This window comes from Onychomys torridus, chromosome 7 (assembly GCF_903995425.1).
Source record: "Onychomys torridus chromosome 7, mOncTor1.1, whole genome shotgun sequence".
Classification (NCBI taxonomy): Eukaryota; Metazoa; Chordata; class Mammalia; order Rodentia; family Cricetidae; genus Onychomys; species Onychomys torridus.
In genome coordinates this window covers 42,929,003-43,458,649 of record NC_050449.1, presented here as the reverse complement: position 1 = coordinate 43,458,649, position 529,647 = coordinate 42,929,003, and the positions used below count along the sequence as shown (strand labels likewise).

The window sequence follows — 529,647 nt, the reverse complement described above, 5'->3', positions numbered from 1 at the left end:
TGTCTTTTACCCTTTCTTTTCTACCCCCCCCCATCCCAAGATGTATGGGAAAGCTGGAGAAAATGTTGGGAGAAAGCCACTGGTGAGTGCATCCTCAGATAGAACTTTGGTAACAAAGTCAGTATTTTCAGTTGCTTTCACTTGTTTCTGCCCCTTTCTACGTGTAACTGTAGAAATTCACGGTAGATATCACTTGGAGAGAGAAGAGGAACAAGTCTATAAATGAAGACGAATGTATCTTCACTAGCCCCACGCTCTGCTTCCTGCTCTAGTCACACTAGCCACTGGCTCACCAGAGCATGAGTGGTGTTTGTGGCTCAGAATAGAAGAGGCCATGTCACCAACATACAGCCCTGTCTGTATGAGACAAGAGAGGGGTGTCAGGAGGTGGAGCAACAGTTACAGTGTGTCTGAAACATCCAAAGAGACAACTGTCCCGTACTCAGGGAAATTTGAGATGTGAGTACACAGACTCTCTAGGCTCATCCACAGTGAGAAGATGACCCAGGCAGAAAGCAACCTTGCCACGGAAGTAATCTCATAAACTTCAGATTATAGGACCCATGCTTCTGAATACTGTTGTTGAAGGGACGTACTTTTCTACATAGCACACCCAAGGAGGTAGGGCTTGGAGGGCCCAAAGTTACAACATGAACATGGCACCTTTCCCCCTGTCAGCTCTACTGGATGACAACTGACTCAAAGGTGTTATTTGGTGGCGGGAGAGACGGCTCAATGGTGAGGAGCACATACTGCTCTTGCAGAGGACCCGAGTTTAGTTTTTAGCACCCACATTTGGGGGCTTACAAACACCCCAAATTCCTCCATTTCCTGTGGAATTAGCTGACTCTGGCCTCAAAGAGCACCTGCACTCATGTGCACATGCACACACACACACACACACACACACACACACACACACACACACACACACACACACACACACACTAACATAATTTAAAAAAAATTAAACAAAATATTTAAAAATATATTTTGTTTGTGTATATCCATGTGTAGGTTTATGTATGTGTTCTTATGTACTTGAGAAATTTTACAACAATCCTCAAGGTTAAAAGGGAATTGTATCTATATCTGTATGTGGCAACTTCATACTATACTCCAGGCTATCACTTAGAGTATTACAGTAATGTGTTTGAGACATGCTTTCTCCCAGAAGTTCCTGCCTCCTTCGGATCTCAGCTGAGTGTAAAGATTTGACCTTCTCCAAAGATTCAGTGGGATCATTTCCTAGCCTTTTCTCATGTCAGATCTCATGTAAGGTCACTGGGGTCCAAAGCCTGCCCCTCCCAGATGCAGAATGATAGTTCAACGCCATTGAAGAGCTAAGGCTCTGGTTTCCTTGCCTGAAATGCCCCAGAACACTCTTCAGAATCCCAGCAACATTTTCTGGTCTAAGGGCTGAGTTCTGAGAAGATGTAATTGCCTCTAAATGGAAATGTCATCCGCTAGATGGGGGAAACCCAACCATTTTCATTTGAAGGGGCCAGTGTACAGCCAAGAAGAGAATCAATCAATATTCATTTTCTTTCTACTGAAAAGAGATGACAAAGGATGTTGTCCAACAGGGCAGCCTTTCAACTTGAGCAGCACTAATTGATGGGATGTTTGGCAGATAGACTTGATTTTCCATACCTGACTCCCTCCCCATGCCCTCTCTTGTCCTTCTTATCCCCACCCCACCCCCTGTGTTTGAAAGGCAGCTAGGAGCCCTTCCTGGACAGATGTCCAGTAGCTCCCAATACTACCTGAGGCTGAGTTGAGGGTTCTAAATCTAGGGGTGAGTCCTTTAGGACTAAGTCTTCTGCCATCTAATAGTGCAGAGACAAGATCTCATGCCCAGCCCTGGCCCCTTTGTTCAGAGAAAAGATGAGCTAGAGTGTACCATTCTGCCTTCAATAAAACAACACAAATCAACAACAAAAATCAAAAAAAAAAAAAAAAAAAAAAACAAAACAAACAAACAAAAAAAAAAAAACAGGTGGGAAACTGGGAGGCCAAGTCTAACCTGCCATGAGCCAAGGCAGAGCAGAAAGACAAAGAAAATTCTGGGGACATGAGTGGGAAGAGCCCTCCACCCTAGAGTCTAATTGAAGCCTCTCTCTAACTGGGAGCAGCATAAAGGCACATATTAGTACTTGGCACTGAGATTCCCTACATAAAAACAATATGCTTCATATTTACAGTATTTTATTTTAAAATACCAGTGAGCCAAGCTTAAGGCCTGTATGCATATGACACTGGGTAGGGCTCCGTTCCTCTCTCAGACCTTTCCTTGAATCTCAAAGATGCTTGCTTTGTGTACAGTGAAGAAATCTCATCTTTCTACGTTCCTGTAATCTAGAGTTTTACCATATCCTTACAATTACCTCTAAATAGGGGGCAATTGAATGAGATACCATTGCCTGTAATACTTTCAGGTACCCCCCTATGAGCCGCCAGTGATCATATTTAGGTTTCTGAGCAAGCCTTTGAAGACAGTAATTTTAAATCCCACAAAAGTATTTTATATAACTTGTAAAAACAGTCAGCTGCGAGAAGCCCATACTCATGCTCTCTAGTCTGTCCTGGTTTTCCTCAGCCCTTGTCTTCCTCAAAACCCTCATGCTTAAAGTCTACATTAATATGAAACCCAAAGTCCACTTTCTATTAGTTAGTTTTGAAATTTATTTTGTGTGTTGAAGCCACCAATGTTGGCTTGCCCTGAGTCCCCTCAAAGGCTAGGGCAACAGCTGAGGCTGCTGTCACTGCAGGGAACTGATTCTCAGTTTCCGGCCAGAGCCTTGACATGCTTTCCGGGATACTTGGGGCTTTCTCACTTTTATTCTGCAGCTGTCCGTTTACTTCTGCTATGTGGATGCTGATAAATGGCGTGGTGCTCCCTCTTCCTTCCTGGAGCAGCTTCCAAGATTCACAGCTTGTTTGACCTGGGCTTTCTTTTTTAAGCACTAATAAAATCATCTTGGAGTTTCCTTTGCAGTCCATTCTTAAATATCTTTATTAATGAGACTAAATCTGAAAATGGTACTTCTCCAAATTTCCTGTAACAGTATTCTTACTCTGGGAGCCTGAGAGTCAAGGAAAAAAATGGTTATACATAAACAAGCCTACTAATATAATTCTTCATTCCCATAAAGCACCCCTATGTAATTCCTAGTCATTATTCCCACAAATTACCACCCTTAGAAGCTTGAACCCCTTTAGCTTTATCTTGTCGCTTCTCCACAAATGTATCATTCTTGTGTAGAAGCTTCCATTCCTAGCCTATTAATTGAGTTTCCTATGAAGGCTACATGCCTCAATATACAATATGTAATATATATGTATTACATACATATGTATATTATATATGTGTAGTATATTAAATGACATTTGTATCTTTTCCTCGTTTTAACCTGTTTTATGTCAGCTGAATTTTCAGGTCCAGGCATTATAATTTGAAAGGGAGGGAAAATTTTCTCTCTTCATAAACTTAGAATCTTCTAGAACCAGGCTAGTTAGCCCAAATTTTCTTTGATCCTCTATGCATCCAGGAAGTGGAGATAGGTCTGCATTCTACACCTTGTGGCTGAACAGGATGTACATGGATAACCATCCAATCTCTCCCTCTCTCCCTGTGGGCCAGGACAAGTGCGCCTCCTGTGCCAGTGTTCTGTTACAGGATTTGGTCCAGGGTGCGGTCTTTAGTTCAGTCTCTGCTGAGCTTAGCCGCAGCATGCTGTTTAGTAAAGTAGGCTTCTATTGCTGTTTGCTCATTGTTCTCTGTGTACATACCCCAACTCCCAGAGGGGAGTGATAAGGGCAACACCATGAACCCTGACAGTGATCTTCCCCGCAGAGAGGACACAGTGCTGAGCTCACACTCCAGGTACCTTTCTCATTCAGCAGAGGGGAAATCTCCATGTTCAGAAGCTCCAAGCCATCAGATCAGTCAAAAGAGCTACTTAGTGCCGGAGCAGGAGTTTGGGATTCAGGTTTCGGCAGCAGGAGATATGGAGAGGCTACATCTCGGGAATCCAGCTGCCAGGTGATTTGTCTTCTGATGGAGGAAGGGCTTAGGGCTGGAGACACCTGGTGTGGTGTTCCTCAGCTTCCACAGGACCTTGCATCTCCCTCTGCTGTGGCTCTCTACAGTGCCCCTCCCCCCAATGCCAGTCTCATTTCTACCCAAGATCCTCTCTCTTTGGATCAGAGAATGAATTCAGGATCAGCCCAAGGGAGAGGGATGCTTTAAAACAAGAATACCCATCTGGCTCCCACAGAGAGATAAGGGCAGGGTGGGGGAGGTGTGGGTTCGTCCCATCAGTCCCTCTGCAGCAGGGACCCCTCCTCATCCCCAGGATCTCCATTGTTACACAAACGAAGTCCCTGGTACTAGGGTGTGTTGGATGCAAATTGAATTAAGTCTCCATCTGTTATTCATTGCAGAAATGGGGCTTTTTTTTTTCTTTCCTGATTTTTTTTTTCTCTCCATGTTTCATACTTGCTAATGAGTGCATCTAATAGCATTAAGACTATGGTCAGAAGACAGCTCTGCTCAGACTGGAGTCCCCATACACTCCTCCCCACCCCAAGAGATACTCTCCCCCTCCCGCCCTCCTTTTGGATTCCTGCTGCCTCAGGCCTCCTAGAAAAAGTACCCAAGCTGTTGATTCAAAATAGATATTCATTTGCATGAAATTACCATGTTGCTCATTTAATTCCTCATTCCACCCCCAAGTCCCACCATCCTAGGTCCTGTCCAGGATACCAATAGGTCTGGGTGGGTACACGGAAAAAAGGCTTGTGGTTGAGGCATTCCTTCACAGTTTTAGAGGAGACACACACTACAGTGCTGACAGCATCCCCTCCATGGCAGAAGAAAGCAGGTACCTTTGAGACAAAGCTTTCACCAAGGTTTTGTCACACTGCTGAAATACCTGTTATTGGCATCTCTCTCAGGGAAGCATGAGTAACAGGGTAACAGCAGAGGAGGCAAGTGAGGTGTTGTACAGTAGAAAGACATAGGAATTATGGGAATCTTGGAAGGAAAAGAAGCCGCTTGCCCCTGAGATGCAGTTTGCACTGCTCAGTGGCTGAGAATCAAAACCATCAACACAAATGACAAAATCAAGATTGTCTATGGAGACAATATTTCCATTTCCAAGAGATATCCCAAACAAGGATACTAAAGGCAACATATGGACTGTATTCATTCATGGCCCAGGATGCTTGTGATCTCACACATCAGTACTTTGATTTCCCTAAATCTGAGCCACGAACCCCAGAGCCACCTTACCCATTTCATCACAAAACAGAAATTGTGTGTGTATATAAGTATGTGTGTGTGCATGTACATGCACATGGAAGTCAGAAGACAACCTACAGTATCATTCCTAAGGTATTATATTTATTTATAGTTTTTGTAAATGTAGTTTAAATGAGTCATGTCTGTTAGTATTTAAGTGGCGCTAGGAACATGTCCCGAACACGACAAGACCACGGAAGAGTTTTATTAAAGAGGATAGAGGTGACAGGCCTGCGTGAAACACACGTGGGTGAGGAGATAAGGAGAGAAAGAGAGACTCATGCAAGATGGCACCGGCCTTTTAAAGGTTGGGCCGCGCATGCGTACAGGGACTCCTGTAGGTACTCCACGCATGCGCGTAGATTACATGGCTGCGCGCGCGCTTTATGCAACCACGTAAGGCCACAGAGTCCCGGTCCCCCGAGATGTCTGACCCGGAGTCGGCTATTCTACACCGGAAATAGTTAGGTGGTCCGCCGGGCAAGCCCAACCGTGTGGACATGTAATCTCTATCAATGTCCCCAATTAATTCACGTATTTGAACACACGTTTCCAGTTGGTGGCACTGTTTGGGAAGGTTATGGGCCTTGAAGAGATGTAGCTGTGCTGGAGGAATTATGTCACTGGGGGAGGGTTGAGGTTTGAACTGTGTCTCACTCTGCTTTGAGCTTGTAGTTGGAGATTTTGTTAATATTCTGACCTACCCCTTGGGGCCACCCTTCATCTCAACATAGGAGCCTCTTCTTAAGGGAAAACTCTGCCTCTTTGTCTCCTTCTGCTTTTCCTCCCACAAGGTGTGTACCCCAAGTCAGTGCGTCCAGTGCTCTCTATGCAATACTATTCCGTAGGATCAGCTAACCCATCTGCGCTGTATCCTATGTACCCCTTGTTTTTGTTTGACAAGCAGCAAAAGCATTCACCAGATTAACTTAAGTAGAAGAACATGGGATAGTTAGAGAACAGAATGAACAGTTGAACAATGGGCTTCAGGAGGGATAGAAAACAGGATTGACTTTAGAGGCCCAAGAATTCGAAATAATCAGAGCACCTAGATGAACAAGTGAATTGGGGTGAATTGAGTTTGCTCTCTACTAGTCAAGCCTTGTCCCTCTGCAGGAGTTTTATCTGTCTGGAGAAAAGACAGGATGATTTTTCTTTTCTTGGCTCAAAGATGTTGTAGTTGCTTTAGCTGTTTCTTCTGAGTATCTCAAAAGGTTAGCAGTTGGCCTTGGAAATAATGACATCCTATCTTCTTAGGATGTTGTCATTTAAAAAAAAAAAAAATCCGCTTCAACAATTGCTGATCACTTTCTGTAGCATTCTACTCACAGTTCAGATCTCGAGAGAATGGCTAGTTTAAATCCCTGACAAATGGTGTCATTAAGACTTCACAGAGTTGTGGGTAAGGCGAGTGTAAAGAGCAAGGCCCCCGAAGTTATCATTATGCTATCCCAAAGGATGGGAAGAACATCCAGAGCAGACAAAGCCAGCAGGTATCCAATAAACGTCATAAGCTGGACCGGAGGTGTATAATCTCTCTGACTCGGGGCTACCATATTGCCCATCACTAGATGGAACCATCCAGGTTGGGTTCTATGTGGTCAGGGCCCTCTACAGTTGTACTGCACAGAATCCTTTGCTCCTGCCTCACCATTCTTCCCCCATACACTGGCCTGAAGCTGTTGCAGACTCAGCACTGTGGCTGAAGTCATCCCAGTGTCATCTAGCAGATCCCAGATGCTGTTGGGTCTTATGACTTGATTACTTTTTGTTTTTGAGACAGCGTCTTACTGCGTCGCCTTGGTTGGCCTGGAACTCTCTATAGTAGTAGACCAGGCTGCCCTCAAATTCACTGAGACTATCTGCCTCCGCCTCTGAGTGTTAGGATTAAAGGTGTGGGCTACCACACTCAGCTGTCTTGCTTATTTTTTATCGGACATCAAAAGAAGGTCTAGGTGTACCCCACTTGGGCACCTCCTGCTTTCCTCCCACGAATCCTCCCATGTGTATTCCCAGGTCTCCTTCTCCCACTAAAGCAAGATGTCATCTCCACCTTTGCTTCTGGTGTTTTGTCAGCTTGAGCCCTGGAGGCTAGTCTGATGCTGAGAAGGGCTTTCCTGTATGTAGCCTTAGGACGCAGGATCAGGTATGCTGATCGCAGTCCCTGGACTAGAAAAGATGATCTCCATTCTTCTCCCAGTCTGGCCTCATCTGAAGGAAAGCAGAATTCCCTCCAGTGTGCCTTTGACCTTGCTCCCTGAAGGGGAAAAATAAAATCCTTGAATTACTGTCCTAAGTGGCTTTTGACCCCATCCTGAGTCTGGTTTACATTTAAGAGCCATCCCATTAGCTATGAGCAGCTGAGCCTGAACCATCCCGGCCTCAGATCCAGCCCCTGTTAGATTGTTCCTGTCTTCAAATCTCTCTCTTGGTAGAGGCTAGCAAGGGTTGGTCTCAGCTCATCACCACACATTTTCACTTAATTCCAGTCTGCCTTCCTCTTGGCTCTCCCAAGTATTAAACTTGCTATCAGTCTCTCTGTTTCTGCTTTTAGCTTGACCTTCACGCTTAACTCATGACACTGCTTTTGTACCGACTTCCTTGGTATCTCCTGTAACTCTACTGTGGCTCCTCTCTTCCTACCTGGCCTGCTGGAGCTGGGATAGAATCCTAGATTTGTTGTTGAAGGCAGGTATCAGGTGAGCTGAGAAAAAAAAAATATGTTAGGCAATCATAAAATGACAGCACTGGGGTTGTAGCTCAGTTGGCGGCTTGTCCCACATGCACGCCTGAGGTTCAAGTTCCATCACTACAACAAAAAGTTAGCAAGCAACCAAGGGCATGGTGGCTCATGCCTATGATCCCAGCATTCTGGAGGTTGAGGCAGGAGGATCGGAAAGTTCAAGGGCACCCTCAGCTACATAGCAAGTTCAAAGCTAGCCTGGGCTAAATGAGACGTTGTTGAACAGAATAAAAGAGGACACAGAGATGCAGTTTAACAAAATTCAATCTTACCAAGATGTAAAGTTGTACCAAGAAAGCCATAATGGGGCAGGGGAAGGGGGATGTGCATCCTGAGTCACTTTTAATCGGATTGATAGAATTTTGTGGAACAAGAGAAAGGGATATTACTAGAAGCAGGGAAAAAGTAAAGGTAAGCTCACTGCAGGCTGTTCCTACCTCTCTTTAATCAGTAGCATGGCCCACCCAGTATAACTCTGGTGCTCAGCTTCTGCCACAGTGTGGACCCAGCCACAAGAGAACTGGATAGAACAGGAAAGAGCCATGCAGCTTGGAGAAGGTAGAAACAGTCAGGCTATGACACTGTCTACCAGCGTGGCTGCCAGACACAGCCACTCTGCTGTTTCCAGGCCTAGGACATGAGGAGGGAGCTCTAGCCTTAGGTGGATGGTTTGTAAAGAGGGAGAACTGAAAACTCCTAGCTGCTGTAGCTTGAATGTTTTATCCTTTCTAAAGTGCATGTAGAAACCATTCCTTCTACCCATCCTACCCCGTGAAGACACAGCGTTCTTCCCCTACAGTACCACGGTGCCATCTTGGAAGTGGATCCTGGGTCTGTACCTGCTGTCATCTTGGTCTTGAACTCCCTAGTCTCCGTATAAGTTACCTAGTTGAAGTGTTTCTTCCTTCTAGTAGCACAGATAGACTGAAAACACTGGCTCAGGAAGAGTTGTGATGAGGCCAGGCTTAGCACCCCACGACTGTGATGCCACCCTGGAGGCAAAGTTAGATGAGAGGTTGAGAAGACATGAAGGGGTGGGGCCACGCTTCAATTCAGTCCTTGTCCCAGTACTGTCCACTCAGAGTGACCCAAGCCTCTTAAGGGTCTCAGCTGTTACCAAGCTCAGAATTCCCCCAAAGGGCTCTCCTAAACTCTATACCTCATACCAACAGGGTAGACCACAGCTATTTTACCCTCAAATTTCCCAACCGGATCTAACCCCCTAAGCATCTGTTGCTGAGAGCAAGTCATTGCCCACATAGAATTTCCCAAGCCAGGCGCTTGAGGGTTAGCTCCAACTTCCTCCTTTAACTAGATAATTAGTCAACCTAGTCAGGCTCAACAATTTCTGTCTACTCAGTATTTATCAAAAGCATATCCCATCCTCGTCCTTACTATTCTAGCTCACATTCAGGCCGTTACCATCCTCATCTACGGTACTGTACCAACCTTCAGTTATCATCGACTTAGCTTCGATCCCTGCCCTGCTCAGGTTCATCTCTCATGACATGCCTGTACTTGGAAATGCTATAATGGATCCAGGGAGAGTGACAAAGAACAGTAAGCTCAGGAACCCAGGAAGCTGAAGCAGACAGATTGTAAGTTCAAAGCCTGTCAGAACTAGAAAGAGAATTGGAAGCCAGCCTGGGCAATTAGATCTTCTCTTAAGACAAAAAGTAAAGAGAAGACTGAAGACATGGGCTTTGTGGGAGAACACTTGCCTAGTGTGCATAAGGCCCTGGGTTCAATCCCTAGTACTTCACTCAGAAAGAAGGGGAGGAGAGGAGAGAAGAGGAGAAGAGAAGGCTATCATGGCCGCATTTGCCAAGGATAAAGTCCAAGTTCACTACCTTGCCTACCACATCCTTGGTGACCTACCTGTGCCTGCTAATTCAGCTTTACCCCTCAATACAGCTTGTTCCAAGTCCATGTCATATCTGCACAAACCAACATATGGTTCTCACTTCATGATCCTGCTGTAGCACCTCCACATGATTGGTCCAAGGAACCCCTCAAGGAGCAATGCCCTTCCATTCTATATAACCTAGGTTAGACTAAATGAGGCTCTAAAACTGTATTAAGGGATCATTTCTCTTTACACACGCACTTAGACAGCCCTAATTCACGCTGTCATAAGTACCATTCTTTACTATTGACCAAACTCTCTTCCTTATCGTTATCTGCATCCATCCATAATGGTAATCTCCATGGAAGCAAGGAAAATCTACTGTGTCCCAGCCTAGCCCATAGAAGACATAAATAAACTTCAAAGAAATGACTGTATTAATAAGCAACAACAAAATCATTAGTTGATTCCATACCCCTTTCCCACTTTGGACAGGACAGCAATGCTCATAATGATCATCCCTTGCTTCCTTCCAAGAGTGTTCAGCATCAGGATTATCACCACAGCTTTGGATGGCTTTGGACCTGGGCACAGCAGAGGCATCCTGACTCTCCCATTTATTAACTAGGAAACAAGGACAAGTTACTTAACCCCTCTAAGCCTGAATGTCCCTAGTCCGGCAAATGGAGGTAATAGAATACACCTCCTGTTTTTATTGGAAGGGTTTCAAAATGCTTGTTTTATTTTTGATCATGTGTGTGTGTGTGTGTGTGTGTGTGTGTGTGTGTGTGTGCGCGCGCACACACGTGTGCGCGTGTATAGGTATATGGATATACATATATAAGGCTAGAGTCTTCGGATCCCCTGTAGCTGTACTTATGGGTGATTGTTGAACTATTTGACATGGGTGCTAGGAATCCAACTCTGGTCCTCTTCAAGAGTAGAATGTGCCCGTAAGCACTGAGCCATCAATGTAGCCCACATGACTGGAGGTTTACAAAAGGATATGCATGGCTCTGTACGTGGCATATGGTAAGAGCTCAAGAAAAAAAGCCAAGTTACTATCACTTCTCCACCCTACTCCTTTTTTCTCTCCAAAGTCTGGGGGAAAGATACGATTAAGTTTGTTAACGGGAAACAAATGGTGTATTTTTAGTATATTTTTAATCTGAAGTTTCTGTGTATGTGACAGGAAATGTTGATAGGAAATGTTGACTTCGTTGCAATCCTAGTTGTTATTTTTTTCCTGCTTTTTCTAAGATTAGAGTGTCACAAAAGACTCACAGCAACAGCTAGCACACTGGGCCATTGCCAGTGAGCCTGGACCAAAGAAATAGTTGCTTCTCACTGCAAAGGGACAGAGCTCATTAATGCTAACGGCCTTTGTGTGGCTAATTAGCAGCGTCTCACATTCAATATTTACCCTTGTGTACTTCGAAATTCCACTCTGTCCTTGAGACACAAGCTGTTTCTCTACCTGACTCATGGCAAGGAGACCCTCTGTGCCAGGCTCCAGCTTTCCCTCTGCCTGCATGGGGAAGGGGGCTTCCCTCCAGGGGCCTGGAAAGGAGCCTGTGGTTTTCATTCCAGCCCTGGGTGGAACACACAGTGATGAGAGTCCTCTTCCAAAGGAGATGCCATTTTCATGATTCACTCAGGCCGCTGTCAGCCCCAAGCACCATTCCAGACATCACTGTATGTTCAGCCATTTCTTCTTGCCTTTGAAAAGGGTCACTCTCTGAGGTCAGCGCAAGGCCACAAGGCCTGAGAGAAGATGGACTGCCTAGAGAAGGCTTTTTGGGCAACTCATCTCGACATACACTTGCTTACTATATATGTAACCACTGGAAGTGCACCTTGATGTTAAGGGCTCTTCTCTGAACCTCCCAATCTGATATGGACTGACCTGCAGTGATCATGATACAATGTGAGAAAGAAGGTCTCCAGGGCTGACTGTAAGGCAAGGCTATTCAGGTCAGATGAGGGGTACCAAGAAAGGATTTATAGAGGAACAATCAGTAAACTGGGAATTATGAACAGATCATTCTCTTATTAGAGAGGTCTGGTACCCTTAGCTTTCGTCCCCTCTCTTAAACAAGAGACTCTGAATTGAGGAGGGACCACAACTCTGGTGCTACATGAAGCAAAGATGCCATGGAGGCTGCCTCAGAGGGGCTGCCCATGTCTTGATGAACATGTTAATTACTGCTCCATTAGAAGAGACTTACTTGAACATGCTTGCTTTAGAGGCTTCCTTCTCAGCTCACTGCAACATTCTTTCCATCCTCTGAGGTCCTTCCCAGCTCCCCACCTACCACCTTGATCCATCAGCAAATGCTGATTGCCCAGTTGACTACAGGGCCAGAGATTTCATCATGCCTCAAGAGATGCTGGCCCCAGACCAATCCCTCAACCCTGTGAATGGGGTACTTGGCTGATGCCCAGCCTCTGAATGCACTGGAGGTCTTGCCTTACCACCAGCCAAGTTTGAGCCAAAACTGTCTTGCAATCATGTGGGACATCAGGAAAGAGAGTCACAGTATAGTGACTTGGTGGTTGCTGATTTAAAGCAAGAGCCCACCCTGGGTCTCCGACTCTCAAGACAGCATTCCACTCAGAAACTCAGGTAGTTCTCCAAGCCTCTTGTGGCCACAATAGTAACAATTGTTTAAAGCCATCACCCACTGCAGATCTGTCAGAACCTGAGCATTAAGACTGACTGACAACAGCTGAATCTTTAGCCCCATCTGAAGCAGATGGGCTGTATGATATATACTAGTTAGGGAAGCGGGGGCAGAATTTGCTACCACAAAATATGCCACTGAAGTCAACTTAGATACAACAAATGTAGAGGGAGTTTGCTCCTCTTGCTTCCTCTGCCTGGGAGCAATGTATATAATTGACTTCCCGGAAGTATACCTGAAGAATAACCTGAGGAATGGAGACAGAAAGTACTACCAAGGCTCTGCAGAAATAAACTTCACTAAAATAATCCTTACTTCCCACCAATTTCACTTTTTTTTTTTTTTTTTTTTTTTTTTTTTTTTGCCTTAGGAGCCCAATGTTAGTAAGCATTATATAACATACTCCATAATACATGATTATATTACATAGCCTTCCAGCAAGGGTAGTTGACCACAATGAAGCTACTTTTTCAACATTCAGGAAAATACTGCCTTAATCAATGTCCCCTAGTCCTTGGATATTTAGTAACAATGAACTCCAGAGGTGTATCTATCTTATTCCACCAAATTCCACCCATATGGAAGATAGTCAACCTTCTTCTTCTTCTTACCTTTTGTATTAGTTACTTTTCTGGGATTAAACACCATGGTCAACACAACTTATAGAAATAAGCATTTATTTGGGCTTATAGTTCCAGAAGAATGAGTCCATTACTATCATGGCCAGATTCTTCACCAAAGTATCACAGGAATCACCTTGATCTCAGCTGCTGTTCAAAATCCTTTTTTCCTCTGATACTTCTTAAGTCAAGCCTCCATAGTATGCATAAATTTCAGCTCTACTATCTTCTAAGATCCTATCAGGATGGTCTGTTACCTCCAACTTACCTCCAACTACTTTTCTATTCCACATTCCTGCAAAAACAATATGGCCAGGTTCTTTCCATTAACACCCTACTCCTGGTACCAGCTTTGGATCAGTTACTTTTCTGTTGCTGGGATAAACCACCATAAGCAAGGCCATTTACAGAAGAAAGCTTTAGTTCATGACTCCAGAAGATTAGAGTCCATAGGGTGAGGATGGCCTGGACACAGGTGGTAAGCACAGCAGTAGGAACAGGGAGCCGGAGAGATGACATCCTGAGCCACACGCATGAAGCAGACAGAAAACTGGAAATAGGGGAGACTTTTACTCTCAAAACCCCGCCCCCGCTCAATGATAAAATTCCTCCCACCAGATAGTATCACTCAAAACTCCCAAAACAGCACCACCCACTAGGAACCAAGTATTTAAATTCCCAAGATGATGCTTGTCCTTTCTCATTTAAACCATCACATCCCTGTTAGTGAACTTGTGGATATATGCAGTGGCCACTCTAGGGACCAGCAATCATACACTCATAATACTGAGTCCAGGGAGAAATTTGAAGCACATCTTTTTTTTTTTTTTTAATGTGGAAGCTGAGGATCGAACCCAGGGCCTTGTGCTTGCTAGGCAAGCGCTCTACCACTGAGCTAAATCCCCAACCCTGAAGCACATCTTCACACAGTTAAATGTTCAAAACCCTGCTATTAGGCTCCTCAAAAGAGACTTGGCTTCAATTCCTTTCCCTGTAAGCCAGCCCAACCCTTCCTGTTTTCTTGTCCCTTATCTTATTTTATCTGCTCTTGTTAAGATGTTCTACTAACCCCCAAATCTAACCAGGCCTTTGAGTACTCCAACTTATCTGAGTTCCCCCATGCACATGTAACTCACATGTATAAATAAGCTGGGCTATTCCCTCCTATTCACCTATCTTTCAAATGTTTAACTCACAGGCTTCAGGTCCTGCACATAACAGGGAGAGGAATGGCCTTTTTCCTGCTCTACATTGGAAACCAATTCCAATAGCTGCTGAGCAGAGCCCGAATCCCAGGTTGATCCTTTATACTTATGACCTTATCATGTGTTATTTTTACCCCTTTAGGCCTCAATTTCATTCTGTTCTGGCTGGATTAATAATACAACCCACCTCAATAATTATTGTTCAGATTAAGCAAGACAGTAGAGAACCCGACACAGAATGTGTGCTATATACACCCATAGTAATAACACCATCACTATGTGCAGCTATACTGGGATCCAATAGTCTGCATGCTAGAAAATTTCAGCAATGAAGCGAACGGGTTTGTGGAGGAGAGGCTGCTCCATGGAGTTGTCTTACTTTCAAGATTAGGGAAATAGATACTCTTCCTATTCTTGTATATCAAAAGGTTACAATGACTCTATTAGCTTTCTTGTCTGAATCACTAGACATATGTCCCAAAGTCCTCTCCTCCCTTGGAAGGCTTGTTCTAAAGACTGATCCTCAGATCCTACCTCTAACTTGCACTAAATTCTGGGAGACAGCCTTTAAACACTGACCCCTTCCTAGGCGATCCAAAGGTGACTGAAGTTTGAGATCCACAGACAAAGAACAAGTTTTCCTGGCCGCAACCTACCCAGCATGCTGGAATGCTGATCTCTGCAGATTCTGTGGGCAAGGGCCACAGACCAGGGCGCCCTGGTTTACCCTTTGCTCCTCATCACCTCACCCACTCATGGCCGCTACTCCATAGATCTTGTTCCCAGCCTGGGTGGCATTTCTATAACGGCCCCTCATTTCCTGCCAAGAACAGAGCTGGCCTCTCTGATCCTGGCTCTCGGCCCAGCCAGGCTGTAGGTGGATCATTAAAGACCGCTGGACCTTTTCTGGAGGACTCTGAGGCTGTGTTGTGGAGGGAGATGCATGACCAGGGTGTGTGTGTGTGTGTGTGTGAGTGTGTGTGTGTGTGTGTGTGTGTGTGTGTGTGTGTGTGTGTGTGTGTTTGGAGGGGTTATCATTTAAGAAGCTGCTGTTATCAAACCTGGGGAGCAGCCAGGAAGGCAGTCCCTGGCCCAGACAACCCCTCCTACCCGGCGCAGACCTCTGTTATTCATGCAAAGATAATTCAGTTAAGGAGAATGCAGACGGGAGAGATGGAGTGATTCAGAGGCTGAGGCCATCCTAACTGGGGCTTGGTGCCTGAAACATCCTTATTAAGCCAGGCCACTTAAGCATTAAACAGGGCTGGGGCCTGGGCAGAGAGACACTCAAGAGTTTACCACACAGGACTTTGCTGGAAGGTGGGAGTTAGGAGGTAGCATGTTCCGCTCTTAGCCTCTCTAAGAGCTAATTCACCTCTGAAGTCCTCAGTGAACTCACCTTTTCGTGGTTGTTCAGGGAGTTCTCATCTGGCCTGTACAGCCATCCCAGGAAGAGATAAGCTGAGAAACTATAAAGTATCACACAAGAAGCAAAGCTTTTCTGGGATTTAATTTGAGCTATTGATCACCACCTCCCGTCCGAACAAGTTATTTCTGTATGAGCTGCCATCTATGAAAGCTGGTGGCTTGGCCACTGGAGGCCTTACATGGAAGAGGAAGTCCTCAAGGCCAAGTCAGAGGCCCAGGGACACTTCCTGTTCTCCCTTCCCCACAACTGAGAGTCAGTATCAGTGGGCTGCATTAGGTGGGCTCCCTGGTACCCAACCCCACAACTATAATAACTTAAGTCCCTTTGGTATTTGTCTTACGTCTTGCTTGGCTGGAAGCTCCTGCTGTGGTCTTGCTTCCATCCACCTGCATCTTGGGAGGAGGAGGAGGCTCTGGTTTAAAACCTGATTGGCTGGCCCCTGGAAGGGAAAGGAAGTGCTAGAGATCTTGGAAAGGAGTTCCTCCTATTTGTCTCTGTCTGCTTCTTCTCCTGACACAGGGAGGTTTTGCTCTGCGAACCATTTGTTTTTTTTTTTTTTTATATCCTGCCTATTCTGTGTCAGATGACTACATGGCAGCAAGGAGGCTGAGGCCACGGCTTGGATGCTTGAGACTACATCAGTAGACTGGGAGGACCAAGCAGATGGGACCCAGCTCCTCCAGGTGCCTGTTTGAGAGACCACACACCTAGTACCCCAAGAACCATCCGAGTCGAGGAGGGATGGGTGGGATGCACTCCAAGGGTCTGGGAGCGAGCTCTTCCAACGAGCAGGCAGAGGACCGGCTAGCAATGAAGGAGTTAATGGCAGCCAGGCCTTCTTCCTCCCCCTCCCTTCTCTCACTGGATCCAGATGAATAGCCAGTCAGTAAAATGACCCAGTGGAAGGAGTCCAGAATCAACCACTCTGATCCCAGGGGGCATTTGTACTCTTCTCAGCACAAATCAAATCACCCAGAGTGAGGACTGGCAGGCTACAGAAGGCCCAGGGACAAGACAGCCCTCTGGCCCCTTCAGGCACAGCAGGGACCTGACCCAGGCCCGAACCTCAGCCCATGAGACCCATAGGAGAATGTTCTGGTTGTGACCTGCCTGGTTCCTGAGGGTCTGGATTCTCTGTGATTTCTCCCTGAGACCTTGTTAGCTATCACAGGGAGACCTCGCCTCTGGTCCTGTCTTCCCCGCCTTGCACACAGCACTGCCGCCTCCTTCCCCGCAGCTTGAGTTGACCTTGACCCGTGTGGGTGCCGTGTTGATGAGAAAGTAGGCAGAGAAGTCAGATGTGAACACTAGTGGAAAAACCCAAATCCCAGGTCCTGATAAGACCCAGATTCCTCCTCTTCACTCAGGCTATCTCTGCTATCCCTCCCCACCCCCAGCTCCTTCCCTCTAGGAGAAAATGCCCTGAGCCTCCTCAAGCACCCCACTGGCTCTTCTGCACAAGGCTTTGTCCTCTTGAAAGCCTGCAGATTTATAGTTCTCAGCTGCGGGCATTCCATCCCAACCATTCCTGCCCCTCACTGCCCTCGAACACCCTCCTCCATGTCCCTCTCTCAGCCTCCCTGAATTGCAAGCAGTGGGGGTGGAGCAGGAAGAGAAGGCTGACCTCTAAACACAGAGGAGTTCAGCCCGAAGGACTCTCTCCTCTCTCAGGTCACTCAGGCATCAGCTTCCTGGAACTTGAGTGTCTGTGACCTGCTAGTAGCTCAGAGACTGTCTAAGAAAAATAAACACGCAGGGCTACCGATTTTAGCTGTGCTTTGCTAAAGCGTTTGTTGTATAATGATTCTCATGTTAGCCTGCAGTGGGAGGACTTAGGAAACCATGCCTCTCTAGATCAAATTAAAGCACCTCCAGCCTGAGAATAATGTGAGCAAAGCCTAATAAAATTCCAGTGGATGTCAACAGGTTGTTTGTAAGGGGAGGGATGATGATCAGAGGTGGAAATCTGGTGTCACAGAGAGCTTCAGACCCACTCTTGAGCTGTGGGCAAGCCTCGACCCTTTGTGAGGCCTGGACCCTGGGCCATAAGCCAGCCTGCCCTTGAAGGGGATACCACTGACCACAGAGATCCCTCTGCAGATGTTAGAGAAGGTCTTTAGGAGCTAAAGCTATGGTCAAAATATTTGTTAGACAATGATGAACTTGGAGAGCAAGTTGAGAACAAGCTACAGGGTGATAAAGCCAAGACACAGGCTGGGAGCTGGCCCCGAGCCTGGGAAGCAGCATTGTGTCTTCAGGGCCACGGGGCTGGAAGGGGTAGCCAGAGACAGACCTGGAGAAAAGCTCAGTGGCTGATCCCTATAAAGCAAGGACAAGGGCCTCAGCCTCATCCCAGGAAGTCTTGGTCTTGGCTTAGCTGAGTCAGGTGGAGCCTGGCCACCATTCTGGGGAGTCCAGCTGTGGCCATGCCTTCGCCTTCTCGTCTGAATATGATGTCACTTTGAGCTCATCTTAGAGGCAGAGAAAAGGGCACTGTAGAAAGCTCAAGGAAGGTCCCTGGGCCCTTAGACTGTGGGTATCTCTGAACAGGTTACCCTCCTTGAGCCTCAGCTAGCCTGTCAGTAAAGTGTTTCTAACTAGGCTTTGTGCAGAATTGTTCTAAGGGTCTGAAGCGACCAATGAGTGACCACTTTTATGATTATAAACACAAAATAATAGTTGTCTTAGCCAGTCATCACGACACTCATTTATTATATGTAGATTCATAAATAGCTCCACCAATAGGAGAACAATCCTCAAGTGTAGGGGGAACCATTCTCCCTCAATATCCCCCGTCTTAATTTGACTCTTGTACCCAGCTCACCCCACCCTCTCTCACCAGGACCCAGGAAGCCTGAGCCACAGGTGGGCCTGGCAGCAGATCTGACTGTGAGACTGTAAAGGAGGCAGAGAGATGCAGGAGAATGGCAGGGCCATAGCACATCACCAGAAAACATTTGCTTAGATTCAGAAAGAAGAAACGATGAATGTAAAATCCCATTTTGAGTCACTCGTAGCTGTACATCAGCTGCGCCTTAAAGATTGCAACTATTCTAGGTTTGGGGGGAAATAAGTAATGTGCCGATTCAGGAATCACTGCTATGAGAAAGAGAGATGAGACAAAAATCTTTCTCTCCTCATCACACAGCGAAGCCCAATTTACAGCTCATATTTCTAGCTGGAGCATGTGAGAGAAGCATAGCCCGGCAGGCACGGAGAGAAGGAGCCTTGCTGGAGCGAAGAGGAAAGAGGGAAATGGCTGAGCATCCATATTACAAGAGGGAGGTGTTGCGAGGGCAGCTGGTGGACCCTGGCAGGGGGAGACCTTCAGCTGGGCAACCAGGAGAACTAAAAAGCACTTCAATTGAAAGAAAAATGTTCTTATTCACATAACTATTTTTCAGGATCATGCAGAGGAATTGACAATGTTGATTCATTTAGCTCAGCAGTATTCAGGTCAAAATCAATCTTGTCAAAAATCCATCACACACACTCGATAAGTAAGAAAAGGGATACAGGCTCCAGGGGAATCAATCACTCCAGCAGAGAGAGCTGAAAACAGATCTATCATGAGGAAGCTTGCATTACTCAAAGTACTACCTCCTGAATTTGACCTAGGACCTCACCCAAGGTCATGGGCATCATTCCCAGCACAAGCATCTTTCAGAACTAAGATGGTCCAAGAGTAGGTGGCCATGCAACTGTTAATCCATTTGCAGCCAAAATTCCATCAAGCCTCAGAGTAGATGTATACACATGCACTGTACACAGGATCTGTACTCAGCTGGCTGATGTTTGCAAGAACCACCACCACTTGACTCTCCTGCTGTCCTCACATCTGTGGGCTGCCTCACATCTGTGGGGAAGAGATAATAGCCATTTAACAGTTTCCTCACTGGACCTCAACTTCTTCTCTCCCCTGTGGGGCATGCTGAATGGCCTCTACAAAGTTCTCCAGCCCTAGAAAAATCACACAATGCACAAGCTGGTGCTCCCCAATGCTCTTCGTCTCTAGACCAGAAGCTGGAATCCCCCAAAGCTAGCATGAGGCAAATCTGACTTCCTTAGATTCATAGGAGGCACATGAACACATCAGAGAAAGTTCCCTGGGTCCCATCTCCATCATCCTTACTGGTTTAGGCCAATGATTTCATTCCATCTGTCCCACTTCATGGGCAAAGTGGAAATGATAATGGTGTACACATATAATAGGATGGCCTAGGACCTTCAGAGGCTACTTGTGAAAGAGCAGCATATAGACCACACTAAGATGAAATTCTTCTTAGACAAAGGTCCCTGTTGGCCACAATTCGTGGCTTCTAGTCCCATCTTTCTTGACTTTTATTTTTTGGTTTTTTCGAGACAGGGTTTCTCTGTGTAGTTTTGGTGCCTGTCCTGGATCTTGTTCTGTAGACCAGAACTCATAGAACTCTTGAACTCACAGAGATCCATCTCGCTCTGCCTGCTGAGTGCTGGGATTAAAGGTGTGTGCCACCACGGCCCAGCCTTTCTTGACTTTTAAAACACACTCCCATGCTTGCATGTACTCATCCACTCAGTATTTACTAACCACAGGCTTTTCTAGCTCTCATCTAAATGCTGGAGGGGCAGTGAATACATGCACAGGACTTAGGAGGAAGGCTGCCTCTAACAGAACAATTAACATTGCAGAAGGAATACATAGCCTAAGGCAACCTTTGCAGCCAAGGAATGAGGAAGAAAACAATGAGGTGTCCTAGGGAACTATCTGAATTTGGTCCCACAAAGCCCTCTCTGAATGGGATACACTTGGGCTGAACCTGAAGTGGGAGGAAGAGCAAAAGGAAGCTGAAGGAGTAGACGGCCCAATGGAGGGTGATGCAGATGGAGCAGGACAGAAAGGGTCACATTAGTATACTGATCTTTAGATGTGATGAGAAGTCACTGGAAGCAATGTCATCTGATGATGTGTTTTGGAAACATGGTACCCAGTGCTATTTGGAGTGGATCTAAGCAGGGAAGAATGGAAGAAAGCAAATGAGTTTAGTGGCCTTAAAGAGTTCCAGGAGGGTGGTGGGAGTGTCATTCAAAGAAACAAAAGTAGTGATGGGAAGTCAGTAGGAGCGTTCAGGATACTGTTTTGTAGGCAGAGAAAATGGTGTTTGTTGATGAGTTAGATGTGGAGGATAAAGGGGGAAGGAATGGATTTGGAAAGAATGGATTCTTCTGGAGTTGTGTCTTCAACCGCTGGCTACATGGGGATACTAACTGTAGCTTGGAGGAAGCTTGGGAGGAAGAGGTTGGGACGTGGAAGTGCAATAAAGAACTCTGCCAAGTTAAAATGCACGTTAGACTAGAGGAGGCAGTTGGTTCTAAAGGCTTAGACTTGGAGCCATTGCATAATAGATGTTGACTTAAGATAGAAGACTGGGATGAGCTAGGGACAAGATGGGAGGAGAAGACAGAGCCTCAGAATCACACACAGTGGGTCAGCAGCTCTTCCCAGTGCCTTCCATGTCAAGGCACCATGTACCCAAAGCTAGAGCATGAGGAAGGTCTGCTCACAGCCCCACACCATGCTGAGGTCCAAAGAAAAGAAAGAGAGTGCCCATTTTTCCTTTTCCATATGCTCTTATTTCCAGTGGGGAGAAGCTCCCATCTCAGAAGCTCATCACACTTAGCCACACTCTTGAGTCCCTTCCTGACTTCCAGACCACTGAATAATACCAAGAGCCTGTTTCGTGAGTCACTAACACCTAGCACTGAGCCTGTGTCATACTGGGCATATGATTAACTAATAGCTGACAGTCAACAGATAGATAAAAAGCTAGAAGTTAATTCAAGGAGAAGGGACCACTAGAGAAGACTTAAAGAGAACATGGAAGCACTTGGTGATTGAAAGATGACTGTAAGAAAAAGATGATACAGTAGAGAGCTGAAGGCGGGGTCCTGGGTCAGGATGGAGGGGTGAGGCTATACCCTATTCTGCACCACACACACCGACCTCAAGAATGATACAATGTAAGGCAGGAGAGGAAGTGGGAGGAAATAGGTAATAAAGCTCAATTTCACAGCTGGGTGGGCTGGGACTATGCCCAGGGAATTCATTTCTGGGACAGCAAGGCAGCTTCAAGATCCAGGCTCCCTGTCCAGTTCAGGTCACCCAGTCAGGTGTCAGGGTGGATCCAGCCTGGTAATCTAAGCTCTAGAGTCTACATCCTAGACTCTTGCAGCCCACACACTGCTGCCAGACCAAACTTAAAGCTGATCTCCAGAGCACACACACACCACCACTGTAGCTGCTTTTAAAAACACATAACATAATAAAGATGATCACAATTTATATAGTGCTTCCTTAATGCTACACACAGACCTGTATCTTCCTCCCTCTCTTCTATCATTCTCCCCACCCCATCTCCTAGACAAGACTGAGCTATGTACCCCATACTGAACATCATCCTTCCTTAGCCTCCAAAGAGCTGGAATCACAGGCATGCACCATGCAACCACCAGCTCTTTTCTTTAATCTTAAAACCAACCTTATTAAGTGAGTGAGGTGGGTGCTATCATTTTCACAGATAAGAAGCCAGGGTCTAAGAAAGCTAATGCGTCTAAGCCAGAAAGCATTCTAACCTGGATCCAGACAGCTGTCTGACTTCAATTCTCCTACTCCTTCCTCACACTAACTTCCAGGATAAACAAATCTCCACTTCTTATAGGAAGTTTCAGGCAGGAGAGGACACCTGGCCACAGTCTACCAGCCAGAAGGCAAGTAGGCACTACTGCATACATGATTAATGTGCCCACGTTGTGCTCTGAGACATCCGGTCCCCATAGCAGGGCCTCCTTCTATGGCCCTCAGAGTGGGATCATTTCTCCTTCAAGCCAGCATCTCTGGCCAGCTGGGAATGAGAAAGTAAATGGACAGACTTCTCTCCAATCTGACCTGAAACAAGAGAACATCTCTCTTACCTTTCCTCAAAAGATGGGAAAATGGGCATGGAATGGGTCTGAAAATCCAGGTGCATCTCAAGGGCTGAAAGAGAATCAGATTCCAAGCCTGCGTCTGCCACTATCTTAAGAGCAGTCAGGCCCCAGACAGTGGCCTCAGAGCCTCTTCCCAGCTCTAGCCCCCCAAGTCCCTAAGTAATAAGAATACCCAGCCAGGCTCTGTGCAGATCCAGTGAGTGGTCCCCACTCCATGCAGCCCTCTGTGTTCAACAAAATGACAATCATGGCCCCTGCCCATCATCTTGCCTAGAACTTTCCATTTAGCCTTGAGTTGACTTTTGACTATAGGTCACTCTTTCTTCTGGGGACCATCCTTACCTTATCCTCAGGACATCTTCAAGGTTATAATGGTTTCAGACCTAAACATCCTAACACTCCCCACTCTGCTCCCCCACCATGGACACAGTGTAGGGGGCCCCTCCCTTCCAGAATCTGGAACCAGGTAAAGGTTCCTGGAGCCCTAGGAACACTTGTGCCTGGAGCATGCTAGCAGCCAGAGTGCTTTAGGATGAAAAGTCCAGAAAAATCTAGCAAACTCATGCCCCTAGGTGTCCAACTATAATATACATGGGGGTGGGTTGGGCACATGAAGCTTCCTGGTGATGCTTATGCCTCTGGCCCAGCACCTACACTTGCAAGGACTTGAAGATTTAGTCCTCAAGGATGTGTGTTGCTTATTTATAAGACACCAAGAGTGAATGCTCTGCTTACAGTCATCTCGGGCTGATGAGGTTTGCAGAGCAGATAGTAGATGTCACTGGAGATGACATCCCTGATGTCTGAGTTTGAGGCCAGCCTGGGCTACCAAGTGAGTTCCAGGAAAGGTGCAAAGCTATTCAGAGAAACCCTGTCTCAAAAACAAACAAACAAACAAACAAACAAACAAACAAAACAAATGCACGGGGTAGTCTTCGCTACACAGCAGATTGTCCCAGAACTCACACATTTTAGCGGGCACCCACTGGTACCACTCTGAGGCCTGTGACATGGGTAGAGCAGTGGAAACAGAGAGGAAACACCCTACCTGCATCCTGTCTCCTAGCTAGATGACCTCGCAGACTCTGGTGAGACTGCTCCCTGCTCCTGTCTTGGTCTCCTGGGTCCTTCTTTGTTGACTGTAACTGCCTGGAGATCAGCTGATGCCGCTGGCAGGGCCGAGTGAGCTGGCATGATGCTTCTGCCACAGGAGAAAGGGGCACTTGTTGTGGAGGAAGGATTCCTGGTCCTCAGTGGTGAGAAGTCAGAGAGGCCAGAGGGCACTCTGGGGACACCATGTCCTCTGCTGAAAGCCCGGAGCTGCTGTGGCTTCGTCCTCATGGATGCTGCCCCTCTTTCCAGGGCTTCCTTCTCTTTCTGAATCTGATTTCTTATCCAATATCACTTCCTGGTCGCCGTCGTGTCCCTCCCCACAACTCCCCAACCCCTGCAACCGCGCCAACTCTAAAGCAGCCTGCTCCTCCTTCGCACACACACCTGTTACTCACTGACAGCCACTAATTTTTCCTGATGGGAGCATTCCCTACAATTTGCAATTACGTGCTGGTTTGTTTTTGTCGAGTCTGAAGCTGGGTGAGGGGCAGGAGTCATTCCAATCACAACCCCACATGCTCAGCCCAGGGAGCTGCATGCCGTGTTCACACAGCAAATCATCGTCGGATGCGTGAAAACATGAATGAACAGATGTGGACTGAAATGGTGTTCTGTCTCAGGGACAGGAGAGCCAGAGTAAACAAAACGGAGTGAAGAAAAGGAGCGTAGGAAGCTGTGACAGGCGAACTTCCCCACTGCAGGGCTCAGATAACTTCTAGAAGAACTGGTGGGAATGTGATTGATTTGTAGCTGGTGTTCTGAGTGAGCAAGAGGAAGCTGTGCTGGTTTATTTAGGTGTCAACTTGCTTGGGTTAAGGGACAGCCCCAAAGCAGGCCAAACATTGTCTCTGGGTATTGCCAAGAATGGGTATGGAAGAAACTGGCATTTGAACCAGTTGAATGAAAGAGAAGACTGTGGCCCAAATCCAGCAAAGAAGCCAAGGAAGGGCAGAGACAGCCATCTTCCCCTGGCACTGAGAGCAGAGTTTGAGGGTCTCTAGCCTTTGGACTCCAGACTTGAAGCAGAAGTCTCCTGAGTTCTTAGGGTTTGGGCCTCCGACTAAAATCACACCGTTTACACTCCTTTGTTCTGAAGTCTTCAGACATGGGCTGAGCTCTGTTGGTTATTCAGCTTTTAGAAGTCCTTTTATGGGACTTAACCCTGATAACCACATATACCACGTATATATTCATATGTGAATATATGTTTCTCTATTCCTATCATATCTCTATATATGATACATACATACATACATACGTATATACAGCATACATATATGTGTGTATTAGATAACACATCTTCCACTCATTTATCCTCCATCCAACCATCTATCTATCCATGTATCATCCATCCACCTGTGTCTATCTGTTCTTCCTTCTATTCATCCATCTCTCCATCCATCCCTCCATCCATCATCCATCTGTACATCCAACATACAGACATATATATATATAGCCTATTGGTTGTGTTCTGCCCAATGCAGCGACTCACCCGCCCATCCATTTGTACATCCAACATCCATCCATCCCTCCATTCATCCATCCTATGGGTTATGTCCTGCCCAATGCAGAGGTTCACCAACCTGATGCTTAGAGCCTTAAAGTTGCCACTTTCCTAAAGAAGACACCTAACCCTGAGATCCCCACTAACATCCTCCTCTTGCACAGCAATAATGAATTGTCCCTCAGTTAGCTCCTCTGATCCCTGCTGTTCCAGTTTCTGATTTTAGAAACCCCATCACTTTTGGTGCCATGGGGGCAGGGGGAAGCTGAGATCCTGGGCTATGGGTTCCAGTCCACTGGGCCATGTGATGGGTGGGAAATTGACTGGAATGAGGAAATCATGACCCAGAACAGCCAACGCATTCCCTGGAAAGCCCAGACTTTAATAGCAGGGTGGAGCTGAGAGAAACACCAATTGCTTACACCTGGCTGGAAACTCACTTTAGCTGTCATAGCAGCAGCTTGAAAAGGTTCTGGGTGCATCTTGGCTGGTCCAGGTGGTGACAGGAATAACCACCCATGCTAGTAATTCCACAGGAGATTGATCAAGCAGTGAGCTTCAGAAAAGCAGAACCAGCCGGCCCCAGCTGGCCCCAGCCAGCCCCATCCCTCATCACCATGGTTGGTGTGCAAAAAAGGCCACCAAATAACTTCTACCACAGCACTGTGACATCAGCCAGGCCAACAGGCTTGCTAAATAGTTAGGATCTCATGGCCTCAAGGGTGGTGCTTGGAAGACAATGCAGCTTTATAAGAAGTAGAGGCTTGTGGAAGGGTCTGTCAGTTATTGGAATTGTGCACATGAAACTCCTGCCTCATGCTTCTCTGCTTCCCGTCCATGAGGTGAATTATTTTGTTCTGCCCATGGGCTCCCTGCCATTGCCGCCTGGCACCAAAGACCTAAAAGCAATGGGCTCACCTGAGCTGGGGCCAGAGACTGTAAAACCACAGACTAAAGGAAACCTCTTCTCTCCTTTTGCTTCTTTTGTTTTGTGTGTGTGTATGTGTGTGTGTGTCGGTGTACATGTTGCACATCCCTCCCACAGGCAATTTACAAAGGCTGACAGGAAGGAGGGTTTGTGTAAACAGTTGAAATGCTTACTGAAAGTTACTTTTAGAAATCCTCACATTTGCTCTTTCACTGGCTCATTCATTTATTCCATGAACCTGTATGAGCACACACTTTTTCCCAGCACTGTGCTAGCCACCTGATTTTAACGGCTAAACAAATGCTACACAGTCTTTGTCTTTATTGTGATCGACAAAGAGACTCGGAACTTAACCTGGTATTCCCTAACTGAAATGATGGTGAGCACTGTGGTGAGGGAGAATGTTTCACAGATGTCGGACATGTGGGCTTTCCTGAGCACATGAGAGTCAGCATGATGGGAGAAGAGACTGCATTGCATGAAGGAGGAATATGATGTCCTTTGTTAGACTGTTGCTGCCTTAGCCATGGCTGACCTAATCAGCAACTGCAACTCTGCTACTACCAGTAGCAGTTTGGCTGCAAGGCCCACAGCCTGAGGGGATTCTGTTCCCTCAGGCACCAACTCTTTCAAAGCTAAGAAGGGAACTTGATCTGTGGTGATATTTTATTTGTGCTGAAATGTGGTGATATTTTATTTGTATGTTAATAAATAAAGTTTGCCTGGAGATCAGAGGAAATAGCAAGTCATTAACACAAAAGTCAGGTAGTGGTAGTACACGCCCTTAATCCAATCACTTGGCAGGCAGGGTCTCTGTGTATTCAAGGACACAAAGGGAACAGCCAAGCGCGGTGACACAAGCCTTTAATCCCAGTAACAACCATAGAGACCTGGAGGTCTGTACAGACAGGCAGTGACAAGGAAGTGAGGTAACTGGACTAAGAGCCAATGAGAGGGAAGAACAGCAAAGCAATAAAGGCATGGTTAGACAGGAAGTAGCTTACTTTTGGGAGCTGCAGAGCTGGTGAGGTAAGGTTGGTTGGTGGCTCTCACTATTTCCCTGATCTCTAAGGCTTTCACCCCTATATTTGGCTCCATGTCTTTTATTTAATAAGACCACTTAGAAATTCGTCTACACTTATCTAAATCTCTGTCCCTCTAAAGAACTCAAGATTCAAAGGTTGAGGTGGAATTCTGCTCCTCAAAGATGCTGAATAGCAAGTTGCTCATCTCTTCTCCTTGCTTTTCCTCACTCCCACTTAAAAACTTTTCTCCATCTGGCTCCTCCCTACCACTTTTTGTCAGCTAGTTGCTGACTCAGCCTCTTGACCGAAGATGAATTTTACTTAATGAAACAAATGTAACACATCTTTGCATCAGTAAACAAATGTTCCAGAGCGTAAACAAAAGTAACATACCTTAAAATAAATATTCTAAAACATTTTCCCCTTTTTGTCTAAACAAAAATATGAAAAGTTTTACCTTTAACATAATTAAGACTGTATACACAAGAACAATTATCAAGTAAAGATTACATTCACAATATAATGAATTTCAGCTCATTTATGTCTGACAAATTAAAACAAAATACTCCATTATCTATCCTATCTTAGTGAATCTAAAGTTTTGTACCTAATTTACTCTCTATCATAATTAAGGAAAACCACAGCTATAACCATCTAGTCTTCAACTCCATCAAAGGCCCCAGAAGGATATATTATTTAAGTATATATAAAGTGCATTGCAAACAACTTCCAAAAACTCTAGAAATGACAGAGACATCTGAATACCTGGACAGTCACCCAAAGTTTCCCACAACATTGGGGTATCCATCTTCAGCCTATAGGCCTAGAGTATTAGGCAGACTCCTCAGTGAAGCAGGAAATTTGAAGGACTGTCCTGCCTTATATTGGCAAAGTTCATCAGTCATTTTTCTCTGTGTTCTGCAGAATATCTGACAGATTCTTCTGTGAAGCAGGGATTTTGAAGGAATATCCTGCCTTGTTTGGGCAAAGTTCAACAGGTTTTTTTTCTTGTGTGACCTGCAAGTCCAGTCTGCACAGCACATTGTCAGCAGTCAAAGGCAAGAACAGGTTCTTTGCCCAGTGGCTAACCTTGCCACAATGAAAGCAAACTCCATAGGGAGTTTTTTCAGTGCTCATCATCTTCTCTGAAATAAATTTGTGCTGCCAGGAGCAGATGAGTCTCATTGTCATAAAAAAATTTAAGTTAACAAAACATTTTAAATGCCATATTCTATAGGTCTTTGAAGTATTTGAAGACCATTCATCTAAAAGATATCTATTTAACCTAGAAAACATACCTAACATATCTATAAATTTGATTGTTATAAATGACTAACTACTGACCTATGTTTCTTGATTGTCCTATATAGTTTATAATAATAGTTTAAAAAACTAGAACTTTACCTTACATTTTTAAATGAACTGCATAGATACAATGCCTTAAACAAGAGCAGAAACATACATGCAATATGTTGTGACAAAATAACCTTAAATTTATACCAATGTACAAAAGTCCTTTAAACAAGAGTAGAAACATATATACAGTATAAACAAAAGTAACATTAAATTTGTATCAATATACTATATTCCCTTAAATGATAAAAACATCCATGACCCACCAAATAACAAAAAGCCCCCAATACCCCTTTTGGGAATGTGGATGTTTGTCTCCCGTCTGTGGACAAACCATCTTTAGGGTCCCAGAGAGAAAATTTTGAGATAATGACCAAGTTTCGGGAAGATGAGCAGTAACCTTTGCTGATAGATATCACCTGTCAAGATTCTGGAGGTCTCCCTTGATCACACCTGATTCATCTTATTCCTGAAGGAATCTACAACCTCTTGTCTCTTGTGGGAACAAAACTCCAAAGAATTTTTGATTTCCATTTGAGAAATACATTTATTTCTTTTTTAAAGCTGCAATAGCCCTAAAGTATCTAGGTTGGTTCAATTTTGCAGTCCTGTTCACAATTCCATGTCTCTTAGCAGCTGTTGTTTGCTTCTAACATTCAAAAATATTCAAAATCAACACAATACTATATAGGACCCAGACTCCCTGTGTGTGTTCTCACCTTATGTGGCTTTTTTCTTTTACTCTCTCTTTAAAGACTTTATTTTTAAACTATTTCTTTCTACAACTTTCCATACCCATATTCTTTCTTTCTTAAGCCTGAACACATTGTTAAACACTAAAACCTGTTCAGAGGCTTTTTTTTTCCCCATCTGGACCTCTTTTACTGCTTATCTTTTAGCCTTTTTGACTGTGTGAGCAAACCTTTAAACTGCTAACCTCCCCCTGAATACTCTGCACGTGGCTCTTGGCTGGCTCTGCCTGATTCTGGGCTAGTGAAAGCCAGGTCTAAAACTCAGGCCTGGTTCATGACCAAGAACTCCATTTAACCTTCCTAGAGTTCTAGACTGCCAATGCTTGCACTACGGTAGGTGTTTTTTACTTAGTCTTTTGCTCCTACTCAACTTACTAGCTGTTCAAGGGCTTAGTCTCTGGCAGAAACTGTCCATCAGAAACTCTTAAAGGAGCTATATAAATATTTTTTGAGCTTTCTCCAGCACTATGGAAATTCAAGGGCCACATTAAGTGCCAAAATATTGGGTTTTTTTTTTTTTATGTTTTGGAGGATGTGACACCCAGGTCCCAAATAAATCACACATAGAGGCTTATACTTAATTATAAATGTCTGGTCTTAGCTTGGCTTGTTTCTTGCCAGCTTTCCTTAACTTAAATTAACCCATCTACCTTTTGCCTCTGGGCTTTTCCTGTTCTCTTACTTCTGCAAAGCTTACTCTTACTCTGTGGCTTGCTGTGTAGCTGATTGGCTGACACCTGGGTCCTCCTCCTTCTCTGGCTACTTCTCCTTTTATATATCCTCTCTGCCTACCAGTCCCACCTATTTCTCTCTGTTGCCTCACTATTGGATGCTCAGTCCTTTATCAGATCATCAGGTGTTTTAGACAGGCAAAGTAACACAGTTCCACAGGGTTAAACAAACGCAACAGAAACAAAAGTAACACACCTTAAAATAATATTCCACAACAGGAATGTGCTATGACCCTGAGGTTGGAAGGAAAAGAATGTCAGTGTACCTAAAGCAGAAAGAAGAGGAAGTTTGATGGCTCTGGGTATCCCTGTAACCCAGGAGAGGTGGGGAAGGTAGGCCCAGATTGCATACTTGAATCTAAAATGAGAGAAGGAGAGCTCAACCAATTCTGTGTTCTGGAAATACAGAACCAGCCAGGTCCCTGGTGCATTAAGGGCCCTGGGCAAGCATCTTTAGGAAGCCATATAAGGTCTCTAAGAGTGTTCTTTGCTGGTCTCAGAATAACCATACCCTCCTGGAATAAAATATGGCATAGTCCCATGAGGTAATCCTAGATAGCAATGTAAAATAAACAAACCACAGCTCCATACAAAACAACATACAGACCTTGAAAACATTGTTCCAGGTTAAATATGCCACACACAGAGGACAAATTTTGAATATATTTCATTTACTTATATAAAATATTTAGAATAAAAAGTTTCATAGACAATGTAATTTGATGTATATTATTTTATTGTCATTGTTGTGTATCCATTTCCTCCAAGACTGAAACATTCTATCCTACACGGAAGCTCCTTAAACAGTAAAGTAAACAACTCAAATAGGAAGTCCCTGAAACTGACCAGATTTTCTAGGCCCCCTTTCCCAAGTACACAAGCCAAGGAGCTAAGAGTCACTCTCAGACAAGCAAAGCTGCAAAAAAGACTCAGACCAGACCATCTGCTGTGAAGAAGGAGAAACCAGCAGAGCTGCCTAGAAGAGGTTTAGATCAACTGAGTCACCTGGAAAGGACACTCTCCAGGCTGTTGAGCTGTCTCCAGGCTGTGCAGGATCCCATCTTTGTGAGCTGTCACCCCTGCTGAGGAGAGCTTTGGTAATGCAGCTGTCTTTGGGCATTTCTGCTCCAGTAAGTGACCCCTTACCCACATGCCTGTAAGTAACCCCAACAAAACTCATTGGTTCAGCAAGTTGGGCTTTGGTGCTATCCATGTTTTGGTCTGTCATGGGCTCCCTGTCTATGGTGAGTAGACATGTGGATAGCATCTCCCCAGGAGATGTGTTGTCACACAACAGTCATATTTCTCCCTCCTTTTTCTTTATGCTTTCTTCCTTCTCTTCACCCCTCTCTGCTCCTTTATCTGCAGTCCTTTCCCCTTCCTGTAGCTCCTGTTCTTTTTCTCTCCATGACTTTTCTCTTGCTCTTTTCTTCCCTCCATATTTACACTTTTCCTTCCTTTCTTAATTACTTCCTTCCCTCCCTCCCTCCCTCTCTCCCTCCCTCCCTTCCTTCCCTTTTTCCATTCTCTGGGGTTTTTTCTCTTTTTTTTTTCTTTTTTGCTGATTTTGTTTCTCTTTTCTTTTTTTTTCCAGACAGGGTTTCTATGTAGTCCTGGCTGTCCTGGAACTCACTCTGTAGACCAGGCTGACTTTGAACTCACAGAGATCTACCTGCCTCTGCTTCCCGAGTGCTGGGATTAATGGCATGCACCACCACCACCCGGCTGTTGCTTTCCTTTTATTGTTAATTGATTTCTGTCCCATGTGAATATGCATACATGAAGACATGCTTCTTATGGCTGGTTTACTGTACATTAATAATTCTCTGTGGCTAACTTTAGTGTATCTCAGCAAATCCCTTTCTACACCAGGATCATGGGAAGAGGCTTCTACATTGTCCTCCAAAACCTGTAGATGTAACCATCTTGTTAAATAAGAAACACAGAGCCAAGTGCACAGTTAAAAGCCAAGAGGTCAGAGCAATAGCTGAGAGCTGAAAACCTTACCCTTCACTGTTGCTGTGTCTTTCCTCTCCACAAGAGACCTACTTCCTTTGTCCTGTCTTTTATATAGACTTTCTGTTCTGCCTTCTCATTGGTTGTAAACCCAGCCACATGACCTCCTCGTCACTGCCTGTCTATACAGACCTCCAGGTTTTCCATGGTTGGTTTTGAGATTAAAGGCGTGTGTTGCCATGCTGGCTGTATCCTTGAACACACAGAGATCTGCCTAGCTCTGCCTCCCAAGTGCTGGGATTAAAGGTGTGCACCACCATCGCCCAGCTTCTGCTCTGGCTTGCTCTGACCCCAAGGCAACTTTATTAATATACAGATAAAACCACATTTCAGTACAAATAAAATATCACTATAAAAACCTTTGTTGTTTCACCCCAAGTGTGCCCTCCCTCTCTGATTGGTTCTGATTCTAGAGTGAGATGGAAGCCAAGCCTTACCTCCTTTACATACACAGTCACCTTTAGTGAAATTTGATTTCCACCCCCAGTGCAACAAAGCATCTCTGCCCAACACACCAGAGGACAGTGTTCATATAAGTCTGTTTCTCCACTCTGCCCATTGTGTTCTTTTGATCTACTTGGTTTTCCTACATTGGTGACATAGTTCTGTAATCTTTTATAACAAGCCTTCCCAAGCAATCCTTCCTTCTACTTCTGTTGTGATCTTCAAGGCTGCGCTAGCTATTTTTCAATTTATACATTTCCACATAAATAACAATAAGTCTGTTGGTTTCTGCATGCAGAGTGCTGCTGGCGTCTTCACTGGCGTCTCCCTGAATTTGTAGAGCAGTTTAAGACAAACTGGCTATCAAATATCTGTAAACTGTAATATCAAATATGAGAACATGAGACATTTTCCATTCACTTAGTTTTCCTTTTTCCTTTCAGTAATGTGTAGTTTCCTTTATTGAATTTAACTTGTCTCAAGTTATTTGATGGGTTTTAATATTAGTTATTTGAGAATTTCCTGCAGTGTATTTTGCTCATATTCACCTCCTCCCCTGATTTCTTTTAGACCCATCTTCCTTTCCTTTACTACCCACCCAATTTTGTGTGTGTGTATTATACTATACTATATTATACTATACTATATTATATTATATTATATTATATTATATTATATTATATTATATTATATGCTTTTTTTAACTAAAAAAAAAAAAGACCAATTTATGCTGCCCATATACTCTCGGATGTGTGGCCTTTCACTGGAGGATGTTCAACCTACAGTAGCCACACTAGCTCTCCCTCCCCCAGCCAGTATCAGTTGCCATAGCTCCATAGCTAGGGGTGCAACTTGGTGGTCACTTCCCCTGCTACTGTAACTCTGCAAAGTGGAAACAGTATTTGACTAATTTCTAGTGACTTATTACTGTACCCAAAAGTTAGGCATCTCTCCTAGCTCATCAGAGAAACATCCTTTTGCAGGAGATGGAGACGCTCATCAACATAGATACTCACAGCTTGTTGAGGGGCAAAGAATAAGAGGCGGGGAATGTTTGGCTGTAAATGAGATGTTTATATCACACTCCCCTCCCTAAGGCTCAGGGGTCATCCCAGAAGAGAGAGTGTGAAGATTGCAGGAGCCCTGGATGGTGGATGACTGGTTACAAAGGAAACTGTTTTCTGCACACAAGAAGTCAGTCGCACACAGGAACTCACATGCAAGCTCTAGCCAGACAAAATCCCAGTGTTATTTGATGGTTTTCATACTAATGTAACTAATAATACCACTTTATTTCTCCCTTCCTTTTCTTTTTCTTTTTTTTTTTCTTTTTGTAAGCCAGGGTCTCACCTCACTGGAATTTACACCCCTCATGCCTCAGCCTTCTAAGTCTGGAGAGAGCAGTTGTAAACTTCTATTCCTGGCTTATGATGGCCTTTCTTAAATTTCATGTTCTTATTGCTTTCTCTCAGTCAGAAGAAATCCTAAAACTGTGCTAAAATGTCTTCAGCCCCAGTGACCTATGTGCGTACACTTTGTATAGCACATATAGCAATCATGTCATTTGCATACAATGACAGGTTTCAATTTTTCCCAGTGCATACACTTTTTATTTATTTTAGGGCTGAGTTGCACCTGCTAGTGTTTCCAGTTCAGTGTTGAGAAGAACTGATGACAGGTGTTCTGTTCTCCTCAAACTCCTTGTTATTACTTATTCACTTATTTTTCATTAAGTAGGATTGCTTTTGTCAATTTTAATTTCTCCCCAATTTTTAAAAATCATAAAGTTATAAAATTGATAAATATAGAGATTATACATGAATTTTTACTTTATGATTTTGTGAACATAAAGTATTAGACTATTTGATTTTCTAATGTTAAATTTTTCCTTGAATTCCTGAAATAAGCCCAAATGGCCATGACATGTTATTCTTTATACATATGGATTGAGTTTTTCATTTATTTTAACTTGAGATCTATTTTAAAGAGCAGTGTTAGCATGTAATTTTTCCTTTCTTGTAATGTACTTGTCAAGTTGCTATTAAAATTATGCTGGCTTCATAAAATTTAGCTGATTTTTTTTTTCTATTTTCTGAAAGAGTGCATTTAAGATTGGCAATTTAAATCTTTTCCCCTAAAATTGTATGAGAACTTACCAGTGAAGTCACTTGGGCTCAGAATTTTCTTCATAGGTTTGAGATAAGGATTCATTTCTTGAACTATTTGAAACTGTTCAGATTTTGATTTCTTTTTATGTCAGCATAAAACGTGTTTTTATTTCCTCGGGATTTATTCATTTCATTAAAAATTTAAATTCCTTAACTCAGGGTCAGATCATTCATGATATCATCTTACTGTTTTTAGAACTGTTTGTGGTGGTGACTGCCATTTTTATTCTTGACATAAGTTGTTTCTTATGTTTTGACCAATCCACCTAGAGTTTTACAAAACTCATTAGGGTTTTTAAAGAGCCAAAACTTTAGCTTTGTTTATTTTTTAAAAAAATAAGTATTTTTTTAAAAATCTTTGTGTGTGTTTCTGTGTGTCTTCTGGAAGTGTATGTGAAGAGCATGAAGGTGCCATGGAGACTTGAAGAGAGCATGGAGTTGCCATTACAGGTAGTTGTGAACCGTTCAGTGTGACTGCTGGGAATGAACCCAGGTTTTCTGGAAGATCAGCAAGTGTTCTTAACCATTCAGCGGTCACTCTAGCTCTGTGTCTTTTCTTTAGTGTTTCTTTTTATTTTCTATTTATTGATTTCTACTTTTCTCACTTTTTTTTCCTTGAGGTTAATTATTGTTCACTGCCTGAGATGTTTTGAAAGGGATACACAGACAATTGGTTCCCCCCCCCTTTTTTTCTAATATGAACCTTTAAAACTTCAAATAGCATCTTTTAGGTTTTTAATCCTTTGTGTACTTATTGCTATGAGTGTTCTCACATACTTCCAAGTAGCAACTTTGTAAATTTGTCCAACTTTTGTACTTCTTCTATATGTAATAACATAACTCAATAACTCAAAGCATCAATATAGATTTTAAAAAATTATAATCAAGATGGAAAGAAATAAAAATAATTTAGGTAGTGGATGGCATAACACAAACACACATTTTAACTTAATGAACTTTGTTCTATAAAGTATGACCACTAGAGAATTTTTTGTTTTGTTTTGTTTTGTTTTTCGAGACAGGGTTTCTCTGTGTTGCTTTGTGCCTTTTCCTGGAACTCACTTGGTAGTCCAGGCTGGCCTTAAACTCAAAGAGATCCGCCTGGCTCTGCCTCCCCAGTGCTGGGATTAAAGGCGTGCGCCACCACCGCCCAGCCTGAGAATTTTTAACGACAGGATCAAATCTGTAGTTTTGAATATTGATCAGTAGTATAATTAACACTTACAAATAACTCCTGTGTTAGGAGGCAAGGGGGTTAGATATGCATAGTGAAATCAAATTGCCTAGGTTTGACCATCAGCCCTGATACTTATTAGCTATGTGACCTTGGATAAACTTTCCCAGTCTTCATTATTTACAAAATAATTATAATGACAACAGCTAACTCATGAGGTTATTGTAAGAGAGTTGAATGACATTGTGTCTACCATTTCCAAGACATGGCCTAGACCATGGTAACGATAGTAAACACTTACTGTTCTTTATAATGATTAATTTCATTTTAGATATAGAATAAGACTCCAAGACATAAAGTAACTTGCCTAAACTCCCCCTGCTGGTGCTAGGACTGGAAGACAGATTTAGATGTCTCCAAACCAATGGCTCAAGCTGAGTGAATGGAAGATGAACTAGTAGAAGAGGAAGTATTGCAAGGTGGCTCACGCAATCCCAGGAATAAAGCCCCCAGGGACCTAAACTGGAGTGGTGACAGTGGAAGGAAGGAAGGAAGGAAGGAAGGAAGGAAGGAAGGAAGGAAGGAAGGAAGGAAGGAGACATCTGAGAGTCATGACAAAGGAAATACAGAACTTAATGACTAACCAGTTCGGGGACAGGAGTTGGGGGGGGGGGGGGTGGAGAAAGGGGAGTAATAGCTGAGTCACAGAGCTAGATTTGGGCTTCCATGAAATAATAGACCGAAATAGGAGACCAAGAGAGGAAGTGAGTGTTCAGGGGAGGTGCTGTGCTTGGCTTCAGACTCATCAGGAGAGAGCCATCGGACGCTTCTACAGAGCTTGGACTGTAGAGAGAATCCTGGGAGAGGAGGCAGTTAAAGCTTTAGCAGTGTGTGTGATCCCTAAGTGAGAGAATAAAGAGACGGGAACAAAGCCCCAAGGACCGAACCTTGGGACAGAGCCAGTGTTTATTTATGGATGTTCTAGAAAGGAATAAATAGGCATGTAGATAAGGGAACTGGTGAATGTAATCTACTCAGACTTTCAATAAGCCTTTGGCAAGATTCCATTTCAGAGACTATAAGAAATCAGGGCATGATGGGCACAAGGGGAAAGCAGTTTTGTTAGAAGCAAGGAATGGGCTCAGAAAAGAATGGGTAAGAGTAAATGGATGATCCTTTCTCCAAGGAGATAAGGGTGAAGGATCAGTGCTAGGTCCTCACATGATCTTGATAAGGGCATTTCCAATAAATTCTCCATGGTTCCAGTTGACTTTAACTTATTTCCAGACGTGAAGTATGAAGCTTAAGATACTAGACTACAGAGAGACTTTAAGAGTCTGTGTGGATGGGAAAGCCAAACTGACCCATTGAAGTACCACTCCATGAGTTTGCCTCTCCCTGTAACTGAGGCCTGAGCTGCCAGCTTAGTCATGGCTCCAGGGCTAAGTTCATCTGTAATCTGGTCCAACTTCCTTGACCTCTGCATCAAGTCAGCCCTCACCCGTGGATCGAATGGCTATCCTTGGCCCCAGCTTTAGAATATGGATCAATACAACCCAGCAACTACTTAATAGCACCTGCTGTTGGTTTAGTGTCGGTAAGTACTAGTGTGTTCTCAGTCCTCAAGTGGTTCAAAGTTGAGAGTTCTTGCCCTCATCAATCTCCAGAACAGTACCACACACAGGCCAGGGTACTTGTCTTGCTCTTATGCGTTACAGAAATAGCAGGAGCCAAATGTTCCTCTGATCTCCTATGTGTTGCAGCCTGTAAGAGTTGGAGCCATGTACTAGCTTTAGCTATCAGAATGAGCTGGAGAGAAGGTTTCATTTCAGAGTCTAGACATTTAAGATCAGCTCCATTTCTCATTTCACTTGTAATCTTCAGAAATGGTCAACAAGCCCTCTCTGGGCTTCACAGTAGAGAAGTAAGCTGAGTACAGTAAGAGTGGAATGCAGCTGGTCTGCCTCTTAATCAAACCTAGTCCATCTATACCATCAGACACTGTTGTTCTCCAGGATCTGGAATCTTCTAGCTAAGGTCCTCCTGGAGAACTGGGCCACCCCTCCCTCATCTCTCCCTGCCTCCGGTCTCCCTCCACCCCCACCCTCTTCTTCCTTCCTTCTTGTTGTCTCTGCTTCCAGACTCACTTCTTGCATAACCTCCTGGCTTTCCATAATGCAGACTAAGGGCTTTGGCTTTCTGGCATCTGGGACAATCAACGTTCTCCTCATGTTCCCAAGGTCACTGATTGGGTGTCCCAAACTCCTGGGAAAGAATCTGTTTATTCCACTCCGTCACCATCAGCTCTGATCAGGGTGAGCAAGTCATAGAGGTTGTGGGTGGGCTGCTCCTCTGAGAAGGAAGATGGCTGGGGAGGCTGTCGTTCCTGCCTGTGTCTCCCCTTGCTTTCCACACAGAGAAATGAAAGCCAAGGGGGTTTCAGTGTTTTTCCTAGGATCTTCATTTATTTTTCCCTATACCATATTTTAAAATAATTTTAAAACTTAGCCAGGCAGTGGTGGCGCACGCCTTTAATCCCAGCACTTGGGAGGCAGAGCCAGGCGGGTGTCTGTGAGTTCGATGCCAGCCTTGTCTACCAAGTGAGTTCCAGGAAAGGTGCAAAGCTACACAGAGAAACCCTGTCTCGAAAAACAAAAACAAACAAACAAAACTTAGCATATAAAGTAACAGGATTTACTATGGAATTTTCATACATTTGAGGCATAGTACTTTGTTCTAATTTGTTCTCCTAACCCACTGTCTTCACGCCTTCCGACTCCCAAATAGTCCCTTCCTACCTTAAGCTTTCATGTCACATATTATAATACCCTCTTTTTCCTTCCTGTCCCTTCCTTGAGATCTCTTCTTCCTCTCACGGTAACACACACACACACACACACACACACACACACACATACATGAAAAAAAATTCGTGTTATGCATATGAAAAAAAATGTGTCTTTATGAGGCTGGCTAGTTTTACTTAACATAGTGATTTCCAGTTCTATCCAATCATATCCATTGTAAAGGTCATAATTTCACATTTTGTTATGGCTGAACAGAATTCTACTGTGCCCATTTTCCCACATTTTCTTCCTTCCTTCCTTCCTTCCTTCCTTCCTTCCTTCCTTCCTTCCTTCCTTCCTTTCTTTCTTTCCTTTTTTGGTTTTTTGAGACAGGGTTCCTCTAGGTAGCCCTGGCTGTCCTAGAACTCACTCTGTAGAACAGGCTGGCCTCGAACTCACAGAGATCTGCCTGCCTCTGCCTCCTAAGTGCTGGGATTAAAGGTGTACGCCACCACCACAAGGCCTCATATTTTCTTTATCCATTCACCTCTTGCTGGATATAGGCTGGTTCCATATCTTAGATATTTTAACAGCATAAACAAGGATGCACAAGTGTCTCTGAGAGAGACATGCTGACTTAGATTCCTTCAAGAATGATTCAGTGGTATAGTGATTCTGTTTTCAGGTTTGTTAGAGGAATTTCTGTATTAATTTCCATAATGGCTGCACCAGTTTGCATTCCCATCAGCAGTATATAAGGGCTCCTCTTTGCCCACATCCCTACCACACTGGGTGGTGGTGATCTTCTTGATGGTAGCTATTCTAACCAGAATGAGATAGAATCTCATTAACTTGCCTCATCCTGATAGTTAAAGATATCAAACCCATTTTCCAATGTTTGTCACTTGTTATGTTTTCTTTTGACAACTGTCTGTTCAATCTATTAACCCATCTATTGATCAGACAGGATGATTTTCTTCTTGTTGTTTAATTTTTGCAGTTCTTTGTATGGTATAGATATTATTCCATGTGCTGTGTAGTTGGCAAAGTATTTCCCCCCGTTTTGCAGGGTGTATCTTTATTCTGGAAATGTATCTTACATATAGAGTAGCTTGTATAACTTCATGCAGTCTCACTTGTGAATTCTTGGGATTGTTGCCTACACTATTAGAGTCCTTCCTAGGAGGTCTTTGCCAATATGTCTGTAACAGACCAGTTCCCTATGTTTGCCTCTGTTTCAGAGTTTCAGTTTTTAAATTAAGAGCACTGGTCCATTTTGAATGAATTCTTATGCCATATGAGAAATATGTATCAAATTCTATTTTTCTATGTGTAGATATCCAATTTCCACAACACCTTTGTTGAAAGACTGATTTTTTTAAAAAACTAAACTATGCTTTTGACACTCTTTCAAAAATGAGGTGGCTGTAGCTAAGTAGGCTTCCTTCAGAATCCTCTGTTTGAATCCATTTGTCTACACATTTCTTTTTAATGGAGTACTGTGAAGATTTTGTTATTCTGGCCTTGTAGCATTATTTGAGAACACATATTTTGGTATCTCCCGCATTATTCTTTCTTATTAGAATTTGACTCTTCGGAGGCATTTGTCTGAATTTTAGGACTTTGTTGTTGTTGTTCTCTGAGGAATTGTCACTAACAATTTGATGGGGATTGTGGTGGATCTCCTATACCACATTTGACACTGAAGGGATAACCATAGGTAATTGCCTATAAGATATTGATATAGGTCAGTAATATGCTGACTGGCATTTACAAATATTATTACATAGTTACAAGTATTTATATATATTAGGAAATAAATACACCTTTAAAAAGATTTTTATATTTACTTCATGTGTATGGATGTATGCCTGAGTGTATGTAACAATATCACATGTGTTTAGGCACCCACAGAGCCTGGAAGAGGGTAATGGATTCCCTGGAACTGGAGGTTACAGGCAGTTATAAGCCACCTGATATAAGAGCTACGGCTGGGACCTGGATTTTCTTCAGCAGCAATAAGTGCTTTTAACTGCTGAGCCATCTCTCCAGTCCATAAAATGAAATACTCTTATTGTCCCTGTCTTAAGTTAGGGTTTCTATTGCTGTAGCAAAACACCATGACCAAAAAGCAAGTTGGGGAGGAAAGGGTTTATTCAGCTTACACTTCCACATTGCTGTCCATCACCAAAGGAAGCCAGGACAGGAACGAAAACAGGGCAGGATCCTGGAGGAAGGAGCTGAAGCAGAGGCCATGGAGGGGACCTACTTACTGGCTTGCTCCCCATGGCTTGCCCAGCCTACCTTCTTATTGAACCCAGGGCTACCATTCCAGGGAAGGCACCACCTACCATGGGCTGGGCCCTCCCTCATTGATCACTAAATGAGGCAATGCCTTACAGCTGGATCTTATAGAAGCATTTTCCCAAGTGAGACTTCTTCCTCTCTGACAACTCTAGCTTGTGTCAAGTTGACATAAAATCAGCCAGAACAGTCCCCTTCTATAAATAAATTAAGTAATTAAGCCTATATATATACATATATATAGGAGAACTGGGTTTGAACTATACCATTTCCTACTTTGTGAAAGACTACTTTCTAGTTTACATAATAAAATATTTCATAGAATTTATCATGCTAAAAAGGTGCTAGAGGTAGTGAATGCAAATGCATTAGGATTATGTTTGCTTTATACTATTACTAACAGGCTGGGACCACCAAGGGGATCCACTTGTAGTGTGCCAGCTAAAAGACCCTGTCCACAAGTGTCTAGCAAATCTCCTATAAGTACATAATGTATTTCTACCAAGTGAGTGGGGGAAAGGGAGGAAAGGGACCAGGGAGGATAACACTAGTTTCTGCTAACTGTCAGGCGCCCATTTACAGTAGATAGATTTCTCATCTGGGAAGGCCCAACGTGGGAACTCTAAGTCCCCATTTGGAGGAAGATCAGGAAACAGTAGAGAGACATTAACTAAGCATCAGCTGTCGAACACTGTGTGGATGTGCAGTCAGTCGTGAAGCCATGGTGCAGTCCTGGACACGAACCAGGTGTCGAGAAATGGTGAGTGGGTCCAACCCAAAAGGATTGGTGCAAGCCCCCAGCGGTGGGATGAAATCTCCCTTACCAGGGAGGAACAACACTTTGAGCAGACAGACACAAATGATAGCAGAGGGCATGAGCAGTAAGCAGTGTGATGTTAGAGGACATAGGCCATAAGCAGTGTGATGGTGTCAATAATGAAAGATCCAGATGGCTCAGCAATTAAGAGGAAATACTGCTCTTGCAGGGGAACCCAAGTTCGGTTCCCAGTCACCACATTAGGTGGCTCACAGATTTCTATAACTCCAGCTTCATGGGATCCAACACCTACTTTGGGCCTCCATGGCACTGCACTCACACGTGCACGTAATCACACACAGACATGCACATATGCACATGATTAAGTGGTAAAAATATTTAATAATAAAAGAGTTATTGATTCAGGAGGTCATGGTGGGAGGGTGGTAAGGAGTAGGAAGAGGTACTTTCTGTGCCATCCTAAGCAGATTGGACTTGAGCCAAGTGATTAAGGCAGAAGAATAACAGGGTCAGATTCATGTTTTAAATATAGATTTTCCTGCTCTAAGGATTGATTGAGGGAGGGAAGGCTTAAGGGCAGAGAGACCTATTGGGAATCCAGGCAAGCAATGATGAGTGTCTGAACTGGGACAGGAGTTCTGAGGAGGAATGAAAGGAAGAATTTGAAAAAAAAAATATTTATTAGGTTAAATTGGCAGGAAGAGTCATTGACATTGAATAGAGACAAGACAAAGGAGGTGACAGCCAGCATTCTGAAGGTTGTGACACAGAGCCCACATGGATGGAGAAGCCAGGAGAGAGAATGAAGAGAGACATGTTTGAGTGGGAATACAAACAACTATGTGTCAAGTTGTTTCTCAGACAAGAGGAAGAGGTCTTGAAGGAACTCCAGAGGAGAGACTGGGCTTGGGCATACAAATTTGGAAGCAGCCTGTCAGAACCTCACTAAGTGAGCTCACCATTGGTGGGCATAGAAAGAGGGGGTCAAGGACTGAATTACAAGAGGGCTCTAGCCTTTCAAGAAGTTGAGAGAAAGGAACAGAGAACCAGAGGCTTCAGAAAGAGTTTGCCAAGGTAGGAGGAGTTGGTCTATAGAGTGCAATAGAAAGATTCAGTAAGGTGAGGACCAGTGATTAGTCCTTGGATTTGGAAAGCCACAGATCACTGGCCATGGTAGAGACTGGTATCTATGAATTGGTGAAGCAGGGCAGATTTCAATGGCTTGAGTAGATACCAGAGGCCTTCAGGGTCAAAGGCTAAGAGGGGATCACCCTAATTAGCATTATCAGCTGTGATGTCTGAGTGTCCCAGACAAATCCATAAGGGAAGCTGTTAGCTAGAAGTGGTCAATACAGAAATGGGTGGCTTTCAGAAGGCTCTTTCTCTCAAGCAGTAGAAGCAGAAATCAGGGAACAAGGTGAATGTGCTGGTGGTGAGAATGTAGAAGCTTACTGGGAATGAGAAGGAGACACGTGAGGCATGTGGAAGGAAGGGCAAAGGGGACCAGCCTTTCAAAGGAGCAGAAGACACAGCCAGGGCTCTTCCGTTTGCTGCCTTGTGGTTTTGTTTTGCTTTCTTGTCCAGTAGACATACCGTGACCACACTTGCAGGCACACAGGAAGAAATATTTAGTGGGAAGGTGATAAATGATGGGCTAAGAGTCTAGAGAAGTTGAGACAAGGGAGTGAGCACCAAGAACATGGAAGCTGGCAAGTTAGAAGCAGAGTTCTTTTTGGACAAGGATGGAGTATGAAAATGAGGAAAGCATATAGAGAAGTGGAGGAGCCAGAGGATGTGTGTAGGCTCAGATACCTTGGTCAAGGAGATGGAGCTCGCTGTTCTCCAGGCGTGTGTGTGTGAGCATGGAGAGCCCAGGTTGGAAATTGAGGGTGCTTCCTCCAGGAGGAATGAAGAGATGAGTAAAACACTTCTATCAGAAGCAGTGTGGGGGCATCACTTGAAGTCATCCTGATGTTAATAATAGCACCACAGGCTGTAGACGAGTCAACTGAACACACAGCTAAGACAGGCATAAAGAGCACTGGATCAGGATCCTACCTGGGACTGGAGGTACAGATGGTAGAGATGACACCGGAGCCCTCTTTCCAAACAACATTAGGACTTCCATACTTTCTGCAGACATCTCACTCTCTCCTCCCACCTTTGATGGCGGTGACTCTAGGCCTTTAGAAGGAGGTGTCATGAGGATAAGTGGGGACAAGCCTGTCAAATATTAGCTCTTCTTTTTCTGCCCTGCTTCCATCTCCAAAATGGAAAAGGCCCAGGTTAAGAGCTTTAGCTGCACTAAACCACCCCTTCTGTTCATTTTGTACATTAGTGAGTGTTTTCAGGATGTCAGCAGTGGGACCATTGTATTGAGGGATGATGGAGAAAATAAACCTAAAATTGTAGTCCTTCGGTATACAGTCCTGTCAAAGGACTTTGGATGAAATATTCCATTCCCTCCCAGCAGACTCTAAGCCTGGACAGAATCAGGAATTTGGGAGAGTCCTTTCTTCGTCTATACCTGCTTTATATGACTAATCTGTATAATAGTGGTCCTTCATTTTACTGATTGCTTAAAATGTCAGAAGACACATTCTGCCACACAGTTGAAGCAGCTAATAATAAGGAAATACCCCTGGCAGGCAGGGAGGCTGCCAAAAATAAACTGGTGAGTACACCCCACAGAGTGGATAAGTTGAAGACGCAGTCTCTTGGCCAGCCCTCTCTGGAAGCTTCTATGTACTTCAACAACAGTCAAAGAGGCCTCCAAGTATTCTTACCACATAGACCATCTACATCAGTGATTTTTTTCTTGTTGCCCTAAAGTTTCTACAATTACCTCACACAAGAATGAATCATATCTAGAAGTAGATTTGTAGTAGTTGATGGCTACTGAGGGAGAGTTACCTTTCTTTAGGAATGTAGCCACTGGCAGGATCCTTACACCTCAGTGGATGACCCAATACCTAGGCATGTATGGGACAGGAGTAATTGGCCTCAGTGAACTAAAAAGTAGATAAATGAATATTATAAAAAGAGGACATGTGGTTGAAAGGAAGTTATGATGGGGGTCCTGGGGAGAAGTGGAGCAGGATTGTAGATCTGCTTAAGATATAACCGTATCTATATATGAAATTTTCAAAGAATAAACAAGAGTTGGAAAATGTAAAGATTCACAGGCTTGCCAGGGGTGATATTTAATTGCATCAGCACATAAACAAAATGCCTCCTGAGGAGTGAGCCTGTCTGTGCTAATTCTGCAGGACTGACTGTGCTCCGCTCTGACTTTGCCTCCTCTGCCACCATTGGATAATACCTCTAATCTACCCATTCTTCTCTTTGTGTCTGAATCTTCCTCATGAAGAACCAGAGATTGTGGGAGTTTTGGTCCCATCAGCTCTACCTGGCAACCTGCTACAATAACAAGCACACAATTAGTATGTGATTGTGTGATGTTTCCTTGATTTCATTTAAGTTGAATTTTAAATCTCTAAACCAATTCAACTTCTGAGTGTCAAAACTTATTTTTTTCTCCCTTGAACTGAGATTTATGATTGAATGCCTCGCTCATGTCTCTTATTCATCCAGTGCTTCTGAGCATTAAGTAATCTTGATACTGGGAATGTAAGAAGGAACTGAAATTTTCTACCCTTAGGGAGCTTAATGTGAGTCACAGGCAAGGAAGCAGAGCATTTTAGATAAAATGTCTTATGGAATGTATTAGTTATATTTCTTGTTGCTGGGACAAATACCTGACAAGAAGCAATGTAAGGGATGAAGGGTTAGTTTTGGTTCCCAGTTCAGAGGGATGCAGTCCATCCCAGCATCTGTCAGTAATGGTATCAGGCAGCTGGTCACATTACAAACTAGTCAGAAACCAGAGAGAGATGAGTGTGGACGCTCCACTGACTCTCTCCTCTGGATTCAGTCCAGGACCCTAGCCTCTAGAATGGGGCAGCTCGCGTTCAGGCTGGGTCTTCCTTCTACAGTTGAGCTTTCCTCGAAGCACACTCATGGAAGCCCAGAGATGTCCTTCCATTGTGCTACATAGGATTTCTCTAAACTGAAATCTTCTCTCCTAGGGAGCGGAGAAAGGCTCATGAGATTCAGGAAGTAAAATGGAACATGTTCAAGTTTTGCAGGGTTCACAGGATTCCTCCCCAGGGTTCTACTAGCTGTAGCAATTGATGGGGAGAGGAGACTGTAGGGATGCTTCAGGGAGGCAGCATTCATGAGTGGTCATCCATAATGGGGTGGTCTTTTCAAAGATGCAGCTGTCTTTGAGTCATCTAAGTAGCTCCAATAAACTTACTGGTTCACCAAGCCAGACTTGGCTGGATTCATTTCTTTGATCTGTCATTGGTGACCTATCTAGGATGACTAGACGCTTGTTCATGTCTCCCCAGGAAAAGTCACACAACACATGGCGATGCTTAATCCAGTCAAGCTGCCAACTAACATTAGCCATCCCAGGTGCCAGGATAAGGAAGAACAGGGTGTTTGGGAGGGGCTGAGCAGTATTATCTAACTTTATTTGAGTAGGCAGCAGGTGGTAATGGGGTAGTCATCTTGCGATGTGGTGTCTGGGCTGAATCCTGGAAGTGAAACAGAAATTATCCAAATCAGTGTCTGTGGTGGCGAGTGGGTGTAGGATTAGTGTTGCAAATCCCTATGTTGGTACGTCCTGAGTCCAATTGTGAAGTGATTTGGCTCAAGTAAAAAGTCAGAAGAGAGACAAGACGGTTGGGATCTCACCATCTGAGCTAAGGCAGAAATCAAAGCAGAACCCAGGAAACACCTTTCCAGTAGGCTAGACAAGCTCCTGAGCTTGATCAGGAGTAGAGGGCTTGGAAAAGTTTCTCCAGAAATTTCTTAGTCAACATGTTAAGAATGAGTTGAGTTGGGGCCAGAGAGATGACTTAGTAGCTAAAATGCTTGCTGCTCTTCTAGAGGACTCAAGTTCAGTTCTCAGCACCTGCATTGGAAGGCTCACATGCATCTGTAACTCCAGCTCCAGAAGGATCTGACATCTCTGGCCTCCAGGAGAAACTGTACTTTTGCACATACTGACACACAGGTATACACCCATACACATAATTAAAGATAAAAAATAAATATATGTAGAAAGAAGAATAAGTAGAGAGTTTCACCTCAAAAGAAGACCAGGAAGGGTATTCTAGGCAGAGGCAACATTCACAATCCTAGAGAAACAGCAAGCTCTTGGCCACATAGGGTTATCAGTGTTTCTGCTTTCTTCTGGTCCTATCTGCTACCTTCCTATCTCTGGTTCTGCTAACCTCAGCCCCATAGCCAAGCTATGTCCAGAATCTTCTACTGGAGAAAGGAAGAGAAACTAAGAAAAAGGAGGTGAAAAAGAGATATTCTGTGATGGTTTGAATAAGAATGGCCCCCAAAGGCTCATACATTTGAATGCTTAGTCAGTAGGGAGTGGCACTATTTGAGAAGGATTAGAAGAGATGGACTTGTTGGAGTAGGCATGGCCTTACTTGTGGAGACTTGTGGAGAAAGTGTGTCAATTGGGGGTGGCATTGAGGTTTCAAAGACCTCACCAGGCCCAGTTTCAATCTCTCCCTCTCTGCTCCTGGATCAGGGTATAGCTCTCAAGTACTTCTCTGGCACCATGCTGTGATGATAATGGACTAATGCTCTAAAACTTTAGGCAAGCTCCCAATTAAATGCTTTCTTGAATAAGAGTTGCCTTGGTCATGGTATCTCTTCACAGTAATAGAACACTGACTAAGACATATTCCCAGGAGGAATGTTGGAAGCTAGCAGTGGGGAGTGATCCTAGTAAGGATGGGAGATCTTATAGTCGCAGAACTCTGTTCTGAGAGCAAGAGCCTGTCTTGCCTGGTGAATCATGTACTGGGTATTAGTAGTGCTTACTCACTGACCTCTAGAAGATAAGCTTCTTGATGGAAGGTCCATGATCTTTGTTTTTATGTCCCCAGTACCTCATATAAATAAATGCCTTGTATTATATTATATAGATGCTTAGTTAGTGTTGAAGGACAATTTGAGAATGTGAGTTCCTGCCTGGCCCTCAGCAAATTCCAGCCACTACTGAGTATAAACTAGGATGTCTTTCACCCAAAAAAGACTACCAAGCGATCTATTTCCTGAATAGTTCCTGCTTTCTGTGGCCTTACCAAGGAAAAGTTACAGTTCAATATCCATATCTGGTCTTCCTTTTTTTTTTTTTTTTTTTTTTGCGCCTGTCCTGGAACTCACTTGGTAGCCCAGGCTGGCCTCGAACTCACAGAGATCCGCCTGTCTCTGCCTCCCGAGTGCTTGGATTAAAGGCGTGCACTACCACCCGGCTCCAGTCTTCCTTCTAATAGGCTTTGCTGACATGGATTGCCTGGGTCGGGCACAGCACAGAATTTCACTCATGTGATCTTCCCTTGTCCACTTTCTCCTCTGTGTTCCATTTCCTCCTTGTGGAGAAGAAGGAGAAGAGCTACACACTTAAAATTTTACGGATGATGCTTGATTTTTTTCAATAGGCATGTTTAACGTTTAACAGCACAATGACCAGTACCCCTCCCTGGTTTTTGCTCTTGCTATCTAGAACAGGACTACACAAAGCAAAACCACTAGGCCAAATCTACTTATTTTGTTTTATTGAGTACATATTGAATAATAAAGTTTTATTGAAACTCAGATGTGTATACTAATTTACATAATATCCTTTTCTGCTTTGGCCATCAGTGATCTAGCTGAAAAGCTGTGGTTGAAAACGCAGGTTGGGCATCCCTTATACTTGGAGACAGAGTATTTTAAATTTCACTATTCTAAGGCTTTGGAATATTAGCATATACAGTGCTAATTAGATTGAAGTTGGGACTCAAGTTTAAAGTTTAAAATTGAAATTCATTATGTCTCAAATACATTTTTTCTTTTAGGTCTGGGGACTCTACCTAGGATCTTGAACATGCTAGACAAGCATTCTACTCTACCACTGAGCTATTGCCATAGACACACACCCAGACACATACACAGACACACACACACACACACACACACACACACACACACACACACACACACACTGAAAGTAATTCATATTAGGCAGGTTTCTGTAACTGTAATGAAATGAAATGTCTAAGATAATTCATTTTGAAAGAAAATATATTTGTGTTCATCGGGCATCTTTTTTGTTGCTGTTTATTTATTTTATCTATTTTATTTTGTTTGTTCTTGAAACAGTTTCAAGTAGCCCAGGAGGGCTGGAACTTAATGCACAACTTAGTCTGACCTTGGACTTCTGGCCTTTCTACCTTCACCTTGGTATTATGGGCTGGGACACAATATCTGGATTATGCCATTATGCTGGGTATCAAGAAATGGTGCATGCCAGGCAAGCACTGCAGCTCTGAGTCACCTGCAACAATGCTTCTTAGCTTACATCTGGAGTAGCACCACCAACTCCCTAGAAGCTACAGATGCACCTCCTGACCCTGCCCTTGGTCAGTTAGTCAGCTCACAAAAGGAGAACCAGGTAACTGCCTGAAAGCATGAATACTATACTGTAGCAGAGTGCTGGGCTCATAACCTGCTCTCAAGATTTAGTCTCCTCCCCTTTGAATCTAGAACAAATGTTAGATTGAATATTAACTTTGTTAAGATGTACAAAGCCAGGTTTCTGATTATGCCTGTCAATGTCACACTTGTCCAAATTCCATTTCTTACAACCCTGATCAGCAAAAATAAAGTTATTCTAAAATAGACGTATGAAGAATTTCATTCCAAGCCCTTAAAAACAAGGCCCATTAGCCTCACTTCCCCATAAGGAATACAGCCCATTTGCCTCACCCCCGGAGTCTGGAGGGCTGGACTCAGCATTAGTTACTTTTCTCGTTGTTGTGATAAAAATACTCCACAGAACAGCTTAATGGAGGAAATATTTATCCTGGCTCGTGGTCTCTGAGGGTTCCATTCATGGTCACTTAGTTGCAAAGTCCTTCATCCTCATGGTGGACAGGAACAAAAGCAGAGACACAGAAAGGGACCAAGGGCCAGGAAACCTTCAGAGGCACTCCCTCAGCAACTTCCTTCCTTCGGGTGTTCCCCGCCCCCACTCCCGCCTCATTCCAGAATCTCCCAAAACAGAGCTGACTAGGGATCAGCATATGTGGCCATGGGAGACATTCCATCTTTAAACCATAGCAGGGTCATGAGCATGAGACAAATGAGTAGCCAGATCCCCAAACTAAAGCCTTGCACGAATTCCCCAAGGTTGACAAGGAGAGTCACAGCAAGACCCTGATAACAACAAAGCTGTCCTGCACCAAACACTGTTTCTGCTTTCACAAATCACAAAGAAGCTAAATCCACTTGTCCAAACTCAGTCAAACACCTACAGAGCCAACATTTCAACCAGGCACCATTGACCAGACAGTCAGCCTCCAGGGAATCCCAAGACCGGAGGGATGATGTCCTCCTTAGTCAGCCATCTGGGCCTAAGCTACTTCGCTCTGTAGCTCGGAGCATTCCCAACCATCGGATCCCATTAGAGGCTACCCAAGCTCTGTTTCCAACCCAAGTTCACAGCAGTTCCCCAGGATGCTGGACCAATGGTCCCCTCAGGCACAATCAGTGGACCCTCAGGACACTTCCCAGTGGAAATGTGTGGCTGTCTTGATGAGCATCTGTGGCGGCTGCTGGCTGCCTGCCCCTGGCTATTTTAAGCCTCTTTGTTCCCTTCTCTGTTGTGGGTCTGTCGCTGCCTAACCTTCTCTTTGACTGATCCTGTCTGTGTCTGTCACTCTTGTTCTTCTTTCTCTAGCAAAATTGCTTTCACAAGGCAGTGACAAGTCCTACCTGCAGTAGAACTACCTGTTTTAAAAGGAATGAGGATTTATAGATAAGACTCCTTCATTTTCAACAATTCTGGATTTCTTTCTCCTCAGGCAGTTTCCTTCCTGAGGAATTTTTGTCTACACTATGGACAAAGATGGCCTAGGGCCTCCTACCCAATGGGTAGCGGTTTGGCTAACAGGATTAGGACCTGGGGATGCAGGAGAGAGACAGAGCTGTACTGTGGGCAAGGTCCTCAGCATCCCTAGGTCCCACAGCTGATACCAGAGTCTCCAGCTGGGATGATTCCAACTTGCATTGACTCAGAAATTGCTGGGGTTTTGATCTAAATAATGACACAAAGAGTGGGTTTGTGGAAAAGAAGCAATTCTGATTCCAGCCTTCAGAGAAACTCCAGGCCTCCACATCTGGAAACAGGCAGAAAAATAGGGGAAGATGACTCTTGACTTGGGCATAAAGGAAGGCAGCTGATGCTTGCACCTAGCTGGAACATCATTTCTCCCTTTCCCAAAGCACTAATGCATTGAAACTAATGAGGCCCCTATGCTGTCCAAGGTGGATGCTGATCACAATTGCAGCAGCATGGTCCAGCACTCATGCATTCATCCCTTCATGCCTGTGATTAGAAAGTGGTAGAGTTTCTGGAACCTCAGGGATGCAGAGAATTTGATCACAGACTCGATGCGAGCTGGCATTTTGTTTGTCTTCAATTACACCCTGTAGAATTCAAGGTGAAGTGCATGGATAGACTGATCTGCTGCCTTCATCATGGAGAAGCCTCCTTCCTTTCCAGCCCTGTTGTCCTGCCTGCTTAGGAGACATCTGTGAGCATCTTTCCTTTGAAGCACACTGGGATTCTGAGAAGCCGCCTGCATTGCCTGTGAGGTCACCAGAAGGGAGGCGCACTGCCAGGAAGGAATGGAGTGGGGACATAGCAATTCCTACTTCTTCATCCTCAGATGAGTGTAAATTGTAATTGTCTTTTTTGAAAGGATGCCCGAGGGCAGACAAATGTAAGGAAGCAGGCAGGAGGGAAGTAGTATCTGTGTGTTTTTCTCTACCCCATGAGCATTTATGGAGTACTTACAATGGATCTGGAAACCTTCTGAGCTCTGCAGAATTGTGGCTGAGAAGATAGCAGTATCTCATTAGTGTCTGTTCCATCTCCTTCAGTCATATCCCAGCAGTTGTTTTTTCTTAATCTTATTTAAATTAGCAAGTATTAATTATACAGATTCCTGAATTTCCTTGTGACATTTCTATACTTGCAAATTTTGTGCATTGATTGATTACCTCTACGGTCCCTTCTACAGTCTCCCACTCCCCCTTCTATCCCTTGGATCCCTTCCTAGTCCCTAATAATACCTTCCTTTTTCAGATTATGTTTTATTTAGTTCCCACATATGAGGGAAACCATATGTAATACTCATCTTCCTGTGTTTGATGTATTTTATGTAAGAGGGTAGCCTCCAATTCCATCTACTTTCTGAAATAGCATGCTTTCAGTCTTCTTTATGGCTGGCTAATACTCCATTGTGTGTAAGTATCCCATGTCTCCATTCATCTACTGATAGGCACCTAGACTTGTTGCATAATTTGATATTATGAATAAATATAGGTGTTTTGTGTGTTGATTTTGTTTCCTTCAAATATAACCAGAAGTGGTATAGCTGAATCTTAAGATATTTTTAATTTTAGTTTGGGGGGTCTGTGCTGGCTAGTTTTATTTCAACTTGACACAAGCTAGAGTCAGTTGGGAAGGGGGAAAGTCAATTGAGAAAACACCCCACCAGATTGTCCTGGAGTGCATTTTCTTGATTAATGATTGATGAGGATGGCTCATACCATAGAGTGGGACAGTGCCACCCTTGTGCAGATGGTCCTGAGTCATATAAGGAAGCAGGCAGAACAAGCCAGTAAGCAGCACTCCTCCATGGCTTCTGCTTCAGTTTCTGCTTCCAGGTTCCTGCCTTGAATTCCTACCCTGACTTTCCTGGATGATGGACTGTAAGCTATAAGACGAAATAAGCCCTTTCCTCTTCAATTTGCTTTGGTCATCATGTTTTATCACAGCAATAGAAACCATAACTAAGATGGGGCCCCTTTATGCTGTTTACTATAGTGACTGCACTAGGTTACATTCCCACACTATGACCTGGAGGGGCATTCTGAGCACATAATAACTTGTGTCTCCATCTTCTCCTTCCAGCAGTTAACAGTACATACACCAACACTTTAGTAGAGGCTCTCCTGACTGTTTTCTTATAATGACAATTTGCTCTCCCTGCCTCTAGCCGTAAGCCTTTCAACATGTCTCTTCTCTTTAATGCTGCCTGAATGATCTTCCTCAAACAGCTCTAATTATATTACCCATTGGCTCAGAAACCCTGGAAGCTCACATCAGGTCTGTGCTGGAGGATAGAGTTGAGATTCGTTGGCTCTGCTGTTGAGTCTGACCTACCGCCCACTTTCCGTTGCAGCCAGCCCCACCCTCAAACCCAGCAGTCACCTGTCAGAGTCCCACTCCCTCTTTAAAATCTAAGAGAATGCAAGGTCTTATGCATCTTGGCTGTTCGGAGAGTGGACTGGGCTTCTCTCACATCTGCTTCCCCATGCAGTGTGATTGGTTGATGCTTGGGTGCTTCCAGCTGTGGAGCTGGATGCAGCTCAACTGTGGACTTGCTATGTGACCTTGGACAAAGACCAGAACCTTTACAATTTGCACGTCCCACACCCTTGCATTAAGTTTAAGATTTAATCTTTATTTTTGTGTGTCTGTGTGCCTGTGCACCTGCATGGGAATGCTGTCAGAGTCCAAAAGAGGGCATAGGATGCTCTGGAGCTAGAGTTACAGGTGGTTGTAAGCTACCCAACATAGGTGCTGGGAATTGAACTCTGATGCGTTGGAAAAGCAACACCTATCCTTAAACATTGAGCCATCTTTCAGCCCCGATATTTTCATCTCTGTCAAATGAAAAAATGTCATTCCTGCTCACGAGATGATAGTAATTATAAAATAAAATGAGCCACATAAAGAATAATATTTTTCACACAGGTTGTGTTTAGTAGGTCATTGTTGGTCCATGCACAGTGTGTGCTGTGTCCAAGCACAAATGTGCATAGGGCAGACAGCACCTTTCAAGGAAGATCTAGCAAACTTATTTAGTTGTTTATAAAAATACCTGCCTATACTATAGGATACTAGAATGTATTCGTTCCAGCTAATGGTTTGTACTCTTCAACTAACCTGCCACTAAAGACACACTGGCAGTCAGCATCATAATTCTGATTGATGTCTTTTAACATCTACGTGTAAGAAAACATGTAGAATTTGTCTTTCTGTGTGTGACTTGTACCACTTAACATAATGTTCTCTAATTCCATCTATTCTTCTACAGAATTATTGAGTAATTTTTAATTATTGAGTAATACTGTGCTATATATATGTACTATATCTTTATCCAGTCATCCATTACTGGACATATAAGTGGGTTCTACGTCTTAGCTATCATAATATCATAAATAATGTTGGAACACATATAGATGCATACAGATGTGCAGTTATTTTTTTTGATGAGCTGATGCCATTTCATATGTAACTTCTTGAGGAACACACACACTGTTTCCTCAGTGTCTATATTATAAACTATAGCCAGCAGAACACTACAGTGTGGGTACAGAAGCAGATAGAACCATGGAACAGATGAGAGGACCCAAAAGTAACCTCCTAATTTATAGTCAGATGATTCTCCATAAAGACATGACAATCCTAGAGAAGGGCAGCCTCTTCAGTGAATGCTGCTGGGAAAGCTCAATATCCACACGTGGATGAACCTAACTTCATCTCTATCTCTCACATTGCCCAGAAATGAACTCAGACTAGATCAAAGACCTAAATGTAAGACTCAAAGTTTCACTAGGAGGACACACAGGGGAGACACTTCTAGACATTAAGACAGGAGATACTTTTCAGCAAAAAGTCCCTAAAGTGCAAGAAACAAAAGCAAACTTGGGCAGGTGGGGTTCTATCAAACCGCAAAGCCTCTGCACAGCAAAGGAAACCATAGAGTAGAAAGGCAAGCTACAGAAGAAGAAAGCCTCACAACGCCCCATCTGACAGAAGATTAATATCCACAATCCACAAGAGATGTCAGGTACTCAGCAGAAAAAAAGAAATCTGATTTATAAATAGGCAATGGGATAGAATTTCAAAAGAAATTCAAATGACCAACAAATCTATTAAAAAAGAAAGAAAGAAAGTTCACCTCCACTGGGAAATAAGCTCAAGTCATCAGGCTTGGTAGCAAGTGTCTTTACCCAATGGCCCATTTTGCTGGCCCCTGTATTTCTTATTGAGCCTACCTTCCTTTAGAGTTGTTCCTTGCATTTGAAATATTAGAGCTGCTTACAAAGAATGAAAATGCCAAATGTGAGGCATCCACAGGCCTGCCCAGTGCCACAAGGTGCCAGGTGGGTTGGTGCTATTGTGATGAGCAAGTACATGGGAAATGGGAGAAAAAGAGAGGTGGGAAAGATCATGTGCTGTGGTAAGAGGCAGATCTTAAGAGGTGAGGGTTGTGAGTAATGAGCTAATGTGGATAGCCTGCTTGCCACAGGGGACCAGGGTAACGTCTAGGCTTGGATTGCTACCTAAGGCCATGTCTAGGTCCATGGTCCCACTGCAGCTGAGGTCTGTGTTGACTTCCATGACCAATGTTGCTACCAAGGGCCATGACGTGCCTGGGATCTGGGCGGCCACCTGTGGCCATGTCTGAATCCATGGCCCTACAATCAGCCAGGACCTGTGTTGGTGTCCATGGCCTATATTGCCACCAAAGGGCCATGCAGATGCCAGGGGTTTGGTCAGCCATCTGAGACCATCTTGGTGTCCAAGGGCCATGTCCAGGGTCTGGTCAGCCACCTGAGACCATCTTGGTGTCCAAGGGCCATGCCCAGGGTCTGCTCAGTTACCTGTGACCATCTTGGTGTCCAGGGCCATACTGATGTGGGTGGTCTGTGCTGCCACTGGGGCCATGTTGATGCTCCATGGGTGAAGGGCAGATAAGAAGGGACTGGGAGTTGAGCAGGATTGGGGTGCATGATGTGAAATCCTCAAAGAATCAATAAAGAATTGTGTTCTTAAAAAATACCAAGTGCTGCAACACTAAAAATAGAGGTTTCTGTGAGTCAATCAGAGCCCTAGAAGAGGGGCAGCTGTTCAATGATGTCACTAAAGGCTTAGTGTCCTCAGCTCTCTTCTCTGCCGCCCATGTGTGTAGGTGGGAGGCCGGCTGTGCTGTGGATACAGATGACTGCTGTGCTTCCAGACCACATGTCCTGGAAGGACAAATGGGCACAGGACTTTCTGCTGATGAAGATGCCCTTTTTCATTCCAGAAGGCAAGTTCATTGTAGAGGTCCCACTGACCAGACTGTGCCCATGGCTACCACTTGCTGCAAGACAATGGAAGGACATAAACATTCTCATCCACATACATCATCCCTTTGACTGAAATCATGGTTTTGTGTTTATGTAAGACTTGGGAGGCAATTAGCAGCATCCACCACGATCCTTTACTTGGTTTGAAATTTACAAAACAACTCTACTCAGGCCGAAACCAATCTGATGATTGAATTAGAAACATGATTTGGGCAAGGCTTTTTATTATTATCAAATATACTTTATTCTTAAGAACAGTTTGAGATTCACAGGAAACTTATGAAGATGGTACAATTGCTGCTGCCCACAAACCCCAGCTTTTCTTATTAACAGTTTACATCACAGTTATAATGAATGAGTCAGTATTGATGCAGATATTTGTTCTGTAATTTATTAATGTTTCCTTAGTTTTTACCTAGTATCTTTTTTTCTGTCCTTATCTCCCTTGTGGGGCACAAACGCACAGCCCTGATGCTCTTTAGGCACCTCCTGGCTGTCAGTTTCTCAGGCTTTCTTTGGATGTGGTACTTTAACAGTGTGTGTGTGTGTGTGTGTGTGTGTGTGTGTGTTCATGTATGTGGATATGCATGTGGGCATTCTCAGTTTTCCATGCAAAGTACACACATCAGGAAGAGGCCAGAGATCAGTTTAAGGTGTCCCATGTCCCACAGAGCTCCTAAGATCTGCTTGTCTCTCCCTGCTCAACACACCCACTTTTCACATGAGTATGGGGGATCTGCACTCAGACCCTCATGCTGATGCCACAAACACTTTACCAGCTGAGCCATCACCCTGGCTTGGCCTTGTTTTTTTTAAACAGAGTCTCTCACTGGTCTGGAGTTCACCAATTAGTTTAGGCAGCCTATTGAGCCCTGCAGATCAGCCTTCCTCCAGCTTCCTAGGGCTGGAATTACAAGTGCGCACCACCACATTTTTTTTTAAAACATGGGCCTCGGGGATTGAACTCAGCTCCTCATGCTTGTAAGGCAAGCACTTCATTGACTAAGCCATGTACCCAGCCTCACCTTGACCATTTTGTAGAATTTCTACCTGGTGTGTCCAACCTTTTAACAAGGTGAGATGATGCTGACATTGTCATCTCAAAAACAAAATGGTGCTGACATTGTTATCTAAAAAGCTTACACGTAAGAACTGCACACCGAGTTCCAAATGCAATTGCAGAAAATGTTTTAAGTAAATTTACAATATTATGTGGGGCTGTATTCATAGCTGTTCTGGGCTGCTTGCAGACCATGAACCACAGGTTGGACATGCCTGATAAACCATTGGTAGGATGCCACTCAGTAGGTTCTATCTGTTGGCTCTCCCTGGAATTATGGTTTGGTGGGAGTAAGACCACAAAGGTAATGTACCATTGTCATCATTTCATATCAAGAGTACATAATGTCAACATGACTTACCTGGCTGACATTGACCATGCTCATCCATCTGAGGTAGAATTTATTAAGTTCTGCACTGTAAAGTCACCTTTTATCTCCTCTTTCCATTCTATACTCTTTGAGAAGCAATCACCATGTGAAGCCCACAATTACAGAGTAGAGAGATACACTATTGAAGGCAGAATATCCATAGAAATGACTACAGATTCTTATGCACAAGAGCCTGTCTCTTCTCCATTCAAGGAAATGCATGTACATATTCATTCAATCATTTTACTTATGTCAATATAGACTCATGAATATTTATCTTATAACTTGTTTGTTGATAAAATATCCCTTTACTTTCCTCCCCCCAATTCTTCCAACTTTGTTCATGGGGCATGCATTCAGTTACATCCCTGGGAAATACATATCCTCACCAGTATGCGTGCATGTGTTTTGGGGGCAAGCATGAGTGTGTGTTTGTGTGTGTGTGTGTGTAATTTTATGACACTTCACATGCTTTCAGCTTTTCTTGTATGCATCATACCTTAATCCTAGAATGAGCCATTTCTCCAAGGAACCCTGAGTATTTTATTAGAGAAATAAGCCAAGATCCGGGCACTAGATGAGCTCATTGTGGGCAGTCATCTTTAATTACAGACTTAAGACTTCCTCCTCTGTCTCTCAAATGAACACTTTCTTTACTCTTATTCCCACCTCCAGTTTCTTTCTCCCCTTGTCTGCCCACACAGAACTGAGATCAACAGGAATGCTAGGCTCACAAGTTAGGGTGCAGGGACAGGAATGTAAAAGTTATGTCTTAAGAGGAACTCAGGCTCATAAATTCTTCAATGTCAGAAATGTAGGGAGCTGGAACTTTCATGTTCCCAAGGCTCTAAAAAGGAAATTGATTGATCCGGTCAGAGGCAAGCAGGCCATTAGTGGCTAAGCCATGATTAAATCACAACTCTAGACTTTTCCCTATCACTCTCTGCTCTGAGACAGTGTTCTCTGCATCCCATTGTTTCCTTCATCCTTGAGGTTGGTCCCGAATTGGCCACTGCCCCAGGTGTGACTCTTACTAGGGAAAAACACGGGTTTGCTGAGGACCAAGTTGGATGGTGACCTTCTGTAATAAATTTTCAAAGCTATGTGACCAGAAACAGCAGAGATATGAGACAGCAATCTCCAGCCACACTTGAGAAGGGAGGTGGCACTACACTCTAGAAATGATGCTGATGATAAGGGTGCCTTAACTCAGGTGCCAGCCACCTCTGCCACTGTGCTGGAGGAGCCCTGCTGGTTTGGGATGCGAGGTTATTTAGATGATGTTGTTTTTCTGATGTAACTTCTGTTGATTTCCTACCTCCCTTTTTTTCCTGCCTCTTTCCTTCCCTCTTGGGAGCAATTTATATGTCTCTGGCTCCTTTTAGGCGGGGACAGAGTGCTAATTAGCTGTCTGTTTCATCCCAGGCCACCTGTCCCATGGCACTTGGCAGTAAGACCAGACTGGGCGTGGCCCCAAGCTCTCCAGGGCAGGCAAGTGTCCCCAGGAGTCTGGACAGTCCCTGTGTGACGTGAGACAATGATTGTGCACCACAGTAAACGGGAAAGAGAGTTGTGCCCAGTGTTCTATTTCCTTGATACCAGCCACATCAGCGATGATAGGGAAAGCCATGTCTGTAGACTTTGGGGACCTCTAATTCATTCCTCCCTTCCAAATGAAATCCACTCCCAAAGGGTGCTATCCCAGGGCATGGCTCTGAGGTTGGGGGCCCCTTGTTTCCTTCTTGCTACTGCATTTACCATCAGGACTCACAGGCATTCCATCCCCATGGAGAAGTCTCATCAAAAAACACTGGGAAAGAGTGACTTATGCTAATAATGGATCCTCCCTCTTTCCCCATCTCTATATCCACCAGGCCTAATCAGGCTTCAGTGCCCGATCCTTGCATAAAACTGGTCCCACTGAGGTTCCAACTACCCCAGTGCCAGCCTCTCTGTCTTGACCCCCCTCTTCCTGGGCTCAAAAACGCTCGACTTTCCTTCTCCAATTGGTTATTTCTTCTCAGCCTCTTTTTCTTCAGGTTCCTGCTCCTCTGCTGGACCCCCTCTTCAGTTCCTCCTCTCCTCTCCTTCTGTCTTAATCAGATTTCTCTGGCCCCACGGGCTCAGTTCTGTCTACACAGAGAGGGCTGCTTAACCTTTCCTTGTGTCCAAATCCAAAATGCCCATCCACTTGCTATCTCCACTGGGAGAGTAAGCTCCAGGCTTGGCATCCCCTAATAAAATTTGGGTAATTACACTAGTCATCGTTAAACTAATTTAAATATTATAACTAGATCCTATTGTAGCTTTCTGCTCTGTAATTATTACTCTGGCTTACTCCTCACTTCTTGGGTTTCCTGCTTGATTAGGTAATGATATTAATGACAAACCTTAGCAACAGTGACCAAATGGAGTGAACTCCTTACAGTGTACCAGCCCCCAGATAGGCACTGCTCCATGGTAGAGCCATACTGTCCCATGGAGAAGATTCCTTTGATTCCCTATGTTTGTAACTTAGAATGTTCAGGCCTAGGAATATGAAAGGACTGTGAATTTAAATTCTTCAAAGGCAGAATTATTGTCTCGCTTTTCTTGACTCCAGCCTATAAACCCTTAAACTGGTCCTTCACTAATCAACTCTTCATGTAGCCCACCTAGCTGCTGCAACTGATTATGTACCCCGATCTGGATGTGGAGGCCAATGGTGCTGCCCCTCCAGGCTGTTGTTTCATTTGGCCCCTGAGACTCAGGTAGGGGTCCTCAAACATGCCATAGATTATGGATGATGGGTGGTCTGTACAACACTGGTTGCTTCCCAGACTGACAGAGCCAATTTGTGCTGAGGAGAAGGGATGGTTACCAACTAGGAAAAGCCTAGGTCTCAAGGATGCTGGCCTAGTAAATCTCCAGAACAGCTACCCAAGTCTGCATAGGAATCCAAAATCTCTACCCCTGAGTAAGGCCAGAGGCCATAGAAGACAGTGGGGCTTAGGCTGAGCTGGGTGCCTCTTTTAGAGATCTTCACTTTATAAGGTATTATCTTGGCACATGTCTGAGGAAATAGAAAGGACTTAGGTATGATGGTTTTCTATGTGGATTCCTTGGAGTGCTGGGGTTCCGAAAGAGCCTTCAGACCTAGAAAAGCTTAGACCTTCAACAAGAGTGTCCCTGCTGCTAAAACATTTATTTTGGAGCTTCCCATGATATCCTATTGATTAATAAGGAAGAAATTTAATTTTTAGGAAAATATGAGCATAAATGGCAATAATATTTAATGCCAGGGAGACTGGAGTTGGCCTCTTCTCCTGAAACTAGGTAACATCACTGATCCTTCCCTTAGCTCTCAGTAACATAGAGGCAGCTGTCCCTGTATCTCTGGGTCATATAGCGAGACATAAATGCACAATGTGTGAGCAGGCCTAACAGAGAGTCCCTCAGAACAAATACACTGTCTTCCTGTCTTTTCCTCCATGACATGCCACCTGCCATTTAAGCTCATCAGAAAGGCACTGAGGATTTTACATACAGTGAATGCCCCTAACTAGAAGTTTCTATAGTTTCTCTATCAGTCCAGTAAGAAGAGACCATGTACTCTAGTAATCTCCAAAGCATTTGATCACCCAAAAGCACCTATCATAAAATTCTCTGTTCCACCTAGCACCTGACCCTTCAGGATATCATAGAGGGCCTCAATGATGCACGTGGGACATACCAGCTCAGGAAATGGGTTTCTAAGCTCCCCAAATATCCACAGCAGCACACTCAGAAAAATCTAAGAATAGCCATCAGACATGGATACTTGACAACCAGAAGAGAGAAAGCTGATCTTAGGTAACAGAGGGAGCCAGAGCAGCTCAGAGCAGCAGCAGATATAGATTACACACACACACACACACACACACACACACACACACACCACCAGATGACAATCTGTGGTCTCTGTTAAAAGGGAAGGTGTGGAAGGTGCTTTTGAAAAATGTCCACTAAAAATGATTAACTTTCAAAAGAAATCATTTTGATTCCTGGAAGGATAAGCTCCACTTACCAAGTTGGTTTTTTTTGTTTTTGTTTTTTGTTTTTTAATTCTAAGGATGCCCAGATAAATGAGGTGTTACTCTATTTAATTTAGTTTTTAGATGTGTGGGTCCATTTTAAGCAGTGGGGTGAAATGGAACAAGATTGCTACTGATACATCTCAGCCAAAAGGAAGGTGCTGGTGATTCCTAGGGAAGCTCCCCTAGCAAAGTGTAGACACGGTGATCACACTCTGGGACCTGGAAAAGAAAAGGAGGGTAGATAGACACTCAAGCTTGAAATGGCAGATGGTTTGGTCCAGCTCAAAGCTCGATTCATTAGGTTTTATGCATCTTGGGTGAATAGAGATTGGGAAGAAAGGACCCAGGGTCAAATTAGCCATATCATTATTTTTCAGCCCTTCTTTATAGGTCCTGCATGGCTGCAAGTAGACTCCTCTTGTCAGAGCTGGAGCTTCAGGGTAAGAGCCGGTCCAGCAGATCTGCTCAAGATGTTATGATCTGAGTGGTACCTGCACTTCCCAAGGGGATGTAGTAGAGGGTTCTACATGCATAAACACTGTCTGTGAAACAGACTTCCAGGTGGGGAAACCCAATGGATTTCTCCTAGACTTGAAGGAGACTAGTCTTGACTCCCAGGACTCCAGAAAACCTGCCATACAGTATTAGCAAGGCATTGTCTCATGTGAAGGATATGTTGAGACAGTGGTTCTGTTTTGGTTAGGGTCATTGCAATGAGACTCTAATCAGAACTGGAGGAAGGAGATGCAGGGGGTCCAGGGACTCCCATGAGTGAGCATACAGAATTTGTACTCAGTTTCAGTAAATTCTCATTGTTTTTTATTTTTATTATTATTTTTTAAATCTTGGGTTAAACCTTTTGGTTTTCACATCTTCTTAAGTCCCTCTGGCTTCCACCATCATCATATTTCTTATTCCGTGCCCTTGTTAAAGACAATTCCAGTTCCCACCACTGGCTTAGGGCCTCTGGTGCCCATGCCTTTCCCTGGGTGTTAGCATCTTCCACAGGGACATCCCCAGGGGGCACCAACCTCTTTCTTCTCTTACCCTTAACCTTCTCTTTGACTGAGCACCTAGAAACATTTGATTCCTCCTGACCCAGGATGAGTCATGCTGGAACTCTGGTCTAAGTCTCACACTTGGTCCCAGCTCACCTACAGAAAGAACCCTTTGTGTACATCTCCTCCTGTAGAGATGCTCTATGCAAAGTCAGGCACTCCCCTTTCCTATCTAGCTCTTTTTTGGCAATCATAAACAAATGCCTAAAACCACATCTACATGGAAGGGATCCCAGGAGAGTGACCTGTGTATTGCCAGGAGTGACTTGGTCAAAGTCAAAATACAAAGAGAGGTTAAGATCTGCACACTGACTTCTAGCATTCACACCCCTCCCCCTTGTTTTTTCCACAAGCAATTCTCAGGCTAATTTGTACAGGATGTCATAAGTAATTTGTTACCCAAAGTCAATACCAACATTTTCAAATTAACTGCTTTATCATAAGATCACCCAAGAAAGGGGAATAGCCAAGTTGTCTCAGTCAGGCCTTTGGGAATCCAACCAAGCCCACACTCTAGTTCAATAGAGCATTGCCTTTGCGACTGTGGGCAAGCCACTTTACCTCTTTAAGACTCATTCTACCTGACTATAAGATGGGAATACCACAGTAGCCACTTACGAAGGGTTGTTGTAAGGATCAAGTTAGCAAGGTGCCTAGTGCTTAGCACACCATGCATAGACACTAACAATCAATGTTGGCTAACATTAGTATTCATGCTTAGGTTTGTATTTTTACATAGAAACTACTGGAAGAATCTACATCTAATAACTACAATTTTCTTCCTGTCCTGGCAGTGTTCCTTCAGCAGATTGAGGAAAAGGTGATTTGCAGACTGCACATAAAGAATTAAAAATAATAACGACTTACCTTACGTTTTGTCCCATCTATAAGTGAGTTACCATCACTGACATACCAATAATATTTGTGGTGGTTACCACTCACTATCATACTTGATTTTCTCACCATTTATGTGTGTATGTGTGTGTGCTCTCATGTGTGTGCATTTGTATGTGTAAGTGCCAGTGTCTATTCTCTTTGTTTGAGCTACACTCAGAGAGTCATCTTGGAGATAAACTTCATCTATCAAGGCTCTTAGGCAGGCGGAAGCTGACAATAGCCACACCTGCATGGTCTCTGCAGGTCCTGATGTAAGACTTGAGCCATGAAGTCCTGAAGGCACCAGGCTGGATGTGGAGCCGGCAGCTCTGACCAGCAGGCCAGCTTGTCCCTGCTCGCCTTGGGCAGCGCCAGGGGAGGGCTCAGCTGCTGCCTTCCTGATGAATATGGAGGAGGCTGCCATCAGCTCGATTGCAATGGGGCTTTGTTCCTCTTCTCTCCCCTGTTCTCTGATCAGATGTCACTCTTTTTATTATTATTATTCCCTGTGTGTTGACAAGTGATTTAAACACTTCACAGGAGGAAGAGAAAAGGGTGGGGGCTGGTGGGGAGTCTTTTCTTTGAATCTAGGGTGTTCTGGGTTTCAGATTAGCAAATAAATGGCTACAGGTGTATAATTAAAACTAATAGGTTAATTAGAGAACATTTAGATCATTCTGGAAAAAAAAAATAAGAAAGCCATCAACTTGTCTCCTTTGACACAAGCCAACCAGGAATATAACAAACAAGCCCAGGCAGAGGAGCGGTACAGCTACAGCTGCTTCTGTCCCTTCTTTCATAATGACTGACAGTGGCTGGACCACAAGGCTCGGCATTCCCCACAGACCAGAGGAGGACTCTGGGAGTAGCGCCAGTCAGAGTCAACCCGAATCAAGACCTGTTCCTGCAGCAGGAGACAGGAGGCAGGGAACTGTTCAGAGAGGAAAACGTCAGTGGATAAGTAGGTGGCCAACTCAGGACTGAGAGGCTCTGCTGGGAGGAGAGTGTTCCTGTTAGAACTCTCACAGTGCCCTCCATTCAGCTCACGAAGCCAAGGCCACGCAGATTCACTGGGAGGGCCCAACCCAGGCAAGATGGAGGGAAACCTGTCCCTGCGATTGATTTTCTCTTCTCAAAAGATACAGTGAAGTCTTAGTAAGTATTTTGATATGGGGCCTTAAGTTGGAAAGAGTCATTGCAGGTGTAATTAGTTAAGGTCACACAAGGTCATCCTATCAAAGAGTGGACCCCTAGCCTAACACCATCACCGGCCCTTAGAAGAAGAGGAGAAAGAGCAGACGACCATGTGACTGTGGATGCAGCCACTAGAGGGGCCCTGCTGCATCAGCAAACGCCTAGAGCTGCCTGTCTTAGAGTTTCTATTGCTGTGAAGAGACACCATGACCTCACCAACTCTTATAAAGGAAAACATTAAATTGAGCTGGCTTACAGTTTTCAGAGGTTTAGTCCATTATCACCATGGTGTACATTGTGGTGTGCAGGCAGACATGGTGCTGGAGAAGGAGTTGAGAGCTCTACATCTTGACCCACATGCAACAGGAAATCGTCTGAGACTCCGGGCATATCTTGAGCATAGGAGACCTCAAAGCCCACCTCCACAGTGATACATTTCCTCCAACAAGGCCACACCTTCTAGTAGTGCCACTCCCAATGAATTTATGGGGACCAATTACATCCAAACTACTGTGCTGCCCAAGGCTGAAGAAGCAGGCATTGACTTCCTCAGTCTTCGCTTTGGATTATTGCTTCTCTAACTGCAAGTTTCTATTTGAAAATTTATTTATGCTCTCTGTCTCTGTCTCTGTCTGTGTGTGTGTGTGTGTGTGTGTGTGTGTGTGTGTGTGTGCACGTGCACTTGCTTGTAGATGTGCATATGAGTTCAGAAGCTTACTTTGGCTGCCATTCCCATTCATTATTAATCTTATATTTTTGATACACAAGTGTGTGTATGCATGGTTGCACATGTGGGTAGATGTACATGCACATATGTACACATGCATATGGAGGCATTAGTGTTTTCTACCTTATATATTGAGGTTGGGGTCTCTCCCTTGAACTCAGAGCTCAGCAATTTAACTAGCCTAGTTATGCAGCTTGTTCAATTGGATGCCCTGTCTCTACTTTTTGCATCAGGACCACAGGCAGGCTACCATACTTACTGAGGATTTACCTGGAGCTGGGAATCCATATTCCTATTCCTCCAGTTCTTATGTTTGGTTGGTAAGCACTTTACCTGCTCAACCATCTTCTCAAACCTGATTTTGGAGATGGTGCCACTGATTAACTAAGCTGGGTGGTTAAGAAGCTCCATGAATCTGTTGTCTCTATCCTCTAGGTGCTGGAGTTCAGATGTGCACCTCCGTGCCAAGCTTTTACATGGGTGTCGGAGATCCGAGCACAGGTCCTTATGCTTGCTAACAGCTCTTTACGGGCTGAGCCATCTCCCCAGCACAGTTTCTGATGTTTTAAACCACTCATGTGTGATAATTTGTGTGAGTCCTAGGAAACCAGAGCAAACTTTTAACAGTCACCTGGATTAGTCACTTGAAAAATGTCAGGTTCAATTTGAGAGTTGAAATTGCAAATGAAATACATGGAAGGAAATACACAGGTCTCAGAGGGATCATTCAAACTACTGCAGCCCAAAAGGTTCAAGAGATACACCCCTACCCAGCCCCAGCAGTGAGATTGATAGTCAGTAGAGACTCCTTATCTCTTGAGATGACAAATCTGAATGCCAGACGAGAAGGACGTTCCCGGAGTTTGAAGGAGATGGATGGAAGCTTTCTTTCATTGCCCTCCCATTTTACTAACAGTCATGACTGCTCTCATCTACAGAGTGCTTACTGTTTACTAGGGTCACATGAAACTCTTCGTTAAGAATTTTTTTTTCATGAGTGGCTACCCATAGTCAGGCCTGCAGCTCCTGTAGGACTCACAAAAGGTGGCTTTACCAGTATGCAGGGACCCAACAATGAGTAAGGAACGACAGGACTCAAATAAACAGTCAGGCCTTCACTATCTCCCATCAGACACAGACATTTATTCAGCCTTCTTGCCCCCCTCCCCCCGCAGAGCAGTTTTACTATTTACATTTTTAAACTCAGTGCTATTTTGACAAGACTGAGATGAACACACAGAAAATCCACCTGGCATAACAGGAGATCAAGAATGGACCAGAGAAGTAGCAGGGACCCAAAGCCCAGCTTAAACGTTGAAGTGGGCAGCTGAATAAAGTCCCATGGAGTCCTAAGGAATGGGCTGAGCTTCCCTGGCTTCCTAGCAGCAGGAAAGGCATGCCCTTGCCAGTCATCATCTTCATCCAGTACCATAGACATGGTCACCTACTCAGAAGCCTCCCAGGGAGCAGACACATACCCACCGTGCCAGTGAACACAGGAATAAGTTTCTGGGGCAGGGCAGAATAGAATAAACTTGTGGAATGGCTTTACTGCGTGAATACACAGCCCTTTCCTCAAATCCACAGTGGTATACCTCTTCCTCCCCTAGCGGATCTGTAAGTCCCCTGGGTCCATAGCATCCCCTCCATATTGATCAAGGCACTGAGTGCCCCAGCCAACATTTCCCTTATATACGAAGTGTAAAATGTGAGGCAAAAAAAAATAATTAACTAGTTAATTAATAATGCAAGGTTTTGAAAACATAATTACAGTGGTAATGATTACCATTTTGCAGCCTTCCCAACATTTCTGGAATTGCTGGAATAGCAGGGAACGCGCCCAGACTGCTAAGGGTGGGAAGCCACTCACTCATTCTCCTGCTAATCCTCTCTTGCTTTGGCAGTCCAGGTGAAAAGCTACTTTTTTAACTTGCAAAAAAGGAAGGCACGGGTCCAATCCTGAGAGAAAGAAACCAAAGCAGAAGAGACACTAAGAGAGGGCCTGGGATTTAGACAGTTTGATTTTCTGCCTCCAGTTAAAGGTGTTAAATCCGGAAAGCGGGAATATCAATAATTGTTTTGTTTGCCCAACAGAGAAAGATTGTGCTAGACCCCTACTGACCCACAGCTAATCCCCTTCCCGCAGGTCTAGAGAAGGCCGGTGTGCTCTGGGCTGTGCGCGGTTTCTGCACCTTGAGGCTGAAGCAAACAGACTTGACAAGCAAGCTCAGCAACCGCCAGCTCTGCTCACCCACCCAGAAAGCTGGCAGGAACCGCCTAAAGGGAAGGGATTGTTCTCCTCCTTTACTGCCTGGGGAGCCAATCACAGAGGTCTAGTCAGCCAGCCAGGCAGCCAATCATATAATTTGACAGGAAAGGGACCAATCATCTCACTTTCCTCATCTAGGCCACTGCATCTCTAACCACCTCCCTCTGAGGGCTGTTTACTAGCATAGTCAGGCCCCAGGAGAGGAGGGGAGCTGAGAGCCCAAAGCCAGGGCAGTGCGCAAGCAGAAGGGCTGGAGGGGAGCAGAGCTCACTCTATTTCATCAAGTCCTTCTATGTTTCCTGGGCACCGTCTCTGTCCCAGGCCCTGGGAATGAGAAAGGCACAATCATCTGTAAGGATCTAGGAGACTGTCTGAGGTGAAGCAAAGGGCAAACGGAGTACCATTAAAAGGTGCGGAAGAGCCCTGTGAAAATAAGAGGCTCCTTAAATCGGCACAAGGAGCACAGTGTATGGTATCAGGAGACCTTCCAAGAGATGACACAGTGGCACTCAGGGGCTGTCACAGCCCCTAGGGATCTCCCAAATATGCCCACCTGATTGCTCCGCTAGGCCTGTGGTACGAAAGTGATTCATATTGGTGTCCTCAGCCACAGAAATGTATTGCCTCAAACATCTGGAAGCCAAAAAAAAAAAAAAAAAAAAAATTGAGAGCCAGATGTAGGCAGGGCTGTCTTTCTCTGTTGCCTCTTGAGAAGTCATTGCATAGACTTCTCTCTATAATATCTTTGTATAAATTCTCTTTTCTTGTAAGGACGTTGGTCATGTTGGAGTCCTGCTGACTCCCTCCAACGACCTCCATTTACCCCTATAAAGACTATCATCAATCATATTCCAGAAGCTAGGCATTAGATAGACTGTGTGCATATAAACCGAACAAGACACAGCTAAGCACCGACATAATTTTACATTGGTTTGGAAGAACTTATTTAACTGCTGACCCCAGTCCTCAAGAACACAGTGACCAAGGTTGTTTAGTCCTCTGAATCTTTAGTGTTAAGTGTCTGATGATTCAGACAGGCTCCTGTCAGAGGGAGAGCATGAGGAAAGTCCAGTCAGTGCCCGTTTCTAGAAACAAGTTGCCCCTCATTCATCCCTTCCTCCAAAAGCTGCCCATCACTTAAGGTCTAAACATTCTCTGTCCACCACTCAGCAGCCATGCTCACTGACCCGAGGCTGAGATAGCTAATGTCATTTTGTCTTTGATAAGTGCTGGTGTTTCCTTTGACTTAGTAGGTGGAGAAGGGGAGGGAGAAAGAGGAGATGAAAGGGGAGAAGAGAAGAGCAGAGGAGGGAGTGTATATAATTGGTCTGGGCCCTCACCAGTCAGTCCAAGTCCCCTGAGGCGGGTCCCCCCATATTCTCAGTCTGTGGTCTTGGGGTAAGGAAGTGCTCTGTGATCTTTGAGACAACACAATAGGATCTGGGTGATCTGCTGAAGGTAGAGGAGAGACATTCTCTGAGTTCCACACACCACAGCTCAGTAAGATTGACTGGACATACACTACATACCAGGCACAGGCACCATGTCAGGAACCAGAGAGAGATGAATGAGCCCTAGTCTGATCTTCAAAGCATTCACAGGCTCCTGGGGTAGACCATGCACACAGTCCAACATAGGATAGCGGGCAAGTTATGCCCATGAAGTTCAAGGAACTTCTGGCCCAATGTGGGGTTCAGAGAAGGCCATAGAAGTAGATGTCTTCACAGGATCTTGAGGGATTGATGGAGTTAGGCGGCCAATGAAGAAACTCAGGAAAGAAAGGAAGGCCTAGTATGGGAGTGATACAGACTAGATTATGGAAGCATGGAGCATTGGTCACGTGAAAAGCACTGAGAAGGCCAATGGTCTTGGAGCCCAACTCCAGTGGGGGGGGGGGGCAGAGACAGCAGCAAGAGGAAGAACAGGACACTAACAGGAGAGAGTACAGGGCCAGCTCATGGAACATGTTAAGTGGCTAGGACACTCTCTATGGTGTTTCAAACTACTCAAATAAGCACTGAGTTCTTTTATGTTGCTTGAGATGAAAACAGTAACTTACTAGACAGGGCACCCATCAGGGCATTCAGTTCTTACTTCACACATTAGGGCTCCATTTTAAAAAAATCCTGCAAAGCTTAAAAAGTACCAGAAGTTGCCATGCTTTGTCTAATGAAGAGTCTACAGAGATTTTTAAACAGGGTATGAGATGCTAGCAGTATGCATCTGAACCTTAAGGGTACCATTCTGGAAACAAGAACCCCAGTTGGGACATTACCAAAGCATTTCAAGAAGAAAAGTAAAAAGAAGTTGAGAGACAGAAGAAAGGTTTAGAAAGTGACTTGTGGATTGGCTGTTGAAACACAGTGAAGGAGGTATGTTTATGGCCCAGATGACTAGCTGCATGCTGGTGGCTTTACCCAGGGAAAGGAATCGAATACATGCCAGGATGGCCAGATGAGGAATGGGATGTTGGCCACATGGAGTCTAAGGTACTAGTAGATTAGCTATAAAGAGATTCTCGGGGGACCATTTGACAGAGATTGAGGGAGCCAAAACATCCAAACATAGGGCCTTAATATTGCATATAGATGCCAGAAAATGTAGCCTTTTATTTTGAAATGTGCACATAAAGCCTCCAAGGTTCTCTATACTATCTTCTGGATCTGCTTTTCCATCTGGCCTGTCCTTGAAATCCGAATAGACTGGTGCATCCTTCCCATAAACATTCTGTCCCACAGGCTTCATTGAATCACTGTCCCCTTGATGCCTCAGGAGATGGAGAGACATAAGTGGTGTCTTCCACATGGGCACACACACATAAAATGTAATGAGAGGCCTGGCACATGACAGACTCACTCTCCATTTCTGCTAACGCCGTCCCACATGCCTTGGCTTGATGTCACTCACCCTTCAGACCCAATACTACTTCGACTTTCTCCATGAATGTTTGCCTGTCCTGCTCCCACAGGGAGGGAATCAAACACAGTTATCTGTAGGGAACATTTTTATGAATTGTACAGGGGATAATTCAGTCTCACAGAACTGCATTCAGCCACCCTCAAGCCCAGAGAAGGGGAGTGATGACCCAGGAAAATCCTCCTACCACCATGCCAAGTATTCTCAGGGCTAAGCACTGACTCCCCGGGGTTCAACAGTTTACCAAAAAGCCCTGGAATCAAACAGGGTAGCTAACTCAGGCTCTGTGTCTAATTCTCTGGTTTCTTTTCCACATCTCCCACTTGGTTGCTGGGTTTCTACTGCACACACACACAGGCTCAGCTTGCTTTATCCCTGCATTATTTTTAGTCTGCCCCTTCTCCTGGGTGGATTCAAATTCTCAAGCCCTGACCAAATGCTTAGCAACAAAGCCCAGGAGGCCAGGGCCACTTTCTGTTTCCCCAAGTAGCACCTCTTTTGGCAGAGCCCCGCCTCTTCAGTGAGTGGCAGTGTCCCTGGTTCATAGGCACTGTTCATGGAAAGGTAGATTCCACAGTAGTTGCCGGTGACTATTCCCCATGCACACTTTCCCTACTCAGCTTCTGTGATTTTCAGGGTGTCCTGGGAATCCACAGATTATGCCACTATGTATATCTGCATCTTCCAGGGCTCAGTTTTTCCAGGCACTGTTTTGTACCAAATCAACGGGGATTGTTTTCACCCCTCCCAAAGACAGAAAGATTTACTTAACCCACATGGCATACTTGTGAAAGACTCATGAGGCCTGATAAATCATACACTATTTATTATGGTACTAAAATGATACCCTTTGCCTAATTAAAGTAGCCATATGCTGCAGCACAAATCATCTCATTCATTAAAATCCCCAAAATGTGTGTGTGTGTGTGTGTGTGTGTGTGTGTATGTGTGTGTGTGTGTGTAGGGAGACAACCATGGGCAACAGTTGGGGAGGTAAAAGTTTGGGAGACAAAGCTGTACTAGAGATCACTTTGATGTCCCACACCAGACACATCCATCCATCAACAAACAAACAACAACAAACTGATGAGCACCTGTGCTGGATCAGACACCCTGTAGGCGCCAGGCATGATGCCTGCCTCTTGTCCTCAAGGAACACTTAAGCTAGGTGAGGGCAAACAGGAATGTAATAAACTCACATGTTGAGTAGATGTTAAAAGACTCCTCTGTGCTAGGTGTGTTGGTCAGGGGGACTTGTTAGAGGAGGTACTGTCTAGGTTCTGTTGTAAAGAATCATTCGATCTGAGACGTGCGATTGGCTTCCCGTGATCTTGTTTGTTTTCTTCTTAGTGGTTCACAGATCCTAAATCTAGGGTCTTCTCTACTCATTTGCTTATTGGAGTCTTATCTCCTTTCTATCTGTCTCCTACAACTTGATGATAGGCTTACCTGTCCATCTTGTTCACAGTTTTTACCCACCACACATAATAACCATGTAGCCCCTAAGAGGCCCCCAAAGCATAAACAGAATCAGGAAATGAAAACTAATAGACTGGCATCTGCAAAGGTTCAGCACTGAGAGAATGTGGCATGTTTCAAAAGGTAAAAGAAGGCCATGCCTCCTTCTGACACTTCATCCTGTCCCCAGCCTTCCCTCCCTCTCCCCATCCTGACACACCCTGTCCACCAAGACCCCTCCCCTGTGCTCACCTCCCACCCTTTCCCACCGGAACTGGCATTTTCCTGCTGGTTCAAGTGAAAAAGCACATTTTCATTCTGGAACGATGGCTGTGTTTCTCTCTGACCTTGGGGTTAACGGCCAGTGACTCCAGGGCCAACTGCAGGGCACCGTGAGAGTGTACACTCAGCCATGACCAGCTGCCACCCCTATCCATCACGGAGGCCCATACCCACACTTGCTCTTGGGAAGCCCTGCCCCAGACAGGAAGTACAATGGGGCTAGAGAAACTGAATTTCAATCCTAATGACCTGGTTCTAGGTAGTGTATTTACTGACTCCAAGCTCTTTCTACACCATCCAAATTAAGATTAAAAATATCAACTTCATAAGGCTTTCAAGAATTACATTGATCTACTTATGTGTGGTTTGGGTCATAGAGAGAACAATACACAGGTTAGAAGCTATCTAGAGCCTTCCAGTTCCTTCTCCATTCTTTGCCCACTTTAACAAGCACACGGGAGCAGTTTCTTCTCCATCATCTTTTCTATGAGACTCCTCTCTATTTGTGCAGAACTGACGGGGAATCTGACTCTTAAAAAAGCTGAAAGTTTTTCCAAACCAACTTGTGAGCAGAAATGGGATTCAAACACAAGTGCATTTGAGTCTATGGGCCTTTGTTCAACCACTAATAACTGACTCACTGGTTCCCATCCTCATCTTCTGGAAATTGCTCTCAGAGTAGGAAGAGAAAAATTATGATGGGAGCTTACTCTAGGGCTTAGAGGAGAAGAGGATTGGAGGGTGTGTCCATGCAGCCAGGCCCACTGTGTGCCCCTTCAGAGGATTGGGATGTGTCCACACAGCCAGGCCCACTGTGTGCTGCTTCAGAGGATTGGTGTGTGTGTGTGTGTGTGTGTGTGTGTGTGTGTGTGTGTGTGTGTGTGTATGTGTGTGTGTGTGTTTTCCAGCCAGGCCCACTGTGTGTTCCTTATCTTCTCTTGATTAGGATGGTTGGAGCTCTAACACTTTCCTCACATTTACCTGGACAGCCAGCTAGTTCAAGGTCTTTGTCTCAAGTTGGAGAAATGTTGCCTATGTGTCCTCACCCTAACCTGTGCCAGTATATGATGTCTATAGAATGGATTCTAGAAGCTGAATAAACCTCACGTGTTCTTCTAAAAACCTACCACCTCACCCATTGAAAAGTGGAGTCCTTATCTTAGCCCCTGGAGCCTGCATGGGCTATTGGTTTCTCCTGGGAAAAGCCATCTAGGTCCTCAGCCGCTGTTAACAGACCTACATGCAAGTCCCTGACAAAGCAGAGAATCCTATTAGAAAGGAGGAAAGAGAAGGCTGGGAGGGTAGATAGGAGACAGCCAATTAGGAGGGACCCCCCTTTCATATCTTCTCTCTCCCCTGTCACTCTCTCCATGCCTTTCTCTGTAGCCCAGACTAGCCTTGAACTAGAAACTTCCCTGCTTCTGCCTGTGCTTCCTGCTTTCTGGGATTACAGGTGTGCACCATCACTCCCTACACATAGTAATTTTGCCATACACCCATATACTGCAAAACCTGAGCTCCGTAGTTCCAAGTAAATATCTGTGGACTCAACCAACTGCAGATGGGAAATACACTTTTGTGTCCTTACTCCACACAGATATTATTATCCTAAATAATCCTAATGCCATTATCCTAAAACATGCAATCGTTGACATAGTGTTTGCCTGGTACTTAGTATTACAGATTATTTAGAGATGGTTTAGGGTGTAAGGGAGGCTGCAGTGGTTATATGCCTCGTGTAATGATACTATGCCATATATAATTATGTTTGAGCACCTCTGTATTTTGGCATCCACTGGGGCATCCTGGGCCCAATCAGTCCCCTGTGGTCACTAGATCCATAATGCAATTTTCTCTAAATCAGATGTAAAAGCTACTCACTTAAAAAAAAAAAAAAAAAAGGTTTGTTTTTATTTTACATGTGAGCACTTGTGTGTATGTCTATTATGTCCGGTGCCTGCAGAAGTCATAAAAGAAGTTAAAGACAGTTGTAATTTGCCATGTAGGTGCTGGGAATCTCCCCTGGACCCTCTTCAAGAGCAGCAAGTGTCCTTGACAACTGAGCCACCTTTCCCCCTACTCACTGTTTTTAAAAACTTGGCCTCATTCTAAACCACAGACTCATAAAGCCTCAAGTTTTGGTCCTCTTTGCATTTATCTACTAACACATAACTAATTTTTAAAAAGCTTTTGGCTATGAACTCCTTAATATAATTTCCTGTCCCACATGGGCCTTGCTTCAGAAATAGCATATGAGGCCATGGAAAGCTACCCTGCATTCTGAATAAGTAGAAAACCTTTAAAGAAAAATGAACCATCTGATAAATATCAACAATCACACACCAAAGACCTGTGGATGAAGGGCATTGGGAAGATGCACATAAACTGGCTGCCATTCTTGTCACTCAAGAGCACCTGGCCTTGGAGCATAAGATGGTATGATGGCTTGAGGGGCATGGGGAAATTAGGACCCTCATTCTTAGAAATCGAACTTGTTGGTAGGAAATTTAGACATTATAGTTATTCTATGAGTACATGCCCAGAAAACTAAAGGAATATTTAAGTTATAAAGGGGATAAGGCTTGGAAATTCCACTCTGTGGGGGCAGGGAGAGGTTTGGCTTATGCCCAGAGCAACAGGCACACAGTTCTTTTGGGTCTGTGGTTCTCAGTTTTTGGGATTCATGGTCTCATCTGAGTACTTTAAGTATCATCTAGTGTCTTGGTTCATTGTCCATTGCTATGAGGGAATACCTGACACTGGATGACTTGGAAAGACAAGACTGTTATTGTGGTTCATGGCCTGGAGGCTGGGAAGACCAGGAATCTGTAATTGGCATTGGCTCCGCTTCTAGAGTTTTCTCCTGCTGCTTCAACTCATGCAAAAAGGAAGGGCAAGAGAGCACAGGAAGAACAGACTTTTAAAAGAATCACAATCACAAGGAGATACCTCTATTTGTGACCACCTTCTTTTACAAGGATGTCCTTATTTTCTTTAGTAAAGGCATCAGTCCTCCTAATGACCTAGTCATCTGTAATGGAACACGACCACTTTTCAGCTCCATTCCTTTGGAAATCAAATATCAATAAAGATCATGTTGGGGATAAGACCTATCCAAACCACAACACCCAGGCTCGATCTTGTCTCTGGACTGATCACCTCATCTCTAACCTCTGAGGTTGCTGTAATGACATAAGCAATTTAACCCTTCCCAAGTTTATTGCCATAAGCAGTCAGGATGGACTGATACTATTTTAGGGTTACTTGAATGGGAAAACCAAGGAACCCAGAAAGAGGAATTCCCCAAATTAGAGATGGAAAACCCAATGGGAGGCTGTCCTCCAGTTTGTCTATATGTTTTTATCCATAAAGGAGGAAATCTCAACAAATATGTGTCCAACATGCATGCAGTAGGCATACACAAACAAGGGCAAATGCGTATTAACTAGTAAGTGTGTATACACAAGTGAGACAGAAGGAAGCTTTTGTTTGTTAAACAAATAGAGCTTGATTACCAAAAATAAGCAATTCTACAGGGACATAAAAATCAAGAACTGGGATTCTAAATAGATTTAGGTTTGTAGGTAATTAGATCAATGTCTTTTAAGTCAGAACTACTAAATTTGGGGTATTTGTTGACTCACTCATAATTAAGATACCATAGAGAGAAGCAATACATTGAAACAGGTGTACACACACACAGACGCATGCACACGTGCTCAGTTATACACAGTGAGGTGAGGCTGAAGAGTCTCAGACTCATGCCTCACTTGGTTTTGAGTTATCTGTGAGGCTTTTGTTATTACACATCGAGACCTACTTCCTCAGAGTCTGAAGGCCAGAACCCCCTCCTACTCAGCTGGGAGCAGGCCCTCTGTCCCAGATTGGAGGTTGGAGGGGCACTTGGCAGGGGACGAAAAGAAGATACAGCCCCTTCTCCCAGGTCAGTACTTTTTGCTTCACAGTTAGTGCTTGCTCCCGGGAGCCACGAACAAGAGGCCACTCAGAAGTCAGTGTTGTGAAACAAGGCAGCATTGTCCCTTGGCCTGGGTTTTCTTGAGGCTTGGGAGAGAGAAAGGGAGATGAGAAGGGTCCCTGAGCCACAGAGGTCTGCACAAAAACTGACACCTGGGGGAGAAAAATTTCCCAAGCAGCTGGCCAAGCTGGAGTCTTCCAAACAGACACAGCAGTTGGCCCAGCTGTCTCCCTATCTCTGTGAGCTTGGGTACAGGGAACTGAGAATCAAAATGGCGGGCTGAAGTACTCTACGCTAAAACTTGAACTGAAATGTGTCTGTGTTGCAGGCCTTGCTTTTCTTAAGTTTTATTCTCTTTTTAAGCATGTGTGTATGTGTGTATCTGTGGGTGGGTATGTGCACATGTTGTTGGTGCCTGTAGCGTCCAGAACATTAGGTCCCCTATAGCTGGAGCTATAGGAGTTTATGAGCTGTCCTGGGTGGTGCTGGGAACAAAACTCAGATCCTCTGCAAGAGCAGGATGTGCACCTTCATCGCCTCTCCAGCCCCTGTGTTAACTTTCCGAAAGGACTAAATCAAAGCCACGGTTTGCTCTTTATAAGGGAAATCTCTACAAGCTACTTTAAAGCGGTAAGGGATCTATGTATCTTCTAAAACTCTGCTACATTTCTCTTTCTAAACCCTCCAATCATTTCCTAGTTGCTGGATCTAAGGGCTTCCTTTGAGTCCTTTTACTTTCCTCTACTAACCCGCGCCTCTTTCTCTTCCCCTCCCCTTTCGCCCTCAGCCTCCACAGGATGGATGTCCTGTCTCCAGTGTCTTTTTCTTCTTGCTTTCTTTGCTGGCTTCTCTTAACAACCTTCATCCCTGAACACTACTGTCCTGGTGCCCCCTCCATGACCTTGCTCACTCCTCACACAACCTCTGGCCTATGTTTTCATCCACATCCTTGGTTAATATTAGCGTCCATGGTGATGATTCTTTAAATGATATAAAAGCCTGCCTTCCTTAAATATGTAAGACCCACAGTTTTGTCCACCTGAAAGATATTTTTTAACCCAATTAGTCTAAAATATACCTCATTTGCCATCCTTCCCTAAAGTCTCCTCCAGGAACCAACAGCACCGTCTCAAGCTTTACTTTCAGCCAGACCCCGAACTCAGAGTCACCCAGGAGCCTGTCCGTCTACCGCCTTCCCCTTCTACTTGACTGGCATAGGCTCTAAGCCATGTTTCTAGACGTTCACATGCCTTGTCTACACACTGTCTCCTGCACCTAGGGCCACTGCCTTTGTCCAAGTCATCATGCACTTCCACTAGTCATGGCAACTGCCTTCTGATTTGCCTTCTCTCAGTCTTATCACTACCTAGATCATTCCTAAACAGAATAACATTTCTTTCTGGAACACAGATCTAGTTTCCTCTGCTCACAATAATCTAACCCCTTTAGCTGCATGTTTCTTTATCCTGTCTCCCACCTATCCCAGCCCTCTATGATGTTATATTCTGGCCATTTCTTGGAGAAATACCACCTGTTGTCTACCCATGCCTCTGTCCACGATGTTCCGTCTTTCTGGGACTTCCCCATCCACCCATACATAATGTGCATATCCCATCCACTGGGAAAATTTAATACTGTTGAGTGGATGCACAAATGCTTTAAGATTTGGCTCTGCCATCACTGTTCCTGGAAAGACCCTTTACCTTGGCAGGATCGCTGTGCCTCTTTGCTTCCATAGTAACGCCTGTGTTCCTTCTTGTAGATTGCTGGATTCAAACACAATTTATTTAATGTCCTTTCCTACTATATATTGTGAGCTTCTTGCAGACAGGGTCAGTGGCTTTGTTTCTGTGCAATGTCAAGGGCAAAGACTAGGTCCTAAGCAAATATTTGCTCAAATAAAGTGAGATGAATCAAACCTGTGCATTAAAATAGTCTCCAAATGGCACCTTCCCAACTCAGATGCATGGTTTCTGAGTCCAAGCCCAAATGAAATGGCAGGAGGGCGATATCTGACTTGGGGTGGAGTAGAAAGGGGAGGGCTGATTTGCTGCTCCTTCTGAGAGAGTAATTGACAAAGGGCTCCCGCTTTATCCTTCTTAATAATGTGTGGGCAGCAATCATGCTCTAACAGCAGTAGTCAGAGCAAGTCCCCTCCTGCTCTGCGTGCAAACTGGGGAAGAAGAAGCCAACACTACCTGGAAAACCTATGCAGTCCCTCTGCTTCCCATATAACAGTGCCAGCAAGCAGTCCATTGACACTAATTGCATGGGGGGCAGGGGGCCTTGCTGGAACTTAAGGGGGTGGTGGTGAAATCTTTTCACAGAAAAGCTTCAACTACAAACTTGCACGTCAATATTCATACCGTTTCCGCGACAGGCAATGGGAAGACAGAGAGATAGCAGAAGCAATGCCTTGCCTACAGAGGAAACTGTCAACCCAGGATGAGCCAGCTCTGCTGCTGCTCATCTCTGTCCATCTTACAAATGCCACTGTGACTCACAGGCGGGGGCGTGGATTCACAGAGGGCAATCTGGTACTAGAAAATCCTAGGAAGGCAAAGAGAAGAAGGAAGAGACAGAGGTGGACTTAGACATGGAAAGATGGTGATGAAGGGGGGAATCAGAAAAGAAGGAGTGGGGAGGAGGAGGGTGGGAGAAAGAATAGACAGAAGGGAGGGGAGGAGGGAGAAGGTGTCAGTGTTTGCTGTTCAACTTCATTTGGTGGATATCACAAAGAGCAAGAATGTATACACTAGCTCTGGACACAGCAATTATGTGTCTGCCAAACCCATCGCTCCATAAGGACAGCAGCACCAAACATGCACATGGGACCAGGGATACCAGGGAGCCAGTGCAGTGTGGCAGATGGGGAGAGATTTATACTGAGCCCTTCTGAGGAGATGGGTGGTCTCATAGGAGACAATGGCAGCTGGGAAGTGGTTAAATTCTGAAGGTAGCCCACAGGAGTCTCTTGAGTGCTTTCTTGAATTATCTTGGAGTCATGGACTGGAGCTCTTTTCATCTAGCACTGGGAGTCTTTTGAAACTGAGCATTGAAACCCCTAAGCGGTGGCTCCATCCCTCCTCTCGTTTACTACATACACATCCTTTGGACCACTACTGGTGGCATGAATAATATAGGAGTTATCCATTGGGATGATCATTAGCTTGTTTTCCTCCATAAAGCTTGGCCATAATGTTCTTCTTCTTTTCCTGAGAGTGCACTCATACAAAGAGCAGATGGGCCATATGAGGACCAAGAGCTCGTGAGATTTTTCAGAGCTGAGAAAGTGGGGTAGGAAAGGCCAGGGGAGACTTAAACCACACCATGGCAGAAGCCTCTGCTGCAGTATGGTGCCAAAGAGCCTTCCCATAAGCAGGTTCTTCTCCACTGAAGAAGTCCCATCGATCCAGATATCCTCATGCCAGAATCCTCCACTACGCTAAGGAAGCTTATTACCAATACATAAACTGACATGTTAGAAAGCTGATAACAGGGTTCATTAAAAACAAGTGCATTTTAGAATACTATCAGGAATAGTGCCTCCTGGTAGAATCTAAATTTTTAAAACTAAGGAGAATCTGAGGCCATCTAAATATTTAAAACTAAGGAGAGTAAACATCGTATATGGCTTTTGTGTTATTGTATTATATTGTAATTGTTTGAAAACTTGTTTATGTATCTGGCGGCAGCTGCAGCCTTGTGCAGATAAACCAGAGTATCTCAGAGAAAGAGACACTGTCATCCGCTGGGCTTCTGGCTCTACTGCTGCAGTCCTATCCTTCATTCCCACCTCAACTCCCACTTTGCCATATCCTGAGACTCGATCCTTCCTCTCTGCATTGATTGCTATAGAAATGGCCCGGTTAGGGAAATAGCATTTTCTCCCTGGTGCCAGAAAACGGGGTGGTGGAATGCATCAAGACTCAAACTTGTTGAGTCAGACCCCTTCCTAGGCTTTCTTGAAGTATAATTGATACACAAACGTTGCACAGTTAATTTGCAATTTGATGAGTTTGAACCGTGCGTACACCTATGATATCCTCACTATAATCATGGTTATGAGCACAGCCTTTTCCTTCAAAAGTTGATTTGTTCCTGTTATTGTGTATTCTTTGGTTTGGCACTGTGTGTGTGTGTGTGTGTGTGTGTGTGTGTGTGTGTGTGTGTCCATATGCATGTTATAGGTTTGTATGTAAAGGTCAAAGGACAACCTTGGGTGTCTGTCCTCACCTTCTACCTCATTTGAAACAGGGTCTCTCTTTTCCTTCCACCCCATTTTTACCAGACTAGCTGGCTCTCAAGCTTCCGAGAATTCTCCTACATCTGCTTCCCATCTCCTGCAAGAGCATCAGGATTAAAGTTACCTGTGCTATGTGCCTAGCTTTTATATGAGCTCTGGGGATTTGAACTGAGGTCCTCATGCTTGTACAGCAAGTTGTTTTTATCACCAAACTATTTCCCCAGCCCTTCTCTTAGCAGTGTTTGAAATGACCAAATGATCCATAACTGTTGGCATATGTTATACAACAGCTCCCTAGACCTTACTTATGGCCTAGAAATGAAATCCTAACATGTTAAACAGAGACTCTCTATTGTCGTCTCTTCTTAGCTCCTTGCCACCGCTCTTCTAGTTTCTTCTGCTCTGGGTCTGAATGCTCTAGATTCTTCTTATAAATAGTCATATAGAGCCAGGTGGTTGTGGTGCACACCTTTAATCCCAGCACTTGGGAGGCAGAGGCAGGTGGATCTCTGTGAGTTCAAGGCCAGCCTGGTCTACAGAGCGAGATCCAGGAAAGGTGCAAAGCTACACAGAGAAACCCTGTCTCAAAAAACCAAAAAAAAAAAAAAAAAAAAAAAAAAGTCATGTAGAATTTGTCTTTCTGCATCTATATATTTCATCAAGTCTATTGTCCGTTCACTCATATGGTCATATGGCAGATTTCTGTCTTTTAGAAGCTAATATTTCTCTCTCTCTCTCTCTCTCTCTTTCTCTCTCTCTCTCTCTCTCTCTCTGTGTGTGTGTGTGTGTGTGTGTGTGTGTGTGTGTGTGTACAATATTTTCTTGATCAGATTACCTACTGATTTGTATTTATACTGTTTCTAGAGCCTGGCTGGTTTGATGAATTGATAAAGATTCAATATCAAAACTACCCAGAGAATTCAAAACAAAACAGCAAGAAACAAATAATCAAATTAAAAATAGGTGAAAGATTTTAATAGACTGTTATCCAAAGAAAATATACAAATGACTAAAAGCTCTATGAAGGGGTGGTCAGCATTATTAATTGTCAGGAAATGCAAATTCATGGCACAATGATATTAACTTCTGTGGTGGGTATTGTGTTCCCTAAAATATTGTGTGTTCCCCGAAATAAACATATCTGGGGTCAGAGAACAGACAGCCACTAGAACAGAGCCAGAGATGGTGGCTAGAAAATGGGAAGAGTAAGCCATAACAGAAGTTGGGCGGTGGTGGTACACACCTTTAATCCCAGCACTTGGGAGACAGAGCTAGCCAGATCTCTTGAGTTCAAGGCCTCTTTAGAAACAGCTAAGCATGGTGACCCACGCCTTTAACCCCAGGGAGTGGGGGCAGAAAGAAAAAGGTATATAAGGCATGAGGACCAGGAACTAAGGAGAAAAAAGCATGTAGTGAGTAAAGCATTCGGCTGGTTAAGCATTCAGGCTTTCGAGCACAGTTCAGCTGAGAGCCATTGGGATAAGGATTCAGAAGCTTGCAGCCTGAGGAAACAGAATCACCTGAGGAACTAGCAAGGTGAGATAGCTGTGGCTTGTTCTGCTTCTCTGATCTTCCAGCATTCACCCCAATAACTGGCCTCGGGTTTGATTTTATTAATAAGACTCTTTAAGATTCATACTACAAACTTCCATCTGTTTAGATAGCTGTTATCACCTTCCAAGTGTTTGTGAGGATGTGGAAACTGGAACCCTTATTTACTGTTTGTGGAAGTAGAAAATGTTACAGTGACTATGGAAAGCAGCCAACACAACTAGAACTATCAATTATTCTGCTGTTTTCATTCTGTACAGTTATTAGGAAGAATAAAAAGCCATCCCAAAGAGCTCTTCACCCTCCCATGTTCACATAATGTCAACCTCTTTTGCCTTCATTGGCTTGCTCTTCCTGTAGCAAATAATGTAAACCCCACATCATGCCCAAGGGAGCAATGTTTGAAAAGATAGAAGATTATAATTCAAGATACCAAGAAAATCCAGCCCCCTTTTTTTCAGGGAAGAATGGGACTCTTGAAGAATTCCAATGGTTTTTGACTAAGGGCATTCCAGTACCCAGTACCGTGTTAAATGTATATTGAAGAGATGTCAGTGTCTGTGGCACTCCACTCCATATGAGCTTGCCCACTCTCCTGCTTCAGTGGGTCTATCTGTTAACATGAGCGATCAATGTGATCATCGTGGTCAATAAAGCTACCCAGAATCTTTGAATGGCCATTTGCCCTTCTTCCCCTGGGATTGGCTGATATCTGCCTAGTGCAAATGGGGAAACAGGACAACATACCAAAGAAGCCAAAGGAAATCCAAGTCCTCGGCACAGGGGCACTTGCACACATGTATGTTAAGGCCTTAGAGTAGCTAGTGGCATGTGCCGTGACAAAGCATTGGAAGAAAACACTGGCTTTCCCAGCTCCTTTGAGAGTAGTTATAATGTGGTCCAAATGACTCCTTATCCCTGAGTTTAGATCTTGGGTGCTGTGCCTTTGTAAATCTTCTCACAAGTGGGTTCTATCTTCCCAGTTGAATCTGCTCTGTATGACTTTGTCTGGCCTAGAGACTGGAATATGGGGGTGGGAAATTGATTCTGAGCAATGACTTCAGGAGTTCCTTTATGCTTCTACTTGCTCTCTTGGGATGTTGATGCTGTAAGGAGACAAAGTCACTCTAGTTAGAAAGCCCCTTGTTCCAACCAACTCTTCCTGGTTGGCCAATAGCTAACCACCCTCCCAAAATATGTGAAATACCAGCTTAGATCTCTAGAATTGGATTCCTGACCCACAGATGACCGCTAGCACATAATCAAACATAGAAGAGTCCAGAAGATTTATCAGTTTCTCAGCTCATTAACTGTGGTTCTTGACCCATTCATGAAGTAGTAGAATTGAATAGAGGAGCCATGAAAATTTTGGCAAACTAAACTAAAATTTAATTCAAAAATCAAACACATAACATATCTGATGTGTTCTCAGTAACACTGGCCACTTATACATTATAGGACCTCACTGCAGCCTGTGATGCATCACCGACCTCATTGCAGCTGTTCTGAACACATGATGTGCCCTACGTACTGTGCATGCCATCACCTCACACAGTGCCAAGGAATGTTGCCTGCAGGACTTTGGTTCAGACTCCATGTCATGAATTTGCACCGTTTTCACTCTATATAAAAGTTTTCTGCTCTTGTAGAAACATAATGGTTTAATTAGAGAAAACAAAGACATTTCACATTTTCCTACCATCATTCCTCAGTACATATAAATCGGATTAGTGTATCTGAGGGCTATATTGTGTTTGAATGTTTGAGTTCCAAGATTTCTGTTTGAGTTATTGATTTTAGTTTTATTAAAAAAAATCAGTCAGTTTTGGGCTTGGTAAAGATTAGGACAGAATTTTCAACCATCTTTGAAATAGGTCTAAACATATTTCTGCTCTTTTGTATCACACATTCATATAACATGGCATTTCAACATGGATAATCATAAAATCAAAAATCTGACCTACTCTGAAAAGCTTTGAAACATCCAAAGATATACAACCAAGATTTAGTTCTTTATGTAAGGTCAAACAAGTGGACCCCATTCATTAGTGTGCAAATTTGGTTTTGTTTTTTACAAAATGGTAAAATCACAAGCATACTAAAGAACTGTCTTAAATTATAATTTTATGATTTATTATCAGTAAATGTTTGATTTGTATTCTTATTTTATATACTTATATGCCCAGAGTTAACTACAATATTCTCAGTCATAAAAGAAGGTCACAAGAGAAAATAGTTTAAAAAGCCTTGAGCCAGCCGGGCGGTGGTGGCGCATGCCTTTAATCTCAGCACTCGGGAGGCAGAGCCAGGTGGATCTCTGTGAGTTCGAGGCCAGCCTGGTCTACCAAGTGAGTTCCAGGAAAGGCGCAAAGCTACACAGAGAAACCCTGTCTCGAAAAACAAAACAAAACAAAACAAAACAAAAAAAAGCCTTGACCCAACTGATCTGTAGATTCATGAATCATAACACATAATAGTTTTAGCAGCTGAGTTTGGAAGTGATTTGTTATGCAGCAGAAGCTAACTGAGACATTGATTTTTAAAATGTCATCCTGAAAACACTTAGAAGGGCCTCAATGAATCTTCCTTAAGTCACAGTATAGAGCACAGCATGAGAGAGGATGCTGTCTTGGCTTCTGTCCCCACTGATCCAGGTAGAAGCACAACTGTCCTCATGGGAAAGAAGAAAAACCACGCTTCCTGTGTTGGGGGGGGGCACTTCCTGTTGTTCCTCTATTCTGCCCCTCAGTCTTTCTTTCATAAGTTGTCCTATTACTCCATACCATGAGTCCAGCTTTCATTTAGATCATTGTGTGCAGGGAGCTGAACAGTATTCTGTGTGGGGAACCTGCACCCACTTTACCCTGGGTACTCTCTTGAGGAGAGAGAAATAAGAAAATATCAGGTAGAAAGAGAGACCTAGTTGACGAGAAGAAAGATAGAAACACAGGATAGATTTGAGAGGGCCTGGATCAAACCCAATAGCCCAGAACTTTATTCATAAGGGCTTTTTATAACAAAGCCAAGGGGCTAGGCAAGAGACCTTCCCCTTGCTAGATACAGCTAGATACAGGTGTAGACTCTTCCAAACACTTGGTAACCATGCCCGTGGTTAAATCATCCCCTTATGCATCCCTGCTGGATTAAGCAAGCTCAGATTCTCTGACCCTGAGTAATTTGGGCCTCCACAATTCTGTCTTCTCTTTGCAGAAAGAGAAATAATATATACATTATATCATAAAATAGTTTCTCTTGAGATTAGCTAGCATAGCCTTTTGCTACTTGCAAGAGTAAGCACCAATGTTTGGATTCATATGGTGACACCGAATGTCTCTGCCCAGAGGTCCCCACTTGCTTCCCACTAGGTAACAGAAATCTGGAATCAAGCAATTAAGCACTGACCTACCCACTATAAGTTGAATACCACACTGGGTGCTATGACAGCTAACTGGCAAAGTCAGTGTGAAACCAGGACCCAGGAATGATTTCTGCCAAGTTCACTATTGATTGGAAGCAAGCCATCATGTGTTCCAACTTGTATCTTCACCCTGGCTCAAAAAGACCCTTAATCACTTGGCAGAACTTTCATTGAGATGCCCTCTCACCACAGTCTCTGCTTCTAGAAGCCCACATATTCATGAAATAGAGATGGCATTTCTAGTTTCTTAGGTAGGAAAACAAAGCAGAATGAAAATTCAGCAATTAAATGCAAGGATTTTTGCTTTATGCAAAACCACAGCCACAGTGCAATTTCCTCAGGGGGGTTCACTGTGTGTGTTTATTCAATTTAATTTGCTTATCTGTGTTTCAATTTCCATGAGCTGTGTTTACTTTTTTGCAAAGTCCAAAATCTCTGAGAGATATAACTTAATGAAAAGTAGTAAAGCCCTAATAAGGTGTATAAGATGCTCAAGTCATGAGAAACAGAAGTCATTATTTTTTGTGGAGGCGGCAAATGGTTGCTTGAAATGGAGCTGATTTGGGTGATGTGTATTATAATGGAACAAATTAACAATGAAGTGCTAAATTACTGGAAACATCCTTGTTACTTATTAGGATGGGAAAAATAAGGGTAAAGCACATTATGATGCCTCCTTTGAGGCCAGGTCAGAAGTGAACAGATGTGAAAACCTGTAACCCAGATCAGTCCAAGCCAAAGCCATCTTGTCAGATACAGAGTTCCAGACACCAGGGAGAGACATTCCAATGAGGAGTTTTTAACCTTCCAAGTTTTAAGCAGGAATTGAGAGTGTCAGTAGATGTCTTTCAGTATCTAAAATGATTGGCATTGCCCAACCATCCAGTAAGTACCAGTTTGTATTTTAAGAGCATGGGAAGAAAACCTGGAAATAAAGAAAAAGGATAGAGAAGGGAAAAATAATATGAAGACACAATACTAGGACAATGTTTGATATCATCTAATTTGAAAATTCCTACTTTTAATTAGAGTATAGCATCAATGTGTGTGTGTGGGGGGAATGTTATATGAGCCTTATACATTTTCCACTGGCCCTTCCCATTCCTGTGCCTTGTAACCTTGTTCTGGAACTCTCTTCCAGTCTCATTATTTGAGCCCCAAGTCCTTGTCTAGTTATACTTCTGCCTTTCATGAACTTACAATCACAACCTAGGCTACCCAGCCCTTGGGAGAGTTGAACTTCAGGTCTTTTCCATCCCATGGTAAAATGGGATGCAGGTTGAGGGACAGGGCCCAGTGATAGCCCAGAAACTGACCGGTTAAGGAAGTCCACTTAACCTCTGTGAACCTGTCTTTTCACTGATCTAACTGTATGTATGCAGCTGCCAAAAACTCAAAAGATAAAAGGCAAAGTCTTTGTTCTTAAGAGGTTTCTTCTAGCTGGGGGTGGATATTACAAATATAGATTGTAAAGTTGCAAAATTTGCTTAAAAATACAAAATCAATGTGTTATGAAGATGCTGGAAACAGAGTGGTCACTGTGCCTGGGGTGAGGCAGGGAAATGATATTGGAGTGACCTTCAAGGATATGTCAGTGATCACCAGGAAGCCAAAGCCCTCTGAGGCAGGTATGATAATCAGGCAAAGATGGAAGTGAGAGGACTCCAAGGAAGGTGTCAGAATGGAGCATTGTTTGATGTGACTGTGGGATGACATGCATGCTCAGTAGTGAGTCTAAGAAGTATCCAGGAGCAAAGTGATGATGGACCTTATTTGTTAGGTTAAGAGGATTATAGTTATCCTATAGGCTATCAAGAATATTCATGACTTGTAAATAGAATAGTTGCCATACTCAACTAGTTTATGCTGACTAACTTGGCCTTGTGGGTGGTGCATGGAGTAGAGAGGCAAGAGTTGGGATCAGGAGCTCAGTGACATGATTATAAGAGATCAAATCCAAATATTCATAGAGTGAAGGGTTATGAGAACTTTGTGATTAATTTTTATATGAACTGTGTAGGATAAGAAGATGTTGAGTTACCACTAAAGACTGGTTTAGACACAATGATAGAAATATAAGGACTCTTGGAGGATGGGAGACTGGAAGGGAGATGTCTACTGATATCTGTTTTGGACCAGTCTTTTCTTCAGTGCCTAAGAAGCAGCAAGGCAAGGATGTCTTTGCACAATAAGGTACCCTACTGTGAAACTGAGAGTCTGAATCTATGGAAGTCCTAAGAAAACCATCTATGGTGATATTGTGTTTCCCCAAAACATTGTGCACCCTAATAAACTTATAAGGGATCAGAGAACAGAACAGCCACTAGATATAGAGGCCAGAAAATGGTGGCACACATGCCTTTAATCCTAGCATTCTAGAGGCAGAGATCCATCTGGATCTCTGTGAGTTCAAAGCCACACTGGAAACAGCCAGGCGTGTAACAAGAGCCTTTAATCCCAGAAAGTGATGGCAGAAAGCAGAAAGGTTTTTAAGGTGTGAGGAACAGGAACTAGAGCTGGTTAAGCTTTTAAGCTTTTGAGCAACAGTTCAGCTGAGATTCACTTGGATGAGGACTCAGAGGCTTCCAGGATCAGGTGAGGAATTGGCCAAGTGAGGTTAGCTGTGGCTTATTTTGCCTCTCTGATCTTCCAGCATTCACCCCAATAACTGGCATTGGGTTTGATTTTATTAATAAAACCTGTTAAGATTCATGCTACAACCATTCATAGTGGTGAAGGCATAGGAACTGAGGAGATCAGCCACATAGAATGGGCAGGGTGAAAATGAAGGATGGAACCACATGCAAGGAGCCTTAGTAACAATTAGTGAAAGAATAACTAGGAAGAGACAAACTATAGTCTGTGTCAGATCAAGAGAACTGGAAGGGAGATCCCAGAAGCTCAGAATGGAGACTTACTCAGGGGAGCAATGAACAGCATCCACATGGGGAAAAAAATCAAGTACTAATTGGGAAAACCTTCATCAATTCTGGCATCTAGAGGGTCATTGATGACTTCTTAATGGATGGGTTTTAGCAATGATATGTTGAAGCATGCTTGAAGCAGATCAGAAGTCACCAGAGTCAGTGATCAAGTGTTACTTTTCAATGTATTTGGAAGGAAAGAGGAGGCTCAGGAGATGGCTGGAGACTAACCCAAAGCAGGGATTTTAAGATGAAGAGACTCTAAGCAAATGTACACCAAAGAAAGCAGACAATGTGATCACCTAGACAGCTCCCAGCATTCCTGTCTTCTAAGGAACAGAGGGAAGCAGTCAGGTGCTACTCAAAGTTTTCCAATGCAGTATGAAATAAAGCTGGGAAATGCCCTGTTATTTAACATAGTAACTGTTTTTTTTGTTTGTTTGTTTTTGTTTTTTGTTTTGTTTTGTTTTTTTGTTTTTGTTTTTTTTTTGTGTGTGTGTGTGTGTGTTTCATTGAGGGAAGGGTGTGTACATATGTGAAGGCCAGAGAACAATCTGTTTTCTGTCCTTAGGTACTGGCTACCTTGCTGGTATGTTGTTGGTTTTGTTTTGTGTTGTGTCCTATTGTGTTGTTTTTTAGACAGGGTCTCTCGCTCACCTGGGATTGGTCGAGTAGGCTAGACTGGCTGTCCAGGGAGTTCCAGGAATCCACTCTCTTCATCATCCCAGTGTTACAATTACATGTATGTGATACTATGCCCAGCTTTCTTTTTTCTTTTTTGGTTTTTCGAGACAGGGTTTCTCTGTGTAGTTTTGGTGCCTGTCCTGAATCTCATTCTGTAGATCAGGCTGGCTTCAAACTCATAGAGATACACCAGGCTCTGCTTCCTGAGTGCTGGGATTAAAGGTGTCTGCCACCACCACCTGGCATGCCCAGCTTTCTTTATGTGAGCTCAAGGATTGATCTCCAGTCCTTGTCTTGCCATCTCCCTAGCTCCATGACAAGCTTTCTGACTAGCTCATCCCTCTTTCCTGTCCTTACTAGGACATCCTGATGAGCCCTGACCATATGCTGCATTTTAGAGAGCTCACAGGCACCCAGAAGCTCAGATACCACCCTAGATTTCCATTCCCTGCCACCAGCCTCTGGGTCTTGGGGCTTCTCTGACCTCTGAGCCAGTCATGGTCTTGCCTCGTGTCCCCTCCAGGGTCAAGAAAGTGAACATAACCATTCCCATTGCCAAATGAGCAGGAAGAACAAGAGCCATACAGGTGAGAGAAGGAAGAAGACAAGGCTCATCTCTGTGCTCTTTGTAGCAGATCCCATCCCCAGTTACCACTGTAGCTTTTCCATTCCCATTTAGTTTAATATTCTCAAGGAAATACCAGTTGAACATGATAGCAGAAGACTTAAGCACTCAATCTATTTTAATCTTTAGCAACATATTTCTGAAATAATTTTTAGAAGGCGTTTTGACTTTCAGGAGAAAGAATCTGAGCTTCAGTGAATTACTATTTACTGGGGTCTTTAATACATGTTTGTTGTTTTTGCCTTTCATTTTTGCTGGCAGGCTGCTTTTTTTTTTTTTTTTTTTTTGTAGCTCATTAAATGGGGGATTATCTTTGGGAGTGTTGGGGTAGAAAAAACACCAAGTCTGGTTTTCACCCTGGGCAAAGCAGTGTTAGAAATACAAGTAGAAACTGCCACATGACCAGTGTTACTCTTACCTGCTGAGGTGGTTTCTGCTGTTTAATGATACATTTGGGAAATGGATGTGACACTAGAGATTGGACATAAATAAGGCGCATAGTGACAGGAATGAAAATCATACATTGGAGTCCCTTACTAGGCTACACAGGGATGTTTCCAATCTCTTTCGGCTGGGTACCACAGAGAATCAGGCTCTGCCCTTCTAATCTGCGTTCTGGGGAGGGGAACTAGGGAGGGATGGGGCCGTTTGGTATCTGCTTGTTTTCTCTGTCCAGTCATGTGAAGCAAGTTGGCTGGGAGGATTCTGGCTTTATTATTGTTGTCTGTGACACAATCGCTACATTATACTGGAGCCTTTTGAAAAGCCGGTGTACAGCTCACTTGCCCACTCCCCTTGTGTGGGAACAGAACATTGAGTAGCCTTGGGGAAGCCCAGAATAGTCTCCAGTGGCATGGGAGAGGGCTTCTGCCTTCAGAAAGTCCAGAGGATATGTGAAACCTGCCCAGGCAATATGCATTTTGCAGGAACATTGATAGAATTTGCTGTTGTTATTTGTTTGTTTGTTTATTTTATTTTATTTTATTTTATTTGTGTGCATGCGTGCACACCTGTACAGGTGCACTGTTCATTGCACGTGTACGGAAGTCAGACAGCTTGCAGGAGTCAGTCCTCTCCTTCTACTTTGTGGGCTTGGGGGATGGAATTCAGGTGTCTGGTCTTGGTGGCAAGTGTCCTTACCTGTTCACTATCCCACCAGCCTGAGCTGTGGTGTTTTTATGCGACAGACTAAACTCTCAGTTTTTGAAAATGGATCTTGCATTGAACCTGAGCTCACAGATTCTGTTAGAATGAGCAGGAAGTACCCACCATCTTCCTGTCTCTGCCCCCTTGACACACATGCACCTCTATGAGTAGCTTTTTATGTGGATGCTGAGGATCTGAACTCAGGTCCTTACATTTGCCCAACAACATTTTACCAACTGAGTCATCTCCACGGCCTCAGAATTAGGCCTTTTGAAATCATATGGACGTTGAATATAGCCTGGGAAATGATGACTTAGAAGCTTGTCTTTCTACACACTCTAGGATTCCAATGAAGGAGGTAAAAGTGCATGCCTGGATGGCAGCATCGGATCCGATTACAAACTCATGATAGCAGGGACAGAAGACAAGCTTCCACACTTGAAAGACCTGGAGCTGAATCTGGTCCATGACACCAGCCAGCAGTGTAACAACACCCCAAGTTCTTATCATTTGCCTGTAGGGTGGGCAAAAAAGGAGGCACAGTTCATGGACAGCACAAAAGACAATATGCTACCGTTCGCATGAGATTTACTGATCAGGCCATATATCAGGCAATCTCTCTCAGACACATAGGACGTTGCAGTGAGAAACACTGGCCCAGAAGACCAAGGTCTGTGAAGCCCACTGTGCCTGCTCACTGACATAGTCAATCGACAGGGCGGTGACAGATCAGTGCTTCCAAACAGCTGCATCTAACCCTTGTCTCCAGTATCACTACACAGTCATCACAACTTATCAATACCATCACAGTCACAGAACAAAGCCACCATTGTAATGCCTTCTGGGAATCTCTCACCTTTCTCCTCCCTTGGGATGCACAGTAGTCAGGACCTACAAGTAACTATTATAGTAAGAAGTGTGTTGTTAGGGCACCTGGACTATAGGCAACCCCATTCTTAGGAAAGATGAATAAAAGTTTTTGTCTCTACCATTAAAGAGAGCTCAGCACTACTGAGTTACTATAAGAAACATCACCAAAAGTCTAAGGAGAGAAGATAAAGAACAGTGACACCAAAGATGGAGGAGTGGAGGGCATGACTGGAGAAGTATAGAGCAGGTGAAATAGACTAGTCATGGCAACGTAAGATGCCACTGCAGGGGAAGGAGAATCCTGAGATCACCACGCTTCTGACTAGAGAACTTGGGAAGTTTTCACCAACAGGGACACTTCAGGAGGAGAGTGACTCTGAGGTTTTATTTCCTTGCAAGGAGAAAGTGAGACATCCGTGATCCCTGACGCTACCCTGAACTAAGCTATAGACACCTCACTCACCTCCCTGTCCCGTCTTACACCCCTTAAGTTCATCTTAAATGTATACCTTCTGTCTAAACCACCAATTGCCCCATGAGGGTCACATTTCCATCCCTTAGGTTGAAGGAGATACTCGTCCGTGCTGACCTCTGACCTCCCTTCAGTGCCGTCAGAAGTCCCTCTAGGTGAAGTCAGGGCCTATCCCAGAATGGACATTTGAAGACCCGGCATAAATGAGATCTACAAGGCTGGTATCTCCAGGAATCAGGCAGAATATGGAACTGGAACATGGCCAGAAGGATCCCAGGTTGGTAATGATGGGCAAGTGGATAAAGAGAGGTTAGATTTGAACACTGCATGCTGTGTGTGTGGAAATATCACAGAGCCCATTAATATATACAATTAATATGTTAATCAAAAAATGTTTTTAAAAAGGAGAGGAAAATACTTATTCTTTTTTTTTCCCCCGTTTTTTGAGACAGGGTTTCTCTGTGTAGCTTTGTGCCTTTCCTGGAACTCACTTGGTAGCCCAGGCTGGCCTCGAACTCATAGAGGTCCGCCTGGCTCTGCCTCCTGAGTGCTGGGATTAAAGGCGTGCGCCGCCGCCGCCGCCGCCGCCGCCGCCGCCACCCCCCCACCCCCGACTGGAAAATGCTTATTCTTGGTAACAGAGTGGGATCTTCATTTCCTGATTCATTTCTCTGATTCTTCAGCTTTTCTAAAATTTTCAAAGGAGACAGACAGAAGCACGTGGAGTGAGGCCTTGGTTCCCCACCCTGCTTTCTACCAGTCTGGTCTGGTGAGTTCCAAGTACCAGGAAAGAAAAGCAAGGCTCCTCCTCCTACAAACTCTAGGGACCCCATTAAACTCAAAGGCCTTACATCCACTTCACTGCTCCTGAAAAACAAACCAGATCGATTTTCCTGGGCAGGCTGGGGAGCACAGGCTGGTGGAGGTGGGGATATATAGCCCTATCACGCCTTCCTTCAGAGGAGGGCTGGCTCTCAGGGAGGTTCCTGGCTGGCTTTCACAGTTGGTCCCAAGGCTGTCAGCTTGGTGTGAAGGGGAGAGGGGCCTTCCTCTGAGATTACAGGCCAAAGGAACGGAAAGCGAAGATTGTGGAGCAGCATTTTAGAAAAGATGAGCCTTGGTAAGAGACACCCAGTTGGAGAATAAAGGATTTTCCAGCGGCCTGTGGAAGGTTTCAGCCTTTATTTTTCAGGCAGGATTTTTTTTTCCCCTTCCCACTCACCTGGTGCACTGAGCCACCAGCAGTGTGTGAGAGAGGTGATTTCAGACTGTTTTTCATGGTTCCATAACTGGCAAATCCCTCTCTTGTGGTGTAATGATTCTGAAGACCCTCTACCTTCCCCGTTTGTTCACCTTTGTAACTTTTAGTAGTAAGAAAAGGGCCCTAGGTGAAGAGGGGCCAGCTGAGCCCCAGCCCTAAAACCTTTTGTTGGCCCTTCTGGCCCAAGGTCTCCCTTCCCAAAGTGTCTTTGATCCAGCCTTGCAGGGAGCCGCATGCAACAAGTCCAGCAGCCAGAGAAATCAAAACACCCCTCCTCCTTCCCTCTAGCTTGCATTTTACCCCTTTAAGGACAGCTGTGACCTGCTGCCCCCAAAACACTATTGTCTCAAGCAGTGTGGTACATTTGGTGAGGCGCTTGTGTCTTTGCAAGAGTCTGGATTTTAAAATTTCCACATTTCCCCCTTCAGGCGAGCTAGTAGAGACTGTGGGATGTCTATGAATTGCAAGAATAGGTAGGTTATGAAGCACTTTGATTATAGTCTTTGGGGTACTCTGGGTGGCTGACAAATTGGAGGGCAGAGAGAAGAACCCGGAAAGAGACTCCCAGGCATTTGCCTTCACACTCATTCCCATTCTCCTCCACCACATCCCTTCTTGTTTCCTTGGCTTCCTCTTCCTTCCTCTGGTGTACAGGAAATTCCAGGCTGTACGGCATGGCTAGTGTCGTTGCCTGGATCATTAATTATCGTTGATAATGAAAACATGGGCTTGGACAATTGGTAAAATGTAATTATTTACCATCTGTTGTGGGCTCTCATGTGTAATTACTTAACAACGAAAACAGTCGTAAAGGCAAGGTAATGATACCAGACAAGTGAGCGGTGGACACTGGGAGTTGGTCCTAACAACAGTTAGCACTGCCCCCCTCCTCCCTTTCTTCCTCCTCACTCTCTCCTCCTCCTCTTCCTTTCCACTCCCTCCCTTTATCCCTCCCCATCCTTTCTGCCCCTTCCCTTTACTCTGTATCTTCCTTATTTCTCCGTTTTCTCCTTCCCTGTCCCTCCTTCCTTCCTTCTTTCACTTTTTCCCTTCTTCCTCCCCACTCCTCCTCCCACCCTACCCCTCTGTGCTTCCCTCTGCCCTCTTGTCTTAAAGAACATCTGAAACACACCAGTCACCCGTCTGTTTGCTGAGGTCGAACTCAGTAGGCCTCCCTGTCAATAGGTGGGTCATACTCCACTCCAGTGGGGCTGGTGCCATTTCATACCATAACAATTTGCTTTTACATCTTTATGTCTTATTTCCACATCTGACCATGAGTTCCTGAAGCAAAGGGATTTGGTCTTTCTGGGCCCCATTGCCCAACATGTAACAGACATTCCATGATTCTTTTTTAAATGAACGCAGGCATGAACTTCACTCTCCAAACCAAACTATGTAAAACCCAAATTATTCACCAGCATGAAATACTTGAGATGATGATCAGTATGGAGAGGAAATATCATAAATGTTTCCCTGGGGACAGCTCCTAGCCCTGGAATGCTCATGTGTCCAGCCACTGGGCATAGTACTCATAGGCATTTAGGCCCCTTGAACTGCAAAGAAAAGGCCAAGATTCCAGATTTCAGGCACCAGACTAGCTCCAAAGCTTTTGCAAGAGATTTGTTGTTCCTTCATGCGTGTTTTAAGGCAGTGGTTCTCAACTTTCCTAATGCTATGACCCTTGAATACAGTTCTTCATGTTGTAGTGACCCTCCAATCATAAAATTATTTCATTACTACTTCATATAACTATAATTTTGCTACTGTTGTGAATCACATTGTAAATGTCTGATAAGCAGGAATCTGCTATGTGAATCCCCAGAAGGGTTTGAGAGCCACAGGTTGAGAACTGCTGTTTCCAGGTGCTAGGTATATGTTGAAAAGACCTCTCCCCAACAGATACTCACCAATTTATCCATTCATTTGCTGTTTATTTTGTGGGCTACTATTATGTACCGGGTTCCACGAAGAGTGCTCTCAGCATACACTTGGGGAGCCAGTGTTTACCAGTCTACTAAGGAAGGCATCTTTTCAAAACATGCAAATGGCAAGTTGATCAAGAGGCCTATGGTCAACACCTCCTGCCAGCACAAAACACCCTGAGTGCACAGAGAAGGGGCGCTCTTGATTGAATGTGTCAGAGCAAACAGAAACAGGGTGCTTTGTGTGGGGGCTAAGGCTAGAGCCTGTGGATGGCCTGCTTGTGCACATCTGTGAAGCCTGTTAGGAATCACCAGGCTTGAGACAAGACTACAGAGAGGCGCAATATCAGACTGAATTCCGTGGACTCCAAGGAAAAGAGAGCTCGGCCAAGTTGGGCACAGTGCCTGGAAAATAACCCCATGCCTTTTCACTCAATAGCTAATAATGCTCTGCATGGCTACTAGGGAGTACGGAGGGAAGGCTTCCAAAAAGTTGTAGTTTAAGAACACCGTGAGCGCCCTGAGCCATGTTGGCTTTCTGTCCCGCTTCTCCCTTCTGCTTCCTTAGTGATAATGAATGTCACTGTCCAAGAACACAACTTAACCTGCTTGCTTGATCTTTCAAGCTTCCTTAAGGCTACAAGTTCAAAAAAGCATTGTAATTTACAGCCCTGCCTAGTGGCGCTGCCAGGCCTTTCTTTAGAAGGCTGTTTTATATTCCCTCTTGAGTTTAGCATGCCTTGTTTTCCTTTGCATATTAAAGGACAAGATCAAGGTGATGGACACATTCCCTTAGTAGCAGGGTCAGCTGCCAAGTTTGTCTGACTCTATCTCCTCCTACAAACACTTCACTACCAGTATGGTCTTCATGGGGAGAGTTTAAAACAGTGTGTATGTTTCCCTCGTGATCCCCTCTTTCAGTGAATTACCTGGGCAGTACCAGGAACAAAAAGACAGACAGTGGAAATCACACGAAAGTGTGTCCAAAGCCCGCTTGGCTTTTATAAGATCTCAATGCTGCACTGAACGGAGAGAACAAACCGCAGTTTATATTTAACTGCAGCAGGAGACTTTATGCTTAATAGGTTTTTTAATATAGTTTGACCTAGTACTGTCAAGAGAAAAACTACATTCAGTTCCTGGCTTCTGCGCCGGACATGATTTCTGCAGATAAATAATTTGCAGTGCAGTTTCTATTACTAAGATGGTGCTTCACACATCTGTTTTATGTTTCATTAATGGTACAACAAATGAAACCCTCAACCATTCTGTTTCTCTACATTAATTCAACATGGAAGAAAGCTGTGATGGCTCTGGACAGTAGGGCCGGTTACTGTGTCAAGGAAGGCTACTGGTTCGGTTATACATCTGCAAAGACTGCCAAAGCACAAATCACCAGGCTGGCAAATGGCGATCCAATTTACTATTTAAATCAAGACCGGGCACCATGGTCTAATCCACAGCAGAGCACTTTAAAACATATTAAGTACTAATTTAACTACATCTCCAGTACCAAACTGATGGGGAATAAGTCAGTTACAATGGGAAGGACCACTGGGAGAAAGGTGCTGATGATGCTTTTGATGGGGCTTCTTTAAAAGGAAGGGATCTTAATTGGATCAAAGGGACCACATTGCTTTTTGTGGTGATGAACATGGGATAGACTTGATTTCCATCTCCCATATGAGACTGGTGTTGTGAAAGTCTTCTGTGGGTGGAAGGCTAGGGTGGTTTGGAATGTAAAGAAAGCCTATAGCTGAGCCAAGCACTTAATTGTGATTTAATAGAAATTTGGGTCTTCCCATTTGACCAAAATGCCTCTGAGGTACTCTACAGATGTCCAGGTTACAAAAACAACAACATGTTTGCCTTGGATGAAGTCACAACTCTTTATATGGTTCTCTCTACCAAACTGTCCATTTGTAGAGGAATTGGCTAGAACTGTGGTGTGGCTGTGACCTTGATTGAATGTAAGGATCAAAGTTCTGTGGAGGACATCTCAAGGCAGTCTATATGCTGATCCCTTTCTTTCCATTTCCTGGAACACTGTCATCTCTCCTGATGTCCACTTCTGATACGGGATGTCTTCTACTGTGGCATTTGACACCCAGGAATAATGTTTTGTATTTGAGGCATAAGAATAAGTCAGGGATGAAGGTTTTAATCTCCTTTCTCTGTGCACTGTGGGAGCTACCTGGCCCTGCTGTAGTACTTGTTAATGAGGAATGTTGAGGGGCGCATCCCCATGGCATAATACTGGTGGCAGTTCTTAGAAGACTGTAACTCGGATGGTGTTTTTTAGAGTAGACTTCTCAGAGCTATGTGTTGTAACATCAAAATATTCAGAAGAGAGGAGTAAAATCTATTCCCAAGTCTCCCAAAGTTGTTCATTTGTTCCTTTATGAAAAAAACAAAAAAAAACAAAAAAACTTGTATCATAGCCTGTGATATGTCGACACTACCATCGGGTATCACAGAGTAGACCCTGTTGTGGATGCTTACCCTAAGGATACTATAGGATAATGAGGAAAATGAGTAGCTGATCAATGGGGGGATTGGGAGATGGCTTAGTGAGTAAGAGTGATAGGGACCTGCATTCAGATTCCCAGTAACCCCAGGGCTGGGGACTGATCGAGAGACTTGTTAAGGACAACCCAAGGACAGCTGTGGGTTTCCAGCTGTAAACATCAAATATGCAGGGGGATGGTCTTGAACTAGGCGTTAATGAAGAGTAGACCTGGCCATCTTTGTGCAAGAAATGTGTGTGATAGCCCCAATAATCTGAAGGCTCAAAAATTATTGATCAGCTTGGCTTCCTTACAATGAAGGGTTTAAAAGGATGAGGAAGTGAATGAAATTGAATGAAATGCCCAACTACAGGTGTGGACTTGATTCCATCAGCTACGGCAAGCCAGTGGGTCATTTTGAAAAGGGACACTATTTGCTAGAGGAATCTTAAGGAAAGTGATTTTGTTTGCATGTCTCGCACTCTCACTGAGAAACGCCCCACTCCTTAATTCTCCTCGCCACTGTGTTTGCCAATATTACTTTAAGCTTGCAAGGCCCAGTTCTGCTCTGAATGCAGTAGGCTATTGACTGATTTAAGTTTCTCCTTTTTTCTTTCCGAGAAATGTCCTTTGTGTGAAGCTGATAAGTCTGCAGGTGCCAGGACTAAGCCATATTGGAGGATGTAGAGCATGTAAGAAAATTAGAGTTTAATAATAAGATGAAGGGTATTGGGGAGGTAGCACAATGAAATATTCATCCCATTCATAAGGCTCATAGAAATACAATAAATGTCCCCCAGGGATAGCCTGTGATGCTGGGCAGTGTTAATGGTACCTTCTGCTCTCTGGACACACTTATTGGTCTTAAAATAGAACACCCCGAACATGACTATGATCCCTTGGGGCAAGGCAAAAGAAAAGAGATGTGAGGTGGGGATTCCGGGCACCTGACAAGGAGGAAAACTCTAGCTGTCACGAAGAAGAGAGCCCTGGTCTGGATCTATAATGAGGATGAGCAGGGCAGTTCTTGTAAGATTAGCTAAGATCAAAGACCACATCTTCCTCCTTTGACATCATTTATCATGTGGGAATCACCTCCATCCAGAATCTATATTCTCTCGTCTCTGTTAAGGTTATTTAAGCCCCCTTCCCCTCCCTCACAATTTTTATTTCATTCTATCCTTTCTTTTTGATTAAACTCCATGCTTGCAAATGGAGTGCCTCCAGCCTTATTGGTATATAGGTCTGAAAGATGCTGCTTTTCTTCCAACCATAAGATGCACTGTTAGCATGGACTTCTATCTCTTCTAGGAAGCCTTTCAAGTACAGCAAAAGGACTGTCTCTTGTCCTCCTAGCATGTGATGGTCTGTTCAATGTGGTCCACAAAGGAAGTCTCCTAAGGTAACTGTGCTCTTGCAAATGTTGAGCAGACCTGTCAAAGGATGAAAATCTTCTGGCCAAGGGTTGGCAATGGTTGCCATACCTCCAGGCTCCACACACATGCTGGGCAGAGCTTGAAGGTGGAAGCCACAGCCTTCCATACCTCTTTTTTTCCCACTGGGTCTGAAATTACGTTACCTATGCCCAAACCACACAATTTTTCCTTCAACTACTTTCAAATCCTTTGTTCCTAAGGAGTAGGAAGCCATTCGGTTGCCTCCCTGTCTTTTAGGCATGTACCACCTCCCTGCCTTGTAGCTGAACTTTAAAAACATTAAGCATAGAAATTATATTTTAATGCATGCTCTCTTCCCCCATGTGTTAGTCATTTTATACTGTTATAGCAGAAGACCAGAGACCGAACAGTTCATAATGTAGATGAATTCATTGACTCACGTTTCGGGGGTTGGGAAGTCCACCATGCAGGGGCCACCTTCTTACCAAATCATCCTTTGTTCATTACTTTTCTCATTGCTGCGATAAAATGCACGGGTTAGGAAGAAATCTTGTGGAAGAAGGGCTTATTTAGTTCACAGTTCCATGGCAGGGGAGACATGGTGGCTGGGCCTCTGCTTGGGATGGGAGCTTGCGGCTGGTCACATCATAGCAGCACCCAGGAAGCAGATAGAGACTGGAAATGCTCCAGGTTATAACTCATAAGCCTGGCCCCTAGTAACCTGCTTCCACAATCCATGCCTCACCTCTTAAAGGTCCGAGACCCTTCCAGCACCACAAGCTGGTGGCCAGATGTTCAAACACATGAATTTGGGGGGACATTTTAAACTACAATATTCTAACATCTACTAATGCATAAAGGCTCTTGCACTTATGAAGGTAACTGAGGACCACTCACTGGACTCGGCTCTACACACACTCTGCTCTAAACTTCATGAAGAGCTCATCAGGCCCTCCTACTACATGTCAAGCTGATCTCCCTTGAACCTTGTCAGAAGGCAGGTTTTATGTAGTCATTTACAGCCTAAAATCAGTTTTTACCATTGGTGCTCTTCTGTTGTCAACTGTTGAAACCTATTTGCCCAAACACCATCTAGCACAATGCTCCAATTTATCTCTAAATTGTTCCTTACTGTCGTTAAAGGACAGTTTACCATTTATGCCCCAAGAACTGGGTTTATACATGTTTATATAGCAATTTGTAGAATAGCCCTTTAAGATGACTACAACAGGTAGCTATCAGGATAATATCTGCCTCCTGCAGAAGGGCAAATTGGAACAGAAGTGAACATTAGTGTCACAAAGACATGGGTTTGGACCCCAACTTAGTCATTCACTATCTATGAGGATTTAACTCCTCTGGGTCTCCATCATGAATTATCATCAAAAAATACAGTGATGAGCTTTAATTGTTGATGCATGTGAGGCTCATAATTAAAGACACCCAGTAAATGGTGGCCACCTATATTTATATTATTATTCAAATAAATTGTGTTACCTGATGCTGATGAAAAAGTGAAACAAAACAAATCATTTCTAAACATGGGGTAAACCAGGAAAGACTTAGGTATGGAGCTCAGGCTACTCATGCTACCTTGCTTTATTTCACACAGACAGACACCATCAATCGACAAGCATGCACTCCTACTGAGCTCTGCACTTGATTTCACAATAAGGAGACACTGGGGCTATGCATTTAGTCATGAAGGTGGAGTTGCTTTGAAATGTCAAACAAGGAAAAAAGTCAGTGCAAGTGTGTCCTGTGTAATAGATGAAACATTAAGAAATTTACACCGCCGCATGGTGGTGGCGCACACCTTTAATCCCTGCACTCGGGAGGCAGAGGCAGGTGGATCTCTGTGAGTTCAAGGCCAGCCTGGTCTACAGAGCGAGATCCATGACAGGCAACAAAACTACACAGAAAAAACTTGTCTCGGAAAAAAAAAAACAAAAAAACAAAAAACAACTTTATACCAAAACACACACACACACACACACACACACACACACACACACACACACACACTACATTAAATGTTATCCATTGTTTATCTGAAATGCAAATCTATGTTCTATTTGTTTTGTCAAGTTTCGTGGTTTGTACCTAAGTTGAAACCAATGTTTCTTTTCCAACTTCTATATAACTCAGGACTTTGGACTACCTAGTTACTAAACTCAGGTCTAATTGCATCAAGTTTATATATTAGCTTACATATCTAGGCATTGCATCGGGCACCAGGAGAATCAAGGGCTCAAGCAATGAATGAGGTCTCTGGCCCTCAGGCCTGCTTTCCTATTGGGTGCTTTCTAGTGCCCAGATCTCTCTACTGACAGGGAGGAAGACTCTTCCAATGGTAAATGCAATTACACTCAACTTAATAAACAGAGAGTTGATTTTTCTAAACAGCTATACATCAACCCAGGGCAATTCTGTTTGGCTTCCCTTGAATCTTGTGCCTGTCTCTAACCTTGTAATTTGTTATCTAGATGGATCTAGATTGAATTTGGGGCCTATGCTTAGAGTGGGTGCCTGATTAAGATATTTTGATGCATAGTCTATTGGGATCATCAGGGAAAGAGAAGAATAAAAGGGGAGGGGGAGCAGGGCTGCACTTCCATTCTGTATTATGTAGCTCATAGAAAGGCTTGAATACACAGAAGGCCAAAATCTGCCACTGAAAGAAAGACAGATATGTCATACACTACAGCAAATCCAAGGTACCAGAGCACCTGTGAAAGCAAAACTAGTGGCCTGTCACAACCAAATATCTTGCTGCAAGAAAGATGCAGGGAAAAAGCTCTGCAAGTGATTGACAGAGACGGCAAGGATTGCTGGTAAATGCTCCTCAGGGAAGCATTTTTGACTCAGTATTGGTTTTCATACAATTTCGAAGCATGGAAAAATCCTGTGTTTTCTTCATGCTTTTGAAGGAACTGTCTGTCAGAGCCCAGAGGGCTGACTGCAAAAGGTACTTAAAGAGTCTGTTCCCTTGGTATATTTGCAGCCAGCTAGTACAGAGAGAAGCAGACAATGAGATCACTGGAATTTGGGTCCCAGTTCCAGCTTGCTTCTGAAGCTGGACACAGTGACCCCTATGATGAGTCTATTATAAATGTATTGGGGTACATGTTAGGACAAAAAATTGCCCAAAGGAAATCTCCACAGAAGGAAACTGTGGGCAAGGCAGAAACTAAAACCCAAATGTGCTACCTAATTGAGAAAGAAAGCTTACCTCATATGTATCCCCTTTGCTGTGTAGAATCCCAGAATACCATAGGACATTTGCTAACTACAATATCTCAATATCTATAGCAAAATATCTATTCTATTTTGGTGTGTGCTTGTACACATGTAGCATACATGTGGTGATCAGAGAATCACCTTGTCTGTTGTTCCTCAGGCACTTCTTACACATAAATTTGAGAGAAGTTCTCTCACTGGCCTAGAACTTGCCAAATAGCCTAGGCTGGCCAGCCAGTGAGCCCAAGGGTTTGCCTGCCTCTCTCTACCTCTGCCACACTGGGATTGTAGGAACATAACACCAAAGTGATTTTTGTTGGTTTGTTTAGCATGCATTCTGTCAGGCTGAACTCATACCCTGTGCTTGAAAGCAGTTTAGCAACCAAGCCATCCTCCCAGCCCCTGGTGTTCTAAAAAGAGATACATCCAAAATGTTATGTAGAAAAGCAATGGGGAGCTTAAGGCTGGAATATGTTCCAAAGGGCTTAAAGATGCGTTTACTAAAAACTGTACAATCCAAGCATGGCTTTGGAGGATGGACAAGAGTGAGACAAACAGGAGAGAAAAGCTGCTCAACCAACACAGAGAAGAGAACATGTGTGGTACCAGCTCCCAGCATCCTTTCAAGCCTTAATCCTACAACCTCCTCAGCTGAGTACTCAAAATTCTCTTGTTCTATTTTGAAGAGGATAAAAAAAGATGCAAAGAATTTTATGCTTTGATTTTTATTAATTAGGAATTGGAAGAAACACCATCACTTCTATGAAGAACAAAATCTACAGTCGTGTTATTAGGATTCCAAGGGGAGACACTTGGGAGCTCTTACCAGCAAGGAATATTTGAGCCCAGCAAGAAAGGTGAGTAGAAGATAATAAAAAGTCTCCCAACCAAAAAAAGCCCAGTACCAGATGGCTTCACTGCAGAATTCTACCAGATCTTCAAAGAAGACTTAATACCAATACTCTTTAAATTGTTCCACACAATAGAAGCAGAAGGTATATTACCAAACTCCTTCTATGAATCTACAATTACCCTGATTCCTAAACCAAACAAAGATGCAACAAAGAAAGAGAACTACAGACCGATCTCCCTCATGAACATTGATGCAAAAATACTTAATAAAATACTGGCAAACAGACTCCAAAAAACACATCAAAACAATTATCCACCATGATCAAGTAGGCTTCATCACAGGGATGCAAGGGTGGTTCAACATACAAAAGTTCATCAATGTAATACACCATATAAACAAACTCAAAGAAAAAAACCACATGATCATCTCACTAGACACAGAAAAGGCATTTAACAAAATCCAACACCCCTTCATGATAAGGGTCTTGGAGCGATCAGGAATACAGGGAACATACCTAAACATAATAAATGCAATCTACAGCAAGCCAACAGCCAACATCAAATTAAATGGAGAGAAACTCAAAGCAATACCACTAAAATCAGGAACAAGGCAAGGCTGTCCCCTCTCATCATAGTTATTCAATATAGTACTTGAAGTTCTAGCCAGAGCTATAAGAAAACATAAGGAGATTAAGGGGATACAAATTGGAAAGGAATAAGTCAAGCTTTCACTATTTGCAGATGACATGATAGTATACATGAGTGACCCCAAAAATTCAACGAAGGAGCTGATACAGCTAATAAAAACCTTCAGCAACATAGCAAGATAAAAGATCAACTCAAAAAATCAGTAGCCCTCCTATATACAATAGACAAACAGGCTGAGAAAGAAATCAGAGATACATCAACCTTTACAATAGCCTACAAATGATATAAAATAACTTGGGGTTACTCTAACTAAGCATGTGAAGGACCTACATGACAAGAACTTTAAGTCCCTGAAAAAAGAAATTGAAGAAGATGTCAGAAAATGGAAAGATCTCCCATGCTCATGGATAGGCAGGATTAACATAGTAAAATGGCGATCTTACAAAAAGCAATCTACAGATTCAATGCAATCCCCATCAAATTACCAACACAATTCTTCACAGATCTGGAAAGAATAATACTCAACTTCATATGGAAAACAAAAACCCAAGACAGCCAAAAGAATCCTGTACAATAAAACAACCTCTGGATGTATCACAATCCCCAACCTCAAGCTCTACTATAGAGCTACCATAATAAAAACAGCTTGGTACTAGCATAAAAACCAACATGTGGACCAATGTAATCGAATTGAAGACCCTGACATTAACCCGCACACCTATGAACATATAATTTTTGACAAAGAAGCCAAAAATGTACAATGGAAAAAAGAAGGCATCTTCAACAAATGGTGCTTGCATAACTGGATGTCAATGTGTAGAAGGCTGCAAATATATCCATATCTGTCACTGTGCACAAAACTTAAGTCCAAGTGGATCAAAGACCTCAACATAAATCCAGCTACTCTGAACCTGATAAAATAGAAAGTAGGAAGTACTCTTGAATGCATTGGCACTGGAGATCACTTTCTAAATATAACACCAGTAGCACAGACACTGAGAGAAACAACCAATCAATGGGACCTGTTGAAACTGAGAAGCTTTCGTAGAGCAAAGGACATGGTCAACAAGACAAAGTGACAGCCTACAGAATGGTAAAAGGTCTTCACCAACCCCACATCCGACAGAGGGCTGATATCCAGAATATATAAAGAACTCAAGAAATTAGACATCAAAATGCCCAACAGTCCAATTAAGAAATGGGCCATAGAACTAAACAGGGAATTCTCAACAGAGGAAATTCAACTGGCTGAAAGACATCTAAGGAATTGCTCAACATCCCTAATTGTCCAGGAAATGCAAATCAAAATGACTCTGAGATACCACCTTACACCTGTCAGAATGGCTAAGATAAAAAACACAGAAGACAGCTTATGCTGGAGAGGATGTGGAGCAAGGGGAACTCTCCTCCACTGCTGGTGGGAATGCAAGCTTGTACAGCCACTTTGGAAATCAATATGGCACTTCCTTAGAAAATTGGGAATCCATCTCCCCCAAGACCCAGCTGTAGCACTCTTGGGCATATACCCAAGGAATGCTCAATCATACCACAAGGGCATTTGCTCAGCTGTGTTCATATCAGCATTGTTTGTAATAGCCAGAACCTGGAAACAACCTAGATGCCCTTCAACTGAAGAATGGATAAAGAAAATATGGTACATATACACAATGGAGTACTACTCAGCAGAGAAAAACAATGACATCATGAGGTTTGCAGGCAAATGGATGGACCTAGGAAAAAATCATCCTGAGTGAGGGAACCCAGATTCAGAAGGACAAACATGGTATATACTCACTCATAGTAGGATACTAGATGTAAAACAAAGATGACTAGACTGCTACACAGCTCCAGGGAGGCTACCTAGAAAACGGGACCCTAGGAAAGACACAGGGATCACCCAATGACAGAGAAATGGATGAGATCTACTGAACAACCTGGATGACAGTGGGAATAATGAAGGGCAAGGTTTGAGGGAAAGAAAGCTCAGGGGAGCAGGAGATCCCAGCTGGATCAAGAACAGAAAGGGAGAACAAGGAATAACAGACCATGATAAATGAAGACCACATGAGAACAGGAATAGGCAGAGTGCTGGAGAGGTCCCCAGAAATCCACAATGATACATCCTCTGTAGACTGCTGGCAATGGTCGAGAGAAAGCCTGATCTGACTTAGTCTGGTGATCAGATGACTAAACACCCTAACAGTCGTGCTGGAACTCTCATCCAATACTTGATGGAAGTGGATGCAGAGATCCTCAACCAGGCCCCAGGTGGAGCTCCAGGTGTCCAATTGTTGAGAAAGAGGAGGGACTGTAAGAGTGTGAATTGTTGAGACCACGATTGGAAAAAGCACAGGGACAAATAGCCAAGTGAATGGAAGCACATGAATTATGAACCAAAGGCTGTGGAGTCCCCAGCTGGATCAGGCCCTCTGGATAAGTGAGACAATTGAATAGCTTGAACTGTTTGGGAGGCATCCAGGCTGTGGGACCAGGACCTGTCCTTAGTGCATGAGCTGGCTGTTTGGAACCTTGGGCTTACACAGGGACACTTTGCTCAGCCTGGAAGGAGGGGACTGGACCTGCCTGTACTAAATCTACCAGGTTTAAATGAATCCCCAGGGGAGTCTTGGCCCTGGAGGACATGGGAATGGAGGGGAGGGGCTAGGGGGAAGGTGGGGGTGGAGGCGGGAGGGGGGAGGACAGGGGAACCCATGGCTGATGTGTAAAATTAAAACACAAATATAATAGATAGATAGATAGATAGATAGATAGATAGGTAGGTAGGTAGATAGATAGATAGATAGATAGATAGATAGATAGATAGATAGATAAAAGCTTGGTAGAAAGTGACAGTGATGGGGGCGTGGTATCTCTAAAAACATAAGGGGTCATGTGTGATGGCATGTACCTTTAACCCCCTCACTCAGAAGATAGAGGCAAGAAGACTGCTGGACACTCAAGACCAGCTTGGTCTACATAGCAAGTTCCAGGTCAGAACCTGTCTCAAGGAAAACCCACATACAAACTGAAACAACAGACGTAGGCCGCCAAGTGCCCTAAGCAAGGCATATGGACTTGATATGCTGAAGGAGAACAAAGACTTATTGTCAAGGGAAGGCTGCACAGTAAAGGATCCTCTTCAATGTCAAGTTTCTTTCTCCCAATTAGTGACCTCAGTTGTGGACACAGATTCTAAAGTGGATTGCAGTGAATGGGACTTGCTGGTGTTTACACCTGAGTATCATGCTGTTCCCTTTGAAAATGTGACTTGCTTCTCACATTACAAGGGAATGATGGAGTGTCTTCTCTGAGCTTTGTCCTAAAAGGACTGTGTCTTCTGTGTTGCTGGCTTTCTCTTGCCTGGACTTGCTCCACTCCCAGGGAGGCAAGCTGCCATGTTTGAGTTACACCACAGAGAGATTTTTTTCATGTTCAGGAACTGGAGAAGACCTCCAGCCACCAGTCAGGTAGGAAGAGCCCTTAATTCAGCAGGTCCCTGAGAACAGAATCCTACCAACTGCCACTCAAGTGACTTCAAAGCAGAGTCACCCTCAGCCAAGCCTTCAGGTAGGACTGTAGCCCAGTCATCCCTCCCGACTACAGCTCATCAGAGCTTTGGAGGCAGAGACTGATAAAAGAATTCTGCTCAGATCCCTGCCCCTCTGTGAGATAATAAGTAAGTTTAATCCATGAAAACTTTATATGATGTATACTATAGACTACATTGTAGCAAGCTTTTTTGTCTGACCCTCTTTGGACTACCGGTCTGCAAATAATGACCCTGAGATTTATTATTAATTATGAAAGGTTGGCCTTAACTCAGGCTTTTTCCCAACTAGCTCTTATAACTTAATTAACCCTTGGTTTTTTTTGTTTGTTTGTTTTTGTTTTTGTTTTGATCTGAGGACCAAACCCAGGGCCTTGCGCTTGCTAGGCAAGTGCTCTACCACTGAGCTAAATCCCCAACCCTTGTTTGTTTTCTTAATCTACACTCTGCCACGCAGTTCATTTACCTCTTCTTACTTAGTCATATCTCACTTGCTCTGAGTCTGCTGGCAAAAGTGTGCCTAAATTTCGCCTCCCAGTCTCCCTCTCTGCCCGGAAGTCCCGTCTATCCTCTCCTGCCTGGCTATTGGCCATTTGACTCTTTATTAAACCAATCAGAAGGCACCTAAGCAGAGACACATCTTGTGTAAAAAAAATATCCCTCAACACTATATAATTAATAGAAATTCAGTGTGTTTACTTAGCCTGTTCTCCCTGGCAGGCATACATAAATTATTTCATCCAAGATTCAGGAACAGTAAAATGAGGTAGAATCCTGATCTCATTTTGCAGGTAAGTATTTTCCAGCCTGGCCAGGTTAAGGAATTTTTCTAAACTTCCCTCAGTGGCTCAGGTGGCTCTAGTGTTAGTCTTTCTTACTCAAGATAGCTAGCTGTGAATCAGTAACATTGTCCTGAACACAATAGAGTGCTATGGCAACCAGGGGTCATTGAGAAAGTAGGGAGGTGAGAGAGATACAGGCTTCTAGAAAATCTCTTATTAAGTCTGCAACAAATTAGAGAGTAACTAAGAGATGATAATTTTATTTCCTCTTTAAAGGCTATTAAACACAAAACAGTGCAATGGAATTAGCAACCTTATTAAAATATTTGCTCACATATCACTACTTGATAAAATTATGAGTTAATAAACCTCTCTACACCTACAAATGACACAACTAACTATTTCTCTGAAGGCAAATAATTTGTTTGCAGGGACTCACTGTTTCATTTCAGGATTCACAGGAGTCTTAAAAAAAAAAAAAAGCCAATCAGACTTGGGGTAGGACTAGAAAGCCAAGCAACTCCCAGTTCCCTGGAGCCAGAAGGAAACTGTCTAGGTGCCCCTCAGGCCATTCATGAGAATAGACCCACCTATTTATCTGCCTGCCCCCAATTACTCTGTTCATCTGGCTGAGTACTGAGAATGGCCACCCCAGCCCAAAATATCTTGTCAATCATCTGGGAAGAATAGTAGGCTTGAATGGAGTACAGACATTGGAGAAGGCAGAAGCAAAGGCAGATTCTCCAACCTCTGCTCTTACTGCTGCAGGGAAAAGCTGCTTTCAGAGAAGAGCAGTCTCAGGTGTGAGACTGGGAAAGCCAAGCACCCAGGGACAGGGACAGGTGTAAGAGCAGTAGAGAGAAGGGAGAGTATGTCCAAATGGTCTCTATGGGCCCTACATCTGCTTTCCTGATGAGGGAATTAATCAGTGTTTATCAGCTCTACAGTTTAAATCTAGTCACTCTTTCATTAGTCACATCTCTCTCCATCCTTTAATCCAAGACTTAGGATCCCCACCTTCCCACCCCGGCTCCATGCTAGTCAGGTTTGATTGTCAACTTTACATAACCGAGGGTCACCTGAGAAGAGGGAGACTCAGTAGAGGAAATGCTCAGATAAAACTGGCCCGTAGCATGTCTATGGGGAATTGTCTTGATTGTTGATTGGTGAAGGAGGGCCCAGTCCATTGTGGGTATTGCCACTTCTGGGCAGAATAGTCCTGGGGTGTATAAAAAAGCAGGTTGATCAGCCATGAGGAGCAACCCAGCAAGCAGCATTCCTCCATGGGCTCTGCTTCAGGTCTTGCCTCCTTCTTTTGTCTTGAACTGCTGCCTTGACTTCTCTCAGTGATGAATTGCTGCCTCTCACTGTAAACTGAAATAGGCCTGCCCTCCCCAACTTGCTTTTGGTTATTGTTCTCATCACAGCAACAGAAAGCAAACCAGAACATCTCCCTGTCTTCTTTATTTTCAATTGATAGAGTCTCACTGTAGCTCCATCTGGCCGCAAATTTATCATGTACTTAAGGCTGGTCTTGATCTCCCGATCCCTTTGCCTCCAGTCTCTTGAGTGCTGGGATGGTGGGCACGTGCTGCCATGCCTGGGTCTCTGTATGTATTGCTAAGTAAATGGCTAGTAGATACCTTAGAAACAGATATGCATTTTCAAAGGTGGGAGTATAGGAATTTTTGACAGACTAGGATAATGAGAGAGAAGGAGGCATCTGTTGAAACAGAAGTAGTCAAAGTGTGGTACAAAATGTATGGGAATATCAATTTTTTTCAGTTAAATTTATATCCAGTACTTAAGAACACATTTGTCATCCTACAGAAGTCATCTAAATGTGTAAATATAATGTAATACTTTAAGAACACAGAAGAAGAAGACATAAATTGCTTGAATTACAAAGTGGCAAGAAATTTAACATTTGTTGAAATAGCCAAAGTTACCTTTCTCTTAGCAAAATCTTTCATCTTTCCATTTCAGAACAAGAGACAGAAGGTGAGGGGTAGAGCACCCCTTCATGCTCCATGCGCTGCATCCTCCTCCACTGAAAGCCAGCACCCTCCAGGCATTAGCACATCACCTGGGAAGCAATTCACACAGAGCTGAGATGGTACACAGAGCACATAAGACCAGTAAGTCCATTTTTTTCCACCTAGTATGCACAATAATTCTAAGTGTCTGCATGCTATGGGGGAAACTGAGGCTTAATGGACTTGTGTAGTTTATACAGCTCGGAAGGAATGGAGCAGAGTATGGATTCAGATAGCTCATTTCTTTGAACCTTAGTGCACCTTCACCCTGAAAGCCACTTGCCTGTCCTGTTCAAAGTGAATTTTATGGTATTTCTTACAAGAACTGGTGGCACATGGTGGATCTGTCTTCTTAAGTTTACTACTGCACTGGCCTCTAGTCAAGGTATGATACATTTTAGTTGTGTGAAATTTCAAACAATTTGATTTGTGTTAATTATTTACAGATAACACCAAGGTTATTTGATAAGGCCTCAAGGAATCTATTACTTTATATTTACCTAAAATGTATGTATACACACACACACACACACACACACACACACACACACACACAGGAACAATAGAATAACAAAAACCAGGACCAGGCATGAGAAACTTCCTTTTAAATGGTTAGTCAGAGTAGTCCAAGTGACTCCTAAAACAATATAGACTGCCAAGGCATCCCTTGGTTTCTTCTCATGGGGCAAGGCCCTTCATGCTGAAGACACCACACACTTAGGACATAAAACTTGGATGATTTGAACTGGGTCTGACATGAAAACCTCTTTATTGAAGTCTAACCTTCATGGGACCAGAAAATACTATTCAAGCCAAGGGAGGAAAGCAATTAAATAGTCCTACCCAGCTGCAACATCTACGAAGCATGACAATGACCAGCATGGCAATAAGTGGTACCCATGTGTTGGTGGTAACCTATAACTGTGTAATTTGACTTACGGCCCATTCAACAGGAGGGAAATCATGCCTGGTACTGAAAACTTAGCTAGCTTCCCAGGGCTAAGGTCATGGACATCAGCAAAAAACCTATAATCACAACTTGACTAGACTGGCATAATTCTTTATTATGTTCTGAATCTTATCCTTAAACCCACAAATAAGTGTAGCTACCACCCTTCATTAAAGGAGCCTTTCTTCATAGCAAACAGAAAGCCACATTTGGACACAATGTAGAGATCAACCAGTCACAGTGAGCCCTTGGTCCTCTCTGTTACTGCATTTTGAAAGGAGAGCTTTCAATCTGAATGATCTCTAACCCATCGACTTGACAGGGAGGAAACACATGCTTCAGAAGTCTCTGAGCTAGACCTAAGCGATCTCCATTTTAACCATCCTCACTTCCCTTGGCCCTCAGGATACCGGTGTCCAGGTTGTCCTGTGCTGTCCTGCCCGAGCCTTTGACACCATCTCCTTCTCCTTCCAGTACTGTAGTAACCCACTCCCCACAGGTTCCAGCCACACTTCTTTCTTTCTGTCTGAGGCTTCTCCTTAATGGATAAATCTATAGCACAACTTCTGCATGTTTGGCTCAGGAAATGTGGATGAGGGGGCAGAAAGATTTAGAGCCCAAATACTAGGAACTCTGCTGAGCTATAGTCTCTTCTAGAAATGGCTGTATAAACAAGAGCAGTACAAGGGTGACATCAATGGACATGCAGAAGGGGAACATTTTGTAGGATCCCACCCCTGGACAAAGAACTATAGGCAATGAAAGACTGCTAGCAGAAAGAGAGCTAACCTCTCAGAGAAAGCCGCCTTGTAGGTTGTCCAGTAGAGTGGTCAGCCCTGAAACCAAATACACACACACAAACAACAAAAGTGAGTTCCATAGGTTGTGTGTGTGTGTGTGCATATTTGCACACATGTATACATGTGTGTGCATGTATATATGTATGTGTGTGCATCAATCATAATCAAAGAAAAATAGATTATCAACTTGAGAGTGAGAGGGCATGGGAGGTGTGGGAGGGAGGGTATCTGGGAGGGGCTGAAGGGCTGAAAGGGAAGGGGGAAAGTGATGTAATTCTACTTCAACTAAAAACATATAAAAGAAATAACTAACAAATCTCCATTTTTTAAAAAAAATCATAATCTGTCACCATGCCAACCCTCCCTTGAACAACATTAATTAAGCAGCCAGGTGGCAGCATATTGGGTGTTGGCACTGTTGTAAGCTGAATCGTATCCTCTCTACCCCAGAAAGAGTTAGTATGTATCGATAGGTCAACCCCGGGAATAATGAGAGGCAAATGCAGGAAAGCGGATGCAGGATGAATGTTGCATTAGTCACCTGTGGGTACCGGGACTTGATCTCAGCAGGTCTCTGGAGAGCCAGGTAGTGTGCACATCAGAATGGCTGTATGAACGGCACAGATGAACATTTATTTACCCACAGGCTCAGTTCTCCCTGGGGTCCACTTTATTTCTGGCCTACACACACCTAGTCATTATAGGTGCTGGAGAAGCCTCAGACAGAAAGAAAGAAGTGTGGCTGGAACCTGTGGGGAGTGGGTTACTACAGTACTGGAAGGAGAAGGAGATGGTGTCAAAGGCTGGAGCAGGACAAAGGAAGTGCCCAGCACAGGACAACCTGGACACCGGTATCCTGAGGGCCAAGGGAAGTGAGGATGGTTAAAATGGAGATCGCTTAGGTCTAGCTCAGAGACTTCTGAAGCATGTGTTTCCTCCCTGTCAAGTAGATGGGTTAGAGATCATTCAGATTGAAAGCTCTCTTTTCAAACTGCAGTAACAGAGAGGACCAAGGTTTGTTTTACTGGTTTTCTAAACCTCTTGTGAAAGTGAGTGTGCTGGGAATCGTGAGTTTGGACAGAAGAGGAGGGAAAGGGGTAAAGAAACCTAACACTAATTTTACTATCCAGTACGTGGGAAGCAGGGTGCTGGACCACAAACATCTAAAGAGTGTGTCATGTGTCAGCGTAACTAGAAGCTTCACCACTCCCAGTTACTACCAGGTTAAGAGGCTCTTCTTGGCCCCTTAAAAGAAATACAAAGCTAGCCTCATCAAAGTAGTGGGTGGCATCTTTTTGAAAGCACTGGGACTATATTAGAGTTTCCAGTACAGTACTGTTTACAGTGAAGACTTGTTTCTTTGGGCGGCATTGGGCTGTGCAGATACTTTGGAGTTTATGAAAAGCATTACCTCATGCCTCAGCAACTTGGGAGTTCAGAGTGTTCGATCAGTGAAGGGTGGGGGCTGGGCAGGCAACAGGATCCTCAGCTGATGCTTATCAGAAAGGATTCTGCTGGAAGAGAATCCAGCCCTGGATTTTGCTGGGCATGTTAGTGGGACAACAGCTAGTTCCCAGCTAGTGATGGCAATGACAGCAAGCTTTAATTGAGCGTGTACCTGTGTAAGAAACTAAGCACACTAAGCAATTACAGACTAGATCCCATAGCTAGGCATCTGTTATAGATAAGGAAATTGAGTCATCAGAGAACTTGTCCCAAGTCACACAGTGAACCAGGGATGCTGGTGTGTAAGAGTGTATGAATGTTTGAATATATTTTGTGGTGTTGTTGTTAATGCAGATGTGTGCCTTATTTAGGGTTTCCATTTCTGTATAAAACACTGACCAAAAACAACTTGGGGAGGTCATTTCATCTTACAAATTGTAAGATGAAATCCAGAGAAGTCAGGGCAGGAAGTCAGGACAGGAACTTATGGCAGGAACTGAAGTAGAGGTCATGGAGGAGTGCTGCTTATAGGCTTGCTCCCTATGGCTTGCTCAGCCTGGACCACAAGCCCAGGGGTGGCACTACCCTCGATGAGTTGCCCCCCCCAACAATTATCAATGGGGGATAATGCACCATAGGCTTTCTCAGAGGCCAAGCAGATAGGAACATTTTCTCAGTTGAAGTTTCCCCTTCCTGAATGACTCTAGCTTGTGTCAAGTTAACATAAAACCAGACAAGTACAGTGTGCTTGTCTTGCTATGTGTCTGTGTGGGACTTGTGGGCAGGGTATCTTTGTTTGTATGGGTGTTATGGTGAGAGTGTCTGAGTGACTTTCTGTAGGGGTGTGATTATGTGGCTGTATTTGTGTGTGAATGCATATCTGGTGTGGGTATTTGTAGGGAGATGTCTGTGTGGGTGTGTGTTTGTGCTGGGTTGCATGTCTGTGTTGTGTGAGGGTGTTTGTACTTGGGTGGCTGTGGGAATGTGTGTGTTTGGATGTATGGTAGTGTTTGTGTTGGTGTTTGCTTGTGTGGGTGTGTATGTTTGGGGTTGTGTTTGTGTGTGGAGTTGTTTCTATGGATGGGTGATTGAGTGTAGATATGTCTCTGTGTAAGCTATGTTCAGACACTTCCCTCCTAGGATGTGGCTCCCCAGGACCAGGCTGCCAATGCCACTAGGCTTACACAGGCAGCTGGTTAATTGTGTCTGTTTTCCCTCTGCTCCCTCTTGGCCACACTTTCTTCCACAGAACAAGATTTATTATGAATGCAACAAAACCCCTATCCCTTCACTTGACACTCTATAGTGGCTTCCCATCACACTTTCCAAAAAAAAAAAAATGGCAGGAAGGTGGGGGGACTTCTCCTAATGTGTCTCCACCTTTGTCCCGTGTCTCTTACTCTTCAGCATTAAAGTTGAAGAAACTATCACCATGCCATCTTTTAGGGAAGCCTTTAGTCCACCCAAGAACCTCCAGGGCCTGCCTTGCCTCCAGCTATTCACCAGCTTCACATTGGCTAGCTCCATCTTGCCTTTGGTTTGGCTTTGGTTTTGTGCTAAGGGGGCACAGACTCCAGTCACTGACACTCCTCAGTGTGTAGCACTTCAGTGACAGGACTCTTCAGGCCCACTTTCCTGTTCCCAAATCCTTTCCCATTCCTGTCTCCTTGCAGACAACACCAACACTAGAAGTATCCTCATTAAGGCCACCATGATGTTTCTCTTGTTTATTGGGCTCATTGGGCCTCATTCTGTTTTGTATATTTCTATGCAGTGTGACAGCTCAGAACCAACCAGACTGTGTCCCATTTCCTGTGTCTTCATGTTCTGTAGTAATCCATGGCAGTTGTCCACCTGAGTAATGCCCCAGCTACCTCCTTTCACAAGCATGGCCACTGTGAACATCCTAGATAACATGCCCTTGTAGACCTAAGTAAGAATATCTCTGGCACAAATGCCTTTGAAGAGAAACAGCATCTCCCAGGGACTCACGTATTCATTCTTGGGTCATGTTACTACCTGCTGCTGTCCAAAATAGCTGCACCAATTTACGATATTCCCCAGCCCTCAAGGATCCTTCTTTAGATGCAGTCATAACTCTACTTACCTTTAATCTTTATTTCAGTTTCTTATTTCCTTCATAAAATTAGATCTATTCTTTTGTCTTCTTACTTGTGTTTTGATGGCATCTTCCTTGGAAACATCAGCTCCAGCCAAGAATACATACATTGTACATCCATGTCAGCTTCTTGAGACCAAGATCATTATTTCTCCAACTCTCCACCCTATCTTAGAATCTGCACAAATACCTGGTGGATGGTAAGTGTTTAACAAGCATTTTTAGAATGAATGATTAGGTAGATGAGTGTGGTTTGGTGGGTAAATCATGGTTAAAATGTGCATTAGGAATTCCATACGGGAGTACCACAGTACTCCATCATTATATTAAGAGTTCCTTAGAATCATGAAAGATTGGCTCTCCAGGTTCAATGAGACACCCTGCTTCCAAAAATAAGGTTAAGAGAAATTAAGAAAGCTTCCCCAAACCACCATGTCAACCTCCGACCTCCACACACATAAGCGAAGGTGCACCTATGTGTAATAGACTCAAGCACATGCTTCCTGCACAAAAGTCTTTGAGGAGCTATCCTCTCTGGTGAGCTCTCTAGTGAGCCTGTCTCTACCTCCCCAGTGCCATGCCTAGCTTTTTCCTTGGGTGCTGGTGATCTTAACTCAGGGCCCTCATGCTTGTACAGAGGGCACTTTGCCAACTCAGCCATCTTCTCGATTTTCACAAAAGCCTTTTGAAGTCAGTAGGAAGAAAATCGAGAAAAGACGAGAACCTCCAGCAATCTGTATCATGGATTTTAGAGCTAATGCAGTTAGAAGTATAATAAATGCCAAAAGAAAATCCTAATAAGGGGCGCATGCCAGGCTTGTCAGTTGGGATAAGAAAGCTCCTTTGGAGACACTATTACTGTGAAGCTATATTTCCGGTTTCCTCTAACAACCACAAGGGTGGACCCCCCCTCCCCATTTAGGCTCTTTAATTCACCTGCTGTGGGATCAGCTTCTCTTGGTTGGTTCCTGGGATCTGATGGGCATTTAACAGTAGTCAAAGAAGAGACTATAATTGGGATGTTCATGTCATCCTTCTTAAAGGTCAGTTCTGTTGCCTGAGTCATCATAGCTTGCTGGGCTCTTTCTAATGCCTCTTTCAAAAGGCATGACACCACTCAGGGTTATACCTCTCCCCGTCATGTCCCACCCTAGAAAGAAGTTGCCCACTCTCCAGCTACCAATCCTTTGTCTTACTAGTGAGTTCAAAGCAGCCTCTGCTCCTCAGTGTCATCCTGGCTCTGTTGTTACAGCTGCCCTGTGTGAACCCCCACCCCCATCCCCCACACAGTACTGGGTCTGGGTGCTGTGTCTGCACCCCCTCCAGATGATTTCTTTAGCAGAAGAATAACTAAACCAACAAGAAACAAATAGGCTTTCCCTGACTTCTGGGACAGCTGCCTCGGTTTGAGTGAATTATATTTAAATACCTTTGGTTTTAGGAGGATCAGCTGGGAATGTTTTCTGAATAAGATCAGAATCAACTGCCTTGAGTTCCCACTCTCAAGCTATGTTTGCTTGAAGATTTACTGGGCAGCTCTTCTGTCAGCCATTAAGCTTTGGCCTAGATTCAGGTCTCCTTTCCCCTAGACTTTGCAAGCCCACAGCCCCTCAGTAGATCTAGGGAGCAAAGTTGGGGCTCATTTGCTCCTTTGAGGTCCTGCTGCCCCCACAGGACATGTCTCTATTCAGTTTCAAACAGCAAGGAGAATCCAAGTGTGACCTGAGAGATTTTCTGTTTGGGGGCTTTTCCCTCATTCCTCAGGGAAAGCCAACCTCCTCCAAGTCCTAAGGCATCATTTAAGTCACCATCAAAGACGTGGTGTTCCTGGGAATGATTTCCCATTATTTCCTTCTCATGTGTGTTTAAAGAGGTGCCTGGGTCTGGGCCTTTGATTCCTGAAGGCCTAGCACCTGGCACAAGGAAATACTTACCAAATGCACCTCGGGCAGACTCAGATACAGCTCTCTATAACAAAAGGAACGTTAAGCCTTTGCTTTTGTCCAGTTTCAGCATGTCAGATAAAAGCTAAGGGGAATTGTGGGCTTAACGTGTGCCAGGTTCTGTATGAAGCTCGTGCCACCTAATGTACCTCCTGGGGGCAAGTCAACAGAAGCTTCATGGTGACAGCTTAGAGGTCTAAGTTCCCACAGCCTGTAAGTAGGAGGGCCTGGGTGTGCCAAGAGTCTTCAAAGGCCAGTTCTCTTCAGTAGCCCTCAGCTCTCTCCTCTGCAGTACCACAGAAGGCCCCAGCCTCCTTTTCATGCCCTTACAGACACCTGGTGCTTCTCCACCCCCCAAATGTTCTTCAGTTTTTAGCAGACAGCTATTTGCTGTCCTTACAAATGGAGACCTGGGAATGGGAATGTCAGGCACAGAATGTGAAAGAAACAGCAATGGTAGCAGCAGCAAATAAATGAACCAAATGAGAGCTGTTCTTTGCTTTAAGTGCAGAGAGAGAGAGAGAGAGAGAGAGAGAGAGAGAGAGAGAGAGAGAGAAACCTTCAGCTCCCAGAGAATGATGCAGTAGCCAGAAGAAAAGGAATAAAGAAAAGGGCTTCGAATATTGAATCATTCCGAAGTAATCACTTTTTAGATGATGTGGCATCCAGCGATAGATTTCGTAAATAAAAGAGCCTCCTAGTTATGAAAACAGATTTAAGAAAATAATTGCTTACCAATCGGTAAACAAAAGGGGAATGGAAAATGTCTGCTCCTGCTGCTCTGTGTTCCAAGCACAGGGCCGACATGTCCTTGAGTGTACTAAGCATAGAAGCGAGGCACAAGGAGGCAGAAAACCAGGGGATCTGAGGTCACGCAAACCTCACTCTACCGACTGTCTTTTTCTTGCATTTAGCCCAAAGTTTAACTGGCTTTGGTTTTCTACGCTGAGCCTGGCCTTGTCACCTGAACATACACTGAGGACAATACCAGGATGGTCCTGGTTTTAAAGAGCTTAGGTCACACCTGTTGTCACTTCTCTGCCATGAATCCCAGGGGCTGAGAGCTGTTGAGAGACTTCAGTGGGGAGAAGTGCCTATTGTTCATGCAAAAGCCCAGAGTTCCGTTCCCAGAACCACCTGAAACACCAGCTCCAGGGGGAGCTTCTGGCCTCTGCAAGCAACACACACATACATAATGAAAAAATATGTAATCCTTAAAAAATAAAAATAAACAAACTCTAGAGGCTCTGGGGGTACAGAAGCATCTTGGTGGGGGGCCTCATCTCTTCACCTTTTCATGTGGGGTCATTAAAGTCCCAGGAGCTCCAGGGAAAATGGAGTTCTAGTCCAATGATGTGTTCTGTGTTCTGGTCCCAACTGTATTGAGCCTGGTTGCTTCTTACTCTCATTGTCAAGTTACTGGCTCACTCTTTGGGTTTCCATGGTCACAATGACCTTTGGACTCTGGGCACAACCACTGTCCGTCATCTTTGTTCCAAATTCAGGCTGTGTTGAGTCAGCTCACATTCTGTTTCTTCTCTCAGACTAGATCTGAGAAGTCTTGTTTCGTTTCAGTGTGTGTGTGTGAGTGTGTGTGTGTGTGTGTGTGTAGTAATGAGAATCAAACTCAAGCCCCTAGGTCCTGAGAATTTTTGTCTGTTTTCTTCATCCATCTTCAGAGCTACAGTCTTCTAGAAGCTTCCTGAAGGCCTACCCATCTGTGTCCCTCACTTCCCCTCTTCCTGCTATGGGCCCTTTCTAAGCTTTGGCTTTCTGTGTTTTCCCAGAGCCTCTGCTCTGGACTCAAAAAGGCTGATCTCAGCCCACAGTTAGGACTGGATCTCTTTTCTTTCTTTGATTCTTTGCTATCATTTTCCAGACTCCCTATCTTCATCCCAGTGACGACTTCGTCACTGAGCAGTCCTTGTTCACACTAAGGAAAGTCAGCTCTGCCAGGGTGCGTGAACATGGTGCCAATCCAAGTCACTTCAGGATTTACCTTTCTGATTGGACTTGGCTCCAGTTAAGACATTTATGCTTACACCTTTACCCTCTTTTAGGCTCAGGAAACATTGCAGAGAGGTGGTAAGTGTGTGAGAGCTGGAAGATAGAATGAAGGGTTGTAAGAAGTCATCTTCTAGACTCAACACAGCCATGTGATCATAACAGCAATGGTTACCTGCATTGAGCACACAGTATTACCCTGTCAACAACTAGTCATGGACAGGATAGGGGCTCACAGGACCTTACCCCTTGCTGCTTAGCTATGGGCTATCAACAGATTTTAAGAGGAAAGGAGTCATTGTCTTTAGTTATGTACCCATAGCCAAACCCATCAGGCTCCAAGGGAAAGCTCCAACTATCATTAAACTCAGTGGGTTGCTGTGGGGTATCCACAAAAAAGACCACTTAGAAGCTGGGCAGCAACTCACTAGGTGTTCGGGATACCAGTGTACCCTGAGCCTTTCTCAGGTGAGCTTTTAAGTGCAAAAATGATATTGTGGGTGGATGTATTTCAGTTAACAAGAACAGTTAGCCAGAAGTAAAACTATAGAAGGTAACCAAAACTGAAACTACAGAAGCCAAAAAAGATTAGTACATTTAGAGACTTTTCCAGAACTACAGATGTTGATATATTTGGTCTGTTTTCATTTAGCAGGTGATAATATCTATGTGCTGAGTTTTATGGCCTGAATGGTACTTTCATCATGGAGTCAGTTGTGTTAAGATCTGGGGGCCTTCAAAAGTCTAGGAGAACATTACAGGGTCACAGAAGAGAAAATGGGTAGATATGAACATGAGAAGGAGATTGGTAGGGCAGGTGAGAGGCAGAGATGGGTATGCATTATGTACATGTATAAAATTGTTCAATAACAAATTTAATTAATCAAACTCAAACATATTGCTTGTAAAATAAAATTCATATGCAAATCTCTTTTGGACTCACTCTTTTCATTCTCAAAACTTTTTTTTAAATTGATAACCTGAACATTGTTAACATTAAAAACTTCTCAAAATAAACAGTTGGATTTGCTCTTGATGGGCCATCCTTGTAATTGAAGGACTTGAGAAGTGGAGGCCAAAAGATCAGGAGTTCAAAGTCATTCTTGGGTACACAGAGAATTCCAGCCAGCCTAAAATACCTAAAAGACCCTGTCTCAAAAATAAACAAACAAGATAAAGCAGACAAAGAAACTATTGAGAAAACAAAAACACAAAAAAGATAATCTTGGTCCACAGACCTCGCCGAGGGCTTGTGTAGAACACATTCACACCCTTCAAGCCCACAACAGGAATATTGACCATCTAATATCAAATGGGTAAACCACTTGAGCCAACACTTCCAAGTGGCCAGTAAGCACACAAAGACACTGAACATGAGCAATCATCAGGGAAGTGGAAATCCAAATCTCAAAGAGTTGCCCACTTCAAGTTCATGAGAGCCACTAAAACCTAGAAGATGGATATCTCAAAGATGCAAGGATATAGGATGTCTGGAGCTCTCTCTTGAATACTGCTGGTGAGAATATGCTCTGGCTGATACAACTACTTAGAAAAGCATTTTATCTGTGATAGAAAACACAAAGACATGAAAACACATGAAGTCCTGTGTGGTGATGTTCACCCCACCTTTATTAACAGTAGTAGAAACCTGGAAAGCTCAAGTTTCTATAAGCAGAAAAGTGGATGGATAAGCCAAGGCATGGGCATACAATGGAATACTGGTCAGGGATTTAAAGACAAAGTATTCACAGGTGGAGAACCATGGGCAAAGCCCAAAGGCATTATGTTGAATGGAAATAGCCAGACATAAAAGTTGACTTTCATAAATGAAAAGTCCAGGAACAGATAAACAAGGTGACTTCGATGGAGGGAAATGAGAGGAAGTAGTTGCTCTCAGATGCAGTGGGTAAAGGGAGTCTTCACTGTAAAGGGCCCAAAGGAACTTAGCAGCTAGAAAAAAATGAGTATTCTCCATCTATAAGGTGATGAGATTACAGACAGGTCTATGCAATTTTCAAAACCTCAAGTCTATATCTGTTATCACATTCAATTTCTGTGGTCAACTTAAAGAGGATAACATCTTTCGTTTTCTGCCCCAAATCCCAGCTCTTGTGAATGAAAGTCTGGCAAAGTTGTTGATTGTTACTTATTTGTTTGAGACTGGGTATATTGTCACTCATGAAGGTAGACTGTATGGAAAGCTAGGTGATGAATGGAAATAGGCCATGGTTTGGTATCCTTCTGAATATGATGAGCTGAAGGGACAGGAACACATCATTGCCTTGAATAATGCAGGATGCCAAGATCTGCCCACAGGCTAGTGGGAGAGACGGGTCAGACTCAAGCCTACCACTTGTGTGTGATTTTAAAGTGCAAGTGTCAGAAGTAAATAAGGCCCCACAGTAATCAGAGGGATGTATGCTTAAACACTGCAGCCAGCCATCAAAGGCTTCTCTGGTGAAAGGACATTGACCAGATGATGTACTGAGTACCAGGAGGCAACTGAGTGGAAGACAGTTTGGTATGTCCACAGAACCCAGACGAGCAGCATGGGTCACTTGAGTCTGTTTAGTAATGGACTAAGTGGACTAAGAGCCATCTCCATGCAGAACTCCCACCAGGTCACAGCAGAAATTGGCACATTGTTCTAAGTGTGAAATGAATTTATTCAAAGCTGTAAGCAGAGGCGTTAGCATGTTCTCATTTATTTTAAAGACAGTTTTACCAAAGTATGACTTACCTGTAATAAACTATACAGATTTAAACCATAAAACTTGATATGTTTTAACATATGTGCAAAAGCCATAAAACCATCAACAGAATCAAGATAGTGAATACATGGAACATTCACTGAATTCCTCTCCTTCTTAACCTGTTATCAGATAGCAATCCCTACCCACATCCTGGACAACCGCATATCTACTTTTTGTCACTCCCTATTAGTTGAATTTTCTGGAACTTAATATGTGAGTATTCATGAGTAATGCTCTCATTTCAAATGGCTTCTTTTATTCAACATAGTTGCTCTGAGATTAATTTATGCTGAGTAATACATTATTCTTTCTTCAATGCTAAATAGTATTTCATTGTACTAACACCACAACTTGTTTATCTATTTACCTACTGACAGATTTTAGAATTGTTTCTAAATGTTTTGGCTCAGTAATGGAGAATGACTATTTCCAGGCTTTGGTTATCACAAACAAAACCACTCTGAACATTTGTATGCAAATCTAGTTTCCACCATCTCTCCAAGACACACAAGGTTGGTTGACCACACCTTCAGGGCACATCCTTGGGGGACATTTAAGATTGAAACCATGTCACAATACTGGTAAATGGTAATTATTTTTAGATAATGTGGAATAGAATGACTGGATAAATGGTAAATTTATGCTTAAGACTTAAAAATATCCACAGTTGCCGCACAGTCCTCTGTCCTTTATAGTATTTTCAATAAATAATTGTACACATAGACAATTAAAAATTGTGGCACATGCCTTTAATCCCAGCACTCAGGAGGCAGAGCCAGGTGGATCTCTATGAGTTCAAGGCTAGCCTGGGCTACAGAGTGAGTTCCAGGAAAGGCACAAAGCTACACAGATAAATCCTGTCTCGAAAAACAAAACAAAACAAAACAAAAACAAACAAAAATTTGAACACCAGAAGATGTTTTCCCAAATGCTTATGCTGTTTTTTTTTTTTCACCTCCATTTGTGCAGGAAAGTACCATTCTCTAGGGGATTTCCCAAAGTTGGTATGTCAAGTCTTTGCAGTTGCAAACATTCTAATGCATGTGCAGTGGTTCCTTATGATGGTTTTAATTTGCATTTAACAAAGTATATCAATACTGATGAGTTCAACACCCTTCCAGATCTTTGACAAAGTGTCTCTTTTGAATCTTTGTTGCTAGGTTGCCTAGAGTTTCTTTATACTGTGTGAGTATAAGTTGGTTTTAGACATGGGAGCTACAAATATTTCTCTGTTGTTCTCTTTCATTTAATGATGAGGAAGAGAAGATACTTCTACTTAAAGCCTAACTCAGGAGTTTGTACTTTTAAAGATCTTGTTTTAGGTGTCTAAGAAGTCTTTGATTATAGCAAAGCAAAATGTTACATGCCTATAATCCTAATACTTGGGAGATAGAGGCATAGGGATCACAAGTTTAATGCTAATTTTGGTTATAGTGAGTTCTGGGCCAGGCTATGTTTTATCTTTGTGCACACACACGCGCGCACACTCACACACACACACGTGTGTGTGTGTGTGTGTGTGTGTGTGTGTGTGTGTGTGTGTACCATAGATTTTCGGGGAGGGGTATTGAGGCAGGGCCTCTCTACATAGCTTGGCTATCCTGGAACTTTATAGACCAGGCTGGCCTCAAACTAACAGGGATCTGCCTGCCTTGCCTCTGTCTCCCAAGTGCTGGGATTAAAGGTGTGTGCCACCACACCTGGCCACACCTGTGGGATGGCTCTGTTGCCTTCTGTCCCATGTCAGGCAGACGTTCTTGGTGAGAGTGTAAGACAGAGCCAAGCTGCTCATCAGTAAGACTGGGAGCCAAGTCAGGGAGGAAAGCAGTCAGAGCAGGGTGCCTTCAAAGACATACCTCTGATGACCTGAGTCCCTCCACAAGGGCCCACCTCACAAAGTCCAACCATCTCTCAATAAAACAAGAGGTTGGGGTCCCCTCCTTAGTACATATTCTTGGGTGGACACTTAAGATTGAAACCAATGAACAGTGAGCTGTCTTATGAGTATTCCATTTTCCACTGTGTGTGTATATATATATACATGATTTTTCTTTCTCTACTAACATGTCTTCATTCCCCCCAAAGTATGCATAGATTTATTTGGGACCTCTCTATGCTGGCCTGTGATCTGTGAGTCTGCCATTCCACCATTACTACCGCATCTTAGTTATAGAGGATTTACAATGAGACTTGAAGTCTTAGATGGTGATGACTTCAGACATTTCTCATTCTTTTCCTTGCAGGCTGTTTGTATCTTTATGTTTTGAGTGTTTCTAAAGAGAAAATATAGTTCTTGATGTTTTTATTCTATCTAGTAATAACCATGCTCTGTATGCAGACCATTATGTTTATGTATTTATTTAAAACATATATTTGAGTTGAAACTACTATCTTGGTGCTTGGGATTTTGTCGTGGTTCATCTGTTCAATATTTTTTCTTTTCTTCCTCTTAAAGAGGTCAGTACTTTTAATTAAATAATTAATTAAATATTTATCTTTAATTAAATAATTATCTTCTTTATTATTTACTGTAGTTTTTAGGGTCTATAATTACATCTTTTCTTGTGTGTGTGTGTGTGTTCATGAGTGTGTGGGAATGTATATACATGCATGCATATGTGTTCAGGGGTTAGAGGACAATCATGGATGTCCTCTTTAGGAATGCTGTCTACCTTCTTTAAAACATGATCTCTCATTTGCCTGAACTTCACCAATGAGGACACACTGAGTGGCCAGGGCATGCCAGAGATTCTGGTCTCTGTATCCCCAGAGCCTCACCATATCTGGCTTTATTACATGGCCCTGGGTCAAATAGCAGTGGTCCTCATACTTTCAGGCAAGCACATGCTAACTGAGCCCTCTTCTCCATAAAATACACTTTTAAATGACCAGTACCCACCCTACATGACAAAGACTGCAGTGCAGGGGCCTTGTATCTGTATAGTTCTCATTCTCTTTGGACTTGTGTGCAAGTTTTGTTACATAGTTCATGCTATGATCATCATGAGACTTTTAAAAAAACTTCAAGTGGCCAATTATTTCTACATGAGATTGACAGTCTGAGAAAGCATCTTCCACTTACCCCAGTTGCCATTTCTATGCATCTATTTTGTAATAGTCTTCGAGACTACTTTTTCATGGAGGAATATTCTGTGTCTCTCTCTCTTTTATATATACGTATATATATTTACTCATGGTAAATTTGTTCCCTACAATGCTTTATTTTTCCTTTGTTCTGAAAAAGATTTCAGGTAGACAGAGAATTCTGGAGAGTTTTGATTTGTTTCAACATTTTAAATTGTGTTTCACTAATTTTTCTTCTAATTAGACATCAGCTCCCTGCATTTATCTTCCCATCTCTATATAATATCTGTGATTCCCCACATACTTTAAACAGACTATCTGACCACTGGTGTGGTAGTATTGTGTTCCGCAAAATAGTGTGCACTCTAATAAACTTATCTGGGGTCAGGGAACAGAACAGCCACTAGATATAGAGGCCAGAAAATGGCGGCACACACGCCTTTAATCCTGGCATTCCAGAGGCAGAAATGCCTCTGGATCTCTGTGAGTTCAAGGCCACACTAGAAACAGCCAGGCATGGTGACACATGCCTTTAATCCCAGGAAGTAATGGCAGAAAGCAGAAAAGTATATAAGGCATGAAAACCAGGAACTAAGGTGCTTAAGCTTTTGGGCTTTTGAGAAGAAGTTCAGCTGAGATCCATTCGGATGAGGACACAGAGGCTTCCAGTCTGAGGAAACAAGTTCAGCTGAGGAAATGGCAAGGTAAGGTGGCTGTGGCTTGTTCTGCTTCTCTGATCTTCCAGCATTCACCCTAATACCTGGCTCCAGGTTTGTTTTTATTAACTGGACTTTTTAAGATTGGTGCTACATACTGGTGTTAAGCAGCTGACTGTCCTGTGATGAGTAGTTTTTGCTTCATTCTTTTGTACTTGAAATTCGTTGGGAATTGTGAAAACATGGCTTTATAATGTTGATGAAATTTAAAAAAAAGTCATTATCTTTCCAGTTGTTTCCTGCCTTTCACACTCTGGTGACTTAAACATCTGTCCTTTAGGCTCTTTGAAGCTGTCTTATAACTTATTTTTAGTTGAATTTTGGGTGGCTTCTTGTCTACCATGGAACACTTCCCTTAGTTATCTGATGTCCAGTTATTACAAATTTTACTCTCATGTATTTTGTCCAGTTCTTCATTATTTTAGACAGATGGGGGGATAAAATCCTACTGTTATATCTTGGCTGAAAACATTAAAATTTAAGACTGGGTCTCATTCTCACCCTGAGTGCAGGCTAGCCTTACCCAACTCAGAGTAATCCTCTGCCTCAGCCTTCCAAGTACTGATGTCACAAGCATGAGCCACCACTGTCCTACCTTAGTAAATATATTTTAAGATTCTTAAATTGCTATTTTATATGCGCATGTATATGGACAGGAGAGGGGCACAGGTGCCACAGCACACATGTGGAGGTCAGAGAACAACACCGTGATGTAGGCTCTTTCCTTCAACCCTTGAGTGGGTTCCAGGATAGAGCTCAGATCATCATGATTGCTTGGCAAGTACCTATACTGCTGAACCATCTATCACCCATCAAATTTTTATTTTTCAAAACTATTGTATTACACTGTGGAAAATCAACTGGAAAGCAAGTAAATTCTTTAAATGTCAGGTAGGGTGTTTTTGTTGTTGTTGTTGTTTTGTCTTTAACATATGGTCACTGTAGGTAAAATGTACTGTATGTTGCTACCATATGATTAAACAAGATTACATACATGGTGTACAAAGAATATTTGCTTCATTCTTTTCTCTGTGGTATAAAGATGATGAACAAGTTAAAAAAAATCCATCTACCTTCTCTAGATAACAACACTTAATGAGTGGTTTTGGAAACACAATCCCCTTGTAAAATGGCAAAGTAATGTAGCCAGCAAGGAACCTGGTACTGTCAAGTCAAACAGAGCTCTTTCCAGGGCAACAGTGCCCTGCTATTTTCTAAGGAGATGTCCTGCAGGGGATGGAGAGCATCCCCCTACAAAAGAAACCTCTGGGGAGATCCATCAGATAACAGTAAAGCCACCCAAGGACCACCCATGAAGAAACTGTTAGCAGAAATAATACCATCTTTTTAGAGTAGAACCCACTGGGGTCTCTGGAACAAAAAGGAAGGACTTGCTTAAAGACACAGCTGTAACTGATCACACTGGCAAAAGAGGAAACTCCATGAAATTCAAAATCTGCAGAGATGTGAGGGTCTGAAGAGATGGCTCAGTGGATAAGGGACTTGCTGTTCTGACAAGCGGTCTTGAGTTTGCTCCTCAGAACTTCTGGAAGAATGGGGCATGGTGGCACATTCTGTCCCCAACGCTAAGGAGGTGGAGACAAGCAGATCCTCAGGGCCTGCCTAGCCTGATGGGTGAGCTCCAGGTCTCAGTGAGAGACCCTGGCTCAAAAAATAAGATGGAGGGTTCTGAAGAATGTAAGCTTAAGGTTGACCCTGGCCCCTACATGCACATATAAACTCCCCAAATACATAATAAACACATGAGCAAAATTAAGTCAGAGACATGTGCACACAAGAGTATCTTTTCTTTTATGGGACTCAACTCTCCCTCCCCCATCCTTCCTACAGAAACACAGGCGCTAAAGCACCAGCAGCCAGGTAGGTCCTCAGCAGGAATGTTGCTCCTATCCGAGAACACTCACAGCCCTGAGCCGACTTGAGCCAAGTGAGAAGCAGTTGTTATTTAACAGTTTATCAAGTCATTTCCAAGAGGTTTCCTTTGCTGTTTATGTTGGAAAGTTGTCCCTGCCTCAAACTCTATTTACTCCACCCAGCATATGTGGCCCACACTCAGCCCTTAGAGTGTTCATGGCACACGAAGGCTCATTTGGGGTCCATTTTCATTTTTTTTTTCAACCAAAACTGCTGATTAGAAAACCCCACAATGAGGTCAGTCTTCGGCTCAGCCCTTTGAGTGTTTACTCGCTACTTTTTGGCTGCTGCAATATTTACTCATACTAAGCAAAACCTTAATCAAATCAGCGAAGGTTTTCAACGGCATCCCTTACTTTAAAACCCAAGCTGACAGTTTCTATCAGCCCTGATTCTCGATGCAAGGAGCATAGAAAAGAAGCCTTTCTCTCTCTCTCTCTCTCTTTTTTTTAAGTGAAAAAAGAAGTTACAAATAACAAGCAACCCTAGCTTTGGACGCCAACAATTTACCTAGGAAAAATAAGCAAACCGAAGCGATTGAAATCCCCAATGGCCAATCCTGTCCTCTGAGCCGCTCCCACTCTGCATATTTTCTATTTTGATCCTCGTTTTGTTCACGAAATGGCAGTAATGATTTAGAGTGACATGTTGTTGCTAAGGAATCTCATTTCTCTCTGCTTCTAGTCTATGAAGGACGTGCAAGCTCTTAAAAGCCTCCCATGAGTTATTACTCAAATGCACTGATGGGCTGATGGGGTCGGCAGCTGTTCAAACCCAAACTCAAACCAGAACTGGTCACGGAGTCAAAGGTTGAGGGCTAGAACTGCAGAGCACGTAAAATAAAAACCAGACAAATGTTTAAGTCATGCCCTGTAACTTTATCTTGAAGAAGGTTTTTGATGATTTGAGCATTACTGCTGTGGCTTGGGGTGATCTTAGTCTGGCATTCACAGTTCTTATTTATTCCACACATTGCACTCAGAACTACTTTTCTTACCTAATTTTCATAAGGAATAGTATGAACTTCGTGCTGGATGAATGAAGCTTCATCCTGTCCTGAGCTGGAAGCATATATTGCTATACATAAGGAAAAAACTCCTTCCATGCCTGATTTCAAATATTGATGGTTACCTCAGGGAAAGTTTGACAGCCAGTCCTCTAGCACACAGTTACATCTAAGACAGACACACTATTTGTTTTATTGACGATGGTCTAGCTCGCATCTTGGGACTGAATATATAGTAGGTGGCCAATAGACACATGTTTAGATGGCTAACTAGTATTATAGAAGCACTCCGTCCAGTCTGCTTCACAGCCATGCCAAATGTCTTCTACAGAGTAAAGATATTGGGTCCTCACATCTTCTGGAACCCCTGAAGCTGTGAAACATCTGCTACCTAGAGGTCCATCCCATCTGTGGAAACTTTTCATTGTTCCGAAGTTCTATCTTACCTAAAATCACTTAGCTAAAATCATCTCGTGTCTTCTTTGTTCATTTTTGTTCCTCTCAGTAGAGTGCCATCCATTTTGTTCCTCACAGTGCTTCCAACACCAATAGTGGGGCCTCACAATTTCTCACGGATCCTAGTGGCACAAATCACAGTACAAATGGCTTGAGTATAACCCATAGCACCGGGAAAGTCTCTCTCCTTCTAAAACAGTTGATTTCTAGGATACAGTTCAGACCTACCAATTTTAAAGATTAGGTGACACTCATAGAGTAATTAGGCTTCATTATAGTGTGGGAGGTTACTGGACCTTAGGGGGAAGAAAAATCTCCATTTAAATTTGGCCTGACACAGGGATTGAAGAACTGAGATTCTCAAGGAATTATGTGGTAAATTTTGATCAGGTAAAGACCTTGGAATTGAAATGTTAATTAATTAGTCATACAACTCGTTTTAATTTGACTGTGGACTCTGTATCATCACTTAACTTCCCTGTACTGTATTAAAGCTTTATTACTGAACCCTAAGATTTGTTGAGTGCCTATGCCTTGCAAATATTATCATGCCTAATCCTTGTAACAAACTCATGAAGAAAGCCTGATTAGTATGCTGATTCACATCACTTGAAACTTAGGTTCGGTGAGCAAGGGTAACCCTTCCAAGGTCACCAGGCCGAGTGTTGAGGCTAGGCTTTCTACTTGGATCCTCTGACAGGAAGCTGCTCTCAATTTCTGGCTATAACCACAAAAACACCAATTCCTGCAGGAGAAAAACCAAGCCAGATTCAATTCACTTGTGCATATGTCATGGTACCTTTCCCCTGGTTGGTGCTCAATATGTTGAATGCGTGAACACTCTTAGTGGGGTGTTGGCCACAGGTCAAGCTTGATCCATAGCTCAGTACATTAAGGCTCAGGTTTCACATCTGTGAAGTGAGGGGAACAGACTGGATCATCTCTGAGTTTCCTCTTAGGCTTAAGGAACTATGTTGCTAGTCTGAAAGGAGGCTGAATCAGAGTTTAACAGCCACAGACTAGCAATATGAGCTGATACAACATTCCTTTGTACAGAATGTTCCCTCTGCCCAAAATACCTTCTCCCCACTTGCTCATTTGGCAAATGTCCAATGAGCAGCTCAGCTGGCCTCTGAGAAGCTGTCCTTGACCTCTCCATCAATACACATCCCGTCCCCAAACACACACACACAGTGATTTCCTTCTTAGGGCCCCCTGGGTACACTGTGCAATACTGTGATTATCTGATTATGGGCCTGTCTCCCCATCCTCACACCCAGGACTCCAAGCTCCATAAAGACAAAAGCTGCAAACTATTATTCTCCAGGCCCTACCTTCCAGCCTGGCACACAAAGCAAATCTTCAATAGATGTTTTTGTTTTTGTTTTTGTTTTTTTCAGTGGCTAAATGAAGGAGCAGGGCATGTGTAGAGGGTCTGGAGGAGAACCATTTGACGTCAATGGAGAATCTGTGCCAAAAAACAGTGAGAAACTAATGTTAGGTGGATGGAAAGAGAGGGAAGCACAGAAAAGCATTGAGGCCTGGTACCCTGGGCAGTGTGGAGTCCTTGTTCTACTCTGAGGTAGGAGAGGTGATAGGAAGAAAAAAAAGAAAGAAAAGACAAGATCAGCACAAACATCCTCCTCATTTTTAAAAAGGAGTGAAAGTAAATGATTTCTGTCTTCCTTCACTCACAGTTAATCCATCCACAGCTCAACACTACATCTGACATTTACCTGCTCCAAACAACAGAACAGGCCAGAGTGCGGGTGCTCCATTTCAGTGCTGAGTGCTCTTAGCACTCGGAGACTGAGGCAGGATGGCAAATTCTAGGCCGGGATTTCTCAACCTTTGGGTTGTGACCCCTGTGGGAGCAAATGACCTTTTCCCAGGGATCACCTAAGGCCATCAGAAAAAACAAGGTGTTTACATTGAGATTCATAACAGTAGCAAAATTGTAGTTATGAGGTAGCAATGAAAATAATTTTATAATTGGGAGTCACCACACATGAAGAGCTGTATTGAAGGATCACAGTATTAGAAAGGTTGAGAACCACTGCTCTAGGCTAACCTGGGCTATGTATGGAGACCTTGATTCAAAAACCCAAAATGAACAATAAAATAATTTTTCTTCTTTTAGATACTGGGCTTTTTAAGTAAATTACCAATAGTGAAAACAAACATTTTAACTAGGGAAGAAAAAAATCTTTCTATCTGTCCGTCTGTCTGTCTGTCATCTATCTACCCACCTATGCTACCCAGTATAATTACATCCATTAGAAATTCTTGGATATCATCTTGATATCACATTATGTTTGCATTCACTCTAATTACTCACATGAGCAGAGGCCAAAAGCCATGCTCAGATCGAAAATACTAATTATTTTAGATTAATAAATTTTCTTAAGAATTGAATGTCTCTGGTATTTGTGTTTGGAATACAGAACACACATATTTATTTATAACGCTTATCTTTTGAACCATCTGATATATAACACTAAAATATGTGCATTGTGGCAGGGTATGTGAATTACTAAAATAGATGTGAATACAAAGACTGCATTCCATTATGAACCAGACAGCCACGCCCTGGGCAAGCAGCTGAACAGGTGACATTTTCTTTAAAAGCAAAGCAAGCCTTTTTATTTTGTGTATTTCGGAGAAGCCAGGCCTGGAAAATAAGTCCAGTCTCTTCAAGTTATTGATGAAGAGGCGTTGCCTGTGTTTACCCAGGTGATAGGCCCGATTACTAAGTGGTTGCATCATTTTGAACTCTTGGATTCTACACTTTCATAAGCAGTTTTCGAGTGCAGAATTTTCTTCCTAAGGTGGAAAAGACTGTGTGTGTGTGTGTGTGTGTGTGTGTGTGTGTGTGTGTGTGTGTGTGAAGGTGAAGGGAGGACCTGGGAGAACTTTTCAGCGGGTGTTTGGTATCTGCTTTGGGGTAATTAAGCTTGTCGATGACTAAGTGTTATCTAGTAGACAACAGTAGGGAAGTTGCATGCAGTGTGTAATGAGCTCATTTGGATCACCCATGACTCAACATTTATAACTAGGAAAAGGTGAGGTGTTGTCGTGAGTCTGGATTCCTTCAAGGATTTTCATGATAGTGCAGCTCAGCAGATGACTTATCTGTGTCTGTGGGGGGGGACAATGCTGTCCTCCCAAGTTGAGCTTTCTTCTGCATATTTATCACTTTTATCTTTCTGGCTAATTGCAAAGACATCATTTCAGAAAGAAGTGAAAATCAACTTCTGTCTCTAGTGTTTCCATTTATATCAAAAGTAAAGGCAGGAAGCAAAGGGCAGCTTCTTTCCTTGCACTTAGACGCCTTGCTATAGTATAAATTTTAGCCAGAGATGGGCTATTACATAATAGGTCTTCAAACCAAGTCCTGGCTGTTAAAATTCTGCAAGATTTCATCTTCTTACAGGTGCTTGTAAATCTGTGGGTGAGCCTGAGTCATGTCACAAAGATCCATCCATTCTTCACTGATGCTCATGTATATTTTAGAGATAACTTATCTTCATTCCTGATTTTGATCTTTCCTGGGTAATGGTTCCCAACTCTTAGGATTTATGTTCCTCTGCCCCTAGTCCCTTTGAAAGCTGTTAATCTTCCCCCCTCTAGCTGTGAGTATAGAGTAGTGGGAAAGACTGTAGGCTTTGGGACCAATGATAGGCATGGTTGTTCATGAAATAGTTCTGATTTTATTACTAGGCATGATACATTTCTACCTCCCTGCTCCTTTGAAGATAGGGATGTCAATATGGTTTGTTTTGGTCTAAGAAATGGAAGTGTAAGTGGTGGGTAGGCAACTCAAAGGCATACAAGTGATTTTCCTTATCATGTCCCCTTTGGTGTTTACACATGGAAATACATTGAATGTCAGAGTCAGCACAGTTCAGAACTTTGAACTTATGTGAAAATGAAGCAATTTGATCTATTTCCTCCCCCTCTCCCCTACTTTCTTCTCTCCCCACCTCTCCACCCACATGTGTGTCTATAGATGGCGTACCTGTGGAGTCTAGAGGTGAACCTTGACTGCCATTCCTCACAAGCCACCCATTTTGATTTTGAAACAGGGTCTCTCCCTGGGAGTGAAAGGCTATTTGGCCAGGGAGTTCCAGGGATCCCCTGTCTCCGCCTCCCCAGCCTTGGAATCACACATTTATACCAGCATGCCCAGCTTTTTCACTTGTGTCCTGGGGTGGAACTTAGATGCTTAGGCTTGCAGAGCAAGCATTTGACCTCCTGAGCCATCTCCACAGCCCCCAACTGGTTATTTCTTTAGTCACTAAGACTTGGGAGTTAGCTGTTATTGCTGCAGAACCTAGCTTATGCTGATCAATGTAGAGCAAGACATTCTTGCATCAGATCTTTGAGCAAATTGCTAAATTTCACATAATTGTGTGAAAGGCAAATATAAGCGTGTAAGTATTCTCAGAAATGTACACAAAACCTTTTTATTTCCTTTGTCCTTCTCCCCCTCTTTTTCTGTAAGGAAAAAGAAGATAGTTTATATCAACTGATCATGCCTAGATTAAGTCCTGGAATAAGAAGGTATTTGAATAAATGAATACATAGAAATATTTAAATGATATACTAACTTATTTAAAAGATCCTTTCATAATTATTTTGTAACATAAATACCATTTTTTTCTTCAATACATTTTCTTTTATTGTATTTTCCAAGGTATGGGTAGATAAGGAGATGGGTTTGATGGAGAGTAGATAACACAATTAGTATGGGTTTTTAAAAATTCCTACACCTACTTGTTTATTGTGTATATATATATATATATATATATATATATATATATATATATATGCATCTGTGTGCCAATGAGCATGTGTGGAGATCAGAGGATAACTTGAGGAACTCTGTTCTTTCCTTCTACCATGTGAGTTCCAGAGATGGAACTCAGGTCATCAGACTTGGTAGCAGGTATCTTTACCCACAGGACCATCTCTCAGCTCCTGCATTAGAATTTCAACTCTGCCTTAGCAATTGGCTGGCCTCCATAAGCCTGGACTGTATGGGACAATTTTTAGCCTCTTGATACAAGGAAGCATGACTCCCTGACATCAGAATGATATCTTTTAGACTGTCAAGCTTTGCTCTGAGCATCACATTTGAGAAAGACCTTACTTAACAAGCTGGAATACACACAAGTGCCAGGTGAGAAGCAGCAGGATTAGAGGGTAAAGCAAGATCTTGAAGGAATTGTTACTTTCTATTCCACATCCCCAGTTCTGTTGGGAGGCTGCATTCTGGACTTTAAAAAAGAGAGTGAAAATATTGTCAACAGGTAAACTGAAGTCTGTGCTGTGACTTTCTAATATAAGGGATAGCTTCCCCATTCCCTTGTTTAGAAATCATGTAGAGACGATAATCTGAAGTATCTAGCAGATATAGAGATGGGATGGGATCACAATGGGTTTTTGTCATTCCATTTAATAAGAGCTTCAGTAGCAAAGGCAAAAAGGCCAGCAATGTGTAGGAGGAAAAAAAAAAAAGGATCTAAGCAGAAGAGAGGAGGGAATGACCAGCAAGGGGTCTGGGGCCAAGGCAGGCCTCTTCTGGAGAGATCTTGTGTCTAGCACTCTAGAGCTGAGAGGAACACACTATACTGTAAAGGTGGGTGTGGTATCAGGGTACCTGGGCTTTTCAGACACTAAATAAGAAACAATTGGTGAGCAGAAGAAGAAGTTCTTGATTACAAATAAGGAAACCCAGAACTAAAAAAACCAAAACCAAAACCATTTGTTTTTGAGGCTAGTCTGAGATGTTGATGATGAAACCTGGCTTTTCTTGCTAGATATGAAATTGCCAATACAATGTATTTTGTTCCCTGAGCAGCAAGCACAGAGTTGTTTAAACACACACACACACACACACACACACACACACACACAGAGACAGAGAGAGAGAGAGAGAGAGAGAGAGAGAGAGAGAGAGAGAGAAAGTAGTCCAAGGAATGATTAATGACATATTTTCATTCATTCCAAAGTAATTGTAGAATACCTGCTGGACGTAGGGCAACATGCGAGCGATGGAGACAGTGGAAGAGCCAAAGCCAGAGCACACACCGAGACTATAGTAAGTGTGAGCTATAAGTGAAAAACCTGGAGGATTCTGGGAAAAGCAACCAACCCTGAGGAAGGACGGGAGAAATGAGAGATGGGAAGGGTCAAGAGAGAGGTGACTCATCTTAACTGAGTCTCAGAAGATAGATGGAGGACAAGCAGGTTGCTAGCAGGTGTTCAGTGCAGCTCATGCAGGAGATGGGTGCGATGCTGGAGGTCTGCAGTGGGGCCCAGAGAGTCAGGGCTGGTGAGGGGAAGAGGCCCAATCACAGTGAGCCACCACTGCCTAGGACTTCCTTCTGAGGGAAATCGGAGCTAATCTAGGGGCTTAGGCAGGGCAGCAATACTTGCAGCTGTCCACTGATTTCTTCTCCTTTGATAGCTAGCTTTAGGGGAAGGGGAGGTGGGAGTGGAGGGAACAGGGGTGGGAAAACAAGACTAGGGGCTCAAGCAGCGGCCCACGGGGAGACAGGAGAGGAGAGAGGGCTCTGAGCAGCTTCCATTGAGCTGTCCAAGACTTCTTGGGCTAAAATCACAGAACAAAGGAACCTTGATTCCTTTGTTGATTTGTTTATGGAGCCCATTCTTCCGCCAAACTTTTAAGTGACATTTATGGTACCGGCACTGAGGGGGCATCGAGGGACAGCAGGGGCCAGTGGTCTGGTGTTTGTCACATTCCTTTTTGCACTACTCACTGAGGTGGATCTTGCCTCTCCATTTTTATTTTGCTGATGCAAGGATAGGGAGTCTCCCTGCTGGAGTGCACCTGGCCCTTTCCACAGCTCTGGCTGATGTAATAGGGAATTTCTCTAGGAGTGTGGCTGGAATGAGTATCCTGTCTCCAGGGAATGCCTGTGAGCTCTCTAGCTCTGTTGCAGTCTTAGTATCCAAGGGGTCAAGAGGCAAGGAGGAAAAAAATAAGTAAAAGGCTGCCTGGGTGAGAGCTGTTTTATACTGACTTGAAGCTCAGGACTTTTTAAGATCTGGTCGCACTGTCCTCTGAGGCACGGTGTTTCTTTAACACCCTCCAGCACAGTGGTTGTCCAAAGCGGAAATGAGAACCCTTGTGGTTCTTTTTGCAAAGAAGTGGTGCTGTCGACACTGGTCAGGGGGTGGAGTAATAACTTTGCAATCCACATGGATGCTTGTTGTCTTGCTTTCTCATCTCTCTGCTTCCTCTCTCCTTCTCTAAGCATGCTCAGGAGACAGAGTAGCACAGACTTCCCGGATGGGCCTCTGGCCCCAAAGCTTCAGGTGAGCCCAGAGAGACCTATCTAGAGAGATTCTTTCCTTAATCCTGGACCTGTTCTAGTGTGTGATAAAAAGACAATAGTGCAAACAAAGAACACACAGAAGAGCAGGACTGGGGTGGGAGGAGCAGGATCAAGCTAGAGACATAGAGATGGCAGGCAGAGGGAGAAAAAGACCTCTTTTCTCTTAGCCCAATTGCTGATCTACCAAGTCTTCTAAAACATCAAGAAAAGCTAGATGGTCCTTAACAATATGACCAAATTCAGCAGTGCATGATGGTCCAGGCCTACAATCCCAGGACTTAGAGCACTCAGAAGGCCGAGGCAAGAGGATTGCAACTTTGCAGCCCACCTAGCAAGACGACGCGTCAATAGAAACAAAACACAGTAATAACAACAACCAAAGCCCAAAAGCAGCGTCAGCAGCAACAAAGCATCCCTGCTTCCCTTGGACTGATCAACCAGCCTGAGCTCCTGATGGCCTAGACCCACTCCAACCTGTTTCTATTGTCACAGAAATGCAAAGAAAGGCTGGGTAGGTCCCCAGTGTTGCTGTTGTTACAGCTAGCCTTCACTAGCACTCACTTAGAGCCCAGAGAGTATATTTGTCCTTCTTAAGCTTCTGGGTCACCCTAATATCTTCAAATCTAATGGGTACCCCTCTGTGGGTCCTCACTTAACTTTTGAACAGTTTTTACCTGAATGGCAGTTTCCTCTGTTAGGTTCTGGTTCCCAAGACACCACTGTCTCAGTGTGGACTTCCTGCCTCCCCTGTGTCCGGTCTCAATTTCATTGTACCATCTGTATTCTTAGGGTTAGAACTTGGACCATTTTCTCTCCTCCCACACCTGTCCATACTTGGTCACCTCATCTTTCTCCCAGGTAAGAGACCATTCATTCTAATGACTCTCTCTGAAATGCTTGTGTCCTGTGTCCTCTCTTCTGTACTCCAACCCTTGTCTGGCCACCAGCCCGATATCTCTGTTATTTGAAATCTCTGATATCTGGGGGTCTTTCATAGGGAGATGCCACTCATCCAAACCTGAAACTTCTTCCTTTTCCTTTCCCTGCCACACAAATTCTCCCTGTGTCTTTTGAACAATTTTGTTTCCTTCTCTCTTCTTTCACACCCACAATCAAATTAGGTCAATTCCATCTCCTGTCACCATCTCCCTAGGCACCATCATCTCTTCCCTAGATTCCTGTGGGGGCTTCTGATTGGGTTCCCCACACTCCGTCCTGCCTCTCCACCTCTGTCCTGCCTCCCCTCAGCAGCTGGAGTGATGTTAGTTAGTCATTAAACTCCCCCAAGGCAGCTCACATCCCTGGACTGCTAAAAATACTTCAATAGGCTTTCCTTGGACTTTGAACGAAATGATAACTCTCCCTTTTCACCCTCAAGGTGGCTCTTGAGTACTACCCTAGACTCAGCCCATGCCCTCTTATCATTCTGACTACTCTGGCATTCTGTTAGTTTCTGGAATCACCCAGGTTTTCCTAGGGCAGGGGTCTTTGAACAACTCTGGAGTGCATCTCTGCTCTTCACAAGTGGTATCTCCTGTTCTTAACGTTGCAGTTTACAACCTCCTCCAAGGAGCCTTCTCTGATCCAGCATAAATTATTCCCCATCACTGTTTACCAAGGAATAACAGTTATTTCTTGCATGACTCGAAGTTGTATTTTGTTATCTTCATTTATTTACCTTAATGAGCCTATAAACAATTATTTATGTGTTCCTGTCCTATCCCTGCTCTCCTCCTTCCCTCTTTCCCAACTACCGACACCGTGCCTTGAATGTGCTAAGTGTTCAGCATACTGCGGTTGAACAAGTGTCTGTTCACACTAAGCCCTCTATGAATATTATCTTAATCTACATTATAGTAAATCTGAAAGACAGCTGCTGTCTCAATCCAGTTTTGTGGACAAGGAAAAGGCAATTCACAGCTGTAAGTTTGTTTACCTTACTATATAGAGCCTACAGGTTGAGAAGCTGGGATTTTGGCCTTGGATTGTCAAGCTTTGGGAGTTGAAGGCTCACTTCACTGCTAGGGATGTGTGGAGTAAAAAAGAGGTGTTGTTGGTTTGAATGAGTATGACTCACATAGGCTCATATATTTGAATGCGTGGTCCTCCAGTTGGTGAAACTGTTTACAGAAGGGTTAGGAGGTGGTCTTGTGGGAGGAGGTGTGTCACTAGGGGCTGAGTTTTGAGATTGAGGTTTCAAAAAGCCCACCCCATTCTCAGTTATCTCTCTTTTTCTCTGCCTCACACTTGTGGATTGTGTAAGCTCTTAGCTACTGCTACAGCACTAAGCCCGCTTACCTGCTGCCAAACTCCCTTCTATGATGGTCATAGACACTAACCTCTAGAACCATGAACCCCAAATTAAATGCTTTCTTTTATACATTTCTTTGGTCATGATGCCCCTTCACTGTAATAGTAAAGTAACTAAGACAGAGACAGAAAGTAAGTTAGGCCTTTATTGAAAACCCAACTACATTTTGTGATTTTTAAACCCCCTTGGCATGGGGTCTCCAGATCTTTCTCCAGTTTTTTATACCACCTATTCTAGAGTTTTTGTCTTTTTATTTATTTGGACAAAACAGGAAGTTAGGTGTCTTGGGATGTGAACTCAGCTTAGAGCCAAGGAAACATTTAAATTCATATTTTTATTTGCTAGCTCACTGTAGTTACCCGATGCTAGCCATACATCCCATGGCCTGATTCTAATGATTTGATCCTGTTTCATCCTGCCATATGGATGTTAGGGAGGAGTATACCCAGATCGGCAGTTTGTGACAGTTCTCTATGACTCGGTTTCCCATAGTGATGAAGTATGAGCTCAACAATATTCACATATACAAGATGACCTGATTCAAACTACAATTCTGGGAATATTAGAAAAGATCATTCCTCAATTCTTAGTAAAAACCCAATGATTGGTTCTACAAAAATAGAAAAACCATCTGAAAATTCATGTGGAATCTTAAAGGACCTTGAATGGACAAAAGAATCTTGAAAAAGTAGAATGAGCTTGGCATTCTCTTATTTTGTGATTTTAAAACTTATTTCAAAAAATATTACTGCCAAACTAGTGTGGCACCAGCAATAAATGCAGGTGTACAGGCCAATGGAACTGTAGCAAGCTAAACCCTAGCTTATGTGGTCAAGAGAATTTTGACAAGGGTGCCGAGACTATCCAACAGGAAAGGGACAATTATTTTTCCAACAAATGGTAGTTCTGGGAAAACTAAACACACACACACACACACACACACACACACACACACACAGAGAGAGAGAGAGAGAGAGAGAGAGAGAGAGAGAGAGAAGAGAGAGAGAGGTTGTGTTCTCACCAATTACCATCTACAAAGATTAACTCGAAACAGATCCAAGACTTAGATATAAGAGCTAAATATCTTAAAACCTTTAAAAGAAAATATACAGGGAAAGCTATGGGATATGGATTTAGCAATAAATTCTTGAGTATGGCATAAAAAGAATGGGCAATAAGAGTTTAAATATAGTTAAGTTTCATGAAACATTTAAACTTTTATGTCTGAGAAGACGGACCAGCAGTAGAAACGCTACCCATACAATGCAAAAACACTTTAAACTCATGGATCTGATGAGAGATTGCTATGCAGCTTATGTGAAGGATATCTGTAACGTAGCAGTAACAAACAAAAACCCTAACTGAAAAACAGGCTTTCACAAGCCTTAAATGGTCATTTCTTCAAAAACGTAAAAATGGCCAATAGACACAGGGAGAGGTATTTGATATGAACGGGCACCAGGGAAATGCAAGTCAAGTCCACAATAAGTTAATACTTCATCTCGTCCCATTGGGATGGCTAGGAGAAGAGGAAGAGGAAGGAAGAGAGAAGGGAAGAAGACGCAGAAAGAATGAACAAAATAAAGAACAAAGATTGTGGAGAAATCAGAGCTCCTACCCATTTTGCTGGGGAATATAAAATAATGTGCAGTCTTGTGGAAAAGGTTCTAGAAACTTCTCAAATATTTAATGTAGAACCACTATATGAAGCAACAATCCTATATCTGGTTATACACCAAAAGGAACTTAAAGCAAAGACTCAAATATATTTATACACCTATGTTCAGCATAGCATTATTTTTACTAGACAAAAAAAAAAAAAAAAACACACAAAGAAAAAATTCCTCCATTCATGGATGAATAGATGAAGTAAACATGGCATACAAGACTCCATTCAGACTTAGAAAGGCAAGAAATTGACATGTGCTGCAACAAGGGTGAGCCCTGAAAACATGATGCTAAGTGAAACAAGACAGGCATGAAAAGATACACATGGTATGATTCTTCTTACATGATTCCCTACAAGATTCATAGGAGCATCACATAGGCTGGTAGTTGCCAAGGGTTGTAGGGGCTAGAGATGGTATGCCACAGAAAAGAGTTTCAGCTGTGGAAGATGAGCAAGTTCCGGGGTGGGTGCTGTTGATACTTTTATGATGTTAATGGACCCAGTGCCAAGAACCATCCGTGTTAAAATGGCAACAAATTGTTATGTACATTTAAAACTTTACAGCTACAGAGAAGGAAAATTTAGCTTTCTCAAACTTGATACTTTAATTTACAGATTAACTCCTGGCAGCAGGTGTTATACCAAGCAGCCTGGACTCTCCCTGCAGGGCCAGGGGATGCTCTAATCTCTTAGCTGTCCCTTAGATAGTGCTCACAGTTGAAGATCAAATTCCAGACGTGGCCTGAGTCTGGTAACTGTTCAATGTGAGGACATTGTAACTATTTTGGTGCCCTTAGAGGGCAATTTAAGGCCTTGTTATACCTTGTGTGGCCCTTCTCTCTCCTTACTTCTTTCCCTTCTCTTCCCACCAAGAAGTTGATTCCCAAAACCCCTTACTTCCACAATAAGAAACAGAGCAGAAGAAAACAGCACTCCTTCTTCAACACATTACTTCAACAGATGCCAGAAAAAATTGTCATAACAGCTATATTAATATATGAGTGGGATTTGAAAGGCAGACTTCGAAGTTGTGCAGTGTGCAGACCATATAGAGAAGGCGTAGTGCTGGGTCGATCCCTGTCTTATTTCCCTACCTTGGAAGTTCCCAATATTAGTCATGTGGAATTACTGTGAACACCCAGAAGTCCTTAATCAGTGCCTGGCCCCTTCTTGAACAGGGAGGGTAGGAGGCTGCTTCCACCTCATCCTGCAAGAGAGCTTAGAAATATGAGAAGGAAGGAGTAGACTGGGGGCTCCCTAAGAGCTTTCACTCTCTGGATTTATGGGCTCAGGTTCATCCCTTGGCCCTAATATTTTCCAGGATCATTCTCAGCACTTTGGACACATTTTTTTTTTTCTATCTTATTTTATCTCTGTGCCACTTCTTATGTTGGTCTTAAGCTTCTGGTCTTCCCAGAGCACATTTTACCTAGGACAATATGAAACAAAAATCTTAGGGTAGCTGTGAATCCTGGGATCATATTTGGGATTTGTGCTGGTTGGAATAGGAATGGCCCCATAAGTTCATGTTTTTCAGTGCCTGGCCCATAGGGACTGGCACTACTAGGAGGTGTGGCTTTGTTGGAGTAGGTGTGGCCTTCTTGGAGGAAGTGTGTCACTGTGGGGGTGAGCTTTGAGGTCTCATATGCTAAAGCTAGGCCTAGTGACACAGTCTCCTTCTGCTGCCTGTGGATCAAGATGTAGAACTCTCAGCTACTTCTCCAGTACCATGTCTGCCTGCATGCCACCATGACCCACCATGATGATAATGGACTAAACCTCTGAACTATAAGCTAGCCCCAATTAAATATTATAAGAGTTGCTGTGATCATGATGTCTCTTCACGTCAAAAGAAATCCTAACTAAGACAGGGTTCTCCTTAATAATAGAAATAGGAAACCAGGCCTAAATAGAGACACTATACTAGAACCTAGACCAAGTTTGTTTGTCAAAAACAGTGTTATGTTGAGTTAGTGTATAAGATCACAGAGGCTGTGAGCAGGAATCGACAACTAATTTAATTTATGTTATAACCAGATAACACCACCACCATATCAAAACAGAAGCACAGAGAGTTGGGGTGCAGTCAAGTGTCAAACACTTTCCTGGCATGCACAAGACCCTGGTTCTATCCCCAGTTCTGAAAAACAAGCATGTAAATAACAATATAGAGAACACATGTAGGAGCACCCCTTTCAAGCTTCCTTCTGCTTCAAACTTGCCTGCTCCTCTTCCTCTTCCCCGTCTTCCTCCTCCTCCTCCTCTGCCTCCTTCCTCCTTCTTGTCCTGTCACATTTTCTGCTGTCACCCACTGCTGGAACCAATGCTCCCTTTCCCTGGCTCCTTCATTCTCGTTCTTTTATCCCGAGGATAAAGACATCTCTTTCCCAATATCTCCACAAATCTGCTCTCTCAGAGCCCACTGAAGACCTTCCAAATGGCCAAATCCTAGAAGATCTTTTAAACTATCCTTTATTTTTAACTACTTTGAACATTTCTGTTTCCTTTATGTTTTTACAGCATGTTTCATTTTCCCATTTCTTGGTCTACTATTCCTCTATTACATTGGCTACTCCTTCTGCACATACCTTAAATCAAGGAACACCCCTACTGACATAGTATCTCCCATGTCCTGCACATCGCCACTGGAAGATGCCTTCTGTGCCTCAGACCCAGAATGTCCAGAGCTGGCTGGCATCCTTGCTCCTATGCTTACCATCTCATCTGAATCTCCCTTCCTTTCCTATTCTCTGTCCCTGGCACCAGCAGCTTTTCAACTGCCAACATAGGAAGCTTTGATCTCACACCTTTCTTTAGATTTTTTTAGATGTCTCCACATCAGTCTCCTGTCTAAAAGGACAACCCCTCTGTACCCAGGAACTCCCTGTGTTATTCCCTTTCATACTTATCATTGCTTATATGTTAGCTGTCTAGTGATTTATCATCTGTATTCTCTGTAAGAATGCAAATCCACTACTACAAACCCCTGTGTCTAGAGCAGTACCAGGCATTTACTTGATACTCTGTAGATATATGTGGAATGAATGAAAGGAACTTGGTGTTTCTTCTTTTAACTTAGGTCTAGTCTTGAGACCATTTTGAAATTCTGTTGTTTTCTTCTTGGAAGCTCTTTGTTTCCTTTCCCACTACACTGTCTGAAACCAGGACCTACCATCCATCCCAACACTGATCTGGCTATCTGGCTGGCCTCTGGCTGTGGCTGGCCTCTTAGATGACACAAATAAATCTCCCTTCGTACACATAGTCTGGGTGTCTCCGTCTTCCTTCCTCTACATGGACCCTTGGGACTCTGAGAGCTGCAGTATGTATGCCTAACAGCCTAGACTGACTCTCTCTCTCTCTCTGTCTCTCTCTGTCTCTGTCTCTCTCTGTGTGTCTCTGTCTCTCTGTCTCTCTCTCAGTAGATGTGCATAGTCAGCCATGGCTTTATCAAATTTAAGAAAAATTGTTCATGGGCAGAGTGTGGAAAAAGAACACAGAAGAAGCTGTAGAACTGGGGACCAGTGATCCACACTGTTAAAGGAACATTGCAGAGATCCTAGGATTGTGGACTGGAGTAGCTGGGACGGAATTCTAGAATGAGTCATGACAGCAGAGAACAGCTACACAGCAACGGGAGAGGCTGGAGAGAGACAGAAAGGGAAAACAGTCTATTCATACTGAAGTGAGATAGGATTTCCACACTTGTCTACATCTAAAGGCTAAAAATAGGGACATTTGGGGCGAAAAGTAGTGAGGAATCTTTTAATTGTACTGACATGGGCTCTAAGAAGCAAAGTTTGCAGGGATGAGTGTGTCTCTCACTCTGAGTGGTAAAATTAGAAAAAAATTATTTGAGTGCTCCAACCTTCACTCCTTTCCACCCTCGTCCCTCTCTCTTCATGTTTCTCTGCACTGAAAAGTTCATTAGCAAAGAGTCTGATACATTCATCCGCATAAAGTTGTAAGGTATAATGTGGTCTTTTTACACACTGGCAAAAGACAATGTGGAGCCAAAGACAGCCATCCAAAGTGTATGTAAATGCATGACAACCAGATTTCTGTCTCAGAGACAAATACTTGATACAAACAGCTCATGGAGAGGAAAGAGTCCTATCAGCTCATGGCTTCAGCGATCTCAGTCTATGGAGCCTTCATCTTGCTGCCTTTGGGCCTGGCGCAAAAGAACACATCATAGTAAGGAATCCGGGGAAGGAAAAAAAAAAAAAAAACAAAAAACCACCTTATAGTCAGCAGAAAAAGTACCAGAGAGAGGAGAGGGACAGGGTTCTTGGTATCCCTTTCAAGACACAACCTCAAGTGGTCTAGCTTCCTTCTCGTCCCCACCACTGAATGTTCTATCCTGCCCTAGTTGAGCCACACTGGGGCCAAGGTTTGATTTCTTGGGCCTTGGAGGAATATTCCAGATCATACTACAGTAGATGTATATCTATCAAATACAGGACTAAATACAATGGCTACCCAACAATGAATTGATGTTCATAAAAGTATATTATCAAACTCTGAGAGCAATCTAAACATCCAGTGTTGAGGGAAACGCTATGGAGACATCCATCGAAGAAATATTATAGAGCTATTTAGAGAGATTTTTCTCATGGCTGCAGGGAAATGCTTCTATGACATTAGAAAAAAATCAGCAGGCTTCAGATTGCCCGAAGAATGTGCTAATTATAAAAATTGTACGCAGGGCTAGGGAGGTAGTTTAGACTGTAAATTGCTTGTCTTGCAAGGTGAAGTGCCTATGCTTAAACCCCAGAAGCCAATTTTATTGTTTGTTTATTTAATCCAGGTGTGGCAGTGTGCTTATAACCACAGATCTCGGGAGGTGGAGACAGTCAGATCCATAGTGGGGACTACCCAGCAAGCCTAGGCTACTAGATAAGAGCTCCAGGATGGTGAGCGATGCTTCTCAAAAAAAGAGGGAAAAAAGAAGGTAGACAGTGCCTAAGGATCAACACCCAAAGTTATCTTCTGACATCCACACCTACTAATACACATGCTGTACACACATGTACACTTGCACACACACACACACACACACACACACACACAATTATTTGCCTATGAAGAAGACTTAGAAAAATTGTGACTATCTTTAGAATCTGTGGGGCATAGAGATATTCATTGAGCCTTTATACTTTTCTGTATTTTTGAACTGTTTATGGTCAGTATAAGGTAAATATTACAAAAGTGAACATGAAAAGTTCCTGGGGGGAAGAGAGTGCTTCCCATGGATCTCTGGAAATTCCAGCATGTGATGTGGTCTACTGGGTACATTATGCAAGAGAAGAGAGCTGGAGGGTGACTGGTTAGCCAGCAGAAGGTGATCTATCCTTTAAAGCAAACGGCAGGGCTTGGGCATATGGGTGAATTGGTGCTTACCTGTTGGAGGGTTTTACTGTGCAAGGCTAACACAGTCAAGACATCTCCAGAACACCCTCATCTGTATTTCTTGTGCAACTCAAGCCCTGTTCAGGTGGCAATATGTGCTGGTTTCACTCTGTTCCCCATCCTCTTCTTCTAATAAACAAGGCTGTGTGATTAATGGAAGTCTTTGTGTTGATATCTCAGTCGTATTGGATTGTCATAGCTTTAAGATGGGGCTTGTGCCCTGTTGAAGGAGAATGTTTAATGTTGCTCCCATGGCATAATACCTACAGAAAAGTCAGCGAGAAAGAGGGAGAGAGTGGGCAGGATTCCAATACTGTAAGCAGTTTCTGGTTACTTCTGGATATTACTTCTGGATGTCTCTGCGTTTTCTTCTGACTGGCTTCCCCACCCCCACTTTCTAGATCTGAGATGTGCTACTGTTTATTGCTCCCTCTGTGGGAAGGTAAACTTCATAGCCAAGAGAAAAGAAACAAACAACGAAACAAACCTCCGCAACCCTCATCTCTCTCCAAATTTCCAATTTCCTTCATTTCAAAATAAACAAAACAAAACAAAACAAAAAAAACCGAAGCCGTATGCTTCCTATTGCAAGGACTTTAGTAACTAAATGGAGGGATTCCACAACTTTGAAAATCTAACTCAATCAAAAATCCCTTTCTTTTCCTTTTTTTCTTTTGGTAATTATTAAAATGTTCAAATTTCTGCTTAAGGAACACTGGAGGGCAGAAGGATCTGCGAAGGCATGAATGAAGGAAAAGGGTGAAAAGAAGAAATCCAAGCTCAGCCTGGAAGGCTGCGGGTGAAAGAGCCCGGCTCCCTTGGAGACTCCAGGCCGCGTTTTGCAGGCGGCCGCATCTGCCTCCCCTGTCTCTTACCTCCTGGATGTGAGGAACTATTTGTGGTCGGCGTGGTGGAAGGACACAGTGAGGTTCTCACCTCCGCCCCCCGCCCGTCGCTCGCATCCCCAGTTCCATCAAAGCCAACCCGGACCAGCGCAGGGATCTCCGAGTTGCGAGTGTGCTGAGGCTGGGACTGTCACTCATTCTCCGCTCAGCGCGTGAACGCAGCTCGGCAGTGGCTGGCAGGAAACAATTCTGCAAAAATAATCATACCCAGCCTGGCAATTGTCTGCTTCTCGGTCCGTTGCTCCGCCGCCGTCCACAGTCGCTAGCAAGGGGAAGGCACAGAATTTACCGCGGCCAGAACATCCCTCCCAGCCGGCAGTTTACAATGCTGCGAACTATGGATCTCATCTGGACTTTGTTTTTCCTGGGAACTGCAGGTACATTTAAAAAAAAATTGTACATGGGGTTTGCTAATTGTCCGCTAGCCCCTGTCCTTCCTCCTTTTGCCCGAGGAACACGGTTCTTTTGGGAGGTTTTATGTGTAAAGCTAAGACCTAGCATTTTCACTGAGCTGAGCAGAGAGCGCATCGCATCGTCCTTGCTGTCCAGCCAAACCCGTGCCCTCCGGGACGGCGCTGGACGCAGCTGCCTCCCTGCTCGGTGGCGGCCGCGCACGCCCTTCTCACTTGTGTGCCCGCGGAGGTGGGACAGGGGTACAGGACCGGGATGCTGCGGTGCTGGGGAGCTGGGGAGCGCTGCTTTGCCTTCCCGGAAGGCGGGCGGCGGGGATGCGCGGCTCGGGTGGTGTCGCCCCCGGGCTCGTCTTCCACCAAGAGGGGCTTGTCAAGCTTCGGGAAGAGTGAACAATAAAGCTGGGGCAGCTTTTCCCCATCGTTATGTCCTGGGGTGTGATAAAGTCAGGCTCGCAGCCTTCGTGCACTCCCCCTTCTTCCCCGCCCCGAATAACGGTTTGCAAAATGGGGCAACCCTGGGCAGCACCGCAGGGCCGTGTGGTCGTTCCTGCACCCCCGTGCAAATGACGTTAGTTTTTCATTTGCCAAATTGCTGGGTAGTTGCAAAGCCTGCCCTCGGCCAGGAGCACGGAGGGATGGGAGGGTCCAGCGCCGCGTTTTGACAGGAGGAAGTGCAGAGGGGCGGAGGGCGAGGAGGGCGTGATCCGGTCTGCCTGGTGTGTGTGCGCGCGCGTGTGCGCGCGTGTGCCTTTACACGCACCGAGAGCCTAGGGTTGCACGGTGCCAGCGAAGAATGGCAGGTAGCCAGCTGCCCGAGACACCTCGCCCAGTCTCCTTTTTCTGGGCAATGTTCCTGATCCTGGCAAAGTGTGAACAATGGAGCGCTCAGGAGAAAGACCATAGCAATGTTGTCGCGGGTGGCGGGGGTTGTGCCGCCGCCCAGAGATCCTCAGCATCCCGGAAAAGGGGGGGCATTGCATTTTGGCTATTTCCATCTCGGCTTCCCTGGAAAATTCTTCAGTGTGCCCACCCTCCTCGCCAGCTGCTGCCCCCACCCCATCCAAGGATTTGCGCTCTGGCGTCCCTGTGGACTGGGAGAGGGGGGAAGAAAAGGCCGCTGGGGCCGCGCAAAGAGCTGGGTGGGATGGGCTGACAGCTGGGGCGGGGGGGGCGTGTGCTGCCAAGCACCAGCTGAAAGCAAGCCAGTCGTAGGGGACCGCACATGGCTGTCGCTTCTGCCAGACGTAGCTGTCTATACCTGTTCTGGATCGCTGGGTGGGGAGTGCGCAGGGCGGCCCCGGGAGCACCCAGCGCGCCCCCCTCTGTGGGCACCAGGAGAGCAGAGCTGGGCCACCGCCTCCAGCCAACTCCGGTCGGCGACCAATCAGAGCGAGGCTGGCTGGGCGGGAAGCCGCGAGAGGCTTTTATTGCGGCGCGGGTGGCGCCCGAGCTGCCAAGACGGTCTTCGGGTGTTCTAGCTTAACGTCTCGCTCGCCTCCCTAGGAGAGACCCCACCCTCATACTGTTCCTAGCTGCCCGGCAGTTTCTGAGGACATAAAATGGGGAAGAGATGGGCGTTGGGACATCTCTTGATCCAGCTAGCTCATGCTCGCTCACTCGTGCCTCTTTCACGCTGGCTTGTAGCATCCCGGCTCCCCCTCCTTGGTGCACAGTTGCGCCGGAGTGCTTTGCTTGCTAGCACAGAGGACAATATTGCCCCCCCCCCCACCCCCAGACGTGGCCCGGAGCACAGACGCGCGTGCGCTGACCCTCTGGCCAAGGACTAGACGCTGGGCTAGAGGGGCGTGGCGAGGCGTGGTAGGGCGTGTCTTGACAGGGCGTGCCGACTAGGTCCTTGCTACCACCAGGCCCAGGACTGGCAGGGCTGTTCCCTTCGCTGTGGTGCTGTGGGTGACCTCCTCTTAGGGTGTGTTTATTGAGACTTTCCTTCTGGATAGGAGCGTGACAATGGAGACCTGATCTTCCACGATATGTCTTTTTAGGATCTCCTGGTGGTCTTCTCCATGATGGAGATGGGTGTAACCCTCAGTGTTTGGATCCCGCCTGGAAGCTGAGGGAGGGAATCCTACATTGGTGTGTTCCCGGATGCTCAGGCAAGGCTGGCATCTTGACTAGGGTTCCCTGGAACGAAAGCATCCTTATTCAGCCCTTAAGACCAGAGGATGAGGATGAGAAAGAAGCACACACTAGACTGTTTAACAAAAGAAAGAAGTGGTTTTACAAAGAGAATTTTCAATTAAAGTGTTGTTTTTACCAGCCTAAAAAAATCCAGAGATTTCAAGTCAAAGGGTTAGGAAGAATATAAAAGAGGGAGGTGTGTGTGTGTGTGTGTGTGTGTGTGTGTGTGTGTGTATGTGTGTATGTATGTATATGCATACCTTCCTCCCCGTTTGGCTGCAAATGCTGTAGGGTATCCACAGACAATGGTATAATTCAACTCTGTTATTGGTGCACACGAAAATTTAGATACAAGGAGAGCTAACCGTAGCTCTCCTCAATGAATATCCTAGCGCATAATAAACGAATCAGGTGCTGCCCGGTCTCATTGTAGGTGTCTCTTCTGCCCCCTTAGGAATAAAAAGACAGGTTGCATAATTGCATAGTAAATTTAAGTCTGTGGAAGCAGCGTTTGTTGAATGCTGGCTGGCAGAATGATGTGCTTGGATGAGCTGGAACGGTTAAAACACGTGCTTAGTTGACAATTTTAGTCCTTTGCTAGTCTAACCTATAAGAGCTAAGGAATAGGTAGGAATGGTTTTCTAATGGCATAGCACCAGGCTTATAAGAAAGAATAAATTTGGTACAAAAGGAAACAAACGCATAACATATACCTAATATCTCTTGCTAAACAATTGAAGATGCATTTCATCAAAGTCTGTTGTGAGAGCAATTACACAGACCTCTGATATTTTACATTGGTTTTCATTTACAATGGGAAATGTGAAGTTTGAACAAAATTTAAAGGACCACAATAAAGCCATACTTAATATGGAAAACCTTTGACCACCTCCGACTCTTTCCAAAAACATGTTGCTGTCAATAAACTTTAGCATTGAAATGAGTTTAGAATTCATTAAAATGTAACAGGGCTAAAGGCAAGTGGAGATTATAATCCAGAATTGTGGAACTATGGCCCTGCATTTATTGAAGTTTTCTATAAGGTGGGTTTTATGTTGTTGTTTCTGTTCAGCTTTTTTTTGGGGGGGGGGCAGGATCTTTATATAGCCCTGGCTGGCTTGGAACTCACAATCTAAACCAGGTTGGCCTTGAACCTTTGCAGGATCCTCTTGCTTCATCTTCCCAAGTGATATTATAGCTATGATCCACCATACCAGCTTATTTAAGGCTTTTGCTCCTGCCACTGCTAAAGTCCTGAAGATTGATCTCCCCTGCTAGGTTTTCGTTTATCCCATGCTGTCCATGTTACTACATTTCTCCCTCCATCAAGGGATTGATGTAGAAAGAGACCCAGAGTAAAGGTACCTGGAAAGAAGGCATCTCTTCCTTTTTAACGATATTGTGATAATAGCAGAAAGCTGTATCTCAGGCCTTTGTTTGGGAAAGCCTTTTTTCACAGGTCTTTTCATTGTCAGATGGTTAAACTAAGAATTTGCTCATTTAATGGGTGAGTACTTCCCTGAGCTTGGTCTAAAATTAAGATAGGTAGGACCTTAACCAGCAAGATGGCCTAGTAGGTACTGGTGCTTACCACTAGGTCTGATGACCTTAGATGGATCCCCAGAACACACATGATAGAAGAGAGGGTGACTCTTCCAAGTTTCCCTCTGACCTACACACACAAGACAAAAATAATACAAGTAAGAAAAAAAACTCAGGGTCAGCGGTGGCACACGCCTTTAATCCCAGCACTCGGGAGGCAGAGCCAGGGGCATTTCTGTGAGTTCAAGGCCAGCCTGGTCTACAGAGTGAGTTCCAGGACTGGCACCAAAACTACACAGAGAAACCCTGTCTCAAAAAACCAAAAAAAGAAAAAGAAAAAGAAAAAAAGAAAGAAAAGAAAAAGAAAAAATCTCAGGGCAAATGCCAAACAAAACAAAAAAAAACCCCAATGATATTAGAAAAATGAAGGCACTGGTATGTTATTTGTAGCAGATATGGTTATTGACTCCAGTCAGCAAATAATCCAAGGGAGAAATTAGTTACATGGAGCCCGAGCTTCTAAGAGCCTTTGAAGTGCTTCCCTTTGGAGTATACTTATCATTAATTGAACTCTTCTGATAGGTAATCTATAACTCAATGTAAATAATCTCTAAATTTTCCTGTCACTGAGAACAATGTCTTAATTGCCGTTCAAAATAAATAGCACCATTTTGTCAGTCAGAATCTAATCTTTACTACGACAGATGTTTTTCTTCTTGCCAGAACTCAGTTTCTTAACATATAGACAGCATTTGTAAACTTCACACTGTTTGAGATATGGACTTTGGGATTTCTGGGGCAACCACTTTATTTATTTATTTTTTATTTTTAAATGATGAAGGCTGTGTTTCGTATTAGTTTGATGGATTCCCCCTATTTACATCCTCGGTGTTAAAGAACTATGGCCGCACTCCAGACTGCAAGTGGCTTCACTGATGCTGGCAGACCTCCAAAGGTGTTTTACTGTCTTTCTCAACTTTGTGGGAAATGAGTGATTGAGTACCTGTTGCTGAAGGACATTTGAACTGTCTCTGACAATCTTGGGTCTGTGATGACACAGACCAGAACCAATTGGCAAGTGGGGAGGCAGGGGCTGCACCTGTCTCCATCTATCTGCCCAAACAGTCGGAGCTTGGGAGGAGACAAAGACACTTGAAAAATACTCTCCTGTGCTGTTGAAGTGTGGAGCTGGAGAACATATAAATGCTTTATGGTGTCAAGATAAATATTTGAATGCAAACTCCATAATGGATAACTCTTCAGTTTGGTGATCTAACAAGTCTATAGTCTAAGGAATGTCTGGAGTTTTAAAAGAAATGGCAGCAAGTTATGAACAACATTTTTGCTAATTTTAAAACCCCATTATGAGTTAAACAAAATTCAAAGCATGAATCATCGCTAATGCTCTTTTCAGCTGTGAGTCAAAAGACCAAGGCTCAGATACCTTTTGCTAGAAAGGAAAAAATTCTGAGTAAAATTAAATAGAGAACTGTGCACGCTTTTTAATATACTCCCCAAGTCTCAGCAATATTGTAAAGGGTAGCTTCATAGGAAGGGTAGAATTTCACAAGGACCCTTCTGGATCCTAATGATTAGGTTGTACGAGGCCTGGAGATTTTAGTATTAAAAAATAGTTTAGCAAGACTGTTTTTGATAACACAGGTAGACACGCTTGCTTCAGTAGGACACTGGAATCTAGAAGTCAATCTGAAGGTTATGACTAGGGCCTTTTCACCTCCAGCCCTTCGTGTTAACTCCTGAAGCCGATGTAGAGGGATGTAAATGATCTGGCGCTGGCAGCGGTGCCATTGTGCCCTTTCGTTTCAGGCTGTTGAAATACTGTCTCTCGGCTGCAGATGCTCATTAGGGACAGTGCCTTTTGATGTTGGTCTGGATGCCAAATGGCGTCCTTTCAGGCAGTTTCAATACATTGTACTTAAAATGCTCTCAGGCCATGTCTACAGGCAGCCACTGAGTTAACTGGTTTTTCGGTTAGGTTGACACACTTCTCCCTCCCTGCGGTAATAATTTAGCTTCTAAGCAATCAGGAACTTAAAAAAAGACTGCAGTGGAAGGACCTATCTCATATATGGGGCATCAGAGATTTTAATGGACCTGTTATGCATTCTTTCCATCTTGATATATGTAATACTTTCTTGATTGCAAAGATTATGTGGCTGATGTGACTTCAAAGCCTTCCGTCTAACCTGCATTCTACTACGTACTCAGTGAGTACTTTTTGATGTGAAGCTGAGAACACTGCAGCATCTGAGCTCCCTCTTTTCTGTCTTGTATAATTCCTGGGGGATAACATATACAAAGCCTTTGGTTGCCTCCTCTCCATTGGTTTCCGATTACCTCATCATTTCACAACATTCCTGGTAATTTCACACTGTTTGAGATCCTGTTACATATTCTCTTAAACAGTGGACCAGATATGTTTATCAAATGCCAAATTTTAACTCTCAGCTCCGTGGGGAGTCACAGTGGAGTGTGATGATGTAATTTCCGCTGTCAGGGAAGCCTGTGATGAGTACTCAGGCTTGGAGATGAAGAGAGGTATTCAAGCTGGGTTGAAGCTTCAGCCACCTTGAATGGGTTGTGTTCTACGTTTTAGTTTCTGTTCCTGTGAAATGGGAAATATTAGTGTGCTCTGTGTTGGAGTCCTGACTATTTTGGAGACCACAAGAATTCAATGGATGTGAACTGTGAGTATTAAATGAGGAAAATGAATGTACCTGGAGCTAAAACAAAGACTTAGACATGGTGCTGTCTTTTGTGGAGATGTTAAGAAGAGCATTGGGAAACTATAGCTTTGTTAGTGGTCAGTAGTGGACTTGAAGAAATGGTTGCTAAGTGTCCCCCCACTGCCACGTGTACTGCAAATACTTGAGGGAAAAGTGGTTTGATCATAAGATGGAAAGCCATCAGTTCAAGGATGGATCTAGGTTCCAGGAGCCATGGAGTTATAAAATTTTGAACATCTATAAGAAAATTCACAGCCCCCTTACTTCTGCGAGGATTTAGGAAACATGTGACCACGAGAAGACATTCCCAGGGACCCATCTCTCAGGGCCTTGGAAGGCACTCATGTTGTTGAGGGCTCTGGAGAACTCTGGTCCGCTTGGATCTCCCTGCTTTAGAATTCAGGGGAACAGTTCCAGCTAGTTGAGCATGGACCTTATACCACTTGGTTGCTTTCAAGCTTAGAATCATGTATCAAAATCAAGGTTATTTTTCTAAAGAAGCCACTTGACCTTTATTTTCCAGAGAATCTGAAGTGAGATCTAAGGTATTCTACGATTTCTCACTGCAGGTATTTTTGTAAATTACCGACTCGAATAAAATAGAGTAATTGCTATGCTTATTCAAATGAATCAGACATAAATACCCTACTGGCTGGGCAGGAAGTAGCCCTGCCAACTAATAGTGACTTGGGAAGAAGGCTGTAGAATTTATTTTAGGTAGCTAAAAGCAGATAGCATGGCCTATAATACCAATTATTATATCTTAATCATCAGTATGTAGTTTATGGAACCATTGTATCCTTTGATCTTCATATCATTTATTTGGCAAATATTTACTAAGGTCTTGCTCTGTGCTTGTATTGGAAGCAGAGTGGCCGGCTAAACATATCCATGATGTTTGTAGGCAGCTCCTAGCCTAAAAGTGCAGAGGAATACAGCTGTTAAACAAGGAAAAGGCATGCACACATTGATAATGGCGTATTTTGCTAAAACCTGAGAACGGGTACAGGGCACTGTGGGAGTTTGGGAAGAGGAAGTCCACGTCTTATTGGATGGTTGGAGAAATGAAGGCAGCATTAAACAACTGTCCAATAGGGGAGACAGATGGTATTCTCATTTTAAGGCGTAACTGATGAGCTGCCTGGAACAATGAATAGCAACCGGCAAAGCCAAATTCCTTTATCTAATAAAAATTCCTAACATCTGGAGGTCAAACAGTGTCAGAGATTGCGCCTGGTTTCAGTTTATAAAGTCAAGAGGGACATGCCTCTGCTTCCAGAGCTCTCCATCTTACAAATAGAGATATGGTTCTGTGGTTTTTTTGTTGTTGGTTTGGTTTGGTTTTGACCACAATAAAGGAGGCAATCCATTCTGCTTGGGGCTGCCTTGAGCTTTGCATAGGAGCTGAGTCTGCCTTCATGAGATGCAATAAGAAGAAGAGAGGATGCAAAAGGAGCAAACACCTGAGCCAAGTCTATGCAGTTGAGTTTGGGAAACAGGGGCAGGGTATCTATTGGGGTGTGGCTGGCTCATAATTTCTGTGAGTTGACTGCATCTCCCCTCTTTCTAAAGGATAGTTTGAAAACAAGTAACCTTGGAAGAGATAGTAACAAGCTTGCGTGCTTGGCTCTGCACTGAGTCTAACTGAAGTGAAGAGGCATGGTGGAGGGAGGGACATTGTGCGAAGCTGTGGCATTTGCACATCTGTTAAACACACTGACATTCTGCCAGCTCTTACTTTTCCAAGTGAGTGTCCCTCTGTAATACTGAGTTCCTGATGCCCACACAACCTACCAGGTTTTGTGGAGCTTAAATAAACAGTAAGTACTCAGTAGGTGCTTTTACAGCATTTAGTTTATCTTGAGGCAAGAGATTTTATCTAAAATGTTTGTTTAAAGGAAATTTACTGTGACTGACTTGTGCATGGTTCTTAGTGAGAGGCTGAAGAAAAAAACAAAACTATTTTGGCTCTGTAGGAGCTTCCACGTGGTTACAAAGAAAGTTCTAACTTACTTCCTTCCCATAGTTAAGTTATGAAAGACACTGTGTGTCTAGTCCTGAAGCAAAGGATCCAGGTCAAAACTACTTGGATAGGCAGAAATCTCCTTGGTTGCTTTTAATATCTGAAAAAGATGTGGAGAACTGAGAATGTGATCCAGGCCTTTAGAGACCATGGGTCAGTGGGGCAAAGAGGACCTGTTTCCTCATCGAAGGAGATGGGGCTGCAGGGGAAATTGCTATGAAGAGAGTTTAAGGTGGGCATGGCGGGTCACACTGAAGTCGTAAATGCTAGATGAATGAAATGTGTATGGCCTGAGATGTAAAACAGTCATTATAAACAAACAAACAAACAACCATGTTTGAGAGGATGATTGAGAATAGGTAATAAAGCATGTGCTGTGCTAGACTCCTTGTGAGGTTCACTCTGAGTTAGCAGAAAGGTAAATAGAAACAAACAATTGGTAGAGGAATTTTGTTTTTTTTTTTTTTTTTGCAGCAGCAAATACAGTGGTTGGGCAGACCAAAGAGTTAGTGAAAAGATTTGTCCTTGTAAGATCAAATACATAATGAAGACCTAGAGTCTGAGAGAAGAGGGTCCAGATAAATTGACCCAGAGACCAGCAGAGTCCAAGAAAATGCTGGCTTTCTATAGTAGGAAGACTCGAGTATGGAGAGAGGAGGCTTTTGGATTTCATATCATAATCAAATGATTATGGTCTGAAATTTGACTCTCTTCTGACTAGCTAAGTGAATTCATGGACATTATTTATCTTCTTCGGGCACTGATGTCTCCATTTCAATAGAATAAAATAAGAACATATGTGTAAAACTCATTATAAATGAAAATACATTATAAATGAAAATACCCTTTATCAAGAGAACTATAGTTTATAAAAAGTCATTTTATTTGTACCAGAAGGTCTGCTTAGTGTGAAGGAAACCACTGTGATATATTTTATAAAGTAGGTAATTTTGAAAAGTGATCATTTTAAATGACTTTGGAGATAGGTAGTGGGCACAGGTGAGATGTTCTTGATGGAGAATCAAAGTGAGGTTCATGGAAGATGCCTGAGAGAGACTGGGTTTCTTTGTTTTCATCATTGTCTTTTGAATTTTGGAGGACAGGGTCTCATTTTGTAGCCTAGGCTAATCTGGATCACACTTTGTAATGCAGACTGGCCTAAAATGTGGACTTCTGAGTTGTTGGGATTACAGACATAATGTCCAGCAAGACTGAGGGTTTTTTTTTAAGTTGCAAATTTATAGTACTATCAATAAAATATAGAAATCGGACATTGTTAGTTTCAGAGAAAATTTGGGCATCCTAATATCTTAACTTACTATTTTCTAAGCAGTGCATAGTGATATCTGTACAGTTGGCTTCTATATACATTAATAAGGAAGAAAGAAAGGGAGAGGGGAAGGAAGAATGGAATGCATCAGTGGAATGGATAGAAAAAGAGTATTTTATATTGTAGGTCTTGTGAAACATTTGTTTCTGGTGTGTGTGTGTGTGTGTGTTTGCATAATATCTGACCCATTGTGATGGAAAACATACTGTAATGCAAACGAGCTATGGGCCTGTGAGAGGGTGAAGCCATCTTCAGCAGAGAGAGCACAGGGTTAGAAGGTATAGGGTAGAGACATAGTGGGCTATTGCTGTGAAGAGCCACCATGACCACAGCAACTCTTAAAAAGGAAAACATTTAATTGGGGCTTGGCTTACAGTTTCAGAGGTTAAGTTCATTATCATCATGGTGGAGCATGGTGGAGTGCAGGTAGACATGGTACTGGAGAAGGAGCTGGGAGTTCTATATCTTGATGCCCAGGCAGCAGAAGGAGACTGTATCACTAAGCATGGCTTGAGCATATATGAGACCTCAAAGCCCGCCTCCACAGTGATACACATCCTCCACAGTGATACACATCCTCCACAGTGATACACTTCCTCCAATAAGGCTACACCTCCTAATGGGCCAAGCATTCAAATATTTGAGTCTATCGGGGCCACACCTATTTAAATCACCACAGCTACTTTCCAAACAACTACTCAGTTGGCCATCTGCAGGGGAGTGAGTAAAGAGCAAGAAGGGAAGATGTGTCGGGGAGGGAAGGAAGGAAACAAAGCTCTATGGCACCCTGACCTCAGACAGCTTGCCTGTTTAGAAGCAAATTGACAACTGGGAATACCAGAAAGCATCCAGAGCAAAATCTAACACATCACTAGACTCTAACACATCACTAGCAAGATGAAGGTTGCCTAGGAACTGGGAGTGGTTGGAGAACACTTCCCAATAGTTGAGGGGGAACTTTAAAGGAAGGATGGGGTTAGAGAAAGGGGGTGAGGCACACTGGTACATGCACATTTGGGAGGTGTCTGTATGGAGCCCAGCTAAGGAAATGATGAATACAGAGGTGGTAGGAGTCTTATTTTTTTTTTTTTTTATTTCAGTAGACAGAAAACATGATGAATCCGAATCAATGCTCTGTGGATTCTTTCTCATTTCCAGAGGTATTGTTGTAGAATTTAGCATCCAGAATACTGTCCTGTTTATAATTCAGAAAGTAATAATCTGGAGGGAACCATACCCTAGTGGTATGAACTGCAGTGTTAGACGATTTCCACGATGTGGAAGGAAAGTGAAGAGGTGGTAGGAATGACTATTATTTAGATATATAACAATAAAATATCCTGTTCACTTATTCTCTCATCAAGTCTGGAAGAGGAAAGCTTACATTTCATAGTGCTTGAGGTTTCTGTAGTAAGAATATAGTACTTTGTGATCAGTTGTAGAGCAGATAATGCTGTGAAAGGAGAGATCAGCAATTCTCAGGTGACTGAGAGTGTGAGGGGGAGCAGACCCAGTGAGAAAGTTAGATGTTTCAGAGGAGCACGGTGACCTTCAAGTTGTTTTAGTTGAGCAGAGAAATCCAAGATCTTTGGGATCAAAGACTAAGGGAAGGATGATATCCAAGACACTTGACAGGAAAGAATGTGAGGGATGCTACAAGGAGCAAAGATGTCATATGGGGTCCTTATCCTCTGACTGTGTGCCTAGAGGAAAGAGCCAGAGAGGAAAAGGTTGGTGAAAATCCTTCTTTGCAAGGGACAAAGGGGCAGATCTTCCCACAGCTGCTGTTGTTGATAATATGAGACAATGATTTCTAGATGCAGTCACTCTGTCTTCTTGTATAGGCCCCTTTGATAGCCATAGCTGTTATTTTTTATTATTTTATTATGTATATGAGTGTTTTTGCCTGCGTGTGTGTGTGCACCATGTGTGTGCCTGATGCCCACTGAGGTCAGAGGAGGGTGTCAGATCCCATGGTGCTGGAGTTACTGCCAGTGGTAGTATTGTGTTTCCCAAAAATATTGTGCACCCTGATAAACTTATCAGGGGTCAGAGAACAGAACATACACAATATTAAACACAGAGGTTAGGCAGTGGTAGCACACACCTTTAATCCTAGCATTCCAGAGACAGAGATCTATCTGGATCTCTGCGAGTTCAAAGCCACACTGGAAACAGACAGGCATGGTGACTCACCCCAGAACATGATGGCAGAAAGCAGAAAGGTATATAAGGCATGAGGACCAGGAACTAGAGCTGGTTAAGCTTTCAGGCTTTTGAGCAACAGTTCAGCTGAGATTCATTTGGATGAGGACCCAGAGGCTTCCAGTCTGAGGAAACAGGATCAGCTGAGGAACTGGCAAGGTGAGGTTAGCTGTGGCTTGTTCTGCATCTCTGATCTTCCAGCATTCACCCCAATACCTGGTTCTAGGTTTGATTTTATTAATAAGACCTGTTAAAATTCATGCTATAACTGACATTTGGGAGCTGTGGTGCCAATAGAAGTCCTTTGCAAGAGCAACCGGTGCTCTTCACCACCGAGTCACTTCTCCAACCTGTATGTCTATATACCTCCAACAAGCCGCTTTGACTGCACGTAGCAAGTTTTCATATTTTCCCTTTTGTTATTTATTTATTTATTTATTTATTTTTTGAGACAAGGTCTTGTTATGCAATCCTATCTGGCCTCAAACTCAAGATCCTCCTGCCTCAGCCTCAGCTGTGACGGGATTACAACCCTGAGCCACTTCACCTAGCTTTAGTAGAACCCCTGGGATTTGTTGTGCTTTCTGCTGATTGGATGTCTTGTTTTTCACACCAGATCTGCAAAGGAGTGGCACGAGTTAGGATAGGCTGCTCTTTCCGATATAATGAAAAGATTGCACTCACTTCAGAGTGTCCACTCTGCTTAGAAGCGGTGTTGTCAAACCTCTTCTGGGGTTACATCTAGACGACAATCTGGCAACCTTCAGGATCTGTTAGCCGGCGCAGGCTCTTTATTTTGGTTGGAGACCATGGGCCTTTAGTTTCAAATCTTCATTTCAGACTGTGGTTCTTCCCCTTTCTATGACCCTGGGCATTTAGTTAATCCTTCTGACACTTGGTTTATTTATATGCAAGGCAGTGATAATAATATCTACCTAATAGGGTTATTGTGAGGAGGAAGTGAGGTAATTCATATAACTGTCTGGTATATAGTGAGCATGGCAATTTTTCCTCTTCCTTTCTTTTTGCTAAAGCTCCCAATGAAGGACTGTGCAATTAGTATTGGGTTTAGATATTGATTATAATTAAAATCACATTTTTTTCCCATTTAGTTTCCACTTCCTGAGAACTCAGGATCACCATGAATTGTAGTTGAGGTAGATATGCCATGGTGGATTGCTTAGCTGTTTTCTCTCCCATGAGAGCAAAGTCTAGTTGATGTTGACTTTGAGAAAAGTAGCATTTTAGAAATGAAAGGCTAGGGAGATGGCTCAGTAGGTGAAATGCTTGAGTCTAGATCATCATCACCCATGTGAGAGCTGGAGATGGCTACATGTACCTCTGTCCCCATTGCTGAGGGTGGAGAGGGCAAAGAATCAGGAAGATGGCTGGGGCCCCCTGGCCATCAGCCTAGATAGAAAATGGCACTCACCAGGTTCAATAAGAAACCCTGTCTCAAGGATCATGGTGGAGAGTGATAGAGATCACCCAGTGTCCTTTTCTGGTCTCCTCAGGTGCATGTGTCAATGTACATACACATGTGTACAACATTCAAAGCATGCACAACTGTATTGGTGTACATATATTTCTCTTACTATTTGGATCGGCTTAATATCAAATTTGTCCATTTGCTATGTTGGTGGAGCCAACTTAGGATGTTTAAATAATGCTAATGGCTAAAGATCATATTGGTGATGCTTCACTAGTCTGGAAATCATTTGTCTGGCCACCTTACTTCTTTAGAAGATGAAGGATGGATTGCCAAAATGGATATCCCAAAGTCCAGGAGTTAAATTGTATGCACTTGTCCCACAGGGAAGCTTTTAAATCTTTGCTCAGAGAGTACATCTCTTCTTAATTAATTTCCTAGCTTCTACTCCATTTATAAGGGCTCTGAGGTTTGAATTTGAATCAGGGAACCTTGACTGTTAGGGATAGGTACACTGTTGGTAAAAAGAATTTATAGCTTCACAAAAGAAAGAGAGGATTAGAAAAAGTAGCAAAATCCGACAATAGATGGGAGAAAAAAGTATTCGAACAAAAAAGGAAAAGCCCCACCCACCTATCTCAAAATGCCAAAGGAGTGCCCATAATAAAATACAGTATAAATTAATAGGTATTCAGCAAAGCATAGTATAAATAGGTATTCATAATATAGCACCAGCTAGAGGAAACAATTATGATTGGTTACAAGGAGCAGATGCCAGTCACATTGTTTCAGTGTGTGAGTTCATGTTTTTTTATACTGTTGGAAAGACAAAGCAATTCTAGACCCACATACTGATGTCTTTAAGAACTGCAAATTGGGAAGAAAAAAAAAAAGAGAGAGACAGTACAATTAAAACTGCTCACCTGAAAATTCACTTGTGATACAGATATACTCAAATCCCCAAGGACTTAGGATGTATGTTACTTCATAGTTCATTATTCCAGAGATGCTTTGTTATATAGCTATTCCTCAGCTTGGTTTGAAGTTCATAGCAGTAGGAGACAGTGAGTGTTCTGGTTAGTTTGTTGTCAATTTGATACAAGTTAGAGTCACCCAGGAAGAGGGAACTTTAATTGAGGAACTACTTATATCAGATTGGCCTGGAGGTAAGTCTGTGGAGAAATTTCTTGATGTGGGAGGTCCCAGATTACTCTGGGCAGTGTTACCCCTGGGCAGGTCATCTCAAGAGGTATAAGAAAGGTGGCTAAATCTGAGCCTGAGAGCAAACTATGTAAGTAGTGATCCTCCATGGCCTCTACTTCAGTTCCTGTCTTGGTTCTCTGCCTTGAGTCCTACCCTGACTTCGCTCAATGACAGACTCTGATCGGGATGTATAGGCCAAGTAACCTTGCTCCTCCTCAAGCTGATTTTGGTCATGGTGTTTACCACAGGCTTAGAAGGCAAACTTGGTTAGTGGGTCAGCCAAGTCTTTTCTGCTGAGCTACAGTACATTTGAGATGAAAAACACTGGTCATTACTTGGAATTGCTTAGCTGGTGTTATTTTTCTCCTTTATTGAAATTAATTTTATTATATTTTTCAGCAAGGTAAGATGGCTGTATAGAACTTGAATAGTTCTTTATGATTTGGAATAAAATACATTAGACCTGTGTCCTAGCCCTCTCTGCCCTCCTCAGCTCTCCCATACCTTATTTTTGACTCTTCCAAAACATCCACTTTCTACATTTCTTGCCTCCATATTTATAGTTTATCAATCTTCCAGTTTAAATATTATTTGTTCCTTTTACCCATCAGGGATCAGTGCTTACACATCCTGTTTTCACCTACTTCCTTTTCCCTGTGTCTCACAGAATACTTATTTTTGGTTAAACCAATATTTAATGTTTTGTAGCATTATGACCACATAACCGTTATCACAGTTGAGCCTTGAATAATGCCATGGTTTTTGTCTCCTTTCTGATATAACTTTACATGTTTCCAGGAGTTTGCAATGGGTTCAGGTTTCTTTGGTTATTTTTCTGTGTATCTGTCACTAGTTATCTTCAAGTTCTTGGAGTGCAACCTAAATTTCTTCTTGAGACATTCACATATGTTTGCTTCCTGTTGCCTCCTGGGGGTCATTTTTCCTGTGAACTTTGAAGATCTGTCTATGTTTCTGACTTCTAGTGTTATGCTGGCAAAGTCCATTGCCATCCTGATTCCTACTTTTTAGTTTGATATTTACTTACTTTTTCTCTGGAAGAACTGCAGATCTTCTCTTTGCCTATTGTATTCTGTAACTTCTTAATCATGAGATTTTATGTAGGTTGCACTTTCATATTAGGATTGATTCTTGTGGGCTATTTTAATCTGGAAATGTATGTCCTCCAGTCCTGAGAGGTATTTTTGTAATATTTACTTCAGATTTTCTTTGTTTTTTTTTTTTAATTCTTTTTTCAGAAGTTAATTAATTATCTAATTTTTCTTAATACCCTCTATTCTTAATACTCTTTATTACATTTCCCTTTGCTTCCTGGGATTTTCTTTCCTGGAACTTTCTATTCTGCTAACCTTTTTGATTTCTAGGAGCTCTTTGCTGTTGTGGGCATGTCTCTCTTTCAGTAGCATCCTTTTGTCTATCACAATGCAGAACTGTTTGCATTGCACAGTGTTTGGGGGGACTTTCCTTTGCTTTCTGTATCATCTGTTTGTCATCCAAGCTCATGTTTATTATGCTTTAGTGTCTCCTTTCATGTTCCGTGTGTCACCTCAAATGCTGATCAACCTTGGCTGTGATTAGGAGTCAGACACTGAAAAGATGTGAGGAGCCACGTGGGTGGGCTTGGGCTACAGGGTGATGGTACAGAGACCTCTGGGATGTTAGATGGGGAATGTCCTCTCTACTCATTTGTGCATACATTTCCCCTTGGCTTACTTGGTTTAAGAAATTCCAACAGTCAGACTCCTGTCTTTCTCTGAGTGAAAGAAATGTGTTAGGTATATTTTCCTTCAGGATTCCAGTTAGTCCCCTGTTTGAGATAGAGCACATTTGCCCTAACTAATAAGTCTTAGCTCCTCCATTGTAGCTTTCTGGTCAATAAAAATGAGGACTTCTATGAAGGTAGAAAAGATATTTGGCTGCTACCTTCTGTAACTTACAAGTAAGTATGTGTGTGCATGTGTGTATCTTACTCTGTGTTTGTGTCTGATTCATTCTCTCTCTCTCTCTCTCTCTCTCTCTCTCTCTCTCTCTCTCTCTCTCTCTCTCTCTCGTGTCTGTGTGTGTGTGTTCATGGGCATGAACGTTTGGGAGGCTGAAGTTAGTGGTAAGAGAAGCTCCAGTGGCCTGCCTAGGCTCCTAATCACTACAAGCCAATGCAGGCATTTGGAACCTTTTATCCCACACATTTTAGTGTAGATTTGTTGAGATGGAAAGAAGCTGGCAGGTTCCTTAAAGCAGAAGATAGAGGTTTGTGGGTACATCAAAGACAGACACCCTACAAAAGGCTCATGGTGAAGGCAACTTCAAGGAATTGACAGTTCAAAGTATGAAGGCCAGTCATAGGCTTTTGAGGAACTTTTAGGAACTTCAAGTTCTCAGATGACTTCAGGGTGGCCTGAGAGTCAACAGTTCTTGGCTATAAAGCCATAGGCTGGGCAGCAGTGCTGGGAACCAGAAGAGCAAGTTCGTGCCTATGCAGACAAATGGCCTCCTCTGAGACTTGCTAGGAAGTCTAGAGACATTCTCTTGACCTAGTATGCCTGGAATAATCCCTGTGCTTCTCAAAGCTATCCTGGGAATTGGAAGAAAAAAGGGGAGGGCACCCAGGAAGTTTGTGAAGGCTCTGGACCACATTCTTTTGATTACATTGTAGCATCCATTCCTATGGAAGGAAAATGAAACCTTGGAGTGTCAGGAAGAGATAATTAACATTCATTTGTTCCCTTTTCAGATTATTTTTTCCTTTTGTGTATTGAGCTTCGAGTTACTCATAATATTTTTTTTTAGTTTTAAAAATCATCTGTTAATAAATGGAGAGGGGGGGAAAGGATTGGTGTTCTTTGAAGATAATAGAGTGAAAGTAAGTTGGTTAGCTGTCCTAGATTAGAGTTGGAGGTCATTTTGAGCTAAATTGGCTTTGAAATCAGAATTTAAATTGCCAGTCAGACTTAATTAAGATAACTGGGCATGAAGGCCACCCTTCTTCTTCCTCCAGCCTCACACAAAGAATGTTTTTATTGTTTGTGCTTCTTTATCATCAACCCAGACTCCTGGTGTTAATTTTTGAGTAAAATTTTTCACATGGTAATTGACTTAGGAATTTAAAAGTATGTAAATAAGAAACCCACAAAATCATTTTCTTGATTTCCCTAGGAATATTTAGAGTAGGTCCTTCTAAATCACTAGGAGGCAAATCAATATATTGCTCTGAATTGTTTTTTTCTGCCCTGTACAGTGTTAAGAGTAAGGCCATCATAGACATCTTAGACAGTTACTTTATTCAACCATAATAATATGTGTGGGGGTGGAGCTTGCTTAAGGAAGCATGAATTTCAAATTTATCGACTACTTTACAACTTATCTATGCTTCTGTTTTAATATTACATTCATTTATTTATTGTCGTGTGAGTGTGCATGTGTGTGTGTGTGTGTGTGTGTGTATGTGTACACGTGTGCGTGTAGAGATCAGAGGACAACTAGAGGGCCTTGGTTTTCTCTTTCTGTCATGTGTCTGGGGTTGGACTCAGGTGGTCAGGTTTAGTAGACTTGCTGAGCCATCTTGGCAGCCCTATTTGCAAATATATTTGCAAATACTAAACATTTTGTTTGTGACAAACAGCTTAAATTTGCACACTGTTAACTAGCTTGGCATAAGAGACTTAACAGTGACATTGATAATTTAGCTTTTGTTTTCATCTTCTTCAGACTAAAACAAATTCATTAGCATTTTAAATTTTTTTTGGCAATGAATTTTGACTTAGGGTTGGAAGGTGCAAAGAAAGCGAAGAAATCGAATCTCAAGATGAACTTGGTAGTGTCAGCCCTGCACCTGATGGCCTGTGGGGAGGAGACTACTGTATGAGGTGGACAGTGCTTCACAAGGAAGCAAACGTGTCTTCACTGCTTTGCTGATGCCTCGGAACTGAACTGATCTGGAGAGTATGCAGATCTCTTTGATAGATAGAGTCCCATATCCTGGGATTTGGGAATGTCAGCATGAGCATCATGGTTTGACATTGGCAGTGATTGGTATTGATCCAAATTTAGTTTTGTAATAGCTTCTCTGAAATTCAGCCTGAAGTAATAAGTTACACCTTCCTCTTGTATATGAAAACTGTAGCAACAATTTTTACAAGAGAGCATAAAATCAAATTTTGAGGCTTAATACATTGATTTTTAAAAAAAAAAACTTTCAGGTTTAAAGTAAGATGTTTGAGTTATTCATCATTTTTTTGTTTAAAACTATAATTGGAAATGTCAGGTAACTGGATGATTGGGTTTTCTTCGTGGAGCACTGGAGGTGGAGTCAAATAATAAGGCAGATGAAACTTTTGTTGTGGATGGTCTAATGACCATGTCTGATAGGTCTGAATTTAAGACTCTGGGATTGGGGAGATGGTTACAGGGTAAAAGTGCTGCAGCACAAATTTAAGGTCCAATCCCTAGCACCCTAACCTTAACCCAGCTTTAATCTCCAGCATTCAAATACAAGCCAGGCTTGAAAGTTCACATCTGCCGTTCGTACACTCCTAAGGTGAGATGGGTGGTGGGGACAAGGGAATTCCTAGAAGTTCAGGGGCCTCTGACCTCCACATGCACTTGCACTCACAGTCAGGAGTGTGCACACACTCCACACACCACCTACACCCTGTGGCGGTTTGAATGAAAATGGCCCTCATAGGCTCACAGGAAGTGGCACTGCTTGACAGGGATTAGGGGGTGTGGTCTTCTTGGAGTAGGTGTGGCTTTCTTGGAGGAAGTGTGTCGCTGGGGGTGGCTTTGGGTTTTGAAATGCTCAAACCAGGCCCTGTGTGTTTGTCTTGCTGCTGCTGTCTGCCTGTCTGGATGTAGGACTCTCAGCTACTTCTCCAGTGCTGTGTCAGCCAGCCTGCCACCATACTTACCACCATACCCACAACAGACTAAAACTCTGAACTGGTAAGGCAAGTGAATGCTTTAATCGGGAATTAATGAAAGACTGTGGTGCAGAGAGTGATCTGAGCTGTGGGGGTCCAGCTCAAGAAGTTTCAGAGGGGAAGACTACTAGTATTGGCCAAGAGAACATTGTTGTGACATTTTGGCAAAAAATGTGGCAGCTTTTTACTGTTGTCCAAAAAAATCTACCTGAGGCTAGATTGAAGAGCTATGGATGAACTGCTTTGGCAGAGGAGATTTCCAGGCAGCCTAGTGTTGAGTGTGTTGCTTGGTTATTTGTGGCTGTGCTTATATGGATTTTTAATGAAAAGGAGCACTCTGAACAAGGAAAACTGAAGAATGTACAGTTTGAGGAGAAAAGGAGCACCGGGAAGTGTGATGGAGTCAAGTCCAGTGCTCAAGGAGGTAAAAAGTTCAACGAAAAACCTGATACTAAATAGAATAAAGGGAGTGGTGGCCCCAAGGCAGGACCTCCTCCAGCTAAACATCCAACTTGTGAAAAGGAATTAGAGAAAAGCTTAGGGACAAGCATGGTGACTCATGCCTTGCCTTCAATCCCAGCACTCAGGAGGCAGACTTCCAGGTCAGCTAGGTCTACAGAGCAAGTGCCAGGACAGCCTTACGTATGCAGTGAAGGAAATCACCCAAACCAGAAAACTGATGCAGACGTGAACAGGGGGAGGGGGCATGTTCCAGCTCCAGCAAGCAGCAGAACTTGGCAGCTTTGGCCGTGTGGTTCTGGCACTAGAGTCAAGGATACAAGAAAGGGGTTGTGGAATCTCCCTTAGAGTCATGGTGTTTTTTCACAGTAATAGAAATCCTGACTAAGACACCCTCCCTTGAAGATAAACAAGACAAACAAACAAACAAACAAACAAAACCCCCCTGGTAGGAATAATGGTGCACGCCTTTAATCCCAGCACTCAGGAGGCAGAGGCAGGCGGATCTCTGTGAGTTCGAGGCCAGCCTGGTCTCCAAAGTGAGTTCCAGGAAAGGCGCAAAGCTACACAGAGAAATCTTGTCTCAAAAAAAAAAAAAAAAAAAAGGAAATAATACATGAAATTTGTGGTTAAAAATTATCTTTAATGAGTACATATGTATGTGATATACTATATAAATATTTAATATTCTTTATGATATTGCTTTATTGAACAAGTTTTATTCATTTTTCCCTGTTAAAATAGTCTAATATTGAATGTAATAGTTTGGAAAAGTCACAAGTTTTATTAAGGTATATAACGTAGGTGGATTACTATTAAAAATGTAATTTCTTAGTTTCATTTTGAAATTTATAGTAAGTCATACCAGTAGCAGACTTTTTCCCCCCAAAGGTTTATGCCAGGTGCATTATTTGCTATTTGACAGTAAATCCAGTTCCTTTAAAGAAAAAACAAAAACGTATAACTGAATCTTGTTCCATGGAAAGGAGTCTCCTAGATTTTGGGCAGAAAATTAATACATAAAACTGGATAGTTGACCATAGTTTTAAATATGACACAAAAGGTTTAAAAATCTAAGTTGCCGTTGTTTACAAAATATTGGCAAATTAGAGCTAAAGTGCTTGGCATTATTGTGTGATCCTGTGTTTAAAAATAAACAGAGGAAATAATTGTAGAAACCTCTGGGTTTAGAAAAGCTTGTTGGTGGCTCTTCACATCCCACTAAAAAAGCAGGCGGTCTTTGCATATTAATCACACTGTGAAAGGAAGCTTGCTTTATTTGCATTGTGTGAGCATTAAGAAGTCCAATAGTACGCCTGAGGAAAAAAAATGGGGGGATTGTAATTGTTGTTCTCAAAAGAGTTTTTTATCCCATTCAAGTGGAAAGGCTGAATGCTGGAGAATCAGTGCAGTGTTTGATGGAAGAAGAGTCCCTTTTGGCTACTGTTTTATGCGGTGCAGTCCTGATGTGCAAGGATCCAGGACTCTGGGGTGGAGACCAAAGGGACTCATGCTTTTATAATGCAGTTTCTCTGTGTTTTAGATCTCTGTACTTCATTGCCCCCACCCCTCCACCAGACTGGGTTTCTCTATGTAACAACCTAGCTATCCTGGAACTCACTTTGTAGACCAGGCTGGCCTCGATCTCACAGAGATCTGCCTGCCTCTGCCTCCCAAGTGCTGGGATTAAAGGTGTGCGCCACCACTGCCTGACCAAAGATCTCTGTACTTTTATAAACATTTTCTCCTTATGCATCTGTAAAGAGAATGAAAATTTGACGATATGTACTATATTGGAGACTCCAGATCAATCAAACAGGAACAAAGAAATAGGACCCTTAAGACACTGCTGTTGTAGGGTGGGAATACAGGGCCGGGGAGACGCACTGTGAAATTAAGTAAATTATGTGTAAGTATTTCCTGTAGAAAAATGCAATCTGTTTAATGTCTTGCAGATGTAATTTGCTCCCCAAATTGATTTTAAATGATATATTTGAAATTCTCCTAATAACAATGGCATTGTGTTCGCATCATTGTGTTTTAGGACTCATTGGCTGAGTGTAAACATCGAGAATAAACAGAAACGTTCCCGATGCAATGGAGGCATCCCTTAAGGTTTCATAGGGAAGCTGTTTTAACACATTTCTCTTCCTCCGTACAGCACACCCCCAGGTATTCCTTCTAGCTGCCAGCGGTTCTCTTAGCCACTGTGGTTTCTGAAGCTCACCAGATGCACTAAGTATTTCAGATGTTTAATATACTGTATGTAGTTTTAGGGTTTTTAAAAAAAATATTTACACAGGACTGTGACATTTCCAATTAGATTTGGATTTTAGAAAGGGGCCTGCATGCATAGATTTTGATAAAATATTTCATATGCCATCGTAGAGACAAAGCTCATTGCTGTAAATGAATTTGTCAAGTACCAGGGTGTAGTTGTCTGACTCCAAAGGCCATATACATATTTTACCAAGAACATCACTGATTCATGGATGTTTGACTGTCCATGAAGCTGCTTGTTACTGGCCTCTTTCATATTGTGCCACTGTGGGGATTTGAAAGTAGAACACAGATCCCTTGGTGATGCCATTTGTGTTTTGTTTGAAAGGCTCTCTATGATGCTCATCTCTTTGGCAATTCTGTTTAATTTGGGTGTATGTGGAGTATTTCATAGACATTTAGACTATGTTTAGATTGCTTTTCTGAGGAATGGGGCCTGTTCTGTAAGAATATGATAAGGTATGGCTACAGAAACTTAGATGGTCCAGGTAAAACATACTTTGTACCATTCAAAAATATTATGATAGGTTGCATCAGAAATTTATTTTTAAATAAATAAATACTTAACTGATGTCATTCTTTGTTATTACTTAACAGTTTCTTTGTTATTGATATCACAAAAGGCAATTACAACAAATTTAGTTGTGTATCTAATTAATTTTTATCTTCATTTCATAAAGCTGGATCAATATTCATTCTATGAAATAAAGTTAGTCCCCTTAGACAGTAACAGAACAATGGGTTTTATAAAATAGGAACAAGGAAGTAGAATCATAGGAAAAACTGATGGGTTGACATTGGCCTTCTTCCAGTTTCTGAAAGGGTCTTTGCTATGATTCTGCAGTACAGATACTGGGACTTTCTGTTCTGGACTCTGCCTTCTCTGCAGCCTCCTTTGGATTGTGTGGCGCTAAGCATGAGTGAGCCCATCAGTGCTTGTTTGGTTTGGTTTGTTGGCACCCAGTGAAGGAGTTCAATCCAGCTTGGTGGCATCCCATGACTTTTATTTAACAGACATAATTTTTCATAGTTTTTAGTTACTAATTTGAATTTGAACATTTTATAAAATTAAAAAATATAGCATTTTGTTAAAATATTTTTTATAAAATATAGCATTTTATAAAATGTGGGGTGGAGTTGAGAACATAGGTTGATGATAAAGCATGTGGACCTTGGATTTGATTCTAGTACTATACTATATATATGTATAGATTTATATACCTGTAATTTTATATATCAACATACATGTATATACTTGTATGTGTGTGTGTGTAAAATGCATCACACATTTTAAATATTGTATATTTTTCATATGAAAATAGTATGTAACAACAACAAGCTGGTATGAAAAGGCATGTGGTGATATCCACACTCATATAAATTATTTGACAAAATGGAATACCTTTCATGATTTAAAATATGAACCTAAGTGGAAATAGAGAGTACTTCCTCCATAAGAGCATGATTGAAAAGCTCAGTTTATGTTCAAATGGCCAGAGCCACAGAGGTCCTGAAGAAGCTCAGTCTCTTTAGCAATTAGGATACAGTAAATCAAATCCATGTGAGATACCGTATCACACCATCTAGGATGGCAATAATAAAAAAAAAAAGATTACAAGCTTGAACAGTGGTGTGAACACTAGGACTCTTACACACTACTGCTGGGAAAAGTGATATGTCTCTTTGGAAAACTGTCTGGTGGTGGTTAAGCAGAGTTACCACATGACTTATTAGCTTCACTCTATTAGAGATTTAAAAATGTGTTCATGCAAAAACTTGCCCAGCAATTGTAATGCAACTTTATTAACCATAATCAAAAATACAAACAACCTAAAGGTCCTTCAACTCATGAATGTGGTATAGCTGCACAATGGAATATTATTTGGAAATAAAAAGGAATGAAATAATGATATGTCACAACCTTGATGAATTTTGATTCTTCTTTGTTGTCATGTAAGACCATTAATTGCATTAGAATTTATTTGCTTATAACTTTGAAGGTTTGTTTTCATCCTAGTACTTGTTAATATTTACCCATAATTCTTAATAATGTTCAGCTTATGTGCATGACATCTTTATGGGAATAGTTATGATAATTTTATTTGTATTTATGGACTACAAGCATGCTGTGATTACTCCTGGCGCACAAGCACAAATAACGAGTTCTTCAAAATGTCTTTGTCTTCTAGAAGAAGGAAAACATGATTTTATCAATGCTTTTTGACTGGGGTATTTTCCACTGTTACTCTGTGGTGTTATTAGAGTATCACAATATACAAGAGAATCAGCCATTATCACATTTTGAATTGTGTGTGTGTGTGTGTGTGTGTGTGTGTGTGCGCGCGCGCGCGCGTGTGTGTGCGTGTGCGTGTGTGTGTGTGTGTGTGTGTGTATGAACCCCAAGCCTCACACATGCCATGCAAGCATATTGCCACTCAGCCTTATACCCAGCCCTCTCTCACCTTCTAGTTTAAGACCTAGGCTAACCTTGACTCACACTGTAGTTCAAGCAGGTCTTGAATTTGTGATCTTCCTATTTTCAGCCTCCTGAGTAGCTGGGATCGAGAGCCTGCATCATAAGTTTGATCCTCAGTGTCTCTGAAGGTGTAGAGGCTTAGCCTCTAGCTTGGCTGGACTGAAAGCTCAAGAGGCATGGCTTCCTGGGGAATGTTTGGACCATGCGGCACGTTGTTACAGGACACTAGAATTCTGTTTCCTTGTTCTTTGTCTCTCACTTCTTAGCCAGGAGGTGAATGGTTTCATTCTGTTGCATACTTCTGCCTGGTGTGTTGCTTTCTCTTAGAGGTCTAAAGCCAGTGGATCTGCCTGATGGTACACTGTGTCCTCCAAAACTATGCCCAAACAAACCTTTTTTCTTATAAATTGTTTGTCATGATAGGAAGTTCATGGTCATACCTTGCTCACAAGCTAATGGCTTCATAGTAGAGCTATAGTACAAGCTTACATCGTGGACACTGATTATTAATACTGTCCCCTTAACTCTGCCACTGCCATACTTTAAAGTTTGGTGCCCATTCTTTATAAAAGGCAAAACAAAAAGGAGGAATAAATTCCCCAGGATTTGACAGTCTTTTGTGATTCACAAGAGAAAACTGTCCATTTGTTCTTAGTCTAGTTCATCCCAAATGTGTACTCAATCCATGTGGTTGCATTTTATAGGGAGGCTAAGATGGATTGAAGATGTTTTTCTTGGCATGTGAAAAAAATTCAATGATCTGAATAAAATATCAATTAGCTAATACTGTAGTGATGAATATGAAAATGGTTAAACACACTATGGGTGGCATTTGTTGGGTTTGACAAACCCTGGATTGCTTTTCTTGGGCACTGGAAAGAGAATTTCCAATGGGACTGTTGTTTCTCTAAAATAGGAAGAACACATCCTTCATGGCCATGAGCTAGCTGAGGGCTCTAGGTAGATTGTTTGCAGATTTTCTTCTTCCAGAATGCTTTCTAAAACAGGTGGATTTTGCTGCTGCCACTCTCAGAATCCTTTGAGGATCCAGGAGAAGGTCTGTAACCTCCAGAGAATTAAGGAATTTGAAGGATCTCTTGAAACTTCAACTTACTGAACTTGGTTCTTTGAAATAACCATTGTGAACCTCTCAGATGAGAATCTGTCTTTAAAAGCAAGACACGTTAGATGTACAGACAGAGATGAAAGATTATGCTGTAATGAAATTAGTTGACCCCCACTCTCATCTTTTAGAGTGGTTTAATATTTGTTAAAGAGAACAGTGAGGTTTTATGTCTTTTCAGGCATGCTTATTTTATGATGCAGGCTACTCAAAACCTATAATAAGATTCCCCTCACCAAAGAGTTTTGTAACTTTTGAATGGGAATTGGGTTGGATTTTCCTGTTGAAATGCTGTGTGTGATAGATATCTTGAGGCCCAACATAATGAAAAGTCCTAATATCTTCTATAATGGCTAGCAAACTTCTTGAAAATAGACTCCCAAGCCAGTGCCCAGCTGATTCGGTCTCATTGGAAGATGCTCCCTGGAAGCTTTCATTCTTGGATTCTGTGTGTTTCTAGGCCTTTGAGGAGTTTGAAGGAGGGATGGAATCGAGTTGTAAAAAGATGCTAGCTGGTCATGTGTGTGCATCAGTGAGTCAGCAAGAACAGATAACACTGGAAGGTGAACTGTGGGTGCCCTGCTCATTGGGTGAGGAAGTTGGAGATCAGTAGAAACCCTGAGGCTGGGGAATGACTTAGGGAGAGTGTGCTTTGGAGAGCTGGATACAGTGCCCTTCTCTGGGAAATTGGGCGAGACTAGAGTCTGGAAATGGAACTGCTTCAGAGGCTGGGTGAGGAGGTCATTAGAGTGAATTTGAATTCTGATTGTGAGAACTGAAGGACTCAAGCAAGAGAGACTTCAGGGCTGGGAAGGGTTCTCTGCTGAGCCTGAGGACCTTCATGGCCAGGGAAGCCGCATGGTGCGCATGGTGGCTGGAGAGACTGACTCCTTCAGTTTCTTTTCTGACATCCCCAAGAGGCCCTACAACAGGTGGGTGAGCTTGGTGATGGACTTGGGTGGTTATGAAGCAGATCAAAAGAATGATTGACAGTTCAGACTAGGGTCTCAGGAATAATGAATGTCACTAGTCACAGAACATGGGGACAGGGAAGAGGAACTTTCTGCTTTTTCAGAAAGCCTTAGCTTGGCCTGGGGGAAGGTGACCTTGAGTTTAAGTGAACTGTATAGGATGAACAGCTCAGTAGACATCTGGAGACAGACTCACAGTTATTACATGAGCTGAGTTAACGGCAGGCCTGCAGTTGTTAAGCAGAAGACTGCTCTCAGAGGGTAAGTCTTTTTGGATAGAGCAGTGGAAAGAATCAACTGCAGGTCTTGTCCTGACACTCACATCACTCCGGAGATGGACACTCTTTATGTGCAATAGCGATTGAAATGATGCAAATATTTTTTAAATTGAAGCAAATTTTTGTTCTGTGTGCTTTCAGAGTATTAAAATCATAGAACTGCCAGTGTGGTATCAGACTCTTTCCATGAACTCTCAGTCTCTTTTGTGTCCATTCACCCTGGTTCTGTTTTAATGAAGAAGCATTTTGCAGCCCGCACTAATTTCTTTTCAGTTATTATTATTATTATTATTATTATTATTATTATTATTATTATTTTAATAATATAAGTGGTAGGTGAGACATCATGTAGCACAAGTAGATTTAAAAACCTAATGTACAAATGAAATTATTGAAGTGGCTGGTTTTGTGTGTCAGCTTAACATAAGCTAGCGCCATCAGAGAGGAAGGAGCCTCAGTTGAAGGAAGTGCCTCCATGAGATCCAGCTGTAAGGTTATTTTCTCAATTAGTGATCAATGTGGGAGGGTCCAGCCCATTGTAGGTGGTGCCATCCCTGGGCTAGTGGTTCTGGGTTCTGTAAGAAAGCAGGTTAAACAAGCCAGTAAACACCCCTCTATGGCCTCAGCATCAGCTCCTGCTTCCAGGATCCTGCCCTGCTTGAGTCCAGTCCTGACTTATTTCAATGATGAACAGCTATATATATATATATGGAAGTGTAAGTTGAATAAGCTTGTTCCTCCCCAGCTTGCTTTTTGGACATGGTGTTTGGTCGCAGCAGTAGAAACCCTAACTACAGCAATTATATTCCAGGATACCGAGAGAACTTGGAAATAAGGTTTCTGAAGAGTTACTGCAGTGGGATGTCTTTCTGTATGCTGTAGATATGTGTTACTCCCACTGACTAATAAATAAAGCTAAGAAGCGAGCCAGCTGCCCAAGGAGCAACAAGTTACAGAAAATGACCCCAGGAAAGCATGAAATGAACAAGAATTCTGATTTTTTTTTTTTTCAAATGGAAAAAGTGGTTAGAGTATTCCCTGGGAAAGACTGTGGATCTTGATGTCCAGCCTAGGCACATAGAGTAAGATAAGTGTCCGGTTCAGTGCGTGTGTAGGTATCCAGTTCTTTCTCTCTCATGTTTTGATGCCCTTGTGGAAACTTAGATGCTCATGTATATTTGGTTTTATTTCTGGACTTTACTGTCTTCTGTTGGTCTGTGTGTCTCTTTTAATGTCAGCATTGTGCTAGATTTTGAGATGCTTCCAGCTTTGTCTTTTTTGGTTTTGTTTCTTCGTTTTGTTTCATTATTGTTTTGGCTATTTAAGGTCTTTTGAAGCTCCATGTGAAACTGGTATGTCTTTTTTACTTCTGTGGAAGTGTTATTTCAATGGATTATGTATTGCATCGATTCCGTAGGTTCTTTGGGCTATCTAGACATTTTAACAGTAGTATCCCAATCTATGAATGTGAGGTGCCTTTCTTTTACTTGTGTCCTCTGTTTCTTTCATAAGTATTTTAAAGTTTTCTTTCTAGAGACTTTTCTCCTCTAACTCTTTCACCTAGAGCTAAACTATTTCATAAGTTTCTCTTTCAAGGCTAGTATTTGTGTTGGTTGGTTGGTTGGTTGGTTGGTTGGTTGGTTGGTTGGTTGGTTTTTACAGCACTGAACATTGAACTTAGGGCTTTATACACATAGGCAAAACACTCTACAATCAGCTGTTGTCAAAACTATTGTGAATTGGCTTATTTTTTATTTCCTCCTTAGATAATTCATTGTTAGCACATAGAAACTCTAGTGGTTTATGTACATTGATTCTGTGTTCTGTCACTTTATGTGAACCTTTTGGTGGAGTCTTTAGAACTTTCTCCGTACAAAATAATGTCATCTGCAAACAGCAACAACTTAACACTTTCCTTCTTGGTTTGAATTCGTTAATTTTTTCTCTTGTCTCATTGCTCTGGCTAGGACTTCTAGTACTCTGCTGAACAAATATGGTGAGAGTGGGCGTCCTTTCCTTGTTTATGATGAAAAGCCTTCCTTTTTCACTGCTGAGTAGAATATGAGCTCTGTGCCTTGTTAGAATAGATTCCTTTGGGGGCTAATTTGTTCATGAAAGAATGCTGAGTTTTATCAGATGATAATTCTTCATCTGAACAGCCGATCATATTATAGTTTTATCTTTCATTCTGTCATTATGATGTATCGCATTTATTGATTTGCATGTGTTGAATGAACCCTGGATTCCAGGCATCAGTCCCAAGCATTGATCAATGATCCTTTCGATGTGGGGTTAAATTGGGTCTGCTAGCACATTTTTGGGTGTGGATTTTAAACATCTACATTCATGAGAACTTACCTCAGAGTATTCTTTGAGTTGATCCCCCCTGAGACATTTTGCATTTTATGAACCTAATGTTCATTTTTCTTTCAAGTATTTCTGTCAACCAAACATTTCTTTAAATAGGCATCAGTGATGCTTTCCATATGGATTGAATTAGATAGGCTAGCACTTCGATGGGGATTTTAAATATCTGTATTCATCGGGATATTGTCCTGTAATTTTGTTTTCTTTCAGCATATTTAGCTTCTCTGTTGTTACTCAGTTGTTATCTCTGTCTTCTTCCAAATCATCTAATATTTACTTTACATATTTAGGTGCTTCAAAGTTGAGTGCATATATATGAGTATATGAGTTTACAATTGTTGCATTCCCTTCCCTTGATAGATGGGTCTTTTTATTACTGTATAATGGTCTTCTTTGTCTTTTTTCATAGTTTTGGACTTAAAGTCTATTCTGTCTAATATTAGTGTGGTTATTACTTCTTTGTCTTAATTTCCTCTGTGTGGAACATACTTTCAATATTACAATTGTCTTTAAAGTTGAAATGAGTCTCTTGTAGATGTTAGGTAATGTCCTCTTTATGTTTTATGTTCATTCAGTTATTCTCTGCCTTTTGATTAGAGAATTTAGTCCATTGATGCTCTGAGTATTGTGGACAGGCAGAATTTACTGGTGCTATTTTTTAGTTGCCTAGTGTGTCTGTTCCTTCCTTCCTAGGATGTCATCATTTCTATCACATGCTTTTCTCAGAATGTTTCTGTGTGTCTGTGATAGATTTTGCTTCATAGTTACCACATGACTCACAAGGAACATTTTATTTCAAGCTGTTGAAGCAACTAAAATTCCATGTTCTATACATTTCTTACTCTTTTACTTCCTCTGCACTACATTTTAAATAATTCATGGTACCATTTCTATCTTTTAATATTGAGTAACCTTTAAGAAATTATTATAGCTGTGGTTATTTTTAGTTGTCTTGTCTCTTGATGTTTATGTTGTAGATAAAATTTACTTATACTCTACCATTGAGTATTCTGAGTTTAACTATGTATTTCCTGTTACAACTGCCTATTTTTACTTTTAAATGTATTTGCATATTCTTAATTCACATTCGTTCATGTCAACTCAAAGAATTCCTCTTAGGATTTCTTATAAGGCAGACCTAGTAGTGATAAGCTCTCTCCTTTTCTATTTGTCTGGGAATGCCCTTATCCCCTTTCGTTTTTAAAGGTCTTGGTTGGAGTCGATTCTTTGTTCTTGAAGCATATGTATCATCTCATCACCTCTTTAGTAGTAGTGTTTCTAATGAGAAGTCTGGATACCTTTCAGGAGGTTTCCTTGTTTATACTGAGCCACTTAACCCCTTGTTGCTTTTAACATTCTTTGTATTTTGATAATTTGATTATAATGTGCCTCAGAGTACATTCTTCTAGGTTACCTTTACCTGGGATATTATGGGCTTTATGAACCATTGTGTTCACTTTTCTTTCAAATGTTTCCTTTTTTTTTTTTGGTTTTTCAAGACAGGGTTTCTCTGTGTAGCTTTGGAGCCTGTCCTGGACCTCATTCTGTAGCCCAGGCTGGCCTCGAATTCACAGAGATCTGCCTGCTTCTGCCTCCTGAGTGCTGGGATTAAAGGTGTGCACTACCACTGCCTGACTCAAATATTTCTTTAAATAAAATTTAAAATAGTATTTCTTTAAAATATTTTTTGCCCCTTTCTGTCTTTTTTTCTGGACTCCCATGGTTTGGATATTCAATTCATTTTTTTGATGGTTTCCCATAGATCAGTGGTTCTCAACCTTCCTAATGCTGTGACCTTTTAATATAGTTCCTCATGTTGTGGTGACCCCAGCCATAAAATTATTTTCATTGCTACTTTGTAACTGTAAATTTCACTACTGTTATGAATTGTCAATACCTCTGTTTTCTGATGGTCTCAGGTGACCCCTGTGAAAGGGTAGTTCGAACCACAAAAGGGTTGGGACTCATAGGCTGAGAACTGCTGCCATGAGTCTTTCATTTTTGCTGATTTTCTTTCTTTTTCCCTTCCAGTTGGTGAATTTCCAACGGTCTTCAAGTTTGCTAATTCTTTCTTCTGGGCTATCAATTCTATTGTTGGGGATTTCTATTGAATTTTTTTCATATCTGTCATCTTTAACCCCATGTTATTTCTTCTCTCTCTCTCTCTCTCTCTCTCTCTCTCTCTCTCTCTCTCTCTCTCTCTCTCTCTCTCTGAATCTTTATGTGTGAACAGGTACACCTGTGTGGATGCATGCACATGTGTATATGAAAGTCAGAGAACTACTTTGGGTATCATTCCTCAGGTATCATCCATCTTCTTTTTTCTTTGAAACAAGGTCTTGCACTGCCCTGGAACTTGCTGAGTTAGTTTGGCTGACAGGCTGGTAAACCTTGGAGATCCACCTGCCTCTACCACCACATCTGTCTTTTTCCTTTGAGTTCTAGAGGTTAAACTCAGGTCTTGGTGTTTGCAAGGCAACAGTGGTACTGACAGAGCTGTCTCTTTCTCTCCTGTTTATGTTTTAGTTAACATACTTTTGTTCATGCTTTGTTTCTCTAATTTCTAAATTCCCAATTTCCTAATTTTTGTCTGTTTGTAGTGTCTTGTATTACATTGAGATTCTTTTTTTTTTTTTTTTTTTTTTTTTTTTTTTTTTTTTTTCCGAGACAGGGTTTCTCTGTGTAGCTTTGCACTTGTCCTAGAACTCACTTGGTAGCCCAGGCTGGCCTCAAACTCACAGAGATCCACCTGCCTCTGCCTCCCAAGTGCTGGAATTAAAGGCGTGCACCACCACCGCCTGGCTACACTGAGATTCTTGTTTCTTTGCTTTCTTTTCCTTTTTTATCTTTTCCTAAGAGTCTTGCTTTGTGGCCCAGGCTGCCCTTGAAGTCCCGTTTCTTCTTCCTCAGCTTTTGAATGCTCGGATTATTGATGTGTGCTACCAGGTTAAGATGTCTTTGCTTTACAGGGATTACTTAGAGTCTCTTTCAGGCTATTCTTTGGGGTTGGTTGCTGTAGCTTCAGTGATAACACATCTGATTGACTCTGTTTTTTCTTAGCAGCATGGTATACCATTGGAGCACCTCGTCGTTATCATTCTTGGCTTGTTTGGGTGGGTTAAGCAATTCTTGTGTTGGCCCCCTAGGATGCTGTGGCCGTCTCTGGAATCAGAGTTGAGTGGTCTTAGAGTGGGTCACGTGGCTGCTGTTGTGTCACAGTGAGGCCCACTCTTGCTAAGGTTGTGTACAGGGTCTTTAGTGGGCAAAGCGTCTGTCCGATTCCTGCGTGGACTGTGCTGTCTCTAGGACCTTTGGCCATAGGGTTTGTACTGGAATTGGAGTTTGCTTTAGGGTTTTTAGACTGAATTCTTTTTCTCAGTTGTGGATGAGTATAGCTTCCCTTCGGTCTCTAAGAAAGTGCTTGCCTGGGCAGGCATCACTGCCCTGGTCAGTGGCTGGGGGAGGTGGGACAGTCACAGGAATGCTTCAGAATCCACACTTGGAGCTGAAGCATGAAGGTCTGCCCAGAGGACTCAACTGGGTTTGGCCCTTCCCAACCCCCGGGGTTTGGGCTGTCAGTCTAATCTTTGACTGCTTCTGAGCGGACTAGAGCCAGGCCTCAGTGATGTTTCTGGTCAACACAGTGCAGTCATCATTTCTGTGACCCAACATGTGAGCATTCCAGCTCGTGGATGTGTATATCTGATGCAAGATCCCCAAACAAATAGGTCTGTGGCTGGGTCCACAGAGGAATATGTGCCATCTTGGGATCTGAAGCCAGGTTGTAGTCTATGAATCTGTCACCTGGACAAAGTTCTACCCTCTAAAATGGCCACTCTAGCAGGGTTTTATAACCTCTTAAGTGGATTTCAAAACTTGCAAAGGCACCTGTGTCTGTGGATAGCTGTAGAATCACTTGCCTCCCCCACATGCTATGGTACATGCTATGGGGTCATTTACTGATGTCTTGTGTTTCCTTACTCATTGTTGAAGTCAGTGTCTCAGATAGAAATGTCATATAGGTGACATAGACAGGGACGGAGTGTTATCGTGATGGGTAATAGGATCAGGCTGTAGTAAGCAGGATTGATGAGCTAAATTTAACACAATGCAGTTTCCCAAGAAAGAAACAAAACTCACCCTTAGAACCTAAAATGTGTTCTGTAATTCCATTCTCTTTTCCTTGGCTCCTTCTCACGACCTTAGCAGAGTTAATTGCTCCTTTCTCTGTGTCTCATTAGCACCTTAGGCTTAACCCAGTTGTCTGAGTACTTTTCACACAGCACTATTCCTGTGCTCAGTTCCATCCCACTTTGTCAACAATTGAGAATTGCTGTTGCCTAGAGCTTGGTCAACAGGGAATTCATAAACTAGAGCTTAGTGTTGGCATATGGAGAAGGCCTTAGCACATGGCCTACCAACACCACAAAGAAGACAGACTACTAGAACTGGCCAGATTTTTATCCTAATGGGAGGTTAATGTCTGTGAGTTGGTCACATTCATTGATTTTCTTTTTGCTATTATAGATTCGCCAGTAAATTGGGTGAAAAGTGAAAAACAAACAGAAATGATTAGAGTGATTAGAGATAATTGGATTAATCCAAACCATTTTGCAGATGAAGAAATGATGCAAAGCGGGAAGAGAAGAGGTGACCCAGCCAAGTTCACACCACAGGGATTGTGCTGAGAAAGAGCCTTAAGCATGAGTGTTTTGTACTTTTTGTTTATATGGAAACATAATTTGGTAGTAATTATAGATATATTTTATATTCTCATCAATTAGTAACTGTGTATGATAAAAAGAGTTTATTGTAGGTAATATAGTCTGTAAAAGCTAGTATAGTGACTTAACTCTCATATATTTTAATGATTGGTAATGTAACCGTTTATTATTTGTTGTCCTGTTTATAACAGTTTTAAAAGAGAAGTGATCATTTTCATTCACTTTTACTAAATGTCTAAGGCATTAAATATAGTTCTGTGTTATTTTTGGTGGGGAAGCCTTTTTCCTTGAATGGCTCTTGGGAAGAAGAAGAGGTGACATGGTAGTCTTACATTAAAACTGCTTCTTCTTAAAGGTTTCTTTTAAAACTCTTATTAGCCTATATTAATTATGCAAAACATTGCATTTGTTGTGTACTTTTTCTTTAGACAGGGTCTTGCTATGTAACCCTCACTGACCTAAAACTTACTAGGTAGACCATCAACTTGTAAGGATCCTCCTCCGGCCACTGCGTATCCAGTACTGGCATGGCAGACTTGTGTCATATTTAGCTATTATGATATTTTTTGAAAAAGACTTATTTTTAATTGTGTGTATTTGTGTATGTGCCTGTGTGAGTATGTACACATGAGTGTGGGTGCCCACAGAGGCCAGGGACATTGGATCCCCAGCAGGTTGAATTACAGGAAGTTTTGTGTTACCCAACATGGGTGCTGAGAAATCACACTCAGGTCTTCTGCAGGGGCAGAACCACTAGGCCAGTGCTCTAGCTCCCTACTATAATATTTTAAAATTCATCTTCTTTTAAAGAAGTTATTTTCTCCATGTGAAATTTTATGTGTTTTAATTTTCAGTCATCATTGGTATTTGCATTGCTAGGATTATTGGGCAAGAGAGTTTTTAGGGGCAAGCATTTGTTCTGAAGTTATCACTTCCCATCTGTAGAAGGACCCAATTTTACATCTTCCCATTTCATTAGATGTTTGCCTTCATATGACTAAATCTGGTGTGTGTGTGTGTGTGTGTGTGTGTGTGTGTGTGTGTGTTTAAAATTGAATGTATTTAGTTATTTCAAAAGGTAACTCATTTACATGGTTCAGAAATGAAAACTGTAGATGTAGGTGATGAAATTTCCCTTGCCACAAAAAACCTCCTCACTCATTTCTTCTAGAAAATTTTCATATTGGCAGATAAGCAAATGCAAAAGCATTTTTCTACCTATGTATAACTATACTTCTGTTACTTAATTTATCAGTTTTAATAATTAATTGACATTTAGTCATTGTTTGGACAAAGGACGTGTCTGTCACTGTTGAATTTTCCTTCACTTGGCTTCTTTCTCTCCTACTGGGTCCGTCACTGTAATTCCTCCGTCAGTTAAATTCTTCATTCAAGGGAGCCAGCTGACAGTTTCCTTTGTCAGCTGTATCTCTTGATGCTCATTTTGGAAGTCAGAGTTAATATTGTCTGGAACTTCCTCCAGTCCTCCCTGTTATCAGCCTCCATTGTTGTATGACATCTCTTTCATATAGATATAAGAAATACATATGTATGTAAAACACTATAAATATAATCAGTGTTGATAACATATATTAGGTTATTGTAGTTAATCCATCAATAATGTCTTTTGAGCTTAAATTCTAAAAGTTGAAATCCCCAAAATTGCTTTTTTAAAATTCTGTTTACAGTAGAAGATGTGAAGATTATTATTATTATTTCTATTAAAATATAGATTTATAAAAGTCTCTATCAGTCTTTTTTTTTTAACCTTGCTTTGTCTTCCCTCACCATCTTCTTGAATTTTAGCAGCACATGCAGGTTTCAAGGAAAGCATCAAATCTGTAGACTCTCTTTTGTGATTATTCTTCCTTCCTGTGCTGCTTCCTGCTGGGTTGACTGATCCTCGATCTGCTGCACAGCTATTTTCCGGGGATGAACCTTCACCATTCTTGGCTGAATCCAGATTTTAGATGCAGTGTCTTTTGCTTCCTGTTTTCCATATGACTTCACATGAGCAAATAGTATAAGTGATTTCCTAAGAAGTGGGAGTGAAAGGTAAAGGGCACATTATTGGCCCCTGCGTTACCGACACGTATCCATACTGACACAGTCTTTATTCTGTCCTGTCAGTTACAGGGTTGACTAGATGTGACATCTAGATTGAAAATAGTTTTCTCATCATAAATGGAAGGCACTTATCATTATAGTCAAGCCTCTGTGGATCTCACATGAAGCTTGATGACAGTTTGCTTTCTGGGCGTGTGCAGACGCCTTCCTTCTTCACTTTGGAAGCATCTAAAAGTGTCTCTTCACGCCAGGTGTTCCAGATTGAATGCCTTTGTTTAAGTGTAAACTTTTGAAACCCCACTTTTCCTATTGCCAGGTGGCTCTTTCCAATTAGAGGATTGCACCCTACATTTTGACCAATCTTCCTTTTTAGGCTGGGGTCCAGATAATTTTGCCATCCAATATAGGATAACAAGGAAGAAAAGGTCATACTCTCTTCAATAACTTTTCATTGGTCCTCATTAATTAATGCTGACTGATGTCATCCCTCAATCATGTTCTGAGTACCTGGCATCTCTGAACCAGGGGTCTGCCTGAGGTTCTGAGATGAAGGCCAACTCCTTCTTGTCCTGGAGGTTCCCCAGTGGTGTGGTTTCCGCTGGGCCTCCTTCATCATTTTCTAGAAATGTATTTTAACCCTTCTAAGATGGTTTCCTTCCCATTTTCCTCCCCTGTGTTTTATGATACTTTCATTTCTTTTTGTAAAAAGATTTGTTTATTCTTCTTTTGTGTGCGTTAATGTTTTTCCAGCATGAATATCTATGTGAAGGTGCCAGATCCTTTGAAACTGGAATTGCAGATAGTTGTGAGATGCCATGTGGGTGCTGGGAATTGAACCTGGGTCTTCTGGAAGATGAGCCAGTGCTCTTAACCACTAAACCATCTCTCTAGGCCCTTATAACTATAATGAAGACTTGAGTGGAGAAAGAAAGAAATCCATGTGCTCTGTTATCTCATAGTTTGAAGGGCTCAGTTGTATCTCAGGCTTCATGGGACCTCTGTGCAGCCCTTACTGGCTGTCGACGCCTTTTGTCATCTTTCTGTACAGCCTGGAGCTTGACACATTAGGTCTGAATTGGATAAATGTACTAAATTTCAATGGGTGAAAAAAAAAATGGAATTGTTGCATTTAGGAAAGATAATCTCTTCATTTTCAACTTTGGTCAGTCCTTTATTAATAGAAGGGATTTTAAATCGTGTCTCCCTTATCACCACCCCTGGAATACCTGAGCATTAAAAGGACATGCAAGAAATAATGAGGATTTTACGATGGATTTGGTACCCATCCACCTTGCTTTGGATTAACACAAGAGTCAGCTTTAGTGATGCCATTTTTCATATCGTAGCTGTCTGGGCAGTTCTTCTGAACAGACTTCATGTAATTACCTGGTTTCTGCTTAGAATTGGAAAGCCGCTAGAGCCTGACATTATTTTCATAGAAGCTAAGCTGAATTTTAACTGCCATGAGGATCTTTCATTGGCATACGCTGATGTTTACACCAGCATTTTCTGTACTGTAAAATACTATTAAAGGCTGAGTCTCTGTTGATATTACAACGTGGGAACTGCCATAATTGTTTTTTAAGTTTTGCTATATTGAGCCAGGGTTAGAGCAGTAATTAGCATGCTGCTGTCCTCTCTCTTCTTACTTTAAACGGAGAAGGGATGATCTTGTAATAACAGAGTTGGAAGGCTGAAATGGTGGAAAAGGGAGAGCTCTGCCTTGCCTGTTAGGATTTGTAGATTTATTTGCCTAGCGTAGACCCAGCTTTAGGAAAACAGGCGCTGGAGCTTGCTCTTAAGATCTCTGGCCATATCTCAAGTATAAATGTAACATGGCGCCACTAGGAGAAATCCAGTGACCCATGTCTGGTTCTGTTTGGCTGGTTCTATTGAAGTAATCAATCACGAGGCATGACCGGGTGGCAGCGTGGTGGAGCCTGACCATGTGGTGGAGCCTGACCACGTGGAGGGCTGAGACACTGAGTTGTCATTGGATGTAAAAACCACACTCTTTATGCCATTCACATCCTGCCCCCTTCTGTGGCTACATTTGGAGGTTTTAAAAGTCTCATTATACACTAGATAACTTAGTAGAAAATGCATTCTAATTTCATTTAAATTGATTTGCAGTGTTGTTTGCGTCTTTCACTTATGTTATGTCTGTATAAGTAGCATCAGTGGTAAGATATGTACAAAATGAGTTCTTTTTGCTATGTAACATACATTAGTGTGTAAAACTCTGTACTTACTCTCTTCTTTTTGTGATAACGCTATTTTTTTTTTCATTTGACAAATCAGTACAATTAGCTACAGAACTCTGTTTCACAGAACTTTGTTACTGGCTCATATCATAAATAGTATTGATGTAATCACCTTTATATAAAAGATTTTCTGGCGGCGGCAGCAGTGGCTCACACCATTAATCCCAGCATTCGGGAAGCAGAGGCAGGTGGATTTCTGTGAGTTTGAGGCCAGCCTGGGCTACAGAATGAGTTCCAGGACAGGCTCCAAAGCTACACAGAGAAACCCTGTCTCAAAACAACAACAACAACAACAAAAAACCCAAACAAACAAAAAAGATTTTCTTTGGTCTTATATACATCCCAATCTACCCCCATTAGCCTGGGTTTATCCAATCTTCTCCAACTCTTGTTTATGTAGCTAGTTTGACCGCCTCAATGATGGGGCCAGGTCATGACTTAACCATGTATGCTCACTAGTGAACAGAGAACCCAGAATCTGGTACTTGTATCTGATTCTGTAAATGGGATGGGGAAGGTTTCACTGTGGAAGATCATTGTCTTTAATTTTCAAGATCCCCTTTCTAGCTTTATCTTCCCATATTGCTTTACCAGGGAGCAAATTCTTCCAACCAAAACACAGCATGGATGGTAAGGGTAGCAAATGTCAAGTCCTATGGTGAGGGTTACTAGTTCAGCTTAATAATCTTCTTGCCTACCAGCTAGCCCAGAGCGGATGCCCCCTATGAATAGGATCTGGGACAGATCCTGACTATACAGCCAGGCCAGGCAGAAGGAAAGATGGGTTGGCATCTTGAATGAACTAGCATGCTTCACACACTTGTTTCTGTAATTTCCTATGGGGGAACACTGAATTTGTGAGTCAGGGAGCATAGCAACTCACGACAAAATGAATTTACATGTGTTGTTATGACCTTTGTTTCTAGAGGGTATGTGTTCAAAAGAAAGGCTAAAGGACACCACACAGAGCATCCTTAAAGAAGGTTTCTTCGTCCTTCAGTAAAACTGCTCCTGGGTCACTTTCCATATTCTTCAGTAAAGATCTAAATGGGAATGTCATCAGAATTTGGAACTAGGGAAAAGCTGATGTTTCCCTGAAAAGTATGTTTTATTAGATACTAGTCAGACATATGCAACTCTGTGTGAGCCCCCCTCTCTGGCCCCAGCATAGGCTAAATGGCAAGGAACTGAGTGAGGAAAAGGGAGAACGGGGACATAAAAGAGATTTTTAGGGCTGCTCATCTGGAATGCCTCTCATAAGAACTATAATTCAATTAAGTAATAAAGAAGTTATTCCCATTTAAAAATTAGCTTCCTGTCTAAGGCAATATATTTTGGTTGTAGCTACTTGGTGATTCCATTTTAAACAGGATGGACCTGTGAATTTGGAGGTTCTGTTCTTACGACGACTTAGAGTATCCTTTTCCCAGGAAGAATTCTTTCTAGATCCTTTCCAATGGCTCTCAGTGTAAGGAGGTGCCTTCCTGATCTTAGCTTGTATTAGGGAAAGATGGTGCTGAGTCTGGAGCTCCAGAGGGCTGGCTGCCCTGGGATCATACCTGTCCCAGAGTTATTAAAAGGTAGAATAGAAAAGGCTTGGTGAGGAGTCCCATACCCTGAGAGGAGCACGTTTCGTTCTGCACACAGCTGCCAATGACACAAGTACAGCGTCACCCCCATCTTCCACATGCTGGCTCCTTTCCCAGGCCAGGTGATATTTCATCATAAAGGGAGCTGACATTGCCAGGTATTTCACAAGCCTGTAGATCAGAGACCCACATGATGGGATGTGGAAGAGTCTTACAGGCAATTAGACTCTGGGGATGGGTGGCAGAGAAATGGGGGTTCCTACTCAGTTCATCTTTGTTTTCTTTTCCATAGCAAAGCCATTTGACCTTTCTGTTCTGCTAATAAATTGTAGTGTGCTCTAATTAGGAAAAAGAAAGAAAAAAACCCTAGCTACAAATGTTGGACTGGATCAAGGTTCTCCAGTTATATTTGTTCATCCCTCCTGGCAACCCCAGGTCTGGTCCCATCTGTGCTTCCTCCACTCACTGCTTTTTAAAACTCCACATGCTTACTACCTTCCAAGCATGGCTCACAACCAAGATGCTCTTGTTTTCTGCTAGCCTACGGTACCCCTTTCTGCCCAGAACCTCAAGACAAGTATCAACTTGATTCTTCTGGTTGCTTCCATTGTGCCTTTCAGACAAACACAATTAAATTGTATGCGCCCAGTCCCTTTTTAACTTTCGCAACAGGGGCTTGGCTGTTTGGAAAGCGGTCCCTTCAGTGCCTTTTGCACATTTAGATTCTGACAAATAAATAAAACAGCATGTTTTTAAAAACTAAGCTATAGAGTTTCTCTATATTTTAGTGACACATGACTAATATGATTTTCTTTTCAATGGACTGAGCCAAAAATAAACCTGATTTCAGGTCCTGACTGAGCTAGCTATTCATGAAGTCCTCCTCCCTTACCTACTCCAAAGGGTGTGTCTGTGACTGGAGAGATGGCTCAGCAGTTAGGAGCACTTATTACCCTTGCAGAGGACTCTGGTTTGTTTCCCAACATCCATTTGGTGGCTAACAACCACTTGTAACTCCAGCTCCAGGAGATCCCATGCCCTCTTCTGGCCTCCGTGGGCACTGCATATTTGTGGTGTACATACTTATACTTTGGCACACATATATGCATATAAAGTTTTATTGTTTTTTTTTTTAAAGGTACGGTTGTAGTAAACCATCAGGTAGGTTTGAAGCATATACTCAAAATGGAGGATGGTAATAACACATAGTGTGATTTATTTTAAGCCTTGTTTAAATATTTTATGGAAAAATAATTATGTTATATGGATAATTATAGTTTAAAAGGATCTATCCAAAAGAACAATGAGTGGAAAATGTCTATCTACAAATAACACTTAGCTTTCTTTATTTTGTAACTCTGCCAGTGGCTCACGTGGGTAATCTTATTCCATTGTTCTTTTATGCAAAAAGGGAAAATGCAAAAAAAAAAAAATTAGTAAAAATTTAAAATACAAATTGCTATTTTAGAATGTTTATAATATCTGTGCATTTTACATTTCTAGAGAATCCTACAGAAAAGAAACTATTGATATTGACCCATTTCCATTTTTTTTTTTTTTTTTAAGCTCCTTGGCTGCTTGTTTTTAAATTTTGGAGCCTTTGAGTCTGCCTCTGCTTCATGATTTTCAGACAGTTTTTTCTTCCAAACAAAAAAAATTAGAGGAAAGTGGATAATTCAGATAACCCTAATTACGAGGAAGTCAGGTCCCAGAGGACTGTCGCCCGATTCATTATAAGTCACAGCTTTAGAATTTAGAAAATGGTGTTATAAATCATGATGTCATTTCTAGGTAATCACTTTCAGGCAATGTGTCCCCTGAGAGCATGTGCCTGTCACAGCAGCTGTGCCATCTGAGGGGACGTGGGAGATGCTGGGCACATCAGAGTTGGTTGACGTGGGTTGTTTGCACCAGTCTTTGTGATGTTCATGAGAAGTAAAGAGTGTTCTTTAAAGTTGAAACACCAACATCCATAGAAAGCAAGAATAAAGAATGTTTCAGGTTGTCTAGAATACTTTCTTATGCTGCAAGAAATTCAAGAGAGTCTCAAATAAACAAGATGCATTGCTGTACAAAGCAAGGAGTTTGGACCTGGGTGGGGGCTGTCTTGAGATTCTACCTCCAATTAATTAGCTATTGACGTATTTTATTTTTTAACTTAATACCACTCTCTTCTCAATGGTTCATTTTTTTCCCCATCAGCAGGTATTCTCTGAGTGTCTGTTATGTGCCAGACACTTCTCTAGGTGCTGGGGATAATGTGATGAGGAGAGAATGTACTCACCGAACTGATGGTTTAGCAGGAAAGCCAAGTATTAAATAGATAATCACAAAAATGATACAGCTACAGTTATGATAAGTGCCGTGAAGAGAGAGAATGCAGAGCTAAGTAGCGAAATTGGGATAATATCCCCTCCTTTACAAGACTCTGACACATAAAAAGCATCGTGAGTGGCGGAGTTGATTGTTAGACATATTGGTGGTGTTATTACAATGTCATTCCAAACCAAAACATGATCGGGTGAGGACAGACAGTACAGACAACAGAGTGACGGTTGTAGGAGGAGCCAGTGAGATGGGAGTGGATTTAAGTCGGGGAGTTGTGAGGCATCAGTGTACCCATTAAACGCAGCACATCCAAAGTGTAGATGGCACCATTGAGTGACTATCTCTCTAATGGACCTTTGAATACTTTGTGGTAGTGCTATGCCCTTGGATGGGTCAAGGCTCCTGAGGAAGGTTGTGTTGTGGGTGATACCTTCTAAAAACTACTTACACCCTTAACACACCCTTACATGTACAGGTGTGTGTGTGTGTGTGTGTGTGTGTGTGTGTGTGTGTGTGTGTTTGTGTGTGTGAATAGCTGTGACTTCTTCTGTAGGATATAGGACTGAACCTGTAATGATGGGGAGGGAAACTTCCCAGTTCTTCATCCTGAAGTTAGAAATCAGGCTGCTGTAAATTATCTGGTGTTCACCTAGAGATGAGTGAGGCTGTGAATCCTCTAGGACCTCTCGTGTGTGTGTGTGTGTGTGTGTATGTGTGTGTGTGTGTGTGTGTGTGTGCGCGCACGTGCGCACACACGCGCGCACGTTTCCTATGTGTAGCTGGCTGAAAAGAGGAAAGGGCATCCCAGATTCTCTCCTGGGTGTGGAGTGGTGACTTGATTATGACAGTGCACACCCGCATGAGCTCTGTGAGGACTCCTAGGTGATGAATGGCATTTCCTGGAGTGTAGATGCTATTCTGAGAATGCTTGCCCCAGTTCCAGAAGGACTGGATATAAAAGCCCCAAAGTTTCTGTTAAGTAACACAGAATGGCAGTGTAGAATTCAATAGCATGTCCCTTACTAATAATAGTCATGGCTGCTGTTGATTCAGCTAAGTGCCTCTCGTCTAAAATCTCACATACTTCTTAAGGTGAGGCTGTGAGGTAGGTTAAGTCGTGCTCAGTTGATGGATGGGGGAAATGGAAGGTGATATGTCTGGCAGATAGCACTTCATGGTGCTGGACTCAAGCTCCAGTTGTGAAGTCATTCTCTACTCAGCACCGCTGTCGATATTTGTTTTCTTCCTGTGGAAGCCACACAGATCCCCACTTGCGTGTCTCCAGCTGGTGTGGTGTCTGGTCCTGGTTTACACTGACTAGTACCCCTTGGCTTGGAAGAGGCAAAGTGCAGGACCTCAGACGTGGTGTACACAGTGGGCAGAAGATGTCATGAAGCACACCTTTCTTCCCATCTTCCCACTGTGCTTCCCTCTTTTTGGCTTCTTGCCTAGGAGACTCTGTCCATGGGGAAGCAATTAAAGCAACCAGCAATTCCAGGCTACTGAGCCCAGAAATAAGAGGTTGTCTCCTTCAAGTTGTTGTAACGAAAGCCCCAGGGATGATTCCGATTAACTTGGTTTGAGTCAAGTGCCCATTTCTGAAGTAATTACTTGGCTAGTCAGATGATGTCATCCTTAAACCTGGAGCAAAAGGGTGGAGGAGTCAGCCTCCCCTGATCCCTATGAACTGATCCTGGAGGAGCCAAAGTTCCCTGAAGAGATACTGGGAAAGAAGAAACCTGTGCCTACTGCAAAAGCGAATCCATAGATGCTTATCAAAGAACTAAGTGAAGGAAAAAAAAAATTTGCCGTGTTCCAGAGAGCCTTCTCAGAGTATGAAAAAATATCTAAAAGTAAGATGCCATAGAGTTCTCTTGCCATGTATTTTTGTTAAGTGGCTATAGTGATCATTGAATGACTGTGTTGAAGGAGGGTAGGCTGTTCTCCAGAGGACAACCAAATAAACACTCCTTTTCAGGGGAATAAGGATTTATAGAGGTGTCCATTGAATCATCCTGGTTGTCTGTTCCTCTGTGCCCTTCAGATATTGGGCTAATGGAAAAAGGCAGGTACGTATGAGGGAATTGCATTTTCCAGGCAGGCTTCCAGCTGAGTCCCTTGTGACTGAGAGAAGCAAGCACAGACAGACACTGAGGGATCCTGAGAGGAGAGAGCAAGTGGGATTTCTTGGATGTCTCGTGTTTTTATCTTCAAGGTTTCTGCAAGTTTTGGATCTGTAGTCTCACATTCCCATTTGATAACAAATGCACATTTGAAGGTAATTTTCACAGAGAAGACAGCAAGGCACAACTAGAAGTCCTTCCTAGTGGCCTCAGTGGGATGGTAGACACTAGCTAATTGAATCTTGACCAATTTTGACAAATTAGGTTGGGTTGAGGAGAGCCCAAACCACAGATTTGTCTTGTGCTCCAGTATTTCCTTTGGCCTTGGTTTCTCGCTATTTCATATACATAAATAGAAGCTTTGTAATCATTTATGAGAAGATTGAAATATTGGTATGGGGGTGGAGAGCTGGCTAGCAAGACAAAGTGCTTCTAGGCAACTATGGGTGGTCATATTATTATTTTATCAGCAATGATTTAGTTGGATCATGACAAATGAGTCGTCCCAAATGATGTCATCATGATTCTTACTTGTCATCCACCTCTCAAACTTGATTTTTTTAAAAAAACTTTGATTGGTTTTATTTTTTCATCTGATTTTTCCTGTGTGTCAAAACCTCTCTGCTGTCTCCTCCTTTCCTTTTGTCTTTCAGTTGTTGCTGGGTGTTGAGTCTGTCAGAGTAGCTGGCTCTGCCAACACTTGTGCTGTCTGTTGTCTTGCGCTAGCCCAGTTCAGGTGCCATGCATGAGCGCATCATGGGGCTCTTGTGTAAGAGTTTGTAGTACATGTATATTGAATGAAGTTCTGACAGACCTGGAGCGAGCCAGTCAGTCTCCTGTCTCCCGACAGGTGGGGAGAAAGACTTGCTCATTTGACAGACTTTAGATCTAGCGTCTGCTTTCTTCCTCTCTCTCCAGCTTCCTCTTCCGGTTTTAAGTCTTTTTGATGTTTGTCTCTTGCCATTTAATATTGGAAGTTGAATGTGTCCCTCAGGCATGTGAGAACAAGTCCTGAATCAGTGCCATTAGACAGTGATGCCTTTTAATGTCGTACTCTGTTTCTGTCCCTGAAACTGTTTGGACCACATCTCCAGTTTAAGGTCTCAACAAATCTTCTCTCAATATGTGAGCTTTCCTTCTGCAGAGAGCAAGTGGGCACCCTTGCAGACAGCATAGAGGGATATTTTTGTTGGTTTTGTGATGCTTGTGTCTGGTGCTTCTTGGCCAGTGTATGTACCTTTTAGGTTTCCAAAGACTTGGGCTGTGTTCCATCTGGCTTTGCCTGATCGGCCCTATAAAATGTCATTCTGAGATGAATAGCTCTGTGCATGTCTTGCACGTGTTTCCACAGGAGCCTCATTTGCATCTACACATGATGAAACTCATATTTTAAAGCAATGGCTTATGTTCTTCAGATTAACTCTTGTGATCCACTGTGGATTCATTAACTGTGGTCCAGGGAGTCCTGCCACTGTCAACTCATTGTAGGAACTCTCGGGGACAATGAATGTCATACCTGTCTCTGTCAATAATACCTTGGGGCTGTAATTTAATATTTTTTCCACGTGGCTTTGAGGCTCCTGCTTTTCATTTGCTGTTTCCTATAACTCTCCTAATTGACACATAACTTTAAAATCTTTATACTTTAAATAAATAAAATCCATGCACTGTGGCTTTGGTTACTTCCATGTTATAGTGAATTGGAGTGGTTGTGTGTTAGAACCTTTGGTTAAAGGCACAAAGTTGAACCAACGGATTCTTGTGTAATCAAATAGGAAATAGGAAAAAAGTAGCTGAAATGCTTTATAAAGTGATGGGAAAAACATAATTCTAAAACATTGTCCCTTGGGAGCTTCAGGGTGTTCTGAACTATCAGAGTCCAGCTGTGGGACGAGGGAGGGAAGTAGTGCTGGCTTGGGTCTTCCTCTTGCAAAGTATGATCTTGTTAAACTAGTATACATTCTCACTTTCAGAGGATATAAAATGTGATATTTAGAAGGTGTTATAATTGGGAGAAAAACCAAAATGACTCAAAACAAATTAGTCACTCTGAAAGGAGATAGCCCGCTAATTCCTAGGAGAGGACCATTTTACTAGTGCAAAATCCCAGGCTCCTTCCTGCCTTATTCACCTGGGTCTTTGAGCAGAAGACCTTTTGACCCCATCACAAGGGCAACTTCCCAAAATACTCTGCTTCTGGTTAGGGCCTCCCAGGTGGTGGAAAGGAAGGCAGAGAGGAATGTAAGACCATATGTATTCTTGAATCGTTATCCATCAATCTAAAAGCTCCATGCCACCAGCTGGGTAGAGACCTACCTAGAAAACAGTGTACAGAGAAAGTGACAGAATCTAGTTGCACTGGGTCCCCCTTTCTTTTTGTCAACTGGCAGATGAAATCCAGGGTAAGGGACTGACAGAAGACCACACACCTGCAAATTGTGTGTATCCCTAGATGCACCCACCTATCTATGTGAACAGGTCTGAAAACAGAGTGGCTTCCTGTACTTGACAATGTCTTAAAGTTTCTCCCTGCTGAGCTGCAGTTTTGACCTAGTTGTAATTGCCTGTGCATGCGTGAATGTCCAAAGAACCAGCCACACAGTTTGCAGAGCAAGCATCTGATTTGAAGCTTGGAAGGCAAGCCCGGAGACAACAGTGGGCTGTGTTCATGGAATGCTGCATTCCACAGACGTTGATGACACTGAGGTGTTATGTGGAAAACACAGACCCGAGTTGTTTGGAGTCAAAAATAATTAAAGGTTGGATTCTAAATGTGAAGAAGGGTGAAGTATGGGTTCTAATTTGTTGTTGTTCTGATACTGGCTTTTATACTGAAATCCCCAAATGATACATGAGAAAAGCCATGTATATACAAGAACTCCTTGAATATGTGTAAAACAAAAGGTTGAGATGCTAAGATATTGTGCCAATTTTAACAACTTTTTTCTTCATGTATAAAATAATGGCATGTCTGACACACATGGAGTCATAGAGTTCATGAATTGTAGTAAGACTCAATGAAAATCCATCTTCTTCAAATCTTTATGCCGAGATGCTTTCAATCCTCATGAATTCTTTTAAAAATAATTTTTTATAAACTTTCCTATAGAAACATCACACACCAAAATTAACCAGACCAAAAGTCTGTACATCTTAGTGAACTTCTGTATGGTTAGAATAGCCATTTGGAACGGAATCCACGTGGCTTTACATTGGATTTTACACTTTCACTATCAAACTTATTATTAGACACTAAATTCTGAATTCTGAAAAGCAGATACTGACATTTCAGTGGCAAATCCATAAACTTATCACCATTTGGGTTGTTCACCTGACACTGCTTTTATACCAGCTTTAAGCATAATTACATATAGAATAGTTTCACTGGACCTTTCTTACATCTGAGGGATACAGAGCTGCACCCCAATCAAAACACTTCAGAGGAGCCATGATGTATTCAACTAAGCTTCAGGGGACTTGCTTTAGTCACATGAATATTTTATTGTTTATAACTTTATTTCATACATCTAATTTTCTTTATATAAAAGCTCCATTGCAAATCACTTCTCTTGAGTGAATTGTTTTAACTCAGTATTTGAAGACTACTCCAACAATTCATGAGTTTTACTTGAGAATGCTCCAAGTGCAGCCACTCTTCCAGATACAGTTCCACAGAGACACACCAATTGTTGTCAAAGGAGTGCATACTGAAATATCTTGTCTAGAGGTTGCTTAACTTCCTGTTTTATATCCTGGTCTTAAATCAACAAGTCAAGGCAGAAAGGGAATAAGAACAGAGCCCTGTTTCCCAGGGACATGTATTTTTCCTCATTAGGTTTCTCAACATTGGCATTAGGTGCAATTTGAGCAGTATGGGGGTTGATGTGGGCCCACAGAGCAGAAGCACAGGCTCAGAAATTGAGGCCAGGTTATCATGAACTATACACTGCTCTGATAGATGACCTAGGATGCTCCAGATGCTGCAGTGGATGAATATAATGATTTGGGAGGATTTGGCTGTTCCTGAGAGTAGCTGGAGAAACTTAGCCTTAACTTTTATAAAGGGGGAAACTTCAACATTATGGCTGACATGCATGTCTGCTTAATGTGCTCACTTATTTAAAAATATTTCAGAGCCACATGGGAATCACATCTGTAGAATTATTAAAAATCTGTCAAAAACTGTATCTGCACGGGCAGGCCTTGATACTTGTGGGGGCAGAATGTCTTTATTGGGTGCATTTAGTCAGAAGGTTTTGAGTCATTGCTGTGTGTGAGAGTAAGCTTAACCAGACATGAGATGAGAGGTTCTCAATGAGTGTGTGATAGAGTGGATTTGGTGTATGTTTTCTTCTGGAGTCCATTAACAACATAAAGGACTTTTCAAAGACAATGAAGCCAAGTTTTGAGTTTGAAAATGAGATCAGGATCCTAGAGAAGCTTCAGGATTGTAGAAGGTGAGAGATGACTATTGAGTTGAAGGTGTTCATTATTTGTGACATTTTTACAAGGCACTAGCCATGCTATGGTTATGTATCAGTGAGAAGTGGAGCAGGAACAAAATCAACAAAGGTAGAAAGGATGGGAGAACTTGATTCCAAGCATGATGAGGTTCTTATTCGTGCAAGGAAATCTTCATTTTTCAATGTGAGCAAAGGCCAGTATGCATCTTAAGAAGATAGGGACACCATCTCTGATTTAGGATATCGAACCTCATTTTGAACCCAAATCAAACTGTTAATTCTGTTTTTAAAAGGAAGGTAAAAATCACCTAATAAACCAGTAGCCCATTTTCAGAGACTATTAAAACTGGAATCAAAGTAGCATGTCAGAGCATCCTCTGATTTAATCCTGAGCTAAATTAGTTTTCTATTTGATTCATGTCTCTGGCTGTGAGATGCTAATTATGGAACCTTCTCATATATTTATTAAAGTAGGATCTAACTGAACAATTTATTTGGATTTGGCTTTAAGAAATAACTATTCATACTTGAAAGACTTGAAATGTATTTCCTCAGAAATATTCTATAAATCAAGTCCTTTTAAGCAAATGGACTTCCAGTAATGTAAATAGAAATTAGTGAGTCTTGATTCAAATTGCTTCATTTCCTTTATTCTGATAAATAGCAGAATTATATAGCCTTTGAATCCAGGGCTGATAATAAAACTACCTCGCCTATTATTTGTGAGTCATGTTCTATTCCCTGGAGTACCTTTCCTAATGAGCAAACATCAGCTGTATACCTGAAAGAATAATGCTTCTTATGGAAATCATTACTGATTGATAATTACTGGGTTTTCTGCAATGGAAAGATGTACTCTGTCCTCTCCTTCCTCTTGTGCTTTACCCAAGTCGAGCTGGAAAATTTAGCTGGTGAGAGTATCAAGTATTTAATTGTATAATCAATTGCTTGAAATAGTAGTCTAATTAAATTCAAGCAATGTGCATAACAAGTGCACAGTACATACTGTGGGGGTGTTAGTAAGATGCAATTCATAAAATGACAACGTAGTCGGGTTCCTATTAAATGTCAAAGGAACACTTGAAATGGTGCCTATTGCAGACTGTTGGGATAGCAGGGAATTACATGTTTTGAGGTCAGCAAAGGATTTGTGATGGACATAGGCCGCATGTGGACCTCCTCTTAGGGATAGTCTATTCAGGCAATTGAGAGAATGAGAGCAAATAGAAAGCTTGGTAGATACTGGTACCAGGCCTGGCATGGGCAATAGCAAAAGAATGAAGTGATAAAAGCTTTGAGCAGTCTTGTGTCTACCAAGCCTGTGGCCTGCACTCTTCCAAACTACCTATGTCTAGAAGATTAGGGAAATGTTGAAGAACAGATTCAGATGGACCAAATGAACCTAAGGAGAGGTGATAGCAAAACTCAGTGTGGGATCCTGAGGTAGAGTTTGGCTTGGAGGAAAAAAGGCCCCTGAAAAAAATTACTGTGACTCTTAATGAAATTATGATATTCTAACGGTGTATTAGTGTTACATTTTCTGATTTTCATAAATGTATTATTAATATGTATTAGTTCTGTAGGGCGTCTATGACAAAATACACACACTAGTGGCTTTAACATGACAGAGATACATTGTCTCATAGCACTGGGGCCTCAAAAATTTGAAACTGAGGTGTTGGTGGGCGAGCATTTCCTTGCTTTCCTCCTCCTAGCTTCTGGTGGCTGCTGGCAACCCTTGCTATTCCTTAGTCAGCAGCTGTGACATTTCAGGCCCCTCCCTATCACCTGTGTGGCTCTCCCCATGTGTTATTGCATGGCCTTATAAGGACATTGTTCATTGAATTCAGCTTCCTCCCATAGTCCAGTACAACAGTGACTTCCTCATTACACCTATAGACATCTTATTTCTAAGTAAAGTAAAATTCCCAAGTTCCAGGTAACCTGAGATTTTGTGTGTTTGCTTGTTTTCTGTAGGGAGACACTATTCAGTTTGAAACCTGGAACAAATAAGAGAACATATCCAATTTTAGGAGAGAGAGGTTGAAGTACTTAGGAGTAAGAGATCATGATGCCTGCAACTTACTCTCTTTGGTACTGGAATGATGGTGAGATTATTGTGCAATTGTAGAGAAGGAGACAGACATACTGTGTGTGAATAATGTTAAAATAATGGGTTATATCTGTCTCTGTCTGTCTGTCTAACTATATAGCTTAAGCAGATTTGAGTCAGGATTTTGGTTTCTGGAGCTGAAAATATCTGATTCAGTCACTACACTATTGCACAGGCCTGTGTGATATTAAGCAGGCTAAAGCCCTGGGGAGTGTCAACATACTTCATCTCTTTGAAACAAACAAAAATCTATTCTGACATTTCCATATTTTATCCATAATTATAAAAGTACATTAAAATTTTCCCTAGTCAAATTCCAAGGCAGTTTTCACATTAAGTATTTGGCATTCTGCCCAAGATTTTGATACATGATGCCTGACCTAATTTGTCCCGTGTCCCAGATTAAACATCATTTCTTAGAGATAAGTAAGATTTTTTTCCCTTCCTGATTTTTTTTTTTTTGTGCTTGAGAGACATCACTCTAAGCACAATAACATGCTTCTCTTGTACAATTCTAGTGTTTTTTTCCTAACTTTATACACTAACACTATTATATATAAACGATATATTCTGCAGGTAGGTCTGGGGCAAGTTATTAACATTGTCTTTGCTTTTTAGTTGGTGTTTATAGACTGCAAAATGCAATTTTGCATTTCCTAAAAAACATAAAACACAGTTGTGTGCAAAATGTGAAATGGTGCAGCCCTTTGAAAAGAGAGGTATCCTGGCTCAGGGCAAGCCATTAGATGGGAATGAAATAGCAGTCTCCCCAAGCAGATGGTGCTGGCTCCTCCCAGTCCTGTAGAGGGCCAAGGGGACTTGTTTGTGCACAGAGCTTGGGTCTCATGGCAAGAGAACTGGCTTGTAAAGTTATTCCCACGGGGCTCATTTTCCTCAGCCCAGCGTCACCCTGGACAATCAGAACAGCCACGTGGTCCCTTCATTTCTGTAGGATGCAGGAACACTATTATAAAGAAAGACTTTTTTTGGAACGGTGCCAAACGATACAGAAAGAATGTTGTCATAATATATAAAACTATATGTTATGAAATAGGTCATAGTGGGAGATCGAGGTCCATTTTGTAATGTCAATGCGTCTGTAAGAATATATCAAGGAAGCAGTCATTGGAGAAAAAGGCTGAATCTCCAGAGTTGTGGGGATACCTGCTGGACTTCTCCAGGAAGGACAGAAATATGTTCAAGGAAGTATGCATGTGATAGACTGAAGAAAATAAGACTGAGAAAATCTGGGAGCAGGAAGCAGAGGCTGGGGCCGGCAAAGTGGGGAGCTCTGGAGCTTACTCTAGTGCTAGGGCCCAAGTAGCAGGTGCTCATGGATCTGCACTCAAAGGCTCCCAGTGATGGTCACCCCATGATGGTCACCCCGCAACCATGGACCTGTGTCTGCCACAACCATCTGGCATTCTACATCCTGCTCTCAACTGCATTTCCACGCAGGTTCTGTCACTTGAGTTTCTCCAGAAGTTTTGCACCCACCTCAGGCTCATTGGCATCCTGCTAGATACTTTCTTCTATTCTTACAGCCTCCCTTCCTGTGCTCTGCTCTCATGTAATGTCTTGTTCAGCTCTATAAAGGGACAGACTTCTGTCCTGTTTATGATTGTAGCCGCAGATGTGATCTTTGCACCTGTCCATCCCAGCTCCAGAGGACAGCAACCAGCATGATAAAAGGGTTTGGTGGGATAGACTATAGACACCTAAGGCAGCTTCCTCTGCATTGGCTGTAGACAAAGTTGCAAGTCCAACTTAATAGGTCTAGACAGGTAACTGGGGCTAAGCATTACCCTTCAACTCTCGGTGTTGAGGTCACTGCCCCCCTATCTTAAGATGTGTGCCATAAGATGAGTGTAGAGAGAAGACTTAGCTTTGCTGCAGGAGTTATAGCCTGAGAGAACCTATTAGGTTCAGCAGCCTGGAGTTATCAGGCGCTGGGTAGGCTTCCTGTGAGTAGAGCCATCCCAGGGTGAAGCTGTTGTGCCAAGCTTTAAATATTTAATTTAAATAGATTGGAATCCAATAACAGCTGCAACTGGAAAAACCCGAGGAAATGCCCATAAATGGCTCACTTTCCTAAGCCTATTCATAATAGATCTATTTAGGAACTCGCGTTCCTGTGAACAATAGCAGTAATTCTTGGGCCCTTACTATAAGTCAGGCACAAAGCCAAGAACTGTGACATGTCATCCTATTGCATCCACACAGCAATCTTTTGAGGACAGCTCTACTCATTATCTCCATTATACAGTAGAAGAAGTTGGGCTTTGGGGGAGGCTAAGCGACTTTCTAGTACTCTCAGAGGTGGGGATCCAGATGTGAGTTTGAATGGGTCTCTCTGCCTGGGGACCCTAGGTCTCTCTCTACTGATGCCGCACTCTCTCCAATCCAAGCGACTTTTATTTGGCAATGACTATTTGCTGTGTAGCTTTGTGGTTCTCCACAGCGTTTTAGGAGGAGAATTCACATGGCATTGTTCAGAACTTGTGAAAGAATATCTGAGAAGAGAGTGAGTGAGATACCTTGGGGGCAGACAGCAGAGCCTGGGCTGTGTGCTGGTGGCTTGTGGAATAGCCACCTCCGAAGAATCTTAACTGTGCTTTCTGGAGGCAATAAAGATTACCAGGAATCAACTCAGCTGGAGGAAAGAGGTGATGAGTACACTCTGCGTTCATTCACCATTCTAGACCATGTCCTCTGTTAGGGGCAGATTGACCATCCAACTTCATAAGCAACATGATGGACACTTATCAAGCAAGAAGGTATATGTTATCACATGCATTTCTCAGTCACAGGTTATTTTGGCATGTGCCAGGCAAACCCGGGGTTTGTGGTGTGTGTGTGTGTGTGTGTGTGTGTGTGTGTGTGTGTGTGTGGTGTTTACATGTGTGAATGCTCATGTATGCATGTATGTGGAAGCCTGATGCATCTTTCATTGATTGCTTCCCACTTTATATATTGAGGTAAGGTCTTGTGCTGAACCTGGAACTCATCTTTTAGCCTAGGAGGCTCTGGGGATTCTCCAGCTCTTTCTCCTGATCTTAGGGATTACAGGCAGATCACAGTGTCTTGCCCACCCACCTGGGGTCCCAGGGATCCAAACTCCTGTCCTCCTGCCATCTTCCTAGTTCCAAGGCTCTGTGCTCTTTTGTTGCATAGTTTTCACTGGTGAGGGCTTGTTAGAGGATTCTCTCCAGTCAAAGAACAGAGCTCACACTGCAGGCTCCTGGTGGATACCATCAAACCTTCTTTGCACCACAAACAGCAGGGCAGGTGTGGCCAGTTAGACTTTGGGGTAGGACCTGTTTCTTTCCTTTCTGTTGTTTTCTTCCATACTTCATAGCCATTTGTTGGAAGGGATCAAGGTTTAGTGAAGTTTTGTAGCCTGCTTCAGGGACCCACGGGTTGGAGGATGCTGCTTTGACACCATGTGCGCAGCTCTAGCAGTTGACACAGAGGTGAAAGAAATGACTCCACCTGGTTCTTCTGTTCCTTCTGCTCCAGGTCCAGAGGGCTTGCTGCCAGAGCCCTGGGACCCTGAAATGAAATAAGGTAGATGGGGAAAAGCAGTTCTCACAACAAATCTTACTTGAGTAGACATTGGATTGTGTTGACGTCATTATTAAAATTTTCATTATCAAAATTTTCTTTTTTAACTATGCATAAAGTTACAATGGTTTTAAAGCTTTTAGAATACAATTTGCAAGATGTTTTTTCTTCTTCGACCTTAAACAAGAAGAAATTGAAATGACATCTATCAATGTGACTCTCTGAAAAACAAAAACAAAAACAAAACAAAACAATGGTTAATATTTCCCTGGTGCCACAGCCAGCTTATTTAGCTAGTAGTCAATCCCCAGGGCTACAGTGACATCATCAATAGCCCTGATGCACAAACAAAAACATCCTTCACTTATTTCTAAAACCTAATTATTATAATTTCATACTAATATTAAAATCAGGCACCAAGGTGTGTGTGTGTGTGTGTGTGTGTGTGTGTGTGTGTGTGTGTGTGTATGTGTGTGTGTGCGTGTGTTTGTGTGTGCTCCTGTGCTTGCAACTGAGAATATCTTAATACATTAACAAATCCTTTGTGCCTGAAGCAGGGAAAATGTTAGAGATAAAGCAAGTAAGAAGCCTTGTTGCTTTTGTTTGGTAGCAATGATAATGTGTGTTATGACCGCATCACGTAGTTTTATCTTCTTACGGTGTACCAGCAGTGTCTCCCCTGGAAAATTTTCTAACAGTTCAACATTCAAATAGACCGTGGTCTTCACATATCTGATATGAATGATTGCATACAATTGAGGTTCAGCTGAATTCCCTTCATCTTTTCCAACAAATAGTTATAAAGGTTAGAAGAAAGAAAAGTAAAAGAATCAAGGAAAAATCATCTCCTTTCTCATGGCCTGTTATTGTTACTTATTTTCACTATACAATTATATTTTCATTACAAAATTGCAGTGTTGTTCTCTGCCAAGCAATTCCAGAGTCCTGAACTACTTATCTCCTTTGCATTTGTTTATTTTATCCAAATAGAAACAACTGCCATGTAGAATCCACCATTGATTAGGCTTCCGGTCAATCATATCCAAACAGAGCCCTAACTCATATGATGTTCTTGGCACTCTCTCTACTAGATTCTCAAAAACCATTAATGATCAGTTCTACACTTGATCTTAGCCAAAATGTTGAGAAGCAATTAATGATCAGTTCTAAAGAAACAGAATCTTTGAATTCTAACATTTATGTTTCTGTGAAGACATCGGCTGCAGTCCTTCATCCCACAAGCCATGTACTAAGAACAGCATTGTCTTGGTGTGACGCTGATGATCCTCAGAGAAGCTTTAGAAGGATGTACCCTATCTAGAGAAGAAGGACATACCAAGAGCTCATTGCCTCTGATGGCACTGAGGAATATGCTCTCCTCTTCATTAGCCTCATAAACCATCAATACACTTAACCACGAGAACTGCCTGCCATGGCCATCTTAAGCCAGTGTGCTTACAATGAGAACATTATGTGAGGTGCAATATCTGAGGTCAGATCATACCATCTAATATCCACTGGGTCTCCATGGATCTTTACCCTCTCATTTGGACCTGATGGAATGACACCAGGCTCACTGTTATGAGTTTCTGTTAGTTCTACTGATTATATCATTACTATTGCAAAATACTTTTTCCAGGCTCCTCTGAGCACTTCAGTAATGGGCTGGTCATTCTAACACATTACCAGGCTTTCCACTGGCTCCCTACTGCATAGAAACAATCAGTACTACAGCTGTAGCTTGATTTAATTCTCTACCTTTATGCCAGGGCTTTAGTACTGTCTAGTAAAAGGCATTATTGTCCTGAATCCCAGCCAAGCAAAGTCAAACTGTCTATAGCAGGGTTTTAAAAGCCACACTATTCTTATAATACAATAACCATGCAAATGACAATTTGGGTAAGCCTGTACGAGCCAGCTTATTCACTGTCATGACAATTAGAAGATCACCATGACATTGTTAGTTGCCTTTTTGCATAAAAGAGATATTGTCAGGGCTTTAATTGATATAATACATCAATAGAAAATCTCTTTCTTGAATTCTTAAGCATGGAAATATTCATAAGAGTTTCTAAAGCCAAAGATCTCTGAGGTTTAGGAACGATGAAAATATATATTGTTTGACTGAAGACTACTCTTTCATATACACTGCTATCTAACTTAACCCTCTCCCCCCAAAATCTGAAGAATTTCTTACCTTAATTCTGTTTCCACTGGCTCCCACTGCATAAAAAACACCAGTATAATCAAGAATCCAGCTTCTACGTAGTGTCTCAGACATATTTATACAACATCTTTTCTGTACATGGTTAAGTTCTTGGACCCTGAACCAAATATTTCCATCAGGCCATTCTAATAACCAATACTACTTACCCCATAGGAGTACTCTATGAATTTTAATCAACCAAAAATGGACCATTGCATATTAACTCATGGCCCTTAAGAGGGGCTTCTGCTTCATCAGGTCAATTCACACACTCAACCAAAAATACATCATTTAACATGGATACTCACATATGATAATCACTAATTTGCATTACTATTATTGCTTCTATGTCTGTACATTTCTTACTTTTCAAGCTAGTGGTGGATAACTAATAGGACTCAACAATTAAGAAAATAGTAATAGCAATACATTAAAAAACACTACTTGAAGCAAAATAAAACATCCATCCAATAAAATGATGGGTATGAAAATACTTTACAAGGCTGGGGCACAGCTCAGAGGGAGGGCACTTGTTTGGCATGAGTACAGCCCTGAGTTCAATCTCAAGCATCCCAACAAATGTTTCCAGCACTAAGCATCATTCCACAGGAGACCTACATCCCCCCAAACTCTGCAATAAGAATAAGAACAGCAAAGCCATGCTTCAAATGGGCAAACCAGTTGTGTTACCGCCTCTCTGGAGTTTCCTTCTCCTTTGCTATTTAAGAATCATCATGGCCTGTAAAATAAAACATTTTTAAATACAAAGAATGTTTCAAAGGTAAGGTAGCCTTTATCTGAGAGCATCTGGGACCCTACAGCTAAGGGAGTGAATAGGAAAGTTCTGCTTTTACAACACCCTACTCACGAACTAAATACTGAGGTTACTCCCACCAGAAACAGCCTGTCTGATGTTCATCCAGTTACATCAGTCCACTGTCTATGTCACTTCTCCTGACTACAGATGGGCTGAATATTCAAGGCTTATGATACACATGTAATGAAAATATTCTGGGAGCTTACTTCATGTATTTCATGCAGACAGTGTAACTAATGCCAAGAAAACACAGATCCTGCTGAAATCACAGAGACGGAAGCAGCAGTAAGACCAGTCAACTGCATAGTTGTCTCCAAAAGAAATGGTCTGATTCCCAAGGACTTGATGGGTCATTGGTAAACTGATGTTCTTGAGTCAGAATGGGGGTGGTGGTGGTGGTAAGAAAGTTAAACATAAAGCAAAAAGTGTCAGGGTGTATTATTACACAATCTAGATATATTAGGAGGGATGACAGTAATTTGGGCCAACTAGGTGGTGAATGACAGACAGAAGAGCCATTCAGTCTTCACAGAGATGAGCAGCATAGTCAGGAACTCACATGCTGGATTATTGTTCAGGGGAGGAAGATGAGGAGAACTAGTAAGATGTGTATTTGATCTGTGAAACTATCTTTCATCAAAGGTCACTTATTTATTAAAATAAAAATAGTTATGTGCTTTATACACTTTCAATACCAAAATTCATTTAATGGCCTGTGTGTTACTAATGTTAAGAAAATGTAATGAGTTAGTTTCCATTCAGCTGCAGACATTCTATGTTTACTGTAGCTTACTCTGCCCATGGCTATACAAATGTTTCTGAATTCCATGTGAAATGAATTGAGACATTTTCATTTGCTTTTCTTGTATTATATACATACTTATTTTTGACATATTGTATTTGTATGTATTTATAGGGGATAGGATTGTAATTTTATCATCTTTGTAGGATCCCACAAGTGAGTGAGAGCATGTGGTGTTTATCTTTTTGTGTATGGTTTATTTCACTTAGCCTAACATCCTCCACTTCCAACCCTGTTCTGTAAATGGCATAACTTCATCTTTTTATGCTTGTAATATACCCTATTTTTTCAATCCACTCATCTGTTAGTAAACATTTTAGTGGATTCTCTATCTTGGCTTTACCTAAACAAATACAGGCATGTGAATGATGTATTATATAATCCTTTCTTGGTTATATTACCCAATATTGGGTCTACTGGATCATATGGTAATTCTATTTTCAGCTTTTGAGAAGGTTTTCATGCTGTTTTACACAATGGTAGTACCAACTTGCACTCTCCACACCCCTATAGGTATATGGAATTTAAGTATCTCTAGAAACTTCAAATTGTTAGGTGTAAAAGATAGTCAGCTACACTAAACTAGAACTTAGGTGAGGCTACCTGTTACAGGTGTACACATATTGTATTTGACACCACATGAGTGATAGCCATGGCCCAATGAGAGTGTAAAAGAAGGAACAATGGCCAATATACTGCAACATTTATGGAGGGACAGAAAAGAGAAATTGTAGGGTAATCCAAGAAAAATAGTCATTATGCAGGAGACAAGAACTCTAATGAATAAGAATGAAGAGGAAATGAGTGAGGCTTCTGAGAAAAGGAACAGCCTATGCATGGATTCTATCACCAGCATTGAAGTCCAGCAATATTTTCAACTGAAATTTCTCAAAAGTCTGTAGATGGTTGAGTGGAGTCTCTAAGTATCTGTGAGTGACCTAAATAGATGGCTCTAGCTTGGTCTCAGTAAGGACCACAGACTACCAAGCAGAGTGCAGTGGACTGGCATAATGACATGGGAGGTGTCACTCTCCTTAAGCATGGTTAGCTATCACATTTTGTTCAGTTCATTCCACATGAAAGGATTCTTATCTAAAGGTAGAACACAGGAATGAGTGAATTGTGTTCTATTCCCCCAAATTAGAAACATGCATGGCCATAAGAGTAATTCAGCAGTAGAGTGCACACCTCATGTACAGAAAGAACTGATTCAAAAATAACACATACAGAGAGAGAGGGGGGGAGAGAGAGAGAGAGAGAGAGAGAGAGAGAGAGAGAGAGAGAGAGAGAGGAGAGAACTGAAAGAGAGAGAATTTTATACACTGTTCCATTCTCTGGAAGCTCAATCTCAGTGTTTGCCCCAGTCATCTTCTAAACAGACAGATGTTCCCAAAACAGACGTATTTAATTATGCTGTTAAGGACCCAAGATGCTATTTTCCTGCTATCAGTCTTTTGGTAGAATTCTATCTCATGAACCATCATGGCTACCAGAGCTTAGTTATTGCATTGTATCTATACTACAGTGGGTTAGAAGGAGGAAGTGATTAAAAAAAAAAAAAGATAATCATTTCTTTCCCATGAGCAAACATCTTGGCTGTTACATATCTTTTCATCAGGAATTTGGTCATGTGATCAGTGTAGCAGAGGCCACACACACAATATAGACTTTCAGCTGGATGGTAGTCAGTGAACTTCACAATAAATCTAGTCCTCGGTACCATGGGAGAAGAGAAAGATTGGTAGAAGAGGAGGAGACTGTCACAACCCCTGAGTCCTACAGATTCATATCAAAATCAGAGCTGCAAGGACTTTGGTAGAAGGTAGCATCCTATCCACAGGTAAAGGAATCACAATGTTGGTGATTTCATTATTGGAAGAAATTATTTGGTGATTGAAATCAGACATTAAACATTGATTTCCTCTGAGCAGCTTGATGTTTCTTATTCAGGCAAGCAGGGACAAAACGGAAATGATTAAATGCCAGCTCCCTGACTTTTATAGCAGCTCATTCAACTGCCTACCCACAAAGTACTTCCCCAGGAAGCTACAGCCAAGAATTTGCTTGGCCAGTCTTGGCCATTTTTTATTCATTTCAATTTCAGGAAAAAAAAAAAAAAAAAAAACTCTGAAAAGAGGAATCTCACTGAAGGACTCAGGGAGTATGAACAAAATTTTCCTCTAAAGGAAAACAAATGTAGAGATGTAGAGAAGTGGCCTACAGCTATGTATGGCTGATTGGGAATTTGGGGGCTTTGCTTCCTCTCTGTGTGTATCTGTGTTTGTGCCTTTGAGCTTATACAAACATATGGATATGCATTCAAGGTCAAGATGATCATTTCAGACTCAGGACTCTTGTTTTCTTGTTTTACTGATCTTGGATGGGAACAGCAGGGAATTCTTTTAAAATAGCTTTCCCAGACACAGGAAGGCGGTCAACATCCAATAAACAGTGCACCCTCCCCGTTGGGGTATCAAGGAGTATTTCATGTGCATGGGAAGATTTCAGTTTGATGGCTGCAAAAAAGCATCCTAAGAACTTCAGACATAAGCTAGTGACAACTTGCAAAGCCCCAGGGTTCTCTAGTCACTTTGGTCCAGTGTTTCCTCCCTGTGAGTATCCTTTATCACTTCAACAGGTTCCACTAGGGCATCCCTGAGCCCACTAGAGGTGGGAGAATGGGAAAGGTGAGAACCTGCTTGGGCTCAGGAATGGCTTTACTGACTGGTCCCTACAACCATCTCTAGAAAGACATGGCTGCTCCAAAGACAGGTTTAGATCCTTCAGAGAAGGACTTGGGCAAGCTACAATCATTATCTTCAGCTTTGCTCATTAGATGGGATTTGGAGCCAAGGGGGGAAATTCTCATTCTCTACCTATCCCTGTGCATGATAACATTTTACATTTTCAGTAATTTTGGATATCTCAGTTTATTTGCTTGCCCCTTGTTTATAGTATCTTCTCAACTCATTGTTTGCTTTGATTCTCTGGTTGTTAGAGAGCTTTGTGTGGTTACCTGACTTATCCTAGATATGTAGTGTCTAGAGAAAGAGCCCAGGCAGGATTAGTTCCAGTCACTGTGTTCTGGGCTTCCCTATCTAATCAGAAGAGTCTGGTAGATGGTTTTCTAGACATCAACATAGCCTGACAAATTGTTTGTAAAAATAATACAACAACATATGTACTTTTCTTTTTACCTCATTATGCTTTATGTTTTCAGCAGTAAAATGGGGGATTATGAAACTATGACTTATGGTATGGTAAAAAAATAAACAAACAATTAAAGGTAGCGGGTAATTTGCCACTTGTGTTTTATTTAATGCCTACCAGAAAAAAAATCTGGAGTTACCCACTCAATTTTTTTGTGTGTGTGCCTAAAACACATCCTCTGTCATAAAGGATGACTTGGATCTCTTCACTAGCTGGATATAAAAAGAAGAAAAATAGTAAATGATCTGTTGTAAGATGGTAGATGCTTCTAAACACATCGAGGAATCATTTCAAATACTTTTGTCTTCTGGGCCACTTGTTTCTTTGCCAGGTATAGACAATGAGAAGAAAACCATTTGAGCCCATTTTGAAATCATTGAAAAATCTCACAGGATACAAATGGCCAACATCTTCTAGATTGTCTCCTCATAGACTTCAGAAGATGCTGTCATTAGTTGAAAATGGCATTGTAGCTAACATGTTTGACCATTTAGTATGTAAGTTGATGAAATGAAATGATTTGTTCAACTCACAGAATAGTTGAGATACTACCCCATCGTTTTTTTCACCTGGGTTTGTTAAGTATATAGGATTGGCTTAGAGAACCGGGCAGTGGTGCTAATGCACATCTTTAATCCCAGCACTCTGGAGGCAGGAGGCAGGTGGATATCAGTGAGTTTGAGGCCAGCCTGCCTACAAAGTGAGTTCCAGGACAGCCAGGAATGTTACACAGAGAGACCCTGTCTCGAAAAACAAAAACAAACAAACAAATTGGATTAGCTATTTTAAGGGCTATATAAATGGAGACAAGTTCTTGCTTGAGTTTTGGAATGTAGTTAAGTTAGTTAAAAGGCATGACTGGTGAACACCTATCAAAACAGCTGTATGCATTCATCTCTTTCTTCATTTGCATATTATCCTCTGAGAATCCACTTTCACATTCTAAGAGTTGGGCGAACACTGGAAACCCAGAAGTTAAGTCTGTGTGCTTGCAGAATGAATGAAGCACAAGGATGAGAAGGCCAATGATGGACAGAATGAAGAGATGACAGACAAGTTGTTGCAGACAGAAGGAAGCCCTATAAGAAAAGAACATGCTCAGTGTTGTAGAAGGCAAGTGAGAAGAGAGGCGAGTTCTGTCAGACAATGGAAATGAGAGAAAAATGAAGAGGGGATGAGAATATTACTTTTCTTATCACCATGGCAAAGGACTTGACAAGAAGTGATTGAAGGGATGCAGAGCTGGCTTGGGGTTCATGGATGGTGTAGGAGATCATGCTCAGGTGGCTTCTGGTGTCAGGATGTGTGGCAGGTATTCACTCACATCTCAGAACATAGGAAGCAGAGAGAGATGGATGCTGGCATGCATCTGGCTTTTCCTTTCCTCCTCTTTTTGTCTTTAGTTTAGAGCCCCAGCCCATAGGATGCTACCACCCACTTTCAGAGACTGAGTGTAATCCTTTCTGAGCATGCTTGATATAATGTGTCTCTTAGGTAGTTCCAAATCCATTGGATTTGACAATGAAAGCTAACAGATAGATGAGACAGAGTCAGAGACACACAGGTAGGTAAGTAGGTGATAGGTAGGTAGGTAGATAGATAGATAGATAGATAGATAGATAGATAGGTGATTGATGATTTATAGACAGACAGACAGACAGACAGATGGGTGGGTGGGTAGATAGAGAGGTAGGTAGGTAGGTAGGTAGATAGATGGATGGATGGATGGATGGATGGATGGATGGATGGATGGATGGATAGATAGATAGATGTTGTGGTATGTGTGTTATGTATCTCCCCACAGTTTGCATATATTTTTAAGTAGGTTACTGTCATCAGCTAATGCTTACTGAACTGTCAGCAAATATTTATGGAAAGCCTGCTGTGCTTAAGAACACTTATGAAGCTCAGAGCTCTGAATTATGGGTGGTAAGGATTTTTAAAAGATCGGATTCTATGCTTTAAGGGAAATATTTCAAAGGAATTACAAATTAATTTGAAAAACTCCAGGGCCTTCTTAGAAAAGCAGTGTGCATTCCAGATCCAGCATGTAAAGCAAGAAGATTAAACCACATGGGTAATCATTTTCTTTCTCGTCACTCAATGAATATGAATTGGAAATGGACAGAGACTCCTGTCTGGGCCCTACCTGAAATCACAGTGGAGTCCAACCTGTAGCAGTGCATAAGGAGGTGCATTGACTGTGTGGATTCCCAAGGGTTTTGTGTTTTCTGATGAAGCTGATTATCTTTCTCATATGGAGAGAGGTACCCCAACTATTCTTGAAGCCCTTTCAGGAACTTAGGAGGGACAATCACAGAAAAGGATAAATGACAGAAGACTCGCTCTTGAGGTAGTAATTCTTTCAATGATGAAGACAGGGAACCATCAGTATATTATTTCGAAACAACTGGAAGCAAATTCAGAGTACTAGTTACTTTTCTAATAGCTGTGACAAAAGGTTATGATCTGAGGGTACCTTCTACCTTGGTGGTGAAGAAATGGCATGGGGAGCATGAGTTGGCTGCATTGTGTCTACAGCCAAAAAGCAGAGTTGTGGGTACTGCTACTCAGTTAGGCCTCTCCTTTCTCCCTCTTCATCAGTCTGGGGTGCTAGTCATCAGAGTGCTGTCACCCCATTCTCAGTGAGTCAGCTCCCCTTAGCTAATCCTCTTGGGCCATACCCTTAGAAATACACTCGGAGGTGTGTCTCCTAGGTGATTCTAAATCCAGTGAAGTTGACAATGAGGATTAACTACCAAAGATAGTGACCACAGAGGATGCTGAACCCTTAAAATGTTTTTGTGTGGGAGAAAGCACAGACTCTCCAGCCCCAAAATGACTGGATGAGTGACTTACCATCTTGTAGCCTGCATTCATTCATTCACCTTTGGCGTCATCACAATAATGAAGACGGCTAGCATGGATTCAGCATCTGCTTGTTACTCAGTGTCCATTATAGACATGCTGACTTGGAAGGTTTTAATCTCTGCTTTGCAGCTGGAAAGTAGGCAGGATTCCCTGTCATAGTGAGTAAGGAGCAGCTCTGGTCTCGAAGCCCAGGCCTCTTGGCCTCTGAGCCTCTCTAGCTTTTTCAGTTCAGCAGCACTTACTTCCAAATGCTACTAAGCCGGCTACAGAAGCACAAAGGTGAGTCACTGTCTCTGACTGCTTTTGTTTTCCACCTCCATCCAAGGGCCCAGGCCCAGCTTGTGCTCCTGGACAACAAAAGAATAATTCAATAAGACAAAATTTAATTTATTTAAATCAAATTTCAAAACAGGCAGCATATTCTGCTCTTACCTCATACACATGCACAGAAATAGAAATGTGTAATTTGTTTGCCAGATAGAGAAAACAAATGCAGAACCTCTGAGTAAATGAAACATGTCAGTGTAGGACACAGGTGCAGCTGCCCTAGAGATAACTCAGTAGAATTGGTGTAGGCGTTCAGAAGGCTGATGTCTCGTCTAATCAACCATGCAAGGGAAGTTGCACTCCAGTGTGATAAATTCTACAGTAAGCCTGGAAGCTGCAGCTCAGTAACAGGTAAACCTTAGCTTGTGAAGAGACACATGCAGATGATCTCCTGATGGTGGAGACGTAGCTCAGCAGTTAAGTGTACCTCCTGTTCTTACAGAGGACTGGAGTTTGGCTCCTAGCACTCATGTTGGGTGGCTCACTTGCACGCGTCACTTCTGATCTAGGGGATTGGACACCCTCTTCTGGCTTCCGTAGACACTAGAATTCACATACGCAAACCTCTACACAGACAGAAAGGCAGGCAGACAGATAGACAGGCGGGCAGAGAGGCAGACAGAAAGGCACACACCATCTCCCACACAATACACATACACATATATAGACACACTTTTAAAAGATCTCCTAGATTTTAATCCACATTAAATTTTGTCTCCCACATGGACCCACCAAGTGATATTCCACTTGGGATAGGTGTATCACTGACATGGCTGATCTCAAACAACCTCTTTGGGCATTTAATAACACTGTGGTGACTTTTCACCTGCATATGCAAAGAATTTTTTCACCCAGAACTGTCAAACCAAGGAAATTATTAGACTAGACAGCCCCAAACACCTAAATCATATCACATCAATGAGGGTTACTTTCTAATAATGACTTGAGTTTCTTTAATACGTTTTTATTTCAATTGAAAGTCATTTAAATCATCCCACTTTTGACATTCCCAGTCTTGATGTTAATGTGACTTGTTGGAGGCCTGCCTAGGTTTAGATTTATACAGAATGCAAGTAAGAAACCCCTTGATGTTGGTAGAGGGAGATATGAATCATATCAGCCCAGAGGCCTTCTTAGATGGTGGAGAAAGACAGTTTATTCCTCAATTACCAAATGTGGAGTTGACACATTCTAAAACCAGTTCCACAGATTAATGCAGTGTGTGTGTGTGTGTGTGTGTGTGTGTGTGTGTATGTGTCTTTGTCAAATTATGTCTATATTTTTCATTTTCTCTGCACCATGTATAACAAGATTATCTAATAATCCAATATGTGCACATGCACATTTTAAGCAAGTCAGTATTGATATTTTATGCAATACCAGAGTGACATTTCTAATCCGAAACTAGCCACCCCCTTTTTTAAAAATATTAGTATAAGGATGATATCACCCAAGGATTGCTCAGATATTTACATTACATTCACCTCTTATTCTCAGCAACAGTTCTTTTAGCTAAATATCAACAAGTATAATGACAGCTCAGAAAACTGATACTCCTAAATATAACTTGCAAACCTATTTCCTTAGTGTCATGAGTTGACCTGATCTCAGCCTTGGCACAGGCGCAAGCTGAGCTGAAGCTCAACCCAGCTGACATGGCTTCTTCTTTAGCATAGAAGTTATGAGTGGGTCTTTTCTGTAACAAGATAACTAAGGTGCAGTGTTGATTGAGTTGATGGGACTATTAGCTGGAGGCGGCACTCTACTACATGACCATGGTTGTTCGATTGCCTGAGAATCAATAACTCTAGGTCCTTTTAGGGAATTATACCGGGGATGTGCCTCAGCAAGCCAAGAAAGTAAAAAAAGAAAGTTGAGGTAGTGAGGGGGAGATAGCTGTAACTAGGTGTCTCCAGAGAGAAGGGAATAGAAGTCTGAGATCAGCTAGAGAGTTAAGGAGGAGCTGGATATAAACAAGAAAATTCAGGGATCTAGTCTATACAGTACCACATGTTACTTAAGGGTTTAAATTATTGATACCTGCCAGGTGGCTAAACTAAGGGAAAACAGTGAGACTGTGAGTTTGAAATATATATATATACAAATATATACAAAATAACAATTATTTTAAAAATAATTTTAAGGACAACTTGGTCATTTGATTTTATTTATGTATTCCATCTTACTTTTGCAGTGTAATTCAAGCTGGTCTTTAACTCACAGACCTCTCGCTTCATCCTCTTGATTATGAACTGTACACGGATTAGTAATTAAGTTAATTTAATTTTAGTGTTGTTTATTGGGAGAAGTGAGTTAGAATCCCACTAGGTAGCCCAGACTGCCCATTAACTTGCAAGAATCCTCTTGCCTTAGCCTCTCAAGTACTGGGGTTACAAGTGTGTGCTACCGTGCCCAGCTGGTAATTACTTTTAAATAAAACACCACTTTGTATGGCACAGCCCTTACACATTCATAATAATGTAAATTTTACTGATTTAAGCAAAAAATACACCGAGGAGAAGAAGGTAGTACAAGAAAATGAGCTTTCAGTAGTTGTATAAAAAAAAAGTTAAAAGATACTGTATGAAATTAAACTTAGCAATATCCATTGGAATGGAGTATTTAGAGATTTGGAGTCATGCCAGAAACAAAGTCATAAAAGATGACAGGGAGTGGGGATGAGAGAAGTGGGGTTTGAGACACTTATTCTGTAGCATAGGGCCTTCTGCTGGTCTGTTCACTCTTAATGTACATCCTGTTATTAATGTATCAGAATAGAACACTGGAACAATACTACAATTTAAATTTTTTTAAAAAAGTGGATAAACTGAACTAGTAAGGCCAGCAAAGGAAAACTTTGGCCTGTCATGTACTGAGAATGCTTGACTTTGTTTGGCTTTTGCATCGCTGTTTTTGTGGGACCATTCAGGTGTGGTGGGACAAGTGTCAGTCAGGGACATGAAGAGGTTGGTTGGGAATCCTCTCTTGGCCTGTTATTAGCTATGTGACTGCACACCATGGCAACACACTTACAGTGTGCCTAAGGGGCTGGTGAGATTTTTTGGGGGGGCCTGATTCTTGGGAAGACAGTGTCACCTCTCTTGCTGGTGGTTAATATCAGATGACAGCTTAAGTAACTTGAACAAAAATTTACTCTTTTGTGTAGTTTTTATGATTCTTTCGGTTTTGTAGGAAGCAAACAGGTCTGCAGACCTTGATCAACATTAAGATGAGTTGTCCATTAGATGTGTAAGTTCGTTTCCAGAAATCATGTGGAGAGGTAAGGAGATCCCTTTGGTGTTCGTAACAGAAAGTCCTACTCGAACCTTGTAGCGTGTTTTTCACTTGATGTTGCTAAGGAGAATTTAGTTAATCCTTGTCCTGCTAGGGATTTGAGGTAGGATACAAAACAAACAAAGTAATGTCATTGGCCCCGTTGTGCAGCTAAAGTTTGTAAAAACTTCTCACTCGGCTATAGAAGGAAGTAATAGACATCTGTTTATCCCCTTAGGTTTGTCACACATTAATCGTTATTGACTTACACGACTCCCCAAAGTCTTCAGGGTGCTGTCCTAGACAGTCTTTTTGCTCTTCTGTAATTGGGTTTGAAAGGGTTCCAAAACAGTGAGTCAGAGTGAACTTCAGATCTCGGTGTTTTTGTCAAACTGATGCAGACATAGCTTGTTTTGTGCTGGCCTCTGTTGGAGGACACCACTGCTGATTCATTAACGGTGAATGCGTGGCCAGAGGCTCCGCTGCGTGACTGGATGATGCTCACCTAACACTTGTATTTTCTTAGTACAGCACAGTTTCTCACACTGGGGAACACTAGACTCTACTACTTCAGGACTACCCCGGGGGCCATTTGAGACAGAAGAATCACTAACAAAAGCACAGTACTGTGAAAAATGTAGTGCTGAATAGAGCATGAAAGGGATGCTTGTTTACAGTGTAAGAGCTGAGGCAGGAACACAGGGTGTTGCCTTGTTTGACCTCAGCTGGGAATGTGGGATTTAGACAATGCTCTATGCGTGACCTAGAGGGCTTTGGTAGGATTGATTGGGGAGGTGACAAATATATTTTAGTGGGTTTGCTTATCAGATATAGAATCCACAAATAACGAAGATTTAGTTGTATTAACATCTATAATCAAAAATTGAATCATATGCCAAGTGACTTGTCTAGCTTCCATGAAAATAACAGATGCTAGAATTGATTCTTATGTCTTGTGTGTGTTTAGGCAAGGCATGGCATCTGCTTAAACAAGCCCCCACCTATATCTTTAGGACTTAATGTGGCCCACATGCGTGTGTAGTCAGCTCCACTTCTTACCATCATCATTCCAGGATTCCATGTTTCTTTCTTCTACATCCTCTGTACTTCCCATAATCCCCTGCATCTTGTCAGCCAACCTATGGGAGGTCTTAGAGGTGTGGTTTAGCTCCCTCCCATCCACATTTGTTCCTAGTGCTCTCGTAGAAAAGCTGGGGAATGCTCTATCTTGTCCCACCAACGCATAAAAAGGAACTTGGTGACAATACCCATGCTGCCCTCCTTCTCGGATACAATCCTGTTTCGTGTCATTCTCTATTCCATGTGTCACCTTTCTGTTTCCCTGTAAGAGGTGTTAGAAGTGTTCAGGTTCTAACTGTTGGGATTCAGAAGAAGAAAATGGTGGGAGTTGAGGTCTTGTTTTCTGTGCAGTAAAAGTTTTCTTGTCCGTTTGGGGAAATGGACAGATTGTATTCTTATTCTTAGCTGGATATTTCAGCAAAATCTTTCCAAAAGTGAAAAGACTTTGCCAAATGAAAAACTTCGACTTAAAATTAAAATAGTGACAGAGAACCATTGTCTCCCCTCAGCGAATTTTCTGTAGGTAGGTCCTTGCCTCTTGTAAGTGAAGGCAACCATAATAATGAATTTGATTGCATGGTTTTTGCTATTACTTTGAAGGTAATTGCCAGATTGGCATACACAGTAATTTGTATGTGAGAGGTGATCAGATGTGAACATTTCCATTCAGTTGTCTCCCTGGAATTCAGACACATCACTGCTTCTGGCTTTAGAATTAAGACCAGTAATTGCAGCCCTGGGATGAGCTGAGAATCTGAAATAAGGCATTTCCTGCATGAGGGGTACTGCTGTGTGACTTACTGTGGAGACTGAGCTGAGCAGGGCCCTGGTCCACGCTGTACCCTGGAGTAGTGGCAGCAGCGGTAGCAGCTAGAGTTGTAGAGAGGGTAGTAGTGGGTGTCATCATTTTCTCCCTAGCGACAGTGGCAGTGACTGTGGTTGTTATTTTGAAATTCAGCAGCAGACATGCAGCTGGGAAGTAGGGTTGGGAGGGACCCAGCCTCAGGATGTCCATATGTGGAGACAGAATGAAAATGGTTGAAAGATGGGAACCAAGCCCTGGGAGGTTTTCACTTTTGATCTCAGTTCTGGGTTAGTTTCACGTCACCTTCAATAGAAGGAGATACATTCTGTTCATGAACTCTGAGAAAAGACCGGTGGCTATTCTCTGGAGAATTGGAAAGCTCCTGTGAGTTTAAGATAAACAAACCACAAGGCTGAGGACCTATTGCCCCTGCAGGAGATGTCATTTTAAAGAAGGATGCTTCCCCAGCCCGCTTGAACATTTTGATGAACAAAGCTTTCGGACAATCTGCTTTCTTATATTGGCCCTTTAATAATAATAATAATAATGGTAGTAATACATTAATTATAATAATAATAAATCATATGGTTAACTACTTAAGATGCCAAACAAACTTACCCAGGTACACATATGGTCATGATGCTAAAGGAATGTTATACATTTGATATTTGTAATTTCCTGTTTTCTGTAATGAATACACACACACACACACACACACACACACACATACACACACACACGTGTGTGTGTATATATGCTTAAATTGCCCCTTGCCTCTTTGCACAACCCAACCCTGTAGTCTTTGATTGATGAGGATGTAGAGATGGGCTTTTATCCCTCAAATATAATGATAAGCATTCCTTGTGGTCTTTGTTGTTGTTGTTGTTAAGATTTTTGGAATTCCATTATTATATAAAGTATTCTGTTCTGTTGCTGCCCTTTCATGAGTTAACATGCATTTTATTGACCATCTGCTGTGTTTCATAGTGTTGTAACATTGCCATCATGGTAGATCTCCCAGGAAAATGCTCTAAGAAATCAATCACACAGATGTTGTAGGGACAATTTCAAAGTCTCCTGGCCAACAAACTTTACACTGCAGCCCTGTGGTTGACTACTGTTTTGGACATGTTTTGTTTGATATTTGGGGGCATCCACAAGAGAAGGAAAGCTCCTGAGACTTTGAATTTACATTTGTTGAAGTTGTGGTTTACAGTTTATCCTGATTTCTTTCAGATCTGTCTTTGTTTCTTTAAGGCTTAGGCCTGAAGACTGTGTTAATTTATTTGATTGATAAACTGTTTTCTTGCATGCTATTGACAGAATAGGACAGTATAACCTCAAGTCCAGTGTGTCCTGGTTGTGGAAAACAGCTTCTTTCCTTTTCCTTTCTGTGGTATTGGGGAATCAAACCTAGTACCTTCTACATGTGAGGGAGCACTCTACCCCTCAGCTACAGCTACAATACTAAGCAGTTTCTTTTGTTATCTGCCTGTCAAATTGTATGCATGCATCATACACACACACACACACACACACACACACACACACACACACACACACTCATGTCTGGTGCAAGAAAACTACCCTGCAGCAGAGCTGGGGGGTTGATCTTGAAACACAGCAGGCACATCATTTTTTTGTCCACTTTCAGCTATCCTTGAGAAACTGTGGAACTTGTTACCTTCATTTATTAGAACATTGCAAGGACTAGGTATGTAACTCAGTGATAGAGTGTGTTTACAATACATGAGGCCCAGGATTTAATCACTTTCTCCAAAACAAGGCACCACCAAGAAAGAAACAACCCCCCAAAGAAAAACCCACCCAAACCCTAATGGCCAATATCCTTTAGTGCCCAAGATATGATTCTTACTAGTAGATGAGTTGAGGGACTATCTTGGGGCTTACCCAGACACCTTTCCTTTTACTAAAACATGAAGCCACTTAAAATTATATTGTAAGAACTAAACATCCAGCATTATCCCCACAGTAAGATAATTTATTAGTATGTATAAATTGCTCATGAGCTGCTGTGGTTACTTCTTCATCCTTCTTGCTTCATTGTTTTTAACAACACTGGTTTCAGTAGACCTATTCAATGTATGATTGGAAGCCATTTCAAATCTATGAAGGATGCTGTAGGATGAGACAGGAGAAGATGATAAAATATTGTTTTAATAATCCCTTTCCTTGGTTGTCAGCAGCTTTGGGGATTCACAAATAGCTTGTGGTTTATAAATATTAAATAAGGGATTCATTACTGGAAAGTGTCACCACAACTAGCCAAACCCAGAACCAAAGTGATTTAAAGCATCACGATGCCTTTGTGATGAGAAATTTGGGGCTGAGGAATAGTTGCTATTCTCTTTAAACATTTAAGAATGTGTAGGAAATACTCTGTTATTATAAGAAAATAGTCTGGAGTCTATGTTAAGAACACTCTGTTAATACCCTCGAATCAGAGAATCAGAACTCTACCACATTTTCATAGCTAAGAAGGCAATGGAGGGTGTCAGACTTTTAATTCTCTGTTCTTTGATTGAGTCAAGACCATGAAACAAAGTAAGACACAACGAAGATGTCTAAGCATGGAGAGAAACAGTTGTCACAATATCTATGCACTTTGCTTTACAGGCGACAAATGCAGACACAATTTATCTACTGAGGCTGACTTAGTTATAATTCTGTGCAAGTAGTGATTTCGGACTTGGTAACTTGGTTATGGATTTTCCCCCTGAAACCTTAGTTCTTTCGAGTTTAGATTAATGACATATCTTAAGATTCACCTTGCCCTGTGATGAGACATTTGATGAGGGAGAAGGAATAAGCAAAAGGAGAACTATAATGGATCTACAGTCTAAGATCTCTTACTGATGGGCAGATCACTCTTTAAAACTCAGCACCACTTCCGGCATCATCTTCCTGTCCTGAGAGACAGATTTGTGTAATTATAAAGTATCCTCATTCTGCTACAGTACAAGTGTAATGGGTTTTGTTATTCTAGTGTTTTTTTTATGTTCTCTGACTATTTCATAGACATACACATTGTATTTTGATTATATTCATTTTCCTTTGCCTCAAAATCCTTCTGGACCCTTCCTTCACAACACATATCCCCTCCACAACACTTTAAGCTACTCAACTAGAGATGAGATCTTCTGTGCTCCCTGCATTCATGTTGAACTGTTAAATGATGTGATCTTATGGACAAAACCACAGCTGCTGTGAGTTCATGAATGTAGTGCTCCTGCAATGTTCAGAACTCACTGATTGCTTCTGAGCACTCCATGTCACTTAGTCTCTATACTTTCACCAGTTGTAAGTTTCTGTATTAACTGCCACCCTCTATAAACACAACCTAATTAGAAAAGTAGGGCTGAGAGTCATAGTCATCTATGGGTACAATAAGTATTTAGAAGGCGATTTATACTATGTCCTTTTAGCAAAATAGCAGTAGTAGGTTATCCCTTAAGAATTTTGAACTCATCAGCCATGGATTCTTGGCCAGTTTTACAGTATCAGACATGCGATTCCACCTGTGGATGGACCTTAAATCTGATTAAAAAGCAAATATATGGTTACTCCTATAACATCCATGCCACTATTACATTAACAGACATGTCTTGCCATGTTGGTCATCATTATAGCTTGCAGGGTTCACAGTTAGGGAAGACTGCTAATGCCTCCTCTTGCCCAAGTCCCAGCAACCTGTATAGCACCTTCTGTAACTATGAAAGCTAGCTAACAGGGAGGATGCTTCCACTTTAACCACCGATTTGATTTCTTTCAGTCCTATGACCAAAGTATGTGGTGTCTTCATCAATAGGGTCTTAATATAAGGTTATGGTTAGTCAACCAAGAGCAATAGCAACAGACTATACTGTTTTGAGAGTCTCTAGGGACTCCCTGACCAACAACTCAAATGGAGGTATCCCTTACCTGGCACTGGGATTTTTGTTTAATAATGTACGGATTCCGATAGGAGCATTATCACTCCCATGTAGGTTACCTCCATTCAAACATCTTTATTATATTTTTTAATGATCTTATGATATAATAGATTCCCATACAGTTTTTTTCACACACACCTCCTTAGAGTTATTATCCATCCTCTCCTCTGCCTCCTCATTCCCTTCACTGTTTAAACCTCCCTCCATTATTCCCCTACCCCTTTCATACCACCTATGCTGTACTTCTATTGTTCTTTTAAAAGAATACGGCATGAAATTATTATTTTAGCCAGTTATGGTGGCTCAGGTCTGTAATCCTAACACTTGAGAAGCAGAGCAGGAAGATGAGGTCATCCTTAACCACATAGGGTGTCTGAGACCAGCCTGTGCTACATGCTCCTACAAATAACCCTCATCACACTCTTATAACTAAACCCAGTCAAATCACTGGCTCACTAAGCCAGACTTAGAGGGAACCATTTCTTTGGCCTGTCACCAGTGCCCTTTCTATGACTTTGGGATTCACAGCCACGTTAACGACACACACAAAGTGTTTGTGGTTCAGAGTGTTCACACAAACATTAGCTTATCGAGTCATCTTGATTTTCTGGAAAAAAATATCAGCTTGCTTTAAAGATGAGGCAATGGATAGGGGAAATAGTTGCATGAATTGCTCAAAGTGACACACAGAAAAATAAGAGCACTGGCCTGTGACTTCTCATTGCTTTGGTCTTATCTGATAATTGGCTGCCAGGGTATAGTCTTAGCCTAGTCTCAGACTAAAGTTGCCCAAACAGTAATAGAATAGCAATCAGAAGCAAACAACAGTAGCTACACACTTGTACTGATAAAGAAAACTCTTGCCCACAGGGACCCTCTCCATACAGCTGGGACCCTTGCCCAGGCCAGAGTTTGTTACGTGGAAGGAGTTTATTCTAAGAGTCTCTGGACCTTGGTTGACTTGTTGAGAGTGAAGCTATTTTCTCCAGACTCCAAACTGACTCCTTTCTGTTCTTTCAGCACACTGAACCAGCGAGTCCTCTGTATCTTCCCTTTTACAGTATCCCAACAGTTTCTATACCTCTCTGTTAGTTCTTCTGACATGCCCTCACAATGCAGGACAGATCTTCCCAAAACACAGCTCTCCTCCCAAGACTCAGACTTCTTAGAATGTGGGGGTTTGAGAGCTTGTCTGAGCCAGGCCACCTCCAAGAAAAGAAAGCATTCTAAAGTATAGTCCCAGAGGATGACTGGCTTACGAGTGGGTGTGGGCACCACCCACAACTCTGGTTTCCTGAGACCCTGCCAGGGATCTTGGCTTTGTGCCACTCTCCATCTTGTTATTCCCACCATCTGCAGTCCTCATGGATTCCCCCCAGCGTGCCCACGGCAGCCCAGGTCTCTTTGTCTGGTGTGGAGACACTCTCAGTGACCCAGTTCCAACATGCTGTTCAAATGATCTCTGCCTAATCCCTAAATCAATGCCCCAGCCAAGATGCGCTACTTGCCATTCTTTCGACAAGCCCACTGCCTTCTCACTTTCTTGCCTCTTTACCCTTTTAAGGCAGTTCTCTCTACAAAGAATCCCTCCCATTACCCTCTGTCTCATGTCATCCTTCCCACAAGAAGCTCCCTGGGTCTCCTCTGGCTGAAACTGGAAAAGTATTCTCAACCCTGGTAGCTCACAGTGCTTTGCCTCTCTGCTCCAGATCTACCCTGCTCTGTTTTTGCCTCATGTTGATTCTATGATCATCGTGTTCACCTATCTGAGTTAGGGAGAATTGTGTCTTATTTACTCTGTATCGTCCTTTATCAGGTCTAGTGGACTGGCCTGGATTAGAGTGAGTGCCACTTTGGTGACCAGATAGTTGGAAAAACAATGGAAAGACCATGCTTAAGAAAGTTCTTAACCAGAATTGGGAGAAACTGGACTTTAGTTCATCTCCTAAAGAATTCGGATTTAGAAACTAGGGAGATGGTTTGGTCTGTAATGTGCAAGCCTGGGCAACTGAGTTAGATTCCCAGGGCCCATGTAAACAGCTAGACAAGAGAGCTTGTACCTAGGATCCCCATACTGGAGGAAGAGAAGGGACAATCCCTTGGACTTGATAGTTAACCAGTTTAACAGAATTGTTAAACTCGAGGTAGAAAGTGGTAGAAACACCCGCTATCAACCTTTCTGGCTTTTACATACATATACATACAGGTGTACACATGAACACACACACACACACACACACACACACACACACACACACACGAGTTTGTGTTTGGCCCTATAGAGTTGAAATTAGCCAAAATTTAAGATCCTGTAAATATGGTGAGGGGACCACTTCTTGTCCCACCTGCCTGTGACAGTTGCTGTGTGTTTGAACTGTGAGTCTGCTCCCCTGAGTAGTGGAAATGGCTCTCTTATTCACAGTCAGGCTTGGGAGAACTGGGTGTTTATTTCTTGGCATGTGGTTGTCAGGTTTCATAAATACTGTGGGACCTGATGTGAATGTTCCTCTCCAGAGCTCTAGATGCCTCATCATTTATGTAAATGTTGTCAGTTTGTCTAATTATACCTCCCAGATTTACATAGAAATAATATGCCTAACCAAAGGGAAAAGTTAACTGGTTAAAACAACTGCATTTCACATCTGTTGACCTCTGAGTGTTAAGTGAGGCAAACGCTGAGCAGAATGTGTGTGAGGTTGTAGTAATAATAAAGTATGCATCCTAAGTAAATAAAGTTCATTTAGATGTGATTGTGCATTTGGCAAGTTCGGGATAACTTGAATTTGATGGCCTAGCAGAGGATTTTGTGTGTGTGTGTGTGTGTGTGTGTGTGTGTGTGTGTGTGTCTGTGTCTGTGGTATGTATATGTCTATGCATGATTTGTATCTGTATGAGTACATGTGCATGATTTGCATCTGTGTGGATTCATGTACCTGTGTGTGGAGGTTGTTTGCAATCATCCTTGATTGCTCTTCCACCATATTCATTGAAGCAGGTTGTCTTACTCAGAGCTTGTTAATGTGGGGAGTCAACTTGCTCTGTCTCTACCTTAGGAGGCTGGTGTTATAGATGGGCTGCCATGTCTATCTAACATTTCTGTGAGTTTCTGGGGATCCAAACTCTGATCCCCATACTTGTTCATTGAGTGCCTTTTAACCAATGTGCTACCTCCCCTCCCCCTCCCCCTACTTCTTTGTATGCTGTGAGACCTGGCTAGCAATGTAGCTTGTATTGCTCTTAACTATATTTTGAAGGATGATGGAAAAACCTAATAGGCCTTCACCAAATTCATAACTCAACAGTTTGATCCCAGTAACTTACACTGTTCCTGCAGGCAGATGGTAATGGAACACCAATGTCTTCACTCTTTTATTCAACTGTCTTAAAGACCAAATTAACATGAAAAGTTGTACAAACTAATTGCTAAGAAAACTGAGGAGCAACAAGTTACCTATTCCTTGCTATTTAAATCCTAGGAATAAAGCCTGGGGTTATTTTAGGGACAGAGCTGGGAAAACTCTAGCTTTTAGAGAATTATTTATTCAGGGTCTAGACTTTAGACCACAACCATCCAATAGAAACAAAATGGGAATTTCATCATGCGTTTACATTTTTCTCATAGCCACATCAACAAAATAAAAATATAGTGGAAACTAACTTTAATAATATATTTTACTCAACTAAGTGTATATATTATTATCATTTTAACATGTAATCCTTTTTTTAATTATCAAGAACTTACTTTTCTATTGTTGTTGAGTCTTTGAGATCCCACATATATTTTACACCTTTCAGTTCAGATTGGCCCTTTTCCAATTGTATAATAGTCATGTGCTAATGGTGGCCACTATTAGGAACAGTTTTGCTCCATGCTGGGATGTAATTGTCTAAGAACAAAAATGGTAAAGAAATGATTTGGTATCACTTTGAAAAAGTAGTCAGCAAGCCATTTAAATAATGGGCCAGCTAGGGGCATTATGTCACATACCTGAGATCCCAGCAGTTGAGAAGCTAGGGCAAGAGGATCATGAGTTAGAGGACAATCTCAGCTATATAGTGTCAGTCTGTCTCAAACAAGGATGGAAGTATAAATAACAAATATTCTATTTTTTGTGGGTCATGTGGGTTCTTTTCCTCTACCAATATAGCATAAAAGTAGTTACAGTCAATGCTTTAAAAAATGTATAAGGCTGTGTTTCAATAAAACTTTATTTACATAAACAAATTGTGGGTGAATTTGGCTTGGGAACTACTTTGCCTACTCCTTTCTAACTTTAAAGTACATTGCTCTAGCATATAAATGAAAATAATTTCTGCTTGGAAGGATTGTTTGTATGTGGGAAGTCTCTGTATTTAGCAGCCATGAATGTAGACAATGATGGCTGCTAGAGTTGAATCTGTCTGCCATGAAACAGTGGCCATTCTCACTTTGCCATAAGTGTTTGTTGATTGGTTTAGAAAATGACAAAGTTTTTTATATCACTATTGATTTCAATGTTTTTTCTCTCTTTTTCCTCACCCATTCTCCCCTCTCTGGTTGGGACCATATTTGTGGATGACTTGGCTGTCATATTCCTGTTTACACCACCCTGTTAAAACAGGTAAGAGTTGTCTTTCCTTTTGAGTTATGATTCTGTCCAGTGTCATATAAATTAACATGTGAGGTTTCTATTTGAATTGAAGTATTCAAGGAAACAGCACGACATAAATTCACGTAAGTTTGTAGCTATAATAGTTATCAGTATAGTCTCTATGGTGACATGTATGTCCCACCAACTGTAGGAACATCCTCCAACACTATTTTATGAATCATAGTTTGTACTTAACATACAATCAGAAAACAGATGGAGATCGGATTTTATCCTCTTTGGTTTTCATTCTCAAATTCGGTATAAGACTGTCACAAACTCCTACATGACCACTTATGTTCAAAAGGTTTTTAAAAGACTTCTTGTACCAGGAATGTTAGAAAGAGATTTTTTGGAGTGTCATGGCCCTGGAGAGTGTGCTGCTGCACTCTGTGAAACCAGGAGGATGACTGTACTAGGGATACTGTCTTTCAATTTGTTTGGAGTCTTTCTTACTGCCAATTTGTAGGCTTGCTCCTTGGCCACCCATAGGAACATTTAAAGAAAATATATACGCATCTATAAGTCTCTTCTTTCTGCATTTCATTGTGTGAAGAAAAAAAACCACTTTAAGATTGTTTCCCTATTTTAAACATCAACAATAACATCACTTTGAAGCTGCTGAAGGCAGTTCCTGTGCCCCTGCCCCTCTGATAGTCGGTGATTCCATGGGGAATCTGCTTCAGTGATCCTGTGGTCAGATGAACACAGGTAGAGACTTTCCCACCCTCTCCCGGAAGCACTCCCATGCCCTCCGTTCTTCCTGTGTCACAGGAAGAAATCCTCCCCTGAGACCAGCTCCCTTAGCCCCACTCCCTCTATCCCCAGGTGACCCCTTTACTTTAATCTACTTTCTTCTTTCTAATTTCGGCCTCTGACCTTGCTCTTTTTATCCACGTCTGCCTCTTCCTCTGTCCTCCCTGGGACCCCGGTGTCATAGTCTGCACCTCTTTCTGTGCACTGGCAATCTTTTCTTTGCCAACAGGCCTTCGACTGCTGCCTGCAGACACCACCAGGCTTCCTTAGGCCCGAGAGACTGAATGTTCCTTTCCTTCCATCTCATTCCTTCTTCTTGTCAGGGCTGGCTCTTATCGAAGGACCATGCCTACTTTCATCTCCCCCCATCCATACACACACACCTGTGTGCCAGAGACAACCATTCCTAAGAGCACAGCCTCCAGTTAGGAGTTCTGTGGACTGTTCTCTGCTTTGACCCCACTGTAATGTATGGCTCCCTCTGACGTTCCCTCTCCTCACGCTGCTCCCATTTGCCTCCCCTTTCTGACCACTTGTCTCTTTTCATTTCCATCCCTTGCATTTCCCCAGATGTGGGTGTCCTTAGAGGCACTGGTTTGGCTGTTTTGTTGTTGTTTGGTTTGGGCTCCTCCCCTCTCTGCCTGTGTGGCTTCAGGGTGTCCATGTGGGTAAGCACCATGCTTGTCCTCAGCTCTGCTCTCGCAGGCGCGGCGCGGCTCTCATCTTCCTGCCCACCCCATAGCACATCACTGATGTTGAATATTCCCCCAAAGAGCATTGTCATCTTGCCTTCTCTTTCTTCTCACATGACATTCTCTCTTCCTCACCTGTCACACCTGTCACTTGTGAGGGCCTCAGTCCCATCTCTGCCCTTACATTCCCACGTCTCTGTTCACCATCTTACTGCTCCCTAAAGGAGATCCGCCAGCTTCCTTTTCCTACTTACCCTTTGACCTGTTTATTGGTGGAAGTATTAAGGCAGCTCCACGTAGTTAAAAGGGAGGTTTATTTTGTGGGGTAACTTTCAAGTAAAGGGATAGGTTACAGGGTCCGGGAGATGTGAAGTGCAGTCCAGCGGTGTTCTTTAGAGAACTCTGCTCGGTCTCCATCCAGCATCCAGGATCCAGGAACCAAGAGAGCTGGCACATCTGGATCTCAGGTCTTAAGGGCTCCTGTCTCTGCCCCACCTCATAGGCGTGACAGTTACCGGAAACCTCAATGAGGGTAGTACTTCCAGGTCAAAGCTGGAATAGCTACCTACTACACCTGTTGTTCAAGTCTCTGAAAGTGATGTTACTGCAGCCACACACTTGCCTCAGAATTCTTCATTGATTCCTGTTATTTAGTGATAGCCTATGCCTTCCATGCAGCGAGTACTCAATAACTGTCAGGCATCCCCCTCTTCCTCGCCTTTCCAGTCATCTTTTGGAGTTGCAACCTTATGTTGCCATTAAAAATCCTCTGTGATCTGGTATAGCCTTCTTTTCTGCTTTACTTCCTACTGGTGGAAAGAAACAGGAACCCTGGAAACTGCAGGTGAGTCTGCCCCAGGGTAAGAAAGAGCGAGCTGGAGGTGTGGCTGGCCGAGGCATCTGGAGGGCAGCCCAGGGAACTGACTTTCCTTGGAGGTATAAACTTAATTTTGTGAGTATCAGGGGACTATAGATTGTTGGTCAACAGGTAGAGACCACTCATTTTCCTAATGCATACTGTCCTGTCCCTATTGGTTTCTGTTAAGGCCTGCTTCTAAGTAAAAGTGGCTTTGAAGCCCCATCTCTTCTAAGAAGAGACTCCCGAACCCCTGCTTGGCTGTCTCAACATGTCCTTCTGTCTTGTGCCTGTCTCCTGTGTTCACAGCACACCTCCCGTACTTCCCTGCAAGGCCTGTATCTAACAGGGTTGCCTGTTCTTGCAGGACCCACAGCTTACACATGATCAGAACGGTTTAAATTGTAACATGAATGTTTTCTGCGTATTTGCCCTGTTGTAGTAAAATTTCACAGTAGTTTGTTCGGGATCACTGTTTTTAGCAAAGATTTCATATGATATTTAACCTTGGCAATATTTACCCAAAGCCAATAAAACCCGTTTAGCTAAAGGAAACATGATTTTCTGGGTTCTTTTGAGATCTGTGAAATCAGGGTAAGAAGAAAATTCATTCCCTTCTACCAGTTCTTTTCCATCCTTTCCCATATCAGGCTGTTGAAGCAACTTTGGACCAGGAACCCCTTCAAAACATGTTCATGCATCATGATGAACTTGCCAAGCTTTACTTAAGTCTTCTGGGAGAATAAAAAGTTAACATTTGTTTCATCATGCCAGTTCTTACACACATGTTCACATTCACACACACATAAAGCCGCACACTCATACTCACATACAGACACACTTACACCTTCACCCACACTCACATGGCCACACACTCACACACGCGCACACGTGCGCACGTGCACACACACACACTCATGCATACTCATACAGTTACACATTCACACACACACAAATACATACTCATTCATACACAGTCACATACACGCTCAGACACACCCACTCACGTAATAACACATGCACATTGACACAGACAGACACGTACACCGGTTAATTTTGCACTAAACCATCTCCTGTTTTTAATGTATTCTTTAAATGTTTAAATGCTTCCTTGAATGAAGGTGTGAGTTTGGTTTTGCTGTGAGCGTTACCCTAGAACAAGGAGGGAAACATGTTTTTCCTGGCCAGGAAGAACCCCAGCCTTGGGCAGTCCTTCCTGGACTGTGGGGAAATATGGCTGCCTTCCAGCGCTCCACTTATCATTGCAGAGACAGAGAGAAGCCCTCACAGGATGTGGCAGGGGGCTGTGAGCAGGTGTCAGAGGTGGGAAGGTGAGGCACCTGCTGGGAGAATAGTAGTAGTGCAGGAAGGCAGCATCCTGGGGGAGACTGCTCCTTCGTGGTCTTCCTTCCAGAGACAGCCTCATGGGAGCCATCTTTGAGTAGCTGCCTGTGGAACCACGTGGGCTCTGAGTACAAGGCAATAGCACAGACTGGAGCCAGGTCCAAGACTCAGAAATGCCATCATGCATTATTTATACCCCCTGACAAAATGTATCACAAACAAATTTAACAGAGAGATAATATTCCTTTCTTTTTCCACTCTTGACGACTGGTTCCAGCTAGATAAAATTCCTTTTTTAAAAAAAAAAATTTCAACCTGTCTGCTAAACTAGGCCAGCATGTTACAGAAACAGACTTTTCTCTTTGAGATGAGTGAAGGGGCTCAGCTCAAAGAAATTTTTCTTTGAATAAAAGGATTTTTTTAATTGGATTTTTAACTGTGTTATATTCTTTGAAGATCAGCTCCGGGGGAACGTTAGAACTTCTGTCATTTAGAGCTCCAAGGTAAGATGAGTAGAGCTGCAAAGCTTCAGGTGAATTATTTTTTTTCAAAAGGTGAATTACGGCATGGTCCTCCATCCCTATTAGTGGCGTTCAGAGAAAATGATGTGGGAGAGAGAACATGTTTTGATAATTATTTGTCGGTGAGTGCTTGTTGGGCTGTGCTAATTTGAAGGCTAGAAAGTGATCTGTGGACGTCACAACAATGGCATTATTTGGTACTTAGTAGGTGCCAGGTGCTGGTTAAGCCCCTTGCTTCTTAGACTCTTTTAACCCAGGCCCAGAGGGTTGATATTAATACCACCTGGTGTCACAGCGGAAGACAGGAAGAGTGGAGAGGTTAGGGAACATGCTGCTGACAGAGGGGACGTGCTTTGAACACAGTCGAATGCAGGAGCCCAAAGTCTTTCTATCTATTCTGCTCTTGTCTTCTTTTGGGATCAAAACTCAGCTGGTGGAAGGCACAAAGGACCTGTAACTTACACTTAGTATTACAGGCAGCTCTGTTGCCTGAAACTAGTGCTTGCTTTTACACGGAGAGGTGAATAGGAAATGGCTCTTTTCAATAGCAAGACCAAAGATCCTGTCTGGGAAAATACATGTTCAGCATCTTAAATGTTTTCATGATAACAATATAGCAGATGATAGATAGATAGGTAGATAGATAGATAGGTAGATAGATAGATAGATAGATAGATAGATAGATAGACAGATAGGTAGATAGATAGATGGGTAGATGGGTAGATAGGCATAGAGAGAAGGAAGGAAAGGGAGAAAGAGAACAAGAGAGGGAAGGAAGAAGAAAAAAGCAGGAAGGGTAATAAATGGATGGATAGATAGTAGATAGATGGATGAATAGTATATGAGCCTTCACAGATGAACAACGATATGATTGATGATCTGTCTTTTTGTTCTTTTTTTTTTTTTTTTTTTTTTGAGACAGGGTTTCTTTGTGTAGTTTTGACACCTGTCCTGGATCTCGCTCTGTAGCCCAGGCTGGCCTTGAACTCACAGAGATCTGCCTGGCTCTGCCTCCTGAGTGCTGGGATTAAAGGCGTGCACCACCACCACCCAGCTGTGTTGATCTGTCCTTTAAGTACTGTAATTGTCACACATATGATTTTTATGTGGCCAGGAAGGAGGTACCTAGGTGCACAGGAGATGGGTGACTTTATACTTCTGGTTTTGTTTTTTTTGTTTTGTTTTGTTTTGGGTTTTTTTTTGCTTGTTTGTTTGTTTGTTTACTAAAACATGCAAGTTCCTCTAAGGTTGAAAATCTAGAATTGACTATTTTCCCCACTGTGCAACATTTTCTTTAAATAATAGAGGAGAGTGAATCCTATTTTTCCATTATTTATTTAATTAAATATTTACTTTCTTGAGGGAATTCTGGCCAAAGAAAATCACTAAGAAACTACACTTAAAACTGAAAATAAGATCACTCTTAAAATAACTTATTTTAAAATAATCTTTAGACTATATAGCCTGGGCCTCATACAAGCAATAGTGAAAAAAGTCTTAAATATTAGTAACATCTTGGGCTGAATCCAACAAGTCATGAATGGATGGTACCTCTGCTTCCCAAGGCAGCAGGCAGCCTATGCCCATCAATTCAGCTATCACCCAGTTAGTTCAGATATCTCCAAGTGAGTTTAGATATCACCAAGCAAGCTTCACAAGGGCAGCAGGTTAACAATGAAGAACTGAATGTGTCTCATGTGTCTCCTAGAAATGCCCAAGGTTCTGCCTACACACTGGTATAGGAGGATGGTTCTTTTCCCATACACTCTTTAGAGGGCTCTCAGGGAAGGTCAAAATGAACTTTGCCTGGGCCTCCCAGGGAGAGGACAGGACTTCCCTGGTGAATAGACAGCAGGAGCTGTAAAGGCTAGGTGAGGGAGGGGGCAGCATCAGGCACCATCCTAGTCCGGATTGTTTCCGCTCTGTACACTCCCTTGAGCTAGAGATCTGTCAGAATCACTTCCCCTAAAACAAAATGAGTCCATGTCTGTCCTACTGACAAACAAGATCTGAGGGCCACTCAGGTGACATGGCTGAAGCCGAGGTGGAAGAGAGCTTGATTATGAAAACTGTCTTCACTGGACACAAGCCCAGTGGTAGGAAATCCATTTGGTTCTGGCATGTGGAGTAGGGAGAATCTGAAACACAGTTTTCTTCTTGTGGCTAATATGAATGTCTCAGAATGAATTGTCAATCTTGTGTAATTTTCCCACTTTCACCCTTGATTTTATTGAGATAAGACAATGGAAGAGGACAGACAGGCAGACAGACAGACAGAAACCAATAAGAAATGAAAAGAAGTGGAATGCCTAAGGAGAGAAATTCAGGCGTACACCCCTAGAGTCCAATCCCTGTGTAGATGAGTGTTGCCTGTAATGGCCGTAACTAGCTCGCCAAGAGAAATAAGGCACCTGAGTTCCTTTTGGAAAATGGACCAAAAGGAATTCAAAACTACTTGCCCAGGCCCTGACCCTAAATTTTAATTCCTTTTAATTTTTATGGAAAGCTTGAGGAATCCCAGTCTTTCTCCTTGTTTCCTCTAAAAAAGCTGAAGGTATTTTGTAAAATCACTCTGATGACATTTTCCCCTTCTAGTGCCAAACTTTTTAACCTGGAGTAATGAGTTTCTAGAACATTCCCTTCCTACTATTTAACCCCAACCTTTGTTGAGAAATGCTTTATACCATGTCATAGATACACTGGTGCATATACAAACCCTATAGGATGAAATATTCTCCAGATGTACACAGATAATAAAAATAATTGTGAGACACAGACTTCTTCAAATACAAAGCCAGAGTGAATGTTGTGTTTACAGTAACTGTGTTCTTCCTCTTTATTCTGTCATTTCTACTCCAGGACATTCAGATTTATGTCACAACATACAGCATAAGTCACGCTAATGACGTGAACCCATGGACCAGGTGCAGGGTCTTTGTAAAACCCCAAAAGGATGTGCTGTATTTTTGTTTAAGGTTATATGCATTTGGGGGATTAGTGTCCAGTGTTAGACTTAATTCCTTAGGTGGAATAACTGGGTCTAAAGGGGTAAAGCATTCATCAAGCATTTCAAATGTCTTTCATTGACCTTACCTAGCTGGAGACTTGACCAACAGTCTTTCTTTTCATAATCTATTACTTATTTGATTATATTTTAATTCATTTAATTTTAGATTAAATTTGAAGATAATACCAGCATGGATTAGTTATTTTTCCTTTCTGATGGCAAAGTTTCTTTCTCCCGAATACAATTTATCTACGGAATTAGTATATGTAAAATAAGAGGTTGTAATCAATTATTTTCAAGTCTTTTAATTCTAACTGTAACCGCCTGTGATGGCTAACTTTGGCTGTCAACTTGGCAAACTTGGGAAGAGGGAACCTCAGTTGAAGAATGGCCTCCATGAGATTGGCCTGTGAGCGTGCCTCTGGAGACATTTTCTTGATTTCTAACTGATATAGGAGGTGGTGTCAGCCCTAGGCAGGTAGGTCCCAGTTGCTTAAGAAGCAAGCCAGAGGTAGCAACACAAGTAGCAGGTTTCCTTCATGGTTTCTACTTTAGTCTCCTGCCCTGAGTTCAGGGCTTAGTGATGGACCTTGGTGATGGACCATAACATGACATTGGGTTTTCCCCAAATGCTTTTGGTCATGCTGTTCATCACAGCAATAGAAAGCTAACCAGGGTGCAAGCAATACTTTATTTTTTATTATTAGAAGTAATACATGCTTTTTGTAGAAAGTTTTCAAATGTACTGAAAAGAAGAAAATAAAAATCACTGTAAACCTGTTTCTAAGAATAAATAGCTTTGGCACTTCGGTGTCTAGCCTTTTTTTCTGCATTTAAAGTCACATGCCTCAAGTCATTTTTTAAAAAATGTTTTTCAGATTTATTTATTTTGTGTGCATGGATTTTTTTTTTCCTACAGAAGTATGTGTACCATGTGTGTACCTGGTGCCTATGGAGATCAAAAGGAGGCATTGGGTTCCCTGCAACTCAAATCTGGGTGGGTGTGAGCCACCATGTGGCTGCTGGGAACCAAATCTGGATCCTCTGCAAGAGCAGCCAGTGCTCCTAACTGCTCATCCAACTCTCTAGTACCTATAAGTCATTTTTTAATATAGCACAAACTTTCATAAGTTCTTTGTGGTGGTTCTGTTATTTCAGACTTTTTACCATGCTATCTTTAGTATCTGAAGATATCTGCAGAATACTAAATTATATAATATATTTAACTACTTCTTATTGAATGTAAGTTTACTTAAACATTTCCCCCTCTAAACAACATCACAAATGAAGATTTTTGTGGTTTTCTACATTAATTTTCTTTTCTCAGTATAGGTTGATTCTCTGAAATAGAATGACTACATCTGAAAGTGTAAACAAAGGTTTTTGTGACTTTGATACCTATATCAGATTGCTATCCAGAAGGGTGATACAAATGTGGACTCGAGGATTGAGTTCATCACCTTGGGGAAGCAATGCTTCTGAGGCTATGAGAATTCTTAGCTCTCTAGAGCATCAAGGTGCAAGGTTTGGTACAAGGTCTTACAAGTTTTCTTCTTGGAAGGACGTGCAATTCAATAACATGGGGATTTCATTTGGGACTGTGGCTGTGCAGGGAGTAAGTTGTTTACCTGACAGTAATCGAATCCAGTCCTTGGTTGAATTCGATGTGCTGGTGGTACCTACCTGAGGGAATTGTTGCAACTGGAGTCAATAAAGCAATTTCAAATGGAGGAAAACCTGAACTTCCTTTTTTCAAGAATAAATAGATAAAGGACTTTTCCTTTGAAACACTGCTAATTAAAATGAAGTTTGAAGGACCCTTGATCTGCGGGGAAACAGATTTGGTATATCTTAAAATCCTCTTTAATGAAATGGGAGCTGGATTTCCATCTTGTGCTTAATCTGAACAAAGCTTTGCAGTGGTGCCCATCCCCACTGCCCCAGAGAACTGGGTGCTCATTGAATTCTGGGTAAATGGAGCAGCCATAAACAGGTAGCTAGGAAAAAACAAATCATTTCACCAAAATGCATGCATTAGCATGGTCTGGTCTCTTGCCTTTCAATAACTGAAGGAATATTTTACTTGTTTTCTGATTTAAATAAATCTCCTTAAGTCTGACTTTACCAAACATCTTGCTTTCCAGAATTTTTTGCAGTGTGACTAATAGTGTTGATGACCTAGCTCTCACTAACCTGCCCTTCCTGTAACTGCTGAGAGAGTTTCATTGATAATAATGCTATGATTATTCCCGGTCTCCATCAGGTCTCACCAGGATTTCCCACAAGTACCTTGAGTTTTCTATTGCTGTAATTGAATATCACAAAGTGAATACTCAATACAGACAAGAGCTTACCTGGAGTCCTCAAGGCTGATAATCCAAGAACATTGGGAATCTATAGAGGACTTTGTTGCTGTCACAGTGTGGTAGGAGGGCAAAGAGGATGCGTGTGTGGGAGAGAAACTGGGCTCACTCCTGAGGCCCTGTGTAATCAGTCTTTCTCTCTCCTGCCAGCCAGCTCCCAAATCATGACACAGAGACTTATTATTAAATATGAAAGCTCAGCCGGTAACTTAGGCTTGTTTCTAGCTAGCTCTTATAACTTAAATGAACCCATTCCTATTAATCTATGTGCTGCCCCAGGCTCATTTGCCTCATCTACTTACGGTCCATCTCGCTTTCCCGCTTCCACCTCATGTCTCCCCCACCCCTGTCTTCTTTCGAGCGTCCTCTGTGTCTAGAAATCCTGCCTAGCTGTTGGCCATTTAGCTTTTTAATAAACCAATCTGAGTGACATATCTTCACAGTTGTACAAAAAGATTATTTCACAACAGCCTTGATCCATTTGAAAAGGCAGAACTTGCCTGACCTGGTCACCTCTTACCAGGCTTACTACCTATTAATACTGTTACAATGGCAGTTAATCTCAGGATGAAGTTTAGAGAGGACATTGAAACTTTGGCATTCCTCCATATGACCCAAAGTCCTTTCCTGCCGAATATTCTTTGGATCCCCACTCTGCTGTTCTCTTGGCTCTTGTCCAAGCTCATAGGTCTAGGCTGGGCATGGATATACATAGCCTCTACTATTTTTGAGTCCCATTTGCTTCCATCCTCATGTCATAGTGGGGAAGCCTGGCCATCTACCACCTTAGAATAAGTTCAGTTGCTATGGGCACCACAGGCTTTTATGTACAGAGACATCTAACAGAATCCCCTATCACACCCTAATGTTACTCAGATGTGTTCAGAGATATCTAGCTCTGAATTCAGGCTAGAATCTAGTGAATCACAGCAATGCACAAAACAGGCAGTTTGTGCGTGAGAAGCTGAAGATCAGAGAAATGAAATGACCTAAATAGACATTAAATGAAGATTGTTCTTCCCTAAAACTCTTTGTCTCATTTTCTTTTTAAACACCTTGACACTTCATTGAGTCCAGTATCAGCCAGTTTAGTTCTAGGGTTGGAGAAGTTGCAGGCTAAACTTACAAGTCACACCCTCAGTGTCATGACCCCTTATCTATGGCACAAACTGTAGTCCTTGTCACCTGTCGCCTTTGAGGAAGGAAACTGCCATGTGAATCCTTGGGATGCTATTGGAGCCCCCATGGAAACCCTAAAATCTAGGAGAAGTCATGACGTATACCTCAGCAACTACTCAATTTAAGTTCACTAGAAAATGCTTTCCTTGCTAAAGAAAAGCCTGGTAGGCTCTTTTCACCATGGGTCTCCGCTTTGACCTCCTGACATTTTAGAGAACCGAGGTGGCTTAGTCTTTAAGGCTTTAAAGATCCTAATAGCTGCCTGGACTTGGTGGACTATCTAAATTGTGGGACTGGGGCTGTGGCTCTATGACATGGTACTTGCCTTAAATCCACAAAACCTAGGTTAAATCTCCAGTGCTGCTATTTAATAATAATAATAATAATAATAATAATAATAATAATAAGAATAATAAGAAGAAGAAGAAGAAGGAGAAGAATACATGGTGTTTGCCTTCATGTATTGCCTCCCTTCTACAGCATCTAGGGCCTTCTCCCTACTGTTGCAATTACTTCAGGGTCAAAGAGAAAATGAAAGACAACCAAAATGGAAACAAAACACTTATGAAAAAGACTGGCTGCTTAAAAAGTCAGAACATAGGAAGACCTTGAAACAACTTATACCTTGAAATGACTGTTGTCTCCTTGGCCATTTTCAGGGCTGATTTGTGTAGAGCAGGGCAGGCCCCATCATAATTTAGTTCATCGTGCAGGACTATCAGCAATGTAACACAGCCCTCAGGAGCGTCTCTGCACTGGGCTGTATATTAAGGACATTCTTTATGTTTTAAAATGTCTTAATATACTTTTTGACTTGCATTATGTTCATAAATTCTGCTTTCTCTAAGGAAAGCTGCAACATCTCTTACTTTCTAAACTTCATTTTTTTACAAGGTTGATATTTTCCTTAGTGTATTGTTGGCTATAAATTATTGAGATGTATTAAATAAAGCTGTGTCTCCCAGGCTCCAAACACCATGTAGAATGGATGAAAAATCAATGATTTAAGAAGATTCTAGTAATCTGAAGAGCCACTTACAAAAATAATGACACTGAGAGAAATGCAGAAATGGAAATAGTCAATATTTTTAATTTAGGGTTTACCCTAACCCTGAATTTTATTATTATTATTATTATTGTTATTGTTATTGTTATTATTATTATCAGCTGTAGAATTCTGTAGTAATGGGAAGTTATGTCCAAAGCAAGAAAAGTGATCTACTGTTATAAATACTGTTTCCATGTAAACATGTCCCTAAACTAAAACTCTGTGCTGTGCCCAGTCTGGTCCTTGCTGTGGTAGCTATCCATCCTTTCTGGTGAGGACTGTTAAAATAAGATCTGTGTGTAGTGAACAATCTTTAACATGGCCCTGGGGTCCCTGTGTCCTGGTATTCATGCCTCTGTGTGTCACCCCATGAGTCCTGGCAAGACTGATGGCCTATTTCTCTACAATATAGAACACACAGCAAAGGTAATGGGCTATCCATTCCTTTTCGATTTGTCCGTATTTTGTTTTTGAAACAGGGCCTCATATTGTAGCCTGGACTAATCTTGCAATCAGGGCAACTCTCCTGCCTCAGTCTCTCCATTGCTGGAATTATAGGCATGCTTGGCTAGTCTATAATCACGTCATGTAAAGCTGGTGTTTTTCTTGCTGGGAGACTTGTTCCTTCTGGTTATACTATAGTAAGGGACCTGTGGTTAGTGTCCAGCTGAGAGCCACTGAAGTCCTTGGGCCAGCAGCACAGAAATAAGTGAAATAAAGGAAGGAAGGGAGGGAGGGAGGAAAGAAGGGAGGAAGGGAGGGAGGGAGGGAAGGGAGGGAGGGAGGAAATAAATGCTATCAGCACCTTTGTGAGCTTGAGAACAGGCCCTTTCCCAGTTGAGACTCAGATAAGACTATAGCACCAACTAGTGCTTTAATGGAGGGGTTGAACCCCTAATTCAGAAGATCTAGCTAAGCTGTGCTATGTCTACTGACTCTCCAAAACTGTAAGATGATAAATGTGTATTGTATTAAGCCACTAAGTTAGTTATAAAACTATTAAACATAGCAATAGGGAAATAACATATTGATGTTTATATAGTCATAACTCACCCAATCATTAATGGTTCTTGATGTTGTACAAAGAAATAGTAGTGTGCTTCATGTTAGGTGTGTAGAAAGAAAGAACAAGTCAATAATTTCTTCAGATTACATGAGTAGTTAGTGTTGTAAAAGGTGTTGGATAGACAATGATAGAGCTAGCCTAAATCTCCAAGACAGGGAACCTCTCCTGCAGCTGAAGAGTGATGAAGAGTGCCAGTGTCCTTGCAAGCAGCAGGGACACGTGAGCTAAACAATACTGACCAGGAGCCAACTTGAAAGTACAGGAAAGAACAGTGAGATAAAGCAGCACAGAGGGGACTGCCTGAGCAAAGACATGGAAGGCCTGGAACTGAAGGGAAGAGAGTGAGGTGTTAGGTTGCTGAGGAGGGTGGGGTGGGATGATGGAGGACCTTGTTTGCAGTGTGCACGAAGTTGGGTTTCATCCCATAAGCAAAGAGGATGGTGGAGGAACTTAATGGGATGAAAGGACACACTGATAATCTAATCAGACCACTCTGGCTACCTGAGAGTCTGAGTTTGGACTCAGGCCAGTTAGGGGCTATTGTGAGTCCATTAAAGAGCTGACTACTGTCTAAACTAGCCCTGTGTTACGTACAGCAGAGAAGAAAGATAAGTGGAAATGTATGTAAGATGACAGGGGCACAACCCCAATCAAACAGAAACTACTAAATTAGCTGATTTAGCACAGAGAGGATGAATAAATGCAATTGTGCACTTCTAGACTTGAGCGTCCATGGGACATCCAAGGTGAGGACACTCTGTGGGCAGTTGGCCATGTTGTTCATTAGATGAACAACTTCCCTATCATTTGCCATTTTACTGCCCACTAGTGTAGAGGATATGAGATAATATGTACATTCTAGTTAGGGTTATCATTATTATGTGATGAAACATCATGACCAAAGCAACTTGGAGAAGAAAGGGTTTATTTGACTTACACTTCCACATCACTCTTCACCACTGAAGAAAGTCAAGACAGGAAGTATGCAGAGGCCATGGAGGAGTGCTGCTTATTGGCTTGCTTCTCATGTCTTGATCACTCTAGTTTCCTATACCTTCCATGGGGTGACACCATCCACAATGGGCTGAGACCTCCTCCATCAATCACTAATTAAGAAAATGTTCTACAGGCTTACCTACAGCCTGATCTTATGGAGGCATTTTCTCAATAGAGGTTCCCTTGTCTCAGATGATTATAGCTTGTGTCATGTTGACATAAAACTAGGCAGCACAATGTAGATTTGTTTATCAAGAACCGTAGGGGAAGAATTGTCCTCAAGAAACAACCTAGTTGTCATGAAGAGATGATAGTCTACCTCTTAGGACCAAGATCACATTGTACAAGACCCTGAGAGGTGTAGAAATACTGTTGTGGCAGTCTTTGAAAAGTACAACCTGCCAGAGTGAGTGGTTTCTTTCCTTTAAAAGGAGAACTATTTTAAGGATAATGTATATAAAGCATTTGACACAACACATGCTGAGTAGTAATATGTTTTATTGAAAACAAGGAACTCACAATATATGATGGTTAGTATTGATCATCAACTTGACAGGATCTTAAATCACCTAGGAGACAAACCTCTTGGCCTGTCTATGAGATAATTTCTAGACTGGATTAATTGAAGTGGGAAATCATACCCTAAATGTTGGTGACACCATCACATGGGCTAGGGTGCTGGATTGAATAAAATAAGACAGCAAGCAGAACAATCAGTATCCATTGCTCTGCTTTCCATCTGAGGACACAGTGTGACCAGCTGCCTCTTCTGCTGTCATGGCTATCCACCATGATGGACTATACCCTCAGACTTTGAGCTAAATAAAACCTTTCTTCTTCAAGTTGCTTTTGTCAAATATTTTATAATAGCAACAAGGATGAGACCCAGGACTCCCATTCCTCACCAGGATGCCAAAAGAAGTTCATGCTGACAGGAGATAGAAGTAATGAATAAGGACATATTATAAAGCACTGAATAGCAATTTGATGGTCTAGCGATCACCTGATTGACATAGAAATGTTGAGGACTTTCATGATTTAATTATTCCTGGTTTGAGAGCATTTGTCTCTGAGTTTTGTTGATCTTGGCTGCTTCATTATACAGGAAATTCAGAAACATTTTTAGACAAGTTCTACATATGGTTGTTATGATTCTGAGAGTATTCACTCTTTCACTCTGCTTGATTCATTTTTTTTTTTTTTTTTTTTTTGCAATGCCATGGTGGTGGATTGCAGTGGGTAGCTGAGAATTCATGTCCCTCTTTTGACTTCCTGAATTACTTTGGGTTATTTCTTTGGATGTATGTACATAGCAGCCATCTTTACTTTAATGCCTTAACCTGGTTCCTTAAGATACTATGTGTGTATTTCTTCACAGTTTTATGTATCTTTGGCAATAACTCAGGTTCAGTTTATAGTTTTCAAAGTTGATTCATAAAGAGTACCCTTTTCTGTGAACCTGTAAAAAAGAATACAATTTATTCATAGCTCTGAAAAGTTGTGTTTTTCCTTATGGGGGTGTAAACTGTGAGAGATTCAGAAGGTCTCCCCTGGGTTCCTCTCCAAAGGCTGAATCATTGCTTCTCAGCTGCAAGTTTTATTGTCTGAAATTCCCATATATAAATGCCTGTGTGTGACAAGGGACCACATTTATGTAGTTTGCATGCCATTGCCTCAGTGTGCCCCTGCATTTTTACTGAACATGCAGTTTTAGTTGCCATTAGTCATTTCCCAGAGCTGTGGGAGAGTCCACAAGGTGTTGCTCATGGTGTTGAAAGTGGATGGAAGAATAAGGAATGGGGGTGGAGAGAACTTTACAGAAACCCCCTAAGCGTGTCGTAGCTTATTTTAGCTATTCCAGTGTTTTAGAAAATGTCTAAACATCACGTTGTATGTGCTAAACACATATAACTTTATCTGTCAATTAAAAATTAAATTAGGATCTATCCTTTTAGCAGATGTTAAGAGCATAATGAAGTGCTATTATGAGACATACTATGACTCTAGGGCTTACCTTGGCTGGCTGAAATTTCATTCACTTTGACCATCCCCCTTCTGGCTCCTCTCCTCAGCCCCTGATATCCTGTCATTTTCCTCAGTGTCCAGGAGTGAGATCCTGCAGAATTTGCAGTGTTTGTCTTTCTATGCTTAGCAGTATTCACTTAGTACAATGTTCTCTACATTTATCCTTGTCTCAAAAAGTGGGATTCCCTTTTTTTCTTTCTATTCTCCATTTCTTTTTTCCTTTTCCCTGTACCTTTCTCCTCCATCCTTTTTTTTTTTTTTTATCTGCCAGGGTCTCACCATGGCTCTGTGAAACTCACTGTGTGGCCAAGGTTGGCACCAAACTTGCAATCTTCCTGCATCAGCCTCCCAAGTGCTGGAGTTACAGGTGTGCACCACATCTGACTAGGATGTCGTTTCTTTAAAGATTGGATTGTGTGGTTAAAAATCTGGTCCTCTTAGCAGAGGAGCTTTCAGAGTATGGTCATGTGGTGCTGTGGCTCTGGGCCTTGATTCCACACCACTCATGGTGGAAGCACATGGTGGAAGAGGCCTGTTGACCTCAGGGCAGCTGGTAGACAGGGAGAGAAGGAGCTGGAGCCCTCATCCTCTTTCAGGGAACACCCCTCTTCTCAGTTCCACATCCTAGAGGTTTGGCTGCCACCTACCACAGGATGAGGACCATCTGTGTCTCACTTCTTTAACTGAATGTGATGCTGACAGCCCAAGTGATTTTCATCAATGTCTACACACTGATAGGCACAAGACACACAGTGACAGATAGAACCAGTGTGTTCCCTGTCCTCACGAAGTAAGTAAGTGAATAAGTGAAATTAATATAAATCATGCTGAGGGTCATGGAACAGTGAACAGGCTACTGGGCCATAAAATAATGAAGGAGTTAGGAATCAACTTAAAGTGATAGGCCAGTGAAGATCTCTATAAGGAACTAAATCTAAATAAAAGATTGAAAGTCTAGAAGAGATTATACCTGTGAAGAATGCGAGCATAGGAATTGTAGAGAGAAGGCACACAAAGATCCTGTGTTCAGAAAGAACCTTAATAACCATCAAAAGGTCAGAGTACCTGAGTCAACCAGAGGTGCTGAAGGGACAGTGATTCTTCTGAATTTCACTTTGGAGGTAAATGGGATGCCAGCTGGGGACATTTCAGGCAGAGTCAGAAGAGAGAAAACTTAACCAGCATGAGGCAAGTGAGGACAATACCAACCCAGGGGCAGTTCTCCTGCCCTGAGAGTCATAGCAATTTCCCTGTGTACAATTGGGTGCTGCATGCTGTTAATGCTGATTTGGATCTACTGCCTGCTCAGAACTAGCCTGGCCCTGCAGGCATTGGGAAGATTCCTACTGAGAAGTCTGTCTCCAGAGAAGACTGACCTTGATGTTATACTCAAAGCTCAGATCAGCTCTGAGTCTTGAGCTGGTCTACTTGTTCTGGGAACACCCAGGGTCCACATTGACGGTGATGTAGAGTTCTTCTGATGGGGTGTTTCTTCACAAGATGTCAGTGCTCATGACACTGAGTAGGCTCACAGGCCACATCTCTAAAGTGGCTTAGATGGTGTGGTTCATCCATTCCACTGTGTTCCCGGGACCATTCCACTCCCAGTATACCGGTTTTAGCTACATTGTGAAGACTTCCTCCAGTCAGAGTCTGTGTTATACAACCATGATGCGCTGGTCCATTCCAACCCTAGTGGGTGTAATATTGTGGGGATAAAAAAACAAAACAAAAACAACTTCAGTTTAAGTGATGTCTGAGTGATCTCTGAGAGCACTAGATTATGCTGGAAGGATCCATCAACATTAACTCAAATTCAGTACAAAGGAAATATAATCTTTAATATGTTACTAGTATCTCATTGGGGCATTTGAGAAGAAAAAAATGGCAGTTTCTTTGCCAAATGTGGTCATATTTCTTCTTACAAAAGTCAGAAGATGTCTCTGATCATGTTACTGAAGATTTACATGGAAAGATCTTACAAGTATTGACACAGCTCCAATCAGCTGGAGGAATTGGCGTTCTGTTCTGTGGGAACCCTGACTACCTTCCATTAAATGGCATGTCTGCTGCTGGATGACTGACATTCTGATGGAGCATGTCACTGTCCCCTCTTCTTCCTTACTGTGAGAACTGTTCTTAGCCCATTTACCCATCTCAAAGTGGAAGGTGATCCTGTGTATTAGGAAATCAGGTTCTGAGTATTTTTGTGCAGGAGTAACACAGCTGTTTAATCTTTAAGGGGACACACATGTAGTAAAATAATGCACACAAGTTAGTGCCTAACAGAGCTAAATGGCAAATGAATAGCACTAATATAAATCTAGATCAAAGTTACATTGCCATATACTTTTCTTCTTGACACTTATCCCCATTTTAAGAGTTTTTCTCCACCATTTATTAAAATTTTATTGTGTTTTAAGTTCCATTCTGAACACTGAACTACATCGCCTTATTTAATTCTCCCATAATCCTTTGCAGTTCATATCATCAATGTCTCCATTTTATAGGTGAGTCCCAGGATGTTCACTCCCAACAGATATAGCTGAACCAATTCCAAACAACAGGCATATTGATCAGCAGTCTTAGGAGCCACTATAAATTTAAAATGCAAATGACATATTAGTTTTTAAAACGAACATACTTGGAGTAGAAAACTTTTGAATTGTTTAAAATTCTGAATCATTAAAATAAATGTAATGTTTCACATAAAGATGACTATAGCGAGAAATGTTTATAGATAAGCACAGACACATAGGTTGGTGGTCCTCTTAGCAGAGGAGCTTTCAGAGTATGGTCATGTGGTGCTGTGGCTCTGGGCCTTGATTCCACACCACTCATGGTGGAAGCACATGGTGGAAGAGGCCTGTTGACCTCAGGGCAGCTGGTAGACAGGGAGAGAAGGAGCTGGAGCCCTCATCCTCTTTCAGGGCACACCCCTCTTCTCAGTCCCACATCCTAGAGGTTTGGCTGCCACCTACCACATCTCATGAGAGACCCAGTCTTGCTTTTCACATCTGTCAGGGATTGAAATAGGCATCTTCTGAGAAACTGTCCCAGCTGGGAGGAGTCTCAGGAGGCATGATGATGAGATGGAATGGAGTCTGTGGTGTTCTGGGTGGGATCCTAGAAGAGAAAAAGGACACCAGATGAGTACAAAGAAAATCTAAATAAATGAGCTTTAGTTAATGACAATCTTGGCTCATTGCACACAGCAAATGTGCCACACTGATGTAGGATGTTAATACTTTGTGGGTTGATGGGATATACAGGAACACTACTGTTTCTTCATCTAAAATGTTTTTGAAATAAAGTCTTTTAATTAAAAAATGGAGTGTTTGTGTGCATTTTAGTGTGGTTCACAAGAGAGCACCATTTGCTTTGTTCTTGTGCCTTCATTTATATAATGCATCTGTCTCATTTATCCAATGAGTCTAGTAGGTGTGGATTTATTTAATTGAGAACTGTCAGATAAGTAATTTTCATAAAAGGAATACATACCAAGATCCCTTTGAACCCATACAACTTAGAAATTAATAGTTCAGGAGAAAAAAATCTGCAGGTAAGACATAATTCTGTAATTTAAATTTAATCTTGTTAAAGACCACAGAAAGGTATTAAGATTATTTATGTACAGCAATATATTTATTTTTTGTAATGGTTGTTTTAATGGGTCTTAAATTAGCTTCTTGTCTTTTCTATTTTCTTCACTAATTGCACTGAGCTTTGCTATCATCTGATATTAATTGGCCTCCATTGCATCCATGTGGGACAGAGGGAAGAGGCAGGGAGGCAAGTGTTTTGCTTAGAGTCATCCAGCATCCAAAATGAGGCTGCAGGCATCTCAGAGCCTGGTTTCCATGCTTTGTGCACCGTGACTATATTGATTGAATTTCAAATTACACGTCCTTTCATAAAGTTTTCTTATGTAGCTCTAACTTTCATTTTCCTTTAAGATTTTGGAGAGCAGATGTTACTATAATCATGGTTCAGGGATGAGAAACTGAAGGCTCTTACAGTCTCTTTGTTTCCAGAAAGAATTCAGTAGCCAGAATTCTTATGTGTTTTCTTATGGTACCATCTTATGTGTTTTCAGTGGCACACTTAGCAAGTCTGTTACATCTTTGGAGACTGCTTTCTGCTCACTATTGGGAGATCCCCAGGGGAAGAGGCTGACTTAGTGTAGAGGCTGACTCATATGAGGTGTTCAGTAAATGGAATTCAATAAATAGAATTCCACTAAGTAATAGAGAGCCATACAGTGAAATATCCAAGTATATTCTTTGTAACAAAGATTCTTTCTCTCTGGCCTTCTTCTTACTCTGCCTTTAGACTCATTTGGGAGCTCAGAGTCTGCTTGAGGGATGTGACCATCCTTTTAAAAAGGAGGAAAATGTGACACGTTTAGAAAAAAAAAAAACAAATAAACAAAAGCAGGCACTGCCATTACCACCAAAGATGAAAACCACAGCACCCATTTAACAGAAGTGGTCTGTGTGAATCGGATTCTGGTTTCAAGTCAAAGACATTGATGTCTACGGCCAAGAATGGAAAATTCTTCCCATTTGGCTCACAGTATCTCATCATTGTGTCACCTGGAATTTGATAATATGACATAAGTGCCTCACTAAGCCATCACCTGTAACAAATACTGTAATTAGCTCCCTTCTCATTTCTGACCTGGGTGAGTTCCTCATTCCTTTGGCTGTCAACTAAAGCTAAACTGTGTTCTGCAGAGCATAGGCCTCTAATGTGTTACCAATGTTTCTGGAGGCCCAGAAATGTGAAAAATGTGTTGAACAAATGCTTTGTTTTCTGAGAGACTTTAAATCCGTACAAGGCTAAGGTACCCCAAAACCTTTAAGGGGGGATTTAGCATGGCACATGTCAAAACGCACTTGTGCTTGGGCTTATCCCTACATTGGACAAGAGTGTTTAACAATCTTAGAGACATTGACTTGGATGACACAGCACCTGGAGAAAGCTCTGTCTTAAAGCATCCGTTTCCAGTTTTTAAGGTAAGTGAGCTTAGTTTCAGGCTCATATTAAAAGTTAAGTAAGCAACAATATAAGACAACTTGGCAGCCAGGCAGTGGTTCACACACCTTTAATCCCAGCACTCAGGAGGTAGGAGTAGGTGGATCTCTGTGAGTTTGAGTCCTGCCTGATCTACAGAATGATTTCCGAACAGCCAAGGCTATACAGAGAAACCCTGTCTCAGAAAACAACAACAACAAACAACTTGGCATGGCTCATGGTAGCTGGGGTGACCTTAGTGCATGGTAGCTGATGGTAGTACCACTATTGTAGAGACCCTTGGAGTTCGGCAGAATAGCTTAGAAATGCAGATCCATAATTATATTGGTTGTTTATTTTATTCTGTTTTATAGATGAAGCCAAGAATAGGTTTCTATAGGTTATTCCTCTTTTTCCCCTGCCCTTCTGTGTGTGTGTGTGTGTGTGTGTGTGTGTGTGTGTGTGTGTGTGTGTGTTTTATGTGCATGTTCATGGGGTGGGACTTATAAACTTGAGGATGCATGTGCAGTGCATTTATGCATACAATGTAGAGCCCAGAGGACAATCTCAGATGATGCCATTCCTCAAGTGTCATCTTTGTTTGTCCAATTGTCTTGTTTGTTTTTTCTTAGACAGATGGATGTATGGATGAACGGATGGACAGATGGACAGACAGACAGATTCAATAGCCTTTAGTTCACCAAGTAGGCTAGGCTGAGTGTTTAGGAAACTCCAGGGTCCCATCTGTCTTCACCTCCTCAGCATGCACCACCACACCTCGCTTTTTTTACATAGGCTCTAGGAATTAAACCTGGGTTCCTGTACTCCAAAGGCAAGCACATTGCTGACTAAGCTACCTTCCCTGTTCCTTCTTTGGTTGAGGTTTTTGTCTCCTCTGAGTTAGGGTCTGATTATGTCACCCACACTGCACTCAAACTCCCCTACTGTCTCACTTACCGAGTGTTGGGATTACAGGTGGGTGGCGCCAGGGTCTGCTAATTCCTGCAATTTGTTCTATAGTATATAAAATGCTAGCTCTGTGGTCTTACTGAACATATTTGATGGAAACATTCTACCAAAAGGGTTTCATTTCAATACTTGGCCTTTGTGACTGCATTAGGAATCTTGTACCTCAAAGAGGTGACAATTTGGATCAAATGATCCCAATTAGTTTAGTCAACACTATTGGTGTGACCATAAAATGTTACATAGTACACTTTGTCATGAGCATACACAGCCATCTTCCATCAAGAAGGGAAGAAGGTGAAGATTTGGCTCACCAGGCGAGAAGAGAGATAGCTGGCTAAACTTGATTATGCTTAATTATTATGTGATTAGTATTTGTGTCATATTAAACAGATGTCCTGGCACATGGTACTTTGTTTGTATTCATTAATTAGTTCACTTATTGATTCACAGATCCTTAATGATCATCTTCTCTGTGCTGGGAAAGGGAGGGCAGAGATAAGCAAGACATGATCCCTGTCCCTTAGCCTGTGTCCTTTCATCACAGAAGTGGTCCTGGGTTCGAATGGGCAGGGGACAGTGGAGATGAGTAGTCTTCAGGGAGGAAGTAGTAGAAACATTGTCACATGTAGATTGAAATCTGTCATGCATCAAAGATAGAAACGTGATTTGTACTTCCAAGGAGTTTTGGAGTAGCCTCAGTGGCAGAGGGTAGTAGGCAAGGGTGCAGGATATGGATGGAAACGTGGGTAGGAGCAGATCAGGGTGAAGCCTCTGTGACAGCTTTGCAGGATTTGGGCTGTGATGCAAGCATCAGACTGCCCATAAGCAGGTAAGTGGAAGGAAGGCGTATGGAGAGGGGGCCCAGAGGGAGCCTGAGAAGAAGTGGGGAGACTGGTTAAAGCAGGAAAGTCGTGGAGATAGAAGAAGGCTCTTCACTAAAAGCACTTACTGTGGGAGTGTGAGGCCCTGAGCCACAGCACAGACACTCAAAACTGAACTCAGTGGCATGTGTCCACACTAAGGAGGCAGAGACATAAAGATCCCTCTGGCTCTCATCTAGCCAAAATAATGAGCGGCAAATTTAATGAGACATTGTGTCTCAAAAAAAAAGTAGTGGGGAGTGATTGAAGAAGACATCCATCTTTGACTTGTGGCCTCCTTACACATGTGCACATACCTGCACCTGCATGTGTATGCACACACAGGATGAGACCAGTGCAAGATGGAGTATGTTTACAGCTAGAAACAAGAGGGGACACTCCCAAAATGTCAAACAACGTTGAAGAGGGCTGAGAAGGCAGTGGCCTTCAGGGAAGGGGAGGGACATTGAAGGCAGCAGAAGGCAATGCTGAGTTCCTTTTGGTAGAAATGAAAGCAAAAGCCCTTAGGAATGGATGGGGTTTCTGGCCTTGACTGGGGATCCAGTCAAAATACAGATTGACAGAGAGCAATGTGGTGGCCAGGAAGAAGTTCTGTGTTTGAGGAGAGTGGAGTCTATGAAGTCTGAAGCGCCTATGGGGCCAGGAGGATTTGTACAATAGAAAAAAATGCTGATGTGACTTTAAGTTAGAGATGTGGATACAGGCTGTTTCACCCTCTTTGAAGTGAGTGGATGTCACAAGGAGAGGAAGGTGGCTCAAGCTGGATTCAAGTGAAGTTGCCTCTCAGGAGGCTGCAGACAAGATGAGCCCAATACACATGGACCTCTGAACACAGCTAAGAGTGAGCTGCTGTATGTGTTTGGCATTCAGCCGTGTGTTCACGCTTCAAGAAACTCTAGAAATACTTCTGTGGGATAAAATGAGAGCAGAATTTCTAGGAACCACCAGACAGAGAGAGCTTAAAGGACATAAGGAAGATCAATGTCGTTAGAAGTATGGACATGGAGTTGAAAGTGAGCTGACAGTGCCCTGGAAGGTCAAGGAAAGATGCAGAAATATGGTCCCTCCAAGAAGTGCCTATAAGGGAAGAAAAATGCACAGGCATCTAGAGGAGATATAGCTAGAGGAGAGTTCTTATTTCTTAAGTCAGCAGGCAACGGAAAGGTGAGAGGCAGAAGAGAGAGGGAAGATGGCTGGGGAGCGGGCCCAGAGAGAGAGCACTGCTCATGGAAACCTGAGCCATCAGGGAGGACTCCACTGGTTCTTTGTAACTGGAGGAACCAAAGAGATCAACAGGAACATAACTAACTTATTTTGGTACATGGGTGTGACTCCCAAAGCTGATAAAACCTTCTCCTCAAAGTATCTCTATCTTTCCTATACAGGAAGAGATGAGGTCATTTTCTGATGGGGAGAAGAGAGAGGAGTCAAGTAGTTGAGAACACGGAAAATTTTGGATAAATGGGAAATGATGCTTACTGGGTCCCTTCCTCACAAAAAAATATTTGGGGGTTGCTAGACCCCGTTGATCATTGGTTATTCCCTGTTCCCTGAAGCCATAGGGAAGCCCCATGATGGAGATGGTTGGACCTATTCTGGGGGGCAGACAGATGGGGTAGAGTAAAAACCTCAGGTTAGAAATGAGCAAGCCTCAGAGCCTGGTTGTTTCCAAGACAAGGGGCAGGAAGAAAGACACAGTCCAATGGTGTGGCACATGTATGTAAATAAAAGAATGACTCACAGGTAGGTATAGGACTGTAAGATCTCAGATTGTAGAGGTAGAGCAATTATAAATGGTAGCAAAGCCCAGAAGGTAATGTGCTTAAGGGAAATAGGTGAGTGTTTGTTGAATGAATAGCAGGGGATTCCTTGAGGCCTTTTATTGAACAACTTTTCCAAGTACTGCTTAGGGATTTGCTACTGCTGATGGGGGAGAGGAATCTTGTTTGACTGAGTGGCCTAGATAATAATGCTCTGCTGACTGTGGGGACACAGCAGGACTCAGTTTCCATTTATAGCTTCTGTTAAAGGAGCGGAAAACAATTAAAAATGCCAGTTTTTCTCAGGCTAACCTGGGCTATATAGTGAGTTCCAGGCCACTGTAGGCTAAAGATTGAAAACTTGTCTCAGAGATAGAGACAGACAGACAGTGAGAAAGAGAATAAATTCTAGCTTTGAGAGCATTTCCGTTCCTCACAGGAATACTTCTCTTAGATGTGTCTATCTTTACACCTCTCTTCAGTCACCCTACCTTCTGGAACTCCAAGAATATTTTTAGCATGGCATTCAACTTTCTGGATGATGTCTCTCAATTTTTAATGATAAGGTTATTTTATGTTAATTGTGTTATTTCAAAAGTTTTGCTGACTTTTTTAATGTCCTGGGGCCATATGGAAGCATCTTTTTCCAATTTAAGCTAATGACAAGAGAACCTTCTACAAAACATTTAAACTAAGCATGGTGCATTTGAAAACACACAAGTTGGGTGGCAGTGGGAACGTGTCTATATGAGAAGCTTGGCACACATCTGCCACCCTCTTGTCTCCTAATTGATTAATTTGTAACCCCATGCCCAGAAAGACACAGAAGGAAATGTAAAATAATCCCTAAAAATTTGAATCTTGGAGATATTCTTATGAAGTAGCCACATGTGATGTTTATGCATCTGAAAGCGACTACACCTAGATATTTTCTTTATGGGAGTTGGTTTCTGTTGTGGGGTAGATAGAAAGAGTCAGAGAACACAGGTAGTGAGACTTGGGATGAGAGTTCTGGAGTTTAAAAGTAATGTTAGCATTTATAGTGGCAACCTGACTTAGCTAGGGTACCCCCGAACCCATGGCAGGTGGGGCTACCATGCTGTTGTTGTAGGACAGTTGTCCTCTGGATATAACATGGACATTGCCATCTTAAACTGTCAACAATGAAGATTACCTGATGGAGACTTGCACAAAATTAGGCCCATTAACCTTCCATGGTTAAAAATGGAGCCTGGGAGGGGTGGGGGCTCACAATGCCTCACCTCTCTCCAAGGACTTCCAGTTAATGATTACTGGAGGAGAGGGCTTACAAAGCCCAACCCCTGATTTATAGACAGTTGTAAAAGGGAGTTGCTCATGAGTCATGCCCCTGTCTGAGACAGTAAACTGTTGCTAGGGAGAAAAGTCAGTGGTGTAGCCCATCCCCCACCCTATAAATTCCCTCCATTCCTATAAGTCACCCCTCAACCAGGCCTGTGTAAGTGATTCAAATGAAATTCATTGTTTCGTCAAGCTAGACTTGAGTGGAATCATGTCTATTTTTCTTGGTGATAAACAACCCTATTTGGGGTGAGAAGGCATTTTGTTTAGGCCTTTTCAGGAAGAGTTCACACAGCAGCCATTGTCTCCAGATTCTTCTGTAGCACCATTGTGTGGTCTTTTTACATTGCAGCATGGCGCTGTGCTCTCTACTTGGCTGCACTAGGATGCATGTGGACTGTGGGCCATTAGTTATGCGTACCTGCTTTAGAGCTTGGTGGTACAGAGTTCTTGTTGACCCAGAACACCCAGGGCACAGCATGAGACATTTGAAGAGGAGAGCATACACCTGGGTTATCAGCGTTCCGTGGAATGCTGTGACACAGGACAAGCACTGAAGTACCCTAGGAGACAGGACTCATACAGGTGGTGATGTGTTTGACACCTGCATATGTATGACCTGGTGGCCCAGCTTGTGAGATGATGATCATTTCTTTGGGTGTGCTTTGGACCTGCTTGACATGATTTGCACTGAGTTATGCCTAAAGGAAAATATTGTTTCCTAGGGTACGGACAATTTTACTCAACAGAACTTTCTTCACTGAAGGAACATGGATACCACTTATTGCATGGGGCCAGAATGAGGAACTTAATCTTACATTTCATCCCTTGGAAATTCAAATGGTCCCTTATGCCTAGGGTCTACTGTGTCACATAGCACCTGTCTGAATTCACTCCCTGAATTCCTGCCCTCCCAGCTCCAGGTCCTGCTCTGCTGTCCTCTCCCACATTCTAGTGCTGATACCCAAGCGTAAGGAAACCTGTTGGAGTTGGGAAGCTACCAGTGATAACTGATTGGCTTGCACCCTCCCCTAAGTTATGCTCCTCTGTGATCCTTAAAGTGTAATTCCTGAGTCACCAGCTTGGGTCTTTAGGGAAAGGTTTTCGACTTCCCTTCCCTGTGTCTACAAATGTAATAAGTGAAGGGGATTAAAACCAGAAGGATGGAGATTTTGAGCTTTTGTTTTTCTGGAGATGAGTCCTAGCTATAGAGCCCAGGATAGCTTTGGCTTCATGATGTTCCTTTCTTAACCTCGCAAATGCTAGGAATTTACAGGTGTCCAACCATAAGGAATTTACCTTGCCCAACTCAATGGGGAGAACTTTTAAAGGCCCTAGGTAGGTGTAGTCAACTAGATCAAAGGGGAATATGGCAGAGTATTGGTAAAAAGTGTTATCTGGGGTTGGCTCAGTGATTGAGAATAGGCTGCTCTTACAGAAGAGCAAAGTATGGCTCCCAGCACCCATGCTGGGTGGCTCACAACACCCGGAACTCTATCCCCAGGAGGATCTGACACCACAGGCACCTGCACTGATGCACACAATTTAAAAATAGTAGAAACACATCTTTAATGAGTACCATCTTTATCTGTATCAAGCCTCACATCCAGGTGCCCTTGAGGAAAGAGGGAGTTCTTTCCCCTCCGTGAAAGGGAAGGATAATGTTATTTAATGTTTACCACATCATTGTCACTGGGCTGGACTTGTAACTTTTCTATTCATTCACTTCCTATGACTTTTCATTGTGTGGAAAGAAAGCTAAAATGAAAACAATGAAAAGATTTTATAGACTAAAGAAATTCCGGAAAGATCCAGATTTGACCATTGATTGTATCACAGTAAAAGGCCAGGTGTCCGCCAAGCTTCTCAGTCTTCTTTTGAACTTACTTATGTCTCACGAGGCTGGGTCTCTGTCATAGCCAGGCCTGGAACAACACCACCAACTTCAGTGTCTCTGGTCAGAAGGCCATGTGCAGAGTCTTAAGAGAGAGAGAGTCTTGCTTCAAGAGTGGGGCTGGTTTCTGTCTTCAGTGAGCTGGAAGTAGCCATGGCACACTGTGCAGTTTGGCTGGCCTCCTGGCCCCACCGCCAACCATGAAGAAGTTTGCCCATTCCTCCCTGGCTTCCAGTTTTTTATCTGACAATTGTGACATCACCTGTTTCTTCTCCCACCCACGTGCAGACCCATGGCCCCACTGGGCCTATGGAAACATACCATCAGTATATTAGGAGGGGAAAAGAACCTGTGGAGAGGTGAAGGAGATGGTTCTCCTGTTTCAGTGGCCTAGACACAAGAAGCTGGGGTGGAATCTGCCTCCTCTAAACCTCCTAGTGATGGCCCTTCCTTAGCTTCAGTCCTCAGCACCGAATAGTGTCTCCCAACACTAGCCTGCTGAAACAGCTGCTCAGTGCAAAAGCATTTCCTCCCTCTAAATGCAAAATAAAGTGGCATGGTTGTACGCACATTTCCCTTCTGGAGAGAACCACAACAGATTTGTTTCCAGCATTTCAGAGAATTCTGCTCAGCTGAATTGCAATTGAAAAAATGATTTCATTGCCTCTGGCTGCATTGTGTTCAGGCCACTTATTTAGATATTTGCATAGAATACTCTTGTGTACAGAAGGAGGCTGTAACATGGCACTGAACCACAAGGGGACAAAAAGAGGTAAAACTATTTTGATATGGTAATATGATTGAGCCTGGCTGTATGACTACTCTTAAGTATTTGACCTAAAATATTTCAATATTTAATTACTATGCAGGTGTCAATACAAGATCTAGACTCATGAATAAATAACCCAACTCATTTATTCAAGAAAGGTATCGTGCATCTGTGGTGCAGGTACCAGGGCCTGTGAAACCTACAGCCTAACCCTTCATTGGAAGGGGCCTGTCAGAGTCAAAACTGTCAGCATGACATTAACAAAGCTGCATGGTTGGAGATGTTACAAAAGTCTGAGAGACTGATAGTGCATGTATAGGTGAGGGGATGTCTAGTACTGGCAGGGAGTCTTTCAACCAAGGTTCTATTGAGAATGTGGTGTTTGATCTGGACATGAAAGCATTTCCTGGGTAAGGAAGTAAAGAACATCAGTCCAAGGAGTGTTTGGTGTAGGACTTTGGAAAGTGGTTTGCTTATACTGGACACACTGTGAGTGTGTGCTTGACTTCATTGCACACACTTGTTCACCAGATGGCACTCAACTGTCCCCAGGGACTCAGCCAAAGGGTGCTGTGTGTGCTACTGCTCTACCTCTGTTATTTCAGTTCATTTTGCCTTACTTTCTGAGCCATATTAGGGCACAGAGTTAGATGACAGGCCGATCCTTTCTCCAAAATTGCTTTGTTAGAGCCATCTTTTTCTGTATTGATCAGCTAGTGTGGTGGCATGTGGTAGGTACTGAGTTTACTTCCCACTTAGTAAACACAGAGTTGGAGGCAACAGAAATTATGATATCTAACCAGTGAATTCACAGTCCTCAAACCTAGGATAGCCAATTTAGCCATTTCTTGCTTCCTTTCATTCCCAGGTTCTGTCTAAATTGTCATATCATCTTCTTGCTCCTCCCAGTAGAACCTGGTATTATCTGGCTTTCATGCCCCAAAGATGGGTGTTAACTTGATTGGGCAAATAAACAAATCAGCTTTTAAAATGTGTCCCAAGTCTTTTTATTTTTCCTTCGTTGGATGTGCATGACCATGCAGCGGATGCTAAATTGTGAAACTTGAAGAGTGTTGGAATGTATTGACAAGCCACAGAGTGTCAGAATGTATTGACAAGTGTCATAATAAAATCAATTGACATTTTTAAGAAATAAAAAGTGTTGATACTCATGAATGCTGTGCTGTGATATCCAGCATTCACCTTCAATGAAACCATCCCTACAAATCACCCTTTTCCCAGTGGTTCAGATCACTGGCCAGACCATTTGTCTTTTTATGTTTCCTGTTTCCCTTCCCTGAGGAGACATGGCCACTGGACAATAGCAAACCTACTTCAAGATTGACAGATCTGGGAAATGAGTTCTCTCTTGGACTTTTTCTTCTCAAAGAATGATCTTCATTCCTCCCGAAAGCTTGCACACAAAGATATCGTTAGAGGATTATTAAGCCCTAATAATATTGCAGTGTATTATAATTTAAGTACAAAGTCTTCAAGGATAATATGAAAGATTTAGATTCTGAAATTCTGCAGAGTATAGTCTTGGATATCTGATTGTATTTCTGGAAAAAGGAATAGATTTGAGGCTGAGCAAGGCATATAGAATTAAAGGTCATTGGTTTTTTTTTTTTTTTTTTTTTTGTTCCCCCTCTACCATCCATTTATGTGATAATGAAAGGAGAGGCTGGCAGGAGATAATATACTTCACTGAGTCAGTAATACAGGGTGTGATTTTCAAGTGCCCACTACAGAAGTGTACTCTACCTGACCATTTGAAATTGGCAGGTTTCGGAGTTAATACTTAGCTTTCCCCGATGTCTGAAATGTACCTAAAGAAACATCATTTCCTGATGAAAATCTACATTTGCAAGTTAAAAATACAGACATATTCCATTGAAATCACATACAGGTTGTCAAATCAGACATATAAAAACCTGAAAATTAAATGCCCTGAAAAAAAGCTTTTTTTAATATTACTACTTAAAAAAAAAATAAAAGAACTGTCAGTCAAGTTTGATGCAGGTGGTATTCATGGGCTGTGCTGCTTTCCCATGTAAGAGTGAGCATTTGTCCAACTGAGCACTAATTGGTAATCATGGAGTATTGAGTTAATTATGTGAATGAAGGAGAGAACTGATATAGATCTTATAACAGTGTTTTTATAATGACAATGGAGGTGGAGAGACATGGCTGTAATGAAATTGCCGAAACATTGAGTCCTATAAGCAGAATCACAGACAGAGTCGGAATCATGCTGGCTTTGTTTCCTAGGTACTTGACGAGCCTAAGTGCCAAGTCATTTTACATTTAGTCACCAAGGTAAATGGAAGTCATTAAGGGGCAGAGTGGAGCAGCTTCCGCTGTGCTGTCTGCTGTTCCTCACTTTGTTTTGGATCCAGACCCAGATGATTGGCATTTGAATGAAGGTTAGGCACCATATTAGTGGCTTAGAGAAAGAAAAGACAGTTGGTATCTTGCAATAATAATTTCACTGTTGCATTTATAAGTCATTTTTCCATAGTCTGCTTGATTCAGTTCTCCCATCACCCAAAGGTCGTGTGATTTCTGTTTTAGAAGCCAATGGAAAGAGAGAGAGATCCATATTGCGGACTGGGGGTGCTTCTGTGAAGGGGACACTGGCACTTTGTCTTCTCTTGGGTAACTGCCAGGCCATGGTATCACCCTGGCCTTGGTGCTTCCAGCACAGGGAAGGAAGAATTGAGGCAAGAAGCAGGTGTGGGGTCTGCCAGGTAGGCTAAGGGGTCTACAGAAACTCCCATTTCCCATCCAGCCATGTCACAGTTTCCAGGAAGTAGAGAAGCGCAGACTCGCACGCATGCTTACGGGTCTAGCTGTGGACGTGAATGACAGGTGTGGTGGAGAGTGGCAGTCTTTCTGTTATCTCCACATCATGCTGAGCAAAGAAGCTTTCACTGAGGGAACACTGGGTGGTGGCCTGGCTGGGGGTCTGCTTATAGACCCTCTGCATCTTACAAGAGATTAGAGACCTTTAAAAACAATTTTAAACAGATCCTCTTGCTTTTATTTCAGTGAGCTGAACACAACTCCAGTCTTCAGTGTTAGCCTACGTGGAGTTAAATTTTAATTCACATCTGAGTTTATGTGATACACATTCTCTTTCCACCCTGCACAAATGGATTGGAATCTGCTGTATAGATGTTGTCTTTTAATCAGTGTACTTAATATCCTACTTAGCATATAAACACACCAGAAGCTATCATCATCTTGTCGTTTTATTTTTTCTCCATTATTTCCCTACTCAAGCCAGGCCTTATTATAGACTTGCTCAACTGCATTGAAAGAGCACTTGATACTTCACCTTGATAATGACCAGTCATAACTGACAACTGAGAAAGAGTTATCGGAAAGGAAGACTAGCCAAGAGCCACACAAATGGTTCCCATGGACTCCTTAAGATACTTAGTATTTAAATTGGCAAGGCTGTGGTTATAATTTTTTGATATGTCCATAGACTTGTATATGTATCTCCTGAGATGCAGATTCAATTCTGAGAAAATGTTTCAAGCAATAATTTAATATAAAGCAGCGATACTCTTATTGTTAAATCAGAAGGCTGAGTGGAAATTTTTGTTGTGTCACCATAGATACCAAAATCTAATTTGATTACTCTTGTGAATAGTTGCTAACTATAATCTGATATTGACTGTTACTTTTCATCAGCTGGAAGTAGCTTGCTAATTGAGCTGGAGAGAAGCCAGAGAAATCTTTCAGAGGAGTAGTTTTATATACAGTGGTTTTAATAAGCAATCCAATGAAACCTTTTATAAAAGCTACAAAGACATGAAGGGGCTGGACACAGTAAGCATGTTTCACACATCTACGAATGAGCCCCAGACAATGCTGGATCATGTCGGTCACTCAAACCCAGTCCAGCAAGGTCAAATAAGAATAGCTTAATTTATTCAGCAACCATGAGCATCCTTGTTTGCTTAACAACTCTGTAAAAAGAAACCCTGCCTGTCACTGATGTTCAGTAATGGGCAAGGTGCCTCTTTTGCTATCAAATTGTGCATATCTGTCATCCTGCGAGGAACATGTTTGCATTGTGATTCTACAAACATAATTAATGTTATATTAGGTACCTTTACTATCAAGAGGGCCTTTTCTAAGTTAAGATAATGGTATCTTTGCCTATAATCACCTAGGAGTATAGATTTATGGATAATACCAAACAGAGTTTTTCTTTTTCTTTTTTGTTTTTTGTTTGTTTGTTTGTTTTTTGTTTTTGTTTTTTTTTGTTTGTTTGTTTGGTTTTTTTTTTTTTTTGAGACAGTGTTTCTCTGTAGCTTTGCGCCTTTCCTGGATGTTGCTCTGTAGACCAGGCTGGCCTCGAACTCACAGAGATCCACCTGGCTCTGCCCACCGAGCTCTGGGATTAAAGGCATGTGTCACCTCTGCCTGGCCAGAGTTTTTCTTAAGAAAATTGAAGCATAGGGCAAATTCTGAAGCTAATGTTGTGTACTTGGTTAGCCTAGCAGATTTCCGATACTGGCTGTGGGTGCGTTTTTTTTTTGGTTTTTTGTTGTTTTTTTTTTTTTTTTTCCTGCATGCCATATACTTCTAAGTACTTTATATTCATTCCTATAATTTCATCTTCCACTAGACCCTATGATTTTCTGTCTTATTGATGAAGAGACTCAATTTCAGAGAATTTGACCCAAGTGCACACATTAATATCAGACTACAACATGTGGATCTGGTCTTGAGATTTTATGACTGAACTGCCTCCCACCAGAGCCCGATCTTTAGATGGGGAGGTGGAAGTGCTATTTTTTTTTTTTTTATGGGAATAGGGTTTACAAAACACAAAGCGGGGGCACTTCTATTTGGATTGCTGAGCTTAAAGGCGCCATCATTTACTTCTCTCTATTGCTGAATGTAATGCAGATGTGGCATGAAAATCCTTTAACATGTGTTAGTTGTGTGGTAGGTAGTAGTTATTATCACTGGGGGATTTTTCTGTGTGTCTGGCATGATTTTGCCTAGTTCTGTGTTGCTCAAACCTACCGTACTTATGGGTCTCCCAAGGAATCTGGTTAGAATGTAGGTTCTCCATTCTCTGTGCCCAAAGAAGATGAGAGTTTGCATTATAAATAAGTCCCAGGCATCTTTGGTGTATTAAGTCACACTAAAGCCATAGGCTTTTAATAAAAACAAAAGGATGCTGGAGAGATCCCAGGCCCCAAGACAAGGAAATACATCTCAGGAAACACAGAAAAAAAAAGTTTCTTTTAAATGTAAATGTGTCATCCTGAAAAGACTTTGGAAAATTCAAAGACAAACTGACAGACTTTCGTGGCCCCACAGTGAATCCCTTATCAGAGGCCTTTAGGTAAGTGGGCTGATAGTATGTGTTATCACAGTCAACTCCAGAGCCAAGCTGCTTACCACATAGTAGCTTCATAACTTCTGTTATCTTCCACTTACTCATCTGTAGCTGTGTAAGACACTGTTGTTCATGAGTCCATTCATACAAAACACTGGGATCCATTGCTGGCACATAGTAAGTTCTCAACAAATATAGTGTTGTTGATGATGATCTTACTGAGTCAGTCTAGACCATTAACGGTTTCTACACAGTACCATGATCAGAATAGGTATTTCTGTGTGCATGCTGTAAAACTATACCCACACAGAGAGTCTTTTAAAACCCTGAATAGGATTTGGGGTTGTCAACGTGACTCAATACTTATTGTGACACCAAGGGAATCTATAGCACTGCTATCCATAAAGGGCCATGAAAGTGTAAATTGACGAAGATTTGTCTTGACTGATGTAGACATCAGCCTGTCTGCAAACTTGTATCTCACCTTTCCAGGTGAAAACCAAGACAGCGCTGTGATTGTCTGTTAGATGAGAGCCAATGTTTTATTTGCTCTGCTCCCACAGTGCTGGGCAGTCCTGACTGTGTTTGTTTTGAGACTTGATCAAATGAGACACAGTTTACCACGCTGCCTTCTTTGTTCTGCATCAAATCCTAGAGTTATTCCTCACATTTGCTCCATTGTGTGAGTCCCTAATGCAGTTGTGTTTAGTGTAATGGATATGGACATTTTCCTTCTGGATATTTAGTCTTGAGTTTCTCCCCACTTTGTGCTTCTCTTCTTATGATCATTGTGTTGAATGAGGTGAGCTGGGATTCTGAGTTAAACCTTTATCAGGCAGGAAATAGTTTCTTCCCCAGTGCCCAGATCACATGTGTGGTCTTGTACCCTTCATCACACGCTGCATTGTCTTAACTTACTTGTTTGCTTTTCCTCCCTGTTGTTATGAGGATCCCAAGAAAAGGAGCTTAGCTTATTCTTAAAAAAAAAAATTTTTTAAAGGCCTGCAGAGTGCTTAATGATTCAAAGTAGAAACCCCCTGACAGAATTCCTTTTGGGTCTCTGGGAAGACCCAAGCTAGCCATGCTTCACTGAATTCATACCTACCCAAAGATAGCATCTTCCATAGATTTCAAGATTTCATTCATACCTACCCAAAGCTTATCTGGGCTCACGTCAATTTCCCTTGTTACTTTCCTGACAAAAATTGGGTAAGCTGTTCTCCCACATTTTAGCAAATTACATATAAAATTTATAAGGCATGTTGCCTGTCAGTAATAGCTATCATTTTACCTACAGAGGCAGCATAGTAAATCGATTCTAACAAGTTTCTTTCCAACCACAGATTCCACAAGACACACAACACATCCACTGGATCTCCTGGCCAGTGGAGTAGTAGGTATGAGGAGATGGCAGTGGTGAGGGGTGGGATGGTTCAGGGGTGAGCAAAGCAGAGACATTCCCAGGGAGGAACTGTGTGGCCCTGAGTGCAGCCGTGAACAGGAAGTAGACCCTGCAAGACCCTTGAGCCAGGAAGTCAAGCAGATTCCACAAATGGTATCTGGGTCTTCCAGAACTGACAAAGGAGTGAATTCTTTGAGTAAAGATTGTTTGACAAAAGTTCCAAGAGGCACCTCAGACCTTTGCCAACCTTCCAGTAACATTTAACTAGTTTGTGACTGACTGGTCTTCTTAAATACACATTTCATTGATCAACTGACATGTTAGGAAGGTAGAGCAACCTGACACTGAAATTGGAACACTGTGTTTATGAGAACCGAGCCCCTGACTCGAAATACATGGATGGGTCTTGCTCCTGAGTTCGGACTAGCATCCCCAGGAATGTGACTGTGCAAAGCTCATCTGTGAAGCAGCACTTTCTCACCTTGTATTTACCTCTTTCACATCAGAAAGTGTGAGCCACATGTTTTCGTTTGGGCTAATACTTTGCATTAATTTAAGGTGGAAAAGGCCATTTCTAATTTGGAAAGTTGGAAGGAGGTGTGAACAGAATAGTGGATGAAGAAAGCTAGACGAATTTCCAGCTTCTGCTGGAATCTTTATTAGGCAACTTAAACAGAACAAAAACAAACAAACAAAAACCAAGGCTGGGATATCGACAGCTCTCAGAATTTAAATCAAAATCACAATGCAAATTTAGAAACTTAGCAGTAAGGTTTTATCCTCGAGTATCAGAAAACCCACCCTTGCATTTTTATGGATACCTACAAATTCACTATACTTAAATCTTCTTTGTAACAGTGTAGATTGTGTGATTAATTAAAATAGAGCAGAAATATAATTATATTCTAATCTCTCTCTCTCTCTCTCTCTCTCTCTCTCTCACTCTCTTTCTCCCTCTCTCTCTCCTATCTCTCTTTTTCTATCTTTCTTCATTAAAGTATTTTTGAGGCAGAGTTTCATCAGTCTGTGGCTCACTACGTTGACCAAGGGCGCTGGCCAGTGAATCCCAGTGATCTCCCCTGTCTCCACTTTCCAAGCACTGGGGTTGTGGTAGCACTGCTTACACGGATCTTAGGGTTGAGTGGAATCCTTATGCTTGCACAGCCAGCCCGTTAGCAACTTACCTATTTCCCCAGCCCCTTAGGTATATTTTTAACTGAGACCTTAGACTCTGTTTTTCTAGTCAGTAATTTCAACCACCTCAAGTACATAGTCATTCTTCCTCAAGGTGACTTGTTTGCAAACAGATCCACTGAGAACATCACAGGTGATAATGTGTGACAAGCAGAGAGAACCACCTTTCGCTTTTTATTTTCAGAGACAGGAAGGACTTCTGGTAACCTTTTACAACAAGAGCTTGTAATGGGATATGAATTGCTCTCCCGTTTCTCCATCTTTCTCTCATCTCACTGTTCCTTGTAGCATTCATGTACGGACTGATGATGTAGGGACTAAGGGGCAGAGCCCAAATTACAATACACTAGTGACTTGGGCTGATTTTTTTCCACTTCAAAATGAACCTCCATGTCTACAAATCTCTGTCTTCTTCTGCTCATATTTGTTGTAGGTCTTCAGCTATTTATTGTTCAGTTTTGCTTTGTCTGCCCTGCTTTGAAATTATCTACACATTTGTGATCTGGCAGTATTGTTCCTGAAGGGATACAGCTGGTCAGAGTCTTGAGCTCTTTGCTAATGGGAACTGTTGAACTTGACAGATGAATGGAGGGTGATTTTGAAGCATAGGTGACCCAAAATGTCTTCCTTATATCACTCATACTTCCCTTATTGTCATTATCAAGTAGATTTACATTAAGATGCACACATTTTGTTTTGCCCCTTTACTGGAAAGCAGATTTCTTCTTGCTTTAAGGAGGTCAATCTCTACAACTCTCCATAATGGAGGACATCTTGCAACAGGCATCATAGAAGTCAGATGGCGTAGCTTATCATAGCCAATAAAATAAAAGAATATCCTTTGAAGCCCTACAGCAGCACATAGTGCCCTATACAGGCCAGACTGCAATTTAGCTGTCATGGGAAAGACTTGTTCAAACATTTTTAAAGAAAACCCGAACTTCAACCATCTTCACATGGGTCCCACCCAGCATTTTAACAAAATGAGTGCTCCCCGTGGTTACAATGCCCTGCTTTGTTTGTGTTTGTGAAGTTGCTTCATCGGAAGTGAGCTCACAAGCTTATATACAAATACTCAGGCTGCAATCCTGTCCCGTCTTCCATTCCAAATCATAGAAGAATCAGGAAGTCTCAAGAGAATGTCATTTATTTCCCCATCAGCGGTAGGCAACTGATTAAAGGACAAGAATTAAGATCTGAGTGTGGTGGTGCATGTTTTGAACCTGAGAATTCAGGAGGTGGAGGAGGAAGGATCACAAGATTCAGCTCAGCGAGCTCCAGAATGAGCCTCTGTTTGAAAAACAAAACAGAAGACAAGAATTAGGGAGTCTGGGAATGAATAAGTTACATTTTATGATCTTTGAAGAAACACCAAAGACCTGTTGTGTTGTCAGGGTTGTGGGAAAAGTCATTCATCCAGTAGGCTTCGTTCTGAGTGGAGGATAAAACCATGTGGTGAGTGCAGTGTGAGCGGTCAAAAGCCAAGGGCCATGTTGTTTCCTCTCAACCATTTGATGTGGTACAGAGATGAGCCCAGTCCTTGATGAAAGGACTACTACTAACTGTAAAATCTGTGTGCAAAGCTGCACTCCATGTTCTATCTGCTTGGCCTGTGTTGGTAAGTGACAAAAGATAAGCTTTTTGTAGGTCAGAGGGGCGTGGCAGAAACATTCTGTACCCCATTCCATGTTCACTTTTCTTTGTTCCTGCTGCTTTGCAATCATCCTTAACACCCCTGCATGTGAATGGGCTGCTTTTTGCAACTCAGCTCCTAACAATGCCATTTTTCGTAGATAGATCATATCTTTATTGACTTGTTTTGCTGAAGTTTAATGGAGGTGTTAGAAGTCATTCTTATCATTATTTTGCTTTGGACTAAGACAGCTATCATTGGGACCAGTGTTTCTTGAAAACATAAAATTAGCAAAACAGTTCAGAAACCAGATTTGCCAATCTGCACATTTTCTTAAACCCCACATCTGGCTTAAATTCAGATGGTTTTGAGTTCTTTCTTTGAGAGCTTAAAAATTAGTCTTTTTTTTTTTTTCAACAACACATCAGAGGATATAAGCTATTAATCAGGTTTAAATTTAATGAATTGAACGCACATGGCTCAAGACCATGATATGCCTCGATATTTCCCTTTTGTGGCTCTGGGTGGCATAAACCAACAGTCTGCAGAGTGGTCTGTTGGAAAGGGTAGAAAAATGAAGATAGTTTTGTGTTGAAGAAAAAGAGCAAATTGTTTTACAAGCAAGCAGCCGGAGAGGCATTGCAAAAAGGGAAAAGACAAAGAGGCCTAATGATGATAATCACACATTAAGGAAGTATATTTTCCCCAAAGGAAGGTGGTAATGTTTATTTGGATGAACTGAACTGAGGATTCATTTTTCTTCCCTAAAGTAATTCAAAGTATTCTTGTCTCTAGCACTTTCTCTTATTATGGGATCAAGAATTTTGTTTTCAGTGTATTAGCTCAACTTCACACAAAGTTAAACATATATATTACATTGACAAAAAGAGCATTTTCAAAATCTGTGCAATTTTTCTGCACTGAATAATTCTTATTTTTACCTATAGATTATGATATTCCTTTTAGTTCTGTCTTATAAGCTCAGGTAGCTATGAGTAAGGAATTTTTAATTGTCTTCCTGACCTTACTAATATTACATTATGCTGTGTGCCATTAGTTGATAAATTCAAAGGTTCTGACAGGGAAAATAGTTTTTGTGTATGTTGTAGTTAATATTCATGATAATTCTGTCTTGCATGGATTATTACGTAAGTCCATTGCTGACTCATATTAATGGGAACAAGATCAATGCAACTTCTGGAAAGGAGGAGTCTCCTATCACTGAGAAATAAAGCAAGACAACATAGCTTGTGAAGAGTTAGAGCTGTGCATGTGACCTCACTTCTGCCAAGAAATTCTAATGATGTGCAATGAACGAACTCTTGAACTTATAGGGACTAGGTAAAACACAAGGCTAAGGAAGGTGATGGGGGTGATGACTGTCAAGTTATTTTCCTTTGCTTCCTCCAAACACAGATACAGTGCAAGGAGGCCACAGTGCTGTCCACCACATGTCTGCATCAGCTAGGACAATATCTGAAGAAAGTCAGGTCCACACAGGTGTCAGTTGACTTTGTCCCAAACTCTCCAAGCTCTAGTACACTAGAAGGAGGGGAGAAGAGGGATAGTCAAATGGCTTTGAATTAAGATGCAGGGGAGGGCTCAGCTCAGGGAGCCCATGCAGGCTCCCTGGTTGTTGGTTCGGTCTCTCTAAGCCCATATGAGCCCATAGGGTTAGTTGATTCTGTGGGCTTTCTTATGGTATCCTTGACCCCCTCTGGCTCCTACAATCAGTCTTTTCTCCCCATCTTGTTATGTAGCATGGTCCTCTTGCAGGACTCCTAACAGTGAGAAGGGCTGTCCCTGACTTTTTACAGGCTTTGGGGACCCTATTCCCCATATTGGGTCATTTCCCACAGCCTTAAGACATGGAGAGGTGCTTAGTCTTACTGAAACTTGATAGGCCATGTTTTATTGATACTCATGGGAGACCTGTCCTTTCCTAAACAGAAATGGAGGGGAGTGGATTAGAAGTGGGAATGGGGGAGGGGAGAAATTAGAGGGGCAGAGGGAGGGGCAACTGCTGCCAGGATGTAAAATACATACATACATGCATACATGCATACATACATACATATATACATACATACATACATACTTTAAAAAGGAAGAAAACATGCAGGGCACTGAAAACCTTTGTAGAAATTGAATTATGCACAGGGCAGGATGATCACAAGGTAACACTAGTAGCCACAGCTCAATTTCTACTCATTGTGACATTCATCCCTTCAACACACACTCAGGCACCAAAGGTGAACTCGGTACCATTCCTGCACTAGGGATCGATACATCATCAACAGGAAGTCAGAGATCCCTGCATCTTACCTCAAGTGCCAGTGGAGAAGACAGGCAATAGGTAGTACATAGTCACCAAGTAAGGTGTGGGGAACATTAGGAGTTGAGGAGATGGCTCACTGGGCAAAGTATTGGCTGTGCAAGCTTAAGAGCCTGAATTAAGATCTCCAGCACTCAGAGTGAGGGTGGGGATCCAGGTGTAGCATGGGCCTGCAATCCCAGTTCTGGGGACATGCAGACAGGAGATCTCTGGGTTTACTGGCCAGACAGTCTTCAGAATCAGTGAGCTCCGGGTTCAATGAAGGATTGTGACTCAAAGTGAAGGAAAAGGGGCTGGAGAGATGATTCAGTGGTTAAGATCACTTGGTGCTCTTTCAGAGGGCAAGACAACTCATAGCCTCCTCTAAGAGATGTGACACCTTCTGTGTCTTCATGGGCACCTACATACATGTAGCACACGTGTGCACATGCAGGCAGGCAGGCACATGCACACACATACAGAGAAAGCCATGAATAAACAATAAAATAAATATTTTAAAATGACAAGGTAGAGAGTGACTAAGGAAGATAGCAAATATCCACCTCTGGCCTACACAACACACACACACACACACACACACACACACACACACACTCACACCCATATGCACGCATACAAAAATATAAACATGTATGTACATGCAATGAAAGTGATAATATCCAAAGGAAAAGAAACCATAGAATAGAATAAAAGTAATTTGGAGTATGTATGGGGCAGACAGTGTGTGGGCAGCTGCCACCAATCCATATAAAGACCCTACACATACACATACACACAGACACCAAAACTATGTCTATTTTAAGGTAGAAACTAACTGCTTCTCAAAGAGGTTAAGTACCTTGCCCCAGATCAAACAGCTGGGAAGAAAAAAAAAAGTTGCTTTTTCAAACATATTTTTATCCTACCCTGCCGCCTCTCAGCTCTGTACCTGTGCTTTTACCAGGGATAGATTTGGCCCCAATGATCGGTTTCAAGATGGTGTAGTGCAGATGCTTGATTGGATATGGGGTTTTTCTAGGCCACTCAGGGTTCCAGTAGCAGACATAGTTCATCGCTGTGGTTATGTCCTTGGGAATAGCAGCTTCTAATAACTGGAAATTAGACATGCATGAGCGGGTAGGAAGGTCTAGATGGGAATGCTAAGAGGAAGAAAGTGGGTTAGAGGGCAGGGCTGCAGCACAGGTGAAGGGAGATAATTACTTAACAAGGAAACCAGGGCCCAGGTTGACACTGAGGGTGGTAAATAACTCCTCCACCACACAGCAGGAAGCATTGGTGCTGGTCAGACTTCCAGTACACCGAGGCTCACACACAGGCAGGGGAGGGTTGTCATGGGGAGTGAGGATGATTTTAGAAGTCCATGGCTTGGGGAACAATCATAAGGGTGGGACGAAAACCCAAACCTGGATCCTCCTGTTCCCACTATGGCAAAGAATAAGGAGATTCAAGGGAAAAGGTAAATTAGAGCCAAGAGGGAAAAAGAGCACCATGTACACATTGAATTCCTTCCTGAATCCAGACTGAGTCCTTTTTGCTCATCTGTTTTATTCTAATTTTCTCTTTTGAGTCTTACTGAGTAGGCCTGGCTGGCCTGGAACTTGCTGTATAACCCCAACAAGCCCCAAACTCAAGTCAATCTTCCTCTTGCCTCAGCTTCCTGAGTACTGGGACTAAAGGCATCTATTACCATGCCTGGCTACAAACCATGTTCTAATGGAGAGTAAAAATAATAACAAAAACACGATCTCTAGACTAGATTCATCATACACTTTCTCTGTATCTTGAGGGTAACTGTGAACATCCTCCTGTCTCCCTCTCCCACATGCTGGGATTACAGGCACATGTCACTATATGTTTATGCAGTGCTGGGAAGGGAACCCAGGGTAACTTGCATACTAGGCAAGCACTCTCCCAACTAAGTTACATCCCAAGTCCCTCTTGTTGAGTTCTGATTTAAGAACTCTTGCTAGGGGAGCAATAAGATTAATTTCCACACCTGTCTGCTAGCTTTCTGGTACTTTCTTGCCCTTGAGAGCAATGATTTTCAAACAACTTGGCTTGCCCTCATTAATGGTGTTGTTTTTTGTTTTTGTTTTTGTTTTTATAACTATAGCTTTTAGTTTGTTAGTGAGCAGTCACAGATAAAGTACCTTAAGCACTTAATTTATGCCAAACAACATCACAAATTTAGTGCATTTAAATTTCATAACAAGTCAAGCCCTGTGGTGCAAGTCTGCAACCCCGGCTACTTAGGAAGCAGAAGTGTGAAGGTTTCAAAGTCAAGGCCTTCTCAGGTGACAGTGAGTTAGTTCAAGGCTAGCCAGTGCAATTTCCCAAGACCTTGTTTTCAAAGAGAGCAAAGAAGAGGATGAAGAGCAAAGAAGAACAACAATCATAGACCTTCACAATATGCATCCTGTGACCTTGGGCCTGTATTGGCTACATTTTACAGGTGAACACAACAAAGCATAGAAAAGGAACTTTCCCATGATCTCACAAGTAAGCGAAGGAATGTGGTTAGACTCCAGGCAGTCCTTCACCATGATGCTACATGGTCTCTAAAAGGAAAGCAGAAGAACTGACCAGCACTTTAGTACCTTGCCCAGCAATCATCACAAGAAGCCTAGGAAGTAGACACTTTTAGAACTATCTTTCATCCTATAGGTGGGGAAACTGAGCTTGGGAAAGTCACCCGAATTTGCCCACAAGCACGGGACTCCACAAAACAGTCAAGAGGCAAATCCAGACATAAATGGAACTTTTTTTTTTTTTTTTTTTAAATGCAATTGTAGGTTGCCTTGATTTGAAAGTTGAAGTGCTGGAGTTGAATACATGGCTCAGAGGTTAGGAGCAGTCACTGTGCTTTCAGAGGACCTGAGCTCAGTTCCCAGCAGTAGTGTCTTCACTCAGCTCCCAGGGATTTAACATCCTTTCCAGGCTCCGCTGGCCCCTGCACGCATTATGGATTTGGAAACATTGCAGATTTCAGGTGTTTGGGTTATGGATGCTCAGTTTAGAAAGTCTAAGTCCATTTCTGGTCTTCAGGTTCAGAACGGTCACGGGGGTGTTTAGAGAGTTTGAATCATGGGAGCCTAACTCCGTTTGTTAGCTGGGGCTGACAAACACCTAGTGAGTGGAGGGAGGACAAACTGATTGCATAACCAGCGCAATTTGCAAAAGCGTCTGGCCTGCTTGACTCTATGTGGGGACGGCCAGGGTTTTCATTTTCATCACATCTATAACCTAGCCTGTAACATCTGGCTCTTCTTTACAAGTGCTCCAATTCCCATATAAAGGCCATGAAGTTAAGCTGCATGAATGCATGTGATAGCAAGCAGGGAAACAAGATGCCTCGGTGGCTTTTCTTCAAGTCACATGAAGCCCCACTTGATGAATTCCTAGCCCTGGGTGGTGAGCATTCTTGCAAGCAAGAAGTTAAGCTCTTGGGCAGCCTGAGCCACACATATCAGTAGCCTTCTCAACAAAACAAAGCAAGAAGAGCGACAAGAAGCTTCGCTGTTGAAACAACTGGAAAGCTTTCTCTCAGACTCGGTTTGCATCCTGACCCTCCTCCACTCCCCTCCCCCCACAACTGCATGACAGCTCTCTACTGAGGATGCTACAGCCCCTTTAAAGTTTATGGACCTATGCAGCACAGCTGGACAGAGAATCCCTATTCTTAAACCTTCCTTTGAAAGTCTGCAAGTGTCCAGTCTCTTTCCTCTAGGTAGGACATTAGGGGCCCACTTGAGTTCAAGGGAGACCCACGAAGAGGCCAGGCACACGGAAGTCATTCTCTTGCTGCCCGGAGGGATCATTTCCCCTTCTTTCACTTACAAGCCAAATAAACAGATGGGATCCAAGGAACAATAGTGCTTCGCTGTGTGCTGGCTGCTGGGAGCATTCCGGAATCCCTCTACCCCTGGCAGGCCTTGAAGCCATTACTTTCTGCTGGTGGTCTGCCTTCACACAGTCTTCTCGACCAATCGGAAGCTACTGTGTGCCATGCCTCTCTGCTGGAGATGCCCTCTGGCACACACTCCCACACAAACACACCTGCAAGCTGCCTCAATTGCTGCTAGGTCTGTGGAGTTTAAAAATACATTAAACAATCAAAGCTGCCCTGTCATATTGCTTCATACACAGAAGTGGGGGGGGGGGTCCTCTTCAGGAAGTTAAGCAGCTGCAGAAAGTCTGAATAGGGTTGACTCCAGTGGTGTCCAAGCAACCACTCATCTGACAGCTAGTGATGGACCCAATCATTGACTAGAGCCAGGGCAGCTTTAAGGGAAAGGGTGTGGAATACATTTGGATATTTGGACAGAGAAGAAAGTGCAGTCATTGGGTACCAATTTGATCAAAGGCAGAAATTAGACATTATAGTAGAAATGGTGACTTCTGTATCTTGGGATAGCCAGATTTGGTGTCTTTCCTACAGAGCTGGGGTGAGATGTTTCTTTTGGTCTTCCTGTTGCCCAATGAGGAGAGGCTTTTCATTTATGAGAACATTAATTCATAAGGAAGAAACCAAGGCTTTCCAGACTCTTTTGTACTCCCGTGAGAGTGTCTCATTCCTCCTCTGGCCAGAGCACACTTGAGATCCACATTTCAGAAACAGTTGGGGTCCATGCGTCCCTGCAGCTTAGACCCTCTGTTGACTGCCCTGTATCTGGGTTCTGTGTTTCCTGGGCCCTGGTTCTGATACTTCTCTAGTTTATGACTGGTGAGCTAGTAAAAATTGGCTCAGTGAGGGAATTGGGCCATTGAAACCATAATTTAAAATTCATACTTGTAATTCCAGTCCTTAGGAAGTAGAAGTAGGAGGATGGGGGTTAAGGCTAGCCTCATCTACATGACACCCTGTCTCAGAAAACCAAAGCCAAGCAACAAACTGAAATGAAGGAAAACACGTCATTTTTGTTGGAGTTGCCGACTCTCAGCTAACCCCTAGTTGTGGCTGAACTCTTTTCTAGGTCTCATTGAAAAGAACATTTCTGGCACCTTCTCTAAACAGAGAGAAATCTTTAATAATAAATTATATTTGCTTCAAATGCAGACATTGGTATATTTTTATACAAGTGATTTATAAATAAGGAAGATAGTATCTGGGTTTGAATTATGCATTATTTCATATTTCTTCTCTTCATGTTGTTACATTGCTGACAGCAAATGGGACCAGGGAGGTCCTTCAGTTCAGATTTCCTGATAACCTTGAATACAGAGAGGGACTAGATTGTGATATTTTGCTCAGGTCTGAACAAATGAAATAATTTTATAACGCAAATGTAACTGGGGAGGAACAGTATAGCTGATCCATCATCAATTAATATTTGCAGTGTTCTCATTACGGGTCTGCATTGGCCATTGATTTTCCTTTTAAGGTAAAACCAAAAGTAGCAGCCTACCGTGCTGAGCGGATGAATGACTGGAAAGTCTTGTGACTCGGGTGTGGTTTCATGAGCACTGTATTCCGTATTGAAGCAGCTAAACAGAAGAGCACCCACTCCTCCCAGGAGTCCTGAAATATTCTAGGAAATCTGGAGCAAAACATGCTGAGCTAACAAATGCCTTCTCAAGAAACTGGAAACAGCCCAATAAGTCATACTAACAAATGATTTTTGAGTTTGTTTTTTTTTCATTTAATCCTTGAAACAGGATGATCATGACTAACTAATCTTATTTACAGATGAAGAACTCAGGTCTCAAGGAGGCTAAATGGAAGAAATTGGTCAGATACATCCTATATGGGAGATCCACACTTTAACACTGATGGGAAAGGTTCACAGTTTACCTTCATGCCACTCAGTGACTGATTGGGAGGCAGCTTGCCACTTATGTTTATCTAGATGTCTTCCTTTGTAGAATGGACGATAATAGTATCTCCTTATGTACCTGACTATGTTGTGGGGATGGAGAGACGGCTCAGGTGGTAAAGAGAACTTGCTACTCTTCCAGGGGGCCCTAGTTCAGTTCTCAGTACCATGTTGGTGACTAACAACCACCTCTAACCTCCATCTCCATGGGATTGGCTTGCCCTCTTATTGCCCTCACAGACACCCATACACATGGATACACTCACACAGATACATCCACATACATGTGAATAAAAACAAATCTTAAAATAGAGTGCCATGAAGATAAAATTATGTAAATGAAGTCCTGTTGATGTGGACAAAATGAGTATAATGTTTGATTTAATAGATGCCAGGGATGTGTAAGAGACGGGGAGTGGTCTAGGTTCTGGAGATAAGCAGTGTACATTCTCACGGAATTTCATTCCAGTAGGGGGACCAGATAATCAATTAAGCAAACAAATGAGAGTGATGACCTTGGCTATGGTGCTCTTGCTATGAAGACACCAAACAGGATACTAAGATAAGCAAGAATTGGCTCTGTCAGGGGCCTGGAAGGAGAGGCTCCTTTAATTAGACTGGTCAGATAAGCCTCCTTGGGGAGAGACATTAGATCTGAAGCCATAATGATGGCTTGGAATAAAGAATTAGAATACAGCAAAGACCTACTACATTGTGTTCCCATTTGAGTTTGTACACTGGCCTCAGAGCACTCAAGGAATTTCCAGGGGTACGTGCCAGACAGGCAGATGGGCGTGGGAACCAGGAGCAAGAGAGAATAACTGGACAGTGCTCAGGTTCCTGGAGATGATTAAAGCCATTGAATGGGACCATTGTTTCCAGGAACCAACATGCATTCCCTTCTGCAATGCATCCTCAGTAAATAACAACAGTGAGTCCAGTGGGACATTCTTCTATGCACATTACAAATAGTTGTTCAAAACAACCTCTAGGTCCCCAAACAATCCTAAAAGGTAGAAAGCTGTTATTTCCCTTTTATTTGCAGGCAAGGAAACTGAAGCACAGCAACATAACTTTTCCCAAGTTCAAACTTACTTAGTGAGGGGGACCTCATTAGCTTGGTTGTAAGCCAGTGGCTGTAACTGCTGAGCTACAACACAACATCTGTTGTCTTAGACTGACCATCAAAATGAGATGCACATGGCCTTGGAGAAGGCTGAATCCAGAACACATGGTGAGAAGAAGGTGGGAGGGCACTGGAGAAAAGAATAAACGTCTTCTTCATCAGCTGGGAAGTGGAGGGAGGACCTAGGTTCAAGTTGTTTCTCTGGAGTTTGTTGCCATGTGGTGTGGATGACGATCACCTTGTGACCTAGACCATGTGCTTTGCTGGACCAGTAGTTCGACTACACTAATTCTGTTCCTAGTCACCTCTTCAGCTGGCTGACAGAGCAATTAAAAAAAAAAAAAAACAAATCAGAAGGACAAAGAGTGGAAAAAAATGAGAAGTCAGAGCCGATATCACTCAACACAGCAAGAGGGCCTTGGTCCCCAGGCTTCCCGCGAGGGAGGATTTTTCTTCTTTTCAAAGCTGCCCATGAAAAACACACAAAAACATACTCCTTCTCTTCCACCTCAGCAGACTGCTTTAAGTTCTGCCTGTTGTGGCTGGTAGAAGCCACCCAGCCACGTCCTCACCAGGCATTTCACTCTCCAAGATCATCATGGGGGTTGCTATGATGATTCTCATATGGCGGCTATAAACCATCCCTGGACTGTACATCCAGGTCTCTGCACTGCTTTGAGTTTGCCAAGGAGAATATATAAAACAGGATCACTCCCTCCTTGTCCATTATACTGCTCTGGTCCCAGAAAAGACCTGCACCTATTAAACTTAGTGGAATGCAGCTTAGGGTGCACCTGCAGGGGCAAACCTACGCCTTCGGGAAAGACCTCAGGGAAACGTTAGCTGGCTTCTTTGTGACTTGAGTTTCTCTTGCTCTACTTTGTGGCCCTTACCAATGACTAGAATATTCTTTTGTGACTCTGCTTGCATTCCTAAGTCTCCAATGTTGTGGTAGCACCAGGAAGTTCAAATAAGTATAAAAACCTTTAAAATGAAATATGAAAGAGGCAGCAAATTCCTTGGTAATGGCCTCTGTTCCCCTGAGAGTTGTTAGCTCCGCTGAATGTGTGACCTTGTTTTTAATGGCATCATTACTTTCCTTCCTTATGTTCATACTCCGCTTCTTCCCATACTTCACTCCTCTGTGATCTGTTCTAAATTATGGCTGTGTTGTGTATTGCTCCTTAATTATAAGTCCCACTGTCACATTTTCTGTCCTGTTTTTCTCTCTCACACACACCCTTCTTTTTCTTTCTGATCATCCAGTTTCTCCACTTTGACTGAATTTATGCTCCTTAGGCAAATATGTATTTTCTAAGATTTTGTTGAAGAAAATGGGATTGAAAGTTTACAAATATTCTTAACTATTAAGTGATAATAGTTACCATACCAGAGTGTTATCCTTCACCAGGGGCTGTGGTAAACTCCTTCACTGAGTTCCTCAGTCACTCTTTGTACCATTTTCCCTGTGAAACTCCGCCTTTGCTTATGTGTTAGGGCATGCTTCCTAAATGATATATGTTATTTTATAACACAAGTGAGGTTTCAAGTTGTGAGGCTTTCTCCTGTTTACACATATTTGTTTATTTACATGGTAGTCTGTCTTTTGTACCAATTGATTAAGAACACAACTGTGTTTATTTTTCTTTCCCCCCAAGTATAGATTAGTACCTGATAAAAATAGAAGGAAGGCTGATTTTTTCCTAATTCTGCAAGCTCATTATTTGCTCAGATTTTAATAAACTCTACCCTGGTGTAATGTCAAGAATAATAATGGCTTTTTTTTCCAGTTCTGTGGAAATGTTCCTTAGGAATATTATTTCACCCATATTTAATTTTCCAAGAGGACCTTTTTTTTTTTTTTCATGAACTGTAAATTGTAGATGTGATAAGTCTTGCCTTGCAGAAATGCTGGAGGCTGTAGTGCACAGAGGGGCACACCTGTGCACACATGTGCCCACCCACAGTGCACATGTGCTCAGAGAAGCATGGCTGACTTGCCCCAGGTGCAGAAAAGGGGGCTGGTTTCAATCTTCATGAAACTTGATTTGCTTATTGAGGTAGGTGATCCTGGGGGTTTGGAGTAGGCATTTTCTCAGGCTTCCACAAAGGTCTTGAAGTTCCTTTGACTAGTGTAGTGACAGTGGAGGTGACATTTGCTCCAGTCACTCTCACCCTGGAAGCTGACTGCTGCTACAATTTTCAGCTCCTGAACCACACTGGCGTACTAGCTGGTCTTCCCATCAATTCCCAAGCCATCTGAACCCCTCCATGACTTAGGATTTATGTTGACTAGTTTAAGAAAATAAATTTTAAAAAGAACAAAATATTTAAGCATGAGCAAAATTTGATTAAAATTTAGACCGTCATGAGACTGGGGTGATGATGGCTCAGCAGTTAAGAGCACACTGCTTTTATGGAGGACCCACGTACAGTTCCCAGCACCCACATCAGATAGATTACAACCCTGTGTAACTAACTCTAAGGAGATCAGAAGCCTCTGGCCTCCCCAGAAACCTGTCCTCACATATACATCCACAAACACACACACACACACACACACACACACACACACACACACACACACACACGTACACACTATTTAAATAAGTCTTTATCAAAGAAATTTAGACCATCATTCTACACTTACCCTAAAAGTAAACATTGAAATCAAACCACAAATTCTTAGTAGCTTTGTGAAGAAGGAGGGCCCAGCTAAGTCTTGTGGAGCAAAATCTTCAACAGAAAAAAATCAGCTTTATTAAGAATCTTTTAATTCTTATTCTAGAACTTGGAAACCTTTAGAATCCTGTAATCATTTCTTTTATTCCCTCCTCGGAGCTGAAACACATCCTCTTGATTACTAGGCCTCAAATAAACAGGGTGGCATTTGGATTGTAAAAATTGGTTAGAGACATGTTTCTGCACATTCGTTTTGAGCCAGACAAGAGACACAAGCCATTGCATTCCCTGGCAGGTACAGGATCGAGCTAAGGAAATGAGCTTGCAGGGAGTGGCTGCTTAACACATCCAATTAATGGAACTCTGCATCTTGCACTTTAGCTGTTGCTGGGGAGCCAGCTAGGCTTCAGGCTCCTGTTCATTAGCCATTCTGATTCCATTCTTGCTTCACTCCCGTGCCCTCACTCACCAGCAACTGTTATTAAAGGCAGGATTGCAGTGCACCCAATAAAGACAAGCAGGAGGCCCTGGGGGACCTAAGTCAGAATTATGAGATATGATCAGCCTCATTCATTAATTGTTGCCTCCATTCTCTGTTCGCTCCTCCTACTCATATGTGGACATTGCCTCTGCTCCACTTTGCCTCTTTGCCTCTTTGCCTGTTGCTTTTATTTTTTTATTAAATCACAGGGACACGCCTCCAGCCTGCGTCCTCGCTTGTTGTCGCAGGGACATTCAGCCTGTGTCCTCACTTGTTGTCACTGGGACATTCAGCCTGTGTCCTAGCTTGTTGTCACAGCAACACTCCTCCAGCCTGTCCTGTCACCTGGACATGACTCAGGAGGCCTTACTCTGAGCACATGGGCAGGTGCTTCAGGGCTGCTTGGTTGGCTTTCTGCTTTGGAGTGTCTGGCTTTGGAAGAAGAGACTTTTGTTTTGTTTCCCTGGGATAAGTGCTCCCTTGAGCTTGGCTTACTTTCTCACCCCTGGTTGCTGTATCTTTGGCTGGGCTACCTAAAGCTCCGCCTTAAAAAAAAAAAAAATCATTGTCATTATTTGTGTGTTGTTTTCTTTCAATTTTTATTTTCATTTTCTTCTTGATCCAAACACGTAACTAGATTCGATTCCCCCATATGCTCTTATTAGAGTTTATTTTTGGTATTCCTGGTTTCTTACACTGTCATGGGGGTGGATGCACTGTTCTCAGTCTAACTTCAGAAAATGACTTCTTGCTCAATAGTGTTTTAATTACACACACACAACACACACACACACACACACACACACACACACACACACACACACACACAGCAAGAAAAGGAGGAAAAGAAAAATGACATCCAAAATGATGAGACGTAGTTATCTAGTGTTCCTGGATGTGTTTGTTACTTAAAGAAAGTTTCAGGCTAACTGGAATGCAAGAGATTTGAATTGTAAATGGATTTCTTGTCTCTTTTGTAGATAATTGTACTAAATGCTAATTCGTGGGCAACTAATGTGTTCTTGTGTTCACTGATAAGCTCTGTTGCTTGAAACAAATTTGTACAAGAGACAAATCATCTGTCGGCAGAAACTCCCAGCCCAGGGAACTTGGTTGGTGTGCCCGATGTTTCTTTATGCTTCTACAACAGGAATCCAATATGAATTACCTCCCTCCACAAACACAGCGCCTCCCACCTACTCCCCAGTGACAGTGGCTGCTTGATAAATCTCTCCTCCACATCCATTTTGGAGAGAGAACAATTCTACACTTTGACTAAGTCAGATAGGAGACATCCCCACCACACACAACTTTTCTATAAAGGGCTAATTAGTTTCTACTTTGTAGGCCACATAGTCGCTTCCACAAGTGTACAATACAGGGAACAGGCAAAGTTGAGGGGTACTGTAGGAATGGTGTGATTAGCAGCTGCAAAGGACTGGGGACTTTTGTAGCCATAGATGGCTCATTGCACTCCCATTTCACAGTCTGCTAAACTGTTCCTGTGTCACGCCCCAAATCGAACAGTCTCTGGAAAGCCCCACTTTGCCACTTAAAGCAATCCCAATTATCATCTCCCACCACAGAGCTGCTCCCACCTAGACTCAAATCCAAACAACAACCGGTCAGTTTTGCCAGGCTTCAGTCCTACATGTTTATCTCAGTAACTGGATAAAATAGCCTTAGCTCACCATTCCCGTCGGGCGGGTCTTCTATCTCAGTCATGCCCACTGTCCCATGGCACTGCACTGAATAACGATGCTTTTCTACTACGGTCTGACTTGAGTGAATTCTTTCCCTGCCTTTGACTGACCCAACATATTCAACCCCAAAGTAATATGTAAATGAGTGAGCAAGAGTGGATTCCACAAAACTTTGCATGCAGTCATTGATTAGATTGCATATAAATCTTGCACAAAACATTATTACTTTGATTTTGATTTTCTTCTAGTAATTTAATTAATTTTGCCAGTTAAATTTTTTTTTTATAAGTCTGAGGCATCATAAAAAACAGCAGCAGCAGCAACAACAAAGCCAGGCTATGGCCCTGGGCCTAAAACTTTTCTTTCTCTTGTGTGTTTTGCTCTTCTGATGTCTTCTTTTTCTAGGTCTCTAAACTCAAATCCAGGTCTTCTACTGATATCTCTTGGTGATACGCTGTGTGATTTTATGTAGAGGCAATAGGTCTAGTTTTAGCTTTATTGTGGGAGATGGTGGGGGCTGTCAAAGGCTCTTTATTTACAGAGGTAGGAAGAACACTTAAAGGTGAATTATATTGACCTGTGAGAAAGATTAATTCTCAACCATGTAGACTCTGATACTGCTTCCATGGCTGTTTTTATGTTTTTGATTTTTGTATCATATACTCTAAACTTTTTGTTTGTTTGTTTTTTGTTTTGTTTTGGATTTAAATTTTATTGATCTCTCATTTAGGAATTAAGAGTAAGCTCTTGAAAAAACTGGAAAAAAGTAATTCCTTCTCCACCACCCAAATGAAGTCCAAGTATTTTATCATGGTGAAAAAGCGAACAGTTCACTGCAGAAATCACAAACCCAACAACTTAAATGAACACTGGACTGAAGTTGTCCCTTGTAGAAATTAACATTGGCTTTAGATGTAACAGAGTGGCCACTTTCAACTTTTTATTGTGGAGAGACCACACACACACACACACACACACACACACACACACACACACACACGTGTGTGTGTGTGTGTGTGTGTGTGTGTGTGTATTAATGAGAAAATTTCACTAGTGACCTATCTATTTGGGTGATTTCAGGGGTGGGTATTCATTTTTAAAATCTACTTATGAAAAGATGGTAAGGACTGGCTGCAGTGTGACTGGGTGCTGGCTGCCCTTCAGCTTGGCTGGTGTCCTTTCTAATAAGAGCAGAATTGAGTAGGGAGGTCACCCCTTACAGGCCTTTGAGAGTACTTAGTAACCCACCCCTGGTAATTTGGAGGAGGATGTAGACTGTTCCTTTGTCCTATGGAACTTGTAGTGACTGGTCTTTTGAAATGCTAGTTTGGGAGTAAATTGAATCTTGTGCGCAGGACTCTTACTATGCCATTTTACTTGACCATACATAAGCTAAGACATGTTTGGCTAGAACTTTAGACACTGGGGAGATTCCTGTAGTGTTGAATAGGAACAGGAACTATGTTTATCTATGACTGGTCTTTTCTAGGGATGCTTAATAATGCAGGTTGAGTGGTCCTTTTTACTAATCAACTTCTTCTTATTTGCTCTTTTCTTTTGGAGGAAATAGAGCACCACAAGGTAAGAGAATACCACCACCGCTGCCCAGCCTGAATTTTTTTTAAAGGCTGATTTTTTTTTTGGGGGGGAGGAGGGGGATGGACAGAATAACTCCAGAAAACTGTTGTGTAAAACAGAAAACTTACAGGTCATCATGGAAAACTAGCTCTGCAGGACTGGGGTTATGTAGTTTTTTGTTTTGTTTTGGTTTGGTTTGGTTTTTCAAGATAGGGTTTCTCTGTGTAGCTTTGCACCTTTCCTGGAACTCACTTGGTAGCCCAGGCTGGCCTTGAACTCACAGAAATCCACCTGGCTCTGCCTCCCAAGTGCTGGGATTAAAGGTGTGCGCCACCACCGCCCAGCATTAAAATCCCCCCACACCAGGCCCTTGCCCTTGCTAGGCAAGCGCTCTACCACTGAGCTAAATCCCCAACCCTTATGCAGTTTTTAATGCATGTTTTAGAATGTTTTATTTATTTATTCATTCATTCATTCATTCATTATCTCTGTGGCACTTTTGAATGTCTTTGTCTCTGAGAGAAAAGACTGTATGATAAAATCATCTCCTCTGTGGATATGGATAACAGATTGAATCTTTTATCTGTATAATGTCATTTCAGTTATTTCTAGATATTATCGGACCCCATTGAACAGATATATACTTTGCAGTTACAAAACACCTAAGTGAAAATGATGACATTTGGTCAGAGATGTGAATTCTCTTTCCTTTTACATTTATCCAGAACCATTGTAATTCTATAAACTTCTGGTCACATAACATGACACTCAAGCTATGTCCAATGAGGTCTGTGCTTTACCCAAACGTGGCCTTGGGGTGGGTTGGTGGTGAGATAAATAACCTAACAGGAGCACTCTGCTCTTGAAGGCAGTCAGTCATCCTCAGTGAGGAAAGAGAAGAGCAGTGAGTTCTCTCCCCTCTTGCTTTTTTTTTTTCTTCTGTGTGACAGCTGAAGATAAACAGTTCTAAAATCCTAGTACAGTATTCTGGTGTGTTTGCCTTTGCCAAGACAACACAAGGATCAGGTGTTCCACAAGTATGAAGCATTCCTTTTGCCGAAATACAAAATGACAGTGTGGTTTAAAATAAACTGCCCCATGGATCTTGGAATGGGAGGAATGTTCTCCAGCCCCACAAAGGGCTTATTACCAGAGAAGCTGCCGTTGTTTGCAGCCGGAGAATTTATTCTGAAGATCGCTATTTCTGCCACCCTGAGATGCTCCAGCTGCATAAATGGAACTGATAACACTCAGTAGCCCATCTGTTTCCGAGAAAGCCCGAAGAGAAGTGGGAAAATGCCTGTTAGAACAGAAGAGGGATACTGTGCAAACTGATCCACACAGGCCACAGTTGCCACCTGCTTGTGGCCCCTTCCCCCCCCCCCCCAATTGCTCTGAGGAATGCAATTGGAAACAGAATTCTATTTGGCATGTTTTACATGTGATTTCCTACTGACAGTGTTTCTGACTTTTACTTTCATTTGGCAAAAAATTAAGTAAGTAATGATGAGGGTTAAGAAAATGATTGCAATTTTGATCTTGGATAAAAGGAAACAAGAGTATTGGGGAATGTGTTTAGATGGTTAGCTGGGAAACTAGGTATTAAGATTAATTTTGATTATGTGTATATGTGTGGGGATATGTGTATATGTTAGTGCAGATGCCCATGGAGTCCAAAAGGGGGCAGAAGATCCCCTAGAACTGGAGTTACAGGTAGTTGTGAACTAGCCACCTAGCATGGATACTGAGATACAAACTCAGGCCCTCTGCAATAGCAGTATGAACTCTTCAACTGAGCTGTCTCTCTAGCCTCAACTAAAAACCTAGGACTTCACATTCCAAAGTATTTTACCTATTGCTTCTGATCTGCCTCTCACTGGCCATGTACAAACATACCATTTCTGTATAAGCCAAGGGTCCTCGAGGGTTAAACATTAATGTCACGGACAATTGACGATTAAATGCAGTTATGTATATAGCTTCAAGGCTTTTTAGTAAATATTCCACAAATTGGGACATCAAGAAAGAGAAGACTACCACTACTGAAGATTATACACCTCACATTAGATCAATGACATAATTAAGGGAGTGAGGTACCCTGGAGTGTCTTTAGATACACAATTATGTAAAAGTCCATGAATGGACTTCATCCAGCAGAAGCCCACAAGTGGGCTGTACATTCTGTGTTATTAAAGCCATATCATCCATTTTTCTTTCAGATATTATTACTGTTAAGCCCCAAGTCAGGTCTAAACTTCTTGGGAAATCTATGGTTCCTGGCAAGTGATAAACTCACCCAAACATTTTATTAATTGCAATATAGTGTTGTTGGAAGTCAGTTGAAAATGAATTGACTGACACTTCACACAAGTCTCTGTTTTAATGTAAGACTCCTTAGACCAATTTTTGCAGAGCCAGGCCCTGCCAAAGGCTGTGGACTCCCATCTGTGAAATGGATAAATGGGAATTTGCTTTATCTGAACATGAGTCCAACAAAGTCATGCAAAGCCACATGTCAGCAAGTCAGAATGTGGGCTGTCTCTGAGCAGGATGCTAAGGGTGCCACATGTTTGTGCCTAGGTCCCCTCAACTGTGATGCTTTGAAAATACAAGATCTACCCAGTTGAAATGAGCGTTGTTTAAAGCTCTCCAACTCTCAATGTAATACTTGAGATGTAATGTAATCTCAAGTCGGGAAGTTCCTCCTCTCCCCACCATGATATCTGATTGGTGTACTCTGTCTAGGCTTGCTCATCTCACATTGATCAGAACTCATTATCTGGTTGTGATCTCTGAGAATAGTGGTGTAGTGTCTGGACCAAAGTTCTTTTAAAGTGGAACTTATGGAAGACAAATAGTTTCCCTCTGACTTTACACATCCCAGCTTCATCACTCTGTGCTGTCCAAAACCAGTTTCCCTTTGAACCCTCAACATTCAGTTTTCATCTTAGTGTAGTGGGTCACAGACATGATGGACAACCCTCTGTATCCATGAGAGTATGTTCACAAGATCTTAAGAGGAGCCAGGGATTGTCAGGAGTTGGAAATTAGAATATTGCTGGAGCCACATTTCTGAGTCATATATTTTGGCCTATGCAGCTATTTGTATCTTATGAAAGCAAAAATTGATGGTTACATTCACATGGAGTAAAATATTCATTTTATTTTGAAATTTTCTATTGATCCTCAGTGCTATGTTTGGCCATAGGGGCAGAGGAAATACAAATAAGAATGTCTCATTATTCTGCCCTCGAGAGCCCTTTGCCTTATTGTGGGGGAAAGACATGTAGCTCAGTAATGGATATAGGGAAGAAAGGCGAAATGCCTATGTGGTGGAGGAAACAGGAAGGGCTCGGTGGAGAGTGGGTTTTTGAGCAGCATCTTAATTGGTGGGTTGGATGCGCACATGATATTTTCTAGTCTAGGGATTTCTCATATTATCTGGTATAGAGAAATTTGGGAGATGATTCTTTGGCCCTGATATTTCTCAGTAATCTATAACCCATACATATTTTATGTACATTTACATACATGTATGCACACATATTATGCAAGCATACACAGAGATGCACAGGAACATACATGAACACACTTTACCAATGTGGTTGTAATTATTCTTTTGGCCAAAGTGCATGAAGCCAAGATTTCTGCATGGAATATATGCTCATATTTGTCCAAAGACAACAGACATGTTTTCAGTTCCATTGCCATTTAATATATAAAGAAACTGGATCAGCTCAGTGAATGGTGAATTCATCCTGGGAATGAGAGCTAAATGGGATGTTCTATTTCGATCAAAACATTTGGGAACTTACCAAGAAAGACAGATTTACCCACTTCCTGGAATCCACAACAGACTTGGGAGCAAAAAGGTGGATCGCATTTGTTTTTTAATGAACATATTCTCATGCCAGAGTCCCTGACAACTGAAACCCGTGTAAAGATGAGCATCTATGGTTACTGTCTTTCCTTGTGCATTTAGCTCACATGGTGTTCTCTTGTTTAGATTCTCAACTTCCTAAGTGTCTCCTCTCAGGTCCCCTAAATTCTTGCTTTACACTGGGGGAGTGGGTGAAGAAAAGGTAAAGGATTTGCATCATTCAGCAGGATGAGAGAGGTGCATTCAAGAAATATAGGTATGTGTTCTCACTAAAGCACCGTTGAGCTCCTAAGTGAAGTAACGCAGGTTGAGATTTGAAGGTGCAGGGAATTCATAGGGAAAAGCAGGGTTACCATGATTGGAAGGAGATTCAGTGGGGGCGAGAGTAATCAGAATGCATCGTATACGTGTGTGGAAACGCCGAACAACACATTTAATTAATAAAAAGGTAGCGTAAAATGAAAATACAGGGAAACGCAAAAAAGTAATAATAAAATTATAATAGAGGCTAGCCTTCTCTGTTACATTTCCCAAAGTGCTTAAAAAAAATAATCCATTCCTTTTAAAACTCCAAGAACAAACCGTGGGTGTATGAATTCATTCCCAAATCACAACAAAATCCTTAGACATTTGCTTTGAAGAACAATACATTTCCTTGTTCTGAAATCAACTATGTAAACTGCTTGGGGAGGGGGATTTAGACTATAAACCGGTGGCTTGGGTGTGTGTATCTTTGTCACCTTTTCCTGCTGCCCCTGTGTTCTCTTCCATCTTCGGTGACTCTTTCCTGGGTGTCCTTTTGGTGGGCCCCAAATGTTTTTGGTCTGGGGATGTTTCCCAAGGCTTCAGGAATGATGGCAGGAGAAGTAATAAAATAACCAAATAAATAACAAGCATCCTATTCACGCTGGTTTACTAAATGACAATGACATACACCGCCTGTAAAGTGAAGCTTTGCGACAATTTTGTGAGATGGCCCCTCTTTTAACCCCTGTTTTTAAAAATGAGAACACTGAGGCTGAAAGACAACAAACAGCCTTCTCAGTGTCACACCTCACAGGTAGAAAGACTAAACTTTCTAAGCCTTACCAATTCTGTCTCCTCTTCAAGTTGACTCTTGAAGGACTGCTGAGCCTACCAGGCCAATGAAAAGCCCTGTCTCAGAAGAAAAGGAGGAGGAGGAGAAAAAGAAGAAAGGGGAGAGAGAGAGAGAGAGAGAGAGAGAGAGAGAGAGAGAGAGAGAGAGAGAGAGATCCCAAGATTGGCAGCATCTGAGAAATGAAAGCCAAGGTTGTCCTCTGGTCTCCACAGGATCTTGCTCTGCCCCTCTCTGTCTCTCTCTCTGTCTCTGTCTGTCTGTCTGTCTCTCTCTCTCTCACACACACACACATACACACACACACACACGTGCATCTGCACACACACAAGTGCCTACATATTCATATGCACATGCACAAAGAAATGTTATTATAATTAGTCATTATTAACTTCTAATTATATATTCTTCCACCATTTTCTTGTATATATTCACCACACATATATACATATAATATGAAACTAGTGTGACACATGCCATCTATTTTTGTCTTGTAGCCTATTTCAGTCAAAATATGTCTGAAACATTTTTTGTTTTTTAGCCAATGATGGTTTGCCTCTAGCCTTAAAAATGAGCACAGCTATTCGAGTAAACTTAAAGTTACTTAGATTAGCTTCTGCTCAAGTTTTCTTGGAGCAGATCCTTTTAAACATTGTTTGTGTGTGTTTACTGGGAGAAGAAAGCATGTCTCCAAGAGCACAGTGGCTTTGATGGAAGCATAGAGAGACCGGTAATTGCTTAGATACCCTCTTCAGGAACATTCTATTGTTGGCCTGATAGCTATTAGGCAGCAGAAGACTGTTCAGTCTATTTTTCTTGACATTGAGTTGGATGTACATTGAGGGCAGGACCAGAGTTTTCTAGTGAGCCAATGGAGAGCTGTGTTCCACCTTAATGATCCATTTGAGCTGATGTGAGCTTTCCCCAACCAGATGTTTAACAACAAACTGTGTTTCATGATATGCCAGCAGAAATATTTACTCTATTTAAACTTACTTTTTGAGAGTGTAATGAATGCTATTTCTTTTAAAAGGCATAATAAATATTTTCCTTTTGACCTCAAGAATACATGGTAGGAAATAAAATCAATTGTTTTTTTCCCCATCAATTTAAATAGATATATTACCCCTGTTTCACAAATGACATCAGCCAGATCACTTCTCGGGCTAATGACATTTTTCCTGCCAGGCAGAGGACTTGATTTACCCTTGTCGTGAAGTCACCGTGCCATCTTGTTTTCCATCCCTGCTGTGTGCTTGAAGTATTGTGACACTTAACATTCCAATAATGAAAAATAAGAAAAATTTGACAGGGCTCATTGTGTACCATTACATGGCAGAAGATTTCTCCACAGACATTGAGAACACTTCTCCCTGGGTCTGGGATAACATAGCTGAGCTCCTCTAGACTGCCTCAGAGTTAACCCCTTCTCTGCCTCATCTCTGTGGGTTGTTTAATTTATTCGATTTTGGTTCCAGCTTGTTCGTTTATTTTTACTTTAAATGGGATTTTTAAACATCTTTTTGAGAATTTCTTAGTGAGTAGTGTATTTACATCATTTCTGCCCTTCTCTCCTCTCCAGCTTTACCCCATGTCTCCCTTCCAAATTCATGATTTCTTCTTTAATGATTATTGTTACATTTCTCTGTATACATATGCAGTTGTAAACACTACCTGCTGGATACATTTAGTGTTGCTCACATTTTTTAAAAAATACTTGTTGATTTCACGAAAACCTTTCTGCCAGGAAGAAGGGGATTGAAATCGAGAACTGTCATCTTGTGTACAGGATGCCCCAACAGATGGAATGGGTTCGATTAGCTACAACATTCCACGGTGTTAACCTGTGTTCTAGTGGTAGCTTTAGACAAAGGGTCAGAGTCTTTGGTTTCTTTGTAGATAAGCCCAGAGGTGAGATAGAAAGAGAGAGGATCTGGAAGTCCTTGTGCATTTGAATCTGTTGACCTTCTCTCTCTCTAGAATTAATTATATATAGTGTTCAGTTGGTTCTAATCATTACCCAAAATAGAACTGAAAGATCTTTGTGGGCGCCTCTTGGAATGTTCTGATTCATGCCCACTTGGCAGTTGTGCCCCAAATCCGGCTCCCAGGAATGTCCTAAGTTGGATCTCCAGGTTTGTCCCATTCCACGCGGTGCCTGCTCGGGTGGCACCCCTGCTGAAATGCACAGTGACTCCTGCTGCTCTGCTCCTGTCAGTGGCCCTGGGAGGACAATTGTCTCTCCAAGGCTTCATTAGCCAAATGCAACTTAAGTCTTGTTCCTGCAGCCAGGACTGTTTTTCAAATGGTGGTGGGTGTGAATTCTCATGGATTATCTTTCCTTTGAGAGGATGTGGTCATGATCTAGATGGTGATCCAGGAGGTAACTGAGTCGGCCACAGCAGTTCTCTTGCATCTCCTTGAGCATTGCTGTCCATTGCAGGGTCTCCCATTGGCATGCTGAGGGGCTGAGGAAGGACTCTTCAATTGCTTTTCAATCATGCATTCTGAGGCCTCGGGATTAGACCTCTCTCCTTTTTTTGGTTTGCATTTTCTGAAGAACAACGTGGAGACTGTGACTCTTTCCCATCTGTGGCCTCCTGTGATGAAATGTCGCTTTTCTGGAAAATTATTCGTTCTTTGGTAGAATCACAGCCTAAAGTTCATAATGAAGTCACCATAGCCAGGCCTGCCAGGCCCAAACCAACCCCTGTAACTAACTGATCTTTTCCCTAGAGTCAGAAACACAAATAGAATAGGTTCAGAGCACGACAGCCAAGAATATCAGAGTGGTTGCCTGTGGTCACTCGGCTTTCCTCCTTTGAGATGAGCTGGGTGGTGCCAGGGATAACTGACACCAGTAACCAGGAGATGGCTGCACAGAAGACCAGGCTTCCAGTGCCAGGAGCCTCCGCAGTCTTACAAGCCCTAGACATTCAAGCAGCAGCAAAACAAGATCTAATTTGGGTGGGTCATCATATCCCTTCTTCCTCTTCTTCACTCCAGTTTTGATTTTAATCTCTTTGCCCCCTCTTGCCCCTGTGCTTAGGGACTTTGTCTTCCTCTTTTGTCACCTCCCATGGAGTTGCATCAGGTGTCCTCTGTACACCGATGGTGTCCCTGCTCCCCCTGGTGGAAGACATGGGCCAAAATGCTCAGAGAACACCAAGTGCTGTGGCCATGAATGATTCCCATTGGGAGGTGAAGTCATGGGTTCTAGCTTCCAGTTGGAAGTCACCATTTCATTCATTCGTTCATTCATTTGTTCATTCATTCATTCATTCATTCATTTCATTCAGTGAGTTGGCCAACAGCAGGGATTTCTTCACTGGCAAATCAACAGGAGACTATGTGGAGTTCTTACCCCTGGAGCTTTCATTTTAGAATATATGTGTGTGTGTGTGTGTGTGTCAAACATATTTTTACTTTTTGAATGGTCTTTATGCATTTGTTGTGGGTGTGAGTGTTCACATCTGCCATACACATGTAGAGGTCAGAAAACAGCCCATGGGAGTTAATTCTCTCCCCTAGCATGTGCGCCCTTGGGATTGAACTATGGATATCAGTCTTGGGGGCAAGCTCCTTGACCCTCTGAACCATCTCACCAGCCTGGAAAAGATAATCTATACCAGCAGTTCTCAGCCTGCAAGTTTCAACCCCTTTAGACCATTGAGAATATCAGATACTTACATTCTGATTCCTAATCATAGTAAAATTACAGTTATGAAGTAGCAAGAAAAATAATTTTATGGTTGGGGGTCACCACAGCACGAAGAACTGTGTTAAAGGATGGCAACATTAGGAAGGTTGAGACACACTTTATTTTTATTTTTATTTTTATTTATTTATTTTGCTTTGTTTTGTTTTTTTGAGACAGGGTTTCTCTGTGTAGCTTTGTGCCTTTCCTGGAACTCATTCTGTAGCCCAGGCTGGCCTCAAACAGAGATCCACCCAAGTGCTGGGATTAAAGACATGTGCCACCACCGCCCAGCACCACTTTTTTATACCTTGAGAGACAAGACTTTTGTAGAGTCATCACCTTGGAACTGAAGTGGATGGAAAGTAAGTGCAGAGCTCAGTCTCCTGAAGTTTCTGAGTTGCTATTATCTTAGCAGTTTGTTCATCAACCTTTCTGCTCAAATGAAAAGCAGAGACAATGCAAATCAAACCTTCAAAGCTTCAATCTGGATGATCATAATAAAGTGTGCAAAGCTGCTTGGAAATAAGAACTGTGTCAATAAATCTTTATTGGGATGATATTGTTGATGGAAAGCAGAATTTTGCCTCTACTTTCTTGACAAGGGTTCAAAACATGTAAGCAGAGATAATGATGGGTCAACTGTCTCATTCCCAGTTGAGTGTTCCTCCAAACATGACTACTGTGAGTTCAGCATGTATTTACACACGCGCGCGCGTGCGCGCGCACACACACACACACACACACACACGTTTTTGTGTGTGTGTGTATTCAATATATATCGAGCATATACACACACACACAGAATACCAAGAAAAGAAAGTTCTTCCTCACCCTTCCTGTGTGTAAGGGTCCTGTGACCAGAGACCCAGGGCTATATACCATTATCTGCTAACAAAGTGAATTTCCAAATTGTTCTAGAAGGAGATCAGGAGAACAGAAAAGCTGCAACAATGGGGTCCCTGTTGTGCATGGTCTTCTTCTGTCCCCTCGGTTTGGGGAGGCTCTGACCAAGGCATCATTTGCATGCACCAGCTGAGAAACAGCCTTTGTTTAAAACAACTAACAATGACAGAAACCTGGCCAGTCTTTGACTTGGGGATTCTAGCTACATGGTAGGATCTCTCTTTTTCTCTCTCTCCCTCTCTTTGTTCCTCTTCCCCTCTTCCTCAAAATTGTGGAAAATGCCACAGAACATAAAATTTACCCTCAACTCATTTTGAAGTGTGAAGTTAACCTGAATCTCATTTAAAAATGAATTATACTACTAAGAAAATGAAAGACCTTTTCCTCCACTTGCAAATTGAAACTTACTTATCCCTTCACAAGTAAACAGGAGTGTGCAGAAAAAAAAAATCACAAGGTGTCACATGGCAAAGTGGGTTTAATGGAACCAATATGTGTCCCCACATGATCATGCCCTTTGCATTATAAAGGTTTTGAACAAGAACTGTCCCAGACTAACTTGGGGCCTTGCAGCCCCCTATAGTGCTTAGCTGCACATGCTTGGGTAAATAATCCTTTGTTCAGTGTTTTGTGCCTTTATTATGGAAGGGGGCAAGATGGTAGTACACAGATAATACCATGGCTGGATCCTGCATCTCTCTTCAAAGGGATCTTGACAGCCTTGCAAAGCGGCTTGCGAAGGGACAGCTGAGCAGGCATGGTAGACTTTACCGTAAGCAGGCCAGTCCATTGGCACCTGTTTTCAAATGACTTCAAGACAAAGCTTCCATCTGCATCAAATGATATGAATCACTTTAGGCTTAAAGTTACTTAAGCTCATTGGCTGGACCAGTAAACAGCTTCTGCTTTTCCCTGTGGAGTCAGCCTGTCCAGCATCAGTCTGCTCAATCAGAGAGCAAGAGCAATCGATAAAGGTATTATTTGGGAAGGTGGAGGGGAAGCTGACCCCAGAGAAGGCCAGCACAGAGCTGGTGAAGAGTACAGTACCTCTTGGCACACTGCTAGCCATCTGCTGGTACTACACAGTGAGACTTTCCCTTAGGTTCTAGCTTTGTGTTTTCTGGCTGGTTTGAAAAGGTTTTTGTGTTTGGGAGAGGGGCCAAAAAGCAGGTTAAAAAAATCTATCATTACAACTGGAACCTTTTTAATAGTATATGATTTCATGTGCAAATATTTCTACAAAGCATACCTTTTTAGGAATATCACCGATTAAATGTCCTTCATTTGGTGCATTCAAATGAGTATGCCCTGTAAAAAGAAGCCCACCCCCTATGCCTCAAGTATGAACAGAGTCTACACACACTGCATATTTCTCTCTGCAAATGGAACTTAATAGTTCATGTGCACATTATAAAATTGGGGAAGGATTGATATTTTTTTTGCTAATGCTCTTTGAACAGCTTTTAAGTTTTTTGTTTTTGTTTTGTTTTGTCATCTGCACGAGCCATTTGGAAATAGTATAAAATCTTCTAATGTAGAAGACTAGCATGTTGGAGAGGAAGCCAGATTGTAGGTAGTGCTCACAGGCAAGTGGTTTTTATTTTAGTATGCTTTCTCCAATGTAGGGCATTAAGATGAGGTTCTGGGAGTCATAGGTATGACAGTTTACACTGTTACTGTGTTAACACTGGGATCTAGAACCCCATAGGAGCCATACCTCTGCCCATGTCTGTGAGGGAATTTCTACATTGGGTTAGCTGAGATGGGAAGACCCACCCTGAATACAGATCATGTCTTTCCACGGCCTGAGGTTCTGGACTGAAGACAGCTGAGCATCCACACTCATTTCTCTCTGGTACCTGTCTGTGAGCTGCAATGTGACCAGCTGCCTCCCATTCCAGCCGTACCCCCTGAAACTACTACTGAAACAAGACCCTTTCCCTCTTAAACTTCAGCAGGTGTTCTGCCACACTGGGGGGATAGCAACGCGGGTTACAGATGTCATGAGTCATACATGTTTGCCTGGGCTTTAAGGCCAGGGTATACTTAGATATGCAGAGAGTGTGTACTGCCAATCTCTTGGTTTCCCAATCCCGGCAGTCCTCAACACCCAGCCATCTACTTACCATGTAAAAGAGCTTAGTGACATTTTTGTTTTGAACCCCATCAAAATGGCTGCGACAGTGTTGGTGACCCTCCAGAAATGTCTATGTGAGGGTTTTAGGCTTTGGGGGATAATGAAAATTATTGATTTACTTCAAATCTTGACCCAGCTGTATTGAATGAAGATCCAGTCATTTATAGTATAAAAATTTTAATTGGCAAAACAGCCTAAGGCCTGGTAAAGTCCATACCACTTATAAACCCATGAGACTCAGCTTTTAGTTTATGACTGGGATGGAATATGAAGACAATGACCTAGGAGAGTCAGATAATAAGACAAAATACTTGGTATCTAAAATCAGGGTGGGAAGCAGAGTTTCCAGTATCCAGCAATTATAAATAAGTATCACAGCAGTTATTTATTCCCCACGATTCACAGCAATGCTTGGAAGAGGGTATATTTTTAAATGCATGACTAGCGTGTTCTTTCCAGTTTGGGTATCATGTTGGTATTACATTTTACTCCTTGCGTAGTCCCCTGTAAATAAGACCCTGTCATATTTTCCCACTCATATCTTGTCTTCCATGGTGGTTCTTTGTATCCTGCTACCTAGGTACATAGTATCTAAAAACATGGTAAGTTGTTTTATACCACACCCCCAGAAGCCATTAATCTTGTGGCTTAAGCCTGGGTTCTTCAGTAGTGACTATTGGAGAGGAGTTTTGCTTTTGTTTGGCTGTTATTTCAGCACCAATGCGTGCTTAAAAAACCCGAATGAGCCCACATTATTCCCTTGCAGTTACCAATTACACCTATTAAGTAGCCTTTAATGGGAAAGATTGTCTTGAACTTAGGGGGAAGTTTCAGCTGGGCCAGTTCTCTAATCTGTGGCCTGACAAAGTCTCATTTATAGCCCTTGGTGTTTGTATGAGTAAGAGCTGGACTTAGGCCAACCTAGGGCCCTTCTGAGGGAAACTGGGCTCTGTGTCCAGCCTGTAGCTATGGCTGGGCTTGGAGAGGAAGGAGTCAGGGAGAACCAAGTATCAAGAAACAGTAAAGGGACGGAGTTTGGTCTGTTGGCACAATGCTTGCACAGCAAATGTATAACCCTACCCTTGACCTCTAGAACTATAGCCAAAGGGAGACAGTGGTAGAGAAAGCGATGGGAGAGCAGTACACCAGGAGTTTCCTCCAGGCACGTGGGTTGGTGAGGTGAAGGACACCCTTTGATGAATAGTGAATTCTTCACCAATTATGATTGACTGCATAGGACAAAAGGGCAGGAAGGAGGCTTGGGGAAATTTCTCTTTCGGTAAAGTGTGTCCTTTGCAAGCATGAGGACTGATTTCAACAGCAAGAACCCTTGTAAAAGGTCAGGCATGGTGGCTTGCAATTCTAGCATGTATTTGTAATCCCAGTGTTGGAGAGGCCAAGACAGGAGGATCTGTGGGACTCACAGGCCTACCAGCCCAGCCTACTTCATGAGTGTTAGGCCAGGGAGAGACCCTGTGTCAAAAGAGAAAATCTGTATGGTACCTGAGGAAGGACACCAGAGGTTGTCCTCTGTCATACACACACACACACACACACACACACACACACACACACACACACACACACACACACACATTATCAGAGACCATATGTATTATTGAGAAAATAACCAGTACATTAAAGGAAGGAGCAAGGGACCTGCCAGCCAGAGCCATCTCCATTTAAGATTTGCATTTTAGTTCAATGGAGCTCCCTAGCCATGTTAGGAGGTGGGAAAGAGAATTTCAGAGAAGAGAAAGCACAAATGTCTTCCAAAAGGAAGGAAGCAGAAATACCCATGTGTAGCTGCCTAAAGCAGGAAGCTGTAACTCTTTGAAAATGAAAGAAATCTTCATAGAAAAAAATCTAGAGGCTTGACTATTGGTGTTGTGTTCATCTGAGTCCCAGAGAATATAAATGAGCTACTGAAACACAGATAAAGGGACCAGAGAGAGATGGCTTGTCTTAGTGGGTACTTGTCATAAAAGCCTGGTGACTTGAATTTTATCCCTGAAGCCCATGGAAAGGTGACAGGAGAGACTGACTCCACCAGGTTGTCCTCTTACTTCCATACACATGCCACGGCATACATCCCACCTCCCAATAATAGTAATAAGTAATTCATTTTTTTTAAAGCTAGAAAAAGGAAGGGAGGGGAGCATTCATGTGGGAAGGAGAGAAAAACCTTCCTATTTAAAGCAAGTCTAGGAAACAAGTGTTTAACATGCTAAAAGTCAGTGATTACAGGGTAGAGGCAAACAAAAGTCAATTTAGGTTGTTTGCTTTAGAAATTAAATTTTCACAAATTTGTCAAATCATCATCAATTCAGAGAAGAACGATAAAACATTGGACAAGGTTAAAACACCCCCTTATGGTCCTGTTTAATAGACAGGAAATGAGAAGGAAAGGGAGACTCGGAAAGAATGTGTGGAAGGAGGGATTGGAAGAAGGATGGAAATGGAAGCAGGTCACCATTTAGACCAGAAGTGTCCAACCTTTTAACGTCAAAACACCGACAAACATGGCTATCCAGGGATGCTTGTGGCCTGCAAGTTCTCAAGTTGGACACACCTGACCCGACCCACAGAGGAAAGAAGGGAAGATATCTCGAAGGCGATGGCCACTATGAGGCTGAAGACTCCTCCCTGTGAAATACAGATTAGTAGAGTACCACTGCCCATGACTCTAGGCCTGCCCTATGGTATGGCTCACAGCTTTTGGAGCAGAGTTGCTCTAGGCAGCGGTAGCCAATGGTAACCATGGAACAGGTGAGATGCAGCCAGAGTCTGACACAACCCTGTGGCTGAAAGCTCCTAACACTGTTTCATAATCCACTGCTCTTCCTGATCTGGAAGCTTCCACACTTCTGCAGTGAAGTGGGAAATGGCACCTTTGTGGAAAATAGTCTTGATTTTGTTGGAACAGCTGAGAGCATCACCCCAGATGCGGATACTTACTTGATAGTGTTTTGAATGAACAAAATTTACCTCGTTGAGAGGCTACTACAGGTTTCAATGTTGGTGGAGGAAGTGATATTTAATATCACATAAAACCAAAATGAATTATTCTCTAGGGAGTCATGTAGTTGGCATTTCTTTCCTTCTGTCTTATGCCAGCTCAATTCCATTAAAAAATTCTGTTAGTTAAATGCCAATGGGTTCAACATGTCTCCTCTTGGTATCACTCACTAAAATTTTCCTATAAAACATGATTTTAATGTATTAGAAACAAACAGAATTTTATTAATGTCAGTTCCAGAGATCTGCAAATAGCCCTTGACCCCATCTGGGGTCACGCTTTGCCAGGGTTGGTTTATTTTCCCTTTTCTCAACTCAGGATGACAAAATAGTTGTGTGGAAAACAGAAATGTGACAGCAGCTCAGCTCCTCAGACAAATTTACTCTGGGATGAAGATGCACAACCGAGAACTATGGAGATGGCAGGGCCAGTGCTTGTTGTGCAAGCATGAGAGCCAGAGTTCTGATTCCTAATGATAAGTATTTTGAAAAATCCCCAGTAGTGGGTTTCTCTGCCTATGCAATATCTCTGCCAAATCAAACCGAATTAAAAGTCTAGATTTAATAAGCAAATCATCCCCAGGTGATCTCAGGGGAAGAGGAAAAACCACGTGGAAGGTCTATGGACTCGACCTTAAATACCCTGGAGGTGAGGTCTTGAGGAACTCCAGGGGAGGAACATTGCTTGGTACACTTTCTGAGGGTGGGGTTTGGAATGGGAGGAGTGGAGTCGAGTTGCCAGCCAAATATCTGGGTGGGGTTTGGAATGTCCCCCCCCCCCCCCCAAACCTGGAGATTCCCAACACCTGATACCTACATAAAAGGCCAAGCAGAGTGATGTGTGGCATTAATCTTATTACTGGGAGCACTGGGGGCAGAGGCCATGCTTATTGACCAGTCAATCTAGCCAAATCCATGAGTTCCAGGTTCAGTGAGGGACCTTGTCTCAAAAAATAAGGTGAAGAGCAATTGAAGAAGATGCCTGACGTCAACCTCTGTCTCTATATGCATGTGCACACATGTGCTTAGATGCCCATATACATAGGCACCCATTACATAGGTTCATACTTGAGAATGTACAGGCATATACATGCATACTCAGTCACAAAAATATATGCACTTCGTACTATGCCTGTAGTTCTTATTTGGGCCTAGAGTTTCCTGAAAGAATGAAATGTAGACTATTCTCCCAGCTGTCCAGAAAGAATTTGCCAGCCTGGATTATGCCTAGTTATAGAATGTGTGTGAAAAAAAAAAAAAACCCAGACACATGCTATAGTAGACACATGGGAGGATTTTGAGCTATATGGGCCATTGTTTCAGTCATGAGTATGCCTGGTGTTAATCTTGTCCATTCTAAGGAATTCTGCTGGGCCATTAGCACCCTATGGCTGACAATATCCACAGGCTGTTTGAAGAGTGAACTCATTTGGGAATGTTGGAAAGATAGACGTGTCCTTATTTCCGGTAGTACTCAGCCATTGAAAATGAGCCACCATCTAAACAAGTCTGCATTGTGAATAGTATAGTAGTACAGAGCCTTTCTAGTCCTTAATAAAAGACCATCAAAAGGCATGTCTGCCATCAAAATAATAAAATGGTATCCTGGGCTCCTGAGGATCATCTCAGGACACCTACACATTGCTGTTCTTATCTTAACTCTGATTCACTGGGGTGATGTTACATTCCTGCAGAGATAAAGCTGAGCCTTAGATGTGTCTGGGCCTTAGATGGATTTACTGAGGGAAGTGAACCCCAACTGTATTAGTGAAACAGAAACTCCACCCCAAGAAGAGCTCGGAAGAAGAATGGCAGTGACCCCATTCAGAAAGGAGACTGGAGAGTAGAGCTGGCCATGGAACTCAAAGATCCCCCTCACCCTGGAGGTTGCTTACTGTCTTGGGGGGGCTTTTGGGTTTCATGCATCTATCAGAAGGACAAATTCTTATCTAGGAAGGAACTCGAGTAGGAAACTAAGGAGGGAAAAGAATCAAGGAGGATGAGAGAAAGTGGCTTTCAAAGATTTTTCCCGTCACCTATCAAGCACACACCTATTAAGAAAACCTATTTGGGACAACATAGTTGTCTGGGTGTAATGCACACCAGATCTTAAATCTTTTGTCTGCTTCCTACAGTCTGTTTTGAGCACAATTAACATCATCGAAAGCCCTTCATTTCTTGAGTACCACCAGCTGACCTTCCAGTCTCCTCCTTTTCTTTATTATATCTGTATCCTTCTTGCAGAAAGCAATGTTTGGAAGGAGAACAAAGTGTCAGGAACAAATCATTGAACCTTTGAAAGGTATTGAAACTGGAGTTCCACTAACCTGAACCCAGTGTGTATTTGCTCATTCACTGTGGATGTGCTATCTTGCCTTAAATGTCCCTTGTTCACTGGAGGCAGGCAGGCTGGCCTCATTGTGACATGCATGCCTGAGATAGACCATCAGAAAAGATTGGTTACGTCAAACATCATTGGTGGATTTTAATTGTTTTCGTTAACAAAGAATAAATTCACACCCAATTGGTTTAGAGCTCCCATCTTATATTCTTGGCAAATCTTTTTACCTTCCCCGCAAGCACCTGCCCACATTGGGGGGACAGGGAACTGAGCAGGAGAGGCGGGTCTACTCTTTCTGTCATCTTCATTCTCATCCTTGAGATGGGTGAGGTGACAAGTGTACTATGGACTCTGGGATCTTAGCCCTTCCTTGCCTCATTCTCCATCTTTTTCTGTATGTCGGGATTTCATTCACATGGCTAACTATGCCTGCAGATCTCAAGAAAAGACTCTTCAGAACATTTGGGGAACTTATGTGCTATGGTGTTGCTCCTCCTCCATCCAGCCACCTTCAGCCCTGACCCTGGTAGGACAGCCCATAGCCTCTTCCTGGGCTCCTTTCTTGCAGGCTACCCTCTAAGATACGGTCCCAACAAGAGGCTATGTGACTACTTGACCAAGGAGAGCTCTTTCATCCTCCCCTCCCCTACATGGTTGCCCCCTTCTTTGTCTTTCCACTTTTCTCTGGCTCAGGTAAGCTCAGGGCAAGGTGAAAAAGCCAATCTGCCCCCTTATCAGTCATCCACAAATGAGCCAAGATGCCAGATCCCCTTCCAGGCAGCTCTTCTCAAACTGTTCTCGTGGATAATCACCTTTCTGTCAACATGGGGGAATTGGAGGATAATGATTCCAGGGAGGTGGGAAGAGAAAAGTCCAGCTTACTCTCACAGCAGGAAGAGGATGCTGCATTCCTTCTCTTCCTCCATCTCTATGCTGGGGAGGAGGAAGAAGGCAGGAAGCAGGAAGTGGGTGTAACAGAACAGTGCTGTATCACCTTGAAGCCTTGCTAGGAGGTGCCATTTCCCAGCCATTTGGACTCTGTAGCAGGTAAGCATTAACTCCAGCATTGTCCCTCAGTTGATAGTGTGGGACAGTCTCTCAAAATTCTGCAAGGTATAGATCTCCAGCTCCTGTGTGGAATCTCTAAATCAGTTAGGCATAGACCAGCGACACCATTGCTAAGTTCTTGTCCCTGTGCTAATATACGTGGGTGTTAGATTGCAGATTGAAGAGAAACAAGATAAGATACAAGATATGTCAAATAACGTCATTTTCCTTTTTTGTCTCCCCATGCTCATTAACCATGAGAAATGCCATTTACTTTGCTCTTCAATCTCACCCTTTTAGCAAAGCTCTTGAAAATATTAAAAAAATTTTTTTGAAAGGCTTGGATAGTAACTAACCTAAGAACACCAGAGTGATAGGGCATAATATTTTGAAACTTAAAGAAGAAAAGAAAAAGAAATCTCAAACTGGGCGGCATTGGCGCACAAGCCCAGCACTTGGGAGGCAGAACCAGGTGGATCTCTGTGAGTTCGAAGCCAGCATGATCTATAAAGAGAGATCCAGGACAGACACCAAAACTACACAGAGAAACTCTGTCTTGAAAAAACAAAAAGAAAAAAAAATCTCCATTGTTTCTTAATGATCATCTGGCTTTCACTATGACATTAAAGTCAGTCTAAGACATACTGACAGCTGGATTATTCCAGACCTGGCAAAAGAACAGGAATCAACACTTCTGTTGAATTCCGCGGCAGTACTATGATTGTATGTTTAATGTGAGTCGTAAAAGTGTGTGCAGTTTGCTTAAGGCCTTCTGCCATTAAGGGTCCGAGTAGTTGGCATTAGCCATTGCACTTGTGGCACCTCAGACATAATTGAAAAAGGGTTTGGCAAAACAGGAGCATATGTAATGTTTCTCATTGCTATTAGTGCTCTAATTAAATCTGCCTTCTAATCAGACGATTAAAAAACCGTAAGTAATATAATGTCAGCAAAATAGAATGAAACCCTCAGAAGTGTGAGAGGCACATTCTGGCAGTAACTTTCCCACAGTGTTTTACTAGATGATTGGTTTTGGGAGGAATAATGGTTCTGCCTATGAATAGAAGCTGATATACAGTTGGCTTACTCCAAGTCTTCCCTTTAAAGATTCCGTGCAAGATTAGTTTCCCATAGATTAAGCAATGGACTGCACTGCTCACACCATGGTTGTAGGAATATCCTAGTCCGTTTCAACTGTCAACTTGACACAGCCTAGAGTAGTGTGGGAAGGGAGTCTCAACTGAGGGACTGCTCACCTCAGACTAACCTGTCGATATGTCGTAGGGGGGCATTGTTTTGATCATTTTTGACATAGAGGATCCAGCCCACTATGGGCAACACCATTCCCGAGGTCCTTCCTAGGCTCTCCAAGAAAACTAGCTTAGCCAAGCATGAACCTGTGAACAAGCTAGCATGCAATGTTCCTCCATGGTTTCTGCTTCAAGTTCCCACTTTAATTCCCCTCCATATTTCCTCAGTGACAAACAGTGATCTGGAAGTATAAGGCAAATGAGCCCTTTCCTTTCTAAGTTGCTTTTGGTCAGTGTGTTTTATCTCAGCAACAGAAAGCAAACTAGAGCGAGGAATATTCTAGAAATTCTAATCTCTGACATAATTTCTTACAGAAAAAAATGACTGCACACTCTACATTTGAAAAAGTGGGAACATGGTTATGAAAAGATCAAGAGAAACCTCAGTGACCTTTATTAATGGAAAGGATTTTATTGGAATTACATTTCATTTTCCTTACTTCGTGATTTTATTAAAAATCACAGCAGGGACTGTAGCTTGGTGGTGATGGAAATGGCTCTTTGTATACTCTAGACTTGAGCTGAAGGAATAGCTTGTATGGTAGCATACACCTCCTCATTCTGGAAAGTGCTATTCAAATCAGGAAGACTTCTGGGCTGAGCGCAAAGCAGGATGGCAGTGCTGGCCATGTGGGTAAACAGAAATGGCCACAGCACCCCTTAAAATCAGACATTGAAATCACTGTCTATGAAAACTGAGAAGTTGTTTTAGTCTATACATTGCAAAGTTTAATCTTAGGTCTTTCTGAGCCTCTAAACTGTCCTTTGTTGTGAACAACAGACAAAAGAAACAATAGTGAATTATTGTAGTCCATTCCTGCAATGTATCAGACACTGTGCTCTCTGGTTTTCAATATCGGCTTATATATTTATACCACTCTTAGAAGATAGATGCTTCAAGGCTTACAAAACCTTCTCAAGGTCAGAAAGCTCATCAAAGCACTGAAGCCAGGATTTGAACACAAGACACAGAGACGTCTGTGCTGCCCCAATCCTAGGTAGAACTGAGGACAGAATGAGCATTACCTCATGCTCATAAAATGAATTCAGATCTGTTTATGGCCATATCTCTTATGTTTATAGCCCTACTCTTTTATTGCTTAGGCTTTAAGTAACACAGAAAGATCTATTACATCATTATAGCTCTTTTTTTTCCTAATTGTGTTCTCAGTGGATGCAATTGACAAATTATCAAGATACTTGTGTCTCCCTGACATTCTTATGTAGTTTTGAAATGCATTTTAGATTAAAATTTCTCTCACAAAAAGCAATATTGCTACCATTCAATAAGAATCTGCTGAACTCCCCCCAGCCCTACACTTCAACTCAGGAAAACTAGCCCATAACACAGAAATGAGCCAACTGGCAATGGAAAAGCTCATCCCCCTTACAGGTCAGCCTTACGCAGACTTAGAGTGATTGACATTTATCCCAAGATGTCCATCACACTTCCTAGTGCAGCTGAAGGCAGCAGTTTCTTCTCTTGGTGAAAGCAAAGAGAGTTGAACACAGCCAGAAGGTATAAGAATGGACAGAGGTATGTTACAGTAAGTATGGAGAACAGTGATGCTATTTATTTAGAGAAGTGCTCTCCTCAAGCAAAGAAAACCTGACGTTATTGGAGGATCTACACACATTGGGGAAAGGACATGTGGGGTGGGTACATTCTAAAGTGCACATTTGTGAGCACACTCACTTGAGGGCCACAAATCACATGTTTTGGAAAGGCAGAGAGCAGATACCAACACTCGTATGTGGTGACTTTAGAAGGATAGTGAATAAAATCTCCTGAAAGGATGAGTCACAACCCTGGCTGCTTCTTTGTAAGTTTGTCTAAACTGTCTGAGCTGAAGCATAAAATATAAAGGCTGGGATGGTATCTTAGTTGGTAGCGCACTACTTATCCAGCATGCACAAAGCACTGGGTTCTAACTCTAGACCTGCATAAACCAGGCATGGTGTACCAGCCTGTAAAGATCATCCTTGTTTACACAAGTTCAAGCCAACCTGAAATATGTGAGACTACCTCAAAATAAAACAGATAGAAAGGAGAGGAAAAAGGAACTCTGAAAGTTTTTAAAATAGTTTTTTAGCCGGGCAGTGGGAGGTAGAGGGAGGCAGAGTCAGGCGGATCTCTGTGAGTTCGATGCCAGCCTGGGCTACCAAGTGAGTTCCAGGAAAGGCACAAAGCTACACAGAGAAACCCTGTCTCGAAAAAAAAAATAGTTTTTTAGAGTATCAGAATCTCCTTTTACTTGTAAGTTTAGGAGTTTGTCCCCCAAAAGTGCCTGCCTTGCTTATTAGCTAACCCAGGCAACATTCAGTTCTCTTCAGACCATTGAGACAGATCTTGGCGCAAGGGCCATGGCCAGATTAAAAGTCCTAGAGGGAATCTTTGTTCCAGTCTATTTTCTTTGCCTGTCTCTTGCCCACCAGAGAGCATCCAATATACTTACCACATAGATTTCTCCCAGCCTCACACTAAGACAGAGTTGCACTCTTCACTGGCTGTGAGAACTGTGCCCCTTTCTAGGACTCCTTTCTGTTTGAATTGTGATTCTAAAGTTTGACTCCATACAGTTGGGTGCCTGTTAGATATACACCCTAGGCTTCTAACACAGAATCTCCAGAGGTGGGCTTTGGGAGTTATTGTCATAAACACTCCCCAGGTACTTTATTTATTTGTTTGTTTTCTTTTGGTTTTCAAGACAGGATTTCTCTGTGTAACAGCTCTGGTTGTCCTGGGAGTCTCTCTGTAGACCAGGGCTGGCCTCGAACTCACAGAATTCCACCTGCCTCTGCCTCGCAAGTGTTGGGGTTAAAGGCGTGTGCCACCACTGCCTGGCCAGGTACTTCTATTGCACAGATTTTGCCTCTGAATAAAAAATGAAATTTATTATGAGCAGTATAATAAATGTAGCATAACAGAGCTACAAAAAATGGTGTGGTGTGTCCACTCCTATGCTATAGGGAGCTGCTGTGCTCTGTGTGTAAATGGAACTGGTTCAGCCCTCTTGTCTTTCTTCCTTCAGAAGCCATTTAAAATGAATATGGCATTATAGGAGTACTAGTCTGTTTGCTACTATGGAAAGAAGTGGATGAAGATTATAATGGGAGTATCATCAATGCAACATCTTTTTAGATAATAACTGTCTTTTAGGGAGAGTGTTTTAAAACCTAGTTGCTTTTAGGAAAATTGGTAATGTAAGTTAAATGGTGGTGAGAGATGGAAGTTTTAAAGGTATCAATGTTAGGAGCTGCAAAGCATTAAAACTTTGTAATTCAATTTCCATCCAAAGGAAAATGAATTGTAAAAACAAAAAAGTAAGTGCTTAGTGCTCATAACAGAAATCAACTAGCTGCAAACAGTGTCATTGTATAAAAGAAAGAGTCAAGTAGTCTTCTTAAAGCTTAAAGATGGGTTGCATTTGGGCCGGTCCCCATGTGCTGGTATTTGGAGCTTAGAATATATGTGCCCTTAGATACAGAAGAACTTTGTCTTTCTGATGAGTATTCTATTACAGAGAGCTTAGCAGAGGTAACTCAGTGTTCAATGGCCGTTGACTCCACTGGGAGTGGCTAAGCTCTTACTTCTGTCCATTCTCCCCATGGCACGCCTGCCCTGCCACCTGCCACTGAAGTGAGCCTCTGTATTACTGGGCTGGTCTTAGGTTCTTTCCTGTTACTTAATTCTGCTTTGTTACTTAAAAGGGAGCATCACTTCACCTCTTCTCTCTTGGGAGCTGGCTTTCCTTCTGTCCACATCAAACACTCATGGCAATGCCCATTTATCAGAAACTCTTTACAATTCAGATCCTGCTTGTGGAGTCGAGGGCAGTAGAAGAGATTTGGGAACACACAGCCCTAGCTTTGCATTCCAGGTCTACCAGATAGCAATTCTGTGTGTCACACACCTCGCTTTGTTAGTTCATGAAATACCTTGGCTGTTATCATCTAACATGATTAGTGCAGGAAGACGCTTCTTCAGAGGTTTTGATCCTGGAGTGGTAAATGGTCTCTCCCCACAGTGTCCCTAATAAGAGAGATATTTATGTACAAAGAAAATCCAAATATTTCATGATGACAGTGATGACAAAGAGCCCTGCTTGTGTGATAGTCTATAATGTTGCCTTTCCACTGTCACAGGGCCATCTCCTCTTTAAACAGTTATGTTCTGGGAGTTGACATCCTTGCTTTTCTAGACATGGCATTATAAACTAAAAGATAAGTTTCACATTTTATTAGAAACTTCCTTTTATGGCTCATCATAGACTCAAAAATGGAAGGGAGAGGCATACAGATAGGAATAATGGCCAGGCTAGGATGGGAGTGGTTGCAAATACAGCATTTGTCCCCGCCAGTGCCTTGACCAAAAATTGTAATTACTGGAATTGTACTTTCTCTTAAGGTGTGTGTGTGTGTGTGTGTGTGTGTGTGTGTGTGTGTGTAGACAACATATTAAAAGTTAAACCTGGAAGCCAGGTGTAGCATTGAGCATACATAACACTAGTATTGGGGCAGAAGCAGGTGTGTGGAGACACGTAGACCTCTTGAGCTTGCTGGACATCCAGTCTAGCCAATAGATAATCTCCGAGTTCAGTGAGATACCCTGTTTCAAAAAATAAGGTGGACTGCAATAGGGGAAGAAGATACTGGAAGATACCCAGCATCGGTCTTGTGCTCTGCAAGGATACACACAATACACATGCACACATACATATGCAAACATACAAATACATATACATACACTATACCAAATACTAAATGAGAGTGATTATACAGATGAAAAATGAAGAAACATTGCACCATGCTTTCTGGGGGCCATGCAACTTTGATGATGCCTTTTGTTTTCTCATCAGAATGAATTTCAGGGGATTCTGGGAGAACAGCCCTGAAATGGACACTAAGTTTGCTGGATGTGGGGCCTCTTTTTTCCCAAAGAGGATGTGTCTTTTTGGTTTTTTGTTTTTGTTTTTTGTTGTTGTTGTTGTTGTTTTGACAAATGAATATACTCTCTGTACAAATCCATTACTGACTTGGTATTTGAGGCCCAAGTTTTGCTTTTGAAAATTAAACTGTTGCTCTGGCAGATTTGTCTCTGCATAATTCCCTATGCATGTGGAGCTGGCTCTGCACATATCTACTGGCTCCATCTTCATTTTAATGAGATTCTTTTTGGTATGTTTCCTGAGTGCTCTGCAGACAAAGATCTGTATTTTTTTTTTATACCAATGACAGTGAGCACAGAATATGAGCATCTGTCATCCACTTTCCTTATAGCTCTCTGAGTCACAGCTGTGAGATGAACACAGGGCAGCCAGCAAGGCCAAGTTCAGTTCATTTCACCTTGTTATTAAAGACAGTGTTGTCCTAAGGATCACTTTAGAATCCACCTCTTTTCATAGACAGTCTAGGGGCATAAAATGCAGAGCAAATACCCTGGCACTGGGGTTGCTAAGAAGAAAAGCAGGAATTTGGGGTTGAAGATTCCTTGTATGAGACTGTGTCCTAAATGAAGAAGATGTGTGTGAGGATGGCATTTGGCAAGGGTGGGCAGCTTCCTTTTACTCTGTCCTGGAAGTGGCTCCCAGGCCCTAGCTATTTCAGTAAATAGGCTAGTAGAGCTGTAGCCTAATTCTCCTACAGCTTCAGGTTGCATTGTATTAGTATATGCAGTTTATGCAGGCTGCCCATTCTTGCTACGTTTTTTGTTTATGTGTAGGGTGCCTATGTGTGTGCACATGCGTGTGGACATTGGAAGATAACTTTGGGTGTCATTCCTCAGAAATATTATCTACCTTATTTCTGACACAGCATTTCTTATTGGACTGGAGCTTTCCCATTATACTAGGCTGGCAAGCAAATGAGCCCTAGGGATCTTTCTATCTCTGCCTCCTTAGGACTGGGATTGCATGCATGCACTATGGAGTCCATTTTCTTTTTTTTTTTTTACAGGGGTTCTCAGGATCAGTCTTAGGACCTCATGCTCACAAGGGCAAGCACTTCATCAACTGAGTTATTCCCCAGCCTATGTTGCCATATTTTAAATAGACATTAATAGTATCCTCTGGATACTTGGGTGTCTAAAGGCTACCCTATTGATTATACCATTGTTAATTTAAATAATGAGGTAGCTTTGTGGAACACAATCTGGGTCCAGGACATCTTCCAAATATCATCTTATCTGTAACACTTAAGATTGTTGTAAGTTTAAAACCATGCACCACACTCAACATGTGAGTAGCTTCAAGTACTCTCCACTACTGTTGGCAGAGAGTTTGAAGAAACTGGGATGCCTCTGGAAGGGCTATAGGATATTTTAAGAGCCTGGTGATTGTTTATTGTTAATTTGAGTATTGAGAAACTTGACATGCTTTCCATTTATTTAATACTGTCATACATTTTCTACATTTTCAAGTGCACTGATCAAGGCACTGTGCTACAACAGTGAGGAAAAACAGAAGATCTCTGCCTTTGGAAAGCTTAGTGAGTGTATTGAATGGGTCTGTTGAACAGTATGGTACATAGTGGTGTATATTAGTAGGGTAGCTAGTCAAATGGGGTAACTGGAATTGGAATGCCAGGAAAAGTGGTGTTTGCAAACTGGGTGGGTTTGAAATTTCACATGGAAGGAAACAATTGCTGGGCTGTGCCTGATAATCAAGTTGCAGTTGCCTTTATGACATCATCTCTACTATTGTCTTATCATTTTACTTATCTTTTCATAGCATGCCCTGCTTCTATTAATGTGTAAGCAACATGAAGATGGAACCTATACATCCAAGCCTTGACTTCCCTGACAGTACCAATTTCAGTGTGGTCCATGTGGCTGGTGCTCCTCACTGGGTACTAAAGGGATTTGTGCATCTACAAGTGTGACCTTAGCCTTGGCTGTTTCATATACAGCTCTTATAGAGGGAAATGTACCTGAATCTTTTCTCTCAGGTGAAATGGTGGTACTGTGGCCCCCCTTGCTGGATAATTACTGACAACTCAGTGGTGCCCGTATCCTTGCAGTTCAGAGTAAACTGTGAAGGAAACTCCTTGAGGGTTGGCCTTTTGCCATTTTTCTGTTTTGTTTGCTTACTTGGTGTAAGTTACAGGAGGGATGGTCAGTAAGGGTCTGTTCAGGGGATGTCTCTGTTTTGTATATAGCTCTGAAGACCTTCAGACCCTCAACCAAATCAAGGCGTCCCAGTTGCTGTCAGCAACCCATTTCATGTTTCTTCTAATTGTAAAGTCGAGTTGCCTTTTATGAGACAGGCTGCGGTAGAGGAAAGCAGTCCAGTTGATGTGATTGACAGGGAGTCTGTCATTGATTGTCAGATGTCCTTCTCTGGATGATTTCAGACCCTTTGGTCTTCACGAGCTAAAGATACAAAGTCACTTTAAAGATGCTTCTCCAGCTGGAGGATGAAGGACTGTACCTCCCTCAGATCCAGGGAACTTGATTCAAGCTCCATTTCACTAGGACTCATGGGTTATTTGGAACACCTAATGTTCAGGAGGGCTTTGCTGGAAGTGTCCAGGGGTGTTTGATACAAGTTAATAGCTGAGCCCCATGAGGGGTGTGTCGGTCAGGCTAATGTGGGCCACCTGTGACAGGTGAGCTGCAGACCTCAGGGCTTACTGTACTGGGTATATTTTCTTAGAATAATAAACTGTAGCCATGTGGGGGCCTATGAGGGCAGAACTCTTCCACGGAGTTCATAAGCCGGTCAGCTAACATGACATGAAAGAGCGAAAGACACAATAGGCAGTTCAATGGGCATCACACAAATGGTCTGCAACGCGTCCACTTACAGTCCATTGGTCAGCTCCCAGCCGCATAGCCATGACTGACTTCTATAGAGACCAGAACATGCTGTCCAACCACTAGGAAATGGAAGTGGGTATGGAGGACAGCTCTCGATGTCTAGCAAAGAGGGGGATTTGAAGTTCGTCTGACCAGCTCACACTTCCTGTGCCCAGACAGAGCTGTGCCCTGCTATGCTTATTAAGGCTCAACTGGGAAGGGTGTCACGTGTGAGACTTTCCTGTGAAAGGGAATAACATTTCCTCTCGCTCCTTCGTGGGCTCCCATGGTCCTGCTGAGTATACATGGTTTAGCTTGTAGGGCTGGCACTCAGGGAGTCCTCCCTAGCAGTCCAAGGTCGCCCATACTGTTAGCATGTCTGGGTAGGACTCACCCCAGATAGCTACCAAGATGCACTGAAGTTACATCTGGAAATTAGGTGAGGGAAGGGAGTTTTCCCAGAAGATTCTGACCTAAATTTTAAGCTAGGCTATGAAGATTTGTCTTTAAAAAAAAAAAAAGGAAGGAAGGGAGGGAGGGAGGGAAGGAGGAAGGGAGGGAGGAAGAAAGGAAGGAAGAAAGAAAGAAAGAAAGAAAGAAAGAAAGGAAGGAAGGAAGGAACGGAGAGAAAAGAAGAGAAAAAATACTCAAAATGGTTCCCTCCAATCACATCTGTTCAGTTTGTCTCAGCACTGAAAAATATGTGTTACTTATTAACCCAGGCAAAAGAAATCCCACTCCCTCCCCTACCGGATTCTACACTTTATTTTCTTCCTAATATAGCAAGTGACACAACTCTGTTCCCAAGCTTAGCCACCACCCTTCTCTGAGGGTGCCTGTGGAGGAGGGGTAGTACATGTGTGTAGGGGTAAATTCCATGGCCTCTTTTCCATACTTAGGCCTTAACTCATCAAAATTACAACAAGGATGAGAGCTAAAGTTGGCCTGTTGTCCCCATGAAAGGTTCCCTGACCACCCTCCAGACAGGAAAGAGTGTCTGCCTCCCCACACGTGGACCTCTTATGTAGGAGCCATGAGTATTGACTATTTCAAAGGTCATGTCTTAGATGTCAAGGAATAAAGGATGAAGGTGCATCTCCGTGGTTTAGCTATGCTTAGCTTTATATAAGCATTCAGGGCCCTGATGTTGATTCTCAGCACCAAAAAGAGAAATAGCTAGGAAGCATTGATATGTCTGTGCCAGGGCATTGAACACAGGTTTAGGGAGCGAGGTTCTTTCCTTGTGTTCAGAAGTAGTTATTTCAAAGAGAAATGGGTGCCCAAGCAGCCCTGTTGTCCCACACTATAGTTGGAGGCATCGTGCCCTGCCTGTTTCTAGCAACAGACTCAACAGCTAAGAAAAGCACCGAGAAAGGAAGTCCTCAGCTAGATGCGCAAGATGCGCTGTTTTTGGCGCCAGAAGAGATCTAATCATGGAGGAGGAGAGGAGGCTCCTCTGGGGTGCTGATGCATCAAAATATCTCTGTGCTGGGGGTTGTGTCATTCCACACTAGATTTGGGGAGACCAAGCTCTGCCCTTTTATCCAAGGATGTCATCTAATGGCCTTTTCTGTCTTTCTCTTCTTCTCCCTCTTTTTGCTTCGATTCTCAACCTGATGATGTGCTGCTGTGGCCCACTTCTATGAAATCTCTTCCTGTATCTCACATCATAACCAAAAGGTAAGGAACTGCAAATCATGTGAACATGTGCAGGCAGTACCATCATCATAACATGCAGAGGGACGTTTGCTTTGATCCTGGTGTATTTTATTGATTTATTGATTTATTTATTTAAAAAGAAAATGTGAGTGACTGTGTATCTGTACTGGTATTAGTGTTCAGTTGATTAATTTTACAACTCTAATGTTGAATGAGGTTCAAGTTTTTGTTCGTGTATGTGTGTGTGTGTGTGTGTCGCGTGCACACGAGCATGTATACAGTGCAGAAGGCTAGATTTTTGTGTTTACAAGTACTTTTGTCAGCAGCTCACAATATGGAGATACTTGATAGTAAAATTTACAAAGACCAAATCTTAATCGACAAAGAAAGATGTTGACATTGCTCTGACTCCATACTTTGGGACAAGCATGGTCCATGCAATAATGACTCTTCTATGAGACTTTGTTAAATGTGCTCAACGATCATGAGGATGCCCCTACAAATGAGAAAATGTATGGCTTCTTACCTGCCAATCATGCCTTCAGGCTATGGATCTTTTTTTGTTGTGGTGGTGGTTAAAAAAACTACATAACACTGTGTGTGTGTGTGTGTGTGTGTGTGTGTGTGTGTGTGTGTGTGTGTGTGATGCATTCATATGTGTTTACAGGTATGGGCAGGTGTGCTCACCATGCACATGCATTATAATTTTACTGTGTATATTTTTATTTTATATGTATATATCCATTCTCAAAGTGAATTTCCATTTCCTCTTGTGGGATTAAATTGTCATCATATGCACCAATTGGCTCCTTGGAGCTCAGCATTGATCTTGAGACTCAATGACTTCCAGGTATTCTAGTGTTTCTTCTCTGCTCTACATCCCCTGCCTACACATTTCAGGTAGAAACATACATCTCCCCTCAGTCCCTGTCACCCTCACCCTGGGATGGCTGTCCTTTGTCACATTCAGTTGCAAGTATTTTCCTAAGGCATGTCATCTCATGCAAATGTTGAGATTTGAGGATTGGCCTTGGCGTTCCATCTTGCCACTGTGTTGTTTGGAAGAAACTTGCCATGTTGCAGTAATCCACAGTGAGACAAGAACCCCAGGTGCATCCTCCATAGCAGATGGTTCCTGCCTTTTCCTACCAGTTCCCTGCTGGGACACATGGAATTGCAGTGGAGACCATAATCTGAGTTTCATGACTATCAAATTTTGACAAAGACAGTGTCCTTTATGAGCCTGAAGATTTGATGGTGAGGACTATTTTCCCAGAATTCCCTCGGGTACTTGGGTGTGTGAGAACAGTGGCACAGGTAGGAGCTGAGGAAGTGAGTGGGAAGATTTTATAGATGGGGCTGTGATAGTCAGCATGGCCAAGCTCCAGCGCCCCACCCCCATGAGGGGAGACATGAAGCTTAGCATGTTACACATAGAAAGGAATCACCATTTCATGGTTTTTAAGCACAAATTTGTCAAGAAGAGTATCAAGGCATTGAAAATATACTTCTTGGGACCTTGGGACCAGAAGTACATCTGATTAGAGCCTCTGTAATCTCCAGGGCAGGATGAAGCTGGGCTATTTGGCTTCATCAAATACCCCCGTGTAGCATGTTTCATGGCCTGGGAAGGTGTCAAGCCTATCCTCAGGCCTCTTCACACAGGTGAGTTGGCATCAGCTGGTACCTTGAACCCTGAAGAGCTGTATGGAAGTGACCCTTCTTGCCTATGCTTTTGTGTGTATCCCCCTGTTCTCTGTGAGGGAAATCAGTGACGCGTTGCACTGTGCAGCCTGCCAGGTCCACCTGCAGTGCCCTGGAGACAAGTTGATTTAATACTTGCAATTTGATTTAACAGTCAAAATGTATGCCGGGAACCTCGGGGCCAACTATTTCTTGAATATCTGTAATGAGCTGACTGAAAAGTGGGGTTTCTTGCATCTTATATGGGTCTGGGGAGTGCCTTTTTTTGTGAGTATATTTGCAAAAGTCAGTATAATTGATAGACCACAATGAATCCCATGGTGCCTTCTTTTGTTTTCATGTTAATTTGGAAGTAAACGGGGTTGAGCAGTGGATACTTACTAGCCATTTTTATTTTGGTGTGCTTTATATTTTAATGAGTTTTTAAATTTTTTTTTTAAATTATAAATGATAGCCATCCATGTTTATAGGGAACAAAGTGATGTTATGATCTATAAATACAGCATGGAAAAATTAAGTCAAGCTAATTAACATATCTCTCGCTTCAGAGACTTACCAGTTACTGTGGTGAGAACATTTAAATCTTATTAATGATTTTGAAATGTACTGCAGTGTGTTATTATTGACTACTGTCATCATGCTCTGCAGTACACTGCAAAAGAAAAAAAAAGTCTTATTCTGCCTGTCCCAAACTTATTCCTCTATACCCTTTGAGTATGATCTTCACATTTTCAACTTCAACCTCTGGCCTCTAAATCTACCATTCCACCATTCCAGTCTGTGCCTCTGTTAGTTTGTCTCCTTTATAATTCACACACAAGTGAATCACAGAGCGTGTTCTTCAGTTCTCTTCATGTTGCAAATGGAAGGACTACCTTCTTTTTCGAGGCTTTATGGTATTCTGCTGTGCATACATGCTACATTTTCATGCCCTGTCCTTCTGTTGATGGACATGTAGGTTAATAGCGTAAGTTGGCCATTGTAACTGTTGATGCTGTGACCATGTGAGTGTAGACATCTCCTTGGCATAGTTTTAAGCCTTTAGAGTGAATACCTAGTAATAGGATTACTGGGTCACATGATAGTTACATTTTTAGTCTTTATGAGGAATCCTCATATAGTTTTCCATCATAGCTTTAATAATTTACTTTCCTCCCATGGTGATATGAGAGTTTCCTTTTCTCTCCATCATTTAGTGTACGTTCAGTTGAAGAGCTGGAAAGCGATACATAGCAGTACATGGGGCAGAACTGATGAGGAAGGGTATCATTTTAGTTATGGTGAGCCAGGTCACTAAAAGTATGTGAGTAGAAATGTTGCCACAGGCAGTACCAGGCCAATGAGGTTCAGGTTTCACATTGAGAGTGGTCTAGACCTTATTTACATCAGGGATTGTTAACAGACTGGAAAAGAGGGAGACATGGAGGTATGTAAAGTCGAGGACAATCCTTTTAAGAATATACAGAGCATAACAGCAGAACAGCAATCCAAGGGATGATCAGGAACCATCAGGAGGGTGAGGACATCTGAGCTCCAGCTAAAGGTCTTTATGTTGTTTTTTTTTTTAAATATATATTTTTAATTGGAATAGAATTACATCACTCACTCCCCTGTCCACCATCCACCCCCTCCCAGCTACCCTCCATCAAAACTCTCCCATGCTCCCCCTCTCAGACTGATAGCCCTTTTCCCTTTGACTATGATTATTACATACATATGTATGAGCAGAGGCCATTTTTATTATTTGTGTGTCTATGCTTTTAAGGTTGACCACTCTGCATTAGACAACCAATAAGGGGGCTTTTCCAGGGAGAGGCTAATTCTCCTTTTCCCAGCAGTCATTAGTTACCTGAAATTCTTTGTCTATGTGTGGGACCCCACAACATTTAGTCCCTTCCCGGTTATCATGTCCATTGATGTGCCTATTGTTCTGATTTTGTTTATGCAGCGGTTTCTAGGAAATTGTTTCACAGAAGACTCTTTGCTATTCTGGCTCTCTTGCAACCTTCCTGCCTCCTCTTCCGAACTGCACTCAGAGTCACTGATGCAAGATCTGTGATATTGATGCATCCATTGGGGCTGGGATCCCCACAGTCCTTTGATCTCTACATGTGTAGAGGCCTTGTTGGCTTCAGAGCTGGCTAAACCCTAGGACACATTGCAGCTGCCTAGTGAGCATCAAAATGTGCTTGTCGCTAAGCTTCACCCAAACTTTGGAGTCCAGTGTCTGTGGGTACAGCTTGCTTAAATGCTGTTTGTTTCTTTTATTTCTTTTTTGTTTGTTTGTTTTTTTTTGTTTTGTTTTTGTTTTTGTTTTTGTTTGTTTGTTTTGTTTTGAGACAGGGTTTCTCTGTGTAGTTTTGGAGCCTGTCCTAGATCTTGCTCTGTAGACCAGGCTAGCCTCCAACTCACAGGTATCTGCCTGGCTCTGCCTCTTGAGTGCTGGGATTAAAGGCGCATGCCACCACTGCCCAGCTAGATGCTGTGTTTCTTAAAAGCCTTCATAAACAGCTCTATGGGACTCCTGACCAAAAAGGAAAGAAAGAAATCCTAGTGAATAGCCAAGAGACAGGTGCTTGGCAAACCTGTGGTGCTGTTTACAGTAGAATTGTGGCATTACGAGGGAGCCAGATTGTGGAAAGGAGTACGTGGAAAAAGCAGAAACTGTAAGTGGGTGCACACAGTGAAGGACTTGGACAGCAAGTGGGAGGGGGAAGATGGGGGAGTGATGGGGATGATTGCAGGGTCAGGCAGCAGGTTTTGTTTTTGTTTTATGAGATAATAAAGTACCAGAGAAGCTGCTTGATAAGGAGGGACAGAGAGTCATGGTAGAAAGAGGTAACATAAAAAAAGGGGGGGGCCTTCACATGGACTAGTACTCCTGAGGAAAGGAAAGAGACCAATATTCTTTCATGAGTGAAGGATGGGGGAAGAAATGGTTCGGAAAGGAAGTGATGTGGCCCTAACAGAGCCATCCACACCAGAGGGGGTCTCCTTGTCCATGGTGCATGGGACCCACTCTCTTCGAAGGGGCTAGGGATCAAGGAGAAGTGAGGAGTTCAGTAGCATGGGGAAGTAGGTTGGACTAGTCCTGTGGAGACTGCACCAGGAAAACAGTACACCCATAAGTGATGTCCAGGCAGCATAGATGCTTTTTGAGTGGGCAGGGTTTGAATTCAGCTCTTCAGAGATTTGGCTCCTTTTCTCAGAGGTGCAGGGTTCAGGCTCAGATGAGCAGAATGAGCTTAGTGGGTGGGCTGGACTGAAAGTTGTCTTGAGGGCATTCAGGAAATGTTGGCACCCTGCAAGAAGCGAGCCATGGAGTATGTGATTGGATTCCCAGTGAGAATCTGCAGTCCTTCCTGGGATGGGGCAGCCAGTATGGACAAAAGAGGGATGGAGGATCCAGGGGCAGGGAGACGCTAAGTAGTGTTGAAGGCTGTGTGAGCAGGGCCAGATGGAGGACATGGAGCTCGAAGAAGAGGCAGAGACAAAGGGCATTTAGAGGGCAATCAGGAATAACACAGGCAATGTGGAAGACAACCCCCAGGGTCCTCGGAAGTGTGAACTTAAACTAAGAACAAGAATAAACTGGAAGACTGGAGAGTAAGCAGGAGTGAAAGGTAGCTTTATGGTCCTAAAATGACCTACGAGGAGGCAAGGAGAGAGCTTCCTTTGAAGAAACGCAAGCGATTAAGCAGTGGGCGATGCTTTCTTTCCCCCTCAAGACTAGCAAATCAAAGAATATGAGTAAAATATAGAAATGGCTTAAATAACATGAATATTTTATGTTCCCCATGTTATCTAGAAACCCAGCTGTTTGCTGACCATTAAAAGAAGACAGTTATATACCTAGTAGTGTGTTATTTTTAAATGGATACTCCAAGAATACATTTGTTGAGAGACATTTCTTGACTTGAATTCTCCATTATGCTTCTGGCCTTTGCAAAAAGAAGCAAATAAACATTATGTACAAACGTGCCTAATTACTCATTCATCTGACATTTTGGTGGCATTAAGCAACAAATATTAATTTGAGACTCAACACTGTGATTGTTTCTAAGATGTGCAACGTCTCCAAAACTATGAAGCCCGCGCTTCAAAATGACTTTCTTTAAAGACTGATTGTGGCAGCCTGCAACATTGGAGTCTTCTCCATTGGAGTCTTCTATACCTTAAACAGCTTTCAAAGAAACATTGCAATTTACAGAATTCATTGCTGTGCACAACTAATTAGAACTTTGAAGGAAATCACAGTAGGGAATTAGATATTCTCCAGAGCACTTCCTTAAGCCGCAATGCACTTTGGGATAAAGGTTGTTTTGCAGTGCAGGAGACACTTGGATCTCATATATGTATGTCCCCATGCCCTGAAGAGTAGCATGTCTGACCAGTGCTGTTCAGAAATCATTCCTGCTCTCTGTTCAGACAGAAGGAAGAGTAACAAAGAGGATAGACAAGGGAAGGGCAAGAGAGAAGTACAAAGGAGATGTCTCCTTGCATCCAGGGAAAGCCAAGCAAACTAACAAAAAACCACAGACATGTCTAATTAGTTTCCAAAGCCAGCTTTACTGTAAAAAGATAAAAATAAAAAAAAATAAAAAAAAAACCTTCATCTAAGATAAGAGCGGCAGGAGCTGCGTGAGCCCCAGGTGGATGGGTGATTACAGCAGAGCTCCGAAAGCTACCGTTGTTCATCTCAGCTGCCTCTGTGCTACGCAAATGTGTTTACAGGAAGAATATAAAATCGACAGTGGATAGCTACCCCCCCCCCAACACACACACACATTGATTAATTTCTCCACATGCTGGCAGCTTTCTACACGGCTGGGGTATCAGGCTTGGGAGATGAATGTGGAAATCAGCAGCAGGTGGGAAGTTAGATTTGTCTAGCCCAGCTGCTGTTCCACGAATCCCCTATTCTTTTTGGTTATCTCAGCCTGGCATCTGTGGTCGAGCAGGACTCATGGGCTTCTGTCATCTTAGGCCTGGGAGGCACACTGTTGGCTGTGTCTTCCAACAGCTCTAAGCCCTGGATGGAATAGCAAACAGCAAGAATGACAGCCCTGCCGTTATTTGCAAGAGCTGACAGAGTTGATCTGGGTGTGAGTGTGCGCACACTGCAGTTTAAGCAGATACTTCCTACAGATGCATGACTTCCACTGAATATTGCATTGACTGGGCTCTTTTACAATAACGTCTTGCTTGGTTTAATTGTATAAATAACATGGTTATATCTGCATGTGCTTTTTGTTTTAATCTTGGTTATGGTACAGAGATTAAAAAACGACCTGCCGTCCGTCCTGCCCCTTAGATTGAGCCTTGAAGGATGATGTATTCCCTACATGCTCTGGAAATTGTAGAATTTAATCATCCAGCGACCCACATTTTCAGAGGTGTTTTAATCATAGAATTCTAGTGTAACCTTCAGCAGTCATCTCTACTCTCCCAGCGTTCCACTCACTACAGATGGCCACCCAGCCTGTCATGGTCATGAGCTGCCGAGAATTATGGAGAGGTCTAGGCAGTGGCAAATGCCTCTCTCTGATGGCAGCTCACCACTGAGGCATTGTTTCAGTAAGGCCTAGCCTGCTGTCTTGAGTAATAGCGAGGGCTGCTGTGTCTCCCAGGCCATCTTTGAGATCAACAGTGGTCAGCTGGCCATCTTGGAGGCTCACTTAGGTAAGAGTTTCTCTCTGTCTCTCTGTCTCTCTGTCTCTCTGTCTCTGTCTCTCTCTCTCTCTCTCTCTCTCTCTCTCTCTCTCAGACTGAGGATGGAACCCAGGGCCTTGCGCTTGCTAGCCAAGCGCTCTACCACTAAGCTAAATCCCCAACCCCAGAGTTTTCTTCTCAACAGAACCACAGCTGCCAATCTCATTTGGAAATATTCTACAGGAAATATTGACTGATGGTTGCTGGCAGAAATGGAATCAAAATTCTCTAAGATTTAGGACCTAATAGATAAGTAAAATAGTTTGAAGTTGGGCTGCACCACAAGCTGTTCAGTTGAGAGCTTCTTGATCTGAGCGCTGACCTATTTAGCTTGTGGTTGTTTTTAAATTCATCCTATGGGCATTGCTCCCTCCACGTGTTTCTGCTTGGAGGAATTTCAGAAATAATCTCATTTCTAGTAACAAGCCGAGGTGGCTGAAGGGCTGGTTCTTTTGACCTGTCAACCTACAGAAAACATCACCTATTGACACTGTGCTACTGTCAGTTTGCTGTGTCAAGGTCTGCCTCTGCTTCGTGCACACGTGTGTCTGGAGCCCTTAATTACGTTTTCCTCACTCAAGCCTAGTATTCTGTTTTTTATTTTTTAAATATATTTGTGATCTTTAATGTAGGAAGAAGTTTTTGAAAGTACTGTTTTGGGATTGGAGAAACAGCTCCATGGTTAAGAGTGCATACTGCTCCTACAGGGACCTGAGCCCTGTTTCCCAAGAGCACCTAAATTCTGTTCTCAGCACCTTTCTGGTGGCCTGTAACTCCAGCTCTAGGGGAATAAGACACTTGGATATGGCTTCCACAAGCAACCACACTCATGTGCTCATGTGTACATACCTCCACACAGACACACAATTTTCATAATGTACTAGTATTTACAAAATCTTGACAGAATTGGCCTTAAGCTTTTCTCTGTAAATTCTCAGTGTAAACAAGCAAGCAAGTTGTCACAAAATGGTGAATGATTTAAAAAGAAACCCTAAATTACTTAGGAATAAATTCAGCATTGAAATAGGCAGAGAATCAGGAGGAGAAACATGGGGTGCTTGATTAAGAACTCAATAAAGAGGCTCAGGGGTCTTTGCTGATGCTCTCTTGATTTTTTGAGGGGAGTGGTGTGTGCAGATAAAAACCGAAACAGAAAGGTTAGGGCTGTAGCTCAGTGGGTAACTGTGTGAGCATGAGGACCCAAGTTCAACCTCAGCATTCACATCAAAAGCCCAGCACAGTGGCACCTGCTAGTAATCCCTGTGTTGGGGAGGAAACAGGCCAGTTCCTGAAGCTCACTGGCCTGCCAGCCAAGCCCTAATCAGGGAACTCCAGATTACAAAGAAAAGATCCAGCTGCAAAAACAAACAAACAAACAAAAACCCCACAAAAGACAGTTTCCCTAAGAAACTATACTCAAGGCTAACATCTGACCTCCACACTCATACCTGTGGAGTTTACACACACACACACACACACACACACACACACACACACTCACGCACTCACGCACGCATGCACACACGCACACATCTCCAAGTTGGAAATTACTTTGGCATCAAACCCATGTAATCTCTTGGTGAGTCTGTCGACTGATGAGCAGTTACCCACCAGGATTGTGAACAGTGAGAGCACTGATTAAATTCAGTCATTCTTCTGGGTGTTAATTCACAGTAGTGACCAGGACAAAGATGTCATGCAGTTAGGTTTGAGTACAGCACCTATGTATCCAATGTCCTTTACAAACACTAGCCCTTGAGCCTGTGTTTTTATGGATTTATGTAACTCAGTCCTAGGCTAGCCTTAGAGGAGTTCTTATCCAGCCTCTTGACAAGTGAAAGCCTCTGCCTGGGAGACTATGCTTAGACATCTTGCTTGGGTGCACTCAAGCAAGGCTGGGTTTCTAGGAAACTTAAGCAGTCTTCCAGCTCTGGTCCAGCACAATGAAACTAGCCCTGTGCTTCCACACTAGGCCTCCATGAGGTACAGCATGGTCTTTTGTTGGCTAGGGCAGGCTGTTAACCTGGTACACTGCTATGTGGGTTGCAAACCCTGGGCTTCTATTACATGAACTAGTTTGAAACAAGTCTCTTGCACTTCTGTGCTTAGAGATTGGATGTTTGGGGCCTTGAGTGTAGGACGTTCTTTTTGCATTCATCTCCTTTCTATTTCCTTATACTAAACTAGAACTCCGTTTAGGTGACTTTGAACTTTGGGTCTTGATTGTTCTCTCTAAACAGTTTTGATCAGTTGCTTCATATGGAAACCACTTTTGAATTCTTTGTAGTTAGAGTTTAATAAATTGTGCGTGTTGTCAGCTAGTGTCTCAAGTCATATTACATACTTACAACAAGACTCCAAGGGTGTCTTAAAGCCGTCTTCTGAATTATTCTGATGATTACATTTTTACTACCATTGTTAATTTATCTCATCAGGCCAGCACAATGCTTGTGCCAGGAACAACTGCTCCACCATTGTCTCCCGCTGGCTTGTGCTCTCAGTATTAGTATCTTTCTTAAATCCACTGTTTCTTTGTGAAAATCTTTCTTGTTTTAAGCCAGCTGTTCATTTTGGAAAGATTGGTTTAGTTAAACCTAGAAAATGTAATCCATAAATCTACTTAACAGGGCTCAACTGAATGGCTGTGTGAGCTGTGTGTGCTAATGGAGAGGGAGAGGATAAACAGACAAGGGCCTTATATCTTCAGCTGTTGGGCACATCCCAGACACCTCATATGCCTCCTGTAGCATACTATCCTCTCCATTGTAGACCAGGTGACTCTATGGCTGCCAGGCGATGTACTTAAAATGTCAGCGAATATTGAATTCCTTCTTTCTTAAAGTTTAAAAACAAACAGAAATAGCCCTAGTATTGTTTTCTACAACATATGGAACTATTTCAAGAGTGTCTTAGAGATGTGTTCACATCCCTAAATTCTGTAAGAATGGTCTCATTTTTTTCTTTCATTTCTTTGGTAGCTCTCCTGAAGTTGTTTGTCATGCACAATACAAAAATAGGAGTTGATTATGATGGATTCTTGGACTAGGTATGGTGAGATCCAAGCCTGTAATCACAACACTTGGAAGACTGAGTCAAGAGAATCACTAAGTTCTAAGCCAGGCAGGCCTGTGCCATATAGGGAGTTCCTTTATCCAAATAAAAATAAATTAATAAACAAACCAGCAAGCAAGCAAAAGAGATGAATTCTTGGAACACCAGAACAGACCCTCTCATTCATTCATCAACCTTCTTCAGAGACAGTCTTTAAACTAGTTATGAGTAAGCCTAAGTGTGTTGACAGTCCGTTCCTAACTTTTCCATAAAACATGCTATTGACTACATTGATTCTAGATGTCCCGTTGGTGGCAACTGACCACACTTTCCGAGCCTCTGAACTGACAAGCTGAGTGCTAAGCGCCCTCAGATGTTATTTCATTTGGTTCTCACTGGAAACCCATGAGATGGGCATTTTGCTCCTAAACTGAAAATTAGGGAGCTGAGCCACAGGAAAGGTCAAGCTGAGATAGCCCTAAGCAGGAAGTTAGGGAACTGTTGAGCATTATTGGATGTCATTAGAAGAATATATTTGGGTGTATACCCCATATAAACCCCTAGAGTGACCAGAGTAGCCTCAGAAGATGCATGAAAAATGGTGAGTTCATTTGTCTGTGGTACTCAGACCTATCCAGGGCCTTGTGTATACTAGGTGAGGACTGTCCCAGGGATCTGCGTTGTCAGCACTTGGCTCACTGAATTTAGCTATGTAGGCTATAATGGTCTCAGAGTTACTATGTATCTCAGGCTGGCCTCAAATTCACGACTTTTCTGCCTCTACCTCCCAAGTGCTGGCATTGAAGGGATACGTGGCACAGTACAGGTTTTAAAACACCATGTTCTCTGCATACATAACCCTTAACCACCCTTTGGAAAAGTGGGGCATTTGAACCTCTGCACATGGTGCCTTCCTTTCCTCCTTGCTACATGCCTCTGGGATGGAGGCCAGAGTATCATGGCTGCATGCTTCTTTAGCCAGCTGTACAAGTCACCAGTGCCTTGAGACAGAAAGTAGCTGGGTGGAGAGGTGCCCTGCCTTTCCACTGTGAATTCAGTCTTCCAGTCCCTGTTCATCTCTGCTGTGCTCACGGTAGGCAACAGCTGCTTGCTTTGTGATCTGGTGCTGTCTCACCACCTGCCCCAGACAGTGGCTTTCTGTGAAGGAGAAGAGTCAAGAACTGTGCGATTTTGAGTGATCCCCGCCCCGCCCTGAAGTGATATTTTAGTTATTTCCAACTCTTATCATGAATTTTTCAACAACTTAATAATTTGAAAAATGGTAGAATCAATATGTAGTCACCAACCAAAACATTCTTGTTACCATTTTGCTGTCTGCTTTCCACTGAATTCTTTTTAAGAGCTGAAGATTTATGTGACTTAGTCCCCAAATATTTCGTATCATATCTATTAAAAATAAGGATATTGGCCAGTGAGACATTGCTGCCTGGACAAGCCTGACAACTTGACTTTGATCCCTAGAACCTTTGTAAGGGCAGAAAGAGAGAACCAACTTCACAAAATTGTCTTCTGGCTTCCACACGCATTCTGCATGTGTGCATGCGCCCATACACACACACACACACACACACACACACACACACACACACCGATAACACAAACACTACTTAATTAATAACAATTTTAAAGAATGTTGTCACTGAAATAAAAAGTGTTCTCCCACATTACTATGGTACCACGCTCATACAAAAGAAAATTAACATAACTTTCATACAGTTTATAATAACGTTCTGTGTTATTTCTCTCCAAAATGCATTATGTACTTTTCCCCAAACTAAAACTTGAGTTACGTCTCACATACTGCAGTTGGCTTTTATATCTCCAACAGTTTTAGGATTTGGGACTTTTTGGTGTAAAGAAGGTAATATTACAAGACCTGGTTGATATAGATATATAAGTAGTATAGATATATTATTTGTTATACATTTTAACTATATATTTATTTAATATAAGCATATTAAATAAATACCTATTTGATTTGAGTCCCATTTTATATGAATGATGACCTTTCCGATTAAGTAGACTATTGATCTAGATTGTTCCGGTGGTTTTGTACCAGGTAGTAAATGGCACCGGATATGTTCAAGTTGTAAAATATAGACATCTCTAAAGTGTGCCTGGGAACCACATTTTAACAGAGGCCATCCGTCATCTGCAGATGTTCACGGGACACTTAGTGCTCCGACGCTTCGTGGGTGAAACCATCTTACAAGCAAACAGTACATCGAAGGTTTGGGCTTGGCACTGATAATGGATTATAATAGATTGAAATTAAATATGATTTATATGACAGGAAAAAGGTGCCAGCTAAGTAAATAATTGATTGATCATTCCCTGGTTAAACCTGGCAAGTTAAATTGCAATGCTGGAATCAGATGCCCCCACCACCATCACCACCACTGCCCAGTGTGTCTTAGTTCTAATAGAAGCTGCATGAAGATACATGTCAGCTACTGTCCAGAAAGGGCCTTTCCTTGCTGTGTCTGGTTTGCCAAGACATCATGTCTGTTAGTTGAGGTAATAGCCAGAGACAGACAGACAGACAGACACTCAGGATAAGCTGTGAAAGAATTAAAAAAAAAAATAGAGAGACCATGTTTGCTTGGTAGCCAGCAAATTTAGAAGACAAGAGGCAGCACGTATTTTCTTGTTCATAATGTACCGATTATGATAAGTGGGGTCAGCATGACTTTTCATGAGGGGATTTAGCAGAGCAAAACTAGTCACAGGTATGTTGGCCACTGTGTGGCTCCCACTGATCCTGGATTACTTTGAGTCATTTAGACTTGCAGTCATCCAATCTCTGGTACAGCATCTAAAAATGAAAGACCTGGCCAGAAGATCTTTGAAATGTCATCTCGAGCTTCAGCTCCTATCAGCTAGGAGCTTTTGAAGCCATGCTGACTTCTCTCCCTGTAATTTTACACCTAGTGTCTGTCTGTTGTGCCTTTGTGAACCATGGGCCACTCACTAGCAGTCTCCTTATACATTTCTGAGACCACAAAAAGTGTGCATGCACTTAATTTATAGGAAGTATTATAATTGCTACTAGTGTGTGTGTGTGTGTGTGTGTGTGTGTGTGTGTGTGTGTGTGTGCACATCATGCATGCATGATGTCTGTGTAGGCACCCATGCCAGGGAACATGTGTGGAAGCCAAATGACATGCAATTTTCTTGAAGATTAGTACTCTTCCCAGAATGCTTGATTAACTAGAATGTTTTATTAGTCAGAATAAGCCATACTGTGACTGTGTGGAATAAGAGAAATTTTATTGTAATTAGAAAAAGACTTACATATTTTAGAAAATGGAATAAGCACTCACACATTACAGTTTCTGCTTAAAAGCCTTTAATTCACAGTAATTCAACGACATAAGACAGAAAGAGCTGACCGCACTCATTACCCAAGGCAACGTTGTGTTGAATTTTAATTATAAAGATCACTCCAGCATTTGTATTTTCCAGGTCAGTAGGAGATGTCCTGTATAGCTCTTAACAAATGTCTGAGGCCGTTATATCTGTTTCTCCTTCATAAAATGGGAATGCCTATGTCACAGAGTAACAAGTGTGAGGATAGATCACACATCACAGATGTAAAGTGCCTAGCCCACAGCATGTGCTGACACATTAATGATCATGGACACCGTAGTATCCCTGAGTCCTTGGCAATCTTCTTTGGAATGTAGGGTCCTCCAGCCAATCTGCATGATCAAGAACTTATTACATTATGTCAGTCATCTTAATTGGTTCATAACATTGAATTGACCTTGCAGGGATTCACTGTCTCACTTATGACCTCAGAAAGACAGACACCTCCTCTTAGTTTAATTTAAAGACTATGAATACTCCAGTCCAAGCTGCAGGACTCTTCTGTCTAGCACAGTGACACCATTCATCGACTCTTTCAATTTCACAAGCCCCAGGAATAAACAGCAGCTGGCATATCTGCAAATGTAAACAAATGTGAACAGAGAATCCACAAAACAGACCTTTGTTAGGAAACCTTACGATTATTCTTTGTATATGAACCTGGGCTGGATCCAATAATATTATTGCCTTAAGTATCAAAACTACAAAGGATGAAAGTGTGACAAAATTGAGGACCGACCCATGACTTATACTAACATTCTGATACCCAAACATTAAATTATGAATAGTTCTTTATTTTTTTAAGAATTGCAAGAAAAATCAGAATCTTCAACCAGATTTTTGTCTTAGAAACCTACAAACATCCTTAACCAAATTAATAAAGACAATGTCCATGTTGGTGATAGTGAGAAATATAAACATTAAAACTGCACCTTATTGGATGCCTCTTCCATCGTGTGTGTGTGTGTGTGTGTGTGTGTGTGTGTGTGTGTGTGTGTGTGTGTGTGTGTTGGTGTCTGCACACATATACATGCATGCAAGTGAGCATGTGTGCATGCATAGATGTGTGAAGGCATGTAGATGTCTTTTCTAATACACCATCTACCTTTTTTTAAAAAAATGATTCTCTCACTGGCCTGCAATTCACCATGTTTGCCAGCCCTGTCTCTACTTCCCTCCCAAGGGCTGGGATTTCACACACATACCACCACACCCAGTTTTTTTTTTTTACAAGAATTCTGGGGATCAGACTCAGGTTCCCATGTTTGCATCGCAAACCCTTTGTGGACTGGGCCATCTCCCCAGTCCCTTCTTCTCTCTTCAGTTATCTGTTTGGCCATTGTCTGATTCAGTGTTACACAAGAGGGAAATGGTATCTTTCAATATTTTCCAGGTCCCTGTAAAGAAATGTCCCTGTGCTTCTAGTGTGGGTGAGCTGAAACAAGCAGCCTCTTTGCTGATGTGCTTTGAGCATAGGGTACTTCCCTTGCCATTGCCCTCTCCCCAGCCCTTAGAGACACAGCTTGTATCACAGTAGTCTGCTGACTCAAGCACATCTGAACACGAACACAAAGGCCTGTGGCTCTGGGGGTGAATTCTCATCGCACTAGCTTCTGGATTCATCCACACACAGGCATCCCCACTAACATTTTTGAGTTAGTTTTCATCAAAATCACTCATAGTCTATCTGACTTAATGATTCCATAATAGCCTGGTTTACCTTGCCCCATGTGAATGGAAATATTTGCCATGAAAAAAAATGGTTATTAGTTTTATAGCCCTGCTGACTTCCATGCCTCTCTCTATAAAGATTATGAGAAGAGATATTAGATCTCAATTTTTAATAACATTATTGACATCATTGGGGAGCTTTATAACACCTGACATTTGCTTTCAGTGTTGGGGGGGAAAGGGAGAAAGTAAATTGATTTGGTATTTATTTCTGAAGTTGGAGTATGACAAGTTACTTTAAACATAAAATATGTAGGCTGCTTTGGAGCACAGTGAACGGAATGGGTTGTTGGTTTTGAAAGTGAACATAAATTTTAGAATCAAATGGGTAATGTAGTAATGATAATAACATCATTTGATTGTTAAATGAACCTGTTTTATTATATTCATCATTGGATTCCTATTGCCACCTAGACAGCCTTCAAAACTGATATAAAGTGATGTCTGGACCTGCAGACTAGCTCATAACTGAACGTACAGCTCTCCTAATAAAAGTGAACTTCTTCAGAGTACTGTGCTTTCAATAAAGGCTTCTTTTGCTGTAGATAAGATGCATGTATTTCAAAAGAGTAGTCTTTCAATGTGAACTTCTTTGTAAGAAATAGACACTGATTTTGCTGTGGCCATTGCTTCTAGTTGTTAACAACATGGGGACAGTTGCACAGGGGAGATGATGGCAATATTTATTGGCTGAGCACAGGTGCATCTGATCTGGAAAAGGCCCAGTGAGAATTTAGGGGGATGAAGAATAGCCAAGATCTTTGCCACTACCTTAACAGGTTAGCAGGGGTCTCAAAGGCTGGCTTAAACCCTATGTAATCAATTCAGAAAGATTCCTACTCTGTTTTGTTTTTGTTTTACGTGGCTCTCTGGGAGCTCAAGGGAACCTTAGACTTATTAGGTGGCTGAGAATGACCTTGAACTCCCAGTCTCCCACTTCCATCTCTAAGTCCTGAGACTATAGACCTACACCACCACAGCTAGATCAGACAAGTTCCGGCTATGTAATAAATGGTACAAAAAGTGTGCTTGGTGAATTCCAAGCCTGTAAGAGACACTGCCTCAGAAACAACACTGAGGGTTTTCCTCTGGCCTCCATGTACACATGCACACAGATGCACTCTTACCTGCACACACATGTGCACCCATACACATGAACATGCACACACATATACACAGTGGTTATTAAAATGTCAGCTCATCACTTTTGGTCACTAGATGCTTAAGACCAGCTCAGGAACCCATGGGGCTTGAGTGCATGAAGATTCAGTGCGTATTCAGTACTGTCTGAACTAACGAGTCCCCTAGTTGATCCATTAGCTTACTGCCAGATGCTCCAGGAGGTGTAATATGCTTGTTTCTGTAATTCCCACTTGCATGTCCAGGCAAAGGCCTGCGACTCGGTGCCTCTGCATCTGCCACCCAGCTCCCTGTATCTGCTGTGCCTATCCCGTGAGTGCCAGTTCATCTGAGCTCTTCTCCTTGCCCTGCTAGATGAAGATGATGCTACCTTATTTACCCCAGCAGTGCTCCTTGTGTAGATAAATGTTAAACTGTGTAATAGATTTTTTTAAATGAAATTTTAATTACTTTCTGCTATTCTGAGCTCATTGCAATCAGCAGCCATCTTGCTAGAAGATAAAACAAAACAAAACAAAAAACCCGGCAGCTCATCGGGAGGAGCAAAGGCCTTTATGGAGTAGGGGACAGAAGCCCATTGTCAGCAGCAGCTGTGGACGCCTTCCCCAGGCACAGGCTCAACTGCCAGAGGGTTCAGAGACTTGGAGTTTTCCACTGATGGTTCCTCTCCCCTAATGAGGTCACCTCTCAGCACAGTAGGTGGAATGAGTCTGCTAATGGGAGACTCAGAAATGCAGGTTGCAATTCCGCTCTTTGTTTCTCACTAGCTCCTATAGTTTCCAAACAGCCCGGGAGCTAGGAAAGGAAGGGGGGGGGCTGATTCCATCTTCCTCTGAGAATCTGGAACAGAGCTGGATAGGGGCGCTACTTCCTTTCCTGACTAGCCCCTGAATTTCAGGCATTGTGTGGTGCTGTCATTTCTAAAGCAGCAAGGATGGAAGCCACTCACTTTCCACGGCAAGGACACTGGCCAGTGGCTCACGTGGTGACCACGCCGCCGGCGAGACAGCAGTGAAATCTTCGTCACTGACAACTTTATCCAGTCAGTCAGTCACCTCATTCACATTCTTCTGTCCCCTCAAAATCAAAAGGTTGGACTGGCCCATCTGTGGCAACCCTCTGGTACCATCTTCTACAAAATGTGCATAATGCCATCATCATGTCAACTCCACTATTTGAAATTTACAAGGTAACATGTATAGAGATGCTTTGAAAAATGCATAACCATCTAATAATAGAGTGCCCAATAAAGATGGGTACCGAAATAGATTTTCGAGAGTACCACACAGAAAACAGAAACAAATGAACAAGAATCTTCCCCACCCTTGTTTCCCTTTTCAAGGACTCTGAGAAGGGAAGCCCATGTTAGTGACTAGGGCTGGCACTGGGTCGATTCAGGATACAGGGGTGTGGCTCTTCATTGCTATTGTAATCTCTGCTCTCCCAGAGGACTGGATTAGGATGCACGGGTTACCATGACAACAGGCAGCCCTTAGCCTCACTGGTTTGGCTATTTTGTTTGTAGAGTCTTTCTGTTTCCCTTTAATTTATCATCGAAGGCTCTGATTTGGATTTTTCAATCATCTTACTTCCTGACTATTTCTTGGATCTAGTTGTAAACCAGTAATTTCTCTTTCCCTAGATGTTTCCTCTCAGAGACAGGATGAAGGGTAGAATATGAAACAAGATCCTATTTGAATGCCAGCCTGCAGTTGAGGAAGCAGGCATTCTTCCAAGGGAAAACATTTGCTGGAGTTTTGTCAGGGTGTGGAGGCTGATCCAAAGCTTTGGTGTGTCTCTCTGTCTTGAATTTTGGATGCAGAGCCACCTGTGTGGCTGGATCAGTCCAGCATCGCCATGGATATTCCCAGATCTGCTCAGACCTCACAACAGCATTGAGAAGATGGGGTTTCTGCCCACTGTGTTCAAGAAGATTTGTAGGAGTCTCAGAGATGCTGCTTGCCTAGGGCTTTTCTACCCCACTCATGGGTTTATCCCCTTACTTTTCTGAAAGCACCTCCTGTCCTTCCACTATTGGCCAAGATCCTCATCATCCAAGCTCCTCCATCACCCATGCTTAGTCAAATGGGAGCCTTCCTTAATGGTTTTGAGCAAACCAGTAGGTCACGGGATTCAGAAGGGAATGATTTTCCATATTCTCCTCTGACCAACACTCCTACAAGTCATTTCTTGAATTATTAGGGATGGGAGCAAGTGCCCCTGAGGGATGCTGTATAGACCCTGGTAGATCCTGTCTGACCTGAGGCTGTTCTCTGGACTAAGAGTCCACATCCCCACAGTGCTTTGTAAGTGTGGGCCCTTTTGACTTACCTTTGTTGGATTGCTATGAATCAAACCTAGCACGTGATGCATGCTGGCAAATACTCTGCCACTGAGTAGCAACCTCGGCCCCATTTTTCTGCCTTGATGAGGTTTATGGTGTATTATGTATCAAAGCAATGATACCATGAAAGATGTGCTTTATAAGGATTAATCTGAAGGCCACATGAAAATTGCATATCAGAGCAGAGATTGAACCCAGGGAAGCCATCTAGGAATCTGTTACCATAATCCACACGAACGATAACATATGGTTGAGAACAGGGCCAGAGGGACTAGAGGAAAATGGATAAATGGAGGAGGTAAGATGTGCAAACAGAAGGGCTGGTAGTGAGTTAGGAAGCTAGGTCCTAGGCCTACAGGATTTAGAGCTAGATGACAGTATTAAAGGACTACTCGAGGTGATGACCATCACAGCCTCAGTCTCTCTGTTTCTAAACTAAAGGGCTCAATTTCAAATATAAAGGACAACGGTAATTTTTTTTTACTTTCACCCTTTGGTGTTTCACTTAATTACTCTTATTGCTAGCATATTGCTTTCTGCTGCTTTCCACTGCAGATGGATTAGCCAAACTTTGTGCTGCAGCCAGAGAACAAACTGAATTACTATTTATAATGCAGTTTCTATGGAAAATGCAAATCGAGTTTTGGAATATTATGTTGTGGACTTCTTTTGTTGCATTTTGTTTGAAAAGGAATATTCTCATAGTAGATGTGGAACTGACTCTCAGGAAAAAGGTAAAATTGGGAGGCATGTATTTGTGTCTTTGGTAGTCATTTGCATAAAAGTCAGAATTTAAAAAGGATCATGATGATTGAAAAGTGGGGGTGGTGGAAGGCATCGAGGCAGCAACATATGCAGTTTGTTCAGCGAGTTTAGTACTGAAAGGGTAGATGAGGGCTGCTTCATTTAAAAAAATCAATTTTTCCATGGTGAAAATCAATTACAAGGACAGGCAATGGTGGTGCATGCTTTTAATCCCAGCACTCAGAAAGGGAGGCAGAGTCAGGTACATCTCTGTGAGTTCAAGACCAGCTTGATCTACATAGTGAGTTCCAGAACAGCCAGGGCTATAGAGAGAGAGACCCTGTCTCAAAAACAAAAACAAAGTAACAAAATATAATTACAATCTAAACAGGCAAATCACTATTTTCAGAAAGGAACTAATTTCAGTGGATATATTCCTAAGTTGTAGAGAATTTGAATTAAGATATCAAGCAATGAAAATGTACTGTAAGGGTGGCACGAGTGGATTGAGTTGCATGTTCTAGTTTGAATTGCTTAAAAAAAAATCAATGCACTTCTCTGTTGCAAGGAAAGGGTTAAGTGTGCAGCCCTGTCTACAGGGAACCCAAATGAGTCACCAGGGTCGGTACACATGCCTCCCTATGGAGACCTTCCTTTATGATCTGAATTGCTGTATCCTGTTCAACTCAACAAATCTTTATTAAGCATCTCTCTCATGCCAACACCAGTGCAGGCCCTAGAAGAGTAATGAGCCTGTGACCTTTCTTCCCCTGGCACAGGAACATGTAATTCAGTTGGGGAGGCAAGACAGACAGTCAGACATGAGCCAGGTAGAGGATATAAAATGTAGAGTGTGGTCTATTCCCAAATTGTCAGACAGTTTTCACCATGGTCATGCTAGAAGTCCTATGTACTGGGGTAGTTTGGGAAGACTTGGAAGAAAGAGGGATTCCGGGAGGGTTTGGATGGATTCGGGCTAGAGGAGGATGGGGAAAGATGCAGGGCGAGGAGAAAGATTGAGTCATCTTTGGTGTTTGTATCACATGTGATGAGACGGGAAGTCTAGACAGTTGAGGGAATAGTCAAGTTTCACAGTCATTGAAAACTCACCTCATGTCTGGATTTGGCCCACTAAGTGACAGGAAAAAGGACGAGCTCACACCACCCCGTGATGTTAAGCATAGAAGTGTAGCTGTAAGAGCAGAGCCAGGCCACGGTGCTGATGTTACTCGCTGGGACATCATTAGCTATGATGCTTTGAGATAACAACCTTCAGAGCAGTGACTCTGGCTCCTAAATCCAAGACTCAAATCTTAACTGGGGAAGGGGAATGGCCTTAACCTGGAAAATGTCAACAGCGGCCATATTGAAAGGACTGAGCATGCAGATAGAAAAACTTGCCAAACAGACCCTGAAGCTGAGGGACCCTTGTCAGTCTGCAAAAGCACCAGCCCACTGAGCCAGCACACATAGGAGCTGGAGAGACTATGAGAAATCCATCGTTCATGACCTGAAATAATTCCCAATAAGTGAAAAAGTCTTTTCTGCTAGGGAGGCTGGAAGTGACTAGTCAGTTAAACATGGCCAGGAGATAGTCCCCTGCTTGGAAAGTCAATAAATCTTTCATTTCTAACACTGTTTGTCATTCTACAGAAGAAGCCTTTGAAAGACCTGATCGGCTCACGTTTTCTTCGAGCCCACTCTCCATATCCTTGAGTAAAGCCTAGAAGTGGCAAAACATGCCGACACCTCTCTCCTCCTAATCTTCACTTCCATCATGAGTGTTCCCCAAGGCTCTTTCCACAGAGCAAGAGCTGCTGGATGACCCTGGCCATCCACCCTTAGCACTGCTTGGCTCAGCTTGGGCTCTGTCACCAACAAGTAGTTTGTCCTCTTGCTTCAGTGTTTGTGACAATTGCCCATTGAGGCCCCATTGAGCGACCACCTGGTCCTCAGCTTTGCTGGGTTCAGCAGCTAGATTAAGAAGTGCCTTGAGTACTTTTTTATGGCTGCAACAAGACACCATGACCAAGATCACTTATAAAAGAAACATTTGATTCGGCTTACTGTTTCAGATGGTGAGTCTGTAACCATCACGGTGGGGAACATGGTATCCCACAGGCATGGTGCTGGAGCAGTACCTGAGAGCTCACATTTGATTCACAAACAGGAGGCAGAACAAGGCAAAGCGATGATGGGAATGACATGGGCTTTTGACAGCTCAAAGCCCATCCCCAGTGATACAGGTCCCCCCAACAAGATCATATCTCCTAATCCTTTCCAAACAATTCCACCGCAAGTGGCGGTGGAGGAAGGGAAATAAACAGTCAAATATATGAGGCTATAGGGGCCATTCTCAGTCAAACTACCACAAAGGATGGAGGTGGGTGTGGTTGTCAACTATACACTGATAGAAACTTCACCAGGACTACAGGGTCTGGGGATGGAGGGGATGTAGGGAACACTCCACTGTCTGTAACCACAAGAAAATGCCCCTCTTACATTGCCTTCAGATAACCAATGACCCTAAAACTGGCTCATCTAATTGTAGGCTTGGAATGGGTTCCAGAGAAAGCTGAAAATAGTTGAGAAGTGCTCTAAACTGAATCTCTCAGTGACTTGTAGACACACATCTCTTGTGTGAGTCTATGTAGAGCCACAGATTGATTCCAGGCATCCTCCTCTGCCTCTTTCAACCATATTTTTTTGAAACTGTCTCCCACTGAGCCCAGATCTTTTTAGTTGAGTGATCTGACCAATGAGCCCTTAACAAATGAATGCTTATTTTCAAACTTTAAGGTCAGGGCTCAGACCTCATTCCTTTGACACACCACATGCGGAGGTCATGGCGGCCAGGCCCTCCCTTTGCACACAGCACCCAAGTGTTAAAGCCATAGAAGCCTTGCCGGGGGCATGGTGCTTTTCCACAGATCTGCATTTGTGTTTCTGTGCTCGGAGTATGCCGGCTCCCATTCTTTTTATAGCACATGGAGACAGCAACTGTCACACATGGCCTGGCAACTTCTCGTCTCCAAGCCAACATATGAAAAGAGTCAGGGTAATGTGTTCTAAAAATATTGGTGTAATGCTGAAAACTGCATATTTCCAGAATGTTCTCCTTCAGATCGTTTTGTCTTGGCAGGCAGGCACTACCTTTGCATGCTTTGTGTTCTGTGAAGACCGACCCATTTTTAGCCAGGCCAGTTTGGTTATTATTTATGTTCTTCATGAAAGTGGAACCAGTATAAAATCAAAGAGAAAATTTAAATATTATCATTCATCCAGCCAACAAGACTAATGAGGCTGGGAGATAGCTCTGGAGGTAAAGTGCTTCCTGCACAAGCATGGAGACCTGACTTTAGATCTCAGCACCCATGTAAGGGACAGGCTTGGTGGCATATGCCTATAACTCAGCTCTGGGTGTGACTGAGATAGGTAGCCTGCTGGTCAGCTATTCTAGCCAAAACAAGGCAGACTCCAGGTTCAATGAGAAACACTGTCTCAAAAAATAAGGTGGACAGAGGTAGAGAAGGATGCCCAAAGTCAACATGGTGAGTGTAACCACTCAGACATGAGCACATGGATATAAACACCACATACATCTATACAATAATAATAACAAATAAAAATTCCCAAAGCAAAACTACTATGGTATAGTCACTGCTATTGATAATCCTAGGTGCTAAATACACACACACACACACACACACACACACACACACGCACACGCACACGCACACACATACACACACCCCTTGATCCCTCTTTAAAAGAATTTATAATGCAATGTATAAGAAGACAGGCAAGGTAGCAAAGAGTGCACCATGTGACATTAAAGAGAAGCCATAATGCACAGGAGGAGCTTGCAGGAAGAGTTTTAAGAATCAGGGAAGACTTAATTGAAGAGAATGAGCTTTACGGAGGACTTCATGGAGAGGGCCGCCATGAAGAAAAGTGTTTCCAGCAGAAAAGGATACAGAGAAGGTGGATGTGAACTGCAGGTGTGAACTGCAGTGAACTGTAAGCAGCTCAGCATGCCTAGGACAGGGAGCATGCTCCAGGACGTGACTGCAGTGAAGATGTGGGCCATAGCCAGAATGAAACCCACAGAAGTCTTTATATCATAGTAGAAGCTTTGAATCAAGTATCTCATTAGATGGGATACCAAGCCACTTCAAAGCAGAAGAAAAGGAAGTGACATCATTTTATCCGTGCAGTATACTGATGGCTCTGATCTCAGTAGAAGAATGAGTCGCCAAGAGTTGAGCCAGAGCAAAGAAACCACACACATTAAGAAGCCAGTGGTCCAGGTGAGGTCTGCACATGCCTGAACTGTGACAGTACCACCGATGCACTTCTTAGGGAAGGCATAGAGATAATGGCGAGGGAGCAATTGGTAGATTATAGTTACTTGAGGTAGAAAAGGCAAAAGGAAGCATTAGCTATGTGAGCAGGTGATAAGATGGTGCCCCCTTGAGTATGAATGAAAGAACATGTTTGCGTGGGAAACAGAATGAGTTGAGTTTTGCTGAAGGTGGGGCTTTCAGAGGAAACTATAAAGATTTTCTGTCTATGAACCTGGGCTAAGAAGTAGGGCCTGGACTGGGCAAGTGAATGTAAGAGTGTCTCTTATGAGTACAGGTGTCAGTGACATCCGTGGAAAAGAAAGGGACATGGGAAGGTGAAAAGAGATAGCTTTGACAGTGGGATCTGGCATTGAGGTCTGGGTTTAACCCTGCTCACTGGGCAAGTGACCTAAGCAAAGTTGTGTAACCAAGTGAACCTCATTCCTCTCCAGGAGTAAGTAGAGGTGAGAATCCCTACTGTAAGATATTTGCTTATTCAATCACTAATTAAATAAATACCAAAATTCCAATGATGCACCTTGAACCTAGAAACACCAAGCAGATGTCATTCATGCCGAATTAGCTTTCATCCTCGTGTTGAAGGGGGGAATATATTAAATGAGTAATAGCTGAAACACGATTGGGGCAAACACAGAGAAGTACAATATGCGATAATGGATGTAAGGGCTCTGGCACTACTGTGTGTATGAGTGGGGCCTCAAATAGTCCCAGCAAGAGAGATGACACTTGTTTTCACTTCCCATGGCATTGTTTAGACAGACTGTGATGTTCAGTGGCTCAAGGAGAAAATGAGAAGAGTGAGATTGGCAATAAGGATCAAAGATCCCTATTTCAATGTCTGGCTGTTAAGAGAAATAATGATCTTGAGGGCCAGAGAGAGCAGGCTGGCTCCTGAGGAGAGGTTTGGGATTTCTAGATGAGAGACTTGAGCAGGGTGGCACACTGAGGGATGGAGCAGGTGGAGAGAATACAGTAGATGAAAGAGGAAAAGAGATCTCTCGGGAGACAGGCAGATGCCAAGAAAGAGGCCTTTGCTGAGATAGCATGCGAAGTGTGTGGAGATTAAATGGGATAATGCATTCTGAAAGGCAGGGAGCAGCATATGGTGGGTACTTAAGAAACTGTTGACAGCAGAGACGGTATAGCTAGTGTATTAGTCAGGGTTCTACAGAGAGTGAACAAATGGAATATGCACATTGATGTATGAGAAGGGATTCATTTATGATTTATTGAGTCACATGATTAAGGCTATGATAAACCCCACAACAGATTTTCTGAAACCCAGATACACCGGGGTGACAGTTGTGTGTCTCAACTCAAGCCTGAAGGCCTCAGAGCCAAGAAAATTGACTATATGAATATTATTCTTTTACTTTTTTAAATTTAATGCTATTTATTCATTTTCATTTTTTTTTCTCTGTATAGCTCTGGCTGTCCTGGAACTTGCTCTATAGACCAGGCTGGCCTCAAACTCAGAGATCCACTTGCTCCTGCCCCCTAAGTGCTGGAGTAATAGATATGTTCCACCATCACCTGACAACTCTTATTAAAAACCTAAACCAGTGGGGCCACCGATCCAAGTCCTGGCATCCTAAGATCAAGGAGCCCAGAGTTTTTATTTTGAAGGCAGGAATCTGCCTGAACTCTCAGAAGGGAGAACATTTTGGCTTTCAAATTCATTCTTTCTGGACCCTCTGTGGATTACATGTTGCCCAACTACATTAAAGGTGGGTCTTCCCCATCTAAAGCATCTCAAACACACATGCTATCTCCCCTGGGATCATCTCACAGATACCCCAAACCATGCTGAGGCAAATTTCTAGGTATTCATTAAGTCAGTCAACCTGATACTCAAAATGAACCACCTTGGATAAACACACATTTGTACATATGCACACATGCACATATCTACCCCACAGAGAGTTGAGTCTCTTTTGGGATTTAAGCAGGGGAAACTAAAGGTCCTATGCAGCTACCTCATTTCCTTTATGAAGACTATGAAGCATCTGCTGAGACAAGGTCATGAGGAGGAGAGTGATGGTTTAAACTTGTCTTAAAGAAATGAAAAAGAGAAAACTGACCCAGAGGAGGACTGCTGGACACAGCTAAGGGCCTGCCAGGGTCTGGAGATTATGTGGTATAAGTACTTTGGGTTCCCTACAGTAAGTACTGTCCCCTCTGTACTTACTGTTTCAGCTTTGGGGGCTGCCTACTTGAGTACAGTATAAGAAGAAGCAGTAAGAGGATGCCACCAGGAGATGAATTGGGTTTGGGGCTGCAGGGTTTGAAAGCAGACTGTAGAATCCATGGGTATGGGTGACACTGGATAGCTCAGAAACATACAGTAGCCACTATCCGGGACATTGAGTAGGTAGAAGAACTGGAACAATAGAGAATGGTCATTAAAGAGTAGTGAATCAGAATTTCAGTCTTTAAAAAATATAATTTTAGAATAAACTCTAAATAAGGATTTTTTTAAAATGTAGAAGTTCATGTACACAGAAAGTCAAGAAGGGCTGAAGAGATGGCTCAGAAGTTAAGAGCACTGACTGCTCTTTCAGAGGATCTGGGTTCAATTCCCAGCACCCACATGGCAGCTTACACCTGTCTGTAACCCCAAGATCTGACACCCTCACACAGACATACATGCAGGCAAAACACCAATGCACATAAAGTAAGAATAAATAATTTTAAAAGTTCAAGGAGATTGGAGGATTCCTCTCCACCCTCACAATTGTGTGAAACCCTTTTATCCAAGGACACAGAGATATGTAATGACCTCATTAGGTTTCCTTTCTCCTCCCTCGAATGTCTCAACATTTGTTAGCAGCACCTCCCTCCTTGTATGCTCCTCTAGACATCTGGTAAGTGGAGCCTTGGTTTCCCTCCCCCTTTTATCCCTGCCCTGTCTCTTTCTCTCAGTCTGGGCTTGCTAGCAGAGACATTCTCTGAGGGGACTCTGAGCTGTCCCCACATTCCTGTTCACAGTCATCCCTGGCAGAGGTGGACCAGCAAGATTTGTGGAGGAAAGAGAAGTCAAGAAGATCAGGTAGAAACTGTTTCTGAAGTTAGAATAAGTGATGTGTGGGCCTGGAATAGTGAAGGGACACTGGGGCAGGCAGAAGAGGATGTGGAAAACACTTTAGAGTTTCTGAATGCCGCTTGACCCCTGGGAGAAATGAATTTGGGGGAGATGAAAAATGAGATCAGAGTAACTAGACTGCTGACACTCACTGAGATGAAGGCATCAAGGAAAGAACCTGAGAGAATAGAACATGGGGTGAGTAGACGGGAGAAATGGGCTCTGTGTGGGGTAGAAAATGCTTTGGGAGCCTATAGCCTTCGTTCAGGAGATGCACATCACACTGGAAATGTGTATGTTAACCATGCTAAGTTCCGCATGGGTAACACACTCTATGAGAGAGGAAGCTAACCCCAACAAAACCAAGTAGAGAGACGATGGGTGGCTACAGACAGGCTCTCAGAAACAGAGGTACCGTGAAGGGGGCAAGAAAAAGAAAACGAGATGGGGAGGGGAGGGGAGAAAGCGTCTTGAGGTTGAGGTAAGATTTTGAGGCAAGAAGGACTAGAATGATTATAACTTGGTAGAAGAACGAAACAGGACAGGGAAAAGGTAAGTAAAGAGCTGGTTGTTGGATGATGCTGCAATCAGAAGAGAAAGCCGTACGTCGTTGTCCTTCTGAAATGCATGTTGAGGTGGAGAGGCAGCAGGTTAGTGGGCTTTGGTATTCTCGGTGAAGGAGAATGTGGGCACATTCAGGGGGAAGGCTGGGAGTGGGTGCTATGGCAGTCCTTCTAAGTGATGACACACAAGTAAGAATCACAAACCTAGTCGGGCAGTGGTGGCGCACGCCTTTAATCCCAGCACTTGGGAGGCAGAGCCAAGTGGATCTCTGTGAGTTCAAGGCCAGCCTGGGCTACCAAGTGAGTTCCAGGAAAGGCGCAAAGCTACACAGAGAAACCCTGTCTCGGGGGGGGAAAAAAAAAAAAAGAATCACAAATGTGAGGCACAGTGGTGTCCTGGAGAGAAGGTGTGGCTCAAACTGCTCAAACACCTACAGGGTTTGAAATTTGACTAATGAAAAGTCAATAGCTGAACAGATACCCACACTCAAAGTCAAAATGTCCCAAGCTTCTTTTTATACCACATCAAATCTACCACAACCCTTTTGTTCATATTTATTCTGTTTGGGGCAGTTGCCAACAGTGCTTTTGTGCTCGTTGTTGTTGTTGTTGTTGGCAGTGGTTTGGTATTGTTTTTAATTTTTTCCCCTACTTTCTTTGTACATTATGTTCTCGCTAGCTTCACACTGTCACTTAGGTGCTTGGAAATCTGATTCAAAAATATACCAATACCTAGATGATCAACTCTTAGTGTTTGAGTTGAAGAGGTGCAAGCTCCTCTATTCTCCTAAAAATTACTGAGGAGATAGATGTTTTATTTGGGTGGGATATTTAACTGGATACTAGTAGAAAATAACACTGAAGAGCTGAAGTGTTTATGAAGTTCTTTTAAATTAAGATGTCATGATATGTTATAAATAATATATTTTATGAAAAAAGAATAAAATTCAAGAAAATATTTTAACAGATTTTTCTGCAAGTTTCTTTGATATTCGCCTTGAATAAAAGATGGCTTGATTCTGTTATCTGCTTTTGCATGCAGTCCTCTATGTGGAACATTCAGAGAGATATGAGAACAATTCTGCCTCATGTGGCTTTACCACAAGTGCACTAGTCTTTTCTCTGTCACCAATAACACAATATATACAATTTCTCATACTGGAAAGAATTATTAAGAAAGGTGGTTTATTTGAGTACACGACTAACTGGCAGAATCTTAAGGTAGCCAAGGACAGCACATGGTAAGAGACAGAGCGATCACTTTGTGACAGTGTGTGTTTGTGTGTGTGTGTGTGTCTGTCTGTCTGTCTGTCTGTCTGTCTCCTGGTCTCTCTCCCTTTTCTCATAAACCCACCAGGATTCAGCCATGGGGGCTTCACTGTGGTGACCCTATCTAATCTTAATTCATGAAATTTCTACCCATTACTCCAAAGAGGACGAAGTATCACCCCATTTCTTCCTTCCTTCCTTCCTTCCTTCCTCCCTCCTTCCCTCCCTCCCTCCCTCTGTCTCTCTGTCTGTCTCTCTCTCTCTCTCTCTTTCTTTCTTTCTTCCTTCCTTCTTTCCTTTCTTTCTTTCTTTCTTTCAAGACAGTTTCTCTGTGTAGTTTTGGTGCCTGTCCTGGATCTTGCTCTGTAGACCAGGCTGGCCTCGAACTCACAGAGATCCACCTGGCTCTGCCTCCTGAGTACTGGTATTAAAGGCGTGCGCCACCACCGCCTGGCTCAGCCCATTTCTTGTGGGATACAATTCAATCATAGCTAAGCTAAAGCATGGAGGAAAGACTATTTCAATGCACTGTACAGATCACTGTCGGTGTTCTTAAACACAAAAATTTGACAAATGACATTTTCTTAAAAGCCACTTGCAATATGGAGTCTGAAGTCTTATCACTTAGCTTAGCTTTTTTACTTTGCTACATTAAAGCATGTTGGTCTCCATGCACTTTGGATAAACCATTAATTTAAGAACGATTTTTAAACATTATCTGTTGGTATTTAGAAAAAAAATGTTTCACTGAATCATTGACAATGTATTGATGGTAATAATCTATATAATACATAAATTTTTAAATTGCATGCATTATTGTTACTACGATTTCAGTTGTAAAGTTCTTAAGTGTTGCAAAGCTGTTAAGTGCACACTGGTAGGAACAGGCTTACCCAAACAGTAGTTTTTCTGGAAAGTTAGAATTTTTATCATTAACCACACATACCTTCAAATTGTTTCTATAAGATAACAAGTTCACTTCATTCATTTTGGAAAATAACTTCCAAATATCCAAGACTGAATACCCGTACCTTGCTTGTCAGTAGTTATTTCAAATGGGGTAATTGTGTCTAGTGGTGCTCACAGCTCAATCCACTCAGCAACCACTGCACTTGGACTCACAAAAGAACAGCTTATTCACTCTTCTCTTTGCATCCTGAAGTGTGTTAAGGTGGTCGTGTGGCTTGCTCAACTTTCCACATTTCTCTTCCCTGTTTAGTCCCCACCCCCCTGTAATAAGGTAAGCTGTAAGCTTACTACTTCATCTTGGTTGTTTTTGATGAAGCTGTGGCTTACCCACCCACATTATGGAGTCCTTGGAGATGCTTCAGATTCAGTCCTTCCTAGCACCTGAATACTTGTCCAGGCGGATAGTAGAACACACAGACCACAGTGATCAAGTGAATGCTGGATGGATGAAATTAGCAAGAGCCTCTCCTATTTTCCCAGTCAACTGTTGTCATTTGGCACCTTGCTAAGGTGATTATTAAGACAAGAACATCATCTAAAACAGTCAGCATATTAATGGCTTATGTTTATCTAAAACAGAGAGTTTAGGCATAAGCGTATTTCTTCAATAATAAACTACAGTTCATTGTTTCTAACAATGGCTGCCTCTAGAGACCAATCGCACCAATAGGAAACTAAAATCCAGCATGTCTTTGAATGGAAGGTGGAATTATATCATTGGAGCATGCACCCCTATTGAGTAGACTGATTTGTTTAATCTTGAATTCTGTAGAGGTGCCTGTGGGAGTGCATCAGAACAAGGCTCTAACATAACCAACGGTTTACTGCAGTGTATTTTTTAAAGGTATTTATTAAAACTTGCAGTCATACAGTTTCCCAAATTTGATGTCTGGAATACCAAACTTTATAATTACAAGTTCCAGTCTGTGTTGCATACATTTAAACCTGGCATATTTCTTAAATGTTTCTGTTTCTGAACAGTTTACTTCTTTTGTGTGCAAACATCTATGAGAAATAAAATGACACTTGATCATCAGGAAGTACCCAGCTGCAGAAACACAGCGAGTATGTCTCTATTTCTCAACTCAGCCATCCTCCTCAGTACAGTCCCCCTGAGTAGCCACTCTCCAGTTGGTGGGAAGTCATTAAATGCTGTGACAGTAAGAGAAAAGTTTGTGGAGTAACTTACGGTAACTAGTTTATCTGTAATTTAACTTTAATGCCAGAGTTTTCGTATAGCAAATAGATTTACTACACAGAGAATTATTTCTGTTCAATTCATTGAATTCTTTCATGCATTTATTTATTATGGGTTAGAGTATGTATGTGCAGCAGTGACAGGATAACTTGTGGGGTTGGTTCTTTCCTCCCACCGTGTAGGTTTCAGGAACTCAACTCAGCTTGGCAGGCTCGACAGCAAATGCCCATCCGGCCACTTGAAGCTTTTAGTAACCTAATTTTTCAGCTGTTGTTGAAATGCCCGCAGTGATAATCAGCTCTGTACTCTTCACTGTACGTAGCCTTCTCCTTCCCACTGAGATGGAACCTTAGGCTTCATTGTACCTGACAATACCCTGAGCCATGTGCACCCCATGCCTGGAGAGACTGTGGCCAACATGAATGCTCTGGTTTGCAGTCAATGCTGTTCTTCTCCACTCCTGAGGTCACGTGGAGGGGCACATCCTGCTGAGTTTCCTGAAGGCAGCCTTTGAATGCCAGGCTCAGGAATGCGGCTGTGGACAGTCTCTCCTTACATTGAAGATGACAGTGTCCAGAGAGTCATGGAGCTAAATGGTGTTTAGAGTTAGTACCTTCTGCCTCATTCCAGGGTACCAGCTACCCTGGTTTCCATGAGATGATTTCAGTCATAAGACATGGAGTTCAAGGCCCCTTTTAATGCTGTCCAATTTTCCTGACATGGGTACAAAGTCTCAGATCTTGTCCAGTGGAAGTGAACTTGGAACTGTTGATATTTTCAAAAATTATGAAAGAACCAGACACAACCCGGTGTTTATTGATCTTCAAGAAGAGAAATTCTGGAGCATTCCTTTTTCTGAGCCAGTTTTCCTTCCTGCCCACAGTGGCCAGTACAAAGCCTCAAGCCCACTTGGCACTTTACCCTGTTTTGTTAGAACTGCTGGTGGTATTGTGCCAGCGGTTACCCTAGGTGTTCATCATGAGCTCTCGAAATGACTGTTCTTACAGTTGCAGATGGCTGGGCCAGCTCCACACCAAGAGGGTCACCGAGGGTTTTGCTTAGATAGTGTGGTTTCTGGAAGGAATCCACTACAGTTTATGCAAGGGAACACAGCACACAGGATTCTGCTGACCCAGGCAATTTTGACAAGGTTAAATCAGCCATAAATTCACTCTGGGCCTTGTCTCTTCCCTGACAGCTCCTCTAAGAGTGTTTTTGAGAGTTTGGATGAAACCTTAACTTCTTCTGCACTAAGATATGTACAACACACACACACACACACACACACACACACACACACACACACACACACACACACTTCTGATGGCAGATTTGTGTAAAAGCTGAACAGGGTTGCTCTGCCCTCATGACCATTTTGCAGAGCAAAGAGTTAAGGGACACAAGCTTTCTCTTATACTAGATCTTGACCTACACAGCCTGGTAGAATTTTTATTACAAATGAGGAATATGAACAAGGAGTTATAATAGTCTCCAATTACTTCTCTTCTGTAGAAAATGAAAATTACATGCTATTGGGAGTTTCTTCACTGATTTTGGAAAACTTGCTTATTTTTAAATTTCTTGTTTCCAAGTTCTCATTTCTTCCCCTTCCAGGTGTCATTTTAAAGATAGGAGATATCATAGCTTGGAGTCTTGCCCAGGTATCACCTCAGACTTCTGTCAAATGTATTATTTGCTGACTTACAAGAAATACCTGGGCTGCCTTATCTTGGCTCTGCCATCATCCTTAGTTTATTCTTCAGACCAACTTAATCTTGTAGTCAGGTTACAGCTGTTTTGGGGAAAAAAAAGTTAGTACATACATCATTGGTAAGCATAAATAAATCCCTGGGCCTGCTACCTGTGGTCAGTTTGTTGTACCAGTAAATGTTACCATGTTGACTGTGGAGCTTGAGGATGTAGTAGAAGATTCTTGTTTCCTTTCCATACTCCTGCCTATCAGTCCACAGATACTGAAGACTTGTAGCAGAGATGAGGGATGGAGAGAAGCAGGCCTGTATCTCTACAGAGCCTCCTGTGCCAGAGAGCAGCTGGCCATGTTTGCCTATCCCCTGTGCTGATTTTTTTTTCACCTTGAAACCTTGGCTAGGATGGCTTCCTCCAATGAAAGGGAAACCTTGCACACACAGGCCAGGTGAGCTACTGTTGACATGTTTTCAGTTGCAAAGGTGTGATGCCATGAAGTCTGATGGTTTAAGTAAGACAAGCAAACAAGCAGCCGTGGATTTTATTTTTCTGAAGAATCTGTAACTTTTAGTTGCAGGTTCTTGGAGCATGGGGTGGAGGGTCTGAGTTGGCTGTGGTGTATTACAAGGTAATTGGCACAGAAGTAAGTTTGGGGTCCTACTGTGTTTTAACAGAACACTCAAAATATCAAGACACATTATAGCAACAGCTTTTTCTACTTGACCTCCACTCATTCAAAGCATATCCCTTGTGTTGTCATTTATGTGTTAAAAAGAGAAATGATCAGATGACTAAACCTAACAGTCGTGCTGGAACTCTCATCCAATAACTGATGGAAGTGGATGCAGAGATCCTCAGCCAGGCCCCAGGTGGAGCTCCAGGTGTCCAACTGTCAAGAAAGAGGAGGGATTGTAAGAGCGTGAATTGTTGAATCCAAGATTGCAAAAAGCACAGGGACAAATAGCCAAACGAATGGAAGCACATGAATTATGAACCAAAGGCTGTGGAGTCCCCAGCTGGATCAGGCCCTCTGGATAAGTGAGACCATTGACTAGCTTGATCTGTTTGGGAGGCATCCAGTCTGTGGGACCAGGATCCGTCCTTAGTGCATGAGCTGGCTGTTTGAAACCTTGGGCCTACACAGGGACACTTTGCTCAGCCTGGAAGGAGGGGACTGGACCTGCCTGTACTGAATCCACCAGGTTAAAATGAATCCCCAGGGGTGTCTTGGTCCTGGAGGACATGGGAATGGAGGGGAGGGGCTGGGGTGAAGGTGGGGGTGGGGGCGGGAGTGGGGAGGACAGGGGAACCCATGGCTGATGTATAAAATTTAAAACACATAATAATAAAGAAAAAATATTTTTAAAAAAATATTTGAAATTTAAAAAAAAAAGAGAGAGAAATGCAGCTCGGGCTTCAGGTGTGAGCTGCTCACATAAGAAGGCAGGCCTAGGCTGTCTGCGATTCTCTTTCAAACTGTTTTCTCAGTGCCTGCTCCTGGTCTAATAAACACCACTGGGGAGGAAAATGGAAGAATCCATTTTTCTTTTTTAAATTGCATGGCAGACAAACCTATGATGTCACTCTCCTTGAACAAATAACAGTGAAAAAATGTATTATTGGATTTTTTTTTGACATAAATACAAAGTGTTGTATAGGTTAAGAAATGGTACAATAGAAGAGGAAACAAAAGAATGTGGAACTGTCCAAGTTTGCCCCTACCACAAATGTCACTGGGTTCTGACCTGGGAGCACTGCTCTGTTGGTACAGGCACAGGGCAAATCTTCAGTGGGCAGCAGGCAAGCTGGAGACAGCCGGACACAAGCTCATTAATGATTCAACACACCACCCTAGTGGCCACTGCAGCACATGTTCTGTAGATTTAAAATGGATGTTTAGTTCGGTTGCCTTGGCTGTTGTGGAGAGAGGAGCTCAGCTTGGCTGCCTGGGAAAGTCACCTGGGAGCCCTGACCATTACCAGTGTCCCCCCACCCCATCCCTAACTCTAACCATCCCTGGGCCCTCTCCTCCAGGCACACTTGCACCTCCTAGTCAGACTGAAGTCTTTTCAAGCTCTTTGAGTGTTCTGATACACAAGAGAGAGAGGTTTTACACAGAAGAGAACACCTTTGGGAAGACCCCCGGTACCTGCTCAGCCCAAACTTCAAAGCCCCACACCCTCTATTCAAGGGAAGGCATTGTCTTACCTCCCAGCAGAGGCAGAAAAGACCCCTGGGGACTGAAGTCAGGGATATAATGTTCTTCATCTGTGGCATATCTTTTTCTGTCTGCAAGATGAATACCACAAACATGCTGAAAAGTCTGACAAAAAGCACTCCTACGGATGGTTCACATCAGTTGCAGCCTGGTCAGTCAGCCAGACTTCATGCTTTTGTTATGAGTAGACCCAGTTTCTTCCTCCAGGAGAATAGGATGTCACAGTTTGACCTCTGTGGGTTTGCTATTGAATTGGTCTTCAGCCAGAAGGTTCAGAACTGGGTCTGACGTTCCCAGGCTTTCCTCCTGGACAGCTGTCAAGAGCATTCAGGAGAGTAACTTGTCAAAACCAAGGCACCTTTGATCTGAACACTGATACTTGGAAAAGAAAGATGTATCCAGTACTATCTGGAAGAGGCAAAAGGGAGTGCCCCTTACTGTGACCCAGCAGGAAAGACTGTGTTAAGCATCCTGCCAAAGTGACTCAAGTCTAGAATGGTGTTGAGGAAATTTAGTCAGACCTGGCTAAGACTTAAGTAAGAACAAAAGTATTATGATTTGGTTGTCCTATTGTCTTAAGTGCCATTAGTAATCCAGGCATTGAGTCTTGGGCTGGATGCAAGGCTGTGTGAAAGAGCTCACCTTAACAGTTCAGAGTGCACAGCCGAGTGAAGAAAACAGATGGGAAGCAAAATTTCAGAGGGATGTACCCAGGTATGGGAGACTTCCCACTTCATTGGCATGCCATTTCAATATGGAAACTCAGTGCGTAGGGCCACTGAACACCCTGGTGCATACAGGGGACATCAGGAACTATAGCACAAATCTTAAAATGTCTTATTAGTCAAAACAAACCTGGTGCCAGTTATTGGGGTGAATGCTGGAAGATCAGAGAAGCAGAACAAGCCACAGCCACCTCGCCTTGCCAGTTCCTCAGCTGATCCTATTTCCTCAGACTGGAAGCTTCTGAATCCTCATCCAAATGTATCTCAGCTGAACTGCTGCTAAAAGCCTAAAAGCTTAACCAGGCACTAGTCCTTTGTCCCTCGTCTTTAATACCTTTCTGCTTCCTGCCATCACTTCCTGGGATTAAAGGCTCTTGTAATCACACCTAGCTGTTTCCAGTGTGGCTTTGAATTCACAGAGATCCAGGAGGATCTCTGCCTCTGGAATGCTAGGATTAAAGGCATATGCTACTACTGCCTAACTTCTATGTTTAATATTGTGGCTGTTCTGTTCTCTGACCCTAGATAAGTTTATTAGGGTGCACAAGATTTTGGGGAATACAGTACCACCACAAGGAACCTGATATAGATGTCAGCAACCTCAGAGTCAAGGAAGGTAGAGTGGGTGTAGCTATTTCACACCACAGAACAGAGCACTTCCCATGTGGAGTTGTCATTGTAGGTAGACCAGATGCCTCTGTTGATTCTTCTCCACAGTTTTAGTTAATATGCCCTTCCTTCTAGAGGAGACCATATGGTAAGGGAAGCAAAAGATGCTCACACTGTTCTGAATACTTCACTTCCGATGTTAAGTGTCTGTGTTTTTCCTCATGTACAAGCAGACCAGGAGATACTCGCAGAGTGTTCTATAATTTGATAGTGTCTATTTAATAGCATCAATTCTGATGCTATCTTCCTATTGTTAGAGTCAGTTCACACAGGTTTGGGATTCAGTTCCACAACCCCTCTTCCCCCACCTCAGAGGCCAATTATGCATCTCAAGTTGTGACTCCATGCATCTTCCCCTACTAGCTATTGAGGTTCCCATGACCTCCTGTTCAAGTGGCTTGCTACAATGACTCACAGAACTCAGAGAAACACTTCATTATGTTTTCTTACTTATTATAAAGAATATTGCAGATGCCAGATACAGCCAAATGAGTATATAATAGGACAAGATATATGGCGGTGGATGCAGGGCTTCTTCTTCTTCTTCTTCTTCTTCTTCTTCTTCTTCTTCTTCTTCTTCTTCTTCTCCTCCTCCTCCTCCTCCTCCTCCTCCTCCTCCTCCTTTTCTCTCTCTCTCTCTCTCTCTCTCTCTCTCTCTCTCTCTCTCACACTCACACACACACACACACACACACAAGACCAGTATCAACACCAATACTACCAACAACAAAGTTTTTAATTTTTAAAAAGGAAATTCATTTCTAAGGTCCATTTTCTAAGATTTGGACTCTCAAGTGAAGTGTCCGGGATGTTCTGCCTTGATTCAGCTGCAGTCTTTACCTGTTTGACAAGCAATGAGACCTGAGAAGGAATAAACATCATCACCGCACAGATGAGGGATGGCCTGCAGTTGGTAGAAGAATGACTTACAGACAGCAGGGATGAACCCACAGGACATCAGGTCTTAGCAGGGGTCTGTGTAGCTGCCCTAACGAGGCAAATATGGATGTGTCCTGTTTGCCCATACTCACCAGTGAGTGATGAGAGGCAAACCCTACCTGTTCCCTGCTGAGGGCACTCCATTCGTTTGGACACACTCACCCTGTGTGGTGGCCTGGCCTAGCACTACCAGCAGCCCTGGTTTCTGACTTGCCCCTCACCTTCCGTTGCTCCCAAATAGCAAAGTGGACGGATCTCAGTACCACACCTCTTCATATTCCTCTGCCGTTTCCCTGGGAGGGGTGATCATTTTCAGGAAAATAGCAAAAAGCCAGCAGCAGAAGAGGAAAGAGTACACAGGGTTAAGATCACTGACACATCCTGACCTGCCAAGCTTTGGATGCTTTTCAGCATCTCTACAAGAGAAATCATGTGAAGCCAGTTTGTAGGTGAAGAACTGTGGGTATCACAGAAAACACTCATAGAGTAGAGTGCCCATCTGTGGGTACCACACAGCCGAATCAGTGAGTCAGGATGCTGCTGTAGAGGTCTAGGTAATAGCTCTCTGTTCTTAGGCAGGTTGTTTGAACCTTTCTGGTTTATATAGTTCCTTACTTATTAAATAGATTAATCAGATCCCCAGATTTGTAGCAGATAACTTGACATAGAAGGAAATTTAGAACTCTGTCTCAGGCAAATGCCATCAGCCTTGAGAAAAAAAAAAGTTCCCTCTAACTTAAAATATACCAATTTTATGGTATGTTAGTTCCACATAGCCCCACTACCACCACAAAAAAAGAAAGAAAAGCAAATGTAATTATCTCATGTAATATATAAATACAGCTGGGTTATATCAGACTTTGGATTTTAAAGGATAGATTTTTTATAAAATTCATTTGTTTATTCATTCCTCTATTTAGTCAATGAAAATTTGATTTCTGTCTCTTTGGAACTTTAGTGGAATTATTTTGCCTGCAGTTAAATGGAGCTGAAATGCTGATAAATTTATTAGTCTTAGGACTGAAAACCTTCTTTATACTGCCTGCTGAGCATACAATTTTGATCCTCCCATTGAAGCATCTTGACTCCTGTAGTGTGTGAGCTCACTCCTCTGCCATAGTCAGAGGTGCTGTCAAAAAACCCCACAAAACCCCAGAGCTTTGCTTCTGGTCACTGACCTCACTTGCCTCACTGCTTAACAAGGCTTACATCTTCTTTGTATGCCTTCATACCCTTCAGAGCATTGGGGTTGCAATCCTGGGGCCAAATACCATTCTAAATGGTGGTGAGCAGCATTATAGAGCACAGTCTTGGGACTCTTGGTTAGAACATCTTCCAGGTTTGCTCTCCTGAAGCCTTTAATGCAATGTTAGCACAATGGTTCAGACTACTTCCCCACAGACCTCCAAGCTAATGTGGGTGTCACATGAACCATGGCTCGTTTGTCCAGAATATCAAAAAAGGATTTTAATTAAAGAAATATTTCACCAAACCTTGCTCAGTATTCTGTGGTTGCTCAAAAGGTTCAATGTCAAACTTTGCAGCAAAAACTAGGCCCCCAGGCATGTGGGGGACTCAGGCAATGGTGCACAGAAGTCTTTTCCTATGGGGAAAAACATAGTTCCTCCCCCAGGTGGGAACCAGGGTTCTGTGCATGCTCATCACCCAGTTCTTGCAATTGAAGGTCAAAGTCTGCCTGGGCCCCAATTTCCAGAACCATTCCAGATTTATAAGCAGACTTCCTAGGGTGGAACCTGTGTGAGCAGTTTGCAAGTTTGCTGGTTTCACTATATTATAGCATAATAGGTTGTATATGGGAAGGGGGGTCCCTCTTCCCCCTGCTCCTCATCTTCTTTTTCTTGTTATCTAACAGCTTCATTTTTCTCTTTTCCCTTTGAAAAGGTGCACCACATCCTTGAGCATTTGTTATGTAACTACTTGAGAAACTGGAGAGATAGATTAAGTGGTGCCTGGGTTCTGGGGCCAAGATTTCACAGTACATCTTTTTCCATACCTAAAAGGAAATAGAATTAGATTCCAAATTTGTTAAGAATCCAAAGAGACAAGCAAGGCTTCTTCCAGGTTAGGATGGATAATCAAATTAGTTCAAATGTATCTGAATGACTCTTTCTGGAAAATACTACCATTTGGAAGGCTGCTTTATGTCCATTACCCCCGCCTACATTCTGAGAACTACACTCTCGTGGTCTGGGTCTTATTGGTTTTGAGTTTCTTGCTCTTTTTTTGCTCGGTTCACTTTTATTGTTCTTATAAACAGAGGTTTGCAGATTTAACTCCCAGCTGCTGTTCTGAGGCTGTTTGGTTGCTGCCCGAGTGTGGTAGCCTCCTGGTTAGCTGGCAGCCATAGTGACAGTTCTGAGGTTCCATGTGTTCCCACAGAATATGCTGTAGTCATCATGGCTTTTCTCATGGGTGTGACAAATTACTTACCAAAGGAACTTAAGGAAGAGGAGGGTTACTTTAGCTGTTGGCTTGAGGGCACAGTCTATCATGGTGGTGGGAAGAGCCCTGGCTGTGGCAGCAGGCACACGAGCCAGTGCCTCTGGAGACAGTAAGCAGAGAGATGAATGATGAATGCTGGAGCTCCACTCACTTTCTGCTTTTCATTCAGCCCCACACCTAGCTGGAGAGATGATGCCACCCACATTCAGGGTGTGTCTTCTCTTCTTAGTTAAGCCCTGCCAGAAACACCCAAAGATGTATCTCCTATGTGATTCAAAATCCAGTCAAGTTGACAGTCAAGATTAACCATCACGCCTGCCTTATGAAAAGAGAGGGGACAGCATGTACCCTCCCAAATCACTTTCCTCCCAAATCACTTTCCGCCCAATGGCCCATGAGCGTGTGTCATCATAGCTGGTTGAGGTATTGATATCCATTGCGTAGTAATTAATGTGCTTTCTTCCACTCTGGCTTGAGATGTGTTATTAACTTCTCAGATCTGTCCTGCTGCTCCTGGTTTAGTCCGCACACAGTGGGAAGAAATCTTGTTTCTTACCAAAAATTGCAGAGCAATTTGATCCAGTCTCTCCTGTTGAAACGCTGAGTTAATTATATTTAACCACGGACGATGGTGAGGTTGCACTGACAGCATTTTTAAATCAGTGGGCAAGGTTCAGCTCGAGTGTGTGTGTGTGGGGGGTGGAATCCAGATTGGTTAGGGGTATCTGGAGATTGAACACACACACACACACACACACACACACACACACACACACACACACACACACAAAGTTAACTGTGTGATTAAGCATAAGCTTTCTAATGGAGTTATTATGGGATACTAAAAAGACCTTTACTGCATGAACTTGGAGCTAGAATGTGCTTGTGGCACTATTAAAGAGGAGATAAAAGGTATTCCTCTTTCTCTCTCTCTCCTTTCTCTTATTTTCTCCCCCTCTCCTTTTATTCATATACATATTTTCCCCAGAAATAACACCAAGCCTAAAACATAACCTAGTTAATATCAGCTTTATATCCCAATCAAAACCTGGGCCAGCTGTCTGTGTGGTTTTATGGGCAGCTAGATAGACCTGTTTACCCATGTTACGATGTTAGCAGATCATTCCAACTTGCCTTTATTGGTAAAACAATTAGTATTGAACTCCCGGGTGTGAAATCAGAATGCAGATAGGCTCCACATTAATAAAGCAGAGAACAAAGGTGTTTGTTTGGGAAAAGCTGGAGTGTGCACCCTGAACCGGAAGCTAGAGTGTGATGTGTCCACAACAGTGCCTCTGGAACTCTGATGTCACTTCTGGGAACAAGTATTACATGTTTCTCTTTGTCATAAGTTCCCTGGTTTTCATGGGAGCTCAGGCTTGTGATATGACAGGAAGTACATGCAAATGTGGGTCCTGATCGTTATGCATTGCTCCTTCAACAAGAGATAGTAATGTTTTTGTTTGTATGTATGTTTGTTTGTTTGTTTGTTTGTTTATAGTTACTGAGCCTTTCTTGACTCAGAGAGGTAGGGTGCTAGACCTTTGACAGTTAATAAAGCCGCCTATAGCCTGTAGTTCCCAAGTTTGGTGTGTCATGCTCAAGGAGAATAAAGAAATGTTGACAGAGAAAGAGCAGAGTGACTGAAGATTTATTAAGAAAAACTCCCAGGGACTGGGGGGAGCTCTAAGGGAGAGAATACTCCATGCTGCCCAGCCTGGTGGCCATTCATGGATCTTACAGCAGAAACTGGGTGGAAATGGAGCTTATCTATATTAGGGTTGGTCTTTTATTGTTTCATTTTGTTTTTGTTTTATAAGTTGTTGTTGTTGTTGTTGTTGTGTGTGTGTGTGTGTGTGTGTCTGCAGTGTGTGTGTGTGTGTGTGTCTGCAGTGTGTGTGTGTGTGTGTCTGCAGTGTGTGTGTGTGTGTGTGTGCTCGTGTGTGCTCGTGTGTGTGTGTGTGTGTGTGGTGTGTGTGTGTGTGTGCTCATGTGTGTGTGTGTGTGTGTGTGTGTGTGTGTGGTGTGTGTGTGTGCTCATGTGTGTGTGTGTGCTCGTGTGTGTGTGTGTGTGTGTGTGGTGTGTGTGTGTGTGTGCTCGTGTGTGCTCGTGTGTGTGTGTGTGTGTGTGTGGTGTGTGTGTGTGTGTGCTCGTGTGTGTGTGTGTGTGTGTGTGTGTGTGTGTGTGTGTGTGTGTGTGTGCTCGTGTGTGTGTGTGTGTGTGTGTGTGTGTGTGTGTGGTGTGTGTGTGTGGTGTGTGTGTGTGTGTGTGTGTGTGTGTGTGTGGTGTGTGTACACAAGAGTTGCACTGACAGGGAGGCAAGTAAGGAGTCCACATGCCTTAGCCTTATGCATGCGCCCTCAGTCCAACCAGAGATGCGATCCAGTCAGAGTAGAAGTCACCCATGACTAGCTATGGATGCACTAAGGGCCCTGACTTTACTGCTTAAGGGAAATTAACTCCTGTTTTGATGAGGGAGGTTTTCTGCAACCTTGTTTTCTGAGGTGGTTCATCTGACTGATTATTTTCCCCAGGAGGTATGAAATAACGCATCTAGAACTTTCCTCCAACTTCCACGTCTTCATTTTTCTGTACCTCACTCCCTTCACTTCTTTTGTCTACCAGAAGCTATTTTTTTTTCTAGCGAATTCTGTCGATAGTTCCCTAGTGCTTATAGGGAACTTATAATATCCTGAAGCTAGGTGGAGGGACAAAGTTTAGCACTTTGCTTTGATGGAAGAAATCTAAGATCAGAGGCCATGTCAAAATCTCCAAAATCTCTGGAAAAGAGCATACCAGATCCTATCCTGGGTCCACAGGCCCCAAACCTCTACCTCATACTAGTGAAGCCTATAGCAGAGTATTATTTCTGCCCACCAGTTTCTCCCCACAGCTCAGAAAGTACCCATTTTGAAATCAGAATTGCTGTTGTATAGTTCAAATAGGTCGTAGCTTCCAAAATGGTTTTGACAATGAAGGTTTGGGTCCCAGCTGGTGGTACTGTTGAGAGCTGCCTCACCAGTGGGCTAAGCCTCCTGGGACATGTTCATAGCTGAGTGGGCTGTGATAAGGTAGGGCCTAATTGGCAGGTATGGGTCTCTGAGAACATGCCTTTGAAGAATGAATCTTGTCCTTAGACCCTCTCAGTCTCTTCCTTCCACTACCCCATCCTGTCACCGCTGCCAGGAAGTAAATGGCGCTGCTTCACAGCACCCCCTCTGCCGTAATGCTGTACCTCAACACCAACCCACAGGTGAGGCCCGAGCAACCAGAGATGACAACATCAGAAACAAGGAGCCAAAATAACGTCCCTCCTTATGTTGTTTGTGGAGGGCATTTCTGTCACACCAATGGCAAGTTGACGAACACTTGTTGTTTCTTCACACCCGTACTTTCTGGTTTTCTGTAAAAGAGATGCATAGTAGCACAAGTTCCAAAGCAAGGGACTGTTCGGATGCCCCGTCAGGGTTAAAAAAAAAGATCATCTTGTATTCTCACTCTTTGAAAAAACATCCACGGATCAAAATAAGATGAGGATCATTTTGAGAAATTAGTCAAAGGAAAGGAAAATAGTGAGGGAAATCAAATATGATTTTGTTGTTTGTGTTGTGGTGTTTTGCTTTTTGGCCACTTCTCCAGGTTTTACTTTTATGCTTTCCTGCCCTTTATTTTAAAAAAAAAAAAAGGCTCAGAAAGTGAAGGCTGAAAAAGATGGTATTTTTCTTTCATGCTACATGAAATAAACATTTGAAATCATGAATCAGAGCTCTCTTGTGTAGAAACAAAAAAATCATTCAGCTTGCCTCCCAACACTGCTAAGAGCAAATTGCATTAGCAGAACCACTAATAGAGCTACAAGAATTAGGTGGTCTGGGGTATGCTGACGTTCCAATGTGTTTGGGTTTAGAAAACATGCAGTCATGTAACTAAAATACACTGACTTGATTCCAGATGCCATGCTTTCCTACAAAGCCCAGGGTTCAGGGGAAGATAGAGCAGAGCCAGGGAGGTGACATAGTGGGTTCTGGCCACCTCTGTGTGCCATTCACCTGTAACAGATTTTTTTTCCTGTTAAATAGTATTCACTGCAAACCTGTTCAAGAAGGTCATTGTCTCCATTGAGAAGTTGTACAGTTTGTGCCAAAGCACACCGCTATTGAGTAGCTGAGTTTGAGTTTGATGTTAAGTTTATCTGGTCCACCCCATCATGCTATTTCCTAGATGGGAATTTGAAGAGGGACCAAGCCAGGAATCTATCATGAAAAACAATAACTTACTCCCCTGGATATTTTCCTCTTAAAGTTAGCAGTGAGTTGGATTTTCTAATCATACATGATCCAACCAACCTACATTTTCCTTGTACCTGTAATGATAGGTTGAGTAGTACCTCTCAAAATATAAATAGTGAAACCCTAATCCCTTACATTTGCTAATAGGTTGTTATTAGTATAATCAAGATATATTTGTACTAGAGTGAGGTGATCCATGATCCAACATGACCAGTGTCCTTATATGAAGGGGACATTTACATGTGCTCACACACAGAGAGAACACCTTATGAAAATTAATTACAGTCACAATCCATTAAGCCTGGGATCTACTAGAAATTATTAGAGGCCTGGATTTTATTCTTGGTGCCTTCAAAGGAAGCATGGTGCTTCCTGATGATGCTTAAGTCTTGGACTTCCAAATTCTAAATCTGTGCAGGAAGAAAGCCAATCAGTTTACGACAGTATGTCTCAGTAGTCCTAGCAAGCTGCATACACATGCAGCATGTTATAGCTCCTCTTTCTTTTAAGTTACTGGTCTCATCCATCTTCTTCTGCTCAGGCTGGGCTATTGGTACCTCTTCCAAACTGTCTTCATGTAATATGGGAGAAGCTAGGCACTGCCTCAAAGCCATCTTGTCTCAAGCAATACAAAAGTCTTATCTCTCTGAATTCCAAATAAATAGCCTCACCTGTACTCCCAGTAACCCTCCTCCAACAACCTCATCCTCACTGTGTCTTCTGTACCACAAGAGGGTCTATAAGAGTCCCTTGGTTGAATGTCAGGATATTGCAGCTTGGGGTTGGATCTTGGTGTGTTCTTTTGTCTGGGTCTTTTATTTTGCCTTTCATTGTTTAGTCACAGATTTTAGAAGATAGCACATTTTGTTTAATTATGTTGGAGACAGACTGGCATTCTACAGTCTATGGGAGAAGAGTTGATAGCAAAAATTATGTGGAGTTTAAATTGTGTTTGGTGAAGGAAGTGGAAATGAATAAAGCTGTTTTACCATGAAAAGTAGGTATTTTGTCTTAGATCTTGGAATGGGTGGGTTTTTTCTTTTCTTTCTTTTTTTTTTTTTCCTTAGCTGGAAATGTTCTAAGTGCTGCATTGTCTATTTTGTTTGCCTTTTACAAGTCTGACATTATAAAAAGGCAATTTGTATCTGTATTTGCAAATTTGAGCATGGCAGCTGTGTTTTGAGGGTTTAATCTGGGACTAACTGAACTGCAGATGATGTGGAGTCGTTTTCCCGTGATGTTGTCAAGTTCCACTTATCAAAAATACTGCATGTGGAAAAAAAAAATGGGGAAGGCTGGAGAGATGGCTCAGTGGTTAAGAGCACTTGATGCTTTTGCAGAGGACTAGAGTTCAGTTCCCAACACCCCCACCAGGGAGCTCACAACCACCTATAACTCCTGTTCCAGAGGATCCAACTGCCTCTTCCCTCCTCCATGGTTGCTCACACTCAGGTATAAATATGCACACACACACACACACACACACACACACACACACACACACAGATAAGAAATAAAAAATAAATCTTAAAAATATGCCACACATGGCACCTTCTAGCCTCTATATCAGGAATATGGAGTTTTAGAATTTTAGGTAGTATTAATGTGGCTGTGATGTGAGCTTGGGAAATCTCCCTTCCTTGCCCACACATGACCGCCATGGAGGTGTGAACAGAGCCTTCTCTTCTCTTCCTGCATTAGCCATGTTTTTGATTAGTTGTTGGGGGGTGGGCTCCTGAAACCACAAAGCTTTTTGTCTCCCGTGTCTGTCAAAATGTGGCTGATTTAATTTGAATGAAATTTTAATTAGAAAAATTCTGCCAAGATGCAGCCCTGATTTGAATATTTATAGATACATTAAGGATCTCCACATACCTGGGGTCTAATTTGAATTGCTTCACTGGACTTCAGCCCTAATAGTCCACGGAGAAGGAGACTGTGTGATGGGGTGAATTACCCATGCACAGTGGGCTGGAATGGGGAGCCAGCCGGGGAAGTGGCTGCATGCTTGGCCTCCACTGTTTTAATAGCAGCCGTTTGTCCAAATACATTTTCCAAGCTCTTGAGCATTTAGCTATGGGGGTGGCAAAATATATGACCAGTGTTAGCATGGTACCTGGAACATACAGCTTATAGAAACAGCAGGGTATGTTACAAAAGCTGTGGGGAGGAGGGAGGCCACCTCCATCCAGGCTCATTCTTGTCTAGCTGCAGGCTTGTGTTCTTGGATTTAACCTTCAGTGCCTTGCCTCTAGAATAGGGAAGTGCAGACTTCGCCAGCCCTGGGTAAGCATCATTGTATCACCTGCCCTGGGTTGCTATAGGCCATGGTGAGAAGAGAGAGATCCTTCTCTGCCCTTTTGTTGTTTCTGAGTAATTCTATGCCAATGCCCACTTTCCCAAATGATATTTTTATTTTTGACATTAAAAAAAAATCTTGACAGCCCTTCTTTTGTCATCATGTATTTAGTGTGAATGTGTGTGCCCTGTGTTACAAAGTAATGTTTTTAACTAGACAATGCATTGTTATTAAGGTATTTTTTCTCTAGAAGATTCCAAGGGGGAGCTCCCAAGTGTATATAAATGTAAATGCATACCCTCCTCTGAAGATGTGCTGGCAGTCTGGCACTGAGGAGAACATGGCAGGGTTTCAGCTTCCTTGCAGAGACTGTAGATGCATGGTCCTTGGCACCTCCTGTCGGAGGGCTAGTGTTAAGCACATGCTGACAGTTCTCTCATAGATATGACTCTATTTCCCCATCAAACACCAGGTGTTTCTAAGAAGTTCAGATTTTGCTCAGTTCTGTGAGTGCAAGGATTTGGGCAGAAAGGGTCTTTGCATGTTGCAAAAGAAGTCTGGGAGGCTTTGGTGAAGAACGAAATTTGACTCTGCAGCAGTGATTTGTTTAATAAATGATGCCCACAGAAGCAGCTGTGGCTCCTGGAATGGGGTTTCATGTGTACAGAAGCTGGCTGTACTGTAAGCTGTCTTCCAGCATCTCCTGAGCTAGGGGCACAGGAGGGTCCCTATCTGGCTCCTTCAACCATTCACTATGGAACGGACTTTAACATTTGGCTATCTGAAGTGTGAACATTTTTTACGTAGAATATGCTGGGTGATATATATAAATGTATATTTGCATGCATCTTGAAGAAGCCAGGCACTGTTAAAATTTACATGAAGACAAAGAAATAGTGAGGGGTCTTGAAGAGAAAAGATGCAATAGGAAGAGACATTGCAATAGGGGAGTCCCAACCAGAAGCTGCTCCTGTGTGAGCTACACCCACGCTGGGAGTACATCAAGTACTATGAGTGTATTTTCTCTTACTCCAAGCCTGCCAACAACTCCATTGCCACCCTCGGGGAATACAGGAGGTTATGTATGTGTGAAGTTTACACATTTGAGGGCCGAAAGGCTTCCTTTTTGCAGTCCCTACAAAATAAAAGTCTCCTAAAGTGGCTTGGCAATGAAACTGCTGGGTGATGTCATGCTTGGGTGGGAGACTGGTATTTCTTCCACTGACTGAGCCTTTGAATACTAACTTTGATGTGCTGTATTAACCATCTGGAGACATTTTACAGTTGTTGTCAAAAGGTTGACTCGGGTCTCTAATGCAACACGAGGAGTTGATGGAAGCTTAATAGAGTTTACCAGCTGTGCTGATTTGTGAATGACAGCCTTGCTATAACCTTTGGCTCAAAGAGATGGCTGCTGTGTGTACTATTTGAATTGAGGCTTTGGGGAGCAGAATGGGAGCTAGGCATTGTGTAACAATTTGGAAAGTACTTGAATTGTGTACCTCAACCCCAGCTTTTGCCCTACTGGTCACATGTATGTCATTGATTTATGCACTATTTATTTACCATGTAGAAAAGCTATTGGATTTTCACATTAGCCTCCATTTCTCATCCAGAGGTATGCTGGCTAGTCTTGTGTCAAGTTGACACAAGCTAGAGTCATCTGAAATGAGGGAGCTTCAATTGAGAAAATGCCTTCAGAAGATCCAGCTGTAAGGCATTTTCTTAATTCGTGACTGATGCAGAAGAGCCAAGACCATTGTGGGTGGGGCTGTCCTTGTGCTGGTGGTCCTGAGTTCTATAAGAAAGCAGGCTGAGCCAGCTATGAGAGCAGGACAGTAAGCAGCACCCTTCCATGGCCTCTGCATCAGCTCCTGCCTCCAGGTTCCTGCACTACTTGAGTTCCTGTTCTGACTTCCTTCCATGATGAACAGTGATGTAGAAGTGTAAGCCAAATAAACCCTTTCCTCCCTAGATTGCTTTGGTCATGGTGTTTCATCACAGCAATAATAACCATAAGCAGGACAAGACGTGAGATGCATTTTAGTGTACCAGGAGCATATAATTGATTCTACATCTAGGCTAGGCTTCACCTTCAAGACAGCTTGCCTATGTGTACCCTATTGCTACTGAGGTTACAATAACGCTGAAAAAAGATGAAGTCTTAAGCTTTACTCCATCTTCATATGGAAAAATAACAAGACATCTTTGTTTGCTTATTTTTCATATCATATGCTACTGTGTAAAAACATCAGCCACTGTACCCCACACATATCTGCACACATACTCATGTTCCTATATTTGTAAACTCAACATGTTTATGTCTGCATTTAAATATGCACATATAAAAATAAAGAAGAGAAGGAAAGGAGGGAGAGGCAAGAATAATGACAATGGGAACACTGTTTCAGTCTACAGTACAGGAGAGGATGAGTGGGCAGAAAGAAGAGGAAACGATGCAGAAAGAGGATGATGTGAGCGTGGGTGGGTGGTCAAATAGCCATCAGATGCTGGTGTTTTTGATAAAACACAATATGCCTCAGGGAAACTGGGTCTAATCAGCAGCAGCTTTAATAGCAAGAACACAGAATTGGGGATTTAAAGATCAGAGTAGCTTTAAGTCCCTCTGTCAACTATGTGAAGTCGCAGATATGAGCTATCTAAGCATGTAGGGGTCAGAAGCAAATATGGTCCCTGGAAAGCCAATGGCACTAGCAAGATTTCTCATTAAAAGCAAAGCTGGACAGTGAGGGTTATCCCTGTTATTCTAAATTAGATTTGGCTTGGACTGTGATGAAGATGTAGGAGAGGACGTGGACCCCAGGTCAGAAAATGTGTTCTAGAGCCCATCAAAGTTGTTTCGCCCACAATTGACTGAGTTGTTACTAGAGATTGGATATGGATGCCCTTGTTGACTACTGTCTGATTCTTGGACATCTGCTCAACTCTGAGGTCACATCCCCATCCCACCTCTGACAATACTCACTAGTGTGAGAAGGATCAACACAAAACACTACATGGTTTACAAGGAAAGTGTTACAGGGCTATTTCCAGATTAGTAGTCTCCCTTTGTTATGACTTAAAATAGGGGATGTCTGCAAATCTCCCTTAGGAATTGTTTTGGCTTGTTCGTTCATTGTTTGTTTTGTGGCTTATTTTTTTTATTTTATATGTCTAATTTATGTGGGTTTTTTTCCTTTGTGGTCACTGGGATGAGACCGAATTTAGTTTAACAAATTCCTAAAGGCAGCTACTACAAATTCCCCTTGAATATTTTCATGGTACCGTAGAAAAATATATCATTTACTTCACACCCTGTTGAGGAAAGCAAGTCCGTCAAGCACATATAACGATTGTGTCCTTGATGAAAATGAAGATGTGGAGGCTCATGAAAACAATATGCTACACAGAGTTTACCAGAAAAGACAACTTGGCTTTGGAAGGTCAGCCTTTGTAGTCCTTCCTCATCTTCTCCAAACTTCTTCATCGTCCTCATTGTCTACCAATATGCTGGGAGGAGGTCATTGTTAAAAATCACAGAGTGCTCCCTCAAGTATTTCCTGGGATGTTTTCCTGGATTTCAGCAGACACCGCTGAGGTCAGGAGGAAGAGCTCGGTTCACAGATTGTGCATGTAAACCCTATCTCTAGCTGTGATGCAAGCAGTACTGATGCTGTTCCAGAGAGACCCCACCCTAAGTTGCTGCTCAGATGACGTGGCTTATGGGACATCAACTCTTCAGGCCTCTGTCTTCACATGACATGCTAAGCTGCAGCCATCCTTCTATCTTTTGGTGCCCTGATATTCTACCAGGAAATATGACACATGGTATTCCAGGATCCATTGTCTCAAGCCACATGGACAAGGAATATCAGGTTTTTCTTAGAGTTTGCAGCTGAACGCCCCCGAGGAAAGCATGTGGTATCGGTAAGTGGATGGTACGGATCTGGGAAATGTGGATCTTTGGTGGGCAGACCCCCATTGGAAAGGAGCCCTAGCCATGGAGCTCCCTTCTCTGCCTTTTCCATCTCTCTCTCTTGCCTGGTCCCTTCGTATTTTGCGGTGGACTTTCCCTTCACTCCCTTCAAAAGCGTGCCTCCAGCAGTAATGAAAGGGAATTCACGAGAAGGAAGTGGGTGGGAAGAGTGCTATTTTAGAACACTGGCTTTATAAATGGGTAGTTGAGCTCTCAAGAGAGAGAGAGAGAGAGAGAGAGAGAGAGAGAGAGAGAGAGAGAGGTTCCTTAGAGACTGTGTGGGATTTAAAATCCAAGAAATGAACACGAGATAGACCATACAGATGAAACAAATGCAAATAAGGTCTGGCATTACAAATTTTCTTCTTTTTTTCCTCACCCCATTCTCGGCGTGCCTTCATCTTAGAAGAGGAGAATTAGTAGGAGAGATAATAAGTCAACCTGCATGCAAATGGGAGTCAGGAATAAAAACGAAAAAGAAGCAAGAGAAGGAGAAAGACATAAATCAAGGGTGAAATAGCTTGAGACAGGGGCGCTGTCACATATTGCCACGAGTCTGGTGAGTCATTATGTTGACTTAAATAAGACTTCAGGGTTCATCTTCAGTGAAAGGCCACGTTTGGGGGTGGTCAGAAATGATTTGATGTTTCAGTGTATATTTCATGAAGAGAATGGTGCAGCTGGGAGGCAGGTAACAACTTTCTGGCAACCTATACATCTGGCTGGCCATGCCTCACAGCCATTCGACAGTGATGTCCCAGGCACATAGAGGCTGGTTAGCACTCTGCTTAATGCTCAGCTATTTTGCAAGTTTCTGGCAGGCAGCCTAGCTTCTGGAAGATTCTGCATCCCAAAGCAAGCCTGCCCACTGTGGTCAGGAGAAAGAACTCAGTGAAAATTTTAAGAAGACACGTTCCTTCCTGTGTAGTGGCATGTCATTCCTCAACTGGCCTCAGCATAGAAGATGTTTGCTTAGTTTCTGAAAGTTGAGGAAGCTGAGGATAGACTGAGAGATGAAGATTGCATGGATGCCATCAATGAACTCTCCCTTGGTGTCCACCTCAACATCCAAGGACTTTCATCTCATTTACACTGACTGGCTCTGCAGCCTGCTACAAAGCACACTAGAAGAAGCAGGCTCCTGTGGGCTCTTCCATGTTTTGTGTTGGGAGAATAACATTTCATGGGCAGAATATTTACACCATAGGAAATGGCAAAGGCCACAAGCCAGGGCCTCCCTTCTACCATGAGCTCTTTGATAACTATTCACCAGAATGTCACTAGGCAGGAAAGCATGACTAAATTGTATCTTATATTTCTAAATTATAGTAATCCCCACAAGCACAAGACATTGATGGTAGGACTCCCTATACATACTAGTATCCCAGGATGCTCAAGTCACTTCTAGGAAGTAGGATGGTATCTGCATAGAACTGACACACATCTTAGGTTGTTTTAGCATCAATAGATCACTTACACTACCTAATCCAATGCAAATGTTATGCTGTTCTGTGTAGTTTAGGGAATGGTAAGAAGGTAAGAAGTTTGCTCATCCAGTACAACACAGGACTTTTTTCCTGAATATTTTTTATTTATGGTCAGTTTAATCTTTGGATATGGAATATGTAGCTATGGAGGACTGATTGTATATTTGTTCCTCTGAGGGTAGATATTTAAGTTCATATCCCCCCACCACCAACAACTTGTTGGTTCCTAAGTAAGGAACTGTTCTTTAGCTAGGAAGTAAAATGAGAACACATTTCCATTTTCAGGGTTTGTTTAAGAATTTTGCAACAAGTTGAAGGAAATCATGTCTGCTCAGCTAAGCAATTTGGTGTCTGTTGATAGCCAAACAGCCTGGAAAATTATCTTTGCCTCAGCTCACCCACTGTGCGAGGCAATGCTGATGTGGAGCTGTCGGCTTCCAGGGGCCTATTGTGTGGGATGCCGCAGAACAGTGGTGAGGGAGAGGCAGGTATATGATTTAGCCATCTCTCGCTCTGCCTGCTTTGCTTAATAAGTGAGCATTGCCAAACAGTCATTGTGTGGCTATTCTGTCAATGCTTGGGTAATTTCTTCTCTCCCATCCCACAGGGAGCTGTGATAAAGCATAGACAATCACCTGAAGATTTTAGAAAGAACTTCCAACAAACCACATAGAAATTGCTGGAGACATGAAGATGTCTGAGCCTCTTTAGCATAAAATGCTGAGATTTCTTTTGCTTTCAGACTTTGTCTCTTAAAGTATGGAGACATGTGGCTTTTGTGACAGCTTATCCTTGGGGGGGGCATCTTGGTTACTAAGAGAAACGGGATAGGAAAGGTTTAAACTAATTAGTATTCTAGAGTCGAAGAATGTTTGTGCCAGTCTTCATGGTCATTTGAAGAAGGTATCGGAGGGCTGGAGATTTGGTCTCTCCCTGAGGTCAGTGTGCCAGAACAAGACCCCAAATTTCCAGGCAACATAGATACAACAGCTACATCGACAGCTACCACAGCTGTTCATTCCCCTGCCACTGTCTTGTTCTGTGGACCACTGATGATGGCAGATGTCATGTTTACCATCCTGTGTTCTACTTCCTTCTTCTGATGGGCACCGGACAGCTGCTGGGCATGGGTAGAGATGGGTACTTGGAAACTGGCACTGTAAGACATAGCCCTCATTTCAAGAGGAGTACACTGTCATTCTGCTTACTGCAGAGGCTCACCCTGCCTACAAGGAGAAGAAAAGCACACAGGTTTGCTCCTATCCACAAATTCATTCTTTCTTTGTCTAGAGGTGGTCCTTTTCCTTAACGTGAGAATTTATGTTTAAAAATTATACAGAGTTTCTGGAATGGTCTTCCTAAAGTCTGGTATTGGACTCCTAGCGCTTGATCAGAGTACACATGGGAGACTCACGTGATCTCTGAGGTGTGACCTGGGAATACATGGTGCAGAGGCGCCCTCCTCAAGCATGAAGTTTGCTCTCGTCCGCTTTCCCCCTTAGCAGAAGCAGGAACTCTTGCTTAGAGTAGAAGGAGATGATACCCATTGCTCCTTCAAGGCCCCTTTCTGTTCCGGGGGTGGGGGGTGGGGGGTGGTTCACAGAAGCAGAAGTGAAATGGACTTTGGAAAAGAACGAATACCTATCCTAAATTTAGCTTCTTTCTAGCTATGTAGTACTGAACAATCCATTTAAACCCCTAAACCTTAGTTTCCCCTTCTATGAAGCACATCAGTGAGTCCAGGGGCCATGTTGGGCTCCAGGGATGAGGTCTGTATGCATCCAGCCTGGTGCTCAACGCTTTGCTCGCTGGTGTAGATTCTCTTTACTTCTTGGTGTCAACACAAGAATAAAAATATCCCTGATCAGGAATAGCAATGCTGATTCCCCTGCAGGGATGTCCTTGTCAGTCTTTCCATTTCCCTAATACCATAAAGATCAGTTCCACCAGCCAAGATGGGGAGAATCCACGTGGAGGAAATTCCTGCTGCTGAGTAGGAAGAAAGGAAGGCTTTGAGATCTGGTCTGAGGATGCCTGGTGTGAGAGGATCCTGGGGCCCTCTTGAACACAGTCAGTGCCTGTTCCGAGAAGCCATTGCTTCAGCCGGCTTGACTCGGGTCTTAACTTTTATTTGGTGGGGCTGAGGCTGCCTGGCTTGGAGGCTACAAACACTAAGACCTGGGTATCTGCTTTAAGTGTGAGCAGCAGGACAGAGGTCTGGCCCTGTTCTCCTTAGGCAGACTTTACAGTGAGGTTTTAACCCAGATGGTCTTTACTGCCCTTGTCAGAAACAGGAACAGTTATGTAAGAGTGCTCGGAGGGCTGCTGGGTTCACATCTGGACCTGAGAAGCACCGAGGGACCCTGACTGTGCTCGGTTGGCTCAACATCTTTGATTCTACATGGATGATTTAGTCACACTGACAGATAACCATCCAGAATTAGACTGAGGGGCTATCCTCCATTTAAAAAAAATAAAGGAAAAAAAGAAACTAGTCTCCAGAATATAAGCATTCTTCAGATGAGACCAGGTAGCCATTTTGGCTTCAAAAAGTATTTCTTGAAATAGGTTCCAGAGGTGCATCCAGAATGTACACTTTGGAGTTACTTACTAATGCTAAAACCCAATGGGGGGGGGGGAGACAGCTGGAAACAGCAATTTCTTTCTAGCTCCTTGCTTTTCCCATAGCCCTGGCTGTAATGATGTTACTTGATAAAACACAGTTTACTGTCCTCGGAGTTATTCATATTCTGACCTTAAGTCCATTGGGACTGCTTACCACTGGAAGAAACATCTCACTTTGGGACTGTTCCCTGAGGGGAGGAAGTGCCCTAGGGGAAGAATAATCTATCTTGTTCTGTTTCTCCAAACTCGCTCTCCTTCGTACGATGACGTGTCCCAGGACGGCAGCCCAACTCAGAGTCATTATGTTGGTCAAGCTGGGGATGTAGAAAATAGATGTCCCATTTGGCTTCCTTTGGCCTCTTCCATCCACATGGTCCTGATGCTGCTTTTCGTGACCCTCCCAATGTTGTTAGCAGCTGCCTGGGGATGCTAACTTGCTTTCCTTTGCCTTATTTTAAGGTGATGGTAAGTACTATGTACAGAACATTACTGTAGAGGAAACCTTATGTGTCCATTTGGATGGCTCCCTACCACACAGCAGGACCAAATGACATTGCCATCTCTGCTTCTCCCCAAATGGGATTTCCTGTGGTGGGATTGGCTATAGCATGAGCTCAGAGTAGAAGCAGGATACTCAGCCAAGCTGTCTTTTGAATGCTGTGTCTAGTTTAGACCAGAACTTCAGCCAGTAACAGAGCGCAGGGATAGAGCCCCACTGCAGAAGGGGGCTGCCCCTGCTGGGTGCTCTAAGATGCCAGTCTGGAGGGATAACCCTGGCTTTGCCCAGGTGGAGCGGGGCCTCTGCTGTGCCTGCAGAATCAGCAAAGATTGACTGAGAAACTAGGTGAAGCTGGAACTGTGTGGAACCCTTACCTACAGGGCTTGGACAAGCCAACACCAAGAGAGACTGCTTAATTCTTCACCAGTTTCTTTGCCTCAGTCATGGGACTATCAAGGTACCATGGGTTTTCACACTTAGGTCAGCCTCTTCTTTCCCAGTGGGCTCACTGGAAGCTGGAGAGATAGAAAAACATGCCTAAAACTCTACTATGGTTTCTGAGATAAGACTAGAAGAGAGAACCCTACCTTCCTTTCGAACTGATTTTCCCCACCTTGCCACCCCCAACTCTATGATGGTTTTTGAGATAAGACCAGAAGAGAGAACCCCACCTTCCTATCAGAGGGATTTCCTCCACCTTGCCACCACTTGCCCCACTTCCCTACTGATTTTACAGGAAGGCACTAGCCCCCAGGATCCAGGCCTCCTGCTGCACACACACAGAGGTCTTCCTTGCTCAGGACCACCCTGTCTGACTCACTGTTCAGAACTTGCCCAGGTATTTCCATCTCAATGCTTTTTTTTTTTTTTTTGGCTTTTTGTTAAGTAATTTAAGAAACAATACTCATGTCTGGAGGTGTGATGGGAGTGAGAAAGTGTCAGCTGTCAGGGAGGCAGCGGCATTGGTTGGAACCTGCTGGCACCAGAACCAAATACAAGACACTTGGAAATTACAGCACCACTTGCCTCACCAGGCAGCTTATTGGTGTGCTGTTTTGGCTTCTGTTTTTCTACCAGTTTATTGTTTTGAATCATCCCAAGTATCGTTATCCCTATCTCATTTTATGATGAAGAAACTTCAGCTTCTAATGATCTGACCAGCCAGAACTTCTGCCTGTTGGAAGTTATATTCGTGAACTCACTGTGTGTTGGGAGCTATATTAGTGAACCCACTGTGTGTTGGGAGCTATATTAGTGAACTCACTGTGTGTTGGGAGCTATATTAGTGAACTCACTGTGTGTTGGGAGCTATATTAGTGAACTTTCCATGGTTGTAACAAAATACTAACACAAGGTACTTATAAACAAGAGGATCATTTTGACTTATGATTTTGGAGGTTCAAGTCCAAGACTCAGTGGCCTGATGGACATGGACTAGGGCAGCACATGAGGGAAGTATCTGTCAAGGTAAGCATGCATGCAATAAGTGGGAGACAGAGAGAAGGCTGGCATTTTATAGGCCCCTTGGAAGAGCCACTCTCAGTGTCCTAACTGTCCCCACCGGCCTTCTCCTCCCAAAGGTCCTCAGTACCTCCTAATGAAGCCCCTGATGACTGAGCCTTTAACACATGGGAACATGAGAGACATATCCAAACCATCGCATGGGCCTCCCAGACAATAAATGAAGTCCCCACCTGTTGTTGTTCAGGGCGTTTCTTTGCATCCTCACATCAGCGTCCTTGGTAGAGTGAGCTGCAAGGACAGACACCTGTATGGCATTTGGATTTCTCTAGTCTGCAGTACTGAAGACAGGAAGAACTTACAGGAAGGAGTGTTTATACATGGTCACGGTCTCTGTCTTCCTCCTTTGAAGTTATGCACCAGCCACAGTCCACAGGGGATCAAAAAGGCCTGTGACTCTGGTACAATGGACACTTGGACAGTAGCTTTGAATGCTCACATTTGAAGACGAGCTAATGAATCACCAAATGACCTTTTCTTTGATGGGGATGGTAGGAGGAAATACTCACCTTTTACGTATGAGAGGCGCGTTTGTCCCCAGGACTCTTCAACTCCAAAGGCAAGATGAATTCAGCTAGGAATTGTTAGAAACGATTCAGAGTTTTCTTTCATTGGATTCAGCAGGGGATTGAGAATCCTATTAATGTGCCTGTTGAGCTTGGAAATTTGTCAGTAGAACAGAACAAAGCTAAGAGTCAGGTAGTTCCTTATTCCACAGAGCAGAAATCATTCTACACTGAAAGGACTACCACTTAGTGCCGGCTGTCTTTTTAAATTGGCATTTTGAAGACACTATAGCGGTAATTTGTATTATTTTACGACTTATAGGTAATTCATAATTACTAAAGGCTTTATTTTGGGAAGAGTGTCTGATGCCTCCTTCATGCACTCCCTCGCCTTCTTTTTTTTTTTCCTTTTTTCCTTATGATTCCCAAGAATGTGCACAGAGCACACAGCATGTGTTTTGATCACCATTTGGTGATCAGCAGATTCACCTCTGGAGTTTCGGATTCTGCTCACAATGGAGGCACCTCAGTCTCACCTGATAAACAAAGCAGTCTCCTGAGTGACTGAGGCCTGTCATCTGTACTCCAAGTGATCAGCCTGAGCGAGGTGGACCGAAGATGCCAAACTGAGTGGTAGGCTCGGTGGTATCAGTTGCAGCTCATCTTTCCCCCATTATATCTAGTTTGTGGCCATGGGTATCTACTTCCGGAAAATATAATGCACTCGTGTGTATTAGCAAGCTAGTGCTGGTTCTGCAGAGGAACACACCCAATAGGAGGAGACACAATATATAGGCATACACATTCTCATATATGTGGACATGAATATGAATATGTACACATTGTTTTAGTTATATGCATGTGTGGTTTGTGTGTATAGATTAGATAAGTATACAGATTTACAAATGGAGAGATTGCTATTATGAATTGGCTCACATAGTTTCAGAGACTAGGAAGTCTGAGGTCTGCCATCAGCAAGCTGGAGACCCAGGAGAAATAGTGGTCTAATTCCAGTCTGAGTCAGGGTCCAAGAACCAGCAAAGCCTATAGCATAAGCTCCACTCCAAGTCCAGGTGCAGGGGGAAGAGGTCTGATGACCTTGTTCTAAAGAGGCTGAGATTCTGTCTTACTCCGGCTTCTATCCAGGTCTTAACCGATTAAGGGAGGCCCACCATGTCATTAGGAAGGGCAGTCTGCTTACTCTATCCAACCAACATGCTAACCTCTCAAAGAAACACTCCCACAGACACACCCAGAACCATGCTCAACCAAATATCTGGGTACTCTGTGGCCCAGACAAGCTGATACAGACAACTATTCCTCGAAGTTGCTTATGGCCCTGCCTCCTAAAATGATGCCACAACTCACATAAAAATAAATGCATGAAATCCAAGTTTGTGCTGAGCTATGTCCCATTGCTGCCTGTGACAAATGGCCAAGAAAACAGGGCAGTGTAAGAGTGATTACAAAAATAACTAGTCTTAGTCGGGGCCTTGAAGACTTTAACTGGGTGTGAGGTTGTTTGTAGTTCATCAATTAGTTCAGATAGGTTGTTGGCTAAGCCAGTGATCCCTGACCTGGCTACATCGCAAAATCACCAGCATTATTAGAAGCAGAAACATGAGGTCCTCAAGGCAGAGGTACAGAATCAGAGTTTTCAGGGGACAAGAAGACCCTCACTGAAGATGAATCCAGAAATATCACCTTTTAACTTCCAGGAGGGAGAAAGTCTTACGTTCTGTTCAGTCTAATCTGTGCCAACAGTTGAGGCCTCACTGAATGATTAACGCCAGCCCCTAAGTCCAGAGTGCATTGGTGTATGGAGGAGACTATGCACAGGTTGATAGTGGTAGTGGTTCCTACAAGGGTGAGAGGAACACTAGAGTTAGCATAGAAAGTCTTCTTTCTAAGGCTCCTTAGAGATCACTCATCACATCACATCCAAATGTCATCTTTTCCTTTTACTGTTATGACACTTTTCTTCTAGACAGTATTTAGCTCCCTCCCTCCCTCCATCACTAACTCATTCACCCTCTTCCTCCTTCTGTCTCTCTCTTCTTTCCTGCCTTTGCAGGTTTGTCTGTCTCCTGCAGCCAGTGTCCCTAGAATGGGAGGAAACTTTCCTCTGAGTCAGGAGACTCCATCAGACCTTGCTCTAGATTTAGGCTCACAAGCTCAGCCTCTGATTGCAGGTCACTCTTCCTTGTTACTCTGTCAAAGGATGGAGAGCCCAAAGAAGGACCAGCTCTAAACTTGAATCCCTTTCCTTATTTGGTAGCCCTGCCCTAAGTACAGGACAAAGGATAAGAAACTGTAACATAGTCGTTGCATGGTTTGGGGGGCAGAGGTTTGTTGTTGTTCAACTGACTGATTGATTTTTCAACTGTGTAACTTACCTGGCAGTTTTGGGAGGAAACAGGTTCCTCCTCATCCTCTCTTTCCTGTTAGGAACAGAGCATGTAACTCACAGTCCAATGATTTTGCAAAGTGATATAGTGCAAAGTGTGCAGTCTTAGTGTGTGTTGGTGTTATTTGTGTAGAACTTTCAGAATCTGTCAGCTCACCTGAATGGGCTCGGTGAAAAATGCTTCATGAAATATAAAGCTAGGTATAGACCCCACAGTGGGAAAGAAAAGGAATAAGTCAATGCTGTATCTACAGAGAGTGGGACGACATCCAGAGGCAGATTTGTGGTCCCAAAGGGAGTTGAGGGGTTGCTGTTGGCTTCGTCTGCTCTTTTTCTCTCTAGCCATTTATTCTGGAAACCCTGGTCCTTAGTGGACTTGCTTGTCAGGTTGTTACTATTTAATAGCTTTCCATAAGATACTGGCATCATTAAAGGCCAAATAGTAGTGCTGACAGCTATGGCTTGTTTATAGAAGTGAAGGCAGCTTGCCTTGTTATAAACTAAGTTATACTGCATGAACACGGTTTCACATTCATATATGTTATTGCTTTTCCTTTCTGACCGAAGCTGTTGCTGCTGTTCTTACTTTTAGGTGTGTAGGATGTCTGCCAGCCCTCTGGAAGTACAGTTCTTGGCCTCACCACTGTAGAGACCTATTATGAGAACTGTATCATGGACAGATTTTTATTTTGGTGCAAGCATTATGCAGTATAAGAGTGTCCTTTCTCAAACCTAGAGAGCCCTGATGAGTCACGTGACATGGTCTCCTCTCTATCTACCCTTTTCATAGTCTCCTGTTTAATTGTGTAGTCTGTGCCCATCCTTACCCCTGATTTATGTGCATGTAAACATTGAAAATCAGAATCTACATGTGTGTGTGTGAGAGAGAGCATGCAATGTTTTCTTTCTGAGCTGTGTCACTTCTCTTAGCAGAATATTTTCCAGTTCTACCCATTTTCCTAAAAATTTTCATAATTTCATTTTTCTTTGCATCTGAGTAAAAGTCCAGTGTATATTTTCATTTTCTAAGTAAGACCTACTTCGGGCCATGTCCTTGAAAGGTCTCTGATGCAGAGTTCAAGGGGGGACACTGAGATGGATTGCTGGAGGTAAGAAGTTAGAGGGTATCAGCACCTAACACAGAGTGAGGTAACAGTGACACTGAGGAGAGTTCAGGCCTCAGCACCAGTGACAGGCAGCATGGCAGGGGCTCTGTAGTAGAGTCAGACCCATGTGGCAGAGTTGGGTCCCTTCTCCTAGCTCCCTAAGGTTAGGGGTTTTACAGCAGGAGCCTGTGCCAGGCTGTCTGATTCCTCAGAAGGCAGCAGAGACAGGATGCGGAGCAAAATGTGTGGCTACCAGTACACCTCGGACGTGCCTCTCTGTGTCTCTTGATTGGGTGCTGAAAAATCAGCTGCCGGAGGCTGCTGCTGGAAAACATGGCACACTGCTTTACAGTCGTTCTCATTTTTTATAGGTGTAAAGAGTACATAGTAAAATAATAAAAAGCTATAGAATACTTAATGCACACAACCAATAACATAGTCATTTATGGTCTGTCATAATTGAATGTGTACATCTTATCCAGCTGGTGATACAGTCTGTATGTTTTCATAAGTAGCACCACAATCACGTAGTGAGTTGTGTTTTGATGTCAGTAAGTGGTAGGAATTTCTAAGTTCTACTTTTTTTCAAGCAGGGTCCCACTAGATGGCCCAAGTTCACCTTGAACTCATTACACATTTCAGCCTATGTGTGTCTGTGAATTTGTGTACACTTCTATTCATGTCTGTGTTTATGTCCATATCTCTGTGTATGTTTATGTTCATGTCCATCTTTCTGTGTGTCTGTGTCTGCATCTTTGTGGTTCTTTTTCTACAACCCACTCACGTCCCTCATTTAAACATGACATAGAGACCACTAGGCCAGGGTCTCAGTGGTCTCTTTAGGCTCCAGGGGCCAAGAGAGTAGTTTATTCTCCTGAAGATGATGGGAAGAAGTTTCCCCTATGTCTCTCTGCAGACATCTTCCCTGGGTAGGTTTTTGCTTTCCTGTAAATACTAGCATGAAGGGTCCAGGAACAAGCACTTCAGGTACTTGGTTCCAAGTTTCTCATAAGGACTTCATCACCTCAAGGGTGAAAGAAGAAGTTCTGCCCATGTGAAAGACTCCTTAGAACAACTCACCATTGTAGCATGAGATTGGTGGATGTCGGCCCCTCAAGGTTGAGCCTCATTATTTACCCCAACCTTTGAACTAGCACCTTGGGGTCCCCTCAGACTCCGGTCCTTGAACACCAAAGCTCATTATGACAAGGCACCATGAGGCCTTCCATGTTCCTGCCTTTAATTGCACAGGCTTGGATCCAGTATGGCCTGTACTTTAATGACAGTGCCTGTGCCAAGGACAGTTTGGTGTGGGTGGTAGGAAGGGTGGAGTTAAGTGAAGAATATAAGGACTTAGTAGCAGTGGCTTCTGGGGGGAAAAACTATTAAGAAACACATGTCAAAATCTATGATGGATGTGGGGGTTTCATGGTCCATGCTCAATGTGTGTGACTTGTTAGTCATTCTTCAGGGTTATAGAATTATTCTAGGCAGAAAGAAAGGAGCAGATTAGCACATGGTGGAGATCCCAGCTGCCAGGATCACGTTTTTCCTTGCTTCTACCTGGTGACATTTCCACCACTTTCCTCCCAGCAAATCTTACCCAAGACATTGCATTCCTCATAAGTCAGAAAAAGACCACCAGTAACCTGCAGTGCAGCTGCAGGCTGCTGCTGTTATTAGGAGTGTAAATCCTAAAATTAAAAAAAAAAAATGCCAAGGAAGGTTGGGAGCCAACCTGGAAGAGGGCGGGATGTTGGGCTCTGGTCCCTCCCTGAAGTAACTCTGCAGAGGCAGAGGGAGGCTTGAAGCACAGTCAGGAGACTTCAGGGAGAATTGGAGAGCAGCACCCTGAGTAATCATACAGATGAATGGGTCATGATGTTGGCAGATGAAATGGCGCAGACCCCCAAATGTCTGCATTTATATGCGCCTACACTGTCCTTTCTTGGCCCTTGGCACTGTCTGCTCCAGGCCCCTTCTCTTCAGCGCCCATCCCTCCCCACTCTGATATACAGCCATGCTAAGTTCTGAGCTTCTGAGAAGCCCTGGTGATGATGAAGCAGCGTTATAGATTACCTCCTGACTCCCGATGGAGAGCTTCCATGCTGAGGATGGCATTCTCACTGGCTCCCTAACGCAGAAAGCAGCGCAGTCAACTCCAGAACAATAGCTATATTATTCAAAGAATTGCCATCCAAATGCTTAGGTATTCTTCTATTCTTCCCACACTCCAGCATGTGTACAATGTGACCGTGTGTGTATTATCCAGCAGGTCAAACACCATTTGACTGGGTTGAGCATAGCTGTGCCGATTGAGATCAGACTCTGCACCCAGCAGGAAGAAATGTGACCTCCACAGGAATTCCTTTGCCAGGGTCTCTCGGCAGAGGACCTCTTCAGGAGGATGGCTGCCTTGAGATGCACAAGTTCAGAGCCTGCACGGGGTTACCGCAAATGCTTGCCCTGTGGTGGTGAGGGTGGATCAGTCACAATCCACACAGCAGTGAGAATGCTGTTGCTGCTTTGGGACAGGGTCTTGCTGTGCACCCCACACCGGCCTCAAACTTCCAACCTTACTTTCAACATACTGCAATGACAGGTGTGCACCTGCCACACCCAGGGAAGAGTTATTTGCATACCAGCTTTCCAATAGAGAAGACAATGACTTATCCAGAACCCACACTGGGGAAAATACAAGTCCTCTGGTCCCATCCCTAGTGATGTCCACCATCAGTGCTGAGCACAGAGCTAGAACTGTGGTACAGCAAGCTGCAGGGAAGCTTTGAGGCCAGGACCATGGCTGGTGAGGATAGGGTTATGGGGAGTGTTGTAGTGGCAGGAAAGTGGCCTTCTGGGCTCAGCACCTGTGGTTTTTTGCTACTGCTCAGAATCAGGAAGGGCTCCATCAGGGTAGCTCCTAGCCCATGATGCCTTTCTCTACCCATGTCTCTGTTTGTCAGCTCCTCCAGCAGCTCCTCCTGTCACCAAAATTCACTTTGAGACTGACTCTATGTAAGTTCAGATCTAAAACAAGTACCCTGGAGCTGGTGAACCTGGCTTCAATTCTGCTTCCTTGTTTTTTTCATTTTTCTTCATTACTTTTCTCAGTTCTTCAATATTCTGTTTCCTTGGTTTCTTCATTTTTCCAATAGGACAAAACAGTACCAACCTTGTGAGGTTGTTGTAAAGATTAAATAAATTAAATATTTAATACAGTGCCTGGCCCGTAATAATCGCATACATACTGCCGCGAACGTGTAGAATTTTTTACTTGACAAAAAAGAGATTTTGACAATTCTCTGCAATGGTTGTTTGAGGAACATTAAGCTCTGTATCTTCAATAGCCCAGATGTGCTTACAGCCATCAACACATAAGGACATTTTTGAAAGACATGGGCGATATCTAAAATTCTCAGGATGAAGTTGCGTGCTCGCATTCTCTAACTTTCTATTTTCTCCGTGCAAAGAATACAGCATCTGCAAACAACAGCTGGACAAATATTGAAAGATATAATCCCAGCTTCTTGCCATGTTAGCAGAAGCTGTTGGAACGGAGGAGGGAGGAAGTCTGCCTCATATTGGTACCTTTTTATGGCTGGAAGAAAGACTCCAATGAGTCATTTTGTCAAGGCAAAGTTTCAGAGAGCATCCTAAGACTACACTGTCAGGAGCATCCTGGATGCCATCAGATAGCATAGAATGATTTACCAAGAGTCTCTGATTTATCAGGGGGGCAGATAGATAGACTTTGTTTATCCTAGAACATCATCTGAGTTCCAAACATCTGTTTGCATCCATGCCCATCATTTCCATAATTTATCTTCATGTAAGGTACTGTCCCCATCAGAGTCTACTTAGAGAAAGGGAAAAGCAGGATATGTATCCTGAAAAGGGAACAAAAAGCTTGAACTTCATTAAAACAAACAAACAAATATGAAACTTCCCCTGGAGGACTGGGAAGAGGAGTCAGTGAGTAAAAGTGCATGCTGTGGGAGCAAGAGGACCTGGGTTCAAATCCCCAGCACTGGTGTCAAAATTCAGGCATAGCTGGGCATGTCTATAATCTCAGCTTTAGGGCAGATTCCAGGAGATCACTAGATGGCCAGCCTGGTTTAAAAAATGCAAGTTTCAGGTTTAGTGAGAGACCCTGAAGGCAATATGGTAGAGATGAAGGTCACCTGATGTCCTGCTCAGATATCTCTGTTCTCTCTCTCTCTCTCTCTCTCTCTCTCTCTCTCTCTCTCTCTCTCTCTCTTTCACACACACACACACACACACACACACACACACACACACACACTACCTTGCATGTAACAAACAAAAATCCATCAATCAATTAACTAATAAAAAGTGCCCCTGGGGTTGGGCCCTTGATAACCCTGGTTCTTTGGGGATGGGGATAAGACTAGAGCAAACCACATAAAGAGAAAGCAGGACTTCCTACTGAGATATACAAAGAAAAGAAGACACAGAAGGAAAAAGCAGCCCCAAGTCAGAGGTCAACATCTGTGGTCATCCTCTAGGCCTCCAAATTTCACTATAGTATATGATATTTCTGCTCCTGTTTTTTTCTGAGGATAAATAAGAGTTGATGAGAGCACATCAGATTCCTTCCAGCACTATAGCCTTAGTTACCAACTGGCTCCATAATCCCGACCTTCCATAATAGAGCAGCCTGAGAAGCCAAGTTAAAAACAGACCATGCCTCTTGACATACATATACTCGGCTATGCACTCCTTGGGGAGAGGAGCTCTGGAACATTCTTGCCCTCACCTGTTATGCACTGTAGCAGACGTGGCTGCTGCCCACTCCAAAAGATTTCACTCCCAGACTGGAAATTGGACCTGGTGATACATTGTGAGGATACTTCTGGCTTGATGCTTTCACAAACACAGAAGTCAGTCAAAGTTTAAGGATATTTTAAGATGAGCAAATACGTTCTTTTTGATGGGCAGGCTGGCTTCTCTGTTGGCCCAGTGCCAAATCTTCTGATCTAGCTAGAGTTTGTGTGGCTTTTGTCCCTGATTGGTGTTCCTTTGAGTACTGGATATGGCATTGGTGGTGGGAGTGAGGGGCTGGAAACTGTGTGATTCTTACTTCTGAACAAATTGACTAACATAAATTTTCTTGCTTTCTACTCAAAAGCACAAGGCATGTGACCTGACCTGAAGTTAGTTGTGTTTTCTAGCTGCTAGGTTCTTTGAGGTCCAGCAACCTCAGCTTTGAGCCACTGACAATTTTTATTCATGTGTGTGTGTGTGTGTGTATGTGTGTGTGTGTGTGTGTGTGTGTGTGTGTGTGTGTGTGTGTGTGTGTGTGTGTGTGTGTGTACTATGTATATTATGAGAGTGCACACAGTATATGGAGGTCAGAGGGAACCTGCCATTGCCTTCTACCTAGTTTTGAGACAGGATTTCTTATTGACTGCCACTGCATATGTCAGGCTGTATGCTTCTTCACAAACTTTGGGATGTTTATTCTCCAGTCTCCGCCTCCCATCTCCATAGGAACACAGGAATTACAGATACACATCCAGCATTACATGGGTTCTAGGAATCTCAACTAAGGTCCTCACATTTGCTTGGCAAGTGCTTACCCACTGAGCCATTGACCCAATCCCATTATCTTTTTTCCAATAAAGTGAAACCATCTGATTTTTAAAGTTAGAACTTATAAGATGATAGTGTGACCCAACAAACTCAGGAGACCAGGAACTCTGAAGGATTATTGAAGTCCAGAGGTCAAGAGAGTTGTAACCATTATAGAGCTTGACTCCAGGTTCTGATTTGAAGACAGACCTATGGAATCAAACCAGCAAACAATTTTGCCTCATACACAGCAGCTCCTGTAATGTATTATGCTAAGAACTAGTACTGCTTGCTCTGACAAGGTGGTTCTGTTCTTTGATTGCCAGCATTCCAAAAGGATAGAATTTGTTTTGGATGGTGGGATATATTTGATTAATCCTGGTGGTCACGGTTGTTGTGATACTCAACATTATTCTTCCTTGTTCCAACCTTATGATATAAATGATGATTATGTAGAACACTGAAGATTTCTGAGGCCACAATCATTTTGTCACCTTCTCCACTGCCTTGTTGAGCCGAGTCATGAGAACTAAGGAGGTCAGAGGGACTTTTCACCAAGACCACTTGTTACATGCCTTTGAACAGGTAGCAATGTCCAATTTGAATGAGTTTATTGAAACGCTAAGTTCTGGAAATCTGCTCAGTATATAAACATAAAGAGCCCCGTGTCTCTTGCCAATGGATTTGCTTTAAATCTGTCTGTTCTGTATGCAACCTGCCTGTGTGGCTTGTCTTTACTCCAGGCATTCCAGTGTCTCCATCCCACTGGCTTAAACGTGAGACCATCTCCTGCTGCCATTGTCAGCCATCTTTGCCCTCACTTCTAGTGAGGGTCTGCTCTCCTGCATCAGCTGTGTTCCAATGTTCATGACCAGAAGACACCTTAGCTGTAATGAGAGGGCTCCTTCACTCTCTAGCTTGTCTTCTGTCTTAACAGAAACCCAGGGCCCGTGATCCTGTGAGAACTTTGCAAGGAGAGTTTTGAAAGGGTTTGGTTATAGATTCATCACCACTGATCTGGAAACCTAGCTGCGTTACTTCTGGATATTCAGATTTAAACAAAATTTAGATTGGAATCTCTTGCTGGAAGATTAGCAGTACTCATAAGGCTTTTGGGTGATTCCAGTTCTGCTGTGAACCATTTGTAAGCGCTGATGTTTCCAGTGGCAACTGGAATGTAGTCTTCCATGTTGATGCCATTCTATACAACAGGAAATCAAAATCTCTAAGAACATGTACTTCATAATGTCTCTAAAATAGCACCTGCTTTGGGGTTTATATTTGAATGTTTACCTCATTTTCTCCTGAGTGGCTACTGCCAATAGTAGCTCAAGCCACAACTGTAGGGCTGGTATGAGTGACACCCCTGTGCCATCTAGTAATGTAGTAATCCATTTTCCCTTAAATCAGATAAATTTTCTCATACCAAGTTACTCTTCCAATAGTATGAATCTGACATTTGGACTTATTCCATTAGCACACATATACACATTTGTATAAGCTCTCAGTGGTTGTATCTGAACATGCATATTAGATATAAACATAAACACACATACATACACCTTAGTTGACTTTGGAGATGTTAACTATGATAGTAGACAAGAAATTTCTACTGTCTCATTCCTGCTGTTACAAACATTATTGGGTATTTTATTTTTGATTGTGGGGGTAGTCTAGATTGTGTGTGTGTGTGTGTGTGCCTCACTGTTTTTATAGACTAGATAACTGAGGCCAAGATGAAAGGATCCATCCAGAGCACTGCTCAGTGTTTCCATTATTGTGTTTTGGCTCTGACTGAACTCAGCATCTTCCAAACAAATAAATTAATGCAAAAAGCAGAAATAGGCTACCTATGCACAGCTTAGATCATTTGGGAAAGAAATTTTATTTTTAAGCCATAAAGAAAAACATTGCTTTTCTCAAACTGAAATAATCTTACTGGGAAGGGTTGTTCCTAGAGGTGATGCACAGAATATACAAGTATTAGGAGCTTATTATGTGATTTTTCCATATATTAATTTGCATACCTTTCCGAAAAGGTAGGGAGTTTTATTTTCTCTGTTTTGCAGAGGAGGCACAGAGAGGTTAAGTAACTTGGCTGTGATCACACAGCTAACACACGCTCAAACTGAGATCACCTTCCAGCAGATGGACTTAGGCTGAGCCTTAAGCACTCATCGTGACTACCACATTCATTGTTTTACTTTCTTTGAGTCCTATGTGTTTAGCTGTGAAAGAAAAGGTCACTATTAGTAGGGGCTTGAAGTTCCTCTGTTCCTGTCCTGGTTGTCTGTGGCTGGAATTAGAGCAACTATGGTCACATGAAAAGGCCCCCTAGTTATACACAGAAAAACAAAACCACATCTCTCCACCAAGGTGATTGCTTATAGCAACATTTAAGGCTTATTTCTAAAACAACAACTAACAAAATAAACATAAAATCTACAATTCAACACCTTTTCAGAAATCCTTGGCCATTATTAAATAGGTTCTAGAAAATTCCTTCATCTCATGCATAGTGACTAAGCAGAGCAATCCTCTGTAATTTATCCATCTTAAATTGATTAATCATAAGACATCTTTTTCAGCAGTTCCCACTTTGGCCCTGGGCCCACACACAGATGCAATCTCATCTTTCCCATGGCCAATGTCTTCATACCCTCACACCATGGCAGTACTTCCAAGTGGCCACAAAGACCTGAGTTCACTTTCTGCCTGAAGCTCCTACCCCACAAACACATTAGAATCTGAAAAAAAAAAAGTACAATTAAACTGCTGTGAAAAGATGCTGATTTAAGCAAAATCCATAACTCTTTGGAAGTCAGAATGATTCTTTAGCTATCAAGATCCCCACCTTTCCTGATAAGTGCCTTAGCATCGTTTATAAACTGAAATTTTCATTCACTTTTCTTCAATGACTATGACTTTATAGCCTACTTTTACTAGGAATCTGGGAGTTATAAAACATCTATCCATACCTAATGTGCTTCCAGAACATTCATCAACGAGAGAGAGAGAGAGAGAGAGAGAGAGAGATTGAAAATGACAATCTAAGCATTCTCCCACAGACTTATTTACATGAGATAAGGAGAGGTGGGCCAATCTGTTCATTAAAGGACAGAACTTTTTTTTAAATATTCGTTCACAGGGAGTAACAACGCAGTATGAGGGAAAGTGCTGGGCGCTGGACTTTGTCCATTGTGAGCTTGAATCTTGAGCATTAATTAATTAAGGCCTTGAGCTTCTGCTCGCCCATCTGTCAAATGGGGGGTCACATTATCATCTGTGAGCAAAGAGGACAGTTACCATTAACCACAGGGAAATGTAGACAGCAATATAATTGAAATGCATTTATACAAAATACTATATCTAACCCATGATTTGGAGAGAGAAAGAACAATGAGTGGGAACTAACAAGTGACAATAAACCTATCTGGATGCTGCACAACGGTTCTAGGAGCCTAGAGAGATAGAACTTGATCTACAAGGATCCACATGGAAAAGCCTAGTGTGCTTGTGTGTACTTGTAATACAGTGCTGGGGAGGTGAAGGCAGGTGGATCCTTGGGCTTGCTGGCCAGCCAGACTAGCCTAATTCGATGAGTTCCAGGCCAATGAGAGATGCTGTCCTCAAAAATCAAAGTGGGTGCTTCCTGAATAATGACACCTGAGACTGAATTCTGATCTACACCCCCCCACACACACACAAGCACACACATACACACACACACACACACACACACACACACACACACACACACACAGGCTCAAAGTAGTTAAAAAATGGAGGCATATGAGTGGAAGCATTAGAACTAGATGATGTTCATTCATTCATTCTTGGTTGAGTTGCTCATCATCTAGGTGAAGTATTTCATTCCTTACATCTCAGTTTCCTCTCCTGCAAATGACACAGCGCCCTCCATCTGCCTTTTTTATTTCTCTGAACTGTTAGTGGATTGATATAATAATGAAATGGCTTTTGTAAAGCTGTTAGTGCAGGCTGACTGCAGGTGGGCTTAACATGGAAATTACTGGACAATGTTATCCCAAGCAGCAGAGCCCACCCAGGTCCAAACACCTGGTGTTGGGTGTGTTAATCTTCATATGCAGCTTGGATGACAGTGTTTATGCAGAGAAGGCTGAAGCAAAGCAGGGCACGAGGCATGTGATTAGAGAGCAACGCTTCCATATGTGTCTTTAAAGGTGTGCATTGTGCCCGCTTAGGAAATGATCTTGAGCACACAACTAGAAGGTGAGACATAGCTCTGGAGATTTTATTGCAAACAATGAAAAGTAGCAATAGAGGTGTGGAGGGAAGGAGCAAGCGGTGGAAGCAGGGGATTTGGAGTTTAGTGTTTACCACGGGGTTTCCACTTCTCGTTATTAGACCTAATATTTCAAGGTTTAGCATGTGCAGGAGAATAATGTGCCACTGACTGCTGTCTAACACCTCCAAATATTATTTGCAGAGTGTCTAGGCTCCCCTGTCTCAGTCCTGTCTGGTGCTTTGAGAGAGAAGTCAGGCTCTTTTCCTTGTGTGCAAGGGGCCAGCAGTCTCTACGGAAGATTGCTGTTTTTAGAATTGATGATAAATGTGTGTGAGGGATCCCATTAAGCTGGGAATTCCTTTGAAATTCGAATTTCTCTTTCTCTCAGTTGTCCATAGATAGATCTTGGCCACATTTGGGTATGAAAGCTCTTCAGCCTGACTCCCCCTTGAGAGTCATGTTCTTTTTTGAAAAGAGCTTTTTTAAAAAGTGAAGGCTGTTTTTTTCACTCAGAATAAGAATATTCTCCAGCAGTGAGGGTATTGAAGTAACAGGATCCATATGTTGAGGCCGACAGCTAATGCTGAGCATATGGGCCAGTGAGCTTGGCAGACAGAAGTATGTCTCTGCTTTTAGACAATGCCCTGGAAACTCCACCAAAGGAATATTGCCCAGGTGAGTCACAGTGGAGGCACAGCTTCTGGACTTCAAAGTACCTTCCATTCCATAAAGTGTGAGCCACCAAAAGCAATGGAAGAGGTTCTGGTTGGCCTTCCAATTCATAGCTCTGGCCTGTAGCCTTCTCTATTAAAGCCCCAAGCTCTCAGAATAGCAGAGGGGCTTAACCCTGGACTTTCTATACTCCCCCTAAGAAATGGCCATGCTAAGCATACCCAGATGTTTTCTAACATTCAGTGGGAACATCTTTCCTCATCACAAAGATCATACTGCAAAGTGAGCAAGAACTTACCTGAGAGCCAGGAGGCCTGGGTGCCACAACGTGGGCCTGGAACTCGAAATGACTGTAAGGAAACACTTCATTGCTCCTCCCTGTCTGGAAAGTGAAGAGGCAGGTCAGGGTGACCTCTGAGACCCCTCCAAATGTCACAGTGTGGAACTGAGCAGCACCTATGTCCAGCTAGAGAGGCTGAGGAAAGCAACCCCAGCTGGTTGCATCTGGACCAGTGGACTCGGCCCTGGCCACTATCATGTCCCAGTACAGCTGTCTGTACCAAAGGCTATGTCCAGAAAGGCTGAGGTTGGGGAGGACAAGATCTTGGGTAAGAATTAAGCCTTGACCCCCAGACTGGTTGGCAACAGCAAAGTGGAGGTGATAACACTCCCTAGATTATTTTATTATTTCCTCCAGTTCAGTACTTGAATGTGCCCAACCCCAGCCTCTCATCCATAGAGGAGAGCTCAGCCCCCTCCCCTCCTTGACCCTGAACCCTTTTCCTTACCCCTCTCCTCCTTCCATTTTTTTTCCATGCTGGCTCCACTTCCCCCCTTCCCCCCTAAAGCCTCTGCTGAATTTCTCAGGACCTTCCTTGTCTGTCAGTGGGATGGTTAGGAAAGCTTCCCCCCCACACACACACACTACTCTGCTTCTCTCCCCGACTCTGTGCATTCCCTTTCCAGCCCCAGGCAGGCCCTTTGATCCCTGTATTCTGCTGAGCACAACTGTGGTCTCTTGTCTCATGAGCCCATACTCAGAGCTGCTGCACCAGCCCTGCCTGCAAGCTGGTCACCATGGCAACGTGCTTTCCCTCCATTATACTGTGAACAGAAAATGGCTGTTGGAAGGAAGAGCACAGAGTCTCTATGACCAGCCTGTTTGTTGGTTTTTTTTTTTTTTTTGGGGGGGGGGTAAGTTGGCGGGGGTGCTTGCTTCATAATGGCTCCGAGGCGCTCTCTCCATAGAACCCAATGTGTACTAGCCTTCCCTTTTCAGATTTACTTAAAGAGAGCAGAGGCAAAGGGAAGTTGATTTCAAATGAATAAAGCATTCCGTTTTCCTATGCTAAAACTGAGTTTTCATGCACAGTTGTTATCTGCTCTAAGGAGATAAACGAGGCGCAGAGTGAAGCGGGCATTGGTAAGATCCGGTGTTATGTATTTTTCCTTATCAGTGCCATGGGGAGACTGAGCGTATGGATATTCAAATAGAAATTCAGGAAAAGTAGCCAAGAGATACAAAGACTTCCACCAAACACACTGTGGGATTTCAGGCGCACGGCAGACTGCCTGGCGTACTGATGTTATTTCGAGCTCTGGGGATGGGCGTGATGGTTATATGTTGCAGGGTAAGGTGGACTCTCATCAGCACCCCTGATGATTCACAATGATCAGCATGGCAGCATAGGCAAGCTATCCCACACGTAGTTCTGGGGTGACAAGCTGACTGCTCTTAACAGCCTAGAGACACTGCAGACTGACACCCAAAAGGAACTGGCTAGCTGGCTCTTTCTGTGACTGCAAAGCACACTTGTTTAGTCAGTCCTCCAGAGGACCCCTCCACTCGGACAGCAGAGAGCAGGGCCAGGTACCAGTGGTCTGGGCTGTGTCTACTTCCGGCTACAGTGTGAAGTCACTTTGATAATGGGAAGTTCTCAGAAGCCATATAAACCTTGTAGTCTTTTTAAAGCTGAGTCTGAAAAATCCCATTTTTGACTGAAAGCTCTGGGGTTTGATATCAAAATTTTAAAGGTGTATTTGATCTCAACTTTTTCTTTTTCTTTTTTTTTCTTTCCAGTTTCCCTGCAAGTGGATATTGTTCCCAGCCAAGGAGAAATCAGCGTTGGAGAGTCCAAATTCTTCCTGTGTCAAGGCAGGTGTCCTGGGTCCCATCATATCCCAAAGCTTGCCTCCAAAACCTATTGCTCAGAGCGGAAGCTGGGAGTGCTAGGCCTGGAATTCTGGCCACTGCTCTCCTCTTGGTCAGCAGATCATTCTCAGAGACTTTCTGCTCATAGTGACATGCTATCTATATTTCTGCTTGACACTGGAGTATCTCAAGAGGGTTTGTAGGAAAAGCAGCATTTACCTTAGAGGGTAAATCATCTCAGGTCTGGTATCTTGTCTAAAGGCACAGTTCTGGAATGCACCATGAACTTAGAAAGAATGTCTCCCTAGATCAGGTTAAGGTTCATTTCTTAGAGTAACTCAGACCTCAAAAACCCAAGGTTTTAGAAGTGCATTGAATATGAGTAGCACTGGTTGTGAAGACACCTATCTTGGTTTTCCATGACTGTTCCAAATACCCAACACGTTCTGGCCATCACCATCACACATGTATACAACTCTGGAGTATGTGAGAGCTGCTAGTCTTATTGCTTCCTTAGGAAGTAGATCCCTGATAATAATTGGAAACTATGCAGCGGAGGAAAGGATATGGAATTAGGCTTCAAGGCATCTGTAGATGACATGCTGCAGATTTGGAAATGTAACAGAAACAGGAATGAACTGAACTAGGGGTGAGCTGTGGCATTTACCAAGCAGCTCTGGGCAGAAACCACCATGATTTGCATCTGATCAGAGGGTTGTGGCCGACGGAAACATTTGCTCCAGCGCTCTGCCGTCATTACAGCAGTTTCAATGATCTGTAGATACAGCTTTAGTGCCCACAGCACATCTTGCAAATGGTGATATTTATTGAAAACATGATGGGCCCCAAAAGGAAGACTGCATTTCTCTACCAAGCATCTGCACAGAGCTAGGCAGTGCAGGCTGGTACCTCATACAGGTAGTAGGACAAAGAAGGAGCATTGGCTTGGAGATCCCTTCACCCTGACCCAGCCTTGCTTCTAGGCAGCTGAGCAATAGTCATGCCCCTCACAGGTACCCAGAAAGAGAGGAACTGCTGATGTTCTCTCTTCTCAACACATGGAAGGGGTTGACTATGGCATCAGATACCAGAATGTCACTCATAAAATTGCACAGTCAAAATGGCTGGAATCTTAACTCTCGGACTATCTTCAACTCAGAAGATGACCAGTCTCCACCCTTTACATCCTGATCAATTGGTTCAGGCAAACTATGTCCTGGAGCTCAGGGCTCAGATAAGCTAATCCCCTTTATTTCCCATCCCATAATACACATTCATCCCTAGCTTAGTGCATGGGACAGGGACACAGTGGGTTAACAGCAAATACTGTCCCTCTCCAAGGGCAGGACCACTGAAAAAAAATTACAGGCATGGGTAGCTGGTGAATTCCTTCAACTCTAAGAGATGTTATTATATGATTAAACAGACTCGGAGCAGAGCTACAAAACGTTTCATGTTAGAGATCCCTTCCCAACCTCTAGTCTTTGCCACCAGGAATTCATACAAGTTAGCCACTGACACTCTGGAAGGGCTCAATCTTCTCATTTTCTGTGCTCTGAAAATAATCTCTCCCTCCTCAGTGGCAGGAGAAGCCAAAGATAAGGACATCTCCTGGTTCTCCCCCAATGGGGAAAAGCTGAGCCCAAACCAGCAGCGGATCTCGGTGGTGTGGAACGATGACGACTCCTCCACACTCACCATCTACAATGCCGATATCGACGATGCTGGCATCTACAAGTGTGTGGTCACTGGCGAGGATGGCACCCAGTCTGAGGCCACTGTCAACGTGAAGATCTTCCGTAAGAGCCCTCATGTGTACTCTCCACTCCCACCTTTCTTAGAAAGATACCTTGGTGGGTAGCAAAAGCAGAGAGAGGGCAACGGGAGGACCAGTAAGGGCGTGGGAGTTCCTTTTCTTCCCCTGAGTTGCTAAGAGTTCTGGTACACTCTCAAATGGTCCATGGTCAGTCCATGGTTTCCACTAGTCTTATGAGTCCACATTCCCACTGTCCTTCATTCTCTACAAACTACACTGTTCCTAGAGGGCTATCGTGGATTCTTCTGTGACTTCTAAGTGACAATGATAGACAAATGGTTCAGATTTTCTCTTCTTATCCACTACCTTTGCTGGTGATACAGCCCAATGACCTAGTGAGATGGAGTATTATATGTGAATACTTGATGCTGCTCAGGAAAGGTAGTTCCCATTGCCACTTGAAAGCTGGCCTAGCAGTGACATCTCATTGCCTTCTTACCACGCATAATGTTGGCTCAAACAGGATAGGTGACAGCTAGTAGATAGGTGTTAATTATCATAGCATTTATTGCCATTCAGTGGGCCCTCATTCTTCAGAATTCTCTCTGCTGCAAGGAAGTTGGGGTGGGGTCTGAGTGGAAGACTAAAAAAATAACCAATGACCTTCACTGTCCTTGTAGGATAGATGTGCCACTCATCACTGTACCTGTGTGCATCGTCACTACAGCAGGGAGCCCATTCCCCTCTTCAGACCCCTCTTAAAGCTAGCTGCTCTGCCTCTGTCAAAGACCCAGTGCTGAGCTGGACAGGAGCCCCTCCTCCACCACTGGATTATGGGTGGATACTGGGCTGGGATGGAAATCCAGTCAGCACAGTTCTTCTGAGAAGGTGTGGTTTCCTCACTCCGCTCCTCCTGCTGTCTTTCAGAGAAGCTCATGTTCAAGAACGCACCAACCCCGCAGGAGTTCAAGGAAGGAGAAGATGCAGTGATTGTGTGTGATGTGGTCAGCTCTCTGCCCCCGACCATCATCTGGAAACATAAAGGCCGAGATGTTATCCTGAAAAAAGATGGTAAGACCTGAGTTTCCATGAGCCACCAGGTACCACCCCTACATACCAGTCCCTGAGGCATTCCATCTAAATGCTGATCCAGGGTCCCAGAACCCACATGCAAATTCTGGGTCCCAAACAGATGTATATCTATAACTGGTATGTTTGGGCATCTAGTTTTCTCTCCAAAGCAAAAGACACATCCCTAGTACATTTGACCTCATCTGTATTTTAGGGCCAGGGGTGACTTTTCTCATTTCCACCTAAAACCCAACCCTGAAGATAAGACAAAGGATGTGATAGCCAGGTTGTGTCATGTGTCTGTAATCCCAGCATGCAGAAATTGATATGGAGGATGATTGCATGTTTGAGGCTAGCCTGGGCTACATAGTGAATTCCAGGCCAGAGTGGACTATATCGTAAAACTCTGTCTCATAAAGAACAAAACACAGAACCAATGAAAGGCAAGAGCAAGAGGCTCAGCTGCTTGCTTGGCTGATGACTGTGGAGTTCTCTGGCTGACCTTGATTGAACCTGCCTCTTGTCTCTTCCAGTCCGATTCATAGTCCTATCCAACAACTACCTGCAGATCCGGGGCATCAAGAAGACAGATGAGGGCACTTACCGCTGTGAGGGCAGAATCCTGGCCCGGGGAGAGATCAACTTCAAGGACATTCAGGTCATTGTGAATGGTGAGGAGATCAGTCCTTCCTGTTCTCTCCATCACTACAACTAAGGTTCCCCAGTGACCTTCTCTCCCAGGTCCTCTTGGGTGTAGACCTGCTCTGACTCATTCCTGCATCCAGCAGAATTTCCCCGCACTATCAGAACCTCTGAGAGGGGGACATTCTCACATTAACATACTAGTTTTTTGTGTCTCCCCCCAACTGTAGATATTAAATGCCCTTCATTGTCTTGTGGGACTTAAAACTAATAAATCCCTCTTCATCCCCACTGTCCTTGATGTTACCATCATTAGGAAGTTAGTCCCCTTGGTTTGATGGGCAGAGAAGGTATTGCAATCAATTCAGATCTTAGAATAGTCAACATTATGGTCCGTGGGCTTATTAATCTTAATTTGCAATGTCAAATAAACACACCCATAGCATCGATCTGACATTTGCAAGATGTTTACAGGAAATTATAATGTCAGTACTAAGAAAATAAGTAAATCACATTTGAATTGTTTTGGTTATTGATATGTGTTTTCTCGCCAAACTCCCCCCCTCTCATTCCTTCAGTGGAAACACTTTGTGCACAAGGTTGTTTATGACAGTTGCAAAGAAATGCCACTCTGCTGCGCTGGTGTCTTTTGGAAGCATACCAACCTGAAAGCCACCAGGAACTGCATTTTCTAACTCTTGCCAGTATGGAGAGCCTCCCTTTAACATTGAGTCCCACCAGCCCTTGTAGTTATGTAGCATATATTGATTAAGAAAAAAACACCACAGCAAATAGCTGCTGTAAATCAAATACCACATGAACATGAGTTAAGAGGTAATATAGCAGCTGGACTCTTAAAAACAATAATGCACGTTTGTGGGCAAATTTTTGTTTGGTTTACATTAAATATTTAGCATGCCATTGAGTTTAGATCACTTACACTAATGCTGTGGCTGTCCAGGTCTCTTACTCCCCAGGTGGTGACTCTGTGACCTGCTGGCCCCCAAATGCCTCTTCTCAGGGCCATCAGGTAATTTTAAGTTGTGTACAACTACCCCTGACATGCTTCTTTCCTTCAGTACCGCCCACTGTCCAGGCCAGACAGAGCATCGTGAATGCCACTGCTAACCTGGGCCAGTCTGTCACCCTGGTGTGCGATGCTGATGGGTTCCCAGAGCCTACCATGAGCTGGACAAAGTAAGAAACTGGCTTATGCTTTGTGTCATGGGTGAGAGGAGAAGGGAACCCATAGAAGCCGTTGTCTGTGGGTTTCTCAGTGGCATGAGTATGGGCTTCCTAAAATATGGGGGTGAGGAACGATTCTTTTCTGGGACGTTCTCTTGCTCTGTGTCTTTGGTTATTGTTTCATTTTCAGTCTTGGGGAGTCAGGTCCAGAAGGTGTGGCTTGTGGAGCTGATTCTTTGAATCCTTTATGAGAGATATTGACAGTCTTTGCACAGGCTCCCAAGACTGGGGAGAAGCATAAAAAGCATGTAACAGTAAATGCTACTCAGAGGTCTTCCCCCTTTATAGAGACTGAGCCTGTCCCATCAGTGCAGTGCATTCTGTGGAACTGACTGGAAAGAAACCTCTTCACTCCATGCTCAGAATCATCACCCTTTGCATTTCTGAACTGTGTAGGGATGGGGAACCCATTGAAAACGAGGAGGAAGATGATGAGAAGCACATCTTCAATGATGACAGTTCTGAGCTGACCATCAGGAACGTGGACAAAAACGATGAGGCCGAGTATGTCTGCATTGCTGAGAACAAGGCTGGCGAGCAGGATGCGTCTATCCACCTCAAGGTCTTTGGTAGGTACAGCACAGTGTGGGTCAGGTTCACTGTTCAGCCAAATTCCTCCTACTCTGCACACTCTAGCCATTAGAAAGGCATGCCCACACTACTGTAGCAGGCAACCATTTGCTGTCTGTTCTGACACCTAAGCCCTAGTCCAGGAAACCATTCAATAGCACACAGGCTTCTAGCTGGTGTTCTTGCTCCCACCTTGGTTCCCCTCAATCTCTTCTACTCATGGTAGTCAGAGGGCCTCCATGCCAATCCTTTTTTCAAGATCCCTGTTGCAGCTGAAGTAAATTCCACACTAATCCCATGACCCAGTGTACCCTAACTTCTGCCTTGTACTCTAGCCCAGCTTTTCCTCTGTCTGCTCCATGGAGAAAGCTCTCCAACTACACCAGGCTCCTATCTGTCTCTGCCTCACACCAAGCTAATTCCCTAACTTCAGGACATTGCTTTTGAGGCTATTCTGTTTGGAGTTTCATTGCCTAAGACAGACCTGCTCTGAGCGGCCTTCTTGTTATCATCATGCAGACCTCAGCTCAGGCACATTTTCGTGAATCCTTCCCCACCTCATCTCTGCTGTTGCCTCTCCCCATGCAAGCTATCACCCTCCTGACCACCCTCAGGACTCACTGTATCTTCTCCACTCACCTAACAAGTCCTGAACCAATGCTCTTGACATGATTATCATCTCCAGTCTCCATTAGCATTCAAAGTGTATTGGGAGCATGCTGGCTGTTTTATACATTGCTTTATCCCTGGTTCTCACAACAGCTCCAGACTCACGATACCTTAGTAAATAGCAGTGCTTGATGGGTTGCCTCATCTTTTTTTCCCCTCCTTTACTGGCCTGTGTGTCATAGGAAGTCACAGAAAAAGCTTTCCTATCTCCATCTGCTTGGTTCTTATAAATTCAGCAACTTCCAGGCATTTCAGAATTGAAATGTGTTTTTTGGCCTGCTTGTGAAAAAAAAAAAAGGATTTGTTGCAAAGAAGGTCTCTGCTTCTCTGTCTAAAAAGCATACATAAAATGCTGCACAGTAGACCATGCTGGTGAATACCAGGCCAGAGAGGCCTCTCTGGTGCCTGTCCCTCCCACGTAGTTAAAATGTACACCTAGGAGCCAGTATTGGGACCTGATTGTTTAGTCTGATGGAGAGTTCTGTCTGTAAACATGCTGTTGAAAATCAGGTGCTTTTATGCAGATGGCCCTGGTCATCACAGATGAGTCTTCTCTATGTATTGATGACAACTGGGTCTACAGATAGGTCATGAGAAGGAACACAAAATTTCATAAAAAAAAAAAAAAAGTGCTTAGGTGTGTGTGCACATGTTTGCATATATGTGTGTGTGCAGCTGCACATAGATGTCCATGAGAATGGAACCAAAGGTCAACCTTGGGGGTCATTCCTCAGGTGCTATCCACCTTATTGGGGAGATGGGGGTCTCATTAAGCTACTGCTTACTAATTTAGCTAGGCTAGCTATCAGCAAGTTCTGGGGATCTGTCTGTCTTAACCTCCCCAAGGGCTGTGATTACAAATATGGCTGACTCTGCCAGGGTTTCTTTTATGTGGGTCTGAGGATCAGACTAAGATCCTCACCTTTGCAAAGCAGATACTTTACTGGCTGAGCTGTGTTCTCAGTCCATAAAAAAAAAAATTCTCAATGGTGTTTTCTTTCTACTTCAGATTAATCTACCCCTCCAATCATTCTGTTGTCTAGATTATAGAGAAGGGCAGGTGCATTTGTTAATTTATCCTTTCATCTAAGAAATATTGAGCGCCTTTGTAGCTAGATAGAGTGGCTAGAGAGATAAGTAGAATTGGACCCTGAGAAACACAAAGATAGAGATAGACATATAAACATACAAAAGAGGATAGATAGTGTCAATCAGCACTATCCATTTGAGTGTTTACTGTGAGTCTGGCCATTGCCAAGTTTAAAATACAATATCATGGAGTCTGTTCTCATCAGTAGATTCACAGGCACATGGAGATGTCCAACACTGACATTTTAAATGGCAGCCCCCTATAATGTCTCCATAGCAACAGCATGGTGGTATTTTATAGGGAAAGATTTCCTATCCTGTGTGGCATCAGTTAGTCATCAAAATGATGCACTACTTCATTTTGAATGGTGGGACAAGTGCTTCAGGCATTGCTTGGAAAGCACATGCTGTGTTGCCTGTGAGCTGTTGGGGACAGGGACTCTGCCCGGCTGGCATACACACATGCCTCCAGCGCCTAGGACAGTTGGCGGGAGCAGATGAATAATTGAAAGAATAGCCATTAGTTCATGTGACTGATGCATGCCCCATGTAATAGGGAGATGATCCTGGGATAAAGTTATCCTCTCTTGTCTCTGGGGAACCGTTAAAGCATTGTTCCCATAAAGTAATAATAATAACAATACCCAACACAAAAGTAGCACTTATTCAATGCCCTGCCACACAACCACAAATTAGCCTTTGCAATCCTCACCACAGCCCTCTGAGGTAGACTCAATCATTGGTCCTGTTTTACAAATGACACACAGAGTTCAGGTGCTCCTCATAAGGAACCATGATTCAAACCAAAACAATGGCTTCTTGGTTCACACCCTGGGAGAGCAGTCATGGTTACATCTCCATGTAACCAGTAGGCACCTGTGCTAATTGAATGCAAAGAAATGGATAGGAATATGAGAGATTGTGTGCTGTCCCTTGACCACAAAGCTGCTCATAGGTCCTCCAGATGCTTTCCATTTGCAAATCCTTTTTACTGAGAAATTAAAAAACAGCCTTATTTTAAAACTATGGTTTTGGTATACATATACTTTTCCATTTATTAAAAACTGAAAGCACATTTGCATACCAATGAGATGGGCATGCTTGTTTATTTAATAAAGAATTAAATCTTGGCTGAATATTTGATATTAAAGAACACAGAATGTCTTCAATGTTCTTCAGTGTTGCTTGATGTTTTTGTTTGTAATCATCAAGGCTGAGAACACCACTTTGCATAAATACACAGTACAAAATGGCAGGAATTTGTTTAGGACCATTTCAGAAATTGTTGGAAATTCTGTCTCCACTCCCAAGCCAAAACTCATTGAATAATTTTTCTGTGAAACTCAAGTCAGCAACTCAAATAGCAATTTTTAAAATCAAGCATTCTATCCAAATCAAGCAATACTATCCAAAGATACACTAATTTGATACTTACATGCTGAGGAATGATGGCAGGAAAATATTTGAAGTCATTGTTTTCCATAATTAAGCCATTATGTTTCTGTAAGAGCAGAAAACTTTGCATGTGTAGTAAAAACACTACATTTCATAACATCCAATAGTCTTGAATCTGAGCCTGAGGCTTTGCAGCCAGTGCTTGTTGGCATTGTGTGGTGGGATGGCATGTACATGATGAGCATTCAGAACCAAGGCTGCAGTAAAGCCACACAATGCAACATGGGCAAACATTGCCAGAAGCAACTTAGATTCACTGTGCATTTGATTTTGAATTGATTTCTGGTCTTTTCATGTCCAGAAACATTTTACTATTGCCAAACTTTATTACAACTTCTGCTTTGCAATTATGTAATTTCATAGGGTCATAACCCAGCATTTAAGAAGCTTCTCTGTGGAACCTACTCAGCTCTATCATGGTTGGCTGAGAACAGCTCTTGTTCCTCTTCCAGACCCCTTTGGTGGCAATGATTGACTGAGGCAGGAAGGACAGGTAGCAAATCAGAAGTTGTGTGGGGCCATGGGAGAATGAACAGAATGGATAAGGCCAGGGGAAGTGGCGGGGAAAAGAGAAACAAGCAAGGCGGGATGTGTTTCCCTAGTCTTCATCCTAAATGAACACAATCATCTCTACATCCCTACACCCCTGAGCATCTGCATCTGCACACACACCATCACCATTTCTTTCCCAAGACCATTAGAGTGTTCTCTAGATAGCATAGTGGGGCAAGCAGAGAGAGGTAGCTGAGCTCTTAGACAAGTCAACAAGGAAATCATGGACCTGTAACAACTGTGTCATATCCAGAATCATCATCCTCTACAATGCTGCAAGGAGATCTCCTTCAGTTCTCTGGGACTCCTATCTCTCTCCTTTCTGCCTCTGAATCCCTCTTTCCTCCTCCTTTTCTTGGTCCCCTCCATTGGTTGAGGCAATTAGCATGAGATCAAAGGGCCCGATGAAAAGGGACCAGCTGGTTAGGGCATCTTTCTTTGCTCTCAAACCTTTCCCTTCTCTATTGTTGCCATGGGTGATCCCTGAGGTAGATTGGGAAGGTTTGCTCTACAGTAGCAAGGCTTAATGGTGTTGAAGGGGAAAGAGACCTACACCTTGGGTAGCAAAGAAATCAAACCTCCTATGGCTTCAGAAAGGGTAGCACAGTATGTAAAGATCATGACTAAAGCAGAAACTGTTGTGATTATAACTGAATGACACCCTATGATAGAGACCTGCTCTACCATGTATTGCCTTAGTTATCAGCTAAGGGCTCCTTTCCTTAAGTAGCTGCATTCTCCATTGGCTGTGAGGTTCCATCACTGTTCTCTGTGGGTCCTTCTGAAAAGTTATTTTTTTTTTGCCTCTGCTAATGATCTGCTATTTATTTATGCCTATGCTAATGATTTTGATGTCTCCTGATGCCGTGAGCTGATCCACGTTCAGTGGCAGCAGAAGCCTTGGTTACCTGCCTCCTATAACTAAAGTAGAACTTGTGGGGGATAGCAAGAGACCCTCTGGGACTGCAGGAGAAAAATCTCAGGGCTCTCCTTGGACTGGATTCCCAGAAAGTGTTGTCACAGGAGTGGGCATGGCTGTTGCTGAGTGGCAAAGTGCAGAGCAGTGGACTAGTATTCACAGGCTAGTGAGAAGGGTACTTTGAATGAGAAATGCTCCCCGTGGTCTCAGGCATCTGGACACTTGGTCCCAGTTGTTGGCACTGTTTCAGGGAAGTTTAGAAAGCATGGCTCTGCTGTCAGAAGTAAGTCACTGGGGGCAGGATTTAAGTGTATATCTCCTTACCTTATTTCCAGTTGGCTGTCTCTGCTTGGTTTAAAGATGTTGAAAGATCTCAGCTCCTTGCTCCTGTTGCTCTGCCTAATGCTTGCTGCTATGAGCTCACCATGAGGGACTCGATCCCTCTGGAAGTATTAGTTAAAACGCACTCTTTCTTCTATAAATTGTCTTGGTCATGGTGTTTTATCACAGCCACCGAAAAGTAGCTCGTACAAGGAGTGATGCAATCGTTGAGGCACTAAGTATCAGGGAGGCAGAGAGACGGCAGAAGAACTAGGTAAACTCTAGGAGCTTGTGTAGGACTCAAGCTGGAGCGAGGACCATGGGAAGAGGAAACTTGGAGAGATCCCTCTTGGTGCTAGCACACAGAGGGAGGGAATCTTTCACAAGTAAGAGACACTCCGCATATGTCCCTGGTTGCCCAATAGTGTTTTCTCTCTCTCCATGAGATCATTTAGAACATCCTTATTGTGTTTATTTTCTGTGGCTTAGATAGAATCCTCAGAACAAAACTTAAAGGAGAAAGGGGCTTATTTTGACTAACAGCTCCATCATGGTTGGGAAAGCATGACATCAGAAGCCACGAGGCCAGTCTGGCAATCAGGAAGTAGAAGGATCACATTTCATCCACACACAGGAAGTAGACAGGAAACAGGAAGTGGGGCCAGGCTATAAAATCTCCACCCCAGTGATATACTTCCTCCAGTACATCATTCCTCTGAAAACTGCCATAACCTTCACAAACAGCGCCACCAGCACGGGCCAAGTGTTCAAACATAAGAGCCTCTGGGGACATTTCATTAACCTCAACACCTGTGATGCTCTGCCTTCCTCTGGCAGCAGATGGAATCATGGATATCACCTGACCCTTCCTCTGTTACCCTTTCTCTGACAAGACAAAATGCTAAGGACCAGAAGGTCAAAAACACTGTCTAAATCTCAAACTCTTACAATGAAGTTTCCAGAAATTTGGCCATTGTATACCTGGCTAGCTCCATACCCAAAGTCACTGTTTAGAGAATGTGTGTGGGGTTTTTCTTTTGTTTGTTTGTTTGGTTGGTTGGTTGGTTGTTTTTTCAAGACAGTGTTTCTCTGTGTAACCCTGGCTGTCCTAGAACTGTCCCTGTAGACCAGGCTAGCCTCGATATCACAGAGATCCACCTGCCTTTGCCTCCCCAGTGCTGGGATTATCTATTGTTCTCTTAGGTCTACTATCCCTTTTCCTTTTCATTTGGTCGCTTTGGTAGCCTAGAGATCAACGCCTATTTCACCTTAATTTTGCTTTGCTTTATTTTACCCTCTAAAATTGGTTAGTATTTGATACTAATGAACCCTCATTCCATATGATATAAGTTGTGACCTCCTGCAAGGCATCTTTACCAAGGTAAGACATAAAGTCTTCCTACAGAAAGCTACAGCCAGAACTCCTGGACTCCATCATCTCAACATCATTTGGCCTTGCTGGGCTAACATTTGTCCATGTGCCAGCCATGAGAAAATAATTTGCTAAGTGTCCTGTTGATAACGTTAAGAAGCTACTTGAACTATTCAGGTGATTTTTGTCTGGAAGCAGGCTCTTTGTGAAGAGCCTTTTTGAAGCTTCATGGAAGACTTCCATATAGATCTTTTCAGTCCATATTCTTAGCTGACTTGTAGTTACTATGAAGTTGAATAGAAAAAGAAACACAGTGATTTCAGAAGCTAGCTACCTGTCATTCTGGCTTTGTGTCTTTTTTACCCCGCCCTTATCTCAAGTAGTGAAATAAGTTGTTTGCACAGCCTTATCTTTTCTCTTCTATGGAAGGTTCAGCAATTTCTGAATATAATTGTTTTAAATTAGGAAAATTCAATTTTCTCTAATGTTTTCACACTTAACTCAGTTTTGGAAGATGTGTGTTCTTTGCATTACCTCAAACATTTGGAAAATGAACTCAGCTCAGCTTGCCTCCTCCCTGTCCTCAGCCTACCCTGAAGCATGTGACCAAAGCTTCCAGACTGGCTTCCGATTCAAGGTTTTCTCCATTCTAGAATTCCCCCTAGATTGACCTTCTTGGGGTTCAGTGACCACTCCATGGCTCCGATGAAACTCCACCCATGAGCTTCTCTGGCTTATGAGTAAAATACCACCTGCTTTGTCCTCTTATCCCATGAAACAGCCTCCTCCTCCCCTCCCTCCTTCCTCTCCTCCCTCCTCTTCTCCCCTCCCTCCTCCCCTCCCTCCCTCCTCTTCTCCCTCCTCCCCTCCCTCCCTTCCTCCCTCCTCCCCTCCCTCCCTTCCTCCCTCCTCCCCTCCCTCCCTTCCTCCCTCCTCCCCTCCCTCCCTTCCTCCCTCCTCCCCTCCCTCCCTTCCTCCCTCCTCCCCTCCCTCCCTTCCTCCCTCCCTCCCTCCTCCCCTCCCTCCCTCCCTCCTCTTCTCCCCTCCCTCCTCCCCTCCCCTCCCTCCCTCCCTCCCCTCCTCCCCTCCCTCCCCTCCTCCCCTCCCTCCCTCCTCTCCTCCCTCCTCTTCTCCCTTCTCTCCTCCCCTCCCTCCCTCCTCTTCTCCCTTCCCTCCCTCCCTCCTCTTCTCCCTTCCCTCCTTCCCTCCCCTCCCTCTCCCTCCCCTCCCTCCCTTCCTCCCTCCTCCCATCCCCCCCTCCCTCTCCTTTTGCTCCTTTTCTTTCTGCATCTTTTTTTTTCCCCAGGGCTGAGGATCAAACCCAGGGCCTTGCACTTGCTAGGCAAGCGCTCTACCACTGAGCTAAATCCCCAACCCCTCTCTTTTTCTTTCCTTCAAGAATTTTTCTGAGCCTAGAATGAGTCCATGCCACCCACATTTGCACCTGCTGAAAACCCCATGGCCCGCCCCAAAGCCATCTGCATGTTAAGGCAGGAGCTAGTGAGGGGCTCCTCTGCAGCCGGCTTCAAGTGCCTATTGTCTGTGTATTCCAGAGAATGTTTCTCTGACTATCATTTCAATGCTGCCAGAACCTTTGGAGGCTCAGTTCTGTGTCTCCTGCTATACCTAGACTTGAGCTTTATGTTTAGTAAATAAGAAACGCTTTTAAATGGGTACTTGTTACCACTTAAACCTCAAAGAGCAAAGTAACCAGATAAAGTCATGGAAATTTTTTTTTTCTTTTCAGCAAAGCCCAAAATCACCTATGTAGAGAATCAGACTGCCATGGAACTAGAGGAACAAGTTACTCTTACCTGTGAAGCCTCAGGAGATCCCATCCCCTCCATCACCTGGAGAACTTCCACACGAAACATCAGCAGTGAAGAAAAGGTACAATGTCACCCAAGAGTTTCAGGGTTATGGAATACAGACTTGAAGCATCTCAGTCTACCCCAGGCCCAGTTCTTTTTGGCATGTGGCAAGATGGGATGTGGTCACCTATAGCCACAGTAGGTCCTGCAACCTCCCTCCTCCAGCCTACTTGGTTGGTCTACTCAACATCCTCTCACAGTGGGATGGACACTTTCCCTGTATGGATTGCCAGGGGCATGTTGGTAGTGGGCTTGGTCATGTTAGATGGTTTGGGGAGGAGGCAATAGTGAATTCTGATCCAGGCTTGTGGAGCTGTGAGGACCCAGGACAAGCAGGATTCTGGGGCATCAGACAATGTTGCTATCAGTTCAGACACACCCAGAAAAGTGTCTCCCAGAAACAATAGGGCTCAGGATGAGTCTATTAATTCTCTTCCTTGCGTCTCATATACTCATGCTGTATGCACGCACTCTGTGCACAAAAGCTTGGTTGCCTTTGTGTCTGCCTGTATTCTTGGTCACATTTGGATTCCATTTTGTTCTAAAGGCAAAAATAATTAGCAGTTTCTAGATGATGGTACTTATACCTGGGTTCTGTAATGTACTCACCAAAGTTTAAGAATGTGGTAGTAACTCCCTGGCAAGTTAAATGACTGAGAACATTTAGCTTTAAGGTGCATGGCTCTGTAGACCATTGGAAAGCTATCATTATTACTGGTAATATATAAATATTGGCATGACCATCCCATATCATGCAGCCCATTGCTACTGAGTGGGCCAAAAAGACAAGAAGAATGGGCTAAGTTGCATAGCAGTGTAGATATCTTTAGGACAAGCCGCATGGTAGAACACATGGCCCTAAATTCATTCTGAAGCACTATACAAATGAGAAAATAATGGTTTTATGGCACCTCTCCAATATTATTTTGCATCTCCTGCAGTAATAGGCTTTGTTTTAGTTTGCCAAAGCTTGGTTACCTTCTCAGGAGTAATAGCCAAATCCTTAAAGAGGATGTATAATGGATTGCCTATTGACCAGAATGTCAAAAATGATAGATATGCACTCTTCCGCCAGGCTCAAGGAAATCTCTAGAAATAAACTGAAAGAAAGCCAAAGGGAGAATATTAAGTACCAGGGCTCAAAGTGGAATTTGCATTTGAGGAACCGATTTCTACCTTGGTAACAGAAAACAAAGCAAATTCTAAAGGAACAGAAAGTTCTATTCCAAATAGTCCATTCCTCGTTTTGCAAGTTTTGTACCCAGAGTTGAATCCAACTTAACAGAAACTCAACTGAGGAACTGCTAAATATTTTTGAAACTCGCATATGCTGTTTGATCTGCAAAAGCCAGCTAAATTAAGAAGTGAGGTGTTTACTTCAATAATTTCTTTATCGACACTGGAATTAAATTCCCAGCTAAGATTTCGGCTTCCTTTGTGTGTTACATGGACCCAATGTACATTTCAGGGCTTAATCCACATGGCCACTGCTTGGCCGGTCTTTCTATATTAGATTTCAAAGTAGATTTGTCCAAGTGACCCAGTATGTATCTCTGACCTACAGCAAAGGACAAAACATCTATTTCAGATGAATGACATTTTTAAGTTCTGTGTCTTTTCTGGAAATAGCTCAACAGTTAAACTGGACAAGAAAGATTATTAAGATTTGTGCCTACTTGGGGTTTGTCTTTAATAGGTTGGCACTTCTGGCTTGTACTTATGATTTCATTTTTATAAAATGATAATAAATAGCTAGGAACTAATATGCACTCATATTCCCTAAATATTGAGACTAAAGATATCATAAAAAAAAAAAACCATCTCAAGCCCAGTGGGACTGATTTTTTTTATCAACTCAGTTTTCTCTATGGATCGTCTGTCTTGATTTGAGATAACTATTTAAGCCCAGCACAGTTTAGATCACAGTTTCTTTTACTGTAGTCTAGCTTCAGGTTTGCTTGAAGTGACATTCATGGAGCATGAGTCAGTCAATGTCAGAACAAGTCCACCAGAAAAGTTCACCATGCTACCACATCAATGTATTTGCTTAAATAAAATATCATATAAGAAAAATTTGCCACTTCTCTAATTAAATAGTGACATCAAAGAAGCTTGATGCCAATCTGATACAGTAGATGGCTAGTAATGATGAAACCATGGTCTGCCAGTGAGCAGGTTGTATTCTAGTTCTAGTCGTGTTCACAATGGAACCACCCCTCGCATTCTATCCCACCTAAAGTTGCATTATATATAATTATATATTGAGATCACCAGCACCACTGAATTCTAGGAGTGAAGAAAACCATTTCTAAAATCAGGATGCTCAGCTAAGCAGGTCACAAAGGTACCAGTTTAATCTAATGAGTGAAATAGATAACCCCCTCAAGCATTAAGTCCCACAGAGCCACAGGCTAAGAGATCATTTTGGAAGAGCTTTTGGGGGTTTTGTGAGTTCACCTGGCTCACTTTCTAGCATCCTTGCCAGGTCACTCAGCCCCCATCTGACATGTTATGGTTACAGTATCACAACAGGCTGTTTTCTTTCCCACTGCTCGGAACCCTCCACCTCTGCCACTCAGAATCTGAGTCACTGGAACAGAAGCTGCAACTCTTCTTCCTTTAACAGACACCCAGAATTTTCCAGTTTCTCATATGACGTGATTTCTATACCCTTCACCCTGATAGTTGTTCTATAACTTAATAGTTTCAGTTCACTAGCACTCAATAAAACCTTACTGTCTTCCTGTAACCTGAACAGATCTCAGTGGGGTTATCATCTTGATCTAGACACATCATGTAGTCAAAGTAGCATTAGCCCTTGAGTCATGTCATATCATAGATACCTAGAATATGTAGGTCTATAATATGAACTCTATTTAGAGGACTTATCGCCTGTTGCTTTTTCATGAAATTGTTTGCTTGAGCAACAATGCAGAATTTTGTGTGTATTTCACTTGTTGCAACCTTGCTTCTCAGCCATAGTCACTTTGGCCATTTAGCAAGACTCTCCCTTCACTGGGACTGCTTTATGCATTGCAAGGTATCTGCGATTTCTCACCACCCTCCAATACCAAAAGCCAATTGTAATCATTACTAAAACTCTCCTTGCCAAGAGAACTACTACTTCAGACCATCTTTCAGTTGGGATTAACTGTTCATGGGGATTTTACTTACAATTCTGGAAGTTGGAGTATTTCCACTCAGATTTATCCCCTTATGCTATATCTGCATGTTTTAAGTAATGATGTAGGACAGTTAATGGTGACCCTAGCAATCAACATAACGTTAAAGTGCAAGTAACATTTGTGTTAGCATTGTTTCCAGACTATGTGAATCCTTATTCAAAATATCTAAGTCACTGCTGAAAATATTGACTGGGACAAGGTCCAAGTTCAGAGACCTCAGATTCCTTCTGAGTCAGTTGCTCAGAAAGTGATAGGCTTGATGTCATGGTGAAACAGTGCCCTTCTGTAGTTCTAGTAGCTTTTGTTGGAGGTTCAGGTTCCTTTAGCAAGGGGTATAAATGGATTAAAGCAGCTTTGTCTTTCACGTCATTGATTGCTTCTAACACTGCCCTTCTCCTTGGAAGAGGAAGGCAAGGATTTCACCTACAGACCTGTAGTGACTTTCTAATAGAACATTAGAATTGTTTTTCCTTATAAAGGGAAAGAAGGAATGAATTCAAAATGAGTATAGTCATCCCATGCCTTTGATTATGTCGCTGGATTGAGTCTCATCATGGCTGGAGAAAGTCTCATCAATCCATTAAGCTTCAGCAAGTAGAGTTGATTTAGGTTAGCAACTATTAATAGCTAAGATGAGTGTGATTGTTTGGATCATTGATATCAGTGAGGTAGATCAGATATCCAAAAGTTGATGTATTTCTTAGCAATTATTGTTATTGTGAGGGAAAAAAAGGGGAAAGTGAATATCATTGTGGTTGGTTTTCACATGTGTGTGAAGGTGTTTGTGACACTTTTGAAGGCTGTGCATCTGTGTCGTGTTATTCCTCATCCTATACAGATTCATCATAAATATTGACAGGTGTTTGAGTGTTGCTAAATTCCAGGTACCACTTACATACTGAGTGAGACCCAGGGATTATTATCTATATACTCAATCCCTGGCATAAAAAAAGACATCCATCATTTGCTATTTGAATGTTTCTGTGCCTTGAGATGACTCTAAAGAAGGGTATATGAGTCCTTCAGTATTAAGGGAAAAAAGGGGTGAGGAGCTGACACCAGACCAGACAGAGTATCCACAAATAAGAGAGACCTTTTGAAATTCTCAATTCTTTCGAAGCCCAACCTTTCTTTCCACTGGGGAGAATTCCTGATTGGATACAAGCTCAGTGCCCACTTTTAATCATCAGGAAATGCTTTGCACAGAGTGATCAGAGCCTGACCTAAGATGTGGGCAAATATATATAGGGAATGCTTAATATGAGTGAAGAAGTGCTTTGCTTTAACCTACACGCATATAAACTACTAGAAATGTGTATGTAGTAACAACAGTAAGGATTGAAACAACCAAAAACTAACATTTGGAGCATATTAATCATAGCCAAATTATTTCCTGAATATAGACATTTGAATATGAGATTCCCTTCAAGTGGGCCACACCTTTACCAAATTGTTGGAGCCAAGACAGACATTTGATACATTCTACCAGGCACAGAGGGAATAATCAGACTACTAGAAACTTGTGTCCCTAGCAACAGCTTATTTATAATGCCATAGAACACTAGTGGTTTGGAACTGAGACACTGAAGATTCCAATTTGAAAACAAATAATAATATATGCTATATCCCATTTTTTTGTTTTTTTGTTTTTTTTAAAGTCTTGATGACAGAGCCCTGGCATGTGACAAACACGCTTTCTAGCATTGTGGAATTGTCAACTACAGCTGACATTTTGGCCCACTGTGACTTTGGTCTATGCATGTTCTCTGTTCTCACTTCCTCCATCCCAACATCATGTAATGTGACCCAACATCTCCATCCTCCTGTCTCACAAAAGTGCCTTGCATTTGATGAACTTACTGTTTGCTAACTCATTCACATTCCCTGTTTCTAGCATCTTTTGTGTCCTTTGCCATCTGAAGGTCAAGGACAGTCAGTCAGGAATGCCACCCAATGAAAAGACCAATACAACTCAGATGTCTTTGACTCAGAGTTTGAAAACAGAGAAGTTAAGCAAAGTAGATTTCATGTGCTGCATAAATGAACAAATCTAGCCTTGAGCAGAAAGTTCCCCAAATCCTCTTGTGTGACTTTTCTCACTCTCTCATGAGTAGCAAGTTGGATGGGGGAAGGTCCATGCTTCCATACAAATGCCATCTGGGACCTTTCTAACTTTAAGCAATAGAGCCCCACTGTCACCACCCAGGATTTAGAATTCTCAATGCTTCCTGACCCATAGTATCAAAGACTTCATGCTCACACACTCATTGTATCTCTTTGCTCCTTTCTTTGTCCCTTTTTGTAAAATAAATTAATAATAATAACTTTTCATTAAATGCATGCTGAGTTGCAAAGTGCATGAGCATTAAATGGCTTTAGTGTATGTGTGATAACCTGTATAAAACATTTAGAGGAAAAATCTGCTCTCTAAGAAGCCCTTGATTATTTGATAAGAATGGATAGTACCCTCAAATATTTTAAAGACTGTTTAAGATGCTTTGTATAGGAGGAGTTGAATATGTCTGCTTGTATTCATATATATGCAGAGTTTAATTCACCTTTGATTTAGATATTTTAAGGTGCATAGATGATAAGATGGGGGGAGCTGAACATCAGCTAACTTCTGAATTGAATTTGGGGGATAGTTACATCATTGAAAGTGGGCCTTGAAAAAATTTCTGAATTAAAAAGACACTGCATGTGCACGGAATGCAGTATGAGTTCTCTAAAGCAACATGTGACATTTTACTGCCTTCTTGTTGTGTTTTATATCTTGTTTCTCCAGGCTTCGTGGACTCGACCAGAGAAGCAAGAGGTATAGCTTACTTGACCACTAGCCAGTCTCTAGCTTTGAAAGCATTTCAGTTTAACTCACCATCACAGTTAATAACCAGACTCACTAACCTAGTGAGCACTTTAGTTAAAGCTTAGGCCCATAGCAGTAGATATCACCTAGAAATAGTGTCATCTTCTAGGATGAGCAAGCAAGCTGTGTTGGGAGTGGAGGAACAAACCCTTATGATTTTTTAAAACAGGACCTTATTCTCTTGCTGGTGCTGGTAAAATCATACCCAGGTAATTGTGCTGATAGAAATAAATTGCCCCAATTCCCAAGCCAGGCATTTTGAAAGAATAAAAAATTTTTTAAAAATTGAACTCTCCTCTGGTGGCTGTGGCTCTGGACCATAAAGTCACAGAATGAGTGATCTAAAACCCACTCAGCCCTTTCCTTTCCAGCTCAACTCATCTTGTTGCTCACTTATTTGATAATGACTGGCCTTGGTAAATGATCACATTGCATTTCCTGTCAAAAGCCACACCAATGACATCTTTCACTGGTTTCCCCAAACCAATCAACATATCTGTTATCTTTAGGGAGCATTAAATTTGTAAGACTGGAGTGATTTGGCACAAATGGGTTTATGTTTGTAAAGTTAGTAGCATTTAGCCTTTGGAACTCCCCTGCTTCAGTTTAGGTGACATGGGGCTGGGGTTGAAAACTGAAGCTAAGCATTAACCTTTCTATTTCATTGCTATCCTTGAAGACCCTTCATATAATCATGCTCACCAGTTTTTACCTGGTTTGTGTAACTATCAGTGACCAACTGGAACATAACCACCAATTGGCCTGGGACTAGGGAGATAGAGCTGTGTCAGGAACATGGTTGCCACATGAGCACAAGGACCTGGTCTTGATCTTCAGTGCTCATATTAGAAGTGAAGCATTGTGTTTTGTGCTTGTCATCTCAGCACTGGGGAGAGACACACACATGGATTGATGGGGCTCATTGGCCAGCTAATCTAGCCTAATCAGTGATCCCTAGATCCCAGTGAAAGACTCTTTCTTGAAAAACAAGGTAGATGGTTCCTGACACTTGGGCTTGACTAGCTTCCACATAGATATACATATGTGTGATACACACACATGCACAAATGCAGATACCACACACACACACACACACACACACACACACACGCACACGCACGCACGCACACACACACACACACACACACATGGATCAACTGCCTTTAGATGAGATTCAAGAATCTAATTTGTGAATGCTTTCTATTACATTCCATTTTGTGTCTTTCTCCAAATCCAGTAGTTCAATAGGCTCTTTATTTTAATTCATTGAGTGTACCTTCTTAGTCTTTCTGGGTGATAACCATTCAGAACACATAACTCCTGTGTTCAGGTCATAACTATAAATATTGAATGCTGCTTAATATTTAAAAGTTGTCCACCTGTCCTCTGGCAGAGACATTCATGTCTGCACCTGAGCAGTCTACCATTGTCAAATCTAGTTCATCTTTGTAATGTGCCTTCCTTGATGACATGACATAGGGACAGTAGCATGTCCCCCACTGCAATGCTTCCCTCCTGTGCCTTTGAGATCACTCAGTGTTGTCATAGGCTGGATGTTTTATTACCCCAAAACTATGGCCCCACTGGCATTGGGAAGGGAGAGAGGAGGGGTTAACGATGGGGCTGACTTCCGACTTCCACAGCTACAGGGCTCATTCTGCTTTGCTGTGTGTTTCTTCCCCTGTCATTCTGATCAGGACCTGGCTTGAGGAGTCACTGAGGTTTCTCAGGGAGCATTAAGGAGATTTTAAATGGATAATCATTGTAATTGGAAATAATAGTTTACTCCCAGAAAAGCACATACCCCAACTCCATTTTCCAGAAGTGTCTTTTATCTTGAATGTTTCACTTTGGACATAATTGACTTTCAAGTGAATGCTGCCCATTGGGGCTCATACATTCCATTTTATCCTGTTTGGCTCATTCAGAGATGAAGACCATAGGCCAGATGAGTGCAAAGACTGGCTTGTGTGGTGGCCAGGTTCTTTCTGGATGTTCTGAAAAGCCAAACGCTTTCATCTGGGAAAAGGAAGAACTGTTTTTCTGAGAATAATTAGAGTCACAAGTACTATTTTAAAGAGAAAGAGAGAAAGGTCTCGCTGAAGTATTCTTGTTTCACTCTTACCTGAGATCACTGCTTCCTCTGAGAGAGCCAGAGTGATCAGCAAGACTTTTGGTTGGAGTGTCTTATGGTTGTGTTCCTGTGTCAGAAGAAATTATTTCAGGATGAGATAACCCAATCCCACTGGAGTCTATCCGTGTATCCTCCAAGGGATGACTGGACATCTGGTGAGGAATCCCATCATCAAACTTGCAGTGAGCCACTACACAATAAGAAATCCCTGTAGAGGATTCCCTACTGGTGTGATGACATCATTGAATGACAGAAGTCTCCAACCCCTGTAGAAATGTAGGCAGGGAGACCAGATTTTCAAAATAAGTTTGTTTTTTGTTGTTTTTTTTTTTTAAAAAGTGTGTACAGCCTTTCTGGGAGCTTGTCTTCAGACATTTCTGAGCAAATGTTGTTCATTCCTTGCTTTTGTGCTAATGCTCTTACCTGAGAGACTCACCTTGCCTCCTTTTCATGTGGTCATGTGCTCTTGGATTCCTGAGAACTACATATATGGCAGGCCCTGGACAAGCCTGATCTGCGTCACAAATCATCACAGTCCATCCCACAGTTGACAAGACATGTGTGGACCTTCAGTCAATTACATTGTGCTTTAGGCAGAGAGGGAGGACAGGCAAATCAGGCCAGCTTTTGAGAGATACCTGCAAGAATGACTTCATGCTCTCAGTGTCCCTGATACAGACTGATAGGTGAAGATTTTGTTTGACATGTAAAAAAACACTAAGATGGACCACTGTCAGCCTACAAGAAACAGAGTCCTAGGATCTAGCATTTCCAATAATCTGGGTGTCTCTAGGGTCTCTGAGACAGTCTCCTATCACCTCTTATTAATGTGTATCATCTCCTAGGATGCAGCTTCTTGGCCAATAAGCCTCCCCTATTTCCAGGGCAAATAGGAACACCAGGGCATCCATCTCTAAGAGAAGGAGATGCACAATGCCATAGGCACAGATGATTTTCCTTGTTCCTTCCTTCCCTTGTTGGAAGCATGTTTTAGCTCCCAGATATAACTCAGATAATGGAAGTGGACCTGATCACTGATGGTAACGGGACTTTTGCCATAGATCTGCTAAGAGTGCTGTACAAGGCCAGCAAGACCTTTTTGCCAACTTCCTGGACTGACTGATAAAGGACATTGCAATTCTGTCCCTCCCTCCAGCATCCAATCCAGCATATTGATAGAAACTGAGGTTATATGTCATTTAATTCTCTGAAGACCAACCCTGATGCTTTTCAGATGCAGCACACCCTCTCATCCATCTCCACTGAGAATCATGTGCTGGACTTAATGGGGTGTCCCAGCTTACACAGAATAGGGCCCTTCTTCAGTTTACCAGTTCTCATGGGACTCTGGTCCAGGGGCACATGCCTAGACCCTTCAAGGGCTAGTACCCCTTTTGCTTAGAATGTCAAGGAGGGAACTCTTGCAAATAATCTAATACCCATTGCCTAGAGATTGTGTGCTCATTCATTTTGTTAGCAGTCTTTGTGAATCTAGGGACTCAATAAACTAATGGTAGCATCAAAGACTAGGGACGGTTGTAGACTTTGGTACAAAGAATCCTGGGTGAGTCTGTGACTCTCTTTGCACTGTATTTCAAGAGAAGGCTCTATTACTTTCAGCTCAGCAGTGCCTGAGATTTGACTTGCTCCCCAATAAGAATGAAGATTGTCAAGCATCCAGGAAAGAGACACATCTAGAGGAAGGATGTTTCTTGCATAACTCCTTACATTTGGGTCATTGGCATTCCCTAGCACACATTCACACACCGTGGAACTGGTCAGACTAGAAGGAAAGAACAGGGGATAGTGTGAGTTCCCCAGGATATCAGTTTGTACCACCCAAGGCTTTTGCTTCCATTTTAATACATCCCAAACTAGTCTTGGGTGACCTCACTATGCCCCAAATTGATTGAGTCCCATTTGCTATTTGAACTATGTTGAAGTTCCCACACTCTCCCCCATTATGAAGTAGATGAAGTGAAATTAGAGGCTGACATAGAGAGAAGACTAGAGACTGGCCACAGACCAGTAATGACCCTTGTCTCCTAGACCCACATTGCTCTAATAGCCCCTGCCCCTCTGCCTCACCTCAGACTCTGATGCCATCCCTTTCCTCCCGGCAGACTCTGGATGGGCACATGGTGGTACGGAGCCATGCTCGTGTGTCCTCTCTGACCCTGAAGAGCATCCAGTACACAGATGCTGGAGAGTACATCTGCACTGCCAGCAACACCATCGGCCAGGACTCCCAGTCCATGTACCTTGAAGTTCAATGTAAGGAGCGACTAGGGAAGGGTGGGATGGGGCAGTGAAGGATCAGGATGCTGGAGACAGAGTAGTTTCTGCTTCTCTAGCAAGTTCCACCTTGTTTATTCCCTGAGGCTCTTGGTTCACAACTGTTTCAGAGCTGTGGCCCCAAGTACAGGTACACACACACACACACACACACACACACACACACACACACACGCACGCACGCACGCACACATATACGCACCCTCCCCAAGCTTCTCAGTAGCTACCCATGCTCTGAGTTTTCACAAGCAGAACACGTACGCATGAATTCCAAAATGTCCCAGAGCTCTGCTGGTCCAGGAACCCACTCTGCGTTGGGTCATGCCTACCTTCCCAGTGCCAGAAGACAGTGTGTGGGTGTTCCAACAAAGTGGTAGCTGTTCTGATGGTCATTGTCCTCCATTGCAGATGCACCTAAGCTCCAGGGCCCTGTGGCTGTATACACTTGGGAGGGGAACCAGGTGAACATCACCTGTGAGGTCTTTGCCTACCCAAGTGCCACAATCTCCTGGTTCCGAGATGGTCAGTTGCTGCCAAGCTCCAACTACAGCAATATCAAGATCTACAACACTCCGTCTGCTAGCTACCTGGAGGTGAATTAGGGCGTGGGAAACGGCAGAGTGCAACAGGCCCTGTGATAATGGGAAGTGTCTCATCACTTCTCCTGCTTCCCTGGAACATCCTGAACTGGGGAACACTGGATGGAGAAGAAACTGAGCCTTCTCTAGGTCCCCATCCTCAGCTTCACTGGTCCTGACCATGTGGCTAGGCTGGGACTGGGAAGTGGAATGTGCCTCTTCTATGAGCCACTGGGTTCTTTTCACTGGGGTTGATAGTGTGTTTATCACTAGATTTATTCTTTACCTACTGTATCTAATAAATAAAGATAAGTGTGGGCATCCATGGGACATTTGTAACCCCTGGGCTCCTTCCTTCTATAGGTAACCCCTGACTCAGAAAATGACTTTGGAAACTACAATTGTACAGCAGTGAACCGCATTGGACAGGAGTCCTTGGAATTCATCCTTGTTCAAGCAGGTGGGTGCCTTCATCGTAACTCCCATACCATCCTTGCCCTAGCTGGCCCATATCATACACTTTAAGGATACCAGTGAAGGAGAAGACAGATCCAGGCTATGAAAAGCCAAATGGTCAAGAAGCAGTAAGCCACTCAACGTGTGAGAATCTAACTACAGGATGGGTTGAGGAGAATTTGAAGCCAGCAAGGAAAATTATATCTCCAAGATCAAAGATTCTTACCCTTAGAAAGGATCCCCAAGAGGGATCAGAAGCATGGGACGTATTTCCAAGTGTAGTCTTGGGCCACACACGTGACCTGGCTGTCCATATGTGTTCTCATAGACACACCATCTTCTCCATCCATCGACCGGGTAGAACCATACTCCAGCACAGCACAGGTGCAGTTTGATGAGCCAGAGGCCACAGGAGGAGTGCCCATCCTCAAATACAAGGCTGAGTGGAAGTCACTGGGGGAAGAAGCATGGCATTTCAAGTGGTACGATGCCAAGGAAGGTGAGTCTGGTACACACCCTCGAATTCACCTGACCTTTTCTGACCGTGTGGGTAAGGGACATGCAGGATGTCACCGTCTGCCATTCCATCCAGTTTCCCCCAGAATTAGGAATTCTCTAGCTAGAGTTAGATTAGGGCGATGTTTCCATAGAGTTGTTGACCTTCTGTCCCTTGCTGCTTCTGACCTCATGACCTCACCAGGACAGGCAGAACTGGTCAGATGCTTCCTAGACAGAAGATGTAATTAGCTGCTGAGCTTAACAGGAAAAGTGAGTGCAGAGCACCCCTGCCCTGTTCTCGGCTTCTTCTCTGATAGCACCTGGCCATCCCTGCCTGGTGTCTGTCCCCAGGGACTGTCATGTACTGATGACAGTAACCACAGTAACCAGACCAGCAAGATGACAGGTCTGCCTTGAATCAACCCTGTTTTATCTTCCAAGTTAAATCAGTCCAGTGATGTCTTTCAAGACTAAATCTGATATCTCTCTCTCTCTCTCTCTCTCTCTCTCTCTCTCTCTCTCTCTCAGTCAGCATCAAGTATTCTGAGATCACTCTCCACCTTTATTTTTTTGACCCTGAAACTCATAAATTCAGTTAGGCCAAGCTGACCAGTGAGCTTCAGTGATCTGTTATCTATCTGTCTCTAGCCCCCCAGTGCTGGGGCTACACCATAGACCTCCATCCCTAGCTTTTCATGACTTCTGGGATTTGAACTCAGGCCTTCAGGCCTTCAAGTGTATGTATGTACACACGCTTCACCCACTAAGACATCTCCCCAGCCCCCTCTCTAAAAATATCACTTCTACTTATGTTTTAATTATGGTAAAATCCACATGAATTTTGCATTGAGTCATTTTTAAGTATACAAGTCAGTAGCATTGAGTCACAACCATCACTTCTGTCCATTTTCAGAACATTTCCATGTTCTAACTCCTTTCCCCGCCTCCTTCTGGTCCCTGGTAACTGCCATTCTACTGTCTTTCTCTAGCTGATTGCCCTAGGGACCGACCTCATGGGAGTACTTCATATGCCATTTGTCCCATTGCATCCACTTATTTAACAAAACGTTCTTGCAGTTCATCCACATCGTAGCACGTGTCAACATTTCATCAGTAAGATGGGGTAAATACCCCATTGTTGGTCCTCACTGCATTTCATTGATCCATTCATCTGTGATGATAAGTCATCAAGGCTGCTTGTGACTTTGGGCTCTTAGTAATGCTGCAGGTGTGACCATGAGTCTACAGGTATCTGTTTGTCTCCTGCTTTCAATTTTTCTACATGTTTGCCAAACAATGGTTGTGTTTAATTATGTGGAGACCCACCGTCCTATTTTCCACAGCACTGTTTTCCCTGTACACAACCATTCTCTTTTAATCTGCCCCATATTCTCACCACAGCCAACATGGAAGGCATTGTCACCATCATGGGCCTGAAGCCTGAGACAAGGTATGCAGTACGACTGGCGGCCCTCAACGGCAAGGGTCTAGGCGAGATCAGTGCAGCCACTGAGTTCAAGACACAGCCAGTCCGTAAGTACAGCCAACTTCTCTGTCTCTTCTCCACAATCACCCTCTCTCTTCCTTCTCTTCAGGGGTAGACAGAGACCCTGAGTTGTCCCCATCATAGCTCAGAAGATAGCTTTTATCCTTTGGGTTCCCATATTTATAGTGGCCCACTTAACTCTCCGGTTCTCAGGGATGGCTGATCTGCACTGCTTTCATCCCCCAAATGGGTGAAAGACACTGTTCTGGTGGTGGCCCCGTTTATTAGGATAGCAGCCACTGGTCAACTATGATGAAGACCTGAGGGAAACAAACAGGGCATATAGAAGGAGTTGAGTGAGTTGCTTTTTGAGCCAGGCCACCGAAGCCCCTAAGCACCCTGGAGCTTGAAGGAAGACAATAGAGAGACAGTGACTGCTCATGTCACTTGAACTGGGACTTTTCATGCACTGACAGTATTAAATCATAGAGAGGGAAAACATAGAAGAGTCTCCTCTATGAAGAGGAAGATAGCCCTGTCATCCCAAAGGGGTCCTGGACTGACCTGATTCTTCCTTCCCAAGATGACTCCTCGGACCATCTGTGCCTCAAGGACTCTCTCAGGCGAGCGGCTTTCCCCAGGTTCCACTCAGGGCTGCCTCTGGCTTCTCTCTGCCATTCCCTCCATCCCTAAACCACGCTTGCCCAGCTTAGCCTTCATTTCCCATAGCAGCCACGCTCTGGACAAGCCTTGCCCTGGCCATGTTCCTCTGCTATCCACGTTGCTGCGCCCCCCCCCCACCAGGATCCTGGGTCCCTCCAGCTCAAGAAGATGCTGTGGAAGTGGTCTCCCGGGTGACCATGGAGCTCCAGGCTCTCCCTGAAGCTCTGATTTAATCCACACATGAGAACCCTTTGCCTCTCTTTCTGAGGAGCCTGGGAGCCTACAGACAGACCCCCTCACCTCTCCCCAGCGATAGCAAAGCTGCTCCCGTCCTCCTTCTGCAGCGAGTGTTTCTTTCTGTTTGAAGTAATTTTGATAATTTGAGTTTCAGCTCCATGTGCTCTATGGATTCTGTTCATTTCTTTTACATCTTATTTTTTTTCCCCTGGGTCTGTCTCTTGGCTTTTCTTTTCGTCTGTGTTCCATCCATGGGAAATGCAGATAGCCCTCCTCCACGTAAGTGCCTCTTCATACCTCATTACCTGTTTCCATAGTGTTAACATCTAGTCCTAGTTCATAATTTAGTTCTGGCCCCTTTTTTGTCCCCTAGAGGCCGAAGTAGATGATGTTGTCTGAGCCCTAACCACACTGACCTTAGTCTAGCTGTGCCTTTGTTAACGTATATAGGTTACTCCAAGAGGCTAACACGACTGTTCTAGAGCATGCAACTTCCGTGTGTTTTGAAATTGTGCTTATTTATTAATTCTTGTGTGTAGTCATTACTTGGTGGAAAAAGATAAGGTTTGCTGAACCGAGCATGGTAGAAATCTGCAGATGGTCTCTGAGTAACAAGCTAATAGCAGCCCCTCACTTTTAGCCCCGGTACCAGAGCTGTGACACCTGCCTCAAGAGGACACTGTTCCAAAGTGCCAAAAATAATCTTCCTGTCTGCTTTTAGGAAGTAAAGGATTGGAGCCCGCATGCTTCCTGGCTTCTCTGTTAGTTGGCAGAGGGGGAGGAGCAGAGCCTACTGGTGGGAATCTCTTGTTGAGTTGGCATACAGATAGATGTTAGTGTACACTGTGTCCTGCAGGCAGCCCCCTGTAGTAGGGGTGGGGAGGGGATTAAGCCCTAGGTTCTTGTCAGCTCTCTTTATTTGCACTGGATTACTTACGGTGTACATTTCCATGTTGGGAACAGACTGGCCAGTTTACTTAGTAACTATCTACCCAGGATAGCGTGGAGAGAGGGAGAGATTCCCCATGGGAGTGACACCCTGATTATGTAAACTGACAATATAGGACACCAAGAACAAGGGAAACAAGAGAGGAGGCAGCTGCCACAGCGAGTAGAATTGGCCTGACCCCCTCAGCCTGCTGAGACACCCACCTCCCAATGTCACTTTGCCAAGGCTGGGCTCCCACTTCCTACGCTGAGTTCCTAGAGAACAGAGAGAAGGCATACCTGACAGACCGGAAGGAAAGATGTTCAGGAAGCTGTATGCAGTTCGTAGAAAGTTGCTAGGTCCTGAAAGGCACCCCAGGAAACTTACTTATATTTATAAAACGTATTCCAAAATATTGCAGCAACAGCAAAAACCAAGTAGCTGAGTGTGGATGTCAGGCGATCTGCCAGGTTGGCGTCTGGATGCATCAGCTGGAGAAGGCATCAGAATCAGGGTGTGTGGGAGTGAGGGGTGCAGGTAGGGAGCAGCCAGGTAGGACTGACAGCTATGCCCCAGGGGAACTCTGAAGAGAAAGCTCTTCCTTCTGGATCCTTCCAGCAATCCTTGGCTGCTTCCTCCAGGGCCTTTTCTATGGGAAGTGAGCAGTGAGTGAGGACCAGCTCCCCTAGGTTAGAGAGAGGGAGGCCTGGATGAGTATTGCTGTTGACTGTCTTCCCCCCAGCGACTATAACTGACTCAGAGGACCTGGTCTTGGCCCTCGAGGTCACAGTAGTTCCCTCTTATTGCCAGCTTGGGCCTTATGAGGATAAGATTGTTGGGGGTTTGAGTTTGCTTCTTAATACAGCAGGAGGTATGTTTCAAGTCATGTTAAAAATTATGTGTTTAATTAATTTTTAATGTTAGTTTTAATTGTTAATTTCTTAATTTCTAAGAGAAGGAAGCCCCCAGACTTGGCATTTTGTTGTCAGTAGTATGAAAGTGGATGATTAATGGAGACCCTGAAAGTCCTCTAGAGAAGGCTGTGGCACAGTGACCATTAGCACAAAAGTCAGTTTTCTCAATCGTATAATAAAGGTATGATTCAAAGAATTAATAAGCACCAGGCCTTAATAAGCATAAGCTTAACCCCAGCTTTTTGGGAGGCTTAGGCAAGAGGACCATAAGTTCAAGGCCAGCCTGGGCTACAGACTGAGTCCCAGGCTACCCTGGGTAACTTAGTGAGTCCCTGTCACAAGATAAAATGGAAAGAGAGAGGACTGGTGACCTCTCTCAGCAGTGGAACACTTGTCTAGCCTGTGCAAGACCAGAGATTCAACCCTGCCTACAGGCAGAAGTGGAAGAAGGGAAGGAGGCAAGGTTATGAAGGAAGGGTTAAAAAGCAACCTTGTTCTTGACAAGCAGAAGTGAAGTGTAGTCATAGAAGTATGTGAGGCTATCAGCATGGTGGTCTGGTAAACATGGGCACAGCACACTTTCTGAAGAAACCTCAGCAGGGTCTTTCCTTGCAACCTCGTAAGCTTCCCCTAGTCACTGAGGTGCAGCTCTGGCCCGGAAGTATCCTGGCCAGTGTTGGCCGCCAGACCCCTGAGTTGGGAGGTGTTAGTTGAGGCCAGAGTTTGGCCTTAACTAACTGTTGAAGTTCCTTGAGGCGTTTCAGTAATAGAGTTGCTCTCCAGGCTCTTTAGCAAACCTCTGCACAGTCAGGGCCATAGGTTTATCAGAGGCAGGGATGAGTAGGAAAACTAGCAAAAGCCACATGCATGTAGAGGACTGAGGCCTCCCAGCTGCTAGATGAAGCATGATTTAGCTGTTTGAGGGTCCTCTGTGTACAGTGCATGGAGGTGATAAGGGGGCTGTGACTCTAAACAAACTCAGCTCTAACCGGGGGAATGTTCTGTTGCATGTGTTTTTGACTCAAGCCCCTTGGCTATTAAGCTTGTGATCTGCGTGCCTTGGGAGGGGCTGCTGCTCTGCCAGAACTGTTTGCCTGAATCTTTTCACTCCGTCACTGAACTTTTTCCTCTGTCACTTGGAGAATTTCGTGGCCTGAATAGTACTTTGGATTTTGCGTCTGTGCCAAGGAATGAAATAGAGTATTTCGAGATGTAGAGGTTGCACGTCTCAAGAGATGTCTTGAGACTTTTATCTTGATATGTTGTCCCCTCTGTGACACATGAGGACACCTAAATGCATTAGAATTCGTGCAATTAAGATGCATAGGATATCAGGCCTTTCCCAAGTAATATGAACAGTTACACAAACATCTTAAGACACAAACACACACCACACACACACACACACACACACACACACACACACACACACACACAGTGTGAGAGAGACTTTTACCTTAATTAACTGAGCCATCAATTCATGAAACTTTAGTAACCAAACCTCTATGACTTCAAGGACATTGACTCTGGGCTTCATCAGATACCTGGAAGGTATCTTCATTAGATACCTGGAAGGTCCTGGAAAACCAAGCTTGAGCATTGATTCACATTGCCAATACGCTGGTGCTTTTCCATTTTACCACAGAGCTCTCAAAGGAGACTGTTTGTTATTGCTGAAGGACAACTTCTGGATATTTGTCCATCAAACACCAAAGAGCCATTCAGTGTCCCAGTGTGGCAGATGCACAGTCTCTACCCATCCTCCATCCTCCATGGTGAAGGGTAGTTCGGGCTGTTGGTGAGGACCCCGCATCTTCAACATTCCCTTTCTCTGGGGGAGCAAGAATGACACTGAATGTTATTTTTCTCACTCTTCCCTAGCAGTGTAAACAATCACATTCTCCCGGGAAGATTTTTGGAAAATAGCCATGTTTCCAGAGGCTTCTGTATGAAAACTGGCTGTATCCAGCCACTGAAGATGGACAATTTTGTCTCGTTCAGTTATTGAGGTTAAAGAGTGAGATGTATAGCTTTTGCTATGTGTGTCAGGTATCAGGTGGGAAGGTGCTTAGTCAGTAAATTACTTGTTGTACAAGGGTGAGGCCCTGAATTTGAACCCCAGCACTCACATTAAAAAAGCCAGGTACAGCAGCGTGTGCCTGCAATCCCAGGAGGATGTAGAGACAACAGGATTTCTGGGACTCACTGTCTAGTCAGTCAGCTTAGCTGAATCAGTGAGCTCTAAGTTCAGTGAGAGACCCCATCCTAAAAAATAAGGTGGCTGAGGGCAGGAAAGATAGCTCGCTGGCTGTGAGCACACACTACTCTTGCAGGGGACTAGAGTTAAGTTCCTAGTATCCATGTCAGACAGCTCACAAGCACCCCTAAATCCAGCTGTAGAGGATCTGATGCCCTCTTTTGGTCTCCTCAGGCACCTACACTCATATGCACACACATATACATCTACAGACAGACATTTAAATATACATAAACATTTAATTTAAAATAAAATATTTTTTAAATAAGGTGGAAAGCAATTGAGGAAGACACTTAACAACAACCTCTGGCCTCGATACGAACACATATGGGTGTGGATAGGCCTACATTAACACAAACATGTACATACACACAAAAGATATGTAGTGCGCATAGATACATGCCTATATATAAACACCTATCTAGGCTGTGACATGAAAAGCCAGTCTTTCCTCATTCAAGTTCCCCATAAGCTGAGGCCCAGGTGCCTACCCTCCGGTCCCACAGAGCTTATGGGCACAGGTGATCCTGTCCAAGAGGCTGTGTGTGTTCAGCCAAGGTTGGAGGCCTCTTCAGCTGGTTCTGGCCAATTCCTTACCTGCATGACAGACTGCACAGGGTCTTGGGTCACGGTCTGTACTTAAAATAGAGACCCGCACACTTCCCAATAGTGTGTCAGCCACCTGTTCCATGCACAGTTTTTCTCTTTCCAACTTTACTTCACATCTGCTCCTCATACCAGCACACCAGGATTGCTACTCCTTTTTTTTTTTTTTTCAGTTCAGCACCTATATGCCTCCAATGATCTAGTTTTCATTTTTTGTTCTCCAGTGGCTCCTGCTAACTCCTCCACCTTTGTCCCATTGTCTTCACAAGCTAGTGAGTATTGCTTTCCTCACCCATGTCCCTTCAGGTGGCTTCCCACCCACCAGGCTCATCTGCCTGACGTTATCTGCTTCCCTGGGCAATAATTCAGCTCCGGTTTCATCAGGTTTTAAAAGAAGTGCCAAGGGAAAGAGAAATAGGCCCAGGGCCTCCCAGGGCAGACCAGAGAAGAACCTTGCTCTTTGTAGGAAGCCCCGCAGACAGCTGCCCTGGGACTGCTTTGGTGGCCGTATACTTGTGATGTTATTCCCAGCAGGCCAGACCAAAGCCGATATTTGGGAAAAGCCAAAGGAATTTACCAAGAAAAAAAAAATCTGCCCTGCCTGCAGGGTCATATAAAATGCTTTGAGGTGTCGTGTTTTCCCCCTTTATTTTAGTTGGATTCAGACATTGAAATTAGATAGTGAGGCCTGTAGCTTTCGCTGTATCTGTGAGTGCATAGAATTCTCATAAATATTTGTGGGAAAATTAACAGTGCCTGCTCACAGATGGGCCTGGCAATAGGTATCTGCACAAATTACTTAAACCTTTGCAACTGAGGCTTGCTGATCTCTGTTCTAAAATCAAATGACAAGTCCCCTACCTACCCTAAAAAAATGACATTTTCAGTGTTTAACAAGCTCTGCTTTGCTCCCCTGATGGGCATTACTGAGCCAGCCAGCAGGCTGTGAAATGGGCCTTTGCTGGAGAGGGTGAGCCGAGTTCCTGCCCTCTCGCCTCCTCTTACTGCTCTACACATTTGTCCCTTAAATCCTGAGGAGTGGAGAAGGCGCTAGCTAGGCCCTCTACTCTTTGGAAAGGTGAACTTGGCTTTCTAGCAAAGGGGTGGGGGGGATTTTCGGTGACCTAGTGACTGCTGTAATGCCAGCATCAGCTCAGAACAGCAGCATGCCCTTCCTGGCTGGCTTTATTCTCCCTAATACTGCAGACAGCTTCAAACTGAAAGCCTTCTTTCCATCATTTCTAATAAGAAGCATTCCCACCATCTCATTCCAAGCTATGCACTGTAACCAAAGGAGTCCAGGCTTGGGAACCAGACTGCACTGGTTCAAATCTTTTCTCTCATCCTTCTTTCTACCTTTAACTTCATAACCATAGATGAATCCCTTGGCATCCCCAAGTCTCAGATCTCTTATTTCTAAAATGAAGGATAGATTCCCCTTTACTGTATGGCTATTTGTGGAAAAAAAATTATGATTAAATAAAAATACACAAGATAATGTGTCCAGCATTTAGTAACTGGATTTATTAGAAAGAATAATTGAGGGTTCCAGCATTTCTTGCTGCGTGAGTTCTTTGTCCGCAAATCTCTGATAATCACTCTAAAATATTTATATTAATAAATCAGGGAGACAGGATGAGTCCCACTGTCTCTGATGCATACATATGTATGTATACATGCACACACTATATGATACATATGCACGCACACTTATATGCACAGTTTGTACTTATGGGTATGTAAGTTTTGTCTCCCTTCTTGCCTTCACTTTTTTGTGCTCTTTCTGTCCTTCATGTTTCCATAGCAACCTGGCCTCTTCCTGTCCTTCCCACCACAGACCTGTCTAGTGAGTACAGAGCCTGGCTGCTCTGGGCAGCACCTCTGATTGGATGTTTGTAGCACAGACTACAGTTGTGAGTGCATGGAGGCTCCCATCCTTGAATGCTTTCCTAAGCATGCTGTCTGTTTGTCCGAGAAAGCAAATGAAGCCTCCATCGAGGAGGGAGGGGTGATTATTTGTAGGAGAGTCTACACTTGAGGAGACCTTTCCAAAGTGACACTCTGGTTGGAAACAGAAAGGGATTAGGAAAACCTGAGGAGGGTTAAAGAATGGCAGCTCCTTCCCAAGATTTTACTGTCCCTGCCTCTGAAATGTGTGTGCGTGTGTGTACGTGTACACACACACACACACACACACACACACACACACACACACACACGACAATAACAATAAGGCTGAGAAGAAACCAGAGGAGGAAGGGCTGCTTAGAGAAAGGCAGAAGGAGCTGTGCCCCTGACAACATGGCTGCTGCCCTTGTCTCACTGCAGAGGACATCCTAGAAGGAGCCACAGCCCCTTCCTTCTGCCCCTTACCACTTGGTGCTAGAAAAATAATAGAACAAAGCCACCCCACCACTGGCTAGACTCTCTGGGGTGAAAGTGCTGGCCTTCCCTTCCTGACAGTAGAACCCAGGGGCCAGCTGCATCCCCTTTACCAGCCTGAAAACCTGCTGAGTCAGCGCTGAGAGCTTCCAGTCTGGCCTTCAGAGTGTGAAGCCCCTTGCCGAGGCAATGAGACTGTTTGTACGTAACTACGGATCTTCCAGCACTGGACCGTGGGCAGGACTTCCAGCTTTTACCGCCTTTCTGGATGTATTGAGGGCTTGTCCTGCCTCCTGCCAAGAGGCAGTCAGAGAAAGCAGATGACAGGCCTGCAGAGCTCCATACCCCAGCTAAGGCTTTTGATACATCATTAAAGAGGAGAGAAAAGCGTTTCCTGGTTCCGTGTGCTGCGTGGAGTGTTTCGGTTTTTTTTCTCCTGCAGAGCGCAGCTACGGCCTGCGTTCTTGGTGTTCCTCTGTGTGTGTGCTGCGGTGAATTTTAATTCCTGATGCCTTTGAGGTTTGTTTCTGTGAGCAGAGCAGAGACAGTAAGCCGGGCTCATTGGCATGCTTTAATGCTGATGATGGGTTTGAGGACTTTGCTGTTTGTTGGGGGTAGTTTTGCATTTGGACAAGGAATGCAGCCAACAACACCCTTTCTTCTGCAGTGTCTCCCTGTGTCCTTTTTCAGCCTGGTGCTCTACGTGTCCCAGGCAATAGGAGAAAGCTGCACGACCCGTTTGCACAACCCTGTCCAATTTGAGACATCTCTTTGTATCTTGGTCTTGTCTGTCAATGAAACACGGTCTTGACTCCAGACTTCTCCTGAAAAAGGAATGAAGTATTTCTCTCCTGATGTTTTCTTTTTAAACAGTAGGCATTTCTACCCACAGATAAGATGCTTAGTCATGAAATCTGATAGTAGAAATTTGGAGACTGTTTTATTTTAAACCACTTGACTACTGACCCAAATCATAAGTCCCAGGGGATAGTGAGATAAAGGAGAAGCCGTCATGACAGGCAGCAGCATGTGTTAGTGTGAATGCATTCTTCCCCATCCAGACAAGATGGAGAGTATGTGAGCCGCAGTGGAAGGGGAACTGAGTAGCCAGGACCACGCAAAACTTCATCAGTCAGATAACACGAGTGAAAATAAATAATATCTCCTAGGTGTGTATATGTGGTGTGTGTGTGTGTGTGTGTGTGTGTGTGTGTGTGTGTCTGTGTGTGTGTGTGTGTCTGTGTGTGTGTGTGTGTGTGTGTGTGTGTGTGTGTGTGTAAGAGAGAGAGAGAGAGAGAGAGAGAGAGAGAGAGAGAGAGAGAGAGGATCTATTTGTAATCATAGGTAAAGTTTTTATAAATAAAAGCAAGAAGAACTGCTCATCACACATAATCCCAGTCAGGTACCCTTGGCAAGAACCTGTGTCATGGTAGGCCGTAAAATCATGAACTCTGTTAGCTCACAGTGGCAAAGGGATATGGCACTTAGCTAAAGCATTTCCTTCTCATTATTTTTAGTCAGTGGCATACTTTCAGAAAGATAGCTTTATCTCCCATCTTTGCCCTTGTCTCTTAACCTCAGCTGTCAATATCTAGAACTTGCACCCAGGCCTGTAAAAGTTACGGTAGGGAACCTAAGTAGTTAGGGTCGGTTTTTTAATCCCAAATGGCAATGTGGAGTAAAATTCACTGCCAAAGGCATGCAGGTCAACTCAAACAGGAAAGCCCTGGTTTACGCTGGAATTCTCAAACCCCTTTCTTGTCCATGCAGTCTTGGCAAATCTGAAGGCGTCATGGGATCCGTACGTAGTCAAGTGTACGTTTGATGTCCCACTCTCTGCCTGTTGAACCAGGGGCTGGTGTCTGCTGTTTGGTATCGATGCAGCCATTGTATCAGTTACCAGAGGGTACCTAGTCCTTTACCTGTACTGACCTTTTCCTTTTATGTGTGCCTTGGCTCTGAGGAGTCCCTTGGGGTGTTAGGAACATCATGGGCAGGCCATAAAGAAGTGGAATTAGCTCCTTCAAGCTGTCCCTCTCTGGCCTGTGACTACCCAGCCTCCTTCAGTCATGTCCCTCTCCTGTTCAGCCAGCACAAACATGAAATTACTCTCGTTAATTAAACACGCTCTATTATTGTTTCAGGACTCTTCCTTGATGACCTACGCCGTATCACTGCCATTGCTTCCTCAAGGATGCTCAGACAGTTCTGGAATCTGCAAATAAATAACATGCTCTTTTTTTTTTTTTCTTTTTTCTTTGTCTTTAACAGTCTCTGAGATTGACCTAGTTTGACAACTGGGCCTTGACAGAACTACCCCCTCATTTTTAAAGTGCTCATGTTCCTTGGTGTGGTATTAATACGCAATGTTGCAACTGTATCTAATGCTTACCGGTGTTGTTAACTAAATGCGCTCTATAGTTTGTTATCTCCTCCTTCCGGGCAGTACAATTGCCTTCCCAGTGTTTCCTATATAAGCTGCTAATTTAATTTGATTTCTCCTTTTATTTAGTCTGTGATTTTGTTGTTGATTTTTTTCTCCCTGCCCATTGTTTACATCAGTTTTTAATTTTTTTGTATTTTCCATGTGACCTCCTCCACTTTCCTTTCAACCAATCATGTGCGTGCGTATCATGTGACTTTGTCATGTGGCTTGCATGGTGCTGATGATGTCGTCCACGCTGGTGAACAGAAGGTAAAACTCTTTGTTCTGATTAGAGGACTACACCTGGAAACACAGCCTGGCACGCATTTCCTCTGTCTCAGATCTACTCAGCAGAGCCATTTGAAAGATTTTCCCCTCTTCTCAGTTCACGGCTAGAATTCAGCAGGCCTTGCAACCTTGGCATGGCAATCTGATAATCATGACAACCTTTGGTTTAATATTTTCCCTCAAGAAATCTGGTCACACCAACTGCCCTCTCAGAAAAGCCACATTAGCCACCATACAGTTTGGAAACTTGAATTTTCAACAGACTTCACAAATGTTATTTCCCAGAAACATGCCTTGAAAATTCGCCTCTTTGCTTAACCTTCCATCCAGTAGCTCCATAAATCTCAATTGCTCCAAAATGAGCTGCAACCCCCCGGGAATGTTTTGCAACCTTCCAATGCTCCAGAAAGACAGAGCCTGCAAAGGTTGCACTCCAGCAAAACCAGAGAGTGCTTCATGAAATTTGCATAAATGTAGGACTTTCTGAAACGAATTTGGATTGATGGCTGAGGTGTCACTTTTCAAGAGTGGCCCTCCCCCAGGCAGGAGGCACAAATCAAGCAAAAGTCACTTGGCAATTAACGATGACTTGAAGTCTCCGTGTAATCAAGAGGCACATGATTGACCCTTACAGAAAAGGAAATAACATTATAGCCTGATGAAGTGCATAACAGTGACGAAATAATTAGTTGATATTGTGCCTGTCACAACCTTGTTAAAACATTTCTCGATCACCATCAAGAGAGAAGGGGACTTCTGCTTTCGGCTCTTCCCCCACTAAAATCAGACCTATACAGAGCCTCCCCTGGGAGTCACAGGCATTCTGTTCTCTCCTAACTGTAAAGTTTTACTTCACATCACACCCTAAAGACACATACAGGCTGCAGTGATTACGTAGCCAGACTAACACCAATAACCACTCCGTGTGCCTGCGCATGCAAGGGGCTCCCCTCCATTTGACCTCACTTCTGACCTCACTTCTCTGAGGACTGATTGGGCGACATCCACACAGTCCAAATCTCAGTAGCTCGTCTTGCATGGTCTTTGTTCCTGGTCTGGTCCCTGAGTCACACTCCCCGTGTGTGTTACCCTGTGTCTCTCCCCTTCCTTTGCCCTCCATTTACCGTCACTGAAGACTTCCTCTTTGTAGGTATGGCAGCTTCATCCTAATCCAGTCCCATTTACAATCAGACTTCCAACACAGAGTTATCTGATATTTTACATGATATGCAACAAAATAGGAACGTCCCTAAAACAAAAGAACCTTGCAATCCACAGTAATAATTGATCTAAGTTTTTTTTTTAAAAGGGGGTACAGAGGGGCTCTCTTCGGGACCTGTGATCAAGACTGTAAATACGGCAGTAAATGTTTCCTGAAGCTATCCCAAAAGCCCACCTCAGTGTTGATCTAAGCTGTCAATTTAAAGATATCATCAGAGTGAGCCTTGGAGAACCCCAGGCTGCAGTTGTCTCTCACACCGCTCCAGGTTCCCATCCTTTTCAGACCCTCGGCTCTCATCTGAAAGGGATAAGCAGAAAACTTGCTGTTCAGGTGAACTACCCACAGCAGGGTGAACCTTTAACTAAAAGGGGAAAAGGGGGAGGGGTGGAGAGGTTAGAGCTAGTAAAATTTGCGGGGCAGAAAAATGAAGCTTTGTTAAGGACAGTCCTGCCTCTTTTCCCTGGTCATTAGTAAGGACTTAAGTGACCTGGGCCTGAGTTCAAATGATTCACATAATCTTGTGGCTTCCCTCTTGTTAGTGGATTGCACATACGGCAGCCAATGAAATCAGGCGTTTCCTGCCCTACCCCAGTCCATCTCTTCCTAGCCACAAGTGACCAGGATATGTTTAACATGTGCTGGGTGCCCCACCCACCTTAGGTTCAGTTGGGCGATATTTACGCTGTCCTGAAACAATGAATGAAAGCAAAGGGAGGTTAAGCCAGGGGCTGAAACCCATTCCCCATCACCAAATAGCTTTCTTCGATGGAGAAGAGAGGTAAGCGTAAGCACCCGCCCCCAGGACAGGAGAAGTCAGTTTGTTGGACGCGAGGCTGAACTCCGCCCTTTGCAAACATTCATTTCCAACATGCCCCTGTGTACCAGGAGAGCTTGAAATGCTGCCACAGGGACATGGTTTTATAGGTCATTATCCGAGGATTCTGTAAATGGGACTCCCCATTTCCCACCATCAGCATGAGTGTGGCAAGCGCCCTGTACTCTATCTGTCACTGTGTTGCATGTCTGAGCACGGCTCCCTTCACACCCATCCATAATGATCTTTTTTTTTTTCTTTAGCTACTGACCCTGACTCGTATTAGGCAATGCTGGTTCTGACGAACTAAATTCTTTAACCCCTGCCCACTCTTCCTTCTTAGATTGAAAACATCACTAACTACCCCTTCCACACCCGCCTTGATTTTTTTACAGCTGTGTGTTTGGAGCCCCTCTCTCTGGCAGGTCGACACAGGCTTTCCACCAGCCTTTCTGCTCTAATTGCCTTTGTTCCAAAGGATCTCCCACACTGGCGGCTCCCAGGGTAGAGAGGTAGCAGGAAAGGTCCTCAGAGGGAGACAGTGGTGCATTATCTTGCCTGAAACCTGTGGGTAGGGACAGGCTTTGGAAACTGGCAGATCCCCTAAGGCTACCAACATGAGGGCAGGAACATTCCAGTAGCCCAGTGCTTCTTAATACCCAAAGAAATGTCCATGAATTAGTGAAGAAGTGTACTGCCCCCTTGTGGCATGGAGGCAGGAGCAGAGTTCACTGGGTCATAGTTCTTTCAGTCCTAATTTCCTGAGCCTGGATGAGCCCCATAACCACAAGCCAAACCTTCGTGGTCATTTTTTTTTTTTTTTAGGACAATGAAACAAAGATAATTGGTCAATTAATCTGTTGGTGCTTTTATGCTACCCACAAGAAGGGAATCGGTATTTCTGTGGTTCAGTCTGTCAGAGTTCATTTGTTGCAATCTAATTTGCATTTTGTGCTGTCTTTCGAGGCCCCTCCACCCCAACACACGCTCATAATTCCTAAGAGAAACGGGGCCCAACTGGATTCTGTACCAGGTGTCTCAGTGAGCTCAGCCCCCAGGAAACTCAGCATCCTTTCTCTGTAAGGAGCTAAGGAATTGGGGCTGGAGAGATGGCACAGCGGTGAAGCGTACTGTGGGGTCCCACCGGGTTCCATTCCTGGCACCCAAATGGCAGCTCCCAGGCATCTGTAATTCCAGTCTTCCAGGATCGGATGCCTTCTTCTGGCCTCCTTAGACACCAGGCACTCATACCGTGCACAGACATATGTGCGGGTGAATCACCCATACAAATTTTAAATAATTAAACCCAAGGGGCCGGCGGCCACATCCCTACCCATTCATTCTGTATTTCAGTATCCCCTGAAGCTGGGGGCTAGGGTGGCAAAGTCAGGCCACCTTTGATCGGGCATGTCTTTAACTCCAAAGAAAAAGAATACTTGTCTTCAGAGGCCTTATTTGGAGTGAACGATGCTGAAGTCAGAAACGGCACCTTTATCTTTAACATCACAGAGCTAAGCTCTGAACGTGTGGGAAATCCAGGGAGGGACACCCCTGCCCTCACCCCCCAGATGTGTCAGGGAGATTATAAGGACAGAGAACGGACACAGCCTACATCACATTAGAGTCACTCATGTGACATCTCTAGCAAAGAACTCCATTTCAGGAGGGAGAATTAGTGGCCTAATAACTTTAAATCCCGATTCCCCAAGGCAATTTGCTAATCCCTAAAGGACCTGTCAATATTGTTCCTTGATGGAACCATCATGTGTCGGAGCTGGAGACAGGAAATAGGCTTCCCGTCTGAATAGGGAAATAATCCATTTTGGAGTTTTATAAAGATGCATGTAATTTTAAAAAAAAAAAAAAAAAGGTATACACAAGGTTAAACTGGTTGGTAAGAAATAACTAAACAAAGAAGACGGGAACTGGGATAAGAAAAATGAGCAGTGTTTTAGTTCACAACAGTGCTATTTGATAGTAAACATACTAGACTTCAATACAAATGCTACATCCATTACTAGTTAATCATGAGTGCAGCTGAGATCACAGACCTCCACGCAGATCTGTATGAAAGAGAAGATGCAGTGAATGAGGGCTGGAGAGTTGACTCAGCACTTAAGAGTATTGCTTTTCCAGAGGACCCAAGTTAGTTCCAGCACCCACACTGGGTGGCTGCAGAGGATCTGACAACCCTCTTCTGATCCCTCTGGGCACCTACGCTTCTGTACACAAACCCCCACACAGGTACATACATACATGCATAATTAAAAATAAGCATGTAAGCCGGGCGGTGGTGGCACACTCGGGAGGCAGAGCCAGGCAGATCTCTGTGAGTTCGAGGCCAGCCTGGTCTACAAAGTGAGTTCCAGGAAAGGCACAAAACTACACAGAGAAATCCTGTCTCAAAAAACAAAACAAACAAACAAACAAAAGCATTTAAAATGGGTGCTCAAAGAACAGTAACAGAGGCTTGGGGCAGGGGGTGAGGGCGGGCTGTGTGGACCCTTGGTCTTTCATCTAAGCATACTGTTGCCATTGTGTTTCCTGGAGTGGAACAGGCAATCTTGTTTTTTCACAGTTCACAGACGCTTCCCCAAGTCCTGGGCTTGCTGTGATTTTTGTTGTAAAGCCATGCATCCAGGAGTTCTTCTCCACCTCCAGGCCCCTGCTGATGAATGCAAAGGCATGAAGCAGACTCAGATTTAAGGGCTCAAAAGCCCAGCAATTCCAAAGGAAGAACCTGTCATCTCCATGGCCAGAAATACACGTGTCAATTATGGTTTCCGGGAGGGCTCTCATAGGGCCTGCCCATGGTATATCCGACACTACTTGGCCTTTTTCATACTATTTTTTTCCTTGCATGTATGATTTGTGTTTTGCGGGACAATATCAGAACTGTCCAGAATTTCATACTTGTTATCGTCAAGGTTTATTTTTAAAGTAGCGCTGTGTTCAGCTTTAGCATAAAATATGTAAGGGAAAAAAATTAAGTCCTAGTTGAAGCTACACTCAAAGGGTATAATTAACCCCAGGGGTCTTCTTAAAGCAACCTGCCTGTTGCTGATGAATGGCAAACCATCATTTACAAATAATTACAATATTGGTTTTTCTGAAATTGCCCATAATGATTTCAGTCACAGCAGCAGCCACCCCAGAACCTTGGGACCCCCCCCCCATCATTTCCTCTGCTAATGTGTTCAATTAAGCAGGGAGTCTCTTTAACACTGAGGCCCCCATGTCTTTGCAATGCTCCCTTCCTCCAAGTCTGGTTTTGTGCAGAAAGTTTTGTTAGCCCCATGCCTAATCTGTAAGGAAAAACAGACAGCAAGCATTTGAGGATTTGTAAGATATTTGATTCAACAACTGCCCTTCTCCAATTTGAATGTACTTACAAAAACTTGTAGGGCCACCAAGTTGGTCCAAAGCTCTGCACTAGTGGAAAATGGTTCTCCTTCAGGCATACTGTATAGGAAAGGTTATAGTACTGCCCAAGGACCCCACTATCTTTTTAATGATCATAACTATATTATTTTTCATTTTGCTAGAAAATCATGTCTCATTCACCCTTGAGATATCATTGCCTGATAGACAACTTCTAGAACTCAATACAACACATGTTTGTATGAGTAATCATAGGCAAAGCTTTCTAAATGATAACCTAAATACTATATAATATAAAGTGTTCTGCACTTGAGAGAAAATAAATATGTACCAGAGTAACCTCATCAGATAGAATGATAGCTAATTCTACTGTTTTGAGTAGGGTAAATGTTAGAGCTGCAGTTAGGAGTTGTTTTAAGATCCCAATTATATACATATATTTTTCCTGAAACAAACGGAGAGATAAGAGACTGCCTTCAACAGGCCTGCTGGGTTCTTCAGGGACTCCTGGGAAAGATGCCTGTTCATTTACATGCCTTTAAAGGGACTTGGAAGTCTCTCTTCAAAGACAAGAATATATTTAAAGAAAACTTCACCAAATTGTAAAGCAAGAAGTTGACAACTGTGTGTCTTCAAGATATTGAGCTGTTGATCTTAGGGTGTGTCTCCTGAAAATAGTTGGCTGAAGGCCATTTCTTGTGTTTTCCATCCCCATTGTGTTGTGAGGGATAACCAAGGCCAAGTTGGTAATTCCCCTAAGTCCACCCATGCAGAGATGACAGAGGTGGAAGGTACCTTCTGTTTTGTTCTGTATCCCCTTTTTGCAAGCATGGAAACAAACTATGGCAGATGACATTTTATACCTCCCACAAAGCAGAGTTCAGAGGAGGTGTTCCGACCGTTGATTCTGCCTTGATTATCCACAATGCTCTATTCTGAGAGGAAACAGTGAGTGAGGGTTCGACATAGCAGCTGGATGGACTCCCCTCCACCTCACTCCAAGGAGGCCTCGCCTGGTGAAACCCCTCCTTTCTCAGCAGAGAGACACTCAACACAGTCCATGTTTTGATCCTCAGTGCAGAAAGCTATAATTCCATTTCCATTCAGTCCTGGCCACCAACCATCACAGTCAGCCTAGGACCAGGGGGTTTCCTGGGATAGTGCTAAACTTCAGTGCTAACACCTGTAATGTTTGAGGGTCCCGGGGTGAGATGGTCACCTTAATTGTGTCAGAGAATAGAATTTGTTGAGTTCTCTCATGGCTTCTTCAGCTCTGCTGTGTTCAGCATGGTGGAATCTTCCAAAAGGCTCTACCTTATTCTACAGTAGACTCTGAGTCCCACTGGACATTTATGATGGTATAGACACTTACTGCCTAAGATGATAGAAAAGCTCAAAGAAATTTGAAAAGTCTACATAGATTGACATGTCCAAGCCAGGTCTAAATGTTTTCTCTAAATAGCTGGGGACAGTGGCTACATTCTAGCTTTAAAAAAAAAAAAAAAAAAAAAGGACAACTATTTCTCTAAAACCTATTTGTCTTTGTCTTTTTATTTTTTATGTTTCTTAAATTCCCAGTTGTAGGGAAGAGATACTAAGACTGACTTTTCCTAAATATCCTTCAGAAATGACAACTAAGAGCCCCCCCCCCCACTTTGCAGTATGTGCCCATCCTCATTTCTTCCCAGTTCTCCAAGCCCACCCATACACACATCTCACCAAGGAGTCCTGTTACCACAGGAGACTGCCTTTCTAACCAGCTCCAGATGATGTGCATGCTGTGCCCCAAGGGATGCCTGGTAGGGCTCTGGGTGGCTTGTTCTCTCTGCTCCCACCTTTGAATCCAAGAGAGGAGGCTCCCAACAGCTGAACAAGGAGACCAGGCTAACATCCAACTGTGCCAGCCACCTTCAATTCATGGCCAGGGTGCAGTGTGAGGTCACTAGCTTCTCTCCCTAGTGACAAGTCCCTCCCTGGCTCTTCTGAAACATTCCCATGTTTCTCAGTAACCTGCTTAATAATCTGGACTACAACCTTCCCCATGAGATCAAGAAATAGATCAGTCTGGTCCTCTCTGGAAGTCCTGGTTCCTCGCAAGCAAGGAGTTTTAATATCAACCCTGGGTCACACATTTCCTCATCTGCTCCTTGAGTGTATGCTGGCAGTTTCTGGGACAGTACTTTAGCATCACACTATAGAGCCATCCTGGCACCCTCTGGCTTCGCCCACTTAGATCAAAATGCTATCATCCAAGTGAGCATAAACTGCAGATAGAGAGAAACAAGCAACTTCGTTTTTCTTATTGTACAAATGCTAAAGCCACCACCACCACCCCACCCCTGCTTCTCTCACAAAGAAAAAACCCCCCCTGCAATGATTGTTGCTTTAATACATTAAAGAGCCAAAGATTATCACTCACTCGGCTGACTGAGCTGTAAATGTAGGTACAGGAAACTTGCCTATGGCAATTTGTGTTTTATTTAGCCACAATTGGAAACATATTTTTAAGTGATCCTAAGCAATACAATTTAGTTCATGAAAAGCTAGTTGCAAGAACACAGCATCATTCACTCCCATCAGTGATCAAGCCCTCGGGACTCTAGGGTGAGTTATGGTGACCAAGGGATAAAAACACAGGGCTATTCTGAAAAGTAATTCTATGTTTTTAAATTTTCTATTCAGACCTGCTTACATTTGCCCATATTTCAGGCATTCTGTCAAGATATGTCAGGTTCATAGAAATCCAGCTTGCAAAGTTGGGGAAGGAAACATGAGTTCCAGTGAGAAAGACAGGAAAGCTGTGCTCATGGGGAGTGTTTTCCAGAACATTCCCACAAAGCACCTTCAACTAAGACTGAATAAGGCAGCCAACTGGGACTCAGAGTTCTAAATCCACTGCTTTTTAACCATTTGAATTTCTGAAAAAGCAAGAAAGGTACCCAGCCCCACCGCATCACTCCATCCTATTTGATGGGCTCACTTCTTGGTCCATGGACCCAGATTTCATGTGAACTTACTGGCTGTTTCAGGGGAACCCAGTGCACCCAAGCTGGAAGGGCAGATGGGAGAAGATGGGAACTCCATCAAGGTGAACCTGATCAAGCAGGATGACGGAGGTTCCCCAATCAGACATTATCTGGTCAAGTACCGAGCGGTGAGTAGCCCTCCATCCTCAGACCCCCTTTCCCCTTCCTGGGACCCTGACACTTCCCTCATTGGATCAAGAACTCGAGAATCCCAGGTGAAGTGAGGGTAGGACAGCATCCCACTGGGCATTTTGGAGGAGACTCGTGGAACTTGACCAAGGTTTTAAATCCCAAGTCTGACCTATAGCTGTTAGGTCATAACCATAGTGGGACCATTTGAAAACTACTATGACTGGGATGGTAAGAACATCACCATGATTTTTCAGTTTTTCTACAAAGTGTGTTTTCCATAATCCAGGACTTCTGTGCAAAATCACCAGTGCTACCATCTAAGAGTCACTACTTTTGATAAAGTGTGTCTCCTGGACCAGGCGCTCTGTCTCGGCGTACTTCCTGCACAGACCCTATGAAGTGGGTATTTCAGTTAGCCCCCACATTACAGATGAAGCAACAGTAGCTACCACAACCAGGAACTGATGTTCTCACACAGATCAGGGAGGCCGAATTTGAATCCAGTCCTATCTAGCTGAGGAGCCAGGCTTTCTCCTGACTTACTTCAAGATCACAAGCTGGATCCCTTGCCCGCTCTTCTCTGCACCTTAGCTGGGCCAACTGCTAACAATCAGCTCAACGCCCAGCTTCCCCTAGTGACTCACTCACCACCTACCTAAGATCTCTACCTACCTAAGATCTCTACTAGTCCATCTTTCATCCCCACCCCACAAACTGAGAATCCTCTCTCCTTTTCCCAGTTTCAGAATGACATTTGGCAAGCAGTAGCGGGGGGTGGGGTGGGTTTAGAAACAGTCTCTGGGAATAACCTGTTACTGGGATTTCTTAGTAGTTGGAGGCTTTCTCCATGAAGCCCCAGATAAGGCTTTTTCCAGGAAGTTTGCTCATCCCCTGCTCCATGGAAATGGCATGTGGGTCCAGCATAGAGCCCTACAAGCATGCACACCCTGCAGCCGGGGGACAGACCTTTATCTATCCAGATCTCCCAACTGGTTCTCGAAGTCAGATATGATCCGGCAGAGTAGAAGCCTCAGTAAATGCCCGTAAGGGCCAACCCAGAGATACTACTGTATGGGAATTCCTGTAGTTTCCTTACTATGGGGAAGGATGTCAAGACTTGCCAGGGGCCCTGAATAACCTACTTGGAGCAGGTGCTATGGTAGGGTGCAATGCCTCTGTCCATTATGAGCCTGAATGGCATCAAATTCCAGCTTCAAATTCCAGCTGCCATTTGCCAGCACGTGATCTGAAGGACAGATAATCTCATCTTCCCAAACCTCCATTCCCCTATCTGGAAAATGGGAATAAAATAACTTCAGCTGTCAGATTAGTTACAATATATGTTGAGATCCCAAAACATCCCAGATGCTTTGAAACCTCTGTAAATTTTAACTAGGATGCAGGACCCAGCTAGAATATCTCCCCCGAGGAGAGACAATCTCGAGGTCTGTTTGCCTGAATGGTCACTGCAGCTATGTTTAACAGACAGAGGAACAAAATGCTGAGCTCTTTTAGATTTCAATGACTTTAACCATCCTCTTTCACTTTGAAGCTTCATGTGTGCTGAATGCAACCACATATTATTAATATGTATTACATAGCATAAAGTTTGCTCTCCTGAGTGTTTGCTTTATCGTCTGGTTGTCTCTTTTGTAATGATGTTTGCTGAGGAAGACAGAGAAAGAAGAGCAAAGAGAGACAGCCCAGCTTCTTTGTTTTAAATTAAAACAGCACCAGAGAAACATGTGCAAAGCTAACGTACAGCCCAGCTCCGGCTTCCTGCTTGGATTAGAGGATACTAGAATCCCCCCCACCCCCACCCGAGAAATTTCCCACAACACTTGCAGCCCTGGAATGAGCAGTAACAAACAGCACTTTATAGCTAAGCAGAACTACTTCGCTCAGTAAAATCTCTTCCTCCAGCCCCAGGCCAGGACCGGTCACCTCTTTCCGGACACTGTTGCTGTGTTCTGGCCACCCCCCCCCCCCCATTGAGTAAATATTTGTCAAACCCCCTTGGGTGCCTATCATGTACCTGAGGCATATGTAGCTTTTGAAAAGGCCAGAGACTATGACATGGTGAGCTTTGCAACTAAAAATCCATCTGAAGATTTCCCAGGAGGATGTGAGGCCTCTCCCACACTGTTTTGTTATGCAGGTGGTTGCCTAGCGATGGCTTTGGAAACTCCCTTCCAGTACAAACTCTTTGGCAAGCATGGATGACGTACCTAGAGGGAAGGTTGGGTGAAAAACGGGGGATCTCCAGAATCTTGCCTCTCTCCTTATGGCCTAGCCAGTGTTTGCTAAGCACAGTGGGATACTACACGTGAGCTCAATGAGCGTCCCTCACTTGTTCAACCACAATGAGGCCAGGCCACACTACAGGAATTAGAAAAGCCCAGTTCAGTCCAACACATGTTTGCGGGGCTCCCTATCATGGGAGGAAAGCACAGTCTGGGGCTTGAACCCGCTAGGCTCCAACCTTGAGTGCCGGGTGACTTTAGGAACTCAGCTAACCTATTACTAGTGTCCCTCTAATCAGATTTAGTAAGAGCCTGGAATGATACCCAGAAGGTTTGTTATAGGGATGTGATGAGAAATGGTATAGGCAGCCCTAACTGCAGAGCCTGGCCTATCGAAGATACTCAGTAGATGGTGGTTTGCATTTTTCAGTAAAATTGGAACCTATGTGCTATTCACCTGTCAGAATGTGGACAGCATTCTGAAATATACCAAGAACATTTAACTCTTCTAAGAAACCCTCCCTTAGGCCATGTACCTAGCGTTCCAGAGCATAGGAGAGATAGTGTAGGTGGGGACAGTGTTTGAACCCTGTAAGTCCTGGAGTTGGTGGGCCAATGAAGTCAGAACCATGCTATACTGACCTTCCTTACTGTTGATGTTGGCAAGCATCCCCCAGTATGGAAAATCTTCATCAGTTCCCATATTTTACATTTTGAACCCCATGGTTTTCGATCCTCCTGAGTCTGTGCCACTTAGCCCGTCTCTCCAGCATTCTCACCTAAGCTCCCTGGTGTCTTCTGTCCTTCCTGCCGACTGTCCCCAGAAGCTTGCCTCTGAGTGGAAACCCGAAATCAGGCTCCCATCCGGCAGTGATCACGTCATGCTCAAGTCCCTGGACTGGAACGCCGAGTATGAAGTATATGTGGTAGCTGAGAATCAGCAAGGAAAATCCAAGGCAGCTCATTTTGTGTTCAGGACCTCAGCCCAGCCCACAGCCATCCCAGGTACTGACTTCCACTTCTGTTTTCTGTCTGTTTCCTGCTTTGAATTAATGCACATGTGCCGCGCCTCCTAATGCGCCTGAACAACCCTGACAACTTGCTTGCTTACAGCCATCCTCATGACTGGTTGCTCATGCCAAGCTTAGTTTTGCCTTAGTCCCATCTGTGCAGTGGGTTGACATGTACCAGACCACCCAGGAGAGTTTCGCCAAGCATCCTGGGGAAAAGGTCCTATCTCATTTGGCCTTGAAATAGCAATGCTAACCAGTCTATGGGACTCCCTCGGATGGGAAATGCCTCAACTCCTGCCTTGCCTTGGATGCTGGTTGAACAAGGATCCTTAATGAGACTTTCTCTGCCATCTGCATTCTATACTAGGATCACGTAACTGGTTTTTATGGTGTCTGTATGTGACCCTTGCTTTAGCTGTATAACCATGGTCTAACTCTCTTCTCTCTGGTGACCCCAAGAGAAGGAATAGATGGTGCCCAGTTAGCCACAAGCTTATCTGTGAAGGACCCCCTCCACTGTGCTAAAGACAAATTGAATGTCTTGGAATGGAGCAAGTGGAAAACATAGATCCTGGGAGGCACCATCAATGGAAGGGCAGCCAGTCTGCTAGACCATGGTAGCAGCAGTGCTCCTAGGAGATGCAGATTCGTCTCTAGGATCCAGGACCAACTCAAGTGTGGGAATAAAGTGAGAGCTCTGATTTCTGGCCCAGATACCTTGTGCTAGTGGCCAGTCCCGTCATTAGGCAAATAACTCCAGGAAGATTCAGCCATCATTCTGCCTTTCCAGAACCAGCCAAATGCCAACCACAGGCAGGAGAGATGGTCATAGATCATGTAGATGCAGCCTGTTGGAGAGGGCGGTCTATGCTCTACCATGTTCAGGTGTGGTAGGAAGACAGCCTGGGGCAGGCCCATCTTGCCTGCCCTATCTGGAGAACTCACTTAGATGCTGAGCTCAGTTGTCAAGCTTGCTTCTCCCGGGAAAGTCAGGCCAGAAAGGGGATAGGCTTTCTGCCATGTAGGGTTATATGTGCCAAAGTGGGTAGCAACAGAAGGAGATCTTGGTGTGTGACTCTTTATAGTTGTTTGTGTGAGTGTGTGTGTGTGTGTGTGTGTGTGTGTGTGTGTGTGTGTGTGAGAGAGAGAGGGGGGGGGGGAGGAAGGTGTGAGGCCTCCAGCAGTTGGCAGGTGAATTTTGAGCTGTAGACTAGATGTGCCAATTGGTCAGTTGCACTGTGGGGAGGGTATTCCTGCTCAGTTTAGGATCCCAGTACTAGAAGGAGGTTCTTGGATGTGGCTACAGGAAGTTGCCCTCACTGTGTCACAATAGGATGTCCAAATGGAGGTGGCCCTGCTTTTCTTCTGTCCCTTCTTTCCTGTGTTCTCTGGTTAGTTTGCCCTTGAAATTGAAAGTGTGACATGTGTCCAGACCCATGCTTTGGAGCCTCTTAGGATTCGGGGACTAGTGAGGCTTCAGCTAACTCCTTTGCATCAGTCTATAAGCTAGCTCTTCCCCACAGTGAGACGTGATGGGCAGCATGCTTGGACATGCTGTGTTCCCAGGCTGGGTACTGCCAGCAACTTCACCTTCTAGGTTTCCAGTGTGAGCAAGAGAAATGCTGGAGAGTGCTCGACCTGTGGAAGCCTTGGAGAATTATCCTCCAGACTTCCACTTAAGCTAGACAGGGTTAGGAGGCACTCGCCTCGTCCACCATGACTCTGTGACTGCTGTCCAAGTGATGAAAGGGGACCGCTGTGGTTGGACTATCCTAGCTAATTTCTTAGGATGCAAAACTAAAACATCCTTGCATCAGAAGACGTAGATTTGTGGTCGAATTCTGTGGTCTGCAGGGTGGTAGCAGGTGAGATGTTCAGGACTGCATCAGCATGATAGTGGGGCTTGCACAGTAGAAAGACAGGTCTGCTTTGGCTCTCCAAAGGCCACCCGACATCCCCAGTGTCCTGACCATAGTGCAGCCGCCCACTGCATCTCGGCCTGGACAAGCAAAAACGTAGACACGAGAAGAGCACACTTGCTGCTGCACCTACGGGGCTTCATCTTAGTGAGAGGTAGCCTTCTCCTAACCTGACCCCGCTCTTCCTCTGCGGAGGCTCCGGCTCTCTCACTTTGATTTCCTTTGCTCGCTGGCCCCCAACCCCTGAATTAACCTGCTGTGCTGCTTCTGGCGTTGCTGAGCTGCTGACCCGTCCTATGATGTTGATACGGCACTGAACTCTTCTAACGTCTGTCAGCCTAACTTACTAAGTTGAATTAACCTTGGAGTCTTGTTTTTTCTATATTTGACCTATTTTTTCTTTCTTTTTTTTATCTATTTTTTTCCTCTGTTTCTGTCTCTGTCTTCTCTTTCCTCCCCTCCCACACCTTCCCTGTGTCTGTCGTCACACCTGTCACCTTGGACGTCACTGGGACATCCCCACTGCCACATTTATGTCTCAACAACCACCTGTCCTCTGGGACCCATTGCTTGACACCTACAGCCACCCTGGGAGGAAGCTCCACCTCCTACACCTTGGTCTCACTGCTCTTCTCTGTGGTGACTCTTCTTTTGCTCTGTTAGGAACTTGAAAACAAACACACACACACACACACACACACACACACACACACACACACACACACATTATAATTGCTTAAAAGCCCAGTTCCTATGAAAATGATCAGTTGTTCCCCCCTTGAAAGATCCTGTCAGGACTTCAGTTGTCCGGCCGCAGCTACTGAGCGAGAGTGTTCTGTGTGAACAAGGAAGGTCTTGGTGATTGGCAACAGATTTACCTCCTGAGATTTTTGTCATTCAGTGATACCTTCCTGTCACTTCGCATGGGGTCTTCTCCTTTTTTAATAGCAGTTAAGAGAGAGAAAGAGAGAGAGAGAGAGAGAGAGAGAGAGAGAGAAAGAATTTGAGAGATATTTCTTTCAATACTATTTTTCAAAAACAGCATTATGCAAGGTTTATGGAGATATTTCTGCTATCTGCTCCTTATGTTTTTGTTGTTGTTCATAAATACAGCAGAGGAAGAATTCTAGACTTCTAAACCTTGGCTCAGATTGTTAAAGTCACCACATGTGCCCTTCACTCTAACACTGCACCCTGCCCTCCACCTTTCAATAGGCAGTTAGTTAGCTTTGCCTGCATTTAAGTATTTAAGTACCCAAGTTGTACTTAAGTATTTAAGTACCAAGTATTTAAGTACCCATGTGGTGACTCACCTGAGCACTCTGCTGACATGATAGGTGAATTAAATCCTCCTGTGGCCCATGCAGTGGGAAAGTTGAAATCATCTATTTTCTGGAGCTGATGAACATTCTGGAAGGTGCTGTAATGCTGGTGTTAGCCCAACATCTTCTGCTGTCTCTATGAAGAAGGCCAAACTGTGATGTGCCCAATAAGAATGGGCTTTGGTATCTGAATCCCAACAGAGCTAATTCTTCCACTTCACAGTAGGATGCTTCAGATGAACACTAAACCTCCAGATCCTGGGATCTGTGGTCCAGGCGTGACCTACATCATCACCATAAGCACAGTATGCCAGACAGGTTGGAAGCACACACTGTGAATTAGTCATCCCCCATACCTTCTCCCCACATGCTCCAAAGAGCACAAGGTAAGGGATTGAGGGGATGTACTACCCTGCACCCCCTACAGTGTTAATACATTTGGGCAGTCTGCCTGTCAGCACTTCCAGAATGGTCCAGCTTCCCTAACGGCCACCACGGCACTTTTGAAATTATTATGAAAAGCCAGAATCTCCTGTCTGCTGTTGTACAATTCACCCAGAAGAGGAAATGGGTGTGTCACATCGGACACATGAGACCCAAGGCTGAATACCACCCGCTATTATCAGCGTGTGAACTTTGGGATGGACCGTCTAATGAATAAAAACTCCCTACCCTACCATGGCACCTGTCATTCTACCTATCTCATCTCTGAACATCTCCACAGATGTTTAATTTTTGTTCTTTTGGGTTCTTTACCTGTTTCGTTTCTGTTGTTACATTTTAATGCTCAAAGACTAGCCTTTCCTTTTGGGAATCCAAATGACCCTGAATTGTGGTCTGCAGGCAAAGCCAACTGTGTTGCCACCTGCCAGTATCCCCAGTGCTCAGCCTAGAGGCTTCACAGTGCTCAGCACCTAAAACTGACAGTGCCTCTCGCTCAGCTATGAACCTCTGCTCTGGATCCTTGGCCTCTTCCCACCAGCTCAGCGAAACAAGATGGCTCTTGGGCACAGGGCAGTACAGCAGAGAAAAGAACATGGGGCCTTAGGGTCTGATATGAGAATCGCAGGTCAGTTAAAGAAAGCTTCAGGGAAGGCAAGAGAGGTCCCACTGCGGTCCTCTTCTGATGGCCCTGGAGAGAGAGAGATATCACACACATTCACTTTAGGAGAACTCTGCCTCGGCCTCATCACTGACACACTCACAAGAGAGGGACAGTGTCAATATTTCTAAAGGGACCGTTGGAGATGAACCCTAAATGTCCAGAGCCCTAGCATGATCCTGTACTCTTAGCAGACATAGGTTCCATCTGGAAAACCTTTGGGCTTATTCCAGCCTGTTTATGGCTTGTAATGGTGTACTCTATTGGAGACAGCTTTCGTGTGCACTCACCCTGGCCAGACACTGGGTCCCTCCATGAAAGTTACGATTCCTAGCCCAGCCAGGAGTCCTTAAGAGAGCAGCCCCCAGGTAGCCCCAAGGGAGTGAGTTCACCCCCACACATACCTCTGCACTGTGAATCAGTACAGATACACCATCTGCCATGAGGGTTCTCTTATCATTTTTAGAATATTTATACAGCAGGTTCAGATCATGTTTTTCTACTAATAAGAATGCTAACGTCATTGTGTAGATAATCAGCAAGACTTTATGAAGTTTACACCTTTGCATTATTAAAGGATATAACAGTTCATGTAAACTCAACAGCGTGTTTTGATTTTCTTTGGTATTTGTGTCCAACACAGTGCCCAAAATAAAAACCTCTCTCCACCTCACATGCTCTTGATAACTGATTCCTAAGAGAGACATTAAATTGGACCTCACCCTTGGTGGGAAGGAGAGTTCTAATCAAAGGCATTTTCCCATGAAAATTGTTACACTTTTCTAAGTGATCCTGAAGATGTCCAGTTCCTGTTACCTGGGACTCCTCAGCAGACAATGAGAGGAATGAGCATTTGCAAAACTGAGGAGGTAGTCACTCTGCATACGAGTTCAGGGGTGGCACATTCCACCATATGCAGAGCTCTCCAGCAAGTTGTGTGTGTATGTAGCAACCTTTTCTCCTTCTAACTATACACACACACACACACACACACACACACACACACACACACACACATTCTTGGGGATCTTATAATAGATAGAAACTGACCGAAGCTTGTGTTAACAAGCTGCATTCTGTGCCTAGCCAGCTCCAGGAAGGAGCAAGCAGAAATATAAGGGGTTTCTGGGGAAACCAGCCCTGGAGTTCAACCATTCTGGTAACCTGACAGTCATTTTGGTACCAGGGCTTCAGCACATAGGGAGCCAGGGTACAATATCTCAGATACAGCTGGGCACCTGGAAAATGTGAGACCCATTTAAAGGCATAGGAAAATGGGTATATATATATATATATATATATATATATATATATATATATATATATATATATATATATATATGAGTCTCAGCCTTGGAGCAAGCCAATTGAATGCCAAAACTGCTTTGAATGCCAAGCTCTCAAGCCAGGAGCCAAAGAAAACAGACAGCCCAGGCAGGCACTGCTCAGGGCAGCTCTTACCAAGGCAGATATGGGAAAGCTGCCCTTCAAGAAGCCTTCTTTATGTGCAAGGCACCTTCTTTATGTGCAGGGCAGGGGGAAGGTCGTGGAGAAGATAGATGTCTGAAAGGTTTGGGGTTGTTTTGTTTTGTTTGTTTGTTTTTGCTTTTCCTTTTATGACTCATTCAATGAGATGTAGGATCTAGACCTTGTCTCACCAGTTTTCCTGAACTAAACTATTCTGTAACAAGGATGGGAATGTCTCCTGATCCCAGGACCCTTTGATCTGTATCACAGACTCCTCTTATTTCCATCTCTCTGCCAGGGCCACTATCATTCTCTCCAACTTGAGGAGCACTCACTCGCTGTAGAAGTGTCAGTCCTTGGAAGTGGTGGGCTGTGCCAGGCTCCTTTATTTCAGGAGTCTTTGCTTTCTCTCAGTGTTTCTGCATCAGACCAAATTTGTGACGTCTGAGACATGGAGCAGGCGACGACCCTTTGCTGATGGGTCCTGGAATCAGGCACGAGCCATGGAGATTGAGGAGAGGGAAGACCTAGGAATGGTGGCCCTCATGTGATTAGGGTATTTGTTCAAATCCCAATTGCTGATCTTCACTGCCCAGGTATTCTGGTTCTAGAATTGAAGAGCCCCAGATTCTCAGTATTTAAGAAACCATCTAGGAATTGCACTACAGGTGGAGAATTGCTGTTAAGTGTTAAAAGGTATTTGTTTTTCATGAAAAATTAAAATTGCAAAGCTAGATGACTAAAGATGTGGTCTACCAGCATTTTAGTATTCCAGGGGAAAAAAAAAGCACACTATGGAGACTGGTATCTTGGAAATAGTATCATGTGTGGAGTAAGTCTGGTTTGGAATGAGCTATTTGTGGTTGAGAAAGATTTGCAAACCATCCTTGACCCAAGGCCCTCCTAGATACAGGTATATCATCCATAGGATTACAACACCTCCATCAAGAGCATGTCTGGTCTCTGTTTGATGCTTCTAGAAATAGAGTGCTCACCTCCCAAAGCAACTCACACTGTTTGAATTTCGAAGCTTGTCAACCCTTCCTGTGGGGCTGTAGTCTGTTCCACGCCCCTCCCCTCCACCATGTTGGCATCTACTGATGCTATACAAAATACAGGTCCTTTTCCTTTCTGGAACACACATTTACATTTTTGGAATGATGTTCTCTTCTCCAGGCTGAATACTCATTCAGTCATCCAACAAATATTCTATGAACATTTGCCCTAGTCAGAGTCACCCTAGTGACTGGGGAAACAGAAGAGAGAGCAAGCCCCTGCTAGGGTGTCCTAGAGAAGCCATGCAGAGAGAGTATGTATGTAAATGCCCAGGACAAAAGGTCACATGGTGGCCAGAAAAGAATAGAGCAAAGCGACTTGGTAGATAAGGAAGGTAGATCTCCAAGAAGGTAACATGGGACCTGTAAGACAATACAGCTATATAATCAGCTAGTCCCTGGGGAGATGACAGGCTGGAATATTCATCAGGCAGCATGCAGACTGGCCTGGAACTGAAGGTCAGACCCTTAAGAGAGTCAGAGGGACTACACAGAGGCCACAACACAGTGAGACCTCTTGGGCCAAGGAAGGCTTTGAACTTTCTATCAAATGAAAGGGAGACCACCAACCTACTTTTTTGCTTATGTCATATCACAGTTTTCATCTTTGGATGCCTCCCTTCGAATGTGCTCACAACCAGTGAAACCTCCGGCTGGTTCTACTGGGTCCAGAGCAAACAACCATCCAATTGTTGTACTCTCGAGCTCAGAATAGCTTCTCCACAATTTATTTTTCCTCTTTGAAGAGATGAGTGGTCATGAGGCTGGATATGGGTTCAATGGTTAAGAGATAAGCAGTCATATAGGACTGCATTTATGTATCAAGATCAAGATAAAAGCCATTGCTGTTGAGATGGGCATGGTAGCTCATGCCTGTAATCTGAACTCTCAGAGGCTGAGGCAGGAGGATTGTCATATATGTGAGGCTAGCTTGAGCTACAGAGCAAGGTCCAGACTAGCCTGGTTACAGAGAAAGAAGACTTGGTCTCAAAAAAGTTTAAGAGTGTCACTAAGTGCAAAAATTCATAGGTATCCCCCCACACCCCCAAAATAACTACTTTCATGTTTTCAGCTCTTTCTTTATGAAGTAGGCACTTGACACCTACTGGGATGATTTTCCTATTCAAGGAAACCCCTTGGAATCCTAAAGATCAAGGAGATTAAGGTATCTCCTTCCTTTTACATGAGTGAAGAATAAGGAGAAATTCTCAAGTGGGCTGCTAGAAGAATGAGTCATTCCAGCTGAGGGCTGAGGCCAGTGGCTGCTTTCCTGATGTCAAAGCCCACACACCTGATAGCTAGTGTCCTTTACTCATCTTGGGCCTTCTCAGTGACCCCAGCTATAGCCCTCAGTGAAGGATTAGAAGGGACCCGCCCAAAATTCCAAGGAAGAAAGACTAAGAAGCAAGTCAAGGTGCCAAGGAGTGACAACATTTGTGAACCTAGCATCTCCCCCAGCTCAGGCCCTGGGGCCCCTAGAGGGATTGGTTGTGAGCATTCCTCTTTGAATGCCAAGCTCTCAAGCCAGGAACCACAGAAGACAGACTGTGCTGACCAGGCACAGCTCAGGGCAGCTCTTACTAGGAAGATATGGGGAAGCTGCCCCTTCAAGAAGCCTTCTTTATGTGCAAGGCACGTAGTTGGGCTTGTCATGGAGGGCAGGGGGAAGGTCATGGTGAAGATAGACATCTGAGAGGTTTCTTTTTTTTTTTTTTTCTTTTCCTTTTATGACCTATTCAGTGAGATTCAGGGTCTAGACCTTGTCCCACTAGTTTTCCTGACATAAACTATTCTGTAACCCCTACAAGGATGTGAAGGTCTCCTGACTCCAGTACCCTTTGATCTATATTCTGGGCATTCTGGGCTAGAATTGAAGTCTGTAATTAGGAAGAGTAGAATGATACAACCCCTAGAGAAGCACTCCAGTACCTAGTATGGACAGAGATAGGATACACAAGGAATGAAGAATGGTGGTCAGGTGTGGTGGTGCACACCTGGAATCCCAGCTCTCAGGAAAGGTGGGCAAAAGGATCAGAGCCCCTAAACAGTGAGACCCTGTCTTAAAACTCTAACGTCATTGAAAAGGAAAATGGCAGCCCACATGTAGTACCACTTATTCTGAGTTGCCCTTCTCTCCCATTGTCTGGACCAAGATGAGATTGGCAAGCTGCTGAAACAGGCTTAGCAGTTGACAAAGCATAGTGAACTGAGTATGGAGACGTTGGGGCCACTTCACAAATACTGTCAGCTGTAGTTCCTGCAGCCCGTCCACAGACCTGGGTATCCTCAGTCCCTTAGGGGCACAGGAAACATCAGACAAGGTCTAAGGGCAGGGTGGAGTTGCATTTGAAGAATGAATAAGTGAATGAAAAGTGCCTGTATGTCAGTCTGAGACTACTGTCTCCACAATGACTTCCATAGGCAGAATTCTGTTCAGAGTCTTGCTTCCCACAGTACCGCTATTGATGAAAGTCAGTGGCTCCCTCTCAGAAAACTGATGTCAGTGGGACCACACCGAGAACTCAGCCAGGGTGCTTCCGTGAGAGAATCTGTAGGCCAAGGCCCTGGGGGAGTGCTGATGGACACCATGGGGGCTAGACACAGAAAACCCAGCCAGAAGTAGGAAGCTGGGTACTGTCGGGGTGTGAGCATGTGACTTGGTGGACATTTGTCCTGTGCGTGGGTATGACTGTCAGTGAGAATGTTCAAATCTGGGTAAGTCTACAGGTTTTCCTGAAGTCTGATCCCAGCATGCCTGGCTCCCACATGGTGAGTATTCCCAGACCCTCTGCCTTATCTATGGGGTAGGCTGCTGTGTCTCAGGAGTTTCATGGGTCACATTCAGCTTCCTGCAGCACAAAAAGAAAGGGTAAACTGAGACCCCAGTTCCCTCATAGTTAAAGTCCTTTGGACTCACTCTTCAAAAGGGGAGAGGAAGTAGAATTATATGTTGGGCATCCCACAAGACTCGAGGCAGTGCTGGGAACCTCAAATGGGACCCTGTCTCCCACTCTGCCTAGAGCCACAGTACAGCCTGAAGCCAGCAGCCACTGCCTGACTATGCAAAAAAAAAAAAAATCAAAAATATTTTGCATGGTCCAGAGACACAGCAGGGCCCTCCTGGATTCTTCTTCACTAGATGTCCTCAAATACTGCCTATCTGCTTACAGAATTTATGAAGACCAATTGAGCATATGCCTTTGGGAGGAGGTTCAGGGTTGGGGACAGGAATGAAGACACAGCTCATAATCCCCTCTCTTCATCTTAATTTCTGGGAGCCCCCAAACCTTGTCTCCTGGGTGAGATGAGGTTATCCCGCCCCATCTGAAAGATGCAGAGACTCTCTTGTCTCTGTAGCAGGCATAAGAAGACCCTTGGGCAAGTACCACTGGTCACAAATGCCTTGGTTTCATGCTCAGGGCCCTACTCCACCCCCAGGGACAGTTGTCCATAGGGTCAGGGGGCTCATACCCCAGCCTGCTAACCACTGACCATCTCTCTCTCTCTCCCATTTAAGCCAATGGCAGTCCCACCACAGGCCTCAGCACTGGCGCCATCGTGGGCATCCTCATTGTCATCTTCGTCCTGCTCCTGGTGGTCATGGACATCACCTGCTACTTCCTGAACAAGTGTGGTCTGCTCATGTGCATTGCTGTTAACCTGTGTGGCAAAGCTGGACCCGGAGCCAAGGGCAAAGACATGGAGGAGGGCAAGGCTGCTTTCTCGTGAGTGCAAACCCGTCTGGTCGAGTTGGCTCTGCCCTAGCCCAGGGCCTCCCACTGTGCTATCTGAGAGTACCATGGTGACCTCCCCACTAGCCTTACTTGTTCCCACATGAAAACTCTGAGTGGTTATAAACCGTCAAAGCAAATCTCTCTAAGCATGGGTTTAAGGCAAGGTGGGGTTACCAGTTTGAAAAGCAGTGTCTTGGGTCTACCCTAGGTTCTAAAGTCTCATGAAGATTTGAAAATCCCTGAGGGAGTCAAGAGGGGGCTTGTCCGAATTAGACCTAGAGAGGGGGCTATGATGGGGGAAACCAGCATGGGAGACACACACTTAATCTCCCGTTCATTCAGGTACCTCTCAGCAAGTGTTTTATTTTGTAGCTACCAAAGGCAAGACCCTGTATCTTGGCTGTTGGGTACCAAAAGGAGAATAATGAATAGAGAGTCCTCTCCTCTGGGAGGGATAATCTATCTGTTCTCCCCTCCTGCGGCATCTGTTAGCTAGTTAGCAGGAGATTTTGAAGTCAGTGGGTGAGCGGGCCTGTTGTAGCAAGCTGAGAAAGGATGGAGTGAGAAGTTGAGTTGTTTAGCATTCCCACATGCCTGTAACTGTATATATACAGATACATATATGCACATGGGCCTATGTATGCACAGTTACAAATACATATATATGCGTGCATACATTTGTGTGCACATGGGTTGACAATGGAGATTTATCTGTACTGTGCTAAAAACTTTACATGAATTATCTCATTTAGTTCTCATACGTCTGTGAGTTATAAACTATTACTTATTCTAATTTACAGATGGGAGAACTGAGGTTGAGCTGGTTACCTTATATACTCTGGGTTAGGCAGATGTGGGAACAGTAATCTGGCCTGCTTTGCCAGCCCCAGGCCAGACCCTGATACCCCTCACTACAGCTTCTTTTCCTAGATGTCTTCCCTCTGAAGCCACCCTGGGATCTAATCAGCAGAACTCTCTCCACAGGAAAGATGAGTCCAAAGAACCCATTGTGGAGGTTCGAACAGAGGAGGAACGGACTCCAAACCATGACGGAGGGAAACACACAGAGCCCAATGAGACCACGCCGCTGACAGAGCCCGAGTATGTGGAGTAGGAGAGGCTGGCACCTCCTGGATAGATCCCCAGTTCCACCTCCTCACCCCATCCCACCCTTCCCTGCTTCTCACCCTCGGCTCCGGCCAAACATGGAAGCCAGAACTCTGGAGCCCTCGGTCAGAAGACCTCTTGGCCAGACAATGCCTGAACCCACTCTCCTCGGAGAGAAGGCATTCTTGGTTCTCCTTGGGTCATGGTGGGTGTCTTACCAGGCTCTTCGCATAAGTGGGGCTCACAGGACTACTCTAAAATTCCACACAGATTCTAGGAATGGCTTAAACTCATTGAGAGAGAGGACTAGCCCATTTCCTTTAGGGTTTCTTAAATATCTTCTATGATAGAAAAGTTGGGGACCTGGTGAGGTCCCCTGGCCTTCTTCTAATCAGAAACCTCAGAGATCCTCAGGTGCTCTGACCAGCCATGTCTATCATGCCCGCCAGGCTACTGAGGATCTGATAAGAAGTAATATACTTGAAGGAACATACATCTATGGCTGGAAGAGCCCCTGACACATAGGAGCCGCATGGAGCACTGATCCGCCTCATCTGTCCCCAGCCCTGCCTAGGATGAACTGTAAGGTAGCTGGACCCCATTCCTATGGGGCTCCAGAAACCTAGAGAGGTATAGGGACTTCAACTGCCTTCCCTGGAGTGGAGATCCTGGGTGGCACAAGAGAGCACTAGAGAGGTCTCTAGGGGACTGGAGCCCTGTGCAGAGAGCTGAAGGGGCGTCAGCACGGAGGAAGGCTAGCAGGTCCCTTTGAGACCGCCTCGTTCTTTGTTGTCTCCTGTGTCCTCTTCCGCCCGCCTGGGGCTTGTACTTCCTCTTCGTCCTCGTTTCTCTGTGGGCCCACGTTCCTGCCCGTGTATGGTTGCATGCCCACCCTCAGCTCCTCTCCTTGGCTCCTATCTAGCTTTTCTGTCATGTCTCAGCTTCATTGTCTATTCTCTTTCTACTTCCTGTCCTCCCCACAGGCTGCCTGCTGACACCACAGCCACTGTCGAGGACATGCTGCCTTCCGTTACCACCGTCACCACTAACTCTGACACTATCACCGAAACTTTTGCCACTGCTCAGAACAGCCCCACCAGTGAGACCACTACACTGACCTCCAGTATTGCCCCACCAGCCACAGCTGTGCCGGACTCAAATTCTGTGCCCGCTGGTCAGGCTACTACCCCTTCCAAGGGGCCTGGTGTCACTGCGGCATCCTCACCCCCAGCCTCGGCCCCAAAGGTTGCTCCTCTTGTTGACCTGAGTGATACCCCAACCTCAACTCCCTCTGCTAGCAATTTGTCCTCCACTGTCCTGGCTAACCAAGGCGCTGTACTCAGCCCCAGCACCCCTGCCAGTGCGGGGGAGGCCTCCAAGGTCCCTCCAGCCAGTAAGCCGTCCCCCGCTCCAACCCCCACCCCAGCTGGGGCAGCCAGCCCCTTAGCAGCAGTAGCCGCCCCTGCCACAGAAGCCCCCCAGGCCAAGCAGGAAGCCCCCAGCACCAAAGGCCCGGACCCAGAGCCCACCCAGCCTGGCGCCATGAAGAACCCACCTGAGGCAGCCACAGCCCCTGCTAGCCCGAAGAGCAAGGTTACCTCCGCAAGCACCACAAACCCTTCCCAGAGCGAGGACTTAAAAATGGACGAAGGGAACTTCAAGACCCCAGATATTGACCTTGCAAAGGATGTTTTTGCAGCCCTGGGCTCTCCTGCTGCTGCCACTGGGGCCAGTGGACAAGCCTCTGAGCTTGCCCCTTCCACTGCAGACAGCGCTGTGCCGCCTGCACCAGCAAAGACCGAGTACGGCCTCTCTTTGTCTGCTGTCATTGGGTTGTGTCCTGTGGTGGTGTGTGTTTGTGCTGTGCTGTGTCCTCCTTGTCTGATGTGTCCTCAGCCTCTCGCAGGGCTTCTGTGAAGCAACTGTCAGCCAGGGGCCTGGAATGAGGCAGGAGCAGGGGCAGGCAGTGGGGTGGGCAAAGCTGCTGCCTGCCCACTAATGAGGCCACGTTAATTATGTCTCATCCTTATCATCCTAGCCATGCTTCTCTTTTCCCTGGGATGCCTTGCAGTTGGGCCCACTGGTGAGCACAGCTTGAGAAGGCACTAAGGAGGCCAAGGTGCCTTTGTCTGTCATCCTGGGTGCAAAGTGTGTGAAAGTGTGTGTGTGTGTGTGTGTGTGTGTGTGTGTGTGTGTGTGTGTGTGTGTACTATCCAGGGCCAGGCCAAGAAAGGCACCATTGTATTCAGGAAGAAAAGAGGTAGCCACGGTGAGGTGCATATGCAGGGAGAATCCAGCCCACAGACAGCCCTGTCACATGCTGGCTGCAAGGCCTACCCCTACCCAAGACTCAGACACTCAATGCCTGTCTCCAAGTTCAAGTTCTCAACCTTCAGATTTCTTAAGTGTGATGCTCAGTGCGAGTCACCTGATAGCTACGCTTCCTCCAGTGCATCTTTAGGCTTGACTCTGTTTTGTGAGACCTGTGGAGACAGAGGCACGCCTGGACTTTTATGAACATTTATGTGGCTGTCCCTTCCGGTTCCTTGTAGCAAGTAGGCCCACTCCAGCCTCTTGTCACTCTGGTAACCGTATTTTCTCACCCTATTCAGTCACCATAGAGTTATCATCCTGAAATAGCATGGGATGAAGAGTTAGGGGCAGGCAAAAGAGAGGTGGCTTATGATTGGAGTCCCTGGAACTGGTACCAGAAGCAGAGCCCGGTACACCCCACGTGTCACAAGCTGAGATGCTGTGCTTTTGCCTGTCAGAGTAAGAGAAAGGACCTTCTCTTCTCCTGCCCAAGGTTAACACAGGGTCCCCCGGGGCAATCAAGGCAGGTGAGGGAAAGGACTTTACCCTGACTAGAGCACCTCCACCTACCTGCACCTTGAAATCACCTGGTTGCCCCAGGCATGAGTCATTTGGAGAAATCTGATTTCAACCTGCATTGGAGGTTGGATGCCAAAGCCCCACCCCCACCCCCCCCCCCCCGCCCCATGGCCTGGGAAGAGGGGCCGTATCTGCAGAGCGGTGCACTGTGATCTCAGCAACACTATTTCTATTTCTCTGCAGGAAGGGTCCTGTAGAAGCAAAGTCCGAGTCCCAGGAGTCAGAAGCAAAGCCAGCACCAACTGAAGCCAAGACGGTCCCCAATGATGCCACACAAACAAAAGAGAATGAAAGCAAAGCATGATGGGTACCTAGCAACAAGCAAAGATCAAAATAAAAAGTGACACAGCGGCTTCACCAGAGCATCCCCAAATCAATCTCTCTCTCTCTCTCTCTCTCTCTCTCTCTCTCTCTCTCTCTCTCTCTCTTTCACACACACACACACACACACACACACACACACACACACTCTCTCTCTCATTCCTCTAGTGTCTTTTGCCTTTAAAAAAAAAAACAGATAAACATGGGATCGCCTTTTTGTAGGTTTCTAGAAAGGGCTCCTTTGTTGCACACTCACTTGTAAAAAAAAAATGAGACAAAAAGGTTAAACCCACAGCCAAACTAGGACACTCCGTTCCCTGACACCATTTAAAAATCAAACAAAAGGACCCCAAATTAAGAATCTAGGAAGCTCAGAACGAAAAAAAGAAGAAAAAAAAAAATCTAGGTTCAGGAAGGCTGCAATTGGTGTTACCCAATTGGCACAGATCAGTTTCAGAAAAATGCTTCCAAGAACTCAGACTAACCGAATGAACCAAGTCCACAGTTTATTTTTATACTTTCGGTCAAGTTGGGACTCTGTAGAACCTCACAAAGAACTTATACTTTCCGTTCACTTTGTATTTGTTCGGTATGCAAAGTGTGGCACTCCAGCTAGCTGCGTTCGGTTCCCATGTAGACTCCCGCGCTGTTAGGAAGAATGCCAAATCGCAGCTTATTCCATTTCTTTTGCTTTTGGTTTCCTTGCACAGTCTCTTTACCTTCCTTTTCTTCCTCTCTTCCAACTTTGCTTTCCAGTGTTTACAAGTTGACAGATGTTCGACTTCAGTTGTGTTTGACGTCTGTGTAAAATAGCTGCCCTTTTTTTGTCCCCCACTTTGAGCAGCAAGTACCCCATAGAGGCAGGTAGAATCCTCCCAGGTTGCTTTCAGCAAAGGGTGAAGGTTACAAAAGATGATTGTTTACAGTGGGTCTACCCCTCCACCCCCACCAACTCTGATTGGTTGCAGGTTTTCCCTGTGTCAAACTGGGGTGAAACCCCTCTCCTTCTGGAATGATTTTGCCTTTTACCCCCCTGTTCGATTCTGTTGCTATTTCTTAGGGGAGAGGGGGATGTTAGACTGCTTTCAGATTAGCCGCCACCTGCCTGTGTCTGTGACACTGGACCTGCCTCCCAGGTGTCTGCGCACCCTTCCTCTGGAGGATTCCTTTGGCTTTGTTGAATGAAGCAGAGAAGATTGTATAGTTGGGGCTGGTCTTGATGAACACACTTTTTTTTTTACCCCAAACACCCCCTTTTTTGTAGAAAGCCAAATAAAATATATACATACCATTTCCTTTTGAGCCCAGAATCTAGATTTGAGCGGAAGAGCACGTGTGCTTCAGGGAAGTAGTGTCTCCTTTTGGAAATGTGCTGAAGAAAAGTGACATCGGCCTTCTGTTCACTTAGGCACCATTTGTAAAAAAAAAAAACAAATACTGTCTGGAGTTATAATACAACTTTCCTGGATCGGAAACCAAGTGGGGGAAAAACATACAGAAACTTTCAGGGGGATGGGAGGGGGGAGAAGGGAAAAGCCAGCCCTTTGTATAGAAATTTTGCTTTTGTTTTTCATTCTACTTTAGAACCGCAAGCTTGTGCACTGTGGATGCGTGAATATTTTAGTGTGAAACGTGTTTTTGTCATAGTATTGAAATAAAACTTCAACATAGTTTGGTTGTGGAAGGTATAGCAGATAGTTCAGAAAAAAAAAAAAAAAAAAGCTATTCAGGAAAACAAACAAACCCGAAATGTCAAAAGGAATCGAAGCCTTTCAAAAAAGGAAAAGACACACAGATGATGCTGAGGAGGCGGACACCAAGTTCAACAGCCGTCCATCCGACAGCCCAGGTTCCTTTCCCAAGTACAAAACAACAAGAGGTTAGGGTGGCAGAGGGTCTCCAGGTCCACTTGGTGGGCTGCACACCCCAATGTTCTGACACTTCTGCAGTGTGACCAGTGGCAATGCTAGATTATAATTTCAAACTGTGAAAAATAATGGTCTTGTCATTTACTCAATGTGGGGTTATTTTGCATTTTCTCAGCTCCTGGGGATGGAAATGGAGGATCCAGAACACTCAGCCTGGCCCCTCTCATCCCAGGGCCTGAACAGATCCATAGTCCACAGGTCCTCAGGAAGAGCTATCAGGAAGATAGCTCTGAGGGCACACAGCAGAATGGGAGAGGTGGGTGGTACCTGAGCCAGAGAGGTCCTAGTGGTGACGGACAGACTCCTCTAGCCATAGCCTGTCCAGCGGAATCTGTTTCCCATGGTGTGAAGTCAGTGGCTTGAGGAGGTAAGCCAAGAGCATACTGTACCTCCTGGAAACGGTGTATTTCACTGCTTGTGGTTCAACACATTGGGTTCAATTCTGGTGATTAGAAAGAGACAGAACAACCCTAGAATAACCTGGCCCAGGATGACTGACCTCCCGAACACTGGCCCCACCATCTGCTGGAATCAGACAGCCCACACTTTGATCTGCCTCTCTGTTTATACATATGTTTGTCTCATCATGCATGAGTTTTCCTTTCTTCCTTTTTTTTTTTTTTTAGCAGTAATCTCTCTAAAATCAAAGAGGGGGTCAGTATATTTCCTACATGTTCTATCTTTTAGTTGAAGAGAAAAACACAGTTTTCCTTGTTGTGGTGTTTTGTTTTGTTGTTTTAAGTTTTTGGAAGAAGGGATGGACTCCACCAGTTTCCATGTTGATGTGTCGTATGTCTATGTGGCATACATATGTATCACATAAAGACCAGCATGGCCAAGTTCTGTGGGAAGGCCACCCAGGTGCCATGAGTGGGGTCTCCCAATCCTGAAGGGCCACGGTGTATTCAACAGGACTTTATGTTCTCACTTTTCTATGGAACCGCCCACCCATGTCCCAGGGTCTCACCCTCAGCTGTCCGTCTGGATGGTGGTGATCACACCTCCATTAACATCCTTACCCAGCATTCTGTACTTCGGGGGCCTTCTCTCTTGTTATAAAACTTTTTACTGAGTGAAACATCAACACCACCTATGTTTCCATTCTCACTGCTGTAAATACTGAGTACTAACTGAGAATTTTGACTTTGCATTCTGGCAGAATACTTGTGTTCAATAAAAATTGAAAGAAAAAAAGCAATTAGAGTCAAACTTGGATTTCTTTCTGTTCAGTGAGAGAGAGCATTGTGTTTGAATAAATGTAGGTGTGTCTGTGTTCTAGATTTGGGGTTTTGTGGTGGGTCAGTTGGTTTTGTTTTAGGATTTTATAAGCAATGTCATTGTATCTTAGACACATGTAATATCTCAGGTCTATAATCTTAGGATTTAGTGGACTGAGGCAGGAGAATTGCCATGAATTTGAACTTGAATCTACATAATAACTTCCAGGTCAGTCTGAGCTACATTGTAAGACCATGTCTCAAATGAAACAAAACAGAAAGAGAAAAAAAACCTGTGCACGTGTGTGTGTGTGTGTGTGTGTGTGTGTGTGTGTGTGTGTGTGTATAACTGTCTTGAGTTCATGTTGCCTGAATGGTGGTTTCTTTTCCTTTTTATTAACTTTTGTTTTATCAGTTGGTAGAGAGTTCCAGTTTAAAGGGGCCAAACTTGAGATTCAAAAGGACTTCATTCAAATCCTGATTCTGTGGATTCCTAGATGACTTGGAAGAATCTTTTCATCTCCCCAAGACTCAATTTTCCTCTTTTGCTGGACAGGAAGTCCCTAGGAAATAGATGTCAGTACTGGTTGATGAACAAAGGGTGTGTGTGTGTGTGTCATAGTGTTTTCTTGGCTCATAATAAGAACTCAATAAATAAGAATTAGTGCTGTTGTCACCGCTGACATGCAGCACCATTAGTGTAGTTATAATAACAGCCAACACCTGGGCTTCAAAATCACAATATTGAGGTGGGTGCATGAGGCATTTTCTGGAATAATGGATGCCTCCCTCCCTCTTGCTCTGCCTGTAAGCATGTAGCCATCACTCATCAATAGGAATTTGTTAAAGCAGGCCGAGTGCAAAGTCGAAATTCTCTTGCATCTGCTGCCACTTGACTTTCTACAAACAACCTCTATAGTTAGAAGTGTCCATTAAACTATGGAGTTGGGGGTTTCCTGAAGGGCCAGGATGAGAGTGAACCAAGAGAGGGTCCTAGAGTATAAAATATAAGCAGGTACCTGCTCAGGCATTACTTGGCTCTTGTACAAATCTGAGGGTGACATCTTCACTTTGTGTCCAAGGTCCCTGCCTCACTTGCTTATTCTGATGAGATCAAACATCTTCAGGGGGTGTGGTCTTCAGCCTCTTCTGCTTTCCTAATACCAAGTCCTATACATCTGTGCAGTTTCTTTCCCCAAAGATTCCCAGCTGCATATGCCGGGGATGGGTGGGAAAGAAAAGCTCACAGCTTATCCAGAACTGAAGGAGACATGAAATGAAGCTTGTCTCCATTGACCAAGAGCTGGTTTCCACTGCTTCTGTCTTCCAAGTTATTTTCCTCTCAGACCCACTCAAAGTGTAGAGCATCGCCAAGATGTAGCAGTGAACAAAATGGCTGGTGGAAGCTACATTTATGTATGAGAATAATACACACACACACACACACACACACACACACACACACACACACACACACCCTAATGTGGTGGCCATCAGGATTATTCACCAACACTCTCACTCTGCTTTTCCTCCTTCCAGGAACATGGTGGCCTTGTACTTCTCTGCTCACAAAGTAGGTATGACGGTGTGACTTATTTTGGTTGATGAAATATAAGCAGAAGTAATATGTGGCATGCCTAGGTAGAGCTTTGTTGGGTCTTTCTTCCCCTAGTACCAGCAGTCAGCGATGCTGCAGGCCTCATGACCTGGGCTCATGATGAGGAATGCAAACAGGCAAGTCATGATAGGCATAGCCTGTATATGTGAAGGAAACCGGCTCACAAATGGTTAAGAACAGATCAGGGTAGGAGGGCATATTCATATGTTTAGTATAAATTCCATTGATATAAAAGGTGTGGTGTGCAAATGAGGTACATAGTACTGTGTAGAAATTGCTGACACCCTGGGTATCTATAACTAGCCTATAGTCCCATTTCATAAATGGGTGTGTTTCCAATATGAGTATTGATTGATTTGTTTACTTGTATTAGGAAGGGTTCCCTAAAAGAATAGAACCAAGACAATCTCTCTGTTCCCTGTCTCTCTCTCTCTCTCTCTCTCTCTCTCTCTCTCTCTCTCTCTCTCTCTCTCTCTTTCTCTCTTTACACACACACACACACACACACACACACACACACACACACACACACCGTCAGAAGACACCGTCATTCAGAAAAGAAGAAGACATGCCGGCTTATGCCCTCCTTGTTCTCCCCCACTTCATTCCAGCAGTTTGCCTATCCGAGGATTCTTCCCTGAGTCAAGCTGGGTCTTTTCCTAGCAGGTCACTGTCCAGTCTGTCAACCCTCTCCGGAAACACCTCGCTAGACACACAGGTGCATTCCATCAACCTTAGGTACCTCTTAGTCCAGTCAATCTGACAGCTCAAACCAACCAGCACACTTATTTAAGCAACTGAAACATGAAGGATAAGTTTCAGAACACCACTCATGTATCCATAGTGTGAACAACATCATTGAATTGAGCTTCAGTTCTGAATGTGGCATGCATTTTTGGCTATTCTCTCAAGTGTGTGTGAGTGTGTGTGTGTGTGTGTGTGTGTGTGTGTGTGTGTGTGTTAGTCACATTATAATGGGTGCCAACATGTCCTACTTTAAAATATAATATATTATAAAATATAATAAAAATATATATATATATAATATGAATATTTACTCCATCACGTTAAGTACACACACACTCACACACGCTTAATTTGTGGCTCTTACTGACTTTAGCAGTGTGCAAACAAGATGGCCAGTGCACCATCACTAGACTTGAGTTAGGTAAAGCTGCACTGAATACTGCAGCACTATAGCATATCTCTCACATAGACACAGCAGCCATAAGTACCTGTAAGGGGTGTAGATTAGAGTAATATGCAATAATAATAATAATAATTTAATAGTGGTAGAATAATTAAGAAACAATGCATAGTAATTATCATTTATTTCATTTAGCTTTAAAAAAAATGGAAAATTCCTGGAAATTTAACAATTGGCTCTCAGAAGCTAGTGCAAGCTGGTCAACCCCTACAATTGTAATCGATTTGATTTGAGGACTTGTTACCATGGCATGATTTAACATATTATTTTGCTAAGTAAACCAATAGTGCTACAGATGACAAGTCCAGGGCTGAGGGGCTGAGGGGCTGAGGGCTGAGGGGCTGAGGGGCTGAGGGCTGAGGGGCTGAGGGGCTGAGGGGCTGAGGGGCTGAGGGGCTGAGGGCTGAGGGGCTGAGGGGCTGAGGGGCTGAGGGACTGAGGGCTGAGGGGCTGAGGGGCTGAGGGCTGAGGGGCTGAGGGGCTGAGGACTGAGGGGCTGAGGGATGCCACTGCTTCACTCTGAGCAGCTGGAGGGAAACACAGACAGGAAGGAGGAGAGGACAAAGACTGTGAGCTCAATTGAGAGACAGTGTCTCGGGGACACGGAGCACACGTGCAAGGGGCCTGCAGTGGGGACCTAGCTGCCACCTTTGAGGAGAAGCAAGGTGGTCACTGTGGTGAGATCAGACAGGAATTGATGATCTGGGATGGAGAATGCAGGCACAAGAAGGCCAGGAGTGACCAGGAGCTGGATGACACAGTCTGCAGACCTTGGCTGCATGTTTTCCCCTTCCTGCAGCTGACGTGGACAGCTGCATGTTTTCCCCTTCCTGCAGCTGAAATGGACAGCTGCAAGTTGTCCTGTTTCTGCAGCTGAGATGGACAGCTGCAAGTTGTCCTGTTCCTGCAGCTGAGATGGACAGGCAAAGGAAATGCTTCCGCCTAAGTTTGAGCTGACTTGAGATTTTTTTATGGTCACTGACTGCTGGGTGGGTGACAGACAGCAGAAAGACATGAGAGTACAAAGGACGACAATATAGTTGGGGTGAGATAATTCTAGTGGAAGGGAGGTGGACATTGTTTGACTTTAGTTCTACACCAAAAGCAAAGCCAAACACACCGGGTAATGCTCTGGATGTGGGTTTTGGTGGCGGCATCAAAGTTGACTTCTCAATGTAAGTGCTGCCCATTGAAGGATGGAGTTGTCATATGCACTGTGAAAGGAATAAAGGAGAGGCAGACTGGGGTGTCAGATTCGGACACTTTGAGTCTAAGATACATGTGGACACCTTTGAGGAGATTCCCAGATACAGAATATGAATGCAGTCCCCACAGATAAAGGACACCATCGGCCCAGGAACCCTTCTCTACTGGTTCCTTCACTCAGTCTTGTAAAGTGGAGAACTGAGGTTCATTAATATTAAATTGAATTTCTGATCCAACCACCTATTTCACACAGTTTTCAAAAATCTAATCTCCATCAAATTAAGGTTCCACACTTCAACCTTCTTTTTTTCAATATATACGGTCTTAATCTGTAGGCCAGGCTGGGCTTCACCTCAGGCCTGCATCACAGCCAGTGTCAACCTCTTTGAGGCTGCTGATAGAACCCCCAGGTCACCTCTCTCTGATGATTCATTTTAATTGTCAGCTTGATGCAATCTAGAACCACCTGGAAGAGAATCTCAGTGAGAAATCATCCAGATCATATCGGCTTTGAGAATTTTTTTTTCTTAATTGTATCGAATGAGGCGGGTCTGAATGTGGGTGGCGTCCTTTCGTGGGCTGATGAGGTGGGTCTGAACGTGGGTGGCGTCCTTTCGTGGGCTGATGAGGTGGGTCTGAATGTGGGTGGCGTCCTTTCGTGGGCTGATGAGGTGGGTCTGAACGTGGGTGGCGTCCTTTCGTGGGATGAATGAAGAAATCGAGCTGAGCATGCGGGCATGCCTGCCATTCTCTCTCTGCCCCTGACTGTGCATTAGTTGGTTCCAGTTCTGGCATTGACTTCCTGAGATGATGATGAACTATAGTCTGGAATGGGGGCTAAAATAAACCCTCTCTGTGTTTTTGTCAAGGTTGCTCTTTATCAAAGTCTCAGAAATGAAATCAGGATGTTCTCCAAGCTTATTCCCATCACACTGTAGTCTCCCTCACACCCTGTGTCAGAAATGATTGAATTTCTTCGACTGAGCCCTGCTTTCTCCCCCAGTCTGGGGCCTTACATGCCCACATGCTTCTCACTGGGTCCAAGACGTCCTCTAGAACTTTCAGTTCTCTCAGAATGCCCACCCAAGTCCTGGATTCCACCCTCGGCTTTCAGTTTCAGTATCTTTCTGTCCCACAAGCACATCCTGTTACCTGATCTAGGTTCTGCCCCAACTATACAGCTGGCACTTTCCAGTCTGGTGGTCTTGGGCTGTTAAAACATTGAGATGCTTCTTTGCAGTTGTGCGCAGCTACTGTTGCCCTGGCTACCTGCTTCCTGCCACGGGCATCTTCAAGTAGCCCCAAGATCCCACACTTCAGCGAGGTAGCACCTGGCCCAGAAAAGACACCCAGGTTTGTCTCCAACCCAGCTGCTGAAATCAAAAGACTGATCTAACATACCTGTAACATGCCTTCTGCACCGTCCCAAGACCCTATACTGATGCATCTCTCACTAATGTGTCACACTTTCCTCCAGAGCTCCAGACTCCTCCAGGGCATGCACTAAATCTGTCTTATTCACAGATTTGATCCAGTGCCTCTGTTCACAGCACCTGCCTCAAAGCAGGGGCTTGGTAGTTGCTGGCTTCATGAATGACCGATCAGATCCCTGCAGAATTGACATTGGAAACATCTGCCTACTGGTGAACTACTTGGAGGGGCTACTATGTAATTGAACATTTTTATTCTCCAGTCTAGTGGTCTTAAATACACAAGTGGTGTTTAATTTGGGAAAAAATAGACCAAATAGGCTTTCCCCCTGTTCCTACAATAATATCTAGAGTGGGCAGCCTCACACAAAGTGTTCAAGGTGTTCTTGGCAAGAATAATCTACCTAGACAATCAGTCTACCTAGACATTCAGCCTACAGTTACACAGAAGATGAACTGTTTTGTCTGATGCATTGGTGTTGTTTAGTCCATTTGCATTTTCAACTGTTCCTTCTGTATGTTTGAAAAAAATAAAGATAATCATTCAGCAGAAGTGAGGAATTGATGGAAACAGCCTGTGTCTTCTGCAGGCAAAAAAAAAAAAAAAAAAAAAAGCAATTCTATATTAGCAAATCTGTTCACTCCCATTACATGATTTCTAATTTATACTTCTGTATTTTGAAAATTAGTTAATTTATTAAATTAATTAAGCCATTGATGGCATTAGCATGATCAATCAACTTTCACTTAATGTCACCAGCTCAAGACTGAGCTTTCATCACAAACTGTAGCCATCAGCAGGCCTTAGGAGAGAACACCAGAGTCTGTAAGCAGAGGAAGGTGGTCACTGCTTTGAGAAGAGGCTGGCCAAAGAGGTGTGGCCAAAGACGTCGTTCTCATCCTAGATTCCTTTGATAGCATCCAACCTGAGATTCCACTGCAGCCTGGAACCCAGAACCCAAGAAGGCAAGTGCCAACATGACCGTGGCCACTGTTCAGGGTCACCTACCAAAGTCCAGGGAGTTAACTTGATTCCAAATGGTAAAGGTCAGGCTGCACAAGGAGGCTAGAGTGAGCAGGGTGTGTGATGCTGAGGGACCTAAAGAACAACATCAGCCATTTCCTCAACACTTAGCCCCCAAAGAAGCCACAAGCTAGTCACTCCACAAGGCAAGAGAATGTGGTGTTTTCACACACTTATTAATTCATTGTACTTAAAAAAAAAAAAAAAAAAAAAAACCCACCGGGCATATGTTGGCATTGTGTTGGGTAGTGAGAGCATAGTGATGGATCCGATGGACAGTGTCCTCGACTTGATGGGGTTTGCAGTGATCACAGGCTGCAGAGCAACCCATCTCCCACGGGAATCTTGGCTCTGGTACTACCCAGCTGTGTGCTCACAGTACTTTTCCTTGCTGAACACGTTTATGTCATTTACAAAAGGTGGACCCCTGCTACATGGAACTGCTCCAGATGTAAAGAGGCCTGGGGCTTGTCATGGACACATCAGCATTCACATCTGTTTTACTCAATGGATTTTAGCTTTGAGCAGCCCAAGTGGATTTGGGCTGGTTAAACCAAAGAAGGAGTTCATTGAGTAGATCTTGGTGGATGACGTGCTTGTGTGAGTGAGCTTTCCCCCTGCCTGGAGAATCAGCTTAGCATCACCTTTCCAAAAGCACAAGCTTGTAATAATACTTCCAACCATCTGTTTTTCCCAGACCTGCCCCCAGACCCAGACCTGCCCCCCCAGACCCTGCCCCTCCCCAGCTCCAACCCTACTCCCAACCCCACCTGCACCCTTATCCCCCAGCAAAGCCACCTTTGGATCAAGAATTTAATCTCCCAACTATAAACAACCAATGATGTGTCCACTGGTGTCTCTCACTGAAGCTAGACAATAAAGACACACCCAATCTCTTTTCAGGGCTACAAACTGAAGATTTGCCAAAAATCTGCAACCCTGGCACATCACTGAAGTCCTTTGCAGGCAGTGATCTACCACTGAGGGCCCCTACAGTAATCTACCAGTGAGGGCTCCTATGCCCAAGATACTGCCAGCCCCATCCAGGCAAGAAAGCCCAAAGAGGCTAAGGCTCCCTAGGGAGATCAACAACCATTTTCAGTGCTGGGACCTGACCAGGAAGCACACAGCATGGACTAAGACTGTCATCTAGTGGCTATCTTGAGAACCACAGGTATAAGAAGCCTGGTGGGCAATTTTGGCACACATAGGAGAAGCCATGGCCTCGCAAGCGGCCTGAAAAACAGGGTTCCTCTTGTGCCTTTTTTCCTTGCCTCCCCTTCCTGCCTGTCTCCTCCTTGACTAAGCTGTGTACATTTATGATTCCAAAAGAGGTAATGCTATCCGGTGTTTATTTAGTCCCGTACAGTATAGCGCACATTTGCATGAAATTAGAATGCATCATTATTACAGTAATTCTTAATGAGGGCACCAAGTACTTCAAAACGTCATTGCAGTTTCCACAAGTCTGTAGTGGACAAATTCATTTACCCAGGTGATGTGAATTTCTCCCTCCTCCCCTCCCTGCCTCCCTCTTCCCCTCCTCACTTCTTCCTCCCTTCTCCCCCATCTCTCACTTTTCCTCTCTCTTCCTCCCTTTGGCTCCACCCTCCTTCTTCCTCTCCCTGTCTTTCTTACTTTGATTCTTTTTTATTTTGTTTTGACTCAGGATGGCCTTGAATTCACGACTCAGCTTGCGTTGTCCTCAAATTTGGCATCTTCCGGCCTCTCCTCTCCTCTCGATCTCTGGAACTGAGTGTGCACCACCATTCCTGGCTCCTTTCTGTTTCTTCTCTTAGTAGCATTTTTACTTTTCTTTGGGAATACTCCCTCCACTCTTGGGTTTGTGGAGGAAAGTTAATTTACTCTATGTACTCAGTGTTTCCCTGATTGCACGGATGTGTACCATGTGCATGCAGTGCCCAAGGAGACCAGAAAAGGATGCTGGATCCTCTGGAAGTGGAGTTATAGGAAGTTGTGAGCCACCATGTAGGTTCTGGTAACCAAATCCAGGTTTTATGCAAAAGGAATGTCTTCTAACATGAAAGAAACTGTTTCAACTCGTAGGAAGAGAAGTCTTGGATTTCCACATGCTAAAAGCAGCAAGCAGGAAGCAGGGTGAGTCCATCTCGGCCTTGTATGCCAGGGATGCACCAGGCCAGAGAAATGTCTGTGCTTCAGTCCCTGATACCAATCTCTGCACTTCTTTTCACTAAAGTCAGTGTGCATGGGAAGACTTACTTAAAACCAAAAGACTCCATGAATCCTTCCCTAATAAAATGACATTAGAATGTGGAGGTAGGGTGTTCCCACAGATAAACACAAAATTATCAAGGTCAAGGTCAAGGTCAAGGGAGGTGTACATTCTGTACTGTGCTCTGTTCCCTGTGTGCTGTGGATTGCTTTCTCTTCTGAAAGTTCATGGGTTGAGCCCCTAATTCCCAGTGTTATATATTTGAAGGTGAGTAATTTGGTTGGTAAATCAGTCATGAAAGTGAGCCAGGAGACTTCCCTCACTTCTACTGCCATGTGAGGATCCAGGAGAAGATGTCTATCTATGGAACAGGAAGTGGTTCCTCATAAACCACCATCTTCTTTGTCCTTTGTGGTAGACTTTCACCTCCAGAATAAAAAATAAAAAAATTTTAAAAACCAGGATTCTTTATAAACCATCCAATTTATATTCACTTGCAATAACAATTTGAACTAAGACACTATTCTAAGAGCTATAATTACAGTAGAGAGCCCCAAATTGGTGCAACCTTGCTCTCTTCTCTCTTGACTTAACTTTCTTCTGGGGCTGCCACAGGAGACAGTTTGGAGCACAGACGCTGAGGTTTAGAAGCAGGGACACAATAGATTCCAACCCTGAGGCTCCATATATTGGGTGATCAGAAACCAGGCCAATGGAAAGATGTGCTATGGGTTCGGTTCTCAGGGGTGCATTATCCAGAATCCCTGTTCTTCCCCTCTGACCACGGTGCCTTGTTTTGCTTGCCTGTCGTTCCCTACATTTCTTCCCTCTTTCCTGTTGTGTTGAGCATGTGCAAATCTCTTCTGGAGAATTCATTCCATAACATTCCCACGGCATCTCTTTCAGGATTGCACAGAAGGCTCTGGTCTCCTCAGGGACATCATCTTCAGATCTTCTCATCACTATCTCCACATACCAGCCCAGCCTCCAATACCACCTGATAGCCAATTAATATGTTTGATGGCTGAGTGAATGAGTCAAAATTGGAAGGAGATATTAGCCTAGGAGAAGAAATCTGAGAGTTTCCTTTTCCTCTTAAACTTTCATTTTGGAATAGACTCACAGAAGTTTCAATGACAGAGCAGAGTTTCCACAAATCTAGCATTGTAGCATGAATCTTAAATGGTCTTATTAATAAAATCAAACCTGAGCCAGGTATTGGGGTGAATGCTGGAAGATCAGAGAAGCAGAACAAGCCAAGCCACAGCAACCTCACCTTGCCAGTTCTTCAGCTGATCCTATTTCCTCAGACTGGAAGCCTCTGAGTCCTCATCCAGAATGAATCTCAGCTGAACTGTGTTGCTCAAAAGCCTAAAAGCTTAACCAGCCAAATGCTTCTAGTTTCTGGTCCTCATGCCTTATATATCTTTCTACTTTCTGCCATCACTCCCTGGGATTAAAGGCATGAGTCACCCTGCTTGGCTGTATCCTTAAACACACAGAGATCCAGGCAGATCTCTGCCTCTGGAATGCTAGGATTAAAGGCATGTGCTACTACTGCCTATCCTCATGTTTAATATTGTGGCTGTTCTGTCTCTGACCCCAAATGAGTTTATCAGGGTACACAATATTTTGGGGGAAACAATACCACCACATTTCCCCTTTTTTGTCTAAAATTTAAAAAAGCTTATAACTAATATAAGAAAAACTATCCCAATAAGTATATACAATATATACAGTCAAAAATTACATTAACAATGTCTAGTCCATTAACATTTGACAGATTCAGACAAAAAACTCCATTATATATATTTTGACAATGTCCAGTCCAGTAACATTTGATAAACTCAGACAAAAATTTCATTACTTATCCTATTTAAAACAAGTAGTTCCTTTTTAAATGTAGATTCAATAATTTACCTTTTATCTTATCATATCCATATTCTATCTTTTTTTTCATAATAGATTCAGTAGTCTATCTTTTGTCATTTTTATATCTTCCCGGTTTTCTTTTTACAGTAGATTCAGTGATCTACCAATTTATCCTATTATTCTTTATCTTTTTTTTTCTCAGAGTATATTCATATCTACCTCATATCTATATTCTCTTTTTTCTTTTTTTTTTAAACAAAAACTCTGAATCTAATCTCCTTGTTCAGCTTTTTTCCTGACTGTTAACAATTAACAACTTGTAACCAACCATTGTAAACAATGACAATGTCCAAAACTCATTAAACAACCAAAAAACCATCAATCCCACCACTTGGGAATGTGGGCGTTGTTTTCTTAAAATTACTTAATGGTTTCTGGGGAATGAAGACATCTTTAGGGAATCCTGAAAAGAAAAATTTTGGGTTAATTGTCAAGTCCTGTATCATTTGTCCAGTCACTGCATAATGAGAAAGTGCAGGGCTTGTTTCGAGTCCTTGTTCAAGTAGTCTGTCAGGCTGGATCATCTCAGCTAGTCATCTCGAAATTGTCCTGAGCAGTTTGTAGTCCAAAGTCAATCTTTCTGTGGTGTTAATCAGCTTAATGGCTTTATCACAGTCCATGTGGAATCATCATTGTGGGATCCTGTCACCTTTTTGAAGATTTCAAAGTTGCTGCTAAGCATGGTCATGGTTCCCTGAAGACTTTATTTTTCCTCTTCTGTGGTTTGGAGCAATCACAGTCTGATAAATGTCTGTCTCTCAGAACCATGAGTGTTTTTCCCTAGAAGAGAATATCTTCACAACAATTTCTCCCCACCATTTGACTTGCCAAATGTTTCCAAACTGACCTTTGCAGATGCTTTCTTGTAACATGATAGTCCTAGTAATTTTTCTCTGAACAAGCGGCAGTAAACCCTTTGTCCCAGGTAGCAGCATCACCACAGTCACCAACATGATGAGAAGCAGCCAGCAACTCGGAGCAGCAGTCACTGCCTCCATGGTCCCACCACCGTTTGTGGCTCAGCCCCGGCCAAAGCTTCTCCTAGGTTGGCCTCAAACTTGAGATCCTCCTGCCTCTGCCTTCTTCAGTAAGTCCAACCAGTATGTCACCACAACTGGCTGAGTGTAACTTGGGTCTGAGCTGGGGCCCTGCAAGGCCACAGGCAAGAAGCTTTTTCGTGAATTCATACCATGAACGTTGAGCACCAGATGTAGCATGAATCTTAACAGGTCTTATTAATAAAATCAAACCTGAGGCCAGGTATTGGGGGGAATGCTGGAAGATTAAAGAAGCAGAACAAGCCACAGCTACCTTTCCTTGCCAGTTCCTCTGAGTCCTTATCCAGAATGAATTTCAGCTGAACTGTGTGGCTCAAAGCCTAAAAGCTTAACCAGGCAACTGCTTCTGGTTTCTGGTCCTCACGCCTTATATACCTTTCTGCTTCTGCCATCACTCCCTGGGATTAAAGGCATGAGTCTCCCTGCTTGGATGTATCCTTGAACAGATGGATTTCTGCCTCTGGAATGCTAGGATTAAAGGCATGTGCTACCACTGCCTATTCTCTATGTTTAATATTGTGGTTGTTCTATCTCGGACCCCAAATAAGTTTATTAGGGAACACAATATTTTGGGGGAATACAATACCACCCCAATCCAGGCTTTTCTAATGCTCACATAAACCAGGGAAGGGTTATGAAAAGTGAAAAGCTGTGTTGCTGAGACATGAGTACTATAAGTCACCAGCTTCTCCACCAACATGTCAGGGTGGAATCCAGAGTATGATACCCTATCACATCATCCCCCAGGTCCCTTGGTGTACAGAAGTTTCTCTCTCTCTCTCTCTCTCTCTCTCTCTCTCTCTCTCTCTCTCTTCTTGATTTTCATTAATTTGGCACCTGCAAAGACATTGGTCAGGTGTCTATAGAATGTCTTTGCTTCTGGTTTTCTCTTTTGTTTCCTTATACTTGGACAAGGGTCACAGATTCTAGAGGGGAATACACTAGAGGTGATGTGCCTTTCTCATAGCACCATGTCAGGGTGATAACACAACTTACTGAAGTGTTGTTAACCTTGGTCCCTTGCAAGCATGGTTCAGCCAAGTATCTTCATTATAAAGTGCTGTGGAATGAGCCTTTTGTACACTGTGAAGATTTGTCACTGTGATTGGTTTACTAAAGAAGCTGACTGGCCAATAGCTGAACAGGATACAGTTAGGTGGGAGAGCCAAACTAAGAATGATGAGAAAAAGGGTAGAGTCAGAGGAGATACAAGGTGGGATATGCCTTGCTGAGAAAAAGTACTGACCCACATGGCAAAGCATACATAAGAAATATGGGTTAATTTAAATGTAAGAGTAAGCTAGTAACAAGCCTGAGCTATTGGCTGAGCACTTATAATTAATGTTAAGACTCTGAGTGGTTACTGAGGAGCAGGCAATCCCAATCAAAAACTTTGCCTACAATAAAGTTCTTTCTTTTTTGTAACTGAATCACTCTTCGGTCAATAAACTCCCAAGAGGAAGAGTATCAGGCTTTGCACTCAGAGTGAGCAGTATACACATTTGTTCTTCAGAATTCCCCTGTAAAGAGAAGAAAGGTATCCTAAACAGTTTTTCTGCTTTGACCCACTGGAAGTCATGTGATGTATATGGACCTCTTCTTGGAAATGTGGTTTTTTTTAAATTATATATATATATATATATATATATATATATATATATAGATATAGATATATATATATATATAGATATATAGATATATAGATATATATTGATATATATTGATATAGATAGATAGATAGATTAAAAATAAAATGCACGGAATTAAATAAGGTAATACTCATATTGATTTGCAGTTATTAAATACTTTAGAAAGGAACTTGCCACATGGTAACACATAGATTTCCCTATTAGTACATTAATATGCAAGTTCTAAGTTTGCTAAATGATTACTGTGATGTTAAACAAACTACTGTGATGTTAAGCTGCTGAGCTTAAGTGATGTCATGGCTGTGAAGTGGGCTGTTACATACAGTAACCACAAAATAAGTGCTATATTTCAATGGTATGACTATTAAAAAATTAAATAGTAGCTATATTGTTAAGAAAATGAAAATTTGGACTGTTTTATCATCTATAATTATAATAAAGCTCAGAGACCCTCAGACCCTAGATTAAGAAACCCTGGCTTAAAGGCTCCCAGATGGCATAGATGGTTCAGGACTGTACAAAGAAAAAGGAAGTGCCATGTGAGAACATGCTGTTCTCTATTGTGTTTCTAGAAAGATCTAGAAAACCTTAGTGTTTGGAGAAGCAGACAGCTTCAGTGTAAACACAAAACCCACCCAGAACAATCCACTTGTCCCGTGTGTACTCTTCAGAACAGTCATCATCTTTTATATGTAAAAAAAATATTAAAACTTAGTGCTAGTGAGGACCGGACACCCTCATATGATACCAGTTAGAATGCCAACTGCAGGGATGTGTATGAATCACTGAGGAGCAATTTGGAAATATTAACAACCGAGGATACTAAAAAAACTTATATTCCGAGATGCTGCTGTTGCAAAGATGTAAAGGGATCTGAAGACCTAAGATGGTGAGAGGCTGAGCGACATGAATAAGTGTAAATATTATGCACAGAAAAATGCCTGCTCCACTGTGCTAATGAGCAGGAGTATGTGGCATTGCACGGCAAATTGGTTTAAACATATGAGGATAATAAATAATAATGATGAAAACAATGTGGTTAGAGAACACACACTTCTAAGAGGCAAGCTACATAAGTATCCCTTGGGGCCTCTGCTGTTAGCTGTTGACAGGACAGGAAACCATCTCCTGAGATCATTGTGTAGCATCATGAGAAACCTTTGAAGCCCCTAGTAAGGGGTCCTCAGAATGTGGCATCAGCTGGAGTGATGATGACATTACCCTGGCTAAGTAACCTAAGGCCACATGTTAGCATGGTGACAGTGTTGCAGAAATTCGCAAACAAAAGACTGGAGAGGAATCTATCCACTGGTGCTTGGGACAAAGTTTTTGCCATATGCTTCTAACATAGTATCAAACTGCAGATACAAAGACAAGAGTTGCTGCTCACTAGCAATACCTGTCTCCAGTCTTCCATAGCAACTGAAATGGGACCTGCATCAGGACAATGTGTGACTATGGAGTCTTGTGATTCTCTGTGTGCCATTGTCCCACACATTTTGGTGGCAGAGAAAACCCCAGTGAACAAAGTTGATGTGTCTTATTTATTTGGTGAGAGCAGTCACCAGCAGGTGAATGACCTAGTACCTCAAATAAGCAAGTAATCAATGTTAAACTTAGCATGCTGAGCTGTTGGCATTAATTCACTATCCAGAGAAGCAGTCTCAGTGAAGCAGATGTAGAAAGAGCTTGCCAGGTATGTGCACACAGTAGGTGCTCAGTGAGCATTAAATGCACGCAAAAATAACAACACCCGAGCACGTACAGCCTTTCCCTGCCTTGGCACCGGCTAATCACAGCCACTCAGTCCACAAGATGGCAGTGCTAGTCCACAACATGCCGAAGTGGGTGCTGTTCGCATCTGGCATGGGAGTTCCCATTTCCCTTCCTTTTCTAGCAGAGAAGTCTCATGAACCACAGAAAAGTCTCTAAAGAAAGGCATTGGTGGGATCGCCTTACTTTCTTAATGGAGTCAGGGGCATGGCCCTTTGGAGAGGAAGTTAGACCTGTCTGTGACAAGTGTGGCACAGACTTCTTTACATACCTGGGGAGCAAAGCCTAAGCTTAGATGGAAACTCCCAGGGTGGCTGCTGACTGCAAAAGTTTGAAACCAGCACTGTCTGCCACAAAGGTGTTCGTGGGAGGAAGGCGTTGAAGTGGGGTGTTTTTGAGGACACAGACCATGGCTCAGGTCTTGGTCGGCCCCTGGCTAGCCTCAGACTCTTGTGACTGTGTGCTCTTGACTTGAGAAATGGCAATAAACAGAACACTTAAATTAAGTCATATGTGTGCCTGGCACACAGCCACTCAGCAAGTGTTTCTTGGGACCACCATTGTGGTCATGGCTACTATTTTCCATGCCATTACTTCAGCACAGAAATTTCAAGGGAGAATCTTGTCTCCTGCAGACACATGGACTTGGGGGCCTGAAATTACTCCTTCCTCTACAGCAGAGGGTTGGAATGGAAAGGGTGGATGTGAGTCTGAGGGGCAGGAATTTTTAACTCCTTATTGTTTTCTCTCCTTGTAAGGAGACGTGTTTAAGAGAAAGAAATGAAGCAGGACTTTGTAATTCTCCTTGGGGATACAAAAGACCCCCAAAAACCCTGATGACCTTTCCTCTCTGAACCTTGAAGCCAAAGTTAGCAAGTTAACTGCCTCCCACAGCTGACAGTTGTTCTTATAGATGTCTTATGGTTGGGCTCTTGGATTCTGGTGGACTTGTCTACACCATTTGGTCTCAGCAGGCCAAGGTAGTTTGTTTCATTCTACATGTGGCTGGGGATTTTTTTTTTCAATCTTTTCTAAGCTTGTAAAACGTAATTCATGAGACAAGTCAAGGAGCTAGGGTTGTTTGCATGGTGGGGAGTGAGCTGAGGAAAAGGGAGCAGCAACAGCTTCAATTAATCTCTAAGTCCCAGATTTATGATACAGTGGAGGGTGACCAAATGTTCCTCCATTTTTATTGAAGACATAAACAGTAAATCCGAAGTCCCACACACGGGACTTAGGCTTGTTGAAAAGTGAAGTCATTCTTGAAATATAGTTCACTAATGCTTTCAAAAAGTCTCTACTCGTGTTAACAGCTAGAAATACACACAGACATTACCCCTCAAAATCTAACAACAGTGACCCTGATCTACATAGACTTACCCACAGGGTCCCTGGATTTGAGCAGAATATCAAATGAAGAACAGGTAGCCTGGATGACGGAGTCAGGCGAGATGGGCACGTCGTATGTCGTGCTGAGCTGACAAACCCACCCCAAATGTTGATGCATTAGCTTCCATGTCTCTTGTTCACTCATTACACTCATCCATCAAAGGTAGACTGCTGTCTGAGTGCCATTAATTCCCAATCAGTAACTCAAACCTCCATTGGCTAGTTGCTGGGTTGGGGGCGGAGCATATTCGATGAGTCCTATGTGGGCTCTCACAGCCCTGCTCACTTCACTTCTCTGTAACCACATTGGCCACATCAAGCCATCACCCTGCAAAGAAGTAAAATCCCACATGTGCCCGGAGGAGAGAACAGTAGGAGACTCTTTACTGCCAGGTGACTGACTTTCCAGGGTCACTCAGGACTTCGGACATTTTAAAGTAACCAATAAAAGGTGGGTTTGGTGGCACACACCTGCAATCCCGACCCCAGAAGCAAAAGGACTGCCTTGAGCTGGAGGACAACCTGAACCACACAGTGAGTTTCAGGCCAGCCGGGCCCACAGAACAAGATAGCACCCTTAAAAACAACAAACATACAAGTTCAAAACAATCAAAGAAACAAACAAACAAAAAAAAACCCAATGATTTATAAAATGTTAAGAGTCATCTGCCCCCCCCCCAAAGTAGCTTGTGACTATGACGTTATAATCCTTGTTCTTCGGAACAGATGACCCTGGGAAGCCTGGTGCAAACAAATTGTCATCTCTCTTTTTCCATCTAGAGTAGCATACTTGAGAATGAGCGCATTTGCTCATTCAGCTCTGACCAAGCTCTGGGTGCTGGAAATACAGACAGACGCAGCCAAGCCTCTAGTCCTAAGGAACTTAGTCCAGTACTACAGTGGGCTTATAGGACTTCAGCTTAGGAGGCTGAGCTCCAAGGCATCAGGAATGGAAGTCATCGGGTGGAAAGGGCTTCGGAAGGAGCCACTAGCCAAGCCCACTGGCCACTTGCCCAGGAACTCCCATCACCTCTCACCGGAGCTCTCCCGCCTTGCCCCTTCCTAGCATCACGCTCTTTCTGTGGATTCCGGCCTTGACAATTCTACCTCACCCACATGTTGGAGCTCATGGCTTACCACTTACCTTAGAGTTTTCTTCTTTCTTACACATCACACTATTTCCTGCTTCTAGACATCCTCCTACCTGAAATCCCTACACTTGCCCAGCATCCACAGTTAATGACAACTGCTCTTCCCACAGAGCCCTGCAGCACACACACCACCCCCTTCCCTTCCTGAGGCATGGGACCACACTGACCTGGGAGCTGGTCACTGAGAACACTTCCAGCAATGTCTGTGGCTGTTTCTGTGGTAGAGGGCATGATCAGTGAACAAAATGAAGCATGGGACATTCTGCAAAAAGGTTAGTGTTCTGGGTGGACACTGGATTGTGACTTCAAGTAAGAAAACAGCATAACTTCTGACTCTAAGGAAAATCGCATTCTTTAGCTTGTCTCTAGGTTTGTTTTGCCCTTGTGCTGTTATAAAACACCCTGACAGAAGAGACTCAGGGAAGGAATTATCTAGCTCACAGTCCAAGGTACAAGGCTGGAAAGGAAAGGCAACAGGAGCGAGGAGCAGCTGGTCACATCCCATCCGCAGTCAAAATAAAAGTGCAATGATTGCATGCGTGCTGGTACTCAGCTTGCCTTTTCCACTTTTAAGAAGTCCAGGATCCTAAGCTTAAGGAATCATTCCACCCATAGTCAGCAGGTCTTCCCACCTTAATTAACATAATCAAAATCACCCTCCAGATGTGCTCTAATGTTTAGAGTCCACTGGAGAGATGTATGTCAAAGTCATTGGGTGTTTGGAAAGTACCAACATTTCTCTTATGTGGGCATAGCAACATTTAGTTTATTTGGACTTACTTTTCAAAACAAAATGATACAGCTGTTAGTAAAACATTAGCTCAATGAATGAATAGTGCCTTCCATATCAGTTCACACCAGATTTAACTGGAAGTAGCAATGTGTCAGGGCAATCTCATCCCCAGCCTTGTGACAGACTTCCTACAAGGGCCTGTCCTCTCACTCTGGGGACTGATGAACCTTCAACAGACCCAGCTTTCCTACTTCCTGTGGACCCTCTCAGAACCCTGCCCACTTCTATCCCATTTCCGTTTCTTGGTGTCAGCCTACAATACCTAGAAACACTTTCTAGCTGGGATCCCCAGTGGCCACAGCAGACCTGGATTCAGATCAGTGTCTCATTCAGCCATCTTCAGAGAAGCTTCCTCCTGCATCAGATAGGAACAAATTCCAAGACCCTCAGCTAGACAATGTGCAAAGAGTGAGAAACCTTGAACTCTCAGTCCTAAATAGGATGTCTTTATCAAATTTCTCCCTCAGGGCTCAGGGAGCTGAGAGGAAGAGGAAGTAGAAAGATCGTAAGAACCAGAGGGGATGGGAGACAGGGAAAGGAAACAGCATCTTCCACATACAACAGGACTTGATTCACCAATGAACACTCAGAGACTTTGGCAGCATGCACAAGTCCTATATAGGTCCAAGCCAGATGAGGTCCCAGCGGAAGATGAGAGGCAGAAGTGGACATGAGCTCCTAACCTTAACCAAGAAGCTATTTCCCACACACAAAAAAGAAAACTTTAGTTTTCTCCAATTGTGTTTCACTGGGTGTGCCAATCACACTTAAGGGCAGGTACCATGCCCAGCAGTAGTTGGTCAACACAAAACAAGCTCAATGGTATTTTTGGAAGAATTTTTTTTTTGTTTCATATTGCTTTGTTTAGGCATTTTTTAACCTTACTGGTCCTTTGCTTGTATATTACAGTTTTCAGTTTTGTGTTGTGTGTGTGTGTGTGTGTGTGTGTGTGTGTGTGTGTATGTGTGTTTCTCATGCTTTTCCTTTCTTAAGGTTATTTTGTTTTATTCTAGTTTGTTTGTTACTTTTTGTTTGCCTGTTGAAAGAGAGAAGGCAAGCCGGGCGGTGGTGGCACACGCCTGTAATCCCAGCACTGGGGAGGCAGAGGCAGGTGGATCTCTGTGAGTTCGAGGCCAGCCTGGTCTACAGAGCTAGTCCAGGACAGGCTCCAAAGCTACAGAGAAACCCTGTCTCGGAAAAAAAAAAAAAAAAAAAAAAGAAAGAAAAAATTCATTTTTGATTTTTGTTTAAATCGAAAAGAAATTTTAAAGCAGGGTGGGGGTGGGGGGACATGGCAGGGGCTTAATTAGATAAGAGGCGATATCTCTGCCTCATAGTGCTGTTCTCCATTGGCAAGTACTCCAGCTAGACAGCCTCTGCACCCCATGCCCATGGAGACTTCAAATTACTCTTCTATTATCTGAGACTTTGGGTGGTAGAATCTTGCAATCCATGTTGGAAGTGGCCGGCTCTGCCTAGACCTCTCTGCCCTCCAGGTAAATGGTACCGTGGGGACTCCTCAGTTCCTGTCAGACATTTGGTAAAACTACCCAGTGATAACTCGGAGGGGGCGGGGCGGGGAGAGGATGTCTCTTTAAAGGTGAGTGCTATGTATTTTGAATGTGAATGAATGTGTCCCAAGCGCTCTCTGCCCTAAATCCTACTAGGGTTCTCTGCATACTACTTAATCCTATAGTTAGGATCCAGGCCTCTTAACCATAATAACCTAATGAGAAAGTGCCGTTTTTCCACTTCGTATGAGAGAAAAATTGAGAAGCAAAGAGAGTACGCTACTGCCTTGGAGACCACACATTGGTTATTAAACAAAACCGGACTCACACCGAAGTACGCTGGATGGATACTTTGACTTTGTAGGTTAACAATATGAAACCAATTGGGACTGAGACCTCTCGCTCCTCAAAAGCGAAAGGGAGTTACCAAGCCTTGCTTTAGCGACCAGCGTTTAGCAGCTTGGGTCTCTGGCTCCAGGAGGGACATCCCAGTTTCCCACTGGGCGGGGCGCTCTGAGAATCACAAGAGGCCCCGCCCCGCCCAGGTCCCGCCTCTCCCCATCAGAGGCCAGTCACAGCTTGCCCTCCACTTCCACTTCCTGTCCGATCCTGGGTGTTGCAGGTCTGTTTAGCTGAGAGGTCCTGCAGGTCAGTTTAGCTGGGTGGTCCTGGGGTCTGCTCTGGAACGAGTCGGGCCTGGCCTTAGAGTTGAGCAGAGGCCACTGGCTTGAGACCCTGAGGATGGGCAGGTACCAGCTGCAGGCTGGGACCAACACTGAGTGCACAAGGCCAGGACGCTGGGGAGCGGTTGCCAGGCAACAGTGCAGCTGTCCCCGCCCTACGGTGTGGTGTGCCGGTCGAAAGGCGGGGCGTGGGTGTGCGTCCCCCTTCCTTCGGCGCCTTACCCCTGAGCTGTAGCTCTGCACAACTGCTGACCCCTCTGACTTTGGTTAATTGCTCTGGAAAGATTGGCTGTCCCTGTCGGTGAAGCCCCTGGTTCGTGCTAGCCTCGTACCTTTGGGCGAGTTTCCAGGGAATGTTAACTGTTTGAGCCATTTACAAGACTGTTTTCTAGATAAGGGAGCCTCACTAATAACCCACCAAATCCCTGTTGCTAAAGTCAGCCCCATAGTGTCCTCTGGGTTTGCATTTTGGTTTCCATAGCATGCACAGAGAAACGGGTAATTGCCCGTGATACAGTTCTAATTCATAGTTGTCTTATGTGTGTTCTATAACTGTATGTTTTATAACTGCACTACCAAGCCTATGTGCGAGTCAGAACCACAGTATAGTGTATTTTAAATGTGCATTCCTGAGGGGAGCTCCCACGTGAGCTGAGACTCACTGTGAGCCAAGGCTGGGGAAATCTATGTTTTACAAGCTTCAGGGTGATCTTTAGCTGTGTGGATAAACCTTTGGGTATCATTGAGTTTATCATGTAGTCTTCATGTTCAAAACCAAGTGTAATAAAGCCAATATACTTTGCGGGGGAGGGGTACTGGTTGTATTTTGACACCTTTTGCCAATTTGTGCCTTTTCTTAGTCCTTGGAAACAAGGCAGAGACATAGGTTTTAAGCAAGTGTGGACATGTATATGCAGATAGTCCTCTCTCTACTTACCTGATGCACTACTAGGCCCTAGCTTCAGACGAGGCATGCCTGTCATGACCAAAGTTGGGCATCACCCTCCTCCTCGAACCCTTGCAATCGGCTCTCCCAGCTTCCTTTGCATCTGAGTCCTAAATTACAGTGGTTAATGTTGGCTTTGGAGGAATTATTGTAGAGCAATTTCCCTAGCAGAGGCAGGGCTGGCAGCACTCCGGAAGTATTGCCACAAGTAATTTGTGTCCCTTGGCCTTAAATAGCAGTCAAAGGCTCACCCTGCTGTTATTCATGACATTTACAAACACAAATCTGCCTTAATAATAACCACTTGGCTCTTAGTCTTAGACAGATAATAAGCCCGACGGTTCTGTTTAGTGTTTTATTATTAATTTCATAATTTATACTGCCTTCCTTAGAGATTTGTGTCTGCAATGGCTGATGATCAAGAGAGCGACTTGCAGAGATTTCTGGAAAATGTGGATGAAATCAGTAAGTACTTGTAAATCATAGACTGAGTTCTGCTTTGGAGAGGTGGAGTGGGTAAAGAGAAATGATAGCTCTAAGTGAGCTCCTGGCTTGTCTGACAGGTTTATGACTCTCAAAAAAAAAAAAAAAAAATGGTAATTGAAATTAAACAGAAAGGCTATTGAGAATTCAGTTACAACCTTGGGGAATTCAGTTACAACTTTGGGGCAGTATTTTCTGCCTGTTAATTGGTATCATAGAAGCTGTGATGGTCTCACTGAAATTCAGGCTGATGGTTCCTCCACGCACCTTTCCATTCAACAAGAGCTGGTGTTTCCATGTTGCCAGTGAGTCTAGCTGTTCCTTCTGAGATCCCTGAGAACCTATGTGATCATTTGGGTCCCTCTTGTTGTAGGCCAGGGGCAAGAGTGTGTGTGTCTTTCTCTCCAGACCTGCCAATTACATGAATGGCTTATGAGTTTCATCTTCTCTGGTCCCCTGGCCAAGAACACCCTTCTCAAGCTCAAACAGGTAGGAGGTCGATGTCAGAGAATATACTCTGAACCTACACAGCACATGGAAGAGATTCCAAACAAGTCCATCCCTCTCCAGCGTGTTTGAGGCTAAAAGAGCCAGATTTAGAAATGGGGCAACCTTATATGGATACATAGTTGTGTGTTCTTGGTGTTCCTTGCCAGCCCCTCCTCCAGTCCTTCCTGAATGCTTCTGTGGCCTTGGAGCCCTGCTCATCATGTCTTCATGAGAACCCACCTGTTTGCTGGTGTCTATACTGCTTCTCCGCCTTTCTTTCAGCATCTCAGGCTCTATGGCCAATTGCCAAGTGTACTCACTCTAAGTCACAAATGCTTCCAACTTAATGCGTCCAGAGATGATTCATCATCTCTTACTTTCTCTCCTCTCCCCTTCCCAAGTCTAACTCTCCTCTCTGCTGTCTGCTTCTGGTCTCAGTTGGTGGCACTGCCACCCCCAAATCGATAAGCCAGTGGCACTCCTCCCACCTTTACACCCTGTAATCCAATCAGCCTTCAGGTTTGGCTCCCCCACCCCACCCCCTGTCCATGTTGTCTGAGCTGCCCTTGGTTCTGGTTCCTCTCTGCAGACTCTTAACAACCTCTAATGTTGCCATTCATGCCACCGGGCCTACACTCCCCACAGAGTAATGTATCTAAAATGCAGATCTGGCCAGACACTTCTCTGCTTGTGTTCTCAGTCACAATAAATCAGAAGCTCTCCTCGGGCGGAAGTCCTCACATGACCTCCTCCGTGAACCCTCTCTACACTTCATGCTTGAGGTGCAGTAAGCTGCTTGTAGTTTGCTCCCCATACTCTGGTGGTCCATCACTGCACTTGATTTTACCATTCCCTCTTCTTTCTTTCCTTGCCTAGTGTTTATTCATTCTTGGTTTACCCAGGTATTATTTATATCAGCATCATGCAATTGAATTTTCTATGCTGTTCCAACTAGTCACAGTGGTAACTGTTAAGACACTCTGAGCAAGGGGAAGGTGATCAAATTGATAATCCTATTGCATTTTTAATTATGTTTAAATGGCTACATGCATGTAGAGTCTATGTATCCATTCCTCAGGCTCCTTCTGTGTATTATTACTAAGTACTACACAACGTAGTAAAAGAATCACTTTTCTTTATGATATCTGCAAGTTAGTGGGAAAACAGATATTAAGCAAATAATTTCAAGGTGATACGTGGAAAAAGGAGAGAGTTGAAAAGTGTAGAAGAATCTGACCCAGTTAGGCTGATAGGACTGTTATCAGAAAATACCAGAGGCGAGGTAAATTAAGCAGGGGAGATCTATTTTATCACTGTTCTTGAAACTCGACTGTAAGAACAAAGGGTTGACGGGATTGGTTTTTCCTTAGATCTCTGTATTTGGCTTGTAGAGGGCCACTTTTCATTGTGTAATTACAGTATATGTTGTGTATGTGTGTGTTTGTGGTGTGTGTGTGTGTGTGTGTGTGTGTGTGTGTGTGTGTGTGTGTGTTTATATACAGGTAGGTGTGTGTTCATGAGTATGAAAATGCACATATCTATTTTAATTTTTTTTCTTTTAGGTAGGGTTTCTCCCTGGGACCTGGGGATCATCAATTAGGCCTACAATCCCTGACCCCAATCCCCTAGGGATCCTCTTGTGTCTGCCTCCCCCAGCACTGGGATTAGAGATGAACTACTACATCCAGTTTTTTTTAAGGGTCTTGAGGATCAGACTCAGATCCTCCAATATGTGTGTTGGCAAGCACTTTATCAGTGGAGCCTAGCCTTTTCTGTCTGCCTTCTTTGGGGGATTTTTTTTTTTCTTTTCCAATGAGTAAGGACCATGATGTACTGAAATCCCCGTTTACTACTCAGAGAGAGCCAAGGAGAGATGTTCAGAGACAAGTCAGACCTTCCTAGGAAAGGTACCTTCTGCTTGGCCATTGTCTCGGGCTGAGAACCAGGATGTGGAGCACTGGGGCTTGAGCACACACAGGTACCACTCAGAAACTTTGGCGTCATCCCTTTTCTCAGACATGGAAGTCCGAGTAGTTCTGAGTCTGGTTCTGGTTGGGTAAGTGGCTAGCCAAGGGGGCAGTTTTGCAGTTCTTGATTCTATTCTTGATGCCTTTGCCCAAAGTGCTGACTCCTAAAGATGTTCCTGAGGCAGAACACAGCTCAATGTGACTTTTCACAAAGACCCCTCTGAACATATTCTTATAAAAACACTAGTCCTATTGGAATGAAGCCCCACTCTTATGATGTCACTTAATTGAGGGCCAAATGCAGTCATATTGAGGTGCAGGGCTTCGGCACAGATATGAAGGAGTGTATGCATTCTAACCTATCACAGCTGTCAAAATTTCTCTCAAGAAGTGACACTTAGATATAAAATCTAAAGTGCCAGTAGAAGTTGACCCTTCTGGCAGATGTGTAGAAATGTTCTAGTTGGGAAGTAAGGAGATGGGAAATCTGGGTGCTAAGGAGACAGTGTGGCGCTTCCTAGAAAGAGAAGGCCTGAAAAGGCCTGAAGGGATGCAGCAATGTCAGCAAAGAGAGAAGGCCCCACCTAAGGGAGGAGAGTCCAGAAGAGGGCAGCCAGGGAAGGCACAGCCAAGAGCTCACATAGAACAGGAGCATTGATGTCTCAGGAGAATCCCTGTGCTGGCGGTGGGGTGTAGACTAGAGTCGGGGGAATATGGTGCAGAGGGGCCAGTCCAAGAGACTGCTCCCAAGTACTGCAGGGGGCAGAAACCATGAGCTGGGCTCAGAGTTGAGGCAGCGGGATCAGAGACAGTACAGAATAGAAATACACTTAGAAGTTATTCTTGACAGGCTTTAGTGTTCTTGGCTGGGTGCAGTGAGAATGAGAACTCATGGAAATATCCGGAGAGTTGAGTGACGTGTCGGAGGCCAGTGATTTACTGAGGTGGGGGCATTTGAAGCAGAACCAACTTAGAAGAAAGATGGGCATGTCAAGTTTAATGAGTAAGACATCCCAGAGAATCTTCAGTGTGCAATAGCCTTTAGGCTTGAGCCTAGAGAGACACATCTATAAGACAGAGGTAGATTGAGTGCTTAAAAATGTAGAAATATTTACCAAGCAAGTACTATGCAAAGAAAGTAGATACCAAACATTAAATGTCATACAAAATGGACTTCAAAACAAAAGCCTTACTAAGTTTTATTTAACAAAATTATATATTTATGATGTGTGTTCATATTATATATATATATATATATATATATATATATATATATATATATATATATATATATATATTATGAACTAATTAAGCCAATAAAATTAACCTGTCAGAGCGCATACTTGATACCTCTTTTGGTGAGTACATGAACGGTCTACCCTCCTAGCAATTATCAAGTGTAGAGTACATGATTTTCACTGTAGTTTTCACTCTGGGTAGTACAATGGGGGCATGTATTCCTCTTGTCTGACTATAACCTGCCTTGTACTCTTTGTTCTCCAGCCCCAAACAACCTCTTCGTGACCACGGTTCTACCCTGCTTCTAGGAGTTGGGGAGCAGGCATCCTTTTCCTGGTCTCGTGTCTGAGTGGTCCTCTGTCCCTACAGGGAATAACACTAATGAATATGGGAGTGCCAATAACTCTGCAGAGATTGATTTTAGTTCCTTTGTATTCATACCTTGAAAGGAGATTTCTGCAGTTTGGCCTCAGGAATACTGCATTTAAGTATGAAAATAAATCTGTCAAAATATATTTAAGATCTTTGTGGAGAAAATTATGAAAATTTAATTGAAAGAACTCCTGGTGGGGAAAACAGGGACAATATGAGCAACAGAATAAACAACATAGTTTTACATTATAACCCAAAGTAGAAAATAAATATCCGTGAATTCACACAGACATGAATGAGATTGGATAAGCAAGTAGGTAAATGAATAAAACAAATCTCCTCCTAGGTGAATTCTTCGTAACTTGTGTTTCCTTCGGGGAGGTGAATTATCCCTCTCCTCCCCTGAAGTGAGAGATTCATCAAGGCTTGCTTGCAAAGCATGCAAGTATGGAAAGTAACTCAACAGTAGGTAGAAGCTGGCAAACACAGCCTCCACAAATGGTCACAGCTAACATCATGATGAATCAGAGTGATAGCATGGACCCTAAAATGCTCAGCTCTTGTCTCTTCCCTAATGCTATAGCCCAAGTCTAGCCATGAGAAACATGCCAAATAAACCCAGATAGAAAGACACTCTGCAAAATACTTGCCTGGTACTCTTGGAAACTGTTCAAGAGAAGCCAAAGGGTGACTGAGTGGGTAGAGGTGCTTGCTGCCAAGTCTGATGGTCTGTCCAATCCCCAGAGTTCTAGCCTCAGAACCCACCTGGTGAGAGGAAAGAACCAACTCCCACAGTCCTTTGACCTCTGTGGTACCTGCATATTCCCCTACCTCACCCCACCCTTACAAACACAGCCATTAAATCAATGTTAAAACCAACGAATAAAAATCATAGAAGTCATCAAAAACAAGGAAGGCTTAACAGACAGCCCCACCTCTGAGAAACCTAAGGAAACAACTACTGTAACCTGCTGCCCTTGATGAGATCCCAGCCCTGAGGAAGGATGTTAAGGAGCAGCTAATTGAGTTGGGATCTCATCAAGGGAAGCAGGTTGTATGAAAAGACGCCAGAGATCACCTGTGTATAAAATGACATGTTTTTTTTTTTCTCAGCTATCATTTGGCAAAGACAACAGTTGTCCTCAAATTCTTTTGCACGATTAGTTTAAATCAAAATCCGCAAAGAGGTTTTTGTTCAAATTCAACAAATTGGCTTAAAAGTCCATGTGGAAGGGCAAAGAGCCAATAAGAACCAGGAAAATCTCAAAGGAAGAAATGGTGAGCTAACTCTCCACTGTTTGAGATATAAAACAAACACACCAATAAAAAACCTGGCAGTGATCCCTATGAGGGTGTGAGTGTGCTGGAAAGTACAAGCAGAGCAGCAGAACGGAATGAAGAACATAGACCAGATTTCACATCTGTAACAGGGAAGACCAGACCCACAGTGGGGAAGGCAGAGAGTCTTCATCCTCAGCAAGCTGCACTCCTACCCTGCACAAGATTCAAGTCTATGCAAGATCTGCTGCAGTGGCAAGGAAAGAAAATAACTAAACTACAGATGTATTTGTGTGTGTATCTGTGTGAATGTATATGCAGGTGCCCACAGAGGCTGGAAGAGCATGTGAGATCAATCCAAGCCTGCATACAAACAAATGAAAAGACATTGTACCCAAGAAGATTTTTAAAAATCCATGTGACCAGGCCAGAATTTATAGAGAAGTCGCTGAAATCAATGCAAAGGGAATTAATGACCCAGTAGAAAATGGGCCAAAGATAAGAATAGGCATGTCATAGAAGAATAAATCTAAATGGCCCACAAACTAATAAGATATTCAGTCCCAATCATAATCAGCAAAGTGAAAAATAACATGTTAATGAGATTCCAATCTCTCTCATTCATCACAGTAGCAACAACTTTAGGAGTTTGACAATAGCCAGCATTGACAACAATGTGAAAGAGTGCAGCCTCTTTCTCTGAGTTTATTTATTTATCTTCCTTCTTTCTCTGGACTTATTTTTCCATTTATTTCATAAAAATTTTTGGTTAGCTTTACAAGGTATAGGGTTTCATCATGAGATCTTTTTAAAAATGACACTGATTTGTTTACCAGGGAGAGGGGTGTGCATGTATGTGTGTAGGTCGGAGGGCAACCTTCAGAATAGTTCCTTCCTTTCATTCTGTGGATCTTGGGGATGGAATCCAGGCAGTCAGCCTTGGAGGCAGGCACCTTTATCTACTTAGCCATTTGGTCAGCCTAGAAACTCTTATGAACTACTTATAGGTGTAAAAGTTGACATAGTCATATCCTAAGGAATATATAGCATGCACATATAGGTATTCAACTCAGCATTTATCTACTGTCTGAAGCATAAAAAATAATCCACATGAATATCTATCAATACTAAACTAGATTAACCTTGACTCATAGTGTCCAAACTATTTGGAACCATAGGTACCATGCAAAATCTCTTAAGCATATTACATATAAAAAGTAGGACTCACAGCCATGTATCCAGCATGTTCAGGTAGATAGCAAAACTGGCAACAAATGATTTTCTTTGCTTCCAGAGTAGAATATGTTTCTGAACCCCTTGAATCTGCATTGGTCACATGACTCGCACAAGCAGAAGCTCAAACCTCATACAAGAGAGACAGCATCCCTCTGTGGTGAGAACCAAAGATGGATGCAGATGTGTGCTGCTGTGTGAGTTTGACAACATGACCTTAAAAGAGCTCATCCCTGATGCCATCCCTTCCCGTTTTGAACAAATAAGTGATGTCCTCTATTTGGAATGATCAGATTTAGGGTGCCCCAAACTTGAAACTCTCTGAGAGAAGAATAGACTGCCTACCTTAGGCTGACATAGTAGGACTGCTGCAAGTATGAGGGTCACTGACAGTCCAGTCAAACTGGGACCAGTTGCCCCAGGTATTTACCCATCCTTCTCCATCAGTATTCAACATCCCTAGTCAAGGCTGCTGGATATGGATAGTTAGAGTGGTCGGAAATTGGTGTGAGGTGAACAGAGTCATCTGGTAGGTGGGGTGGGAGGGCAGAGCAGAGTAATGACTCTGAGTGACAGTCTATGACTGCCAGTCTGGGTAGACAGCATAGTGAGGAGAGTCAGGGAGGGCTGTTGTTTTGTGAATCTCAAAGCTGACTGTGTTATGCTTGTCTCCCACGCAAGATCACAAGCTTTTCAAACCAAACAAAGGGATAATTTTTATTCATCATTTTTCCCTAATATTCAGCAAAATACACAACTCCAAATAAGCTATCCATAAATTACTACTGCGATGTGTAGTGCTTTAAAACTCTATTCCTTGAAGCCCAGTATTAAATTATCTTGCCATTTGTTCCTCTCTCACCCAAGGAAAAACAAACGTTCTTCTTAATTGTTTCATATTAGTCCCAATGACTCATTGGGCTTCCTATTACCTTCCTCTCCTATCTTAAGACTGCCCTTATTAATTTTCAACACATCCTTTCCAACAGACAGAGTCTTTCCTTTTGAAGAACTTGTTCAGTTGAGTCACGTGTGATTTCTCCTCTAGCCAACTTAATTCAAGAGATGAATTCCGATGATCCCACCATACAACAGAAAGCTGTCCTGGAGACGGAAAAGAGACTGCTGCTGATGAAGAGAGATCAAGAGGAAGACGGATGCAGGACCACCTTGAACAAGACCACGATCAGTCCCCCACAAGCACCCAAGGTTTCCCTTTCTGCTGTGGAGTTATATAAGTAGATTCAGTCAGGAGGCCTGGTGTGATCTCAGACTGCCCAATGAAACTGGAATAGTGTTGTTTCTCAGGCTTGCTAAATCTGTTTTCCATATGGAAAGTATAAGCTTTATAGGTACTTTGTTCTCTGCCTTCAGTGAAGACTCAACCTCTCCACCCTGTGAGCTTGAGTGTTGTGTTTAGATATGTTCTACCAATTCTCATTTCTAACACAGTCACCAGTTGGGAGGTAGGTTCCCTTGACGTGGGCCATCTTGATTCTACAGGATCAGGCCCAGAATGGTGCCCACGATTACATGTCCAGCTTTAAAGCAAGCTCCTTACATTTTAAAGCCATCAGTATCGGTGGTAAAAGGAAAAGGCCAGACTCCTCATTTGCAGTTGCTTTGTTCTCTTGGCTTTATAAATGCATTTGCTAGAGACTGAGTTTTCAAATTTGTTTCTTTGTTTTTATGATTACCCGTGTCTTCCAGAATGCAGATGAAATGAACCCAGGTAAGGACAGCATCTCTTTTCCAATATGTTTTATTCATTTAGGGTCAGTTTTGTTGTTGTTGTTGTTGTTTGTTTGTTTGTTTGTTTTTAATAGAATGTAACTTCCAGACCCTTATCTTATAGCTTCTGGGCTACAAACAACCCATGAACAAAACACTGCTGGTCAATCACCCAGGTCTGGTGCTCTGGTCCTAAGAGGCAGCATCCAGGAGCCTTCCTGATTTTTGGTTTCTTGTCTTTGTTTTCTCCTGGCCAATCTTTTGTAAACTGAATTTAGTTATTCCTTATATCCGATTTACCCTTCACTGCCCAGGGGATGCTGATATTTTCTGTGTTGCTAGGCTCTAAGGCTCATTATGCTAAATAGAACAACAACAAAAAAAGGTCTCTCTTCAAAGGCAAAAGTCTTTTAAAAGACATAATTCAAATCTGAAGCATAGACATGGCCATCACACATAATATGCTAACATAGGTTAGCATTTAATGTCAAATTAAGAGAGTGACATTTTAGCTGCCTCAGAATTACGTGTACTTGTGCATGTTTATGTGCATTCATGTGTGTGCCAGCGTATGTATGCATTAAAAGTACAGCTGCAAAGTCCCACAGAGGCTTCCTTTGAAATAAAAACTGAAGGACTAATTGGAGTATCTGGCTTTTTCTTTTTTTAAATGCTGTAAACTGCTTGGCTGTCAGAGGCCTTCTTGGCATCCGTGGAGAAGGATGCAAAGGAACGAGCCAAGAGAAGACAGGAAAGCAGAATCCTAGCAGATGGTAATTGTCGGTCCTTACATTTCAATAGCTAGGATGACTCGAGCTGGAAAGAGCCCATGAAAGTCTGTGTGCTGATGCATGAGGACATTGAGCTGTGGCGTGGCATGGGGAAGGGGGACAGGGGGCAGGGGGCAGGGGGCAGTGAGGGGGTGGTTCATGATGGACTGGCAGCCAGAGGACCTGACCAGGCAGACATCATTGGTGGTCTGTCCTCTGTTCTTACTCCACATGCAATCAGCAGGACATAGCTTCAGTCAGCACCCCTAGGTAGACTGAGCTAGTCAGATTCCCAAATGTTGCTTGGAAAGTAGGAAAGAAGGCAGGCTCCATAGGCTAGTCTGGGCTAAAGGTATAATCAGAAAGAAAAGTGAAATGGGAAAAGACGGGGGGGGGGGGGGGGATGAAATAAATGAAAATTGATAAAGAGATGCACTATCTTTGGGGTTGGGTGTGTGAATGTGCAGAGTATGTGTATGGTATGTGTAATGCAGATCTTGCCCACTCCATACTTGCTAGAAGATTATGGGAACACTTGCCTTGGTCAAGAGTTAATAAAACTGAGAGGAGGGGATATAAGCCTCTGTACCATATCACGTCTCTGAGGAACCTCTTAGAAAACTCGGCACAGACTTAAAGGGGAACAAATACTTAAAGAAATTAGACCTTGAATAACTGCAGAGAAAATAGGTGGCCATGCATTGGACTGGAAACCTGCAATCTGGAAGGACCTTCTGACATATGATGAGAGCTCACTGTTTGCCTTTTATTCTCCCAGCCCTAAAGGAAAAGGGGAATGAAGCCTTCACCAAGGGTGACTATGAAACAGCCATCCTCTACTATAGTGAGGGTTTGGAGAAGCTGAAGGACATGCAAGTGCTGTATACCAACCGAGCCCAGGTAGGTGACCCATGCCAGGATCCACAGTGGCCACTCAGAGAAAAGGTTCTGAGAAGCCTGTCAAAACAAAGGCAAAGGTAGATAGTAGGGTTGGTGGGCTGGTATATCTATACCAACCAGCTCTTGTGGTCTTATGTTGCATGTGCCAATTTCTATGGTATAAATACTTGCCATAATCAGTCTTTAGTCACCTGTGTGACCAGGTCTAGGGAGAGCCGCATATAACCAGCTTTCTCCACCATTCAAGTTGGCTCCTGCACACCACTCATGATGACCAGGCACTTTATCCCATGAGAACTTGGATTCTGCCACTTTGGTGTTTTGGTAGACTCTGGAAGGCTGTTAACTTAGTTACTTTTCTGCTCATTTTTATCAAACCTGCATTCTGTTTACGTGATTGGGTAGCCTACAGCCAGTTTCCTCAGGAATTCAGAGTTTCCGAAGCCTTTCCCTTCAGGTTTATTTCATAGGAAACCTCAGTTTCTCCAAACACCAGGCATAACTTGCCCTCACCCTCACCCCCCCTTTCTTACCTGCTGCTTGACAAAGGCAGGAGGCTGATACCTATCATTTGAAACAAACAAACAAACAAAACATCACTAGTGACCTTATCTTTGAGATACAGTGAAGTTTGGGGTGGCAGATTCATGGACATGATCCCATGACAGACAGGGCCTGTCAGCAGGATCTCTGGTGAGACAGACTTGATGCCATGTCGTTTACCAGAGAGGGAGGCAGCCACAGAGCCCTTGTCGACTCCAATCTCTGTGACTCAAGAATGCCCATGTGGGCTTTGTGGAAGAGAAGTATTCAAAGGAAGACACGGGGCACTGGAAGGCTGAGGAGTCAGCTGAGTGACACCAATTTAAGGACCAGTGAATCCAAGAGTGACACAACCTTGTTACCTCAGCAGTTTGCATACATCTGACTAGAGCCCAGGTGTCTTTCTGCACCCTCATTTGTGGCAAAAACCTGTTATGAGGAAGCAAGTCCTTAAAAAAAGGATGGCCAGAAGTCACTTTAGCAGTGCCCATCTCATTGCCCTAACAAGATTATAAATATGAAGTTATTAAGGACAATGTCTGCCATCTATTCCCTCACCAATGTTCTGTCACAGCTAGCCAATATCCCATTACTTACATAACACTGGAGCCGTAAGTGCATTTAAAGAATTCAGAAGAATCATTTAAGTGTAAGCACATCAATACAATGATTCCTTTTCCTTCTTAGTCGGCCCCAGATTCTGTCTTAGACAATATCTATCTACTGATGCTCATTCAGGCTAGTTACCCTGAAGTGATTAGAAAGCAAGGGAGTTGAATTGCTTTTAAAATGTTGTGTAATTCAGACTTGTATCTAGTGCAGGTTGTCCATACCCCCTGATTCCTCTAAATTAGTTGAATTTTTACTATGTTCAATTTTAAGTCACCCTTTGATTAGTTATAAGAATCACATTAAGAGTGGCTGTGGATAAACATAAGGAAGCTCAGTGAAAAGCTTTGGGGAAGCCATTTCTTCTCTCTCTCTCTCTCTCTCTCTCTCTCTCTCTCTCTCTCTCTCTCTCTCTGAGAGCATGCATTCTGAGGCAAATACACACATGCTGCCTGATATTAGGACTCACTTGAACCACTGACTATTTTTAAATTGCCTCTACTGCTAGAAAACAATAAGGTGCTGGAATCGAATATTGCTTGCTAAAGAGAAAAAGAAAAGTCTGCCCCCTCATGGCCTTTGTTTCTCCCTCCAGCTAATATTAGAATCAGGACTGCTGGAATCGAGGTTTCCTTATAGGAAAACTGGCTCTTCTGAAAATGGGGGAAAGCAGACAAGGATGGAGACGACACAGGGTGTCAAACTCAAGTCTTAAAAGAAAGCAAAGAAGAGAAAAAGCAAGGAAGGAAAAAGATGAATTGTCGAAGTCCACAATGATGTCTTCAGGGTTGTTTGGACCTTAGCTCACAGTGCTCTAAGATCATGGTCACTGTAGTAATCAATAGGAGGCTATCTAGAACAATACTAACTCATAACCTTCCCTTATGATTTTCAAGTGCACCTCAAGACCAGAAGAGGGAGTGGAGCTGTGCTGCAGAAACCCAGTAGCCAGCTGCTGTCTGCTCCTCTCTGGCTTTGGCTGCATGCTTTGATTCCCCAGAGTTACACTTAGAGTTGGCTTTTTCATAGAAATAGCTCATCTTATTGCTAAGAATGTCACAGTCCCTTGAGAAAGTTTGAATCATGAGTAAGCCTAGCTTTGTTCTTGGTGACTGATGAGACCTAAAGAATCACTTCTCCTGGTGCTCAGTTTTTCTTTCTTACATGGGATGACCATTACTGTTTCTTCTGGAATTTTCCAAAAGAAAGATACCCAAAACCTATGTATATGAATATATTCCTTGTCTCTCTCTCACATTTTTATTATTAGTAAATATTAATTATTTAAAAAAAAATGGCTCTGGCTACATGACCTATACTTATGCATATACACATACAAATTTATACACATATACATTTAAAGCTAGGATCCACAGTTGAAAGAGAACATATGGTATTTGTCTTTTTACCCCTTTTATATATTTCCCAGACCTATCAATTTCCCTGCAAATGTCATGTTTCTTTATGGCCGAATAAAACCCCATTGTGTATCTGTATCACATTTTTATTACCCATTTATATGTTGAGAGGCATCTAGGCTGGTTCTATCTCCTTGCTAAATGTGCATGCAAGTATCCCTGTGGTAGGCTATGGAGTCCTTTGGGTAAGTGCCTAGAAATGTTATAGCTGGGTCATACAGTGATTTTCAGAGGATCCTCCATATGCATTTCCATAATGGTTGCATTATTTGTACTTTTTACCTGTCAATAAGGTTCCGAGCTTTCCCCATTGTCCTCAAACCCGTTTTTTGTTCTTTCTTTATTTGCTGATATCAGCTGCTCTTTCTGAACTGACAACAACTCTTAGATAGATTGTGTCTGAGTATTGGCTATTTGTGTCATTTCAGGCTTATATAAAACTCGGGGAGTATGAGAAGGCCCTCGTGGATTGTGACTGGGCTCTGAAGGTGAGAGACTATTTTCATTCCCACATGACAGTATTGGGTTTGCTCAGGCCCTGCATATGAATTCTGAAGTGCCTAGAAAGCAGCTCCCTGTGTGTCATCTGAAGAGTATAACCTCCAAAGAGAGCCCCAGTTTCCCCATCTATAAAATGGGATGGAATAGAGTTGCTGTGAGGATCATAACAATGCACACAGTATGCCTAGATCATACATGCACTTCAGAGATGCTGTCGCCATGAGCCTTTGAAAGTTTTATGTTGTCCAGCTCACTCTTCACTTGGTACTGTCAAGTGCTTTACTCCATGCCAAAGCAGAAACTCCATTTCCTCTCCTCCAGGACCAGCCACAAGAGCCAATTTCTACAGTGGCATCTTCCTCTTCAGTCTGGACCTTTCCCTTTCAGCTGCAATCATTTGGAAGTAGATTATAGCCTCTTCCATTTGTGGAGGGATAGCAGAAGTATAAATGGTATTTTTCCCCCTTGGGTCAGGCTCGGGCACATGCATAATGCTTTGCTTCCTGTTCCCTCCAAAAGCATACAAGTGGAGAATCAAAGGTTCAGGGTAGCAGGAACTGCTCAGCTCCTAGGTTCCACAATCAGTCCTTGTGAACAGTATTTCAGACAACTAACTGTTTAAATAACCCTAAATCCAAGCTGCCCTATCTTACTTTGTCACATGGGCCTTTAAAAAAATTACCCCAAACAACACTTCTCAGAGGAAAAAAGCACACATGAGCCCCGTAAAGGGTCTAGAAACAAGAAGCATTTCCATCTTTAAACTGCTTGCAGATTTTTTGTGGCACTCCATAAAAATATGAACCTCTCTCTGTCTCCCTCTCTCTATTTCTGTCTCTGTGTCTCTGTCTCTATCTCTCTGTCTCTCTCACTCGCTCTTGTCCTCACTCTCTCTATCCTAGGGCTTTTCACATATTAGGCAAGAATTCCACCAGTTAGCCACATCCCCAAGCCTTTTATATTTTGAGACAAGGTCTTACTGGTCTAGCCCTGAACCTGCTGTCCTCCTTCCTACCCGCCTCAGCCTCCAGGACAGTACACTTAGCCACCCAATGACCATGGCCTAAATCAGGAGTTCACATTCACAGCCACATACTAGCCATTATACTCTTGATAATCTTTAAATTTTTATCTATTTGTGTGTGTGTGTGTGTGTGTGTGAGAGAGAGAGAGAGAGAGAGACAGAGACAGAGACAGAGACAGAGAGACAGAGAGAGAGACAGAGACAGACAGACATGTAGGTGTGCATGTCATAGCACATGGATAGAAGTCAGAGAATGTCTCTGGAGCTGGTTTCATCCTTCTATTTTTAGGTGGGTTCCAGAGATTAGATTTCTGTCACCAGGCTTGTGTGACAAGTGCCTTTACCCGCTGAGCCGTCTCCATGGCTCTCTTGCCTATTTTTTATTATTGAGGGCATCAACAAAGGAAACGGGAGTGAATTAGAAACCACCCTGGACTCCACTGGTTCATAAAGCATGCATGAACCTGCAGGTCCCCGAAGCACCTGACTGTGCTATCCTTCAGAAGGCACAGTGTGGGGGAAACACTGCTCTGTCACACTGGGCAGGTCTTGCAATCATGGGAGCGGCCCCATGCTGATACCAGCATCGTACCTCCAGCATGGACGTGCTCACCCACACCGCCACCTTGTTTGCTCACAGTTTCTTTTACTGTTACCAGTCCTTAGGAGAAAAGAGAATTCAGGATGTTTTCCTTGGCTGTTCCAATGGTAACAGCAAAAACCATCATTTGCTGCAGGTCCACAGCATATATTCTGTTTGGTGCCTCTAGTTTCCACAGTTTTCTGACGAAAAGATGAAGAAGCCTCGGAGATGAATTAAGCCATTTGCTCAGACTCACAAAGCCAGTGGCCACACTGACTGTAAGCCTGTGCTCTGAACTATCTACTGTAAAAAGCACCTGCTGGGAAACTCTAAACCCCACGATCCCTGGGAACTGATCCCATTACTTTCTGAGAAAGAAACAGGATCTCCTTGCAGGACCTCCAGACTGTCTTTTCTAATCAGTCAAGGACCAAAGAGGTTGACACACCCAGTGCTGACCCAGGCCAACACACTGGCCTCTGCCCAAATGTTGAAAGACGTGCAGCATAGTTAACTTAATGGCAACACCAAAGCAGAGCAGGCCCGGCACAGCTGGCTAAAGTACCCACTGACACTTGGAGGCCAGTCTTGTTAAGTGTCCAGTGAGGCTCCCAGCAGAAGAGGTTTGGGTCGACTCAAAAGGAATTTGAAAATCGGTGGTTTCCCTCTTTGTGGAAGCCGCGACTTCCAAGAAATGGTTCACTCTTTAAAACTCTTTAAAATCTCAGTAGCGAATACTCTGGCATTCTATTATTAATAGTATGGGGACTTTTGTGCCAGTTTAACACTTTTTTGACACTTTTAAATTGGAAGAGACTAGACCAAGTGATATTTCAGGACCAATGTTCCTTGTCAAAGAAGATAAGGGCAGCAAAGCTGTTTTCAATTAGGAGCAGGTGCATGTCATCTTCAGTGGCACACTTCCTGCACAGTGAAATCCATCCTGCTTTGAAGGCTGCACTCCTTCAAAGAGAGTGTGGGATTCATTGGAATGAACGCACGTGACAGGAGGCTCTTGGTTAGACTGGACAGGTCCAGTCATAAGAAGATCTATTAGCTGCCCTTTGTGGGTGGAGGAGGAAGGTGACGTCAAGCTTATATCCATTTCTCTTTGCCACACCCGTATAGGTCATGGTCTTCAGCTTACAGACCTGCACGCCCCAAATTGTATAACCCCGATATTGTGCCGTGAATGTGTTCTGAATATTTGTTCTCATGAGCGGAAGTGGGGAGCATCCTCCCTTCCCCTTGGCCACTCCTTTTCGGCTTCCTGGATTCCATCCTTTGTGAATTGGCTATGTTCACCGCTCTGCTTCCTGCCTCCTTTTCTCTACAGCTGTGCCCTCAAAGGTCCTAATCTCCTCTCACGATCCCCATCTCCTCTGACAGGACGCACCTGTCATCTATGCAAGTTAGCTTTCAGACCTGCTTCCCCTGCTCCAGATCCATCTCAGCTACCTCATCTAGGTTTCCACTTGGTTGACTTGGCACCCTGCCCCTCCCCCACACCCCTCGCCCAGGAAGTCTATAAGCTAACACTTCCCACTCAGGCAGCTTCTCTTCTACCTGCCCTCTTTCTGTTCAGGGCGCCCATGCCTTCCAGGCATCTCGCCTCTTCTGACTTCTCATCACGTATATCTGGTGGGTGCTGCCCTTTCTTTGACATAGCTCTGATGTGTGCACGCCACTTCCTGCCGCTGTCTCCAGGACGTCAGGCATCAGCCCTCCTTCCAAGTGACTGTCTGGACGGCTCGCTCATCTCCCGGCCTTTCCCTGCCCTGGTCACTACTGCATGCCACCTCCATACCATCTTGCCTTCTCGCCACCACTGATAGTGTACCTTCCTCTCACTTGGTATTTGAGACTTCCTTGTGGAGTCTTTGGCTTGCCCTTTCCAGCCCTGTTGTTCTTCCACGCAGTACTTCAATTCCAGCTGTGCTGTCCATAAAGGCTCCTGATGCCTCTGGATCTACCCAACCTGTCTCTTTCTGTCATCCTCCTTTCAAGTCTTCCATTCACTCAAGATTCAGTTCAACTCCTTCCCCCTCTGCCTGCTCCATTTTAGACCCTCTCTCTTTAGAGTCCCCCCTACAGAACCTGTAGGCTTGCATTTCCTGTAGAGTCTGTGTTCATTTTTTTTTTTTCATAGCAGATTTCTGAAGAGATTTGGCCTTTTTTGCATTGTTTTGGGTGTTGGGATTTAAACCCAGGGTCTTGTGCGTATTTAGGCAAGCTACATCCCTGATAACTTTTTTAAAGCCCCTGTGTCCTGGAATTAAGTGGCCAGATTGCAAGTTCTATCTCTTCCATGCACCAGTTGCACAGTATCAACCTGCTCTAGCTCTGGATTCCTCATCTGTGAGGTGGGCATGACTGGGCCCGCTTTATTGCATCACTGTGAGGTGCACAGAAGGTATTCGTCCAAGCCATGGAGCTTAGTGCCTGGAACTAACTGATCAGCCTGGGTTCTCTTTCTTCTCTTCATGACTCCCATTCACTTAGCAATAGATCAGGAAATATTATTCACAAAAACACGCCTGTAAAGTTTCTGCAGCATTTATTGTTTCCTCTTTTACTATTATTTGCATTGTTTTGGGTGTTGGGATTTAAACCCAGGGTCTTGTGCGTATTTAGGCAAGCTACATCCCTGATAGTAATACTTTCTCTAAAACACATTTGCTGTGAAATGTATTGTTGCTGTTGTAGCCACAGCAACAGCAGCTAACGAAATATTACCCAGCAGAGTGCTAAGTGCTATATGATTTTCCTCCCAATCATGAGAGAAAGACAGAGAGAGAGAGAGAGAGAGAGAGAGAGAGAGAGAGAGAGAGAGAGGAGAGAGAATTACTGCCTTTACTTTCCAGATAAGGAAAACAGTTGTTCAAAAGCTAGTGGTCTCACCAACATACTTAATTGTTGATTCACCTGGAACATTTTAGACTTCTGAGATGGACCTATTGAACCTTCTAAATCTAAACCCTGAAGGATGGATGTCTCACCTGACTCAACACCTGGCTTATAAAGGAGTCAGTGAAGGTTAATTAACTGATGTTTCAAATTTTGGTTCATATATCTGTGCTGGATGGCTCCCTACAAGTTTACGATGAGGAGGAGCAGGAAGGAGCAGGGCCCTTCTGTGCATGGTATAGCCTTAGCTGTACACTTCCAGCCTTCCTTTGCCAGGGGCATCCATCTGGATCTTCAGTGATACTAATGTGAATTCCTGGTTGTTCTGTGTGGTCCAAAGAATGATCTACAATAGCCCAACTTTCTGATTTGAATGAGTGGATGTATGAAGTGTATAGCAAGCCAAAGTTAAAGGGGGGGGGGGGGTGAGAGAGAAAGAGCATGGCAAGGAGATAGGAAAGAAAGGAGAGGGAGAGAGAGAGCATGGTGGGGGGGAAGATGGGAAAGAAAGGAGAGAGAGAGAGCATGGTGGGGGGAGGGAAGGGAAAAGGAGAGGGAGAGAGAGCATGGCGGAAGTGGAGGAGGAGGAGAGGGGAGTGCATGAGAGAGAGCAGAAGGTCAAATTAGGTGCTCAAAAACACCCTGCCGAAGTTGACTGGAGAAACCTCTTCGAGGCAGGCAGTTGGCTGGAGAGTCCCTAGCGGAGCAGGCCCTCAGAACATCCAGTAGAAGCTGACTGGGGGGCTGAGGCAGGTCAACCGCGGTTCCTGAAAGAGCTTCCTCTCATGGAGGAGCTTTCCCTGGCCTTACCCCCAGCCTCTCTTTTCCTCCATTGGCTTGCTCATCTGAAAACCAGTAGTAACTGCTGCTGGAAACACTTCACCTTCCAGCTGTTCTCAAGGACAGTGTTCTTACCCTGGGGCTCTTTTGCCATTCTCTCTCCCCTATCACAGATGGCCAACCCATCCCCAGACAGGAGGCCTTGGAGGACACTTTGTGACAAGCATAGTTGGGTCCGAAATGGAGTAGGAGACAACCCCACTTCAAGACCCAGCCTCCTCCTCAGTGAGCTCAAAGAACAGTATGACAATTGACCAATATAGTGTGCACGATAACATTGTTCAGGCTGTGGATTTTTTGCAAGAGGGAACCAACTGCCTACTAAGATATACTGGTAACCATAATTGTTTTCCCAGAGAATCCTGTCTCAAACTTAGCTATGCAGTCGTATTGACCAAAATTCTGAAAAATTATCTGTCTGGATCCCATTTAGACAGTGATTTCATGGGTCCAGGGGCAGCCAGGTCAGGACATATGTGAGACTTCCAGGTGATTCTAAGGTTCAGCCAGTGTTGACGGCTCTTCTAAAGTTAGGATCTTGCTTTACTTCTTGAGCAAGTCTCTACATGGGAGTGATATCTGGCAGCATCACTAATTTGGAAGAGAGTATGCCCATGTGTTCAGGCTCCTTACAGGCAGCAATTAGCTTGCTCACAAATGCACAAAAAAGTCTTTAATTGTCAATTCTGGTAGCTGTCCTGAGAACCAAAGTGCTGGCCTCATTCTGTTAACTAGGCAGGCAGGAGAGCGCCTAATGACTTAAGATCCTCTACAACATCTGATCAGCCATTCTCTTTCACACAGTGTGATGAAAAATGCACGAAAGCCTATTTCCACATGGGGAAAGCCCACCTGGCCCTGAAGAACTACAGCAAGGTCAGTTCTCAGCAAGGTGAAAGTTAGCTCACAGGTTGGTTAGATATTGGTCCACTTTTTAGTGTTTTCTGAAGACTTGACATAATATAGTTGGGAAGGATGTTGCATGAAATCCATCCGGGACAGCCTCACCAGCTGTAGGACTTATGTCAGCAAAGTCCCCAGCAGAATCCTCTGCTTGTACCTGCTTCAACTCCCTCAGAGAAAAGACATCAACAACAAAATTCACTTGTAATCTTGTTACTTCAAATGGTTGGCTATACCCACTACGACATCACGTAGTTAATCCCAGTGTTGATGGTGGTGGATAGGGTGATGGGAGCCTAGGGACCAAGCCTGACAGAAATCATTCACAGGGTGGACCTGGGGTTGAGGAGATGTTGGGTTTCACATATGTACGTTTATCCTGGCATGATGCTCTTTTTAAAAAAAAAAAAAAATGTGATAGTTTCTATTGGTGTTCATTCTCTTTTTGTTATTGTATGTGTTTATGAGTATGATGTGGCACAGAGGTCAGAGGTCAGCTCTGTGGAGTCTTTTCCCTCCTTAAACTTTGACCTGGATTCCAGGGATCAAATCAGGTCTCAGGTTACCAGACTTGGGTGACAAATTCTTTCACCTGCTAAGCCGTCCCTCCAGCCCTCTTCTTGTCATTCTTAATCTGTTTTGTAGAGGAGCCTTGATAAACCTTCATGATAGGAGTGTTTATGTTCTTAGTTTCTTCTCTTGGAGACTGGCTCAATACTCTCTGGGGATTTCTTATATATATCTTTGATTGACACTATCTTAGCCCCCAAATCTCTCTGAACTGGTCTTTCTCTCTCTCTCTCTCTCTCTCTCTCTCTCTCTCTCTCTCTCTCTTTCTTTTGGTTTTTCGAGACAGGGTTTCTCTGTGTATCTTTGTGCCTGTCCTGGAACTCGATTTGGAGACCAGGCTGGCCTTGAACTCACAGAGATCCACCTGGCTCTGCCTCCCTAGTGCTGGGATTAAAGGTGTGCGCCACCACCACCTGGCGGTCTTTCTTTTTCTCAAACTTTCTATCTAACCACTTCCTCAGGAAGAACTCACTGTCAAGTTCTCAGTGACTGGCGCCTTTGCTGACTGATTTCGCAGCCTGTACCTCTAACTCCAGGCTCTTCTATCCCTGGGTCTCAGTCAACACAGTCTCCAGTTTTGCTGATTTCCTGACTCCCCTGGGCATAGCTGACAGGCTCTTGGTGCAAATATCAAGTCTAAATTTAGCATATACATTGTGATTCTTCTTATCCCTGGCAGACATGAGAAAAAAAAAAAAAATTCAAGACTGGGTAGCTCTCATCAGAGTTTGTATTTAACAAACAAGTTCTTAAAGTGGATTTTGGAAACAGTACCTGTCGTGCCATAGAACCTGAGAAGCCCCAGCAAAAATATCAAAAGCTCACTGCTTTCCCTGGCTGCCTCCTGTGCTGGGAGCAGGGGGAAGCTGAGACCAGATAATGAAGGAACCAAGCCTTGGGATACCCCAGTCTGCCCTGTAATCACCGTTACCCCTGACCGCCTCTCAAGGTCTTGTTTCTGTTCTCCAGTCTAGAGAGTGTTATCAGAAGATTGCAGAGATAAATCCCAAGCTGCAGACACAGGTGAAAGGTGAGACTCTCCCCGCTGCTGCTGCTGCTGCTGCTGCTGCTGCTGCTGCTGCTGTCTATCTAACTCCGGTTTTCCTTTGCCCTCCACTGGGGTGCCTCCTGACTTTCTCTGCCCTGGTCAAGGCCACAGCCTTGCCTTTCCTGCACTGCCTAGCCCTCCGTGTTTGCAAGCTTGCTACGCTCATCTCCCCTCTGTTCTTGAGTTTAGATACCCCCGTTTCCTTTCTTCCATACCATCCCCCCATAGACTTCCAGACTGCCCCAAATTTCCAAGATGGCTTAAGACTCAGTTTCGATTTTACTTTGCTCCTAAACCGTTCCTTCCTGAAGAAGAGTCTAAACTATTTTCTCACTTCGTTCTTCCCATCCTTGAAAGGAAGGGAGTGGGCAAGGGTGGGAGAGAAATGTGTGTGTGTGTGTGTGTGTGTGTGTGTGTGTGTGTGTGTGTGTGTGTGGGGGGGGGATCCTTTTGTATGGTTCCTTTGGTTGTTAGGGTACTGCTTCATTTTGCTTCTTCCTGTTTCTTTTGCCAGAATACCTAAATCAAGTCATTCTTCGAGAGAAGGCAGATCTTGAAGAGAAGGAAGCCCATGAGTATCTGGATTCTGGAAAGAACACAGCGATGACGACTAGAAATCTCCTGGAGACCCTCTCCAAGCCCGACCAGACACCCTTGTTCTACGCAGGCGGCATTGAGATCCTGACAGAAATGATGACAGACTGTAAGTCCGGCCTGTGGTGGGTGGTCTCGTGAGCATTGTCAGTATGAAGGCACAGGGTCCAGGGACCTGGCTCTGGGGGACAAAGATCCTCTCCCTTCTACAAATGTCGACTGGAAATCGACACTAATACAGGTGCCAAAGAGGGTATGGAAGAAATATACCTCCACCTGTGTCCCATCCTTTTTCGAAAATGCATTGACTCGACACTCATGCAGTAAACACCACACACACGGCACAAGACACACACACACACACACACACACACACACACACACACACACACACACGGTGTACAGCTGTTCCAGGTGTGCTTATATACTCACACCACACACAGCGTGCGTTTATTTACACTTCTGTAAATATAAATACTAAATATATCAGTGTACTTATTCTGTAAACTTTTCCCTTCTGTGTGTGCACGTCTTATTTACATTCCCACATCCTCTCTAACATTCTATACCGTGCACACACCCTATGCTGAGTAAATACAGAAGAAATGTTTCTGATAAACTATAGGGATCACCCTAGCTATACTTAACAGCTGCTTGGAACATGAAAATAGTTTCCGAGGAAATATTTCTGTCTTCTAATGAGAGCATGCCATTCTGTTGCCAGTTCCTGTAAACACTGATGGCAGAACTTAAAACACCTTTGATTGCTCAGTGACAGGATGCCATTTGTACAAATGGATGAAGTCTCTGGTTCCCATTTAGTAGAGAAGAGAGCCCACCTAGATTGCCCCCTTGGCAGCTTCTTAAAAATTGTAAGTTCTTCTCCAGAGCCTGGAACAGCGTCAAAATAAATATCTAGAATCATATGGCTTTCCAGTTCTTTCCAGAGATTTAATAGCTCCTGTAGGCTCTCTAAAGATTGCGGAGTAATGAAATGAGATGCTGACATTCTCTAAGCAGTCCCTGTGACTGCGACATACTGAGTGGCTGATGGTGATGGCATTTCTCAGAGTGTGACAGTCCAGCTAGAATTTTGATGATCTTAGCCTTTCACACTGGACTCTGGTGATCAGCTTGGCTGTGCTGCAGCTAGATGGCAACCTGGTGGGTTAGGATCCTGAGCTGGTTCTTGTGGTTTTGTTTCAGGCACAGAACGGACCTTGTTCAGAACACATGATGGATTCAGCACCATTATTGACCATGAGATCATAAGAAGGTAAGGGTGTTTGGAAAGAACCAGATGTCTATCAAGAAAAGACAGGTAGTCATGTGTGTGAAAGAAGTTACTGGCCACACAGGCAAGGCCTTTGAACTCTGTGCCCTTGATCCTCAGTCAGCAGGGTGACCCCTGAAAGACATGTCAAACACCTTGAGCTCAGAGGCTTTTTGTCATGTTGCAGCTAACACAGAGTGGGCCTCTCCCACAGGCCCTCTCCATACTTCCCAGTCAGACAAACACCACTCCCACTAGCTTCTCACCAGCATTTGGAAGATTTTCATTTGTTCTTTTTCACATTTCTCATTCTCTGGTCGTTTAAGGAAGCAGAAGTAGCTGGGTCCTGGATGACTCCATTTAGAATTTTATCTGAAACAAGACCCACATGAAAGGGCGTGGTGTGCTGTGTTTATTTCATATTGTGCCAGGAAGACCCAGGAGGCTGAGGATCCTGACATGAGTTGGATGTTTTCATGTCCACTCATCACCGATGGCCCTTAGCGGTCCCCCTCTTCTGTGTACCCGCTCCTGTGTTTTCAGCCTTTGCCCTTGATCTGGAACTTTGGAATCAGTGATGGATGGGTAGCTCCTTGGTGGTAGTGACAAGCCTCTCTCTCTCTCTCTCTCTCTCTCTCTCTCTCTCTCTCTCTCTCATTTATTTATTCCTCCCTCCCTCCCTCCCTCCCTCCCTCCCTCCCTCTCTTCAAGAGAGAGAGAGAGAGAGAGAGAGAGAGAGATCAAGATCATGATATAGACCACACTCACCAAGACTTGCCTGCTCCTACCTCCTGGGGGTAGAATTAAAGGTGTACACCACCATGTCCAGCTCAGATATGCATTTAAAAAATTCTCTTAACTCTTCATTTGATGACTCTAGGGGAGGAACCCAGTGAGAAGAAAACAAGACTGGTCCCCAGGTCCACATTGCTCTCTCTGTCTTCTCCAGGTGCCTCTTCGCAGAAGGGAAAGACGCAGTTGAAGAGGTTCTCTGTGTGGCTGTTTTGAAACTCTGGCAAGCAGTGTGTAGTGACAATGGTAAACCTGATTCTTCACTGTCAATTGCTAGTTGTGTGCCCAAGAAGTAAGAGCTATGTGCTTTAGCATGGCAATCCTCCCCAAAGGTCAGGCCTGGGAGGACTGGTGTCTACATTCCATGCCTTTTCCTTCCAAAAAGTATGTGAGTCCAAAAAAGCAAGTTCTAGATTGAATTCATTCCCCAACTCCCACCTTCTCCTCTTCCTCTTTCTGCTCCCCCTCCTCCTCCTTTTCCTCTTCCTTCTCCTATTCTTCTTTCTCCTTCTTCTCATTGTCCTCCTCCCCTTCCTCCTCCTCTGCCTCAGGACACCGGACTGGAGAGTGGGCAAGATCACTGTCAGCCTAACGAGTGGCGTCCCCCCTCCACCCCCACACCTCTCCCTGCTCTGCAGACTCATGACTTCTGCTCATGTCAAGAGCAATGAGATAGCCTCCTTTCTCATCTGTTTAACATTACTTTGGTTTCGCTGACCATAGCACCCCCTGCAGCACCTTGAGGTATGTGACTATCAGCCAGCATCTCTGGACACTCATTAGCATCTGTTACTGAAATAGGAAAGTGCCGGAGGGATTTTGTTTTGTCAACTCTTACCTTTTTCTTCATACAGCATCCTCCAGAGATCATTAAGTTCTTGCCCAATCTTTCTTAGTCACCTTTGTGGTTTCCGTGTATGTCAAGATTTTAACTTTTTTCCTTCATCTCAAAGAAATGTGTTTCATAGCAATAGGTTTGCTCTTGGGACAGGAAACACTAAAAATGAGGGCAGTGACAGGGTGGAGCTTGCTAAGAGTGTGTGCACCGTACCAGCTGAGTATGAAGAAGCTATCTCCTTTCATTTAGTAGGCAGAAGGACCAAGAACTTCAAGTAGGCTGTAGAAAAGCAGCCTATCAGGAAGTCCAGTTACTAGAAGGGATCAGTCGGTACAGCCAAGCCCCTCAGTTTGTCTCAGAATTCACATTAACAACAACAACAACAGAAAAAGACAAAACAGGTGTGGTAGCATGCCGGCAATGTGGAGACAGGTAGATCCCCGGGGCTGGAAGGTCAGTCAGCGTGGCCTTTTTATAAGGTCAGTCAGTCCCTAATAAAACAAAAGTAAGGAGAAAAGTCTTAAACTATGCCTGAGGATGACATGTGAGGTATCCTCTGGCCTCCACAACATATGCACACACACCCATACATGGATATGCACACACACCCATACATGGATATGCACACACACACACACACACACACACACACACACACACACACACACCAAAAACAAGAATTATTGAAGTCCCTTACTCAGGGCTATGTGTTTACCAAGATTCCTGAAGGAAGGTGGGAAAGGCAGGATTTGGTGGCTGTGTTTACTCTCTGTGAATCAGGCAAAACAACCCAGATACTTACGTTTCTGAGAGCCTTGGAGTTGTGCTGTTTTAATATCTGAAAAATATTGTCACCTGGGGTATGTATATGCTGTGTCTGAGGCTCATGGAATCTGACATGTCCAACTCAATAAACATAAAGCCATTTTTTGAAGAAGTCAGAGAATGTGCAAAAGCAGAAACATGAGAACACATCAGTGGCATATTGTTGGGTCAGAGAGAGGTTACTTTCAATATACCCATAGTGACATACCTCTTCCAATAAGGCCACACCTCCTAATCCTTCCCAAACAGTTCCACCAACTAGGGACCAAGAATTCAAATATGTGAACCTATGGGTGCCACTTGAATTCAAACCACCACATCTTGGGAATCATTACTTCCAAAAGCCAAGGCAGCCAAAACTTTAACACAGGAACCTTTGAGTATATGTCAGATTCAAACCATGACAGCATCCTTCCAGTTTGCTCTACTGTGTTTCATTCCTTATTCTCATACCCCTGACATTTCCTGTCTGCTCCAACATGCCTGCTGAGAACACAAAGCAAGAAAAAATTCGGCATCATTGAATTTCAGTGTTAGGACTCTGGGAAGGCTCACAGTCTATATTATGGAGGTATACTTCTCACATGCTATCATCATTTCTTAGGAAGAATACAAACGGTTTGCTCTGGCCACTGTCTAAAGGCTGATGCTCTGATTATATTCAAAATCTTTTTTCTGATTATATTCAAAAGCTTTTCCTTTGTTTGTTTCCACACTCCACCCACTGGAAAGCTTTCATAAGAAATATAATAGTGTAACTAATCTAGGAGAACCAGTCTTTGTCTAGCACCACCAAGCAGTGACTTGGTGAATCCTCATTAAAAACTCTAACAGGTGGGTCATTGTCCCCATCTTACTGATGAGGAAGCTGAGGGCCACCAGAGTGAGTGACTGGCAAAGAATGTCACTCCACATATTCAGACACAGAAGGTTGACCCTGGAGTCCAGTTCTGATAAGTCATGTTAAGAAGAGCCAACTTCCTATTATGGTGGTGGGTGACAGAGCTTGCTTAAATATCGTCATGGCAGCTCAAGGTAGATTAACTCCTGTGTTCTGCAGAGGAAAACCAGCGCCTGCTTGTGACCCACCCTGACATGGCCAGACTGCTGCCTTCCTTCATGACCTCCAGCATCCCGGTTATTCGGCAACAGAGTCTGGCTCTACTGCTGCAGCTCACCCAGACCGAGAATGGCCGGATCCAGGTCATCAGGCACCTCGACCTGACCCAGTAAGCCTGTGCTGGTAGGATCTTCCCTGTGGCCCCTCAGGTCACCACTGTGTAGACAAGGTCAAGCTGCCCCTCCCTCCTGCTGTCTCTGGTGTGTGGTTCCCACCAGGTTGTCATGAGTTTTCCTGGAAGACAGTATCAGAGACTTTGAGGGAAACCCTAACAGCAGTGTCCCAACAAGCTCCTGGCTGAACTCAGGACCACACCCAACTTCGATTCTGCGCCAAGTAGAGACCATTGAACTTGTCAGGGCAGCACCTCCACAGGCAGACATGGAACCCAGCCTTGAAATGGAACACCTCCTTCTGACTTGTCAGACCCAGGCCAAGTTCCACCCTGTTCCTCCCTGGTTTTTCCTATGTTCTCCTGTTTGACAATACTGGCGTTTTATTTTGCATGTCCTTCAGCCATTTCTGAAATGGGAGAGTATCATTTAATACAACAAATGCTTTTTCATGGGACTTTTTCAAAGACTGAGACACATGGGGATAGTGTATGCATGACTCCTAAACAGATTTTCTAAAACATCTTACCTGAACCACAGTGACTCTGTCTGTGCTTTTCAGCTTTTTAACAGGTTAGTTTTATTTAATTGTTTGTTTATTTCCAATTTATTTAGTGTGTAAGGACAGATATATGTGTTGTGTCTGTGTGTGTACAAGCACAGGTATGTGTGTGCATGTACTGAGGGGGGGTGTACATATGTATGTGAGTGTACTTGTGTATACAGGCTCACATATGTATGCATGCTTATGGAGGTCAGAGGTCAGTCTTCAGTGTTGATCCTCAGGAGCCATCCAATCTGTTTGTCAAGATATATCCCTGTCACTAGGACCAGATCCCTGGTTAGGCAAGGCAGACCAGCTAGTGACCTTCAGAGGTTTGTCTGTCCCTGTCTCCCCAGTGTTGGGATCATAAGTGCGTGCTGCCATGACCCACTTTTTCTGGGGTGCTACAGATCAAACTCAGTCCTCAGGTTTGTGTGGCAAGCACTGTAACTGAGCTCTCTCCCAGCCTGTATTTTATTTATTTTTCAATCGACATTGCTTATTATTTTCTGGTTATAAGTTTGACCATATGAAATTGTCATGCCATTTTTTTTAGATTAGAAAGGTTGAACATCAGCCATTTCATATGGTTTAACCTGATAGAAATAGCATTTACTGTGGTCTGCTTTGCAAACGTGTCAGAGTAACTTTAGAACAGAGGTTAATCTGCCAGATTTCTTCACTGCCATATCATTTTATGTCCTATGGTAACTTAGGGGAGTGTTGCTCCCTATTCACAGAGTGGGCAGAACAGCAAATAACAAGACCACATCAGCCAGCAGTCTCCTGGGGCTTGTTCCCTGGAGCCCAGCTCCTACTCTCTGTCCTCTGTAAGAAAAGGAGCAAAATCTCTCTGGACCAGGCTGCACCCTCTCACCCGTCCTTCTAGTGAGGGGTCCATCCACTGTGTGCCAAGGTGGTCTCCATCTCCCTGTTTCCATCAAGTCAGAGCCCTAGTGGCTTCCAGGAAGAGCCTTGGCAACGCAGAAACTCTGCCTACCAGGCAGGTGGATTGCTAAGGAACATCTCCCAGTGCACTTGGTACTTTTCAGGGGACTCTGCAGCCATTAACTCAGTCCCTGCAGCACATGTTGTTTTCTTTTAAACCATCCTTCATCTCTGAGCTGTTAGAGCCGTAGTTGTCTTAAGACTTTCGCCGTAAACTATTGTTGAATAGTCAGAGCCTCAACTTGAACTCTTGCAGTTGTGTTATCCTGACACATACAGTCTTGCCTACTCTTGGATCAGCAGGGAGACCTCAGCTTATTGCTTTCAGGCCCATGAGCCTTGCTAATGTCCATTTTCAGGTAAGTGAGGAAGAGGCAGTATTGGTCCTCTGTGCTGAAACAACATTGTTTGAAGCAGTGTAGGGCAGTGCACACCTCACAGAGGGATACAGGTTCCCTTCCTCCCCAGATGTCAACTGGCAAGAAACAGGCTTCCCGCTTCATAGGAAGCACTGGGATTTTAGATTCTCACAATCTGGTGTTGAATCCTTTTTATTCTTTTTTTGGCCTAGGAAAGGTACATTATCTTGTCTGTACTGCACACTTAGAATGACATTTCAGAGGGATGGTGGAGAGCTGAAGAGATGACTTGGCAGTTAAGAGTGTGTTCTACTCTTGCAGGGGACCCAAGTTCAATTCCCAGCACCCATATTGAGGAGTTCACAACCACCCATAACTCCCAGCTGCAGATCTGATGTCTTCTGCTCTCTTAGAGCATCCACATACAAATATGCAACACATATACACACATACACATAAACAATAGTAATTGCTTATTAAAATAAGTGTGAAAGTTACCCCCACTTCTTTATTCTTTTTAAAAGATGGGGCTCCATGCTAGAGCCCTTGCTAGTAAATATTAGGGGTCAGTCCTCAGTACACTACCCTCTGCCCTCCAAAAACAAAAACAACAAAAAGCCCACAGAAATATGTCTATGTCAGTTGAAATCTTTTTCTCCTCCCTTATGCAGAAAATTTGACCAAAAGGAGCGTAGGCAAGATAGAGCCTGGCATGTTTTCCCATGTAATAAGAAAAGACTAAGTACAACGACCCATAGCTTGAAGACCCCAAGGTCAAGGCCACTGTCCTTCTCTTGACCTTTCCTTTTCCCTTGGTGCTATGCCAAGCCTCATATCCCTGTCTAACACAGCTTAGCACCCACCGGATCCACCCTCTCTGTTAAGAAAAGCCACTGCTTATTTCAGTTTGGTGAATTGTGTCCTGGGCTACCCAGGAAGACAGTGCCGACTTCTGTCGCAGAGACAGGCAGAATGGTAGGGGGACAAGGCTAGCCAGCTAACAACTGCCACCACAGTAAGAGTCACCCGCATCCATATCTGACACTGGACATGAACCTAATAATGTTCTAGCGATCACCTTTTTCTTCCTTTAGGGTAGATTGTTGAAGGTCTTAAGCTGGGTCAGTAGTGAGGTGATTGGCTCCATGAGCCCATTCTCTGAACTGTGGTCCATCCGCTGGGGCCACTGCTTGTCAAAAGAGCAGGAAACATGTCTCTGAGCAAGATGAGGTGAAAAGGAACGCACTGTCCTTTGTAGGTAATGAGACGGTCAGGAGGAGTGTTTTGTCACTTGGTGAGGGAGCTTACTGTTTTATGTCTGCTAAGGCTAAACCAGGATGACCCTGACCGTTGTCTGTCCTTGGTGCTATTCAGGTTCATCAGCAGCATTCATCTTCAAGACCAAGAAAACAGTTACATTGGTGTAGGAGGAATTTGGACTAACTCCAAAGCAAATTATTTCTGATTGATGAGCACTAGAGTACTCTCTTGAGGAAGTCGAGGGTTTGCAGAAGGTTGAGGACACCTGAGCTTTAGACACCGTCCAGCCCATCCCCATCCAGCATGGGTGCCCCGCTCCAGCAGCTCAACCCAGTCCATGCATGCTCCCCTTGAGGGAAGACCCAGCATTTTCACTGTATCTGTTTCCACTTGACCTGGGCCAGCATTAAGACAGTTCAGAGACTGGAGGTCTTCCCAGCTAATGAGGATGCAAGTCACCTCCCCAGAAAACCCAGCTACTGCCAGAATTAGCCTGACTATGAGTTGCCTGCCCCTTGGCTGTCTGACCCAAGGACAGCCCAGATGATGGAGGGTCTGAAGAGAGCATGAAATTCTCCCACTTCCCAGCATTTGGGGCCATACACTAGGCTTTTCCAATTCAAGCACCCCACTTTCTATACCAAATCCTCAGGTGATTCAGCCCTTCCCAGAACAATCTGCTAAACAGATTCTACCCCTTAAAAGTGAGTGCCTATTATGCTCCCAAATATCCAACCCACAGGCTCTTTCCTGTCTTACTGTCATCCCTCTGCTCAGAGGCATTTGGTCCTCTTGACCAAACCCTTCTTGAACATCATAGCACGGCTGTCAGAATATCACACAACTGCCCCCACCCCTGTAGCTCTTCCTTCTTGGATTCCTATACCAACCCCTCTGGTGCCATCCTCCAAGTCAGAGATTCCAAGATCCTATACTGGCTGTTTTCTTGTCTTGGACTTTAAGAGACAGAGACTGTCTTCTCTTAAGGGTTAGATAGCAACACCCTCTCATACTAGACCCTGCCTCCTTGTCTCTGAATAGCATACCAGATACAATGTGGTTCTTTGGACCTGTCTCTTCCACCTGGATTTCCTGTCTTTGCATAGGACACCCAACCATCCATCTGCCTAAGAATTGTAGAGTTGCCAGTTCCTGCTCATTGCCATTCTCCTCTTTGGTCTCTCATCATTCCTTCTTGGTCTATGTAATACCTCCTCCTTTTCATAGTACCCTTCATCCTGCCACTGCCACAGCCCAGTCCCATGACCTTTATTGTCAGAACAGCCACACATCTCCCTGGTGGGATTCTTTGTCCCCCTGTCCCACCTTCTCCAATCTGGCCTCCATTAAACCAGCAAAAAGATGTTTCTAAAATGCACATTGGTCCATTGTTTTCCTACTCAAAATTCTAAATTGATTCCCCATTGCCTGTAAGACTATCTATCTATGTCTCATGTCTAGGAGTCACCTGGGGCTTAGCTAAAGTGCAGTCACCCAGATATTTGAAGTTTAGAGTAGTCTAGGAATCTCTGCCTCACCCTATCCCCACCACTATCGCCTAGAAAGTCACCTACCATCACACTTAGGAAGGCGGACGTTGGGAGTTAAATGCAAACTTTGTCGAAGACTCTAGAAGGCCCATCATGAACTGGGCTCTCTCTAGTTCCCTCACCTCCCTGTTCCCTATTCCCCTCTTGCATCCTAAGCACTAATGGTACTGAGCTGCTATGTGTTCTCAGGGTGTTCAGTCTGACATGCTCTGTCCTGTCTCTATGTGCCTGACACTGGCCTGCAATCTTGCTAATGCCAGAACAGTGTCTCATTTCATCTTTGTAACCCTAGAACCCAGATCATTGCCTGGACAGTAGCTAGTGGTAGTTTAGCATAATTGTTTGAATGAATAAATAATAGTAATTATTACTATTCTCTGGTAATGGAGCTGAGACACCATATACCGTGGAAGCCTTTTCGTCTCCAGTCCCCAACAACTCCGCCAGGTAGACTCTGAGGCCCTGCGCATGAGTCTGTTCTGGCACATTCCTAATGCTTTCCTTCGTTATTGTATATGTCACTGTAGACCAGGAGCTAGGCACTGAGCACAGTGCCAGCATGCCAGAGGTGCTCGTTTTGCTGGAGGGGGACTCATAACTTTCACCTCTGGTAGTCTAGTCAGTCCTCTTTGGCAGCTTGAGGTTTCACAGCTTTGACTGGCAGCTGAACTGGACTACTTTCCCACACTCTCTTTACAGTCATCTCCAAACCCTTGAATCTTTGCTGCGTGAATCAGTAACCAAAGTGAGTCTCTCAACTCTGTTCCTCACTTACAGTCTCCTGCTCTCAGTAGAGGACTCTAACTCTATTAAATCCATCTGCTAAATTCAGCAGCCTGTCAAGATCTTGTTAAATATTTATTCCATCACCTGTCTTATTAGGGATCCCTCCCACTGTAGTTATGATTAGATTAGTGAGTGCGCCATATAGATGTCATCCAAGTTAATGAACTTGACCGAGACCCAGCCACAGGGCAGAACACCAGAAACTCCTTCCAAGCTTGTGTCTGATAATTAGAGAACTTACGTTAGAACTGTTCAGCAACCTGAGAATTCACATGGGGCGTTGGAGCCATCCCTGAAGAGTGGTGTCTGTGGGTGGGTAAGGACGTGGGCCTCCTAGCCTGGCACGGCAGATCCATCCTTTCAGCTTCTCTTTCCCAGATTCTGAGGCTTTCCTGGGGTCCTTACAAGGGTTGCTGAGAGTTCGAAGACGGCCCATTCAGAGTCTTGTGGGGTTTTTCATGGCCCTTTGCAGATTGTGTGGAGCGCTGCTGTCGTTTCTTGACTTCTCAGACAAGAAGGCCAACACAGCCATCGGACTACTCACAGATCTGGCTCTAGAGGAAAGGTAATCAATTGGTGTGTTTTGTTTCTAGAAATGGACAGTTCTTCAGCCGGTGTTAAGCTTTGTGGTCTTTGAAAAGTGCCACCATCTACAGAGACTCACCAAACCCCCAGGAAAGCATTACAAGAGTAAGGACATAGATGGCCTCCAGAGAGGGCTGTAGCCACCCACTCCCATCCCAGCCCCTCCAGGGGGACGGTGACCCGTCCTCAGTGGGCTTGGAAGCCGTAACACATAGTTATCCCTTGGTTCTCTTAATTCTACATCTGTGGATTCAATCACCCACAGATCAAAAGTACTTCTAAAAGTCTCTGTGCTGGACATGTACAGACCCCTTTCCTTATCATTCCCTAACCAATACAGAGTGTGTATTTACATAGCACTTTATATTGCTTCAGTACTATAGCTACAAATGCAGAGACATTGTGGGGGACCAGCCCCCACATTTATTTACCCCAGGGACTCTTGAGGAATGAGGGATAAGAGTCTTAGAAATGAAGAGGGAAGAAAAAGATAGAAAATACAGGATAAACTCGAGAGTGCCTGGATCCTAATCCATCAGGCCCCGACTGTCTCTGCCCCAGGGTATTTATAGAGACGCCAAGGGGTGGAGCAAAAGACCTCCCCCCAGCACAGCCAAGTGCAGGCCATCTCAGACACCTGCACTCAGGCCCGTGGTCCAATCATCCTCACTATGCAGACCTGCTGGGTAAAACCCAAATGTGCTCCAACAAGACATGGCTCAAAGTTCCCAGGAGGTTATACATAGGTTATATGCAAATATTGTATCGTTCTATGTAAGGGACTCGGGCATCTGCACACCTTGGTATTTGTAGGGTCCTGGGACCAATCTCATGCAAACACCAGGAGGATGGCTACTGAAAACAGTGCTTCTGGCAGTGAGCCTGGCTTAGGGAAGCTTTCTGCCTCTTGGCCAGTGCCCGAACTCACAGAGATCTGCCTGGCTCTGCCTCCTGAGTGCTGTGATTAAAGGCGTGCGCCGCCGCCGCCGCCGCCGCCGCCACCACCACCACCACCAGCAGCTCTTAAGTCATTTCTTATGAGCTTTTAAAGCATTCATTGCACCCATTGTGAATCTTGCCTGGAAGTAGTCACGGAAGAAAGAGCTAATCTGCTCATAGGTGGGCCAGCTGCAGGGCTGGAAGCATAGAATGCTACACCAGCATGTGGTGATGTGTGTGTGGGCTTTCTCATCAGCTGTGACGGGTGAACATGTGTTCAGTGTTTCCCACCTGCACTGGGCATGTGGGACACACAAACCCAGAGCAAAGAGAAGGATTGCAGTCAACTTGACAGAAGCCCAGGAGTTCCAGCTACTTCTGTTCATAAGAGCTGGTTGCCTGAGACCTGCTGTCTGACATCAAAGATTCGTCTCTAGGCTTAGAAAAATTAAAGTCATGGCACAGAACCAGTGCCTTTTCATTTTAGGCACACACAATGAATTATAGTGTGTACTGTAAGTCACACCAGCTCTGTTTGTAGCTCTCAGAGACATCACCTGAGATTCGAGCCGAGTGTCCTAGTATTTTGTCACTTAAAAATTATCCTGGCTGGCCAGGCGGTGGTGGTGCACGCCTTTAATCCCAGCATTCGGGAGGCAGAGCCAGGCGGATCTCTGGGAGTTCGAGGCCAGCCTGGGCTACCAAGTGAGTCCCAGGAAAGGCACAAAGCTACACAGAGAAACACTGTCTCGAAAAACCGCCCCCCAAAAATATTATCCTGGCTGATGTTCTCTCCACAGATTCCAAGTCTGGTTCCGGGCCAACCTTCCAGGTGTCCTCCCTGCACTCACAGGTGTTCTGGTGAGCACGCCCCAAGTTCTCTCCTCTATGGCAGATACTTAGCCAGGACAGAGCTGTTGAAACGCAATTTACGTCCCAGCGCCCGTGCTGTCTCTGAGCTTGATTAGTCATTTATTCACAGCTGGAATTTACACAGTTCTCGGCTATGAAAACAACTGCAGGACAGATAGAAGTGGCCTATGGACAGGGCTGGCTGCGGGGGAAGTGCTCCTCCATGAGGGTTGTGTCTTGGATGACAGTGGGGAGGGAGCTGCTCTCTACCAGAGTCCTCCTTAGCACAAAGTAGTGTCTCCGGGAGGGGGTGGCTTTGTACTCTGAGTGGAAATCACCCCCATCAGGACAAGGGTAGCGGTGTGAGGAAATGAAGCAAGGGCTCTCCTTAGGGAGCACGCTGTGTCTCTCGAGCCATAAAAAGTTCAGGAGACCCTCAGGGAGCATAACCACACCCCAACATTTTGCAGCTGGTTGGTGGAGAAGCCAAGTGTGTAACTCCATCATGTGACCGGAGTGACTTAACTCATTGCCACTGTATGACATTAGGCTAGGTATCTGGTTCCTAGCCTTTTGATGAGCAAGGGACATTTATCTGCTGGCCGAGATGTCATTTTCTCTGAATTCATTTGCAGAACCGAGAACCCATGTTAACCAGCCCCTCAGCCCTCTGCCAGTGCATTGCCCTGATGGGAAACATCAGTGCTGATCCTACTGCCCGAAGACACATGGTAGCCTGTGAAGAATTTCAGGATGCCTGTTTGAACCTCCTGGTATCACAGCCTTTCTATTTAAACTTGGTCTCCTCTCCTCCTGTGGGCCATTGGCTTCTTTTAGTTATTCTGTTACCCAGGAACTAGGACCCCTTCGGCTTATTCCTGATATAGCTGTGGGCTTCGTGGGGTGGTGACCTCCAAAGTCCTCTAGATTAAGTCTCCCTGATCCTAGAGAGATTTTGAAGCTTTTCTGATGGAACTGATCATCCACTTCCGCAGCCCGGTGCAAACCTGCTGAGCCAGAGTGCCCTACCAACGTGCCCAAGACACCTTTTGTTGCTCCTAAACCAATGCTAACTCCTCACACTGGTGTCTGTGCTTCCACCATCGCTCAAGTCCACGACATTGACAATATAGGCAGTATGTGTGTCTCAAGCCACTGTCTAAGGGAAGAGATGACCATGAAGAGCTGCAAAGCAGCAAGATGGTTGATTACCTTGTTTTGTTTCCAGGCCAAGTGTGAGGAGGACATAGACCTATTCAGAGAGGTCATCTATACCCTCCTAGGACTCATCATGAACTTGTGTCTTGAGGGTCCCTTCATCTCTGAGGTACAGTGCTCTCGTCACCCTCCCTGGAGCCCTGGGACAGACACATGGCGTTGGCTTGTTCATGTATTCACAAAGTGAACAGCAGCATGTGGCCCTGAACAGTAGTAGCAGTCTGGAGACATGGAGGGCTGGAAGGATGCCCTGTCACTTTGCTGAGGGCAAGTCTCACTCTTGTCTTCATTCAGAAAGCTGTCCACATGCACAGAACATGCTAAGCCTACCAGGGGCTGCATTTCGAGAGTCAAGTAAAATTTGTCCTCAGCTACAGAATCACTATCCAGAACTAGAGGAGACAGATACAGGAGCAATAAAAGGATCCCCTGTGGGAGAAATATGGACATGGGTGTTATAGTTCAGAAGGGAGGGGTTGGCTCTGTTTGACTGCTTAGAAGACACTCTCTAGAGGTTTATGACTATCTGGGCTATAAAAACACCCCACTTCCCTATGTCTGTAGATGTGGGCCGTGAAGATGAGCCAGAAGTGCATGTCTCTACTGAACAGCCAAGACGGAGGGATCCTGACAGTAAGTGTCTCCAAAAGCGGGCTGACAGTTTCCTGCTCCAGCACTGTTCTCCTGTTATTAGGTCTCACCCTATTTGCAGTCACCATCTATAAAGTCTAAAACTCGGAGGTAGAGTGTGGGTGGACTCCTCAAAGTCATGCCCACAAGCACAAATGACAAATTTTGCCTTCAATCTGAGAGGATTTGGTGACTGCTCCCCATAATGCTCATGTGAACCTTGCAGAGTCCAGGAACCCAAGTTAAGAATCTCTTGGCTGAAGTCTAGAATCTAACCACTGTTTTAGAATTTCAAGAGACCCTTCAGAGGCTGATGCTGGAATGACTTTCTTAACTCTGTTCTGACACTTGACTAGGAAAACCAAAGACGGTCTTATGGTCGGGGCAGTGCACCTGGAAAGGAGTGTTAGCACGACTCAGAAGGCCTTTGACCACCGTCTTAGCATGCACTCTTCACTTACTCATTTTTCCATCAGTGCAGGACCTAAAACCTAGACAGACAAGGTGACATTCAGGACAGGTGTCAGAAAATAGCCTTTAAAAACTGCAGACAGAGGGATTGGCTTCAGACCTCCCCAACCAAGTTGTCCTCTGACCTGACTTCCATGTGAGCGCACACACATGAGCACACTGATACACACACAAATATACACATACACACACAACAATAATAAATAATTATAATTTTGAGACTTTTTAAATGAAATGAAAGCTGGGAAATAAAGCAAATGAAGTCTCCCAGGAAGTTGAGCCAAAAGAGAGATTTGGAAAGATAAAGATAAGTGAAAACTGAAAACTCCAAAGGTCGGTCCTGGAAGTGGAGCAGCTTCTAATGAGGACCCTGTTGATAGTGAGGTCTGGCAGGCCCCCAGGAAGGACTGATTCTCAGGGTTGAGCTGGCTGACCCTGAGTAAAGCTGAACTACACTGGGCCTCTGTGCCAGGAAGCAGTATTTCTAGCCCTTTGAGCTGCCTACCCAGCAACCTTATTAAAAAAGAACCATGTGTTCCTTGGCCGTTATATTATTCAAAACTCAAGCAATAGATTTTACTTCTAATAGTACTGATTGCTTTTGCCTAACCAGACTCCTCCCCATTAACCTTTAAAGGTCGTGAGCATTTCTGGAGAGGGTGTTTCATTATCCTCTTGTGTCCTCTCAGAGAGCTGCTGGTGTCCTAAGCCGGACCCTTTCTTCCTCTCTCACCATCGTGGAGGAGGCTCTGAGAGCGGGGGTGCTGAAGAAAATGATTAAATTCCTGAAGGTAAAGTGACTGTATGGCTTCTTCCGTGTCCCCAGATACCTCTTCACCTCAAGAGGGCAGCATGAAAGTGGGCTTTGTTCTCTTAACATGCCAAGATGTTATCCCCGCCGGACTAGAGAGCCCCTTCCGCCTGTCCACCTGGACAGTGCCCTGAACAGCAACACAAAAAAACCCTGCTGAATGAATAAGTAAATTGTTCCTCAGCTACAGTGATAAAAATTGCTTGCCCCCCAAGCCCAGCTTTGAAACATGCAGTCTCTGTCCTTGAACAAGGTGCTTTGAATGGCTTTCTGCAAGGTTTCTTAGCCCAATTATTTTGTTCGTGGAATCCTGGTACCTTCTGTCCTTATCTGGAGTGGATTGGTTGTAACTCCATTTGTGAACTATGGAGGCTGCAGAGGTGTCATGTGACCAAACGCTGTTGGAATTTCCCAAATGAAATGAGTGCAGTGAACCCAAGAGAGGAACTAGATTCACCTGGAAAGGCAAAGCAAATTGTCAGGCTGCTGCCTATAGATACCACTCACGTGCTGCAAGGCTTACCCGTGTTAATGCTGCTGGAGAATAAAACCTTGGGTCGAGCAGGGCAGGAAGCAGGTTCCAAAGTAGGGAAGGTGCTACCAGACAAGGGCCGATGACAAGGGGGCAGAGTGGAGCTCAGTTAAGACTGATACGTGATCACTACCTGTCATTGTTGCTACAACTTTTGGCACTACGCCAGAGGCTGCTGAACGCATGCACACATGTACACACACATCCTGAAGACCCTGATATTGAGGGTTATGGTTGCATAATTACTACCTCTTCTAATTATCTCAGTTAAAGATTCTTCACAAAGATGGTCAACCCTTGTTCTCCAAAGACCAAAGGACCCAGGAGGGTTATTTCTTTCCCTCTGGGGAAACATCTGCTATTGAACAGTAGGCATTTATATATGCATCACTGTTTTCTAAGCCAGTCTCTCATAAAACCTCCCAGTGGTGTCAGATGTACAGGGGACAAGCCTGCTTTTCTACCTTCGGAATGGGGCTAGGTTTACAGATGGGTACAAGTGGCACTCCATCCTTGCTCTCCTAATACCATTGCTTCATGTAATGATCTTATAGAAACCAGGAAGGCCACTGGCACTATTACGATGATCACTGAGGTATCTAGAAAGGATGGTTATAACCTTGATTTTGCTTTTCTGATTTTGTTCTGAATCCTAGATGGGAGGCCAGACTGCATCGCGTTACGCCATAAAGACACTGGCTGTCTGCACAAACAGCTACCATCCAGCTCGGGAGGAGGTGATGAGACTTGATAAAAGTAAGTGACAGTTTCATTAATGGAGACCACACCTCAGTGGGGAATCCACCCTGGAAGCTGCATAGAGAACCCAGTTCTGAGGAGGGAGGAGACACTCAGCCAGCCTCACTCCCTTGTAGTGTTTACACAACAGGATGTCAGTTCATCTCCCATCACAAAGTGGTTCATTGGCCTTCTGGCTGTGCTTGGATAAAATGCCAGGCAGCTCAAAGATCATAGGACAGAAGCTGGACAACACCTTCCCCTCCCCCAAGTTAACCTGGAGTTGTTTCTATAGTGATGTTTCAACTGGCCCAGTGCCAGCTCTCCTCCTTCATGGGTGGAGGACATGGATGGGAAACAAAGCACATTCACCCATCAGAGAACAGGGGGACCTTTAGCATTGAGCTCAACTTCATTCATTAAGAATGTTTCATCAAGCTAACCTGGAGTGTGCTGGATGTCTCTCCATTCACAAGATAGATTTGGAGGCTACAGAGTTACTGTATCACCAAAGAATGCTCTATGATCTATCTTAAGTCCTAAATCCTCTGTAGTTTTCATAAAGGGGGGCTCCCAGCAGAGGAAGCCTCCTAATGTTCTTCACACCTCCTCACTGTACACTGAAGGTGACTAACTGAATGGGGTGAACCTTCCTTCTGAAAAGATACATTTCTGGTCACTCAGGCTGGCAGGTGACGTAGAGTGTGGGGCACCTTGAGAACAGACTTTTCTGACACTCAAATCCATTTTCAAGACAGTTTCATTTGTTGCTCTAGCTAGCCTAGAACTTGTTATGTAGATTATGCTGGCCTTAAACTCAAAGAGAACTGCCTGTCTCTACCTCCCAAATGCTGGGATTAAACCACCACTCAGGCTACAAAAATCCTTTTATACCACAATGCAGGACACAAGGACATATTTTCCCAGGTTTCTGGAGAAGCTTGCCATCTAGCCCTTGGGCCTCTCATGCCCCCTTGGCAGCCTCTTTAGACTGTCCATTGGAACTGCTCCTTATACCCATATTTCCCTGTAGAGTTCAACATTCTGATAATGCTGCTTGACTCGGAGGATGAAATTCTGGTGGGCAACGCTGCCCTCTGCCTTGGCAACTGCATGGAGGTGCCCAGTGCTGCCTCTTCCCTGCTGAAGACAGACATTGTACAAGTATTGTTGAAGCTGGCAGGCAGAGACTCACAGAAGACAGCTGTGCAGCTGAACGCAGGCATCGCTCTGGGGAAGCTATGCACAGCCGAGCCCAGGTTTGTGGTGGTCACCACTGAGCCAGGCCACCCAGCTGGTGGCCACATCTCCGAAAGAGTGGGGCAAGCCAAGCACTGTGTGAGGAACTCCACGGGGGTACCTCCTGCCTTCCCCGTGGATGGGGGAGGGGGACCCCATGCCTATAGGGGTCCCCATGAGCTGCGTCTCTAGAAGAGGGTCCTTTGGGGGAATCACAACCTCCAGCCTGAGAAATGGAATATCTTGGACAGGGTTTGGTCCCATGCATATGGCCACCATCTTCTTGCCATTCCCTTCTCCTTCAAGCTGCTCCACTTTGCGTACTCCCCTTTTGTCCTCTCTCTCATAGATACCATCTTTTCTCTTTCCCTCTATTATTCAGCTTTCAGACAATGTGACGAAAATACCTAAAAAGTCACTTAAAGAACGATTTCTCCTGCCGTAAGGGTTCAGAGGCTTCAGTCTCCGGTTCCTTCTTGCTTTGAGTCTATGGCACAGGGCCTTGTGTTAGGTGTGTGCGGCAGAGAGGGGGCTGTTCATCCACTTCACAGTGGCCGAGAAGCCAAGAAAGACACAGAAAGGGCCCAATTCCCCAACTACCTTCTGAGAACACCCATGACCTAAATTCCCCGCACTAAGCCCAATGTACTAAAGGTTCTATCACCTTATGACATGGACTGGAACCAAGGCCTTAGTATGTGGACCTTGGAAGGACATTTACTATCCAAACTGTAACATATCCTGTCTGCCTCTCCATCTGTCCCCAAGTCTCTGCCTTGTCCCCTTCCCCTCTCCTTTTTTCTCTCCTCTCTCTCTCTTACTTTGTCTGTCTCTTTCTCCAATCTCTCTCCCTCCCTCCACCATTCCTTCCTTCCTTTCCCCTTCTTTTTCTTCTTTCTCTGGTTGGCCTGGAACTCACTTTATAACTCAGGTTGATCACAACCCTCCTGCCTTTGCATCACTAACACCGAGATTATGGGTGTGTAGCACCATGCTTAGCTTCTCATCTTTTTCTTTACTTTTCTGGAATAGACTTCTATTTTCTGCTGAATGATTGGCTGGTTGATTAATTGACCTGGTCTAAGCAAACAGAGGACTGTTCAGTGCAGCTAACAGTCTCCTGCTGGAGAGACAGAGCTGCAGAACAGTACTCCGAGGCCACCCAACAAGCCAGGGCCTGAACTTGCACCTGAACTCTGCTCATTGGTCCCATGTAGCTCTGCTTCCTGTCCTAGATCTGCCATGTGTTTAATCACCCCACAGTGTATGTTTTGGGGTGTTCCCCTGCAGCTGTGCCCTTGGATAGAAGTGGGGGATACCTGGAAGATGGGCATTGGCATGGCTCCTGCCTCACAGCTGCATACTTCTCTTTCCTCCCCCTGGAAAAATGAGGAGGCGGGTTTGGATGACACTGAAATCCCTTTCAAGCTCTCTCTGATTGATCAAGTGGAAGAAAAAGATAAAATCTTTCTTCCATAGAAAGCGAAGCACATTAGCTCTCATGAGTTCAAAGTGGCAACCTGCTGGGATGGGATAGAGGGATTTCCCAAGAGCACAGCTTCATCTGAGCAGCCTGTCACACCTGACACTCCAGAAGAGTGTTTCCAGTACTATGTGGGTTCCCCGAGAGCCAACTTACCTAACTCTTTGATCTTTAGGGCTCCCCAGTGCCACCGTTTCTTCCCCTTTCTACCGAGAATGATATGGCTCATGTCTGTGGCCAGCCTCAATCTTCGGAAGGTGACTGTGAACCATAATGTGTATTGACCTGAATTTTGTGTCCTGATTACCACAGGTTTGCTGCCCAACTTCGAGAGCTTCATGGGATAGAAATTCTCAGCTCTACAATGAAACACATGAATGATCCTTGAGGGACAGTGTCTGTATATAGTCTGTGAACACACAACCATGTGTGAGGGGTATTGCTCTGCTAATAAAGTCTTTTTAAATACTCACTCCAGAATGTGACATCTGCTAGGTTTTTCACCAGGAAGAAGAGAGTGGGTAGCTCACTCTAGCATCCAACACTTGCCTCTGAACTGTTCCTTCATTTTCTACTGGGACCAGAAACCAGCCAACCAAAAGCCTCATTTTGTAGGCAGAGTTTCTCTGTGTCTCAGTAGCCACTCCCAAATAACCAGACTTAGACTTATTATTAATTATAAATGATCAGCCAATAGCTCAGGCTTATCACTAGTAACTCTTACATTTTAATTTAACTCATATTTCTTATCTGCGCTCTGCCACATGGCTTGGCACCTTTTCTTAGTATAGCAAGTTCATCGCTTTCTCTCCAAGTCTCCTCTCGATTCTCCAAGACGACGACAACTCCTCCTCCTCTTCCTCTTCCTCCTCCTCCTCCTCCTTCTCCTCCTCCTCCTCCTCCTCCTCTTCTTCTTCTTCTTCTTCTTCTTCTTCTTCTTCTTCTTCTTCTTCTTCTTCTTCTTCATGCTCTTTTTTTGTGCAAGTCCTACCTAACTTCTACCTGTCCAGCTATTGGCCAGTCAGCTTCTTTATTAATCCAACCACAGTGGCACATATTCACATAGTGTAAAGGAATATTCCACATCATTTACCACATGCTCTTGTAGTAACACCACTAGAGGAGAATGAGATCCTGAGGGAAACATCAGGTGTATTTAGCAGTGACACTTCACATCTGCCTGCAACTCTCAGCCCTTTAAGAGACTGGTGGTAGCACCAGGGTGTCAGCAGCCCCTGAATCCCAGCTGCAACTGTGGCATGTGCTTTTGAATTCAGTAGGTTGAGTGGTGACTCCTTCCTTTCTGGGAGCTATTTCCAGTCCTGAGCCTGACGGTCAGCCTTACCATCCAGTTGCATTTTACAAGTGCCCTCTTTTCTATGTAAGAGGGTTCTGGACTTCCAGTACCAGAACATAGGCTCCTATTTACTGAAACCCAAATGATGTACATTTATGTCCCTAACCAACCTCAGACTCCTTTTTAGCCGGGATCACCTGTGAACTCCAAAATGAAAGGTTTAATAAATAACAGTTCTGTGGCTTCTTGGTGCAATTGTTGATTGAACCATTTCAAGCAAAAAGGCAGGATCTGCACTGTACAGTAAAAGACAAGAATCTCCAAACCAAAGCTCCCAAGATTGGTGACCCCTACTACCTGCCCAGAGTGGTTACTGTGTGTTATTGAATATTAGTTTAGTCAAAGATGAGCTACAATTGTTTATGCTGTGGAATATCACTTTAACTTTTGTTTATGCTGTATTTAATCATGTAAAGATGTGTTGCATTTGCTTCACCTTGCCTGCCTAAGGCACCGGATTAGTCTAATAAAAAGCTGAAATGGCCAATAGCTAGGCAGAAGAAGAATAGGTGAGGCTGGCAGGCAGAGAGAATAAATAGGAAGAGAAATGTGGGCCTGAAAGGAGAAGAATGAGAAAAGAGGGGAGAGAATGAGGAAGACACCCAGGGCCAGCCAGCCATCAGACAGCAGACACAGAAGCAGTGAAAGTAAAATATGCAGAAAGATGACATTATTTTTTACTGCTGCATAATACTCCACTATATAAATGTACCACATTTTCTTTATCCATTCTTCAGTTGAAGGACATCTAGGTTGTTTCCAGGTTCTGGCTATTACGAATAATGCTATTATGAACAGAGTTGAGCAAATGTCCTTGTTGTGTGGTTGAGCATCTTTTGGGTATATATATGCCCAGGAGTGGTATTGCAGGGTCTTGAGGTAGGCTGATTCCCAATTTTCTCAGATACCACCATACTGATTTCCAGAGTGGCTGTACAAGATTGCATTCCCACCAACAGTGGAGGAATGTTCCCCTTTCTCCACATCCTCTTCAACATAAGCTGTCTTCAGTGTTTTTGATCTTAGCTATTCTGACAGATTTAAGATGGTATCTCACAGTCATTGTGATTTGCATTTCTCTGATGGCTAAAGATGTTGAACATTTCCTTAAATGTCTTTTGGCCATTTGAGATTCTTCTGTTGAGAATTCTGTTTAGCTCTGTAGCCCATTTTTTAATTGGATTATTTGGTTTTTAAAAAAAATGTCATCATGAAATTTGTAGGCAAATAGATGGAACTAGAAAAAAATCCTGAGTGAGGTAACCCAAACCCAGAAAGACAAACACAGTATGTACTCACACATAAGTGAATATTAGATGCAAAGCAAAGGATAACCAGGCTACAGTCCATAGCCCCAGAGAAGCTAGGTAAAGAGGAGGACACTAAAGGGGACACACATAGGAAGGGGAAAGGGCTAAGATCTCCTGGGTAAACTAGGAGGAGGGAGTAGAGGGGAGGTGATAGGAGGTGGGAACATGAGGGCTTGAGATGGCCGAGTTGGGGGAAAGACAGGGAAGGAGAGCAATGAAAGAGATATCTTGACAAGATGTACCATTAAGGGGATGTGTGGTGGGTATTGTGTTCCCTGAAATATTGTATGTTCCCTGAAATAAACATATCTGGGGTCAGAGAACAGACAGCCACTAGAACAGAGCCAGAAATGGTGGCTAGAAAATGGGAAGAGTAAGCCATAACAGAAGTTGGGTGGTGGTGGTACACACCTTTAATCCCAGCATTTGGGAGACAGAGCTAGCCAGATCTCTGAGTTCAAGGCCACTTTAGAAACAGCTAAGCATGGTGACCTACGCCTTTAGTCCCAGGGAGTGGGGGCAGAAAGAAAAAGGTATATAAGGCGTGAGGACCAGGAACTAAAGGGGAAAAAGCATGTAGTTAGTTAGTTCAGGCTTTGGAGCAACACAGTTCAGCTGAGAACCATTGGGATGAGGACTCAGAAGCTTGCAGTCTGAGGAAACAAGACCAGCTGAGGGACTGGTGAGGTGAGATAGCTGTGGCTTGTTCTGTGTCTCTGATCTTCCAGCATTCACCCCAATAACTGGCCTCAGGTTTGAGTTTTATTAATAAGACTCTTTAAGATTCATACTACAGGGATGGGGAGAAATCTGCAGCTAGAGAAAACCCCAGGAACTCACAAATTGTCCCCTGCTAAGACTCATAGCAATGGTGGAGATGTGCTTGAACTTCCCCTGCACTGAGATCGGTAGCTACCCTAACTGTCATCATAGAACCTACATCCAGTGACTGATGGAAGCAGATGCAGAGATCCACAGCCAAGCACTTGGCCAAGATGCTGGAGTTCAGTTGAAGAGAGGGAGGAAGGATTATAAGAGCAAGGGGAGTCAGGATCATGATGATAAAAACCACAGAGATACCTGACCCAAGCTAGTGGGAGCTCATGGACTCTGGACTGACTGCTGGGGAGCCTGCATGGGACTGCAGTAGGCCCTCTGAATGTAGGTGAAAGTTGCATGGCTTGATGTGTTTGTGGATCCCCTGGCAATGGGACCAGGACTTATCCTGGGTATACAAACTGGCTTTTTAGAGCCCATTCTCTGTGGTGCAATGTCCAGCCCCAACTTGGTATGCCAGCCTGTGTTGACTACCCAAGGGAGGCCTTACCCTCTATGAGCAAGGGATGGGGATGTGGTGGGGAGAGAAGGGGAGGGAGGGGGAACAGGGTTTGGTATGCAAAAGGAAAGAAAAATGTTTTAAATAAAACAAATTATTACAAAAAAAAAAAGATGTACAGAAAGGAGAAAGAAAGGAAAACCCCTCAGGCAAAAGGTAGATAAAGAGAAACAGATTATTTAAGTTAAAAGAGCTAGCCAGAAATGAGCCTGAGCTAGTCCGAACATTCATAACTAATAAGAAGTTTCTGTGTCATGATTTGGGAGCTGATTGGTGGCTCAAAAGAAAAAGCCTGGTACAGCTGTGAGTTGCTTAACCTCTCTGGGATCTTCTGGTCCATCAGGAAAACCTAGAATAATACATATCCAACCTACCTATGTTATGAAGGTTATATGAGATCTAGAATGTTCCCCAAAGACCCCCAAGTTAAAGTCTTGGTGCCCAGCCTGGAGCTATTGACAGGTAGTAGAAACTTAATCAGTGCCTAGTTAGAGATATTTGATTCCTGGAAAAGGCTTGTGGGATCTTCATCTCTTCCACTTCTCAGTCATGTGATAGACAGTTTGCTTTGCAGCTTGTTCCTACCATGAAGTGTGGTTCCCACTAAGAGAAGCCTGAAATCATAGACACATCTAGTCATGACCGAAAGCCTCTAAAACTGTGAGCCAAAACCTTTCCACTCTGTAAGTTCATTGTTACATATACTTGTTTTAGTAACAGGAAGCTGCTTTAGAGATGACAGTATCTTAGGAGCTATACTACTGTACAGACATGATATGCTCCCTCCTGAGGCTGAAGACTGACTGACATCCTGTCTCCTAAGTTTGATTTTTTTTTCTTTTTCTTTGTTTTTGTTTTTTTGAGACAAGGTTTCTCTATGTAGCTTTGGTGCCTGTCCTGGATCTTGCTCTGTAGACCAGGCTGGCCTTGAACTCACAGAGATCCTCCTGCCCCTGCCTCCCGAGTGCTGCCACCACTGCCCAACTTTTTTTTTTTTTTTTTTTTCCTTAAGTTTGAGATTTGGGGAGGTGGAAAAGCTCATGTCCTTTAAGAGATCAAAGCCAGATAGTGTCTAAAATATGCAAAAAAAAAAAAAAAAAGCAAACATTCCTCTAGGAAGATCTTATTCAGCACACCCCTAAAGAAAATGCTTCACTGGCAGGAAAGCTCTTTGCTTAAATTAAGACCTCTGTTCCTGAAAACAAAATGGATAGCTGCATGTTGAAAGTCAGGATGAAAATTGCTATCCCAGGGCCCTCTTGGTGGGATCAGTGTACTGTGGGTGGCTGGCAAGAGTATACTGGAGTACTCTTTGATGGTGCTGTAACAGTGTCCCCGGATGGCATGCAGGTGACAGACTTCAGTAGAGAAGTTGGGACCTGCCCATTCAGTGTCCTCATGAAAACAAAGTTCCTGGAAGCAGCCGAATTGCAAAGGAGACATCCGTTGCTAAACAGAGAACAGAGGGAAATTGTAGGCTGCAGAGCCTGCAGCCTCCAGAGAACTCAGCAGGGCTTGGAAGATGACAACAGCGTGCAGAATCAGCAAGCTGGGCTCCAGTTCCAAGTTCAAGCCTCTCACTCTGCTACACTCCTCCTCTGAGGCTCTGGAAAAGGCTGTAATGGGTAGGATCCCATCCCCAAAGAGTGGGAAATGTCACATTCTATTGTGCTTGATCGTACCTGCAGAAAATTGTGATCTTCATGTTGGAGGTGAGTTCACTGTACACCCTCCTCCAGGTGAAGAGAAATACCTTACAAACTGGTGAGTCACAGTGTCTCCTACCCTCACAAAGACACCATGAGGCAGATATTGTCTTCACTACAGAAGTAAAGTAACTCAGACTTCCTTGCCTGGGGTCATGTATTCTGTAAATAGAGGAGTCAGAATTTAACCTCAAACTATGTGTTTGTTTCTTAACTTTTTCTTTGTGTAAAACATTTCTGTCTTTATTGACTGTGGCTTTCAGGAAACATCTGGGGTTTTTTGTTTTGTTTTGTTTTGTTTTTTTCTGATCTTTTTCTTCTCTCTGAAATGAGAGTAACAGTTCCAGCTAACATTCTGTGGTTTGAATATGCATAATGTATCTAGCCTAAGGTGTGTGGTGGGGGGAGCTGGCTTGCTGACCTTGATGACTGGATCAGAAATGACCCCATCCCTCCCCTTCTCTGCCCTGCCCTACCCTCCCCTGCCTCCCTTGCTCTGTCCTCTCCTCTCCCCTCCCCTCCTCTCCTCCTTTCCACCAAAGGACCAAGTCTTCTCTTAGTCTCTCCATTTCACTGAAGATAAGTATTTGCCCTTGACCACATTTGTAATTCCCGAATCCTATGCCTGGAAAGGTAGACATAAGCGTTCCCCACACCCTACCTCTTCCAACAGTGGTCTTCCTATTTAATTCTGAGACAGTCCTTGAGGATGACAGCCTTGCCAGTGTGGGTGGTGCACACCTTTAATCCCAGCACTTGGGAAGCAGAGGCAGGAGAATCTCTGAGTTCAAGGCCAGCCTGGTCTACAGAGTTAGTTCTTGTCTAGGGCAGCCAGGGATACATAGAGAAACCCTGTCTCAAAAAAAAAAAAAGGAAAGGAAAGGAAAGAAAGAAGGCCAATTCCAGCTGGGTTGGAGTTCCAGGCACTTAGAACTCTGGAGTAAACAGTGCTCCTCTCTAGGAGCCAAATGCCAAGGCCTAGGCTGGACTATACTTGTGTTTGTACACACTTCTGCCTGCTCTAGTATAAGGTGCTGGAGTCAGGTCCTTTCCCAACAGATGCTCCTGTTATTTCTTTTGTCCTAATTTCGAGCCAGCTAAATCTGTTGATTCCAAGAACTGTCAACCCAATCACACACTCCTTAGGGTATCATTAGCCTCATCTTCTCCAACTGCCCTGGAAATGGGGGGAGGAACAATCCACTGACCATCACTGCTCCTCACCTCCAGACCACACACAGCTACAAGGCGGCTAAGCCTTAGGTGTGTGTGAGCAGATACCAGCTGGATGGCTCATTTCTTGCTAATAAGATCTCTAAGGAAATCTTAATTTCCAAAAGACAAAACAAAGAGTAATGTCTTGTTGGGGGCCTTTAGACCTTAGATGGACCAGGCTTTGACTGTTCTAGGGTTCAGCCCCCACAAGATGGAGAGGCAGCCCACAAGGTACTAGCAGAACAGAAGAAGCCTCACAAAGAATCTCTTGCCAGCCACCCCCAAGCCTCAGGGCTTCCCAGGTGTGGAGCTGGGAGGTCTTCCTAATTCTGGAACTGGGTTCCTGTTACCAGCCAGTTCCAACAAACTGCTCACTGTGACGAGGACTTTCTGCCAGTGTGGGTTCAGCTTAACTTGAGCATGGCTCCTCTGTCACATATCCATCTCCAGCCTCATATGCGTGCTTTCAATCTTCAGCAGTTCCATCTGCTCCTTCAGAGCCTCTCCTGCCCTCCAGCTGCAGCAGACACATGTGTGTGCATGCCACGTGGTTCATCTGAAACTGAGAGATGAAATTTCACATGGATATGGGTGAGCTGAGGTGTGGCTGGATCAAAGGCAGGGTAAGAGAGTGAGAATTATCAGTATATATGGCAAGAAAAATGACTCCGTTGCTCATACTGGCTGAATTTTATTCAGGGTTCATCTCCCCAGGCTCTGCTGAGTTGGAAATCTATCTGATTTTATTTGCCTCGTGTAAGTTTAAACCTTCTCATCCTACAACCAGGAAGCTCTGACTTAGAAGGGCCAGGTGAGGAATCTTTAATATCTATCCCTAGTTGGACAATGGCCTGACCTAATGATCAAAGAAGTGTAAAGCAAAAGACCAGGAGACCCTGGGAGGTAGCCCTCCCATGATCAGAGTGCAGATTCAAAGTTCCTCTCCACCCTTCATGATCTCAGAGCCTCGGTGAGTTAGCTTTACCCCTTTGGTGCCTTGTTCATAAAGAGTAGGGGACAGGACAGGGGTTTGTCATGAGGATTAATTAGGGTGAATCCTATAAAGCTCTCCACACCATGCTTGACACACAATAGGCTTTGAAGAATGGGATCAACTTCATTACACAGGTGTAGCTACTTCCACAGATCTCCCTGCTGGGCAATCTCTGCAGGTCTTCTCAGGAATTATGAAACAGGAATTTTTATCAGAGATGAAGAGGTTCCCATGTATCTCCACCTCAAAGGTGGGAGACAGATGGGGTGGACATCAGGTTCAATGTTATTCAGATCTAGATGAGCCTGTGGAAGGGAAAGGCTGGTAGGAATTCAGATGAGTAAGGAGCATGTTGTCTGGCAGGGAGGTGGGGTTGGAGAAAGGCCTTAAGATGTTGTTGAATGTTAGCACTGTAGCTCTTATCTAGCATGCCTGAGGCTGTCGGTTCAATCCCTGGTATTGACAGAATGGAGGGAGGTTAACACATGAAAGAAAGGAATGGCAAAGTAGGAACAGTGCTGTGGGATGTCTTTCTGTACACTGTGAACATATGTTGTTCCCATTGGTTAATAAATAAGCTGGTTTGGCCTATGGCAAGGCAGCTTCGAGGCAAGCAGGAAATCCAAGCAGAGATACAGGAAAGAAAAAGGCAGGATGAAGGAGACATAAGCTGACTGCCCAAGGAACTACAAAATGTCAGCAGACCGGTAATTGCACGGCCACGGGCCACTCGGCAAAACAAAGAAGGAATGGGTTGAGTTAAGTCAGAAGAGCGAGCTAGCAAAAAGCCTGAGCCATAGACCAGTTTGTAATTAATATTAAGCCTTTCCCACGGGTGGGAGAGATTCGTCTGGACCATGGGGCCCCAGGTGGGACCAGAGAAACTTCTGGCTACAATTTCATTTCTTAGCCCTGCTATACCATCTGCTACCCAAACAGCATGCGAGAGAAAAGGTCTCCAAATGCCAGAGGAGCGACCAGTAAAGGGACAGAACCTTCTGTGGCCTTGGTCTTTGAGCCCCTGGTCTTTCCTGATTTGCAGACCTCCTTCTGTGCTCTGCAGTTTCTTGTCATTAGCAACACACTGCCTCTATTTCTACCACTCTTCACGTGCCTCTTGTCCTGTTCTTTGTTCCAAGAAACAGAAGCAACCTCAGCGGGTGTCCTTTGGCATCCAGCCTATGCCTGCAGCACCAAAGAGGAATGGGAAAGATTGAGATTCACACCCAGCAGCACCGGTGCGCTCAACAAGTCACCATGCATCATCAGCATCAGTGGAAACAAAGGGAAAGCCAAGTTTTGGGTTCACTTGAGAAGCCTCCTTGCTGCTGGGCTCCCCACCTGTTGGTTAATGTTGGTTAAGCGGTAGCGCACGGCGATGGAGGAGAGTGCTGGATATATCCATAGCGGAAAAATCACCAGCCATAGTTACCTTTCTAGAGCTTTATTGGGGCGGGAGTTGGGTGGGAGAGAGAGAGGGAGAGGGAGAGGGAGAGGGGGAGAGAGAGAGAGAGACAGAGAGAGACAGAGAGAGACAGAGAGAGACAGAGAGAAGAGAGAGAGAAAGAGAGGGGGTGCGGAGGGGAGAAAGTGTAGAGAGGACACAGAAAGTGCACGCCAGCTTTCCAGCTTTTTTGGCCGGTGACATAATTCAGGACAGAATCCCTACACCACCTCCCTCCAGATCAATGGCATATGCCCTCTGCAGCCACCATTAGCATCTCTTCTGGAGCACCTTCACATGCTCTGTGTGTGTGTGTGTGTGTGTGTGTGTGTGTGTGTGTGTGTTATGTAATGTGTGATATGTGTGTGTAATATGGTGTGGGGTAGCACTAATAAGACCATGGAGAATTGAGCTTTTCTTCAACTGCCACTGAGAAGGCTCTCAGATTATTCCCCTTAAACTACCATCAGACACCTCTGCAGTCTTCACACAACATGTAATTAAAAGCTGAGATCTATAAGGCTTAGGTTGAATATAAATATGCGTATTTATGATTACTCCTCAAATTATTCTTCCTTACAAAATGCTGATAAAGTCTGATGTGGCCTTTTACATAAGCCATCATGTGTAGCCTTACTGAACCTTAAACTAAAGACAGTTGCAGGGTCATGTTCTGGTTCCCACTTAGGCCAGCCCATCTTCTAGTTCAACCCTAGGTTCCATAACTTTGGGGTTCACTGTCATGTTCCAGGACTTGAGAGAGGTCTGGGCATTGTTGGTTGAGTGACAGCTGCCCCACTGCACCCCTCTCCTCCTGCATAGTTTCCCATTGTTTGCTTGTGCACACTCTACTCACTCCCTCACCTTCCATGCCTGCTGTCCTCTGCTCTTTTCCAAAAGACTTTCTTCTCTAAATTCTACACACACTCACAGCTCCAGCACATCAAAAGTGAGTGATGGGCACCTTTTGTTAAAATACTAAGTTATTGGTTCTCTTTAGTGAAGTTGGGACTAGTGCTGGGCCCTCCTTACAGATGAGGGGACTGAGGCACACAAAGGTTAAACAACTGCTCCAAGCTGCATCCCACCCTCCCTTCCTTCCTCCCTCCCTCCCTCATCCCTCTACTTCACATGAAGCTCTCTCCAGCCTACCCTCTCTCTTAATTTCTGCAATGTGATGTACTTTGAAATATTCATTGTTTGAAGTTATTTTTTGTTTTTGTTTTTGTTTTTGTTTGTTTCCTAAATAGAATTAAATTAATTAAGGTAGCTAGGATTTTTCTTATGGGAAATCTTAGGGCCCAGACAAAGAGAACTGGACATAGACTAGAGGAGTGTAATAATCTTACTGTAAGGACAGGTGACCTGAAGGGCAGGACCTTGGCTCTGTCCTTCACCCAGCCCACAAGAGCAATTGGATGGATCATCAGCACTGAGAGAGGCTTCCTTCTCCATCCTGGTATTGTCTCCTTTGGCTCCCAAAAGCCCTGGTTAGATACTACTGGTGACCCCATTCTTGGTATGTATATGGTTGCTACTGGATTCTACCTCATAAGACCTGTATGACATGGGATGGGTCCCTTTTCGTTGCTTGTGAGCAACTGGAGGCCTAAGGCCTGGAGTCTGGAGCCCAACCCCAGCCCAGCAGTCTCTGTTTTGCACTGAGTAATAACAGCCTCACACGGGTACCTACTTTTAAATTCTTCAAAGGCCTTTCACCTCAGTGAGTTCATTTCATCGGTACAGCGTCTCAATCAGGTAGGGACCATTATTCCACCTGAAACTAAAGACCTAGAGAGGCAGTGTCCTGTCCAGAATTTCTTTGAGGAAGCATGGCTGTGCCACAACCAGCAGCCAGGCTTCACCTTGAATGTCACTGCCCACTTCCTGGCCCTGGGCCTCCTCCCATCCGTTTTACAGCCTGGCTGACTTGTCAGGCCTTCCCTTGTTCCCCAGGCGTGAAGGGGGGATAAAACTCTTAACTCCTCTAAAGTCTTATCAGAAAGACTTGCTAATCCACCACCAGTCTGTCAGATAACAGCCTAAGTCTCCCCTCTGTAAAGGATTACCTTCCCATCTGATCAGCCTCAGCACAGGAGGAGCCGTGGGGTGGTTGCCACCGTGTAGAGGCCAGTTTCATCTTCAAAAACTGGAGACCCGTAGATTTCCAGATGCTGCCTTCTTCCTCAGATGGGCAGGATCCCGATGTCTATGTGGATATCAAAAGCAACCCAGCCAGTTATTGAAATGACTGCATGTGAATATGCCTCATTCACTGACTCAGTAAACACTATTAGGCTCCTACTATGTGCAAGGCACTGTGCTACACCATCCATCACGTCTTTGGGTAAAATGGGTCCTATTCTACATCTGCTTCTACTGTAACCTGTGTGTGTGTGTGTGTGTGTGTGTGTGTGTGTGTGTGTGTGTGATATGTTTCCTGTTCATGTGTGCACATGTGTGTCAGTGTACATGCACATGAATGTTTGCATGGTGAGACCAGAGTTTGAGGGTGTGTGCCTATTGCTCTCCACCTCAATTGTTTTTTTTTTTTTTAATTTTATATCTTTATTTATTTTTTACTGGATGAATGTCTTGCCCACATGTGTATCTGTTTGCCACCTGTGTGTGTCTGGTTGCTGTGGAGGTCAGAAGAGGGCATCAGATAGCCTGGAAAAGGAGTTACAGGCAACTGTGAGCCTCCATGTGGGTGCTGGGAAGTGAGCCTGGGTCCTCTGCAAGAGCAGCAGGTGTTTTTAACTGCTGAGCCATCTCTTCCACCCCTCTCTACCTTATTTTTTTTTGAGACAAGGCTCTCACTAAATCCGAAGCTCCCGGATTAATCACTTGATTAACTAATCTAGACTGGCTAGTCAGTGAGTTCCAGGGCCTCACCTGTTTCTACCTCCCCAGCACTGAGATTAGAGGCATTTGCCTTCACGTCCTGCTTTTCACCTGGGTGCTGAGGATCTGAACTCAGCTCTTCATTCTCGCTCAGCAAGCGCCTCACGGACTGGGGCGTCTCCCCAGCCCTTCTGTTGTAATTAGAGCAGGAGATCAAGTCAGAAATCAGATCATATGTAAAGATGCTGTCAGGGTCTAGGCCCCTGATTCATGCACCCCATGCTAGATGTGCTAAAAGCATGCCATGATGGAAGAAGGAAGAATTAGCACTCCATGGCTCAGGCATAGAGGGTGCTTGGGCCCTTCAAGCTAAAGAAAGCTTGAGGTCTTGTGAGTTTGGCCTGTCTGCTATCACATCCGTGTATAAATGTGTATAAACTCTTGGCTGATGAAAAAAAAAAAAAAAAACCTCTACTGTGTAAACTCCTTATTTCTTCACAACTCAATTGTACTTTTGTCCCAGGAACAGAGTTATTGCTTGACTGTGATTTGTTTCCCAAAGGACTCCTGTGCCAGAGGCTTGGTCCTCAGTATAGTGGTGCTAAGGTAGCTGGACCTTTAAGAGTCAGGGCCTGCCACTCCATGGGAGAGAATCCATACTTGAAACTGTAAACTCTCTTAAACATCTCACTGATGTTTTACTCAATGGACATGTTGTCAAACTATACCCCAGAGATTGGTTCTGCTCTCAAGCATGGCCAAGAGAAGCTTCATTTTATAGTGGGCAGAGTTTAGCACAGAGGCTCAGAGTGACTGTTTAGTACTCTTTCCTGGATGGGGCGTCTACACCACCCCCTCCAAGGCTCAAGGAATGCTTTGGGAGAGTGAGTAGGAAGTGTGTGAGACCCAGAGGAGGAGGAAGACGGCGGCGGCGTGTGAAACTGTCTTCCCGGTAATCATGAATACACAGCGGCTGTGGCTGCCTGGGCAGGAGCTGCATGAAAGGTAAGAATGAGAGCAGGTCCGGGCGGTAGCGGCGCACACCTGTAATCCCAGCACTCGGGAGGCAGAGGCAGGTGGATCTCTGTGAGTTCAAGGCCAGCCTGGTCTACAGAGCAAGTCCAGGACAGCCTCCAAAGCTACAGAGAAACCCTGTCTTGAGAAACCAAAAAAAAAAAAAAAAAAAAAAAAAAAAAAAGAGAGAGCAGGGAGAAGACTAATGGAGAAGAAGAAGGTCAAGGGGTGGGTAGGGTTGATGGGATTGGCATACATAGCATGTGTATATAAAACTGTCAAAAATGTCCTAGCACTGAAAGTGGTGGAGGCCAATGAACAAGCCTATGAACCATTAAATATGTGATGGGCAAAGTGTATGCTGTGTGAACTATTGGTCAATTGTTTGAGAGAGAGAGATGGAACCTAGCAGGAGGTTTCTGGATCCCTGGAGGTATCCCTTCAAAGGGACTAGTGTATCCCCCTCTGCTGGGGCCCCAGCCTCTCTCTGACTCCCTGTCTTATGTTCTGTGTGCCAAGCTGATATGAGCACTACACAATTGAACCTCCAGAACTGTGTACTAAATAACATGGTATTAGCCTGTGTTAATTATACAAAACAATGGGTTTTGTGATGAGATTTTCATACATGTACATATGTTTTGATGATATGCCATCCTCCTTTTCCCCTCCGCCCTTACCTGCCCCCTTCTACTTCTCCAATAGTTCCCCTTTAACTTTCATGTCTTTTGGTTGGTTTGGTTTTGTTTTTCGAGACAGGGTTTCTCTGTGAAGCAGTCCTGGCTGTCCTGGAACTCACTTGGTAAACCAGGCTGGCCTTGAACTCACAGAGATCTGCCTGCCTCTGCCTCCCGAGTGCTGGGATTAAAAGCATGTACCACCACCTCCGGCTTCATCGTCTTTTTTAAAACCTAGATGCTACATATGAGAGAGAGCATGTGGTATCTGTATTTCTTAGTCTATATGTATGATGTTCCCCAGCTCCATTCATTTTCCTGCAAATTGCATAATTTCACTTTCAAGGGCTGAATGAAAGTCCACTGTATACACTGTCTTCACCTGTTCACGTGTTGATGATTCCTCTAAAATCCTCCTCCTCCTCCTCCTCCTCCTCCTCCTCCTCCTCCTCCTCCTCCTCCTCCTTTTGGTAGTTGTGGTATCAACAGTGGTGGCATGTGAATGATAGGCAAGACTCCATGCCCAGTCCTTAAATAATGCTTTTCTAGAAAAGACACTTAGCCTCAGGTATTTTGTTACAGAAATGAAAAATCAACTAAGATAGACAAGTTGTAATTACATGAGGAGAATTTAATCTGTCCTATTTAGCCATTCAGGTGGAAGGGGACCATTTCGAAGAGTCATGAATAACCTGTAGGAAGCTCTGATCTCCTCTTGCCCTTCAGTGTTTATCTAGGCGACCTTCCCCATTCAAATGCTGTGGCTTTAGTCCTGTAGTCCTGATAGAACTGCATATCTAGTCTCCAGATCACTAAAACAACAACAAAGAAACGAACATTTCCTTTCCCTTTGTTTCTCAGAGCTAATGGAATTGGACAACACTCAGGTCATGCACTGAAGTAGGAATGGCCTTGAAACACAGGCATTTCAAATAAGAGGGCTGTGGCTCAGTGAAGTCACTGAGAACAGAAAGTCCTCTCTGCAGGGGTGGTGGCAGATATTCCACAGGTGGGAGGCTAGAAAAGCTGGCCCTCAGTTCTAGAGAAGTTTTGGGCCCAACATTGAACCGAACATCAGGGCCTCAGTTCAATCCAAACAAGCCCTGGATACTCAACCAGCCGACTGCTTTGGGCCTGGGCCTTTGACTTGCTGTTTATTATTACCTTGGAGACTTACCAATGGCTTGTTTGACTCTCCAGTTCACAGGGGAATTTCCCCCTGTTCTGGTGGTAATGCCACGGTTTTCCTGGGGAGCCATGCCTCTTCCATGTCTAAGTCACACAGTTCAGGTGTTGCTGACTCATTCATTTTCTGTTGCTATAACCCAATACCACAGATGAAGTCATTTATAAGAATAATGACTTATTTTGGCTCGTGCTTCTAGAGGCTAGATTGTATGGATGCATCTAATGAGGGCCTTGTACTGAGTCATAACATGGCTGCAAAGTGGAAAGGCAAGCAGGCACACAGGTTGAAGAGACAGACATGGCAGCTGTCAGGGTTTGAATATAAAATGTCCCCCACCAGGCTCAAGAACTTGAAGGCTTGATTCCCAGCTGGGGTGCTGCTGTGGATATCGCTCTGTGTAAATAAAGTTCTGATTGGCCAGTTGCCAGGCAGGAAGTATAGGTGGGACAAGAGAGAAGAGAATTCTGGGAGGTGGAAGGCTGGGGTAGAGACACCGCCAGCCGCTGCCATGAAAAGCAACATGTAAAGACACTGGTAAGCCACAAGCCATGTGGCAAAGTATAGACTAACAGAAATGGGTTAATTTAGGATAGAAGAAGTAGATAACAAGCAGCCTGCCACGGCCATACAGTTTCTAAACAATGTAAATTTCTGTGTGCTTTCTTGGTTGGGTCTGAGCTACTGTGGGACTGGCGGGTAAGAGAGATTTGTTCTGACTGGGCCAGGAAGGAAAACTCTAGCTACAGGGTGCTCTTCGGGGAAGTTTGGACCTTTTGGATATATGGTCTAGCTTAGGCTAGCAATAGTGATTCACTGAGGGGTAGGCCTTGAAGGTTGGATCCACTTCTGGTTTGGGAACATCCTGTGAGGAGCCACAAGTCCCTGTT

The 529,647-nt window shown here is 43.5% G+C and overlaps 2 protein-coding genes across 18 annotated transcripts; both read left to right on the top strand.

The window, feature by feature from the left end:
- The first annotated feature begins 147,386 nt into the window (after positions 1 to 147,386).
- Positions 147,387 to 447,087, top strand: Ncam1 (neural cell adhesion molecule 1). 15 transcript variants are annotated; one of them, XM_036192169.1, is made up of 22 exons: positions 147,387 to 147,781; positions 382,506 to 382,580; positions 384,158 to 384,376; positions 385,261 to 385,404; positions 385,938 to 386,075; positions 387,126 to 387,243; positions 387,688 to 387,860; positions 395,986 to 396,128; positions 402,080 to 402,109; positions 406,418 to 406,568; positions 406,998 to 407,182; positions 407,531 to 407,627; positions 407,952 to 408,122; positions 409,523 to 409,654; positions 410,772 to 410,786; positions 420,287 to 420,289; positions 428,754 to 428,878; positions 431,953 to 432,130; positions 442,521 to 442,728; positions 443,722 to 443,838; positions 444,828 to 445,646; positions 446,920 to 447,087. In XM_036192169.1, exons 1-22 carry the CDS (start codon positions 147,730 to 147,732, stop codon positions 447,038 to 447,040), a joined length of 3,414 nt encoding a protein of 1,137 aa, XP_036048062.1. In that variant the 5' UTR covers positions 147,387 to 147,729; the 3' UTR covers positions 447,041 to 447,087. The 15 variants fall into 15 exon arrangements, with proteins under 15 accessions (XP_036048062.1, XP_036048060.1, XP_036048066.1 ...); XM_036192167.1 differs by having other exon boundaries at positions 147,388 to 147,781; positions 431,950 to 432,130; XM_036192173.1 differs by lacking the exon at positions 402,080 to 402,109 and having other exon boundaries at positions 147,388 to 147,781; positions 431,950 to 432,130.
- Positions 447,088 to 470,722: 23,635 nt separating this feature from the next.
- On the top strand, positions 470,723 to 514,146 carry Ttc12 (tetratricopeptide repeat domain 12). Of its 3 annotated transcripts, XM_036193080.1 has the most exons (22): positions 470,723 to 470,785; positions 472,159 to 472,231; positions 479,876 to 480,036; positions 480,538 to 480,559; positions 481,254 to 481,331; positions 482,107 to 482,228; positions 485,227 to 485,286; positions 491,458 to 491,529; positions 493,096 to 493,156; positions 493,689 to 493,877; positions 494,975 to 495,044; positions 495,991 to 496,079; positions 498,557 to 498,725; positions 504,649 to 504,741; positions 506,501 to 506,561; positions 507,188 to 507,325; positions 507,781 to 507,879; positions 508,335 to 508,403; positions 509,561 to 509,662; positions 510,871 to 510,970; positions 511,986 to 512,211; positions 513,987 to 514,146. In XM_036193080.1, the coding sequence occupies exons 2-22, from the start codon at positions 472,174 to 472,176 to the stop codon at positions 514,060 to 514,062; spliced, it is 2,115 nt and encodes a 704-aa protein (XP_036048973.1). In that variant the 5' UTR covers positions 470,723 to 470,785; positions 472,159 to 472,173; the 3' UTR covers positions 514,063 to 514,146. The 3 variants fall into 3 exon arrangements, with proteins under 3 accessions (XP_036048973.1, XP_036048971.1, XP_036048972.1); XM_036193078.1 differs by lacking the exon at positions 513,987 to 514,146 and having other exon boundaries at positions 511,986 to 512,980; XM_036193079.1 differs by lacking the exon at positions 513,987 to 514,146 and having other exon boundaries at positions 470,752 to 470,759; positions 511,986 to 512,980.
- Positions 514,147 to 529,647: the final 15,501 nt, after the last annotated feature.

Coding starts and splice junctions, on each gene's coding strand:
- Ncam1 (XM_036192167.1), top strand. CDS start 147,730: ATGCTGCGAACTATGGATCTCATCTGGACTTTGTTTTTCCTGGGAACT. Junction 407,183..407,530: donor CGTCTGCTAGCTACCTGGAG/GTGAATTAGGGC, acceptor TTCCTTCTATAG/GTAACCCCTGACTCAGAAAA. Junction 408,123..409,522: donor GTGGTACGATGCCAAGGAAG/GTGAGTCTGGTA, acceptor TTCTCACCACAG/CCAACATGGAAGGCATTGTC.
- Ttc12 (XM_036193078.1), top strand. CDS start 472,174: ATGGCTGATGATCAAGAGAGCGACTTGCAGAGATTTCTGGAAAATGTG. Junction 491,530..493,095: donor CCCTGAAGAACTACAGCAAG/GTCAGTTCTCAG, acceptor TCTGTTCTCCAG/TCTAGAGAGTGTTATCAGAA. Junction 506,562..507,187: donor CTGCACTCACAGGTGTTCTG/GTGAGCACGCCC, acceptor ATTCATTTGCAG/AACCGAGAACCCATGTTAAC.